General features: G+C 47.3%; 11 protein-coding genes and 8 long non-coding RNA genes across 51 annotated transcripts; 9 read left to right on the top strand and 10 right to left on the bottom strand.

Moving 5' to 3' along the window:
• Window positions 1-23214: 23214 nt before the first annotated feature.
• On the bottom strand, window positions 23215-40987 carry LOC309327349. 2 transcript variants are annotated; one of them, XR_014150507.1, is made up of 5 exons: window positions 40912-40987; window positions 36979-37136; window positions 31353-31500; window positions 29331-29511; window positions 28744-28863 (listed from the first exon to the last, which is right to left on the bottom strand). It is a non-coding gene; the product is annotated as an uncharacterized lncRNA (long non-coding RNA). The 2 variants fall into 2 exon arrangements; XR_014150508.1 differs by lacking the exons at window positions 28744-28863; window positions 36979-37136; window positions 40912-40987 and adding an exon at window positions 23215-24507 and having other exon boundaries at window positions 31353-31468.
• LOC309327324 (vomeronasal type-2 receptor 26-like) lies at window positions 25725-34996 on the top strand (the record flags this gene model as incomplete). The annotated part of the gene is made up of 6 exons (XM_081836515.1): window positions 25725-26616; window positions 28050-28341; window positions 28638-29447; window positions 30151-30378; window positions 31346-31472; window positions 34098-34996. Exons 1-6 carry the CDS (start codon window positions 26393-26395, stop codon window positions 34994-34996), a joined length of 2580 nt encoding a protein of 859 aa, XP_081692641.1. The 5' UTR covers window positions 25725-26392.
• A 61257-nt stretch (window positions 40988-102244) lies between the features above and the next one.
• Window positions 102245-137941, bottom strand: ANKRD13A (ankyrin repeat domain 13A). Of its 5 annotated transcripts, none has more exons than XM_081836529.1 (15): window positions 137689-137941; window positions 132928-133063; window positions 132141-132265; window positions 127853-127898; window positions 126853-126999; window positions 124557-124752; window positions 123694-123760; window positions 122297-122378; window positions 118948-119009; window positions 117109-117239; window positions 108170-108327; window positions 107864-107977; window positions 106468-106619; window positions 105410-105477; window positions 102245-104030 (listed from the first exon to the last, which is right to left on the bottom strand). In XM_081836529.1, exons 1-15 carry the CDS (start codon window positions 137782-137784, stop codon window positions 103841-103843), a joined length of 1770 nt encoding a protein of 589 aa, XP_081692655.1. In that variant the 5' UTR covers window positions 137785-137941; the 3' UTR covers window positions 102245-103840. The 5 variants fall into 5 exon arrangements, with proteins under 5 accessions (XP_081692655.1, XP_081692656.1, XP_081692657.1 ...); XM_081836530.1 differs by having other exon boundaries at window positions 132928-133060; XM_081836531.1 differs by lacking the exon at window positions 106468-106619.
• On the top strand, window positions 136289-191338 carry LOC309327362. The gene is made up of 2 exons (XR_014150521.1): window positions 136289-136445; window positions 191246-191338. It is a non-coding gene; the product is annotated as an uncharacterized lncRNA (long non-coding RNA).
• On the top strand, window positions 140889-181602 carry GIT2 (GIT ArfGAP 2). 9 transcript variants are annotated; one of them, XM_081836517.1, is made up of 20 exons: window positions 140889-141038; window positions 142954-143087; window positions 144638-144750; window positions 145714-145819; window positions 147081-147167; window positions 147261-147391; window positions 148061-148155; window positions 150897-150942; window positions 153376-153424; window positions 154249-154321; window positions 155561-155658; window positions 158033-158144; window positions 158685-158827; window positions 159445-159594; window positions 161941-162192; window positions 172634-172716; window positions 173991-174173; window positions 174814-174942; window positions 176836-176899; window positions 178822-181602. In XM_081836517.1, the coding sequence occupies exons 1-20, from the start codon at window positions 140987-140989 to the stop codon at window positions 179032-179034; spliced, it is 2313 nt and encodes a 770-aa protein (XP_081692643.1). In that variant the 5' UTR covers window positions 140889-140986; the 3' UTR covers window positions 179035-181602. The 9 variants fall into 9 exon arrangements, with proteins under 9 accessions (XP_081692643.1, XP_081692644.1, XP_081692642.1 ...); XM_081836518.1 differs by having other exon boundaries at window positions 153373-153424; window positions 159445-159549; XM_081836516.1 differs by having other exon boundaries at window positions 153373-153424.
• LOC309327353 lies at window positions 165016-171924 on the top strand. The gene is made up of 3 exons (XR_014150512.1): window positions 165016-165875; window positions 166130-166349; window positions 171850-171924. It is a non-coding gene; the product is annotated as an uncharacterized lncRNA (long non-coding RNA).
• On the bottom strand, window positions 171919-225259 carry LOC309327364. The gene is made up of 2 exons (XR_014150522.1): window positions 225203-225259; window positions 171919-172050 (listed from the first exon to the last, which is right to left on the bottom strand). It is a non-coding gene; the product is annotated as an uncharacterized lncRNA (long non-coding RNA).
• TCHP (trichoplein keratin filament binding) lies at window positions 181956-193331 on the bottom strand. Its single transcript, XM_081836577.1, has 13 exons — window positions 193211-193331; window positions 190700-190929; window positions 189654-189864; window positions 188881-188937; window positions 188245-188313; window positions 187937-188110; window positions 187154-187266; window positions 186482-186548; window positions 185839-186011; window positions 184850-184931; window positions 184560-184745; window positions 182892-183035; window positions 181956-182487 (listed from the first exon to the last, which is right to left on the bottom strand). Exons 2-13 carry the CDS (start codon window positions 190888-190890, stop codon window positions 182455-182457), a joined length of 1500 nt encoding a protein of 499 aa, XP_081692703.1. The 5' UTR covers window positions 190891-190929; window positions 193211-193331; the 3' UTR covers window positions 181956-182454.
• Window positions 199748-268084, top strand: ACACB (acetyl-CoA carboxylase beta). 6 transcript variants are annotated; one of them, XM_081836486.1, is made up of 54 exons: window positions 199756-199898; window positions 206041-206699; window positions 214756-214888; window positions 216021-216159; window positions 216240-216349; window positions 217075-217156; window positions 217985-218083; window positions 219028-219137; window positions 220125-220235; window positions 222478-222687; window positions 224070-224240; window positions 226122-226283; window positions 227106-227269; window positions 228208-228358; window positions 228527-228630; window positions 228943-229024; window positions 229807-229952; window positions 230889-231039; window positions 231321-231455; window positions 231607-231753; window positions 232650-232838; window positions 233910-234010; window positions 234808-234896; window positions 234999-235123; window positions 237893-238006; window positions 239068-239181; window positions 240170-240259; window positions 240725-240843; window positions 241124-241147; window positions 241730-241867; window positions 242559-242661; window positions 243410-243517; window positions 244153-244209; window positions 244412-244453; window positions 244544-244759; window positions 244988-245143; window positions 245823-246026; window positions 247121-247276; window positions 247830-247952; window positions 248976-249245; window positions 250226-250323; window positions 250595-250715; window positions 250804-250914; window positions 251599-251742; window positions 252661-252781; window positions 254161-254257; window positions 254565-254661; window positions 255063-255198; window positions 258348-258525; window positions 259276-259388; window positions 265557-265711; window positions 266428-266598; window positions 267073-267209; window positions 267606-268084. In XM_081836486.1, exons 2-54 carry the CDS (start codon window positions 206050-206052, stop codon window positions 267730-267732), a joined length of 7401 nt encoding a protein of 2466 aa, XP_081692612.1. In that variant the 5' UTR covers window positions 199756-199898; window positions 206041-206049; the 3' UTR covers window positions 267733-268084. The 6 variants fall into 6 exon arrangements, 4 of the variants coding, with proteins under 4 accessions (XP_081692615.1, XP_081692612.1, XP_081692614.1 ...); XM_081836488.1 differs by lacking the exon at window positions 243410-243517; XM_081836487.1 differs by lacking the exon at window positions 241124-241147 and having other exon boundaries at window positions 199757-199898.
• FOXN4 (forkhead box N4) lies at window positions 249277-291830 on the bottom strand. 7 transcript variants are annotated; one of them, XM_081836553.1, is made up of 10 exons: window positions 291647-291826; window positions 283959-284047; window positions 277496-277659; window positions 277123-277247; window positions 276908-277033; window positions 275930-276060; window positions 274550-274646; window positions 273822-274029; window positions 273023-273397; window positions 249277-249843 (listed from the first exon to the last, which is right to left on the bottom strand). In XM_081836553.1, the coding sequence occupies exons 2-10, from the start codon at window positions 284042-284044 to the stop codon at window positions 249809-249811; spliced, it is 1347 nt and encodes a 448-aa protein (XP_081692679.1). In that variant the 5' UTR covers window positions 284045-284047; window positions 291647-291826; the 3' UTR covers window positions 249277-249808. The 7 variants fall into 7 exon arrangements, with proteins under 7 accessions (XP_081692679.1, XP_081692676.1, XP_081692677.1 ...); XM_081836550.1 differs by lacking the exon at window positions 249277-249843 and adding an exon at window positions 268229-272620 and having other exon boundaries at window positions 276908-277030; window positions 291647-291827; XM_081836551.1 differs by lacking the exon at window positions 249277-249843 and adding an exon at window positions 268229-272620 and having other exon boundaries at window positions 276908-277030; window positions 277123-277244.
• A 1721-nt stretch (window positions 291831-293551) lies between these two features.
• On the bottom strand, window positions 293552-295979 carry LOC309327359. Its single transcript, XR_014150518.1, has 2 exons — window positions 293946-295979; window positions 293552-293904 (listed from the first exon to the last, which is right to left on the bottom strand). It is a non-coding gene; the product is annotated as an uncharacterized lncRNA (long non-coding RNA).
• Window positions 295980-304784: 8805 nt separating this feature from the next.
• LOC309327347 lies at window positions 304785-306564 on the bottom strand. Its single transcript, XR_014150505.1, has 3 exons — window positions 305804-306564; window positions 305260-305655; window positions 304785-304845 (listed from the first exon to the last, which is right to left on the bottom strand). It is a non-coding gene; the product is annotated as an uncharacterized lncRNA (long non-coding RNA).
• Window positions 306565-307449: 885 nt separating this feature from the next.
• On the bottom strand, window positions 307450-326375 carry LOC309327357. The gene is made up of 3 exons (XR_014150516.1): window positions 325981-326375; window positions 324742-324827; window positions 307450-308035 (listed from the first exon to the last, which is right to left on the bottom strand). It is a non-coding gene; the product is annotated as an uncharacterized lncRNA (long non-coding RNA).
• On the top strand, window positions 310501-388667 carry MYO1H (myosin IH). 3 transcript variants are annotated; one of them, XM_081836498.1, is made up of 32 exons: window positions 310501-310781; window positions 342825-342986; window positions 343644-343759; window positions 344898-345096; window positions 346226-346306; window positions 346992-347171; window positions 348844-348942; window positions 350564-350677; window positions 352253-352324; window positions 352417-352536; window positions 353493-353560; window positions 354185-354290; window positions 355208-355288; window positions 356507-356598; window positions 356801-356895; window positions 357975-358021; window positions 359230-359310; window positions 360897-361002; window positions 364114-364231; window positions 365200-365313; window positions 365623-365699; window positions 367329-367397; window positions 369966-370050; window positions 370192-370351; window positions 371318-371401; window positions 378777-378870; window positions 380439-380494; window positions 380627-380762; window positions 381188-381258; window positions 382944-383038; window positions 383792-383891; window positions 387995-388667. In XM_081836498.1, the coding sequence occupies exons 1-32, from the start codon at window positions 310656-310658 to the stop codon at window positions 388016-388018; spliced, it is 3228 nt and encodes a 1075-aa protein (XP_081692624.1). In that variant the 5' UTR covers window positions 310501-310655; the 3' UTR covers window positions 388019-388667. The 3 variants fall into 3 exon arrangements, with proteins under 3 accessions (XP_081692624.1, XP_081692625.1, XP_081692626.1); XM_081836499.1 differs by lacking the exon at window positions 310501-310781 and adding an exon at window positions 326535-326692; XM_081836500.1 differs by lacking the exon at window positions 310501-310781 and adding an exon at window positions 340516-340751.
• A 1676-nt stretch (window positions 388668-390343) lies between these two features.
• KCTD10 (potassium channel tetramerization domain containing 10) lies at window positions 390344-405151 on the bottom strand. 3 transcript variants are annotated; one of them, XM_081836561.1, is made up of 7 exons: window positions 404989-405151; window positions 400110-400323; window positions 397179-397348; window positions 396786-396875; window positions 395561-395613; window positions 395175-395370; window positions 390344-394388 (listed from the first exon to the last, which is right to left on the bottom strand). In XM_081836561.1, exons 1-7 carry the CDS (start codon window positions 404989-404991, stop codon window positions 394170-394172), a joined length of 945 nt encoding a protein of 314 aa, XP_081692687.1. In that variant the 5' UTR covers window positions 404992-405151; the 3' UTR covers window positions 390344-394169. The 3 variants fall into 3 exon arrangements, with proteins under 3 accessions (XP_081692687.1, XP_081692685.1, XP_081692686.1); XM_081836559.1 differs by lacking the exon at window positions 404989-405151 and adding an exon at window positions 404090-404618; XM_081836560.1 differs by lacking the exon at window positions 404989-405151 and adding an exon at window positions 404090-404613 and having other exon boundaries at window positions 396786-396872.
• Window positions 405152-405312: 161 nt separating this feature from the next.
• UBE3B (ubiquitin protein ligase E3B) lies at window positions 405313-435455 on the top strand. 3 transcript variants are annotated; one of them, XM_081836502.1, is made up of 27 exons: window positions 405313-405394; window positions 406326-406497; window positions 406997-407111; window positions 408186-408245; window positions 408569-408673; window positions 408771-408867; window positions 409223-409308; window positions 411161-411243; window positions 411852-411957; window positions 412483-412603; window positions 413586-413763; window positions 414042-414211; window positions 416752-416919; window positions 417937-418108; window positions 418904-419022; window positions 420517-420631; window positions 421010-421109; window positions 424580-424699; window positions 425521-425697; window positions 425801-425911; window positions 426409-426546; window positions 427242-427307; window positions 427797-427855; window positions 429180-429362; window positions 429990-430101; window positions 431743-431835; window positions 433050-435455. In XM_081836502.1, exons 2-27 carry the CDS (start codon window positions 406337-406339, stop codon window positions 433239-433241), a joined length of 3207 nt encoding a protein of 1068 aa, XP_081692628.1. In that variant the 5' UTR covers window positions 405313-405394; window positions 406326-406336; the 3' UTR covers window positions 433242-435455. The 3 variants fall into 3 exon arrangements, with proteins under 3 accessions (XP_081692628.1, XP_081692627.1, XP_081692629.1); XM_081836501.1 differs by lacking the exon at window positions 405313-405394 and adding an exon at window positions 405530-405941; XM_081836503.1 differs by lacking the exons at window positions 405313-405394; window positions 406326-406497; window positions 406997-407111; window positions 408186-408245 and having other exon boundaries at window positions 408570-408673; window positions 408775-408867.
• Window positions 435456-435846: 391 nt separating this feature from the next.
• Window positions 435847-445521, bottom strand: MMAB (metabolism of cobalamin associated B). Of its 2 annotated transcripts, XM_081836567.1 has the most exons (9): window positions 445397-445521; window positions 444967-445031; window positions 443973-444066; window positions 442439-442496; window positions 441118-441190; window positions 440256-440353; window positions 438658-438722; window positions 438123-438182; window positions 435847-436380 (listed from the first exon to the last, which is right to left on the bottom strand). In XM_081836567.1, exons 1-9 carry the CDS (start codon window positions 445513-445515, stop codon window positions 436296-436298), a joined length of 717 nt encoding a protein of 238 aa, XP_081692693.1. In that variant the 5' UTR covers window positions 445516-445521; the 3' UTR covers window positions 435847-436295. The 2 variants fall into 2 exon arrangements, with proteins under 2 accessions (XP_081692693.1, XP_081692692.1); XM_081836566.1 differs by lacking the exon at window positions 438658-438722.
• A 93-nt stretch (window positions 445522-445614) lies between these two features.
• On the top strand, window positions 445615-458873 carry MVK (mevalonate kinase). Of its 2 annotated transcripts, none has more exons than XM_081836555.1 (10): window positions 445615-445718; window positions 448403-448550; window positions 449029-449179; window positions 450519-450674; window positions 451220-451323; window positions 452140-452185; window positions 455455-455545; window positions 455956-456072; window positions 456796-456949; window positions 457431-458873. In XM_081836555.1, the coding sequence occupies exons 1-10, from the start codon at window positions 445647-445649 to the stop codon at window positions 457580-457582; spliced, it is 1191 nt and encodes a 396-aa protein (XP_081692681.1). In that variant the 5' UTR covers window positions 445615-445646; the 3' UTR covers window positions 457583-458873. The 2 variants fall into 2 exon arrangements, with proteins under 2 accessions (XP_081692681.1, XP_081692682.1); XM_081836556.1 differs by lacking the exon at window positions 457431-458873 and adding an exon at window positions 457146-457189.
• Window positions 458874-464469: 5596 nt separating this feature from the next.
• On the top strand, window positions 464470-466485 carry LOC309327361. Its single transcript, XR_014150520.1, has 2 exons — window positions 464470-465473; window positions 465505-466485. It is a non-coding gene; the product is annotated as an uncharacterized lncRNA (long non-coding RNA).
• Window positions 466486-566424: the final 99939 nt, after the last annotated feature.

The following is a 566424-nucleotide window of genomic DNA, read 5'->3' as shown; positions in this document are numbered from 1 at the left end:
TTAGTTGAGTTCCATCCGGGGAAATTCTGTATTTCAGTTTGGTGTGGCATTTCGCTTACCATACCAATAGCATCTAATGGTATCGGTAATAACGGCATACCTCCCTCTGAATCATCTGGCCCAAGAGAGCAAACAAGGCAATTGGTCCTATTTGCAACATTAGCTACCATTTCAGCTAAACCTACCCACATATTGTGGTCATGGCTGAATCCATATTTAGCCAATTTGGTCAGATTCAAGGACCCTTCCCCTTCCCAAGGGATCAGGATTAATAAAATCATGTTGATGTCTAGTATATGCATTCCTTCCACAAAAGATTACCTTATTATGATAGCAAATAATTATTAGCCCCAATATAATTCCCCCAGTGACAGAAATGGGGAACCACCAAGACCAAAACATATATCCCGAGGATCCCCAATGAGTAATATCTCTGATAATTGTTCCACAAGGGGGGGGCAGTCAATCAATTGTATTAGAGAATCTTTCCATTCACAGTCGCTGGTTCAGACGCTCCTCAAGCTTCAGGCGTGCGCAGGTCAGCCAGCTTCCAGGTTGTGGCTGCAGCAGGCCGGTCGTCAAATGTTGCCCGTGACCTAGCCCGTTCCCGGTAGGGCTAGATACAGGGGTTTTTGGAGAGAGTTAGTTTTAAAGGATTAGAGGGGTCACCTTTGCACGTCCAACTGCCTTCAGACTTCTTCAAACGAGAGTGATGAATCCAGGGGGTCACCTCAGCTACCTTCACCGCTGTTGGAGTAGAGAGCAAGACGGTGTAAGGTCCACGCCACTTAGGTGCAAGTGGATCGCGTTTCCACTCTTTCACCCATACGCTATCGCCAGCCTGGAACTGATGAATCGGCTCGGCAATGCTGCACGGCGTGCGCTCGAGGGCCCACCTGTTAAGAGAAACAAAAACACGGGAGAGAGATTGCACTTGTTCCTGTGTCACATGGTCTCCTATTTGTTTAAGGTCAGCTGGAATATCCTGAACAAAGGAGGGCGGTCTCCCATACAGGAGCTCAAAAGGTGACAACTTAAGTCTTTTTGTGGGTGCACACCGAACACGAAACAGTGTTATGGGTAACACATCTACCCTTCTGAGTCTTTAGACATATTAGTGGGCTTCTGGCATGCCCTGCGGATACCTTGCACAAGTGTCTGGCGGTAGGTGGTAAGTCTGGCCAGGTGAATTGCATTGTTTGGATCCCAATTAGGATCTTCCAAGGGAAAGTTATCTTGGAGATGACGGTCAATATTATAAATATTTCCCGCTCTGGCCTGCTCACGCAAATATATCTGTGCCTTTTCAATTATGTCTCTCCTTTCCTCAGTGGTGAACAGAGTATTTAGGAGCTGGCGACAATCTGTCCAAGTAGGGCTATGAGTATTTACTATTGAAGTCACCAAGTCCATCATAGCCTGAGGTTTTTCTGCAAAAGATGGGGTGTGTGTTTTCCAATTCATCAGATCTGTAGTTGTGAATGGAATATATTGCAGGGTCGAAGTTCGAGGTGGCCGTGGTCCGGGTTGCCCATTAACCAGCGCAGGCTCCTCAAGTGCATCAAATACTCTTCTAAGAGGGGCTACTACGTGACCTTTCTCTTCACTTTGCTCTAGGGGCCTCAAATCATAGGGGATGGTATCTGTCGCAAGGCGTTCTTTTAGCAGCTTTATACGCCTGGCTGTATTGCTTGCTGACCGAGCAAGGTCTCCCTGTAACTTCTGTAACATTTCTCTGGGACTTGGATGCACAGGGGTTTGGGGTGGGCAATCAGTTGTTCCACTAAAGGAGACTGTAGATGGAGGTCTATTAGGAGTCACAGGTGGAATAACCACTTCTGCTTGGGCTTTATTATAGAACTCCAATGCCTCCTGAAGATATTTATCATAATCTATCAAGGAATCAAGCTCTGTGACTCCACTCCCATTATTCATTCCAGTTTCTTGCCTTGGGGTTACAACTGGTGGAGTGTTTGGATTAAGCTCCCTTCGATGTGGAGCATAGGGTGGAGGTGGAAGCACCTCTTCCTCTGGCCCCTCAAAAATGGGTTTGAGTTTATTTGGCAAGATTCCTTTCCTAGCTTCGGCTTTTACAGCCAATAATTTGCATCGTTTGACTTTGCATTCCCTTATCCATGGAGGATTTTTATTTAATGTGCTCAGCCAGGAATCTATATATGGAAATTGTTCTGGGCACCCTCCAGTTTCTTTGGCGATATCAGTCCAAAGTTTGCTTACTAAATTTATATCAAAGGTTCCCTGGGATGGCCATCCAGTAATTTGTTTTGGCCATTCTAGTTCACATAACGTTCTCAAGCGCTCTGGCGTCATTTTGACTCCATATGCCCCTGAGAAGGCTTTCTTAAAATTATTTAACATACACTCAAGAGGTGTATTTTCCCCCTTTGAACCCCCAACTCCCATTGTATGGCCCTGTGAAGTATCCACTCAGTCACTCACAGACGCGCTTCGTGGGTTTCCTTGCCTAGTGAAGTCGGCCTTACTAGGAACCGAAGTACTGCCCACTCCACACTCAGGTCAGCTACAGATTGCTCTGTACTTTCTCACACATACAATGCGCTGGATACTTCACCACACTCTACCTCCCAATCCTTCCCTTTCCCTACACCAGATCACCATCTGATGTACCCAACCACCTAGCGTACTCAGTTTCCCCTTACTGAGACGCAGAAGTTTGATCAAGACTTCTCTTCCTCCCAATTAATTGGAGGGCCAAAAATCCCTTTGTGCACTTACCCTTGGTTGGTTCCCTGTTTCCCCCGGTCCGTCGCCGCCAGTGAGCAGGGTATCAGACAGACGAGTCTTCTGCGTTCCCCCTGGAAAAAATTACCAGTGCGCGCTTTGGGTAAGCAGTTGTCCTCTCTCTTGTACCCTGCCCAGTAGGGCGAAGGGGCTGCGTTCCAGCAGACCACTTATCCGAGTCACAGGGCACCATAAAATGTAGCACCCTGCTTGTGGTTAACGCTTAGCTGGAATGAAATATTCAACGCAGCAATAGAGAAATTAAAATAGTAATTTATTTGTCAGACAAATAAATAAGAGGCTCAGTGGTACGTGGTTACCAAGCTCTGGCCTGGCCTCCTGCCATTCTGGCCAGCACTTATATTCCCTTAATCCAGCCCCCTTTGCTCCTCCTGTGGCTGCCTCTGTCCAATCAGCCTGGTTGAAATTCCTATTGGCTGTTTGCTAGAACCAATCACAAAAAATACACCCACAAAAGATACACCCATTTCCTTGCCCTTATAAGGGAGACAAAGAGCTATATATATGACATATAAGTAATAATATATCTTACATGGAATCTTAATTACCAGCTCACCTCTTGCCCTTCTTGCCCTATTGCCTTCTAAAACAGATGTTTAATCTTACATTTTTATGTTCAACAGATGTCAAGGATCTTGAGTTTCACATCAACATTGAAAGATTTCCTTCATTTAATGTTTCTAAACAAATGCCTGACAACCATATATCAAGACTGCTTGGATGGCGTCTTCTGTCTGGCAGGGGGGGGGGCTGGTGGCTGACTTAATTTCAGGATAAATACAACTCTTACAACCATATGAAATAAGAATCTAGCATTCCTTAAATCCTTTGCATAATTACATTTAAGCCAATATATTTAAGCTAATATATTTCATACATTTATCATAGGTAGCCTCTTAAAAGAATAAAGCTTCTCAAAGTGAAAAGGAAGGAACTCAATAAAACACAACTTTTAAAAGAAGCCTCTTCAGTTTGCACCTCCCCCTTTCCCCCTCCTCTCCAGCCTCAAAATAAAATAGGAAGAAGCTGCTTCTTCTGCCAAGCCAGTTGCCTTTCCAACATTTAACACATTTTAACCTTTTTTAACTCTCTTAGTTTAAGAAACAGCTTTAGAAAAAGACTTCCCCCAAAAATGTTCTCTTTCCAGCTAAATGTTTCTCCCCATTGCTCCTGGCCTTTTAACCTTAGAAAGAAGATCTGGCTCATTTTACTGGGAGGCACATTGGTATTATCTTCCCCATTCCTAATGGTGTTTTCTCAGCCTTGGGGCAGCATATGTAATTCTCCCTTTTTATGACTTTGAGAATTGTTTTTCTACTATAAATCAATGGGGCCCTTCTTGTCTTAGGAGGAAAAACATCTTGCCAAGGTTCTTTTAGGCAGCTGGTCTTTAGCCTGGCATGAAACATTTGAAAATCCTTTTTTTAAGCTCATTTTTAAATACAAGCCTTGATTGAAATATATAGAAGCTTTGATAAAAATGCAGGCTTATGATTAGATGCCTCACCATAACCCAGGAAGCCTCCCAGAGACCTCGTCCTTTTCCTCATTCCCTTGGAGGCACCTAGAAGGGCTTCCCCCTTTTCCCGACGTCCCGCGGCTCCGGCGCCCTGGACAACAGAGGCCAAAATGGCCTGGGCCACCCGCCAGTTGTTTTCCCTGCAATTTAGAGCTCCCAAAATGCTTGAAATGCATGTTGTGGCTGTGATTTGGAGAGTGCTTTTAATGTTCTGTTGGGAGCCGCCCAGAGTGGCCAGGGAAAGCAATATTATTATTATTATTATTATTATTATTATTATTATTATTATTATTATCATCATCATCATCATCATCTCATCGCCTTGATTGCAATGAAACCTAAAGCAGACCCATTGAAATGCAATTATTAACTTGGTTTCGGGTTTACACCAACCATTCTTCTTTTCGCAGTTGAGATGTTATTTCTGACCATTCACTTTGTTCTGATTGGTACCTGATTGATAAACTCATTCTTTAACGTCATCTGAATCTCTTGCTATTGGTTTATAGATACAAATTCTGTTCTTAACCTGAAATTGTTCTTAACCTGAGGTACCATTTTAGCTAATGGGGCCTCCTGCTGCCGCCTCGCCGCTGCCACGTGATTTCTGTTCTCATCCTGAAGCAAAGTTCTTAACCCGAGGTACTATTTCTGGGTTAGGGGAGTCTGTAACCTGAAGCGTCTGTAACCCGAGGTACCACTGTATGTATATAAAGTCAGAACATGATTGTAAAGTTACAAGAAAGGAGATTCCAAACCAACATCAGGAAAAACTTTCCGATAACAATGACTCGCGAATACAGCATCGAAGATGCAGAGAGAAGCCCCGAACAAGGGGGGCTCCTCCTTTTAACAAGTTTCTCCAGGATACCCCCCACACCTTGTGGGAAGCATCACACACATGTCGTGAACATGTCAGAGAACAGGTGTGGTCCTGGGGTGAAAACTGATGCCGTGTCCATCCCAAATGTCAGGCATCTCTGACCCTCCAGACCTTTCTCTTTCCAATACACGGAGACCGGGAGGACATGGTTTCCGGGATGGGTTGGGGTCCGGCTGGAGGGCTTGACCCTTCTGCCATAGGGCAGGTGGGGACGTGAGCATAAGCTTCAGAGATGAGGGCAATGCCAGGCTCAGCCCCAAGCCCCTCCTCGGATGGCCACCTTCCCCCTGAAGAAGCAGCCTGGGCAGGATGCCAACCCGTCCCGGGAAGGATTTCTGCTGATTTCTTTCTCCAGATTCCTCCTCAATGGAGGGTCGCTCCAATGCAGCCCGTGGGTGTCCATGGCTTCTTCGCCCTTCCCTGCTTGGGCAGCTGCAGTACCAGCGCAGGCGTCGCTAGAGGGCGATGTTTCGCAACCTCTCCTGATCCCGCGCTTCGGATTGGCAAAGGAAAGAGGGCTCTGTCAGGAAGGGCGCTTGGGGATTGGTCAAGCCCTTGATGAAGGGGGGAAAGGAGGAAACGAAGGGGATCGCTGTACGCTGCGCTGCACGGGGTTGAGCTACAGACGTGCAGGTCTGCAACACGTGCAAAGAGTCGGCGAAAGAATCCGAGACCAGGGAGAAGAGTCGGGGGAAGAAGATTGGAAGAAATTTAAAGACTACTTACATAAATACTGCCAAATTAATGAATGTTAGAATGATGTCGGAATGAAGTTAAGTGCTTTTAGCAGTAATGTTATAAAGGAATATGTAAAAATGGATTGTTACTAGGTGAGAATACAAAGCTATAATACATTAAGGTAAAGGATGAAGATAAAAATAAGGAAGGAAAGGATTTGCTGGATTAACTAACTGAATTGGAATACAAAAAAGGGAGGTGTGAGGAGGTCAAGGAAACAAGCAAATGAAAGACAAGACATGAAAAGATTGATTTGTTTTTAATTGTTTGTACTTTGTATTTTTTCTCTTTTTTCTCTTTTTTCCTTATTTTGTAACCTTTTTGAAACTCCAATAAATATCTTTAGAAAACAACAACAAAGAGTCGGCGAACAAAACACAGGATCAAAATTCAGGGCGCCACCGGCGAAGTCAGTCCTCTGTTCTTTTCTCCGGTTACAACCTCCCTGATTTCAGAATGGAGGGAGAGTCACATTTATAAGCCCCCCCCCCATGGATCAGCAAGGGCATCAGCCCCAATTTCAACCCAGAGGGGAGGGGAGGCCAGGAAGCAAGCCGCCCCCTCCCCTCAGCTGGAAGGGGCCGTTAAAATGGGGAGGGCTCAGAGCCACAGACTTTAAGTCCCCTAAGCTATTGGTCTGAAGCTCAACATCCAAAAAACGAAGATCATGGCCACTGGTCCCCTCACCTCCTGGCAAATAGAAGGGGAAGAAATGGAGGCAGGGAGAGATTTCACTTGCTTGGGCTCCATGATCACTGCAGATGGTGACAGCAGCCACGAAATTTAGAGACGCCTGCTTCTTGGGAGAAAAGCAATGACAAACCTGGACAGCATCTTAAAAAGCAGAGACATCACCTTGCCAACAAGGGTCCATATACAAAACAAAACAAATTCCTTCCAGTAGCACCTTAAAGACCAACTAAGTCAGTTCTTGGTATGAGCTTTCGTGTGCATGCACACTTCTTCAGATACACTGAAACAGAAGTTTCCAGACCCTTCTATATAGTGAGAAGGTGGGGAGGGGTATTACTCAGAAGGGTGGTGGGAATGGGTGATTGGCAGATAGCTGTGATGAGCCTGTTGACGACTCTTAACGACTGCAATAGGTCTTACAGGAAAAAGCAAGGGGTGAAAAGGTGAAAAATGGCTTTGTCATGTATAATGAGATAAGAATCCAAGGTCTTTGTTCAGACCAGGTTTCTCCATGGTTTTAAGTTTGGTGATAAATTGTAATTCAGCAGCTTCTCTTTCCAGTCTATTTCTGAAATTCCTACTTTGAGATCTTGTATAGAATGTCCTGGGAGATTGAAGTGTTCTCCTACTGGTTTCTCTGTCTTGTGATTCCTGATGTCCGATTTATGTCCGTTTATTCTTTGGCGTAAGGTCTGGCCTGTTTGAACAAAGACCTCAACATCCAAAAAACGAAGATCCTGGCCACTGGTCCCCTCACCTCCTGGCAAATAGAAGGGGAAGAAATGGAGGCAGTGAGAGATTTCACTTGCTTGGGCTCCATGATCACTGCAGATGGTGACAGCAGCCACGAAATTTAGAGACGCCTGCTTCTTGGGAGAAAAGCAATGACAAACCTGGACAGCATCTTAAAAAGCAGAGACATCACCTTGCCAACAAGGGTCCATATAGTTAAAGCCGTGGTTTTCCCAGTTGAGATGGATGGAAGTGAGAGGTGGACCATCCAGAAGAATGGATGCTTTTGAATTCTGGTGCTGGAGGGGTTCTGTTTGTCTTTAAAAGGGGGGTCCAACTCTGTTACTCCCCCCCCCATTTCCCCCATGCGCCTCCCGCTGCCGACCACGCTGAGGACTCAGCCCCCCCCCTTCAGCTGCCTCCTTCCTCCAGCTGCTTCTGGTCACGCCCACTGGGAGGGTCAAGGCAAAGCTGGGAGGAGCCTCTGGCCGGACTTATTTCATTATTATTACTAATATTAATGAGTAATGAAGTATGAATTTGGGGGGAGAGGAATACATTACATTAGTGTGCGATCACTGCATTACTAGGATATTTCATTTCAATCAATCAGATCTTTATTACCTTAGTAGACCAGCATCAGTAGGGTGAGGTACAATCATTGACAGTCTGTAAAACGTTTTGGACAGCTAAAAAGTATTAAACACAAAGTATATATAAAAGTCTAAAAGAAGCTAAAAGAAGGGTTTAGGAGCATTAAATGGATGTGGAAGAACATAAAATGTTAGTATATAAAGACTATGGCTATCAATTTACAATGTACTCTGATATGAGTGTTCATTAAATCGAGAATAATAATAATAATAATAATAATAATAATAATAATAATAATAATAATAGGTGTTGCAATGGAGGAGTGCAGGGAAAAGAAAACTCTTGGCACTCATTCTTTCTTGCTACAGAATTAAAAGATTTCTCTCCTTTTCTCCTTCTTTTTCTCTTGGGTGGTGTGTTCAGCGGTCACCCTCAGGGGAAGCAGGTCTCCCCCCCTTGGAGGAAATGGACTGATCAGAACCTGGCTGTGACATCGGCTCAGAATCCCAACCTCACTTGGCAGTTCAGACCAACCCCTGCCTTGATCAGCAGCCTTTGGGTGCCTTATATGCAACTGCAAAGTGAGACGATTGACGCCTGGGAAAATGGTGAGGGGACCAGCAGGAAACTGCTAAGGGAGTTTGGAGTCCTTTTTTTCTGTTGCAGCTGCAGAGAAAGGAGGGTGGGGGATTGGGGGCCACCCCAGGTGTCATCACTGAGGGGGGTGGCAAAAGGACAAAAAGCCGAGTTTAAAATAAAAATAAAAATTGGGCTCACCAAACCTTTTAGTTGAGTCAAAAAACGCGGCTGGCACTGGGCGCCACACCGTGGGGGCTGGCACTTACCGGGGGGGGGGCTGTAGAGTGCCTGATCCTAGCATCTCTCCTGGGAGTGACATGGTGGCGTGGGCCCCTGCAGGCTGGGCACTGCCTGAAACACCAGCGTGGGGCTTGCGTCTGCCCTCTGCCTCTCCCTCAGCCGCCCTACAGCTGAGGGGGAGGCAGCAGATAGGCTCCAGGTAGCGCCCCCCACCTGCAGGACCCCCGCGTTGAACTGGGCACCCGAGCGGCTGGCTATGCCGCTGTTCTGTTGTTTCAATTATGGGTGCCTTGAGAGTTAATGTGCTGTGCTTGCTGCCCCACTCGTCCTGATGGACCAGCCCCCCATGGCACCAGGGCTGTAGGTCTTCCCTGGCTAGCTACTCAATGTGGGCAGGAGAGTTTGCCTTCTGGGTTCCTGTCTCATTTTGGGCTGCTCTCGGACTTCCGGGTTGGCGCCTCCGGCAATGGCTGAATTCCTCTGATCGAGAGGCATTTGCCTCGTGGAAATCTGGGTCTGGCCGCCATGGCGAAGGCGGAGACCCACTAAAAATCACCGGCGGGTGAAGCCTGTGAACCTGGGATTCGGCTGGCACCTTTTGCGCCTCCCCCACTCGTGGGGAAACCCGGTTTCGGGGTTCCGGAGCAACGTGGGGTGAGTGTCACGGTGCTTCGAATTGACTGCTGCTTCCACGGAGCAAAGCCGCATAGCTGTTGCCAGAGAGCGCTGACTTTTTCCTGTGGACAATTTGATCTTAAAGCAACTACCTGTGAGTAGAGCGGAGAATTGGATTTTTAAATGTCTTAATTTGACACCGAAACGGGGAGGTTCAAAACAGGAAGTCCGCCTTCCCCTTTTGTAAATAGATCACAGCAAAGAGACTGTAAGCTAAAGCCTTGGAAAGCCTATTGTACAGGACTAAATTTCCATCGGTAGAAAACATCAAACCCCCCTTGGAAGCAGGAGAAGAGGGGGAAAGTTTTGGATTGTGTGTGCCTGCAGGAGAAAGTGAAGAAAGTCAAAATACCACCGCTCCGAACCTGGAAACGGGCTGCTAGTAAGACTGACGTTTTTGGATTGGTCGTTGACAGTGAATAGAACATTCGCTGACAGCTAGCTAAATAAGAGAGATACATTGTTTCTATTCTCTCCGTCTGCTCTTAAAAAGGAGTAAAAGTAACTGAAAATTGAAACTAACTTTATTGTTTGAACTGTGCTTAAAAGGATTGATACAAATAGAAACTGTTTCCCTCTAGAGGAAGCCTTTGAAACTATGACAAGAGCTGAGCTGGGGGAATTTCCAGCTGCAAGATAAGGCTGTGAGACTTTGGGAATGACCTTGAATCGGTTAAGAATGTCGACAGAAGAGGCCTTAGTGGCTGTATTATGTAAGATAAAGGATTCATTGGAACAGCTTCACAAGAAGGTGGATTTTTTGGGACAAAAGGTGAATACCAATACAGAAACTATCCAGAAATTGACACAGGAATCTACTTTGACTTGGCAAACTGCGGAGAAGGCTAGGGAGAAAGCTGTTGCCGTTGAACCTAAAGTAACACAATTGGAGAGAGAAAGAGTCCCAGCCTCATACATGCAATTTGATGATCATAAGTTGATGCCTGTTATGATTGAATCTAAAGGAAAACAGACTTTGAGGATCAGAGCCCTGCCTGAACTGGAGAGGGAAGTTTTGATGGACTTTCTTACACAGGAATCTGCTGATTTTTGGGACCTGGAATTGGGCCAAGAAGAGACTAAAATTGTGAGGGTTTTCAGACTTTACCAGAAGAACTTAGAAGAACAACAGTCAAGAGTGGAAATTTTGAAAGACGTCCTGAAATACCTTTAGGTTTAACTATGAAATGTTAAACCTAACCTTAGGTTTAACTATGGAGATTTGGTTGCCCTGTCGAGATGGAATAAAATTATCTTTAGGTGGGAGTTTCCCCAAGACCTACTCTTCAGCCTCAAAGGAAGGAAAACAAAAATAAGATCAGTAGAAGACAAAGTAAAGTTCTTGTATAAGTACGAAGAAGACCCGCAGAAGGGACTTGGAAAAGAGTTAAGAGCATCGGACAGAAGATCACCAGGTTGGTGGACTATATGGAATTGGCGGAATGGACTGGCAGAATCCGAGACCAGGGAGAAGAGACGGTGGAAGAAGATTGGAAAAAGTTTAAAGACTATTTATAGAAATAATGTAAAATTAATGAGTGTTTGAAAAATGTTGGAATGAAGTTATACGGCTTTAGTAGAAATGTTATAAGGAATTAAGTATAGATAGATTATTAGAGTATTAAAGGGAAAATAAGGTTAAAATATGTTAAGACAATTATATGACAGAAATAGAGGAAGATGGAAAGGATTTGCTGAAATAATTAACAGAAGTGGAATACAAAAAGGGAGGTGTGAGGAGGTCGATGAAACAAGGGAATGAAAGTTAAGATACTGGTATGGTAAGAAGTGTGTTTTAAATTGTTTTTGTTTGGTTATGTTTAGTTTATTGTGTTAGTGTTGTGTTCTCTTCTTTTTCTTCTTCTTTGTAATGTTTAAAAGCAATAAACATTTTGGGCTGCTCTCTTTCTCCTTTCTCCCTGCCACCACCACTGGGTCTCTGCCAGCAGTCAGCCATCGAGGAGGACATTTTCCATGAAAAGGAGGATGAAGGAAAAGGCGAGGAGGAGACCGCAAGACGGCTGGATCTCCTCAGTCCCGACTGGGTAGGTGGCCGTGGCCTAAGCGGTGATAGGCAGAAGGGGAGGGGGGCATATCAACCGCAGGATGAAACTGTTGTTTCAGTTAGGGGTGCCTTGAGTTTTAATGTTTGGTTTGGTTTTTTAATTGCTTGTTTTTTGCATCTTTCCTTGCAGGTTCCAAGTATGTCACCCTTTTCCAGTGTTTCCTCCCTGTCCTCCCTGGATTCCCTTTGGGACTCCCTCAATGAGGTACGTAGCAGACAGAGCAGGAGGGAAGCCCTGCTGAGCTGGGCAACCCTGAGGCCGGGGAGGAGGAGGAGGAGGAGGAAGCCGGCCGGCCGGTCAGGCCACCTTCTGGACTGGTCGTGAGCAAGGGGGCAGGCAGGCAGGCAGGGGGCTGCTAAGGGTATGCTTGCTGCCCCACTTGTCCTGATGGACCAGCCCCCCATGGCGCCAGGGCTGTAGGGCTTCCCTGGCTAGCGACTTAGTGTGGGTTCCTGTCTCATTTTGGGCTGCTCTCTTTCTCCTTTCTCTTTTTTTTTATAATATTTTTATTAAGTTTATGAAATACAGAAAAGAAAAAATAAAAGGCAGATATAAAATGAAAAAGTTACATATTTCCATATTCTTTTTTCCACCAAATCTAATGGACTTCCCCACAACCTCCAAACCCTGCGTTCTCTGTGATACAAAACATCAGCAATTTGTTAACTTATTTCAAATCTTATTGTATCTTTCATTTTATCATGTTACCTAATTTCAAAGATGTTATAACCCGAATCTTATACGTTTTAGCTTAAACACAATAAAGTTATTTCATTATTCCACCTCTGACTTCTTGTACCTTAATTTTCATTTCATTAATTTACAATTGCTGAAGCTAGAATTTCCTAAAAAATGCATTTTTTAACATTCATACAACTTATAGTGTTTTTTCAAATAATCTTTAAATTTTTCCCAGTCCTCCTCAATTGTTTCTTCTCCCAAGTCTCGGATTCTGCCAGTCATTTCAGCCAGTTCCATATAGTCCATCAACTGCGTCTGCCATTCCTCCAGCGTGGGTAAATCTTGTGTCTTCCAATGCTTAGCAATCAGGATCCTTGCTGCTGTAGTAGCATACATTAAAAAAGTTCTATCTTTCTTAAGTACTCTCTAGTCCACAATGCCCAGAAGAAAGGCCTCCGGTTTCTTAGGTAAGGTAAGTCTAAGTACCTTTTTTAGTTCATTATGAATCATCTCCCAAAAGGCCTTCACTTTCGGGCAAGTCCACCAGAGATGAAAAAATGTCCCTTCCGCCTCTTTACATTTCCAACATTTATTGTCAGACAGGTGGTATATCTTAGCAAGTTTGACTGGGGTCATGTACCACCGGTATATCATTTTCATAATATTTTCCTTCAAGGCACTACATGCCGTAAATTTCATTCCGGTGTTCCATAACCTTTCCCAGTCTTCAAAATATGATGTTGTGCCCCAAGTCCTGCGCCCATTTTATCATGGCGGATTTGACTGTCTCATCCTGTGTATTCCATTTAAGCAGCAAGTTATACATTCTCGAAAGTAGTTTATTTTTTGGCTCTAACAATTCTGTCTCTAATTTCGATTTGTCCACCTGGAATCCAACCTTTTTATCCACTTTAAAAACCTCCTGGATTTGAGCATAGTGCAACCAATCTCGCACCTTGTTTTTTAATTTTTCCAAACTCAGCAACCTCCAATTGTCTCCGATTTTTTCAATTATTTCCCAATATTTAGGCCAATAGGCTTCCATGTTAAGTCTCTTACGTGCCTTGGCCTCCACCGGTGAGAGCCACCTCGGAGTCTTACTCTCCAATAAGTCCTTATATTTTGTCCAGACCATCAAAATTGCTCTTCTGACAATATGGTTTTTAAACAATTTGTGAACCTTAACCTTGTCATACCACAAATATGCATGCCACCCAAAAGCATTATCAAACCCTTCCAGATCTAGGACATCAGTGTTCTCCAATAAGATCCAATCTTTCAACCAGCAGAAGGCTGCAGATTCATAATATAACCTCAAGTCTGGCAGGGCAAATCCCCCTCTTTCTTTCGCATCAGTTAATATTTTAAACTTTATCCGGGGCTTTTTGCCCTGCCAAACAAACTTAGAAATATCCTTCTGCCACTTTCCAAAACATTCCACTTTGTCCACGATCTGTAGGGCCTGGAACAAAAATAGCATTTTCGGCAATACATTCATCTTTATAGCTGCTATTCGGCCCAACAAGGAAAGTTTCAATCTCGACCATATTTCCAAGTCTCTTTTGATTTCTGACCAACATTTCTCATAATTATCTTTAAACAAATTCAGATTTTTGGAGGTCAGATACACCCCTAGGTATTTTACTTTTTTAACCACATTTAATTCTGTTTCTTTCAGGAACTCATCTGTTTCTGTAGTTGTCAATTTTTTTGCTAAAACCTTAGTTTTTTGCTTGTTCAGCTTAAATCCTGCCACCCGACCAAAATCAGAAATTAATTCTAACACTCTTTTAGTACTAGAGACTGGCTCCTGTAATGTTAATACCAAGTCATCTGCAAAAGCTTTCAGTTTATATTGTTTCACTCCGACCTCAATTCCTTGTACAGACCGGTCCTTTCTAATCATGTTCAATAGCACCTCCAGAACTGAAATGAACAATAGGGGGGATAGAGGGCACCCCTGTCGTGTCCCTTTTTCTATTTTAAACTCCTCTGTCACCACATTGTTTACTATCAGTTTAGCTTTTTGTTCTGAATAAATCGCCTCTATTCCATTTTCAAACCCCCGCCCCACTCCCATCCCTTCCAAATTTTTCTTCATGAACATCCAAGAAATGTTGTCAAAGGCTTTCTCCGCATCAATAAAGATTAAAACCGCTCTAGTATTGAGATTTGTTTGTAGAAGTTCCAAAATGTCAATAATGTTTCTTGTATTATCAAACAAATGCCTACCGGGGAGAAAGCCAGCCTGGTCCTTATGGATCACTTCATTAAGTACTTTTTTAAACCTACTTGCCAAAATATCCGCAAAAATTTTGTAGTCCACGTTTAGGAGTGAGATGGGGCGGTAGTTCTTAAGCTGGGTCTTTTCAGTTTCTTGTTTAGGTATCAATGTGATGAAAGCTTCTTTCCACGTCTCCGGTGCCTTCCTCCCTTCCATAATCTGATTGCAGACCTCCAACAGAGGTTGTATCAAATAGTCTTTCAAAACCTTATAATATTTGGAGGTAAGTCCATCAGGGCCTGGAGATTTGCCTAATTGAAGGTTCTGAATGGCACTTTCAATTTCTTGCTGTGTAATATTACTATTCAGGGTAGTTCTCATTTCCTGAGTTATTTTTTGTAATCCATTGGTTTTAAGGAATTGATCCATCTCAAAGTTTTTCTGTGGCCCTTGTGAATAAAGCTCTTTGAAGTATCTCTGGAAGCACTTTCTAATTTCCTCGGGTTTCTGAACCATTCTCCCTTCAATCTCTAGATTTGTAACTGTGTTGAGTTTTTGTCTCTTTTTCAACTGCCATGCTAGCAGTTTCCCACACTTGTTTGCTGATTCGAAGGATCTTTGTTTCATTTGTTTAATTTTCCATTCCACCTCTTGGTTTATCAATTTCGAATATTGTGCCTGGAAAAATTTCACTTCTCTCAGCACTTCCTTCGACTTGGGCCTAGATCTTAATTTTTTCTCTCCTTCTCTTATTTTCTCCAATATCTTCTCCTTCTTTTCATTCCAGAACTTTTTCTTAATCGTATTTTGTTGTATTAGAAACCCTCTCATAACTGCTTTACTTGCATCCCAGATTGTTCTTTTTTCCACAGTGGTGTTCAGATTTATCTCAAAATAGTCCTTTAAGGTTTTTTGGGCCTTCTTAACAATCTCCTGATCCCTTAATAGGGTGTCATTCATTTTCCATCTAAAGGATCCGGTTATGTTTAGTCTCAGTTCCACTTTCAGTGCATTATGGTCGGAGCAGGTTTTTGGGCAGATTTCCACTTTTTTAGTCTTAGGTGCCAGTCCTCTGGTTATCCATATTTGGTCGATTCGTGTCCATGTCAGATGAGCTTCAGAAAAGAAAGTTCCTTCTTTTCCTAGGGGGTTCTTAACCCTCCATATGTCAATTAAGTCCATGTTGTCAGTCATTTCAAAAAAAGTTTTAGGTAGTCTGCCATCTTTCGTTATGTTGGCACTTTGCGACTTATCCATATTTACAGATACAACCCCATTCATATCACCCAACATAATAATGTTGTTATAGTCTAGGTAGTCCAGCATGATCTCATGCAGCTTTCTAAAGAATTCCGATTTTCCTTCATTTGGAGCATATATTCCTAATATCAAAAATTTTTCTCCTTGTGTCTGAATTTCAATCGCCAAAATTCTGCCGTGTTCATCTTTGAATAAAAATTTCAGTGACAGGCTCTCCTTTGCATATATCACCACACCTCTTTTCTTAACTTTATCTGAAGAAATAAATTCTTGGCCTAATCTTTTATTAATTAACACTTTTCTGTGGAGCCTTGTCACATGTGTTTCTTGCAAGCAAATAATGTCCAATTGTTCTTTTTTCAAAATATGAAATACTTTTCTTCTTTTTTCCGGAGAATTTCTGCCATTTATATTCCAACTAAGAAGCTGCAAAGACATCCTGATTTAATTGGTGGATCTTACAGTGGGGTGTCTAGATTTTCCTCCGATCCCGGAGGTGGTAGTGCTGGTCCAGATCCAGACGGTGTAGGTTTTAGTGGTGGTCCCAACGGTGGTGGTGGCCAAGAAGCTGCGGCTCCTTTTTGGAGGTCCTCCTCGTGGTCGTGTAGGAACTTCTGCTGATCCTCAGGTGTTTTGATTCTTACTTTCCTTCCTTTGTAAGTAAATGATCGTCCTTGTGGAAACTCCCACCTATAGGGAATTGCGTTGTGTCTTAACAATTTGGTCAGGTCTGTGTATGTGGTCCTAAGGTCCAATAGATGTTTAGGTATATCTCTGTAGATTTCAGCCTTTTTGCCTTCTATCTCCAAAGATTTTTTAAAATGTAGGCCTAGTATCTTATCTCTTTCCTCTCTTGATCTCAAAATAACCAAACAGTCTCTGGCCTTATCTTTCTTTACCGATCTTCCCAGTCTAAAGGCCGTCACGATTTTAAAATCTTTGTCTTCCTCAATTCCCCAGAATTTGGAAAATAGAAGTGTCAAAAATCCCTCTAAGTTGCCTACCTCCAATTCTGGGATGGCCCTTAACCTGAGATTGTTTTCCTTACTTTTCAATTCAACCAGTGACAGGTAGGCTTGTTGTTCCCCTACCTGTCTTTTCAGAGGCCTTACTTCCACCTTAATCTCATCAACTTTTTTGTTTGCCTGCTCTGCTTTTTGATTGGCTTCCACAGCTAATTTATAATTTTCAGCCGTAGCTCCTTGCAGGTTCTCAATTGCCTGGGTATGCTGGGAAACCTGATCAGATAATTTACTAATAGAGGATGTAGCTTGGTCAATTTTTAATGATTGATTGTCCACCTTTTGGTTTAAAATTGCCAGTTGCTCCAAAATTTGTTTCAGGACTGTTTCAGATCCTCCAGTTGCCATATCTTCTGTAGCAGGCTGCTCAGTTTCCACCTCCTGTGCTGTCAGCACAGTTGGGATAGATGATCTACGTTGATGAGTTAAAGTTGTTTGAACAAGTTGCACAGATTTCTTTTCTTTTTCTTTCTCTTTAGCTTTGGCTGCTCTTGTTTTCCCTGAGCCGCTCATTCCACACCTGCCTCAGTTCAAGGTCAAGTTGTCTTTTATTCCATGGGAAAGATAAGTCCAAAATATAAACAATTAAACCACAAAAAGTCTCAATAAAGTACAGTTCCCAGGCCTCTATATCTCCACAGTCCTCTAGGGGGAGTATTTCAAAGTTTCAGGAAAGGAAAGAAACTCTTTTCCGCCATTAAAGTTCCTATTTTCCCCGTATTAAGTCTTTGTAATTCCGAAGTACAAAAGGAAGGTTCCCAAAGTTTTCTATTTCTTAGATAAAGGCCACAAGATGTCAAGATGTCAAGAATGGTCCCAGCAACAATGTTTAAGCGTTAGAATCTCAGTCTATGTAACAGTTTAAATTTCAGCAACAGTATCAGCAGTTTGACAGTTCTCTATTACGCTCTGGCAGCCCGACGACTAGGTTGTCCCTTTTAACTCCATATAGCTTACAGATAGGAAGAAAGTTCCGAAAATAGAATCCACAGGTTTAACAGAAATTTCCCTTTTGTCTTCTAAAAATAAAGTCTGTCAATGCACCTTTGTTCTGCTTTTACGATCTTTTTTAAGCGCTACAGCACTCTTCAGAGCCCTTGCTTTGATCTAGTTAGCAGGATTGGAAGGCGGACTTCCTGTTACTCGCCTCCCGTTTTCAGCCAAAATCCACAAATTTAGTCCAAAATTTAGTACCCCTTACTCACGGGTATGTAGCTGTCAATTTCGATATTTTCAAGAAGAAAGGTCAGCGCTCATCGGCAGCAGCAGCGCGGCTTTGCTTCCACGAAAAGAGCGATGAACTCACAGCGCCGCTCCCCCTTTCACGTTCCGGAGCCCCTTACGAGGTTCCTTCTTCGTTTCTGGGGGGGCTTTTGGCGCCCGCCGAGTCCCACGGCCACAGGCCCGCTCTGCCTGTGGTTTTTCTTAATGGGTCTCCGCTTTGCCGCAGCGGACGACCCTTTTTCGCGGAGCCCCTCTTCACAGAGTAAAGAGGACCGCCATTGCCGTTTTGCGCCGCCTCCGGAAGTCTCTCTTTCTCCTTTCTCCCTGCCACCACCACTGGGTCTCTGCCAGCAGTCAGCCATCGAGGAGGAGATTTCCCATGAAAAGGATGATGAAGGAAAAGGCGAGGAGGAGACCGCAAGACGGCTGGATCTCCTCAGTCCTGACTGGGTAGGTGGCCGTGGCCTAAGCGGTGATAGGCAGAAGGGGAGGGGGGCATATCAACCGCAGGATGAAACTGTTGTTTCAGTTAGGGGTGCCTTGAGTTTTAATGTTTGGTTTGGTTTTTTAATTGCTCGTTTTTTGCATCTTTCCTTGCAGGTTCCAAGTATGTCACCCTTTTCCAGTGTTTCCTCCCTGTCCTCCCTGGATTCCCTTTGGGACTCCCTCAATGAGGTACGTAGCAGACAGAGCAGGAGGGAAGCCCTGCTGAGCTGGGCAACCCTGAGGCCGGGGAGGAGGAGGAGGAGGAAGCCGGCCGGCCGGCTGGTCAGGCCACCTTCTGGACTGGTCAGGAGCAAGGGGGCAGGCAGGCAGGCAGGGGGCTGCTAAGGGTATGCTTGCTGCCCCACTTGTCCTGATGGACCAGCCCCCCCCCATGGTGCCAGGGCTGTAGGGCTTCCCTGGCTAGCGACTCAATGTGGGTTCCTCTCTCATTTTGGGCTGCTCTCTTTCTCCCCTCTCCCCACCACCACCTCTGGGGTCCTGTCTCTACCAGCAGTCAGCCTCTGAAGTGGCTATCAAGGAGGAAGAGCCACAAGAAGAATCAGGGAGTCTCCCAGAGGAGGACGGGGAGGACAAAGAGGACAGGGAGGACCTTGATTTGGCGTGCCCCCCACCTGGAGAACACCTGGAGGCAAGCGTAATTGAGGTCAGACGAAACATTCATTCATGACATATGAAAAGCTTCCCTGAACAGGGCTGTCTTCAGATGTCTTCTAAAAGTCAGATAGTTGTTTATTTCTTTGACATCTGGCGGGAGGGCATTCCACTGGGCGGGTGCCACTACCGAGAAGGCCCTCTGCCTGGTTCCCTGTAACTTGGCTTATCGCAGTGGGGAACCGCCAGAAGGCCCTCAGCGCTGGATCTCAGTGTCCGGGCAGAACGATGGGGGTGGAGATAATTCTCCTGGGTTGCTTTTCGTTTGGTATTTGTTTTGTAAGATAACTCTTTTGAATGTGTTTCCAGGTGGCTCCTGCCAAATGAAGTTAGTAATTGCAAAGTGGGTTTGGCGATAATAAAACCATGTTGGCACTTTGCAAAGCCGGTTCTCTCTGGGGTTTTCCTGCCTCCTATACCTTCCCCCCCATCCGCTTGTTCTTGGTTTTGTGTCTCGTTCAGATCTCTCCAAGGCCGGCCACATGAGAACTTGGGAGAGGAGTGTTCCCTACTGACTACAACCCTTTCGTATAACGCCTCGCCCCCAAACAGAAAAGGAGGGATTCTGACAGCCTGCCACCACACAGGCCCTTCTTCGTGTGGCACCTTCACAAACGGTCTGGAGGGCAGCAACACAAGAAGGGGCCTTTTCTGTGGTGGCTCCCACTTGGGGAATGCTCTCTCAAGGGAGGCTCATCTGGCACCTTCATTATGTATCTTTAGGTACCAAGCAAAGACGTTTCTCTAGAACAGAGCTTTCCAAACTGTGTGTCGCAGAACCTTCGTGCTCCTCCCAGGGCTGGAAAAGGGCTAGTTGAACTGAATCCCTATGTTGCAAAATGAGGCATGTCTCCAAAGTGTGTCACCAACATGGAAAGTTCTGCTCTAGAACCAGCCTTTGGCTAATTGAACAATGCATGGCCTTTTCAACATGCTTGTGGATTGGGAGGTTGGCTTATGACTTCGTTTTTGTTTTTAATACATATGTTGTGTTTTTATTTTGTATTTTTATCCTGTAAGCCGCCCTGAGAGCTTCAGGGTTTAATTAATCAACCTATTGACTGATTGATTGATTAAAGATTCTGGAGGTGAATTGTTTACTTTTCTCACAGGACTGCGAGGAAGAGAGGCCCCCGAAGACCCCCAATTGCCTGGCTTCCATCATCTCCCGGATTCGCAAGATCTTCAGAAGAGCGCCGCCGCGAGCACCACCAGTGCCACCGGGGCAACCCAGTACAAGAGCCAGCAGCGGGGCGCAGGCAGAACGGAGGCCACTCTGCACGCGGCTCAGGCGCTGGATGCGGCAGCATCGCAGCTGTGTCCACCCCGAACCAAGGTGAGGAGGAGTTGGGAGACTTGCACCGATCCGCCCGGGGGGATTTTGCCACCCCCCTGGGATGACACTTGGGGCAATACCCCCCCACATACCCCACCTTCCTCCGCCTTCCTTCCCTAAGGGACATTTCCTTTTTGTTGTCCTTGCACAGGTCTTAATCCTTGTGGTCTGAACTGGAGATGAAAGATCAGACAGATCAGAACACGGAGGAAAGCGGGGCGAGAAACCCAAACTCTCGTGGCCCTACGCCCGGGGGGATTTTGTCAGCCCCCCCCCCAGGGATGACACTCGGGGCAATACCCCCCCCCGCACCCCACCTTCCTCCGCCAGTGGTGGCTGGGGAAGTAGCACCTGGAGGCGCACGAGTCCCTAAGGGACATTTCCTTTTTGTTGTCCTTGCACAGGTCTTAATCCTTGTGGTCTGAACTGGAGATGAAAGATCAGAAAGATCAGAACGCGGAGGAAAGCGGGGCGAGAAACCCAAACTCTCGTGGCCCTACGCCCAGGGGGATTTTGTCAGCCCTCCCCCCAAGGGATGACACTCGGGGCAATACCCCCCCCCGCACCCCACCTTCCTCCGCCAGTGGTGGCTGGGGAAGTAGCACCTGGAGGCGCGCGAGTCCCTAAGGGACATTTCCTTTTTGTTGTCCTTGCACAGGTCTTAATCCTTGTGGTCTGAACTGGAGATGAAAGATCAGAAAGATCAGAACGCGGAGGAAAGCGGGGCGAGAAACCCAAACTCTCGTGGCCCTACGCCCGGGGGGATTTTGTCAGCCCTCCCCCCAAGGGATGACACTCGGGGCAATACCCCCCCCGCACCCCACCTTCCTCCGCCAGTGGTGGCTGGGGAAGTAGCACCTGGAGGCGCGCGAGTCCCTAAGGGACATTTCCTTTTTGTTGTCCTTGCACAGGTCTTAATCTTACGCCGGCGTCCCACACGGCCAGCCCCAGTCCTAGAGCCTGTCACCTTTTGAGATTATGGAGCGGAACAGAGAAGACAGCGGGCAAAGGGTGGACGGCGAAGGAGAAGTGCGAGAGAACGACAGCGTCTGCGAGAAGTGCGAGAGAACGACAGCGCCACGCTGCCCACGCCCAAAGGAGGAGGAAGGAAAGGAGGAAAGCAAGCGAGCAAGAAGGGACAGCTAAAGAAAGAACTGAGAAAAGAGACAGCGAGACCTTCTGGGGGGTCAAAGAAACTACAATGAGAAGGAAATTGAGTTTCCTCCCCCCCCCCAGCTTGCTAATGGTCCTGCAATGTTCTATTTACTTTTTATGTATAATTCTGTATTATATTGTTGAACTGTTTTCTTAGGTGATAAGCCTATAAAGGAGGGATTTAAGGGAGGGGGGAAGGTATTAAGGGAAGACTTTGAAAGGAAAGGCAGAAAATAAAAAGGGGTGGGAAGAAATAAGTGAGAGGGAACGTGTAAAGGGAAGATACAAAGCATTATATAATTTTTGATTATTGTTTAAAATAAAGAAGCTGACCATTGAAACTGCATGGATCTTAAAATTATTTCGTGGAATGTTAATGGGCTAAATTGTAAAACTAGGAGGAGAAGACAGAGTCATTGCATTCCCTGACCTCTGGCTTGTCTGACTACGTGGGATGCTGTCTGCCCAACCCTCGGAACGGGCTTGGCTTCGTATGCGGTTTCATGCAAGAGTTCTTGGAGACTTGTCTCCTGTTTGCGTGGCCTAGCGTTCCACCGAGTTTTGCACTCTGTTGTCACAGGACTCGGAACAGGGCTACGGCCAGCAAGCCTGTTGGATCAGGCCCATGGGCCATGAAGCCCAGAGGCCAAGCAGATGCCTGGAGGAAACCTCTAGGCAAGATCAGAGCTGTGGGCATGAGAATTTGGAGAAAGTAGCAGAATACCTGAGAAAAGCCATGAAACTACATGGGCAAAAGACTTGAGTGGTACTTTCTAACCTTACTAGGCCTCTCAAGTTTTATCTCAAAACATCTCCTCCTGCAAACCTCCTGCCAATTGTATGTGTCAATTTACATCTTCCTGTCCTCCCTGCATGCCAGTAAAGATTGATTGATTATATTCTTACTGGGTAAAAAGATCTGTGTATTACTGCTATTTTACTATCTTAATAGACCCAACCTCCATATCATTCATTGGGCGATATGTAGAAATTACCTTAGTCCTGAACGCAGCATTCTTGGGCCATTTGGGATATGACAGCGACACATTTGGTCCCTCAGCTCTGGGGATTTCCCTGGCTTTAGCAGTCTAAATAGGTGTCCTGTTTTGCCATGCCTCTTTTGCCAAGGCAACACGCGTAGTTGTCTTGGGATTCTAGCTCCATAGATCTTCATTTTGCATATATCTCAAATGCTGAAAATGGATTTAAAGCAGCAGCAATGGGCACAAGCCCCTTGGGCTTCATGTGCAGCGTGTATTTCTTTAGCGCAGCCTGTATCCCAGGGGATACCTGATCAAGTCCTTTGATCTTTCTGAAGCTAATCTGGGGTCATCCTGGCTGATTTTGCACAGTCATATTTCCTAGGAAATGCAGTGCACTTCCCTCTCCAAGCTGAGTGAATGGCAAGTGAAACCTCAAATGTATTTACAGAACCTCCAAATGCCCCTATTTTCCAGGAACCATCCCGGATTTAACTCCGCATCTGCTGTTTGAGCCACTCAAGGCTCCCGGAAGTTATCAAGGTGAGACTTCTTCCACTTCCAATTATCGAAATCATAGTGATTTCCTCTTCCAGAAGCTCAAGAGATCTTTCTGGAGATTGCCTAATCACCAGGCGCAACAAGGAACCAATGCGACCCCAAGATTACCACCTTCTGGGGTTATGAAGAACATTTGGGAATCATTTTAGCTTCCATTGCCCTCTTCTTGTCCTTAACAGCAGGCATCATGTTGGGAATCTTCATTAAATACAAGAAAACTCCCATAGTCAAAGCGAAGAACCGGGACTTCTCCTACATCCTCCATTGATATAAATGCTTTATGAGTCACTGATAAAGCATTTACATTAATTACCCAAGATTACATCCTACCTAAACTTTCATCACTCCATACAAGTGGAAAGCTTACTAGACTCTCAGTCTTATAGCAATTCAAGCTGTAGCTGTAGCATTCCAATGAAAGGTGCTATATAAATTTAATAAATAAAGGTCCTGAGAAAGCTGACTTGTTTGTTTGTTTGTTTGTTTGTTTGTTTGTTTGTTGAATCTATATACTGCCCTATACGCGGAGGTCTCAAGGCGGGTCACAGAACAAAATTAATATATAAAACCAGAAGATATATAATCAAAATGAAAACAACAACCCAATTAACACCCCAAAAAAGAATCACATTTTAAAAGGGCAAAGGATGTCAATCAAATCACCCAAAAAGGAACGTTTTTGCCTTATGTCCAAAGGTGTATAAGGAATGCGCTAGGTGAATTTCCCTGGGGAGAGCATTCCTCAGACGGGGAGCCACTGCAGAGAAGGCCCCGTTCTTGTGTTGCCACCCTCCTGACCTCTTGAGGAGGAGGCACACGAAGAAGGGCCTCAGAAGATGATCTCAGGGTCCGGGTAGGATCATATGGAAAGAGGCGGTCCTTGAGGGATTGCAGTCCTGAGCCATTTAAGGCTTTATAGGTCAAAACCAGCACTTTGAATTGGGCCCAGAAATGAATTGCTAGCCAGTGCAGTCGGACCAGGATCAGCGTATTGTGCACTAGCAGAAGTTTCCGAACTGTCTTCAGAGGCAGCCCTACGTAGAACGCATTGCAGTAATCTAGCCTTGAGATTATCAGAGCATAGACAACAGTAGTCAGGCTATCCCTGTCCAGATAGGGGTGTAGCTGGGCCACCAGCCAAAGCTGATGGAAGTCACTCCCCGCCACCGAGGTGTCCTGAGCCTTGAGCGACAGCAAAGGGTCCTGGAGGACCCCCAAGCTATGAGCCTGCTCCTTCAGAGGAAGCGTAACCCCATCAAGAGCAGGCCACCTCCCATCCGTCTGGTCTCGGGAACCACCCACTAACAGTGCCCCAGTCTTATCTGGATTCAGCTTCAGTTGGTTGGCTCTCATCCAGTCCATTGCCGAGACAAGACACTGGTCCAGCACTTCCACTGCCTCACCTGCAGATGTGAAGGAGAAATGGAGCTGAGTGTCATCAGCATAATTCTGACAACATACTTGAAACCTCCAGATCACCCCACCCAGCAATTTCATGTACAGTGGTGCCTCGCAAGACGAAAAGAATCTGTTCCGCGATTCTCTTCGTATAGTGGTTTTTTCGTCTTGCGAAGCAAGCCCATTGACAGCTTAGCGGATTAGCGCTATTAGCGGTTTAGCGGCTTTTAGCGGCTTATCAGCTTAGCGGATCAGCTGATAAGCGGCTTAGCGGCTTTGAAAGGGGGGGAGGGGGGAAACCGCAGGAACTCGCAAGACATTTTCTCTTGCGAAGCAAGCCCATAGGGAAATTCGTTTTGCGAAGCGCCTCCAAAACGGAAAACCCTTTCGTCTAGCGGGTTTTCTGTCTTGCGAGGCGTTCGTCTTGCGGGGCACCACTGTAGATGTTAAACAATGTGGGGGATAGGACTGAGCCCCGCAGAACCCCATATTCAAGGTTCCCAGCGCTGAAAAGCATTCCCCAAGTAACACCGTCTGGGAATGACCACCCAAGTAGGACTGGAACCAGCACCACCATCTGGTGTTCGGCCACATGCTCCAAAGCCTTGCTCAGAAAAGGGAGATAAGCAACAGTTATTTCCCTAATCAAGTGGTGCATGGATTTTAGGAAATAGGTCAACTAAATAGATAAATACATATTAATAAATACTTGATAAAGAATAACAAAGCTGCTAGAATGCTAGCCTGGCTTCTGCGCACAAAATTTGTTTATGAGTAGAGAAGTTTCTGCTCAAAGACGAGGAGCAAGTTGGTTCCATGTGCAACAGAAGCTGTCCTTCCGCAGAACATGTCGAAGGGGAAGGGAAAGCCTAAGGCTCAGAGCAACCTTTCTCCCCTCCACCAACCCCAGAGAGCTTCCCTCTGTTGGAGAAGACTTTCACAGAAGTGGTGGAAATTCACTTGAAGTTGCTTCAAAACCACCAAGGCGCTACTTCCCTTCAGGGGGAGAACCAAAAGGGATTGGCAGGAATAAAATCCATCCAAAGTGGCCAACTAGAAGAAGAAGAAGAGTTTGGATTTGATATCCCACTTTATAACTACCCTAAGGAGTCTCAAAGCGGCTAACAATCTCCTTTTCCTTCCTTCCCACAACAAACACTCAGTGAGGTGAGTGAGGCTGGGAGACTTCACAGAAGTGTGACTAGCCCAGGGTCACCCAGCAGCTGCAGGTGGAGGAGCGGGGAAGCGAACCCGGTTCACCAAGTTACGAGTCCACCGCTCTTAACCACTACACCACACTGGCTCTCTAAAGCATCTCTAACAGATAGCCGTCCAAACTCTGCTTAAAAACCTCCAAGGAAGGAGAGTCGATGGTTGGATCCAGATGCAGGGCTCTTCCTTGGTCCTTGAGAGCAAAGTTCAGGCCAAACTTCCAATTCCCCAAAACACCTTTTGACTTTTCTCCATCATGTTTTTCTCCAGCTCTGCACCTGCTGCCAGAGCCATTCAAGACTTCGGAAAGTTAGTGTCATGAAACTTATTCCACTTGGAATAATCAAAATTATAGTGATCTCATCTTCTAAATGCTCAGGAGATGTTTCTGGAAATTGCATGAGCCTTGGAAAGCAACAACAGCAGGGCAATATTAATTGAACTGGGACTGGGAAAGAAAAAGTTGGTGCCGAGAATATTTCCTGTGTTAGAGACAGACTGAGTCAAGATGCAGAGCTGGCGAAAGAGGGGTGTGCCTGCCTTGTGCTTCCTAGCTCTGAAGGTAGAGTTGAAAACCACCCAGATTGGGAAAGCCCAGGCAGTCTGGCCTTGAAAGACTCTTTGGGTTCTTCTGCTTCGCCTCCTTGGCAGGTAAGAGGAGGAGGAGGCAGAGCCAGAATGAGATCCCTGCTCCTTCTGTTGCTGCTTCTGCTGCTCATGATGCTCTTTGGAGTCTGCGGGAACCACAAGGCGAAATGCCCCTTGAATCTGGTCAGGGATCAAACGGATGCTCGCAATTACTACCGGCCTGGACACTTTCTCATCAGTGGGATCATATCTCCAAAATACCTTAAGGAAACTCCATACGTCTTTTCTCAGACACCCTTCGCCAGGATTGAAAAGTATGTACTTCACAGTTTCATGGTCCTCCAGTCCTTCTAGTGGTTCCTATTTATCAAGGAAATAGAGCCTTTCTCAAGGCTGGGGAGCTAAGGGCTGATGTTGGAGGACTACCCTGCCCTGACCATTGGTCTTGCTGGCTGGGGGTGATGGGAGCTGGGGAGTCCAGTAAAAGATTCCACACAAACCTCTCCTATTTCAATGTTCTCTGGGTCTTCCTTAGTGAAACACTCTCCTACCATTGATTCTGTGTTGCTTTTAGTAGAATGCAAGGATGCCAATGAATCTGGTCAGGGGTCAAAAGGATGCAATGAATTTCCTCACCTCCATTATTTCATTTGGACAATTTAGTGACTGTCGTTAAGGAATCTTAGTTTTACAAATGGATTTTTAAGACTAGACCCTCTGCGTGACGTTCAGTGGCTGATTTAAAAAAATTAGAAGTGTCTTAAGTAACTCTTGAGGGACGCGGGTGGCGCTGTGGGTTAAACCACAGAGCCTAGGTTCGTATCCCCGCCACGGGGTGAGCTCCAGTTGCTCGGTCCCTGCTCCTGCTAACCGAGCAGTTCAAAAGCACGTCAAAGTGCAAGTAGATAAATAGGTACCGCTCTGGCGGGAAGGTAAACGGCGTTTCCGTGCGCTGCTCTGGTTCGCCAGAAGCGGCTTAGTCCTGCTGGCCACATGACCCGGAAGTTGTTTGCCAGCTCCCTCGGCCAGTAAAGCGAGATGAGCGCCGCAACCCCAGAGTCGGCCACGACTGGACCTAATGGTCAGGGTCCCTTTACCTTTAAGTAACTTTTGAAAATGGTTAGATTTTTATTGGCGAAGAGCAGGAATGATATGCTTCAAATAAAATGATTATATGGAAAAATACAGACCAGGGGGTGTCCTCATTGGTGTAGTGGCTGATCCAGAATTTTAACACACACTCATACCTGCAAGCTACCAGGCCTCAATTGTAACTAAAAGGGGACTGACGTATTTGGTGCTTCTCCTCCTTCAATCAAATGGTCTCTTATCTAGCTATACTCTAGCCCCTTGGAAGAAGCCAAAGACCACTGCAGCAAAAGCAGCCCTTGCAGCAGCTTGCCAGTATAGCACACATTTTGAGGGGCGCCTTCATTTCCTACTCAAAGAACCAGAGTAGAATAGAATCATAGATTGCAGAGATGGAAGGAACCCAGAGGAGTCACACCTGAAGCATCCATGACACACGGTCACCTTCGGAGGGAGTCTGTTCCACTGTTGAACAGCTCTGTGTGCAGTTTGCATCAAAGCAGAGATTTCCAAATTTTTGTTCTATGCTAGAAAGCAAAAGGTTTGATATTAATGCAATAGGATAAATAAATACTAATCTTTGTGGATAATATAACATCCCCACCCACATTCGTATGAATATCAGTTTCACTCTTTTTAAATAATTCATTTATTGCAGGGAGGCAACTAGGTCCTACTGGTACATGTTGACTTTCCTTTTCACCATCCTAGAGATCAACCAGGATCTCAGCCTCTTACCCAACATTACTCTAGGCTACAACATCTATGAGAACTATTTCAATGCAAGGATGACTTCGGACGCCATGCTAGAGCTGCTTGCAGGCAGTGGATGCAATATTCCCAATTATCACTGTGGAGAACAGAATCACCTGCTGGCTGTTCTTGAAAGAGGCAATACTGTCATCTCAAGAGTGATTTCAGCCTTGTCAGGCATCTACAAAATCCCACAGGTAAGTAGTGGGAGAGCATGGAGGGAAAGAGAATTTCAGCTGCATAAGATTCTACTTTCCCTTTGGAGGGGTCAAGGTGGAATATTTTTAAAAATGAGAAAATTCTGACCTATGGATCAAACATCCTTTTTTTTAAACTGAGCCTTCACCAACTTGACACCTCCAGATGTTTCCGACTAAAACTCCCATCAGCCTCAGCCAGCAGAGATTTAGATAGATATCAGTCATTTCAGATACTTAAATATCTGTTATGCTGAAAGTAAAATAAATTGCTGATCTTTTGCTTTCCTTGCTAGATCAGTTATGGCTTCACTGCCCAGGTTCTCGAAGGTAAAACCCTGTTCCCTTTTGTCTACCGGATGACTCCTAAAGAGGAAAGTCAGTACCAGGGGATTGTTGAATTGCTCCTGCATTTTGGATGGACGTGGATTGGCCTCTGCACTCCAGACAATGACAGTGGAGAAAGATTTGTGAGTGCTGTGAAACCTCTGATGCTCAGCAAAGGGATCTGCATTGCTTTATCTAAAAGTGTACCAGAAAATGATCTAAATCAATTTATCAGGCCTGGGGAACCTTTTTTCCTATGGAGACAAGTTGGGGTATTTGTTTCCTATATAACCAATGCACTGGGCATCATAATACTCATGGTAATAAACAATATCTATGAGAAGGAAATAGGGGCGAAAGTCTGGATCACAACAGCTTCGCTAGAAATCAGAATTGGCTTTTCCCTCCCTTCAAATTACTTCCAGCACCTCCATGGTTCTCTGTCCTTTGCAATTCAGACGGGAAAAAGGAGCAGCAAAGGTGACAAATATAAATTACAGACCAATCTTGGGGATTATTTTAATCAAGCATTTCAGTGTTCATATTCAAGGCACCTGTTGTCCGTGAAAGGCAGGATAAGATGCAAAGAGGAGGAGAACCTGCAGCCATTACCCCAAGAGGAGTATGAGAGAGCCTTGTCTTATGACAGCTATGGCACTTACATCAATGTTCAGGCTGTGGCTCAGGCCTTGCATGCTTCGCTTTCATCGAGATCCCAGAGGAGGCTGATGGTGGAGGAAGGAGAGCAATGGGGACCCCAAAGGCTACAGCCGTGGCAGGTATTTCCTTCCCCTTTTTGCAACCTGCAGTCCACACTGATGCTGATCTTGACTGGGGATAGACCTGTAAAATATCATAGTTACTATTAGTAATAGTAGCAGACCGCCCAACCTTTCTCTGATGAAAATAGAAACATCCCATTCCATAATGATAATCTTTCTGTTTATAGCCAGGGCTTTTTTACAGGGGGGAACTCGCTGGAACTCAATTCTGGCACCTCTCAGGTGGTTGCCATTGCCATTCTAAGAAGGAGGTGTTCATGGTGAGTTCCAGCACCTTCTTTTCTAGAAAAATAGCACTGTTTATACATCTTCTTCGGTTGCCTCAGCACTCTGGGCACCTCCCAACATAAATAAATTCATACTAAAATATTAAACATTTAAAAATTCCTGATATAGGATTGGACGGCTTGTGGGCTGAAAAACTCCACATCCGCCAACATTTCTCCAATGAACATACGGACATTCTAAGGAAAAGTGGGGAATTTCGGGATCAAATGAAAAACTGTCTCTAATTCAGGGACATCCCTGGAAAATTGGGGCACTTGCAGGGTCTGTAGTAATACAAATAGCTGAATAGGAATTCCAGTCTACATGAGATACACGCAGGCCCCAAATCAGAAGAGGTTGAAGTGAGTAGGACTGAGATATCCATCTTGGCTTCAATGTTTCTCAGTGCTGGTGCTTTCCCCTGTCATTCCAGCTTCACCCTTTCTTAAGAGAAATCCGGTGTCTGAATACTTCCAGAGGCAGGCTATGCTTGGATGAGAACTGGGAGCTACCAGCAGACTTTGATATTATGAACTGGGCGATCTATCCCAATAAGTCTCGTGACCTTGTGAAAATTGGGAATATAAGGAGGGAGACGTCTGCTGGCGTAAAGTTCACCATTAACCCAGAAGCCATTGAGTGGCCCAAGGAATTCAACAAGGTAGAGGGAAATCACAGAGAGGGGAGGCTAGGAGATCCTGAATATGCTTTTCCTTGAACAACCGCTGCAAAGTGACCATATCAGGTTGACCAATCATGTCTTGACCGTCCAATAACAGCTGCAACATCCACAGCAGCTGAGATAGGAGGGGAATTTGGGGTGCTCAAAGAAAGGATAGAGCCCAGAGGTCCTCAGAGAAGACACCATCTATTTCCATACTGAAAATTTAAGAATTCTGCACAGAATCTTCAACAGAAATACTACGTAGATAAGAAGAAAAGGGAAAACACCTAGTAAAAGTGAACTATTGGGTTTTCATACATGCAGAAGGATGAAAAGGAATTTATTTTTGAAATGATAATTTCTTATTTAGTGTGGATTTTTTTGATTTTTTAATTTGTGGAGTAAGCTCACTATAGTACGTGCAGGAATTGAGAAGTGCACGGCTGTTGGTGAAGGATGAGAAGTTAAAAAAAAGCAAACCCTATTGTAATATAAGTTTAATGTTAAGGAATGGCACGTGAACTAGAAATAATTAGGGAAATACATCAATGACGAGAGGAAACCTTGCATGCCTCAAGAACAGAGTGAGGGAAACCAATATTTGGAAAAGTCATATTAAATTTGCCTTAAATAATGATTGAGAGATTATCAGAATCCTGAAATTTGGGAAATCACATTTCAGACTCCAGTGCCATTTTCTTTGAAGATTTATTAAGCAGGGAAGCAGGTAAACGGAGAAGAGGAAACAGAGTTCTGTGGCGCAAACCTCAGTTGTCCTGAACAAATTAGGAAGAAAAAGATATTCTGGTCACCCCAATGGTCAGTGGGGGGTTGAAACGACGCTAATGAGGGGTTCAAAGGCTGCATTCCAGAGATCCGTTTGAATTCATTCCATGAGTGCATCACATACCACAAATACTCCTAACTGTTCCTCTTTCTTGCACCTTCTTGTCTTTCTGGTTAGGCCGTACCTCGTTCCAGGTGTACAGAAAGATGTCGACCTGGATATGCCAAGGTGGTTCTAGAAGAAAAGCCCGTTTGCTGCTATGCTTGTGCTCGGTGTGCGGAAGGGACCTTCTCCGCCCAGGAAGGTGGGTGACTCCAAGGGGGAAGGTATTTCTGGAGAGAGTAAACACAGGGCAGAAATCCAGTCTCACACACTTTTTGTGAGAATTCTGCAGACATTGTGGAATGTCGATCCTTCCTCGACTTCTTTAGTATTAATCACCTTCATTACATCCTGGAAGAGAGTTGAAAGGAATGATCATAAGGAAGAAATCTCTCTCTCTTTTTTTTTTTAATGACTATTTATTGCCATTTTCAAAAATCACACAAAAACAAAGATAGACAAAAAAAAATAACAGAAATACAAAAATACAAAACTTAAAAAACAGTTAAAAACACATAAAATTTCAATTACTTATTTTCATTTAACTTATTTCTCAGACCTCCTCACACCTCCCCTTCTTGTATTCCAATTTAAATTGTTAACTCAGCAAGTCCTTATTACTTATTTCTCAGCTTTGACTTAATAATTTATTTTAACATGTTATTATTTTACTTTTCCTCTTTCTTCCATTTGAGGAAATTGCATTTATTTTTGCAAACCTTATTTTCATTCAATTTAAACCATTTTAAAAACCAGTTTTAACTTATCCAAACTTAAACATCAATACTTATACATCTTTACTCATTCTTAAACATTTTCCCCAAAGTCGACCAAAATTTCCCTTCCACGACTTTCCCAATTTCCATACCAATAGCAAAACAAAATAAAAACAGAGCCAATTATAATTATATACCCTTTGGATTCACAGACTCCACCCACCCCTTTCCCGGTTTCAGTCCCCAACAAAAATCCATCAGTCTCAATATACTGTTTAGCCTGGAGCTCTCTCGTCCGAGGCTCTTAAATCTCTTTCATATCGTCTCTGCCGGTCTTTTTGATAGTCCTTAATTTAAAATCCCAAATCTCGGAGAGGCTCCGGCCCAACAGGATCCATGTTTCTTCCAGCCAGGCCTCCATACTTAAAAGTAAAACCTGTGGGGAACTCCAAATCTTGTTTTATACTCCTTTCAATTCCAAATGTCCCCAAAGCTCCAACTTCCACCTTTATCAAGTTCAAAATCCTTCTGTCTTCAGATCTCCACATAAGAAGATCTCTCAGTTTTCCACTCTCCAATTCAGGCCAGACTTTCCACATCAGATTTTTCTTTTTCTTTGTTGCCATCATGTCAGGCCTCAAATTGCTGCTCTACTTTAACTTCTGTAAAATTACAACTCCTCCTTCCTTTTCTTCAGGGGCAACATATGTCTCCTTCTCCATATTCTCATGGCTCTCAAGTTTCTCTATTTGTCCAATTGAATAGGCTTCCTGCTTCAAATCCTTATCAGGTTCAACCATGTTATTTACTGATAAGTCCAAAGTTGTGGCGTTTATAGCCAAAACATCGATTTGGCCTTGTAACTTTCCCAAGAGAACAAATGTTCTATCCAATTCAGCCTGAATTTTCCCTCCTCCAGCCATTCTTGTAGTGTCCCTAAACCCCCACTAGGGGGATTTTGGTTCTTTAAAGTTCCTTTCAGCTCCAATCCAAAAATCAAGTTAGTTTGTATCAGCCCTTCCTTATTTTCAACAAATTGTAACAAATATAACCAGCAGAAGCAACAGAAACAAAGTGCTCTTTTTCCTTTTGACAGCTAAGTTGACAGCTGTCAAACACTGAGAGCCAGTGTGGTGTTGAGAGCCAGTGTGGTGTAGTGGTTAAGAGCGGTAGTCACGTAATCTGGGGAACCGGGTTCGTGTCTCCGCTCCTCCACCTGCAGCTGCTGGGGGACCTTGGGCCAGTCACACTTCTCTGAAGTCTCTCAGCCCCACTCACCTCACAGAGTGTCTGTTGTGCGGGAGGAAGGGAAAGGAGAATGTTAGCCGCTTTGAGACTCCTTAAAGGGAGTGAAAGGCGGGATATCAAATCCAATCCAAACTCTACTCTTCAGTACGTCATCAACAGGCTCTCTCGCGGGGCGCTCCCGGATCCGGGGGGGGGGGGGTGAAACTTCAGCTCCCAAAGTTAATCTTTTATCCTCCAGCAAAATTTCTTATAATGTCAAACCGTGGAGTTAAAGTCTTTTAAAAAAGAAAGACAGAAAAGATTCTCTCGACCTTGGTTAGCAGGTCCTTTGCTTTAGGTTATTTACAAAGAGGGGGGGGCGGACTTCCTTTTTAACCCTTCCCCGCTCGTTCCTAATTCAATAAGATTTTTTTTTTAATTCAATTTCCGTACTACTCAAGGGGTGGTTACTTTAAAGTCCGATTGTTCCAAAGAAAAAGTCAGCGCTCTCCGGCAATGGCTTGCGACTTCACTCCGCAGAAGAAGCAGTCTACTCTCAGAACCGCGCCGCACCCCGTCCCCATTCCGGAGCCTTTAAAAAGGCTCCTTCGCAGATTGGGGGGGCGCAAATGGTGCCCGCCGAGTCACCACGCTCACAGGCTTCCGCGCCTCTGATTTTTAAGGGTCCCCGCGTCGCCGCCACGGACAAGACCCGATCCTGCGAAGCCGATTCCCTCCGGAGCTTGGAGGGAATCCGCCATTACTCGATGGCGCTAACCCGGAAGTCCCTTAAGGAAGAAATCTCTAGGATTTCTTCAAAACGTAATAAGCACAGATCATGAGGGATGTAAGTGATGCTGCAGCCACTTTTTTCTCTTCCCCAGATGCAGAACATTGCACCAAATGCTCAGAAGATCACCATTCAAACAAGGACAGAGATCAATGTGTCCCCAAGATTATCATCTTCCTGGCTTATGGAGAATATTTGGGAATAGTTTTAGCTTCCATTGCCCTCTTCTTGTCCTTAACAGCAGACACTGTGTTGGGAATCTTCATTAAATACAAGGAAACTCCCATTGTCCAAGCCAACAACCGGGACCTCTCCTACATGCTCCTCGTCTCCCTCCTGCTTTCCTTTTGGTCCTCCTTCCTCTTCATCGGGCGCCCAAGGAAAGAGACCTGCCTTCTCCGACAAACGGCCTTCAGCATCATCTTCTCAGTTGCTGTTTCTTCTGTCTTGGCAAAGACCATCACGGTGGTGCTGGCCTTCCTGGCCACAAAGCCCGGGAACAGAGTGAGGAGATGGCTGGGCCAGAGTCTGGCCAACTCCATTGTCATCTCCTGTTCTGGGGGGCAAGTTCTCATCTGCACCATCTGGCTGGGCTCTTCTCCCCCATTCCCAGAGCCCAACATGCACTCCCAGGTGGAAGAGATCATCCTGCAATGCAACGAAGGGTCTGTGGCCATGTTCTACGTTGCCCTCGGCTACCTGGGCTTCTTGGCTGCCACCTGCTTCACGGTGGCTTTCCTAGCCAGGAAGCTGCCTGGCTCCTTCAACGAAGCCAAGCTGATCACCTTCAGCATGCTGGTCTTCTGCAGTGTTTGGGTGTCTTTTGTGCCCACCTACCTGAGCACCAAGGGCAAGTACATGGTGGCCGTGCAGATCTTCTCTATGTTGGCCTCCAGTGCTGGGCTTCTGGGCTGCATCTTCCTTCCCAAGTGCTACATTATTGTGCTGAGGCCTGATCTGAACACAAAGGAGCACCTGACAACAAGGAATTAAGGGGACATCTGATTCTTAAAATAGTCCATGTTCATGATGTCCAGAAGTGCCTAAAGGAAACACAGCTACTCACCCATGCTGTTTATTCTCCATCTCTGAAAGAGATTGTGTTCCTTCTTAGCCTGGATTTTAGGAAGTCCTGCTGACATGAAAAGTAAGATGGGAGGAAATGATTTGCTCCCTTGCTTTGCCAAGGACTACAATGAGTCCTGGTCTACTGCCCTTAGTTTGTAAACTATTATCTTTTAATAATTTTGTGTTTTGGGAACTTATATTTATCTCACAACCAGATAGGCTGGAGGGAGAGGAGTTAGGTTTTTTAGTCTGTTTGCTTTGTCATGACTACCTATTAACTATATCAATTCTGATATTCAACAATACTGTTTGGTTATGCCAGTTCTATGTATTCAATTTTCTATGCTCCATTTCCCGCATTTATGCACTATCATTCATAAGCTCACTTCACATCATTTCGTTCTCCTAAGCTTTGTATATCAATACACTGAGAAATTCATTTAAGACATCTTCCGTAGTCTGTTGGTTTAATTTCTGTATCGTGTAAGCTCTGCTCCCTGTTCCAAAGAGTAGCAGCTGACCTTAGCCAAGCCTTGACTGGGATCCAATGAACTTTATTGCATTGACCAGGGTTAGGGGCGGGCGAGGTAAGCGGGAAGAGAGGGGAGAAGGCACTCCGGTGCTCACGGGAGTGGCAGGCCGCCTACGCCAATCTGGGCAAGTCATTGTGAAAGGAGGTGGGGAGAGTAGAGCTGGGGAAGGCAATGGGTCACGAAAGGCAGCAGTGGAAAGCGGGGAGAGGCGGGGCGGCTCCCTCGGCCAATAAAGCGAGATGAGCGCCGCAACCCCAGAGTCGTCCACGACTGGACCTAATGGTCAGGGCTCCCTTAACCTTGACGTATTCTATTCTATTCTATTCTATTCTATTCTATTCTATTCTATTCTATTCTATTCTATTCTATTCTATTCTATTCCATATTACTTTATTTTCCCATGTAGAACATGCCCCCGTGTATAAGACACCCCCTATTTTGGGGGAATCAGAATTAAGAAGATGGGGGGATCCCATTTTACTCCTCTTATACACGGAAAAGTACGATATTATATTAGATTATATTATTATACAGGGTGATTCATAATGAAGTACACAGTTTCAACACACTATAAAAAAGAATATAATATATCTCATGTTACCTGTGACAGAATTGTAGGGCAATGTTTAAAGTATTTTAGAAACAGTCACAGATGTTCTATGTGTGCACCCTTTGTCACACGACACACATCACAATCGAAAATGCCGTTGCACAGCAAACTCCGTTTTGCTCAGTTCAAGAACACAAAACGCCTTCTCCACTGCAGACGCAGCCATTTTGCCTGATAGTCACGTGACACGCGCACTATCCCTCAGTCACGGGACACAAACTTTGAGTACATCTACCTAACAGTTCGCAGCTGTTTTCCGTGTCGGCGCCTGTCTTACAGGATCTGGAAACTGTATATTTCATTATGAATTACCTTGTATTATATTATTTTGGTGTCCAATCACTGCTTTACTATAGGATACTTCATTTCAATCAATCAAATCTTTATTACGGTAGTAGACCAGCATTCAGTAGGGTGGGGTACAGTCTTTTCAAATCTGTAAAACGTTTTGGAAAGCTAAAAAGAATTTAAACGCAAAGCATATATAAAAGTCTAAAAGAAGTTAAAAGAAGCTAAAAGAAGAGTTTCGGAGCATTAAACGGATGTGGAAGAGCAGAAAAAGTTAGTATATAAAAGACTATGGCTATCAATTTACAGGGCACTCTGATATGAATGTTCATTAAATCTAGTGTAACAACAACAGCCATTTATTTATACCCCACCCATCTGGCTTGGTTTCCCCAGCCACTCTGGGTGGCTCCCAATAGAATATTCAAAACACGATAAATACATCAAACACTAAAAACATCCATAAACAGGGCTACCTTCAGATGTCTTCTAAAAGTCAGGGAGTTGTTTCCTTCCTTGACATCTGCTGGGAGGGCGTTCCACAGGGAGGGCGCCACCACCAAGAAGGCCCTCTGCCTGGTTCCCGGTTTGTGGCACAGGTCATCATCCGATGAATTTGGAGCTTCATTTATTTCTGTGTTTATATTTAAAGAAATTATGCATTTTAACAGTATTGCTCCTTGATTGTAATATCAAGAATGCACTTAAAATTACTACGCACAACCGTGAATAAGTGATTGCAATGCACACACAGTTAAGCAACATACATATTTGTTAACAAAGTCTAATATTACTATCTTGTTGTGATTATTATTACTTTTATTGCTACTAATCCCAGTGGCTTACAAGACTGAGCTCTCTTCTGCCTTGGTCAGTCCCCACCTGGAATACTGTGTCCAATTCCGGGCACCACAATTTAAGAAGGATGCTGACCAATGGGAAGAAACCCCTCACCCCCCAGAGAGATGCCGGCTCAAAGAGCCCCCTGAGCTTAGACTACAAAGCCTCTGAGGGCGTGCAGAGTGCAGATCCCCCCAGGGTCCCCTCTCTCTCTCTCCCGGGCTCACCTGGGGCCCCGTCCCTGCCAGCCTCTCTGGCCTCTGAGGGCGTGCAGAGTGCAGGATCCACCCCCCAGGGGCCCCTCTCTCTCCCGGGCTCACCTGGGGGCCCCGTCCCTGCCAGCCTCTCCGGCCTCTGAGGGTGTGCAGAGTGCAGGATTCACCCCCCAGGGGCCCCTCTCTCTCCCGGGCTCACCTGGGGGCCCCGTCCCTGCCAGCCTCTCCGGCCTCTGAGGGCGTGCAGAGTGCAGGATCCAACCCCCAGGGGCCCCTCTCTCTCTCTCCCGGGCTCACCTGGGGGCCCCGTCCCTGCCAGCCTCTCCGGCCCTTGGGTGACTCTGGCCAGCTGGACGGGCTGCAGGCGCTGGTGTCCCTGGCGGACGAGGAGGGTCATGTGGCCCTCGGAGGGGAAGGGGCCACCTTCAAAAGGCCCTGCATCTCCCGCCAGCCTCCGCCGGCAGACTTCCCAGCATGCACTGCCAGCTCCATTAGGCCAATGGTTGAATCCCAGCATGAAGAAATTTGAAATTTACTCGTTTTTCCAGTGTATAACCAAATAATTCAATCTCAAGGAGTCTTATGTTTGGCTTCGCTTATTAGCTTCATGGATAAATTAACCTCTATTAGTTACAGATAGGTAGCCGTGTTGGTCTGCCATGGTCAAAACAAAATAAAAAAATTCCTTCCAGTAGCACCTTAAAGACCAACTGAGTTAGTTCTAGGTATGAGCTTTCGTGTGCATGCACACTTCTTCAGATACACTGAAACAGAAGTCACCAGACCCTTCTATATAGTGAGAAGGTGGGGAGGGGTATTACTCAGAAGGGTGGTGGGAATGGGTGATTGGCAGATAGCTGCGATGAGCCTGTTGACGACTCTTAACGACTGCAATAGGTCTAACAGGAAAAAGCAAGGGGTGAGAAGGTGAAAAATGGCTTTGTCATGTATAATGAGATAAGAATCCAATGTCTTTGTTCAAACCAGGTCTCTCCATAGTTTTAAGTTTGGTGATAAGTTGCAATTCAGCAGCTTCTCTTTCCAGTCTATTTCTGAAATTCCTTTGTAATAGAACAGCTACTTTGAGATCTTGTATAGAATGTCCTGGGAGATTGAAGTGTTCTCCTACTGGTTTTTCTGTCTTGTGGTTCCTGATGTCGGATTTATGTCCGTTTATTCTTTGGCGTAAGGTCTGGCCTGTTTGTCCAATATAGAGAGCTGAAGGACACTGTTGGCATTTTATGGCATACACAATGTTAGACGATGAGCAATTAAATAGTCCCGAGATGGTATGTGTGATGTTGTTGGGGCCAGTAATGGTGTTGTCCGGGTGTATGTGGCAGCAAAGTTGGCATCTGGGTTTATTGCAGGCTCTGGTGCCAGTGTCCGTGTTAGGTCTGGTTGTAGTATTATTGTGGGTTAGGAGTTGTTTAAGACTGGGTGGCTGTCTGTAGGCAATGAAAGGTCTTCCTCCCAGAGCTTGAGAAAGAGAACTGTCATTGTCCAGGAGAGGTTGTAGATCTCTAATGATGCGTTGTACTGTTTTAACTTGGGAGCTGTATGTGATGACTAGAGGTGTTCTGTTATTTTCTTTTTTGGGTCTGTCTTGCAGCAAGTTCTCTCTGGGTATCAGTCTGGCTCTGTTGATCTGTTGTCTAACTTCATCTGCTGGGTATTTTAGTTCTAAAAAGGTTTGCTGTAGATCTCTTAGGTGAGAGTCTCTGTCTGTAGAATTGGAGCAGATGCGGCTGTAACGTAGTGCCTGGCTATATACAATGGACTGTTTGGTATGTTTGGGATGGTAGCTAGAGGCATGTAGATATGTTTGTCGGTCAGTTGGTTTACGGTATAAGGTGGTGTCTATGCGCCCATCCTGTATTTTTATAGTAGTGTCCAAAAAATGTATTTCTTGCATAGACTGATTCATTGTTAGGTTGATGGTGGGGTGAAAATCATTGAATTTCTGGTGGAAGGTGTTCAGGGTCTGTTGACCATGTGTCCAGATGATAAAAATATCATCAATGTATCGCAGGTACAAGAGAGGTTTGAGTGGGTAGGAGTTTAGGAAACGTTGTTCTAAATCCGCCATGAAGATGTTGGCATACTGTGGGGCCATGCGGGTGCCCATTGCTGTGCCGCTGATCTGAAGGAACAGGTCATCACCGAATTTGAAGTTGTTGTGGGTAAGGACAAATTGGCAGAGTTTGGTAGCAAAGTCCGCTGTGGTTTTATCTGAAATGGTATTCCTTATAGCTTGTAAACCATCGTTGTGTGGGATGTTGGTATACAGAGATTCCACATCCATAGTACCTCTATTAGGTTTCATTTCATTTCCCTCAGGTCCTTCTTCCCAGCATGCTTTGCTGCCCCATCTTCTCACAAACAAAGATCCTGTGTCCTATAATTGAAATTTACTCATTTTCCAATGTGTAACTAAATAAATTAATCCCAAATTGTCTTTGGTTAGGTTTCACTTAATAGCTTTATTGGTAAATTATCCCTTATTAGGTTTCATTTCCCTCAGGTCCTTCTTCCCAGCATGCTTTGCTGCCCCATCTTCTCACAAACAAAGATCCTGTGTCCTATAATTGAAATTTACTCATTTTCCAATGTATAACTAAATAAATTAATCCCAAATTGTCTTTGGTTAGGTTTCACTTATTAGCTTTATTGGTAAATTATCCCTTATTAGGTTTCATTTCCCTCAGGTCCTTCTTCCCAGCATGCTTTGCTGCCCCTTCTTCTCCAAACAAGGATCCAGCTTCCTATACTTGAAATTTACCCATTTTCCAATGTATAACTGAATAAATACATCTGAAAGTGTCTTTCGTTAGGTTTCACTTAATAGCTTTATTGATAAATTACCCTTTATTAGGTTTCATTTCCCTCACGTCCTTCTTCCCAGCATGCTTTGCTACCCCTTCTTTTCACAAACATGGATCCAGCTTCCTATACTTGAAATTTACCCATTTTCCAACATATAACTGAATAAATAAATCCGAAGGTGTCTTTTGTTAGGTTTCACTTATTAGCTTTATTGGTAAATTATCCTTTGTTAGGTTTGATTTCATTTCCCTCATGTCCTTCTTCCCAGCATGCTTTGCTGCCCCTTCTTCTCCAAACAAGGATCCTGTTTCCTATCATTTTCTTTTTCTCTAGGCGTATTTGGATTCTTCCATTTAAACTTGATGGAGGGGCAGAGCGATGGAAAAAGAGAGGCGGCTTTTCCTCCCAGCCTTTCCCTCGCCCTTCCCAGGCTGCCCTGCGCAACCTTCCTCCTGGCCTGCTCATCAACTCAGAAGAACCAATTCTTCGACTCCTAAACCCCCATAACCCAGGAAGCCTCCCAGAGACCTCGTCCTTTTCCTCATTCCCTTGGAGGCACCTAGAAGGGCTTCCCCCTTTTCCCGACGTCCCGCGGCTCCGGCGCCCTGGACAACAGAGGCCAAAATGGCCTGGGCCACCCGCCAGTTGTTTGACCTGCAATTTAGAGCTCCCAAAATGCTTGAAATGCATGTTGTGGCTGTGATTTGGAGAGTGCTTTTAATGTTCTGTTGGGAGCCGCCCAGAGTGGCCAGGGAAAGCAATATTATTATTATTATTATTATTATTATTATTATTATTATTATTATTATCATCATCATCATCATCTCATCGCCTTGATTGCAATGAAACCTAAAGCAGACCCATTGAAATGCAATTATTAACTTGGTTTCGGGTTTACACCAACCATTCTTCTTTTCGCAGTTGAGATGTTATTTCTGACCATTCACTTTGTTCTGATTGGTACCTGATTGATAAACTCATTCTTTAACGTCATCTGAATCTCTTGCTATTGGTTTATAGATACAAATTCTGTTCTTAACCTGAAATTGTTCTTAACCTGAGGTACCATTTTAGCTAATGGGGCCTCCTGCTGCCGCCTCGCCGCTGCCACGTGATTTCTGTTCTCTTTTTTTTAAAAAAAAATAATTTTTATTAATTTTCATAAACAAAAAAAACACACAAATAAAAACATTCACAAACAACACATGACTTCCCCATGCCTCCCCTTCACTGCATCCTTGTTTCAATTTTTTTAGCAATCCTTCATTTCATTTCTATATTTAACTTCCCTCAGATTCTCTTAACTTAAATACTTACAGCTGTAATTCTCTGTTTCTTACCCCTTGACATTTTATCAGTCTGAAATTTTACAGCAGTTCTTAAGATATATTTTAAATTTTTTCCAGTCCTCTTCCACTGTCTCTCTCCTCTAATCACGGATTCTGCCGGTCATCTCTGCCAGTCCCATAAATTCAGTCACCTTTGTCTGCCATTCTTCCAGAGTAGGTACTTCTTGCATCTTCCAATACTTTGCCAGGAGAATTCTTGCTGCTGTAGTTGCATACATGAAAAAAGTCCTATCTTTCTTTGGTACCAATTGGCCGACCATGCCCAAGAGGAAAGCCTCCGGTTTCTTTACAAATGTCCACTTAAGGATTTTCTTAATTTCATTATAGATCATTTCCCAGTAGGCCTTAACCTTTGGGCAGGTCCACCAAAGATGATAGAAAGTTCCTTCACATTCGTTACATTTCCAGCATTTATTATTGGGCAAATGATATATCTTTGCAAGCTTGACTGGGGTCATGTACCACCTATAGATCATTTTCATTATGTTTTCTTTCAAGGCACTACATGCCGTAAATTTAAGGCCTGTGGTCCATAACTGTTCCCAGTCAGCAAACATAATATCATGACCTAAGTCTTGTGCCCATTTGATCATAGCTGATTTAACCGTTTCATCCTGTGTATTCCATTTCAGCAACAAATTATACATTTTAGACAAATTCTTAGTATTGGTCTCTAACAATTCTGTTTCCAATTTTGACCTCTCCTTCTGAAATCCTAGTTTCCTGTCCTGCTTAAAAGTCTCATTTATCTGGTAATAATGTAACCAGTCTCGAACTTTGGATTTTAATTTCTCAAAGCTCTGTAATTTAACTTTTTCACCGTCATATTCTATAATTTCACAATATTTTGGCCAATTAGAATCCATGTTAAGTTTTTTCACCGCTCTGGCTTCCATTGGTGACAACCATCTGGGTGTTTTATTTTCCAACAAATCCTTATATCGATTCCAAACATTATACAAAGCTTTCCTGACAATATGATTTTTAAAGCCTTTATAAACCTTTGCCTTGTCGTACCATAAATATGCATGCCAGCCAAAATTATTGTCATACCCTTCCAAGTCTAAAATGTCTGTGTCTTCAAGAAGTAGCCATTGCTTCAACCAGCAGAAAGCTGCTGCTTCGTAGTAAAGTCTTAAGTCCGGCAGAGCAAAACCCCCCCTATCTTTTGCATCAGTTAGAATCTTAAATTTTATTCTGGGCTTTTTGCCCTGCCAGACAAATTTGGATATATCTTTCTGCCACCTCTTGAAACAGTCCATCCTATCTAGAACTTGCAATGTCTGAAACAAAAACAACAATCTCGGCAATACATTCATCTTAATAACAGCAATTCGGCCTAACAAGGATAGTCTCAACCTAGACCATATGTCAAAATCTTTCTTAACTTCCAGCCAACATTTCTCATAATTGTCTTTAAATAAATTCACGTTCTTAGATGTTAAATTCACCCCCAGATATTTCACTTTTTTTGTTATTTCCAAACCAGTTTCCCTTTGAAAACTGTCTTTTCCCCCCATCGTTAGATTTTTTTCCAGCACCTTTGTCTTCTGTTTATTTAGTTTAAAACCAGCCACTTGGCCAAATATTTCAATTAGTTCTAAAACTCTTTTTGTACTGGCTTCTGGCTGCTGCAAAGTCAAAACTAGGTCATCTGCAAATGCTCTTAACTTATATTGTTTAGCTCCGAGGTGTATTCCTTCAACCAGCTGGTCCCTTCTAATCATATTCAACAACACCTCCAGGACCGATATAAACAATAGAGGGGATATTGGGCAACCCTGTCGTGTCCCTTTTTCTATTGGGATCTCGTCCATAACCACACCATTCACAATTAATTTAGCTTTTTGCTCAAAGTATATTGCACCTATACTGTTTTCAAAATTTTGGCCTACCCCCATCCCATGGAGATTCCTCTTCATAAAGCTCCAAGAAATATTGTCAAAGGCTTTCTCCGCGTCCACAAAAATCAGAACTGCTTTTCTATTTATATCAGTCTCCAATAGTTCCAAAATATCTATAATGTTCCTTACATTATCTGACATATGTCTCCCTGGGAGAAAGCCTGTTTGGTCCTTGTGAATCTCCTCTAACAGCACTTTTTTAAATCTTTTTGCTAAAATGTCTGCAAAAATTTTGTAATCCACATTTAAGAGTGATATAGGGCGGTAGTTCTTAACTTGATGTTTCTCAGTTTCTGTCTTCGGTATAAGTGAGATAAATGCTTCTTTCCACGATTCGGGAGCCTTTTTCCCCTCCAAAATTTGGTTGCAAACTTCTTTCAATGGTTGTATTAGCCATTCCTTCATTGCTTTATAGTATCTCGCCGTCAGCCCATCTGGTCCTGGTGATTTTCCCAATTGCATATTCTGGATGGCACCCTCTATTTCCTGGTTCGTAATTTTCTCATTTAAAATCCTTTTATTTTTTTCTGAGATCTTTGACAGTCCATATGTTTTAATAAATTCTTCTATCTCTTGTTCATTTTTTGGCCCTTGTGCATACAATTTCTTGAAGAAACTTTGAAAACAATTACTAATTTCATTTGGTTTATTTATAGATTTTCCATCTACCTCGAGAAATGTCACAGTATTCAACTTTTGTCTTTTTCTCAGTTGCCATGACAGCAGTTTCCCACATTTATCTGCTGATTCAAAAGTTTTTTGCCTCATTTGTTTTATTTTCCATTCTATTTCTTGATTCATCAATTCCATGTATTGGGTCTGGTAATACTTTATTTCTCTTAAAATCTCCTGAGATTTAGGTTTTGATCTCAGTTTCTTCTCTCCTTCTTTCATTTGTTTCCAAATTTTTTCTTTCTTCTCATTCTGTTGTTTCCTTTTTATCGAATTCTGCTGGATTAGAAAACCACGCATCACGGCCTTGCTTGCATCCCATATTATTCTTCTTTCCACATCTGTTCCTAGGTTTATTTCGAAGTAGTCTTTCAAAGTCTTTTGGGCCTTTTTATAAATTGCTTCATCTCTAAAAAGAGTGTCATTCATTCTCCATCTGAAGGTTCCAGCTGTTGTCAATTTCATTTCCATCTTTACTGCATTATGGTCGGAGCAAGTTTTTGGGCAGATTTCTGTTTTTTTAACCCTTGGTGCCAGATTGCTAGAAATCCATATTTGATCAATCCTGGTCCATGTCATTTTTGCTTCAGAGAAAAAGGTCCCCTCTCTTTCCAGAGGGTTCCTTGTTCTCCAAATGTCAATCAAGTCCATTGTGTCAGTCAGTTCGAAGAAAGTCTTTGGTAGTCTCCCATCCTTAGAAATTACTTGTCTTTGAGCTTTATCCATATTTGTGGAGACAACTCCATTCATATCACCCATCATTATAATTTTATAGTCCATAAAATCCATTAATGTCTCATGCAACTTCTTGAAAAACTCAGCCTTCCCCTCATTAGGTGCATAAATTCCTACAATCAGAATTTTTTCTCCTTGAATTTGAATTTCCACTGCCAGAAATCTTCCTTGTTCATCCTTAAAGATCATTTTTGGTTCCAATTTTTCCTTAACATAGATCACCACTCCTCTTTTCTTAACTTTATCTGAGGAAATAAATTCCAGTCCTAATCTCTTATTTGTCAAAAGTTTCCTGTGTATTCTGGCAATATGAGTTTCTTGCAAGCATATTATGTCTAAATATTCTTTCTTTAATATATGAAACACTTGGACCCTTTTTCGGGGATGGTTAAGACCGTTGCAGTTCCAACTCAGAAGTTGCAGAGACATTTTTGTTACTGGGTATCTTTTCCACCGACTGCTCCAAGTTCTTGTTCCTGATCGGTCGGTGCTGGGGTCAATCCAAATTATAGGTTTGCAATATCCGGTATTTCTCTCTCACTCACAGTTCCTTTCTGAAAATCTTCAAAATTTCTCTCCAAAAAATGTTCTTTATCTTGAATTGTTTTTATTTTAATTTTCTTCCCTTTAAAGTTAAAGGACAACCCTTGTGGGAACTCCCATCTGAATGGAGTGTTGTTTTGTTTCAATAAATCCACTAAATCTTTAAATTGAGTCCTCACCTCCAAAAAATATTTAGGAATATCTTTAAAGATCTGTATTTGAGAATTTTTAATAATCAAAGCCTTCTGGAAGTGTAGGTTCAATATTTTGTCTCTTTCTTCCTTGGATCTCAAAGTGATTAAGCAGTCCCTCGGTTTCTTGCCTTGCTTCCTGCCAATCCGAAAAGCTGTAGTTATTACAAATTCATCTTCTTCTCCTTCTAGTTCGTCAGTCCAAAATTCTTGAAACTTATCTGTGAGAAATTCCCCAAGGTTGCCCTCTTCCTCTTCTGGTACCAATCTCAATTTCAAATTCTTGCCTTTCCTCTCCAATTCCATAAGAGCCAAAGTTGCATCATGTTCGTGTACCTTCTTTGCAATGGGCGCAAATTTTCCCTTAGTTTCCTCGGCAGTGCTCTCGGCGATCTCGGCTATTTTCCTTGTTTCCGTACTTTCTTGAATTAGACGATTTATAGAGTCTGTATTAGATGATATTGTCGTTGTGTTCAAATCCAATCTTGTTGTCAATTCTGTCAATTTCTTAGAGTTCTCTGTAGATTGCTTAGTGAGTGCTTCTAAAGATTGATTTATTCTGAGCAGTGCCTGTGTCATAGAATCCATTGATGCTGTTGTTACTTTTTCCTGTGCTGCTGCTGCTCCTGATATGGAGCTTCTTTTCTGAGCCTGCTTTTGAGCCTGTTTTGTTTTGCTTCTTGTTGATATTTCATCTAGTGGAGTGCTCATAACTCAAGGTCGTTCACACAGGAAGGTTGCAAGTGGAAAATCCCACTTCTTTATCTCAATACAGCAGTCTCTCTTTTAGTCCTCTAGAGGGAGAAATTGTATCCAGGCAGGAATAACAAAGAAACAGGAAAGCAGATAGCCATGCAAAGTCCCAAAGAAATAAAAGTCCAACCCAAAGTCCTACTTTGTTGCAATTTAAAATCAAATTCTGCCAAGTAAAGTCCCGTTATTATGTTTCAAATAAAGTCTTACTTTGTATCCACAATCCTCTTTTTTTGACAGTTCGTTTCCAGGCGCTCACCGCTCAGGCAGCCTGGTCAGAGGTATCGGCAGCGGAGAGTTTCCCGTTCACAACTTTCTTCTTCTAGCGGGTTAAATTAAGCCAATTTCCCCCCCCCCTTCTCCCGCTCAGTGGGGGGAAGACCCTTTCAATGTCAGGTTTAGCAAAGTTTCAAAAAGCGTTCCCTTTAAATGCAGCTTGCTCTTTTCATTGCTGCGTCAGTCGTGCAGTTCCGGGAGGCTGACTTCCTTAATTTTTGCCTTTCCCGTTTTCAGCCAAATCTTCTTAATTTAAAGGTCCCGTTCAATTTGTTTTGCAGTTCTTACTCACAGGTATTGTTGCCAATCGGTAGTTTCAGGAAGGAATCGGCGCTCTCCGTCAATGGCGACGCGGCTTCGCTCCGCGAGCTGGGTTGCGATCCTCAGCACCGCGCTCACACCCGATGCCGCTCCGGAGCCTTTAAAAAGACTCTTTTGCGATACCGGGGGGCGCAAAGGTGCCCACCGAATCTCCTTGTTCACAGGCTTCAGCGCCTGTGATTTTAGGGGTCCCCCGCTCGCCGTAGCGGGTCAGACCCGAACTCACGGAGCAGTCCTGCTTCAGAGCTCGAAGCAAGGACCGCCATTAAGACGCTGGCGCCGACCGGAAGTCCTGTGATTTCTGTTCTCATCCTGAAGCAAAGTTCTTAACCCGAGGTACTATTTCTGGGTTAGGGGAGTCTGTAACCTGAAGCGTCTGTAACCCGAGGTACCATTGTATGTATATAAAGTCAGAACATTATTGTAAAGTTACAAGAAAGGAGATTCCAAACCAACATCAGGAAAAACTTTCCGATAACAATGACTCGCGAATACAGCATCGAAGATGCAGAGAGAAGCCCCGAACAAGGGGGGCTCCTCCTTTTAACAAGTTTCTCCAGGTTACCCCCCACACCTTGTGGGAAGCATCACACACATGTCGTGAACATGTCATAGAACAGGTGTGGTACTGGGGTGAAAACTGATGCCGTGTCCATCCCAAATGTAAGGCATCTCTGACCCTCCAGACCTTTCTCTTTCCAATACACGGAGACCGGGAGGACATGGTTTCCGGGATGGGTTGGGGTCCGGCTGGAGGGCTTGACCCTTCTGCCATAGGGCAGGTGGGGACGTGAGCATAAGCTTCAGAGATGAGGGCAATGCCAGGCTCAGCCCCAAGCCCCTCCTCGGATGGCCACCTTCCCCCTGAAGAAGCAGCCTGGGCAGGATGCCAACCCGTCCCGGGAAGGATTTCTGCTGATTTCTTTCTCCAGATTCCTCCTCAATGGAGGGTCGCTCCAATGCAGCCCGTTGGTGTCCATGGCTTCTTCGCCCTTCCCTGCTTGGGCAGCTGCAGTACCAGCGCAGTCGTCGCTAGAGGGTGATGTTTCGCAACCTCTCCTGATCCCGCGCTTCGGATTGGCAAAGGAAAGAGGGCTCTGTCAGGAAGGGCGCTTGGGGATTGGTCAAGCACTTGATGAATGGGGGAAAGGAGGAAACGAAGGGGATCGCTGTACGCTGCGCTGCACGGGGTTGAGCTACAGACGTGCAGGTCTGCAACACGTGCAAAGAGTCGGCGAAAGAATCCGAGACCAGGGAGAAGAGTCGGGGGAAGAAGATTGGAAGAAATTTAAAGACTACTTACATAAATACTGCCAAATTAATGAATGTTAGAATGATGTCGGAATGAAGTTAAGTGCTTTTAGCAGTAATGTTATAAAGGAATATGTAAAAATGGATTGTTACTAGGTGAGAATACAAAGCTATAATACATTAAGGTAAAGGATGAAGATAAAAATAAGGAAGGAAAGGATTTGCTGGATTAACTAACTGAATTGGAATACAAAAAAGGGAGGTGTGAGGAGGTCAAGGAAACAAGCAAATGAAAGACAAGACATGAAAAGATTGATTTGTTTTTAATTGTTTGTACTTTGTATTTTTTCTCTTTTTTCTCTTTTTTCCTTATTTTGTAACCTTTTTGAAACTTCAATAAATATCTTTAAAAAACAACAACAAAGAGTCGGCGAACAAAACACAGGATCAAAATTCAGGGCGCCACCGGCGAAGTCAGTCCTCTGTTCTTTTCTCCGGTTACAACCTCCCTGATTTCAGAATGGGGGGAGAGTCACATTTATAAGCCCCCCCCATGGATCAGCAAGGGCATCAGCCCCAATTTCAACCCAGAGGGGAGGGGAGGCCAGGAAGCAAGCCGCCCCCTCCCCTCAGCTGGAAGGGGCCGTTAAAATGGGGAGGGCTCAGAGCCACCGACTTTAAGTCCCCTAAGCTATTGGTCTGAAGCTCAACATCCAAAAAACGAAGATCCTGGCCACTGGTCCCCTCACCTCCTGGCAAATAGAAGGGGAAGAAATGGAGGCAGGGAGAGATTTCACTTGCTTGGGCTCCATGATCACTGCAGATGGTGACAGCAGCCACGAAATTTAGAGACGCCTGCTTCTTGGGAGAAAAGCAATGACAAACCTGGACAGCATCTTAAAAAGCAGAGACATCACCTTGCCAACAAGGGTCCATATAGTTAAAGCCATGGTTTTCCCAGGAGTGATGGATGGAAGTGAGAGCTGGACCATCCAGAAGAATGGATGCTTTTGAATTCTGGTGCTGGAGAGGTTCTGTTTGTCTTTAAAAGGGGGGTCCAACTCTGTTACTCCCCCCCCCATTTCCCCCATGCGCCTCCCGCTGCCGACCACGCTGAGGACTCAGCCCCCCCCTTCAGCTGCCTCCTTCCTCCAGCTGCTTCTGGCGCCCTTGCTCCGCCTCCCTCCGCCAGGCCACGCCCCTTACAGCCCCAACGTCTTGGCCAATCAGCGCGGGGCAAGGGCGAAGGGCGGGGCGGGCGAGGCAAGCGGGAAGGAAGGGGAGGGGAGGCTCCTGTGCTCGCGAGAGTGGCAGGCCGCCTACGCCAATCCGGGCGAGCCATTGTGAAAGGAGGCGGGGAGAGTGGAGCTGGAGAAGGCAAGAGGTGGGCGGGGCTTAGTGGGGAGTGGTCACGCCCACTGGGAGGGTCAAGGCAAAGCTGGGAGGAGCCTCTGGCCGGACTTATTTCATTATTATTACTAATATTAATGAGTAATGAAGTATGAATTTGGGGGGAGAGGAATACATTACATTAGTGTGCGATCACTGCATTACTAGGATATTTCATTTCAATCAGTCAGATCTTTATTACCTTAGTAGACCAGCATCAGTAGGGTGAGGTACAATCATTTACAGTCTGTAAAACGTTTTGGACAGCTAAAAAGTATTAATCACAAAGTATATATAAAAGTCTAAAAGAAGCTAACAGAATCTAAAAGAAGGGTTTAGGAGCATTAAATGGATGTGGAAGAACATAAAATGTTAGTATATAAAGACTATGGCTATCAATTTACAATGTACTCTGATATGAGTGTTCATTAAATCTAGAATAATAATAATAATAATAATAATAATAGGTGTTGCAATGGAGGAGTGCAGGGAAAAGAAAACTCTTGGCACTCATTCTTTCTTGCTACAGAATTAAAAGATTTCTCTCCTTTTCTCCTTCTTTTTCTCTTGGGTGGTGTGTTCAGCGGTCACCCTCAGGGGAAACAGGGTCACCCCCCTGGAGGAAATGGACTGATCAGAACCTGGCTGTGACATCGGCTCAGAATCCCAACCTCACTTGGCAGTTGAAGCCAACCCCTGCCTTGATCAGCAGCCTTTGGGTGCCTTATCTGCAACTACAAAGAGAGAAGATTGACGCCTGGGAAAATGGTGAGGGGACCAGCAGGAAACTGCTAAGGGAGTTTGGAGTCCTTTTATTCTGTTGCAGTTGCAGAGAAAGGAGGGTGGGGGATTGGGGGCCACCCCAGGTGTCATCACTGAGGGGGGTGGCAAAAGGACAAAAAGCCGAGTTTAAAATAAAAATAAAAATTGGGCTCACCAAACCTTTTAGTTGAGTCAAAAAACATGGCTGGCACTGGGCGCCACACCGTGGGGGCTGGCACTTACCGGGGGGGGGGGCTGTTGAGTGTCTGATCCTAGCGTCTCTCCTGGGAGTGACATGGTGGCGTGGGCCCCTGCAGGCTGGGCGCTGCCTGAAACACCAGCGTGGGGCTTGCGTCTGCCCTCTGCCTCTCCCTCAGCCGCCCTACAGCTGAGGGGGAGGCAGCAGATAGGCTCCAGGTAGCGCCCCCCGCCTGCAGGACCCCCGCGTTGAACTGGGCACCCGAGCGGCTGGCTATGCCGCTGTTCTGTTGTTTCAATTATGGGTGCCTTGAGAGTTAATGTGCTGTGCTTGCTGCCCCACTCGTCCTGATGGACCAGCCCCCCATGGCACCAGGGCTGTAGGTCTTCCCTGGCTAGCTACTCAATGTGGGCAGGAGAGTTTGCCTTCTGGGTTCCTGTCTCATTTTGGGCTGCTCTCGGACTTCCGGGTTGGCGCCTCCGGCAATGGCTGAATTCCTCTGATCGGGAGGCATTTGCCTCGTGGAAATCTGGGTCTGGCCGCCATGGCGAAGGCGGAGACCCACTAAAAATCACCGGCGGGTGAAGCCTGTGAACCTGGGATTCGGCTGGCACCTTTTGCGCCTCCCCCACTCGTGGGGAAACCCGGTTTCGGGGTTCCGGAGCAACGTGGGGTGAGTGTCACGGTGCTTCGAATTGACTGCTTCTTCCACGGAGCAAAGCCGCATAGCTGTTGCTGGAGAGCGCTGACGTTTTCCTGTGGACAATTTGATGTTAAAGCAACTACCCGTGAGTAGAGCGGAGAATTGGATTTTTAAACGTCTTAATTTGACACCGAAACGGGGAGGTTCAAAACAGGAAGTCCGCCTTCCCCTTTTGTAAATAGATCACAGCAAAGAGACTGTAAGCTAAAGTCTTGGAAAGCCTATTGTACAGGACTAAATTTCCATCGGTAGAAAACATCAAACCCCCCTTGGAAGCAGGAGAAGAGGGGGGAAGTTTTGGATTGTGTGTGCCTGCAGGAGAGAGTGAAGAAAGTCAAAATACCACCGCTCCGAACCTGGAAATGGGCTGCTAGTAAGACTGACGTTTTTGGATTGGTCGTTGACAGTGAATAGAACATTCGCTGACAGCTAGCTAAATAAGAGAGATACATTGTTTCTATTCTCTCCGTCTGCTCTTAAAAAGGAGTAAAAGTAACTGAAAATTGAAACTAACTTTATTGTTTGAACTGTGCTTAAAAGGATTGATACAAATAGAAACTGTTTCCCTCTAGAGGAAGCCTTTGAAACTATGACAAGAGCTGAGCTGGGGGAATTTCCAGCTGCAAGATAAGGCTGTGAGACTTTGGGAATGACCTTGAATCGGTTAAGAATGTCGACAGAAGAGGCCTTAGTGGCTGTATTATGTAAGATAAAGGATTCATTGGAACAGCTTCACAAGAAGGTGGATTTTTTGGGACAAAAGGTGAATACCAATACAGAAACTATCCAGAAATTGACACAGGAATCTACTTTGACTTGGCAAACTGCGGAGAAGGCTAGGGAGAAAGCTGTTGCCGTTGAACCTAAAGTAACACAATTGGAGAGAGAAAGAGTCCCAGCCTCATACATGCAATTTGATGATCATAAGTTGATGCCTGTTATGATTGAATCTAAAGGAAAACAGACTTTGAGGATCAGAGCCCTGCCTGAACTGGAGAGGGAAGTTTTGATGGACTTTCTTACACAGGAATCTGCTGATTTTTGGGACCTGGACTTGGGCCAAGAAGAGACTAAAATTGTGAGGGTTTTCAGACTTTACCAGAAGAACTTAGAAGAACAACAGTCAAGAGTGGAAATTTTGAAAGACGTCCTGAAATACCTTTTGGATCTTAGGTTTAACTATGGAGATTTGGTTACCCTGTCGAGATGGAATAAAATTATCTTTAGGTGGGAGTTTCCCCAAGACCTACTCTTCAGCCTCAAAGGAAGGAAAACAAAAATAAGATCAGTAGAAGACAAAGTAAAGTTCTTGTATAAGTACGAAGAAGACCCGCAGAAGGGACTTGGAAAAGAGTTAAGAGCATCGGACAGAAGATCACCAGGTTGGTGGACTATATGGAATTGGCGGAATGGACTGGCAGAATCCGAGACCAGGGAGAAGAGACGGTGGAAGAAGATAGGAAAAAGTTTAAAGACTATTTATAGAAATAATGTAAAATTAATGAGTGTTTGAAAAATGTTGGAATGAAGTTATACGGCTTTAGTAGAAATGTTATAAGGAATTAAGTATAGATAGATTATTAGAGTATTAAAGGGAAAATAAGGTTAAAATATGTTAAGACAATTATATGACAGAAATAGAGGAAGATGGAAAGGATTTGCTGAAATAATTAACAGAAGTGGAATACAAAAAGGGAGGTGTGAGGAGGTCGATGAAACAAGGGAATGAAAGTTAAGATATTGGTATGGTAAGAAGTGTGTTTTAAAATGTTTTTGTTTGGTTATGTTTAGTTTATTGTGTTAGTGTTGTGTTCTCTTCTTTTTCTTCTTCTTTGTAATGTTTAAAAGCAATAAACATTTTGGGCTGCTCTCTTTCTCCTTTCTCCCTGCCACCACCACTGGGTCTCTGCCAGCAGTCAGCCATCGAGGAGGACATTTTCCATGAAAAGGAGGATGAAGGAAAAGGCGAGGAGGAGTCCGCAAGACGGCTGGATCTCCTCAGTCCCGACTGGGTAGGTGGCCGTGGCAGAAGGGGAGGGGGGCATATCAACCGCAGGATGAAACTGTTATTTCAGTTAGGGGTGCCTTGAGTTTTAATGTTTGGTTTGGTTTTTTAATTGCTCGTTTTTTGCATATTTCCTTGCAGGTTCCAAGTATGTCACCCTTTTCCAGTGTTTCCTCCCTGTCCTCCCTGGATTCCCTTTGGGACTCCCTCAATGAGGTACGTAGCAGACAGAGCAGGAGGGAAGCCCTGCTGAGCTGGGCAACCCTGAGGCCGGGGAGGAGGAGGAGGAGGAAGCCGGCCGGCCGGCTGGTCAGGCCACCTTCTGGACTGGTCGTGAGCAAGGGGGCAGGCAGGCAGGCAGGGGGCTGCTAAGGGTATGCTTGCTGCCCCACTTGTCCTGATGGACCAGCCCCCCATGGCGCCAGGGCTGTAGGGCTTCCCTGGCTAGCGACTTAGTGTGGGTTCCTGTCTCATTTTGGGCTGCTCTCTTTCTCCTTTCTGCCTGCCACCACCACTGGGTCTCTGCCAGCAGTCAGCCATCGAGGAGGACATTTCCCATGAAAAGGAGGATGAAGGAAAAGGCGAGGAGGAGACCGCAAGACGGCTGGATCTCCTCAGTCCCGACTGGGTAGGTGGCCGTGGCCTAAGTGGCCGCAGGATGAAACTGTTATTTCAGTTAGGGGTGCCTTGAGTTTTAATGTTTGGTTTGGTTTTTTAATTGCTCGTTTTTTGCATCTTTCCTTGCAGGTTCCAAGTATGTCACCATTTTCCAGTGTTTCCTCCCTGTCCTCCCTGGATTCCCTTTGGGACTCCCTCAATGAGGTACGTAGCCGACAGAGCAGGAGGGAAGCCCTGCTGAGCTGGGCAACCCTGAGGCCGGGGAGGAGGAGGAGGAGGAAGCCGGCCGGCCGGCTAGTCAGGCCACCTTCTGGACTGGTCGTGAGCAAGGGGGCAGGCAGGCAGGCAGGGGGATGCTAAGGGTATGCTTGCTGCCCCACTCGTCCTGATGGACCAGCCCCCCCCCCATGGTGCCAGGGCTGTAGGGCTTCCCTGGCTAGCGACTCAATGTGGGTTCCTCTCTCATTTTGGGCTGCTCTCTTTCTCCCCTCTCCCCACCACCACCTCTGGGGTCCTGTCTCTAGCAGCAGTCAGCCTCTGAAGAGGAAGAGCCACAAGAAGAATCAGGGAGCCCCCCAGAGGAGGACGGGGAGGACAAAGAGGACAGGGAGGACCTTGATTTGGCGTGCCCCCCACCTGGAGAACACCTGGAGGCAAGCGTAATTGAGGTCAGACGAAACATTCATTCATGACATATGAAAAGCTTCCCTGAACAGGGCTGTCTTCAGATGTTTTCTAAAAGTCAGATAGTTGTTTATTTCTTTGACATCTGGCGGGAGGGCATTCCACTGGGCGGGTGCCACTACCGAGAAGGCCCTCTGCCTGGTTCCCTGTAACTTGGCTTATCGCAGTGGGGAACCGCCAGAAGGCCCTCAGCGCTGGATCTCAGCAGAACGATGGGGGTGGAGATAATACTCCTGGGTTGCTTTTCGTTTGGTATTTGTTTTGTAAGATAACTCTTTTGAATGCGTTTCCAGGTGGCTCCTGCCAAATGAAGTTAGTAATTGCAAAGTGGGTTTGGCGATAATAAAACCATGTTGGCACTTTGCAAAGCCGGTTCTCTCTGGGGTTTTCCTGCCTCCTATACCTTCCCCCCCATCCGCTTGTTCTTGGTTTTGTGTCTCGTTCAGATCTCTCCAAGGCCGGCCACATGAGAACTTGGGAGAGGAGTGTTCCCTACTGACTACAACCCTTTCATATAACGCCTCGCCCCCAAACAGAAAAGGAGGGATTATGACAGCCTGCCACCACACAGGCCCTTCTTCGTGTGGCACCTTCACAAACGGTCTAGAGGGCAGCAACACAAGAAGGGGCCTTTTCTGTGGTGGCTCCCACTTGGGGAATGCTCTCTCAAGGGAGGCTCATCTGGCACCTTCATTATGTATCTTTAGGTACCAAGCAAAGACGTTTCTCTAGAACAGAGCTTTCCAAACTGTGTGTCGCAGAACCTTCATGCTCCTCCCAGGGCTGGAAAAGGGCTAGTTGAACTGAATCCCTATGTTGCGAAATGAGGCATGTCTCCAAAGTGTGTCACCAACATGGAAAGTTCTGCTCTAGAACCAGCCTTTGGCTAATTGAACAATGCATGGCCTTTTCAACATGCTTGTGGATTGGGAGGTTGGCTTATGACTTCGTTTTTGTTTTTAATACATATGTTGTGTTTTTATTTTGTATTTTTATCCTGTAAGCCGCCCTGAGAGCTTCAGGTTTTAATTAATCAACCAATTGATTGATTGATTTATTAAAGATTGTGGCATTTTCCCAGAATCTGGAGGTGAATTGTTTACTTTTCTCACAGGACTGCGAGGAAGAGAGGCCCCCGAAGACCCCCAGTTGCCTGGCTTCCATCATCTCCCGGATTCGCAAGATCTTCAGAAGAGCGCCGCCGCCAGCACCACCAGTGCCACCGGGGCAACCCAGTACAAGAGCCAGCAGCGGGGCGCAGGCAGAACGGAGGCCACTCTGCACGCGGCTCAGGCGCTGGATGCGGCAGCATCGCAGCTGTGTCCACCCCGAACCAAGGTGAGGAGGAGTTGGGAGACTTGCACCGATCCGCCCGGGGGGATTTTGTCAGCCCCCCCCAAGGGATGACACTCGGGGCAATACCCCCCCCCGCACCCCACCTTCCTCCGCCAGTGGTGGCTGGGGAAGTAGCACCTGGAGGCGCGTGAGTCCCTAAGGGACATTTCCTTTTTGTTGTCCTTGCACAGGTCTTAATCCTTGTGGGCTGAACTGGAGAGGAAAGATCAGAACGCGGAGGAAAGCGGGGCGAGAAACCCGAGAAACCCAAACTCTCGTGGCCCTACGCCCGGGGGGATTTTGTCAGCCCTCCCCCCAAGGGATGACACTCGGGGCAATACCCCCCCCCTGCACCCCACCTTCCTCTGCCAGTGGTGGCTGGGGAAGTAGCACCTGGAGGCACGCGAGTCCCTAAGGGACATTTCCTTTTTGTTGTCCTTGCACAGGTCTTAATCCTTGTGGGCTGAACTGGAGAGGAAAGATCAGAACGCGGAGGAAAGCGGGGCGAGAAACCCAAACTCTCGTGGCCCTACGCCCGGGGGGATTTTGTCAGCCCTCCCCCCAAGGGATGACACTTGGGCCAATACCCCCCCCCGCACCCCACCTTCCTCCGCCAGTGGTGGCTGGGGAAGTAGCACCTGGAGGCGCACGAGTCCCTAAGGGACATTTCCTTTTTGTTGTCCTTGCACAGGTCTTAATCTTACGCCGGCGTCCCACACGGCCAGCCCCAGTCCTAGAGCCTGTCACCTTTTGAGATTATGGAGCGGAACAGAGAAGACAGCGGGCAAAGGGTGGACGGCGAAGGAGAAGTGCGAGAGAACGACAGCGTCTGCGAGAAGTGCGAGAGAACGACAGCGCCACGCTGCCCACGCCCAAAGGAGGAGGAAGGAAAGGAGGAAAGCAAGCGAGCAAGAAGGGACAGCTAAAGAAAGAACTGAGAAAAGAGACAGCGAGACCTTCTGGGGGTCAAAGAAACTACAATGAGAAGGAAACTGAGTTTCCTTTCCCCCCCCCCCCAGCTTGCTGATGGTCCTGCAATGTTCTATTTACTTTTTATGTATAATTCTGTATTATATTGTTGAACTGTTTTCTTAGGTGATAAGCCTATAAAGGAGGGATTTAAGGGAGGGGGGAAGGTATTAAGGGAAGACTTTGAAAAGAAAGGCAGAAAATAAAAAGGGGTGGGAAGAAATAAGTGAGAGGGAACGTGTAAAGGGAAGATACAAAGCATTATATAATTTTTGATTACTGTTTAAAATAAAGAAATAAGTTGGGTTTTAAGCGATTCCAGTCTTTTAATAATTTCTTTTTGTTCCACCACTGGTAAATCTGCAAAGGAGGCAATGAGTTCGATCTCTTCTGGTGGTGTCAGGCCACTTTCCGGATGGTCATTGTCCTTTGCTAGGGGAGAGGAGGCTACATAGCTCTTCTCCTGGAGTAGAACACCCCCTCCGGTGACCACTGGTGGATCGGGTTTAGCAGATTTTGAGCCCTCTTTGGTTATTGCCTCCAACAGTAGGGGTTTAGGCGTAGAGTCTATAAAAGCTCTCGTTGGTACTATCCCACAGCGAAACAAAAATGCTTTCTTGCGTAGTATGATAGTGGGAATTTTTGTGGATTGGAACGCAAGCAGGACTCTCTGAGATTTATGATGATGGACAAGGGGGAGGACTGCACAGAGGTCAATTTGTGTTGCCTCCATATTTAAAAGCACCTTTAAGAGATCCTTGGCACCCCCCAGAGTTCTCCATCTTGGGTCCCCATTTTGTATAGTTAGGCTCACTTTCCTTGGTGTTAAGATCAAGGATTGATGACCTAATTGAAGGTTAAGGTTGTATTTAAATTTGTCAGTACGCTTGTTATTTAAGGACAAACTCCTCGTCCCCTTCCTCTCTTCAAGGGACTTAACACCGGCTGACGCTGGGGAAGTAGTAACTAGCTTTTGTTGGAGGCTGTGCAGCTGGGACGAAAGATCATCTAGTCTTTTGAATATACAGTGCAAGGTTTTGATTATTAAATGGGACTGTTCAAATGTCATATGATTGGCCGTGCCAAGGACCAGTTCCTCCTTCTGAGGAGAGACTACACTCTTACTGTTGGCCGCATCGCTTGTTGTTTGTGGAATTATTCGCTCTTCGTCTTTAAGTGCTGACGCGCAGTCAATCAGTGGGTTGAAACGGTTCTGCGTTTCTACCATGTAGGAACAATCCAGTAGATTACTCCCTTCTTTAAAGTGACATGGTTCGACCCTTATTTGCTTTGATCTCGGAAAGGGAGCGGGGACCATCTCCTCGGGATCTCTAAGACGTTTCCCATATCCCATGGTTCAGATATCGAGAAGAGGGGGGATAGTATTTCAACGTCAACTCAGGTGATAAATATTTCCTTCTAGCCAGCCAGCACTTGCAATGGGGGTATATTTCGCTGCCTGTTCATATGAAAGTCGGCGTCTTCACCCTCACCCTCACAGGCCGGCAATTTAGGTCTATTTAGATCTACAAGGAGACTACCAGTAAGCAACACAGACCATTCCTTTGAAGTCCTACTCCCACCAGGACTAAGACTAATATAAGATTCTTCTTCAAAGCTTCTCGCAGGGCCCACCGCAGTTCGGTCTCAGATGAAAGGGAAACTCTCAGATGAAAGGGAAACTCACAAAGGCCTCACCTTGAACAGGGGAGTTTCTCGTCATGCAGCTTCGAGCTTGGTCTGGATTCCGAACTCGGCTGCAGTAGAAGTTCACAGCAGGTTTCCTTCAGCTGTTAATCTTCCTTATCACTTAAAACAATTAGAGTAGAGAGCGGCGACACACGAACGGGAGTTCCCATAGGGCTTTCCGAGCAGTTTTTCTTAATATGTCTTTGGCTTAACTCAGCCTGCCTGCCAGTGAAGTGTTTCCCAGCAGCTGCAGAGATCCTTTTTTTGTAAAAATAATAAAAATGCTGATGAAGGTAATAAAAAAGCTGATAAAACTAGTAAAAACTAATATAAACTAATAAAAACCGCACAACTAACACGGAGCTCAAATCAATGCTTCTTCTAACGACGCCATCTTGGGAGACTCGTATTAAATTTATCTTAATTAGTGGTTGAGAGATTATCAGAATCCTGAAATTTGGGAAATCACATTTCAGACTCCATTGCCATTTTCTTTGAAGATTTATTAAGCAGGGAAGCAGGTAAACGGAGAAGAGGAAACAGAGTTCTGTGGCGCAAACCTCAGTTGTCCTGAACGAATTACGAAGAAAAAGATATTCTGGTCACCCCAATGGTCAGTGGGGGGTAGAAACTGTTACGATATGGATGCAATGCAGCTGCAAAGTGCTAGCTTGAAAAGTAAACATGATGGGAATGTTGGGACTGTCCGTGGGAAACAGAGGGACAGTCAACTCACAGTGCGAAGCACCGGAATTAGCTCAGAGTGTAATATGAGCTCTTCCGTTTATTCCTGTCCTGGAAGTACAGGAAGTGTTTTGTCTCTACACAGCTATAGTTTGAAGACAGCAGTCATGTTTTTTGTAACGCTGCAAAGACAGAAATAAAGGCATGTAAATACGTTTCTGTCTATCTCTTTCCCCTGCCAGGGGGCAGGAAAGAGGGGGGGTGTTCTTCTCACGTTTGAGAAGAATCGCCGATCGAGACCTTGCCTGCGCCTGCTGGGGAATGCAGCCAGGGAGGTCAACAGGGAATCATGCCGGGTGCCTTGGAGAGTTGCCAGTTTCTCCTGATATGGGCTTGATTTCCCGACAGAAAGGACCCTGAAGAGGGATTCAAAGGCTGCATTCCAGAGATCCGTTTGAATTCATTCCATGAGTGCATCACATACCCACAAATACTCCTAACTGTTCCTCTTTGTTGCACCTTCCTCTTTGTTGCATCCTCCTCGTCTCCCTCCTGCTTTCCTTTTGGTCCTCCTTCCTCTTCATCGGGCGCCCAAGGAAAGAGACCTGCCTTCTCCGACAAACGGCCTTCAGCATCATCTTCTCAGTTGCTGTTTCTTCTGTCTTGGCAAAGACCATCACGGTGGTGCTGGCCTTCCTGGCCACAAAGCCCGGGAACAGGCTGAGGAGATGGCTGGGCCAGAGTCTGGCCAACTCCATTGTCATCTCCTGTTCTGGGGGGCAAGTTCTCCTCTGCACCATCTGGCTGGGCTCTTCTCCCCCATTCCCAGAGCCCGACATGCGCTCCCAGGTGGAAGAGATCATCCTGCAATGCAACGAAGGGTCTGTGGCCATGTTCTACGTTGCCCTCGGCTACCTGGGCTTCTTGGCTGCCACCTGCTTCACGGTGGCTTTCCTAGCCAGGAAGCTGCCTGGCTCCTTCAACGAAGCCAAGCTGATCACCTTCAGCATGCTGGTCTTCTGCAGTGTTTGGGTGTCTTTTGTGCCCACCTACCTGAGCACCAAGGGCAAGTACATGGTGGCCGTGCAGATCTTCTCTATGTTGGCCTCCAGCGCTGGGCTTCTGGGCTGCATCTTCCTTCCCAAGTGCTACATTATTGTGCTGAGGCCTGATCTGAACACAAAGGAGCACCTGACAACAAGGAATTCAGGGGACATCTGATTCTTAAAATAGTCCATGTTCCTGATGTCCAGAAGTGCATAAAGGAAACACAGCTACTCACCCATGCTGTTTATTCTCCATCTCTGAAAGAGATTGTGTTCCTTCTTAGCCTGGATTTTAGGAAGTCCTGTTGACATGAACACTAAGATGGGAGGAAATGATTTGCTCCCTTGCTTTGCCAAGGACTACAATGAGTCCTGGTCTACTGCCCTTAGTTTGTAAACTATTATCTTTTAATAATTTTGTGTTTTGGAAACTTATATTTATCTCACAACAAGATAGTTTAGAGGGAGAGGAGTTAGGTTTTTGAGTCTGTTTGCTTTGTCATGACTACCTATTAACCATATCAATTCTGATATTCAACAATACTGTTTGGTTAAGCCAGTTCTATGTATTCAATTTTCTATGCGCCATTTCCCGCATTTATGCGCTATCATTCATAAGCTCACTTCACATCATTTCGTTCTCCTAAGCTTTGTATATCAATAAACTGAGAAATTAATTTAAGACATCTTCCGTAGTCTGTTGGTTTAATTTCTGTATCGTGTAAGCTCTGCTCCCTGTTCCAAAGAGTAGCAACTGACCTTAGCCAAGCCTTGACTGGGATCCAGTGAATTTTATTGCACTGACCAGGGTTAGGGATCGGGTTAGGGGCGGGCGAGGCAGGCGAGGCAGGCGCCAATCTGGGTGAGTCATTGTGAAAGGAGGCGGGGAGGGCGTTCCACAGGGCAGGCGCCACCACCGAGAAGCCCCTCTGCCTGCTTCCCAGTTTGTGGCACAGGTCGTCATCCGATGAATTTAGAGCTTCATTTATTTCTGTCTTTATATTTAAAGAAATTATGCATTTTTTGCAGAGTGCAAATCCCCCAGGGGCCGCTCTCTCTCCTGGGCTCACCTGGGGGCCCCGTCCCTGCCAGCCTCTCTGGCCTCTGAGGGTGTGCAGAGTGCAGATCCCCCAAGGGGCCCCTCTCTCTCTCGGGCTCACCTGGGGGCCCCGTCCCTGCCAGCCGCTCCGGCCTCTGAGGGCGTGCAGAGTGCAGATCCCCCCAGGGGCCCCTCTCTCTCTCTCCCGGGCTCACCTGGGGGCCCCGTCCGTGCCAGCCTCTCCGGCCTCTGAGGGCGTGCAGAGTGCAGATCCCCCCAGAGACCCCTCTCTCTCCCGGGCTCACCTGGGGGCCCCGTCCCTGCCAGCCTCTCCGGCCTCTGAGGGCGTGCAGAGTGCAGATCCCCCCAGGGGCCCCTCTCCCGGGCTCACCTGGGGGCCCCGTCCCTGCCAGCCTCTCCGGCCTCTGAGGGCATGCACAGTGCAGATCCCCCCAGGGGCCCCTCTCTCTCCCGGGCTCACCTGGGGTTCCTGCCCCTGCCAGCCTCTCCGGCCTCTGAGGGCGTGCAGAGTGCAGATCCCCCCAGGGGCCCCCCTCTCTCTCTCCCGGGCTCACCTGGGGGCCCCGTCCCTGCCAGCCTCTCCGGCCTCTGAGGGCGTGCAGAGTGCAGGATCCCCCCCCCCAGGGGCCCTTCTCTCTCCCGGGCTCACCTGGGGGCCCCGTCCCTGCCAGACTCTCCGGCCTCTGAGGGCGTGCGGAGTGCAAATCCCCCAGGGGCGCCCCTCTCTCTCTCCCGGGCTCACCTGGGGGCCCCGTCCCTGCCAGCCTCCCCGGCCTCTGAGGGTGTGCAGAGTGCAGATCCCCCCAGGGGCCCCTCTCTCTCTCTCCCGGGCTCACCTGGGGGCCCCGTCCCTGCCAGCCTCTCCGGCCTCTGAGGGTGTGCAGAGTGCAAATCCCCCAGGGGCCCCTCTCTCTCCCGGGCTCACTTGGAGGCCCCGTCCCTGCCAGCCTCCCCGGCCTCTGAGGGCGTGCAGAGTGCAGATCCCCCCAGGGGCCCCTCTCTCTCCCGGGCTCACCTGGGGGCCCCGTCCCTGCCAGCCTCTCCGGCCTCTGAGGGCGTGCAGAGTGCAAATCCCCCAAGGGCCCCTCTCTCTCTCTCCCGGGCTCACCTGGGGGCCCCGTCCCTGCCAGCCTCTCCGGCCTCTGAGGGCGTGCAGAGTGCAGATCCCCCCAGAGGCCCCTCTCTCTCCCGGGCTCACCTGGGGGCCCCGTCCCTGCCAGCCTCTACGGCCTCTGAGGGTGTGCAGAGTGCAGATCCCCCAGGGGCCCCTCTCTCTCCCGGGCTCACCTGGGGGCCCCGTCCCTGCCAGCCTCTCTGGCCTCTGAGGGCGTGCAGAGTCAAGATCCCCCCAGGGGCCCCTCTCCCGGGCTCACCTGGGGTCCCTGCCCCTGCCAGCCTCTCCGGCCTCTGAGGGCGTGCAGAGTGCAGATCCCCCAAGGGGCCCCTCTCTCTCTCTCCCGGGCTCACCTGGGGGCCCCGTCCCTGCCAGCCTCTCCTGCCTCTGAGGGCGTGCAGAGTGCAGATCCCCCCAGGGGCCCCTCTCTCTCCCGGGCTCACCTGGGGTTCCTGCCCCTGCCAGCCTCTCCGGCCTCTGAGGGCGTGCAGAGTGCAGGATCCACCCCCAGGGGCCCCCCTCTCTCTGTCCCGGGCTCACCAGGGGCCCCGTCCCTGCCAGCCTCTCTGGCCTCTGAGGGCGTGCAGAGTGCAGATCCCCCCAGGGGCCCCTCTCTGTCTCTCCCGGGCTCACCTGGGGGCCCCGTCCCTGCCAGCCTCTCCGGCCTCTGAGGGTGTGCAGAGTGCAGATCCCCCCAGGGGCCCCCCTCTCTCTCTCCCGGGCTCACCTGGGGCCCCGTCCCTGCCAGCCTCTCCGGCCTCTGAGGGCGTGCAGAGTGCAGATACCCCCAGGGGCCCCTCTCTCTCTCTCCCGGGCTCACCTGGGGGCCCCGTCCCTGCCAGCATCTCCAGCCTCTGAGGGCGTGCAGAGTGCAGATCCCCCCAGAGGCCCCTCTCTCTCTCTCCCGGGCTCACCTGGGGGCCCCGTCCCTGCCAGCCTCTCTGGCCTCTGAGGGCGTGCAGAGTGCAGATCCCCCCAGGGGCCACTATCTCTCTCTCCCGGGCTCACCTGGGGGCCCCGTCCCTGCCAGCCTCTCCGGCCTCTGAGGGTGTGCAGAGTGCAGATCCCCCCAGGGGCCCCTCTCTCTCCCGGGCTCACCTGGGGGCCCCGTCCCTGCCAGCCTCTCTGGCCTCTGAGGGTGTGCAGAGTGCAGATCCCCCCAGGGGCCCCTCTCTTTCCCAGACTGACCTGGGGGCCCCGTCCCTGCCAGCCTCTCCGGCCTCTGAGGGTGTGCAGAGTGCAGATCCCCCCAGGGGCCCCTCTCTCTCTCTCCCGGGCTCACCTGGGGGCCCCGTCCCTGCCAGCCTCTCTGGCCTCTGAGGGTGTGCAGAGTGCAGATCCCCCCAGGGGCCCCTCTCTCTCCCGGGCTCACCTGGGGCCCCGTCCCTGCCAGCCTCTCTGGCCTCTGAGGGTGTGCAGAGTGCAGATCCCCCCGGGGCCCCTCTCTCTCTCTCCCGGGCTCACCTGGGGGCCCCGTCCCTGCCAGCCTCTCCGGCCTCTGAGGGCGTGCAGAGTGCAGGATCCCCCCCCCCGGGGCCCCTCTCTCTCTCTCCCGGGCTCACCTGGGGGCCCCGTCCCTGCCAGCCTCTCCAGCCTCTGAGGGCGTGCAGAGTGCAGGATCCCCCCCCCGGGGCCCCCCTCTCTCTCTCCCGGGCTCACCTGGGGGCCCCGTCCCTGCCAGCCTCTCCGGCCTCTGAGGGCGTGCAGAGTGCAGATCCCCCCAGGGGCCCCTCTCTCTCTCTCCCGGGCTCACCTGGGGGCCCCGTCCCTGCCAGCCTCTCCGGCCTCTGAGGGCGTGCAGAGTGCAGATCCCCCCGGGGCCCCTCTCTCTCTCTCCCGGGCTCACCTGGGGGCCCCGTCCCTGCCAGCCTCTCCGGCCTCTGAGGGCGTGCAGAGTGCAGATCCCCCCAGGGGCCCCTCTCTCTCCTGGGCTCACCTGGGGGCCCCGTCCCTGCCAGCCTCTCTGGCCTCTGAGGGTGTGCAGAGTGCAGATCCCCCCAGGGGCCCCTCTCTCTCCTGGGCTCACCTGGGGCCCCGTCCCTGCCAGCCTCTCTGGCCTCTGAGGGTGTGCAGAGTGCAGATCCCCCCAGGGGCCCCTCTCTCTCCCGGGCTCACCTGGGGGCCCCGTCCCTGCCAGCCTCTCCGGCCTCTGAGGGCGTGCAGAGTGCAGATCCCCCCAGGGGCCCCTCTCTCTCTCTCCCGAGGTCATCTGGGGGCCCCGTCCCTGCCAGCCTCTCCGGCCTCTGAGGGTGTGCAGAGTGCAGATCCCCCCAGGGGCCCCTCTCTCTCTCTCCCGGGCTCACCTGGGGGCCCCGTCCCTGCCAGCCTCTCCGGCCTCTGATGGCGTGCAGAGTGCAGGATCCAACCCCCAGGGGCCCCTCTCTCTCTCTCCCGGGCTCACCTGGGGGCCCCGTCCCTGCCAGCCTCTCCGGCCTCTGAGGGTGTGCAGAGTGCGGATCCCCCCAGTGGCCCCCCTCTCTCTCTCTCTCCCGGGCTCACCTGGGGGCCCCGTCCCTGCCAGCCTCTCCGGCCTCTGAGGGCGTGCAGAGTGCAGGATCCCCCCAGGGGCCCCTCTCTCTCTCTCCCGGGCTCACCTGGGGGCCCCGTCCCTGCCAGCCTCTCCGGCCTCTGATGGCGTGCAGAGTGCAGGATCCAACCCCCAGGGGCCCCTCTCTCTCTCTCCCGGGCTCACCTGGGGGCCCCGTCCCTGCCAGCCTCTCCGGCCTCTGAGGGTGTGCAGAGTGCGGATCCCCCCAGTGGCCCCCCTCTCTCTCTCTCTCCCGGGCTCACCTGGGGGCCCCGTCCCTGCCAGCCTCTCCGGCCTCTGAGGGTGTGCAGAGTGCGGATCCCCCCAGTGGCCCCCCTCTCTCTCTCTCTCCTGGGTTCACCTGGGGGCCCCGTCCCTGCCAGCCTCTCCGGCCTCTGAGGGTGTGCAGAGTGCAGATCCCCCCCAGGGGCCCCTCTCTCTCTCTCCCGGGCTCACCTGGGGGCCCCGTCCCTGCCAGCCTCTCCGGCCTCTGAGGGCGTGCAGAGTGCAGATCCCCCCAGGGGCCCCTCTCTCTCCCGGGCTCACCTGGGGGCCCCGTCCCTGCCAGCCTCTCTGGCCCTTGGGTGACTCTGGCCAGCTGGACGGGCTGCAGGCGCTGGTGTCCCTGGCGGACGAGGAGGGTCATGTGGCCCTCGGAGGGGAAGGGGCCACCTTCCAAAGGCCCTGCAACTCCCGCCAGCCTCCGCCGGCAGACTTCCCAGCATGCACTGCCAGCTCCATTAGGCCAATGGTTGAATCCCAGCATGAAGAAATTTGAAATTTACTCGTTTTTCCAGTGTATAACCAAATAATTCAATCTCAAGGAGTCTTATGTTTGGCTTCGCTTATTAGCTTCATGGATAAATTAACCTCTATTAGGTTTCATTTCATTTCCCTCAGGTCCTTCTTCCCAGCATGCTTTGCTGCCCCATCTTCTCACAAACAAAGATCCTGTGTCCTATAATTGAAATTTACTCATTTTCCAATGTATAACTAAATAAATTAATCCCAAATTGTCTTTGGTTAGGTTTCACTTATTAGCTTTATTGGTAAATTATCCCTTATTAGGTTTCATTTCCCTCAGGTCCTTCTTCCCAGCATGCTTTGCTGCCCCTTCTTCTCCAAACAAGGATCCTGTTTCCTATAATTGAAATTTACCCATTTTCCAATGTATAACTGAATAAATAAATCCCAAGGTGTCTTTCGTTAGGTTTCACTTAATAGCTTTATTGATAAATTACCCTTTATTAGGTTTCATTTCCCTCACGTCCTTCTTCCCAGCATGCTTTGCTACCCCTTCTTCTCACAAACATGGATCCAGCTTCCTATACTTGAAATTTACCCATTTTCCAACATATAACTGAATAAATAAATCTGAAGGTGTCTTTTGTTAGGTTTCACTTATTAGCTTTATTGGTAAATTATCCTTTGTTAGGTTTGATTTCATTTCCCTCATGTCCTTCTTCCCAGCATGCTTTGCTGCCCCTTCTTCTCCAAACAAGGATCCTGTTTCCTATCATTTTCTTTTTCTCTAGGCGTATTTGGATTCTTCCATTTAAACTTGATGGAGGGGCAGAGCGATGGAAAAAGAGAGGCGGCTTTTCCTCCCAGCCTTTCCCTCGCCCTTCCCAGGCTGCCCTGCGCAACCTTCCTCCTGGCCTGCTCATCAACTCAGAAGAACCAATTCTTCGACTCCTAAACCCCCATAACCCAGGAAGCCTCCCAGAGACCTCGTCCTTTTCCTCATTCCCTTGGAGGCACCTAGAAGGGCTTCCCCCTTTTCCCGACGTCCCGCGGCTCCGGCGCCCTGGACAACAGAGGCCAAAATGGCCTGGGCCACCCGCCAGTTGTTTTCCCTGCAATTTAGAGCTCCCAAAATGCTTGAAATGCATGTTGTGGCTGTGATTTGGAGAGTGCTTTTAATGTTCTGTTGGGAGCCGCCCAGAGTGGCCAGGGAAAGCAATATTATTATTATTATTATTATTATTATTATTATTATTATTATTATTATTATCATCATCATCTCATCGCCTTGATTGCAATGAAACCTAAAGCCGACCCATTGAAATGCAATTATTAACTTGGTTTCGGGTTTACACCAACCATTCTTCTTTTCGCAGTTGAGATGTTATTTCTGACCATTCACTTTGTTCTGATTGGTACCTGATTGATAAACTCATTCTTTAACGTCATCTGAATCTCTTGCTATTGGTTTATAGATACAAATTCTGTTCTTAACCTGAAATTGTTCTTAACCTGAGGTACCATTTTAGCTAATGGGGCCTCCTGCTGCCGCCTCGCCGCTGCCACGTGATTTCTGTTCTCATCCTGAAGCAAAGTTCTTAACCCGAGGTACTATTTCTGGGTTAGGGGAGTCTGTAACCTGAAGCGTCTGTAACCCGAGGTACCACTGTATGTATATAAAGTCAGAACATGATTGTAAAGTTACAAGAAAGGAGATTCCAAACCAACATCAGGAAAAACTTTCCGATAACAATGACTCGCGAATACAGCATCGAAGATGCAGAGAGAAGCCCCGAACAAGGGGGGCTCCTCCTTTTAACAAGTTTCTCCAGGTTACCCCCCACACCTTGTGGGAAGCATCACACACATGTCGTGAACATGTCAGAGAACAGGTGTGGTCCTGGGGTGAAAACTGATGCCGTGTCCATCCCAAATGTCAGGCATCTCTGACCCTCCAGACCTTTCTCTTTCCAATACACGGAGACCGGGAGGACATGGTTTCCGGGATGGGTTGGGGTCCGGCTGGAGGGCTTGACCCTTCTGCCATAGGGCAGGTGGGGACGTGAGCATAAGCTTCAGAGATGAGGGCAATGCCAGGCTCAGCCCCAAGCCCCTCCTCGGATGGCCACCTTCCCCCTGAAGAAGCAGCCTGGGCAGGATGCCAACCCGTCCCGGGAAGGATTTCTGCTGATTTCTTTCTCCAGATTCCTCCTCAATGGAGGGTCGCTCCAATGCAGCCCGTGGGTGTCCATGGCTTCTTCGCCCTTCCCTGCTTGGGCAGCTGCAGTACCAGCGCAGGCGTCGCTAGAGGGCGATGTTTCGCAACCTCTCCTGATCCCGCGCTTCGGATTGGCAAAGGAAAGAGGGCTCTGTCAGGAAGGGCGCTTGGGGATTGGTCAAGCCCTTGATGAAGGGGGGAAAGGAGGAAACGAAGGGGATCGCTGTACGCTGCGCTGCACGGGGTTGAGCTACAGACGTGCAGGTCTGCAACACGTGCAAAGAGTCGGCGAAAGAATCCGAGACCAGGGAGAAGAGTCGGGGGAAGAAGATTGGAAGAAATTTAAAGACTACTTACATAAATACTGCCAAATTAATGAATGTTAGAATGATGTCGGAATGAAGTTAAGTGCTTTTAGCAGTAATGTTATAAAGGAATATGTAAAAATGGATTGTTACTAGGTGAGAATACAAAGCTATAATACATTAAGGTAAAGGATGAAGATAAAAATAAGGAAGGAAAGGATTTGCTGGATTAACTAACTGAATTGGAATACAAAAAAGGGAGGTGTGAGGAGGTCAAGGAAACAAGCAAATGAAAGACAAGACATGAAAAGATTGATTTGTTTTTAATTGTTTGTACTTTGTATTTTTTCTCTTTTTTCTCTTTTTTCCTTATTTTGTAACCTTTTTGAAACTCCAATAAATATCTTTAAAAAACAACAACAAAGAGTCGGTGAACAAAACACAGGATCAAAATTCAGGGCGCCACCGGCGAAGTCAGTCCATAGGCGCCGACTCCATGGGGCCTGAGGGGGCCCGAGCCCCCTCAAAATTTCATTTGGGGGGGCTCTGCCCCCCCAATAATTTAAGAAAATTATTAGTTATATTATGCTTTGTAAAATCACAAAATTATGTTGGTATTTTTTATTTTCCTTGTTTGACGATAGTTACCTTTTAAAATACATTCAGTAATGAGTTAAAACAAAGCCACTCCCGATCTAGAGAGGGGGTGGGGTTGCGGGCTCTCAACCCATCAACAATCTCGCGGGGCTGGCGTCAGCCCCACGAGAAGCGGGGATTCCCCCTAGCTCATTAATATTCACCGCCCACGGCGGCAGCCAATCGGCTGCCGCAAAGGGCGAGCCCTCACAGGTTCACTTAAGGTCGGGACAGCCCGGGGCTCGCCCCTTTCGTTCCCCCAGCAGCAGCGGTTTGGAGGTCTTGGGCCCCCCCAATATTTTTTATAAGTCGGTATTGGCCCCCGCCCCCCCAATATTTTTTATAAGTCGGCGCCCCTGAATCAGTCCTCTGTTCTTTTCTCCGGTTACAACCTCCCTGATTTCAGAATGGGGGGAGAGTCACATTTATAAGCCCCCCCCCATGGATCAGCAAGGGCATCAGCCCCAATTTCAACCCAGAGGGGAGGGGAGGCCAGGAAGCAAGCCGCCCCCTCCCCTCAGCTGGAAGGGGCCGTTAAAATGGGGAGGGCTCAGAGCCACAGACTTTAAGTCCCCTAAGCTATTGGTCTGAAGCTCAACATCCAAAAAACGAAGATCCTGGCCACTGGTCCCCTCACCTCCTGGCAAATAGAAGGGGAAGAAATGGAGGCAGGGAGAGATTTCACTTGCTTGGGCTCCATGATCACTGCAGATGGTGACAGCAGCCACGAAATTTAGAGACGCCTGCTTCTTGGGAGAAAAGCAATGACAAACCTGGACAGCATCTTAAAAAGCAGAGACATCACCTTGCCAACAAGGGTCCATATAGTTAAAGCCATGGTTTTCCCAGGAGTGATGGATGGAAGTGAGAGCTGGACCATCCAGAAGAATGGATGCTTTTGAATTCTGGTGCTGGAGGGGTTCTGTTTGTCTTTAAAAGGGGGGTCCAACTCTGTTACTCCCCCCCCCCATTTCCCCCATGCGCCTCCCGCTGCCGACCACGCTGAGGACTCAGCCCCCCCCTTCAGCTGCTTCCTTCCTCCAGCTGCTTCTGGCGCCCTCGCTCCGCCTCCCTCCGCCAGGCCACGCCCCTTACAGGCCCCCCGTCTTGGCCAATCAGCGCGGGGCAAGGGCGAAGGGCGGGGCGGGCGAGGCAAGCGGGAAGGGAGGGGAGGGGAGGCTCCTGTGCTCGCGAGAGTGGCAGGCCGCCTACGCCAATCCGGGCGAGCCATTGTGAAAGGAGGCGGGGAGAGTGGAGCTGGGGAAGGCAAGAGGTGGGCGGGGCTTAGTGGGGAGTGGTCACGCCCACTGGGAGGGTCAAGGCAAAGCTGGGAGGAGCCTCTGGCCGGACTTATTTCATTATTATTACTAATATTAATGAGTAATGAAGTATGAATTTGGGGGGAGAGGAATACATTACATTAGTGTGCGATCACTGCATTACTAGGATATTTCATTTCAATCAATCAGATCTTTATTACCTTAGTAGACCAGCATCAGTAGGGTGAGGTACAATCATTTACAGTCTGTAAAACGTTTTGGACAGCTAAAAAGTATTAATCACAAAGTATATATAAAAGTCTAAAAGAAGCTAACAGAATCTAAAAGAAGGGTTTAGGAGCATTAAATGGATGTGGAAGAACATAAAATGTTAGTATATAAAGACTATGGCTATCAATTTACAATGTACTCTGATATGAGTGTTCATTAAATCTAGAATAATAATAATAATAATAATAATAATAGGTGTTGCAATGGAGGAGTGCAGGGAAAAGAAAACTCTTGGCACTCATTCTTTCTTGCTACAGAATTAAAAGATTTCTCTCCTTTTCTCCTTCTTTTTCTCTTGGGTGGTGTGTTCAGCGGTCACCCTCAGGGGAAACAGGGTCACCCCCCTGGAGGAAATGGACTGATCGGAACCTGGCTGTGACATCGGCTCAGAATCCCAACCTCACTTGGCAGTTGAAGCCAACCCCTGCCTTGATCAGCAGCCTTTGGGTGCCTTATCTGCAACTACAAAGAGAGAAGATTGACGCCTGGGAAAATGGTGAGGGGACCAGCAGGAAACTGCTAAGGGAGTTTGGAGTCCTTTTATTCTGTTGCAGTTGCAGAGAAAGGAGGGTGGGGGATTGGGGGCCACCCCAGGTGTCATCACTGAGGGGGGTGGCAAAAGGACAAAAAGCCGAGTTTAAAATAAAAATAAAAATTGGGCTCACCAAACCTTTTAGTTGAGTCAAAAAACATGGCTGGCACTGGGCGCCACACCGTGGGGGCTGGCACTTACCGGGGGGGGGGGGCTGTTGAGTGCCTGATCCTAGCGTCTCTCCTGGGAGTGACATGGTGGCGTGGGCCCCTGCAGGCTGGGCGCTGCCTGAAACACCAGCGTGGGGCTTGCGTCTGCCCTCTGCCTCTCCCTCAGCCACCCTACAGCTGAGGGGGAGGCAGCAGATAGGCTCCAGGTAGCGCCCCCCGCCTGCAGGACCCCCGCGTTGAACTGGGCACCCGAGCGGCTGGCTATGCCGCTGTTCTGTTGTTTCAATTATGGGTGCCTTGAGAGTTAATGTGCTGTGCTTGCTGCCCCACTCGTCCTGATGGACCAGCCCCCCATGGCACCAGGGCTGTAGGTCTTCCCTGGCTAGCTACTCAATGTGGGCAGGAGAGTTTGCCTTCTGGGTTCCTGTCTCATTTTGGGCTGCTCTCGGACTTCCGGGTTGGCGCCTCCGGCAATGGCTGAATTCCTCTGATCGGGAGGCATTTGCCTCGTGGAAATCTGGGTCTGGCCGCCATGGCGAAGGCGGAGACCCACTAAAAATCACCGGCGGGTGAAGCCTGTGAACCTGGGATTCGGCTGGCACCTTTTGCGCCTCCCCCACTCGTGGGGAAACCCGGTTTCGGGGTTCCGGAGCAACATGGGGTGAGTGTCACGGTGCTTCGAATTGACTGCTTCTTCCACGGAGCAAAGCCGCATAGCTGTTGCCGGAGAGCGCTGACGTTTTCCTGTGGACAATTTGATGTTAAAGCAACTACCCGTGAGTAGAGCGGAGAATTGGATTTTTAAACGTCTTAATTTGACACCGAAACGGGGAGGTTCAAAACAGGAAGTCCGCCTTCCCCTTTTGTAAATAGATCACAGCAAAGAGACTGTAAGCTAAAGTCTTGGAAAGCCTATTGTACAGGACTAAATTTCCATCGGTAGAAAACATCAAACCCCCCTTGGAAGCAGGAGAAGAGGGGGGAAGTTTTGGATTGTGTGTGCCTGCAGGAGAGAGTGAAGAAAGTCAAAATACCACCGCTCCAAACCTGGAAACGGGCTGCTAGTAAGACTGACGTTTTTGGATTGGTCGTTGACAGTGAATAGAACATTCGCTGACAGCTAGCTAAATAAGAGAGATACATTGTTTCTATTCTCTCCGTCTGCTCTTAAAAAGGAGTAAAAGTAACTGAAAATTGAAACTAACTTTATTGTTTGAACTGTGCTTAAAAGGATTGATACAAATAGAAACTGTTTCCCTCTAGAGGAAGCCTTTGAAACTATGACAAGAGCTGAGCTGGGGGAATTTCCAGCTGCAAGATAAGGCTGTGAGACTTTGGGAATGACCTTGAATCGGTTAAGAATGTCGACAGAAGAGGCCTTAGTGGCTGTATTATGTAAGATAAAGGATTCATTGGAACAGCTTCACAAGAAGGTGGATTTTTTGGGACAAAAGGTGAATACCAATACAGAAACTATCCAGAAATTGACACAGGAATCTACTTTGACTTGGCAAACTGCGGAGAAGGCTAGGGAGAAAGCTGTTGCCGTTGAACCTAAAGTAACACAATTGGAGAGAGAAAGAGTCCCAGCCTCATACATGCAATTTGATGATCATAAGTTGATGCCTGTTATGATTGAATCTAAAGGAAAACAGACTTTGAGGATCAGAGCCCTGCCTGAACTGGAGAGGGAAGTTTTGATGGACTTTCTTACACAGGAATCTGCTGATTTTTGGGACCTGGACTTGGGCCAAGAAGAGACTAAAATTGTGAGGGTTTTCAGACTTTACCAGAAGAACTTAGAAGAACAACAGTCAAGAGTGGAAATTTTGAAAGACGTCCTGAAATACCTTTTGGATCTTAGGTTTAACTATGGAGATTTGGTTACCCTGTCGAGATGGAATAAAATTATCTTTAGGTGGGAGTTTCCCCAAGACCTACTCTTCAGCCTCAAAGGAAGGAAAACAAAAATAAGATCAGTAGAAGACAAAGTAAAGTTCTTGTATAAGTACGAAGAAGACCCGCAGAAGGGACTTGGAAAAGAGTTAAGAGCATCGGACAGAAGATCACCAGGTTGGTGGACTATATGGAATTGGCGGAATGGACTGGCAGAATCCGAGACCAGGGAGAAGAGACGGTGGAAGAAGATAGGAAAAAGTTTAAAGACTATTTATAGAAATAATGTAAAATTAATGAGTGTTTGAAAAATGTTGGAATGAAGTTATACGGCTTTAGTAGAAATGTTATAAGGAATTAAGTATAGATAGATTATTAGAGTATTAAAGGGAAAATAAGGTTAAAATATGTTAAGACAATTATATGACAGAAATAGAGGAAGATGGAAAGGATTTGCTGAAATAATTAACAGAAGTGGAATACAAAAAGGGAGGTGTGAGGAGGTCGATGAAACAAGGGAATGAAAGTTAAGATATTGGTATGGTAAGAAGTGTGTTTTAAAATGTTTTTGTTTGGTTATGTTTAGTTTATTGTGTTAGTGTTGTGTTCTCTTCTTTTTCTTCTTCTTTGTAATGTTTAAAAGCAATAAACATTTTGGGCTGCTCTCTTTCTCCTTTCTCCCTGCCACCACCACTGGGTCTCTGCCAGCAGTCAGCCATCGAGGAGGACATTTTCCATGAAAAGGAGGATGAAGGAAAAGGCGAGGAGGAGTCCGCAAGACGGCTGGATCTCCTCAGTCCCGACTGGGTAGGTGGCCGTGGCCTAAGCGGTGATAGGCAGAAGGGGAGGGGGGCATATCAACCGCAGGATGAAACTGTTATTTCAGTTAGGGGTGCCTTGAGTTTTAATGTTTGGTTTGGTTTTTTAATTGCTCGTTTTTTGCATATTTCCTTGCAGGTTCCAAGTATGTCACCCTTTTCCAGTGTTTCCTCCCTGTCCTCCCTGGATTCCCTTTGGGACTCCCTCAATGAGGTACGTAGCAGACAGAGCAGGAGGGAAGCCCTGCTGAGCTGGGCAACCCTGAGGCCGGGGAGGAGGAGGAGGAAGAGGAAGCCGGCCGGCCGGTCAGGCCACCTTCTGGACTGGTCGTGAGCAAGGGGGCAGGCAGGCAGGCAGGGGGCTGCTAAGGGTATGCTTGCTGCCCCACTTGTCCTGATGGACCAGCCCCCCATGGCGCCAGGGCTGTAGGGCTTCCCTGGCTAGCGACTTAGTGTGGGTTCCTGTCTCATTTTGGGCTGCTCTCTTTCTCCTTTCTGCCTGCCACCACCACTGGGTCTCTGCCAGCAGTCAGCCATCGAGGAGGACATTTCCCATGAAAAGGAGGATGAAGGAAAAGGCGAGGAGGAGACCGCAAGACGGCTGGATCTCCTCAGTCCCGACTGGGTAGGTGGCCGTGGCCTAAGTGGCCGCAGGATGAAACTGTTATTTCAGTTAGGGGTGCCTTGAGTTTTAATGTTTGGTTTGGTTTTTTAATTGCTCGTTTTTTGCATCTTTCCTTGCAGGTTCCAAGTATGTCACCATTTTCCAGTGTTTCCTCCCTGTCCTCCCTGGATTCCCTTTGGGACTCCCTCAATGAGGTACGTAGCCGACAGAGCAGGAGGGAAGCCCTGCTGAGCTGGGCAACCCTGAGGCCGGGGAGGAGGAGGAGGAGGAAGCCGGCCGGCCGGCTGGTCAGGCCACCTTCTGGACTGGTCGTGAGCAAGGGGGCAGGCAGGCAGGCAGGGGGATGCTAAGGGTATGCTTGCTGCCCCACTCGTCCTGATGGACCAGCCCCCCCCCCATGGCGCCAGGGCTGTAGGGCTTCCCTGGCTAGCGACTCAATGTGGGTTCCTCTCTCATTTTGGGCTGCTCTCTTTCTCCCCTCTCCCCACCACCACCTCTGGGGTCCTGTCTCTAGCAGCAGTCAGCCTCTGAAGAGGAAGAGCCACAAGAAGAATCAGGGAGCCCCCCAGAGGAGGACGGGGAGGACAAAGAGGACAGGGAGGACCTTGATTTGGCGTGCCCCCCACCTGGAGAACACCTGGAGGCAAGCGTAATTGAGGTCAGACGAAACATTCATTCATGACATATGAAAAGCTTCCCTGAACAGGGCTGTCTTCAGATGTCTTCTAAAAGTCAGATAGTTGTTTATTTCTTTGACATCTGGCGGGAGGGCATTCCACTGGGCGGGTGCCACTACCGAGAAGGCCCTCTGCCTGGTTCCCTGTAACTTGGCTTATCGCAGTGGGGAACCGCCAGAAGGCCCTCAGCGCTGGATCTCAGCAGAACGATGGGGGTGGAGATAATACTCCTGGGTTGCTTTTCGTTTGGTATTTGTTTTGTAAGATAACTCTTTTGAATGCGTTTCCAGGTGGCTCCTGCCAAATGAAGTTAGTAATTGCAAAGTGGGTTTGGCGATAATAAAACCATGTTGGCACTTTGCAAAGCCGGTTCTCTCTGGGGTTTTCCTGCCTCCTATACCTTCCCCCCCATCCGCTTGTTCTTGGTTTTGTGTCTCGTTAAGATCTCTCCAAGGCCGGCCACATGAGAACTTGGGAGAGGAGTGTTCCCTACTGACTACAACCCTTTCATATAACGCCTCGCCCCCAAACAGAAAAGGAGGGATTATGACAGCCTGCCACCACACAGGCCCTTCTTCGTGTGGCACCTTCACAAACGGTCTAGAGGGCAGCAACACAAGAAGGGGCCTTTTCTGTGGTGGCTCCCACTTGGGGAATGCTCTCTCAAGGGAGGCTCATCTGGCACCTTCATTATGTATCTTTAGGTACCAAGCAAAGACGTTTCTCTAGAACAGAGCTTTCCAAACTGTGTGTCGCAGAACCTTCATGCTCCTCCCAGGGCTGGAAAAGGGCTAGTTGAACTGAATCCCTATGTTGCGAAATGAGGCATGTCTCCAAAGTGTGTCACCAACATGGAAAGTTCTGCTCTAGAACCAGCCTTTGGCTAATTGAACAATGCATGGCCTTTTCAACATGCTTGTGGATTGGGAGGTTGGCTTATGACTTCGTTTTTGTTTTTAATACATATGTTGTGTTTTTATTTTGTATTTTTATCCTGTAAGCCGCCCTGAGAGCTTCAGGTTTTAATTAATCAACCAATTGATTGATTGATTTATTAAAGATTGTGGCATTTTCCCAGAATCTGGAGGTGAATTGTTTACTTTTCTCACAGGACTGCGAGGAAGAGAGGCCCCCGAAGACCCCCAGTTGCCTGGCTTCCATCATCTCCCGGATTCGCAAGATCTTCAGAAGAGCGCCGCCGCCAGCACCACCAGTGCCACCGGGGCAACCCAGTACAAGAGCCAGCAGCGGGGCGCAGGCAGAACGGAGGCCACTCTGCACGCGGCTCAGGCGCTGGATGCGGCAGCATCGCAGCTGTGTCCACCCCGAACCAAGGTGAGGAGGAGTTGGGAGACTTGCACCGATCCGCCCGGGGGGATTTTGTCAGCCCCCCCCCAAGGGATGACACTCGGGGCAATACCCCCCCCCCGCACCCCACCTTCCTCCGCCAGTGGTGGCTGGGGAAGTAGCACCTGGAGGCGCGCGAGTCCCTAAGGGACATTTCCTTTTTGTTGTCCTTGCACAGGTCTTAATCCTTGTGGGCTGAACTGGAGAGGAAAGATCAGAACGCGGAGGAAAGCGGGGCGAGAAACCCAAACTCTCGTGGCCCTACACCCGGGGGGATTTTGTCAGCCCTCCCCCCAAGGGATGACACTCGGGGCAATACCCCCCCCCCGCACCCCACCTTCCTCCGCCAGTGGTGGCTGGGGAAGTAGCACCTGGAGGCACGCGAGTCCCTAAGGGACATTTCCTTTTTGTTGTCCTTGCACAGGTCTTAATCTTACGCCGGCGTCCCACACGGCCAGCCCCAGTCCTAGAGCCTGTCACCTTTTGAGATTATGGAGCGGAACAGAGAAGACAGCGGGCAAAGGGTGGACGGCGAAGGAGAAGTGCGAGAGAACGACAGCGCCACGCTGCCCACGCCCAAAGGAGGAGGAAGGAAAGGAGGAAAGCAAGCGAGCAAGAAGGGACAGCTAAAGAAAGAACTGAGAAAAGAGACAGCGAGACCTTCTGGGGGTCAAAGAAACTACAATGAGAAGGAAACTGAGTTTCCTTTCCCCCCCCCCCCCCAGCTTGCTGATGGTCCTGCAATGTTCTATTTACTTTTTATGTATAATTCTGTATTATATTGTTGAACTGTTTTCTTAGGTGATAAGCCTATAAAGGAGGGATTTAAGGGAGGGGGGAAGGTATTAAGGGAAGACTTTGAAAAGAAAGGCAGAAAATAAAAAGGGGTGGGAAGAAATAAGTGAGAGGGAACGTGTAAAGGGAAGATACAAAGCATTATATAATTTTTGATTATTGTTTAAAATAAAGAAATAAGTTGGGTTTTAAGCGATTCCAGTCTTTTAATAATTTCTTTTTGTTCCACCACTGGTAAATCTGCAAAGGCGGCAATGAGTTCGATCTCTTCTGGTGGTGTCAGGCCACTTTCCGGATGGTCACTGTCCTTTGCTAGGGGAGAGGAGGCTACATAGCTCTTCTCCTGGAGTAGAACACCCCCTCCGGTGACCACTGGTGGATCGGGTTTAGCAGATTTTGAGCCCTCTTTGGTTATTGCCTCCAACAGTAGGGGTTTAGGCGTAGAGTCTATAAAAGCTCTCGTTGGTACTATCCCACAGCGAAACAAAAATGCTTTCTTGCGTAGTATGATAGTGGGAATTTTTGTGGATTGGAACGCAAGCAGGACTCTCTGAGATTTATGATGATGGACAAGGGGGAGGACTGCACAGAGGTCAATTTGTGTTGCCTCCATATTTAAAAGCACCTTTAAGAGATCCTTGGCACCCCCCAGAGTTCTCCATCTTGGGTCCCCATTTTGTATAGTTAGGCTCACTTTCCTTGGTGTTAAGATCAAGGATTGATGACCTAATTGAAGGTTAAGGTTGTATTTAAATTTGTCAGTACGCTTGTTATTTAAGGACAAACTCCTCGTCCCCTTCCTCTCTTCAAGGGACTTAACACCGGCTGACGCTGGGGAAGTAGTAACTAGCTTTTGTTGGAGGCTGTGCAGCTGGGACGAAAGATCATCTAGTCTTTTGAATATACAGTGCAAGGTTTTGATTATTAAATGGGACTGTTCAAATGTCATATGATTGGCCGTGCCAAGGACCAGTTCCTCCTTCTGAGGAGAGACTACACTCTTACTGTTGGCCGCATCGCTTGTTGTTTGTGGAATTATTCGCTCTTCGTCTTTAAGTGCTGACGCGCAGTCAATCAGTGGGTTGAAACGGTTCTGCGTTTCTACCATGTAGGAACAATCCAGTAGATTACTCCCTTCTTTAAAGTGACATGGTTCGACCCTTATTTGCTTTGATCTCGGAAAGGGAGCGGGGACCATCTCCTCGGGATCTCTAAGACGTTTCCCATATCCCATGGTTCAGATATCGAGAAGAGGGGGGATAGTATTTCAACGTCAACTCAGGTGATAAATATTTCCTTCTAGCCAGCCAGCACTTGCAATGGGGGTATATTTCGCTGCCTGTTCATATGAAAGTCGGCGTCTTCACCCTCACCCTCATAGGCCGGCAATTTAGGTCTATTTAGATCTACAAGGAGACTACCAGTAAGCAACACAGACCATTCCTTTGAAGTCTGACTCCCACCAGGACTAAGACTAATATAAGATTCTTCTTCAAAGCTTATCGCAGGGCCCACCGCAGTTCGGTCTCAGATGAAAGGGAAACTCTCAGATGAAAGGGAAACTCACAAAGGCCTCACCTTGAACAGGGGAGTTTCTCGTCATGCAGCTTCGAGCTTGGTCTGGATTCCGAACTCGGCTGCAGTAGAAGTTCACAGCAGGTTTCCTTCAGCTGTTAATCTTCCTTATCACTTAAAACAATTAGAGTAGAGAGCGGCGACACACGAACGGGAGTTCCCATAGGGCTTTCCGAGCAGTTTTTCTTAATATGTCTTTGGCTTAACTCAGCCTGCCTGCCAGTGAAGTGTTTCCCAGCAGCTGCAGAGATCCTTTTTTTGTAAAAATAATAAAAATGCTGATGAAGATAATAAAAAAGCTGATAAAACTAGTAAAAACTAATATAAACTAATAAAAACCACACAACTAACACGGAGCTCAAATCAATGCTTCTTCTAACGACGCCATCTTGGGAGACTCGTATTAAATTTATCTTAATTAGTGGTTGAGAGATTATCAGAATCCTGAAATTTGGGAAATCACATTTCAGACTCCATTGCCATTTTCTTTGAAGATTTATTAAGCAGGGAAGCAGGTAAACGGAGAAGAGGAAACAGAGTTCTGTGGCGCAAACCTCAGTTGTCCTGAACGAATTACGAAGAAAAAGATATTCTGGTCACCCCAATGGTCAGTGGGGGGTAGAAACTGTTACGATATGGATGCAATGCAGCTGCAAAGTGCTAGCTTGAAAAGTAAACATGATGGGAATGTTGGGACTGTCCGTGGGAAACAGAGGGACAGTCAACTCACAGTGCGAAGCACCGGAATTAGCTCAGCGTGTAATATGAGCTCTTCCGTTTATTCCTGTCCTGGAAGTACAGGAAGTGTTTTGTCTCTACACAGCTATAGTTTGAAGACAGCAGTCATGTTTTTTGTAACGCTGCAAAGACAGAAATAAAGGCATGTAAATACGTTTCTGTCTATCTCTTTCCCCTGCCAGGGGGCAGGAAAGAGGGGGGGTGTTCTTCTCACGTTTGAGAAGAATCGCCGATCGAGACCTTGCCTGCGCCTGCTGGGGAATGCAGCCAGGGAGGTCAACAGGGAATCATGCCGGGTGCCTTGGAGAGTTGCCAGTTTCTCCTGATATGGGCTTGATTTCCCAACAGAAAGGACCCTGAAGAGGGATTCAAAGGCTGCATTCCAGAGATCCGTTTGAATTCATTCCATGAGTGCATCACATACCCACAAATACTCCTAACTGTTCCTCTTTGTTGCACCTTCCTCTTTGTTGCATCCTCCTCGTCTCCCTCCTGCTTTCCTTTTGGTCCTCCTTCCTCTTCATCGGGCGCCCAAGGAAAGAGACCTGCCTTCTCCGACAAACGGCCTTCAGCATCATCTTCTCAGTTGCTGTTTCTTCTGTCTTGGCAAAGACCATCACGGTGGTGCTGGCCTTCCTGGCCACAAAGCCCGGGAACAGGCTGAGGAGATGGCTGGGCCAGAGTCTGGCCAACTCCATTGTCATCTCCTGTTCTGGGGGGCAAGTTCTCCTCTGCACCATCTGGCTGGGCTCTTCTCCCCCATTCCCAGAGCCCGACATGCGCTCCCAGGTGGAAGAGATCATCCTGCAATGCAACGAAGGGTCTGTGGCCATGTTCTACGTTGCCCTCGGCTACCTGGGCTTCTTGGCTGCCACCTGCTTCACGGTGGCTTTCCTAGCCAGGAAGCTGCCTGGCTCCTTCAACGAAGCCAAGCTGATCACCTTCAGCATGCTGGTCTTCTGCAGTGTTTGGGTGTCTTTTGTGCCCACCTACCTGAGCACCAAGGGCAAGTACATGGTGGCCGTGCAGATCTTCTCTATGTTGGCCTCCAGCGCTGGGCTTCTGGGCTGCATCTTCCTTCCCAAGTGCTACATTATTGTGCTGAGGCCTGAGCTGAACACAAAGGAGCACCTGACAACAAGGAATTCAGGGGACATCTGATTCTTAAAATAGTCCATGTTCATGATGTCCAGAAGTGCCTAAAGGAAACACAGCTACTCACCCATGCTGTTTATTCTCCATCTCTGAAAGAGATTGTGTTCCTTCTTAGCCTGGATTTTAGGAAGTCCTGCTGACATGAAAAGTAAGATGGGAGGAAATGATTTGCTCCCTTGCTTTGCCAAGGACTACAATGAGTCCTGTTCTACTGCCCTTAGTTTGTAAACTATTATCTTTTAATAATTTTGTGTTTTGGAAACTTATATTTATCTCACAACAAGATAGTTTAGAGGGAGAGGAGTTAGGTTTTTGAGTCTGTTTGCTTTGTCATGACTACCTATTAACCATATCAATTCTGATATTCAACAATACTGTTTGGTTAAGCCAGTTCTATGTATTCAATTTTCTATGCGCCATTTCCCGCATTTATGCGCTATCATTCATAAGCTCACTTCACATCATTTCGTTCTCCTAAGCTTTGTATATCAATAAACTGAGAAATTAATTTAAGACATCTTCCGTAGTCTGTTGGTTTAATTTCTGTATTGTGTAAGCTCTGCTCCCTGTTCCAAAGAGTAGCAACTGACCTTAGCCAAGCCTTGACTGGGATCCAGTGAATTTTATTGCACTGACCAGGGTTAGGGATCGGGTTAGGGGCGGGCGAGGCAGGCGAGGCAGGCGCCAATCTGGGTGAGTCATTGTGAAAGGAGGCGGGGAGGGCGTTCCACAGGGCAGGCGCCACCACCGAGAAGCCCCTCTGCCTGCTTCCCAGTTTGTGGCACAGGTCGTCATCCGATGAATTTAGAGCTTCATTTATTTCTGTCTTTATATTTAAAGAAATTATGCATTTTTTGCAGAGTGCAAATCCCCCAGGGGCCGCTCTCTCTCCTGGGCTCACCTGGGGGCCCCGTCCCTGCCAGCCTCTCTGGCCTCTGAGGGTGTGCAGAGTGCAGATCCCCCAAGGGGCCCCTCTCTCTCTCTCCCGGGCTCACCTGGGGGCCCCCTCCCTGCCAGCCTCTCCGGCCTCTGAGGGCGTGCAGAGTGCAGATCCCCCCAGGGGCCCCTCTCTCTCCTGGGCTCACCTGGGGGCCCCGTCCCTGCCAGCCTCTCCGGCCTCTGAGGGCGTGCAGAGTGCAGATCCACCCAGTGGCCCCTCTCTCTCCCGGGCTCACCTGGGGGCCCCGTCCCTGCCAGCCTCTCCGGACTCTGAGGGCGTGCAGAGTGCAGGATCCACCCCCCAGGGGCCCCTCTCTCTCCCGGGCTCACCTGGGGGCCCCGTCCCTGCCAGCCTCTCCGGCCTCTGAGGGCGTGCACAGTGCAGATCCCCCCAGGGGCCCCCCTCTCTCTCTCCCGGGCTCACCTGGGGGCCCCGTCCCTGCCAGCCTCTCCGGCCTCTGAGGGCGTGCAGAGTGCAGATCCCCCCAGGGGCCCCTCTCTCTCTCTCCCGGGCTCACCTGGGGGCCCTGCCCCTGCCAGACTCTCCGGCCTCTGAGGGCGTGCAGAGTGCAGATCCCCCCAGGGGCCCCCTCTCTCTCTCCCGGGCTCACCTGGGGGCCCCGTCCCTACCAGCCTCTCTGGCCTCTGAGGGCGTGCAGAGTGCAGATCCCCCCAGAGGCCCCTCTCTCTCCCGGGCTCACCTGGGTCCCCGTCCCTGCCAGCCTCTACGGCCTCTGAGGGTGTGCAGAGTGCAGATCCCCCAGGGGCCCCTCTCTCTCCCGGGCTCACCTGGGGGCCCCGTCCCTGCCAGCCTCTCTGGCCTCTGAGGGCGTGCAGAGTCCAGATCCCCCCAGGGGCCCCTCTCTCTCCCGGGCTCACCTGAGGGCCCCGTCCCTGCCAGCCTCTCCAGACTCTGAGGGTGTGCAGAGTGCAGATCCCCCCAGGGGCCCCTCTCTCTCCCGGGCTCACCTGGGGGCCCCGTCCCTGCCAGCCTCTCTGGCCTCTGAGGGCGTGCAGAGTGCAGGATCCACCACCAGGGTCCCCTCTCTCTCCCGGGCTCACCTGAGGGCCCCGTCCCTGCCAGCCTCTCTGGCCTCTGAGGGCGTGCAGAGTGCAGATCCCCCCAGGGGCCCCTCTCTCCCCCGGGCTCACCTGAGGGCCCCATCCCTGCCAGCCTCTCCAGACTCTGAGGCTGTGCAGAGTGCAGATCCCCCCAGGGTCCCCTCTCTCTCCCGGGCTCACCTGGGGGCCACGTCCCTGCCAGCCTCTCTGGCCTCTGAGGGCGTGCAGAGTGCAGGATCCACCCCCCAGGGGCCCCTCTCTCTCCCGGTCTCACCTGGGGGCCCCGTCCCTGCCAGCCTCTCCGGCCTCTGAGGGCGTGCAGAGTGCAGGATCCACCCCCAGGGGCCCCCCTCTCTCCCGGGCTCACCTGAGGGCCCCGTCCCTGCCAGCCTCTCAGGCCTCTGAGGGCGTGCAGAGTGCAGATCCCCCCAGGGGCCCCTCTCTCTCCCGGGCTCACCTGAGGGCCCCGTCCCTGCCAGCCTCTCTGGCCTCTGAGGGTGTGCAGAGTGCAGGATCCAGCCCCCAGGGGCCCCTCTCTCTCCCGGGCTCACCTGGGGGCCCCGTCCCTGCCAGCCTCTCCGGCCTCTGAGGGCGTGCAGAGTGCAGATCCCCCCAGGGGCCCCTCTCTCTACAGGGCTCACCTGAGGGCCCCGTCCCTGCCAGCCTCTCCGGCCTCTGAGGGTGTGCAGAGTGCAGATCCCCCCAGGGGCCCCTCTCTCTCCCGGGCTCACCTGGGGGGCCCGTCCCTGCCAGCCTCTCCGGCCTCTGAGGGCGTGCAGCGTGCAGATCCCCCCAGGGGCCCCTCTCTCTCCCGGGCTCACCTGAGGGCCCCGTCCCTGCCAGCCTCTCCGGCCTCTGAGGGCGTGCAGAGTGCAGATCCCCCCAGGGGCCCCTCTCTCTCCCGGGCTCACCTGGGGGCCCTGCCCCTGCCAGACTCTCCGGCCTCTGAGGGCGTGCAGAGTGCAGATCCCCCCAGGGGCCCCTCTCTCTCCCGGGCTCACCTGGGGGCCCCGTCCCTGCCAGCCTCTCCAGACTCTGAGGGTGTGCAGAGTGCATATCCCCCCAGGGGCCCCTCTCTCTCCCGGGCTCACCTGGGGGCCCCGTCCCTGCCAGCCTCTCTGGCCTCTGAGGGCGTGCAGAGTGCAGGATCCAGCCCCCAGGGGCCCCTCTCTCTCCCGGGCTCACCTGGGGGCCCCGTCCCTGCCAGCCTCTGTGGCCTCTGAGGGCGTGCAGAGTGCAGATCCCCCCAGGGGCCCCTCTCTCTCCCGGGCTCACCTGGGGGCCCCGTCCCTGCCAGCCTCTCCGGCCTCTGAGGGCGTGCAGAGTGCAGGATCCACCCCTAGGGGCCCCTCTCTCTCCCGGGCTCACCTGGAGGCCCCGTCCCTGCCAGCCTCTCCGGCCTCTGAGGGTGTGCAGAGTGCAACCCCCCGAGGGGCCCCTCTCTTTCTCAGACTCACCTGGGGTCCCTGCCCCTCCCAGCCTCTCCGGCCTCTGAGGGCGTGCAGAGTACAAATCCCCCCAGGGGCCCCTCTCTCTCCCGGGCTCACCTGGGGCCGCGTCCCTGCCAGCCTCTCTGGCCTCTGAGGGCGTGCAGAGTGCAGGATCCACCCCCCAGGGGCCCCTCTCTCTCCCGGGCTCACCTGGGGCCCCGTCCCTGCCAGAATCTCCGGCCTCTGAGGGTGTGCAGAGTGCAGATCCCCCCAGGGGCCCCTCTCTCTCCCGGGCTCACCTGGGGGCCCCGTCCCTGCCAGCCTCTCCGGCCTCTGAGGGCGTGCAGAGTGCAGATCCCCCCAGGGGCCCCCTCTCTCTCTCCCGGGCTCACCTGGGGGCCCCGTCCCTGCCAGCCTCTCCGGCCTCTGAGGGCGTGCAGCGTGCAGATCCCCCCAGGGGCCCCTCTCTCTCTCTCCCGGGCTCACCTGAGGGCCCCATCCCTGCCAGCCTCTCTGGCCTCTGAGGGCGTGCAGAGTGCAGGATCCACCCCCCAGGGGCCCCTCTCTCTCCCGGGCTCACCTGGGGGGCCCGTCCCTGCCAGCCTCTCCGGCCTCTGAGGGCGTGCAGCGTGCAGATCCCCCCAGGGGCCCCTGTCTCTCCCGGGCTCACCTGGGGGCCCCGTCCCTGCCAGCCTCTCCGGCCTCTGAGGGCGTGCAGAGTGCAGATCCCCCCAGGGGCCCCTCTCTCTCTCTCCCGGGCTCACCTGAGGGCCCCGTCCCTGCCAGCCTCTCCGGCCTCTGAGGGCGTGCAGAGTGCAGATCCCCCCAGGGGCCCCTCTCTCTCTCTCTCTCCCGGGCTCACCTGGGGGCCCCGTCCCTGCCAGCCTCTCTGGCCTCTGAGGGTGTGCAGAGTGCAAATCCCCCCAGGGGCCCCTCTCTCTCCCGGGCTCACCTGCGGGCCCCGTCCCTGCCAGCCTTTCTGGCCTCTGAGGGTGTGCAGAGTGCAGATCCCCCCAGGGGCCCCTCTCTCTCTCTCCCGGGCTCACCTGGGGGCCCCGTCCCTGCCAGCCTCTCCGGCCTCTGAGGGTGTGCAGAGTGCAGATCCCCCCAGGGGCCCCTCTCTCTCTCTCCTGGGCTCACCTGGGGGCCCCGTCCCTGCCAGCCCCTCCGGCCTCTGAGGGTGTGCAGAGTGCAGATCCCCCCAGGGGCCCCTCTCTCTCTCTCTCCCGGGCTCACCTGAGGGCCCTCCCCCTGTCAGCCTCTCCGGCCTCTGAGGGTGTGCAGAGTGCAGATCCCCCCCGGGGCCCCCCTCTCTCTCTCCCGGGCTCACCTGGGGGCCCCGTCCCTGCCAGCCTCCCCGGCCTCTGAGGGCGTGCAGAGTGCAGATCCCCCCAGGGGTCCCTCTCTCTCTCTCCCGGGCTCACCTGGGGCCCCGTCCCTGCCAGCCTCTCCGGCCTCTGAGGGTGTGCAGAGTGCAGGATCCAACCCCCCGGGGCCCCTCTCTCTCTCTCCCGGGCTCACCTGGGGGCCCCGTCCCTGCCAGCCTCTCCAGCCTCTGAGGGTGTGCAGAGTGCAGATCCCCCCAGGGGCCCCTCTCTCTCTCTCCCAGGCTCACCTGGGGGCCCCGTCCCTGCCAGCCTCTCCGGCCTCTGAGGGCGTGCAGAGTGTAAATCCCCCCAGGGGCCCCTCTCTCTCTCTCCCGGGCTCACCTGAAACCTAGGTTTGGTTTCATTTCCCTCTGGTCCTTCTTCCCAGCATGCTTTGCTGCCCCTTCTTCTCACAAACAAGGATCCAGTTTCCTATAATTGAGATTTACCCATTTTCCAATGTTTAACTGAATAAATACATCTGAAAGTATCTTTCGTTAGGTTTCACATATTAGCTTTCTGGATAAATTACCCTTTATTAGGTTTCATTTCCCTCACATCCTTCTTCCCCGCATGCTTTGCTGCCCCTTCTTCTCCAAACAAGGATCCTGTTTCCTATAATTGAAATTTACCCATTTTCCAATGTATAACTGAATAAATACATCTGAAAGCGTCTTTCGTTAGGTTTCACTTAATAGCTTTATTGATAAATTAACCTCTATTAGGTTTCATTTCCCTCACGTCCTTCTTCCCAGCATGCTTTGCTACCCCTTCTTCTCACAAACATGGATCCAGCTTCCTATACTTGAAATTTCCCCATTTTCCAACGTATAACTGAATAAATAAATCCCAAGGTGTCTTTTGTTAGGTTTCACTTATTAGCTTTATTGGTAAATTATCCTTTGTTAGGTTTGATTTCATTTCCCTCATGTCCTTCTTCCCAGCATGCTTTGCTGCCCCTTCTTCTCACAAACATTAAAGTTATTAAAGTTTCAAAAAAGTTACAAGAATAAGAAAAAAATACAAAAAATACAAAATACGGAAAAGTAAAAACAATTAAAAACAAATCAACCTTTCCATATCTTGTCTTTCATTTACATTGGTGCCTCGCAAGACGAAATTAATCCGTTCCGTGATTTTCTTCGTCTAGCGGTTTTTTCGTCTTGCGAAGCAAGCCCATTGACAGCTTAGCGGATTAGCGCTATTAGCGGTCTAGCGGCTTTTAGCGATCAGCTGAGAAGCGGCTTATCAGCGGAACAGCTGATAAGCGGCTTAGCGCTTAGGGAAAGGGCGGAAAAAAGCAGGAAAAAAAGCGGGAACTCGCAAGATTTTTTCGTCTTGCGAAGCAACCCCATAGAGAAATTCGTTTGGCGAAGCGCCTCCAAAAACGGAAAACCCTTTCGTCTAGCGGGTTTTTCGTCTTGCGGGGCGTTCGTCTTGCGGGGCACCACTGTACTTGTTTCCCTGACCTCCTCACACCTCCCTTTTTTGTATTCTAGTTCAATTAGTTATTTCAGCAAATCCTTTCCATTTTTACTTTTATCTTAATAATTTATCTTAATATATTATAACTTTACATTCTCACCTATTAACAATCCATTTTTACATACCCCTTTGTAACATTACTGCTAAAGCCACATAACTTCATTCCAGCATCCTTCTAACATTCCTTAATTTTACAATGTTTCTGTAGATAGTCTTTAAATTTCTTCCAATCTTCTTCTACCAACTCTTCTCCCTGGTCTCGGATTCTGCCAGTCATTTCCGCCAGTTCCATATAGTCCATCACCTTCATCTGCCATTCTTCCCGGGTGGGTAGATCTTGTGTCTTCCAGTACTTTGCGATGAGTATTCTTGCTGCTGTTGTGGCATACATAAAAAAAGTTCTATCCTTCTTTGACACCAATTGGCCGACCAAGCCCAGGAGAAAGGCCTCTGGTTTCTTCAGGAAGTTATATTTAAATACCTTTTTCATTTCATTATAAATCATCTCCCAGAAAGTCTTAATCCTTGGGCACGTCCACCAAAGGTGAAAGAATGTACCTTCAGTCTCTTTACATTTCCAGCATTTATTATCAGGCAAATGATATATTTTTGCAAGCTTGACTGGTGTCATGTACCACCTGTATATCATTTTCATAATATTCTCTCTTAAGGCATTACATGCCGTGAACTTCATACCTGTGGTCCATAACTGTTCCCAGTCAGCCAGCATAATGTTGTGTCCCACATCTTGTGCCCATTTAATCATAGCAGGTTTCACCATTTCATCCTGAGTGTTCCATTTCAACAGCAAACTATACATTCTTGACAGAATCTTAGTTTTGGGATCTAAGAGTTCTGTTTCCAATTTTGATTTTTCCACCTGGAAGCCAATTTTCTTGTCCAAATTGTATGCCTCCATTATTTGATAATGAAGCCAATCTCGCACTTTGTCAAACCTCTCCATTCTTAAGGAAATCAGCCCTGAGTGCTCACTGGAAGGACAGATCGTGAAGCTGAGGCTCCAGTACTTTGGCCACCTCATGAGAAGAGAAGACTCCCTGGAGAAGACCCTGATGTTGGGAAAGGAGAAGGGGACGACAGAGGACGAGATGGTTGGACAGTGTTCTCGAAGCTACCAGCATGAGTTTGACCAAACTGCGGGAAGCAGTGGAAGACAGAGGTGCCTGGCGTGCTCTGGTCCATGGGGTCACGAAGAGTCGGACACAACTAAACGACTAAACAACAACAACAACAACAGTTTGAGTGATCCATTAGTCATTACAGGGGTCTTCAGAAGCTGTCACTGTCCTAAGCCTCTGGGAAGAGGTCTAGCTTAGTCACATGGTATTTGCTTATGCATGCAAAAGGTCCCAGCCAGGTGCAAACCCCACCTCCTCAGGTAGGGCTGGGAATTGCCCCCTGCCAGAAACCCTGGGAGCCTCTGCCAGTCAGTGCAGACAGTCCAGAACTAGATGGACCATTGGGCCATGGCATAAAGGCAGCTTCCTGGGCTTCCAGGTTTCAATCGGTTAGCATCACTTCTCTGCATCAGAAAACACAAAGCTTAACACTAAGCTGGTGACTCAATGGGTATGGTAAATCACCCATCTCCTACAACGCTTCTGAGAAAACCTCCACCCCACCCTCCCACTATATAGAAGGGTCTGGTGACTTCTGTTTCAGTGTATCTGAAGAAGTGTGCAGGCACACGAAAGCTTATACCAAGAACAAACTTAGTTGTTCTCTAAGGTGCTACTGGACAATTTTTTAATTTTTTTATATATTTTGACTGCATCAAACCAGCACAGCTACCTACCTGAACTAAGCTAGTAGCAAATTAAACTTCAGCAAGACCCATTTAAGTTGTTTTGGAGTACAAATAAGGAGCAGCAAACAGGCTAGGTCCCAAAATTATCTGGCCTGTTTTTAGGAAACAGGCTCTATAGGGTAGCAAGCAAAGGCTTCAGTTTTCATGGAGTTGTAGAGCTGGAAGTCTAATTTCCTGAAATGCAGGAATCACAGTTAAAGAAGCACTGGCAGTTGGCCATCCAACCTCTGCTTAAAATCATCTAAAGAAGGAGAGTCTACCACCTTCTGGGAGTCTGTTCCACTGCCAAACATCTTTTACCACCAGAAAGTTCTTCCTGTTTTCTTCTGCCACGTGATGGGACTGGTGTGACTTAAAAGAAAGAGAATTGTGGAGACTTCTGGGTTTAGCGCCATCGGTAATGGTGGAATTCCTCTGACCAAGGGGAATTTGCCTCGTGAAATCTGGGTTGGGACCGCCACGGCGAAGGTGGAGACCCGTTAAAAATCGCAGGCGCTGAAGCCTGTGAACATGGGGATTCAGCTGGCACCTTTTGCGCCTCCCCTACTCATGGGGGAACCCGATTTCGGGGATCCGGAGCGACGTGGGGTGAGCGACGCGGTGCTTTGAATCGACTGCTTTTTCCACGGAGCGAAGCCGCATAGCCGTTGCCGGAGAGTGCTGACCTTTTCCTGTGGTTATTCGGACACTAAAGCAACTACTCGTGAGTAGAACGAAGTAGGAGAATTGGATCTTTAAAAAGTATCAATTTGGCATCGAAAACGGGGGAGGTTCAACACAGGAAGTCCGCCTTCCCCCTTTTGTAAATAGACTGAAGCAAGGAGGCTGTAAGCTGAAGCCTTGGAAAGCCTATTTGTAAAGAGCTAAACTTTCATCGGGAAAAAAATATCAATATTGAACCCCCCTCGGATGCAAGAGAAGGGGGGGGGGAGTTTCGGACTGAATTTGCCTGCAGGAGAGAGTGGGAAGAGAGTTAAAAGCACTACCGCTCTGACCCTGGGAACGGGCTCCTATTGACGTGCTTTGGAACGTTCGTTGACAGCTAGATAAATAAGAAGAGATACATTGAGCTACATTCTTGCGACTGTTTCCGTCTGTGTTATAAGGACTAAAAGTTGAAAATTGAAACTAAGTTCACTTATTTGAGCTGTATTTGGATATTTGGAAACTACAGATTAATACAAAGAGAAACTGTTTCCCCCTAGAGGAAGCTGCTATTGTGACAGGAGCTGGGCTAGGGAATTTCCACTGTTATTGTTACAAGAGCTGGGCTAGGGAATTTCCACTGCAAGTTAAAATTGTCTGACTGTGGACTGACCTTGAATCCTTAAGTGTTATGGCAGATGGAAAGGAAAAAATAGGCCAGTCAACCTCTGAAAAAATATTAAGGTCTGGAAAGACTTTGCAGCAGCCAAGGAGAGTCTCAACATCAGGTCCTTCCTCCTCTGCTGCTGCTGCGCCAGCACATTCTAAATTGAAAGTGATGACAACAGAAGATGCTTTAGCGGTGGCACTAAGTAAGATAAGTGACTCTTTGGATCAGCTTAACAAGAAAGTTGATACGGCAACTACTAAAATTGACTTAAATAGAGAAAATATAAATTTAAATACAGAAAGTATAAACAAGTTGGGACAAAAAGTGAATACTAATAGAGAGGCTATTCAGAAATTGGTACAGGAGTCTACTTTGATACGGCAGACAGCGGAGGAAGCTAGGGAAAAAGCTGCCGCTGTGGAATGCAAAGTTACGCAATTAGAGAGTGAAAAAGTTCCAGATCTGCAGAGGCAACTTGAGGAACACAAATTGACCCTTTCTATGATTGAACTTAAAGAAAAACAGACGAACTTGAGGATCAGGGCTTTGCCTGAATTGGAGAAGGAAAGCTTGATAGACTTTCTTATGCAGGAATTTGCTGATTTTTGGGACGTGGATTTGGATCAAGAGGACTTTAAAATTGTGAGAGCTTTTAGACTTGGAAGAGGAGGGGAAAAAGAGAAAAATAGAATATGAGACTGTTTGATTACCCTCCGAAATAAAGAAGAGAGAGATAAAATTTTGGGTTGGCAGTATCGGAAGAACTTAGAAGTTCAACAGTCAAGAGTGGAAATTTTTAAAGACGTCCCAAAATATCTTCTGGATCTTAGGCTTGACTACGGAGATTTGGTTGTCCTGCTGAGAAAGAACGAAATTAAATTCAGGTGGGAGTTTCCCCAAGGTTTCAAAGGAAGGAAAATTAAAATAAGATCGGTAGAAGATAAGGTAAAGTTTTTGGATAAATACGAAGAAGACTTGCAGAAGGAAGTTGGAAAAGAGCCAAGAGCATCGAACAGGAAGTCGCCAGATAGAGGACTTGAGCAAAGAGCATTGGACAGAAGATCATCAAATAAAGGAATAGTGGAGATAGCAGCATTATCTTACGGATTGGACCCCCTAGTGAACCTGCCGTCAACACCACCAACAGAAGAAGAGCAAGCATTGGGGGCAGTTGGCGGAAAATTAGAGTAATTACATCATGGCATTGCAAATATTAAGTTGGAATATTAATGGGATGAACTCCCCCGAAAAAAGGCGCAGAGTCTTTCATTTATTAAAAAAAAGAACAATTGGACTTGATCTGCCTACAAGAAACACATGTGATAAGGCTACACAGGAAAATATTGATAAATAAAAGATTGGGACATGAATTTATCTCATCAGACAAAGTTAAAAAAAGAGGAGTAGTGCTCTATGCAAAAGAGAGCCTATCACCGAAATTCATATTTAAAGATGACCAAGGAAGATTTGTTGCAATTGAAATTCAATCACAAGGAGAGAAATTTTTGATAGTAGGCATCTATGCACCAAATGAAGGAAAATCGGAATTTTTCAAAACAAAATAAAAAAATTCCTTCCAGTAGCACCTTAAAGACCAACTAAGTTAGTTCTTGGTATGAGCTTTCGTGTGCATGCACACTTCTTCAGTAGATAAGGTGCTACTGGAAGGAATTTTTTAATTTTGTTTTGACTATGGCAGACCAACATGGCTACCTATCTGTAACTGGAATTTTTCAAGAAACTACATGAGACCCTGTTGGATTATATGGACTATAATATGATTTTGATGGGAGATATGAATGGAGTGGTGTCTACAAACATGGATAAGGCCTGGGCAGGTAGTCACCAAAGATGGTAGACTACCAAAAACCTTTTTTGACATGACCGAAAATATGGACTTAGCTGATATTTGGAGAATGAAGAACCCTCTGGGAAGAGAGGGAACTTTCTTCTCTGAGGCTAAAATGACTTGGACAAGAATTGACCAGATTTGGGTAACCAGAGGATTGGTTCCGAAGACCAGCAAAGTGGAGATTTGCCCCAAGACGTGCTCTGATCATAATGCAGTGAAGATGGAAATGAGATTGACGCCAATTGGTTCCTTTAGATGGAGGATGAATGATATTTTGTTTAGGAGCGAAGAAGTGATCAAGAAGGCCCAAAAAACCTTGAGAGACTACTTTGAGACAAATATGAGTACAACAGTGGAAAAAAGAGTAATTTGGGATGCAAGCAAGGCGGTCATGAGAGGATTTCTGATACAACAGAATGCAATTAAGAAGAGAACTCAAAATGAAAAAAAGGAAAAAAATGGAAAAAATAAAGGAAGGGGAGAAGAAGTTGAGAGCAAAGCCAAAATCACAGGAGATCCTGAAAGAGATTAAGTTATATCAAGTACAATATATGAAATTGACGAATCAGGAAATAGAATGGAAGACCAAACAGATGAGACAAAAGACATTTGAATCGGCAAATAAATGTGGGAAATTGCTGGCTTGGCAAATGAAAAAAAGACAAAAACTTAATACTATTACGAATTTGGAAGTGGAAGGAAAGAATATACAGAACCCAGCGGAGATTAGGAAGTGTTTCCAGAGGTATTTTAAACAACTTTATACACAGGAGAAGGAGAAGGAAATGGATATTGATCGATTTCTGAAAATAAATGGATTACATAAAATCTCTCAGGGAAACCAGTTAATGTTGAATTACAAAATAACAGATCAGGAAGTGGAAGGGGCCATCCAGAACATGCAATTGGGTAAATCTCCAGGACCGGATGGACTGACTTCAAGGTACTACAGGTCTCTGAAAGAATGGTTAATACAACCACTGAAGGAGGTTTGTAACGAAATATTGGAGGGGGAAAGGGTACCAGAGTCGTGGAAGGAAGCCTATATTACACTTATACCGAAAACAGAGACTGAAAAGACACAGCTTAAGAACTACCACTCCATATCGCTGCTTAATGTGGATTACAAAATTTTTGCAGATATTTTGGCTAAAAGATTTAAAAGGGTGTTAATAGAAGAAATTCATAAAGACCAAGCCGGCTTTCTCCCGGGCAGATATTTGTGTGATAATATGAGAAATATAATTAATATTTTAGAAAAATTACAAGTGAATATTAATACTAAGGCAGTTTTGATTTTTGTGGACGCAGAGAAGGCCTTTGACAATATCTCTTGGAGTTTTATGAAGAAGAATCTACAGGGGATGGGGGTAGGTCAAGGTTTTAAAAATGGTATAGGTGCAATTTACTCAGAGCAAAAGGCAAAATTAATTGTGAATAATGTAGTGACAGAAGAGTTTAAGATTGAGAAAGGAACATGACAAGGTTGCCCAATCTCCCCATTGCTTTTCATATCGGTCCTGGAGGTGTTGCTAAATATGATCAGAAAGGACCAATTGGTTAAAGGCATACAAGTGGGGGCTAAACAGTACAAATTGAAAGCATTTGCTGACGATTTAGTATGACTTTGCAGGAGCCAGAATCTAGTACCAAAAGGGTACTGGAATTGATTCAAGAATTTGGTCAGGTAGCAGGTTTTAAGTTGAACAAGACGAAAACTAAGGTTCTAGAGAAAAATTTAACTGTGAATGAGAGATAGAAGTTCCAGGAAGAGACAGGATTAACATTGGTTAAGAAAGTGAAATATTTAGGGGTTAATATGACTGCTAAGAATGTTAACTTGTTTAAAGATAACTATGAAAAATGTTGGACTGAGGTGAAAAAAGATTTAGAAATATGGTCAAATTTGAAGCTATCATTGCTAGGCCGAATTGCTGTGATAAAAATGAATGTATTGCCAAGGATGTTGTTTTTGTTTCAAACTTTGCAGATTTTGGATAAGATGGACTGTTTCAAGAAGTGGCAGAAAGATATTTCTATATTTGTTTGGCAGGGCAAGAAGCCTCGAATAAAATTTAAGATATTAACTGATGCTAAAGAAAGAGGTGGATTTGCCCTGCCAGACCTTAAACTATATTATGAATCAGCCGCATTTTGTTGGCTGAAGTAATGGCTGCTTCTGGAAAACACTGATGTATTGGACTTGGAAGGGTTCAACAATGTACCGTATTTTTCACCCTATAGGACGCACTTTTTCCCCTCCAAAAATGAAGGGGAAATGTGTGTGCGTCCTATGGGGCAAATGCAGGATTTTGCTGAAGCCTGGAGAGCGAGAGGGGTCGGTGCGCACCGACCCCTCTCGCTCTCCAGGTTTCAGGAGAGCCGCAGCGCCAGTCCCACAAGGTCGGGGGACAGCGGGGAGACGGAATGCCGCCATCCCGCTGTCTCCCGATGTGGTTTGGAGGCTGACGGCGGGGAGACGCGTGCTTCTCCTGGCCACCAGCCCCGCAAGCTCCGGGGACAGCTGGGAGGCACAGCGCGTCCTCCCGCTGTCCCCGGACCTGATCTGCAGGCGGGCGGCGGGGAGAAGAGCGCTTCTCCCCGCTGCCTGCCCCGCAAGCTCCGGGGACAGTTGGGAGGCGCAGCCCGTCCTCCCTCTGTCCCCGGACCTGATCTGCAGGCGGGCGGCGGGGAGAAGAGCACTTCTCCCCGCTGGCTGTCCCGCAAGCTCCGGGGACAGTGGGGAGGCGCAGCGCCTCCTCCCTCTGTCCCCGGACCTGATCTGCAGGCGGGCGGCGGGGAGAAGAGCACTTCTCCCCGCTGGCTGTCCCGCAAGCTCCGGGGACAGTGGGGAGGCGCAGCGCCTCCTCCCTCTGTCCCCGGACCTGATATGCAGGCGAGCGGTGGGGAGAAGAGCGCTTCTCCCTGTTGCCTGCCCTGCAAGCTCCGGGGACAGCTGGGAGGCGCAGCGCCTCCTCCCTCTGTCCCCGGACCTTATCTGCAGGCGGGCGGCAGGGAGAAGAGCGCTTCTCCCCGCTGCCTGCCCCGCAAGCTCCAGGGACAGCGGGGAGGCGCAGCGTCTCCTCCCTCTGTCCCCGGACCTGATCTGCAGGTGGGTGGTGGGGAGAAGAGCGCTTCTCTCCGCTGCCTGCCCCGCAAGCTCCAGGGACAGTTGGGAGGCGCAGCGCCTCCTCCCTCTGTCCCCGGACCTGGTCTGCAGGCGGGCTGCGGGGAGAAGAGCGCTTCTCCCTGCTGCCAGCCCCACAAGCGCCTGGGGGGGAAATAATTTTTTTTTCTTTATTTCCCCCCAAAAAAACTTGGTGCGTCCTATGGGCCGGTGCGTCCTATGGGGTGAAAAATACGGTATTTGCTTGGCACGCTTATCTGTGGTATGATAAGGTCAAAGCACATAAAGCATTTAAAAACCATATTGTTAGAAAAGCATTGTTTAATGTTTGGATAAGATATAAGGATTTGTTAGAAAACAAAACCCCAAGACGGTTGTCACCAATGGAAGCAAAGTCACAGAAAAAACTCATTATGGAGGCCAATTGGCCGAAATATATAAGTTGGAGACAGAATAAAACCGCAAAGCTTTGAGAAATTAAAAAATAAAGTGCGAGATTGGCTCCATTAATATCAAATAATGGAGGCATATAATTTGGATAAAAAAGTTGGCTTCCAGGTGGAAAAATCAAAATTGGAAACAGAATTTTTAGACCCTAGAATTAAGAATCTGTCAAGAATGTATAACTTGCTGTTGAAATGGAATACTCAGGACGAAACGGTGAAATCTGCTATGATTAAATGGGCACAAGATGTTGGACATAACATTATGATGGCTGACTGGGAACAGTTATGGACCACAGGTATGAAATTTACGGCATGTAATGCCTTAAGAGAGAATTTAATGAAAATGATATACAGGTGGTACATGACACCAGTCAAGCTTGCAAAAATTTACCATTTGCCCGATAATAAATGTTGGAAATGTAAAGAGACTGAAGGTACATTCTTTCACCTTTGGTGGACATGCCCAAGGATTAAGACTTTCTGGGAGATGATCTATAATGAAATGAAAAAGGTATTTAAATATACCTTTCTGAAGAAACCGGAGGCCTTTCTCCTGGGCATGGTTGGCCAATTGGTGCCAAAGAAGGATAGAACATTTTTTATGTATGCAACAACAGCAGCAAGATTACTCATCGCGAAGTATTGGAAGACACAAGATTTACCCACCCGGGAAGAATGGCAGATGAAGTTGATATGGAACTGGCGGAAATGACTGGCAGAATCCGAGACCAGGGAGAAGAGTCGGTGGAAGAAGACTTGAAAAAGTTTAAAGATTATCTACGGAAATATTGTAAAATTAATGAATGTTAGAAAAAAGGTGGAATGAAGCTATATGGCTTTGGCAGAAATGTTAGAAGGAACTAGGTATAGATAGATTGTTAATGAATTAAAAGGGGAAAAACTAGGTTACAATATGTTAAAATTAACTTTAAGATAGAAAATAGATGAAGATGGAAAGGACTTGCTGAAATAGTTAATTGAAGTGGAATACAAAAAGGGAGGCGTTGAGGAAGTCAATGAAACAAGTGTATGAAAGTTAAGATTTGAAAATATTGGAAGTGTTTTTAATTGTTTTTGTTTTGTTTTGTTAATTTAATGTTTTATGTAGTGTTTTTGTTTTTGTTTCTGTCTTTGTATGTTCAATTTTTCTTTTTCCTTTTTGTAATTTCCAAAATCTTAATAAATATTATTATTAAAAAAAAGAGAGAGAATTGTGAAATCTTAAGAGTAGTGATGTGAGGTGAGAATATTCTTCACAAACTGTAAACTAATGTAAGAACCAGTTTTACAACCCACATTAAAATTTGTAAATAAATAATAAGTCAAGCTGTGATATTGCCAGTGTACATAATGAATAATGATTTTTTTGATCCAGTTACATTGTGTCATTCACCATTGGCAGTTCTGAAATGTGAGCTACAGAAACATTATTTTTTTTTAGTTTAAAAATAACTAATTTAATTGGATGAACATAGGGACGTGATTGTATGTCCCTATCCAGTCATGCCTGTGTACATAAGTGTGTGTCTTTTTGGTAGTACAAATCTTCTTGCAAATGGGAGGTCATGGTGCTAAGATCCCTGTATTTCAGTGGGTTGGACTGGATGACCCCAGGGTCCCTTCCAACCATACAAATCGATGGCTATGTGGAAGAGTAGTTTAGTGGTGGATTGTATGTTGTGTGTAATGTGAAGGTGCTAGAGGTAATTAGAAGGAAGGATAAGGAATGTGTCTGCAAGCATTGGAGAGTGAAGTTATGGTGGGGTGGGGTGGGGGTAGGGTGGGGTGATGGGCTGAAATTCAGCCGAGCTTTGCTCTTTGGTATAGAAAGATGGAAGGATTGGTTTTCAGAGTTTGGAATAGATTTAAGAAGTGGGAGGTGAAAGTGGTGATGTTTTGAAGCAGAGCTGGTGATACCAAGCATTTGAGTGCGTATCTAGGGGTTTTCACCATTTTGTCTGTTATTTAAATCGGACTTCAAATATGCTAGAGTCCAGCCAAAGTTTAAAGCACATAAGGTAAAGGTAAAGGGATCCCTGACCATTAGGTCCAGTCACAGACGACTCTGGGGTTGTGGCGCTCATCTCGCTTTATTGGTCAAGGGAGCCGGCGTACAGCTTCCGGGTCATGTGGCCAGCATGACTAAGCTGCTTCTGGCGAACCAGAGCAGTGCACGGAAATGCCGTTTACCTTCCTGCCAGAGCAGTACCTATTCATCTACTTGCACTTTGACGTGCTTTTGAACTGCTAGGTTGGCAGGAGCAGGGACTGAGCAATGGGAGCTCACCCAGTTGCCGGGATTCAAACCGCTGACCTTCTGATCGGTAAGTCCTAGGCTCTGGTTTAACCCAGAGCACCACCCACGTCCCTCTTTAAAGCACATACAAATTCATAATTAGGTGAAATGAGCCTTGATCATTTTTTCCTGCAAATAAAGGGCAGAAAATTTGATCTGCTAATGGTAAGGCTGAAATGACTGAGAATATTAAAAATCTTATGAACCGTGACTGTCTGGCCATTTTCACTCAAACACAAGAGGGCGGTCGATTGTTCTGCTAATGATGGGGGGGGGGGTGATGACACAAAATAATAACAACCCACATTTGTGAAACATTTTTGAAAAGCGATCTGTACCCCTAACTCCTGTAGATAAAGAAGGCATGTAGCTCCCAATTTTCATTGCCTGGGGTACAGACATGTCTGTTTAATGCAGGAAACATCATCAATTAGTGGTGAGACTTGATTAGGAATTTAATTTGACCAAACTTTTATTATTGGCTTTCGGTGGAAAAGTTGAGTTGTTGGGTTGTCTGAATGGTGAAATTCTGATCTGTTTAAAGTTTAAGATTTATAAGCCTGCTTCCTAAGCAGCAAGAAACAGGAAAGCATATGTATCAGAAATGATTTAGGACATCAAACTGGGAAAATGGATTTTAAACTGACTGAACAAGTTTTTAGCCCTTGAGAATTTGGTCTCTTACATCTACCCCTTCCTCGAGTCCCTAGTAAGAAAAGCCAATCATGGCTTTATTCCAATGGTATAGTCAGGAGATGTAACACTTTAAATGGTATAATAGATTGCTGAATCATGAACCCTGTGCATGTACAGAGGCTATGTTAGTTGAAAAGAAAAGAAAAAGGAGGTTTAAACCAAGAGGTGACAAAGCTATGCCCTGCACATGGAACTTTATTCAAATTTCTTTAGGTAAAATTGGGAGCCATTTAGGAAACTGCAGTGAGAACTACCCCTTTGTGGGCTTTGTGTAAAAATGTAAGTTGCCCTAAATCTTTGCCCCAGGGGCTACTTACGAAGAAACAATATCTGTATCTGAAAAAGTGTGCATGCACACGAAAGCTCATACCAAGAACTAACTTAGTTGGTCTTTAAGGTGCTACTGGAAGGAATTTTTTTATTTTGTTTTGACTATGGCAGACCAACACGGCTACCTATCTGTAAGAAGAAACAATAGTTAAGTACAGAACCATTAACAGCTATCAACAATAGAAAAAAGGTTCCCAGATTTTAATCTAACCTGCAAATTTTCGTATGTATTTCAACTATATGTAATAGCCTTTTTTTCTATTTTGGTGTGACCTTATTCTTAGCAATTCTATACCCATGGCCACACAGTGATTTATTTATTTTTACAGAAAGTAGCTTTAATGCTTTACACTTAAAGTACCTAGGCCTATACAATTATGTTTAACAGTATGTGAGGTGGCCTTGATTTAAACAGTTGACATTTCTATATTTTTATTTAGTGCGAGTAACTGGTTTTTGCAGTGCTATTCAAAGGTACAAGGTGCCATTTACCAGAGATTGACATACTGAAATATATTATCATATAATGATAATGATTACTCCAACACCAAAATTATGGTATTTGGGAAGCGTAGTCCCAGATCCAAATGGAAAATGGATCAGCAGAATCTGGAGCAAACATGCTCCTTCAGATATCTGGGAGTTCTCTTCACTGAGATGCTGTCATGGAAGGGGCACGTTGAGGCTACGAAACTCAAAGTGCAGAAAGCTTGTGCGGCATTAATGAAATTCTATTTTACGGTGGGTGGCCAGTTACTAGAACCTGTGTTGAAAATCTTTGCCAGCGAAGTGGTTTCCCAGATGCTCTATGGAATAGCGATATGGGGCATGGACCCAAAGGCTAACAAAGCCTTAGAAATAGTGCAGAACAAATTCCTCAGGAAAGTGCTCTCGCTCCTCAACGGGATCCCAGTGAGATACAAGCCTCTCTTACTACACATTATGCACTGAATGAAAGGCTACTTTGCTTGCTCCATTTTCTCCAGACAGTAGGATAACTTCTACTGTGAGTTATCATGCACAGATGCATGTGCAAGCATTTTACACCATGAATGAAAAAGCTACTCAGAGTGGCTGGGGCAACCTAGTCAGATGGGCAGCCTATAAATGATGATGATGATCATAGAATCATAGAATCATAGAGTTGGAAGAGACCACAAGGGCCATAGAGTCCAACCCCCTGCCAAGCAGGAAACACCATCAGAGCACTCCTGACATATGGTTGTCAAGCCTTAAAGACCTCCAAAGGAGGAGGAGGAGGATGATGATGTGAAGAGTAGGGAACACCTGTTGATGTACTGGCTTCTCCATACATCACTGGGGAGTAGATTGAACTGTGCACACAGTTGTGTATGTGGGCAAGGTCCCTTTAACCAGAGAAATTGGTAAGGCTGCAAGTGCGAACTCCCCCTGTCTGTCCTAGCAAATGCACAAAACAGCATTAATGGAGAACAGCAGTCATGATCCAGCTTCCATGCTGAGCATGCAGAGTCACACACTCTGCCATGGAGACACATCCAAACCTTTGAACTTTCCTTTGCAAGCAAAGTGCAGCTCTGCCTCTTCATAGGTTCTTGGATTGTGGCTTTTTTGTGTATCTTAGCACAACCATTTCTTCAAGGAGTCAAGAGGTTGGAAGATGCAATGGAATAAGCTAGTTGAGGGTGTTCACACTGAAGAAAAATGCACACTTAAGTTTTTGTTGGTGCAGATGTGGTTTCGTTTTTTGTTTTACATACAAACTTGATTTTCCTGGTGTATATATTCTATACTTAACAAAGGGTTAATTTTGCCACTGTATTGTTTAACTGATTTGAACCTAAATGTCACTTTCAAAATGAGAATTCTGCCTCTGTCTCTTTCCCTTCATTGTGACTATGAGCCTGCAGCTGTAGTTCAGGTACTTCTGAGCTGGAAATGTAACTCCAATTGCTTCACTGTGCAGTAAAAAAAATTGTGGCTTCAAACAACAAATTCCTGACTATTGTGGTTCACATATTTTCTAGACTGATTGTGACGTAAAGGGCTTGGCCTTTTGCAATCCTTGCATCTTTCAAGGCAGTCACTGCTGTTTCTATTATTTGGGCAGCACAGGATCATGGCTGAGAGATAATGAGGTTCTGTCAGCCATGATATTGCCCAAATATTTTCAAGCATCCCTGCATGTTCCCCAAAATGGAACATATTATGTAGCAAATAATATGCTATTCAGATTATGCTGTATTAAAGCAGCCAGCTCAAGACATTTCTTTATGAAAGCTGCTTTGCAAGGGCTTATTAATGCATTATATTGCAAGCACAAGCAAACAAAGTGCTGAATGTGAAAGTGGCTTGTCTCTCTGGACCCAACTAAGTGCCACACTGCAGCAAAAGAGTGAAGGATCCACTGACTTGCTAAATGTCACAGAATGTCTACACCGCTTAAGGTGCCTCTGTTCTGGAGGGCCATCTGACATTGTAGGTTTAGCAGTGTGAAGCTACTCAAATGTCAGGCTTATTCCTGCAGACTTTTATCTGTCTGTGATAAGCACAGAGTGACTGAAGTGTGTCTTGTTCCCCTTCCTTTGGGGTTGCAAGAAGATGCAAGGATTAAACAAGGAATTAGGAGCATTGATTTTGGTTTAAACTTCGGGATAGACAAGAAAACTATTCTAAAGGGGGAGGTCTGTTATACTTACAGGTGCCTGCTGAGCAAGATAAGTTGCTTTTAAGCCTGCAGTGGTATTAAGAAGCAATATTCTATGAACAAAGGTTTAAATAAGGACCATCTTTTTCTAGGAAGCCTCTCATGTATTGCAGTCTCCTGCCTTTGAAGCTCTATAAAAGGGCAAGATCTGAATTACTAAAAGGGGTAAGCTAACATTCCTGCCAATTGGTGTGTTTTTACTTTGGCCATCAGCTCGACAACAGCAAGCTAACTTTCTGAGAGCTGCAAGAAGGGCTCTGGTGAGGAGATAATTTACATTATCTTGGACTCAATGGGCCACTGGCACAATGACACAGAGAGGACAGTCCGCTTGCCACAAATGTCCCAGAGCAAAAACAAGAAAAGGCTTCCTTGTAGCAAGAGGGCTGATTCCCAGTTACCTCCTTGCAAGCACTGAAAGAATCCACAATACCCATCAAGGCCCTCTTCAAAAGGATTCCTTTTATTTTCATGTGAAACTTAGCTGCATATTTCTGTCCTGGTTACAACGACAATCCCAGAGTTGTCCACCCACCCCCCGGCTTGCCCCATCACAGCACACCCAGAAACTGCAACTACCTTTCTTCTGGAGTGCTTTATAGAGATTCCCTTCCCTTCGGGGCCTTGAGACAGATTCAGTTAAGAGTGAAGATTAAATGAAGTCAGGCAGAACTTGCAACTGGTACATTTGGAGAGGCTGCCCTCCCCCCCAAGGGGAGGTGAGCAAAGATTAGCCCTGCAGCTGGTCCCACCTGAAAGCCCAGGGACGTGTCTGCCAACCAAGACAAGGCAGCCTTCCCCAGCCTGTGCCCTCCAATGTTTTGGATGACCCCCCCCCATTAGCCAAAGCATCCCACAGCTCTGCTGGCTAGCCCCCCACTCCCCACCCAGGAGTTGTACTATCAAATAGTTGGACGGCACCGCCTTGGCAAAGGCTGCTGCTCTGAGGGACTTCCTGTGCTGTGGCTTCACATTTGCTTCCCTCCTGCCAGTTTCTGAAACAACGTTTGAAGGAGGTGGAGCCAGCTCACCTCTTCGCTTGCTACCCAGCCCCTCTGTGCCTCTGGAGAGGGAGGAGGTGGTGGCACTGCTGCCTCGCCCTGACCCCCAGCCCCCTCCCCTGTGTTTATTGCTAGCTAAGGCCACATGGTCTGCAGGCAACAGAAAAACAGGCAAAATTTACTCCTATGCTGCTCCTATTCCCCATGGCACCTGCTTTAAGAATTGTACTAATCTTAAAACAGACAAAAAACACTTTCTAGAGGAAAGGGAGATAATATGCACTATAAGAAGGCAACATGAGTTTCCCTTTTGGTCAAGAGAACCTGCTTTACAGCAGTCCCTTTCTCCCTTTTAATATGGGGAATTGGGTACTGAGTTAAGTTTCCCTCAATTCCCATTTTTTCTTTTTTAAAAAAACCCAAACACTCCTATACACACAAAGACCCTTATAAAGCACTTGTGTGGGACAGAAGGTCTTGTGCCCACTGGAGTGGCAAACAGCTGGGGTTGAGATAGTGTTAAAGGCTGGAAGGAAATAGGGCATTATGCCTAGAGCATCCTTCCCCATACCTGGAGGGTGCCAGGTTAAGGTAAGGATGCTGATGGCACTGTCCCCAACAGACAGTGGCTGCTGTTCACTGGATTCAAAGACAACCTGGAGGACTTGCTGTGTCTTTGACCGGCAATGAGATGATGCTCACACAAACCTTCCTCAAACAGGGCAAGTTGCCTGCAGTGCTGGACACTAGCCAAAGTGCCCCCCCCCTTTTCAGAAAAAAGTTGAAGGCAGCCCAAGGAGTTCGTCTTTTAAGTCCAAAGTTCAGAGCACACAAAAGGAGAATGAGGCTTGAGAGGTGGGGACAGCTCCTGTAGATCTGCCGCAAATTGTCCCCACAAGGGACCTTTGTAGCCTGGCGCAAGGTGCAGCCAGCCCTGGGCAGCTGAGCCCATGTGCTTCTCAGCACTGAGAAAGGATTAGGCTCTTCCTTTTGCTTTGAGAGACAGAGAGAGGGTTGCGGGAGCTCCGCCCGCCTGCCTATTTGTCAAGGAGGGAGCGCTGGAGAGCTCGCTGCAGCTCTGCCTCCTCCTCCTCCTGCCGCCGCAGCTCCAGGTCCTGCTGCTCCCGAACGGAAAGCTCCATAGCCAGGCGCAGGTCCCGATCGAAACTGGAAGACTCCTGCAGAGAGGTGGAGGCTGGAGTAGCCAAGAAGCTTTCCTGCAAAGCCCTGGGGGAGAGGAAGAGAGATGGAGTGAAACACTTTTAACCAGCTGCCCAACACAGAGCCTGCTTTCCTAACACCCCCTGCTTTTCTGGGGCAAAGCCCCCCCTCCCCCCAAGGCATGGAGAGCAACGCTCCCGAGCAGAGGCATCAAGGACCTGCTGGAACAGCTGTGAGAGCTAGAGTCACAGCAAGGAAATGCCTGGGTCTTGCCAGGAAGCTGCTATGCCTCCACACCCCCTCCCAGGTCGTCAGTGTTTGCAGGGAACGTAACTGGACCAGCCGAATGATGCGCAGGTGCTTAGGATGTATATTCATCCTCCCCACCGCCCTTTGTGGGCGACTTTTGTGTTTCTCACTCTCACATACTCAATTTTCATGGAAGGAAAGGAGGCCGGAATGGCTTTAAACGAGGGTTAGACCAATGCATGAAGGAGAAGGCTATCGGCCGCCACTAGCCAGGATGGCTCTGCTCTGCCACCACGGCTGGAGGTGAGGCAGCTACACTTCTGAACACCACTTGCTGGAAGCCACAAGAGGGAGAGGTGCCCTGCTCTTTGGTTCAGGTCCTGCTTGCTGGTTTCCCGCAGGCATCTGGTTGGCCACCCTGAGGACAGGGTGCTGGACTAGATGGGTCCCCCTTGGCTTGATCCAGCAGGCGCTTCGGATGTTCATAAAAGTCTCCCACCCACAAACAGAAAAGGCAGAAGATGCTGCAGAAGCTACACAGAAAAGGAGTGACGACAGGCTCAGCCTGAACTAAGACCGTAATGCCCCCTCCTTTTACGTGGTCCCTCTGAGGCCTGGAAAGGGGGGGAATCAGCTAATGATGGGCAGATGGTGAATGAGAGAGAGAGAGAGAGAATGGGTGGGTGAATGAACCAGGGCTGTCGCACACACTTCTTGCTTTGGGTCCACTCAGGGTTGTTGATATGTGGCCTCTGATCACCTTCCCACAAGGGAATGTGGTCCCCAACTTCGAAAGGGCCACCCACCCCTGCTATGAGCAGCTGCAGCGGAGTTGGTGAAAAGCACTTAGCAGCCCTGCTCTACTCCTGCACTTTCCACGTATTCCATCCCTCTCCCACCAGAAACCCCTGGGAGATGGGAGCTCCTGCATGGGAAGGCCAGGCAAGGGAGCGTGAGATACTCCCTGTCACTAGCAACAGAGGCTGGGGAACACCTAGAGCTCTCCAGCTGTTGCTGGGAATCCAACTCCCATCAGATCCAGTCAGGAGGACGTGGTCAGGGATGATGGGAGCTGGAGTTTAAGAACAGATTCCTCTGGTTCCTCCTCCCTGCTCTACAGTAAACCCTGGATGGGGCTCAGCTTCCTAGCACCTGGTGGTGAGTAACTCCTCATGTTTAGCAAGAAGGAATATTACCTTTGATACTGAAGGTTGAGGTCCTGTGAGTAAGAGACAGCCCCATTCAAGTCTGGTCCCAAAGCCTCCTGAGAAAGACACCAGAGCAGTTAATACCAGTGACAATTTGAGACGCACACTCACACATCATGCAGAAGCGGCTGGTGCTGGGGGTTTAATACCATTGATATCTTTTCTAACCCACTTTTCTATTGGATGCATTAAAGTGACTTACAAAAACTCAGAACAAACCAATCTAAAAAACTAAACACGGCAAGATGTGATAATAGTAAAACACTAGCATTAAACTAGCATGTTAATTCAGAAGCCAAACAATCCTTAAAAGTAGCAACATTAAACATGAAAGCCTCAGTGGTTTTGCTGTGGGTTTTTTAAAGTCTCCAGTGGTTGCCAAAAAGCAAACACATGAAGGAGCTTGGTGGATCTCTCCTAAAATGGAGATCTAATACTGCCCTCAGCTCAGTGGCAGAGCACATATTTGACATGCAGAGGGTTCTGGGTTTTATCCCTGACATCGTAGACAGGGCTGGGGAAGGAGACCTGACTGAAACCAGAGCTGCTGCCAGTCAGTGTAGGCCAGTGATGAGGAACCTGTGGCCCACCAGAAACTGTTGAATGCCAGGTCCCATCATCCACCGCTAGCATGGCCAATGGGAGTGGTGGTCCTGCAACATCCAGAGGGCCACAGGCTCTCCATCTCCAGGAGAGACCAGTGGTCTCGGTATAAAGCAGCTTCTTGAGTTCTTTTTGACATGCATTGTTGCATTCCCAGGATGCAACAGACTCCCTCAGAAAGTGGTGGACTCTCCTTCCTTGGAGGTTGGGGAACATGGTTCACATGCATCGTCTGATCCCCTGGCCTTTCCTGTGCTCTGATTATTTCACACAAGAATTCTCCCACTATGCTGCTGTCCCAACTCCGCCTCCTCAGCGGCCCCTTCTGCAGCGTGAGAAAAGAGCAGGGGCAAAGCTCAGCAAGGCCGTCCAAGCTCATGAGAAGTTGGCCAGGGGTGTGAGGTAAGGGAATGGGAAAAGATCCCTGAGCAAGGGGGGCTCACTCTGTTCTGGCCAGACTCCATCAGGCTCTGCTGGATAGCAAACTGCATGATCTCGTTGTCTTCATCCTGCACCCGGACATTCCTGCCATCGTCCTGAATGTGATAGGATTTAGGGATCTCAAAGACGGACTGGTCGACCACAAAGGCAGAGGCTGGAGTAGCCATGTGGGGTGGAAAAAGGACACCAAGCATTAACCCCAGGGATTGGCAGAAAGCCCATAAAGCAGAAAGCAGAGGTGTAGCAGTATTATTTCATTTGGCTTGCTGGCTTAAGGATGTAATTCTCTCTTAGGGTGAAAAATGGGTTAGCCCAAGAGTGAAGATGCTGACGATGGGCCCACAGCTCAGGCGGAGCACCTGCTTGGCACAAAGGATGCCCCAGGGTCAGTCCTGGGTGTCCCCCATTAAAAGGATACAGACTAACACGCCACAGTCTTTGCTCCTCCTCCAACCCTGGATGGAATCAGCCTTGGTTGCCCTGGTGGATGGCCCATGTCAGGAGAGGGGCCGTTCCTTGATCTCTCAGCGACCTTCAATACCGCTGACTGCGGCATCTTCCTAGATAGCTTCTGTGGCATGGATATCAAGGGGAGTGGACGACGGCAGAAGGTGCAGAAACACTGGAGGAGTGCTCTTCAACTCCAAGGGGCACTATTTGGTACCCACTGCTATCCAGTATCTATATGAAGCTCCTGGGAATGGCCATTAGGAGTTTGGGAGCACGGCACCATCAGTATGCAAAGCTCCAGGGCTCTGGACATATCTTGAATGACAAATAGGGAAAGCAGGGAACACCTTTTCACCTCTATCATGGCAACCAGGTGAGCATACAATGTCCACTGCTCTATTTAACAGTAGTGCAGAATCAAATAATAGGGCCACTGAACTGGTCTATCCAGTGGTACACCCCATGAGAATTCAGAAAATAGGAGAGACTTCCACAACATGGTGGCTCTCCAGATGTTGCTGGATTCTTGCCATCTCTGACTGCTGGCCATATTGGCTGGGGCTGATGGAAGGTGGAGTTTGCAACCAGTTTGTGAAGGATGCGTTATTGCGTTGAGCATTTTAATTTGTTGTGCAGTGAACATAATAAGGGATCCATAAACACCTAGAGGACCACACATTGGGGAAGATGGCACTGTCTATCCCTCTGCTGCACAATGCTTTGGGAGATGATCTCAGGTGAAAAGTGGGTTTTAAATATATAAAAATGAAGGAGATATCTTGCATAATTCAGCCTGTGTGAAGGCGCAACCAGGAGCAAAGAGGTCCACACATTTTGTCCACTTAAATCTGACTGTCACAGAGTCTCCCAGAGGAATATCCCAATCTGGAAACCAAAGGGTTCCTCTTACTTGAGTTCCTCCCTCAAACCCTGGAGCAGCTCTCTCACCAGATGGCTGCTGTGCCCCATCTGAAGCCTGGGGAGACGCCTCTTCTGCTGTGCTGCAGCCGTTCACATTCCCAAAAGTAATGCGAGCATTGAGGATGTGGAACAATGGGATCTCTGCAGTTTGGGGGAAGGGAAGAGGGACAGGAGAGGTTGAGCAAGGTCACCAGTTATCCTCATCACCACAGTTTGCTTTGAAGGTGCCCCAAGACAAGAAACACCGTTCAAGGGGGGAGGGAGTTGATGTCTTGAACATGGTGGCAGGTAGGGGGCAGGAAGAGGGAAGCACCAGCACAAAAAGGGTCATACCGATTTTAACTGGAAATCCAGGAGGAAAGTCCAAGGTGATGAAGTCTTTGAGTTGAGCAAAATGTGCACTGGTTCTGGCCATCAAGTCCACAATGGGGGTGACCTGCTCCACAAGGGAGAGGGGAAACTGTTCGGACATCCACAAGTTGGCTTTAAACCTACCAGAGATGAAAGTGTCATAAACACATCTGCCCCAAGTAGAGAAATACAGCATGAGTCAGTAAGCAGTCCTCCTCCCCCTCTCTCTGACACAGAATGCAATGTTGATAAGGAGCTAGCAGAGAGTGGGAGGGTGAGGGACTTCTGGGTTAGCGCCATCGGCAATGGCGGAATTCCTCTGATCCAAAGGAACCCGCTCCGCGAAAATTGGGTCTTGCCACCGCGGCGAAGGCGGAGACCCTTTAAAAATCCCAGGCGGAGGAAGCCTGGGAACGTGGGATTGGCTGACACTAGGAGCGCCCCCCCCTACACACAAGGAAACCCCTTTTTCGGGGACCTGAAGCGACGTGGGGTGAGCGGCGCAGTGTTTTGAATCGACCGCTATTTTTACGGAGTGAAGCCGCACAGCCGTTGCCGGAGAGCACTGACTTTTTCCTGGGGACAATTGGACTCTAAACAAGTACCCGTGAGTAGAATGGAAAATTGGGCTAAGAAACACTTTAATGTGGCACTCAGCGGGAAGGTTCTAAACAGGAAGTCCGCCTTCCGCTTTTGTAAATAGTCTGAAGCAAAAATCGTGCAAGCCAAAGTCTGGAAAGTTGTACATAAAGGTTTTTAATTCCTCCTGTTTTGATCATCTAAACCCCTCTTGGAAGCAGGAGTAAAGAGGGGAAATTTGACTGTTCAAGCCTGCAGGAGAGAGAGTAAAGAAAGATAAATTTCCACTGTCTCAAACCTGGGAACGGGGTGTCAGAGACGGAGACTTTTGGTGAAGTTCATTGACTGTGAATGGAACATCTTTTGACAGTTAGTTGAAGAAGAGAAACAAATTGATTCCAATGTTGCCTTTTACATTTAAAAGAAACAAAAAATCCGAAAAATGAAAGTAATTTTTCTTTGTTGGATCTGCTTTTAAAAGATGGATACAAATAGAAATTGCCTCCTCTAGAGGGAGCTTGCTAAATTGTTGCTGGAGTCGTTCTGGGGATTTTACAGCTGTGGAGATTAGGATCGTGGGACCAGACTGTGACCTTGAACAAAAATGTGTTTGGAAGAAGTTTTGGTGCTTGCTTTTTGCAAGACAAGCGCTTTGTTGGAGCAGATGCATGAGAAGATGGATTTGATGACTGTTGCAGTCAGTAACTTTGGACAAACAGTGAATATATATACAGAAACCATCCAGGAGCCAACTCAGGAATCTGTTTTGATAGAGCAAGTGCAAACGCAGAAGATAATGGAGGAGGCTGCTGTTGAACCTCAAGTAACACAAATGGAGAGGCCCGAGGCCCTACAGGAGCATAAGCTATTGTTGTCGAAGGCTGAATTTGAAGTGGGCCAGGGGGGGTCTGGAGTTGTGGGGCCCCTTAAGTTTGGAGGGACTTTGAAACATGCTTTTAAATATTTTTTGGACTACACTGTTGACTGTGGAGAATGGGACTGTGGGGAATGGGCCGATCTGCTGAGGAGAGATGGAGATATTTTTGAGTTGGAACATCCCTGAGACCTACTCCTTAATGAGAAAGGAAAGAAATTAAGAAAGAGATCTACAAAAGACAAGGTAAAGTGCAAGTACAAACAAGAAGAAGAGCTGCAGAAGGGACATGGAAAAGACTTAAGAGCCTCGGATATAAGATTACCAGGTTGATGGACTAGATGGAATGGACAGTAAGGACTGACATAACCCGAGACCAGGAAGAATAGACGCTGGAGGAAGATTGGAAGAAAACTTTTAAAAATTTATTTTGGGAATTAGTGTAAAATTAATGAGTATTAGGAAAAATGTTGGAATGAAAATATTTGGCTTTAACTTCCGGTCGGCGCCAGCGTCTTAATGGCGGTCTTTGCCTCGAGCTCCGAGGCAGGACTGCTTCACGAGTTCGGGTCTGACCCGCTACGGCGAGCGGGGGACCCCTAAAATCACAGGCGCAGAAGCCTGTGGACAAGGAGATTCGGTGGGCACCTTTGCACCCCCCGGTATCGCAAAGGAGTCTTTTTAAAGGCTCCGGAGCGGCATCGGGAGTGAGTGCGGTGCTGAGGATCGCAACCCAGCTCGTGGAGTGAAGCCGCGTCGCCATTGACGGAGAGCGCCGATTCCTTCCTGAAATTACCGATTGGCAACAAACCTGTGAGTAGGAATTACAAAATATTAAAAACGGACTATTTTTAAGAAGATTTGGCCGAAAACGGGAAAGGCAAAAATTAAGGAAGTCAGCCTCCCGGAACTGCACGATTAACGCAGCAATGAAAAAAACTTGCTGTATTTAAAAGGAACGTCTTGTTTGAACTTTGCTAAACCCCGACATTGAAAGGACCTTCCCCCCACGAAGCGGGAGTAGGGGGGAAGGAAAAATTGGCTCAATTTAAACCGCTAGAAGAAGTAAATTGCGAACGGAAACTCTCTGCTGCCGATACCTTTGATCAGGCTGCCTGAACGGAGAGCGCTTGAAACGAACTGTCAAAAAGAGAGGACTGTGGATACAAAGTAAGAGTATATCTGGAACATAATAACGGGACCTTACTTAGTAGATCCAGATTTTTAAATTGCAACAAAGTAAGACTTTGGGTAGAATTTTATTTGCTTTGGGACATTGTATGGCTACTTGCTTCACTGTTTCTTTGTTATTCCGGCTTGGATACAATTTCCCCCTCTAGAGGACTAAAAGAGAGGCTGCAGCATTGAAGTAAAGAACTGGGATTTTCCACTTGTAACTTTCCTGTGAGAACGACCTTGAGTTATGAGCACGCCACTTGATGAAATATCAACAAGAAGTAAAACAAAGCAAGCTCAAAAGCAGGCTCAGAAAAGAACCTCTATATCAGGAGCAGCAGCTGGACAAGAGAGAGTAACAACAGCATCAATGGATTCTATGACACAGGCACTGCTCAAAATAAATCAATCTTTGGAAGTACTCACTAAGCAATCTACAGAAAACTCCAAGAAGTTGACAGAATTAACAACAAGACTCGACTTGAACACAACGACTATATCGTCTAACACAGAGTCTATAAATCGTTTGATACAAGAAAGTACCGAAACAAGGAAAATAGCTGAATCTGCTAAAATTACTGCCGAGGAAGTCAAGGGAAAATATGTACCTATTGCAAAGAAGGTACATGAACATGATGCAACCTTAGCTCTTATGGAACTGGAGAGGAAAGGCAAAAATCTGAAATTGAGATTGGTACCAGAGGAGGAAGAGGGCAACCTTGGGGAATTTCTCACAGATAAATTTCAGGAATTTTGGACTGATGAACTAGAAGGAGAAGAAGATGAATTCGTAATAACTACAGCCTTCCGGATTGGCAGAAAGCAAGGCAAGAAACCAAGGGATTGCCTAATCACCTTAAGATCCAAGGAAGAAAGAGATAAAATATTGAACCTACATTTCCAGAAGGCATTGATTATCAAGAATTCTCAAATACAGATCTATAAAGATATCCCTAAATATTTTTTGGAGGTGAGGACTCAATTTAAAGATTTAGTGGATTTGCTGAAAAAAAACAATACTCCATTCAGATGGGAGTTCCCACAAGGGTTGTCCTTTAACTTCAAAGGGAAGAAAATTAAAATAAAAACAATTCAAGACAAGGAACACTTTTTGGAGAGAAACTTCGAGGATTTTCAAAAAGGAACTGTGACTGAGGGAGAAATACCAGATATTGCAAATTTATCATTTGGACTGAACCCAGCACCGACTGATCAGGAACAAGAACTTGGAGCGGTTGGGGGAAAAGACACCCAGTAACAAAAATGTCTCTGCAACTCCTGAGTTGGAACTGCAACGGCCTGAACCATCCCCGAAAAAGGACCCAAGTCTTTCATATATTAAAGAAAGAGCAACTGGACATAATATGTCTGCAAGAAACTCACATTGCCAGAATACATAGAAAACTCTTGATAAATAAAAGATTAGGACTGGAATTTATTTCCTCAGATAAAGTTAAGAAAAGAGGAGTCGTGATCTATGTTAAGGAAAAATGGGAACCAAAAATGATTTTTAAAGATGAACAAGGAAGGTTTCTGGCAGTGGAAATTCAAATACAAGGAGAAAAAATTTTGATTGTAGGAATTTATGCACCTAATGAGGGGAAGGCTGAATTTTTCAAGAAGTTGCATGAGACATTAACGGACTTTATGGACCATAAAATAATAATGATGGGCGATATGAATGGAGTCGTCTCCACAAATATGGACAAAGCTCAAAGACAAGTAATCTCTAAGGATGGGAGACTACCAAAGACCTTTTTTGAACTGACTGACACAATGGACTTGATTGACATTTGGAGAACAAGGAACCCTCTGGAAAGGGAGGGGACCTTCTTCTCTGAAGCTAAAATGACATGGACCAGGATTGACCAAATATGGATCTCTAGCAATCTGGCACCAAGGGTTAAAAATACAGAAATCTGCCCAAAAACCTGCTCTGATCATAATGCAGTAAAGATGGAAATGAAATTGACAACAGCTGGAACTTTCAGATGGAGAATGAATGACACCCTTTTTAGAGATGAAGAAATTTTAAAAAAGGCCCAAAAAACTCTGAAAGACTACTTTGAAATAAACCTTAGAACAGATCTGGAAAGAAGAATAATATGGGACGCAAGTAAGGCTGTCATGCGTGGTTTTCTAATTCAACAAAATTCGATAAAAAGGAAACAACAAAATGAGAAGAAAGAAAAAATCTGGAATCAGATGAAAGAAGGAGAGAAGAAACTGAGGTCAAAACCAAAATCCCAGGAGATTTTAAGAGAAATAAAATATTACCAGACCCAATACATGGAACTGATGAACCAAGAAATAGAATGGAAAATAAAACAAATGAGGCAAAAAACTTTTGAATCAGCAGATAAATGTGGGAAATTGCTGTCATGGCAATTGAAAAAGAGGCAAAAGTTGAATACTGTGACGTCCCTTGAAGTAGAGGGGAAATTTGTAAATAAACCAAATGAAATCAGTAATTGTTTCCAAAGTTTCTTCAAGAAATTATACGCACAAGGGCCGAAAGACGAGCAAGAGATAGAAGAATTTATTAAAAAATATGGATTATCAAAGATCTCGGAAAAAAATAAAAGGACTTTAAATGAAAAAATCACGAACCAGGAAATTGAGGGTGCCATCCAGAATATGCAATTGGGAAAATCACCAGGGCCAGATGGACTGACGGCGAGATACTATAAAGCAATGAAGGAATGGTTAATACAACCATTGAAAGAAGTGTGTAACCAAATCTTGGAGGGGAAAAAGGCTCCCGAATCGTGGAAAGAAGCATTCATTTCACTTATACCGAAGACAGAAACTGAGAAACATCAAGTTAAGAACTACCGCCCTATATCACTCTTAAATGTGGATTATAAAATTTTTGCAGACATTTTAGCAAAAAGATTTAAAAAAGTGTTGGTAGAGGAGATTCAGAAAGACCAAACAGGCTTTCTCCCAGGGAGACATATGTCAGAGAATGTAAGGAATATTATAGACATTTTGGAACTATTGGAGACTGATTTAAATAGAAAAGCAGTATTGATTTTTGTGGACGCAGAGAAAGCCTTTGACAATATTTCTTGGAGTTTTATGAGGAAGAATCTCCATGGGATGGGGGTAGGCCAAAGTTTTGAAAACGGTATAGGTGCAATATATTCAGAGCAAAAAGCTAAATTAATTGTGAATGGTGTTGTTATGGATGAAATCTCAATAGAAAAAGGGACACGACAGGGTTGCCCAATATCCCCTCTATTATTCATATCGGTCCTGGAGGTGTTGTTGAATATGATTAGAAGGGATCAGCTGGTTGAAGGAATACACCTCGGAGCTAAACAATATAAGTTAAGAGCATTTGCAGACGACCTAGTTTTGACATTACAACAGCCAGAAGTCAGTACAAAAAGAGTTTTAGAATTAATTGAAATATTTGGTCAAGTGGCTGGTTTTAAACTAAATAAGCAAAAGACAAAGGTACTGGAAAAAAATCTAACGATGGGGGAAAAAGATAGCTTTCAAAGGGAAACTGGTTTGGAGATAACAAAAAAGGTGAAATATCTGGGGGTGAATTTAACATCCAAAAATATGAACCTGTTTAAAGACAATTATGAGAAATGTTGGTTAGAAGTGAAGAAAGATCTTGACACATGGTCTAGATTGAGATTATCCTTGTTAGGCCGAATTGCTGTTATTAAGATGAATGTATTGCCGAGATTGTTGTTTCTGTTCCAGACATTGCAAATTATAGACAAGATGGATTGTTTCAAGAAGTGGCAGAAAGATATATCTAAATTTGTCTGGCAGGGCAAAAAACCCAGAATAAAATTTAAGATTTTAACTGATGCAAAAGAAAGGGGGGGTTTTGCGCTGCCGGACTTAAGACTTTATTATGAAGCAGCAGCTTTTTGCTGGTTGAAGCAATGGCTACTTCTTGAAGACACAGATATTTTAGACTTGGAAGGGTATGATAACAATTTTGGCTGGCATGCATATCTATGGTATGACAAGGCAAAGATATACAAAGGTTTTAAAAATCATATTGTCAGGAAAGCTTTATATAATGTTTGGAATCGATATAAGGATTTGTTGGAAAATAAAACACCCAGATGGTTGTCACCAATGGAAGCTAGAGCGGTAAAAAAACTTAACATGGACTCTAATTGGCCAAAATATAGTGAAATTATAGAATATGATGGTGAAAAAGTTAAATTACAGAGCTTTGAGAAATTAAAATCCAAAGTTCGAGACTGGTTACATTACTATCAGATAAATGAAACTTTTAAGCAGGACAAGAAACTAGGATTTCAGAAAGAGAGGTCGAAATTGGAAACAGAACTGTTAGAGACCAATACTAAGAATTTGTCTAAAATGTATAACTTGTTGCTGAAATGGAATACACAGGATGAAACAGTTAAATCAGCAATGATTAAATGGGCACAAGACTTAGGTCATGATATTATGTTTGCTGACTGGGAACAGTTATGGACCACAGGACTTAAATTTACGGCATGTAGTGCCTTGAAAGAAAACATAATGAAAATGATCTATAGATGGTACATGACTCCAGTCAAGCTTGCAAAGATATATCATTTGCCCAGTAACAAATGCTGGAAATGTAATGAATGTGAAGGAACTTTTTATCATCTTTGGTGGACCTGCCCAAAGGTTAAAGCCTACTGGGAAATGATCTATAATGAAATTAAGAAAGTCCTTAAGTGGACATTTGTAAAAAAACCGGAGGCTTTTCTCTTGGGCATGGTCGGCCAATTGGTACCAAAAAAAGATAAGATCTTTTTTATGTATGCAACTACAGCAGCAAGAATACTCCTAGCAAAGTATTGGAAGATGCAAGAACTACCTACTCTGGAAGAATGGCAGACGAAGGTGACTGAATTTATGGGACTGGCAGAGATGACCGGCAGAATCCGTGATCAGAGGAAGGAGACGGTGGAAGAGGACTGGAAAAAATTTAAATCATATCTTAAGAACTGTTGCAAAATTTCGGACTGATAAAATGTCAAGGGTTAAGAATTAGAGAATTATAGTTGGAAATATTTAAGTTAAGAAAATCATGAAGGAAATCAAATTTTGAAAAGGAATGAAGGATTGCTAAAAATTTTGGACACAGGGGTGCAGGGAAGGGGAGGCATGGGGAAGTCATGTATTATTTGTTTGTTTGTTTAATTTTGTGTTTTCTGTTTTATGAAAATTAATAAAAATTATTTAAAAAAAAAAAGAAAATATTTGGCTTTAGCAGAAATGTTATAAGGAATTATGTATAAATAAATATTAAGTTTTAAGTCTTAAGGTATTTTTGGGAAGATAAGGTTAAAATAAACTAAGGTAAACTGAATGACAGAATATAGTGAAAGATGGAAAGGATTTGCTGAGTTAATTAATAGGTTAGACTGTTAAGACAAACTATTTAAAAAATTGAGAAGGATGGAAAGAATTTGCTGAAATAAATAACTAAACTAGAATACAAAAAGGGAGGTGTGAGGAGGTTGATGAAACAAGTTAATGAAAGATAAAGATATGGAATATTGTGTTTTTATTGTTATTGTTGTATTGATTTTTATGTTTTTTTCTTTCCCCCCCTTTTTAAGTATTGTTATATATGCTTTGAAAATTTTCTTTTGTTGTTGCTTTCTTCTTTTTTCTTTCTCTGTAATTTTGGAAACTTCTAATAAATATCATTTTATAAAAAAGAGAGTGGGAGGGTGAGAAGTCAGCTCGCTCAAGATGCGCAGGCCGTGTCGTACTACAGCTCCCAGATGGGCGCAGAGAATCAGTGCACGCCCTCATAGATTCGGAAACATCCACAGACTTGGACTTGGTGGAGAGGTTGGGGTTGGCCACACAGAGTTTGGACAAAAAGCAAGCATCGCTAATGCTTCTGCACCGGGGGAAATGACATCCTTACACAAAGCAAGCAAGATTTTGGGGAGATGTTGGGCTTCTAATGGAGGCCCCCCAGCTGCAGTTGGTGGAGGATTTCTAAAATAAAAGGTGCTGTGGCTTGAGTTATCCTGGAAAACTTCTCTGACTTCCAGGTTCCTGGGGACCATGCTGTGAAGGGCTCTCACTGAATGGGTGCTGGGGCTCAGTGCAGGCTCAAATCAAGTGCTGCGAGGTTGCTCCAGCAGCAACTCATGGTGCAGCAGGGAGTGGGCCTGACTTCTGCAGGGAGCATCTGTTCCTCCAGAGAGAAACAGAGTGCAGGATTTTCAAGCTGGGGCGCAAGAGAAAGGGAGGGGAAACTGAATCAAAGATAACAGGACGTTCAACAGAGTAGTAGCTTTACTTCTGAGTCCGGATGGTCACTTCTTTGGGTCTCCCGATATCTCTGTCTTTCAGGTCAAACTGAGGGTTGAAATATTCCTCAGGAGTGATGGCTGTAGGGTTGTTGGTTGTGGCGTATTCTGTCGTGAGGTCCTGGGGGAAAGAGAAGAGCACAAGGTGGGTGACCAGCAAGGCTTGGCAGAAACTCTGGGCTATCTGTCCAGGTTGCCTCAAAAGCCAATGGTGTTCCCAAAACAGAAGCCCAGGAGATCAGTCGCAGTGGGCCAAGGCTTCCCAACTCAGCAGGTCAGCTGCTCAGAGGGAGAGAGGGGGATTTGGCCTCAAAGTGAGTTGGCTCATCAGGCAAAAACAGAGGGCAGGATCGGCACAGGGAAACATGAAGGTATCTGAAGGAAGACAGTCAGTGGGGGTGCAGTGGACCGTGTTAGACTAGGACCTGGGAGACCAGGGTTCAAATCCTCAGACCGGTCACTCACCCTCAGCTTCACCTACCTCACAGGGTTGTTGTGAGGAGAAAATGAGGAGAACTATGTGCACATGTGCACCACCTTTAGCACCACGGGAGAAAGGTGGAATATAAATGAAATAAAGTGCTGGCCTTTCACCAGAGGACTTCCAACATTTATTTGCTTTACATTTACACGAATTTATATTTTGAGGAGTTGAAGGCAGAGCATCTTGGTCGGTCCCCTTGCTTGCTCTGATTAGTAAGGCGTGGGGCACCTCCAGCCCTGAGGCCAAATGAGGCCTGTCAGGCTTCTGCCTTCCGCCCTACATGGCTGGGCCAAAAGGGGTCTTTCAATGCAAAGCCCTCAGCTTCCAAGTTCAGGGCAGGCCTCTCAGCTGATCAGCATTACAGGGAGCCCATCTTCAAATGAGGCTTCTCCTTTGAAGTTTGGCAGGCACTAACAACCTAACGTAATTACATAATGATGTCATTATGACATCAGCTTATTGACATACAGGTGGTCCTGCCCACCTATCAAAGTTGCTCGGATCCCTTTCTCCACCCCTGGCCTAACCGTGAGAAAATAACACAAGCTGCTGGGAAGGAGCTCAGGCCAACTCCTGCTTTTAAGTCCATGTTTATTACCATATTTTTCGCTCTATAAGACGCACCAGACCACAAGACGCACCGAGTTTTTGGAGGAGGAAAACAAGAAGCCAGAATAGCAAGAGGGATTACTGCTTTCGCTGTGCAGCGATCCCTCTTGCTGTTCTGGCTTCTGGGATAGCTGTGCAGCCTGCATTCGCTCCATAAGACGCACACACATTTCCCCTTACTTTTTAGGAGGGAAAAAGTAAGTCTTATAGAGCAAAAAATACGGTATTTATTTTTAAACCAGCAACATACTGTGCTGTTTTATTCTTGCATTTTTTAATGCTAGCCAGTTGAGGAACCAGGAGGTTGAAATGTGGGACAGTGAGTAAATAATAGAGGAGTCCTCTTTTGCTGAAGAGATCAGCCTCAAAATACATTTTGCTCCTATCTCTGTGGTATAAAAACAGGAGTTCCTTGGCTGTTGCAGAAAAAATAACACTTCATGGTTCCAGAGGGGTAGAGGATCCAGAACACTTCTAGGCTGCCTAGAGGGACTTCCCCTCATGTTTCAAACCCAGATGCACAAACCTCTTCTCTTGGACGACATCATGAAATATAAAATTTTCTCATAAGAAATTTGTTTTGTATTAAATTTGCAGCATGAGCCCTACTTTGCTCCCTTACTTTTATTCATTTTCCTTTGTCTTTCTTTATGTATTTTCAATTGTACTGTTAGCAGTTTTCCAGTAAAAGATTTAAACCATCAAAATGTAAAAAAAGACAATGCATTTTGCTCACCTGTTGTGCTCCATACTCATGCTCGATGGTTCCCAAAAAGGATTCAAAGGGGTTTCTGTCAGCTGGAGGAAAGGGCGGGGGAGGAAGCACAATTGCAGTGTTATCTCTGTCAGCCCCCCATGTCATGCTAAAACCTTCCCACTGGGAAGCATGAACAAGGCTGGCCTTTCAAAAGGGACTCTCCCCACAGCCCCAATGCAAGAGCTGGAGACGCCCCCATTGGATCTCCTGGATCTACTCTTGGAGGGCAGGACTGGAAAATGGAGAGGAATCTCACATCCTTTCCAGTGTGCGAGGATCATGGGAAAATGACTCTCCCTCTGCCTTAAATATGCACAGTAAACTGGTTTGTGATGGAATCTAACATACATGGACTCTGTAACAAATGATTCTGTCACTTTAACACATGACTTGAGCTGAAGAGTCACTTCTTGTGGCAGCGCTGGCAGCTCAGAAATCTTGGGTGCAAAGTGGGTCTTGACGCAGTCCTTGTCAACCTGGTGCCCTCCACGCTTTTCGGATTATTATTGACAGCCATGCCAACTGGGGCTGGTGGAAGTTGTAGCCCCAAACAACTGGAGGGCTCTAGGTTGGCAAAGCCTGCCTTAAAGGATCCAAAATAAAATGTCAGGAAGTAATGGGCAAAATTGGCAGTTGCAATTCTGCAAAACAGCCAGCAACAGATTGCCTCCACCACTTGTGCGAGGCTGGTAAGAACATAAAAAAATACAAAGAGCTTGCTGGATCTGGCCAGTGGCTCACCTAGACAGGCGTCCTGTTCTCACAGGGGCCAACCAGATGCCTGTGGGAAACCAGCCACTAGGATTCAAGCACAAGAGCCTTCTCCCCTCTTGTGATTTCCAGCAACTGCTATGGAGAAGCATTGCAGCCTCCGACTATGGAGGCTGAGACAGCCATCATGACTGGTAGCCCTCACTAGCCCTCTCCTCCTCCATGAATTTGTCTAATCCTCTTTTACAGCTATCCAAGGTGACCATTGCTGCCTCCTGTGGGAGCGAGTCCCACAGTTTAACTATGCACTGTGTGAAGGAGGACTTTCTTTTCTCTGTCCTGAATCTTCCATCCTGAATCATTGACGTCCCCGAGTTCTAGTGTTAGGAGACAGGTAGAAATAAATTTCTCTATCCACTTTCTGCATGCCATGCATACTTTTATAAACTCTTGACTCGCCTTTTCTCTAAGCTAAGAAGTCCCAAATACTGCAGTCTTTCCTCACAGGGGAATTGCTCCATCCTCTTGATCATTTGGGTGGCCCTTTTCTAAACCGTTTACAACTCCAGATATCCTTAGAGGATACCCACACTGTTCTGACTCTAAGGATATCCTTAGAGGATACCCACACTGTTCTTTTTGTTTCAAACATTGCAAATTTTGGATAAAATGGAGTGTTTCAAGAAGTGGCAGAGATATATTTCTAGATTTGTCTGGCAGGGCAAGAAACCTTGAATAAAATTCAAGATATTAACTGATGCTAAAGAAAGAGGGGGATTTGCCCTGCCGGACTTAAAACTTTATTATGAATCAGCCGCATTTTGCTGGCTGAGAGAATGGATGCTTCTTGAGAACACTGACGTGTTGGATTTAGAAGGTTTTAACAATGTTTTTGGGTGGCATGCATATTTGTGGTATGATAAGGTCAAAGCACATAAAGCGTTTAAAAACCATATTGTCAGAAAAGCACTGTTTAATGTTTGGATAAGATATAAGGACTTGCTTGAAAATAAAACTCCAAGGTGGCTGTCACCAATGGAAGCAAAGGCTCAGAAAAAGCTCAGTATGGAGGCCAAATGGCCGAAATATTGGGAAATTTTGGAACAAGAGGGAGACAGACTAAAATTGCAGAGTTTTGAAAAACTAAAAAAATAGGGTGCGAGATTGGCTTCATTATTACCAGATAATGGAGGCATATAATTTGGACAAAAAAATTGGTTTCCGGGTGGAAAAATCAAAATTGGAAACAGAATTGCTAGATCCTAAAATTAAGAACTTGTCAAGAATGTATAACCTGCGGTTGAAATGGAATACTCAGGATGAAACGGTGAAATCTGTTATGATTAAATGGGCACAAGACGTTGGACATAATATTATGATGGCTGACTGGGAACAGTTATGGACCACAGGTATGAAGTTTACGGCATGTAATGCCTTAAGAGAGAATATAATGAAAATGATATACAGGTGGTACATGACACCAGTCAAGCTTGCAAAAATCTATCATCTGCCCGATAATAAATGTTGGAAATGTAACAAGACTGAAGGTACATTCTTTCACCTTTGGTGGACGTGCCCAAGGATTAAGACCTTCTGGGAGATGATCTATAATGAAATGAAAAAGGTATTTAAATATACCTTTCTGAAGAAACCAGAGGCCTTTCTCCTGGGCATGGTCGGCCAATTGGTGCCAAAGAAGGACAGAACTTTCTTTATGTATGCTACAACAGCAGCAAGAATACTTATTGAAAAGTATTGGAAGACACAAGATCTACCCACCCGGGAAGAATGGCAGATGAAGGTGATGGACTATATGGAATTGGCGGAAATGACTGGCAGAATCCGAGACCAGGGAGAAGAGTCGGTGGAGGAAGACTGGAGGAAATTTAAAGACTATCTACAGAAACATTGTAAAATTAATATTTGTTAGAAGGATGTTAGAATAATAATATATGATTTTAGCAGGAATGATATAAAGGATTTGGGAATTACTGACTGTTAATTGGTGAAAGGAGGAAAAGTAAAATTACATTATATTAAGACAATTTACAGGACAATAATTTTAAAAGAGGGAAAGGATTTGCTGAAATAGATAATCGACCTAGAATACAAAAAAGGGAGGTGTGAGGAGGTCAAGCAAACAAGCTAATGAAAGAATAGAAAGGAGATTTGATGCTTTTTCTTTTTTCTAATTTTGTTTTAGTTTAATGGGTTTTATTTTTCTGTTTTTCCCCCCTTTTTATATTGTGGTGTGTCGCTTGGTTTTTGTCTAACGTGGTATGTTCATTTTTTCTTTTTGTAATTCTTGAAACTTTAATAAATATCATTAAAAAAAAATGACTTCCAGCTCATCCCAAAGCCGCATGAAACAGCAGCAGGCCCTGCTTAAAACAGAGCCCCAAAACAGACCAGCTGTTCTTCCCACAGCCCTCCCAGCCTCCTGAATTATAGAGCAGCAGCAGCATGCCTGTGAACACATTGCATTTTGCAGGGGACTGAATTTTGGCCAAGCCGTCACCAAGGAATTGGGTCGTAATGTCTGGGCTCAGAATCAAAGATGCCTTGCCTGCAGGAGGGTGATCAACCTCGGCCCTCTCCTCCCACAGGACCAAATTACCTTTGTATCTCCTCTTCTCTTCTTCTGTCAAGTGCTCTGTTCTGATCTTGGTCACAACATTCACGTTGTTGGCCGTATAGACCTTGAGGGAAACAAGGAGGAGGAGGGAGAGATGCAGAGAGCCCAGCTAGTTCTGGAAACCCCCACAGAAGCGGCTATGGGGTAACTGACAAGGAGGGTCCCAACCCATCCTCATCCTACCCCAGTTCCCAACACAAAGGTGCCAAAGCACCATCTCTTGGCCAGCTAAAGCATCTCATTAGGGCTCCTCTTGTGGAAGGGTCTCCCCAGGGAGGCTCACCTGGCGCCTTCCTTACATAAAGCATTCCTCTTCCCTATCACCTTTGGCTTATTAAACTATCTGTGGCCGTTTAAACTCTGAGGGGGAGTACTGTTTTTGTTTGCTACTATAGGATGCATTTTTGTAAACTGCCCTGTGATCCACAGTATAGAAATTTTAATAATAACAACAACATCTCAATATATAATATGCACAGTAAGCTCTTTGGAGGGTGCAGCTAGCCTGTGTCATTTGGAGTGTCTGTAATTCTGGTAGGAAAAAAAAGGAAAATTGCATAAGAACCTCCACAGCCGTACCAAAGGCCCACTGCGTCCTTTGAAAGCAGCAGGCCAAAACACCTCTCATTAAGTTCTCAAGCAGAACTTCATAGTGTAAGAGGAACACTTGATGCCTCTCAGAGACATCCCATCATCAAAACCACCTAAGAGCATAACAGCCCTGCTGGGTCAGGCCAACCGGGGCCCACCCAGTGCAGCCTCCTGTTCTCACAGTGGTCAACCAGGCACCTCAAGGGGAAGCCCACAGCGCAGGACGCAAGCCATGAGCCCCCCCCCCCCCCGTGGCTTCCAGCAACTGGCATTCAGAAGCATTTACTGCCTCCAAATAAACAACGTCATGGATAGCCTTCTCCTTTGTGAACTTGTCCAATCTATTTAGAGCCTCTTGACATGGAGGCTGCATTTCTCTAGAATGTTGCCTAAAGCTGCCAATGGACATTTCTTCTTAAAGCCACTGAAACTGGTCCCAGAGAGTTCCAGAGGCTCATTTCACCCTGTCTTTTGCTTGTCATGAGCACACTGCCAATCCATGTTTTTGTCAGATAGCTGTACATGCTTACACTGTGAGACAATGAAGCCCATTATTTGGTGTTTGCTTTTCCCAGACCATCTGAGGCCTTGTGAACCTCATTCATGCCACTCTTCCGAATCAGAAGCAAAGGTTTTCAGGTTGCATGCACTTTTCATCAGGTGTCAAGTCCTCATGGCTGCAAATTAAAGCTCTGTGGAAGGGGGAGATTTGTGGGCAACGCCTGGAGAAATCTTAAAATGCTGAGCTGTCAGGGAAAAGGGACATCAGTACAAGAGCAACAACTGACCTTTGCATCATAATCGCTCACCAATTCACTCTTCTCAGTTCTCCAGACCCAGAAGCCAGACGTATTTCTGCAAGAGACAGGAGGCTATCAAAGAATCTGTGCTTCTGCCTTTACAAACTGGCTGTTGGAAGTGCAACAGCAAGGACCATTGGGTTTGTAACTCAAGAACTGACTCTGTTAGTGTTAACTAGCCAAGAGGGTGCCAGGTGGAGGTGTTGCATGATGTACATGGAGGTAGCATGTACATGGAGGAGAACCATGGACTTGAGCACCTTGGGAGAAAAAGCAGCATATAAATGTGAAAGACAGACAGACAGACAGACAGATAGACAGATATAAATACATACATACATACATACATACATACATACATACATACATACATACATTCACTACCCACCTCTTTAAGGAAAGAACCAGGAAGCAACTCAAACTCCCACTAGCCCCCCGTGCACCTAGGGGAGCCCATTACCACTCCATGGTGGCCTTGGCATAGTTTCTTATAAGGATGAGAGAGAGAGAGAGAGAGAGAGAGAGAGAGAGAGAGAGAGAAGAGGGGAAGGCTTCCTCCACCTCCTCAGAGGCTTTGGATATGGGGAGAGACAGGGGTTGGGGAGCTCTGGATGCCTCCTCTCCCTGTGCCAGACTCTGAAACTGGGGCTTTGTGAGATCTAGGGAGGGGTAGCCAACCAGGCAGCCTTACTTATGGGGGTGCCATTGCAGTTCAAAATGTCTGGAGGGCACCAGGCTGGGCAAGGCTGCTTGGGGAACAGCTGCTGGAGACCCAAACTTGAGCCTTGTCCCTCCCTCCCAAAGGGCAAAGGAGAGCCTGAGAGCTCTGGCCTCCTCCTCCTCCTCCTCACCTTTCAAAGGCAATGTTCCTCGTGTCCAGGGAAGTGCTGATGATGGGAGAGGTGAGCCGCCTCTCCACCTCCTTGGTCTTCGGGGTCATGGAGTCCAAGGTCAGGCGCTTGATTTGCTGGGTGATCTCAAAGCGCTCTGTGGCAACCACCTTCTCATCGTGGTTCACCTCGATCAGCTCTGCCCAGTTCCCAGTATCTGGAGAGAGGAGGAAGATGCTTTTCTGGGCTCCTGGCCAGCACATGCACACAAAGGCCCTTACTTGGGAGTAAGAGAGTGATCTTTATTTGGGCAAGTAACATGACAGGCTCAGCAAGAGACAGAGGGCTCAGGAGTCACAACTGAAGAGTTCAGGTGCAGAGCAAAAAGTTGAAGTTCCTGTGAGTTCCCTCGCCCACCTGACGAGCTTTTAGGGACAAGGCATGGCCTGCTCACTCACTCACCTTCTGGGGATATCAGGATTGATATCCATTGGGGGAAGAGCAGCTACTCCCAAGTGTGAAGGCAGCACCTGGTTTTTAAACTGATTGCTGGGTTTAAAATGGTATAAGGTTGATGTTTTCCTTTATACTTTTGGATTATTATTTTTTCAACAAAATAATATTACTGTGCATCACTTTGAGTGTGTCTTTTTTTTGGCAGAGAGCCAGTGTGGGATGGAGTTTGGAGTGTCTGACTAGGCCCTGGGACAAGCCAGGGTTCAAATTCCCACTCAGCCATGAAGCTCTCTACATGAACTTGGGCCATTCCTTGCCTCTCAGACTAATCTACCTTACAGGGTTGTTGTGGGGACTAAATGAGGAAGGGGAGAACCATGTACACCACCTTGAGCTCCTTGGAGGAAAAGGTGGCATATACCGTATTTTTCGCCCTATAGGACGCACTTTTTCCCCTCCAAAAATGAAGGGGAAATCTGGGTGCATCCTATGGGGCGAATGCAGGCTTTCGCTGAAGCTTGGAGAGCGAGAGGGGTCGATGCGCACCGACCCCTCTCGCTCTCCAGGCTTCAGGAAGACATCCGCAGCCTAGGAAGCCCTGTGGGAGTTCCCACAGGGCTGTCTAGGCTGCGGATAGTAGCCTGCTTCCTGGAACACTGGGCGCGCTGAAAGCAGAGCGCCCGGCGCTTCGGGAACACATCCGCAGCCTAGGCAGCCCTGTGGGAGTTCTTCGCAGGGCTCCCCACGCTGCGGATAGCAGCCTGCCGCCCAGCAGGCGGGGCACCCTGAAGCAGAGCGCCCCATGCGCCGGGCAGACATCCGCAGCGTGGGGAGCCCTGCAGGAGTTCCCCGCAGGGCTCCCCACGCTGCGGATAGCAGTCTGCCGACCCTCAGGCAGGGCGCCCTGAAGCAGAGCGCACCGTGCGCCGGGCAGACATCCGCAGCGTGGGGAGCCCTGCAGGAGTTCCCCGCAGGGCTCCCCATGCTGCGGATAGCAGCTTGCCGCCTGAGGCAGACATCAGCCAGCCCCACAAGCTCGGGGGACAGCAGGGAGGCGCAGCGCCGTTCCTCGACCTGGTTCGGTTTCCCCGACCTGCTTTTGGGGGGGAAATAAAGGAATTTTTTTTTCCTTTATTTCCCCCCCCCCCAAAAAAAACTAGGTGCGTCCTATGGGACGGAGCGTCCTATGGGACGAAAAATACGGTAAATGCAACAAATAAATGAATAAGTAAAAAACATTATGAACTGTTTAACCCAACAGCTTGGGGAAGCTGAAGCATTGCAAGGCACATTCTGCTTACTCCTCTGTAGACCAATAACAATAACCAAGGACAGTGATAGCCAAGAATGGGTGCCCAAAGGATAGTAAAGGCCTAATGTGGTCAGGTGACATTAATGGAGCCAACTCAGGTAGGTGAAGGGCTCTGCAAGTTTCTGAATTTTGCAGAGCCCTTCTTCAAGTGGAATGAAAACACCATTTCCTGGGCTTTGTAAACAAACAAAGGTTTTCAGTTAGGCCTTTTTGCTTTACTGAGCAAGAGGCATCACCTGGGTGTCAATCCAGAAATGCATGTTGCACTCTTAGCCTTTGGGGGGAAAACCCAAACATTATCACGGAGGCCATGTACTCCACCTCTACCTGCCCCACTGCAGAGAGACTGTCTTCCTGCACAACTCACAGCACAATCCTAACTATGTTTACTCAGGAGTAAGCCCTATTGAACTCAGTGGGGTTATTAGGATTGCAGCCTTACTTTCTGCCTCCAACAGACTGCTGGGTTCACTGCTGGTCGTGCCTCTGACTGATGGAAATGCCCCACCTCTTGCCCAGCCTGCAAGCCCTGTCGCCCTCTCTGCCTACCTTCTTCCCCCCTGAAGATCAGACTGCGCTTCCCTCGTTCCCAGCTCATGTTCTCAAATCCCAGCAGTGTGATGTCAACTCGCAGCTTTGCACCGCTCTTCCAGATGCGGCAAACATCGCTGGGGCAAACTCTGGAAACCAGCGGAACTGTTGGTAGTTGGAGAAAGGGAGAGAAAAGAAAAGTACCTTTTGCAAAAGAAGACACCAATGCCCAAGGTCCCCTGTGAGGTCAAACCCGTGGCCCAGAGTCTGGCCTTCTGCTTCCAGGACTGGCCTCCTGGAGAGTCCCAGGAATCCCACCTGCATCACAGCCCTGGGAGAGAGCAAGGCTTCAGGAAGATCATGACGAGCTGCTGCATGTCAAAACTTACCGCTATTCGCGTAACCCAGTAGCTAGCTGTCTCACAGCATCCAATTCCAAACAATAAATCTGCATTTTGCAGACTTTTCTCTCAGCTGTCCAGAATCTCCTCCCTATCAGTTTCATTAGAGGACCCCACCCCAAGTTCTAATATTACAAGGAAGGAAAATCTCTCAGCACCGCCCATGAACTCACAAACATCTGGCAGGCCCCTTTCCAATCACGCTTTTTCCTAAACTGGGTGGCGGCAGGCGGGCAGGAGAGGACCCTGCAGTCCCTCCAGATGCTGCTGGACTCCCAACTCCCACCACCAGCAGCCAGCCTTGGCAAGGGCCAGGAGAACAGGAGCTGTAGCCCAACAGGGTGTGCAGAGCAGCATGTTCCTCATCCCTGATATAGCCTTTCCTTGTAGGGAAGATGCTCTCACCTCTTGTGGTTCACTATCTAGCATGTGGTTTGTATATGTGCACTCAGGTTAAACACAGACCCTTTGGGGGCTCTTAGGGAGTTTTGGCAGGACAGACACATAGACATAGTGCAACATAACTGAAAACAAGCAAGTCCCAGTAAGAGTGAGCTGAACACAAAAGGAAATACACAGCCTCAAAGAAAAGAGAAGGAAATTTAATTTGAACGTACCCCAACTGGTGAATTCCCATTTCATTTCCACATAAAAATCTGGTGTCTGTTGGAGGAGGGAAAAGAGCACAGTTGTGATGTGTGATTCAGACTGGGGTAGGGCCTATAAAATCCAATGTGTTACTTTAAAATGAAATGAATGCAATATTGCACAAATGGCATGGAACTTGCAGCCTGCAGGCCTCATGATGATGAAGTGGCCACATCATTAAGTGGTTTCATAAAGAGAACTTGGTCAACACACAGATGAACAGCAGGCGATTGGCTGTTCTGGGTGCTCTTTAAGCTCTTACCACCCGCTGATCTTTGAGGCTTGCAAAAATCCCTGTCATTTGAAGCTTCAACAATCAGCCAATAGCTGAGGCTTCAAAGCGCTTTCACCAGCCATGATTTTATAAGACCCACAACCGATCTCATATATGGCAGCAGGTGGGTATGGCTTGGCCAAGTGGAGAGGTCAGGAGGGCCCAGTAAGGCCAGTGACCGAAGGTTCCCCGCTGCTGTTGCATGAAGACATTAGACAGAAGTATTAGGCATCTGCTGTTCTTTTCACTGTGTTCCTCCAATGACCGCAACACCCCACTTCATAACCTTGAGCACAATTTTATGTACATCTACTCAGAAGTCCCCTTCATGGATCACTGCCTTGCCATGGTGAAGGGGCTTGAATAACTCAGAGAAGCTATGAGCTATGCCGTGCAGGGCCACCCAAGATGGACAGGTCATAGTGGAGAGTTTTGACCAAACGTGATCCACCTGGAGCAGGAACCGGCAAGCCACTCCAGTATCCCTGCCAAGAAAACTCCATGGACAAAGGCAACAGGCATATAAAAGTTATGACACTGGAAGATGAGCCCCTCAGGTTGGAAGGCGTCCAACATGCTACTGAGGAAGAGCGGAGGACAAGTACAAGTAGATTCAGAGCTGATGAAGCGGCTGGGCCAAAGCCGAAAGGACGCTCAGTTGCGGTTATGCCTGGAAGCGAAAGGAAAGTCCAATGCTGTAAAGAAAAATATTGCATAGGAACCTGGAATGTAAGAACCATGAACCAAGGTAAGTTGGATGTGGTTAAAAATGAGATGGCAAGAATAAATATTGACATCCTGGGCATCAGTGAACTAAAATGGACGGGAATGGGCAAATTCAGTTCGAATGACCATCATATCTACTACTGTGGGCAAGAATCCCATAAAAGAAATGGAGTGGCCCTCATAGTCAACAAAAGAGTGGAGAAAGCTGTACTGGGATGCAATCTCAAAAATGACAGAATGATCTTGATACGAATCCAAGGCAGACCGTTTAACATCACAGTAATCCAAGTTTATGCACCAACCACTGGTGCTGAAGAAACTGAAATTGACCAATTCTATGAAGACTTACAACACCTTCTAGAAATGAGACCAAAGAAGGATGCTCTTCTCATTATAGGGGATTGTAGGGAGTCAAGAGATAAAAGGAACAACTGGGAAGTTTGGCCTTGGAGTTCAAAACGAAGCAGGGCAAAGGCTAATAGAGTTCTGCCAAGAGAACAAGCTGGTCATCACAAACACTCTTTTCCAACAACACAAGAGACAACTCTACACATGGACATCACCAGATGGGCAGGATCAAAATCAGATTGATTATATTCTCTGCAGCCAAAGATGGAGAAGCTCTATACAGTCAACAAAAACAAGACCTGGAGCTGACTGTGGCTCAGATCATCAGCTTCTTATAGCAAAATTCAAGCTTAAACTGAAGAAAGTAGGAAAAACCACTGGGCTGGTAAGATACAATATAAATCAAATCCCTTATGAAGACACAGTGGAAGTGAGGAACAGGTTTAAGGATTTAGATTTGGTGGACAGAGTGCCTGAAGAACTATGGATGGAGGCTCATAACATCATACAGGAGGCAGCAACGAAAACCATCCCAATGAAAAGGAAATTCAAGAAAGCAAAGTGGCTGTCCAACGAGGCCTTACAAATAGCAGGGGAGAGTAGGCAAGCAAAATGCGAGGGAGATAGTGAAAGATACAGGAAATTGAATGCAGATTTCCAGAAAATAGCAAGGAGAGACAAGAAGGCCTTCTTAAACAAGCAATGCAAAGAAATAGAGGAAAACAACAGAATGGGAAAAACTAGAGATCTGTTCAAGAAAATTGGAGATATGAAAGGAACATTTCGTACAAAGATAACGATAATAAAGGACAAAGGTGGTAAGGACCTAACAGAAGCAGAAGACATCAAGAAGAGGTGGCAAGAATATACAGAGGAATTATACCAAAAAGATATGGATGTCTCGTACACCCTAGGTAGTGTGGTTGCTAACCTTGAGCCAGACATCCTGGAGAGTGAAGTCAAATAGAAAGCACTGCTAATATCAAGGCCAGTGGAAGTGATGATGTTCCAGCTGAACTATTTAAAATTTTAAAAGATGATGCTGTTAAGGTGCTACACTCAATATGCCAGCAAATCTGGAAAACTCAGCAGTGGCCAGAGGATTGGAGAAGATCAGTCTACATCCCAATCCCAAAGAAGGGCAATGCCAAAGAATGCTCCAACTAAAGCACAATTGCACTCATTTCACACGCTAGCAAGGTTATGCTTAAAATTCTACAAGGAAGGCTCAAGCAGTATGTGGACTGAGAACTCCCAGAAGTGCAAGCTGGATTTTGAAGGGGCAGAGGAACCAGAGACGAAATTGCAAACATGCGCTGGATTATGGAGAAAGCTAGAGAATTCCAGAAAGACATCTACTTCTGCTTCATTGACTATGCAAAAGCCTTTGACTGTGTCGACCACAGCAAACTATGGCAAGTTCTTAAAGAAATGGGAGTGCCTGATCACCTCATCTGTCTCCTGAGAAATCTCTATGTGGGACAAGAAGCTACAGTTAGAACTGGATATGGAACAACTGATTGGTTCAAAATTGGGAAAGAAGTACGACAAGGCTGTATACTGTCTCCCTGCTTATTTAACTTATATGCAGAATTCATCATGCGAAAGGCTGGGCTGGATGAATCCCAAACCGGAATTAAGATTGCCAGAAGAAATATCAACAACCTCAGATATGCAGATTACACAACCTTGATGGCAGAAAGTGAGGAGGAATTAAAGAACCTTTTAATGAGGGTGAAAGAGGAGAGCACAAAATATGGTCTGAAGCTCAACATCAAAAAAAACCAAGATCATGGCCACTGGTCCCATCACCTTCTGGCAAATAGAAGGGGAAGAAATGGAGGCAGTGAGAGATTTTACTTTCTTGGGATCCATGATCACTGCAGATGGTGACAGCAGTCACGAAATTAAAAGAAGCCTGTTTCTTGGGATCAAAGCGATGATAAACCTAGACAGCATCTTAAAAAGCAGAGACATCACCTCGCCAACAAAGGTCCGTATAGTTAAAGCCATGGTTTTCCCAGTAGTGATGTATGGAAGTGAGAGCTGGACCATAAAGAAGGCTGATCGCCGAAGAATTGATGCTTTTGAATTCTGGTGCTGGAGGAGACTCTTGAGAGTCTCATGGACTGCAAGAAGATCAAACGCATCCATTCTTAAAGAAATCAACTCTGAGTGCTCACTGGATGGACAGATCATGAAGCTGAGGCCATGGTTTTCCCAGTAGTGATGTATGGAAGGGAGAGCTGGACCATAAAGAAGGCTGATCGCCGAAGAATTGATGCTTTTGAATTCTGGTGCTGGAGGAGACTCTTGAGAGTCTCATGGATTGCAAGAAGATCAAACGCATCCATTCTTAAGGAAATTAGCCCTGAGTGCTCACTGGAAGGACAGATCATGAAGCTGAGGCTCCAATACTTTGGCCACCTCACTAGAAGCGAAGACTCCCTGGAAAAGACCCTGATGTTGGGAAAGACAGAGGGCACAAGGAGAAGGGGACGACAGAGGACAAGATGGTTGGACAGTGTTCTCGAAGCTACCAGCATGAGTCTGACCAAACTGCGGGAGGCAGTGGAAGACAGGAGTGCCTGGCGTAGTCTGGTCCATGGGGTCACGAAGAGTCGGACACGACTAAATGACTAAACAACAACAACTCAGAAGTCAATCTCCCAGTCATCTGTATTAAGCAGCAATCTAAAACACTCATACCATTGAGGTTGCAACCCTGCATGCACTTATTGCGAGCATGCTCAACTAAAGAATGGGTAGCTTCCCCCCAGGGTTTTCTCAGAAATTTTACATCTTGTCTATAACTGAGCTGAGGCCTATCTATGGCTTTTAAAATGAAGGTTATGGAATTAAAAAGAACTGGCAAGCTAAATAGGCATCATTCATGCCTCTCTATTTACCTCATTAATTTTTTGGAGCAATTCTGGGACCCCACCAAGAGTGGTGGACGTCTGGTGGTAATCCCTATGTTGCAGGATCATGTGGACCATCTCAGGATCCCCTGTGCTGACAGCTTCATGCAAGACTGGAAAAAAGACAAAGAGAGGGAAGCTAAGAGAGAGGGAAAGGGATTCACATCATGCTGGATACTTGGCAACTAGTGAGCCAGTTTAAACAAGAACATGAACTTTCACTACTGTTTTTCTGGAACTTTCTTAGCTCCCTGGACAGCCATCCTCAGAAGTTCCAGGGCCTGCCTACACCTTCTGCTGAAAGCATAGAAACATCTAGGCCTAGAATAGGCATGCTTTAGCCTGGTCAGATCTACTTTTCCTTTTGTTACTGGAGTCCCCAAATTTATCAAACAGAGTCACGTGCAAAAGACGTAACACTAGAATGAAAGAGCAGAGCGCCTCTGAGCTGTTTTCAGTACCAGAACTGAACTGGAGCTCATAAACCTGTCCTACAAAAGTTCACGCCTGCTTAACCCAAGCTTTCTTTGTTTCAAAAGTCTAATTTAAAGGGTAGTGGGAACTGTGTTGTTGGTGCCCTATTTAAACAAGTGGGAATTGGAATTCCTTGCCCAGGAATCCAAGTCGGTGGTTCCTTGAAGCACCAAATCAACGAGTGATTGACTAGTAGACCAAGAGCTTTACCTTCTGCCCAACACTGGTCTAGGCCTTGACTGAAGTTCTTCCTCTGTTCTCCTCCCTTTTGCTGCAAACATGCCTTGCTGCAACCCCTTACCTGTCCATCCCTGTGCATTTTCTTTGGTGACATCTGCTTTATGCCGCAGGAGGACTCTGACAGACTCGATGTATCCCAAAGAAACAGCAAGATGCAATGAGGTCCGGCCACGGGGATCCCGCTGGTCCACATCCTGCTAAAAAGCCAATAGGCAGACCTCTTCTAAGGCCTCTGCTATAGTCAACACAAGTCTTCAAGGATGTACAGAGCTAAATATGAAAGCTGACAATGTTTCATGGAGTCTATGCTGACAGCTTCAATGCTGTTGGTGTTGCTTATAAGGACACATAGGCAGGCAAGCTTAAAATGAGACAGCAATCCCAAGAGAAATCAAACTGATCATCCTTTATATAGAGATAAGTAAAACACCCTATGCAATGAAATTATGAAGAGACATGGAAGAAATTCTGGTCTCAAACTGCAGCTCATGTGGGGCACCCCACCAGCGGTCTGTGAAACAGACAGATTTTGCCTCCTTCAATGTTTTGCAATTAAGCATAAAACATTTTTCTCTTGGTAGGTTCCACCAGCATCCAACTCAAGCAGCAATCTTATACTGAGTCAGATCATTGGTCCCTTTAACACAATATTGTTTACTTTCCCCAAACTTGTGCTCTCCAGATATTCTGGATACAACTCCCCTCTGCCTTAGGGCCATTTTGGACTGCAATTCCCATCAGCCACAGCAAGAATGGCAGGAGGCATCTGGGTAGTGACAGGCTGGGGAAGGCTGGTCTACCCAAGAGTGGTGGCAGCTCTCCCAGATGGCAACTGGCCTTCCTATGCGAGATCATTTGGCTAGAGATGCTGAGCACTGAACCTGGGGCATTTGGTGGGCAGAGTTCAACCCCTGAGCTAGGATCTCCCCTGCAATAATCACGAAAGCACTTGTGGGAAAAGGTTCCTCCTTTCTTTTTCAAACTGGAGCTCCACAAGAACTGTGTCAGCAAGTTCCTCCAGGCTCTTACAATTTCCCAGCTCTTTGTGAGTCTGTGGGTGGGCTTTGGGAGCGAACGGGGAAGCCTAGTCTGCTGGGACTTTATCTCACCATCGTGCCTCCCCTCTTCACCAGCCCAGATTTCTCCTACAGGAATCTGTTGCTGGGCTCCAACTCCTATTATCCCTGACCATGGATTGGCTATGCCAGCTGGGAGGTGGAAGTCCAACAACCCACAGGTAAGCAGCGTTCTTCAACCTTGGGTCCCCATATGCTGCTGAATGACAAAACCCACCATCCGCAGCCAGCTTAGCCTATGGTCAGGGATGGTAGGAGTTGCGGTCCAACAACATCTGGGGACCCAAGGCTGAAGAACACTGCAGGATCCTCTCCCACTGAGTATCCTGCAGGATGAGGCCTTCCTGCACAAGTGTTGGCCCAATAGGGTGAAGCCATTTTCTCTCCAGCACTTGCAAATGGAGACACTCACATTCTTCTGTGAATGTCCTAAGAGGCCTGGGACTGAGAGGGACTTCTGTGTACAAAGTCTATGTCCTCCCACTGTGTTATTCCCCCTCTTGTCCGTCCCCCCCGAAAGCTGAAAAGAAGATTTTGCCCCCCCCCCCCGAAAAGAAGAATCTGGCCTCTGATTTTCTGTACCAGGAATTGCTGTCATCCTATTCAGCTACGAGAGGATGCTATGGCAAAATGCCTGCTGATGCATATACCAGGCAATAACCTTTACAAAGCAAACTTTGTAAAATGACTGGTGATATTATGGAAACAGATGGTCACTGGGATTGGACCCCCACTTGGGGGACGGACACGGACACACACACACGACAATGAGCGCTCTTGACAGACCACTACAAAATGCAAACCACACAAGGCAGAGAAAGAGCCACTAGCATGCAAACAGCAACACACACTTGTGCCTTACCTAGGTCTTTCACTACTAGCTTTAGAAATCTGAAACAGAAGAGCATCTATAACTAAGGGGGGAAAGTAAAAATCAACAGTGAGCCAAAGAGGAAAGGTCATGATCATTTTCAGTACTGCTGGTGGGAGTTCTATTGTGTAATCAGTGCTGTACACAGCACTGCTTAGGGCAGCTTTCCCTAACCTGATGCCCTCCAGAGCGGTCCCAGCCAGCCATGTTCCCAACACACCACACATCAGTTTGTGCTGGTTGAGGCTGATGGGAGTCGTAGTCTGAATTTTCTGGAGACACTAGGTTGGCAATAGTGAGTTTAGGGCCGCGTGGGCCAACACACACAAACACACAAGTTACACTGAAGTTGTAAAGTTAGGCCCAACAACAGATAACCAGGTTTTTCACTGGCCAATGTCCCGCATTTCGGATGATTTAGCAATTAAGATTCAACCTATCTGCAGATTACCAAAACCTCACCAGCAATAAAATTGTATGTCTGCTGACTGCAGATGGGCTAACCTCTGTGTGAAGATGCATAAGGCTGCAGGGAAGATATCAAAGGATCCTGAGTTCGATTCTGGCCATATGAAGATTATTTAAGCTTAACTGATAAACAAATCTTTAAATCACAGGTTCAGGCACAATCCCTATGCACACTTTCGTGGGATTAATTTAGTGAAATTTAGTTCCACAGTAAAAGAACTGCTAGTCCTTGTAAGAAGGAAAGACCGTATGTGATATTTTCCTTACCATTCAGAATTTCAGCTACACACCAGGACCTCTAAGTGACAATTGGCACCTGCTGCCAATTGCAAGTTGTAAGTTCCTTGGGGAAGGGGCCTGAGGTTTTGGGTGTATGTATGTGTACGGAGACACACAATAACCACAACTGCGATAACAGATACATTTAAAACCAAGTTTAGCATTATGGGCCTAAGGGGTTATGGGGCAGGTTGGTCTATCTGAACACAGCAGTCCGCAAATTCCCAACTCAGCTCTAAGCCTGCGGGAAGCTCCCCCTGCCTTCAGAACTTGCCTAACACTGCACACAAATCACTCCTTCTGACTGGGCAGAGAAGGCAGTGAACAAATTGACCAACTTCTCCAAAAAGAAATCAGGTTTTTGGAGGGGTGGAGAAGAACAATTCTCTGCTTTACCAACAACAGTAAAGAGTGGTTCAGCTTAGCAAAGTCCCAGGTTTCCTTGTGGTCTCCTTCCATCTAGGCTAGCAAGCATGCTCATCCTCCTAGTGGCCTTGCTTCTTGGCCCCACTTGGACAGTTTCCAACATTTCTCAGACACCAACAACACTGTTTGTGGACCACCTGTAAGCTTCAGTTAGAAGCCAGCTGGTCTTAAGAAAACCAGGCTGTTGTACAGTTGCTTTGGAGAACAGCCAGCATAGCAAGAAAAGAACGGGTGGCAAAGATGGAACAGGGGGAACATAACCAGAGAGCTCTGGGTTCAAATCCCCCCCTCATGATGCTCACCAGGTGACCTTGGAACAGTCACTCAGCCCAGCCTCTCTCATAGGGGATGGATGCTCCTTAGAGGAAATGCAGAAAAACACACTTCCTGCTGTGATGCCCAAGTGAAAGAGAAAAACAAGGAAGATGCTCCCTTTAGAAAACCCCCTTTTGCCTCAATGTATCAGCTACAGAGCCCTAGACATCAAATGCATCATTGCACTGCAGAAAAATTCATAACAGGTTCTGAAGCACAAGCTCAGTTGACCAGGACACTGACCTGGCGTGTAGATCACCTGAGCAAGCCGAGATGGTGCTAGAGCTTCCTAGAAGGGTTGCAACTGCCATTTCCACTCTCTCAGTTTGAAACCATTTGCTAGAGTGGGCAGGATTCTACCAGTGGCATGGTGGGCTGCAAGCTCAAATAGTGGCCATTTCTGTGTTCTTTTGTGTCTGCCAAATGAAGGGACCCCTACTACTTCCTTTGCCCCTTCTCATAACTCATTCTTTCCTATGAAGCTTTAGCTGCTGATGGCTTCTCTCATCCCTTTTCCTTTTATATATCTACCTATAGGCCTGAACAGAGGCAGAGATTCTATTTGGCCTCTCTGCTCTTATTTTGCATATCACAGGGATTAACTCTTCCAAATCAGATTCATTCACCCTAAAACTCATTTAGGGAGCCCTCAGCAGCACAGCCTGAGAATAAAGCATACTTTGTGCAGGTTTTTAATTGCTCCTGCTTTTTCACAGATCTCAGGTTGGCCTGACAAATCTGGTTTCTCTTTCCCGTAACTCCACATTTTTTTTAAAAAAAGGAAACAGCCAGCAGTACCTAAAAATAGTATGTAATTGCTATAAGGCTTTTAGAAAATCTGCAAGCCCAGAAATAACCAGGACAACCTTCACCAACCTGGTGCCCACCAGATGTTTTGGACAACTCCCATCATCCCCAACCGGCAAGTGGTAGTCCAAAAGGGATGGAGGGCACCAGGTTAGAGAAGAATGAATTAGGATATGGAGGAGTCCACTGTAGGACCCCCGTTCTCCACCACCCTAAAAGCTTTGCTCTACTGAAAACATGGGTACACCCCCTGCCATGATGAAGGTGTCCATCAACCCCTCTTGAGCCCCTCCAGCCCTGAGCCAACAGACAGAGCCCTGGCTCCAGAGAAGACAGCGGCAGGAGCACTTGAGACTGGGGGCCACTTGCCCTCTCGCGGACCCTCTCTCAGCCTAGCCTCCCTCACAGGGTTGTCATGAGGATGTTCTCATGCACATCCTACTGAAGCTCTTGGGAAGAAAGGAAAGACACGAAGGGGATCCACAGGTGCAACTGCTCAGAATCCACACAAACACCTGTGGAAGTCTCAAGAGCCCAGGTGTACCCTCCAGCGCCACATGCCCCCCTTCCTCTTTTTTACCTTGTTCTTCAGCGCTTCTTCCAGCTTCTGGAAGTCATTATTCCAGACTAAGCCGTGCAAAGGGAACTTGCTGTCGGCGTCCCTCGAAGAGCTCATCCTGGGCCGATGGGCCCTTCTCCCCCCACGTCAGGGCCCGGAGGGGGCACAACGCCGCGACACCGGCAGCCCACGCCTCTCAGGTCATGCCCTCCGCTGGCCCAGTGCAGGCTGGGGAGCACCTCTCCGCCCCCCACGGTCGGGGCTGCCTCCCTCACCCCTCTGGGAATCTGTGGGAGGTCCTCGTCAGCCCCCCGCTTATGGGCTCCCCCTCACCTTTCACCTTTCACCCCCACCCCACCGCTCCTACGCTGCTCCTCCTTCCTCGCCCCCCGCCAGGCCGACCCGCCCGGCCCCGCGCCCGCCTGTGGGGACCAGGAAGGAGGCCCCGGGAGCGGGAGGAGGAGGGAGAACCGCGGCCCCCTCCCCTCGCGGGCGGGACGGCCTTTGGAGGCGGTGCCGGGAGGGGGGATCGCTCAGGGCAACCACCCGCCTTCCCTCGCCCGCTCCCTTGAAGCCGCGGGCGCCATGCTGCGTGCGGGCAAAAGCGTCAGCCCCGCCCCCGACACCCCCCCGCTTCCTGCGCTGCCCGCCCGGAGGTCTGAGGGCGGCCAAAAGTCTCCTGGTACTCCGGCGGCCATCTTGGAAGAAGGCAACTGGCATTGTCTCTCTCTGCTTCGCTCGCGCTTCCCTCCGACCACCATAGTGACTAAGGGCGCCGTTGCCGCCGACGTAGATCAGGCGGCCATGTTTGGAGAGGGCGACGTATTAGCTTATCATAGAACCATAGAACTGTGGAATTGGAAGGGACCCCTGAGGGCCGTCTAGTCCAGCTACGGCATCCTTGACAGATGGGCACCTGACTTCTGTTTAAATACTTCCAGTGAAGGAGAGTCCACCACCTTCCCAGGGCGTCCATTCCACTGCCAAACGGCTCTTGCCGTCAGAAAGCTTTTTGTGAGGTTTAATCAGAATTTCCTTTCTTAGCATTTGAATCTACTGGTTTGGGTCCTACCCTCCGAAGCAGGAGAAACAAAAGCTCACTCCACCCTCTGGATGACAGCCCCCCTACCCTGTACGTCTGGCCATCCTGTCCCTCGCAGTCTCTTCTTTGCAGGCTCAACATCCCTAACTCCTTCGACTAGACCTTGGCTGCCCTCCTCTGCACACCTTCCAGCTTGTCAATATCCGGTCTTAAACTGTGGCACCCAGAACTGGACATCCCAGGTGGGATCTGACCAAGTCAGAACAAGCAAAGCCCAACCCAAATGCCTGGCCAAAGGCTGGTTGCTTTGGGTTCCCCGCTTCCCTCAGGGAAAGCCCAAGCCAGTGCCTCAGCCATGAGACCTGGAACAGACGCAGGACCTCAGAGGGAGCCTAGCTAAGTTGAGGTGCCACTTCTGGTGGGCTCAGCCATGGCTTAATTTCTAGCCAAGAGAGGTGCCATGGCCTCCCATTCTTCCTGGAAGGCTCCAAATCCCTCCTAAATTGGGGGGGGGGGTACTTTTATTCAGGCAAATGGGAAGTGTACTGGTCCAAGGCAGAACCATAGCCGTTTGCCACTGTTTTTCAAAATTAACCTCCAAGGGAGAAGCAGTTCATCTCTTCTATCCCAACGGTTCATTAGAAGAACTGTGACTTTAAGAACACCTGCCTGAGCTTGTTGTTTTCCTCCTCCCTCCCAATCTCTTTTTCCTTGTGGGTTGTGTATTTTAGATTGCGGAGCTAAGGGCAAAACTGTCTACTAGTTTTTGTAAGCTGCTTCGCCGCAGGGGTGAGTGTGGCTGAATAGCGAGACAGAAATGTTTTAGAATGATAGATGAAGGGGGAAGGCACGCCCGGGCACAGCCGGGGAAACTTGGAAGCGGGGGGGGGGGGCCTTTTACATACAAACCTGAAAAGCAGCTGCCTGGTCTCCCCAGTTCCCCTTCAGACGGGGGACTCATTGGCATTCAAGATGCATCCGCTTGTCTGTCTGGGAGCAGAAAATAGCAAATTTTCTTGGAACATCATTCATCACAGCCAGTGACATGCCAGGGGGGTTCAGCTTAAATAGCCACCCAAGGTGCCTCTTGGACAGGCTGTGCCAGCAAAGAGGACAGAGGGGAACTTGGCCTCTCCTTCGCTGGTTTGGAGGCTGCAGGACTACAGAGCAGGGAGGGGCTCAAAAGAGGATCACCAGATTGAGGAAGTGCTTTCATTGGGCAAGTAATATTTGCATGGGGTGCAGATGGAACCCTGGTTAACTCTGCTATCAGCACATGACTGGGGTGGCATGGTGGCTTAGGCCTGCCTAGAGCTGTACAATCCCAAATAGATAGATACCTAGTTGGCCACTGAGAATAGAAGGATGGACAAGATGGGTCCCCTTTGGTCATCCATTAGGCTCCACTTACCGTATGTCCTATTCTGATTTCACTGATTTCACAATGGGGCAAGGTCAGTAATTGCAGCACTGTGGAGAGCTCCAGGTGAGCTTTTATGAGGGCTTTATAGATAGATCACCTTCAAGGCTCTGCCCCTTCCTTGGATCAAAGGGTTTAAAGAGGCAGGTCTCTGGCTTGGGACTGAATCACAGAATCATAGAATTGTAGAGTTGGAAGGGACCCCAAGGCTCATCTACTCCAACGTCCTAAAATGCAGGAAACTCAAGTAAAGCATCCATGACAGATGGGCATCCAACCTCAGCTTAAAAACCTCCAAGGAAGGAGAGTCCACAACCTCTGGAGGGAGACCTTCCACTGTCGAATGGCTCTTACTGTTAGAAAGTTTTTTCTGATGTTTAGTCAGAATCTCCTTTCTTGTAACTTGAAGCCATGGGTTTGAGTCCTACTCTCCAGAGCAGGAGAAAACAAGCTTGCTTCATCTTCCATGGGACAGCCCTTCAGATATTTTAAGAGGGCTATCATATTAATTTTCTTCCCTAATTTTTCCTGGAGTGTCAATTTTATAAAAACAGTAGCACTAATAATGGACCACCTTTGCCCGCAACAAATATGGTCGCCGCATGCCTCGCCTTTCCCGGCGGCAAGATGGCCGCCCGAGGCCCCGCCCCAGCGTCTCTCGTCACGGACCCTCCGCGCGGCCATGGTGAGGTGCGCACTTGGCGCAAGCGGCTTGGCGAATGGCTCGGCTCGCGCGAGGAGGTGCGCTGGTGGCGCGCGCACGCGCAGGACGCCTTCCCCGTGACTGGCGGGGCTGAGAGGGACCCGTTAGCGGGAGCGGCGGCCCCCCGAGCGGCTCCGCCCGGCCCGGCTAGGCCATGTCCAAGCGGCTGCGGAGCAGCGACGTGTGCGCCGATTGCAGCGCTCCCGGTAAGCGCCGCGGGAGACCAGGGGCGGGCGGGCGGGGGGCCACCGCGGAGCTCGAAGGACCCAGGCGTCCGAGGGACCCAGGCACCCCAGGGCTGCCTCCCTCGTCACGGGGCTGCCGCGGGAGAGGCCGCCGGGGAAAGGGAGGGCTGCGATCCTGCGGAGGGGAGGCCCGCCTGGGGGTGTGCAGGGGGCCTCTGGGCATGTGCAGAGGGCCTCCCCTCGCAAGCGGGTGGGGGAAGGAGCAGGGGCCGAGGGGGGAGCCCCGCACCTCTCCGCTCTGGGCTTGGGGTGTCTGTGAAAGAGGGAGGAAGGGAGGGGTTGAAAGAGGGGGCCCCCGTTTCCCCCTTGCAAATGGGTTTCCCTCGCCCGCCTGGGAACAAGAGGCTTTGCTGGATGGGCCCCACTAGCCTCCTGCAGGCTCTGCTCGGGTCCTTGCCAGGCGGGCTTCCCAAAGGCTTCCCCCGGCCCCGTGGGATGCAGGATGCTAGGCTAGAAAGGCCTTGGGCCTGATCCATCCACAGGTGGTTATGTTTTTCAAAATCACCAGCGCCCAGCTTGGGGGCAGTTTGTGGGACACACCCTCTTCCCCCAGGGCCTTTGATGGAGATGACATTCTGGGCCCCAAACAGGAAACCAGCTGCGGAAATTGCGCGTCCTGCCTTGAGTTAATTGCAGGTGGCAAGAGAAAGCAGCAGCCAGTTCTCAGAAACCCAGCCGGCTCTGCTTGTGGTGGCACAAGGGGTCTGAGCCCTTCCCCTGTACCTTGGATGAACGAGCCAGAATTGCCCCTGCCATCAGAGCCTTGTGTGGCTACCAATAGTTGCCCCGTGGGCTGTTGTTGTGGATCTTCCTGCCACAGCGAATCTCAGGTCTGCCTCGTGGTCTGGGCACAATTCAAGGTACCGGCTCTGGATGATTTCTTCCTCCCCATTGCACCATCACGAAAGCACTACTTCAGCTCTGCCATTTGTGGGCTGAGTTCACACAGCCGAGGGCACTTGGGCATACACCACAACTGTGGCAGTCACTTCCCCCAGATCAGACAGAGGCAACTTTGGTAATCTGTGCCCCCAACTCAAAAACCCATGAGTTGTCCTTCTGTAAGTAAGTTGCCAACTTGTACTAGTTGGGGAGCCTGCCTAGCATCAAGTACAAAATATGTATACTGGCATACTGCACATAAATCCCAAATGAGAGCTCTGAGGTTAAGCGTAGATGCTCTTCTTTCTTGCAGCTTGCAATTCCACTTTGCTGCATTGTAAGTAAGTAGTTTTTAGGGTGGAGGCTGAGTTGCTGTGCTCTTGAAATGCACAGGGGACCCTAATAATTTATGTGGAAATGGGAATTGCTGGCTGTTTCAGCAGCCTTTGCCCCATATCTTCCTCCACACTTAAACAAGTATGCAAGCATTTCTTCATTGTGTACATTCTTCAGCTCTTTCAGGGAGAACTGACAATTTCCCTCTCCTGTTCTTACAACTTCTCTAATAATGATGCACCTTTGCAGTAAAGACAGTAGTGCAACAGATGTTCTATTCAGCTTCAGTTCAAGAGATCTCATGCTTTGCCAGGCACCTTCCCATTCTGCTCTGGTTCACCAGACAGCTTGGCTTGTGACTCAAGGCCAAATCTGGCTTGATGCTTGTCATGCTTCCTGTTTTGCATGACCCTGGCATGTTCTTTGCAGCTTGTTTTAGCTCATGCCCTGGGTGCCTTCTCTGAGCTCAGTACAAATCCAGATTTCCTTCCTTGTTTGGTGATGCACAAAGTAGAGTTGTTTTTAAAATATAAAAACTGGACCTGAGAAACCCAAGCACTACCTGTGGCTGAAGTGGACGGTAGTGGAATTTCTTTGCAACCAAACTCCTGCCTCTCTCTCTCTTCCTATGCTAAATGTGCCACTGTTTTTCTTTCAGACCCATGTTGGGCATCAGTTAACAGAGGAGTTCTGATTTGTGATGAATGCTGCAGTGTTCATAGGAGCCTGGGCCGGCACATCTCCCAAGTCAGGCACCTGAAACACACACCGTGGCCCACAACGCTGCTTCAGGTAACACACACTGGGCTCATCATGCCATTGAGCCTCGCTGCTGCCCATGCAAATGACCACCCCTCCTGCCTAACAGCTTCCCATAGTAGTCGTGTGTGGCCCAAAGGTGGACGGGGCAGAGGAAGAGAAGAGCTTGCTTGTGTAAAGCTTCCTTGTCTTGTCCTGCGAGGCTAAGGCTTACTTGTCAGGGACAGCCAAACAAGTGGCTGTGTAAGCACTTAAATTATAGTTTGGTGCTGTGTTTGGACCAATTTGTAAAGTGGATCTGAGTTGTGCTTTTCTCTTCTGTTCCTGATTCCACTTGCTTGCAAGTAAACCTGTTTGGTTCAAATGGAGCTTAAACATCCAATTGATATGTTGCAGGTCCAGAGGACTATCCAGTCTTAGAGTCCTCTTTTTCTTTTTATGCACTTGTATGGGTGTGTTCCAGGGTTTTCTCTTCATATTTGTGTGTCAAAACTGCTTTATTGCAGAGAGTGCCTTGTTCTTCATAAGCCTCCACCTTTCCTCCAGTAAACTTCCTTGCTGTTGAAGCAACTCTTTTATCTGTGAGCCTGTTCAGTGGCAACACCCTCCTGCATTCCTCCTGCTTCTGGGACTCCTATGGGGGTAGCAAGTTGGCCACTGGGAAGACAGGATGCTGGGCTAGATGAGCTCTCTTTGATCTGGTCCAGTAGCCAGGCTCTTATAGGAAGAGCTGGAAAACACTGACCTATGGAATGCATATCACAACCAAATGCTTTCTCCCAATTTAATGATTCTGTTTGTCAACATTCCCTAACCTTTTGCTTTTGGTGCTTTTTAATGTTTTATAATGTAACTGCAGTTGTATGGGGGGGAGTGGGGAGGGGATGCCTGCAAGAAAGGCTGTTTTCCCCCTTCCACAGCTGGCAATATAAAATCAGAAGGCTTGTGGTTGTTTCTTTAAAAAGCATCCTGCCAAGTGTTTTGGGGCCACATAAAACAGTAGCTAATTAGACATAGGTTCCTTTACTGAAAATAGTTTAGCAGGCAAAGGAGGAAAAAACTCCAGGAAACGTCTTGAGCTTATCGGTTATTTCATTTATGGTTTGATTGATTCTGGTGTTGTGTGTTAAAACAGCTCTGGGTTTAGTTTTTTTAAACAATCAAGCATTATGTAAATTTTAATAAATAAAATAAATTTTTGAAGAAGTAATGAAATGAGACACAAATGGCAAAAAGACAGAATATTGTGGATCAATGCACATTGCTGAATGTGTCCAGAGATTGACTATGCAGCAGACTTCAAAACTGGTCTGGGGCCTTTTGAAATGGTGAAGTGGATGTTTTTTGCGCATTAAACCCAATACTCTAACCCTTAACTTTATTCTAAAGGTCAACAAAACTTTGAGCAGAGCCTTGAGAAGGGCTGTTTCTGTAATAAATGCTGGTGCATTATAGAACATTTGCAGAGTACAGCTACAGAGCTCCATGCCAGCAACAGGACAACTGTCACCTAGCGTCTAAGTTGCTCTGGACAAGAGGAAGACACCAACTCCATGCTTTGTATTCTGCTTTGTTTTTTGCAGATGTTGGAAACCTTGTACAGTAATGGGGCTAACTCCATCTGGGAACATTCATTGCTGGATCCTGCATCTGTCATGAGCGGAAGGCGCAAAGCAAACCCCCAGGACAAAGTTCAGTAAGTTGGATCGGGGGGGGGGGAGCAATGCCTCTATCTTCCCTAGAGGGCCAAAGGGGCAAACCCATGGCAACCTCCAACAAATCATGGCCAGGGCTGGAGCCGATGTGAGCCAATCCTGATCGTGCCTCCCACATTGCCCAAGCAGAGGAAAACACTCTTGGTGGCAGATGTGACTAAAATGGAGAAAGCCTCTTGATTCAGAGAGCTATTTGGGGGTGGGCGTTGGAGGAGCACACCGGATCAAAATGTCAGAAGTGTGGCTGAGTCCATGGCCTCCTGCTGCTGGAGGAGCACGATTGGGATGCTTGTTTCAAATCAGCATGTGAAATTCAGACCACCTCTGTGGTCTCCTGGGCCATGGCATCTTTTGCATGGCATGCTCCCTCTCCCCATCAAATGCAATTTTTTCTCGCCATCCTTCGCCAATGGGGACATTGAGAATTTTTATAGAAAGTGAATTATTTTTAAAATATTATTGCAATGTTGTTGTTGTTGTATCTCACCCATCTGACGGGTTTCCCTAGCCACTCTGGGCAGCTTCCAGCATATATAAAAACATAATAAAACATTACACATTAAAAGGCTTCCCTATTCAGGGCTGCCTTCAAATGTCTTCTAAAGGTTATATAGTTACTCATCTTCTTGACATCTGATGGGAGGGCATTCCACAAGGTGGGTGCTACTACTGAGAAGGCCCTCTGCAAGTGTTCATCTTACCCACAGGATTACGGCCTTAGTTTCAAGCTAAAGGTGCTTAATTAGGGATCACAGGTGCAACTACTGAGTAAAAGGCATTGGGAGCAAGACTTTGTCAAAAGCCTTACTGAAATCAAAATACATTACATCCACAGCATTCCCCTGTTCCACCAAGCTTGTAACTATCCAAAAGTAGATCTCACTCATGAGACGTTTTAATGCTCTTCTGTGGTGTAGTTCCTTTTCCTTTTGACTCACTTGTAGCCCCAATAAAGCGGAATTCATCAGAGCAAAGTATCAGATGCTGGCCTTTGTTCATCGCTTACCATGTCGGGATGATGACAGTGTGACTGCCAAAGACCTTAGTAAGGTAAGATTCCCTCATATGAAGACCTCTGAGTTTGGATCAGGCTGAAGGCCCATCTAGTCCAGCATTCTGTACTCACTAGATGCCCACTTTATGGGTAGGTAGCTGATCAGGATGTGTTCCATCCACAATATTTAGCTGCCACCCTGACACTTTGTGGGGAAAGGTATGATTGAGTCCTAAATGCTTCAGAGGCCACTCTGTGTTAAAATCCAAATTCTGATTCAGAAAAAAGAAACTTAATATTTCCTTTTTTTACTAATGAGGAATTGAAAAAATAACTTCATTTTTTACAGAATTGGATGAAATTTACAGGCATAGTAGCCCCTCCTGATTGGATAAAGGACAACCAAATTAGACACAAAAAGGTTTAGGATTCCCCCCTCCCCCACTGGGCTCATCTGTAAAATTCATCCCTTCTACCCCCCAAAAGGGAACCATCAATACTTAAAAAAAGAAAAAAGAAAATATTTCTGCAGAAATGGACTAACTTTTCAGGCAGGGTAGCCCCTTTTGTGTGTTTGGGGGTAGTTAAAAATGATTCATTTAATTGTTTTATAAACAACTTGTATGAAAAAAAAGGGTACATCAAAGGTGAGAAATTTGCCAAATAACAGACAAATCAGCCCAGGGATTTTAGTGCTTGGTGTCTTTGAAGTTGATTTTGAGCAGGGGGAGAACTAGAAAGGATTTGCTTCCTTCCCTGTGATATATTGTGGGCAACAGTTCCATTATGAAATCTTAGAGGTGTCCCTCGGAAAATAACCTGCAAAATTTTGGAAGGTAAGATGTAGGGGCCAGAGGGTTACAATGAATGAAAACTAAGAAACACAGCTTCAGGTTTGTATTCTGCTCAGTGACATCAGTTAAATCTTAAGTGTGAAGCTGATCTGAGTGGATGTTTTTATGAGAGACAGAGAAACATCTGTCACTCCCTCCACACCAGCCTTCCCCAGCAGAGAGCCCTCCAGGTGTTTTGGGCTGCAGCTGGGATGGACGGGTGTTGGGGGCCCCAGGTCACCTGGAGAGCTGCAGGTCAGGGGAGGTTGCTCCACTCCGCCTGCCATTTGATAAACCTTTTTCATGTCTCCACACCTTATTTGTCGGTTGTAGCTGGCAGGTGGCTAGAGGCCAGCCTCGGCGTCCCCCAAAGCAAGCCCCTCTGGGAATCCCTGGAAGGAGTTTCTGGGACTGTCAGCACAGGTTTCTCAGCTGCGGTGAGGCAAGAGAAAATTCTCTGCTGACCTCTCTCTCTCCCTTTCAGCAACTCCACTCGAGCGTCAGGACGGGGAACCTGGAGACCTGTTTGCGGCTTCTCTCTCTGGGTGCCCAGGCCAACTTCTTCCATCCAGTAAGAGAAGGCCTTTCCATGAGCTTGGCCATCATTGCTTTGGGCTGGTCTGAAGCAGCTTCTCAGCAAATGCCTGTTAACTCCCCTTTGCAGGAGAAAGGGAACACCCCGCTGCACGTAGCTGCCAAGACGGGTCAGATTTTACAAGCGGAGTTGTTGGCGGTGTATGGGGCTGATCCTGGCACACAGGACTCCAGTGGGAAGACGCCTATTGACTATGCAAAGTGAGCCATTTCAAGCTTGGGGTGGGGGTATTGTTGGCAGGAAAAAAACCTAAGAGCAAGTTCCCAAATCCCTTTTGGAGTGGGTGGGAGATGGACCAAACCTCCTTACTATTGAATTTTGCTGTTTAGTGACATGAAAAACTTTCTCACCGTATCCCTTCCTCTGTTTCTGAGGCAACGGAGGATCTCTGCAGCTAGGTTAGAAGGAGGAGCTCTATGTGCTGTGGGATGCTTTCACCCAGTTAAAATAAGGCATGGTGGTTTTCAGTGCCTTGTTTTAGATAGCAACCCTGTGCAGTACAGCGGTACCTTGGGTTAAGAACTTAATTCATTCCGGAGGTCCGTTCTTAACCTGAAACTGTTCTTTTAACGTGAAGCACCACTTTAGCTAATGGGCCTCCTGCTGCTGCTGTGCTGCCGTCATGCGATTTCTGTTCTCACCCTGAAGCAAAGTTCTTAACCCAAGGTACTATTTCTGGGTTAGCAGAGTCTGTAACCTGAAGCGTCTGTAACCCGAGGTACTACTGTAGTGTATTTCACTCACTCTGTGAGTAGGATTGCAGCCTCAGAAGTCACCTGCAACAGATTTTTATTTTTGTTCTTACTGATGTTTTCAACTCAACAGTAGTGATTTCTGAATGAATCTCCCACCCACCTTTTGCCCAATAGGCAAGGAGGGCACCATGAGCTGGCAGAACGCCTTGCGGAAATCCAGTACGAGCTCACGGACAGGCTGGCATTCTATCTTTGTGGCAGAAAACCTGGTAAGGGTCTGACTAGGTTTATTTCATGTTATTGTGGTTATTTCATTTCCCCCCATAAAATTTGTATATCGGTTGATTGCTAAAAATAAACAAACTTCAGAGTAGTGTCTCATACCCTCCAACTTTTCTCTGATGAAAATAGGGATGTCCCATTCCATAAATAGGGAAAATAGGGATTTCCCATTCCATATTGGTGGGCAAAAAAAATGAGAGGCACAAATACAAGATGGGTGACACCTGGCTTGAGAGCAGTACATGTGAAAAGGATCTAGGAGTCTTGGTTGACCACAAACTTGACATGAGCCAACAGTGTGACGCGGCAGCTAAAAAAGCCAATGCAATTCTGGGCTGCATCAATAGGAGTATAGCATCTAGATCAAGGGAAGTAATAGTGCCACTGTATTCTGCTCTGGTCAGACCTCACCTGGAGTACTGTGTCCAGTTCTGGGCACCACAGTTCAAGAAGGACACTGACAAACTGTAACGTGTCCAGAGGAGGGCAACCAAAATGGTCAAAGGCCTGGAAACGATGCCTTATGAGGAACGGCTAAGGGCGCTGGGCATGTTTAGCCTGGAGAAGAGGAGGTTAAGGGGTGATATGATAGCCATGTTCAAATATATAAAAGGATGTCACATAGAGGAGGGAGAAAGGTTGTTTTCTGCTGCTCCAGAGAAGCGGACACGGAGCAATGGTTCCAAACTACAAGAAAGAAGATTCCACCTAAACATTAGGAAGAACTTCCTGACAGTAAGAGCTGTTTGACAGTGGAATTTGCTGCCAAGGAGTGTGGTGGAGTCTCCTTCTTTGGAGGTCTTTAAGCAGAGGCTTGACAACCATGTCAGGAGTGCTCTGATGGTGTTTCCTGCTTGGCAGGGGGTTGGACTCGATGGCCCTTGTGGTCTCTTCCAACTCTATGATTCTATGATTCTAGAAAGCAAGTGGGAGTGTGGATGAACCCATAGTCTCAACCGCAGCTAAGAGATTAGGAGCGGCTTGTAAAAATCCCATACTCCTTTTTTCTCTCTCTTACAGGCTCCCATACGCTCATCCACAGTTGAAGAGTACATGTGCACCAAGTCTTAATCATGTTTAGCACTAATCAGGTTCCCCTCTTAACCAGGGTCTGCAAGCTCACTTCAGTCCCCGGTTATTTTCTCTGCTACATTCTTATGGAGAAGAGCTAAATGCAGGCACCTGGCTAGCCACTGTGGGAAGGAGGTTGCTGGATTAGATGGGCGCTTGGCCGGATCCAGCAGGGCTCTTCCTACATTCTTTACTGCAACTGGAGAGCCAGTGTGGCTGGCGTGCTGGACGAGGACCTGGGCTATCAGGGTTCAAATCCCTCCTTGCCCATGAGGCTCACTGGGTGTGACCTTGTGCCAGTCACTGAATCACTGCCTCTCTGCCTCACCTACTTCACTGGATAGGTAAAGGAGGGTTGTTTGGGGGAATAAATGTGAAGAGGGAGAACATATGGCACCCTGGAGCACCATGGAGGAAAAGATGGGATAAAAATGCTGTTTGTAGAATAAGAGTAAGAGTAAAAAAGAAAAAGACAATAAAATTATCAGTAAAAACAGTTCAAAAAAGCTGTTAAAACATCCAAAAACTTAAAAGTCAGTGATAAGCTAAAAATGGATTAAAACCCATGTCAACATTCTCCATATCTGAGAAGGCTTGTCAAAGCCAAAATGTTTTTAGCAGGTGCCAAAAAGAGTGCAGTGGAAGTGCCTGCCTGATGTCAACAGGCAGGGAGTTCCAAAGTGTAGGTGCTGCCACACTAAAAGATTTCTTGCTAAGGCAGAACAATAAATAGGTGGCCCCTGTAACTGTGCTGGTTTTGTCATAGAATCATAGAATCATAGAACTGTAGAGTTGGAAGGAACCCTGAGGATCATCTAGTCCAACCCCCTGCAATGCAGGAATATGCAGCTGGTCCATACAGGGATCGAACCTGCAACCTTGGTGTTATCAGCACCATGGTCTAACCAACTGAGCTATCGATGGAATCAGTTGAGGGGCAGATCTGGGGTCACTTTATGTACTGTTAGTAACACCTTGAAGATGGCTCACTAGCAAGTGGGCAGCTTCTGCAAGTCCCTGAGCAGAGGTAGTCTTATGTTCTATCCTGCTTTGCTTCTAGAGAGCTCAGAGTGGAGTCCATGGCTCATGCATCCCCCCGCATCTACTTGTTTGAGAAGTGGTCCAGCAGGAATGGGGGGGGGCACATATGTTCATCCTGGGTCGCCATTATCTTTTAACCCCACATGGACTGACATGACTTCTGTAGTTCAAGGGAGGAGAGACTTTAGACTTGCAGGAACTACTTGACTTTTTCCTAGAACTGCAGTCTGGTATAAAATATGTATTCTGATCCCAGGAATTTGTTTGGAGTACCAGAACTGAGGTGAGCTCACATTCCTTTCACACAGAAATCCACACCTGGTGACACCCATGCTTCATTCACTTCTGCAGTCTAGTTTGGGTGTGGGAGGGGTCATTCTGTTGCTGCCATAAGCAGATGGGAGTCAGAAACCCTTACCGATCTACTGCAGGAGATCCAGATCTGCTTCTGCCTGTCCTAGCCCTGCCAGAATGCCGCCCTCAGACCTCTCCAGTTCATGCAGGCACTGAAAAGGCTGCTCGGCTGAATCAAGTTGTGGCTTGTGGAGAACTGTGGGTTGAGATAATGACATGATCCTTTCTCGCACCTAATGCTCTTTTGAAACTTCATTTTCAGATCACAAAAGTGGACAACATTTTATTATACCTCAAATGGCAGACAGGTAAGAATGCAGACTAAGCACTAATAATATGTGGTAATAGTATTGTTGGCCAAATCAAATGACAGTCGTAGATTCGTTTGATTGTCAAGAGTGATGTGCGCTCAAGCTTTGCTTTTTGTCTTCCTTCTCCTTGCAACCTCTCCTTGTCTTCTGTTAATTGATTAAGGTGCCTAAAGTCTTTTCTGATTGGTGGGGCAGATGTTGATAAAAAAGGCAATAACATTAATAAATTTAATTGATATTTTTTCTCCTGCTGCGGTCCCTTGGGGATTAAGACGGCTGTAAGTAGTTCAGTAGTTTAATTTACCAATTAACTCTGCTATGTGAGGGTTGAAAATTAGGTACTTATCACAAAACACACTGATAACTCAGCTGTGCACTAGAAAGTGTGGACAATAAGTGTGGGTTGGTTGTTTCATTTCTGCATATTATGTGACCTATTTTTGCAGAAGTTGTTAAACTGAGGGTCTGTGTTCTGGCCAGCGCACCCTTTTGAGATAAGCCTTTCATCTCAGAAAGATTTATCTCAAAAGATTACTCAGGACAGGGCTTTGAGTGTGGCTGCCCCTGTTCTGTGGAATAACATCCTGCCCCTTATCTGGACCCTCCAGAAAGAGTTGAATACATTTTTGTTCCAACATACCTTCCTAGCTGGACAATTGGGTCTTTGCCATGTCTAGTCTGTATGGTTTTAGGTTTGTTTTAAGTGTATCTGGGTGTTTTTGGTTTGGGGAGGTTGTGTGTGTGTGTGTTTAAATTGTTTTTTCCTGCTCCCCTGAGAGCCAGTGTAGGTCACCTTGATGTACACCTTTATTGTACATCACCTTGAGATGATTCTGTTGAAGGCGATCAATACATTTAGATGGTGACTGATAATATATTCAGTGCTTTGGGGGGGCGCAGGGGTACACATACCCCTAAACCTTTTGTGAATCTTTGTACTTTTGTCCATTTACTGTATTTATTTTCCCTGATTTGAACTATGGAAGCTAAAGCGTTAAAAAAACTTAATATGGAGACCAAATGGCCTAAGTATTGGGAAATTTTGGAAGAGGAAGGTGACAAATTGAAACTGCAGAGTTATGAGAAACTTAAAGATAAGGTGCGAGACTGGTTACATTATTTTCAAATAAGAGAAGTATATAACCAGGATAAGAAAGTGGGCTTCCAGGTGGAAAAATCAAAGTTAGAGACAGAATTGTTAGAACCCAATGCTAAGGTATTGTCAAAAATGTATAACTTGCTGTTGAAATGGAATACGGAGGAAGAAACGGTAAAATCAGCTATGATAAAATGGGCACAAGATATAGGATACAATATTATGTTTGCTGACTGGGAGAAGTTATGGACCACCGGGATTAAATTTACGGCATGTAATGCCTTAAGAGAAAATATTATGAAAATGATGTATAGGTGGTACATGACCCCAGTCAAGCTTGCAAAAATTTATCATTTGCCCGATAATAAATGTTGGAAATGTAAAGAAACTGAAGGTACATTCTTTCACCTTTGGTGGACGTGCCCAAGGATTAAGGCTTTCTGGGAGATGATATATAATGAACTAAAAAAGGTACTTAAGTACACTTTCCCTAAGAAACCAGAGGCTTTTCTCCTGGGCATAGTCAAAGAAGGATTGGTGTCAAAGAAGGATAGAACTTTCTTTATGTACGCAACAGCAGCAGCAAGAATTCTCATCGCAAAGCATTGGAAGACACAAGATCTACCCACTCTGGAAGATTGGCAGATGCAACTGATGGAGTACATGGAGATGGCGGAAATGACTGGCAGAATCCGAGATCAGGGAGAAGAGTCGGTGGAAGAAGACTGGCAGAAATTTAAAATCTAAACATTTTTTTAGGGGGGAAAGCCCTGAATATACCTTTAGGTTATCTCTCAGGGCGTGTGTAATTAAGTTTATATCAGTCTATAGGCTGACATTCTAGCAGAAACTGTCCACAAGCCTGCCTGCTATGAGAAGCAGATAGATAGATTAGATTAGATTAGATTAGATTAGATTAGATTAGATTAGATAGATAGATAGATAGATGATATAAAAGCATCAAGCAGCACTGTAGGAATATGGAAAAAACAACCATATTCCTACACAGCACTTCACACAAGCTTTCTCTGGATCCCTTTTAGAATTCGGTTAATCACTTAAATAACATACATGTTACTGTGATTAACAAAACAGGTTTTATATTTATGTGGCAAACCATTTCCCCTTCCTTCTTCATTAGCTGCTGTGATAAAAAATGAAATGATGCAGTATAAAGCAAGAGGACTAAACTACAACTGTGTCTGCATTCTTGGTCAAGGAATGACAGGCGCGTAACTTTAATTTTCACCCCTCTTTGTTTATTCCTTGCCTAGTGGTGCTTCCAAGGTTCAGGTGTCAATAAATACAGTGATCACTTCTTTCTTTCATAGCAGTTTAGATTTGTCAGAACTGGCCAAAGCAGCCAAGAGGAAGCTTCAGTCGGTGAGTAACATTTTCTCTCTGCTTCCCCGCCCTCAGCTTTGGCTTTTCAGGGAGGAGGATTGGAGCCTGGGTGGGACTGGGGAGGGTGCAGAGGGTGGTTTGGATACAGAGGGAGTACAGCTTACCAGGAGTCTTGAGTGCGGAAAGCAACAGGGACGAAGGAACAAGCCTTAGGGGCTTTTTTAGATTTTTAGATTTTTATATCCTTCACTTTAAAGAGTGCGTTGCTGGTGTTAAACTCCTGGGAGCCAGCAGCAACTCGAGGAGCATTTGGCCCTTGCTGAGGTGCCAATGGATTGACTGCTGGAAGTCGGCAGCCCTTGCTGGCTGAGTGCAGATTGTGCCACATTGAGTTTGTACCACATTGTCCCTCATCTGCCCCCCCCCTGCCCGTTTGCATGCTCTAAAGAGCCACCATCCTGCCACGGACTTGATGTCAATAGAATTGCCCCAGACACCCATTGGCTTCCCCTTGTTTGAGTGGGGCAGGGCTTCCCCATTCCACCCCAGAGCCCACCAAGCCCAGCTTTGAAGGGGCTGGTGGCAGAAGAGCAGAATGTGTGTTTCAGTGCTCGGGGGGGGGGGGCGGCAATGGTGGGGAAATGCTGTGGGCTTCATGAGGAGGGTTTCCTGGTGGGGCATCTGGTGGCTGCTGTGAGAAGCCTGGCTAGATAGATGGAATTTAAGCTGATCCACCGGCCGGCAGGCAAGCAGGGGCCCCTTCTGAATGTCGGGAAAATAAAAAGCACACCTTTGCCTCTCACTCCCCGGAGGGGGCTTTGCCATAGAGAGTCGTGCTTAACTTTCCCTCCCCTCCTCTCCAGCTGAGCAATCACTTGTTTGAAGAGCTCGCCATGGATGTCTATGACGAGGTGGACAGGCGGGAGACAGACGCAGGTGACCTTCTGTTGCGGGACTTTTGGGTGCTGGAGGGCGGCTGGGTGGGTGGGTGGGTGCCATGCCGCAGCACAGGGGCCCTGCCTGAGGCCAGAATGAGCCTCCTCAGCAAAACGCTGCGCTGGAAGGTGCCAAGTCCTCTCTACTCTTCTGGCCCCGTACTGCAATTTCCCCTCCTGAGTAGCTCTACGTCACAGGGATGTGATGGCCTGGGGTGTCAGCCTTGGCAGCTGCTGTGGGCCTTCCCTAGTCTGGGGAGTTGTAGTCCAAGGGCTGGACAAGGCTGATTATAGCCCACAACCCAAGCCTTGGTTTTTGCTTTAGAGTGAAATTGTGTTTGACCCGGAAACTACAACTAATCCAGAATGCAGCAGCTAGACTGGTGACTGGGAGCGGCCGCCGAGACCATATAACACCAGTCTTGAAAGACCTACACTGGCTCTCAGTACGTTTCCGAGCACAATTCAATGTGTTGGTGCTGACCTTTAAAGCCCTTGGTCCAGTATACCTGAAGGAGCGTCTCCACCTCCATCGTTCTACCCGGACACTGAGGTCCAGCGCCGAGGGCCTTCTGGCGGTTCCCTTGCTGCAAGAAGCCAAGTTACAGGGAACCAGGCAGAGGGCATTCTTGGTAGTGGCGCCCGCCCTGTGGAATGCCCTCCCACCAGACGTCAAAGAGAAAAATAACTACCAAACTTTTAAATGACATCTGAAGGCAGCCCTGTTTAGGGAAGCTTTTAATGTTTAATAGGTTATTGTATTTTAGTGTTTTGTTGGAAGCCACCCAGAGTGGCTGGGGAAACACAGCCAGATGGGCGGGGTATAAATAATAAATATGATGATGATGATGATGATGATGATGATGATGATGATGATTATTATTGAAATTTGTGTGTCTTATTATGGGGGGAAAGCTCATTTGCCCAGAGGGCTTCATTTGGGACAAGGACCGGGCTCTAGGACATGTGTCCAGTGCTTTGACTTCAGGTGTGGGAGGTTTATGAGGGAGGGAGCCCCCATTGTCTGCCACTGATTCCCAGCCAATGCCCAAGCATGGAGAGACTGTGGGCCTCAGGATGTTGTTGAGCTTCAACTCTCAGCAATCTGCATGGCTGGCAGTCCGGGATTATGGGGCTGGAGGCCAGCAATACCTGGAGAGCCACAACAAGTCACTCATCTTTTATGTAGAAACCTAAGCAAAGCTAACCCTGGCTTTCCTCTCTCTGTCCCTTGAAATAGTGTGGCTTGCCACTCAGAACCACAGCACGCTCGTCACCGAGACAACGGTGGTCCCTTTTCTCCCTGTCAATCCCGAGTACTCCTCAACAAGGAACCAGGTATGTTACTCATGCCATTTCTCTGTCATCTGGGGAGGAAACTTATTCCCAAGCCCTAAACACAGGCAGAGGATTTTCCATCTATCCAATTTCTACCTTTGTGGACAAATTCAGAAGTGGATTGCTGGAATTCACCGTATGTGGAAGCTTTCTGGGATCTGGTTTGGAATCTCCTGCTGGTGCAGAATGCGATTAGCAAACTGCTGAACAGGGAGCTTCCGGTCAAGAACATGGAGCACCAGGGTTAAAGCAGCTTCACTGGCAGCCCATCTGCTTCCGAGCCAGGTTCAAGGTTCTTGCACTGATTTGCAAAGCCCCATACAACTTTGGCCCAGGAAACCTCAGGGATGGCCTGAACCCTTGTATCCCAGCTTAGTCACTGAAATCCTCTGCAGCAGCAGATGTTGATTGTTCCCTGAGTTGATGAGGCTCATTTGACAACAGTGAGAAAATGAGCCTGAGGAACCCTCTGCCACTAGAGATTCACCAGGTGCCTTCTGTGCCAACTTTTAAATGCCTGCTGAAAATTGTTTTGTTCTGACAGGACTATGCAGGCAGTTAACTATACATCCTTCCACAATGGTTAACTGTTGTCTGGTTTGGGGTTTTTTGTAAATAATTTTTATTCATTTTCCAATTAAAAAACATTCATATTAGTAACAAATCAAACCAAATCTTTCCACATTCAAAAACAAAAAGCAATATAGCCAATTATATAATCTAAATTAATTAATTTCAATGGGACTTCCCGTGTTCTGGATTTCAAAAGCCAAATATCCATCCTTTATCTTTCAGCTATCTTCTCTATTATTTCACAGTTTTCCAATCCTGATATTAACAATCTCCTCTCTCTCTCAGTCAGTTGCTGGTATAACTCACTGTCTTGTTCTATTTGACCATTCATTATTTCTGTAATCACGCAGGGGGCTTTTCCCACATTGTTCTTAGTTTTAATATTTTGAAGCACAGTCCACTTTGATGGGCCCTTCTTTTTCTGCTGATTGTTGTTCTAATAGGCTCTGGGCTTCCATCCAAGGTTGAAATTAATTAGCGACTTCTCACTGTCTTTGATCTTTGATGTTTCAAATGTACTGTAGAGATGTACTTGGCAATCAGTAAGTCACACAAAGATTGTTTTGGTTTCCTCATAAAAGCACCCGCCAGCTCTCTGGGGCCCTTGGACAGCTGGCAGGCATCCAGAGTTCACCGCCACTCTTTTCTCAAACTGTAATGTTCCATGCAAGCAAATGTGTCCTCTGTAAAGTACACCCCTTTTGCAATTCCAATAAAAAAAATCTCCAATCTCCCGCCATTGAAGGAGGTTTTTTCTGATCATATCCTTTTACTTACTGCATCAGAGCTTTTACCATTGCCATCTTCCTCCTTAGCCCAAGCTGTTCTGATCATATCTGATCTTGCTCTGCCAATTTTGATCAGGGCTCTCTGCCAAGGACTGCGATGAGTCAATAAGTCCAATTATTTTACTACTCCTGCGTTTCCTTTGGGTAATTAATTATTTCTTGGTGGGGTTCGCCAAATCATGAAATAGTAAATATAACAAATACAAAAGTACGGCAGCCACTCACCTCATTCATCAAAACGACAAGAAAGGAGTCTTTTTGAAGTCCAAAACTTGACCTCCAACAACTGTGTAGTTTAGCAGATTTTTCTTTTAACTCTTTCCATCTAGAACATGCCTGTTTTTTTGCCAAATCTTTTAATTGTTAGGAAACAGGAACTCCCAGCTGACGAGACTGACTTTGGAGAGTTGCCAAATTCGTGCCTCGGACATCACCCAGGGTCCCTGCCTCCACATCTTGTTGCGGAGCGCAGATAACGGACTGCAGGTGGCACAGCTCCCCCCTTACCTGGGGGGGGGGTGGCCAGGGTTAATTACCCTCATTTAACCCCGAATTACTGACACGACTGGCTGTCCGATCTCTTGGGAGGCCACCATATCTGTTTTTAACCTTTTAAAGGTTTTTCTTACATGATTTTATTGCTGTAAGCCATGTATGTGTTGTGTGTGTGTTTTGTGTGTGTGTGTGTGTGTGTGTATGTATGTGTGCCCATGCCCACACATATCTGTGATACAGCTGTATACAAATATCTGTATGAATAAATAAACAAACTGTGCATCTTGGTTCTGAATATTGAACCTGTTGCTGATATTATCTTGGGAACAAGGAGATGCCGAGAGCTCTGAGCTTTCCTTCTGCTGGAAATGGATTTTTCCAGAAAGCCTGGGAAGGCATGAATCTGTATAGGAGGCGAAGAATCTGCTTTCTGTTCCTGCTTCTCTGGCTGCTTTCTTCTATTGCCTTGCAAGCTCCTCCAGCTCCTCTGAGGCCTTGTCTTTCCTCTTGTCTTTCAGGGAAGGCAAAAGCTGGCTCGCTTTAACGCCCATGAATTTGCAACACTTGTCATAGACATTCTTGGGGATGCCAAGCGAAGGCAGCAAGGGAACCCTGTCCCAAGTTCCAGAGGTGAGTCCCTGTTTGGACGACTGGCTGACTTGAGTTTTCAGGACAGATAAAGGGACGTCCTTCTTCATGCAGCACTATGGGACTCGCTTCCACAGGAGGCAGTGATGGCCTCCAGCTTGGATGGCTTTTAAAAAGGGTTGGACAAACTCCTGGAGGAGATAAGGGCTATTGATGGCTACTAACCCTAATGCCTCTGCTCTGCCGCCACAGTCAGAGGCAGCAGTGCTTCTGAATACCAGTTGATGAAGCCACAGGAGGGAGGAGGGCTCTTGTGCTCAGATACCACTTGTGGGTTTTCCGTAGGCATCTGTTTGACCAAACAGGATGCTGGACTAGATGGGCCATTGGCCTGATTCAAGACCGTAGTGCAGGCAAAAGTACAAAGGGATCCTGGTGAAGGCTTCAGCTGACTCCATCCTGCTGCCTGTTTCCCTTTCGTTCTGGTTCATGGAGCTGCATTCTCTAGGCTGGTCATTTTGAGGAATGCCACATTCTGCACACATTCCCTAAACATCAGGCATTTGGTTGCTGCTTTTGCAGAAAATGTAGAGCTGATCCTGAAGTCTGTCAACAGCCAGCACAGTACAGAGTGTCAGGATAATGACCAGCCTGACTACGACAGCGTTGCCTCTGACGAAGAAGTGGATCTGGAAACAAGCTCAGTCAAGGCACCCCGGCAGAAGGTGAGCCTGTGCAGGATATCTAGAGGGCGGCAGCATGTTGGAAGGGGCTGTGCAAAAAGGCTGCTCCTCACGAAGCGCTCGCCTCAGGCCCATCACTGCTGCTAAAAGGTGAACAGTCCTTTGCAGAGTGAGCCTTGTCTCTGCTTATTTGAGCAGCTGGGCCTCCATCCCCAGCACTCTTGGTTCATTTGAAAAGAGATTTGTAAGGCTGCTTGGTTCCCCTTCCAGGTGTGGAAGGAGACTTACGGCCTCGCCTGACTTTAAAGGAGAGAGAGAGAGATGGTACTTCAAAATCCTTGAGGTGTTTGGGGACACCTGCCTTTGGACCAGCATAAACCCTTTGATGCTAATTTTGAGAGCCTATCTCACTTTTGACTTCTGAGTTGAAAACTTCTAGTTATATTGATTCATTTATGAATTGCCTTTGGAGCTGTTTGTTTTATGTTTGTTTCTGATGTGCAGTATATAAGTGGCACTGAATTCTGCATCATGCCATAGTATTCTCAGAGGCTTCATTGTTTATTATTTAACATGTCCCTTTTGACTTTGGTCCTCAAAGTGAGAGGAAACAGCTGTGTCTAAATGAGTAACACATCGTTGTGTGTTGCGTTTTGCAGAGCCTGGATTCAGACTTGTCGGATGGACCCATCACAACCCAGGAATATCTGCAGGTTAAAAACGCCCTGGTGGCTTCGGAGATGAAAATCCAGCAGTTAATGAAGGTGAACGTCAACTTGAGCGATGAGCTGAGGATCATGCAGAAGAAGGTAGCATGAGAGTGAACGAGAGAGGGTTTAGTTTAGTGCGCCTTGAGTAAAAACCCCACATGCATGAAAAGGGCAGAATGTTGAAAGCTCAAAAAAAGGACTGCAGAGCCTTCTGCAACCTGAGACCCTCCCACTGGCTGTTGGGTTCCAACTCCCATCATCCCTTACCACTCTGGTCAGTGGCCAGGGATCATGGGAGTTGGAGTCCTGCAGGGTAGCAGGTTGGTGAAGCATGGTCTAGCATCAACTTCCTGATTGATGGTGCTCAACCGTACTCAGCCGGGGCTCAAAGGGAGGGGAGCCACTTGGCTCCCCACCCCCATGAGCCGCAGGGTGTCCAATCCTGCACGAAGTTGTCCCTCACTGTTCACTGTGAAAGAAAAGGAAATGGAACCCTTCTGTTCCTGTTAATTCCTCTTGGGATTGCTCAGGCTTGGACCCCCATAGATCAAATATTCATCACTTGCATCCCTAGACCACAGCCCTGGTCACCTTAATTCATAGTTTTCCCCTCCCCCCACCCGCTGATCTTAGTCACCCCATTAAGGAAAGGCATGACTGCAAATGGTTTACGGTGGGTCTGTACAGCTATTTATGGATTCTCCCATGTGGTGAGATTTTAAATCCATGAATTTCTTGAGTGGTCAAGGGCAATGCTTTGTCTACGCTGTGTCAGTAAAGTGAAAGAGTTTGCCTTTATTTTATATTTTTCTGTGCTGTCTTCTCCATAGCATGAAAAAGGAGAATGATAAACAAAATTATCCTGTTCTTTCTTTGAGAAGCTCAGGATGGGATACACTGCGTGGGCCTCTTGTCTTCACTGCAGCCCTGTGGGGTAGGCTAAGCCGAGGGAGACCGAGGAGCCCAAAGCCCTCCCAGTCAGCTTCATGGCAAATCAGGGATTTAAGCCCCGGTCTCCCTCAAACCACAGCACTACCTGTTCTCAGCTCACAGTTTCCACCATGGCCGTGATCTACTGTGTGAGAGCAAACCCAGTGATCATAGCAAAATGTTTTGCAAAATATGAGCAATGGGGATCATAGAATCCTAGAATTGTAGAGTTGGAAGGGGCCACAGGAGTCATCTAGTCCAACCTCTGACAATGCAGGAATCTTTTGCTCAACGTGGCTTGAACCCACGAACCTGAGATGAAGAGTCTCATGCTCCACCAACTGAGCCCTTTCAGTTCTCAGTTCAATGTCACTAGACTTGTGAGCCTTGCTAAAATTATAATGGGCTTCTGGGAATGTGTGTAGGACTTTGAGTGCAAATTGTAAATCCCCCCACCTACTTCTTCATCTCCCCCAAAGATTTTCAGCAAGGAGCAGCAGCTGACCACAAAGCCCCTCTTGGACGTGTTTTGTGTTTTAGATGGGTGGCCAGGGCTACTGCAGGCAGTGGGGAGGTGGTTTGAGAAATGTGTTGCAGCTTAGAGTAAGAAGGAAGAGGAGGGGCTGAGGAAGGGTATCCACAGGCCTTCAGGGGTGGGAGAGAGAACTAACTTCCAAAGACAGCGAAAGGGTTTTTTCTTTCTCTTTTCAAGATCTCTCTGACCCAACACTGCAATTGCATGGCTTAGCGTCTCAGTGCTATGTAAAGTTCCTCCCCCTCCCCTTTATGATGGATGTAGCAATTCATGAGCCGCCAGTGGGTGTGGGCAACTTCCTCCTTTTATATCTATTTGCGGGGCGGGGGGGGAGAAAACAGGAGCGCCAGCTGCTTTAAACTGCGCAGAAAACTGCAGAAGGCCCACCAGAGGTTTTATGGCTCTTCCTCCTGATTAATTGTGCCCTTAGCTGACTTGAGGACATTGTTGGGAATCTCTTGTGATGGGGCTCCTGTTCTGATCCCCTTGTTGTGTTTCCATTCCAGTGGCCTTGCCCCTCTCTTGTGTGCAAATAGGTTTGAGTCTCGTTTCGTCTTCCACTTCCTGCAGTGACATTGCCATTTCCCCAGTTCCCTCTTTTCTCTGATTTGACGGTTGGGCGCTTGGCCTGAGTCAGCCGCTTTTAAAGAATGTTGCTAAAGCCGATGTCCGCGTTGCTCAGAAACTTGGCCTAGCTTGGGTTCACGTTGCTAGATGTTGGAGCTCCTCTTGACACACACAACCGCACCTGAAATTTTGGGGCTCCCAAAGCTTTGAGAATGTAACTGATTTGGCAGACATTTCCTATAAAAGGAAAAGACTGCCTTTAAAAACAGAAATACAAGCAAAACCTGGCTAGCTGGTGGCAGTTTTCAAGCATGAGGATGCACCGACTGTGCTGCCCCCCTCCCCCAATTCTTGCTGTGCTGTGCTGTGCTGTGGGGACATCCAAGCCCCCACTCTGAAATGTTTTATTCCAGCTTCAGACGCTACAGAGTGAGAACACGAGTCTCCGGCGGCAGGCCACAACAAACGCCTCCCTGACTCCTGCTGGCTCTGAGTACCCAGACGCCGGCAGCCACTCTTCCTTGATCTGGCGGCCCTCTGTGCGCAGCAGCCGGCCCATGTCCATGTACGAGACAGGATCAGCCCAGAAGCCCTACTTGCCTTTGGCCGAGGTCTCCTACCCAGAGGAGCACATCACGTCACGGCTGCAGCCGTTCCCTCCCCACGTAAGTAAGACCACCAACCTGCTGCCTCTTTGGGGGGGGGGGGCTGCTTGGGCTTGCCTCACTCAGCCTGCCCCCAATCTGGGGCTCCCCAGATGTTGTGCAAGGCTGTCCATGTCCCTGGGAGAAGTGCCTCTCTCTGCGGACAGAGCATCTTTGCCTAGCTGTCTGGGGCTGTAGCATTTCACCTTTCGCCAACCTGGTACCCATCATATGAGGACGGGCTGCTGTTGCTCAGTGGGGAGAGAAAGCTGCTCTGTGCATGCTCAAGGAACCTTAAGCATACACTACGACTGCTTGTCAGTTTCTCTGATGAAGAGGGGCGATCAAATATGAAAGAGGGGTGGTGGTCAGTTAGCACCTTGAAAGATGTGGGACCCCAGGAAGGGGGGGGCAGGGTATCCGCAGGGGGCTTCTTCCCATGGGCTCCTCCATTACTTCAAAGCCAGAGTTTGCTCACGCCAACGTCCAAGCACCCTGAGCTCCTTGCAGTGGTGTGTCTTTGTCTTTCCTCACTCAGTTCTTTTGCACCTTTGACTTGCTGATGCTGATGCTTGCCTCTTTGTGTCTTGCTGGATTTCAGAGATGTTGCTCTTGCACCCATTACCCACTCTTGGGGCATTCTATTGTGGGTTTATTGATCTAAATCAAATCCCTTATGAATAGACAGTGGAAGTGAGGAACAGGTTTAAGGATTTAGATTGGCTGGACAGAGTGCCAGAAGAACTGTGGATGGAGGCTCGCAACATTATACAGGAGGCAGCTGGATGATATTCCAGCTGAACTATTTAAAATTTTAAAAGATGGTGCTGTTAAGGTGCTACACTCAATATGCCAGCAAATTTGGAAAACTCAGCAGTGGCCAGAGGATTGGAGAAGATCAGTCTACATCACAATCCCAAAGAAGGGCAGTGCCAAAGAATGCTCCAACTAAAGCACAATTGCACTCATTTCACACGCTAGCAAGGTTATGCTTAAAATTCTACAAGGAAGGCTCAAGCTGTATGTGGACTGAGAACTCCCAGAAGTGCAAGCTGGATTTTGAAGGGGCAGAGGAACCAGAGACCAAATTGCAAACATGCGCTGGATTATGGAAAAAGCTAGAGAGTTCCAGAAAGACATCTACTTCTGCTTCATTGACTATGCAAAAGCCTTTGACTGTGTCGACCACAGCAAACTATGGCAAGTTCTTAAAGAAATGGGAGTGCCTGATCACCTCATCTGTCTCCTGAGAAATCTCTATGTGGGACAAGAAGCTACAGTTAGAACTGGATATGGAACAACTGATTGGTTCAAAATTGGAAAAGGAGTACGACAAGGCTGTATATTGTCTCCCTGCTTATTTAACTTATATGCAGAATTCATCATGCGAAAGGCTGGGCTAGATGAATCCCTAGCCAGAATTAAGATTACCGGAAGAAATATCAACAACCTCAGATATGCAGATGACACAACCTTGATGGCAGAAAGTGAGGAGGAATTAAATAACCTTTTATTGAGGGTGAAAGAGGAGAGCACAAAATATGGTTTGAAGCTCAACATCAAAAAAACAAAGATCATAGCCACTGGTCCCCTCACCTCCTGGCAAATAGAAGGGAAAGAAATGGAGGCAGTGAGAGATTTTACTTTCTTGGGCTCCATGATCCCTGCAGATGGTGACAGCAGTCATGAAATTAAAAGACGCCTGCTTCTTGGGAGAAAAGCAATGACAAACCTAGACAGCATCTTAAAAAGCATAAAGCCATGGTTTTCTCAGTAGTGATGTATGGAAGTGAGAGCTGGACCATAAAGAAGGCTGATCGCTGAAGAATTGATGCTTTTGAATTCTGGTGCTGGAGGAGACTCTTGAGAGTCCCATGGACTGCAAGAAGATCAAACCTATCCATTCTGAAGGAAATCAGCCCTGAGTGCTCACTGGAAGGACAGATCGTGAAGCTGAGGCTCCAAGACTTTGGCCACCTCATGAGAAGAGAAGACTCCCTGGAAAAGACCCTGATGTTGGGAAAGATTGAGGGCACAAGGAGAAGGGGACGACAGAGGACGAGATGGTTGGACAGTGTTCTTGAAGCTACCAGCATGAGTCTGACCAAACTGCGGGAGGCAGTGGAAGACAGGAGGGCCTGGCATGCTCTGGTCCATGGGGTCACAAAGAGTCGGAAATGACTAAACGACTAAACAACAACATTGTGGGTTTCTTTTTTTATAAGAACCTGCTTTTATACTGTGCACATGTGCCTGCGCGCGCATGTGTGTATCTTTCTGTCCCTTATTTTTAGGCAGGGAGGAATGGGCTGGTGACCAGCTATTCTTTCTCCATGCCTTTTTTCTCCATTCTCTCCTGGTTGGGATACAGAAACACACAAAGGGTTGTGTACAGTACATCTTCCCTGGAAAAGCCCCCACTTCTGCTAGCAGAGCTGTTCCTTCTCCTTCTTCTACAGGAGGGTCACTTCTTATCCACCCCTCAGACTTTACCATGCCTGAGCTTCTGGCACTGTGGATCCACCATGCCTGTGCCTCCCCCCGCCTCCCCTTATTTCTATCTCAGCTGCTTGAAGTGCGAAGCTGCCTGGCAGATCAAGCTGGAGTGCTGGCTGAGACTGAGAGGTGGCCACAGCCGCCTGAGAAGGTTTAACTGTTCTGCGTTGGGGGAGGGGCTGCTGTGCCAGCTGGACCAGAAATTGGGGGAGGCTGTAATGCTTGCAAGGCAGACCCCAGAATCTCTTGCTCAATCTGCTGGTGGTTTTGCTGGCCACCTGGGCAAAGAAGCCCTGGAGGGCATGGCAAGCCGAGTGGGAGAAGGGCAGCTGGGCAGGGGCCTGTGGTGACAGCTGGGAGGTGGGCGCAGCTGAGAAGGCCAAAGTCACAGCAAGGAATAAAGCTCTTGGGGTGTGTTCCAGCTTAAGGAGCAACGTAGTAAAGCCAGGGGGAGGGGAGTCCAGAAGAGGAGCCAAGCAGGATGGGAGGGGGGGCAGACCACAGATGGATTTGCACAGGATGCAGTCGACAAGAATCACAAGATCATCAAGTTGGAAGGGACCCTGAGGGTCACCTAGTCCAACCCCCTGCAATGTAGAAATCACAACTAAAGCATCCAAGACAGATGGCCATCCACCTCTGTTTAGGGTGTGAGCAGAGATACGGCAAGTTTTAAGAGTGGGGACTCCTGGCTTCCAGCAGACGTGCCCTTTCAGTGATATCAGAGCAGCTCAGCCAATGGCAGCCAGAGAATCGCCTGTCATTAAAGTGGCACCGCAGGGTCAGAGTTTAGCTTGTGCCACCAAGAGGGATGAAGCAAGAAAGGAAAGGAGAAGGGGGGAGGCAGTTGGAGGGCGGAGAAGGCAATGGGGGAGATCCGTCCTCTTCCTAGGGGTTCTTTCTCCTGGTGATGCAGAACCATGGAAAAGCAAGATGACAAAAGTGTGCTTTTGATACCATCTGTGCAAGGAGATGCCTGCTCCTTATATTTCTGTCCTTTAGCCTTCCAGAATTTAATTTCTGGATCTGATATTCTATTTATTCTGGTCTCCCTGGATTTTGCTCTGCTCTTAAATTGCCCTCAAAGTGTTCTGTAGGTATTGGAGAAACGGGTGTTGGGTCTTCGCATCCACCCACATGTAAACCCCTCCCTTAAGGAGCTGATACCCAGATCACTTTTACTCCATGGTGTGCTGTCCACTTCATAGGTAGTTACAGATAGGTAGCCGTGTTGGTCTGCCATGGTCAAAACAAAATAAAAAAATTCCTTCCAGTAGCACCTTAAAGACCAACTGAGTTAGTTCTAGGTATGAGCTTTCGTGTGCATGCACACTTCTTCAGATACACAGGTGTATCTGAAGAAGTGTGCATGCACACGAAAGCTCATACCTAGAACTAACTCAGTTGGTCTTTAAGGTGCTACTGGAAGGAATTTTTTTATTTTGTTTTGACCACTTCATAGGTAATTAGTTCAGAAATCCTTCAGGCAGAGGGCAAAACAGGGAAGAGGGTAATTGCAGCTTTGTAGGGGTGGAGCTCCCCAAACAAGAAATTTCCCAGCACTTTAAAGCATCAGCAGTGGCCAAAATCCAGCAGGGTTTTGCAGTTACCATGATTCTATTAAACAGAGCACAACAACAAACATAAGACAAGCGCTGCAGGATCAGGCCAAAGACCATCACGTCCAATCTCCTGTTCTCTTTTTTTTAAAATAATATTTATAAAAGTTTCAAAAATTACAGAAAGAAAAAGTAAAAATACCACATTAAACAAAAACAAAACAACACATCGCAATATAAAAAAAGAAAAAAAACAGAAAAATAAAACCCATTAAACAAAAACAAAAACACAAAGAACAAACAAACAATAAACACAAAGAAAAATACATCAGATCTCCTCATTACTAATCTTTCATTAGCTTATTTCCTTGACCTCCTCACACCTCCCTTTTTTGTATTCTAGGTCAATTATCCATTTCAGCGAATCCTTCCCCTCTTTTAAAATTTTTGTCCTGTAAATTGTCTTAATATAATGTAACTTTACTTTTCCTCCTTTCACCAGTTAACAGTCAGTTATTCCAAACTCCTTTATATCATTCTTGCTAAAATCATATAATATTATTCCAACATCCTTCTAACAGATATTAATTTTACAATGTTTCTGTCAATAGTCTTTAAATTTCCTCCAATCTTCCTCCACCGACTCTTCTCCCTGGTCTCGGATTCTGCCAGTCATTTCCGCCAGTTCCATATAGTCCATCACCTTCATCTGCCACTCTTCCCGGGTGGGTAAATCTTGTGTCTTCCAATACTTTGCAATAAGTATTCTTGCTGCTGTTGTAGCATACATAAAGAAAGTTCTGTCCTTCTTTGGCACCAATTGGCCGACCATGCCCAGGAGAAAGGCCTCTGGTTTCTTCAGAAAGGTATATTTAAATACCTTTTTCATTTCATTATAGATCATCTCCCAGAAGGTCTTAATCCTTGGGCACGTCCACCAAAGGTGAAAGAATGTACCTTCAGTCTCTTTACATTTCCAACATTTATTATCAGGCAGATGATAGATTTTTGCAAGCTTGACTGGTGTCATGTACCACCTGTATATCATTTTCATTATATTCTCTCTTAAGGCATTACATGCCGTGAATTTCATACCTGTGGTCCATAACTGTTCCCAGTCAGCCATCATAAGATTATGTCCAACGTCTTGTGCCCATTTAATCATAACAGATTTCACCATTTCATCCTGAGTATTCCATTTCAACAGCGGGTTATACATTCTTGACAAGTTCTTAATTTTAGGATCTAGCAGTTCTATTTCCAATTTTGATTTTTCCACCTGGAAGCCATTTTTTTTGTCCAAATTATATGCCTCCATTATCTGGTAATAGTGAAGCCAATCTCGCACTCTATTTTTTAATTTTCCAAAACTCTGCAATTTTAGTCTGTCTCCATCTTGTTCCAAAATTTCCCAATATTTTAGCCAATTGGCCTCCATATTGAGCTTTTTCTGAGCCTTCGCTTCCATTGGTGACAGCCACCTTGGGGTTTTATTTTCAAGCAAGTCCTTATATCTTATCCAAACATTAAACAGTGCTTTTCTGACAATACGGTTTTTAAACGCTTTATGTGCTTTGACCTTGTCATACCACAAATATGCATGCCACCCAAAACATTGTTAAAACCTTCTAAATCCAACACGTCAGTGTTCTCAAGAAGCATCCATTCTCTCAGCCAGCAAAATGCGGCTGATTCATAATAAAGTTTTAAGTCCGGCAGGGCAAATCCACCTCTTTCTTTAGCATCAGTTAATATGTTAAATTTTATTTGAGGCTTCTTGCCCTGGCAGACAAATCTAGAAATATCTCTCTGCCACTTCTTGAAACATTCCATTTTATCCAAAATTTGCAATGTTTGAAACCAAAGAACAACATCCTTGGCAATACATTCATCTTTATCGCAGCAATTTGGCCTAGCAATGATAGCTTCAGGTTTGACCATATTTCTAAATCCTTTTTCACTTCCATCCAACATTTTTCATAATTATCCTTAAATAGGTTCACATTCTTAGCAGTCATATTAACCCCTAGGTATTTCACTTTCTTAACCAGTGTTAATCCTGTCTCCTTCTGAAACCTCTCTCTCTCAGTCACTGTTAGATTTTTCTCTAAAACCTTAGTTTTCAACTTATTCAACTTAAAACCCGCTACCTGGCCAAATTCTTGAATTAGTTCCAGTACTCTTTTAGTACTGGATTCTGGCTCCTGTAATGTCAATACCAAATCATCAGCAAATGCTTTCAATTTGTACTGTTTGGCTCCAACTTGTATACCTTTAACTGTTTGGTCCCTTCTAATCATATTTAAAAGCACCTCCAGGACCGATATAAAAAGCAATGGAGAGATTGGGCAGCCTTGTCATGTTCCTTTCTCTATCTTAAATTCTTCCGTCACCACATTGTTCACAATTAATTTAGCCTTTTGTTCTGAATAAATTGCACCTATACCATTTTCGAACCCTTGACCGACCCCCATCCCCTGTAAGTTTTTCTTCATAAAACTCCAAGAAATATTGTCAAAGGCTTTCTCCGCGTCCACAAATATCAAAACTGCTTTAGTGTTGATATTCACTTGTAACTTTTCTAAAATGTTAATTATGTTCCTCGTGTTATCAGACAAATGTCTGCCCGGGAGAAAGCCCGCTTGATCTTTATGAATTTCTTCTACTAGTACCTTTTTTAGTCTTTTGGCCATAATATCTGCAAAAATTTTATAATCCACATTAAGCAAAGATACGGGGCGGTAGTTCTTAAGCTGTGTCTTCCCAGACTCGGTATAAGTGTAATATAAGCTTCCTTCCACGACTCTGGTGCCCTTTTCCCTTCCAATATTTCATTACACACTTCCTTTAATGGCTGTATTATCGATTCTTTCAATGATCTATAATATCTTGAAGTCAAAGCGTTGGGTCCTGGAGATTTACCCAATTGCATATTCTGAATGGCCCCTTCTATCTCTTGCTCCGTTATTTTGTAATTCAACATTAGTTTATTTTCTTGAGAGATTTTTTGTAATCCATTTATTTTCAAAAAACGATCAATGTCCATTTGTTTCTGGGTTTCCTGTGTATATAGTTGTTTAAAATACCTCTGAAAGCACTTTCTAATCTCCACTGGATCCTGTATATTTTTTCCTTCTACTTCCAAATTTGTGATAGTGTTGAGTTTCTGTCTTTTTTTCATTTGCCAAGCCAGCAGTTTTCCACATTTATTTGCCAATTCGAATGTCTTTTGTCTCATCTGACTTCCACAGCAGCCACTTTTCCCTTAGTTTCCTCTGCAATCTGATGAGTCGAAGCAGATTCCTGTATCAATTTCTGTATAGCTTCTATGTTGGTATTCACCTTTTGTCCCAGACTATTTATACTTTCTGTATTTATATCAATTTTAATATTTGCAGCGTCCACCTTCGCATTTGATGCATCCACTTTTACATTTGTCGCTTCTACCTTCCTGCTAAGATTTTCCAAAGCTTCATTTATCTTACCTAATGCGATCGCTAAAGCTTCTTCTGATGTCATTCCTCTTGGTTTAGGTTGTGTTGGTACAACTGCAGGGGGGGCAGAAGGACCAGATGCTGACGCTCTTCGCTGCCAAGACTTCCCAGATCTTGTTTTTTCTGGGAGTGACGAGTCTATTTTTTCTTTCCCATCTGCCATAACTCATAAAATCCAATGTCAGTCCCACAGTCAAGCAGTTTTATTTTTCTAATGGAAAATTCCCCTGATCCAACTCTTATAACAGTTTCCTTTTTTATATATATATAATATTTATTGGTGTTTCAAAAAGTTACAATAAAAAAGAAAGAAAAAGAAAAACAGAAAATACAAAATACAGAAAAAAATAAAAATAAAAATAAAAACAATTAAAAACAAATCCATTTTTCCATATCTTATCTATCATTTGCTTGTTTCCTTGACCTCCTCGCACCTCCCTTTTTTGTATTCTAGTTCATTAGTTGTTTCAGCAAATCCTTTCCTTCTTTGTTTTTATATTACTAATTTATCTTAATATATTGTAACTTTACATTCTGACCTGTTAACAATCCATTTTTACTTAATCCTTTATAACATTACTGCTAAAACCACATAGCTTCATTCCAGCATCCTTCTAACATTCCTTAATTTTACAATGTTTCTGTAGATAGACTTTAAATTTCTTTCAGTCTTCTTCTACCGACTCTTCTCCCTGGTCTCGGATTCTGCCAGTCATTTCCGCCAGTTCCATGTAATCCATCACCTTCATCTGCCATTCTTCCCGGGTGGGTAAATCTTGTGTCTTCCAATACTTTGCAATAAGTATCCTTGCTGCTGTTGTAGCATACATAAAGAAAGTTCTGTCCTTCTTATAACAGTTTCCAAACCTTCCTCTAGGGGGAAACCGTTACAATCCATACTTATATTGATCCAAAATAACTCATTTTAAAACATAACTTAAGCAGGAAATTTAGTTTCAATTTTTAGTTACTTTCTTTCTCCCTTCAGAGTCAGAGGGGGACAGTTAGAAACAGTTAAATACAATGTATCTCTCTTTGACAGCTAACAGTCAGAGCGCGCTTCAGACACAGCAGCCTTATTGTTCTATTTGCAGTCCGTTCCCAGGTTCTGAGCAATGGAATTTTAGCTTCCTTCCCTCTCTCTCGCAGGTATAAATAGTCCAAAACTTTCCCCCCCTCTTCTCCTGCTTCCAGGGGGGATTTACTATTTTTGGAGGTTGAAGTTTATCCTTTCCAATCGGCTTTCCAAGACTCTAGCTTGCAGCCTCTTTATCATAGAATCATAGAATCCTAGAGTTGGAAGAGACCACAAGGGCCATCGAGTCCAACCCCCTGCCAAGCAGGAAACACCATCAGAGCACTCCTGACATATGGTTGTCAAGCCTCTGCTTAAAGACCTCCAAAGAAGGAGACTCCACCACACTCCTTGGCAGCAAATTCCACTGTCAAACAGCTCTTACTGTCAGGAGGTTCTTCCTAATGTTTAGGTGGAATCTTCTTTCTTGTAGTTTGGAACCATTGCTCCATGTCCGCTTCTCTGGAGCAGCAGAAAACAACCTTTCTCCCTCCTCTATGTGACATCCTTTTATATATTTGAACATGGCTATCATATCACCCCTTAACCTCCTCTTCTCCAGGCTAAACATGCCCAGCTCCCTTAGCCATTCCTCATAAGGCATCGTTTCCAGGCCTTTGACCATTTTGGTTGCAAAAGCGGAAGGCGGACTTCCTGTTTATGCCTCCCCGCTACAATTCCGAATTAAGTCTTTCTTCTTTTAAAAGTTTCCAATTTGTTCTACTCACGGGTAGTGTCTTTTAGAATCCAATTGTTCACAGGAAAAAGTTAGCGCTCTCCGGCAACAGCTACGCGGCTTCACTCCATGGAAAAAGCAGTCAATTCACAGCACCGCGCTACTCACCCCACTTCGCTCCGGAGACCCGAAAAAGGCTTTCCCTGCGAGTAGGGGAGGCGCAAAGCGTGCCCACCGAATCCCACGTTCACAGGCTTCACCTGCCTGTGATTTCTGAAGGGTCTCCGCCTTCGCCGTAACGGCAAGACCCGATTTTCACGGAGTAAATTCCTCCTAGTCAGAGGAATTCCGCCATTACCGATGGCGCTAACCCGGAAGTCCCAATCTCCTGTTCTCACAGCAGCCAACTAGACACCTCAATGGGAAACCTGCAAGCTGGACCCAAACGCAAGAATCATAGAATCATAGAATCATAGAGTTGGAAGAGACCACAAGGGCCATCGAGTCCAACCCCCTGCCAAGCAGGAAACACCATCAGAGCACTCCTGACATATGGTTGTCAAGCCTCTGCTTAAAGACCTCCAAAGAAGGAGACCACCACACTCCTTGGCAGCAACACTCTCCCCACTTGCGATTCCTGGCAACAGTTATTTGTAGGAGCAGCTGCTTCTGACGGAGGTGGAACATAGCCTGGGGGGCTAGTTGCCATCCATAGCCCTCTCCTCCAGGAATTTGCCCAATCCTCTTTTAGAGCCAGCTAGGTTGGCACCTCCCTGCCTCTTGTGGGAGAGAGTTCCATAGTTTTAACTGTGCAGGGTGCAAAGAAGGACTTTCTTTTGTCTGTCCATTGGCTGACCCCAGTGCATTCAAGTCGGAGGGTGAATGTATCACTTTGTCCATGCTGTACACGGAAGCCCAGAGGGCTGGCATAGCCTTATGCTGAGAAACGCTGGTGTTTTTGGAATGAGGACAGTGGTTATCCTCTCCAGTTAAAAGGTTTGGACAGCAGTAGCAGTGGGGGCAACGGACCCTCTGCTTGAGAGCAGTGAGAGTAAGTAGCCCTGGGTTAGGCAGAGCAAAGGTCTGGCTATAAGAGCATCTTGTCTGGCTGTATCTATGAATCTGGTGGCACTCATCTTGCTTCCTGCCCTTTCTCTTCCAGGCATCCAAACTGGAAAAGCAGAGCAGCCTGCCTGAAGGGGATTATGACAATGCTGTTCCTGCGCTGGAGCCCGACGAGACAGGGTAGGCATCAGGAGAGCATGGGCTGTGTATGAGTATTACTGTTGATTAGTATTTATTACCCACACTTCACCGTAAGGGCCCAGAGCAGGTTGCAGCATTAAAACACCATATGAAAAGTAAATTTAAGCAACTTACAAGCATAAAAGTAAGGTGGGCTCTACAAACTTTGTCTCAGGTGACAAAGGCCAGGGTCAAGAGGAGCCTTTTCAGCCTTTGCTGGAGGCTGTATAATGCAGGCTCCAGGTGCCTCTGTGAGGGGGGAGGTCCCTAGGTCAGAACCCAAGAAGGTCTTTCCTGTGTTTGAGGTGTATATGTGGGTTGGAGCTTTGGACACCCAATGTTCTCACCTTGAATTGGGCCAGGTAAGGAGCTGGCAACCAGTGTGGCTGTTTTAAAACAGGGCTTATATGAAATCTAAATGGGTGGGAAACCCATGAAGACTTCCAGAGGTTTCTGGACTCCAGCCTCCCGTCATCCCTGAGCATTGCCCATGCTGGCTGCAGGGGCTACTGGGAGTTGGAGTCCTGCGACCTCTGGAGGGTCCCCCACAAGCAGTGTTGTCCCTGTCCTCCTGGTTTGTAGCTGGGCTCACACACAGCCTCCTCTGCCAGCTGGAGGCCCTCCACCTCTTGCAGGACTCCAACTCCCAGCAGCCAGGGATTGTGGGATCTGAAGTCCAGCAGCGGCCAAAAGTCCACAGATAACACAGGGTCTCTTCAGTTCCTTTCAAAGCGCAACATGGCAACCCTCAAGACTGGGCAGGAAGTTTTGCTGAGCACATGCCTCATGTGACTCCTGTCATCGAGCCAGGCTGCATTTTCACAAGCGAGTGAAGAAAAGCCCCCCCCCCCGCCTCCCCGGTTCTCTCCCCAAATGGCCCTGGGTAAAGCTGTAGGCAGTGAGCCAGAGCCTCCAGGAAGCAGATCTTTTCTGGGCCTTGTTCATGACTGCCTACAAGTGGAGGATGCATCTTGGGGTGAAGGAGGTTGCCTTTTCTGTACCTGACAGCCAAGCCCAGCTGGCTAGGGACTTGGGGTGGAGAGCAAAGAGCACCATTGGCAGCCTTGCAGGTGTCCCCCCCCCGCCCCCCCGCCCCCAGTTTCTTTAGTGGCTTTTTCATATCAGTCTTCAAAGGGAGAGGAAAACAGTTATCCTCTGGAAATTCTCTCTTGGCCACTTGGCAGAGATTCTGATTTGCCAGAGACAGTCAGGCAAGTGGCCCTCTGAAACGCTTCCGTGTGTGTGTGTGTGTGTGTGTGTGTGTGTGTTGGCAGAATCAGCAGGAAGGCCAGGCAGCGAAGCACCTTCCGACAGGGAGAAGGGCCCACCTCCGAGGCCAAGGACCCAGATGCCAGCCCCAGCCTCCCCAGCACAGAGGACGTAATTCGGAAAACAGAGCAGATCACCAAGAACATCCAGGAGCTTCTGCGGGCAGCTCAGGAGAACAAACACGACAGGTGAGGAGGCCAGGAAGTCAGAGCAGAGGTGCCTGGAAGAAGCGCTTGAGTATCCTGGTCTGCGTTGAGCAAAAGTGCTCTTCCCCCCTCAGGAGGGATCCTGGAATCAATTAGATGAGGCAGCATGCAGAGCGATGATGATGCGTGTGTGTCTTGCAAGTGTGGGTTGACATCCTTCTTTCTTTAAAGAAAGAGAGGCCCAAATTCTTGTACACCTGGCTGGCTTTGCTACCTTTTCCATCCAAGGCAACTGGCAGCTTTTATTTTCATCCTTCTGGACCTCCTAACAGGCCAGGATCTGGTGCTTAAAATCATGCCTTCCTCCTCTTTAGCTGGGAAAGGGTGTGTCTACAAGAGGAGTCCTGAGCTACACAAGTATCTGATGGTGTCCTGGATTTTCCCACGCCCCTTCCTGCTCGCCCCATTCGGGGTTGGAGGGGTGTCAAGAGGCAGAAGTGACCCTGGGAGTTTGGGAGGGGGGAAGCTTGAGTCACATGTGTGTCCTCTTGAGCAAAAGTGTAGGTTATGACAGCTTTATGCGCTCCTTGATTCTGCAAGCGCTCCATTGGGCTGTGAGGCGCTCCTGTGCTGAAAAACCTCTCTCTCTCCTCTCTCTGGTTTTCCTCCTTGGGGTGCCCAGGCCATTCAGGCACAGCAGCGCCCCCAAGCTTAGGCACAGCCTGGGCTGTTTCAGTCCCCTGGTTCCATGGGCCGAGCGAGCTTCTCTGCAGCCTCTGACCCTCCGGCAGCCTGACCCTCCCACCACCTGGTATTCTGGCCTCTGTCCCTGCCTCCCAGGCACAGTGTCCTTTTTCTTTCTTTGGGGTCCTCCCCTCCCCTCCCAAGCATGGGGTGTTTAGCGGTTATGCAAGAAAGGCTGCCGAACACCCTGGCCCAGCCTGCTCAGCACCATTTGGGAGAGGAGCTGGTGTTTGATGGGAGTGCAGTTTGGGGCCAGCAAGCGGGGGGAGGGTTCCTTCATCCAGCCTGGCATTTTTTGTCCGTCCCTGGTACCCTAATGTGCAGCAGTGAAAGGGGAAACCTTCTTTGACCATCCACAGGGGTGTCACCTGCTCAGCTGGCACCCTGTGTTTCATCACAGGTTGTACTTGCCTCGTGGGACTTTCTGAGCTCACTTGAGGGCAGAAAAGAGAAGCGCAGGCAGCTGATGTCTGAAAGAGAGACCTAAATCCAGATGAAGAATCCTGTACCTCTGAGAAGCCCCACAAGAGCTAAAGGAAAAGGTTGAGGCCCTGGCATTTGGTGATGGGACACCCCCTCCTCCACCATGGAGAAAGATGGCCTGGGAACAGGATGAGTGCTAAGAGGCAGGGAGTGGGAGGGTGCAAGGGAGCGGCTTCATCTTTGAGCTTTAGGAAGGTCCTGGCTGCTCTTGGAGCACAGCAGGAGCTCTGCTGATCCTAGGTGGGCTTGCTGAAATGGGCTTTTCATTTTCTTGTTCAGGTGAGGGACGTTTGTCCCTCCCACACACAGTTGAACTCCAACTCCCAGCATAGTCCTATAGTCCAATGGCATCTAGAGGGCTGCACAAGTTGTTAAACTGGAACTCACTGCCACAGGAGGCAGGGATGGCCACTGGCTTGGATGGCTTTAAAAGGGCATTGGACAAATACAGGGAGGAGAATAAGGCTCTTAGCCGTGATGACTCTGCTCCCTGGGTCCCATCACCATCCTCCTGGGGTCTGGCGGCAACTGTTTGGGCTCCACATCTGTCTCCACCTCTGATGGGCTTTAGATGAGACCTTCCTTGCCTCAAGCAACTTTCCTGCATAATCGTCCATGACTGACCCAGCTCCCCATCTCACCTGCCTGCCTGTCTTTCTGTGGCTTGAGTTTGGGGGGGAGCATGGAGGCTGGGCATGCAGCTGGTAGCAAGGAGGTGTGTGTGTGTGTGTGTGTGTGTTGACTGGGGGACTAATGCACACATGGCTGGGCCACAATTCCTGGCTAACAGTTCTGCGCGCACCAGTTGGATCTCGTGGGCTGTGTGGGTCTTGGCACTTCAGGCACACAGGCTCCAATCCCTGCTTGCCTGTAACTCCATCACGTCACTTTTTGGGGAGCAATTTTGGACATTATGATAAGCATTTTGCCCCTCCTCCCTGCTGCCTCCTCTCCACGATGGCTCTGCTCTGCCTCTACAGTTGGGGGAAGCAGTGCTTCTGAATCCCAGTTGCTGGAAACTGCAAGAGGGGAGAGGGCTCTGGTGCTTGGATCCCGCTTGCGGGTTTCTAACAGGCATCTCGTTGGCCCCTGTAAGTACAGAAAACTGGACTCGGTGGGCCCTTGGCTTGATCCAGCAGCCTCTTCTTAAGTTCTTAGGACCATTGCTCTCTGAAAGGGACAGTTTGCATCTCCTCTGCTCTCTCCCAGCACAATGAGACTCTTTTCTACGAGACAACTTAAAGCTTTTCTTCTGGCTACTATTTTTATTTTAAAGTCTCCACATCAAGCATTTGGACTTCCCAGCTGTACTTCTTGTGTTGCCACTTGCCAAGGTGCATGAGGTGGGCCTGGATGTGTGGGCACCCTTGTTTTTAATGGCTTTGCGCCTGCAGCAACTAATGTCACCTTTTGTAGCCTTGGGGGTGGGGGAACTTGCTTCCCTTAGAATGACCTGCCCCCCTCTCTCCCCTTGCAGCTACATCCCCTGCTCAGAAAGGATCCACGTGGCAGTGACGGAGATGGCTGCCCTCTTTCCAAAAGTGAGTAGCCCTGCAGAGGTCAGAGGGGGGCTCTGAATGCAGCAGGGACTCCCTTGTGGTGGCCAGCCTGTGGAAAGGACCAGAGGACTTATTTCATTTCACCTTTATTTCCAAGGAGCTCAAGGGAGCGTGCATGGTTCTTCCCACTCCTCATTTAATCCCCACAACAGCTGTGTGAGGTAGGTTAGGCTGAGAGAGGCAGTGACTAGACCAAGGTCACACCCAGTGAGCTTCCTGCCCAAGTGGGGATTTGAACCCTGGCCTCTCTGAGGTCTTAGCCCGGCACTCTAACCAGGACACCCCGCTGGCTCTCTTGGGAGAACTCTTACCAGCCACAGGAAGTGGTCTTAGGCCAGACATACCAGGGGTCCCTCTAGCTCGGCACTGGCAGTCTCCATGGATGGGTGGCAGATCTGTAGGGTTTTGGACAAAGGGTCTGCATGCAGAGTGGGCTCCTTTGCCAGCCGTGAAGCTCTCTATTCCCATCCCATCCTTATTAGTTTCTTTAAATGCAATATTTCATTGTGAGTTTTGTAAATAATAAAATATATTATAGTTATGTAAATCATCTTAATGTGCAGAGACTAGTAACATCTAACCAGATCTAAAGAGAAAGGGAATTCTGACACAATCATATTGTATACAGAGATGTAAAACCTTATGCCATACATTCCGCTGCTCACACCTGAATCTCTGGCTGAGCGAGACAGGGAGAAATAATCCAGGTTTGCCCACACTGAGTGAATAGTCAAAGGACAAGAAGGAGAGTCTGACTAAACAGCAGGAAAAGTTATCTGACAGTAAGGGAGTCTCTCAGAAGGTGGTGGGCTCCCTTTCACTGGAGGTTTTCAAACAAAGGTTGTATGGCTGCCTGTCAGGGATTCTTTAGCTGTGATTCCTGCATTGCAGTGGGTTGAACCAGATGACCCCTGGGGGTCCCTTCCAGTGCTACAGTTCTGATTCTAGGACACTGGAGCCAGTCTCAGCTCCCTGGATGAAGCCTTTCTCCAGGCCTAACCGTAAATCCTCTTAGGTCAGCGGTGGCGAACCTATGGCACGTGTGCCAGAGTGGGCACGCAGAGGAGCCCTCACTGCTGGCACACATGCCATCGGCCCATCCGCGCTGTTGTTTTGTTGTTTTTTCCATTTGTGCTCCACCTCCTCCCCATGCTGCTGCGTACATCCGCTGCTTAAACCCAGAACTTTTCTTTTTCTTTTTTGCTGGTAGCTGGCGATTGTGTTCAGCGATTGGTCTGTTTTTCAATTGGCTACAGCAGTGGCTGTTTCTGATTGGACATAACAGTGTTCGTTATTTGACCCTCGTGATTTTTTTTCTGCACTTTTTCCGGTGCTGGGTGGTAGTTCCCAGCTCCCCCCTCCAAGCCAGGCCTCGCCCATTCCCTTCTGCGCCCCCCTACTCCAATCCTCCGCAGGCTCCTCGTCTCCCTTGAGCTTGACCTGCCTGGGCTAGGAGGGCACCTGTGCCCACCACCTACCTGCGTGCCTGGCCCAACCCAGCCTCACCCCTTTGCCGTTGCCAGAGGGAAGGAGGGAGGGAGGAAGATGGGGAAGACCACACCGGGGTGGCAGGCAGGCAGGCAGGCAGGCAGGCATCTGGTGGGAGGGGGGAAGACGGAGGGAGATGGTGAGAACCGCGGCAATTTTTCTGTTCTGTCTCTCCCCCAGAAAGCTCAAAAACTTTGGGCACTTTGCAATAAATAAGTGGGTTTTGGTTTGCAGTTGAAGCAACTGCTGATACATTTTTGCAGTGGAAAGAAAATATTTGGCCCTTTAACCTATCTTCCTCTCTGCATGCTCCTTTAGCCCCCTGCCTCTGATGTTCATGCAGAAGTGCTGCTCTAGCCGGGTGGTGCCTGCCCCCCTGTGTCATGCTTTCCCCCGTTTTCCTCTGTCCTCCCCAGAAGCCCAAGTCTGAGCTGGTGCGCACCTCTCTGCGGCTGCTGACCTCCAGTGCCTTCCGACTGCATTCCGAGTGCACAAAGGCCCTTCCGCCAGAGTCCTGCCCCCTGGCCGACATCCAGCTGGTCACCCAGCAGGTCATTCAGTGCGCCTATGACATCGCCAAAGCTGCCAAGCAGCTGGTTACCATCACAACCAAGGAGAACACCAACTGAGGCCGCCGTGTTCCCCCACCTCCGCAGCAGGCCTCCTGCAAAGGGTCGGCTTGGAAGCTGAACATTTTCATGTTTTTTACAGGAATATTTAAGGTGGTGCATTACTTCTTTTTAAAAAAGGAATCTCAGTATTAAAGGGGGTTTGCATGTTTCCCCCCCTCAAAAGGACCCCCCCCCCGAATTAATGTAACCCACTGCCTTATTTTATGCCTGTATTGCCAGTGTAAAGAGGGTGTCAGTGTATGGAACGTCATGAGCCAATCTTCGCATCAACCGCTCTCACAGGGATGTGTGTGTGTATCTGGGGCAGGGAGTGGCGGGGAGGGTCACACTCTGCACCATTTGTGAACTGAAATGCACATATCAGGATACAGGGCACATATCCCCAAGTCTCGTTATGCAGCTGTTTGACACACCTGAACCACTATGTTGCACGTACCACTAACCTCTGAAGAGCGGGGGTAGGTAAGGACACCCCCCCAACATGATCCCTGCCAATCAGTCCCCACCCCTTGTGAAATACCAGGCCATCAAAGGCTTGCTACAAAATGGTAGGACTAGCCTCCCGACCCCTTTAATATTTTAGTCTCCTGGGACTCTTCTTTGCTTTCCATGGTGGAAGCAGATGGGAGTGTCTCAGATTTTTTTTGGCCCCAGTTCATATGGATCTTTGAAAAAGTGCTTTTCATGACATAACTGCACCACAAAGCTTTCCTAGGGCAGAAAATGGTTTTTTTCTTGTCCTGTTTCTGCTCACCCGCCCCCACTCCTCCTTTGGGGTATCTGCATTCCTGGGAGGATGGCTTGCTGGTGGCGGCTGTGCCGGGAGCGGTGCACTGCAGGGAGTGTCTAGTTGCAGGTGGGACTGAAGGTCCATCTTGGGTGGCAAAGATACAGTGGAACCCTGCCTGGATTTGGGGAGGAGTGAGAGACTGATTGTCTTGTGTTTTTTTGGTGGGGGGGGGGAGAGAACTGCTGGTGTTGAGAGCTGGGCTTGGTGTCCTTTCCCATTTGAGCCCCAACAACCTTGCTTCTTGAGAGCCACTGTTCCTGTGTTCACCAAGGTGGCAGGGCAGGGTGACATTAAGAAAGGGGGCAGCTGTGCAGGGTGGCTGAAAAAGCCTCTGCTTTGCTGTTGGGTGTCCAAGTGGTCCAGTGGATGCCATGGTTTGCAGACAAGATGCCGTGAAGCAGAGTGGCCCAGCCAGGGTGTATGTGTAGAGAGAGGAAGCAGCTGGGGAGGGCGTGTAGTGAGAGGAAGGTGGACCCTGTTCCAGAGGCTGAATGCGCCTGCTGGTGAAAGGATCATAGTAATTCCTGCTAGGTTGACAATTTGGCTGGTGCTTCATGGAACGAAACAGGTTCCATTGATGGGCATGCATGAGAGAGGTTCCTACACTAGAGCACATTGGTTGCACGGAAGCCCTGCTGCCATCGCTAGGCCTTGAGGGAGTGGTGACAGGTTTGTCTTGTTGGGTTTGGTGGGTCTTAAATGGCCCTCTATGGCGAGAACTAGGTCTGGGTCAGGAGCCTCTCTCCCCCCTTATGCCCAGTTGCCCAGTCTGATCCTCAGTGCTTCAGAACATCCTTTGTGCCACTTGAGGGGAGTCTTCCCTGGGGAAGGCGGTTCAGGGGGCAAGTCTGCATTGTGTGTGTCTGGGGGAGAGATTTCTGGGATGGTCCCAACAGCATGCAGCATGCTGTGTAGTGATTTCTGGCAGGGGCCCTTTAACAAACAGCTGATTTTGTCCAGCGACAGCCCCACCCCCTCCCTTCATCTTGGTGCGTCTGGGCCACCCCACTAGTAAAGGCTTCCGATGAATCCGGAGAAATTCTTATGAATTCTGCTGAATGGAGAAAGAGTCTTGGGCTACAGCCGGCCTGTGAGAGTTTGGTGCTCAAGGTGGAAAACCCAAAGGGCAGCCTGTGCCATCATGCCCAATCCTGTGCACACCTGTCTCATAACCAGCAAGAGCTGTGTGCAAGGGTGCCTTGTGGTGCTCTGGGTTCATCTCCCACTCGTTCCACTGCAGCCTTCCCCCCAGCAGGACAAGACCCACTTAGCTCCTCTTCTCTTAAGAGTCTGGCCAAAATGTACGCACAAAACCGAGAGGGTCTCGGGTCTGGGGAAATAGGAAGCTTGAGGCTGGCTGGGCCTGAGCAAGCAAGTCAACCTTCCTCCTGCCCTGCCTAGTGCTCCCCCCGGCAGGCTCTGCCACGGCCCGTGAAGTTGCCAGCTCACTGCAGGGTACTGCTTCTGTACAAGGCAGAGGAGGCGATCTACCCACCTGCATGCCACTCATAGGAAATGGGCAGACAGGCTGTCTGCTCCAGGGATGCTTGGCTGGTGGTGGAGAGGTTTCTGGGTTTACAAGCAGCAGTCCAACTTGAGGGGTGTGTGAGTGTGTGTGTGTTTTACCCTGTTGGTATTTATATATTAAAAGAAACCAAACCAAGTGCCATAATAATGTTGGATGCTGATGTTACCTTGTAATTAACTACCTTTTTAAAAAGTATTCTACTATTTTTGGGTTTAAAGAAACAAACAAACAAAAAAGGTAGAACAGGTATCTTGCTTTTTCTGTTCTTGTCTCCTGGTTTTGTCTTCTTGCAAACAGTGTTGACTGGCATGAAATGTTGGCTGAGCATAGCTGTCAACTTTTCCCTTTTCTTGCGAGGAATCCTATTCGGAATAAGGGAATTTCCCTTTAAAAAGTGAAATGTTGACAGCTATGTGGCTGAGACCAGTTTGGATGTCTTTGCCCTTGTTGGGCCTGTGGGCCCATTGCAGGCAGAGAAACTGTTTTGGGCAGCAAGCGCGCACTCCTCCCTGCCAGGAAGTAGGCTCAGGAAAGGGAAAGCACCTGACTGCTGCGTTCTAGGTCCTTCTCTCATGGACAAAGCAAAGGAGCAACACCAGCTTGCAGTAAGAGAGTTTAAAAGCTTTATTGAGCCTTTTGACATCCCTGACAGAGCCTGAATGGGGAGTGCTTGGAGCCTCCCACCCTCCTCTTCCTTGCACTGCTTTGCCAGCAGCAATAATAGGTAGCTGCTGCTTCCACATCCAAGTTTGGGGAAGGTGAAGGCTTGCAAGGACAGCGTGTGTTTGAGCTGCTGCCTGCTGGCTGAGTCTGTCCACCACCATCCCATATCTCCCCCAAGTGCCTTGAAGGATCAGCAATCCCCACCTGCAGAGCCTCTTAGAGCCACAGTTGCGCCTGCCCTCCAGGAAGGGCCAAAGCCTTCAGCAGGAGAGGGCTGCTGTGCAAGGGGGGCGGGGGCTGCAGCCCTCCAGCCTCTCTCCTTTTTAATCTATACAAATACTCCCACAGCGCCCCCAGCAGGATGCAAGCAGGAAGCAGCTCCCACATTGAGGATTTTAATCTACTGAAATTGGAAAGCAAGCCCCCTCTCGCTTCTTTAGGTCCAGGCTGCTTTGGGATAGCTGTAACTCTGGAAAAGAACAGAGAAGGAGAAATGTTTTCAGTTCTTGCAGGTAACACTTTGCCTTCAACCCCTGGCAGATCCCTGAATGAAACTGCTGGGATGGGAGGCAGCTGCATGTGTAAATAAGAGGTGGTGAAGGCTGCCTTGCTGTGCCCCAAATATGTTGGTCCAGGCACAAAACCCCAAACAGTTTGGAAATGCCTGACTCCCTTCTCCAGGACCCATGTGCTAGGAGGCCAGACAGACAGGCTGGCTGCTCCCCATATAGAGGGCTTGGCTCATCCACAAGAGGCATTTCAGAAACACCCGGGGGACAGAATCACTCTTCTCTTGCCCACAGGATGGGGGAATTCCCTGTTGACTGGCATGAGGCACCAGTTCTGATAGGCTGCTGCCTCCGCCCCCCTCACCTTGTTACGATAGCCGAGCTCCATCATGCGCCTGGCGGCCAGTTGCTCCAGCTCCGCGTTGCGCTGCTCCTGCTCCTTGGCCTTAGCCACTTCCTCCCACTGGCACTGCAGCTCCTCCTGCTCCTGCCGATGCCGCTCCGTGAGCTGAAAAAGCAATAGGGAAAGGAGAGGGAGAAACCCAGCAAGGTGGGCACATCGTCACAGCCCACGTGAACTATTAGAGCTCACACAGTTAGCAGTCCTCTCTGGACAGCCCACCTACCCTCCTGCTTCCCCCTGTGAGCCTGTGCCTTCCAAGTCCCTCTTCTTAAGCACAGCTCGCCTTGAACTTTGAGCATCATTTTGTCATCACCTGCTGCATGAGGTCCTGTGCCCCCAGCCCTTGATCAGTCCTTCACTTCTCGCTCCTGTCTCTGCCTGACTACTTCCCTTTTGTGTGGAAAAACAGTCCCATTCCGGACTGGGGAGAGGAACCACAAAGCAGAATGATGAAGCAGACCATCTTGTAGCTGACGTGAGGATAACTGCCCTGTATTGTCTAGACTTTGGGGAAACCCACCCAGACACCAAAGGTCTGGACCCCTCCTGCTTTTGGTTTTTGATGGCACAAAGTGAGGAGGAATTAAAGAACCTTTTAATGAGGGTGAAAGAAGAGAGCGCAAAACATGGTCTGAAGCTCAACATCAAAAAAAAAAAACACAAAGATCATGGCCACTGGGCCCATCACCTCCTGGCAAATAGAAGGGAAAGAAATGGAGGCAGTGAGAGATTTTACTTTCTTGGGCTCCATAGTCAAAACAAAACAAATTCCTTCCAGTAGCACCTTAAAGACCAACTAAGTCAAAGAAGATATCAGTCTGTACCTGTGCAAGTTTCTTGGTGAGGTTGATGGACTTCCATTTCATGCGGCTCAATGTGGTGCCTTCCATAGTTCCAGTTACAGATAGGTAGCCGTGTTGGTCTGCCATAGTCAAAACAAAACAAATTCCTTCCAGTAGCACCTTAGTTGATCTTTAAGGTGCTACTGGAAGGAATTTGTTTTGTTTTGACTATGGCAGACCAACACGGCTACCTATCTGTAATTGGGCTCCATAATCACTGCAGATGGTGACAGCAGTCACAAAATTAAAAGACGCCTGCTTCTTGGGAGAAAGGCAATGACAAACCTAGACAGCATCTTAAAAAGCATAAAGCCATGGTTTTCCCAGTAGTGATGTATGGAAGTGAGAGCTGGACCATAAAGAAGGCTGATTGCTGAAGAATTGATGCTTTTGAATTATGGTGCTGGAGGAGACACTTGAGAATCCCATGGACTGCAAGAAGATCAAACCTCTCCATTCTGAAGGAAATCAGCCCAGAGTGCTCACTGGAAGGACAGATCGTGAAGATGAGGCTCCAGTACTTTGGCCACCTCATGAGAAGAGAAGACTCCCTGGAAAAGACCCTGATGTTGGGAAAGATGGAGGGCACAAGGAGAAGGGGACGACAGAGGACGAGATGGTTGGACAGTGTTCTCGAAGCTACCAGCATGAGTTTGACCAAGCTGAGGGAGACAGTGGAAGACAGGAGGGCCTGGCGTGCTCTGGTCCAGGGGGTCACGAAGAGTCGGACACGACTAAACAACAAAGTCCTACAGGGGCTGCCAGCTGGCTCCTGAGCAAGACCTACCTGTGCTTCCAACTCCCGCCTGCGCTCAGTTTTCAGCGCAGCCTCCTTTTCCTTCTCCCGGTGCGTCAGCTGCTTGGCCACTTCAAGCTCCTGGATCAGCTGCTCCCGGGACTTCACCGATTCCTGCTGCGCCTGCCTGTTCCTCTCCATCCTCTCTTGGATCTGGCGCGCCCTCTCCACCAGGACCTGTTTCAACCAAGAGGTGAGAGGGAGGGAGAAGCCCAGGCTCCTGTCCCTGCTGCGCAGGCAACCTGCCTTGATTCTTTCTGCCCCAGGTGCAGAGAGCTCACCTCAGCCATGAGTCTGTCCCGGGCCTTGCGCTCCTTCTCCCACTCTTGTTCTCGCTTCTCCCACACTTGCTTGGCTTCCTCCCTTTGGTGGGGTGGGGCAGGGGTGGGGTGGGAGAGAAAGGAGGGAGTGACTTTGAGTGCCAGAGAGGTGTCATGGAGGACAATGGCCTTTCTCCATACAAGTAGGGGACCCCACAGCTGCTTTGAGAACTGAAGAGCACTGACCCAAAGAAATAATAGAACTACAGAGTTAGGAGGGATCCCAAGGGTCATCTAGTCCAACCCCCTGCAATGCAGGAATCACAGTTACGAGATTCCTCCAAGCTCATCACAGATCCCCTGCCAGATCCTAGGAGCCCTCTCCACCCACAGCTGGACCGCTGGCTGGAGCTGATGCAAAACCTGGAGGGCACTAGGTGAAGCGGGGGGGGGGGGGGACTGGCGGCTGCTCTTCTCCAGCTGTCTCCCCACCACCGCAACCACAACAGCTAAGCCACTTTTGCAGGGTGAGGTTTGTCAGCTACAGGGAAGAGGAGGTTAAGGGGGTGATATGATAGCCATGTTCATCCATATAAAAGGATGTCACATAGAGGAGGGAGAAAGGTTGTTTTCTGCTGCTCCAGAGAAGCGGACACGGAGCAATGGATCCAAACTACAAAAAAGAAGATTCCACCTAAACATTAGGAAGAACTTCCTGACAGTAAGAGCTGTTCGACAGTGGAATTTGCTGCCAAGGAGTGTGGTGGAGTCTCCTTCTTTGGAGGTCTTTAAGCAGAGGCTTGACAACCATATGTCAGGAGTGCTCTGATGGCGTTTCCTGCTTGGCAGGGGGTTGGACTCGATGGCCCTTGGGGTCTCTTCCAACTCTATGATTCTATGGAAGCAATTGCTCCTCTTCCCAGCAGCCTTTGCTTCAGCCACACCGCCGAAGGGAACGCTGGCAACAGCTTGCTCCACAGCCCGCCCTCCATCCCGTTCTCCCACCTCACCTGAAGACGGTCTCCAGCTCTGCCTCCCGTGCTTTTTCCAGCTGGAGCTGCTCCTCAATGACATCCTTCATCCAGGCCACGACAGCCACCGCTTGCTCCCGCTGGGCAGACTTCAGGCGCTGGTCCTCATCCTCCTGTTCCATCAGCGCCAGGAGGATCTGCCTGTCCTTCTCCTGCAGGGCAGACCAGGAGAAGCTTCCGTGGGCCTCAAGCCAACAAGAGCCTTTCCCAGTCCCTTGGAGTCAGAGCTGCTAGGGACAGAGCCCAGGACCGTCTGTGTGCAAAAGGGCGTACTCTGGCATGGAGGCCCAGCCGCTTCCTTAAGGCAGGGCCAAGGTGGCTGGAAGAGATGGGAGGTAGCAAAGGCCTAGCAAACCAAAGAGGATGATCAGGCTGCCAACAGTAGAACAGCCGCCAAAAAAGCAGGAATACCACAGGGAAGGCGTCTCCAGCATTGTTGGCTTTACAAAAAATGTTGAGATTTGGCAGCAGGCTGTGATGCAATCAAGGCAAGTGCCACTGACCATGGGCAGGGTGCAGCTCCTTGTACTCCAGAACTGAAGGGGTATGGGACAGCCATCCTACCAGCCTTCAGCTGTGCTCTGGGCCTGAAGCACAAAGCATTCCAGTGGCCCCAACTTACCAGCTCCTCCTGGATCCACTGGGCTCGCCTCTTCAGTTGGGCTTGATACTGGTGCCTCAGAAAGCGCCTGAGAAGAGAGAAGAGGAGAGCCAGACTTTGTAATTCACAGGAAGAGCCAGAGAAAACAAGCAGGGGGGCTTCAGAACTGCCCCAGCTTGTTAAGTTCTCAAGCGCAGCTAAAAGTACATTTCAGCTACACAAAAATATAAACAGCACCCCTGAGCATGTGCAAACTGCCTCACTTTCACCACAAGTAAAGGCACCCACAGGGTCACTTTTGGCAAGGTGGAAGTTGCAGCTGCCTAATATATCTTGTTTGAGAAATTAAGTACTGGCGCTGACCCATCCCCTAGCCACGGATAGGAACCCTGCACCCCTAAACCTAATTTCAAGCAGGTGTCCTGGGAGGAAGATACAGTGGGAATGAGGGGAAAGAAGGAATGAGATACAAGGGGGGTGTCCCTCACTTATGGCTCTGGCACTGCCAGGATTCCACCCAACAGATTTCTCCTCAGCCAAATAAAGGTTCCCCCATTCCTGCCCTCCTTTCTCACCACCACCACCACCTCCCAAATCCTTACTTAGCTAGGGAGGGAACTAAATAGCAGCTCTCAGGGCAGCCAGGTGCCCTCTGCCAACCCCCTCATGCCCTCTGCTCTCCAATAGCCGTACCCAAGTTCAATCTTCTTCCTCTCCTGCTCCTGGCACTTCCGCTTGGCCTCCAGGGCTTCCAGCTCCCAGTGCTGCCTGAGCAGGTTCTCCTCTTCCCTCTTCAGCTTTGTGGCCTGAGAAGAAGAACGACCCAGAATCCTTCATCTCCAGGCTCACCTCCCTTTCCCAGCAGGAAAGCAGGGTGGGTGGGGGACAGAAGCTGCTAGGGAAAGGAGGGGCTGGAGCTGCCCCTGCAGCAGAGGCTGCGCACTCAGCATCCCAGATGCACATGACCAGGAGCTGCTCAGCTCTTGCACCTCCTTGCCGCTTGCCCCCACAAGAGCCAACCAATTGCGGGCATGTGCAGCCGGGCACCCAACACTCCTCCTGGCAGGGCACATCTCCCTCAGCTCCAAAAGCCCTGGAGCAGCCACGTGGAAGCGTGGGTTGCACTGACACCCAAAGCTGGGTCGATTTATAACAAATACCTTCAGTTCATAGCCCCCAAAGGCCACGTGGGGCCTGCCCCTAAATCCCACTTTCTGTGGTGGTCACATATGGGAAGAAGCAGAAGAGGGAGAGAGGCTTGGTTCACGGATCTGCACCTGCACCAAGGACAGAGTTACTGTCTCTCTTCCCCCAGCCCCCCCCCCCAAATCTCATCTCTGACTTTTCTTCCAGGGGACTGCCACAAAGAAAAGCAAGACAAGACAGATGGCAGGTGGGGGGTGGGGACTGGCGCTTGCAATCCTCCACCAGCTCCCTTTCCAGCACCATCCCTCAATGCCAGGCCCTAGCATGTACCTCCACCTCCCGCAGCTGCAGCTCCTTGATCTGCTGCCGCAGGAACTCTGCCTGCTTCCTTTCTTCCTGCTTCCGCCTCTCCTCCTCCTCCTTCATCCTCTCCAGGGCTTCGCTCCGGGCTGCCTCGTATTTGTTTTCTGCACGGATCTTCTCTTCCCGCTCAGTGGCTTCTCGCTGGATCGGGGTCAAATGGAAGCGTGAGCATCCTGTCCGCCTGCTGCCTTCTCAAGGCTGAAGGAGCAGGGAGAAGGGGAGACACGGGGCACCAGGCCCAGGAAGCCTGCAAAGAGGCACACTGTGGCTCCTACCTGTTGCTTCTGAGTCAGCTGATCTCCCCAGGCCTCCACCACGTGATCCTTGTGCAGTTTGGAGCCAACCTGGTGGGAAGGGACAGAAAGCAGGAGCTCAGCTGTCTCAATGAACTGCTACCCGTCCCCCATCCTTTGAGCTGCAGAACTTGCTTTAGAGGGGAGCAACAGCATTGCTTCCCATTCCAAGGTTTGAGCTGGAGGAAAAGGGCAGGAGCATCCTGATACAAAGAAGCAGGGAGCCAGGGTTGGCCTTGGCACCCAGCATCCTTGGGCAGGATACAGGGCACACTGCCGACACCTGCCCTGCTGCCACCTTTTTATCAGAAAGGTTTCCCAGCCAGATATTCCCACCAGCACAAAGCAGCATACCCCACAATGCCCCAGAGTGACCCAACACCAGGGGGCTCAACCCAGCCATGTTGCTCAGAGTGCCGCTGGCGCCCCCCTTGCCAGGAAGCCTACCAGGGCCTGAGGAAAGGCACTCTGCCTTGGAGCTGGCCCAGCCTGGATCCTGCCCCAAGAGGAGACTGTCCTACTCCGTCCCCCTGACAGAGCTGCATTCTGTTCTAATGCACACCCCCCCCCAGGATTCCTTGGGGCAAAATGATGCTGGATTGTGCCCTTGTCTCTCACCTCCCGGAGCTTAGCGCTGTTGTTCTTCCAGCACTCGTACAGACAATCCTCTGCAATCTGTTAAAAAAGCAGAACTCAGAATCCCTCATGCAGGCAGCACCAGAGCCTCACCCACTTGCCAGTTTACTTCTGTTCTCAGACAGAACAGTACACAACAGTACAGGAATGTAAGCGTGGATATCATGTTACATCAGCAATGGGAAATGAAATTACAGGGATGCGCCTGCAGTGGCAGAAGAATGCTGCTGGGAAAGGATGCCTTTGGCAAGACTTGGAAGCATCACTAGGCAACATGACGGTGGCTTTGACCACCAAAGCTGCTGCAAGTCAAGCTTTGGCTCCTGCAGGTGCCTCTGGGAAGCCTGCAAACGCAGCAGCACTTATGGACAATGGGGCACTCACAAAGTAGACCTGTAGAGGAACCAGACTTGCCAGCAAATACACAGCCTTCCCTTCCTCATCCTGGGAAATTCTTACACTGAGCTGGTGTGTGCCCCACCCCCGCACCCCCCAGATGGTTTAGAAGAGCAGACCAACATTTCCCATGGCAGAGATCACCTCCTGACAATTCTCTCAGCCCTCCCAGTGCTTCTGTGAATGCTTCTGAATGTCGTCCTATGAGGAAGAGCCCTTAAGACTCTCTGATTTAAGACCCTGACAAAGGATGTGTCTCTATTGTAACCGAAGGAAAGTTGCAGTGGGTTGGACTAGATGACCCTTGGGATCCCTTCAAATTCTGATTCTATGAGAAATAGTCTTCCTTTCAGACTGACTTGTTTTCTCCGCTCCTCTCTGGCTGACTTCAGCTCGTCATGTCTCCGCCTCTTTTCACTCAGGTCTGCATCCTTGTTCAGCTGCAGCTCCTGCAGCTCTGCTGCCAGCATCTCACGCTCCTCAAAGAGCAGCTTCTGGAGCTGCCTGCGTCTCTGCTCCAGGCTGAGACACTTCTCTTCCTTAAGCTTCTCACGGTGATAGGCGGTCATGCTAGCAAAGGTTTTAAAAAAGAAAAGCGAAGATGAAAATGGTAATATTCTGCTGGTCCCAACTTTAATCCCTTTTTCAAGTTTAGCTTCTAAAAACAGCCCTGACTTCCCTAACCTTCTTTAAGGATGTCCTATTCTCTTTACTGGGACGCGGGTGGCGCTGCGAGTTAAACCACAGAGCCTAGGACTTGCCGATCAGAAGGTTGGCGGTTCGAATCACCGCGACGGGGTGAGTCCCCATTGCTCAGTCCCTGCTCCTGCCAACCTAGCAGTTCAAAAGCGCATCAAAGTGCAAGTAGATAAATAGGTACCGCTCCAGCAGGAAGGTAAAAGGTGTTTCCGTGTACTGCTCTGGTTCGCCAGAAGCAGCTTAGAGTCATGCTGGCCACATGACCCGGAAGCTGTATGCCGGCTCCCTCAGCCAATAAAGTGAGATGAGCGCCACAACCCCAGAGTCAGCCACAACTGGACCTAATGGTCAGGGGTCCCTTTACCTTTATTCTTTGTTGTGGCACACAACACTGATGCTGGCGCTCCCAGTTTGCTGCAAGCTTGTAGAGAGCGGTCCTTTCTTTCCTGAAGAAGTGTAAAAAGTCTGACCCTCTCTCAGATTCTAGTGCTTGTTTACACTTCAGCTATTTTACTTGCATTTCAGCTGCCGGGGACAGCTAACAGGGCTGTGGAGGAGGGGCCAGGGCCTTTGCCAGTGCTGCTCTTTCCCTTTCTTGTGTTTGGACACAGTTAACAGCAAATGGAGCCAAAAATTCTACCCAGGCATTATTCAAGTTGCATGCTTCTCCCCACCCTGCTATGGGTCCCCACTGCCCTAGCCTTGCCTTTGCTTGTAGGAATGGCGTGAACTCCACTGGGCCTGCTTTGAGCTGTAGACCCCAGACTGTTGAAAATAGCGGCTGTTCAGCTCCCACAGTTTCCGGAAACGGGCTTCTTGCTCACGGTGGTGCACAATCTGCTGCTCAAGGGCTCTGCTGCGGTTGCTCCAAAACGAAGGGATTGTAGGCAACGCCATCTGGGCAACTCTGGAAACTCTGGATTAAACACCTCGTTCCTGAAGGACATGAGAAGTATTAGTTTTAACAGGTGCATGAACCATCAGCCCACCAAGCTCCACTCCCCATGCAGGCCAGCCGACCCCAGCCCCCAGGCACTCGGCATTCCATGGCTCAGAGCCTCCCCAACACACACTCTGCAACACAGACCTGGAAGAGATGGAGAGGAGTGTGTTTTCCCAGCTGCCTACATATATTACGGCTGCAATGTTTAGTCCATTCTGTCACTTAGATCAACTAAAAAATTGGATCAAATATAGGAAATATCTGTTGGTTGATTGGGTAGCAGAATATTTTAAAAGTTATTCACATAAGTACAGTGGTGCCTCGCAAGACGAAATTAATTCGTTCCGCAAGTCTCTTCGTCTTGCGAGTTTTTCGTCTTGCGATGCACGGTTTTCCATAGGAATGCATTGAAAATCAATTAATGCGTTCCTATGGAAACCGCCTTCCCCCGACCTCTTCTGGCGGGCGGCATTTTAAAATCGCCCGGGACAGCGGAGGACTTCTCCGCTGTCCGGGCGATTTAAAAGCCCCTGGGAAGGCAAGCAGGGGGGACAAAGACTTTTGCCCCATGCCTGCCTTCAGAAGAGGTCCAGGACAGGCTTCGCGGACCTCTCCGCAAGCAGCGGGAGCGCTCCTTGCGGAGAGTTGCCAGCGCGCCCAGGCTTCGCGGCCCCGCCGCCCGGCTTCGGGACATCGTTCCGATGCCAGGCGGCGGGGGGAGGCTTTCTCGCCCCGCCGCCCGGCATCGGGACGATGCCCCGAAGCCGGGCGGCGGGGGGAGGCTTTCCCGCCCCGAAGCCGGGCGGCAGGGGGAGGCGTTCCCGCCCCGCCGCTCGGCTTCGGGACATCGTTCCGATGCCGGGCGGCGGGGGGAGACTTTCCCGCCCCGCCGCTCGGCTTCGGGACATCGTTCCGATGCCGGGCGGCGGGGGGGGAGACTTTCCCGCCCCGCCGCTCGGCTTCGGGGGGAGGCGTTCCCGCCTCGCCGCCCGGCATCAGGGCATCCTTCCGAAGCCCGGCGGCGGGAGGAGGTGTCCCCGCCCCGCCGCCAGGCTTCGGAGGAGGTCTGAGGACAGCGGGGAAGACGAGCTGCGCTTCCCCACTGTCCCGGAGATTTCCCTATGGGCTGTCGTCTTGCGAAGCAAGCCCATAGGGAAATTCGTCTTGCGAAGCGCCTCCAAAACGGAAAACCCTTTCGTCTAGCGGGTTTTCCGTCTTGCGAGGCGTTCGTCTTGCGGGGCACCACTGTAAGTGGGAGCTGCTGCCGGCCTGCCAGGCCACCCTGCTCCAGGGGCCTGCTGTCCTGGGACTGGAGGACAGATGGGCAGCCCACTCTGGCCTTTGCCACTGGGGAGCAGCACCTGCTGCCTCTCAGGGAGGGTGGCTGGGAGATGCATGACTATTAAAAGGGGTTAGGCAAACGCATGGCAGGTAGAGCTAGCAGTAGCTACTATAGCAGTGCGCCACCTCCACTGCCAGAGATGGCAGGCCTCTTAGCAAGAGGCGCTGGGGCCCACAAGCAGGGAGAGTGCTGGGGCCCTTGCGTCCAGCTTGCAGGCATCTGACTCCGGGGAGAACTGAATTCTGCAACGGGGGGACCTTGCATCTGATCCACCTTCAGGATTCGGAAGGGGAGAGAAAAACCAACTAGTGCCATCCATCAGCTGCATTGTGCACTTTGCCCTCAGCTATATTTCGATCCTGCAGGCAGGAACTACCTTGTCTGTTGAAATCTGCACTGCAGCTAGAAGACTTAAAGTGCTTTGCGCGTGTTAATTGTGTGCGTACCAAGCATCGTCCTAGGACCTGCGACAGCCTCCCTAGCCTCGCCCCAGAAGAAAAAAGCCCTTTCCGAAATGGCAATGCTCGGACGCGCGAGCGCACCAGGAAAGAGCACGCCGCGGTTTTCGCAGGCTCCTCAGCGCCTGACGGGCCCGGGACAGGCCATGAAGCCCCCGGGATGTGAGGCGGGGGGGGGGGGCGCCGCTGCTGCCTCCCGGCCCAGCCTGCCTCGCATCCGCCCCTCGAGATCCCTGGATCCAAAAGGGGGAAGGAAATGCAGATATGATCCATTCAGTCCTCAGTCAGGGGCCCTCGCCGCGAAAGAGCCTCCGACGTCACACAGTCGACGCCGTGACGTCAAAAGGCGAACCGTTTTCACATCGACGCGACGCGCTTCTATGCGCAACACGGCGGAAGCTGTTAAAAGAAAAGGTAAATCCGGTATTTAAATATGTAACAACCACAGGGCAACAGCCAGCTACCGCCACCCACCTGGAGCCCCGGACGACACGCCGCCGCCTCCGCGACTCCTAACGGCTGAGCTGCTTCCGGGGCCTCCAAGCGGCTCCATGGCAACACTTCCGGGCCGGGCTACGGGGGCCGCCGAGGGACACGCCTCCTCCGAGCGCTCCGCGATTCCCATCCCGCCTTTCGAGACGGATGGGCGCTGTGGAACCGCCGCAGAGATACGAGAAAGTAGAGAGAAGCACCTTGCTTCGCACGCGCGTCACTTCCGGGTCCCCGTCCGAGACTCCTCCTTGCGAAGTCTGCGCTCGTTTCTTTGACCAGGTCAGCTGAGGCTGGGGGAGGTTGTAGTCCATCTACTGAAGGCATTCAAAGACCTTAAACCAGGGTTGCCCAACCTTGTGACGCCAACTGCTGGTGGACTACAACTCCCATCATCCCTAGCTGCCAGTACCAGGGGTCGGGGTGATGGGAATTGTAGTCCAAAAACAGCAGGCGAGGCGACCCAAGTTTGGGCAACCCCCTTTGAAAGAGTCCTGGGCTTCGCCCAAAGAATCCTGGGAACTGTAGTTTGGGGGGGGTGTTGAGAGTTTGGAGGAGACCTTCCCTGCTCTCCTCGCAGGGCCCTTAAGCGGCAGTGCCTCTTCCCGGAGGAATCCCCTGCCGTCGCTGCGCCCCGTAAGCCCCGGAGCGCCGATGGAAGCGGCCTCCTAGCGCAGTCCTGGGCTGGGGCGGATGGGGCCGCGATGCCCAGCGGGAGCTTCTTCCCTTCTGGGGCTGAGCCTGGAAGCCAGCCAGCCGGCCGGCCCGGCCCTTCGCATGCAATCTTTTCCTGGAGCTACTGGCTGGAGGTATTGGTCGTCTCCTGCTGCGCGTCCTGCTTTCTGCTCGGATTCTCTGCCCTGTCTCTGGCTGTTGCCCGCCTCGCTTCTGTCGGCATTTCGTGTCCTTCATGCACTGGACCCCCGAGGTCGCAGAGGGTGTGGGGCTTGACATTTCTTTCAGAATCTGCAAAAATAAAGGGACCCCCTTCTCTTGCCTCTGCTCCCTTTCTGCCCCTCCATCTTTTTTCTTTTCTTTTTCTGTTGCAAAGGTGACTTTGGTAAGTGAGTAGAGGACTTGAATGGGCCCAAATGAGATGAACAGATTAGAAAAATTATGTAGAAGAAATGCTTGTGGCCAGGATGTAGAGATATGGGAATAGTTCAATATGTATGTTGAATCCTATGATCACAGAATCTGAATGTTTGAAACCCCCAGTGTTCTAGGCGCATTTTGCGACAGGGAATTTCATTAGCACAAGCAGTTTCTGAGCTCTGGGAGCAGTACTGCACCTAAAATTTCAGATTAAAGCTGCAGAGTGAAAGGAAAGGAGGACCTTTTTTCTGCCTCCAATTTAAGAATATTAGGGGGGTGGGCAGGGAAAGGACTAGACCATGTGAAAAATGAACATAATATTTTAGCTGCAGTTCATTCATTTTCAGCTTTGTATTTTTCTTATTAAAAAAGTGCACCTAGACATTCTGTTGTTGTGCCCATAACCAGCTCCTAGCTTCCATATCTCAGCCTAAGCCTAAACCTGCAATCCCAAACACAATTATGGGGGAGCAAGCGCAGCTAAACACAGTGGATCTTACTTCTGAGTAGGCATATACGACTGTGCTGTAAGACTGCGATCTTGCGAGTAAGTTCCTTTTAGCTCAAGCTGAATTTCTGTAGGGATTCAAGACCAAATGTTTATGGGGTTTCTGTATCACTGTAAACTGCTCCGGGAATGAAAGCAGGAGTGTCATAGATACAGAAAATCATTGTCATTATTAAAAATTAAAATTAGAATTATTATAGAGGGCAGGATTCCACACCTTCTGAGATTCATGTATTTCTACCGTGGCCACACCTAGACTTTAAAAATGTATCAAGATTAATAAAGCATTTTGGTTTACTTGTTGGGCATGAAAATATTGACAATATTAAAATTGTTTGCAGTTTGTCTTGGGAGGAGCACTAAACTTAGCCACATCATAATTCAATCTCTTTGCCAGTAGCTGATCCACCTTCACAGGGGACAAAATGTGTGACTGGTGCAGTTTTTATGGCCATCTGGCAGCTGATGACATTTGGGAGGTGTACATGTTGTTCGAAAACAGTTGTCAACCTTTGTCCCACTTGCATCCCAGCCATCCCACTTGGAGAGCAGCACATGGCTTTGGGGTGCAGCCAAGCAGAGGATTGTCCCTCCTGGCATCAGCTTCCTCGACCTTTCAGCCCCCAAAGATGTTTCCACACAAAGTGAAAAACAAATATTCCAAGATGAACTTCCAAAGGTGCAGCTTTGGGAAATCCTTGCAGTAGTATTTGAAAAGGCATAGAATCCTAGAATCCTAGAGTTGGAAGAGACCACAAGGGCCATCGAGTCCAACCCCCTGCCAAGCAGGAAACACCATCAGAGCACTCCTGACATATGGTTGTCAAGCCTCTGCTTAAAGACCTCCAAAGAAGGAGACTCCACCACACTCCTTGGCAGCAAATTCCACTGTCAAACAGCTCTTACTGTCAGGAAGTTCTTCCTAATGTTTAGGTGGAATCTTCTTTCTTGTAGTTTGGAACCATTGCTCCGTGTCCGCTTCTCTGGAGCAGCAGAAAACAACCTTTCCCCCTCCTCTATGTGACATCCTTTTATATATTTGAACATGGCTATCATATCACCCCTTAACCTCCTCTTCTCCAGGCTAAACATGCCCAGCTCCCTTAGCCGTTCCTCATAAGGCATCGTTTCCAGGCCTTTGACCATTTTGGTTGCCCTCCTCTGGACACGTTCCAGTTTGTCAGTGTCCTTCTTGAACTGTGGTGCCCAGAACTGGACACAGTACTCCAGGTGAGGTCTGACCAGAGCAGAATACAGTGGCACTATTACTTCCCTTGATCTAGATGCTATACTCCTATTGATGCAGCCCAGAATTGCATTGGCTTTTTTAGCTGCCGCGTCACACTGTTGGCTCATGTCAAGTTTGTGGTCAACCAAGACTCCTAGATCCTTTTCACATGTACTGCTCTCAAGCCAGGTGTCACCCATCTTGTATTTGTGCCTCTCATTTTTTTGCCCAAGTGCAATACTTTACATTTCTCCCTGTTAAAATTCATCTTGTTTGTTTTGGCCCAGTTCTCTAGTCTGTCAAGGTCGTTTTGAAGTGTGATCCTGTCCTCTGGGGTGTTAGCCACCCTTCCCAGTTTGGTGTCATCTGCAAATTTGATCAGGATACCCTTGAGTCCATCATCCAAGTCGTTGATAAAGATGTTGAATAAGACCGGGCCCCAGACAGAACCCTGTGGCACCCCACTAGTCACTCTTCTCCAGGATGAAGAGGAACCATTGATGAGCACCCTTTGGGTTCAGTCAGTCAGCCAGTTACAAATCCACTGAGTGGTAGCATAGTCAAGACCGCATTTTACCAGCTTCTTTACAAGAATATCATGGGGCACCTTGTCAAATGCCTTGCTGAAATCAAGGTAGGCTACATCCACTGCATTCCCTTCATCTACCAGGCTTGTAATTCTGTCAAAAAACGAGATCAGGTTAGTCTGACATGACTTATTTTTCAGAAATCCATGCTGACTATTGGTGATCACAGCATTCCTTTCTAGGTGCTCACAGACGGTTTGCTTAATGATCTGCTCCAGAATCTTCCCTGGTATTGATGTCAGACTGACTGGGCGGTAATTATTTGGGTCCTCTCTTTTCCCCTTTTTGAAAATTGGGACAACATTTGCCCTCCTCCAGTCTGCCGGGACTTCTCCTGTTCTCCAGGAATTCTCAAAGATGACTGCCAGTGGTTCTGAGATCACATCTGCCAGTTCTTTTAATACTCTTGGATGCAGTTCATCTGGCCCTGGAGACTTGAATACATCTAAACTAGCCAAGTATTCTTGTACTATCTCCTTAGTTATTCTGAGCTGTGTTTCCTCTGCTGAATCATTTGCTCCAAATTCTTCAGGTCGGGCATTGTTTTCTTTATTGGAGAAGACTGAGGCAAAGAAGGCATTGAGGAGTTCAGCCCTTTCTGTGTCCCCTGTTTGCATTTCACCATCTTCTCCTCTGAGTGACCCCACGGTTTCTTTGTTCTTCCTTTTGCTACGAACATACCCATAAAAGCCTTTTTTGTTGCTTTTAACCTCTCTAGCAAGCCTGAGTTCATTCTGTGCTTTAGCTTTTCTGACTTTGTGTCTACACGTGCTGGCTATTTGTTTGAATTCCTCTTTGGTGGTTTCCCCCCTTTTCCATTTTTTGTACACCTCCTTTTTTAATCTTAACTCAGTTAAAAGTTCTTTAGATAGCCACCCTGGCTTCTTTAGGCACCTTCCATGTTTCCGTCTCCTTGGTATTGCCTGAAGTTGTGCTTTTACTATCTCCCTCTTAACAAACTCCCAGCCATCATGAACTCCCTTTCCTTTTAGTATTACTGTCCATGGGATTTCACCCAGCACTTCCCTAAGTTTTATGAAGTCGGCTTTCTTAAAGTCAAGAAATTGAGTCCTGGTATGCTTGGCTGCTCCTTTCCGCTGTATAGTAAACTTCAGAAGAGCATGATCACTCGCGCCTAATGATCCTTCCACTTCTACCCCACTAACCAGGTCATCAACATTGGTTAGGACCAGATCTAAAATGGCTGTTCCTCTTGTTGCTTCTCCCACTTTCTGGACAACGAAGTTGTCTGCAAGGCCAGTGAGGAATCTGTTTGACCTTATGCTCTTGGCTGAGTTTGACATCCAGCAAATATCCGGGTAATTGAAGTCCCCCATTACTACTATCTCCCTTCCTTTTGCATGCTTGGCCATCTGTTCCAGGAAGGCATCGTCTATGTCCTCCGTTTGGCTTGGGGATCTATAGTAAACTCCCACAATGAGGTCCCTGTTATTCTTCTCTCCCTTAATTTTGACCCAAATGCTCTCACTTTGGCTTTGAGGTTCTAAATCTTGGATCTCTTCACAGGTATACACATCCCTGACATATAACGCCACTCCTCCTCCTTTCTTGTCTGGTCTGTTTCTCTGAAATAGATTGTATCCCTCCATTATTACATTCCAGTCATGGGACTTATCCCACCAGGTTTGAAGGCATGAAGGCATGAAGACATCAGTTGGTTTAAAATAGGCTTAAAATAGTTAAATTCCCTAAGAAGTGTGCACCAAATTGGGGAATCCCTGGAAAAGTTATTTGCTAGTATTTATATCATCCTTCCCCTGCCCACTTCTAAATGTGATGTCTGAAGTGGCTTATAAACACAGTGCAAAGTTTAAAAGCAACATGTTGGACGTTTTTGAGATATTAAAACAATGATATTATTAAAACTATACCAAAGCACAGTAATGAAGCAGAAAAAGTAATAGCTAACAGGGAAAGCAGGTGAAAACAAAAGAACCAAAGGCTGTTATCTAATACCCTCTTACCCGGGAGTAAACCCTTTGAATTTGATGGGGCTTACCTTTGAATAGGCACACACAACAGAAAAATCATGAGCTCACAGTTTGACAGAAGTTCCTAATAGTGATAACCTGAACTAATGTGGCAGGGAATTCCGCATGCCAGTTCTACATATAGGCAAGGTTCTGTGTGTACCTAATTTGTGCTCCTGTACAAGTTGCCTTTGTTCATGTTTCAAGTTGGTAAAAACAGAAACTGCATTCTTTGCTAGGATGACAATTCTGTGGCAAGAGGCTAAGCATTCCATAACTCACATAAATTTAAGATTTGCTGTCCTTATTTTGCAGTATTTATTTCATTACCTTTGAGTTCTATTAGCTTGTAGTGCATGGAGCACAGAGCAGGCATGATGACATCATCTGCAGTGATGCTAAGCTGATTGACACTCATTGTTCTGCCTAGTGCATGAGGTGATAAGGAGGCTTTCAAGTTCTACTATTGTGTGCAACAGATTAACAAAGCAAAAGTTGGAGAAGGAAGGAAATAATCAGAGGCTTGCTCCTTCATTCCTTTTCTTTGATGAGGTTCCTACTTCATGCAAGCAACTTCAGCAATTGGCTTTGAGGGTCATCACAACGAGCTGCTGTCTTCAACATTTTACCACTACCCTCCTGCTGAGGCCATAAAGGCTAGGATCTTACGCTCTCACTTTTAAAAGAAATAAATCAGAGACAGAGGAGCCATGGGGGAGAGGAACCTGTGCTGGGTTCTAACTCTCACTCCCCATAACCAGTTGGCAGTTCTGGCTGATGGGAAGGAGTCCAGCAACATTTGCCAGGCTGCAGATGCTTCCCATCCCTAGTTCAGTGGGTTGAAAAAGGACCTGTTTCTGTTCTGTACGTCTCCCAAACTTTATTGAAGCAGGAATACAGATAGATGTTTCGGGGGGACCCCCCCCCCAGTCAGTGGTTACTTCTTGATGTATTGCCTGGTCAAAGGAGGTGGCCGATGCAATAATGAGCCACTCTTTCCCTGCCCCCCCCCTCCTGCTGCAAACTATCATCACGTTACCATGCAAATGAGGGGGGTTGTTTTGACTGCTTTTTTTGGCCTGGCTCAGGACCAAGCAAATCTGAAGTTTACCTTCTTCACAGCAACAGCTGCCAAGCTCCTTCTCAGACTACAGCGGCTGCGCCTGGATGGGTGCGGTGATTCTCTAGTTCTTGAGAATGAAGAAAGGGGGTTTGTAGATTGGGCCGCTTGGTGGTGAGGGGGCTCCTTGGCTCAGAGAGGCTGGTAAGTGGCAAAAACCAAAGGAAGCTCGTATTTCTGCTAATGGTTATTTGTTTGTTTATGGTGCAGAGCAACTTCTACAGTCACCATAGAAATATGTCTAGAGTTGAATTTGGCAGGGGGTGGAGAAGAAAGTGCCCTCCATGTCCCAGAGACCCCTGTGAAGAGGGGCTGGTTGTTAAGCCACTCTGGGAATCGTAGCTCTGGGAGGGGAATAGAAGTCTCCTAACAACTCTCAGCAAACTACAGCTCCCAAAATTCTCTGGGAGAACCCATGACTGTTTAAAGCACTTTAAAAGTATGAGGTGAAGGTGGCCTTACTTAGGAGTAAGTCTTATTGAATTCAGTGGGATTTTTCATATAAACATCAATTTTTCCCCTCTATGCTGTTTAACATCTACATGAAACCACTGGGTGGGGTTATCCGGAGGTTTGGAGTACGTTGTCAGCAGTATGCTGATGACACTCAGCTCTATTTCTCCTTTACATCTGCAGTGGAAGTGCTGGACTAGATGAGAGCCAACAAAGTGAAGCTCAATCCAGATAAGACGGAGGCACTGTTAGTGGGTGGTTCCTGTCAGGGAACTGCCATCGGAGCCAGAGGAGGAGGGAGGGCTCCAGAGGGATGCCGGAGAGCGTCCCAGGAGGGAGAGAGGCAGCCCATCTGCGGGGGAAGGAAATCAGCGTAGCACCAGTGGAGAAGGGGGGCAGATGGGGGAATCGGTGAGGAGGCTCCATGACTCCTCGCCGGAGACCAACAGGGAGAGCGCGGGTCCTCCACTGCCCACACCCTCCCTGCACAGAAGACTTCCGCGCAGGGAGAGTAGGAGGAGACTTGGCGTCAAAGAACTTCTTTGCTGGAAGAAGTTCAAGAAACGCCCACTGACGGATTCTGCCAGCGATTGAGACAGCCACGGATGGGTGGCTGTCCGGACAGAAAGGGTTCACCCAGGTGACTCAGCCAGGTGTGGCGACGACTTGCGCACGAGCAACCCCTAGAACCATTACAGTTCCCTAGACCAGATGGGTGGGAGATCACTTGCTCTTGATGGGGTTACACTTACTCTGAAGGAGCAGGTTCGTAGCTTGAGGGTCCTCCTGAATCCTTGAGGCTCAGGTGGCCTCAGTGGCCCAGAGTGCCTTCCATCAGCTTCGGCTGGTGGCCCAGCTACGCCCCTATCTGGACAGGGACAGCCTGACTTCAGATACTGGTGTATCTGAAGAAGTGTGCATGCACACGAAAGCTCATACCTAGAACTAACTTAGTTGGTCTTTAAGGTGCTACTGGAAGGAATTTTTTTATTTTGTTTTGAGCCTGACTACTGTTCTCTATGTTCTGGTAACCTCAAGGTTAGATTACTGAAATGCGTTCTAAGTAGGGCTTCCTCTGAAGATGGTTCGGAAACTTCAGATGGTGCATAAATTTGGTGGCCAGGTTGCTCACCAGAGGAAGACGGTTTGAGCATCTTACACCGATCCTGGTCCAACTGCACTGGCTACCAATTAGTTTCCAGGCCCAAATCAAAGTATGGTTTTGACCTATAAAGCCTTAAGCGGCTCAGGACTGCAAGACCTCAAGGACAGTCTCTCTCCATATAACTGACCTGGACCACCTCCTCCTCCTCCTCCTCATATTTAGGTACAGCAAACTAAATATGACATAATAGTTATCACTGAAACCTGGTGGGATAAGTCCCACAACTGGAATGTAATAATGGAGGGATACAATCTATTTCAGAGAAACAGACCAGACAAGAAAGGAGGAGGAGTGGCGTTATATGTCAGGGATGTGTATACCTGTGAAGAGATCCAAGATTTAGAACCTCAAAGCCAAAGTGAGAGCATTTGGGTCAAAATTAAGGGAGAGAAGAATAACAGGGACCTCACTGTGGGAGTTTACTATAGATCCCCAAGCCAAATGGAGGACATAGATGATGCCTTCCTGGAACAGATGGCCAAGCATGCAAAAGGAAGGGAGATAGTAGTAATGGGGGACTTCAATTACCCAGATATTTGCTGGATGTCAAACTCAGCCAAGAGCATAAGGTCAAACAGATTTCTCAGTGCTGGGTGAGATCCCATGGACAGTAATACTAAAAGGAAAGGGAGTTCATGATGGCTGGGAGTTTGTTAAGAGGGAGATAGTAAAAGCACAACTTCAGGCAATACCAATGAGACGGAAACATGGAAGGTGCCTAAAGAAGCCAGGGTGGCTATCTAAAGAACGTTTAACTGAGTTAAGATTAAAAAAGGATGTGTACAAAAAATGGAAAAGGGGGGGAACCACCAAAGAGGAATTCAAACAAATAGCCAGCATGTGTAGACACAAAGTCAGAAAAGCTAAAGCACAGATGAACTCAGGCTTGCTTGAGAGGTTAAAAGCAACAAAAAAGGCTTTTATGGGTATGTTCGTAGCAAAAGGAAGAACAAAGAAACCGTGGGGTCACTCAGAGGAGAAGATGGTGAAATGCAAACAGGGGACACAGAAAGGGCTGAACTCCTCAATGCCTTCTTTGCCTCAGTCTTCTCCGATAAAGAAAACAATGCCCGACCTGAAGAATTTGGAGCAAATGATTCAGCAGAGGAAACACAGCCCAGAATAACTAAAGAGATAGTACAAGAATACTTGGCTAGTTTAGATGCATTCAAGTCTCCAGGGCCAGATGAACTGCATCCAAGAGTATTAAAAGAACTGGCAGATGTGATCTCAGAACCACTGGCAGTCATCTTTGAGAATTCCTGGAGAACAGGCGAAGTCCCGGCAGACTGGAGGAGGGCAAATGTTATCCCTATTTTCAAAAAGGGGGAAAGAGAGGACCCAAATAATTACCGCCCAGTCAGTCTGACATCAATACCAGGGAAGATTCTGGAGCAGATCATTAAGCAAACAGTCTGTGAGCACCTAGAAAGGAATACTGTGATCACCAATAGTCAGCATGGAAATAAGTCATGAAAATAAGTCATGTCGGACTAACCTGATCTCGTTTTTGACAGAATTACAACCCTGGTGGATGAAGGGAATGCAGTGGATGTAGCCTACCTTGATTTCAGCAAGGCATTTGACAAGGTGCCCCATGATATTCTTGTAAAGAAGCTGGTAAAATGCGGTCTTGACTATGCTACCACTCAGTGGATTTGTAACTGGCTGACTGACCGAACCCAAAGGGTGCTTATCAATGATTCCTCTTCATCCTGGAGAAGAGTGACTAGTGGGGTGCCACAGGGTTCTGTCTTGGGTCCGGTCTTATTCAACATCTTTATCAACGACTTGGATGATGGACTCAAGGGCATCCTGATCAAATTTGCAGATGACACCAAACTGGGAGGGGTGGCTAACACCCCAGAGGACAGGATCACACTTCAAAACGACCTTGACAGATTAGAGAACTGGGCCAAAACAAACAAGATGAATTTTAACAGGGAGAAATGTAAAGTATTGCACTTGGGGAAAAAAAAATGAGAGGCACAAATACAAGATGGGTGACACCTGGCTTGAGAGCAGTACATGTGAAAAGGATCTAGGAGTCTTGGTTGACCACAAACTTGACATGAGCCAGCAGTGTGACGCGGCAGCTAAAAAAGCCAATGCAATTCTGGGCTGCATCAATAGGAGTATAGCATCTAGATCAAGGGAAGTAATAGTGCCACTGTATTCTGCTCTGGTCAGACCTCACCTGGAGTACTGTGTCCAGTTCTGGGCACCACAGTTCAAGAAGGACACAGACAAACTGGAACGTGTCCAGAGGAGGGCAACCAAAATGGTCAAAGACCTGGAAACGATGCCTTATGAAGAACGGCTAAGGGAGCTGGGCATGTTTAGCCTGGAGAAGAGGAGGTTAAGGGGTGATATGATAGCCATGTTCAAATATATAAAAGGATGTCACATAGAGGAGGGAGAAAGGTTGTTTTCTGCTGCTCCAGAGAAGTGGACACGGAGCAATGGTTCCAAACTACAAGAAAGAAGATTCCACCTAAACATTAGGAAGAACTTCCTGACAGTAAGAGCTGTTTGACAGTGGAATTTGCTGCCAAGGAGTGTGGTGGAGTCTCCTTCTTTGGAGGTCTTTAAGCAGAGGCTTGACAACCATATGTCAGGAGTGCTCTGATGGTGTTTCCTGCTTGGCAGGGGGTTGGACTCGATGGCCCTTGTGGTGTCTTCCAACTCTATGATTCTATGATTCTAAGAGGTCCGGAGGGTGGCAACACGAGAACGGGACCTTTTCTGCAGTGGCTCCCTGCTTGTGAAATGCTCTCCCCAGGAAGGTTCATCTGGTGCCTTCATTATACACCTTTAGGTGCCAGACAAAAATGTTCCTCTTCAACCAGGCCTTTGGCCAATTAATATTCTACAGCCTTTTAAATGTGCTTGTGGGAATGGTGGGGGTATCTGTTTGGTTTGTTCTTAGTGTTCTTATGTATTTTGTGTTTCTTATATTGTAATTTTATGTTGTGAACTGCCTTGAGATCTACAGATGAAGGGTAGTTTACAGATTTAATAAACAAAAATAATAAAAATAATAAATGTTAAAAGCAAATGAATCCCCAAAAAGAATCTCCACCTTGAATTGGCTGCCTGTAGTAAGCTGACACCCCCATGGACCAGCGCCTAGGATTGTGCTGGACATGACATTGATCTCGTGGGAGGCAGGATTGGGGGGGGGGCGAGGTAGAGGAGAGGGATGGGCGTGTGTCCTAAAGTGACACGTCGGTGTCTGTGCCCCTGAGACATTTTGTTGTCAGGGGCCAAAGTGGAGACATTATGCTCCCCTCTGCAATTCCATATACAGCCTCCCCTTACGCGGGGCTTAAGTTCTGGGGCCCTGCACACATAAGTGAAATTGAGTAAAGTGGGGATTGCAAGGTAAGGACACACACACACACAGAGACTCCCTCTAGAAATTGCTGGGGGCCGCTGCCTGGCCTGTTCCAAGCCTCCCCTCAGTTGGGCTACTATCCCTGAGCAAGGGAAGGCCAATTTATTTCTCCATTTATTTCTCAGCAACCTGTGTAAATGCTGGTGGGATGCACGTCAGGGGGAGGGGGTGCCTGTTCCAAAGCTGAGCAGATTGCCCCTCAGAATCTGCCCCCGAGGTGGCTGCCTCCCTCCACCTGACAGAAAGGCTGCCCCTGCCCCCGTCCTTCCAGGCATGACAGGTGTCTCTGTGCTGAAGCTCTTGCTCCAGGAGGCGGGGGTGTTGCCTTATGCTCAGGCCATGGCACAGGAGAACTGGCAGACTTTGCTGCTTTTGGGGGCTGCTTTTGGAGAATGAAAATTGTTATGTACTGAAGTTCTCACCGTGGGCCAGCAGGGGGATACTGTAGATAGTTTTCACTCAGGTCCACATATGCAAATAACGGATTGAAAGTGACGTTCAGTGATTGGATAGTTACAGAAAGTGTTACAGTTGCAATCTAGTGGAGCTCTATATAAGCAGGCTGGCTGAACCCTTCAGTTCAGTTCTGTTCTGGCCTGTGAATAAACAAGAGCTGTCTGAAGAATTGCTGTGTCGTCTGATATGTTCACCCACAACTTAACAAAAATAGCTCATGTTTCAAGAGCCCCTCTGGCTCAGCCGCAGGACCTGGCAGCAGAGAGATAGATCAGCGAAGAGATTCCATTGGCTGCAATATAAAATACTGTAAGAGGTGGATCTTTCCTGGAGCAAAGGCCTGCTATGTGTTGTTGTGTCTCTTTTTAAGTGAAGGTCTTGGGGCAGCAGTTCTACAGTGTGGTGGATGCTGTTGTTGTCTGTGTTTGTGCATGTATCTGGCCCATATGGTCCTTGGAATTCCTCTTAACTTGATCATGGGGTCAGAGCTGAGGAAAGCTCTTTTTCAGTTTTGAGGGGCCCAGTATCAATTTATTTGTGTGTTTATAATTCTGTGGTGAGAGCTTGCATTTAATAAAAGCTTGTGGGGGAGGCAGCTGATGCAGCAGCAGCAGAACAGATTTTTTAAAATGCAAAATTATCCATTTTGCTGCTGGCTTTTCAATGCTGGCGGGGGCTGTAGTTTGTCTGGAGAGCACCAGGTTGCCAAAGGTGACCTTAGGTTAACTTTCAGAACTCTAGAAGTATGTGTTTGTGTGTGTGGTTTTTCCTACTACCACCTGTAAATATTCTTCTCTCTTTCCACCCCCATCCAGGATTTCTGAATGGTCCTGCTAGCTTTTTTCTCTTTGCTGACTTTGGCCTGGTTAGTTTGGACCAAAATGGCAAACTACCCAAGGAAACTGGTCGTGGAAGGGCCTGCCCCAGATCAGTCACTTCCTTCCGAAACTCTGGATCTTCCCACCAATGGATCCCCCCTCCAACTCTCCAAAGCTTGTGGGTCGCAGCCCCCGCTGATGGGGCCCAGCCAGGACTCTGAAGATGCCTCACCGCAGTGCCCTCCTCTAAGCACGCAGGCCTCTGTGGGTGCCCCTAAGCAGCCAGAACACCCCTCCTGCCCCTGCAAGCCCCCAATTCCCCAGTCTGCCTCAGGTCATTTGGCCCAGGGCTCCCCAGCCACGGAGTCGGGGAGGCCTCTCAGCCGGGTCATCGTCCCTTCCTCAGGCCAGTCGCTGAGGCAAATGCGGTCCCTCTCAGGAGAGGAACCAGAGAGCAGCCAGGCCCAACTGAGGCGCCAAGCAATGACCAAGTTTGTGCTGGGCTCTTTCGAAGACAACTCTTCTGATGACGAGCTTGTGGCTGGATCCTTCAAAATGGCGGGCAGGAGGAGGAGCAGCTTGGCCAGCGTCGGGTCCTCGTCCTCCGTGGATTCCTCGCCGCTGATCTCCCTGTCGGAGACCAGTGGGATGATGAGGTAAGCATCATGGCAGCCAGAGAGCCTGCTGGCAGCTGGGCCAGGCAAAAGCTTGTTTGAGCATGGCATGTGAAACGGGCACAATATGAGATCCTGTGCTCTCTGTCTTTCCTAACTTATGCCAAAGCCCCCTCTCCTTCTGATTCACAGCAGTCTATCCCTCCTTTGCAGCTGAATGCCTATGACCTTAAGCAGCTTCCCCAACCCCATACCCTCAATAAGTTTTGGCTTACAGCTCATGTCCACCCAGCCAGCACGGCCACGTTCCCCCCAAAGGATGCTTCGTCCTTCTGGGGCTGATAAGAGCTGGAGGGCACCAGGTTGGGGAAGGCTGAGCTTTAAAGGATGGGATGAGGAGCTTGTGGCCTCCGAATGTTGCTGGACTCCAACTCCCATGAGCCCCAGCTAGTGAGGCCAAGTGGCCCAGGATGATGGGAGTGGGAGTCTCAAAAACAGGCCTGCCAGCCACATTCTGCTTTGACGGGGGGTGGGGCATCTTCTTGGTGGTGGCACATGCTGGGCTCCTTTGGGAGGAAGGGAAGGATACAAATGGAGTAAATAAACATATGAAGGAACCAAAAGGCAGAGAAGAAGCTCCTGGCTCCTCCTTTGTTCAGTTCAAGATACAGGCCAAGAGATTTCTCTGTGCCTTTTCCCTCTTCTTTTATTTTTTGGCAAACTGATTTTTTATTTGCTATGCTCCTTGCTTGTTACTCCAACTGTTGAAGTTGTGGCTTAAAAAAAAGTCTTTCATTTTGAGATGCTGAGGTCTCTTTCATTGTATGTCAGTTTAGAAATGTTTTTTTATGCTTGACTACTGCAATGCGCTCTACGTGGGGCTACCTTGGAAGGTGACCCGGAAACTACAACTAATCCAGAATGCGGCAGCTAGACTGGTGACTGGGAGCGGCCGCCAAGACCACATAACACCGGTCTTGAAAGACCTACATTGGTTCCCAGTATGTTTCTGAGCACAATTCAAAGTGTTGGTGCTGACCTTTAAAGCCCTAAACGGCCTCGGTCCAGTATACCTGAAGGAGCGTCTCCACCCCCATTGTCCAGCCCAGACACTCAGGTCCAGCTCCAAGGGCCTTCTGGCGGTTCCCTCACTGCGAGAAGCAAAGCTACAGGGAACCAGGCAGAGGGCCTTCCCGGTAGTGGCCCCTGTCCTGTGGAACGCCCTCCCACCAGATGTCAAAGAGAACAACAACTACCTGACATTTAGAAGACATCTGAAGGCTGTTCAGGGAAGTTTTTAATGTGTGACATTTTAATGTATTTTTAATCTTTGTTGGAAGCTGCCCAGAGTGGCTGGGAAAACCCAGCCAGATGGGCGGGGTGCAAATAAATTATTATTATTATTATTATTATTATTATTATTATTGATTTAAAATTTAGACGTGGTTTCTGAAAGACGAAAATAGGTGATATGAAGAGGTAACAATCTCCAGAGTAGCTCAGCTTCATGGTAGCTCAGCATCCAGCCAAAGCCAGAACTTTTCTGTTTAAGAAATCCAGCACTCCCATTAACGACCCCCTTCTTAGTTCAGCCGAGGTCTTGGCTTGCAGCCAGTGGTGGATTTAGGTAATTTTAGATTGTGGACTTAAGGTTCTTTGGGGTCCCTTCTTGGGCATTGATGATTCTAATGGGTGGTGGCTGGAGGGCGGCAGCACTCTCCAGATAATAATGTATGCCTCACTCACTACAAATGGCCTTATGGGGTGGGGGCATTAAAAGGCCATGTGCATTGCTCACCAACCTGCATTGAGCATCCAGCATTTTTTGGCTCAAGGCTCCAAGGGCAGGGACTCATCCACATTTCTGTTTGCCCCATGATTTCCATTCACAGGTCCAAGAGGTTTTCGTTTTGTGCTGCCGCTTTTCCTGGGAAAACCTGAATGTCAATCTGCAGAAAACCCAACTGGAATTTGTTCCAATTCAGCAGTAAGCAGTGGGTTTTCCAGGAAAAGTGGCAGGACAAAAGATGAACCTCTCTGACCCTTGAATAGAAATCACAGGAGTAACAGAAATGTGGAGGAGCCCTTGCCTGTACCCTGTACCAGCTGCATAGCAGAAAAGGCAGGCACAGCTCTCTGCTTCATGTTAGTAAAAGTTAACTGTTAAAGTCCCCGACATTTCCTAACAGCAAGGAGTGGTGAGTGAAAAGAGAGAAGAGCAGCGAGTTCAGATCCTGAAGCTGATGGAACTGTGTAGATGATGTGTAGATGGGGCAGAGGGAATCACCTGTTTGTTTGTTTTTCAGACGAGAAATTATTGTTGCTTATTTATTGAATTTATATCCCTCACTTCCTCCCCAAAGAGCCCAGGGTGGCAAACAGATGGGCCATTTAAAACAAAAGCAAGGTAAATGTTTTAAAACGGGTTAAAACAGTCTAAAAAGAACTACAATTGAAAACATCTAAAATCAGTTACAGTTAAGAACATTCCAAAAGCAGTTAACCAAAAAGATAAAAAACATTCTTCCACCCAGTGATCTTAGGGTTGCCTGGAACAGTGAGAGCCAGTGTGGTGCCACTGTTTGGAGTGTGGCTCCAGGAGCTGGAAGACCAGGGTTCGAATCCCCACTCAGCCATGAAGCTCCCTGGCTGCCCTTGGGCCTGTCACTCAGCCCACGCCACCCCACAGGGCTGTTGTGAGGGTGAAAGGGGGGAGGGGAGCATTATGTACACCACCTTGAGCTCCTTGGAGAGAAAAAAGGTGGAATATAAAGGGCATCAATTAATAATTGTAATTCTTTAGTCACCAAATGCCTGGCCAAGCAGGAAAGTTTAAAAATTGCTCCTGAAAATAAATAATGATGGACGCAGATGCACCTGACTAGGGAGGGCATCACTGAAAAGGCTCCCTCACGGGCTGGTGAGAATCGGAGGGCCTCTGCTGGAGCCACCACCAACCAGCTCAACCAATCGTAGGGTCCGAGATGCTTGGTAATGTATTCCAGATACCCATAGTCTATTTATTATCTGGTGTTTCACAGATCTATATCCTGCTTCTATTTTTTTTTTTTAAGAGAACCTCTTCTGAAGCAGTGTCACACAATAAGCCTTAATGTCCACAAGGACACATTTTATTTTTAAACACAGGCAAACACATTAGCTACAAGTTGTTCCCAAAGCCTTCCAGGGTTGCTGATAAGCAGAGGACAAAAGGCCTGATTAGGACAAAGGACAAAGGACTGTTTCTTGGGGGGGGGGCAGGCCCCTTGCCTCCCTCTTGCTGCTGCTCTCCTGTTGCAATGGGGGGGGGGACTATGTAGTGACACGTAGAAATGGTGAAGGGGTTTTGCAGCCCTGGGGGTCTCTTGCGCAGGGGACTCTTGGCAACGAGGAAAGCGACCACTTGGATTTCAGTGAGAAGCAAACCCCACATGCCTTCCGTGAGTCTGTCAAGCCAGTGGTGGAGTCCAGCAAAAGTTTCCCGTTGGTCAGGCGATGAGCTTTCTGCAGGTGCCTGGCTGGTGTAGCAGGAACCCCCCCCCCACCCCAATCATTCTGTTTGTATAAACTTCACACTCACACACTACATACGCCACATTTCTGTTATAAATTCATAGAAAATCAACCATACATTGGATTTGCACTGTTTCACTTTTATTTTACTCCATATGACAAGAACTAACAAAGGGGGGTGACTTAGTCCTGGTCAGCCATAATCCCTTCACTGTCTCAGCACATAAACAGGAGCCCTGCCCATGCCAACCCTGATGATCCCAGACAGAAGACAATCAAGATCACAAAGAACTTGCATATGGGAGTGGATTCAGCATGGACTGAAACAAAGGACACTGATCAGATCTTCCCTCAGGGGGCAGGAAACTGCCAACTCCCCTCTGTCACCTGGAAAGTACTCATGGGGAGGGGGAAAGGGGGAACCAGCCAGGTGACAAGACACTCAGGTTACCACCAACTCCTCCCTCAGCCCCTCCTTTCTGTAATGTATGCATGATGTTTCTGGGGGTGGGCTTGACCTAGAGGAGGGGAATTTCAAAAGTTTTTATAAGACCTTGCACACTATTCTTCTGGGTCTTTCCTCTCTCCTGCAGGTGAGGGGAGCACCCTGTTGCAACAGTTCAATAAAGGCCAAGCCTACAGGCTGCTGTTTTGCTCCAAGTTAGCCTGGTTGGTGTCTTGGTTTTGTCCAAGGGAGCCCTCGGATTTTTCCTGCAACACTGGTCCCTATCAGAGGCGGGACTTGGGCTGAGCCACCAGAGCAGGTTTGCCGCCTCAGTGTAAAGGGGGACGTGGTTTTCTCCCCCCCCCCCCGCGCTGAATTTATTTGTTGTGTTTCTCTCCCCCGTTTTTCTCCCAGAAGCTCAAGGTGACCCACATGGTGCCATCTCTCCTCCCCACAGCCCTGCCAGGTAGGCTCGGCCGGGACCTGCCCAAGGGAGCTTCATGGCGGGGGGGGGGAGGGATTTGAACCCTGGGCTCTCCAGGTACTAATCCGACACTAATCGGGCTCTGCTGCGCACAAGACCTGGGTGTCCTTTGGCTTCGCCTGCCTAGGAGAGGGTTGCGTGCGCGTCTTTGGGACTCCGCCCGGGGGCCTCCTTCTCTGCGGCGTCTCGGGGCCCTTTTCCTCGGCTGAGCCGCTTGGTGCTGCTCGAGCGCTTGCTGGCGCTTTGCCCCCAGGGGAGCAACAGGCGGCAGCAAGGGAGCGGCAGCAGCAGCAGGAGGAGGCGGGGGCGGGGCGGGGGCGGAGGAGGCTGCCTCGGGGGCCCCTTCTGGGGGGCTCCCGGCAGAAGCCCCCCCGGGCAGGACGGCAGAGGAAGGCGGAGCCGACCGGAGCTGCTCCGGGGGCCTTTGGAGGTCAGTCCTGGGGGGCGGGCCGGGGACTTGGTCCCCGGGAGAGGGCCGAGACTTGGCGGCTGAAGTCCGGAGGGGCTCTCGGACCCCCTTGGGGTCCCCTTCAGCCGGGGAGGGGAGGCGGCAGCTGCCCTGCCCGGACGGGCAAGTCCTTTCCCCCAGCTTAAGAGGTGTTTTCAGGCACCTGCCTGGCAGAAGAGGGCCTGGCTTTCTGCAGTCGATGTTTCCCGCGTGGGGTTTTCCGAAGTGCCAGAGGTCAGGCGGGGGCTTGCAGAAGCCCTTTCCTCTGCTTTATTGCACCCCTGGGTGTTTGGGAGCCTCCCGTGCATTGGGGGAGTGGATTCTCCAGATTCTCCCGCTTCTTCGTTTTGGTCAGCAAAGATTGTGCAGGTGTGTGTTTCGAAAACTGCTGTGGCCGGAAAAGCTCCTAGATGGAGTTTCCCATTTCCAAAACAAAATCCACGTTTCTTGTGTGACGTCACTGTGTTTCCCACCCTTGACCCTTGCTTGCCTCTTCCATTTTAAAGCTTTCTTGCCCTCTTCCCTCCCTGCCCGCACTGCGTTTTACTTTTAAACATCCAGTTTGGAAAGTGAGGGGGGGACTAATTTCACAGCATCTTGTCAGGTTAGTTGATCTTCCTTTCCCCTTGCTTTCCCTGCCTGTCATCTAAAAATTGGGTTAAGTTTTTGCCAAAAGCAGAAATAAGCAAAATTGTGTGCCCGCCTTGGGAGTACATGGGAGACACTGATTCCAGTATAATTTATCCTGATTTATTTTTATTTAATGAAGGTTTTGATTTACTTCAATAAACATATCAATATAGTAAAAATAACATAAGTGCATCAAAGCAGCATAGTATAGAATCATAGATCTGTAGAGTTGGAAGGGATCCTGATGGTAATCTAGTCCAGCTCCCTGCAGTGCAGGGATCATCTAGATCATGAATGACAGAGGGCCATCCAACCTCTGCCTAAAAACCTCCAAGGCTATTTCTGGGGGAGACTTAATATTAGGTTGGTAAAGTACTTAAGACCATTATGAAAACCAAAATTCACATGGTGCTGTGGAGAGGGAGTCCTTTGTATCAGTATTTCTGCTGTATATAAGGGAACTCAGGGTCCTCCTGAATTCTTTTGGCACCACACTATTTATGAGTCCCCCGCCCCAAATTTGCATATTTTTATAGCAAAACAAAATTTGTAAATTCTGATTTATAAGGCTTTGAGTGTGAGTTGTTTAAATGTGTCATGCATTGCATATTGCGTGAAGCAGTTGGAAAGGTGGCTTTAAAATAAATTAATTCTCTAAATATATGTTATTAAGATTCTTTTCTCTTCCCTTCCCCCCTCCCCCACCCCACAAAATGCACCACTCAAAATGTGGGTTTAGCTACTAGGGTCCCACAGCGCAGCTGTGTTTCCCCAGTCAGAGGGTGGCATGGCCGGATGTTTGCCCGGGCCCCTGTCTCCTGATGAGAAGACCCTCTGACCAAGCAGGGCTTCCATTTCCTCTTGCACAGATTATCTGAGAAGGTCAAGTGCAGTTGAAGAGAGCTCACACTTTGTATGTCCCAACTCTGGAGAGGAGCTTTTGAGGGAGGGGGCAAGCCCCAGGGCCCCAGGATCCTGCAGCCTGCAGTCTGCATTAGATAGGGACTAGACTGCCTGCCTCTGTGACAAGAGATTTCAAAGGGTTTACCCTCTAGGGGTCCATGCATCCCAACAAAACTATGGCCTGACGAACTTGACTAAATGACTGCGTGGGGTGGAGATACATTTTTCATATTGCTTTGCGACTGCTTATACTTTCTTTTTGAAATGCCAATTAGTCCAGGTTCAGATTTGTATATGAAAGGGCACATTACCCCTTCCCCCATCCCCCAAAGGCTGAGGTCACTGCAAGATGACCATCAAGAGAAATTTGCTAAAGTTACTGGAGATCTGTCTGTTTCTTGAAGACTGAAGAGTTCTGTGAGTGTGGGGTGTTTGTGTTTGGAAATATATACCCTAGCGGAGTGCTCATGTTCATGAGCCTGTCATTCTTTCCAAGAGGGGATTTCCACTCCTCCTTTTTCTCTCTCTCCCCGCTTCCATTTTTCATTCTTCTTTTCCAGCTGGCACTCAAATGTTCTGTGGCTTCTGGACTGCTCAGCATTCATGGGGGGAGCCAGCGGTGGGAGCAGTTTCCTCTTGTCTTAACTCACCACCTGTGTTTGCTATCGGAAGGAGTGGTTATTAATTTTTATTTTGATGATTAGGCTAAATTCCCAGTCAAAACTGCCTCACTCACTTTTTGTCCTTTGCTCCGGATGGTGTTTGTTGCCCCCCTCCCCGGCCTAATCTTGCCCGGCAGCTGCATTTCTGGGAGGACTGAGGCCAGCCCTGCAAGCACTTGGCGAGAGGCAAGGAGATAGCAGCAAGGAGCAGAAGCTGAGTGGCAAGCTGCCCTCCTTTGCCTCTCCTTAGTTAGGGGGGCATACGGAAGGTGAGAATTTGGGTAAGGATTGCCTGGGTCAGGCCAAGTCTTGCTTAACCCAGCCTTCTGTTTCCAGCTCACCAGCAGCAGCCCTCCTCTCCTTGTGCCCAGCATTTGGCATTATTTGGTGGTATGATGTGCTTGCACATGGAGGCTCCCTCTAAGATCTCACTTCCCTTTGTCACCTTTTAAAGCCACCATGTAAGCTAGTCATCATCACTAGGGGGGTGAATTCTGCCACTAGGTTGCATGTTGTGTCCTGAATAGGCCACCAATTTGTTTCACTGTGGTGACATTTCATTCACATAGAGACAGAGCGAAGGGAGTCTTCCTGGTCTCAAACCAGCAGCCTTGAGGCTGGTGACTCTTTGCTCTTGGCACTGCATTGGGAGAAGACCTGCTGGGTGTCCTTGTGGTCAGACATAGACAATTTCTTCTGCAGCTTTCAAACGAGTTCTCCAAAGTTTATAGATCACAAACACATTTCTGAGCCAGCCTACACTTGGTGAGTCATTTTGGTCTGAAAAGAGGAGAAAAACAACAACAAGAAATGTGGAATTATTCAGTACTTGTCACCTGGAGGGCATTTCTGGTTCGCCCTTGATAACCAGAGGAGCGGTGGTTTGAAAGCTTGCTCCTCCTTGAGCTGCCCTTCTGGTTCCAAGGAGTTGCTGCCTGTGACTCCTGCTTCCTATCAGTCCTACCAGGTCAGCCTCCCCTCTTAATTTCCCTCCGTCTTCTCCCCCCTTCCAGACCCAGCATGTCGGGGATGCACCTGACCAAGAAGGGGCGTGAGCAAAGGAAGCTAGACTTGCACAGGGACTTCACGGTGGCCTCGCCTGCGGAGTTTGTGACTCGTTTTGGAGGAAACCGTGTCATTGAAAAGGTAGCATCCCCAGAGAAGGGTAGCACATCAGGGGGTTTGCGACCATGGCTGGGTTTCTTGTGGGCTTCTAAAAGATATCTCCAGGAGGGTATGCATAGTCGCCCTCTTTGGGCATAAGGTGCAGAGCTCAAATGCAAATTTTTCATAGAATCACAGAGTTGCAGAATTGGAGGGGACGCCAAGGGTCATCTAGCCTAGCCCCCTGCAGTGCAGGAATCACTGCTAAAGAATCCTTGACAGATGACCATCCAACCTTTGTTTAAAAACCTCCAAGGAAGGTTGGGTCCACCACCATATTTGTATCACTTTTCATTCATTTTTCTTTCCATTTTTAAGAAGACCAAGACACTCTTTTGCACAGAGTTTTGGGTTTGGAGGATGAGGTTAGACTATCGCGCTCTCTCTCCCCCCCCCCCAATTTAATATTTGTGCATTACATGGTTTCATTGTACTAAGCTTTATGGAACCCACCCTGGAACCCTATGGTGAAGGGTGGGCTTAATAAATACTTAAGGGTATATAGTAAGTAGGTCATCATCAGGGGCACCAACTCCTAGAGCAGGGGTCAGCAAACTTTTTTAGCCGTGTGCCAGTCCACCATCCCTCAGACCATGTGGGGGGCCCGACTATATTTTGGAAAAAAATTAAATGAACGAATTCCTATGCCCCACAAATAACCCAGAGATGCATTTTAAATAAAAGCACACATTCTACTCATGTAAAAACACGCTGATTCCTGGACTGTCCGCAGACCGGATTTAGAAGGCGATTGGGCCGCATCTGGCCCACGGACCTTAGGTTGCCTACCCCTGTCCTAGAGGCTGAGCTCTTTTAGGCCCCTTCCAATTTTTTTTGGGGGGGGGGACGGCCCTCCACCAATCTTCAGTGCAGCCCGAGGTTGAGAACGGCTGCTTTAAAGTGTAGGGTGTGAATGTGGCCCACACTTCTCTTGTAGTCTTTGGAGGAGGGATTGGGGTGCTCTCCATTCTCCAGCTGGAAATCTTTCCAGGATTAGCTGCTTAGATGCTTCAGTTGAGATTCTTGCATCGCAGGGGGTCCCTTACAACTCTGTGATTCCATGATTCTAACAATAATCAGTAACAAACATTACCTGTGTGTGGTTTCTTCCCAGGTCCTTATTGCCAACAATGGCATTGCGGCCGTGAAGTGCATGCGCTCTATCCGTCGCTGGGCCTATGAGATGTTCCGCAATGAACGGGCCATTAGATTCGTGGTCATGGTGACACCCGAAGACCTCAAAGCAAATGCAGGTAAGCAGCGAGAGTGTGGCCGCCCTGTCTCTGCATGCACATTCAGCACTGCAAATAATTCTACCGTTACAATTTTTCAGAGTATATAAAAATGGCCGACCAGTATGTGCCAGTCCCCGGAGGAACGAATAATAACAATTATGCCAACGTAGAATTAATTGTGGATATTTCAAAAAGGATTCCAGTGCAGGTAAGGTCTGAAATGCTCTATCTGCCTCTTTCCTGTTCCGGAGAACAAGACAACAGAACAGTTTTGGTTTGGCGGCTTTGAGGATCAGTTGTTTACAACAGGTGTGTAGCTCTTGAGCTTGCTTCCTTGGAGTGCTTTCCGCAGCCTTTTGTGTTTGGATCCTCCGTGTGTCTGCCATGAAACCTCCATGCAATGCAAAGGATTTCTGGGGACAGATAGAGAGACTCTGCTGGCTCAGGCAGCGGGTGCTCTGGGTGGGGAATGGCAATAAGGTGGCTCTGCGACCCTCTGCACTCTCAACCGGTTTCCCTCCTCGGAATTAAAGCCCTTGGAAAGCAACTTAAGCAGTATTCTGGGAACTGTAGTTTGCTAAGGGTGCTGAGAGTTGTCAGGAGACCCCTGTTCTCCTTCCAGAGCTGCAGTTTCTAGAGTGGTTTAATAGTCAATCCCTCTTCACAGAGAACTCGGGATTTGTAGCTCTGGGAGAGAATGCACCCATAACAAACTACATCTCCCAGACTTCTTTGGGGGAAGCCAGGACTGTTTAGAGTGGTATCCCGTTGCTTTAAATGCATGGTGTGAAGGTGGCCAAAGCTCCTCTGCTCCCCTTGGGGAGTTCTCTGCAATACGCCTCTCTTGTAGTCTTTGGGCTCTGTAGGGCAGATCTTGAGTCCAAGCAGCTGTTTATGGATCTGACGTCTGTTTCTTAAATGCTTTCATTGCAGGCTGTTTGGGCTGGTTGGGGACACGCATCGGAAAATCCAAAACTTCCAGAATTGCTTCACAAACACGGCATTGCTTTTCTAGGTAGGCATTCTTTCGTGCAGGGGTCCCTACTATTTTGACAGTGGGCACAACAGCGTCTCCTAAGATTCCTTTGGAGGAAAACTGGGGGGGGGGTGGCTTTTGAAGGTACAATCTTCTTTTTTGCCGGGTTTATTTGGGGACAGGGTCAGTGTTTTGCTTGTTTTATGAGATGTGTTTTTGCCAATTTCTCCTCCTGTGAATTGATATTTTGTGGTGTGCATGGCAGAATCTTAGATTTCCAAAAGACTGACATGGGGAGCTGGCTCAGTGTCTTTGAAATGCATGCTGCTGTGTACCTGTTAATATGGCTGATTTCAAGGTTGTTTATGCACTGAGAGATTGCTCTGTGTGTGTCCACATGGATACAAAAATAGACAATTGTCTGCTGTAGTAAATTGCAAAACTGGGGCCACAAGACGAGCACCAGCTCCTCCTGTGTTATATCCTGTATAGCACTACAGACTGTAAGCTGCCTGGGGCAGGGACCTGTCCTCTTGCATGTTGGTGGCACTGTTAAATGGGCAGATGCAGGATGAGTCGTGTGCCAACCTGCCTGTTGGAACAGGAGCACTGATGGAGTTTCTGTGGTGCAGAAACTAAAAACAAGCAGCGTGCGGAGCGAGTGTAAGCAAGGGAGCTCTGCTGGGCTCCTTGTGGGGCCTCTCCTGGCTGCTTCCTTACGCTCTTCCAATCCTGCCTACGAACGGATGGGCTCTCATGCTGTTGTGCGAGGGGACCATCCGTCCCGCTGGGCCTTGCCCAAGTAAGTACAGTTCTTGCTGGTTTCTTCCTGCACTTACCCCAGGACGACTTGTTCTGTTTTGCCAGGCCCGCCCAGTGAAGCCATGTGGGCTCTGGGGGACAAAGTGGCTTCCACCATTGTGGCCCAGACGGTCCATATCCCCACATTGCCTTGGAGTGGAAGTGGTAAGAGAACGCGTGCGCTCTGTCCCTGCCTAGCTCAGGCTTCTGGTTGGTGCTCCCCAACAATTGCAGGCCTCCCCTGATCCCAGCTTCACTCTACACATGCCCAGAGGGGATGGGACAGAGTGGAGGTTCAGGGCTCAAGGAGCACGGCAGAAACCAAGGCCTGTTTTTGTGAAATGGAGCCTCTCTCACATTTTGTTGCCCTCCTACCTACCTCTGCAGTGTTTGACATGAGCTGAGGAAGATTAAGTCTCCATTTGTATCTTGTCCAGCATTCTGTTCTCACACTGGCCAACCAGATACTACTACTACAACAACAACAACAACAACAACAACAACAACAACAACAACAACAACAACTCACCCATCTGGCTGGGTTTCCCCAGCCATTCTCAATGGAAAACCAACAAGCAGAACCCAAACCCAAGAGCAACTCTCCTGTGGTTTCAGCAGCCATGAATTTGTCCAATTTCCTGGGCTGGTGACCGTCTCACTGCCTCCTGTGGGAGTGAGTTCCATAGTTCAACTCTGCGCTGCATGAAGAGGTCCTTTCTTTGGTCCTCTCCCAATCTTTCAACATTCAGCTTCGCTGGACATCCATGAGTTCCAGTGCTTGGAAAGAGGGAGAGAATACTCCTCGTGATCGCTGTGTGTTACTTCCAGGACCTGAAGCCTCTGAATTCCAGCGGCTGGGGAGCAACCAAGGGAGAGGGCTGCTCCTGGGCTCATGTTCTGCTTCTGGACTTCACTGGGGCATCTAGTTGGCAAGGATGAGATCAGGATGCTGGGCTTGATGCCCCCCCCCAGCCTGATCCAGCAGGGCTTTGCTTACATGTGCTGCCTGTGGGATGCCAGTCCGGATAGGCCTCTGGTCGGATCCAGCCCGGCTGTTCTTACATCCCTGTGGCCATCACTCTGAGGCTTCTTGATGTGAATGTTTCCAGGTTTGGTTGCTGAGTGGATGGAGGACGAGAAGGAGCAGCCAAGAACCATCACTGTCCCCCTGGAGACGTATTGGCAGGGCTGCGTTAGGGATCAGGATGAAGGCCTGGAGGTAACGCAGGTTCAGAGGGGACTTTGGACTTCAGAGCAGGGGTGCCTGACCTGTGGCCCTGCCAGGGCCAGACTAGGACAGAAGATGCCAACCGACTCCTCCTCACTCTGCCACCACCTAAGGCAACTTGAGGCAGCCAGGGGAAGCCCTGAAGGTGGCGGGAGAGGGAGCAGGGGGATGGCGACGGTGGAGGAAGAGGCACAGGAGGCAGCAAGCGGCTCTGGAGGTCAGATCTGCTGCTCCTCCAGCTGCCCCCAGCAAGCAAGCCCTGAGCCCAGCGGATGCTGCCTGACTTGGAATCACCCCCTGAAATTGATGGACGGTGGATTCAGGAGAGTCCTGAGCAAAACCCCCAGCAGAATTTCCTCCCAAGGCACATTCCAGCTGCAAAAGGGGGTTTTCCTCAGGGCCACAACACACCTGAAAAGGGTTGCATTCTCCACACACAGCTTCCTTCTCAAAAAGAAACATTATCAGCCTTGAAGAAATCCTGTGCAGTTTAACAGCCACATTGCAGGAAGAATTTGCAACCAAGGCTTTTCTCATCAGCCCTTACTAAGTGAGAGAAGCTGAGACAACCAAGTTTCTCCCTTTCCCACCAAATTTTTAAGCCTCGGGGTTCAGGGCTGAATTTTGATCTGCATTTCAACCCTGAAACATGACACATTGAGGAGGAGTGGGGCAGCATTTGTATTGGGCAAAGGTGGTAACTCCCTGGGGGGCAGCCAGCGGCCTTGTTCCTTAAGGAGCCCATAGCTCTGTGTGTGTGTAGCTGGGCACTTTTCACGGGGTGAATCAGCCACCATTTTGTACTGAAGGAAGTATAGGCTGTCCACACTTAGCCTGAGAGAAGCACAGGCCTTGGCCTCCCAGAGAAGATGGTTCGCTCCGTAGTCCGGGGCTGCGATTAGCGGAGAATGGTCCTTTAGCTCTTTGCCATCTGACTCTTATTTTCCTTTCCTTTTTCTGAAATTTCCTTTCTCTCAGGCTTCCGAGAGAATTGGCTACCCTGTGATGATCAAGGCTTCGGAGGGAGGGGGCGGCAAAGGAATCCGGATAGTGGAAGCGGCAGAAGAGTTTCCCACCCGCTTCAGACAGGTGAAAGCTGCCGTGGTGGATTTATTATTAATTTACCCCGCCCTTTTCTCCAATTAACAATTAAATGTTTAATTGTTTGTTTACGGTTAACTTGTTATGTTAATGTGGCATTCCTGTATTAATTAATTTAATTTCATAGAATGTATACGCCACTTGATTGTAAAACAAACAAATAAACCATCAAATCAGTTTGCAAAGAGAGTTAATAAAATTATAAGTAAAAACAATTCTTTGATGTTCAAAAGATAAAATCAGCAATAAACTGCAATAAATGAATAAAAAATACATCAACATTCCACATATCTAGGTAGGCTTGTCTAAACAATAATGTTTTTAGCTGGTGCCAAAAAGAGTGCCTGGTGTAAATAGGCAGGGGGTTCCAGAGTGCAGGTGCTGCCACACTAAAATATCCATTTTATAATCTTATAATCCATGCAAGTGCCACTTCAGAACATTTGCAACTATCTGAGGTTTTGCTTCATGTATGAAAAGTTTCCATAGCCAAGGACAAAGCATGTTGACTGCTAGGCTTCCTTTTGGAAGTTGAGGCCGGGGTATGTTACAAATACACTAAAACGAAATTCAGGTGCTGCTCTTTGCCGCGGGTGCAGAGAACCTCAAGTCTAGGAGCTGAATATGGCTCTACATTGAGTCCTCTCTGTCTGGCCCTCGGGACTCCCCCCAAGTCGCATTTCTCCACTCCCTCCTTGAGGGCTTTGGCTGGGTGTATCCTGGAACCGTGACAGTGCCTCTTGAGGAGAGCTGTGTGGCGCTTGTGTGGCTCGCAGGTAGTCCACTGTGCAATGGGAAAAGCCCCCCCCCAAGGCTCCACCCACTCTGGCCTCTGGCCCCGCCCACAGCTGGTATGTGGCCCTCAGAAAGTTCTGTTCATGAGGGAATGTGGCCCTCAAGCTGAAAAAGGTTTTCCGACCCTGCCTCCCAAAAGCTGCACAACAGAGAATCCTTAAACCTTTGGCTTCTTCAGAATATCTGAAAATGTGTTCACATTTATTAAAATTGGCAGATCTGTACTTTGGGCTTTCCTGTGGGAAAAAATTGGGCTTTTTCTCCCAATGCTGAATCCAGATTAAACACATGGGTTGTTTTAATGTGTTCATAACAAACAGCACAAATGTTGCTTCCAGCGTTGCCGCCTGCCATGGAGTTTGCCCTTGGAGAGGCATAAATCATTAACAGATGTGAATCAGTCTGTGACGTCTGCATTCCTTTAAGGCAGGATTTTTCAGTAGGGTGCAACTTTGACGATTTGAAAAACCACTTTGGTTGACTAAAAAACGCCTCTGATTAACTGAGCAGCATTTACTGTGTTTGTTATTAACATGAACATGGCTTAGAAAGGATGCTCCCTGTTCACTCCTGCACAGGGTGGATGCCTCTCCTAAGCTGCTGCAGTATATATGTTGCAACAATTTATTTCTTAGTGTTTGGGTTTTATCACATGCACATTCAATTCACTGGCCTCATACAACTGCCTGGTGTATATGCAGTCTTATGCATATTTACTCAGAAGTAAATTCCATTAAATTCAGTGGAGCTTACTCCCAAGCAAGCACCCTGGAAATTGTTTGTTCAGGTGATGGCTCACATTATCAGGCCAGCTCTCCAGGGTGAAATCTCTGTTGTGAAACCCCTGTGTCCAGCAGAAGCGTCCTGGCATCTGTCTGTACAGTGTGCTTTTGTGCCTCTGTGTTCTTTGAGTTTTGCTCCCTCCCCTGCCCTTTCCTGATCTTCCTTACCTTATGGCCCACACAATTCAGCACCAGTAAACTGTCTCCAGAAGCCTCTCCCCCCCCCCTTGAAACTTCGAAACACCGAACTTTGGGTGTCTCATAGCCTTGTCCTGTCCTCCGCTCACATCCTTCCCCAGTCCCAACCTTGAGTAATGCTGCTCTGGAATGTACCTGGAAGGCCATAGCCAACATGACTTGGCCGCTGTACTCCATGCTCTGGTAACTTCCAGACTGGCTTGTTGTAATGCATGCATCACTTTCTGCAACTCAGAAACTCCCAACTGACCCCAAAGGCAGTGACCAGGATATGGACTGCTTTGGATTGCTTTGTGTTAATTGGTGGGTTTTTTGTCACCCACACCCATCTCAGCTTCCCCTCCTATCCAGCTGGTGTGGATTGTGTAGCATTGATCCCTGCACTGCGGGGCCTTGGACCGGATGACCTTTTGGGTCCCTTCCAGCTCCACAATTCTATGATTCTGTGGTTCTAGGTGCAGAGTGAGGCTCCAGGCTCTCCGATTTTTGTGATGAAGTTGTTGCAGCACGCCCGTCACCTTGAGGTCCAAGTCTTAGCAGATCAGTATGGGAACGCGGTTTCGTTGTTTAGCCGGGACTGCTCCATCCAAAGGAGGCACCAAAAGATTATTGAAGAAGCTCCAGCAACTGTAGCAGCAACGTCTGTGTTTGAATACATGGAACAGGTACACACACCTGAGTTTTCCAACAGGGTCATAGCTCTGTGGTAGACCACCTGCCTTGCATGCAGAAGGTCCCAGGTTCCATCCCCAAGGATTCGCAGGTAGGGCTGAGAGAGACTCCCAGTCCATGTAGACAGCACTAAGCTGGCTTGGGCCAATGTTCTGATTTGGTAAAAGGCAGCTTTCTCTATTCTTATTTAAGCTAGCCCTTTATCTGGGACCACAATAACTGGATTCTTATTCTACAGTAGCAGAGAGTGCCTGGTGCTTCTCAGGATTTTTTAGAAATAAAAGATGTTTTTTATAAAATGGATGGTGTAATTCATGAGTTTGGACCCATCATGCCAAAAACCAGGCAAAGTCACAGCAAACTTGCATTTTGGTCTGCCATTCTGATTCAAAATGGCACCTGGCACCCAAGCGTTGACAGAGACCCCTGTCCCCATCTCCTTGTTTGCACGCACCAAAACAATAAGCAAACTGAATTGCAGCCACCATTCGCAAATCATGTTTTTCTGAGTTTTGCAATGCAGGTATATAGGCGACCCCTCATTTACATAGGTTCAATATGTGCGTGACTGTGCACACATGGATTGGGCAGAGGCAGAACGAGGTGTTTGCAGGCTTTTTCAGTGGTGTTTCAGATATGTGCAATTTCACTGACACATGTGGTCCCTTAGAACGTAACCCCCGTGTAAATGGCCTACGTATATTGCCTATATTGGGGGAAAATGCACATAGAAAATAACAAAGAAAAAGTTGATGCATTAGGGGAACTTGCTTGGGAAATTGTGCAGAAATGACATAACCAAAATTTATATACTGGATGGAATGTGCACTAAAATGCATATAATTTTTTTGTGATGACTTCCCTTTCCCACAGGCCCACATCCCTGTTTTTCATTTTATTATTTACAGGTATTTCCCTTTATAGACTGCCTCTTCTCCAAAGACCTCCTCATGGTTCCCTTTTGCCCTCTTCCTCCCCCCCCCTCCTTCCTTCACACTCACAACCACCCTGTGCTGTAGATCAGGCTGAGACCAGGGTCACCCGTAGTACTTTGGGGGTGAGTGTGGATTTGAACCTGTGTCTCCCTAGTCCCTGCCCCAACACTCCGACTGCAGCACCACACTGTTCCTTGTCCCGTGTTCAAATCTCACCTTCACTGCAAACTATTTTGTTTTTTTACTTGCTGAACATATTCCTTATTCTTCAAAATTCAGTTCTCCAAAGCAGCCAATATATCAAAATGCAAGAAAAATTAAAGTCAGAGTTTCAGATAATGTAGAAGTGTGCACTTCTCTGGATGAATTGTTCCTGTCACTCTCCCAAGGCATTGCGTGTTTTATGGAGGCTTATTTTGCATGGCTGCTTTTCTCCACAGTGCGCTGTACGACTTGCCAAAATAGTGGGATACGTGAGCGCGGGAACGGTGGAATACCTCTACAGTGAAGATGGCAGCTTCCACTTCCTGGAGCTGAATCCGCGCCTGCAGGTGGAACACCCTTGTACCGAGATGATTGCTGATGTTAACTTACCTGCTGCCCAGCTTCAGGTAATTCAGATACTACTAAATGGGGTTTTTGTCCCATGGCCCTCCCCAGCCAGCATGGCCAGTGGTCAGGAACGATGGGTTTTGTAGTTCCAGCAACATCTGGAGGACCACAGGGGACCCATCCCTGTTCTCTAGGACTAGCGGGAAGCAGGATCTTTGCAGGGACCTAGAAATTTCTAAGCCTGGTGTTTTTCTCATACCACCAAAAGTCAGTCTCTTTAAGGTCTTTTTCATTGTAGTAATTTATTTATTGCATTTTTATCCCATCTTTTCCTCCATGGTGCTCCAGGGTGCCATATGTTCTCCCTCTTCACATTTATTCCCCCAAACAACCCTCCTTTACCTATCCAGTGAAGTAGGTGAGGCAGAGAGGCAGTGATTCAGTGACTGGCACAAGGTCACACCCAGTGAGCCTCATGGGCAAGGAGGGATTTGAACCCTGATATCCCAGGTCCTCGTCCAGCACGCCAGCCACACTGGCTCTCCAGTTGCAGTAAAGAATGTAGGAAGAGCCCTGCTGGATCCGGCCAAGCGCCCATCTAATCCAGCAACCTCCTTCCCACAGTGGCTGGCCAGGTGCCTGCATTTAGCTCTTCTCCATAAGAATGTAGCAAAGAAAATAACCGGAGACTGAAGTGAGCTTGCAGACCCTGGTTAAGAGGGGAACCTGATTAGTGCTAAACATGATTAAGACTTGGTGCACATGTACTCTTCAACTGTGGATGAGCGTATGGGAGCCTGTAAGAGAGAGAAAAAAGGAGTATGGGATTTTTACAAGCCGCTCCTAATCTCTTAGCTGCGGTTGAGACTATGGGTTCATCCACACTCCCACTTGCTTTCTAGAATCATAGAATCATAGAGTTGGAAGAGACCACAAGGGCCATTGAGTCCAACCCCCTGCCAAGCAGGAAACACCATCAGAGCACTCCTGACATATGGTTGTCAAGCCTCTGCTTAAAGACCTCCAAAGAAGGAGACTCCACCACACTCCTTGGCAGCAAATTCCACTGTCAAACAGCTCTTACTGTCAGGAAGTTCTTCCTAATGTTTAGGTGGAATCTTCTTTCTTGTAGTTTGGAACCATTGCTCCGTGTCCGCTTCTCTGGAGCAGCAGAAAACAACCTTTCTCCCTCCTCTATGTGACATCCTTTTATATATTTGAACATGGCTATCATATCATCCCTTAACCTCCTCTTCTCCAGGCTAAACATGCCCAGCTCCCTTCTAGGCACAGGTCCGAGCAGTTACCCCCTTTCCCCGCTCCTTTCCCATGGAAAACCCATTCTTTAGTACTAAATTAGAGCAAACATCAATCTGGAGAAAACCCGAATTGCACTTTGCTCTGATTGAGCACCAAAAAGCAGTTTTCTCTGGGGGGAAGCAGAGGGAAAAGAGGAAATGTGAATAAGCCTTTAAGGGTTATCTGCATTCACTTGGCAGTTTATTTAATTTTCCTGTTGTTTCCCTAATTGTTAAGTTCTGGTTTATATTTGAGCTTTCACGTGATGTAAAAGACACTTCCTGAAATATAGTGGAATATAGCACAAGTTTAGCACTTGTTTCCATGTTATTTGCAAATAGATTTGTTTTCTGGAAGCAAATATCATGGAAATGAGTGCTAAATGTACATCATATTACCAGAAGTAGTTTTTATGTTATCTGAAAACTCAAATAGAATGCAGAAATTAACAGTCAGGGAAATGTCAAGAAAACAGAATAAACTGCCATGGAATGCAGCCAATATCTTGCCATGTGTTCTGATGCAAAGAAGATAACTGCATCCCATGAAATAAAATGTTTGTAAAAGCATCTGGAAAGGACCCTGAAAGGTCCAAGGAATTCTGTTTCCTTTTGCCCCTTCTTTTCTCTTCCTCCTCTCAGATTGCCATGGGTGTGCCTTTGCACAGACTGAAGGACATCCGAGCCCTCTATGGGGAACCCCCCTGGGGGGATTCTCCCATTGCCTTTGAGAGCCCCAGCAATGTGCCCGTCCCCAGGGGCCACGTGATTGCAGCACGGATCACCAGTGAAAATCCTGATGAGGTCAGTCATGGAGACTCAAGCTGTCCTTACCTGTAAGGAGATGGAGAGGGGATGCTGAGAGAGCTTGGGTCCACATTGCAAGCGTGTGGGATGTGAATCCTTTTATCAAGCAGTGTCAAACCTCTGTGCAACAGGAGGAGTTCGCAAATTGCCTATTGTTTATTTTTTTATTTTTTTGGGACCCCAGCTTTCCACCTAAGGTTCTGTTATGTTGCTTACAATCTAAAAATGAAATAAAAGCACAATCCAGCAACCATTAAATATGAACATATAACAATGAAGTTTATTATTAAATATTATTATTCAAGATGAAGCAGCAAGGACTAGCAGACGCAGTAAAACACAATTAAGTCCAGGATTGCTTGGAGAAGATCTTGCAGGAACTCAGATGACCCTGCAAGATCTGCAAGAGCCCCCCCCCCTTAATGAGGGCACTGCCTGGGTCCTTGCCCCTTCAAGCAAGATGGGGAGCATCAAAGTGGACACAAAAAGAGCTTTTAAGCTTTCCGCCTTGCTTGGATTTAACTTGTGGAATTTCAATCATGTTCTACCACGTATGGTTGAAATAATTCAAGTTAAGAGTGAGTGCCTATGATACGATCACACTGTAGTAAAGACCTGGGGACATTAAAGCCCACATCCGGTTTTTCTTAGTACCGGTCAGGTAACAGGTCAGTGACTCTGCTGTCTCATGTTTACCATTTTTGTGGCAAGCTGCCTTTTGAGACCTCACTTAAAAGTCGGCGGGGAAATAAGGCAAAAGTGTAAACGCATGTTCTCCCCACTTTCCTGCTCCCCATATCTCTCTTTTGCACCTTGCAGGGCTTCAAGCCAAGCTCTGGCACCGTGCAGGAGCTGAATTTCCGCAGCAACAAGAACGTCTGGGGGTACTTCAGTGTGGCAGCCACTGGCGGCTTGCATGAATTTGCTGACTCTCAGTTTGGACACTGTTTCTCCTGGGGAGAGAACCGAGAGGAAGCCATCTCGTGAGTATTTCACTGTCATCAACCTTAGTGGCCTTAAGGAGTTGGGAGCAGGTTACCTGCGAGATCACCTTGCCCTGCATATGCTCACTTGACTGCTTTGAGCTTCAGAATGGACACCCTTGGAGGTGCCACATAACATTTGTTCCACATTGTGGCCGCACCACACTTTGGAACTCCCTGCCTATAGATACCACTGTGAATCTATACAGTGAATAGATGTTCACTGTATTCTTTTTCATACCTGTGAGAACCACTTTTGTTTAGGCAAGCCTGCCCAGATACATTGAATGTTGGCATGTTGTTTTAATCTGATTTTAGCTTATCACTGAGGTTAATTATTATTTGAATGTTTTAAATAGCTGCTTTTAACTGTTGCTGAACTACAACTCCCATCACCCCTGGCCTTTGGCCATGCTTGCTTGGGCTGATGGGAGTTGTAGTTCAGCAACATCTGGAGGGCCAAAGCTACCCCACCCCTGCAGTAAGTTAAAACAAGAGCCATGATGTTGGGCTGTGAGCTTTCCCCCTCAAATGGCAGTCACCAAAGTGTAGCTTGAGGATAAGGAAATGTGCGGCTTCATGATATGATGGTAAACTTTTTAGATGATCAGACTGCAATCCTATCCACATCTGTTTGGGAGTAATCCCAACTGAGTGAATGCAAAGGGTTGCCCTGCAGATGTTATTAGGGAGAGGAGAGAAGGAGATGCAAGACTGCCTCTTTTCATACCAGCATTTCCAGTAACATCTACCGTAATTCCAGGCTGTGATTGGATGATACTTCAGAAAGGGCCTTGCTTCACCCCCTGATAAATCAAATTTCCAGCTATCTTTTTGAGAAAAGCAAATTTATTGTTGTACGCAGAGTCTAGATAAAAAATAAAAATAAAATCTCCTGAGGCAGATCTGTACCTTAATAAGAAGGGTTATCTTCTCAGAAACTTAGTAGTAGCTCTGAAGGAGCTGTCCATCCGTGGGGACTTCAGGACAACAGTCGAGTACCTGGTCAAGCTGCTGGAAACAGAGAGTTTCCAGGCCAACGAGACTGACACCAGCTGGCTAGATCACCTGATTGCAGAGAAAGTGCAGGTGAGCCGAGCTCCGGGTGCCAGTCATTTATGCCATGCTTCTGAATATATACTGCATATTTTTTATTAACCTTTTGGGATTCAAAGATGTGAGCAGCTTGGTCTGAATTCTTTCTTCTTATGAAGAAGTTGTCTGTCTATCGGTCTGCCTACATTATTTTCCCTTCAGGCAGAGAAGCCAGACACTATTCTGGGCGTGGTCTGTGGCGCTCTCAACGTGGCGGATGCTCTGTTCAGGACGTCTATGGATGATTTCCTGCATTCGCTTGAAAGGTAAAGCGCCACCTAAAGGAGTGTTGGGGGTGTTACACCACTCAGCCGCATTTGAGAAACTCTTCCTACTCACCTGGGCTTTGGTGCTGACTTGCAGTCGCAAATTATGTTGCAGGGAGTGGCAGCATAGCTAAAGAGCAGCTGTCCGAGCATAGCAGCAAAGTGTGTGTGTGTGGAATGCTTAGAGTATTCTAAAGGTGCTCTGCAGATCTGTCTTCAAAAGATTGTTCTGAAGAGTAACTGAAGGGCGGTGGAGAGGGGAGGAAGAGGATTGTAGGGCAATTTTTGTGCTAAGATGGGATTGTCTTCCAGGGGCCAAGTCCTACCAGCAGCCTCACTTTTGAACATTGTTGACGTTGAGCTTATTTACGAAGGCATGAAATACTCACTCAAGGTACTGCTTGCGAAAGGTTGATCCAAAGGGGAAGGCTCAGAGAGCCAGTTGATTTGTGTGCCAAATGTCCCAGGCTCAGTCCGCAAAGACTACTCCAGTTAGGCTGGGGAAAGACTCCTGTCTGAAGCCCTGGAGAGCCCCTGCCAGCCAGTGCAGGCAACACTGGGCTACATGGACTTGACACAAGGCGGCTTCCCACCGGGAGTCTTTATATGCAGGGTGCGGCTTGGGAACTTGATTGGAGAGCAGACTGTACCTGTTGCTTAGGGAGTAAGAAGATAATGAAGTTGTTCATCATGGGACATAAATACAGGTGCCACTACCTGAACATAATCAGTCCTCAGGAAATGGTTTGTCATGAGAGTGTTTGTGTAACAAGTCAACATTTTCTATTGATTCCTATGAGGAAATGTATAATGCTTTTCTGACCACGCAATTTTGTCCCCAAAATGACGAAAAGACCCAGGAAGCCCCTCTGAAACCTTGCAAAAAGCAACCAAGGAAGGGAAGAATGCTCTTATTTGCCCCCTCTCTCCCCCTTCACCCCCACCATGGTTTCGGCAGAACAGCTGCTGCAGGGCAGCCAAACATGAAAAGCAATGCTTTCTTGAGGCAGCTTATCTACACGCAGATCTGGCTGTTTGAATATCTGAATCTGCAGTGTGTATTGTGAGGTTGGAAGTGGGCAGGGTGATAGATGGGGTAACTTGGGGGTTTCCTTCCCACTCTGAGGGGAAGATGGGTAAAAGGGCTCCCATTTTCTTTTTCTGGCGCTTGGGCAGGTTGCTCGCCAATCGCTGTCTACCTACGTGATCATAATGAACAACACCCACATAGAGATCGACGTCCACAGGTTGAATGACGGGGGGCTCCTGCTCTCCTACGATGGCAACAGTTATACCACGTACATGAAGGAAGAAACGGACCGGTAAGTGGATTTCTGAGTTGCTGCTTCTTGCTCTTTGTGGAATCCAGTTCAAGGCTTAGCAAGGGAGAGAAGCTTTTCCAGGCCACCTACAAGGGAAGAGAGCGGCCTTGTCTAGGCACACGTGCAGCAGCCTTTTGCTCACAATTAAGTCGCAGTTGCCTGTGATGGAATGGCTAGCAGCTTAGGCTGGGAGCTGTAGGCCAGGGCTGTGCATTCACTTTGGCTGTCAGGTCCTGCATTCAATTCCCAGACCAGATAAGACAAACCTTTAGAAGAGGGAGGAAAGATTAGCATAAAAGCAATAACAGCTCACATAGAAAAAGGGGGGAACTCTAAAGAAAAGCATAACAACTAGAGCTGCAGTGTTAAAGTTATAAGTAGCTAGATTAATCAACTAAATGGTGCCTCAATTAATTGGGCCGCAGATTTTAAATTTTTTTACATGTGCAAATACTATTTTTAATACAACTATTTATTAAAACTGCTTATATGGTTGGCAGGTGGCAGTGATCTGTTTTAATCTGGTGTTTTTGTTATAGCATAAATCTGAAGCAAAAAAAGCATGAGAGTTGGAAGGGACCCCCAGGGGTCATCTAGCCCAACCCCCGCAATGCAGGAATCACACCTAAAGAATCACTCACAGGTGGCCATCCAACCTCTGTTTCAAAACCTCCAAGGAAGGGAGAATCCTCCACCTTCTGAGGTTGGGCGTTCCACATCCTGTGCTTGAGAACTATTCTGTACATTCATTGGCAAATTAATCACCCCCCCCATTAAATTAGTTTAAATATTTAAAATGAATATTTAACTTAAGATTTCTTGGTCACAGCAACTGATGGAAAGACGCAACAGTAAAGGGACACCCTTCTCTCTGCAATGGGTAGCAGTTAACACCCTAAAAGCTAAACCCCCCCCCCCGTCTCTTTTCGACTCCAGATACCGCATCACCATTGGCAATAAAACCTGCGACTTTGAAAAGGAGAATGACCCAACCTTGCTCCGTTCTCCCTCTGCTGGGAAGCTCCTGCAGTACACGGTGGATGACGGGGGACATGTCTGTGTGGGCCACAGCTATGCGGAAATCGAGGTAGCCCTGCATTTGGCCGGCTGGGAAGCATTTCTGAGGATGCTCTGGAGCTGCCTTCCCAGCCACCGCATGGCAGGGGCAAACGGGAGCATATTGGGCGCAATGAACTTTCAGCTCAGAGTGTGTGGGGATGAGTGGATCATTTCTGGGGTGCCCCTTTCCCTGGATGCCCCAAGCACACACTTATTTTGCTTAAGGGCTAATCCAGGCCTGTGTGAATCCAGCTTTCATCCGAGGCCTGTCAGCAAGGGTGAGGAAGCCTCCTGTCACTCTCCAAACAGGTGATGAAGATGGTGGTGACCTTGGCAGTGGAGGAATCGGGCCTCATCCATTACGTGAAGCGGCCAGGTACATTGCTGGAGACGGGCTGCGTTGTGGCGAGGCTTGAGCTGGACAACCCCACCAAAGTCCACCTGGTAAGTGAGCCGGGGCTGATTGGGAAAGGAAGGTGTGTCTGGCTGGGCTCTCCTCCGCCTCTGCTCCGCCCTTCCGGATTCTAAAAGGATTTTCTCTGCTTTCTTCCTTCTTGTGCTGCCCTCCCCAATGTCTCCCCATCCCCACCTCCAGGCCCAGTTGTACACCGGTGGGCTGCCCACTCAACAGCCCCTGCCCATCCTCGGTGAGAAATTGCACCAGGTCTTCCACAACGTGCTGGAGAGCCTGATGAACGTCATGAATGGATATTGTTTGCCAGAGCCATATTTCAGCACCAAAGTAAGGGGGGGGGTCTCCTTGTGTGCAAAGACCCTGGCTGGTTTTGCATGTGTGAGTGTTTGTAATATGATTTTTATTAAGATTAATCTAAAACAATACAAACAACAGATCTATCAGTCAAAGCCAAGTCCCACACCCTCTCATGCCAGATGCTTCACTTGTCCTGCACAGAAAGCAAGGAGGTTGTGGGTTGCCCTGGAGGCCAACAAAGTCCCACAGCAGGGACAGGAAGCCTTCTTCTCATCTCCTTCCTGCTGGGGGGAGCTCGGGGGTGGCAGGGCCGAGCCACGTCAGAGGCTGTGGTGGTAATGCGGAATAGGGCTCAACGGTTCCTGGCAGGAACAAGCCAGGGATCTTCCACAAGCAAAGCAACTGGGGCCTCTTCCTTGTGCTTGGCAGGCTCCCAGGCACTCCTGGCCAAAGCTGGCTACCATTGCACCAGACAGTTTTCTCAGGTGTGCAGAACTTCTCTTAATACAGTCATACCTCGGGATAAATACGCTTCAGGTTGAGCGCTTTTGGGTTGTGCTCCGTGGCGACCCGGAAGTAATGGAGTGCGTTACTTCCAGGTTTCTCCGCTCGTGCATGCACAGACGGTCAAAATGACATCACTCGCAGGCGCGGAAGCGGCGAAATGCGACCTGTGTACGCGCAGGCGCACTGTCGCGTCTTACGTTCTGTTCAGGATGCGAGCAGGGCTCCGGAACAGATCCCGTTCGCATCCCGAGGTACCACTGTACTTCCCTTGGGTTGCTTGGCAGTCCCCATACCAATAGAGCCCCTCAGCACAAACTGCCGATGCCCCTGAACTTGCCTTTTCCCAAACTGAATCTGTGTCTTATTTGGGAGGTCCTTGTGTCCCTGATAATTTACTCCTTTTTGATGTTGTTGTTCAGCTCAAAGAATGGGTCTTCAAGCTGATGAAGACCCTCCGGGACCCATCTCTTCCTCTCCTGGAGCTGCAGGAGATCATGACAAGCATTTCGGGCCGCATCCCGCCATCTGTGGAGAAGTCAATCCGGAAAGTGATGGCCCAGTATGCCAGCAACATCACCTCAGTGCTGTGCCAGTTCCCCAGCCAGCAAGTGAGGGCTGCAGTGGGGAGGGGGAGGGCAGGTGATGCCAGGAGGACTGGGGGTGGGCTGCCTTCAAAGAAATGCTGGGGAGGCCCAGGGGGGATCCTGAGAGAACTGGGGGTGTTCTTGAGCTTTGTGCAGAGTTTCCCCTCCCCTCCCCCTGCCTAGGTCTGTGTAACTGAAGTTACTGCTCTTCTCCAGTTGGCATGCAGGGGTCCTCCAGATTGTGATGTGTTAATATGTGACAGCAAAGGGGTCTAATGAAATCCTGGGCTGCATCCACAGAAGTCTAGTGTCCAGCTCAAGTCATTGTACAGCTCTATTCTGCCTTTGTCAGGCCCCACCTGGAATCTTTGTCCAGTTCTGGGCGTCACAATTTAAGACGGATATGGACAACCTGGAAGGTGTGCAGAGGAGGGTGACCAAGATGATCAAGGGTCTGGAAACCCAGCCTGATGAGGAACAGGTTGAAGGAGCTGGGGATGTTTAGCCTGGGAAAGAGGAGACTGAGAGGGGACTTGGCCTTACTTTCAGCATAGGAGGGCGCTCATACAGAGGATAGAGTGAGCTTGATTTCTGCTGCTCTAGAGGGTAGGACATGAACCAATGGATTCAACTTTCTGATGGTAAGAGCTGTTCAGTAGTGGAGTGGACTCCCCCAGAAGGCTCTCCTTCACTGGAGGTTGTTAAACAGAGGTTGGGGATTATTTTGCTGTGCTTCCTGCATTGCTGGGAGTTGGACTGGATGACCCTTGAGGTCCCTTCCAGTCCTACAGTTCTTTGATTCTATGAACATCCTCTGCTGCTCTGGAGAAAGAAGCATGGGCACAGAACTGAAAGTGCAGAAACAGGCGGCTCCTAAGTCATCTCCTCTAGTTTTTCTCCTTGCCCTCTCTTTCCTTCCTGTAAAAGACATGCTAGGGTCCATAAGCAGCTTCAGGGGAGAGGGCTCTTGTGCTCAGGTCCTGCTTGCAGATGTACAGGCATCTGCTTGGCCCCTGTGAGAACAGGAGGCTGGACTAGATGGGCCACTGGCTGGATCCAGCAGCCAGGCTTTTCTGATGTTCTTTTGCCTCCCAGATTGCCAGCATTCTGGACAGCCATGCAGCCACCCTGCAGCGGAAAGCTGACCGGGAGGTCTTCTTCCTGAACACCCAGAGCATCGTGCAGCTAGTTCAGAGGCAAGTTCAGGGGGTGGGCACCCTGCCCTTCTCCTCACTTACATGCAGCATACATTCCCTACACCCAATGTGTGTGCTGGGTGTCTAGTTTTTTTCTGCTTTCCTAGCTGGGGCTGATTTGAGTTGTAGTCAAAAACATCTAGACAGCACCAGGTTGAGGAAGGCTGGTTTAATGAATATGCTGTGGCCTTGCCTAGAAGGAGGAGAGTTGCAGCAAACAGCCCATTGGGGGCCTTTTCCTACATTATATATTTGAAAGTTGTTTCTTTCTTTAAGATTTCATAACTAAATTTTGCATGGTGGCTCCTCAGTTCAAGAATCGGATTTTCATTTACATTGGGATACAGTTGGATACCATTTTGAATCAAGAATTGGTTTCTTAGAATTCCAGAGCAACACAGGGTTCAACTTGCTCTGACCTGATACATAAATTATGTGCTTCCTTTTTTTAAAAAAAGGTAAACCTTCATACTTTTTCATCTACTTTATTCAAACACCTATGCTTCACAATTAAATTCCTCAAGCTAGCAACATGACATTTTTAGCTGAGAGTTGAAAGTACTTTACAAGAGGTGGCGTTGCTCATCCTACCAATGCCTGTTGTAAACAGGCTGAGCATTAGAAACCAGCAGGCTCTTGCATTAGAAACCTGCAAAGCCTATTTAACCAAAATCAGTGGGACAAAGCTATGTAGGTGCTCACCACGAGAAGCAAAGCCCCTGTGAACCCACCTTCAGCTCTCCAAAAGCTCTTGTCAACCCCAGCAAGAGAGGAATACATCTGTTCCCCTCGTTTAGGTATCGCAGTGGCATCCGAGGCCACATGAAATCAGTCGTGTTGGATCTCCTAAGGTGTTATTTGCAGGTGGAGACCCAGTTCCAGCAAGGTAGGCTCAACAACAGGTTTGCCGCTCTTCGGTCATCACGGGAGTGAAAGAGGGAGACCAAATCTGACAAGCACCCCTTTTTATTTTCCCTTTTCGTCTCAGCTCACTATGACAAATGTGTGATCCACCTCCGCGAGCAATACATGCCCAACATGACCCCGGTTCTGGAATGCATTTTCTCCCATGCGCAGGTGGCAAAGAAGAATCTCCTGGTGACGATGTTGATTGTGAGTAGCAGGAGGAAGCTAAGAGCCAGGAGTCCTCTCAGAACAAGAAAGGGGCTTCCTGGGGAGCCACAGATTTTTGTGTGTGTATGTGTGCAGCGGGTCTGTGGCCCTCCGGGCCTGGTTGGACGGCAGCATCCATCTTCCCTGGCCACCGGTCATTCTGACTGGGGCTGGTGGGAGTTGTTGTTTGGCCACCTCTGGAGCAGCCCCCAGACTCACCATTCATTCAAAATTTTATTGGTATGATGCTTTTCTACAAAAATGAATCTTGCTCAAAGCAGCTTGCAACAAAGAAAACAGGAAGGCATTTCGAAATCAGCCACTGCAAGAGCAATTTCATTTCCCAGTAGCATAATAGCAAATGTAACAGCATACAAAAGTGCCAACATTTCAATACCAATACTGTATAATAAGATTACGCTAACAACATTCTGCCTCTTGGCAATAGCAAAAATAGCAAGGGAGCTGCTGGAAACCCCTCTTCCGAGATGTTGTTCCCCCTTCTGCTTTCAGCTTCAGAAGCTGGGCTCTCTATCCGCTGCTGGTTCCTTTCTACATTGGTGCAGGAAGAGATAATACAGTCTGTTCTGAACAGAAAGCAAAATTAATTGTAAATAATGTGGTTACGGAAGAATTTAAGATAGAAAAAGGGACACGACAGGGGTGCCCAATTTCCCCGTTGCTTTTTATATCAGTTCTGGAGGTCTTGCTGAACATGATTAGAAGAGACCAGTTGGTTAAAGGTATACAGGTCGGAGCTAAACAGTACAAATTGAGAGCATTTGCAGATGACTTAGTTTTGACGCTACAGGAGCCAGAATCTAGTACTAAAAGGGTTTTAGACTTAATTCAAGAATTTGGTCAAGTGGCAGGATTTAAATTGAACAAGTTAAAAACTAAGGTTTTAGAGAAAAATTTAACACCAATTGAAAAAGAAAGGTTTCAGAATGAGACAGGTTTGACTTTGGTTAAGAAAGTGAAATATTTGGGGATTAATATGACAGCAAAAAATGTGAATTTATTTAAAGATAATTATGAAAAAGGTTGGACGGAAGTGAAAAAAGATTTAGAAATTTGGTCAAACTTGAAGCTTTCCTTGTTGGGACGAATTGCAGTTATAAAAATGAATGTGTTGCCTAGAATGTTGTTTGTGTTCCAAACATTGCAAATTGTGGACAAGATGGACTGTTTCAAGAAGTGGCAGAAAGATATTTCTAGATTTGTCTGGCAGGGCAAGAAGCCCAGAATAAAAATTAAGATATTAACTGATGTAAAGGAAAGGGGTGGATTTGCCCTGCCAGACCTTAAACTCTATTATGAATCAGCAGCATTCTGCTGGTTGAAAGACTGGCTGCTTCTTGAGAACGCAGACATTTTGGACTTAGAAGGATTTAATAATGCTTTTGGGTGGCATGCATATTTGTGGTACGACAAGGTTAAAGTACATAAAGCATTTAAAAACCATATTGTCAGGAAAGCATTGTTTAATGTTTGGATAAGATACAAAGACTTATTGGAAAATAAAACCCCAAGGTGGTTGTCACCAATGGAAGTGAAAGCTTTTAAAAGACTCAATATGGAGTCCAAATGGCCAAAATATTGGGAAATTTTGGAGCAAGAGGGAGATAAATTGAAATTGCAGAGTTTTGAGAAACTAAAAAACAAAGTGCGAGATTGGCTTCATTATTATCAGATAATGGAGGCTTATAAATTGGATAAGAAAATTGGATTCCAGGTGGAAAAATCAAAATTAGAAACAGAATTGTTAGAACCCAAAACTAAGATTTTGTCAAAGATGTATAACTTGCTGCTGAAATGGAACACCCAGGATGAAACAGTGAAGTCTGCTATGATTAAATGGGCACAGGATGTTGGACATAATATCATGTTTCCTGACTGGGAACAGTTATGGACCACCGGTTTGAAATTTACGGCATGTAATGCCTTAAGAGAAAATATAATGAAAATGATATATAGGTGGTACATAACCCCAGTCAAGCTTGCAAAAATTTATCACTTGCCCGATAACAAATGTTGGAAATGTAAAGAGACTGAAGGTACATTCTTTCACCTTTGGTGGACGTGCCCAAAGATTAAGGCTTTCTGGGAAATGATCTATAATGAACTGAAAAAGGTATTTAAATATACCTTCCTTAAGAAACCAGAGGCCTTTCTTCTGGGCATGGTCGGCCAATTGGTGCCAAAGAAAGATAGAACTCTTTTTATGTATGCAACAACAGCAGCAAGAATACTCATCGCGAAGTATTGGAAGACACAAGATTTACCCACTCTCGAAGAATGGCAGATGAAGGTGATAGACTATATGGGACTAGCAGAAATGACCGGCAGAATCCGAGACCAGGGAAAAGAGTCGGCGGAAGAAGACTGGAAGAAATTTAAAGACTATTTGCAGAGGCATTGCAAAATTAATGGACATTAGAGGGATGCTGGACAGAAATTAAGTGGTTACCAGCTGTAATGTAAAGGTTGAGCAATAAGTTATAATAAGTTATAATAAGGATTTGCTGAGTTAAGGATTTGAACTGGAATACAAAAGGGGGAGGTGAGAGGAGGTCTGGGAAACAAGTTAATGGAAATAAGTAATGGAAATTATATTTGTTTTAACTGTTTTTAATTTTGTATCTTTGTATTTTTGTTACTTTTTGTTACTTTTTGTTTTTTGTTTTTTGTATTAATTTGGAAACTCTAATAAATATTTATTTTTAAAAAAAGAGAGAGATAATACAGTCTGGCATTTTTTACCTCCAGGATCACCTTTGTGGCCGAGACCACACCCTGACCGATGAGCTGATGGCCATTCTGAATGAGCTGACTCAGCTTAGCAAAACAGAGCACTCCAAAGTGGCCTTGAGGGCCAGGCAGGTCAGTGGGACTCCCGTGTTCTTCCTTCATTCCTGGAACTGCAGGCATTTTGTGCCAAGGCTTTGTGTTGCTGCCTAAGGGGAGAAGGTTCCAAATGGCCCCATGTCAAGCTTTGCATGCCCTGGAGGAGGGTTTGGGTTTCTCAAGGAATCTGAGGAGACCTTCCAGAGCACCTGGCATGGATGGGAAGAGTGTGGCTCTCTGGATGTTGTTGGGCACTCAACACCCAGCAGCCAGCATGGCCAGTTGTCTCAGGATGATGGATGTTGTAGCTCAGCGACATCTGGAGGGCTACAGATGTTCCTTCTCCTTAGCATTGACTCTGTGTTTGACAGAAAGAGGATGATCCTGATATGTCCAGGTGGTAACTCTTCAGATTCCAGCTACAATGCATTTTGCAATATGGCCAACCTGATTCTGTTGGTTTTTTGTTCTGTTTTGTTTTTTACAAATTTACTCAGCATTTTAAACTCATAGAATCATAGAATCATAGAGTTGGAAGAGACCACAAGGGCCATCGAGTCCAACCCCCTGCCTGTATTGCTTCTGCTTATTAACCCCCTCCAATTGTAATGCTTCTGCTTATTGCGATGTGTTGCTGTTGTGCTTTATTTCTGATGTTTTGTTTTCCTGCTGTATTCTATATTTTGCATTTATTATTTTTATGTTTAAGGTGTTGTCTGTGAATGACAACAAGATTAACAGTTTGATTTATACTTTGGGGTTAAAACAGATGGTGCTCTAGTTTTTGTATGTGTCAGCATGGAAAGACCGTTTGAAAATGTCTGGTCTTTGAAATCTCAGAAGAGATAGGGGCACTTTCAGTGTCTTTCCCCACTAACTTTTACATCTCCTGATCGTTTGCTCCCACGCTTTTCAGATCGTTTGAAATCCTCCGTCTTGGAGGCAGAATAAACGGCACAAAAGTTAGCAATTGTGCACAAATCTTGCTTTTCACTTGTATGTTTCAAAAGGTTTGCTGGGGCCTTGAAAGGCCCCCTGTGATTCCTCTCTCCTTGCTTCCCTTGGGCCGGTTGAACCCAAGCCCCTTTTTGTTCCAGGTGCTGATTGCCTCCCACCTCCCTTCCTACGAACTGAGGCACAACCAGGTGGAATCCATTTTCCTCTCAGCCATAGACATGTATGGACACCAGTTCTGCCCTGAAAACCTAAAGGTGACCTGGATTGCTTGTTAGGTCTGGCTCTTGCAACTGACAGCATCTGTTCACACTAAAGAGCCATTGTCGTGTCTTGGCAAGAGTGCTGGACTAGGACCCAGGAGAGACCGGGGTTCAAATCCCCACTTGGCCATGAGGCTCCCTGGGTGTCCTTGGGCAGTCACTCATGCTCAGCCAAACCTACCTCACAGGGTCGTTTTGAGGATAAAATGGGGAGGAAGAGAATTGTGTGTGGCACCTTGAGCTCCTAGGAGAGAAAAACAGGTTGGATACGAATACATGACATAAACTTGAGTCACGCTTTAGCCAAGAAGTACTCAGGGGTGGAGCTGGTCCTTTGCCCAGAGTCAGTCTATCAAATCCCTCATTTTTAAAAAAGTAAATAAACTTAGCTGAGAAAGACCCCTGCATGCTTCTCAGAGAAGACAGCATTTTCAAACTATAGTTTTTATTCATTCCTTGTATGACTCTTCCTTCTCCTTGTGAGTATTATGCCCTGTGGGCAGATCCATACTTTAGGGATGTAGATGGGTATAGAGAGAAGAACTCTAAGCAGCAGCGTCAAAATCCCACGCTGCCTCTTGATGCTTTTGTCGAAACCTCAGCTGTGTGCACGACACAAACACAGTGATTGTTGGTGATAACTCCATCTTCTTAACTTTGCTACAGTAATATAAAGCTTGCAGTGGGGGAGAGGGCCTTGGTCTCATTTGAGGCCTGAGTGATTCTAATCAAACTTCCTCATGGAAGCATGAGAGGTGGCGGACTCCCCTTCCTTGGCGGTTTTAAGAAGAGGTTGGATGGCCCCCTGTCATGGATTACCTAGCTGAAATCTTGCAGGGGGTTGGACTGGATACCCGTGGAATCCCTTCCAACCCTAAAATCCTATTATTCTAAATTCTAAACCAGCATGATTCTAAAAATGTGTTGTGATCTCCAACGGCAGGCCTGTTTGTTCATTCGCTGCTCCTCCCTTCCTTTCTAGAAACTGATCCTTTCTGAAACCACCATCTTTGATGTCCTGCCTACTTTCTTCTATCACTCCAATCAGGTGGTCCGCATGGCAGCCCTTGAGGTAAAAGGGAGGATGGCAAAGGCTAGAGTAGGGTAGTGCTTGAATGGAAGACAGTGACATTTTTCCCCCTTTCAAAAAAGGGAGGGTGCTCTTGTAGCATTGATGGCAGCTGCATAGTTTGGGGCAACTGCTGGCAGCCTGGGGATGAATGCATGCAGCATTCATGATCTGGAGGGTGGGTTCTCATTCATAGAACAGTAGGGCTGGAAGAGAGGGACCCAAAGGGTCGCCTAGCCCAAACTCCTGCCATTCACAGATGCGTTGCAGCACTCACACGACGTCATTGACATCCAATTCCAACCTGCATTTCCCCACCCGCTCCAGATGTGCCCTTTCTGGGGGAAATCCAAGAAGCAAAACCACCACCACCCCAACCTGTGGCCAGAACCCCCATTTGGGGAGGAAAAGATTATAGCAGTATTCTGCTCTTCACCTGTCGTTGGAATTCCCTTCTTTCCTCCCCAGGTGTACGTGAGGAGAGCCTACATCGCCTATGAGCTGAACAGCCTCCAGCATCGCCAGCTCACGGATGGCACCTGTGTGGTGGAATTCCAGTTCATGCTGCCATCGTCCCATCCAAACAGGTGGGCTTAGCCAAGAGCCAGAGACCGACTGTCTTGCACTGGCTCCCTGGGGCTTTGGGGGCTCTTCAACATGTGTGCATGGGAGGACCTTTGGTGCAGAAGGAAACTGGACAAGGGCAGGCTGGAAAGGAGGTGTGGGCATGGGGGCAAAGCTACCGGAAGGTCCCAGGTTCAGTCCCTGGCCTCTCCACCTGAGACCTTGGATAGCCACTGCTGATTGGAGCAGGTGGCTCAGTGGCTGGGCATGAGGTATAAGGAAGCTTTGTGTGTCTTCTTTCAGAGGCAGCAGCCCCGCCCTGAGCAGGTAGAGTGTCTGGTTCTTTACACTGTGCAGCATGAGTGGCAATGTAAAAAGAATAACCTGCCTGCAAGTGCGTGTACGACTCCTTGCCTACCTTTCCCTGGTTCTTTCATTCATTCTGGGCTTGCTAACTAATTTGCTTTTTGGTAAGCATGTGAAAGGGGTCTTTCTTCCGGGATCATGGGATTATGATTATTTTTTTACGTGTTCTTGGTCCCTGCTATGAAGCTTAGAAGTGAGTATCAAAATCTCCAGGTGGAAATAAGAAGCCAGCATTTGTGGTCTCAGGGCCACACTGGGAGCAAGGACCTTCAAGGGCTGAGATGAGCTGTGCGCAGCCACCTCCTGTGACCTGTCCTGGGTCAGCCTTCTATCCATGCTGGGAGTTGTGGGATCATCATCATGAGCTGTGAAATCTCCAAGGTGGCAGGAGGGAGGGCTGCCCTGGGGGATCCGTGGTGCTGGTGCTGCAGCACTCCTGTTTCCTTTACGAGAATAGCCGTAACCCCCTGAGTCATCCAAGAGTCCTGTCTCCATGACTCTGGGGCTCTGCTGTGCCTGATTCTTCCCTTCCTTTGCGTGTAGGATGTCTGTGCCCATAAGCATCTCGAACCCCGACTTAGCCCGACACAGCACTGAACTCTTCATGGACAGCGGCTTTTCTCCTCTTTGCCAGCGGATGGGGGCCATGGTGGCTTTTGACAGATTTGGAGACTTCACCAGGTAGCTGAACAGCCATGTTTTTGGAGGAATGTGTTGTGACCCTGGCCTTCTGAATGTCACCAAACAGCTAGACCACATTCACACCGTACCTATGACGTGCTTACGATACCACTTTAAATAGTTATGATGTCTCCCAAAGTATTCTGAGAGCTGCTGTTTGTTCAGGGTGCTGAGTTCTGTTGGGAGGCCCCTGATCCCTTCCCAGCTACAATTCCCAGAACTCCCTTTGAAGAAGGATTGATTGCTAAACCGCTCTGTGAATTGTAGCTCTCTTCCAAATTATCCTGTGTGTAGCATCCTGGGGACAGCACAGAAGTCTTTATTAACCACCAGTCATTCCCAGGAAAGAATGTAGTTCTAGCCATTCTGTTCAAGAGAGCTGTATCTTCAAAGACGCTTTGGAGGGTTTCTGTTTAAGACCAGGTCTATTTGTATACCCACCATGTTGCATACAGTTTGTCTGATTCCGCCCCCATTCCTTTTATGCTCTGATTTATTTTCTCAACAACTGTCACTTGCCAGACATTTTTATACCATAAGTCAAGCGACAGCCCTTGTAAGGACTTCCAGGTTTAGATAGCCAAGCGGCCACTGAAAAAACAGCCAGTCAGTCCTTATTCTTCACATCGGCATTTAGGCCCTCTCATTCCTGCTTTGATTCTTCTGCTCCCTGTTTTCTCTTTTGTGCCAGAAACTTTGATGAGGTCATTTCCTGTTTTGCCGACCCCAACCCTTCCGAGAGCCCCTTGTTCAGTGAGGTGAGGGCCACGCTGTACGATGAAGAAGACAGCAAGGTGAGCGACTTGTGGGCCTCCAAGGAGCTCAAGGTGGCATACAAGGTTTCTCCCTTCCTCATTTAATCCCCACAACAACCCTGTGAGGTAGGTTAGGCTGAGAGGCAGTGACTGCCAGTCAGCTTCATGCCCAAGTGGGGATTTGAACTCTGGTCTCCAGGGTCCTAGTCCAACATTCCACGCTGGCGCGCCAATAAGTGGGGAAGGCAGAATGCCCAAGTCAGCCTCTGCCACCCTGTTCCTTGTCCAACTGCAACACAACAGTCCTGCAGTGCTGCCAATGGATCTTACTCTCCAGTAGTTGCTGCCACCATCCTCCTGTGAAGAAAGGGTCTACTACAGGAGAGTAATACCTATGGGCAGCACTGCAGAGCTGTTGTGTTGCAGTTGGGCAACAAATGGGGTGGGAGAGCCTCTGTGGGGCTTCACCCCTTTGCCACCCTCCCACTTACTCTTGCAGCCCAGATGGGAGGGAACCTGGGAGGCACTAAAGCACTTACTTTTAGGAAGGCTCCAAGCCATGGCACCATGGCATTTGTTCAGCCTGCACAGACATTTCTGGGGAAAGCAGAGCTAACTTCCAGCTGCCTTATCCTAATCCAAGACCAAAGCAGCTTGCCTGTTTCCCTGGCAGACACCCCCCACCACTTCCTAAGCCCCAGCAACTTTGAGGCCAGTACACCCTGCGTCTCCCAGACAGTTACTATGGTTGTCACTGTAACTGACCGTGCGGCTTTGCCGTTTCCAGAACCTCCGAGAGGAGCCCATCCATATCCTGAATGTTGCAATTCGGTGGGCAGAGCACCATGAAGATGAGGAGCTGGTGCCCGTCTTCAGAGCCTTCGCTCAGTCCAAGGTTTTGTGCCTTCCACTTCACTCTGGGGACTGGCAGGAAAAACAGAATGGGTCTTGGGCTTCATTGGAAACACATTTGAGTCACGTGACTTCCTCCAAAGAATCCTGGGAAATGTAGTTTGTTAAAGCTGCTGTGAGGGGGTTCCTAGCAGCTCCCAGCCCCATTAACAAACAGAGTGTGTGTGTCAGGTTCTTCATTCAGGCGAAGAAGGAGATGCGTTGTGCCCCGACAGCCATGCATTAGGCAGATAGCCCCCTTGTTTTTAGCAGCTTGCTTTCCATTTTTGGGCTGCGAACTCTTGCCATGTTTGTGCAGGGAGGTGGGGGCGCAGCTGCACACATCCCATTTGTTCCCTGCAAAAAAATGCATTTGTTGAGCTGGTTTTTTGACTCAAGGGTGCACATTGAATGATGACCCCGACTACATCACCAGCTGCAGATCCTCAAGGCCAGCGCTGGCTCCTGCTCAAGGCAAAGCCATGCCTACATTGATGCTGTCTGAGCCGATGGTTTGTGTTGCTGTTCCCTGAAAGATCAACTATTTTGCCCTTGGAGGGTGTCATGTCTGTGGGAAGTTTCTCCTAGGCTCACTCACACCTTTGCCTCTGTTCTCTTCTTGGTCTGTTCTCCATACAGAACAACATCCTTGTTGAATGTGGGCTCCGAAGAATCACATTTTTGATAACACAGCAGGTCAGTGAAAGTGATGGAATTTCATTTTGGGGTTTTTAGGATTGGTGAGTTATTTTCTTTAAAAAGAAGACAAGGCACTAAAGGAATGTTGTTATCGGTTGTTCTTGTATCCCACTTTTCTTCCCGAAGGAGCCCAGTTCTCTGTAGTGGGGGGAGGGGGCTTCTCCTTCTCCTTGTTTATGACTTTTGCTTTCCGTTGCAGAGGGAATTTCCCAAGTTCTTCACATTCCGGGCACGAGATAAGGTGAGTTGGCCCAGGTGGTTTTGTACGTGGAAGTTAGCTTAGCTTGCGCACTGCCAAGACCAACAGGTGCTTGTCCCACTTTCCTGGCAGTTTGCCGAAGACCACATCTACCGCCACTTGGAGCCGGCGTTGGCCTTCCAGCTGGAGCTGAACCGCATGCGCAACTTTGACCTGACAGCAGTGCCTTGCGCCAACCACAAGATGCACCTTTACCTGGGTGCTGCCAAGGTGGAGGAAGGCGCTGAAGTCACAGACTACAGGTTTTTTGTCCGTGCCATTGTCAGACACTCGGACCTGATCACCAAGGTAAGCCTCAGGGCTGAGCCAAGGGAAGCTGTCGGGGGGTGTGTGCAAGAAGTGGAAGGGGGGCCAGGAGCGAAGCGTCTGCTGAGGTCAGCTCAGCCCGAAAGCAGGCATTTTAACCAGGCTCCTGCCCGGCTCCTTATAGCACTGTGAAGCCTCTTCTTTTCTGCTTTGAGGGTCTTTCCTTTCTCTCTCTGATGTGGCGCTTCCTCTGCCCTCTCTCTGGGACAGGAAGCCTCGTTTGAATACTTGCAGAACGAGGGTGAGCGGCTGCTCCTGGAGGCCATGGATGAGCTGGAAGTGGCCTTCAGCAACACGAGTGTCCGCACCGACTGCAACCACATCTTCCTCAACTTCGTCCCCACTGTCGTCATGGACCCCTCCAAGGTCTGAGCCTTGCTTGCTTCCCTTTCTGGTAAACACCTAAGAAGGGCTCTTGCAGATGGGACAGACCAGAGGGGGCTCATCTCATCCAGCGCCCTGCTGCTCACAGTAGCCAACCAGATGCCTCTTCCGGGAAGCCCACCACCACCATCAGCAGCAGCAGTCTTCCGACACACCTTTGTGTTTGTGTGTTATTAGTTAAAGTACCGTGGTACCTTGGTTCTTGAAGAAAATCCATTCTGGAAGCTCATTCAGCTTCCAAAACTTTTGAAAACCGAGGTGTGACTTCCCATTGGTTGCAAGAGCTTCTTGCACTCAGCGGAAGCCGCATCGTACGCTTGGGTTCTGAAAAATGTTCGAAAATGGAAGCGTTCACTTCTGGGTCTTTGGTGTTCAAGAATTGAAGCGTACGACAATGGAGGCATTTGGGAACCGAAGTTCCACTGTATTTTCTAATCTGCAGTGCTTCTGAATGACCGTTGCTGGAAACTGCAGGAGGGGAGACTGCTGCTCTTGTGCTTGGATCCTGCTTGCTCCTTTCCCATTGGGGCATCTGGCTGGCCCCTGTGAGAGCAGGATGCTCGACCAGATGGGCCATGGGCCTGATCCAGCAGGCTCTCCCTGCATTCTTAACATTCTTAAAAGAATATTATCAGTCTGATTATGTTGGTGGCACCCCCAGATTGAGGAATCGGTGCGCTCCATGGTGATGCGCTACGGGAGCCGTCTGTGGAAACTCCGGGTCCTGCAAGCCGAAGTGAAGATCAACATCCGCCTGACGCCAACTGCCCAGGCCATCCCCATCCGCCTCTTTCTCACAGACGAGTCGGGCTACTACCTGGATATCAGCCTCTACAAGGAGGTCAACGACCCCAGCACGGGAAATGTAGGTTTCTTGCATGTGCCAGAGATGATGGAATGTTTGTGTACGCTACTCCTTTGTTCTTGCATTTTTATTCTCTGCACCAATCATGACCACATAGTATAAAGTGGGATATCTCCCTCCGTCGCTCTGTTAGCTGAGTGGCAGAGCAGCTGCTTTGCATGCCAAGGGCTCCTGGTTCAGTCCCCTGACTGAACCCCTGGAGAACTGCTGCTCTTCAGAGGAGGCCAGGGAGGGAGGACATTGGTGGCTCTCCAGAGGTTGTTGGACTCAACTCCCATCTGCCTTGGACAACCAATCGTCAGGGAGAGCGGGAGTCATTGCCCAGCACCACCTGAATGGCCACAGGGGCTCCTACTGGGCCTTATAGACACTGGCAGCCTTCGGTGATGTCTCCTGCAGCCCCCAAAGAATTTGCGCTTGCAAATGTTGGAACGGAATGTGAGAGGACAGAGGAGCCGCTGCTCTCTTGCTATCCTTGCCAGCCCTGTCTTCTGTCTCCTCCTACTCTAAGTGCCTCTCGGCATTTCACAGCCTTTTCTTTGCCTGAAGGAAATGTTGCCTCGTTAAGAAAAGTAACTTTGGAGAGGGAAGTGAATAGGTACACGGTCAGTGCTCCCTTTTCTATCCCCCGGCTGTTTCCTGTTTGAGTTGTAGGTTAGTTAAAAAATGGGAATTTCAGAAATCAGAACACAAGGGCCAGCTCTGCAGCAGACCTTTAAAGTGCTATGATACCCCTTTAAACAGACATGGCTTCCCCCAAAGAATTCTGGGAACTGTGGGTGCTGAGAGTTGTTAGGAGACTCCTGTTCCCCTCAAAGAGCTACCGTTTGCAGAGTGGTTTAACAATCATTCCCTCTTCCCAGAGCACTCTGGGAAATTGTGGCTCCGTGGAGAGAATGGGGGATCTCCTGACAGCCAGGCGTGTTTCAAGTGGCATCATAGCACTTTAAATGTATGGAGCGAATGTGGCCAAGTTCTGCCCCTCACAAACTCTGTTGCCAGGCTTGGAACAGCTTTGATTTCACAAGTGTAGAAGTCTGCGGGGAAGAGTGAGGAGGAGGAGGCCTGACGCTGTGCTTTGCCTCCTGGACTAGATCATGTTCCACTCCTATGGAGACAAGCAAGGGCCTCTGCACGGAATGCTCATCAACACTCCGTACGTCACCAAAGACCTGCTTCAATCCAAGCGCTTTCAGGCCCAGTCGCTCGGCACCACCTATGTCTACGACTTCCTTGAGATGTTCCGGCAGGTGAGCTGAGGACGAGGCCCCCACATCTCCTTCTGTTGGATCAGGGAAATGCTTTGTAAGTGGGAAGAGCAGGCTCCAGTTCAGCCCAGAGGCTTCACAAACCAGAAGAGGGATTGTGCACACTGCTGCACACACAGCCCCCATCCCACAGTTAGCTCTGGTCAGAAAGGTGCTCGAGGTTTACATTACTTATTTTTTAAAACCCTCTAGTCCCTGTTTCTCCAGAACTGATAGTGAGACACAACTGCGGGAGTACATGGCGGGGGGGGGGGGGAGGGAGGCAGCGCTGCTTTGGTCTGACTGCAGCCCTTAGAGCAGCAGTGGGGAGTCCGTCGCCTCCAGGCTTCCAGACGGCTTCTCCCTTCTTCCTTGGTCCTTCTGGCTGGGAAGGCGAGTCAAAGCTGGAAAGCCACTGGATTCTCACCCCACTGCAGAAGCTGGGCCAGGAATCCTTGACACACTGGATCTTCTGGAGTAAGAAAGAGTGGCACTCTGTTGTTTTGCTCATGGCTCCTTGTTTTCAAAAACGACTCTCATGTTGGTTCCTCTTTAGGCTCTGTTCAAATTGTGGGGTTCCACGGAAGCAGACCCTGCAGATGTCCTGACCTACACAGAATTAGTGCTGGATTCTCAGGGGCAGCTGGTACAGATGAACAGGCTGCCTGGAGGAAATGAGGTAGGGCCATGGAAAAGGCAAATCCCCCACTAGGAAAGGAACTGAAAACTGCCAACATCATAATGCCATTGGTTTGATTGATTACTTTTATATTCCACCTTTTCCTCCAAGGAGCTCAAGGTGACAAACCTGGTTCTTTCCCTCATTTTATCCCCACAACAATCCTATGAGGTAGGTTGGGTTGAGAGGCACAGACTGGCCCAAGGTCACCCTGAGTGGGGATTTGAACCCTAGTCTCACCCTGTTACCACTACAACAATAGGTGGTGCAAGAGCATTTGGAATGTTGTGTGCAGTTCTGATCACCTCCCCTCAAAGAGAACATTGTAGAGTTGGAAAAGGTTCAGAAAAGGACAACCAGTATGATCAAGGAGTTGGAGCAATTCCCGTGTGAGGAAAGGTATAGAGAAAATGCGAGTGAGAGGCAGCATGAGAGAAGCTATGGAACAAACTCCCACCAGAGGCAGTGATGGCACTGGGTAAATTCCTGGGGGAGGGGGCTATCGAGGCCTACTAGCCACAAGGGCTATTATCTGCCTCCAGGGTCGGAGGCAGCAGTGCTTCTGAATCCCACTTGCTGGAAGCCACAGGACGGAAGAGAGCTCTGGCGCTCAGGTCCTGCTGGCAGGGTTTCCCTTTGGGCTGTCTGGTTGGCCCCTGTGAGAACAGGAGGCTGGACTAGATGGATGGGCCGCTTTGGCCTCATCCAGCTTAATATGCCCTTATGGCAAAGGTGCAGGCAAAGCAGCTGGCTCTTGGCTCTCTAGATCCAGTATTTTCACTGCTGAGGTAGGGCTGTTGCTAAACCCTCAAGGGCTATATATAGGAGGCCCACTGAGGAGAGATGGGGAAGCTGGATAATGCTCTCAGACAAATGACCTCATTGGCTTTTGCTGTTCACTAAACCATAACCATAACACTTGCTATTCTTTGAAAGCAATCAGTGTCAGCTTTGTGGACAAAACCTCCAGAACATACAGATGGTAATTTCTTCACCTCTCCTTCTTCCTCAATATCCTTCCAGATTGGGATGGTGGCCTTCAAGATGAAGATGAAGACCCCTGAGTACCCCCGAGGCCGTGACATTGTGGTCATTAGCAATGACATCACCTACAAGATCGGGTCGTTTGGGCCGGAGGAAGACCTCCTCTTCCTGCGTGCTTCAGAGCTGGCGCGCAGCGAAGGCATCCCCAGAATCTACATTGCAGCCAACAGTGGGGCCCGCATTGGGTTTGCTGATGAGATCAAGCACAAGTTCCAGGTGGGCTGGGTGGACCCTGCAGAGCCATACAAGGTATGTGGCTTCCTGGCAGATCCTCCCTCCCCCCAAAAAGAGAGTTTCACTAGGGTAGAATCCTGAGACATTTTGTGTGGGGGGGGGTTTGCGGATAGGTACAGTTCTCAATGAGATCCACTTGTCTCCTGGAGCTTCCCTGAGTGTGTGCAGAGCCCTGTGTGAGGGTCTCCTCCTCAAGGGACAGCAGCCTCTCCTCTGGGCTGCAATCCCATCTCCACCATGCAGAAAGCAGCCATTGGAAGTGGAAGCTAGGACCCACAGGAAGCCAGTCCTTTTTAATGCAGCACATAGTTAAAGGATGGAATTCTTTTGCATAGGAGGTAATGAGGGCCACCCACCTGGATGACTTTAAAGGAGGTTGGACAAATGCATGGAGGAGGAGGAGGAGGAAGAGGAGAAGGCCATTGATCCCTTTGAGCCTCAATATGCTCTGCCTCAGGCACTGCAACAGCCTCCCCAGGATCATGCCCTTAATCCATGAGACTTCCAGAGGGGCAACCATGTTAGTCTCTTGCAAGAAAGGCACCTTAAAGCCTAACAGATTTATCATGGCATCCACTTCATTGGATGTTCAGCTGACACTGTGGGTTCGAGTCTGCAAAAAAAACCCAAAAAACTTATGCCATAATAAATTTCCTTCCTAATACATAATTTAAAATCTCATGATTTCAAATAAAAACCCTGCCAGTTTCAAGTCTAAGGTTGTGCTGAAGTGGAGTGGGGTGCAAGAACTTCTTGGCACTTCAGTCCATTTCAAAAGCTCCCCCCCCCCTTTGCAAGTTTTCAGGGAGGTCTTCCAAAGCATTACGGGGCAAATAGTAATCTGCTCTCAACTGGTGTTTTGCTTTCTGTAAGGGCATCTAGCGCAGTGGCCTCATTTTTCACCTGGTTTGTGCTCCGGCTCATCTGTCCCACTGATTTCAAAGTGGTGCCCCCAGTTTCCCCAACTGATGTTGCTCCACCATCTTTTTCCAAAGGGCTTCAAGTATCTGTACCTGACCCCGCAGGAGTACACCAGGATCAGCTCCACAAACTCTGTTCACTGTGAGCACGTGGAGGAAGCCGGCGAATCGAGGTGAGTCAATGGTGTCCCCCTGTCTTGGCTTGCCTGCAGAAGGTCCCGTGTTCAACCCCCAAGAGTATTTCCAGGTGAGACAGGGGAAAACAACAACCGTGTCTACAATCCCAGAGAGCCTCTACTAGTCATGGAAAGGCAGCCAAGTGCCAGGCTAGATGGACCAGTGCTTTGCCTGGCTGTCAGGCAGCTTCCCTCGTTCCTGGGAGGAGGAACTCTTGGTGTCCTGCCCTGCCTGGCTCCATCTTTCAGCCGCCTTGGCCTCCTGCAGGTACATCATCACCGATATCATTGGCAAAGAAGAAGGCTTTGGCGTGGAGAACTTAAGAGCATCAGGCACCATCGCTGGGGAGTCTTCTCTTGCCTATGATGAAATTGTCACCATCAGCATGGTATGTATGTATGTATGTATGTATGTATATCCTGCTTTCCCCCAGACTGGGACTCAAAGCAGCCCTGGGCTCTTTCTGTCTCCTGCAGGTGACCTGCCGTGCCATCGGAATTGGGGCTTACCTGGTGAGGCTGGGCCAGCGGGTGATCCAGGTGGAGAATTCCCACATCATTCTGACCGGAGCTGGAGCTCTGAATAAGGTAGTGAGCGTTCCCTAAGCTTCCTCCATGTTCCATTGCGCAGATCCTTCTTGGCACTCCATTTCCTTTTGCTTGTTCTCACGCAGCACTAAAGAGCTCCCTGGAGCTCTCTTCATCTTCTCAGCTGGATGGCTCTCATTGTGCCATGTCTGCCTCTCGGCCAAGGAGCCACCTGCTCCCAGACCATCTCAGCTGCATGCAGCTGCGGTGAGGGAAAGGACGGAACAATTTCTCTCTCTGCCCATGAAATATTTTGGGGATATAAAAAGAAAGTCACTGCATCTCCCTAAGTGATTTGCATCACAGTCCTACATGTGTTGCAGCATTTGGGACCTTTCAGTTTAGAGAGATGGCGAGCGAGAGGCGACACAATGGAAGTTTACAGAAATATGCCTGGCCTGGGGAAAGTGAAGAGAGAAAAGTCCTTCTCTCCCTCTCATGACACACGGGGCTTCTCCACACTCCCTGTTGTCCTGCTGCTTCCCCTGGAGGAAGCCGGTTGCTGGCCAGTGGGGCAGGCGGGGAGGGACAGCCCCTGGGCTCAAGTCCTGCTTGCTGGCTTCCCACAGGTATCTGGCTGGCCCCTGTGAGAGCAGGAGGCTGGGGCCAATGGGTCGCCATTGGCCTGATCCGGTAGGGTTCTTCTTATGTTCTTCTTGGATTGGGGTTGTGTTTTTGGACCAGGTCTTGGGCCGTGAAGTGTACACTTCAAACAACCAGCTTGGAGGGGTGCAGATCATGCACAATAATGGCGTTTCCCACGTAACAGTTCCAGACGATTTTGAAGGTGTCTACACTATTCTGCAGTGGCTTACATTTATGCCAAAGGTAGGTTGAGGGCAACAGAGCTTTGACAATCCTCACAATTCCTCTCTAGTCATCCCGCCTCATAATTATCATTTATCCTAATAGGGGTGATAAACACCAGGGGTGCAATGTTTCATTCATTCATTCATTTATTTATTATTGTCATGTTCTTGTTTTCTTCCTTGTGAAAACAAAACCTATCCATAAATAAATTCTTAGAATAAAGTATCTTAATTGACTGAAAAAGTTTCCCCCTATCTTAACTGGGCAGCAGACGTAAAATAAAAAAAAATGATTTTAATTTTTTTTAAAGGGAATTACCAATAAATAAATAAAAATCCAGTACAGTCATACCTCAGAAATCAAACACCTTGTGAGTCAAACATTTTGGCTCCTGGATGCCACAAACCCGGAAATGAGGATTCTGGTTTGTGAACATTCTTTGGAACCCGAATGTCTGATGTGGGTTCGGCGGGTTCCGGTTGGCTGCAGGTTTGATTTCCGAACGTTTTGGAAGTCGAATGGACTTCCGGAACGGATTCCGTTCGACTTTCGAGGTAATGACTGTAGTTGATGGCCACCATCTTAGAATTCTCTGTCCTGCTTCTCTCATAAACCGGAGGGCAGATTTATGTAGGTTTAATTGACGGGTTGAGGGATGCGACCCTATGATTCCAGGAAGGGCATTCACTGGGGCCATGGGATATTGCTGACCACCCTCTCCGTGGGCACAGATGGCCTGCCCCCTCCCCAAGGCCCCCTTTGCCATCCCCTTTGAGGGAGAAAGAGGGTCCCTTCCGACAATTTTATGAGGCTTTGATTCTATAAGATGCTGTTCACATTCTCAGAGCTAAGCAGCCCTAATTTCTTCCTTTCTTGATCATCTTCTCAGGGCTCTCGTTTATTTAAAGCTCGTTTAAGAGAAGTTTCTTCTTGTAGGACAATCGTAGCCCTTTGCCTATCACCACCACAAGTGACCCCATTGACAGAGAAATTGACTTTGTCCCTTCCAAAGCCCCTTATGATCCCCGGTGGATGCTGGCAGGGAGACCTCATCCCAGTAAGTACAGGCACTAACCCAGCTGCAAGAATTCTGCAATGCTTTTGGAGGTATGGAACTGAAAGGGGAGGGGTTGGAATGTAATAGCAGGGGAATTGTTTCTGACCTGGAATTTTCTTCATTGACATTTCCTCCTAGTCAGTGTCATCAAGGCAAATCTACAATTTGTTTGCCAGACTTCCAGGGCTGACCTGAAGTCTCTAGGTTTGTGTGGCCCTCTCCAAGTGACAGAGGGAGGTTGCCATTGTTGTTGTTGTCATTACTAATAATAATGGGCTATGCTTGAAGCTTACGAGCTTCAGCCTGACAGGAGCTGGTTGCAGGTTATTGCATAGACTCTCTGGGAGATCTGTCCCCTTCCCCTCTCCCAATTAACCTCCATCTCCAAGGCTCAACGCTCATCAATGGTTCTGCTTGTCCCCTGCCTTAAAAAAAACGGGTCTGAGCGGTTTTCCATTTGACCTGCTGCTTACCCCAGACAAACCTTCCCTTCGCGACTGAGTCAGAGCAAATGTCAGTCCATGGAAAACCCCACTGATATTTGCTCTGTTTCAGCTGTAAAGACTGAAGTTCTTCCCAGGGGGAAATGGCAGGACAAGCAAAAAGCTGCATGAACACTCTGTGTGGGGAGGAATTTCCATCCAGTGACGTATTTGTTCATTTGTAGACTTCATGTTTTTTATTTGGACGACATGCTCTTGGCGACTATGGTTAATGCTTAATGTGTCATGCCTAAGGACACCACTGGGCTCCAGCCCCCAATGATATCACCAGAGGCTGCCCCAAGGTCTCAGGATTGGGCCCTGGGCTCTCAGGATCTGACAGCCCAAAATACAGTATAAAACCAAAAGCATTGTGAATTGCATAATTATAAGATGTGGATCAAACATGTGGAGTAAAAATGCAAGGGAAAGCAAAAGATCATAAACTCCACTGTGAAAGTTTTTTAAAAAGGGGGAAAAAAGCTGAAAATGGAGGCGAGCTGCATAAGCAATCTGCCAGACACCTGTTGCCTGCCTTCTCCTCACAGGTTACACTGGTCCCAAGTTGTTAAGGGCTCTATGTACTAATAGTAGTAATAGTAACACCTGGCAGCAAATCAATGGCTGGTGCAGATCTCGGAGCATAAGGTGTTGTAAGTGGATGAGCCTGTCAGCTATCAGGCTTCAGCATTCTGCTGCACTAACTGCAGCTGACTGTGGCAGTCGAGGCTCTTTGAGCCTGGGACTGCATTTACCAGGGGTCTTCTCCCTCGTTCCCTGCTGCTACGACATTTCCCCAGCTTTGCATATAATGAACGCAGCATATATGAAGAGGTTGTGGCTTTGGAAGGTCACAGTCAGACTTTTCTCAGCGTCCCCCGTTCCTTTATTGTGCAGCTGTGAAGGGATCCTGGCAAAGCGGCTTCTTTGACCACGGCTCTTTCATGGAGATAATGCAGCCCTGGGCCCAGACGGTGGTGGTTGGCAGAGCCAGGTATTGGCCGAATCTTCCCTCTTACTAGAGGCAGTTGGGGAGAGGAGGGGGCTGGCACATTATTAAAGGTGCCCCCCAATGGCTGCCTGATCAGTTACTGGGGTGGGCTACACTCCTGCCTTTGTCACGGCACCCAGAATTGGTGCAGAATTCGTCAGAATGAAAATCTCTGCTTTCTGCCTTTTGCATAAATAGGATTCCTAGTCCTTATGATCATTGAAATGCTCTTGGAGTCTTTAAATAGTTTTTCATTTGTTTTACATGGAGTCCACATGAAGCTCTTTTCCCTCCTTCGGATTCTTTGCAGGCTGGGAGGGATCCCGGTAGGTGTGATCGCAGTGGAGACCCGAGCAGTGGAGTTGGCGGTGCCAGCTGATCCAGCAAACCCGGAATCAGAAGCGAAGGTTGGGAGCGCTAGAGTCATTTGCATTCCTGTACCATTGCTGATTTTATCTTTCCCATGAACCTGTATTGTTCTTCTCAAGCTGCCTTGTTGTTTTGGTGACCTCTACATTCCTTGTGTAAAAAGTCAGCACACCACATGGCTCCTCTTCTGCTGGGACACATCCCTTGAAACATGGGCACTGTGTCGGGGGGGGGGGAGCTTTGGCCCGAATGTTCGTTTGAAAATGGCAAAACAACAACAACAAACTTGGTAACCCCCCATTAGCCCCTGGCCCCTCAACCTGCTGGCTGCTGTCACCAGGATCTGAAATTTTTACCCGCTTTCCTTTTTACTAAGTTTTTGGTTTTGAAGAGTCCCCCCCCCCCCTACACACAACCTCTTCTGTTCCCTCCTTCCTAGATAATCCAGCAAGCTGGACAGGTTTGGTTTCCGGATTCAGCCTTTAAAACAGCCCAGGCTATCAGAGACTTTGACCGTGAACGCCTACCACTTTTGATTTTTGCCAACTGGAGAGGATTCTCTGGTGGGATGAAAGGTAACTTACGCACCTCTCCTTGTATGAGCTGACCATGGTCACCTGAGGCCCTTCTTCATGTGCCACCTCCATAGGAGGACAGGATTAGGAAAGTGAAATACTTGGGGATTAAGATGACAGTGAAAAATGTGAATTTATTTAAAGATAATTATGAAAAATGCTGGTCAGAAGTAAAAAGATTTAGAAATATGGTCAAATTTTAAGCTTTCCTTGTTGGGCCGAATTGCAGTTATAAAAATGAATGTATTGCCTAGAATGTTGTTTTTGTTTCAAACATTGCAAATTGTGGACAAGATGGACTGTTTCAAGAAGTGGCAGAAAGATATTTCTAGATTTGTCTGGCAGGGCAAAAAGCCCAGAATAAAATTTAAGATTTTAACTGATGTAAAGGAAAGGGGGGGGTTTGCCCTGCCGGACTTTAAACTTTACTACGAATCAGCAGCTTTTTGCTGGTTGAAAGATTGGCTGCTTCTTGAGAACACAGACATTTTGGATTTGGAAGGTTTTAATAATGCTTTCGGGTGGCATGCATATTTGTGGTACGACAAGGTCAAGGTACATAAAGCATTTAAAAATCATATTGTCAGGAAAGCATTGTTTAATGTTTGGATAAGATACAAAGATTTATTGGAAAATAAAACCCCAAGGTGGTTGTCACCAATGGAAGCTAAAGCTTTCAAAAGACTTAATATGGAGTCCAAATGGCCAAAATATTGTGAAATGCTTTTTTTTTTTTTAATATATATTTATTGAGATTTGTAAACATAAGTGCAAAGATAAAGAACAATATAACATATATCATAACATATTTTCTTAACTTCTTTGGACTCCCTCACATCTCCCGCTCCCACTTGCATCATTGTCAATTCTTGCCCGCAATTTATCATCTTGTTTACATTCTTGTGTCCCATTCATTTAAATATAGTCTATTAATTCTCCAAAGGGTATATAATTTTTCCTCAACTTACTTGTCATCTTGATTCCATCTAATTTAGTGGTGCTCAGTTATTTATGATCTAGCATCCTTTCTTAACATTCAACCAAATTACAATGTTTTTTTAAATAAATCTTAAATTTCTTCCAATCTTCTTCAACCCTCTCCTCTCCCAGGTCTCGGATTCTGCCAGTCATCTCGGCTAGTTCCATGTAGTCCATCAGCTGCATTTGCCATTCTTCCAGTGTGGGTAGATCTTGAGTTTTCCAGTTTTTTGCGATGAGTATCCTTGCTGCCGTTGTTGCATACATAAAAAATGTTCGGTCCTTCTTTAACACCTTCTGGCCGACAATACCCAGAAGGAAGGCCTCTGGTTTCTTGGTGAAGGTATACTTAAATACCTTTTTCAGCTCATTATATATCATTTCCCAGAAGGCCTTCACCCTAGGGCAAGTCCACCAGAGGTGAAAGAATGTTCCTTCATTTTCTTTACATTTCCAACATTTATTATCAGACAAATGGTATATTTTGGCAAGTTTAACAGGGGTCATGTACCATCTGTATATCATTTTCATTACATTTTCCTTCAAAGCATTACATGCAGTGAAGTTCAACCCAGTGGTCCACAACCTTTCCCAGTCCTCAAACATAATGTTGTGCCCAATGTCCTGTGCCCACTTTATCATAGCCGATTTAACCATTTCATCTTGTGTGTTCCATTTTAACAGCAAGTTATACATTCTTAAAAGTACCTTAGTCTTAGGCTCTAACAGTTCTGTTTCCAACTTCGATTTCTCCACCTGGAACCCTAACTTTTTGTCATTTTTAAAGACTTCTTTAATCTGAGCGTAATGTAACCAGTCTCGCACTTTATCCTTCATTTTCTCCAAACTCTGCAATTTCCAATTGTCTCCATCTTTTTCTAGTATTTCCCAATATTTTGGCCATTTGGTCTCCATATTGGGTCTTTTTCGGGCCTTAGCTTCCAGAGGTGAAAGCCACCTTGGAGTTTTGTTTTCCAATAAGTCTTTGTATTTTGTCCAGACATTAAACACTGCTTTCCTGACAATATGGTTCTTAAAGGCCTTATTGATCTTAACCTTGTCATACCATAAGTATGCATGCCAACCAAAAGCATTGTTAAAACCTTCCAGGTCCAGTACGTCAGTGTCTTCGAGAAGTAGCCAGTCTTTTAGCCAGCAGAAAGCTGCGGCTTCATAATACAACTTTAGGTCTGGCAGGGCAAAGCCCCCTCTTTCTTTCGCATCAGTTAATATCTTAAACTTGATTCTGGGCTTTTTGCCCTGCCAGACAAATTTAGAGATATCTCTCTGCCACTTCCGGAAGCACTCCGTCTTGTCCACAATCTGTAGTGTTTGAAACAAAAACAACATTTTTGGCAATACATTCATCTTAATAGCAGCAATTCGGCCTAACAAAGAAAGTTTCAATTTTGTCCAACTGTCCAAGTCTCTCTTAATTTCAGACCAACATTTTTCATAGTTATCCTTAAATAGACTCAGATTTTTTGCTGTTATGTTTACCCCTAGGTACTTTACTTTTTTAACCACAGTTAGTTCTGTCTCTCTCTGAAACCGTTCTGACTCTGTATCTGTCAAATTTTTTCCCAACACCTTAGTTTTCTGTTTGTTTAATTTAAATCCCGCCACCTGACCAAAGTCTTGAATCAATTGTAATACTCTTTTCGTACTAGATTCTGGCTCCTGCAGGGTCAAAACTAGGTCATCTGCAAAAGCTTTAAGTTTGTATTGTCTCGCTCCGACCTGGATCCCTTCCACCAACCGGTCCCCTCTAATCATATTCAAGAGCACCTCCAGAACCGAAATAAATAACAAAGGGGAAATATTGTGAAATGCTATTCCCAGGGAGGCTTCCTTGGCACCTTCATTATATACCTTTAGGCACCAGGCAGAAACATTTCTTTTCTGCCAAGCCTTTGGCTGTTAATCACCCATGGCCTCGTTCAGTGGGTGAGATCTTTTAATCCTGCCTTTTAAAATAGCCACGTGTTTTAGATTTCTCTGCCTTGTTTTATGCTGGTTTTAATGTAAATGTTCTTTAATTATTGTTGTCGGTCGTTTCAAGTTACTTTGCTTAAAAGAGTGGCGAATAAGTTTGATTTTAAAAAACCACCCAGTGATGTTACTTGGTCCCTCGGCCCTGGAGCTGGCCTTGACTCCTGCCCTCCTTGCAGACATGTATGACCAGGTGCTGAAGTTCGGGGCGTATATAGTGGACAGCCTTCGGCAATTCAAGCAGCCGGCCCTCGTCTACATCCCCCCCCATGCCGAGCTCCGCGGGGGCTCCTGGGTGGTGATTGATCCAACTATCAATCCTCTTCACATGGAGCTGTATGCAGACAAAGAGAGCAGGTGGGTGCTGAGGGAGGCGCTCTTCCCTTAGACAGTCTTGTCGTCAGAACACCAGAAGAGCCCTGCTGCTGGGTCAGGCCAAGGGCCCATCCAGGCCAGCATCCTGTTCTCACAGGGGCCAACCAGAGGCCCCAAAGAGAAACTGGCCAGCAGCACCCGAGTGAAAGAGCCCTCTCCCCCAGGACGGCTTCAAGAAACTGGCATTCAGAAGCTTCTTCCAGCCATGGAGGCAAATAATAGCCATTGTGGCGAGTAGCCACTGACAGCCCTCTCCTCTGTGAATTTGTCCAGCCCTCTTTTAAAGCCATCCAAGTTGGTGGCCATCACTGCCTCCTGTGGCAGGGAGTTCCATAGTCTAATTATGTGCTGTGTGATGCAGCCATGCTTCTGAATGCCAGTTGCTGGAAACTGCAAGGTTGCTCTTGTGCTCAGATCCTGCTTGCGGGTTTCCCGCATTGGGCTTATGGTTGGCCCCTGTGAGAACAGCATGCTGGACTGGGTGAGCTGCCTTTGGCCTGAACCAGCAGACTCTTCTTGGGTTCTTATGTTCTTAACATCTGGAGCCCCCCCCCCAAAGGGCCCAGTCTCTGATCCAAAGTGATCCCGTCCATGGAGCCTGGCTGAACATCTCCACCAGCATGTACTTAAAAGCCGCAAGGATGTCTGGCTGGAAAGAGTGCAAGAGCCCTAATTTGGGCAGCTCCTGTAAGCCTCTGGTCTCTGTTTCTGCAAGATGGCTTTGCTTTCCAGGGGGGGCATCTTAGAAGCTGAAGGCACCGTGGAAATCAAATTCCGGAGGAAGGAGCTGCAGAAGACCATGAGAAGGATTGATGCCACCTATGCCAGGATTGCTGAGCAGCTGGGTAAGAAAAGAGAGAAGGGCTGTGGGGCTGTTTCCTGCCTCCCTACCCCCCCCACCTTCCCCTTAAAGTTTGGCCTTGGAATAAGGTTTCTACCCATTTTCAAAGGCCGTATTTGATCCAGGGTGGGGAGGTGGGGAAGAGCAAATATTCTTGATGTGCTCTTTTTGGCATGTTTTGCTAGAGCAGACTGGACCACCTGGTGCCCTCCATCGGCCCCATCCAGCACAGCTGCAGGATGACAGAACCATGGCCCTGCTGGCTGGGCTTGAAGGAAGATGCTGTCCCAAACATCTTGTAAAGGGATTAGGGTTGCTTGTGCGTAAGCGCCAAACTGCTCCAAGCTGAGTAGTTGGCTAAAACTTTCCCTGACCGGACAGCCTTTACTTCGTGGCTGCTTTAATCACTGGCAGAATCCGTCAGTGGGCGTTTCCTGAACTTCTTCCAACATAAGAGCTCCTTGACAGAAAGTCTCCACCTGGATTCCCTGCGCGACAGCTTTCTGCGCAGAGTGGGCGTCCCCAGGGGAGGTCCTGAGCTCTCTCCACTGGTCTCGCTGGAAGCGTCCCTGCGCCTTCCCTCCGACTCCGACTCCTTCCCTTCTTCCTCAACGGAAGATCTCCCTCTTTCCCTGCTGGTTCCTTCCCCAGCGTCTGAGAGCCTCTCCACCACCCTGCTCTCCGATGGCAGTTCCCTGACATCCACCTCCCCTCCAGGACCCCCCTCACCCCCGGTCCGTCCCCTTTCTTCGGCCGGTGATGCTGGGAACCCCCTGAAGGAACCTTCCCCATCTTCTGATGACTCGAACACTGCTCTCCACCTACCACTACCTCTTCCCACTGGAGAATCTTCCCAATCCGATTCCACCCCTTCAGACACTTCTCCTCCCTCCTGCCCAGACACTGGAAAGCCCACAAACTCCTCTTCATCGCCCGTGGTGCCAAATTGCTCATCCCAGAATCTCGCTAAGGGTCTGGGCCTCCTTGGGAACCTGCGGTGAAACTCTTCCAGGAGAAACTCATCCTCGATGGTTTCCGCTGGCACCCATGCATTTTCCGACTCAGGCTCCCCCTCCCAAGCCACTAGATACTCCACCTGTCTCCTCTTCCACCTTGAATCTAGTATCTCCGCTACGTGACTGCTGCGCTCCCTCTCCTCTACCTGTGGGTGTACGGGAACCTCTCCTTCTCGTCCCTGAAATTCCCTCCCTGCCTGGTATGGTGAGAGTAATGACCTATGGAATACCGGGTGTAGTTTCATGTTGTCAGGCAGTTTGAGCCTAAAGGCCACCGGGTTCACCTGCTGTGTTACCTCGAAGGGTCCCAGTCGCTTGGGCCTTCATTTCTTGCAACCTCCCTTGAACGGTAACCCTTGGGTTGACAACCACACCCGGTCCCCCACCCATATGGTCTCTCCTTCCCTCCTGCTCCTATCTGCCTGCCTTTTGTACACTTCCTTAGCCCTCTCCAAGTTCATCTTAAGCTGTTGGTGCAGGGCTTCCATCTCTTCCACAAACTGTTCAGCTGCGGGCACACTCCATCTCTCCTCCCATTCCCCTGGGAATGCTCTGGGGTGACAGCCGTAATTGGCCATGAACGGGCTCATCCCTGTGGACACATGCTCTGCATTATTGTAGGCAAATTCGGCCAAAGCCAATTTCTCTACCCAGTCATTCTCCCTCTCGCTGACGTAGCACCGTAAGTATTGTTGGAGTATACTGTTCGCTCTTTCTGCCTGCCCGTTGGTCTCCGGGTGCCTGGCCGTCGAGAAGTTTACCTCTACATGAAGTAGACTCATGAGCTTCCTCCAGAACCTGGAAGTGAATTGTTTCCCTTGGTCTGATAAAACCCTCAAGGGGGCGCCATGCAGCCTGAAAACGTGTTCCACAAACAGCTTGGCGGTTTCCTCCGCCGTCACCGCATGTGAGCAAGCGATGAAATGGCACATCTTAGTTAACAAGTCGACCACTACCATGACGGCCGTCTTGCCCCTTGACTTGGGCAAATCGGTCATAAAATCTATGGACACTGCCTCCCATGGTCTTTCTGGTGTGGGTAATCGTTCCAGTAACCCCGCGGGTGCTGCCCTCTCCCCTTTGGCTCTCTGGCAGCGGTCGCACCCCCTTATATATTCTCGTACATCTTCCCTCACCAGAACTTTGGCCACCAGAACTTTGGCCACCAGAACTGCCTGGTGACTAACAACATGGTTTTGTGTTGCCCAAAATGTCCCGCCGTGGGGCTGTCGTGCAGTTGTTTGAGTACTCTACTCCTCAAGTTCCCCTCTGGTATATACAATGCCCCCCTGTAATACAATGCCCCATCCTTTTCCTCAAAACCCCCCGGGTTTCCTCCTGCCCTCCTGAGTTCCCTGATCTTGCTTTGGGCGTACTCGTCATCTGCCGTCCCCTCTGCAAGCTCCCGTCGCCCTACCAACACTCCCCCACACACCCATCGGTCCTCGGGTATCACATGTCGTTCTTCCGGCGCTCCCTCTCCTTCCAGGTACTCTGGCTTCCGGGAGAGGGCATCTGCTCTGATGTTTTCCTCCCCCGGTACGTAACGAATCTCAAAATGGAATTTGGAAAACTCCTGAGCCCACCGCACCTGTCTCTGATTGAGTACCCTCGCCGTTCTCCAGTATTCCAGGTTCTTATTGTCCGTGCACACCTGGATCTTGTGCTGCGCCCCTATCAGCAAATGTCTCCAGCGTCGAAACGCTTCGTAGATAGCCAGCAGCTCCCGGTCATACACCGTGTAGTTCTGCTCCGACTTGTTCAACTTCCGGGAGAAAAAGGCACACGGTCTCCAACCAGACTGGTTTCCTCCCCCCTGCTGGAGCAGTACAGCCCCCACCGCTCTGTCCGATGCGTCGGTCTCCAGCCTCATTGGCTTCTGTAGATCCACGTGCAAGAGCTGCTCTTCCGAAGTGAACGCCTTCTTTAGCCTTTCAAAAGATTGCTGCGCTTCCTCCGTCCAGACGAACTTCTTGCTACTGAGGCAATCTGTGATGGGTGCCGTTAAGTGGGCAAAGTTCTTGATGAACTTCCGATAGAAGTTCCCAAACCCCAGGAACCTCTGCACGTCCTTCCTGGTCTTGGGTGTCTTCCAGTACCGCTTGTACCTTGCCTGGATCCATAGCTAGGCCCTTGTCTGACAATCGGTACCCCAGGAACTCGACCTCTCGGGTGTGGAACTGGCACTTCTCCAATTTGACCCACAGCTGGTGCTCCTGTAGCCTCTTGAGCACTTCCCGGACATCTCTGACATGTTGCTCCTCATCCTCCGAATAGATCAATACATCATCTAAAAAGGCCACGCAGTTCTTCTACAGCAAGGGCCCCAGAACGTGATGCATGAAAGATTGGAAACATGCTGAACCTGCTTGGAGTCCGAAGGACATAACGAGATACTCGAAGGCCCCCAGAGGGGTGAACATGGTGGTTTTCCATTCATCTCCCTCCCTCATCCTGATCAGATTGTATGCCCCTCTTAGGTCCAGCTTGGTGAAAATCTTTCCCTTCCTCACCCTGGTCAAAATGTCGTCAATCCTGGGCATGGGGAAGGTCACTGGTTCCGACACCGAATTAACGGCCCGGAAGTCCACTACCAACCTGGGTTTATTCGTGTCTTTCTTGTCCACAAAGAACACTGGACTGCCCCCCACCGCCCTTGATTCCCTTATGAACCCTCTTTTCAGGTTCTTGTCTATAAATTCCCTCAACTCCTGCATCTCCCTGTCCGACATGGCGTACAGTTTGCCCACTGGCAGCTGGGCTCCTGGGAGCAGGTTGATTTGGCAGTCAAAGGGTCTATGAGGGGGCAGTCTATCTGCTTCTTTCTCACTGAAGACATCTTGCAAGTCAGCGTACTGCGGTGGTACCTGCCCCTTCTCTCCCACCGCCATCCCTGCCACTCTGGCTATTGCCATCCTCGGGGTTTCCCCCCCATGGCAGTGTTCCAAGCAGTGAGCTGACCCGAATGAGACCGTCCGCTGGTGCCATCCCACTAATGGATCATGTAGCGCCAGCCAGCTCATTCCCAGTATAATCGGCGGTCCTGCCAGAGTGGCTACATGAAAGGCAATGATTTCAGTGTGCCTGGCAATCCTCATTCTCATGGGGGGCGTCTGCTGTGTTACCTCCCCTCCCCAGGAGTTCCCTCCCATCGATCGTCGTGACTTGTAAAGGACTCCCTAGTGGCAGAGTCTGCAACTGGTGTTCTAACGCAAATTCCTTGCTAAGAAAATTGCAAGAACTGCCTGAGTCCAACAGCGCCTTTATCTTGAGTGGGTGGCCGTTAGGGAGCTCTAGCACCACTTCTATGGCAATGGCTGCTCGGGGGGGGGCTCTGGCTTGGGCACATTTACTGGTTGTTCGCCTGGCTGCTGTGCCCTATCAGCAGCCAAGCGTTGGCTTTTCCCTGCTCCTTAAGCCCCTCCTCCTCACTCCCGGCCGCCCCCACCATTCCTTGCCATGCTTTCCTTTGAGGGCAGTCCCTGGCAAAATGCCCTGGCTGTTGGCAGAGGAAACACTTCTTGGTCGTTTCCCCCTCCTTCTTTCGAACTTCTCCAGCGTTTGAAACCCTGCGCGCGTCCGCTCTCCATTGGCTCCACTGGCGGGGAAGGTTGCTCTGTTATTTCAGGAATGCGGAAGTCATTCCAACGCTCTGCTCTGCCTTCCCGCTTTTCCAGAGCCCGCGCTTCCTGCCTCGCTCCGATGGCAAGCGCAGCCTTGGTTAGCTGATCCATCGACTGTGGGCGGGGCGCGCGGGAAAGTTCATCTTTTACTGCGGGGGCCAGGCCTTCCTCAAATAACATCTGAATCGGTTCCGCAGTAAAATCCCAACCAAGTCGGTGTATGAGCATGGCAAATCGCGACCAGTACTCTCTGACTGACTGGTTCCCTTGTTTGCAAGCCATTAACTGCCTGCGTACCACGCTCTGCTCAATCTGGCTGGAAAACATCAGATCCATGGCTGCAAAGAACTTCCTCAAGTCTCTTAGGGCATCATTATCAGATGCCATCAGTGGTCTAACCCACTCTCTGGCTTCAGCCTCCAAGTGTCCGACCACAAAGGCAACTCTCCCCCCCTCATCCACAAAGTCATCATATTGCAAATCCAGTGCATACTGCACCTCTGTCTTAAAAGCCTGGTAGTCCCTCGGATCGCCCCCAAACTTATGCACCAGTCCCGGTACTTTCCTTGAGATGGGGGTGGGTTTCCCCTGCGCATCCTGAGCCCGCCTCTCATCGAGCCGCGCTGCTAGGAGAGCCAGCTGTTGCTCCAAATCTCTGTTTCTCTCCTCCAGAATTGGTCCTCCCCTGGCTCCCCCTCCGCTTCCGGCTCCTTCTGTGTTGCTCATAATGCCTCCTCTGCACAAACAACGTCGGTGACTGACGGATTGCTGTAAAGGGATTAGGGTTGCTTGTGCGTAAGCGCCAAACCGCTCCAAGCTGAGTAGTTGGTTAAAACTTTCCCTGACCGGACAGCCTTTACTTCGTGGCTGCTTTAATCACTGGCAGAATCCGTCAGTGGGCGTTTCCTGAACTTCTTCCAACATAAGAGCTCCTTGACAGAAAGTCTCCACCTGGATTCCCTGCGCGACAGCTTTCTGCGCAGAGTGGGCGTCCCCAGGGGAGGTCCTGAGCTCTCTCCACTGGTCTCGCTGGAAGCGTCCCTGCGCCTTCCCTCCAACTCCTCCTCCTTCCCTTCTTCCTCAGCGGAAGATCTCCCTCTTTCCCTGCTGGTTCCTTCCCCAGCGTCTGAGAGCCTCTCCACCACACTGCTCTCCGATGGCAGTTCCCTGACACATCTGGAGGGCACCGGGTTGGCAAAGGCTCCTCTGGTGAACCTGGAAGTCAGAAGAGAGGAAGCTGCTTTCTGCAGAGTCCGACTAGCGGTCTCTCGAGCTCAGCATTATCCACACCAATTCTTTGGGGTTTCAGGCAGGGAGTCCTTTCCAAGACTCCTCTGGACACCCCAGGGGAGATGGTGCCTGGGACCTTCTGCTTGCAAGGCAGATGCCCTGACCACTGAACTCTATAGTCCTTCCCTGCACAGACTTCTTCCTCCCTGGCATTTTCCTCCCTGCCACGGATTAGCCGCTTTTTCTGGTGTCTGCAGATTTTGTCTTCTCCTACAAAGACTTCTTGTATTCTGGGATTAACAGGTTCCCTGAGGCTCTCTGCAGAGGAGCACAAGGAGCTGGAGAAGCAGCTGAAGGCCCGCGAGGATTACCTCCTCCCCATCTTCCACCAGGTGGCAGTGCAGTTTGCTGACCTCCACGACACGCCAGGGAGGATGCAGGAGAAAGGAGTCGTTACAGTTAAGCCATGGGTTTTTTTCTTCTCGCTCCCAAATCCTCTGTTCCTCCAGCCTCTGGAGTCTGATCATCCCTCATGCCTGAGAAGGTGTAGGAACTGTTTTTCATTTCATTCAAGTTGGAAAAACAAGGGCTGGAATCCTTGTTCCACTCTAATGCTTGCTGCATCTCCCTTGTGCTCCATCTCACGCTAACCTCTCTCACAGGAAGAAGTGTGCATGCACACGAAAGCTCATACCAAGAACTAACTTAGTTGGTCTTTAAGGTGCTACTGGAAGGAAAAAAATTTTTGTTTTGACTATGGCAGACCAACACGGCTACCTATCTGTAACTCTCTCACAGGGTTCTCATGAAGATAAAAGGCAGGGAAGGGTCTTTGCTGGGCAGAGTATCTTGGAGAAAGCGTGGAATGAAAATATAACCATACGCTTGTGGGCTCATGAACCTGCTCAGCTTCTGAGCCATACTTGCCCAACCTGCTGCCCCCCAGATGTGTTTGCCTCCCACTCTCATTGTTGGCCCCAGACTTGCTAAGACCTCCTGTCTTGTCACAGCAGAGTTGACGGAGAGCATCATTCAGGCTGCCTAAGGGGGGTTAAGTATGTCTACAACACTGGATAATGTGAATATCCTGATAAGCTTCCTCCGGCCAATGCAATAATTTATTAATCTTCCCATAAAAAAATAACTAGCAACGACCTTATTTGCTCCCTTTTAGGACATTCTCCAGTGGAAAAATGCCCGGGCGTTCTTCTACTGGCGTTTGCGGCGCCTCCTGCTGGAGGAAGTCGTGAAGGCAGAGATCCTAGAGGCTCACAGCGAGTTAAGCAACAGCCACATCCAGTCCATGCTGCGACGATGGTTCCTGGAAACGGAGGGTGCCGTGAAGGTGCTTGGCTTGGCTCTGTTGCAAGGATGGGGTAGCCGCCAGCCCAAGCCAGCGTACTCTGGGGGTTCAGGGGGTTCTCCCTCTTTCCACCTCAGCTGCTGGCCGTGCAGCGCCTCCAAGGGTTTGGACATGCACCGTTTGTATGTGTACATGGAGCCCTTGCAGCCAAACCCCTGTGTGCAATCTGCCTGTAGATATAAGACGCCTTAATAATAATACAAAGCATGGGTAAAATTGTGGCGTTTTCAGAGTGGAAGGCAAGTTTACAGAGAGAAGGGGGCTTAAAGCCTGTGCATTTCATCCCATTCTCACCTCTGGTTAAATGGGTTTGGCAAGCTTTTGTGTGATTTTCAAAAACCTTCAAGGCCTGCTTGGTTGGAAGTGAGGGTGAGGGGTGCAAACTGCGTGAAGGACCCATACCCCACTCTGACCTCTCTTCAAAGCCAGACTGAGTTTCCCTTCCTGCTCCTCTAGGGCTACCTCTGGGACAACAACCAAGTGGTGGTGGAATGGCTTGAGAAGCACCTGCAAGAGGAAGACGGGGCCAAGTCTGCCATCCAGGAAAACATCAAGTACCTGAAGAGGGATTATGCCCTCAAGCACATCCGAAAGTGAGTGTAAAGCGAGACAGCAGGGGGGCTGCTTGAGGAAGCTCAGCTTGTTTCCTGCAGGGGCTGCATCTGGGCTATTTCTGGGTTGGAAAGAGTTGCATAGCAGGGATCTGGAGGGATGACCGTCCAGTGCTTGGTGCCTGATTCACATTGCAATCGCCATTGCAAGTTGAAAGTGCAGCATGGGGCTTCTGAATGCCAGTGGCTAGAAGCCACGAGGGGAGGGGGGGCGTACTCTTGTGCTTGGGTCCCGCTTGTGGGTTTTCCTTAATGGGCATCTGGCCAGCCGCTGTGAGAGCAGGATGCTGGGCTTGGTGGCCTCCCATGGGCCTGATTCAGCAGCCTGCATTCTTAAATGACCCCCTTCCTTCTCCCTCATAACACCCCCCTTTGCAGCTTAGTTCAAGCAAATCCCGAAGTTGCCATGGACTGCATCATTCACATGACCCAACACATCACTCGTGCTCAGAGGGCCCAGATCTCTCACCTCCTGGCAACAATGGACAACCCTTCCTCCTCGTGACTAGGGCATAGCTACAGCAGGAACAGGCACACGCCCGCCATCGGCCTCCTTCAGACCTGACAGCCTCGTGGCCAAGCGGCGCGCACAGAATGCATCTTCAGCACAGGGCTCAACCAGCAGTTCCTAGAGCACAGCCACGTGGCAAGCGCAGTGGAACGGGCCTTTGGAGGACAGCTGTCTGTCGTGCACCTGAGGACAAAATTATCCCCAGCTGTTTGGCTGGCTATCAACCAAAGGTCATCTGCAAGTGTATGTTACCCAGCTACTGGTGTCCAAGACAAGTCTCGCCAGGTGTTTTCACATCAAAATGTATTGTCTTTATAAAATAACAGTACCAGTTTTCAGTGACTTTTTTTTTAAAAAAAAATGTCTGTGATAGAATTGTGCATTGGGGAACAATGCCAGTAACCACTTCCAAACCAGTCTCCAAGGCCTTGGCAAAATGTTGTGTCACACAGACTGCACTGCAGCCACGCTGCACCACAGAACACATTGCAGAAATTCCTACAAAAAATGTTGCTGCTTCTTGGTTGCAGATGATGTTTTTAGCCCCATTTGCCTGATGTAGGAAGTTTTGTCAATTTTCCTAATGAAAGGGATTATTCCGTCTCCCTCCATCATCCTTCCCAACTGCGTCCCTCTAGCGCAAGGCAATTATGCCAGGGTCTGCCCACCTCAAAAGCAAAGCAGTATCTCCACCTTCGGTTGGAAACATTTGCCCATTTCCTGGCGGTGCCTAAGGCTGTGCCGCCATCGCCAACCTAGTGGTTCCATCAAAGGTTGGCCTAATGGGATTAAGCAGACGCCATGGCCGTTGGAGGCATTGGGTAGGTTGTTGGAATAGGCTGCAACCTGGGAATTCACAGTGCATTTCAAAGGTGTAAGCACCTGGCAGGTGGAATGTATTGTAATCTGCATAATGTTGAGCATTGTAAGTCCCCCCTCCCCCAAGAAAACTTATATAAGTGTGTAAAGGGCAAAGGTGGCAACCGAAGGGAAGTTTATGTTGCTAATCCTATCCACTGTTGAGTGTTGCATATCCTGACAGTCGCACTAACGTCCCAGTGTCCAAACCAGGCTGCCAAGGACTATTCAAGCCCAGGTGGGTGTTGAGGAACATGTTGTGTTGAGTTCAGTGACAGGTGGGAGTTTTTTCTAAAAGAAAAAGAGAGTTCTGGTTTCTTCCTTCAAGGAAGGAAGCACCAAGTTCAAAAAAGTTGCTCTTTCTCCTAGCAAATATGTTAATTTATGTGCACATTGTCATGGGGGGGTGGTCCTCTACTGTTCAAGCGTCTAATAAAAACAGCTATGTTTACTAGAAATGATCCTCTCTGGATTTTATTTACAGATGCCACATGCATTTTGTCTGTTACCATGTCAGAGACTCACAAAACAGGTCTTTTTAATTCTCTGAGCATTTCCAACTAGATTTGTTCTTGGCCATAAAGCTATTTCCTCTCCATTGCTCTTGTTCTGAATTGCAATCTTGATTTATTTTTGGACATACGTCTCTTCCATTACTGCCTCTAGCATTAATCCTTCTTTATTGTGAATTTTTTTAAAAAAATCATAAGGCCAACAGTAGTAAATTATTGGACGGCAAGTCATGTCATGTAAGCAGAACTGACATTACATTTTCCAAGGGAGGTTTCCTTAAACAATAAAAATTCTGTTAGTGGTCACTTTTCTGGTTTTCATAGAACCACAGAATCACAGAGTTGGACGGGATCCCAAGGGTCCTCTAGTGCAGCCCCCTGCAGTGCAGGAGTAACAGCTAAAGCACCCCGGCAGATGGCCCCCCAACCACTGTTTAGAAAGAGTCTACCACCTTTTGAGAAAGTTCTTCCTAATGCTTAATGAAAATCTCTTTTTATTTTTTGTAATTTGGATCCATTGGTTTTAGGTTAACTTACATTCCCAAACCTTTCTAAGATTGCGTGTGTTTGGGCAGGCGCTGCAGGATTGCTATTGATGCCATGCTGTCCTTTTTCACTAGTGAAGACATTTGTGGGACCTTCCTGTGAAAGAGGTTGCTGATAGGCAGCCGGTGGGCTCAGCCACACTTCCGCCAGGGAAACTTGCTCTTTACTGCTGAATGGGAGCAAACGTTTGTTGGGTTTTCCGCAGGTAGATGTTTGCTCCCATTCAACACTAAAGAGCAGGTTTCCCTGGGGGAAGCGCTGGGACAAGTGGACATGTGGGCGAGCCCTTGGTCTGCTGCGTCATATGAAGGCTTGACCAAAAAGACACCCAGGAACCCGAGAATTAATAGCAACTCCTGCTTTTGTTTTATATGATTCTGGACTTGGTGAGGATTTACATCTGAGTAAAAATATCCATATGCTTGAGTTATCCCAAGCTGAAAAACCAACCCAGTCCAGAACATCACTTCTGCTGCCCTGAAAACAAGAGACTCGCCATGCAAAACAGTGTGAGGAACCTCCAGCCCACGGGCGACTGATTCTTCCAAAACTACACCCAGCTTTTCATCAGCTGATGGACAGCGGTAGGGTTCAATTCTTTATTGGCATGTGATTTCAACACAGTAAGACTGAGCAGGGGGTCAAATCCTGCTCTGACTCCTGCAGAGAGGAGGACTGAGCTGTCTGCTCATCAGCTGATGACAAGGGAGTTCAGTTCTGCTCAGGGTTGCTTTGCAGTCACCTGATGTCATTATGACGCCAGAAAATTGACATGTGTGGTCTCACCTGCCTGTCACAGTTGGCCCCTGGGGGTGGGGGGAGATAAGCGTCTGGCCTGCTGAACCAAAAATATTGCCCCCCCCCCCCCCGCTGTAAACAATAGCAGATTTGCATTACTTCTGGCAAAAGAGAGTTCCAATGGCAGCCCAGCCGTATGATGGGGCTCAACTCTCCTGGCCATCTCTTTCTGCAGGGCTGCTACCCTGACACCTGCCTTGATCAACGTTCTCAGACTTGTGGTTGTGTAAACAAGCCCAAGAGAAAGGAACTTTCCCATTCAATATTTCCACAGTCTATAAAGAAGAGTAAATATTTTGTTCCAGATCTGAAAAAGACTTTATAAAAATTCTATTCAACCAGTGTTTAGTAAAACATTATTAAAAATATAAATATTACATCAAGGTTATACTGGCATCAGCAGACTAAACGTTAAATTGTAAGTTTTCAAATTTTAAAACCAGTTTCCAGTTTTTCCTCCTGTTGGTGGACCTATTCATTTATTTACCTTGTGACCTAATGTTGCAGCCCTGGAAACACTCACCTGGGAGCAGTAAGCCCCACTAAAGAGGGTGGGGTGCACTTCAAAGAAAAGATCCACAGGAATGAATTGCAAAAAAAGAGCCACAGTCCTTTTTCAGCTGTAGAAAAGCCCTATCGGTTAAACATAAAAAACAGTATTGGGTCTGGCACATGTGCCATTTTATCTCTAAGTATCCAAAGTACTTCTTTTAAAGTTCAGGTAAAAAAAGGGAAAGAACCTGACATAAAAGTTTTGCAGTATTTTGCTGTGCTTCTGAATAATTTAAGGTTTGTGTTTTGTTTTCCTGTCACTACAACAACATTTAAAAAAAAATTGATGCTGAATACACAATTCATTTTTGTTTTCATAAAAATAAATTATAAATAAAATTTACAACAGTAATACTGCCTAGTACAATAATTAGGAAATACTATACACAAGTCTAGAATATAAATCCTAAATTATTTCTCCTTTGTTTTAAAAGCCTAAGGTAATGTTTTATCCAGTGTAAAGTTCCTTATTTAGTACAGCCTTTGCCAAGCCGACGCTCCCCAGCTGTTTTTGGCCACGGGTCCCATCCATCCTGGCTCACACAGATGTGCAGGTGGGGCCGAGGCTGGAGGGCACAGATTTTGGTGAGGGCTGAGCTGAGACTTTCTCTACCAGGGAACACGAGCCATCCTCCTCCCTCGAGAGGCAGAGCCTTCCTGGCACCTCGGAAGACTCTGCTGACCATGGCCTGGACTAGACTGAGACCATCTGGCAGCTGCTCAGGGGCTTCCCAGAAGGGATGGCTGAAGACTGGGCAGAAGGAGGATGCTGGAGGGAAGGGAAGGGAGAGCCAAAGGAAGGGTCCAAAGCGAGAAATAGGAGCCTGCAGGGAGGGAGAGTAGCTGGATGGTGTGGCTTGAGATGGACAGAGGGGAGGGGAGATTCACCCCCTTTTGCCTGAAGAGAAGAGAGGCTGGTCAAGAGGCAGGGGGATCACTAATGGAAGTGAAGCCTCTGGGAACTGGGGAAGAAGGTCTGGGGAGGAACCACCAGCAGAGTGGAGTGGGGGGCACACAGTTGCAACTAGTGATAGAAAGCTCAGCCAGTTGCGGCTTAGACTGTCACAAATGACAGAGCAACCCTAATGGGCTTCAGAACAGCCCAAGCACCAGCGGGTTGGGGTGGGGGGGCTTTGCTGAAATTTTGCAGCTTGCCTTGGAGCTCACCAGGATCCCTTCACATCAGTTAGTGTCTTCAAGACTATGCATCTCACCAAAATCTCTTGCTTGGGATGCTTGAAGGAGCAGCAAGGCATGTTCTCCTCCCCAATGTAGATAATTTTGCAGGCTCAAATCACCCCCAGAAGGAACTGGGCTTCTCTGTTTCTCAGTCAGGCTCAAGGGACGGGAATGGCTCTTTCAGAGAAGGGCGATAGGCTTGTTTCCTTGGGCGCTGATGTACTGAGTGGCAGCGATGGGGTCCAGCGTTGTGTATGTTGTGTAGAGGCCTGTCACTTGCAAGTCTGAAAAGGAGGGGTGGTCAGTGTTGTTGCTGGAGGCAGGGGTGAGGCCAGCGGGGGCCAGGTCGCAGTCAGAGAGGGCCAGAGAAGAGTTGCTGAAAGCACCCAGGCTCTCCAAGTTGAAGCTCTCGTCTTTCATCTCTTCCCAGATGTTACCTTTTCATAATAGGGACAACAACAGAGCAGTGAACACTGGTGACAGTTCAGCTTTGAGAAGGTGGAAGGTGCAAGAGAGGAGGATCGCGAAACGCACCAGTTGTCCACAATCACATTGGCTCTAGTGAGAAGAGGCCCATCTCCCTCCATGATGAAACCAGCCAGCTGTCCTAAGGAAGCCCATGAGCGATCCCCATCTCAAACCTCATGAGGACCTACCTAGATCCCCACTTGGTCCGGTATCAACCCCTCCACAGCTGAGTTCAAATCCCACATTAAAGAATGATAGAGTTGGAAAGGACCCCAAGGCTCACCTAGTTCAACCCTCGGCAAGGCAGGAATCACAGCTGGAGAATCCCTGCCATCCAGCAGCCATCTCCACCCCCAAACTCTTCCCCTTACCTTGTAGTGCAAAGTCCATGATGCTGGGATCAAGGGCATCCACCTCTGCGTTCATGTCGGTCATCACGCTGAAGAAATCTGGGGCACGGCTCATCGGATGCTGAGGAAGGGGACTCTGGCTAAGACCGTGCAGCGGGTGCAAGGGAGGGGTCTGCGCAGGAGCAGGCGAATCTGGAGTCATGCACGCTTGCGTCTGGATCTGGTGGTGCAGCGGGAGGGACTGCAGGGCGAGTGTCATGACCGGCTGGGGCTGCAACTGTGAGATGCGCCCTGCGGCTGCCGCCATGTGGCTCCGCGTGGAACCGTCCCCCTCAGACTGCTTGCTCACCCGCCTGCAGCTCTCAGGTCGGTCTGTGATGAGCTTGTCCAGCTCCTCTGCAAGGGGAGATTGCCATTGATGCGTGGAGAGTAAAGAAGGGGCCCACAGCTGAAGAAAATATAGAAATTATATCCTTTCACAGCACTAAGGCCACATTCACGCAATACACTTAAAGCGCTGAAAGGCGGCATATAAATAAATACCAGCATAGCATAAAATTGGGAGCCCTGTGCATGGCCTCAAGTGCCTGGGAGGAAAAGCAGACATAAGCTTTAAAAAAATTAAGAGACCAGCTAAACGAGCTGCTGTCTGTGTGGAGGGAGCAGCCTCCATGCCCGTGGGCATCACCCTCCGCGCATCTCCTCCCCTGCAGGGGTGCGGCAGCCACATCCGGTGATTTTGCCGTTTCTCCCTGCCAGAGAACTATTGGCAGGCAGGGCCCCCAGGAGCCTCCTCGCCAGGTGCCGGCCTGCTGCTCACCTGGGTTGGCCATGCTCCGCAGAATGGCTGCCAGGTCTTTCCTCTTCCACTTCTGCATCTCCTCTTCCATCTTGTCTATCTTGGCGGGGTTGAGGGCCCACAGGCAGCCTTTGCGGGACGTGCCGCTCATCTTATTCTCCACCTTCTCAAAGCATTTGTTGAGGGACAGGTTGTGGCGGACGGAGTTCTTCCACCCATCAGGCGCTGTCTGCAAAAGGGAGCAAGGCCCCTTCCTCAGGTCATTTAAGAAGAAGAAAAGCCCTGTGTCCAGGGGTGGGATTGTGCCCTTCAAAGGCAAAGCACCAGCGAGCACTTCCATGAGGCAACATCATTGCTATGGGACCCAAATGGGTCCTACATGAACAAAGGTTGCAGCAAGGACCTTTTAGTTTAGAGAAAAGGTGAGTAAGAATGATAGAAGTTTATAAAATTATGCGTGGTGTTGAGAAAACTGACAGAGAAAAAGTTTTCTCCCTCTCTCATAAGATTAGAGTTCATGGACACCCTATGAAGTTGGCAGACTGGGAGACTGAAGACAGATCAAATAAAGGACTTTATCATGGAGACAGTTAGACTGTGGAACTCCCTCCCACAGGAGGCAGTGATAGTGACCAACTTGGATGCTTTACAAGAGGATGGGGCAAATTCAATGCCTATCAGCCAGGATGGCTCTGCTCTGCCTCTGCAGTTCTCCATGTCAGCTGCAAGGCAAGCCCTGCCTCCCTCACCTTGAAATAGGGGAAGTGCTCCTTCATGAAGCTGTAGATCTCGCTGACGGGGAGGCTGCCCGTCTTGCTGTTTTTCAGGGCCATGGCAATCAAGCAGCTGCAAGGAAGAGGAGAAGTCAGAGTTTCCTCCCTGCCTTCCTGTTCTTGTTGCTGCTTCCATTTATATTCCACCTTCTAATCCAAGGAGCAAAAAGATTGGAGTAGAATCCTAGAATCCTAGAGTTGGAAGAGACCACAAGGGCCATCGAGTCCAACCCCCTGCCAAGCAGGAAACACCATCAGAGCACTCCTGACATATGGTTGTCAAGCCTCTGCTTAAAGACCTCCAAAGAAGGAGACTCCACCACACTCCTTGGCAGCAAATTCCACTGTCAAACAGCTCTTACTGTCAGGAAGTTCTTCCTAATGTTTAGGTGGAATCTTCTTTGTTGTAGTTTGGAGCCATTGCTCCGTGTCCACTTCTCTGGAGCAGCAGAAAACAACCTTTCTCCCTCCTCTATGTGACATCCTTTTATATATTGGAACATGGCTATCATATCACCCCTTAACCTCCTCTTCTCCAGGCTAAACATGCCCAGCTCCCTTAGCCGTTCCTCATAAGTACATGGTTCTCTCCTCTTCACTTTAACCTCACAACCACCTAGTGAAGGAGGCTTACACTAAGAGACAGCGAGTGGCTTCATGGCTGAGGGGGAAAACTTGAACTTTGGCCTCCCAGGCCTTAGCCCAGCACTCTTGTTCTGGTGGTGCAGAACGTGCCCCCCCCCCTTTTGCAGACCATTCCTCAGAGTAATCTCTCCCCATTTCAGTAACTCCAGGGCACAGTAAGCCCCCTCCCACAAGTCATCCCTTCTGCATTTATAGGACTTAGGTCCAGTTAAGGATTGTTTTGCAATTTTTTCACAGCGTAAAGTTCTTTTCTCATTTATGATGGAGAAGTGAGAATGACAGAGCATGTTTACTGTGGGATGGGTGCTGTTTGCGGATGCTGCAGTTCTGCAACACCCACACAACCCGGCTGGCATCAGCATGTGGGGCTTGTTTGTTGTTTGTTTCTCTTTAGCTGGATTGATCCTTAGTGGGGTAAATCCAATAAGAGAAAGAGGAAAAAGAAACTCTGTCACTAATTACAGTACAGTTGCACCTTACATTAATTTAACTGGTGCAGTTTCAACCTTGCGCAGTTAAAGGCTGGCCTGTTGGGACTATGCAAATTAAAGACACATGAGGTTTAAGTGTGTTCATTCCCAAATTAAGCCCCACACCTGGAAGCCCTTCGGAACAGCAACTCACTTCAGCTGCAGTTGCTGAGTTTGGGGCAGAGACTTCTCTGGGGATAAGATGGGCAGGTGTGCCTGGGCAAAGTGTGGTCCTTCTCACCTGTAGGAGTAGATAGGCTTGGGGTAAGGCTTCGCCTGCTGTTCCTGGGTGCTGTGAGGAGCCAGGCGGGGGGGCTGTGAGTATTGAGGCTGCGTCCCATAAGAGGTGCTGTAGATGGTCGTTGGAGGGCACTGGGGTGGGGAAGAGGGGAGGGGGGAGAAAGGGGGGAAAGTTTCAGCTCTCTCAGCAGTTAAATAGAGACTTTAAAGACCTTTTCCTTCATCATAAGGGGTGGGGAGAGGAGGATACCAAGACACAGATATAACTTATAACATTACATGTTAGCCTGGACTGAGAGGTGACATGATAGCCAAAATTCTGGATTTATATTTGGATTTAAATCTAGGCCTGCTTCTCCAAAGCCAAATCTTTAGATTAAATCTCTTGCTCCAAAATCAAGGCCTGAACCCCACTTTCGTTCGACCCATATTTTGACCATATTGTGTACAAATTGCTCTCCTGGGTCCGAGGGCTTTTCTCATTGTTCTGCTGCTGTGCCTTGTGAAAATCCAATCTTACCCACTGAATCTGAATTTATCAGATGTGCTGGAAATCCAAAGAGAGATTGAGTTTGACCAAGCTTCAGTTCAGTGGGTAAGACTGAATTTTCGCAAGGCACAGCAGCCAAACAACGAGAAATGCCCTCAGACCCAGGGGAAATAATCAGGACACAATATGATCAAAATACGGGTCAAGTGAAAGTGTGGATGAGCCCTGCCTCTGCATTAAATTGGGATTAAATCTCTGGATTGCAATCTGAGCCTCTTGCTCTGAATCCAAACACATGCTGCTTCCTCTACCAACCCCCCCCCCTGTGGCCCCCTGCCATGCTTCCAAATAAAGGCAAATAAACCCGCAGCAGCTCAGCTTGGGTCACTTGCCCTTGACTGGGCTGTGCTTCTTTGTTAAAGTTGTTTTACGTCCCCTTACAGCTCTGTGCCTCAACATACACACAGCCTCGGGAGCTGGAGATGGTACCTGTTGCGCGTGTTGAGCGATGGTGAACACCTGCTGGACATGGCGGGGCAGAGGAGGGAAGAGGGGGGCTGTCTGCGCTTGCAGACTGGGAGACAGCTGCCCCCCAACCACATACTGGCTTATCTGCTGCCAAAGGAAAGAGAAGAGGAACGTCAGTTGAACCAGGTCAGAAACGCCTCCTTGGCCAGGAATGGGGAGGGAAAGGAAGTGCTTACATTGGCACCGTGAGATGAAACGGTGTTCAGTCCTCCCAGAATGCCTTGAGGCAGGCTGGCCTGGATGTGGATCATTGCTCCAGGAGTCCCTGCGGTGGCGTGCAGATTCCCTGGCATAGACCCTGCTGGGCAGCGGGAGAGACATGGGGCGTTGTGAGTCTTCCAGTGTGTGTGCAGACAAAACCACGCCACTCGCACGCACAAGAGAAGTGCCAGCACATGTCCGTTTAGCACCCGAGGCACGCACAGAGGCCAAAACAAATGAGTAAATCTGCAGGGTGGTAGAAATAAGGAGGGGAAAACACTCCCCACCCCCTGAAAGGGCTCCCATAGCAGTTGATGGAGGAACTCAACATCCCCGGAAGAGACCTACCTGTCTGCTGCAGCACAGCATTCTGGGAGCTGAGTCCAAAGTCCATCCTTTCGCTGGCCATTTGTTGCAGCCGAGGGACATCCACGGAAGTCAGCCAGGACAGGGACTGTAAGTCACCGGGGAGGTCGTCTTCACCCAGTTGTGAAGGGTCAGAAGCCAAGAGTCTACAGAGCGTGGAAACAAGACGCGCAGGTGAGAGACTTAGTCTTGAGGTTGGACACAAATCCCTGTTGAGTGTCAGCCACTGCAACCCGGCCCCAATTCACACAGCATGGGCCCGGGCCCACGACTGGGAATCTGAGAAACTGTTGTGGACACCACAAAGCACTCTAATTTTATGGAATGAATGAATGAATGAATGAATAAATAAATAAATAAATAAAGTTTAGAAAGCTTTAACCTGTACTTATTCTATTTCTAACTTTCTGAAAGTGTTTAATTATTGTTGCTAATTCTTATTACTGATCAGTTCATTGTTTTATCTTTATTGCAAACCACTTTGAGGTTGTTGTTTTAACAATCAAGTGGTGTGTACTTAAAAAAATAAAATAAAATAATTCTCAGATAAGAGGCTGGCAATGGTCAGAACCCCCCACGCCCCCCCCAGACAACAGGCAAAAGCATTCAGAAGTTATAACCATCTGGGGTGGGGAATCACAATTAAAACACAGGTAACAAAGAAAACAAAAAACAGGCAACCTCTCCCAATACCAAATTTTTAAAAATCCATTTTAAAAAAAGTAAAAAGAAAATATTGGGAGGAGCAAAGGGTCTGGGTGGGCATGGAAGGGGGCTCATGGTGCCCATGGGCACCACATTGGGGACCCTGGTCATACAGTGTTCAATATTGTTTCACTCCCAAGTAACTTAATGAAAGTAAAAATCCCATTTCACCTGGGTGCACAAAAGTACTGAAACCTAGAACCACAGTGTTCTAGCAGAATTTGCCACACTTGGCTTATTGCAGATTGAGCGTCAAAAATTTTCCTGTTATCTAAAATAAGATTATAGATGCTTTTTCTGATAGACATATGCATCATTGGCTGAAGGCACTGAGCTTACGCCCTAAAATAAATCTGGCATTTGCACTTGCTCCCTTTGCAGTTTTCAAGAGTTTAATAATGCAACTGTTGCAGCCAAGTTAATTCACAGAGCTTTGTGCTCACATTTCTCAAAAGTGTTTTGCCGTTTTCCTCTGCCAACCTCAGAGCCAAACTTAGCTCGTTTTTCTCTTTTTAAGGCCAAGGGTGATTGCAGGAAGCAAAGGTGACGCCCCTGCTAGGGCCCTCCTGGCTCCCCCCCCCCCCCCCGAGCTCTCTTCTTCCTCAGTATTAGTCCTTTCCTGCACAATGGAATAACCCGCCTTGCCAGGGCCTGGGAAAGAGCATCAGGTGGTCCCCCCTTCCTCCTCCGCCATTGGCCAGGCTGTGAGTAAACAGGAGCATCAAATGATTTAAAAACTGGGGAAGGTCCCTGTCGTTTGCAACAGTTGGCCCTGGGCATTGTAAGGCGAGGAGGCATTGTGCTCCAGCGACTGTTGGCCAGGCGGGGGGGGGGGCACACGTGGCTGCCTTTTGTTTTTGGGATTCTTGCTTAATTGTTTTCTCCCCCTTTTTACAAACTTCCCATTAATCTGGCTGAATGACAGCAGACACTCAACCCCGTGCCATCTGGTACTCCAGGGCCCCTGGCAACCCTCAGCCCCCCCCCCAAACAAATAAATGGGGTCAGGTGGGCGGGGAGGGTCAAGACCCACTGCACACGCCTCCTGTCAGCGAGCGCATGGCCCGCCCCCTGCAGCACATGGCTGGGTGGGAGCACCATCTCCTTCTCCAGCTGCTTTCTGTGGCAGATCTAAGGGATCCCTGTTCATTCTTCTCCCTAATAAACACTTCCTCATAAATCCGCCTTGTGTGGAGGAGAAGGGAAGGCGCCTGCCCCTTTTCTGTACCAAAGGGCACCATCTTTGCACAACTAGCCTACAGGGTAGACCTCCCCCCCCCTTTCCTGGGTCCCCACTCCGTATGGAGACCGGGGTTGGCACAGAGTTAGAGGGAAATATAGCTTTGAGAACACACACTCAAAACCCTTTTAAACTTCTTGAACTGAATGTTATGAACCACCAACCAAGGCTAAAGGCAGCTACCCCTGGCTAGACAGTCTAAAATCATAGAAGTGTAGAGCTGGAAGGGATGCCAAGGGCCATCTAGCCCTAGTCCCTGCAATGCAGGACCTGCAAGATGGTTGTGTAAATCAAGGGGCTGAAGGGAAAACAATGGCACAGGAATAAAGCCTGCATTTCTAGCCATTGGATGTTTTGGATTTAGGTGGCTTTTTCATCTGAAACAGGCTTTGGTTCTGCACACCGTGAAAAACAAGCAGGGTGGCTCCGTCTGCCAACCGCTCTCCCCTCAACTGATTGCCCACAAGAGCGCAGTCGCCAAGCACTCACTCCAGGCACTTGGTTCTGTGAGGCCCCCCCCCCGTCCCCGACTCTGCCTAATACCAGCTCAGGCCAGTGGTCCATCACCCTTTTTTTTTTGTCAGCCTGGGCACATGAACTGTCTAGTGTGGGCGTGCACAGCCACAGATGGGCATCCTTCCCTGGAGGGTTTTAAGCAGAGGTTGGGAGGCCTCCTGTCCTGGATGCTGCAGCTGAGGGGGTTGGACTAGAGGACCCTCGGAGGTCCCTCCCAGCTCTACCATTCTCTGATTCCATTATGAGCTCTGCAGGCAGGGCTTCAGGTGGGTGTTTTCCCCAGCCCTGGCATAAAAGACCACCAGTTGAACCCAGACTTCCCTCATTGTGTTTGATTTGTTGTCCTTTCAAAAGGCAGAGTAAAAATGCCACATGGAGCAATGCTCAGATAATTTTTCTCCCCCACTGCCACCCCCATAACTCCCATAACTCCCATTCCTGTGGCTGTTTTCATCTTAATCCACCAGTGACTCCAGAAGACAGAGGAAGCAGCTACACGGGCACCCCCTGCCCCCCATGCTGCTGGACTACAGCACCCATCAGCCCCTGCAGTCAGCCCAGCCAAGTGTCCAGGGATGCTGGGAGATGTAGTCTTAACAATGCATGGAGAGCCAAAACAGGTTCCTTCCCCCTGAGGAGGGGACTATAGATGTCTCCTCCAAGGCAAGCACACAAACAGTAAATCCCACTCCATGGGGTGCTAATCACCCTTTGCAATGACATATTTCTTCACGGAGAGCAGGTTCCCTGGCACTCCACAGCTGGAGTAGAAACCAGAAGAAGCAGGCTTTACTCCTTCCTCTCACTTTATTCCTGATGGAGCCACAGAGCAAAACCTTCCTGGATCCCAGCAAAGCCGGCCAGAGGGGGGTGCATTGGGGGGGCTGGGGGTCCTCCACACTTCCCTTTGCTCTGCATTTCTAGGCAAAGGTCCGGGATTTCATGTCCAAGCACTTTTTTTCTGGCACTTTCCCCACAAAAGCCTGCTCTTTACTGCTGAAAACAATTCTGCAGAAAACCAAAACTGAAATTTGATCTGATTCAGTGGTAAAGATCGGGTTTTCCTAGGGACAGCAGTGGGGCAAAAAAAAAAGGGGGGGCAAGCTTTAGAAGTGCTTGGGCACAGAGCAGAAAAGCCCAGGCAGGACAAAGGGGCCTGTGGAGGAGTCCTCAGGCAGGAGCCCTATTTACTGAGACACACAAGCACACAAGTGCGGCAGCCCTGGGTGCCATCTGGGGGCTGCACATCTAGTGGTTAGAGTGTCAGACTAGCACTTGGGAGGCCAGGGCTAGAGCCCCACTCAGCTATGAAGCCCCCTGGGCTCTGAGCCCAACCTACCTCACAGGGTTGCTGTGGGGATTAAGTGAGGAGGGGGAGAACCATGTGACCATCTTGAGCTCCTGGGGGGGGGGAGGTGGGATATAAACACAATTAATTATGAGATGAGATGAGATGTCATTGTGGGCCTGGCCATGCTTGTGTCTGCGCAGCACTCTCCCTTGCCAGACCAGGATCAGGTGTGCGCATTGTAGCACTTGGGACAAAGGCTAGTTCTTAACATTTAAGCATCACAGCATTTATCAAACCAGGCAACAGGGAGCAGTGTCTGCACAAAGGTTTGATGATCAGAGAACTGAAGGCCTCTCAGATCGGTCTTTCAAAACTGCGACTCTCTTCCTTCGTTCCTTTTCATTCCCCTCCCCGCCCCCTCCTTTAAAATACTGTATTGGAAACCGGGTCTCTTCTAAGTTCCGCAGCCCAATGGAAACATTTCAAGGGAGAGAGCGGAGTGTTCTCAGCACAATCCCAGCCTCCCACTCACTAATTGGGGGCCAATTCCCATTTTGTGGAGTCTTCATGCGCCCCCCCCCCATGGAGAACTCGGGGCTGCAGGTTCCAGTCGCGGGCTGCAGTGACAGCAAGCGAGTAAACAGACCTGATAGAATCTGACAGGTCCATTCTCTTCTTAAAATCAGTCAGTCTGAAAGATTTTCTTTTACATAATCCAATGTGCTTTCTCATGAAGTAGAACAAATGCTACCATGCACTTTGGGGTACAATCTAGGGTTTTTTAAATACACTTTTACTGCTTTTAAATGGGGTTGGGCAAATTAGTTTAGAATACATAATAATAAATTACAGCATTATGTTTTACAAACTTTGGGAACTTGGTTTGTACCGGGGAAAAAGTTCCAATAATAGCATGTATGCCTGCTTTTTTTTAAGGTATTATGTTCAGCATGATCACTTAGAAATAAGTTCCATTTCAGTTTGTGGAAGGCTTGTATCTACAAATGAAAATGATATTTATTTTCCTTCTGTCTTGAATTCAAAATGATCTCACCCACTCAAAAACAATAACGTTATCTGCATAACGACGGGAGCTCACCCCGCCGCGGGGATTCGATCGTCAAGTCCTAGGCACTGAGGTTTTACCCACAGCGCCACCCGCGTCTCTTTAAGGAGCTTCATACCACAGTATAAAATGTAACCCAGTTTAACCCAAAGTACAGCAAGGCAACAACTGGGGGGCGTGGCTGTTTTTGTTTTTGTTGGTGGTGGTGGGTGGGTAGGTGTGTGTGTGTGTGGGTTTGTGTGTGTGTGTGTGTGTGTGTGTGTGAGAGAGAGAGAGAGAGAGAGAGAGAGAGTGTACATATAGCAGTTATTCTGCCTCCTATCACATGGTAGGATGCAATAACATTTTAGAAAGCTGCAGTGCTTTGTTTTCCTGTAAATAACTTCAGAGGGTGGCAGGAAAGCAGGACACAATAAGAAGTTTCTAAAATTCTGAACTATGTGGAGAGAGAAGAAACCTTTTCCACCTCTTTTGTGATACTAGAACTTTGGGTCACCCATTCAAGCTTTTAAGCTGCAGTTTTACAGCAGACAAAAATTACAAACACCGCATGTAATTTAACTTAGGGAATTTGGTGTACAGTGGTGGGAAGTTCCACCAGTTACAATGTGGTGATTGGCCACTAACTGATATGGCTGCAAAAGGAAGTCAATAAGTTTCCAGAGAATGAGTCTCTCAATGCCAACTGGGCATGATAGCTAAGTGGAACCTTGATATTCAGAGGAAAGATCCAAGATGGTAGGCGCAGATTCCCTGAAGGCGAGAGCCCAAAGGCATCTGCCCAACTGGCCACGCTGGGTGTACTCGTGTGGATGCAAGGCTGATTTCAAGCCTGAGTGCTGTTGGAGCAGGGCCAGATGGAGACCCCGCCTCCCTGCTCAGGGCGCATCTGGACTGAGGGAGACAGGGAGGGAGATTCCTTTCCCCTGGACTATGGCTTGATTCAGCAAGACAATCCTTAGACACTCAATATTCAAAGCGTACGGATGGCTGGCATTAACTTCCAAACTGCCATAGCTCATGCTGGATAAAGTATGGGGTTTAAACTAAAGAAATACACACACACACACACACACACATACACACACACGAAAAAAAGAAATTTTTTAAAATGGGTTTTATAAACAAGAATAATGTTATACCAATAAGTATACCAAGTTTTCTCATGTCATTTGTATGAACACATGAGTCTTTGGTAAAACAGACGGAGGCCAGAATGTGTCTGTGATTTTGCTACGTGTCAAAGACACCAAATCTCTTATGCACGCAGAACCCGTCATTCATTTCAGTGGAAGGGCTGAACCATGTTTGCACACCAAGGAGTGTACAGATGTTCTACCTGGCATTTACACACCTCCAGAAGCCATTTGAGGGGGACAGAAATCCCCAGTAGCACCTACTAAAATGCTCTGCCAGGTTCCCAAGGGAAGAGATAAATAATTATTAACCCTTAGTTACTGAGCACATCCTAAGATGCAATAAATTGCCAGGCTGGAGAGCTAATTGAGACGCAAAGGGAAAATGTGAAATTGATTTGTGTGCACGGGGGCAAATGACACTCAGAGCACCGTTTCACAGGACAGCAGGGAGAAATACAAATTCATTAAGAAAGAAAGAAAATGCTCACCTATATTCTTGTGGAGAAGGGTGGTGGCTTTGGCCTGAGTTTCGAATGAGGCCAGACATGACTGAGGTGATATCACTTTCTATCATTTCCTACATGGAAAGAAGGGGAGAGGACCACATAGGTATGACAGAACTACCCAGTATTTCAACAAATAAAGAACTAGCCTCTTGATTGTTTAAAATGCTATATATGATGACACCCAAATCTTACATATTTTGCTTCAGAAGAAGATTTCCTTGGATTATTTTTTAAAAAACCTTTTATTTTTTTCCATGTTGATGCTTAATGAGCAAACACTAGTATATAATGAGGGGAAAATCCACCATTATCAAGTGGATAAATTTGGGATAAACAACATTTTGCAGTCTTATGTGCAAGTCCAAATTCAGTAAGATTTACACAGGACCGACTTTCTAGGCATTTTTGCTGTGAGTGTCCTCATCTAGAGAGAGAGCAGCCTGACTTTACACATTTACTCAGAAATGCAGCCCACTGGACTCAAGGTGGACTTAGCCGTATTTTCAAAAATACAACCCATTGAAGTGAAATAATTGCTCAAAAGAAAACAAAGAAAGAAAGAAACCCGCTGATTGCAGAAGTGGGTGAAAATAAACGAAGTCATAGCAACTGACAAGTTTGGGGGGCAATAACCACTCCAGCATCTTTTATCCCAATGCCACTTTGTTTTCGCGGGGAGGAAGGCGAAGCTGGTCCCAGACCCCCTTATGCTCCCCACCTGCAGGATCTCTTCGGGGGCCCTGCAGAGGAGGCGCCCCTGGGCGGGGCGGGGCGGGGCGGGGGGAGGCAGGTACCTGCACCACGATGGCGGCGGCGGCGGCGGCGGCGGCTGCCCGGGCGCCCGGCTGCTCCCTTCGCCCGGCGGGCTGCGCTCTCCTCGCTTCCTCCTCGCTCGCCCAACCGTTTTTAAATTTCCCTCTCGGGGAGCTGTCCAGCCTGGAGCATGCGCAGAAGGGGCGGGCGAGCGGGCCGGCAGGCGGGGGGGGGGGCAGGCAGCGGCGGGGCAGCTCCGGGCAGGCGGCGCGGCGGCGGCGGCGCCCTCCTCTCTCTCTCTCCCTCTCTCTCTCTCTCTCTCCCTCTCTCTCTCTCTCTCCCTCTCTCTCTCTCTCTCTCTCTCTCTCGGCGGCAGCGCGCGGAGCCGGGTCTCGGCCGCGAGGAGCTCCCAGTCGCCCCGAGCCGAGCCAGGAGCCGCGCCGCCCTGGGCGCCCAGAGAGCGGGCGGGCGGGCGGGCCGGCCTCCCCTTTGGCGCCGCGGCGCCCGCGCCTCCAGCAGCGGGAAAGGGCCCGCGAGGAGGAAGCAGCGAGAGCAGGGGCCGCCAGGAGCCCGGCCGGGAGAGGCCCGTCAGGCTGCCGCAGGGCAGAGCCAAACTGTGGAACTCCCTGCTGCCCCGGGAGGCCCGGGCAGAGGCAGGATGTCTCATAGGAGGGGCAGAACCTCAGGGGGGAGCTGCCCCCCCCGCCCCCCCAAGCTGGATGGCTTGGAAAGAAGATGGGACAAATTCATGGAGGAGGAGAGAGCTCTGGGTGGCTCCTAGCCGGAGTGTTGGTTGCAGAGGAGCCAACTCCTGGCAGCCAAGGTCCCCAGTAAAATATTTGAGGGGCTGCTCCTTCCAAGTTGATGGGCATTGCCGTTCAAATGGTGTGTGCGCGCCATGTCATGCAACTGATTATGCAGGGCAGGGCTTACTTGCAGCCCCCCCCCCAATATTTTATTCAAGTTGGCTCCCCCGTTGGAGGCATCAATACTTCTGAATCCCAGTTGTTGGAAACCAGAGATATTGTGCTCAGATCCTGCTTGCTGGTTTCCAGCAGGCCTTGGGGAGCCCCTGTGGAAACAGTTTGTGGGACCAGATGGGCCCCTGTGGGCCTGACCCAGCAGGGTTCTTCCAATGTTCTGATGTTTTCTGCGCACCCCGCCCATTCCAGGTCTCCCTGGGGCTTTCACAGAGCAACAATAAGCTTTTGCCAGTTCTTACCAGAAACAGAAAACCTCTGAGCACGTGCAGATTCCCTTTTGATTGCTTCCAGATGACCTGTTTATTCAGCAATCCTCTTCATTCATTTGCACAAAGTTTGTAAACCGCTTTAAGATTTTATTAATTGCAAGTGGTATATAAATGCTGTGAAAAAAGTACAAATAATAAATGTGCAATTGTGTTTCATTTTTGCTTTATATATTATAGTACGGTTACTCCATGTGTTGTGATGTAAGTTGTCCTGCACTTCTATTTGGAGGAAGGGTGGGGTCTAAAAGCAGTTCAATAAATAAACAAACTAGGGTGTCACAGATGGACATAGGAAGCGTCTGCTGGATCAGGCCATTGGCCCAACTAGGCCAGCATCCTGTTCTTACCCTTGCCAGCCGGGGGCCCCCCATTATGAGAAGCCCACAAACAGGCCCCGGGCACAAGAGCAACTCTGCCCTCCTGTGGCTTCTAGCAACTGGCATTCAGAGGCATTGCTGCCTCTGACTGTGGAGGCAGAGCATTGAGTAAGCCTGCTCTTGAATTTACAAAATGCATAACCTGTGTGCAGCAATCCTGAGTTAACCTTCCTCTTCCTTCTTCCAGGTAAATTAAAGTAGACATGGTATATCAATAAGGAGTGTTCATCCGGTCTCTACTAGAGCATCATTCAGAATGTGTTTCTGAATGGCTAGCAAGTTCCAGTACTCTGCAACAAACACAGTGATTTGCTTGACAGAAATAGAGCAAAGGGCTGATCCACGCATCACCATGTGCACCAAAATGGGCTAGAGAAGCGAAAAACAGCACTAGGAAAGTCTAGACACACAAACTTAAATTATAGTGAATAACTGCTTTTAAACAAGCAACTTATTTCCTCAGAACGCTTAATGCCTCTTTTAATTTACCAGAGCATTTAATTCCCCCCCTCCACTTGTGTTACAAATCCTCTTTGTATTTCTTGTAGATTGATATTTAAACTGAAATAGACATAAACCAGAGCGATAGGTGCTCCATTTTACAAGGCCAGGCCTCCCCACCCCCCATGGGTGAAATTTGCTTGTAATACTTTCTGTCAGTGTAACAAATTGTAGTTAAAATCATTTAGTGTGAAATTGCCCATTAATCCCACCAGGAAAAGGCATTTAGCAAAACTCTAGTCACTTGAGAGCATACAGATGGTGCATCTGAGTTGTACAATAGGACCAAGCACTGATTATATGCAGGGATGTAACGGACAAAAAGGTCTTCCTGAAAACCAATACCAGGAGACGTGAGGGTGGTCCTAGTGCCTGACTGGTTCAAATAGAAGGCAGTCTTTACAATATCAGCAATAAGCAAAATGCACAAGTATGTCGAGAACAACCAGGGCAGAGAAGGTGAAACGGCTGCAGAGTGAGGCCAGTGACTTTGTAGCTTATAAAGTAGCTCTCTGTACCTTGGCAGCTGGGAAGATTAGGGTGAAAGAACCAGATAAACTAGTGGCCAACTGCAAAGGGGACTCGGAGATTTAATTTGTACATGTTATATGAGAACTACCTATGTAACAGAGAATTTTAGTAGATTTGTCTGTGGTTTTATTGTATATGTAGTGACTGTTGATGTTTTTGGATGATGCCATGGCCTTTGGGTAGTGCAACAAAAGTTTATGAAGTTAAAAACATAGTCAGAATATATAAACATCAATACCTGGGTGCTGCCCCAGAAAAAGGAAAATGTCTGCCTGGTGAGAAAAGAATGTCAAAGTTAGTGTCAATTCCAGAACAGGAGAAGAGCCTGCGAGATCCGCCCCAGGGGCCCCTCTAGTCCAGACTCCTCTTCTCACAGTGACCAACCAGATGCCTGTGGGAAGCCCACAAGCAAGATTTGAGCACAAGAGGCCTCTCACCTCCAGCAGTTTCCAGCAAGTGGTCTTCAGAAGCATTGTTGCCTCTATTAACCTTAAATCTGCCTTGTAGGAATCCTTAGCAGATGACTGCCGTGCCTGGAGACAGTCAGGTCATGCATCCACAACAATGCTCAGAGGAGGAATGACTGCTGGGAAAAGCGCAGAGAGGAAAAACGCCCTGGTGCATCTGCAGCAACACAACCGGATGCCTTTCTCTGCCGCAACTGCAAAAGAACATGTCTCTCCCCTATCAGTCTCTACAGCCACAGCAGGCGCTGTAACTCGCCAACCTTTGGACTTCATCCCTGAAAGCACACTCCTCCAGTGTCTCCAGCTGTGGAGGCAAAGCAAAACAATCGTGGCTAGCAGCCATTGATAGCCTTCTCCATGAATTTGTCCAATCCTCTTTTAAAGGCCATCCCTGCCTCCTGTGGCAGTGAGTTCCATAGTTCAACCAATCTGCTGCGTGAATAAGTGCTTTCTTTTATCACTTGTGAATGTTCTGACATTGAGCTTCATTGGATGTCCATGACTTGCTAGTGTTATGAAAGAGGGAGGGGGGGGAATTATTTCTCAACTTTCTCCATGTCATGTCATGGGGGTTAGTTCAAAACATCTGGAAAGCCCCACCCTGGGGAAGACTGCCCTGTTGCCCCAGCTGTTGGTGATGTTTCTTCCAGCACAAGATCTCAAACTGTTTTAGGTCTTCTGTGCTTCCTGTTACAGACAGACCTACAAGGACATGCCTGCATTGTTGGTTCTCCCCATTTATTTTCTTGAGATAGCAGATGAGCTGCTGGCATCTACTTTGGGGTATTGTCAGGACATGAAGTTGGTGTAAAAAGCCAGTCCCTTTGCAATGTGAGCTGTGTCTTCAATGTTTCATCCCTGTTTGTCCTTTCCAGATTCTACATGGACCAGAGTGAGACTTTTCTACACACGTCTCCTTGACAGGCATTAATCAAATTGGAACAATCGAGGCAGGGGTGTTATTTTTATCCAGGGGCACTTTAGCCTGATGGATCCACTCACCCTCCTCAAACGTCTCTGTCCCAAATCCTGCCACCGCTTCTTAGGTTGCTTCTGCTCAATTTTGACATGACTCGGAAATCCAATTAAACCGTTTTTTCACCTTCCCAGTCCCCAAATCCAACATTTCAGTAATTAGTAGAAACAAGCCACTCTCGCACTTGCTCCTTTTTGTAGTCCAGGGGGCTGTGTCCCATGATTTAAAACTAACATTTTCAAAAGCACTTCATGCTTTTGGGGAATGGTCAATTAACCTTCTGTTTCCTGTGGGGAACCCCGTGAAGAACTGTCAACAGTTGGGTTTGCAGAGATTTGCCCAGTGACCTATGAGGCCAGGAGGTTCACAGATGCATGTAACTGTGTCATCATAGATTTGTTTCCTGGATGACAATATCGCAAGAGAATGAGCCAACTGCTTGTCGGTTTTTGGCTTCTTCTGTAGCACACGGGTGACCAGCTGAATCGATCACGATGTGCTCTCCTCCCAGCTGGTGTTATGGGGTGTATTAATGGGGAACACAAGGACATAAGGGGATTTCTGGTATCTTTCAGACATTTCCCCTTCCTCTTTCCCTACATAATCTTTTCTTATTGATACTAATAACTCTGTAGACCAGAGAAAAAATTCACAAGCTACCTGCTGAGTTTTGTGTGCATTTTTAAACTATATATATAACTTGAGAGTAGCTATCCTAGTTGTCAACTATAGAGAAAGAAAGCAACATGCAGAGCAATCCTATACCCATAATTTATGCTGATGCAGTCGGGGGGGGGGGAGGAATGTTGTAACTGCATCATCAGAACAGCTGCTGTATCCAATATTCACTTATCCTGGGACACACACACAAAACACAGGAAATGGTGCAAAAAGGCAGACACACATCCCCGGCTACCTACGTGCTCTTGTAGTGATGTGGGAAAGCTTAAAAAAATGCTCCCAATGATGTCAGGATAGCTGCAAAGTTCTGCCACCAAAAGAGGTCTGGAGGAGAATAGGTGATGGTGCCATTGTGCTGCTCCCCTGGAAGGGGGTATGTCCACCCCCCCATGGCTGCGCCCTCAAAACAGCTTTGGGCATGTCTCACGTTCTTCCCATGTAATAGAACTTCATCAGCCAGCCTAATTTAGATTGCTCCAATATACACTATTCTAATAGGATACAATCTGCCGCTAAGAACATAAGAAGAGTTGCTGGATCAGGCCAATGGCCCATCCAGTCCAGGATCCATGTTCTCACATTGTCCAACCAGATGTGGTTAGGAAACCTGCCAGCCGGACCCAAGCGCAAGAGCCCTGCCCCTCCTGCAATGCCCAGCAGTGGGCATTCAGAAGCACATGGAGGCAGAGCAGAGCCCTCCTGGCTAGTAGCTCCATGAATTTCTCTATTCCTCTTTTAAAGCCATCCAGGCTGGGGGCCATCTCTGCCTCCCGTGGGAGCAAGCTCCATGGTTTACGGTAGCTATGCACTGGTCTATTCAAGCCCAAATACACAGAATCCACATTGTTATTAGCTCTGCAATGGATGTACCACGAACTCCCACCATAAGCTGTTTATGATGCGCAATCTCATCCGAAGGAATGGGTGCTGGACTATTGGACAATGGATTGCGTCCCTTTAAGGCATTTGCTGGCTGCTGTTTGCAGTGGCTCAAGGTGGGTGGAGAACGCAGGAAAGACTGTTCTCGCCTCTCTCAGGAACATCATTAGACACAGAGAAGGATGTTAGTGGCCAAGAGAGACGGGAAGTGGTGCGCAGCTTGCACCGTGGTCACCTACTAACAAGTGTCAAAGTCACCCACTGCTGACAGTGGAGGTGCCAGGGCTGAATTGCTGCCAATAAGTTAAGCATCCCATCTCGGGGTGTGGGTGTGTTTAAAGAGCTGCTGACAGATAGTGATTGCCCTTCTCCGTGACTGAAGGGGGAAGCAATGTGTTGCCTCTCCTCTGCACTCAGGATGGATTACTCATTCAAAATGACAGGTCCTGTCCAGCTTCTCCAAGTTTGGAGTGCTCTCGCCGCACAGATACTTAACGTTAATTCAAGAACCAGTCATGTCAGATGGCCAAGTTCAAATCCCCTGTTATGTACTGAGTTGAATAGGATCCAAACTGCAGCAGTCTGATTGGTCCTAGAACAATGCAGCAGTATGACTGGTTGGCAGGAACCACCCAATCATGCTCCAGATAGAAGTGAATCCACAACCTGATTGGCTTACAGTAGAATTCCGGAATTAGCCAATCATGTGCAGCCCACTGTGTAAATAATGTATATAAAGCAGATACTTTGAGGGGACTTTCATTCATTCCTCCTCACCACTATGAGCTGAATAAAGAGCATGAAATCACTTTGCGACTCTGAGTATATTTCATCCCCCCTCCTCCCTCCCTCCCTCTCTCTCTCTCTCTCTCTCTCTCTCTCTCTCTCTCTCACACACACACACACACACACACACACAATACTATGTTTTGAAAGGCCTGAGCCAATAATAAACACCATCTACTGGGCTTGCTTCCTCCCATGTGGCTCTCATTTAGGACATATCCCCAGCACACTGTCTCCATTGACGGGTAAATATATATGTGTATTTTTTAATACCTCAAGAGGGAGCTGAATGATAAAAGAAACCTGGTGCATTAACTAAAAGCTCTGTGATTTTATATTGATCTCGCCATGCAGATGTCAGCACTTCTAATAATTCTTTCAGTTAAACCCAAACGTGATCAAGTTCAGGTTTTCGTAATACAATTAGGCTTGTATGGTGGTTCTGGGACGAGGCAGGAAATACTGACCTTTCCACTACTTCTCAATGTGGACCAGAATCACATTGCTTGTTTTCTTTGTCCCTGGATGTGTGATGTCAAATGGATCCCTCTCCTCATCTGTCCACAGTCAGTGGATTTTTCCCATTGGCCTTAAAGAGAGGGAATAATCTGATGAATAGCCAAACAGTAAAATGCAGCTGAAACGGAGAGGGGGGGGTGTCCTTCACGTTTTTGTATTTGATTTACTTCCTACTTCCTTATTTAATCACTGGGTTCCTAAAGGCCCCCTTGGGTGTGAATGACCCATGTTTTGTTGCTAGGGATGTGCCACTGACCCAAGCCAAGACCCCTGCCCTAGTTCACCTATCAGACAAAAATGAATATATTCCAGGAGCTATCAGCTTCCATTATCACTAACTGAGCCTGGCAGGTGGAGACGGGCCTCATTATTTTTAATTGGGTCCTATAGTTCTGCAGTTAAATAAAACACAATGGGCTCAGTCATTCAGGAAGATCTGCAGAAGACCTTCTGAGGAATAGGAGCCCTCCAGGAGAATCCCGTCCTCCCCCTCCATGTCTACCGGACTTTGGCAGGAAAGGACTGCACAGTGGATGGTGCCCAGCACAATCCTGCTCTTTTGTCTGCTTTGGAGTCAAGAGAAAACCAATTCTGCTCCTTTTATTGTTTTTGGCCTTTTTCAAAACAATACACACTCTCTTAAGCGAAGGGGCCGTAGCTCTGTGGCACAACATCTGCCTTGCAAGGAGAAAACATTGAGCTAGGTGGAGCCAGGATCTGACGTAGTATAAGGAAATATTAATGAATGATGATGATGATGATGATGATGATGATAGTTTACAGTCAATCAATGAAGTTACTCAATCCACTATGAAATGTCTGTGAAGGGCTCATGATGAAGGCATTCTTAGCGGCAGCCCCACAACGGTGGAATGTGATTACGTGAGATGTCAGAGTCCGACCAGGCTGGCCCATCCATTTGGCCACTGGGAGAAGAGGATGGGCCATTGGCTGGATATAGCCGGCTCTTCTTAGGTTGTTCTCTTCATTCTCTTGCAGCCTTCAAGACGTTCCACCTTTTCCCACCACCTTTAGCAACTTGTTTGATCTGAGCTGCATAACTTTCCAATGTTTACCTAATTTTGATAATTTTACATTATGCTGGATTAGCGTTGGTCCTCTTGGCTTTTTAGAAACATTTTGAAATATTGTTTTAAGATTTTGGCACTGCTTTGCAGTCTTAAATTGTATTTTATTGCTTATCTGATATGTCATTTGCAAACATATTTTGGATTATTTTTTCCCTTGAAAAGTGGTATGCAATTTATTAAATAATCAATTACATCTCATTCCTCTTTGCTGCTTTGTGTGTGTGTGTAATCTGAGAGCTGAAAAATAAAAATATACTCAGTTTGCCATAAATGCTTCCATTGTAATTCAAGGTGGATGGCAGGGATGGTTAGATCTGTCAATTTACGTTTCTCTAAATTTTTCATTTTCCAGTATTTCCAGTCCAACACATTTCCACATTCATTTGTGTTAAATATCTATCTATATATGTTGAACTTTTAAACATTAAAACTCTCTTCCTCCTAATAAACACACCTTTGCATGTGATTTTGCCTAATATAACACATTTTAAAAAGAATTTTCCCCAAATATAATACAGTTTAAATGTTATTTTAGCTTTTAATAATAAAGAAAAATTTAAATTGTCCCATAAATATGCATGTTTGAACACATTTTTCGGCATTGTAAAATCTGGCGAAGTGCAAATTTTAAAGCCAAGCTGCACTCTGGTTTGCATATTGTTTTGAGAATGAGACCCCACGTCCATGCTTCAGTTTCACAAGGCCCTGTGATTTCCATTCCCATTTGCAATGAGCACTGATACGGAAGGGGGGGGGCATGTCTTCTTCACCTTCTTCTTCGCTACAATATATCCATTTATTTCCAATTGTCAATGTCAAAAGGGACTAAAATCTATAAAATTCATAGAAAATCAACGTGCCAATTTGCTCAATTTCTCTAGGACTCCATGACACCTCCCCTGTCCTCCATAATCCCTCAAGCAAGGTGTCAAGACCCTAATCCTGTCAAATCACTCTGCCAAGCCTTTCCTCCGGCCAATGCCAGGTGGCAGACTATGCATACATGGACCATTGTCTTCTCATCACCGGTACTCAGGATGTGCTTATCTGTGCATATCTCCAGCTCTGCATATTCCCCCCTCCCTCCTCCATAGGTTAATCCTGTGTAACCCAACCTCTTCTTAATGTATTCATTATGTAATCTGTGTAACCCAACCTCTTCTTAATGTATTCATGATGTAACTGGGATGTATTCTGCAATGTATTCTGGGACATGGAGGGAAGTTTCAAAAGTTCATGTCACCCCTTTCTCGCTGTTCAATCTCGCCTTGAACCTGTTGCGCAATAAACTTGGATCTTCTGCAGCTTGCTCCTGTCTCCGGCTGAGCTCATTTTCCTCCGCAGGGACCTGCGGACTTAGTCCGATGAGCTGGGTGGCAGAGCAGCCTCGCACCCAGATTTTACCGTAACAGATGGCGCCCAAGCAGGGACACGCGGTTCTCCCGTGTTGCTGACCGGGGGCCCTGAAATCTTCAGCCGGCTCCGGGCCATTTTGCCTGGGAAGATCCTTTTGGACCCCCGGCCATCTTCCGGGCGGTAATCAAACGCCCCAGGAGCTCAGCCGGGGAGCAAAGAGGGATCCAGCCGGCTTATTCATCAATCCCGGGATCACAGTTGAAAATGCGTGAGTATAAGGAAAAATCCAGTGCACTGGTGGGAAGGGGGTGGTAGTCTCCTGGCAACTGAATTCTCTGCCCTCCTCTCTATCGCTCCTTCTTACTTTTCTCTTGGTCCAGTTAGTGAGAGAGACCATGGACTGCTGCTCAACCCGAAAGGGGGGTTCTGAGCTCTATCTCTTTATCTCAATATCTCCAGCCAGCCGCCCCAACTGAGAGCCCGAAAGTAAGATGGAGAGAACCGGTTTTAAAAAGAGCCGACTCACCGTAATGGGCATCTCATTTGAAAGCAAGGGGTTGGAGCTCTCTTTCCGAACTTCCCTAGTGCCCGGCAAGGGGGCAGGAAGGGGTCTGGCTTTCTGTCTCAATCCCAGCCGCACTGGTCGGTGCCACGTAACACGTGTATCGTGCGTGAGCCTGCTTCCAAAAGCAAGGGGGATTTTCGGTTCAAAACTCTATCCAGGGATCACCCGATCTGGCACGGCATGGCGTGGGCATTCAGTAGGGCCCCTTTTCCTGAGATTGTGACGATAGGTAGGAGGTTGCCAGGAGGGATAGCCCAGGAGGAATTGGGCAGGATTTGGCAGAGTGGAAAGGAACCCCAAGATTTGGAATAGGAAATAAGGAAAGGAATGAGAGGTAACCGGATAGCTAGAGCTCAATAAACCACTAGGAAGTTGCCAAGCAACAAGGAAAAGGAAAACCCTAAATAGCCCCCTGTACAAGTTACCCAAATCCTAATCAACCCCTCTCTTTCTCCCTTCTCTATCCCAGAAAAAAAACAACAACAAAAAGCAACAACAACAACGTATGCATATATAAAGGGGTACCCAGTCAACTAAGCATTGTGAGCCCTGCCAGTTTGAATAACTGGTGGTGTGTTTGAAGAGGCAAGGAGGCTCATAAAACCATGTGGGACCTTCCTACTAATTTCACTTAATGAAACCAAAGGAAGCGGGCCAACTCCTTGCAATAACCAACAAAAGGATGAGAATATATATGTTTACATGTTGTCTGTTATGTGTGTTGTCTGTTAATACATATATGAGAATATGTATGTTTACATGTTGTCTGTTATGTGTGTTGTCTGTTCCTTCTGTCTCTGACAGACTGCCTTTCTTAAGTGTGCATAGTTTAAACTACAAGCTTGCTTCAAAATTTTAAATCTAAGGAAGCCATGCTGGACCTTATCAATCCTAAATAAGACAAAAATGAGAATGAAGTGTGCAAATGTTTACCCCACCTCTTGCTTTGCCGCAACTTTTGAGTTTGTGAGTCTACAGTCTTATTTTGGAATGTGCTGATAACCTAATGTTTCTGCTGCAAAAGGGTAGTTGAGCACAACTGCTCTCTCAAGCTAAAATGCAGTGTCTGTATTTCATTAAGCACATGCCTATGAAAATAGGTATTCCTTCTAAGAAAATTGTTAATAAAAGGTAGAAGCTTCGATAGACAACAATTGTCTATCTATAGAGTCCAGTCCTGATATCAGTCTCTAAGATCAGCCAGGGTTTCCTGGCTTCTTATTGGAAAATGCCTCCCCCACTTGTTTCAGTCTCTTTCAGGTCCCCCCCTTACTTCTGTGCCAAGTGAATTTACTCCTGAGTAAGCTTCCTTCAACAAAAGTACCCGACATCTCACTTTCCTATGTATCATTATTTAAAAAATCTTAATTAGGCGTACTATTCCTATGCAAGTTCAGAAACATTATTAACTTTTGTACCCCTTTTAAATCAAATCCAGGACTGTTTTTATTATTTGTGAGTGGTTATATCAACTGAAATAACCCTATGCTTATAAAATATTCTCTCCCAGATTCTCTTCCTATCTTATCTTAGGAAAACTGTTCTTCCTTTAAGATCTTTTCTCTAGGAAGCTGCACTCTTTAGTCTAAGGAAGTAAACTCTCACTCAAACTAGCTTCAAGATCTGCTAAAAGGGTTCTGTATAAAGTTGGGTACTTTTATTTTCCTCTTCCTTAGTACATGATAGGAGCATTGATTGTGGTCTCTTCCCCAGTTGTGGCTGTGTACATAAGTATGTGTGTGTCTCTCTGGTAGCACAAATCTTGCTATGAACCCTGTATTTTAGGGTTGGACTAGATGACCCCAGGGTCCCTTTCAACTTTCCCAATTTGTGGCTGTGTGGAGGGCCATGTGTCTGCAAGCATGTGATGAGTTGAAATTCAGCCCAGATTTGCTCTTTGGTTTTTTTAGAGGTGAGAGGTGAAAGCCGTGATGTTTTGAAGCAGAACTGGTGAGGTCAGGCATTTGAGTGATTACAGTGTTTATCATTTACAAAAATCAGACTTAAAAGTCTACTCAAAGGACTTCCGGGTTAGCGCCATCGGTAATGGCGGACTCCCTCTGATTCGGAGGGACTAGCTCTGCAGAAATTGGGTCTGTACCGCTACGGCGAAGCAGAGACCCTCCAAAAATCACAGACAGGCGAAGCCTGTGAGCGTGGGACTCGGCGGGTACCCGCCCCCCAATTTGAAAAGGAACCCGATTACGGGCTCCGGAGCGAAGCGGGGAGAGCGGTGCGGTGCTGTGAGTCAATTGCTTCTTCTGCGGAGTGAAGCCGCACAGCCGTTACTGGAGAGCGCTGACTTTTTCCTGTGACAATTCGACTACAAAAGCAACTACCCGTGAGTAGGATAAACTGGAAAATTGAAAAAAAAGGAAGGAAAAAAAGCTTAATTCGGTACCGAAGCGGGAAGGTATAAACAGGAAGTCCGCCTTCCGCTTTTTGTAAATAGACTAAAGCAAAGAAGTTGCAAGCTAAAGCCTTGGAAAGGTGATCGGAAAGGACTAAAATTCCAACATTAAAATAAGTGAACTCTCCCCTTGGCTGCAGGAGAGAGGGGGGAGAGGTTTGGACTATATTTGCCTGCAAGAGAGAGGGAAGGAAATAAAAATCTACTGCTCAAACCTGGGAACAGACTGCCAATGGACAATAAGATTGCCGCATGGTGAAACGCACTGTTTGAGAATAGAGTACTTTTTGACAGTCAGCTCTGCATGGGAGATACATTGTTTTTCGCTGTTTCCTCCTGATCTTGAAAGAAGGGGAAATAACTGAAAAGTAACTGAAATTGAAACTGTTTTTTATTTTGTGAAATGGGGTTTGAAAAGTGCTATTTTCTAATGCAACAAGTACAGACTGCTACTGTGTCCCCCTAGAGGAAGTTTCTGAAATTTTTACAATAATTGGGCCAGGGGAATTTTCCACTTTAAAACAAATTGTGGCTGTGGGATTGACCTTGGGCACTCAGCTAAAGTGATATGGCAGATGGAAAAGAAAAAGTAGACTCGCTCCAAGACAAAACAACGAGGTCTGGGAAATCTTTTCAGCGAAGAGCATCAACATCTGGCCCTTCTGCCTCATCTGCAGCTGCATTTACACAATCTAAGTCAAAAGGTATGTCATCTGAAGAAGTTTTAGCACTTGCATTAGGTAAGATAAATGAATCACTGGAAAAATTAAGTAAACAAGTGGTTGAAGCATCAACTAAAATTGATCAAAACACTATAAGCATTAACAACTTGGGACAAAAAGTGAATACTAATACAGAAACTATTGAGAAATTGCTACAGGAATCTACTCTGACTCGACAGACTGCTGAAGAAGCTAAGGAAAAAGCAGCCGCTGTAGAGGAGAAGATACCAGACATACAGAGGCAATTGGAGGATCACAGGTCGACGCTTTCTATGATTGAACTTAAGGAGAAACAAACGAACTTGAGGATCAGATCTGTACCTGAATTAGAGAAGGACAGTCTGACAGATTTTCTTATGCAGGAATTTGCAGACTTTTGGAATCTGGATTTGGAGAAAGAAGAATTTAAGATAGTGAGTGCTTTTAGACTTGGAAGAGGGGGGAAGAAGAACAGGGTGAGAGACTGTTTGATTACCCTTCGAACAAAAGAGGAGAGAGACAAAATTTTGAGCCTGCACTTTCAGAAGACCTTGGAAATACATCAGTATTCCGAAACATCTTTTGGACCTTAGGTCCAATTACCGAGATTTGGTTGCCTTGCTGAGAAGGAATAGAATTGCTTTTAGGTGGGAATTTCCCCAAGGCCCATCTTTTAGCTTTAAAGGAAGAAAGATAAAAATAAGATCAGTGGACGACAAATGAAAATTCTTGAAAGATCACAGAGAAGACCTGCAGAAAGAATCTGGAGAAGAGCCAAGAGCATTGGACAGAGATCCAACAGACAGAGGACCAGAACAAAAAGCATTGGACAGAGGATTACTAAAAAGAGGAATACTAGACATAGTAAGATTACCCTTTGGATTGGACTGTCCAGAGAAAGTAACAGTAATACCACCGACAGAACAAGAGCAAGCACTTGGTGCAGTTGGAGGAAAATCAGAATAATTACATCATGGCCCTGCAAGTATTGAGCTGGAATACTAATGGTTTGAACTCGCCTCAAAAAAGGAAAAGAGTCTTTCATCTATTAAAAAAGGAACAATTGGACTTGATTTGCCTACAGGAAACACATGTGATAAGGCTCCATAGGAAAGTATTGACTAATAAAAGATTGGGCCAAGAGTTTATCTCATCAGACAAAGTTAAAAAAAGAGGAGTAGTAATTTATGCAAAGGAGAGCCTATCACCGAAATTTATATTTAAAGATGATCAAGGAAGATTTGTGGCAATTGAAATTCAACTACAAGGAGAGAAATTTTTGATACTAGGCGTTTATGCACCGAATGAGGGAAAATCAGAATTTTTAAAAAAGTTGCATGAGACTTTGTTGGACCATTTGGATTATAATATGATCATGATGGGGGATATGAATGGAGTGGTATCTACAAATATGGACAAGGCACAGAGACAGGTAGTTACTAAGGACGGCAGACTACCAAAAACCTTTTTTGAGATGACTGACAACTTGGACTTAGTTGATATTTGGAGGACAAAGAACCCCTTGGGTAGAGAGGGAACTTTCTTCTCTGAAGCCAAAATGACGTGGACAATAATTGCCCAAATTTGGATAACTAGAGGACTGGCTCCAAAGACTAGAAAAGTGGAAATCTGTCCTAAAACCTGCTCCGACCATAATGCTGTGAAAATGGAGATGAAACTAACACCAATTGGCTCCTTCAGATGGAGGATGAATGACACCTTGTTTAGGGATGAAGAAGTGACCAAGAAGGCCCAAAAAACCTTGAGAGATTATTTTGAGATAAACATGAATACTACTGTCGAAAAAAGAATTATCTGGGACGCAAGCAAAGCGGTTATGAGAGGGTTTCTGATACAACAGAATGCAATAAAGAATAGAACTCAAAATGAGAAAAAAGACAAAATTTTGGAGAAAATAAAAGAAGGTGAGAAGAGATTGAGAGCGAAACCAAAGTCGCAAGAGATTTTGAGAGAAATAAAGTTACACCAAGTACAATATATGAAAATGATGAACCAGGAAATAGAGTGGAAAATCAAACAGATGAGACAAAAGACACTTGAATCGGCCAACAAATGTGGGAAATTGTTAGCCTGGCAAATGAAAAAAAGACAAAAACTCAATACTATTACAAATTTGGAAGTGGAAGGAAAGAATATACAGAATCCAGTGGAGATTAGAAAATGTTTCCAGAGATATTTTAAACAACTATATACACAAGGGCCACAGAAAGAAATTGATATAGACCAATTTTTGAAAATAAATGGATTACAAAAAAATCTCTCAAGAAAATAAGCTAATGCTGAATTATAAAATAACTGAACAGGAGGTAGAAGGTGCCATCCAAAATATGCAACTGGGGGGACTTCCGGGTTAGCGCCATCGGCAATGGAGATGTTCCTCTGACTGAGAGGAACCCGCTCTGCGAAAATCGGGTCTTGCCGCCGCGGGGAAGGCGGAGACCCTTCAAAAATCCCAGGCAGAGGGAGCCTGGGAACGTGGGATTCGGCTGACACCAGGAGCGCCCCCCCTACCCGCAGGGAAACCCCCTTTTTGGGGCTTCGAAACGACGTGGGGTGAGCGGCGTGGTGTTTTGAATCGACCGCTATTTTTACGGAGTGAAGCCGCACAGCCGTTGCCGGAGAGCGCTGACTTTTTCTTGTGGACAATTGGATTTCAAACAACAACCCGTGAGTAGAACGGGGAATTAGGTTTTTAAAACAATTTAATTTGGCAAGGAACGGGGAAAGGTCTAAACAGGAAGTCCACCTCCCCCTTCTGTAAATAGACTGAAGCAAAGAGCTTGTTAACTAAGGTCTTGGAAAGTTCTACGTAAAGGATTAAAACTTCACTGATTGAAACTATTACTTACACTCCCTTTGGAAGCAGGGGAAGCCTGCTGGAGAAGGTAAAATTTAGGAACTGAAGCGTCACGTCTCCAAACCCGGGAGAGGTCCGCGAGGAGTCCATCGACGGTGAATAGAAAGGCTTGACAGCTGTCAAATTTGACAGCTAGCTGTTAAGATACAAAGAAAGACTTTGTTTTCATTGTCCATTTCTGCGTCTAAAAAGAAGGAAAGGTAACTGGAATTGTTATTAATTTACTTTTGAGACTTTTGGGCACTGTGCTGGAAGGATTGATAGACTGCTTTCCGCTAGAGGGAGTTTTGGGACATGGTCATAAGAATGCAGCTGGGAAATTAGCCTAAAGATAAAAACTCTGAGAAATTAGCTTTGACCCTGGACATTTCAAGGGTGTCAGCGGAGAAAAAAGTTATGCTTGAATTGAATAGGACATTTTATCTGTTGGGAAAGCTGCATGAACAGATAGATGCCATGGCTACCAGCGTTGATATTTTGGGAACAAAAGTAGGCATCAGTAAAGAAGTCGACAAGAATCCGGCACAAGAATCTTTCTCAATTGAACAAATTGAAGAACCAGAGAAGGAGAAAGTCGTTGTTAAAGTGATGCAAGGGGGAGCTTTAACCCTACAGAGACAATTGGAGGATTACAAGTTGAGGCCTTACATGACTGTAATTAGGAGAAGCCAGTTTTTGGAGATGGGAGCCTGGCTTGATTTGGAAAATGAAAAGTGGAGAGATCACCCTATGTGGGGATCAAATTACTTTTGGGATATGAATTTGAGCCAGGAGGGGACTGAAGTTTCTGGGGCCTTTGGACTCGGAAGAAGTGTGAAACAAGATCGGGAATACTTTATGGGCCCTATCTTTAATTATGGAAATCTGGCAGACCTGATAAGAAGGAATATGACCATCGCTGGGTTGGAGCTCCCCCGAGAACTGTTTCTTAATACTAAAGATTATCAAGAAGATCGGCAGATGGGACATGAAAAAGACTTAAGAGCCTCGGATTTGAGATCTCCAGGTTGATGGACTGTTGTAAGCCGATGGAACTGTTGGCAGGGGCCGAGACCGGGGAGGGGAGACGGTGAAAGAAAATTGGAAATTTAAAGTGTATATATTGAGAATTTTTTAAAAAAAATGCTTTTAATGAGACATGGAGAAATCGTGGAATGGAATTTTTATGACCCTAGGGGAAATGTCTTAAGAGAATAGGTTTAAATATATCAGTTTTAATGAGAAATAAGATTAAATAAAGTAAAAGTGGATGGCTAATTGGTTAAAGAGAGAATGGAAAATTACAGTATATTAAGATAAATTATTAGGATAAAAATAAAGATGAAGGATTTGCTGAAATATCTATTTGAACTAGAAAACAAAGAGGGGAGGTGTGAGGAGGTCAAGGAAATAAGTCATAGAAAGAAAATCATGTAAAGGTTTAACTTGTTTTTTTTCTGTTTTGATTGTATGTATTTTCTATTTATTTTTTTCTTTTTATCTGTTTTTGTTTCTTTGCTTTTTTATTTTTTGCATTCTTTCTTGGAAATGTCTTGTTGTTGTTTTTTGTATTGTGTTTTCTGTTTTTTTTTTTTTTGTAATGTTTTAAAACCTGAATAAATATTTTTCAAAAAAAACAAAAACAAAATATGCAACTGGGTAAATCTCCAGGGCCGGACGGTTTAACTTCAAGATATTATAGATCCTTGAAAGATTGGATAATACAACCATTAAAGGAATGCTGGCTGACTGGGAACAGTTATGGACCACAGGTATGAAGTTCACGGCATGTAATGCCTTAAGAGAGAATATTATGAAAATGATATACAGGTGGTACATGACACCAGTCAAGCTTGCAAAAATATATCATTTGCCTGATAATAAATGCTGGAAATGTAAAGAGACTGAAGGTACATTCTTTCACCTTTGGTGGACGTGCCCAAGGATTAAGGCTTTCTGGGAGATGATCTATAATGAAATGAAAAAGGTATTTAAATATACCTTACTGAAAAAATCAGAGGCCTTTCTCCTGGGCATGGTCGGCCAATTGGTGTTAAAGAAGGATAGAACTTTTTTTATGTATGCCACAACAGTAGCAAGAATACTTATCGCAAAGTATTGGAAGACACAAGATCTACCCACCCGGGAAGAGTGGCAGATGAAGTTGATGGAGTACATGGAGCTGGCGGAAATGACTGGCAGAATCCGAGACCAGGGAGAAGAGTCGGTAGAAGAAGATTGGAAGAAATTTAAAGACTATCTACAGAAATATTGTAAAATTAAGGAATGTTAGAAGGATGTTGGAATGAAGCTATGTGGTTTTAGCAGTAATGTTATAAAGGAGTATTTAAAGATGGATTATTAACAGGTGAGAATGTAAAGTTATAATATATTAAGATAAATTATTAAGATAAAAGCAAAAATGGAAAGGATTTGCTGAAATAACTATTTGAACTAGAATACAAAAAAGGGAGGTGTGAGGAGGTCAGGGAAACAAGTAAATGAAAGACAAGATATGGAAAAGTTGGTTTGTTTTTAATTGTTTTTACTGTATTGTATTTTGTATTTTTGTATTTTTTGTATTTTTTGTTTTTTTCTGATTTTTGTAACTTTTTTGAAACTTTAATAAATATTACTTTAAAAAAAATTAAAAAATTCTGTGTGTAATTGTTTCTGTATAATGTAGGGTGCATAACTATGAACAACAGAAGGATATGGCTTACACCCCAAGTTTTTTATGGAGGATTCTCATATATTACATGCTTTCTGATAGATCAGGCTGTATTTAGATTAAGTCAACGGATGATCATATTTACTTGTCCCACCTGGCACTCTGCAGTGTGCCAATCTCCTCTACCCATTTATTTATTTATTTATTTATTTTAATTTTGTCACAAAAAATAATTTTATTATTCAGAAGACCCAAATAGTGATTTGTTTTCCTATACATGAAGTTCCCAGAAAGAAATTACCTTTTACTATTTCTTTCTTTCTGTTCCAGAAAACTATTTTGAATCTCTTCTATGACTTCTCTGTATCTCTTGTAGATTCAGTACTGTCTTTAAGGAACAATTGTTCTGTATTTATTTATTAATCTTGGTTTTCCCATATAGCTGTGAAATTAATCTAACCACAACCAAGTATTATTCTTGGAACCATATTTTATCAGGTAGTTTTGAAGCAACACTTTATTATTATTTGAGATGTTTTGATTAGAATGCCAAATGGAAATGGGTGTAGATCATGTCCCAAATTTTATTTATTTATTTGAGGTAACAAGTACCATACGTGGAATAAGGTTCCTTCACTTTCTTTTCATCTCCAACATATTATTATTATTACTGATAACAGGAAAAGTGTATATGCCTTGATTTAGCAGGAATGATCCTTTATAGAGTTAAATTGACTTATTTGGACAAGTGCCCTTTTAAGAATGATTTTGTTTTAACAGATTGGTTTGAAACATTGAGAACCATGGGGCAAGATAAATTCAAATTGGACTCTGTTTGAATTGGGCAAGTGTATCCAGGCTGCAATTAGCTTTTGGTCCTTTCATAGAATCATAGAATCATAGAGTTGGAAGAGACCACAAGGGCCATCGAGTCCAACCCCCTGCCAAGCAGGAAACACCATCAGAGCACTCCTGACATATGGTGGTCAAGCCTCTGCTTAAAGACCTCCAAAGAAGGAGACTCCACCACACTCCTTGGCAGCAAATTCCACTGTCGAACAGCTCTTACTGTCAGGAAGTTCTTCCTAATGTTTAGGTGGAATCTTCTTTCTTGTAGTTTGGAACCATTGCTCCGTGTCCGCTACTCTGGAGCAGCAGAAAACAACCTTTCTCCCTCCTCTATGTGACATCCTTTTATATATTTGAACATGGCTATCATATCACCCCTTAACCTCCTCTTCTCCAGGCTAAACATGCCCAGCTCCCTTAGCCGTTCCTCATAAGGCATCGTTTCCAGGCCTTTGACCATTTTGGTTGCCCTCCTCTGGACACGTTCCAGTTTGTCAGTGTCCTTCTTGAACTGTGGTGCCCAGAACTGGACACAGTACTCCAGGTGAGGTCTGACCAGAGCAGAATACAGTGGCACTATTACTTCCCTTTAAGAGCAAGTGAGCAACTTTCCATGAGTGCAAGACCAGAGCCTACAATAATAAAACCTGTCAGGGAACTGCCATCGGAGAGTCAGGTGGTGGAAGGGCTCAAGGAGGCTAGGAGAGCCTCGGATGCTGAGGAAGGAACCAGCAGGGGGAGAGAGAGAGTTCCCGCAGAAACTCAGTCGGAGGGATGGCTCCAAGATACTTCCAGTGAGAACAGCGGAGAGGTCTCAGGACCTCTGCTGGGGACGCCTACTCCGCGTAGGAAACTGTCACGCAGAGAATCCAGAAGGAGAGTTTCCGTTAAGGAACTCTTATGTTGGCGTAAATTCCGGAAGCGCCCACTGACGGATTCTGCCAGCGATTGAGGTAGCCATGCGTCCATGGCTCCGCGGACTGGGAGAGTTTAGAAACAGATAGCATGAGTTGAGAACTCAACCATTTACGCACAAGCAGCCCCTAAACCCATAACAAAACCCCATAGAAAGGCCAAGGCAAAGACATCTCTCTCATGATATGTCCAAACCTGTGCCAGCTATGGTGAGTGCCCGGCGACATGGTTAAATGAAAGCCCTGAGGGGATTCAACAGGATGTGTTGCTGTATCACTATGTCAGTGTGAGACCACAGAAGAGCTAGTTTCGCACCTGAGAACACAAAAACGGTGGAGCTAAAAAAAACCAAACTGCATTTTTTCCCCAGTCAGTAGTGGACCTTCCTGCTAAATGTAAAGCATAGACCACTATTGAACAAAATACAACAGGTGTTCTTTTATGTGATATCCTATATCCAGCTATCTGCACTACTATACTTGCAAATGACCTTAAGAGGCATGGCTTGCAAGTCCCCTTCAGGTTTGCATAAACCCACACATCTGGTACAGTGGATACCAAGTTATTATTTAGTGCATATCTATATAACATACGCGTACATTGTATTGGTCCGTGTTGCTCCCTCCTTTGCTGCCCTGCTCAACCCACCTCCTTTTCCATTAGAGCCGATTCCCATTCACAGGGCACCACTACCTTCACCGAGATTTAGGGTGCAGAGAAAAGATTTGCAAGTTCTTACAGAACTTTAATGCAAATCTATCTCCGAATGGGGGACTGATACGGAAGGGGGGGGCATGTCTTCTTCACCTTCTTCCTCGCTACAATATATCCATTTATTTCCAATTGTCAATGTCAAAAGGGACTAAAATCTATAAAATTCATAGAAAATCAACGTGCCAATTTGCTCAATTTCTCTAGGACTCCATGACACCTCCCCTGTCCTCCATAATCCCTCAAGCAAGGTGTCAAGGCCCTAATCCTGTCAAACCACTCTGCCAAGCCTTTCCTCCGGCCAATGCCAGGTGGCAGACTATGCATACATGGACCATTGTCTTCTCATCACCGGTACTCAGGATGTGCTTATCTGTGCATATCTCCAGCTCTGCATATTCCCCCCTCCCTCCTCCATAGGTTAATCCTGTGTAACCCAACCTCTTCTTAATGTATTCATGATGTAATCTGTGTAACCCAACCTCTTCTTAATGTATTCATGATGTAACTGGGATGTATTCTGCAATGTATTCTGGGACATGGAGGGAAGTTTCAAAAGTTCATGTCACCCCTTTCTCGCTGTTCAATCTCGCCTTGAACCTGTTGCGCAATAAACTTGGATCTTCTGCAGCTTGCTCCTGTCTCCGGCTGAGCTCATTTTCCTCCGCAGGGACCCGCGGACTTAGTCCGACGAGCTGGGTGGCAGAGCAGCCTCGCACCCAGATTTTACCGTAACAAGCGCCAAAAACAGCCCCTTCCCCTGGACAGTCCTAGGCTGAGAGGCTTGGCAGTTCAGGCAGCCCAAGAGCAAATGCTTGCTGAGAAGACCTCTGTTTTTGCAAAGCTTTTGTTACACCCCAGCTCTAAATGATAAAGTCTTTTAAAAAACCCTAAAAGATGAGAAGTACTCACAAAAGTAAGAGTGAAGGTATAGCAGCCCCGCAGAGGACTTAATATCTGTTGTCACCTTTGTCGTTGTCCCCCCACCAAAGAAACAATCCAGGAAAGAGAGTTGGAAATTATGGCCAGAATAACAGGGGCAACGACCTCAGCTGATGTTGGGCTGCCACATTCTTCAGGAGGGGCATGTCAGAAGGGAGGCAGAAAGGTACAGAGTCCTGATCTGGAACAGATGCTGCAAGCAGACGCAAGCCAAAGAAACAGGATTGCATGGCGTTACATCTCTTTCTGCTCTTCCTCTCCAGAGTCCCTCCAAGGAGATTCGCAGGCCACAGGGGCTTCTCCTCAGCCCCCAAGGATGCTCTCCCACAGCAAAGGCCAGCCTGGGTGGCTCTGATGAAATCCTCTCCAGATGTGGGCTCATTTCGATGCATGAGTATTGGAAAGCAGGTTCCCCCTCTCCGCAAAGTGTGTTAAGAATTGCAACATTAAAAACCCCAAATGGGAAGTCTAAGCTCTGGTTTCCCACAATCGCAGGTTGTAACATAAGCTGTCTCTTCTAAGTATATTTGAGGAGTATATTTGGGGGGCAGCAATGTAAAGAGCTAATCGTACCCCCTTACAGCAGTAATGATAACTGGATTCGTTTACAATTTCTCCAGAAAATCAAAGACCAGTTCCAACGGTTTATACTGAAATAAAAAAACTAAGGTCTATATATAATAAATGTTCATAAATGTACCAAGCAAACACGTACATAAATATATGAACCACATGTCTGAAGCAGCACAGGAAAACAGCCTGGAAACCATTTTGACTCCCAAACTGACCAAATGATTTCTCTGCAAGGTCAAGGAAAATGGAAAAGCCTCTCCATTGTCTTTTCATTCACAAATCCTGTCTTAAGGGTATGTCTGTGTATGAATAGGGTGAGCCTGTGACCTGGCTCAGAAACTAAGTATTTATCATTACAAAAGACTGGCCAGGCTCCCCAGGGTATCCAATCAAGTAACCATTAACAGGTAACCTGCCAGACAGGAGGTAAACAACGAACTCAGATTTCTCTTGAGCTACACCCTTTCTGTGATGTAGGTATGATGTTTCTGAGGGTGGTCTTGGACTCCAGGGCAGGCAATTAAAAATGTCTATATAAGGGCAGGCACACCTTTGTTCGGGGTCCTCCTCCTTTCCTGCGTGTGAGGGGAGCATCCTGTTGCTGGATGCTGGATGCAGGCTTTTCAGCTGCTTTGCTTCTCAATATTCTCTGGTTGGCCTGTTATTTTCTCCGACCGATGGAGAACCTGCAAAAGACTCTATAAGGGCTCTTATTCCCCCATAAGGGAATAAGGGCAGATTTTCATTAATTACAATACTAACTTGCAGACTTGATAAGATTTAATGTGCTTGTAAATTTCAATTTACGGCATGTAATGCCTTAAGAGAGAATATTATGAAAATGATTTACAGGTGGTACATGACCCCAGTCAAGCTTGCAAAAATCTATCATTTGCCGGACAATAAATGTTAGAAATGTAAAGAGAATGAAGGGACATTCTTTCACCTTTGGTGGACGTGCCCAAGGATTAAGGCTTTTTGGGAAATGATTTATAATGAAATGAAAAAGGTATTTAAGTATACCTTCTTGAAGAAACCAGAGGCCTTTCTCCTAGGCATGGTCGGCCAATTGGTGTCAAAGAAGGATAGAACTTTCTTTTTGTATGCGACAACAACAGCAAGAATACTCATCGCAAAATATTGGAAGTCACAAGATCTACCCACTCTGGAAGAATGGCAGATGAAGATGATCGATTACATGGGATTGGCAGAAATGACCGGCAGAATCCGAGACCAGGGAAAAGAGTCGGTGGAAGAAGACTGGAAGAAGTTTAAAGACTATTTGCAGAAACACTGTAAAATTAAGGAATGCTAGAGTGATGTTGGAAAGTAACTAAGTGGTTTTCAGCTGTAATGCTTAAGAGATAGAAAATAAGGATTTGAAATAAGTAAAAGACCTAATGGTGAGCATTTGCTGAACAAACAATTTGAATTGGAATATAAGAAAGGGAGGTGTGAGGAGGTCTGGAAAGTAAGGTAAAAGAAAATATGTAAATGGAATTTATATGTGTTATTTTTGTTTTTCTTTGTTTTTAAATTGTTTTTTATTTTTGTATTTTTGTATTTCTGTTTTTTCTTCTCCTTTCTGTTATAATGTATTAACCTTGAAAACTTTAATAAACATTTTAAAAAAAAAGATTTAATGTGCTTGTTGAATTAGTATTTAGGAAAGCCGGCATTCTAGCACAGAGGTGGGTGTTTGTGGTGGACATTGTCTTCTGAGGATGCTCTCGTGTCACTAAGTCAGTCTTGTGTATACCTTGCAGGCCCCCCATCAGCAGAGGATAGGGCTGAGACTAACAGATAGTCAGGAAAAATGCACAAGGCAGCCGACCTCATAAAGATGAAAACACCGTAAGTAAAGAAGATTTCCCCTCTTACCAATGGGAACTCCGTGTGTTTTATTTACTCTTTTAAGAAATGCTAGTGATAATAGAATCATAGAATTGTAGAGGTGGAAGGGACCCTGAGGTCCATTTAGTGCAGCTAGTGCTTTTTTCCTGGGGGTACACAGACCCCCTAAATATTTTGTGAATCTTTTTACTTTTGTCTATTTACTGTATTTATTTTTTCCGATTTGAACAATAAAATGGTGATCTTCTTGAGTCAAAATGAGAGTACCCCTCAACATTTTTTTTAAAGAAAAAAAGTGCTGAGTGCAACCCCCTGCGATGCAGGAATCTCAACTAAAGCATTCATGACAGACGGCCATCCAACTTCTTCTTAAAAAACTCCAAGGAAGGAGAGCCCACAACCTGCTGAAGGAAACAGTTCCACTGTCAAACCAATCTTACTGGCAGAAAGTTTTTTCTGATGTTTAGTCGGAATCTCCTTTCTTGTAACTTGAAGCCATTGGTTTGAGTCCCACCCACCAGAGCAGGAGAAAACAAGTTTGCTCCATCTTCTGTGTAACAGCCTTTGAGATATTTGAAGATGGCCATCGTATCTCCTCTCAGTCTCCTCTTCTCCAAACTCCAGGCTAAACATCCTCAGCTCCCTCAGCTGTTCCTCTTAAGGCTTGGAACTCAGCTATACAGCTGCAAATCCTGCTTGGCAGGGGGTTGGACTCGATGGCCCTTGTGGTCTCTTCCAACTCTATGATTCTATGAAATAAAATGTTTTAAGTGTGACACTGGATGGTGATGGTGAGCCTTATGGAAAATTCAATGTATTTTTAAAAAATGGTTTTAAAAAAGCATTTTCAGAACGCTTTTTATATGTGTGTAGATTCCACCTTGGTTTCCAAACCCTGGATCATCTTGGTTGCCATCCTCTACACACCTTCCAGATTGCCAATGCCCTCCTTGAACTGAACACAGTGTTGTTCTAGGTGGGGTCTGACCAAGGCAGAAGATATACTATTATTTCCCTTGATCTGAACATTATATTCTTCTGTTGTTGCACTCTAGAACAGCATTCATTTCTCTCTTTTTTGCTGCTGCATCACACTGTTGACTAGATTGGTAACTAGCTCTCTGTAAAATAAATATCTATTTCCCATCTCTCGTGAGCTGCAGCAGGCTAAATCCTTTCCAGGCTTGATGACTGATCAAGTATGCAGGATTAAAATGCAACAAGCAGGTGCATTTATCTGCCTGAATCCTTAACGGTGCAATAACACCCCACTTATTGCTTGTAATATTTAGAATTAATGAATGTGGCCTTGAATAATTGATGGCTGTTTTAGCACAAGCAAGAATTCAATTAAATTCGAACAAGAGACATCCAGGCATGTGGTAAGGAATTCCTCTTTCCATTTTGTCTGACTGCAAACAATGCCGTTCAGATCTGGTCATTTAAGACAACTGGCAATGGAATGGGTGTGCAAGACGGAGGGGCACGGCACGTATCAGATTGCTCAAAAGTCATTCATCATGTCAGAGCAAGGCAGGAATCCGAACTCCTGGAAAGAATAACGGGTCGGAGATCTCTCTGCATGGAGGTAGGATGGCATGGAGCTGAACGCAGGCTGTAAAATGCAATAGGAATAATTAGAGCATTTGCCTGAAAAATGCTGCAGGTTCCAGAGTGGCGCTTGGCCCATCGCCCTAAAGGGAGCATGGCAGAAAACAGGATCAGGCGTGGGGTCTGAAGCACTTTCCTTAGGCATCTGGCTTCTAAGAACCCCAGCCTCCCAAGAGCAAAAGTACAAGCTGTGAAGCCTTAGAATGGGGGCTCTGTGTCCTGGCGAGGGGCTGGGAGAGAGGCAGCTATAGGCACTTGTGGTGGGCATGTCCGAAGGTGGCAGATTGGGGGGAACAAGTGTTTAATGAGCAAGTGTTTAAAGTGTCAACAAGTATTTTACTCAGGGTTTAATGAAATAGAGCTAGTGCTGTGTAGCGGTTAGACTAGAGTGTCAGACTAAAACCTGGCAGGGACCAGGGTTCAAATCCTCACTTGGCCATGAAGCTCACTGGGTAGCCTTGGGGGCCACTCACTGCCTCTAAGCCTGACCTACCTTGCAGGGTTGTTGTGGGGATTAAATTGAGGAAAGGGGAAGCCATCTAGATAGTAATGAATTAAGTAAAATTACTCAACAGCATGTCTGCAGCCCTTGCATTACTGAATCTGTATTTAAATGAGAATCAGGACTAGGTGGATAAAGCACTAACTGGGATTTCTCTTAGTGGCAGCATAAATGGTTATAGCTGCATTCCGGAATGACTTAAAAGGTGCAACCCTGAATCCCTGGCACAAAAGAGGATAGCCTCTTGCCCTTATGGGAAGATTGATCCACAAGTTAAGACCAGCTAGAGGAAGAAAGCACAAAGGGACACCTTGGCGGGAGAAAGGGGGAGCTTTATTTTGTTCAGAAATTCTCCAGAAAACCAAAGACCAGTCCCAAAGGTTTACATTAACTTGTGGATCACTTAATAAGAATGTGTTTTACAGATGTATACTGCTGTTAGTTGTTTATGTGTGGGAATACAGGTTTTCATAATGTCTTTCGGGGGGCCTCCAGGAAAATAAAAATCAAATACATAAAAAACAGGGGTTCCCAACATGTGCCCATGGGCACTGCAAATCTCTGAGAAATCATCCCCCCTGGAGCCCAACAAGGCACCCTGCCTCTTCCACTTATTTTTTAAATTTCTCTTTTAAAAAACAATTTGGGGTCATTGTTGAGGTGTTGCTGCTGTATGATTTTAGGGGGGTTGTTTGCAGGTAGGGGTTATCTTTTGAGGGAAACCCTCCTCAGCTTCTCATTTTTGTAGTCATCTGTTTAGTTCTCCACATTGGTTTGCAAATGTTTTTAAAAATATTCCTCATGAAATTCACTAGCACTTTAGTGCAGTTTTCTCCTGCAATTTTGCCTACTATACACATCTTTGCAAAACAGTTCCTCCTCCTATAATTTTTGTATGTTATCTTCACTTATATATGCATTTACACCATGTGTGCCCTTTACACTGGCTTACTAGCAGTACATGTGAAAAGAATATTGGGGTCTTAGTGGACCACAAGCTGAACATGAGTCAACCATGTGAGGAAGCAGCAAAAAAAGCTAATGCTATTCTAGGCTGCAGCAACAGAAGGCTAGTGTCTAGACCAAGGGAAGTCATAGTCCCACTCTATTCCAGACCACACCTGGAACACTGTGTCCAGTTCTGGGCACCACAATGTAAGAAGGATGTTGACAAGCTGGATAGTGTGCAGAGGAGGGCAAGCAAGAGGATCAAGGGATCAACCAAGCCTTATGAGTAGCAGTGGAGCAAGCCAGTGTGCGTGCCCTGTGCCTGAAGGAGGGACCAGCTGCCCACGGGGGCGGGGCCAGCTGGGGCTCCGTGGGGCCTCCGAGGAGTCTGCCTGCCTCCTCCCATTCAGCCGCCCTACGGACTTCCGGAGGCGGCGCGAAACAGCGATGGCGGTCCTCTTCACTTTCTGAAGAGGGGCTCCGCAGGAAAGGGTCGTTCGCTGCGGCATAGCGACGACCCGTTAGGAAAAACCACGGGCAGAGGGAGCCCGTGGCCGTGGGACTCGGCGGGCGCCAGGAACTCCCCCAGAAGTGTTGAAGGGACCCCGTAAGGGGCTCCGGAGCGCGAAAGGGGGAGCGGCGCTGTGAGTTCATCGCTCTTTCTGCGGGAGGCGAAGCCGCGCGGCTGCTGCTGATGAGCGCCGACCTTTCTTCCTGTGAACATCAATTTGGCAAGCAACATACCCGTGAGTAAAGTGAACTACAATTTGGACTCAAAATATCTCTTTTCCGGGTTTGAAAACGGGAGACGAGTAAAAGGAAGTCCGTCTCCCGATACTGCTTACAAGATCAAAGCATAGATACAGAGAAGCGCTGAGGCGTTTAATGGGAACTTTGTAAAGTGGAACTATTGTGCATTTACAGAATTTACAGTCCTCTTATTTAAAAGACCAAGAGAGATCTTATTTTTGCCTATGGGACTTGTATTTGGGACTTTGTTCTAAGAACGCAAGTCGTCGGGCTGTCAGTGCGCAACTGAGCTGTCAAACTGCGGACTATAGTAACAAGATTTTAAGTCGCTACATATATTGAGACTTTAAATGTTTAAAACACTGTTGCAACTACCACTCTGGCTCCTAGTGGCTTTAGTTTAAAAAGTAGAGGACTCTGCGAACCTTCCTTTTGTCTTGGAATTACAAATTAAAAAAAGAGATCACAGAAACTTTAAATGACGGAAAAATTCTCTCCTTCCCTGAAATTTTAAGATACTCCCCCTAGAGGATTGTGGAGTTACAGAGGCCTGGGAAACATACTTTGTTTGGAATTTTTGTGGTTTAATTGTTTGTACTCTGGACCTGCTTTCTCATGGAATAAAGGATAACTTGACCTTGAACAAGAGGCAGGTGTGGAATGAGTGGCACAGGGAAAACAAGAGCAGCCAAAGCTAAAGAAAGAGAAAAAGAAAAAGAAAAAGAAAGGAAGCCTGTGCAACTTGTCCAAACAACTTTAGCTCATCATCGTAGATCATCTGTTCCAACCGTCCTGACAGCACAGGAGGTGGAGGCCGAACAGCCTGCTGAAGAGGACATGGCAACAGGAGGATCTGACACAGTTTTGAAACAAATTTTAGAACAATTAGCAATTCTAAATCAAAAAGTGGACAATCAATCATTAAAAATAGACCAAGCAACATCTACTATTGGTGCATTATCTGAAAAGGTCTCTCAGAATACACAGGCAATTGAGAATTTACAAGGAGCTACAGCTGAAAATCATAAATTAGCTGTGGAAGCCTATCAAAAAGCGGAGCAAGCAAGTAAAAAAGTTGATGAGATTAAAGGTGAAATCAAGCCTCTGCAAAGACAGGTAGGGGAACAACAGGCCTACCTGTCGATGGTGGAATTGAGAAACAAGGAGAATAACCTTAGGTTGAGAGCTGTCCCAGAATTGGAGGAAGGCAACTTGGAGGGATTCTTGACACTTTTATTCTCCAAATTTTGGGGAATAGAAGAGGATAAAGATTTTAAAATTGTGACTGCATTTAGACTGGGCAGATCGGTGAAGAAAGACAAGTCCAGAGACTGTTTGGTTATTTTGAGATCAAGAGAAGAAAGAGACAAGATACTAGGCCTACATTTCAAAAAATCTCTAGAGATAGAAGGCAAAAAGGCTGAAATTTACAGAGATATACCCAAATTGTTATTGGATCTTAGAGCCTCATACATAGAACTGGCAAAGCTGTTGAGAAACAACACAATCCCATATAGGTGGGAGTTCCCGCAAGGACTATCATTTAGTTATAAAGGAAGGAAAATAAGAATCAGAACACCAGAGGACCAGCAGAAGTTTCTTCACGACAACGGGGAAGACCTCCAGAAAGGAGCAGTTGCGTCTTGGCCACCTCCACTACCAGAAACCAAACAGCCTGGAGCTGGACCATCACTGCCACCGCCGGGAACGGGGGAACTAGACACCCCATTGTAAGGCCTATAAACTGATTCAGGATGTCTCTGCAACTTCTCAGCTGGAATATAAATGGCGGAAATTCTCCAGAAAAAAGAAGGAAAGTATTTCACATTTTGAAGAAAGAACAATTGGACATTATTTGCCTGCAAGAAACACATGTGACAAGGCTCCATCGGAAAGTGCTAATTAACAAAAGGCTAGGCCAAGAATTTATCTCTTCGGACAGAGTTAAGAAAAGAGGAGTAGTGATATATGCAAAGGAGAGCCTGTCACCGAAATTTCTATTTAAAGATGAACAAGGCAGAATCTTGGCTATTGAAATTTACACACATGGAGAAAAATTGTTGATATTAGGAATCTACGCACCAAATGATGGAAAATCGGAATTTTTTAAGAAGCTGCATGAGACTTTACTGGACTATCTAGACTATAACAACATTATTATGTTGGGAGATATGAATGGGGTCGTCTCTGTAAATATGGATAAGTCGCAGAGTGCAAATATAACAAAAGAAGGCAGACTACCTAAAACTTTTTTTGAAATGACAGACAATATGGATTTGATTGATATATGGAGAGTCAAGAACCCCCTAGGAAAAGAAGGAACTTTCTTTTCTGAAGCTCATCTGTCATGGACACGAATCGACCAAATATGGACAACTAAAGGACTGGCACCTAAAACTAGAAAAGTGGAAATTTGCCCAAAAACTTGCTCCGACCATAATGCTTTGAAAATGGAACTGAGACTAAACATAACCGGATCCTTCCGATGGAAAATGAATGACACTTTATTTAGAGATCAGGAGATTGTGAAGAAGGCCCAAAAAACTTTGAAAGACTACTTTGAGATAAATCTAAACACTACGGTGGAAAAAAGAACAATCTGGGACGCAAGTAAAGCGGTCATGAGAGGGTTTCTAATACAACAAAACACCGTAAAGAGAAGACTCTGGAATGAAAAGAAGCAGAAGATACTGGAGAGAATAAGTGAAGGTGAAAGGAAATTAAGATCCAGGCCCAAGTCTAAGGAAGTGCTGAGAGAAGTGAAATTTTTCCAGGCCCAATATATGAAACTGATAAACCAAGAAGTGGAGTGGAAAATTAAACAAATGAGACAAAGATCTTTCGAATCAGCTAACAAGTGTGGGAAGCTGCTAGCATGGCAGTTGAAAAAAAGACAAAAACTAAATACAGTCACAAATCTAGAGATTGAAGGGAGAATGGTTCAGAAGCCTGAAGAAATTAGGAAATGTTTCCAGAGATATTTCAAAGATCTTTATGCACAAGGGCCGCAGAAAGAATCTGAGATGGATCAATTTATTAAAATTAACGGATTACAAAAAATTTCCCAGGAAATGAGAACAATCCTGAATGTTAAAGTTTCACAGCAGGAAATCGAGAGTGCCATACAGAACCTCCAATTAGGCAAATCTCCAGGCCCTGATGGACTTACCTCCAAATATTATAAGGTTTTGAAGGACTATTTGATACAACCCTTGACGGAGGTATGTAACCAGATCATGGAGGGTAAGAAGGCACCAGAAACGTGGAAAGAAGCTTTCATCACATTGATTCCTAAAACAGAAACTGAAAAGACTCAACTTAAGAACTACCGTCCCATCTCACTCCTAAATGTGGATTACAAAATTTTTGCAGATATCTTGGCTAATAGATTTAAAAAAGTATTGAACGAAGTGATCCATAAAGACCAAGCAGGTTTTCTCCCGGGTAGGCATTTGTTTGACAACACGAGAAACATTATTGACATTTTGGAACTCTTACAAACAAATATTAACACTAGAGCGGTGTTAATTTTTATTGATGCGGAGAAAGCCTTTGACAACATTTCTTGGATGTTCATGAAGAAAAATTTGGAAGGGATGGGAGTGGGACGGGGGTTTGAAAATGGTATAGAAGCAATATATTCAGATCAAAAAGCTAAATTGATAGTAAACAATGTGGTGACGGAGGAATTCAATATTGAAAAAGGGACACGACAAGGGTGCCCTCTATCCCCATTATTGTTTATCTCGGTCCTGGAGGTGCTTTTGAACATGATTAGAAGAGACCGGTCAGTTCGGGGCATTGAGGTTGGAGTAAAACAATATAAATTGAAAGCATTCGCAGATGATTTGGTATTAACTTTACAGGAGCCAGTTCCTAGCACAAAAAGAGTTTTGGATTTAATTTCTGATTATGGTCGGGTGGCGGGATTTAAGCTGAATAAGCAAAAGACTAAGGTCTTAGCAAAGAACCTAACGTCTACAGAAGCAGATGAGTTTTTGAAAGAGACAGGATTAAATGTGGTTAAAAAGGTAAAATACCTAGGGGTGTACCTGACTTCTAAAAACTTGAATTTGTTTAAGGACAACTATGAGAAATGTTGGTCAGAAATTAAAAGGGATTTGGAAATCTGGACAAGACTAAAACTTTCCTTGTTAGGCCGAATAGCAGCTATAAAGATGAATGTTTTGCCGAAAATGTTATTTTTGTTTCAGACCCTGCAGATTGTGGACAAAGTGGTATGTTTTGGAAAGTGGCAGAAGGATATCTCTAAGTTCGTTTGGCAGGGCAAAAAGCCCCGAATTAAGTTTAAAATATTAACAGATGCGAAAGAAAGGGGGGGATTTGCCCTGCCAGACTTGAGGTTATACTATGAATCTACAGCCTTCTGCTGGATGAAAGATTGGTTTTTGTTAGAGAACACTGATGTCCTAGATCTGGAAGGGTTTGATAATGCTTTTGGGTGGCATGCGTATTTGTGGTATGACAAGGTTAAAGTTCATAAAATGTTCAAAAACCATATTGTTAGAAGAGCAATTTTTATGGTCTGGACAAAATATAAAGACTTATTGGAGAGCAAAACACCAAGGTGGCTTTCACCGGCGGAGGCCAAGGCACATAAGAGACTTAACATGGAGGCCTACTGGCCAAAATATTGGGAATTAATTGAAAAAGATGGTGACAATTGGAAGCTGCAGAGTTTTGAAAGTGTAAAAAGCAAGGTGCGAGACTGGTTGCATTATGCTCAAATTCGGGAAATTTTCAAAACAGATAAAAAGGTTGGGTTTCAGGTGGAAAAATCGAAATTAGAGACAGAATTGTTAGAACCTAAAGACAAATTACTTTCAAGAATGTATAACTTGCTGCTTAAATGGAATACACAGGATGAGACAGTCAAATCCGCCATGATAAAGTGGGCACAGGATATTGGACATAACATTAAGTTTGAGGACTGGGAAAGGCTATGGACCACCGGATTGAAATTCACGGCATGTAGTGCCCTGAAAGAAAATATTATGAAAATGATATACCGGTGGTACATGACCCCAGTCAAGCTTGCTAAGATATATCACCTGTCTGATAATAAGTGTTGGAAGTGTAAAGAGGCGGAAGGGACGTTCTTTCATCTCTGGTGGACATGTCCGAAAGTGAAGGCCTTTTGGGAAATGATCTATAATGAGTTAAAAAAGGTATTCAGATATACCTTGCCTAAGAAACCGGAGGCCTTCCTTCTGGGCATTGTAGACCAGAATGTGTTAAAGAAGGATAGAACCTTTTTTATGTATGCTACAACAGCAGCAAGAATTCTCATCGCAAAGTGTTGGAAGACACAAGATTTACCCACACTGGAGGAATGGCAGACGCAGTTGATGGACTATATGGAACTGGCTGAAATGACTGGCAGAATCCAAGACTTGGGAGAAGAAACAATGGAAGAGGACTGGAAAAAATTTAAGGACTATTTGCAAAAATATTATAAGTTGTATGAATGTTAAGAAAATGCACTTTTTAGGAAATACTAGCCCCAGCAATGGTAATCAGGTGAAATGAAAACTAAGGCACAAGAAGATAGAGGTGAAATTAAGAAAAAATTTTATTGCATTATGTTTTAATCACAATACATAAGATCATGGTTATAATAACTCTGACTTTGGTAACACGATGAATTGAAAGATACAATAAGTAACGAAATAAGATAACAAATAGCTGAAGACTTTGTATTATGAACATTGGGTTACAAATATACTGAAATGGGTAACATGACAAAATGAAAGATACAATAAGTGACGAAATAAGATAATAAAATGCTGAAGTTGGTATTATAAATAATGCAGATTCGGGAAGATGTGGGGAAGTCCAAAAGATTCTGTAAAAGAAATATGATTTATGAAACTCTTGTATTTTATTTTTTTGTTTTTTTTCTTATTCTGTAAAATCAATAAAAATCTTATTAAAAAAAACACATTCAGCCGCCCTACAGCTGGGGCGGGGGGAGGCAGTGGGTGGACCATTTGGGCAGTGGTGCACCAAAGCCACCACATCTCGCTCAGGAGAGATGCATAGCTCAGGCATGGGTGCAAGCCCCACGGCGAGTGCCGCCCAGCATTTTGTCACCCCCCTCAGTGGTGACACCTGGGGCGGCCCGCCCCCTCTTCCTCCACCCCTGCTTATGAGGAGTGCTTGAAGGAGCTGGGTATGTTGAGCCTGGAAAAGAAGAGACGGAGAGGAGATTTGATAGCCATCTTCAAATATCTCAAGGGCTGTCTCACGGAGGAGGGAGCATGCTTGTTTTCTCCTGCTCTGGAGGGTAGGGCTCATACCAATGGCTTCAAGTTGCAAGAAAGGAGATTCCAACTAAGCATCAGGGAAAACCTTCTGACAGTAAGAGCTGTTTGGTAGTGGAACAGACTCCCATGAGAGTTTGTGGGCTCTCCTTCCTTGGAGGTTTTTAAACAGAGGTTGGATGGCCATGTGTCATGGATACTTTAGCTGAGATTCCTGCATTGCAGGGGTTGGACTGGATGACCCTCGGGGTCCCTTCCAACTCTAAGATTCTATGTACATTCTGGTACACTTTACTTACCTGGAGATGTGCAGAGTTTGAAGGGTGGGTGGACAGTGCAAATTAAGTAAGTCCATCTTGAAATGTGAACTGAGTTTAATTTCTTCCCCATCACTAACTGCACACTATGTAGACATGCATGGAATTGCAGGTGCATGTTGAGGAATTTAAGACTATGCAGTCAGATGAACCACACTGCAACTTACTTCTGAGGAATCACCCAGAGCTGGATTGAACATATTGTTGTGATGCTTGTGGGGGGTGGGGTAGGCTGTGTGCCTGAGCCCCTTCTAATTCCTGGACCCAGCATGGGTTACAATCTAATGGAGGATCCCGCTGTTGAAGTAGCCAGGCAAGGACCATCATGACCCCTGAGTGTGGGTATAAATAATGGGTGGGGTATAAATAATAAATTATTATTATTAATATTAAGAAAGGAAGTTGCTCTGTGTCAGAGGGCAAATGGGTGGGTCAACTGGTCAGTGGTTAGGCGGACCAAAGCCGGAGCCAGGGTGTGTGTGAGAATTGGTCTAGAAGCAGGCAGCAGGCCAACTGGTGAATTTGATATCAATACAGGCAACAACCAATTTAGGCACATCTGAATGGTGCACAATTACATACGTTTGCACAGTGCCAAACCCAGAAGTAGCGCCAAACCGTCATAAAAATGTCACAAAAAGGGGTGGAACTAGGCAGGGTGGGGTGGAATGGGGTGGAGTGGACTTCAGTGAGGATTGCCTGTACCAGGAATGATCCTAGAACAGATAATCCAACAGTTGGTCTGTGAGCACTTAGAAAGGATGCTGGGATTACTATGACCCAACACAAGTTTCTCAAAAGCAAGTCATGCCAGACAAATCTAATTTATTTCTTTGATGGAATCACAAGCTTGGTGGATCTGGGGAATGCTGTGGATGAAGTATATCTTGATTTCAGCAAGGCTTTTGACAAAGTTCCCCATGATATTCTTGTGAGGAAGCTGGTAAAATGTGGGTTGAATGAGGTAACAGGTGGATTTGTAGCAGGTTGACTGACCAAACCCAAAGAGTACTCATTATTGGTTCCTCATCATCCAGGAAAAAAGTAATAAATGGGGTGATGCAGGGCTCTGTTCTGGGCCCACTGTTGTTCAACGACTTTATAAACGACTTGGATGAAGGAATTGAGGGGATGTTTATCCAATTTGCAGATGACACCAAACTGGGAGGGGGAGCTAATGCCACAGAAGACAGATTTCAAATTCAAAATGACCTCAACAAATTGGAGAACTGGGCGCAAGCTAACAAAATGAATTTCAATAGGGACAAATGTAAGGTTCTGCATTTAGGCAGGAAGAACCAGATAAACAAATATAGGATGTGGTACACCTGGCTTACTAGCAGTACATATGAAAAAGATCCGGAGGTCTTGGTGGACCACAAGCTTAACATGAGTCAACAGTGTGATGAAGATGCAGAAAAAGCTAATGCTATTCTAGGCTGCATCAACAGAAGTCTAGTGTCCAGGTCAAGGGAAGTAATAGTCCCACTCTCTTCTGCCTTGGTCAGACCACACCGGGAATACAGTGTCCAATTCTGGGCATGGGCATAGCCAAGGAGGGGTAGGGGGGCAGCTGCCCCCCTAAATCAATACAAATCAATACAAATCTGAGGTTCTGCACCCCCCAAACAAAAGCCTGCCCCCCTAACAAAAATCTTGGCTATACCCATGATTCTAGGCACCACAATTTAAGAAAGATGTTGATAAGCTGGAAGGTGTACAGAGGATCAGTTGAAGGAGCTGCTGATGTTTATCCTAGAAAAGAGGAGACTGAGAAGAGATATGATAGCCATCTTCAGATATCTCAAGAGCTGTCACATGGAAGATGGAGCAAGCTTGTTTTCTCCTGCTCTGGAGTTTAGGACTTGAACCCATGGCTTCAAGTTACAAGAAAGGGGATTCAGACTAAACATCAGGAAGAACTTTCTGACAGTAAGAGCTGTTTGACAGTTTTCTGAATCAAAATTGGACTCCCTCTGTACTATTTACACCTGAAAATTTGTAGAGTCATAGAATTGTAGAATCATAGAAAATTTGTAGACTCATAGAGTTGGAAGGGATCCTGATTGGGATCTAGTCCAATCCCTGCAATGCAAGGAAGGAGAGTCTACAACCTCTTGAAGGAGACCATTCCACTCTTAGTAAGATCTTCCTGATGTTTAGTTGGAATCATGTTTCTTGCCATTTTAACAATAACAATAACAACAATTTATTTATATGTTGCTCCAGCCACTCTGGGCGCCTTCCAACAAAATAAAACATGAAACATCCATTGGTCCCCATCCTGCCCTCTGGAGCAGGAAAAGACAAGCTTGCTCTATCTTCCATTTAACAGCTTTCAGGTATTACACCCATTTTAACTAAATTCCTAGGCAGATCAGATAATTTTGCCGCTGTCCTTTTGTCAGGTGCTGTAAACAAATCACTACTAAAGTGGCAAAATTCAGGGCACCAGCAAGCATTACTAGGAACTGGAATATTAAATCTCTTTGCCAAGCACGCTAGCAATGCAGCAATCCACTGAATGTGTGACAAAGCACATGCCTATCCTAGTCCTTTGCTGTGCTGATAGTTCCTAATAGTCTTCTACTGGTCTGTAAATTGCAAGTTGCATTTGTAATTGCCTGTAACTTAGAGGCTGGTCTGTGTCCATGATAATACAAATTGGATTGGGCATCATCTGAGTTTAAGAGTGAAAAAAGATTTGCAGACATTCCTTTTGTAAATTCACTTCCCCAGATGAGAAGCAGGAGTCAGAATTATCATGTCTTATGAGTTATTGAGCACATTAAACATTAACTTCTTGGTCTTATTTGTTAGCCCAGTTCTCTGCACTTTTAATTTTTAAGCACTGCCTGCCTTGGACCCAACTTGGCAAGAGATCCTGTGACTTTGCTCACCAGCTATGCATTATTCACCATGAAAGCTGTTGCTTAGTTGGGCTTCCTTGGCGTCCGAGCTCCAAAAAGCACACTGGCCTCCATTGGTTCCAGTGATTTGGGGTGGTGGGCGATGGGAGGGAGGGGGGTGTCATGAGGGAAGAGTGACATTTTCAGCTCGATCCCTTTTGTGATCTCTGGCTTATTTTCATGCTCAGCCTGTAATGTACCTGTGGCTAATCAAAGATCAGCTGTGGCTGCAATATAATCTCTAGGAAGGTCCGGTTTCTCGCTCTTATCTGGAGAAGCAGCCAATACTCACCTCCCTGGGACTCGAAGGGCAAAGCCACTGACATGCAGCATGAATTATTGAGCTTTCTCCACTGGGACGGAAGAGCCGCTTCTCATAACTCACGGCATCGTGTTGAGGCTACGCTGGATGGATCCTAAGCAACTCGCCAAGCGAGCTCTGAATGGCTTAGCTGGAACCATTGTTTGAAACGGCCTTCGGGATGGCTGCCCAGGTAATCTTAGCAATGGGGCAAGGTTGTCGTGGTGGAGAACTGTCCAGACCTAGGCCGGGCTTGCTTCGCTTCTTGGCAGCCGCGCAGCTCCATGGCTGCAGATGGAGTTTCCCGCTGCCTCGACTGTGGGTGCACCTTGGGCAGGCCATGCTCTCAGCGCCTCCTCTGCATTTGCTCCTGTTTACCTGAGAGAGTTCTGGCACCCTGAAACCCCTGGTTTTGCCGCCTTCTTTTTCTTGTTGGCAGGAGCTGCCGGAGTTCATTTTCTAAGTGAGGGGGTGGACTGCATCTTGCCTGTGGTGCGCATGTGCCCAGATTCCAGCCCATGAACAATAAGGCACCAAGAGGTTGCCATATTCCATGTTGCAGCTATGGAGGCATCTTTTGAACAACTGAGAACAAAGTGCATTAGGAAAAGAGTATTTGCTTTCTGCTCTGCCTTTCACCCAGAGAGAAAGGCAGCCCTTGCCTTTTAAAGCAACAGACAGCAGGCTATGGCAGAGTCAATAAGCAGATAGGATGTTGCCTCCATTAACGTCTCCCGCTGGCTGCAGGAAACAATATCTTGATATTATGGGTATTACAGCTGGTGGGTTCTGTTTCCATCCGATAACTGCTGGAGGTGGGTGTGCACCTGTAAAAGGGAACTTAACAGCCAGCTATCTCACAGAGTTGATGGAGAAAGGGCATCATCCATAAGGTTCCAGCATCCACCCCAAGTGTTGTGATGTGCTACTGGCATTCAAGCAACCAAGTCCAAGAAAGCCAGGGATCACAGCTCTGAAACTCTTCCATCCCAGTTCGGCCTCCACTTCCTGTTTTCTCCCTGGAGTGTAGGGTTGCCTTTCCTGGTCTGTCTCCAGGTTGCCTGGCCCCCTCCAGGTGGCAGGTGGAGGAGAGAACGCCTTTAGTGATCATGGTAAAAATGATTAAGAGCGCTGTGCATGCAGCTTGCAAGCTTCAGCCCAGCAACTGCAAATTACAGTACAGACACTCTGAAGGAATTTGCTGTCCTCTGCTCCCCTCTCCCAATTACTTTCCATCTCTGGGGCCTGCCCCTGTGACGTCACCAGGGGGGGTCGGCCTCAAGTCTGGGCCCTGAAAACTCAAAGTCTGGGATGGTCCTGACCTGCAACCTTGGTAGAATTTTAGCTCTGCGGAATTTGAGCTCCATGGGGCAGAAACCTAGAATCTCATTCCTTGTGTAGCACCATATACTCTGGTGGCATTATAAGACTACAGTATGAGCAACAGCAACACGTTTGTATGGAGCTGGTCCAGCCTGCTGCAGGATCCCCAGCTGGGCAGGTCATCTCTCAGAACAGCTGCAGACACCCCATCACCCCTAGGGCCCACCTTCTCCCTGGGCCACAAACTGGCACCTGGCCATTTTAATTCATCACAGTATCCCAGACCTAGCATGGCTCTGGAGCATTGTGGGAAATGAAAGTGGACGTGTCGGGGGTGGGGTGGGGGTGGGCACCAGAACCAGGAAGGAGGCACACCAGAGGATTCCCTTCAAACCAGCTTTGCAACCAGGGAGTGGAACCTTGCCATTCCTGACAAGGAGCTCCTGGCTTTGCCTTTCAACTTATTTGGGGGAAGTTTCTTCTTTTGAAGTCAAATGTGACTGTATTGGATTTTCTTGGCAACTGGCCATTTGCATGTTTGTTTCATTTCATAGCACTTTGGTCACTGCTCCGAACAGGCTCAGCAACACTCACCTTTCGCACCAGGTCTGGGTGCCACGCAAGATCAGACCCAGGGGCGGACTTCTGGGGAGGAACCATGGCAGGCTAGATATCGGCTGCTGGTACTCCTGCCGACAAACATAATTATGCAGTGACGAGAGATAATTAAGACATAAATCCAGATTGCCAAATTCCCTTTTGAAATAAGGAAGGACAGCAGTAGAGCCTCGCATGCTCAGAAGAAAACATTCATCATGTTGGGGGAATGTCTGTCTTCAGGGGTGGAGAGTGAGGAAAAGCCCTTGGCCAACACACTTCCTAGTAAAGGTAAATGGACCCCTGATCATTAGGTCCAGTCGTGGCCAACTCTGGGGTTGCGGCTCTCATCTCGCTTTATTGGCCTTTAAATTAGGGCTTCAGGTCTGCAAACTTCCTTCTTTTAACAGCCAGGTGTTCTAGGGCAGAGTCATTTAGTGCACCCAGAAATGTGATCTTTGTCATGAGAAAGGAGAGACTTGGAGTGTGGCCTTTGTGGCCAGGAGACCTGGCCTTGGCCAGAACTAGCTTCCGACCAGAGCTCTAGTTACTGGGGTGAAGAGCACAGAACTAAAGGAGGCCATGCTTGGGACCCCTTTAATATGGCCAAATTACTTAGGCTGCACTCCAACGCATGCTTACCTGGGGATAAGTCCCATTGTGCTCAGTGGGGGTTACCTCTGAATAGACATATATAGGACTGCATTGTTAAAGTTCCATTATATTTAAATTTCCCAACCCACTGTGAGGTGTGGGTGCCCACCCCAGACCGCTTATTAAAACCCCACCATTCCCAAAGCTCATTCTCCTTCCTGCTTCTCCACAGCCAAACAGGGCTTATAATAATCATGACGGGGAAGATGCAGCAGTAAATCTAACTAGGGTTGGGTCATTTGTTTGCTTCCAGCCAGGCCGTTATAAAAATCTCATTTCCTAATGCAGTCAGCCATGAAGTGGCAGCGGCGGTGGACAGAACCTGTTCGTTCACTTATTTATTACACGAGGCATCGCTGTTGTGGTTGCTTGTCTGGTAAAAGCAATGTTTGCATTAAGTGGTTCTCTAGACTAGAGCCTTTTACACCATAACATTATTGAAAGGGGGGGGGGGGAGAAAGTAAGTAAGAAAGTAAAAGTCCTGCACAGGGATGTCATTCATTCAAATAAAGTAGACCTGCTTATTCCCCTTTAACATTATACACTAGGAGGTTTGCTTGGCACAGAGTTAAGTGATAGATAAAGCTTCACCTGTTTAATTGCTGCCTGGCTGGCTGCTGAAAAAAGCACAGGCTCAGTCAAATACAGGAGGGGGGAGGAGGTACCACCCAACTGGTGATGCTTCTGTGATTTCACAGGACCCCCACAAACTGTTTTCTTGTCTTTAACAAGTCAGAGCCCCTGAATCTGAGGTCTATGTTCTCTCATCCACCAACTGTAAAGCAGTTCAGAGTGTGATCCGGTGCTTGTCTACTCAGAAGGAAGCCCCGTTTCTAATGGAAATTGCAACCCAAGCGATTATGAAATGGAGTGACAATTCTTCCTCATGCCATTAAGCCCCGTTGGTTCATTGCGCTCCACGGGGTGTCCTTAGCTGCAGGCGCCCCGTCTCCTAAGCACAAGAGGGCCCCGCCGCACCTGCCCCACCACCCTGGGGACCGAGGCCATTGCCGCTGCCCCCCTTTCAAGCGCCAGGCAGGCCGCCTTCCTCCAGAGGTTTCTGGGAGCCGCAGTTTGTGGAGGGTGCTGCGAGCTGCGAGGAGAGCCTCCCTCTTCCCTCCCCAGAGCCGCAGTTCGCCGTCTCCTCCTCTCCGCCCCCCACAAACTACAACTCCCAGCGCCCTTTGGGGGAAGCTGCGCCTTTAAAGGGGTGGCGGGGCTGGGGCCCCCGAAGAGCCCCGCCAAAATGGCTCTGCCGGTGGCTGCGCCTTGGAGGAGAGGCAGCGTGCCGGAGGCCGAGGAGGTAAGCGGAGCTCCGCCGGGAGAAAAGAAAGGGAAGATTACTTCTCTCTGTCCTGGACTTTCTCACCCCCTTCAGTACAAGAAAGAGGCCGGCCTGAGAGCGGGGAGGCGCTTGGGGTTTCTTGCCAGGGAACTTGGGAGCGCTGCTTTAAAGAAACCATTTGCTTTATCTACAGATAGGTAGCCGTGTTGCTCTGCCATAGTCAAAACAAAACAAATTCCTTCCAGTAGCCCCTTAAAGACCAACTAAGTCAGTTCTTGGTATGAGCTTTCGTGTGCATGCACACTTCTTCAGATACACTGCAAGAGAAGTTTCCAGACCCTTCTATATAGTGAGAAGGTGGGGAGGGGTATTACTCAGAAGGGTGGTGGGAATGGGTGATTGGCAGATAGCTGTGATGAGCCTGTGGACGACTCTTAACGACTGCAAAATTCCTTCCAGTAGCACCTTAAAGACCAACTAAGTTAGTTCTAGGTATGAGCTTTCGTGTGCATGCACACTTCTTCAGATACGCTGAAACAGAAGTCACCAGGCCCTTCTATATAGTGAGAAGGTGGGGAGGCCAATCCCCCATTCCCACCAATCCCCCATTCCCACCACCCTTCTGAGTAATACCCCTCCCCACCTTCTCCCGAGCTGCCGCGCCCCCATAAGCTCCCCACTGCCGGGAAGGAGGATTCGGACGCCCCAGGGACTGGACAGAGGGGGGCCACCTTAGCCATCACTTCGGCCAATAAAACGGGGCAACAAAGGAAACACTTCTCTCCAGCCAAGTTCTTCTGCATTTCTTGTGATGTTGAAGTAATGAAACTCTTCCCCTCCCCGCCCCATGAAAGAGTCCCGTTATGCAAACTACTTAATTTTAGCTAATCAAAGAAAATGAGGCCTACAAAATGGTCGCATTGCACAGAAGGCAGCTCCCTAGTCAGGCATTTGCTCCCATTGGGACAGGCTGTGGTAGCCCTTAGACACCCGATGGCCTTGCTCCTGCGTTGAACCGGGGGCCGGGCGTGGCCCCCTGGTTAACCTTCCTGCTGGAGGGTCTTGATTCACTGCCCCCAATGCACCTAGGCTTGAAGTTGGGCAACTGAGAAAATGAGGGGCCGGGTGTAGCTAGGGCATTGGTCAGTGCTGCGGAATGCCCCTTATACAGTGGTACCTCTGGTTACGAACGCTTCGGGTTATGAGCTCCACTAACCCGGAAGTAGCTGCTCCTGGTTGCAAACTTTGCCCCAGGATGTGAATGGGATTCGCGCGCCGGAGGCCCCATTAGCAAAAGCGTGCCTCAGGATAAGAATGGTTTCAGCTTAAGAACGGACCTCCAGAACAAATTAAGTTCGTAACTAGAGGTACCACTGTATTAGGCTTATATTTGGGGCTTTTTTCAGATGGAACTCAGGTCTGGCACCTCTCAGGTGGATGCCATTGCACCTATTTTTCTAGAAAAATAGCCCTGGCTATATTTTGCCTTTGGGCTACAAGAGCCCACACAATAGCTTATCATGCAAGAAAATACAGAACTGAGGGGTTACAAGAACTGGGGCAACAGGAAACCTATTTGTAGCAGCGGGGTTCAAAAAGTAAAGCACTAAATAGCCCTCTTCACGGTTTGCTTGAGGGCTAGAAGAGAGGGAGCCCACTGGGGCTGTCCCTAAGAAGGCCTTGTTCCGTCACATGTCAACTAACTTCATTCTCCTGCTATGAGGTGCACTTTAGTTGGTTGGTCTTCCTGGGAAAGGTGCAGTGTCTGGCCAGCAGCTCACAGGGGCAGAAGGGCAAAACGAGGAGGGCAGGGGAAGGTGGCCCAAGCTCTGCACTGGAATGAAGTGCCCACCATGCAGCTATGGAAGATGGGGGAGCATCCAGAGTGTGTCTACCCAACAAACTCATAGGGAAGCCTATTTGACTGCCCACCAAGAATCTTGGGGGCTGTTTGGTTGAGGGGCTGCGAACGTTGTATGGATTTGTTTATTTATTAACCTGATCTTCCTCCCAAAGGAGCCCAGGGCAGCAAATCACAAGTGATGAAACAGAACTCCATTTCTCAGAGTTTGCTAGGAGGGGAGGGTGCCCACTAACTTCTCGCTCCAAGATGTGTGTGTCATGTGTGCCTGTGTCTCCTGTGACCTCCCAGGGGTTGGATTCCAAGGCCCTCCATTCCCAACTTCTTGCCAGGTCTGATGAGACCTGAAGCCCAACAGCACCTGGGGGGCTGCAGGTTCTCAGACCCAGATTTAATCCAAGCTGAACACACCATGCATTTAAAGCACATCAAAAGTGCATATTCCCCCTCCCAAGAATCTTGGGAACTGTAGTTTATCCTTCACAGTGCTAAAATTCCCAGTGCCCTTAACAAGGCACACCTCTCGGGATTATTTGGCAAGAGTCGTGGGCTTTGAAAGTATGCTGTGTGTGGAACCTGAGTGTCCAGGCTGCATTTGGTGCCTTGGTGCCTTTGCTTTCCTATGTCCTAAGTCCTTCCTTTGGGTTTGTTTCCCTGGTTTGACTTTGCAACCGCTCAGCTCACAATCAACTCCAGGGAAGTTGCTGTTATGTTGAGGGTCACTGCATTGCTCTGTGATACTGGATTTGAGAGCGTGGCTTGGGCAGGTCAAAAAGGCTGATGTCACGATTGATTGGGAATGTGCAGAGTGATACTTTGTAAAATTTCTGCTAAGATGCATTTTCTCCTCTAAGGTACAGGCTTCTCAGCTCTTCAGATGCACCGTTGTCTTTTTGACAGGTAGTCTCTTGACAACATTGTCCTGGGGTTAAAATGAGTGCAGCACTTTTGGAACCAGGAGAGCATGCAAAGTACAGCAAGTCCCGTTCCTTGCCCCCCCCCCCCAACTATCTGTTAAGTTGAGAATCAGCAATGGGCTGCCAACTCAGCACACATTTAACCCACAAGGTAATGCTGGAATCCGGCAGTTCAGTATCCTACCGTCCTGGTGCTGGAACCAGAATCTAGGTCCTAGATGAACTTTGGTCTTGGCTGCAAACACGACATCTGACCCCACAAGCATTTGGACTGATGCAGGGGTAAGTTAAAGTTGCAGATGTTCTGTGCAACTGCTCTGGGGACAGTGTAGATTTTGGCTAAGTTTGAATTGAGCTTGAATTGAGTTGCAGCTGAGAAAGGTTTAATGGGATGATTTAGTCACGAAATGCAAAAGTGGATCTATTTTGTTGTGCTGCTATTTCTCTAAGATGTAGGATAAATAGACAAATGTCAGCTTTCTCAACTTGCCTCGATGCCTGGGCTGGGATTTATGATGGTTTCCCCTACCCGCAATTAGACTAGGATGCATGTGCTTGTTTTCTGCCAGGACTCGGGGACATCTGTTCTCTTCTACTTGATGGGAGATGTTAAGCCCCTGCTCAGCTCCACGTCAGTAAACTTCCATTGCAGGGCCTGGGACCTCTTGGTGATGGAGGGTCTCTTGTAGGGGGGGCCGCGCTTCTCTTCATGACCAGACCTTTGATACAGGTTGGCATGTGATGGTTGGTCCAGTATTGTCCAGTAATAAAAGTAATTGCAGCATCAGTTTCTTAGAACTGTATAGTGCGCTGATTACAAAGAGCATCATGCACAATCCCCAGAGTGCAGCACCTCCAAAAGCTTTGTTGATAAATCTGTATTTATGAGCAAGACTTGAGGGTTAATTCTGCATCAGTTAAGCCAAGCAAAATTTCCAGTTGTGGGGCAGGGAAAGGGGGCATCACTCTCCTGCCTTTTATTCACCAGTAGTTTTGATTTAATTCTTTATAAGAGGGATTTAATTCTTTTTCTGTTGAGGTACACGTTCCCAAAGGTGGAATCTGCCAGAGGCCTTGTGCCAACTGGGTGCACAGCTGAAGCCGATGGTAGGCAGGGCTGGATACAAAGTGGGGAGCGCAACCTCCCTCTCCCTCTCTCTCTCTCTCTCTCTCCGGCTTCCTCTCTGCCCAGCCAGATGCAGCAGATCACAGGTCACTCTTGACAGAGGAGGCACTTACTAGTTTGGGGGTCACACATGGCCTGAAGGCCAACCTTTCTAATTTTAAAACAAAACAAATTCCTTCCAGTAGCACCTTAAAGACCAACTAAGTCAGTTCTTGGTATGAGCTTTCGTGTGCATGCACACTTCTTCAGATACCTGAAGAATTGGTATCTGAAGAATACCTGAAGAATTGGTATCTGAAGAAGTGTGCATGCACACGAAAGCTCATACCAAGAACTGACTTAGTTGGTCTTTAAGGTGCTACTGGAAGGAATTTGTTTTGTTTTGACTATGGCAGACCAACACGGCTACCTATCTGTAACTTTCTAATTTTAATCTGCTGTTTTACTTTGTTATGTTCCACTGCTGAATTAGCTGTTGAATTATAACAAAAGGCAGCTGTTCCTATTTTATTTTTTTAGTCCAGCTGTTTTTATAATTGTACACTGATTTATGCTTTAAACAAAATATTGATTTGATTCTTATTTACTGTGTGTTTGCTATTTTTTAACTGTGTCGTCTGCCACTTTCGAAAGTGGTGGTACAGAAATGGAAGGTACAAATTTTGGAAAGAAATTTTGCTTCCTCTCCTTCTCAAATCTGGTTTGCAGAACCAGATTAAATTATGTATAAGCAGCAACTGCATACAGATATACGGTACTTGGCTTGCATTATAGATACAGATTGCAGAAATAGTGTGGGGTTTTTTTATTTTTTTTTAAGTGCGTACAAAGTCCTGGTTATAACTCCAGTGATGTATACTATTATACCATTTGCGCACGCAGGTGATGTCCTATGCGCTGTAACCTCAGAATTTAGAAATAGCCAGCCTGTGCAATCCAGGCTAATTTTTGCAACAAGTAAAAAGCAGGGATGCTACTCTGTTTCTCCAAACCTGACCTGACCTCTTGCACTTTATGCCAAGACATCCTCGCTGCAGAACTTGGGAACATCCTGCAGAGGTGATGCCAAGCCCCTCCCCTCCCCAATGAGCATGTGGCCGCTACACAAGCTTCAGTTGAGTCTCTTGGCTGTTACGCGAGCTCAAAGCCTGTTGCTGCTGCTCCTGACCCTTAGCAGGTGAATCTCCAGTTTGTAGCTACTGTGTCATTGGAAGCTGCTTTGTCTCAAAGTTAGGGCCTTGATCCGCTTGGCTCAGCATTGCCTACGTGGACTGGCAGCACCTCTTTCAGACGGGGAATATTCCCAGCCCTGCTTCAGATGTTGGGGGGGGGGGGAGGCAAGTAAAGCAGGGGCTGTGGCTCTGAGCCACGACCCTCCTTGTACCTGCGGCCTCTTTTGACCCCCACAAGATTCTCTCTCTGCTGCTGACCAATCCACAGATAGGGAATTGCATACCCCCCTAACTTCCTGAAGCCCAAGAAACCCACTTTTTTTGTTGGTTTCCCTGCTTGAAATTTGAATGGCCCCTGGCCCCTGGCTTGGCCTATTGTTTCTGCACCCCAAATGAGCAGGAGTTCCACCGTCTTCTTGAGATGACAGCGACTGGAGGGTTCTGGGGGAGGTGGGCAGGGGAGACCGAAAGAAATATGCCTTGATTCCCTCCCACCCATCACAAAGCCCACACTGTTTCAAAGCATCAGGATTCCTGTCCCAAAGAAGGTTCTCTTGACCTGGCCCACCTTGCCATAGCATCCACAGAGCGGACGTGCTCTGCCTGGGGCTCCCATTCTCTCTCTCTCTTAACCTGTGCATTCTTCACCTGTCGCATTGAGTTGGGGGGGGGGGGAAGGCCCCAGAGGAAGAGGCCTGACATGGCAGGTCTAACGGAACCCCCCCCCCCCCGGCCCTGAGCTAGAGGACGGCCGAGCCGGTCGGTCCTCGGCTTAGTTGCTGTAGACCTGCCTGAGCCTGACAAGAAAGAGTTGCCAGGAACAAATCTCTATTGTTCGCTGTCATCTTTAAATGAGTGTCAAAGTAGGCAGGGGGGCTTTGACCGTTAACTGCACAATTTGGCGGGGGCCCTTGTGTCCAGCCTGGCCAGCCCAGGCATCCCCCTCCCATTTCTCAGATTAGCAGAGGCGGCCTCCAGCCTCTCTCCTAAATGGGCCATCGTTGGCCCTTTGTCCACAGACTGCCCAGTGTGAAATTTGCAGCGACGTTAAATGTTTTCTAATGAATAATTATTGAAAGGAAATGGTGGGATGTGTGTGTAATGGATTGTAGCACATTAAAACGTTTTATTCGGGGGACACAAAAATGTTGTCCTTCATAAGCGCTTTCGGGGAAGGGCTTTCTTCCCCCTCCCCACCCCCGGGAGAGAGGTTTTAAAAAAAATTCTCAGAGGATTACCATCAAACTCTTATAACAGGGTGTCTCTTTCTCTCTCTCTCCCCTCCACCCTGATAGAAATGGAAAGAGGCCCCCCGGCCATCAAATCTTTTTCAAGATGGCAGCCGTGAAGCCTGCGGAACTGTTGGAAGCTTTGGGGTTTTAAAGGAATGTTTTTGAACTGTCTTTTGCTTTGGGAGAATAGGTTGGGTTCCCCTCTCAACCTCTGTGCTTTTCATGGCGAAGGACGATCTAAGGCTGCTGTGCCAAAGTTACAGGCAAGGATTTGTCTATTGACAAGGAACCGTGGAATAATCCTGTCCCCCTCATGCCGATGATGATTAACCTTAAAAGCTTGCATTTTCTGTTCTCTGGAAGATATTGCCATGTAAATGTTTTGCTGTGGGTATAATCAAGTTTAGAACATTATTATATCATCTTTAAAAAACTGGACAGGGGTGTCTGCCAAGTTTTGTCTTTTTCCCAAGCAGACAGCTGGTCACCACATTTATATTTAATGCTGGCTTTTCAGTGAGATTAGTAAGCTTACAGATGTGGTAGATTTTCTTAAAAAGAACCTGGAATGGTTTCCCTTTATAAATGATATTCTGTGCATGCACCACAGGAGTGACCATCCCCACTTCCTGTGGCGTTCTGGGGGTGTTTTGCTGGTTGCTAAGGGGCAGCTGAGTTCGAAAGCATGTCATGGTGCAAGTAGATAAATAGGTACTGCTCCGGCGGGAAGGTAAATGGCATTTCCGTGTGTTGCTCTGGTTTGCCAGAAGCGGCTTAGTCATGCTGGCCACATGACCCAGAAGCTGTACACCGGCTCCCTCAGCCAAGAAAGCGAGATGAGCGCCGCCACCCCAGAGTTGGTCATGACTGGAGCTAATGGTCAGGGGTCCTTTTACCTTTAAGGAGCAGCTGGTTCCAGGGCAGCAGGTGTCCCTCTGCCCTTTATATTTTGACCTAGTGGAAATAATTTGATTATATAATTCAGTCCCACAAGATGTGGCAAAGGCTTTATGTGGCTTTTGAAAAAAGTTAAGTTCATGGAGAAAGAGAAGCCTGTGAACTGCTCTAAACCTAAAGGAAATCTCCATCCTCAGAAGCAGTTTACCTTTTGTGCCCTACAGGCTGGGGGGGACAGGTGGGATGGAGGTTGCCGCCCTGCCCTGCCCTGCCTCTGAGCTTTCCAGAGGTGTCTGAATGGTCACTGCATGGGACTGGTGCAATCTATTTTGCCACTTGAGGCAAAGGACAAGATGGCAACCCCACTCCACACTCAGCAAACCATCCAGGCTGGAAGTTGATGCATATTTCCATGCTGATGGTTGGACAGCCTCCTCCTCCCCCGTGGCCAATGACAGCAGGCTAGCTCATGAGATGCCAGCTGGACCCTTGCTCTGCCCCACATCCTTCGGCAGCTGTCTCCTGAGATCGGCACTGCCACTCTCTGCCCAACGAGAGGGACGGCTCTGCAGGAAATGGGATCCTGGGCAAGGCAAGGCAGGGCTCCTTGGGGAATTCAGCAATACCAGATCTACATGTCAACAATTGCCAATTGACTGGTTGGTTTTCAAGGAGGGATAGACAGTTTCACAGAGGAGAAGTGTGCCAGAAGCTGCTTTATGCCAGGTCAGACTCTTAATTGTTCACCAGTATGTATTTTATTTTATGTTAGAATATTTTATTTAATGTTTGTGATTGTAATGCAGAAAAGATCCCTGCATTGCAGGGGGTTGGACTAGATGACCCTTGGGGGTCCCTTCCTACTTTACAATTCTATGATTCTAAGTACCACTTCTACTTTGTTCTGTATTTACCCCTCCCTCCAAGCAGGGGGCACTGCGCTTTGCCAGGTTCAGTTTCCTTGGAATGAGGGTCAGCCGAGGCCTTCAGGGTGTACTGTTTTATTTACACCTATATAGAGCCTGGGCATAAGATGGAGGGGCTCACAACATTCATCAGTATTTCAATGCAAACTTTAAATTTGCAGTTTAGCCCAGCACACGTTTGAACAAAGCAATCTTCCCTAAGACATTTGTGTATGTTGCTTTCACTAATAGATGCATTATAATGCACATTTTACCCCAATGCCTGCATTTTTGTACACTTTACGTGGCCAGAGAACTGCACTGCAGAATTTGTAGAAGTGCAAATAGTGAAGGATGGCTGTGTTTCAGTTTTCATATTTCAGAGGCAGGCTAGCCTTTAAATGTGAAAGGAAGTGAATTTCTCCCCATCCCTATGCTTGATCAGTGTTGTCTCCATTTCTGTAATCCTAAGTGCTTGGCTGCCCTTCCTTGGTGGCGAGAGAGTGGCACTCTGCACATGCTTGGTCAGAGCCAGAAGTGCTTCTGAATAGGAGCTGCTGGAAACCACAGAAGGGGAGAGTTGCTCTTGTGCTCAGCTTGCAGGTTTCCCATGGGGGCATCTGGTTGGCCACTGTGAGAAAAGGAGGCTGGACTAGAGGACTCAGCAGACTGACTCAGCAGAACTCTTCTTCTGTTTCAGTGCTTCTGTGTCACGTATGGCTTGGTCCTGTACTGAGCTCAGCACTGGTGCTGTGCTGTGGAGAGGCCTGGGTCAAAGAAAGCTGTGCACCGCAGCGCAGGGATAAGAAACATACAGTGGTACCCCAGGTTAAGAACTTAATTCGTTCTGGAGGTCCGTTCTTATCCTGAAACTGTTCTTAACCTGAGATACCACTTTAGCTAATGGAGCCTCCTGCTGCCGCCGCGCCGCCGCCGCACGATTTCTGTTCTCATCCTGAAACAAAGTTCTTAACCCGAGGTACTATTTCTGGGTTAGCAGAGTCTGTAACCTGAAGCGTGTATAACCCGAGGTACCACTGTATTTGCAAGAAGACTACCTTCCCAAAAGCAGGTGAACTCTGCAAACGCTTGATGGCTGTTGTTTGTCCAGAGCCTGTCGGAAAGGGTAGGATCTAGCTAGGCAGAAGTAGCCTGCCCAGAATTATACAGGCCCTAGTCACCTCCAGGTTTGACTACTGCAATCTGTTGGTATGTCGGGCTGCACTTGAGGACAAGGTTCTCTAAAAAAATAATAATCCGGTTCAAGATGCAGCAGCTGCTGACTGGCTCATCTTCTAGGAAGTAAGTAAATAAGATAATATTGTACTAGCCAGAGAGGCCATGACAAAACCATACAAACCCTGTCAGAAAGAGTGTGTTTGTGACTCTGCCTAAGACATAAGCAAGGCTGCAATTGGGGCACCTAAAGGACTGCATGCATTTCTGTTTAGACCTCTGAATCTCCCTTACAAGTCACTGCAATTTTCTCCACTTCCTCCTCCTGGAATTTTCTTGCCACCAACCCAAAGAGGACTCAGCAGCCTAGAACGTCTCTGCCAAGGAGAGACTGCTTTCTTGGAACAAACAGGGGATTCAGAAAGTGCCTCCTAGGTTCTGTGTATAGTGGGCCATGTCACAAATAACGGTGAATGTCTTCTACATGCACTTGCCCACAAATACAGAGTCTCGCTATCTGCATATGGGATCTAGTTGCTCGTCCAGCACAGCTGAGGGCATTGCTTGGAAACGCAGCCCAATAGAGACAAATCTTAATAGAGCTGGCCAGAGTTTAGACAAACAAGTGGCTCTAAAATTTACTCAGGTGCTTAAATTCAGTATCTTAACTTTTTCTTCTTTTTTATGTTGCTTACACTGGACTTAAAAAAATATCTTTATCAGCTTCTGTTATCATGTGTCTGTATTTTATGCACTCACCTCAGGCAGAATATAAATCCATCAAGTAAGAATGAATTAAATCAATTGATAAGACAAATTAATAAACTTTCTGCCCACTTTGTGTTGTGATCAGCAGAGGGACGGTTAAGGATTTAATTTAAAAAAAGGTTTTAGGGTGACCTCTTGTGGGAGAAAACAGGACGTACGTCTTCTGAAAATGGGAAGAAGTCACTTGTCATTTCTGTAACCAGAGCACCCTCTTCTCCTCAGACATGTTTGTTTTTTTTAAAAAAAACAACAACAACAGGTGCCTTGTTGGGCCAAAATCCAACAGGGGGCTCAGGATGCTTAGCTTGTTGAATTTCCTCTTGCTGTTCAGCTGGGAAAAGCAGCTCAGCCCTGTTAGAGGAGGGAGGTGAATAAGGAGTTCTGCAGGCAGGAATTTTAGATGCAGTGATGGTTGTGGGAGTTTAACCTGTTGGATTTCTGCTGATGTGCAACTCATGGTTTTAGGGCATTAATAATTGGATCTCCTGCCTTCCCGCTCCTGCCACCCAAAGATTTTTTTCTTATATTTTGCTCATAGGGCAGCTGAGTGCATTGCAAAATGAAGGGTTGGTGAGCCCTCTGCCATCTTAATTTGCCCAGTGCAGGGATTTCAAAGGCCGTAGATAGGTAGATGACTTGGCTACAGCACTCCGTGCTCTGGCAACTTCCAGATTGTATTATTGCCATGTGTGCGCTGTGGTCTATGTGGGGCTGTGCTTGAAGACAGCTGAGAAACTCCAGCTTCTCCAAAATTACTAGCTGGTTTGGCTTTAGATAACATATGACCTCTGTTCTAAAACTGTGGCTGCCAGTTTTGTTTTGTTTTTAAAGGCCCAATTCAAGATGCTCACATTAGTGTTCAAAGCCCTAGCTAGGGTTGTCCTATGTCCTTTTTTTTCAGGACACATCCTCTTTTTCATGGGTATGTAAAATGAGAGTTGTCATAGTGATCCATAGCTAAAAGTAGAAGTCGGCAAATATGTCCTCTTTTTTTGCTGTTCAAAATATGGCAACCCTACAAACATTGCAGGCCTCAAACACCTGAAATGCGTAGGTTATCAGAGGCTTGGGGTGGTGGCAGCCCAGAGCAGGGCCTTCTCTGTGGCAGCCCTTCAGCTGTGGAGGTCCCTCTACACAGAGGTGCACCTGCCTTTTTCACTGAACAGCTTTGGGCAAATGTTGAAGATGTACCTCTTCAGCACTCCTTCCTTGGAGGTTTTTAAGCAGAGATTGGATGGCCATTTATAATGGATGCTTTAGCTGAGTTTCCTGTGTTGCAGGGGGTTGGTCTAGATGACCGTTGGGGTCCCTTCTAACTCTACAATTCTATGATTCTATGTGTGTTTTCAGGACCCAAATATTATTGCAAATCCAATATGCTTTAACTGCTTTGAATTCTGAATGTTGAGTTGGTGTAACCCAGCCTGGGGCCTGCTGGTGAAGGCTGGGTAACATAATTATTATTGTTTGTTGTTAATGTAATATAATTTAGCATATACAGATTTGTGTCACAGGAGCCCTGCACCCTGGGTCCTTTCAGTATCGAGCAACTTGGGGCAGGTGTTTTCCTTGAGCAGGCATTTCTGGTGCCTGCTTGAAATGGCCTCCATGAGACGCTTGAGCCAGGATCCCTGGCTGCAGGAAGGCAGCGGTCCTTGAGACAGTGCTACTGTGGGTGGCAGAGAAAATGATGAGAATCTCCCCCCCCCCCGCCCCCTGCCCTTAATGGGTTGGCTTCTAACTGCAGTCAGTGGAAATGTTTCAGTGGAAACTGAGCACTTCCTTATGCAGCTGTGGCAGTCCAAGGATGGCAGGAAGGGAAGCAATTTGCCCGAGGGGTAATTTTGTGAAAAGAAATAGGTGAGAGAAATCTGATCCAGTAGGCAGCTCCTGGGATTTCAAAGGCCACTCACTCCTTTCTCTCTCTGGTCTCAGAGAAGGTAAGGCGTTCTTTCTGTATCTGGTGCAGAGCAGTGTGTTGGTCTTCATACTGTCTGTGCCCCTTGAGAGGGGCTGGCCGAGCTTCCTGGTCAGGCAGGCCTGGGACCTTTGGGAAAGAAGCAGTTATTTCCTAGGAGGAAAAGGGGAAAGGCTGAAGCTGCCACAATGTCGAATGAGAAGCCTTGGCTGTTCTAACCCTAGATGTGCGCAGGATTGAGAGAGTTGTACAGTGGAGAGAGCAACTCTGCACATGGTCAGAGGCACTTATTTTGTGTTCCTCTCTCCACCCCCACCCCAGGCTGTGTCAGCATAGGAACAAAGGAAGCTGCCTTCTAGCGAGTCAGTCCATTAGACCACCCAGTTCAGTACTGCCTGCACTGGCTGGCAGTAGCTCTCCAGGGCTTCTGGCTGGGCTCTCTTTGGGGATTGAACCTGGGACCTTCTGCATGCAAGAACAGGTGCAGTCTTGCTTCACCGGAAGCCCTGGGAAGCAGCCCTGGAGAGTATTCACGCAGTAGATTTAGGAAGGCAGAGAGTGAAGTTTTTGGAAGGGCCAGTGAGTTAGTGAACATTCCAGTCTGCTGTTGGGTAGAGCTTTCTGACAGGAGGGGCTGTTTGACAATGAAGCAGACTCCCTGGGAAGGTGGTGGACTCTTCTTTGTTGGAGGTGTTTAAACAGAGGTTGGACGACCATCTGCCAGGGATTCCTGAGCTGCGATTCCTCCACTGCAGGGGGTTGGCCCTTGGGGTTCCTTCCAGCTCTGCAGTTCTGTGATGCTCTGCTCATAGTTTCTCTGCGGGAAAAGGCGGCACGAGATGCAGGAAAGCAGGAGGGTGGGTGGCACAGCGTCCCCATGAGGACTGGGAGCACATGGGCTTTCTATTGCCTTCTGGATATTTTGGACTACAACTCCCATCATCTCTGAAAGTTGGCCCTGCTGGCTTCTGGGCCCCACCTGCATGGGGAAGTCTGCTGCAGGCCCTTCCCCATGCAGGTGGGGCTTAGCATGTGGGGAAGGCACCTGCAGGATGCTGTTGTCTTCGCAGGGTGTGCTTGTGGGTGAGATTTTGAGGGCGAGGAGGAGCTACTACATGAGCATGCAAGGTGGGCTCAGCCAAGCAAAAGTGAAAAGCAGCAGCAGCAGCAGCAGCAGCAGACTCCCAAACTGCTTCGCAGATAAATTGAGCAAATGGCCTGTCACGATGGGGTGCATGTAAAGCAGCCCCAAATTCTGTCACTTAGACAGCAGTCTCCCCGACAGTAGAGCCAGGTGAATCTGTCAATATCTGCTTTCTTTCAGTTTCTCAGTTTCCAACCTTAAATTCAGCTGGCTACATTTCTGCATCTGTGACCTTTTGAAAAAATAATCTGCATGAAAAGAAATATGATTTTTTGTATACATTTATCCCAATATATGTATTTTTTGCAAGGAATTTTCACCAGTTTACACATATCTTTGCACACTTTTTGGCCAAAGAACAGCATTAAAAAATTTGGAGAAAGGCAGATTTTGATAGATGGCTGTGTCCCAGTTCGCTTACTGGTTTGGGAAGTGTAAATTAGGTAAAATGTGAATTGAATGGATTTCTTCCCCCACCCCCATCCCTGCTTGACAGATAACTTCCTAGGTGTGTGTTCAGGGCTGAATTAGCTTTCTGGAACCTATGAAAGAGTCTTTGCAGCGCCTGAAAAGGCTGGCCATGTCCCTGTGATCTGTTCAGCAAGCCTTTCTCTGCTGCAGGTGCAGATGAGCAAGATCTGTTTCTCAGAGCCACTCGGAATCTCTCTCTCTCTCTCTCTCTCTCTCTCTCTCTCTCTCCTCCAAGGTGATGAAAAATATATTTTGCTCAGCTCATGACTGTGGTGGCCAGCAAGCTCCGATAAAAACCTTGCACAGAAAGACGCCCTGTCCAATTCACTGCCTTCCCAACCATGGCCATGAGTTCCCATTGGCGGAACAGCATCCCCAGACAGGGTAGAGATTGCAACAATATGTTTAAAGTCCAGCTGGCTCACTTTAGAAAGGGCTGCGTTGTGGAACAGGCAGAGGAGAATCGCAGGACGGAGCCGAGGCCTGCCAGGTAAGGGAACGTGGGGGAAGCTGAAGCCCTGGCGGCTCATCCAAGCAGATGCCCCCTGGAGCACAGCTGTGCCCAGCTAGATCCTTAAACGACTTGTGGCACAGCCTGTGTCTGAAATTCCCATTAAAAATGTCAAGTGCCCATGAATCTGCATGGGGCAAATTTTGGCAGACCTGCAAGCAAATCTTTAAAAGTGTATTTTGGGGGGCAGGAGTTCCAGGGCTCCGTGCAAATGATCTGGGGGCCCTGATCCTCATCACCACCACCACCGCCTCTCTCCTTTGGCAGAGCACATCTGTTCAACTTGTGGAGAACTCAGTTGGATTCCTGAATTACCTTAAGAGGACAGTAGTGTCTTAGGACAGCCTTCCCAACCTTGTGCTGCTTGGACTACAACTCCCATAAGTCCTAGTTGGCCCAAAACAGCCAGAGGGGAGCCAGGCTGGAGAAGCCTGCCATCAAGCAAGTGGCAGTGGAAGCGAGGAATCCTGGCCAAATACTGCTGTGAAACTATTAAGCTGCAAAGCGGCCAAGAAAATGAGCTACAAACCAGAATATTTACAAATGGTTAGCCTTGGACCAAGGCAGTGGCAGACGCCAGGGTTTTTGTGAGATCACTTTTTGTTTTTGTTTTAAGTAGTACCTCGAGGTGCAAAATAGTGTTTCAGTGGGCAGAATGACGATTAAGAGGGGAACCAATTGCTTCCCGGCAGTCTCCAAATTGACAGCTGCGGGGACTCTGGTGCGCTCCGTGCTACTTTTGGTTTAAACTGCAGTGCGATGGTAATACTGATTCTGCCTTGCAGACATCTTGCTGGTGGCCTTGTTCCAAATTCCAAATCGTTTCTTAGCAATTAAGGGAGACTGATGAAAAGTGTGCATAGAAGAGAAGAGGAGACTGAGATTCCAACAGATTCAAATGACAAGAAAGGAGATTTTGATTAAACATTAGGAAAAACTTCCTTGTTGCTTGTAGTATGCATGAGGCAGGAGAACTTTGCAAAAAGAAGGTTTTTCTCTAGTTCTGATTATTGTAGTTTTAAGTGCAAAGAAGTGAGTAAATAGGCTGAATCGGATGGATTTTGTTTCATTGCTTTTCCAAAGGGTTTACAATTTATTAATCTTGCTCCAGTTAGAAAAATTGTCATCACTCCCAAATTTTGCACCCTTGGGAAGAAACATTGTGTTTTCTTCTCAATGCAGACTCTAAATGAATTTTGGAAACCATAAAAGAAAATAAAAAAGTTGTCTTTGTGCAGCTTTGCAGGTCAAGCAAATGCTAGTTTCTGGAAGACACAAGGCTGCTTCCAGGATAATTCACAAGCCTGGCTGGCATCCAAATAAAAGTATAATGGGATGATTGTGTCAAATTATTTCTAGAGGGACAGCAGCAAAAATTAAAATGAGGTAAAAAAGTATGTTGTGGCTACTAACAAATGTACCATAGTCCTTTATGAAGTCAAGTTTTTGCTGGCAAACGTGAGAGACAGCGGGATGCAGCCATGAGAGTGTTGGACTAAGACCGGGGAGATCAGGGTTCTGATCCCAACTTGGTCGTGGAAAGGAAAGTGGGATAGAAACGTGGTAAATATATAAATAGTAATTTTATATATACCTATATTGTCCAGAGTCCTTGAAAAAGGGGTTGGCATGTAAGAAATTTATTTATTATTTATTTGTTACATTTGTGTTCCACCTCCCGTGCCACCAGAGCTCAAGGTGGTGTGCATTGTTTCTCCCCTCCCCATTTTATCATTGCAGCAACCCTGTGAGGTAGGTGAGGCTGACAGGCATTGGCTGGCCCCCCAAGGTCACCCGGCGGACTTCATGGCTGAGGGAGGGATTTGAACCCTGGTCTCTTGGGGTCCTAGTCCAGCACTCTAACCATTCTCCTACGCTGGTGCTCTGGGCTGTATGTGAACTCATCGGTTCTCTTCCATCTCTGAAAACTAGCAGGTGGTGTCAAAGATGCCCTGCCGGAAGTTGCTTTGTACTTGTACCCAAATTCTCTTGGAGAAATTCTGCTGTTCTAGCTACCCTTGATTCAATGCCCCCCACCCTTGCCCCTTGCAGATCGAAGCAGCGTGGAGGAAGCCCTACAAGCTGAACATGGAAGGGGCTCTCGTGGCCCGGGACAGAGTTGGGATTCAAGATTTCGTCCTTTTGGATTCTCACACGAGTGAAAATGCCTTCTTGGACAACCTTCGCAAGCGATATCAGGAGAACCTCATCTATGTAATTGCACTCTGAGCTGCTTTAGGGATGCTCCAGTTGGTCATGAGCTGTCTTATGAAGAAAGGGGTGGTGATGGGTGGTTATTATGGGATGCCTGCTGTTCTGTTAGATTGGTGCCTCTTCCAGATGTGGAGAGGAAATGTGGAACTAGAACAGGAGTGTTGGGCCTCCTGGGGTAGCTTCAAAAGAGGATCAGACCAATTCATGGAGGACAAGGCTAGCAGTGGCTATGGGCCACGATGGCAGGGCCGTGGGCCTTGGACCTTCTGCGTGTGCTCTGCCCCTTCCTGGCTTTTGCCTGGCTTGAGCATAACACAAAGCCATAATTTGTTTCTCTGACCATGCCTTGTTCCAAAGGCATTCAGACAAACCATTGTTTGTTTTATTTCCCACGTGCTCTTCCCTCATGCCTGTTGATGGGCCTCGGTGGCGGGACATACCAGGATGTACTCTTTACAAAATGTTGCTTTACAAAAATGTATATGAATTAGGCAAAATTGCACACAAACAATTGCGTTGCAAAATGGTGTGTAAAAGTGGAGAGCTTGCACTTAAGGCTGGAAAACTGAGAAATGGAGATAACCTGCAATGGACAGACCCCCTCATGCCTGTGGCTGTTTGGGTCCTTATTTGTAGCGTTTGTTCCTTACCCCTCAGACGTACATTGGCACTCTCCTGGTGTCTGTGAATCCCTACAAAGAGCTGGGCATCTACACGGTGAAGCAGATGGAGCAATACAAAGGGGTGAACTTCTTTGAGCTGCCACCACACATGTAAGCACGTTGCCAACTTTCTTAGGTGTCTGCTTGCGCAAGTCTCCTCCCACCCAGATTTTAAAGAACCAAATTAGATTTTAAATGGCAAAATCCTTATATTGCTATGTTTCTGAGTTACTGCTTGTAGTTAAGTAGATGTGGAGCCTGTTGCACCTTCCAAAAAGTTTACGCTAATTTGTGGACAGTGTAACAAAAGACTCGTTTTTAAATACCTGGCATAAAAAAAATGCTACCACTGTAAGGGAGTAACTAGCATCACACAGGGTTGACTCCAGAAACATAGTTAATAGAGCTGTTGGGAAATAACAATGCAGAATATTGGGGGGGGGGGGAAGGAAAGGAAATTGTTGTGTAAAATGTGGCTGGAGGAGAATTTTACTTTATCCACATTTTTAAGTAGCAGCACCAAATTTGCAGCTCCCAGACTAATAAGTGAAATGGAATGTTATTGTCAGGGCTTTCACCCAGCCTTTGCCAAAGAGGCACTCATGGTGCGTTCCAGCACCATTTTCCCCTAGAACAATAGCACTGGTAATTAACCTTCAGATTTCACACTTCTCCAAATCTTGCCATTTAAACTATTGTCTCAAAAATGTACCAAAATGTATGTTTTAAAAAGTGTGCATTTTAGGATTACATTTGAAAGAAAGAGTTTAAGTATGAATCTAAATACAGATTTTTATACATTTTTAATGTGTCTGTAAAATTAATGAGGAAATTGAACAGAAAGGACTTACTAATACATGTGCAATTGGCTGGTGATAGACTGATTCAGCCAGTATGGTGTTGTGGTTAGAGCACTGAACTCTGACCTGGGAGACCAGGGGTCAAATCCCAGTTCAGCCATGATGCTCCCTGGGTGTTCTTGGGCCAGTCACTGGCATCTCTCAGCCTAACCCGCCTCACAGGGTTGTTGTGATGATAAAATGAAAAGGAGAACTGTGTATGCCACCTTGAGATCCTTGGAGGAAAGGTGGAATATAAATGTAATTTTAAAAATAAAAATAGAATCCATCTGCCTAAGTGATGAAGGATGCTTTGAAACCTTCTAGCTTCTGAAGGTGCCTGGCATTGTTTTACTTAACTCTGAGAAGGCTGTCACTGTGACCAGTGTGTGGGTTTGGTCCTTTTCCAGTTATGCCATAGCCGACAATGCCTACCGGGTCATGTGTACAGAGTACAACAATCACTTTATCCTGATTTCGGGGGAGAGCGGTGCTGGGAAAACAGAAGCCTCCAAGAAGATCCTTCAGTATTTTGCCATGACCTGCCCTACCACAGAGCAACTGCAGGTCGTCCGAGACAGGCTCCTACTCTCCAACCCTGTTCTGGAGGTAAGCAGGAAATGCACCCAGGAAATGCACCCAGGAAATGCACCCAGGAAATGCACCCAGGAAATGCACCCAGGAAATGCACCCAGGAAATGCTCCCACATCAGAGGCGAGAGCAGCAAGATTTTGTCCGCTGCCTACCCAGCAGAGTTCTCTAGGAGGTTTACATAAACAGTAAAATGCATGATACAAATTACATTATTATTATTATTATTATTATTATTATTATTATTATCCAGGCTTTTCCCTTACACAAATTTTAAAAATACAGCTAAAATATAAGTTAAAATCATATAAAAGATAATCATCAAAAAGTAACTGAATTCTTAATAGAATAAAAACAATATAAAACATATCTATTACAAGATAAATAGTAAAAACAGCACAGCACTGTTAAAGCCCTTTCCTTAAAAAAAGCTTGTTGGGATAAAAACAGTCTTCACCTGCTGGCAGAAAGATAACAAAGAGGGAGCCTGTCTAGCGTCTCTAGTTCCAAAGTTGTCTGGGAGCAGCCACCACCTAGAAGGCCCTCTCCCGCGTCTCCACCAAGCGGAGACGGTGGGGGGACCGAGAGAAGCCCCCTCCAAGATCTCAGAGGTTAATCTAGGAGAATAGGGTCTTTCATCTGCTGGGCCTAAGCCATAGAAAAAAGCATTAGAACTAAGATGGGCTCCTTGCTGTCAGGATGTATTTATCTTAACTGAAATCTGAGTAAAACACAGCCGCTGAAACAGTTGGAATGGGTTTTTGGCACCTGTGGAAACCTCCCTGGTGTTTAAGGACAGTTGAGGTGTGATGAGTGCCCTGGTTGCAATTTATTCATCTTTCTGTCTTTCGTGCGGTTGCTTCATGATGAGGCATTGTATTTTTAATCTGGAACCCTGTCTGAAATTGTTTGCAATGAGGAGTGGGATAGAAAAGCTTTAATAAATAAATGAAATTTTGAAAAAGAGTGGGGAAATGCTGGAATGCAAGGGGGGGGGAGAAAAGGGGAAGGGGTGATGTAGGTGGCACTGAATGATCAGCGCAACTAACAAGAACAACTCAAGGACTGAACAAGGCGAGGAGGAGGAGAGGGGAGGGGAACACCAAAAGACCTCGTTGCTCCTTTTTTGTTTGTGCTAATCTGTAGGCTTTTGGAAATGCAAAAACTTTACGGAATGATAATTCAAGCAGGTTTGGAAAGTACATGGACATCCAGTTTGACTTTAAGGTAAAGCATCTTTCTTTCTTTCTTTCTTTCTTTCTTTCTTTCTTTCTTTCTTTCTCTTGGAATGGGGAGATTTGCAGTGGTCTGCTATAAGAGCCACTTATGCGCCACTCCCCCTGAAGAAACCGAATGTCGTTCTTCTCCTCCCACATTTTATCCTCCCGCTGACACTCTTGGCTGACAGAGTGACTGACCTAGCATTTCCCAGAGAGCTTCATGGCTCAGCAGGGATTTGAACTTGGATCTCCCCCTGCCAAGCCAGCTACTCCACCACACTGGCTCACATCAGGGGTGACTGCTTGCTCAAGTGAAGGTGACTCTCTGCCTTCTTAGTGCCATGAGATGCTTCCATGTGACTTGAGACAATTCAGCCATCCCTTCTTCATTTCTCTTTCCATTTTTGAGGTGCAGTGGAACCAGAACTCTACACAGGGGATAGTCATCATCTAGGTTTTACTCAGTAGACCCTCTGAAATTTATGCTCAGACACAGAGCTTTTAAGTGTGCACCTGTGCCTGGAAAGAGCCAGGCAAAAGGTACGTGTGGAGAAGCTCTTTCTATGCTCTGCCTCCACTTTAGGTTGCCCACTTGTGAGAACAGGATGCTGGACCAGATGGGCTCCATTGGCTCTTCATTTGTTATCACATTCTCTCTCTTTCCTTTTGTTTTTTTGTTCTTTTTTTCCCAGGGAGCTCCTGTTGGTGGGCATATCCTCAGCTACCTGATAGAGAAGTCCCGTGTTGTCTACCAAAATCCTGGGGAACGGAACTTCCACATCTTCTACCAGTTGCTGGAAGGCGGGGAAGAGGATTTGCTCCATGACCTCGGCCTGGAACGCAACCCTCAGAAGTACATGTACCTAATTCAGGTTGTGGGGGGCTCTTTGTGTGCCCCCTTCTTAACATGCCCAGCTTTCTCCGGTAACTACTGAAACATGCAGTTTCAACCCAATAACAGAGGCACACCTTACTCTTTTGAACCCCAAAAGGCTTGGATTCCCAGCCATCAGAGGAGCACACCCAACCCGCTGTGGGTTCTGCAAGAGTTGCTGATCTGAGCAGGCTTCCTGATTTGGGAGGGACCAAACCCAGAACAGTGTCTTTGGTAGACAGAGCGAAAACAGGCCCACAGTCCCTACTGTGGATGGGTAAATCTTTTTGCACTCTGCAAAGGAAATAATCCAGTGTCTCAGTCACACGCACACCAGATGATGCAGGAAGCTGTCAGGTACCCAGCAGGAGAGAGGATGGGACTGTGCAATTTATTGTTTTGGTCCTTGCTTCTCCCAGAAGCACACCAGAAATCCTCCTTTGGTTAGGTGCTTTGAGCTCATGGCAGCCACTCATCTATTTCTCAGGGTGCAATAAAAGTTATTCCATGCCCCGCTGTTTGGCAAGTACTTGTAGTAGGTCAGGCTGTGTGTGCCACTCAGCACAAACTCAGCATTTGCTTCAGGAAAGAGGACCCCAAGGACCTCAAGCAGTGGGCATTGATTTAGAAAAGGGAGAAAGGAATATTCCCATTCTATTTTATTTGTAAACTGTTATTCTGCTGCTTCAGGGGAATGCTCAATTTTTAAAATAAGAACAAAAATAGAACTGAGCATCAACACAGACAGAATTAAGGGTGGATGAGTCTATCAGCTTTGGTTTCCCCATTTTTCCATTCTTAAATTCAGTTTATCAAAACTTCTGCCTCACTGTTAAAAAAAACACGTTAATTTTTTTGTCAGAATTTTAGTGTGAATCTCCTTATTACACATTTTTGCAAGCAATTTCCTGTAATAAAATTATTTGTTCTACATTACTATCACTAAAATATGTATCCTTATGCTCACATAGCCCTAATATGCTCATTATTCTCTGCACCACAAAATTTAGAAAAGCGTGGTTTTCCAAAGATATTTGTATTTTGGTCTGCATCTTGTTTGAGGATGTGCGAAATAAGTGGGCACTCCTTAAAATGTGCACCACCTGTGTTTTGTTCTCATACCTGCATTAGTGTGGGCTGCATTGCTCTCATGTTTTGCCTCTGGTCACCCACTGTGTGAAAGAGGAGCCGGGACTCAGCTGGCCTCCTGCCCAGTCCAACAGCCGGGCTCTTCCTGTGCTCTAGCCGGACTGTATCTCCGAGCTGCCAAATGGAAGGCAACCAAATGTACTGTATGCATGTGTGGTCTTTGTATCTAGCCTTTCCTCCAAAGAGCTCAGGAAGGCACTTGGAAGGTGCTCCCCACCCTCATTTTATCCTCACCCCGTAAGCTTTTGGCTTTTCTACACTTGCCTTTCCTCCACGGTTTCCAGGTGCTTGAAAGCTCAGTATTCGAACGCTCCCCCCCCCTTTTTTTTCCTCCAGAGCTTTTCCTGTGAAAACCTGCCCTTTAATGCTGAATTGGAGCAAATGGCTTTCCGTGGAAAACCCAAATTGCCGTTTGTTGTGCTCCAGTTTTAAAGAATGGATTTTCATGGGGAAAGTTTAAGGGTGAAATAAAGAGCAGAAGTGCAGAAGTTTCTCATGCCACCCCCCTCTCCCCACAACAGGGGCACTGTGCCAAAGTGTCTTCCATCAACGACAGGAGCGACTGGAGGACGGTGCACAAAGCTTTCACTGTCATTGACTTCAAAGCGAGAGACCTTGAGGTACAGACAAAGGGGGGGGCAGGTGAAGGGGGCGTTGCTTGGAAGTGGGCCCCTGCTTAGTGATGGAAGGAAACTGGAATCCCTGTAGAAGCCAGCAAGCTTTTTTTGGTCAAGAGCTGAGTGGAGCATAGGGAGCTGCCTTGCAGGGCAACAGACCACTGGCCAGCTGAGCTCACAATGTGCCTGCAAACTGGCAGCTGCTGGGGCAGGGTCTCTCCCTGGAGATGCTGAGCACTAAGCCAGGGACTTTCTACCGGAGCCAGGAAGCCATGCTACTTCCCCTGCATGTAAAATGAGATTCCGCTCCTCACACTTCTAAGTTGGATATGGCTTGCTCATGAGCAAGATGGCTGCATAGCCCTGAAGTCTTTGTCCCTGAAAAACTAAACAACTAATGAAACAATAACATTTATGGGCATTAAAGTACCAGTTGACCTGGAACAAATGGGGGATGAAGCAGGAGGCTGAAACATGCCTGGCGGACCATCCAATGGTTCTGAACACTTTAGCAAAGAAGAAACGGGCAGGGAGTACGGTGGGGCTCACAGCAACGAGGTCATGAAGTTGAAAAGTTATCTGTCACGGGAGGGAGCCTGAGCAACACAGTTCAGTCTCTTGTGAAAAGCATTAGCAGATGGCAGACGACCCTTTGAGTCCCTTCCAACTCTTCCATTCTAGGATTCTGTCCCCAAATGAACAGAACTCTAAATGAAGTTCATGCACAAATCAAAGAGCAAGTAAGGAAGGAAGAATCAAACTGTGGTTGGAAGGTTGGAAGTGGTGACTAAGGAACTCTGTGTAAAGAGGGAGGAGCAGCTGAGCAAGGGCAGTGGGCCAACATTTGGGTGAAGGGACCTCTGAATTAGAAGAAGGGACTAAGAAGTCCAGATGGAGGGCACTTAAGGGAACTTACTCTCCAGTTTTAAAAATGCACTGTTGAAGAAACCATATACCTGGTGTTGAGAAACCTATAGGAGCTGATCCAAATTTCCCTATCAAACCTATCACAGACACACTAGGAAAAGTGGGCGTGCACCCACATCATAGAATCATAGAATCCTAGAGTTGGAAGAGACCACAAGGGCCATCGAGTCCAACCCCCTGCCAAGCAGGAAACACCATCAGAGTACTCCTGACATATGGTCGTCAAGCCTCTGCTTAAAGACCTCCAAAGAAGGAGACTCCACCACACTCCTTGGCAGCAAATTCCACTGTCGAACAGCTCTCACTGTCAGGAAGTTCCTCCTAATCATGTAAGAAACAAAGTAAGAAGGCAGGTTGAAAGAGAGCGGACACGGATCAACAGCAATGCAACCAAGTAGGAGCAAGAGCTCGTTGCTCTGAGAGAGCAGGGGGCTGGACCGGAGAGGGCATTGGCCTGATCCAGGAGGGCTCTTCTGTTTTGCTGCTGTGAAGGTGGTGTTCTGCAGCATGGCAGGTGCAGAGCATAAATTGGAAGCGAAATGCCGTTTCTGAGGTTATCTAGTATGTGCAGACTGGAGTAATACCCACTTCAGCCTCTGAAGAGGCAGTTGGTCTGCAAGGGTTCTACCAGCCATGCGTAGTTTGTTCTTTTGCTGGTCACCCTTTCTTGTGCTCACCCGACTCTTTTTGTCCGCAGAACCTTTTTGGAGTAATTGCCAGTGTCCTGCATCTGGGAAACATCCAGTTTGAGGAGGATAGCAATGGCCATGCCATCATCACTACTGGCTCCCAGATCAAGTGGATCTCAAAGGTACCTGCCTGGTGGGGTGGCAGGTGGGAGCAGCAGCTTCCAGTGGAGTCCCTCGTAGGTTCTTGCTATTCATTTGCATCCACATGATGCCAAATCATCAAAATGCCATTCTGTATTCCTCCCCCATTTAATCCAGCTTTAATCCACTTCAGATGGTGAAGGAACCCACAGGGAGATCTCTGGTAGGCTCACCTGCATTGAACCTCCTTTTCTGCCCTTGCCAGCTGCCTGGTAATTTAGGAAGCAGCAAAAACATACTACCAGAAGAATATGTTTTTCTGTCACTTCAACATGGCATTTGCATTTCAGGAGTTGCGTCCCCTCCAACCGCTAGGTGGTACTTGCCATTTGGCTTCAGTTGATTGCCCTTACCATGTAAAAAGGTAAAGGTAAAGGGGACCCCTGACCATTAGGTCCAGTTGTGACCGACTCTGGGGTTGCAACGCTCATCTCACTTTACTGGCCGAGGGAGCTGGCGTGCAGCATGACTAAACAGCTTCTGGTGAACCAGAGTAGCACACAGAAACGCCGTTTACAGTGGTGCCCCGCAAGACGAATGCCTCGCAAGACGGAAGACCCGCTAGACGAAAGGGTTTTCCATTTTGGAGGCGCTTCGCAAAACAAATTTCCCTATGGGCTTGCTTCGCAAGACGAAAATGTCTTGCGAGTTCCTGCGGGGTTTTTTCCCTCCCCCCCCCTTTTCCTAAGCCCTAAGCCGCTTATCAGCTGATCCGCTGATAAGCCGCTTATCAGCTGATCTGCTAATAGCACTAAACCGCTAAGCTGCCAATGGGTTTGCTTCGCAAGACGAAAAAACCGCTATACGAAGAGCCTCACGGAACGGATTAATTTCGTCTTGCGAGGCACCACTGTACCTTCCTGCCGGAGCAGTACCTATTTATCTACTTGCACTTCCTGCTTTCAAACTGCTAGGTTGGCAGGAGCAGGGACCGAGCAATGGGAGCTCACCCCGTCGCAGGGATTCGAACCGCCGACCTTCTGATCAGCAAGCCCTAGGCTCTGTGGTTTAACCCACAGCGCCACCTACGTCCCCTTACCATGTACACCGCCATAATTAAATCTCTGGCTTCACTTATGTAAGGAAAACATCAGAGTCTGTATTTGTGTTCTCTGCTTAACTGTGTTTCACTTGAGGCATCAAGACAGATTTGGGTAACACAACCAGATTTTGTGTTTTCAAAAATGGAGCAGCCATTGTTGCTTCATCCCAGAATCCTACCTAGGTATAGCCTGATACAGTCTGCATTCTCCATCTTCAGATGATACTGAGCAGAATTGGGCCAGGACATTTTGCTGCTTGAGGCAGAATTCCCAGCTACCCCCCTGCTTCCTCCTCCTCTGCCCCCACCACCTGGGGAGAAGAAAAGAGAAATGGAGGCTGGAGAGAAGCAGTGGCCTCAGGTGGCAGATCCAGGTCCAAGGAGCACTTCCTGTCTCACCTGAAAAGAATTATGGAGAACTCTAAAGCTTGTACAAAATCTTCGTTGCTCCTAATGAAAGGCACTGCTAGACTTCGAAATTTAAGGTCCATTTCCCCCCTCTCTTTCTTTCTAGCTTTTGGGGGTCCACTTATCAATTCTGCAAGAGGCCCTAACTCACAGAAAAATTGAAGCCCGGTTTGAAGAGGTATGCTAACAAGCTTTTCCTGATTTGCTTGCAAAGAACTGAAGTAGCCAATTCACTAGGTGACCCCACCATTGTGCTCTTCCTCCCCAAAGGTTTTAAGTCCACTGGATGTTGACCTGGCCTTTTACGCTCGAGATGCAGTGGCAAAGGCCATTTATGGGCGGACATTTACTTGGCTGGTGAACAAAATCAACAGCTCTTTAGCAAACAAGGTGAGTCTCTTGTTGTAGCTAATACAACGTGACCCTTTGAAACATTTTTTTAAAACCATGTTTGCAGTTGGCAATCTGGCAGTCATTCCAAGATAACTGTTCCTCCTTGGAGCCTGTCTGTGAGAGACGGGCCACATCCCCCTCTCTGGGTCCCGTCCTGACTGGGGAAGGGAGGCCTGGCCAGAACAGAGTGTCTTCTTCTGCATAGCCCACCCAATGGATAAAGGGGCAGCCAGCTAGGAAAAGTCATTTTATTTACTTAGTTATCCATCTATAGGCCACTTAACTTATTACAAAAAATCCCTCTTTGAGCAACTCACAATAAAAAGATAAAAGCTCTGAAACATACATTAACACAAAAATATATCTACAAATATCAAAAATATCAAAATTACTGAGCACTGTAATCCAGAGTTGTAACTGAGTTTTATAACTCTGGATCATAGTGCTCAATAAGCCAATATTCTCATAACTTATTCTTTATTATAAATTGATTTTTATAGAAATTTTCTTAGACAAATAAGAAATACATAATAGTAAACACAACATATATAACAAAACTTTACTCTGAACATAGTCCCAGTACTACCTGTTGATAAAGAGAATAAGAAAATTGATGCAACCAGGGACATAATAATAATAATTTATTTACTTATTTATACCCCGCCCATCTGCATATTACAAAATGAGGTAATATGTAGAAACAGTAATCTGGAATGTCAAAGGAAGTCATTTATATGTTTTTAAGCAAAGGCCCAAAGTGTTTAGGTATACTACCTGCCCATAATGGACTCAGAAGATCCGTGGAGGGTGAGGAGGACTGCTCCCTGTAGGCTTAAAAATATATAGAGAAAAATTGACAAATGGAAACCAAGTAACTGAAAATGATGTTTTGGATTTAATCCCCCTAAGTTGTTGTTGTTGTTGTTGTTGTTGTTGTTTGCTTTGCTTGGCAGGATCTCACCAGGAAAACTGTGATTGGGCTGCTTGATATTTATGGCTTTGAGGTTTTTGAGACAAACAGGTAAGTTACTCTTGCTCTGGTCACTTCCAGGCTGGATTAGTGCAATGTGCTTTATGTGGGTCTGCCTGGAAACTTTGGGCTGGTCCCCATGTGCTTCTGGTCACAGCATTTACAAAAAAAGCTGACTTATGAGTATTGAGACCTAAAGGAGGAGAACATCTTTTGCAAGCTCTTCCAATTGCTCAGGGTGGCTTTCCTTAAGGGCCCTTGGTGAAAAAGTAAAAATGAAATAAATTTAAAATCCCTGTACATGGAAATCTTGCATATCAGTGGTGGTGGACTGCCCTTTGTTGGAGGTTCTTAAAGAGAGGTTGGGTGGCCATCTGTCATGAACTCTCTAGCTGTGATTCCTGCCTTTCAGGGGGTTGGACTAGATGACCCTTGGGGTCCCTTCCAGCTCTACGGTTCTTGGATTCTCTGACATTGGACTCCTTGTCCCTGACATGGCAGGTGGGGTGGGGGGAGGATTAGAAGAGTTGTCAGTCCTGTGTGACCCCACCCCCCACCCAGCAGTCTTAAAGCAGCTGCAGGGCAGAAACGGGTTTACCCTCGTTAGCTCCTGTTTGAGAATTAAATGCCCATATTTTTCAAATGACTTTTCTGCACTTGGAATTTCCTCTCAAGTTTTGAGCAATTCTGTATCAACTACTGCAATGAGAAGCTACAGCAACTGCTGATAGAGATGACCCTGAAAGCTGAGCAGGAGGAGTATGAACTGGAGGGCATTGAGGTAAAGGCCGCAACCCCCCCCCCTCAAAAAAAAAAAAAAAGATTCCTTATTGCCTTCCTGGTCTGCCGTCAGATCCTTCCTTAAGATAAAACACGTATTTAAGTACATGTGGATTGAATGAAATTTCAAATAAACACAGGTGAAGTTGACTTAGATGATCTGGTCATTCATGATCTGTCCATCACTGGCCTTCCAGATGTTGGAGGATTTCAGCTCCCTACCATTGCTGGAAATTGGTCGGGACACAGGTCCCCCATACCCCAAACAGCCAAAACAGGCGTTGCCAGTTTTCAAAGCAATATCCAAACCTGCTGAATGTGTCTGCCAGAGGGGGAAGTGGGATGGGCACATCACAAGCAGACAACCCCACTTTACTTTGGCTCCTGTTTTTGCCAATCCTTGCATAGCCCAAATAGGCCATGGAGATGGGGGGCATCGGTTTTGGGAGACTCTCGAGGTTTGCAGAAGCAGAAAAGAAAATCCTCAAGGTAGGCAGCGCCCCCCCCCCAAGCAACTAATGAGGTTTGGGGGTGCCCAGTGTGGCCATGGAATGCCAAGGTAAGGGGGCTTTAGCGGGGTGTATGTGGAAAACGAGGTGGGAGGGGGTAACATGGAATGAAGCGCTTGGAAACCCAAACAGGAGTGCCTCATACGGCAACATTTTGCTGCAGCTCACCCCTTGTTAATCTTCTCCAGCCCAGAGGGAGTTTAATTCCTTGTTTGAATCCTCTGTCCAAATCTCACCTCAGTTCTTCAGCCTCAGATTGTCCCAAGGACTCCTGTCCCCAAAATAGCCCGTCCCCACACACCTGGATCTCAGAGAAGCTTTTGCTGATGGAAAAGTTATGTGCATCGGGTGTGACTTTTTAATTTTGCAGGAAGCCGTCTTGAGTCTCTGTTTTTGCTTCTCATTCCAGTGGGAGCCAATCCCATACTTCAACAACAAGATCATATGTGACCTCGTGGAAGAGAAACACAAGGGGATCATTTCCATACTGGTAAGAGAGAAGATTCATGTTTAAAAGTTTAAAATGTTTAAAAGTCATGGCTTCCTGCCAAAAGTATACTGGGAATGGCTAGGGAGTTTCTAACGGAGAATTAGTCACACAGCCTTCCAAAACTACAGCCCCAAGGTTTCTTTCTGAGTCGGGTGCAGCAGTTAAACCAATTTCAGCCAGGTTTTAGTTTGGTGGTGTCAACACCCCAGGGATGCCTGACCGCCTGGGATCTACATCTTCTTTCTAGTCATGTTAGCTCAGTTGGTAGAGCATGAGGAAAGAGCCCTCGAGGGCATTTCCTGCATCTTCCAGCCTTCAGGAGCGCAGCTGCCTCCAATGGTGGGCATTAGCCGTTCTCCTGCTCCTCCTTCTCTTCCTCCTTCTCCATGGACGAAGGACTTGTACTCTCACCCCCAGGGATAAAAGGAGTTATTCAAGAATGGATAACTTTTCGCATGCCTCCTTGCCTGCTGACAGAGAAATGGAGCTGTAATGGTTCTAGGGGTTGCTCGTGCGTAAATCAGCGTGGCTGTCTCAATCGCTGGCAGAATCCGTCAGTGGGCGTTTCTTGAACTTCTTCCAGCAAAGAAGCTCTTTGACGCCTAGTCTCCGCCTACTCTCCCTGAACGGAAGTCTTCTGCACAGGGAGGGTGTGGGCAGCGGAGGACCCGTGCTCTCCCTGCTGGTCTCTGGCGAGGAGTCATGGAGCCACCTTGCTGATTCCCCCATCTGCCCCCCTTCTCCACTAGTGTTACGCTGATTTCCTTCCCCAGAAGATGGGCTGCCTCTCTCCCTCCTGGTACGCTCTCCGGAATCCCTCTGGAGCCCTCCCTCTCCCTCTGGCTCCAATGGCAGTTCCCTGACAGGAGCCAAATGATTTATAGATGGGCAACCTGAGGCCAGGACTCTCATTAGTGGAAACTTCATCAGACTTGGCAGTGGCCCAGGGAGGCATTTCAATCTGTCCTTCTCAGAAGCACTTGTGGCTTGTGGGATTTTGCATCCTGGGGAACTGGACCTGAGGGGAATAGAGGTCAGCTCTGAGCCCCCTTCCAAACCCCAGCTCCCAGAATCCTTTGGGGGAACCCCTGAATGTTTGAAGTGGTGTCATGGTGATTTAAATGTGTGGGGAGAATGTGCCCACCCTCCCCGCTGAAGAAATCCAGTTTTGGCTAGCTGAAGAATAGGCAAGACTTCTCATATTCCTTCCTGTGTCAGGATGAAGAATGCCTGCGGCCCGGAGAAGCGACAGACCTGAGCTTTCTGGAAAAGCTGGAAGAGAAAGTAGGAGACCATGCCCACTTCGTGACGTATGCACCTACGCTCCGTAACCTCCCCCAGAGGAGACCTGCTTCCCACATGCCCTTCCCTTCCTTGGAGAGCCCTTCTTCATTCAGAGCACCCCCTAGCCCTACCCAGCCCACCTGGGTCTTCTCTTTGACCCTGAGGGAGGTGCAAATGCGCTGCCCCCCGGAACGGAAAGGTTTTGACCTCTTCTCTTTCTGTCTCCAGGCGGAAGCTTGCTGACCAGAAGACGCGGAAATCCATTGACTGGGTGGACTTCCGCCTTCTTCACTATGCCGGAGAGGTGACCTATTGCACTGTCGGTGAGAAAGCAAGAGCCCACGTTGGCGGTGGCACCAGACCAGACACACTAAGACCAGACCAGGTTAAAGAGTGTCAGCACTAATCCCTAGTGACATCCCATGAAATGGAATGTTGGAAGATTCAGGACATGTAAAAAGAAGTACTTCTTCACGCAACATGTAGTTAAACTATGAAACTCCCTCCCACAAGAGACGGGGATGGCCACCAACTTGGGTGGCTTTCAAAAAGCGTTGGGCGAATTTGGAGCAGGAGGTTTTGGATGGCTTCTAGCTACAATAACTATTCTCTGCCTCCACATTCAGAGCCAGGCATGCCGGGTTCTGCCCAACATTGTGGGTGCCAGACGGATCCCATTGCAGCCACAGCAGGCCCCGCTGGGCTTTTTGGAGGGCGTAGCAGGCCCCATTGGGCTTCCTTCTGTTTTGTGGGCTGCACAATATTGAGGGGGCCTGGCCCCCTCATGGAAAATTTTTGGGGGAGCTCAGCCCCCACAGCCCCACAGATATGGATCCCCTGGTCAGAGGCAGTGTTGCTGCCAAACGCTGCTTGCTGGTTTCCCACAGGCATCTGAGTGGCCCCTGTGAGAACAGGATGCTGGCCTGATCAGGAGGCTCTTCTGATCTTCCGACATTAACTAGCTACATCTAGCACACGACGTTTAATAACCTCTGGGGGAGGTTACGGAGGTTACGGAGTGTAGGTTCGACAGTGGAATTTGATGCCAAGGAGTGTGGTGGAGTCTCCTTCTTTGGAGGTCTTTAAGCAGAGGCTTGACAACCATATGTCAGGAGTGCTCTGATGGTGTTTCCTGCTTGGCAGGGGGTTGGACTCGATGGCCCTTGTGGTCTCTTCCAACTCTATGATTCTATGATTCTAACCCTCGGGCTAAATTTCCAGTAACTCTCTTGGGCTGCTGGAGTGAAGAAAGGCGGAGTTCAGTCCCACAAGATGTGGGGTGGGCATCAGTTTGGGATTTGCTTCACAGAGAAGACAGCTATCAATAGCTCCTAGCCACTATGATTCTATTATTTTTTGTGTTTTAATTCACTTTGATTTCCCCACCCCACCCCAATTCCAGGATTCTTGGAGAAAAATAATGACTTGCTGTACCGGAACCTTAAAGAGGTAAACACATCTTTTAATTATGTTAATTTGTTTGGGCTTCTATCCTGTCTTATTTATGAGACATGAATGTCTAATTTAAATAGCAACATGGGCACATGTTCTTACATATACAGTGGTACCTCGGTTTTTTAACGCCTCGGAAGTCGAACGTGCCATGCGTCTTCCGTATTGAGTTTTACGGAAGTAAGTGCTTCTGGAAGTAAATGTTCAGTTTTCGAACATTTTGGAACTTCAGCGGTCTTCTGGAATGGATTACGTTCAAAAACTGAGGTACCACTGGATATTTAAACACACAAACCCAGTACATAAATAATACACAAATTATTTCATGTAAAACAAAGGATGTTTTAGGGGTCTTGATGTCTGGTCTGGCAACAACAGATAAAACTACCTGATTGGAGATAAGTAGAGAGAGTTTGGGGGTGAGACAGGGCCCCCAAGTCCCTGGTCTTTTTTTACTGACCCCCCCCCCCCGGATCTCCTCCCCCCTGCTTATAGGGTAGTTAGATTTACTGTGTAGTGCAGTGCTGGTGGTGGACCCCCTCCCCTCTCTCCTCTCCAGCAATCTTAAATTGCCCAAAAGCAAACTTGAAACATGAGCCATGGTCTGGAGAGGAGACCCTTGGAAGCCCCAAGTTAGCCCCTGTTGCGAATCTGTCCTTGCATTCCTCCTCCTCTCCAGTCTCAACAGCCAGCCAGTCTGCATTCTGTGGGCACTGAAGACCCCAGCCCTCTTTGGAGACTGTTTTGGGATTCTCCCCCCCCCCCCTGCCTTTCTTTTGAAAAAAAGATTTGCAAGCCTCAGGGATTTCCCTCCAGCCAAGTTGCTGGGTGCTGCTGTTTTGCCTGCCTAAACAATGGCACTCACAACTGTAGCATCAGGAGTAGGAGGAATGATAGGTTTTATAGTGTGAGGCTCTCAACGAGTGATAATTCTGGCGACTTGAAAGGAGAATGCACGATGTTCTGATGGGAATCCTCTTGTTTTCTAAAGTCAAAGCTTGGGTTATGTTTCGTTTTAACAGCAAGATCTGACTTGGGATTTGCAAATTTTCCATGATTTTTAAAGGAGGTGTATTTTCTCTAGCTTCCTGTGCCCCATGCACATCTAGAAATTTTGTGTCATTTCCCTCCCCCAGCAAATTTTGAATAGGCCCCCCGTGCTCTGATCTTCCCAGTGACTTTGCTTTATTTTCATTTGATCCCAGGTGCTGTGCAGGTCGAAAAATGGGATCCTCAGAGAATGTTTCCACCTGACGGAGCTGGACAACCGAAGGAGGCCTGAGACTGTGAGTTTATCCCAGGCATAGGCAACCTAAGGCCCATGGGCTGGAAGTGGCCCATGGGGGTTGTTTAACCTGCCCATGGACCCCCACCTCCCACTCGGTTGGCTCCTGTGTGCTGCACTAAACTGGCGTGGAGCAGAGCGGGGACCGCCTTCTGCGACACTGGGCGGCTTCCCCTTGGCTGCAGGAAGCTCCTCTAGCCAATGGGAAGCTGCGCACGCCTCTTCCGCGTCGGAAGGAGCACTGGAAATGGTGTCTGCAGGATCGCGAACCAGCCCATGCCCCCAAAATGTTGCCAACCCCTGGTTTATCCCATACATGTGGGCCTAGATGCCAGGCCTGAGCTTGATGCAAGCTTCAAGTGACGTAGCTTGAAACTTCAACAGTTTTGTGGAAAGTGGTGGGGAGGGGAGGGGGGGCTAATTAAAAAAAGACCTTTATTGCCTTTGCTAACAACTGAAAAGTGCAGTGTCATATGCAATGCAAACAAACAATAAATACTAAGGGAAAGACATTCCAATATAAACTGAGACATCCGTATTTCCCAAGGTGGCATGGATGGTGAATGCGGGGGCATTTGAGTCTGAAGCACAGGAAATAAAATCCAGCCAGATGACATGAAAGTGCTCTGGATCCTCCACCTCCCTGGAGGCACGCAGCTTATGTGTAATTTTTTCCTACAATAGCCTGAGTCCCTAAGTTCTTATACCACAAGGACAAATGTAGATCCCCCCCCCGGGGGGGGGTTAATTGCTGAGCTTTTGAAATGCCAGCAGCATCTAACATCCACGTCAAAAGCTCTTTTGGGAGACAAGCTTTCATGTTGTTTCGGAATATGTGGAGAGACGACAGTTGTGGGGAATCCAGGGCACGTGGTTTAAGATATTTCTTCATATGCTTGAGATCAAAATATAGTGGTACCTCGGCTTAAGAACTTACCGTATTTTTTGCTCTATAAGACTCACTTTTTCCCTCCTAAAAAGTAAGGGGAAATGTGTGTGCGTCTTATGGAGCGAATGCAGGCTGCGCAGCTATCCCAGAAGCCAGAACAGCAAGAGGGATTGCTGCTTTCACTGCGCAGCGATCCCTCTTGCTGTTCTGGCTTCTGAGATTCAGAATATTTTTTTTCTTGTTTTCCTCCTCCAAAAACTAGGTGCGTCTTGTGGTCTGGTGCGTCTTATAGAGCGAAAAATATGGTAATTTGTTCCGGAGGTCTGTTCTTAACCTGAAACTGTTCTTAACCTGAAGCACCACTTTAGCTAATGGGGCCTCCCGCTGCTGCTGCGTCGCCGGAGCACGATTTCTGTTCTCATCCTGAAGCAAAGTTCTTAACCCGAGGTATTATTTCTGGGTTAGCGGAGTTTGTAACCTGAATCGTATGCAACCCGAAGTACCACTATAATGAAACCCGAGGGCGTTCCCACCACAGATGGAAGGATGTCCCCAGAACTCACAGTTCCACCAGCAATCCTGTATTAATTGGAGGGGGACACTTTTATTTTTACATTTTTATGATTTGTCCTTGCAACTGTACTTCCTAGGTGACATTCTGTGTAACTGTTTTGAATGAGTCCTTTCTATTTGCTCAGGTGGCAACTCAGTTCAAAAACAGCCTGGCTAGTTTGATAGACATCCTCATGTCGAAAGAACCTTCCTACATTCGATGCATTAAACCCAATGATGACAAAGCGGCTGGTAAGGTTGTCTCTGGGAACTCAGCAGAAGGGTGCATTGTGTTAATAAGAATAAGAATAAGAATAAGAATAAGAATAAGAATAAGAATAAGAATAAGAATAAGAATAATATGCAAAGCTCTTTGCTCTGGCTGGCAGAGGTCTGCGGTGATGGGGACCTGTTCTAGACCTACTAACCAGAAAACCTTTTAGCTTAAGATGCAACTGTTACCGGAGAATCCGAGGGCTCCCTTGGGCAGAAATCAAGACACCAACCAGAGCAATTTGGAGCAAATCAGCAGCCTGTAGGCTCAGTCTTTTGAAGAAAAACTGTCGCGACAGGACTCCCACTGCCCACAAGGTGAAGCAAGATGGAAGCCCAGAACAAAAGAAGACCCCAACTTTTATTAGCTCCTAATCCCCTAAGTTACACCCCTAGAAATACATCATATTTACATCATGACTACATTAAAAAACAGGAGGAGTCAGGGGAGGGGTTGCACAGGTAATCTGAGTATCCTGACACCTGGCCGGAGCCCCTTCTCTTCCTCCCCATGAGTCACTTTCAGGAAACAAAGGGAAAGGCGCAGTTTCCTGCCCCCTGAGGGGAATCCGGTCACGGTCCCTTTGTCAGAGTCTGTGTTGAATACACTAATGTATGCAGTTCGTTGTGTCCTTGATAGTCTTCTATCTGAGCCCATCAAGATGACTATCAAGGTTGCCACGTCAACTGGGAAGGGCTGCAGAGTAGGTGCCTTCTCGGTCAAGGGATTATGGCTGGCTGGTATCAGGCCACCCCCCTTTGATAGTCCTTGTAATACGAAGCAGAATAAAAGTGGTCCGGTGAAGATCCGATATACGGCTGATTTTTGGTGAATTTATGAAGAATACTGCCCTTGAAGTTCAAAGCACTTTCGCCTTTCCGGAAGCGGTTTGCAACATTTTGAATAAATCAGTCACGGTCAATTGGACTCGGAAACTTTGTATTTGAGAACTGTCAAAGACAGAGAAGCGGGCGCCTGCTGCCTGCAGTACCTGCGTGGCCGCCACCAGGGGCGCTGTTCGGTAACGCTGATTGGCTGAAACGGCAGCCGATTGACCCTGAGTTCAGACAGTTGGTCTACCCATAATAAGGATAGGGCGAGGTAGAGTGTTACGGTCCACTAAGGGAAAATATACGAAAATAAAGGGGTTCCGTGCAGAGCTGTCAAGCTAGCGCTTCCTTATTTATGGGAGGCTTTTAGGGGATGCCCCTCTAGAAGGGACATCTCCAGGCTCGGGGAGGTGTGTGTGTGTGTGTGTATGTATGTGTGTGTGGTGCTTGTGCATTACGTTGTAATGAAAGGGGGGGGGGTCTCCTGCTACACAACCATAGGGTCAAGCTTCCCTTCCTCTTCAACTTCTATCCTTCCCCACAAAATGCCCAATACTATAATTGGAATAAGGAAAGGCGGGACGGGGGGCGGGGGGGGGGACTTTTAAAAGAAGTAAGAAATGCAGTTCCTCCTTGGCACAACTGAGTGTATGTCTGGGTTTTCCCACCGAGAGGATCTCTGGGAGAATATATATTCTTATTGGGTTGAGGGGTTGTTTTGGATGATTTCTTTGGGTCCCAACCAACCCTGTGGTTTTGTGCCTGCAAGACTGCTGCAATGATTAGCCCAGATAGTGGCCGTAGCCAGGCCAGCAAACACTCCATTTACATGTCTAAAGAGCAGGTGAAGGACAGATGTGTTGCTACGGACACAATCAGCTTGCAATGCTCTTTCAGAAATGGCGTAGGGCTCCACCTCCGTCATCTGGCTGGATGCCACATCATCCTGGGGTGGGAGAATAACAAGCCAAGGAGCTAGTCTTTCTTTTTATCCTGGACTGAAGCTGGAAGCTGGAAAGGAGAGGCTTGACTTGCTCTGTGTGCAGAAGCCAAAGCTAAGGCTTGAGGGGGGCACCACTAGAAACCTAACAGGGACGTGAGATCTGTTGGGGTATTCATGCTGTGAGTCTCTTGGTTTTATGCTCGGGTTGTATATATGTGTGTGTGAATAAAACCATATATCCTAAAGACAACACAGTCTCTAGTGACCTCCATTCCAAGGAAACTGAACCCTGGGTAACGATAGGCACCATCCCAGTCTCCAGGTGGTGAGAATCCAGCAGTTTCCAGCCACTCGCCCAGTTTTGGTTTCCTGGGAATGGGGGCAGCAGACTCACAGCTTTGGATCCAGCACAGAGCAGGCAAATCTCTGCATCTCTGTGTCCCCAGCTTCCAGCCTGCTTTCAGCTCAGCCGACACACACAACTCTGGCTGTTGTTCTGCTACCTAGCAGCCAGATGAGGGGAGGGGGGTGAAGGAAAGCCTCTGGAGGGCACTGTCGCTTTGTTGTAGCTCTTGCAACCTTGCTTATTCTTTGGGGAGACTTTGGGTCACTGTCTCACAAAGAAACTTGTCTGATCAGTTCAGCAACTTTCTCCATTAGACTCCAGCCCTCGCTGGGGATGGGGATCCAAAAAATTGGAAGGGACTCATAGCATAATCCAGAATCACCCCCCCTCCAACAACCATATGTATCTTAATGGTGTAAAAGGAGAAGGGAGCTCGTGGCTTGGCCAGTCTCTTCCCTTGGTCAGTTGCCTGCTCTCTCTCTCTCTCTCTCTCTCTCTCTCTCTCTCTCTCCCTCTCTCTCTCTCTCTCTCTCTCCCCCCCCCTCTCTCTCTCTCTCTCTCCTAACTTAAAAGTTTGCACACAGCGGTGGAGGAAGCTGCTCTGGTGCCTGGGACAATGCGCCCGGGGTGGGGCCAGCCGCCCATAGGGGCGGGGCGCACTGCAGGGCCTCCAGAGTCTACCTGCCTCCTCCCACTCAGCCGTCCTACAACTGGGGGGGAGGCAGCGGGCGGACTGTTTGGGCAGCGTGGAGCCTGTGTGTGCCCAAGTCACCGCGTCTCTCCCATGAGAGACGTGTGGCTCTAGCTCCGCAGTGAGCGCCGCCTGGCATTTTGTCACCCCCCTCAGTGGTGACACCTGGGGCAGACCACACCCACCACACCCCCTTCGTCCGCCCCTGTTTGCACATGTGCCCTCATCCAGCTGGTAGCAACAACCTCTTGTCCTTGGTGTGGGTTTTGTCTTTTGCAGACAAATTTGATGACTCCTTGATAAGGCACCAGGTGAAGTACCTGGGCCTGATGGAGCACCTGCGAGTGAGGCGAGCCGGCTTCGCTTACCGTCGGAAGTATGAGCACTTTCTGCAAAGGTGAGGCCCAAAGATCTCTCCCCCCCACCCCCTTGTTTCCAGCAACTGGTATTCAGAAGCATCACTGCCTCTGACTCTGGAGGCAGGCCAGAGTCACCTGCCTCACGGCTGGTTGGAGGCAGCAAGGCTTCTGAATACCAGTTGCTGGAAACCAAAGAAGGGGAGAGTTGCTCTTGTGCTCCAGTCCCGCTTGGGGCTTCCCACAGAGGCATGTGGTTGGCCTCTGTGAGAACAGGATCCTGGTCTAGGTAGGACATTGGCCTGATCCAGCAGGCTTTGATTACATTCTTACTTTCACTGCACCAACTGCCCTATAGGCAAAGTAAAGGGAGGTTTCATGGACTGGTTGGTCACAGAGTTGTGGTGGGAGGAACCAGCCGGGGACCCCCAAGGGAAGAAGGTTTGGGGCCTGGGGAGTGGGGGTGGGACGACAATGAGGGGTCAGAGGGAGAAGAGGGAGCAGACTGGCAGGAGGCGGTGCTGGAAGAGGCCACAGGGTTTGGTGAGCAGGAAGAGTCTGTGGCGGAGAGCGGCCCAGGCTCAGAGGCAGGAGAGGACGGGGCCCAGGAGACAGCGTTGAGAAGAAGCCGGGGAGTCTCCCCCTCTTGCTGCGACCAGTTTCCCTTCGCCATGGTCTAGAACACGCCGAGGAAAGAGAGAGAAGCAGACAGAGCCTTAAGCTGCTGGGGAAGGAACTGGGTGAGGAGCCTTAGAGAGCGGTGGGAAAGAGGGACCTTCAGCCCTTGCAAATGCCTCATGGGGGCAAGGGCTGCTGGCAAGGGCTGCTGTCACCACTAGGCCTGCGCTGCTTTGCTTCTTTGAACAAAGAGTTAACTTCACTGATACCGTGTTTTGCTTTGAGTACACTTGACTCCAGCTCCTGAGAGGGGGGTCAGAAGTGGCTCAGGAGATTTGCTTGGAACACACTTTCCTTTAGTCCCTGAATTTATTTATAATTTTGTTTTTAGGTACAAGTCCCTGTGTCCAGATACCTGGCCGTACTGGCAAGGGACGGCTGCCAAAGGAGTTGAGAAGCTAATCAAGCATATTGGCTACAAACCAGAAGAGTACAAAATGGGAAAGTAAGAGCAACATACAAAGAGGCATTAGGATAAATTGCTTGCAAAAATGTGTACATTGGGCAAAATATTACAGAAGAGTGTCTGTTAGGAGAAATGTGTGCTAAAAATCTGGAAGTGTTTTCATGAGGACTGCAAATGGATGTGGAAATGTGGTGAACTGAACTTAAAAGGGGGAAATGGGGAGAAACTGAAATGGACAGATTTTGCCCATCTCTTCCTGGGAGTTCTTAAATTTGGTGAGACCACCCTCAGAGCAAATGATAGAATTTTGGATGCCTGCATCTTATTGGATGATTTTCTCTTGTTTAGGACCAAAATATTCATCCGTTTCCCAAGAACTCTGTTTGCCACAGAAGATGCCTTTGAATTTAGAAAAAATCGGCTAGGTATGTAATTTGCCCACTTTTGATCTTGCAAATCCCCAAAAGTCATTTTTAACTGAATATTTTGATGCCACCTTGTTTCTGTGAGGGTTTGCCCTAGGCAGCATCTGAGAAGACCACAGCCTTGCAGTTCACATGGCCTGCAGGAAATTTAGATTGCTAAAAGCAGGTGGATTTTGCAACTAGGAATGGAGGAGAATTTTATTTGGTCTGCAGTTTTACATGAGCTGATTTAATTTGCACAGATCAGAATGTAAACATCCTCCAGATTTTGCACTTCTTTGGATTTTTCAGTACAGCTCTTGGCTAAAGATATAAACAAAAATCCACGTAAAATGCATTTTTAGGATAAAGCGTTTAGAAATGTGTACCTTGACATACAATCCTTGTTTAGATAGGTATTTTGCAATGGAATGTGTAAATTGATTTTTTTGTGCAGATTTTTTAAAAAGGAAATTTGTAGATTACTTCAGAAATTTATGGGGGTGTCTGTTCGAATCAGAGGCAGCAGCAGTGGAAGAGATGGGACCTTCATGGAGTCTAATGCTTTGAACCCCTCCATCATAGGCTCAGGTTGCATTTATGTGTAAATGAACCATATATCATAAAGACAGCACAGTCTCTGCTGGGACTCATTGTCCAAAACAAAACGCAGACCCGGCTAAGTGCCTGGAACTCCCTGGCATCCTGCTCTGCTGTGGAAATTGGAGGTGGTGTGTGACAATCTTCGTCTATCTATCTACCAACTAATTGTTTTGTTCACCTCCTCAGCTTTCCTTCGACATAGCCAACCTTGTGCCCACCAGAAGCATTTTAACCTTCTGTCCTTCAAGGGTGGGGAACGAGTGGCTGGACTCCTGCTCTCATCCTGCCCCTGACCATTGTCTGCGCTGGCTTTCAGGGCGGAGGGGAGCTGGGAGCCCAGCAGCATCTGAACGGCCGTCGCAAGTTGCCTGTCCCAGGTTTAAAACTAGACTTGGAATGTAGACTTTCACCTCACAAATACCATACTTTTTGCCCTATAGGACACACTTTTCCCCCTCCAAAAATGAAGGGGAAATGTGTGTGCGTCCTATGGGGCGCATGCAGGCTTTTGCTGAAGCCTGGAGAGCGAGAGGGGTTGGTGCACACCGACCCCTCTCGCTCTCCAGGCTTCGCGCAGCTCTCCGCAAGCCATGGGAGCCCGCACCGGGCTCCCACGGCTTGTGGAGAGTTGCTTGCATGCTGAAGGCTGGGCGCGCTGAGCTCCCACGGCTTGCGGAGAGTTGCCTGTTCTGGGGGCTGGGGTAGGGGGAAGCTTGGGCTTCCCCCGCCCCAGCCCTGCGCCTGGGGGGAAAATAATTCCCCCCCCTTTATTTCCCCCCCCCAAAAAAACACTAGGTGCGCCTTATGGGACGGTGCGTCCTATAGGGCGAAAAATACGGTATATTTTCAGGGAAATTTAAGCTCTGGATTCCTGCGGAAGGTGGCAGACTCTCCTTCATTGGAGGTTTTTTAAACAGAGCTTGGACAGCCATCTGTGATGGATTCTTTAGCTGAGATTCCTGCATTGCAGGGGATTGGACTAGATGACTCTTGGGGATCCCTTCCAACTCTAGCATTCTCTAATTCCCAGTTGCTTTTCCTTTTCAGTTTCCAGAATACAAGCCAAATACAAAGGATGCTTAGGGAAGCGTGAGTTCCAAAAGATGAGGGAAGCAGGTAAGTAGCAGATCTTGGCTGCAAAACCCCCAGGGGGATCTTGCTTGGTTTTGTACCAATTTGGGATTTTTAAATAAAAAATGCATTATTTGGAATTGAGACCCAAAACATTTTATTTCAAATGCTGTTTTCTAACATTCAGCTTCTTGCTGCAATTCTGAATGTTACTAACGAACGTTAATTTGCTGCATATTTATTGATTTGGTGTAAACAATGGTTAGCCCCCTCTTCAGCTGGAAAGTGTCCCAGACTGCAGAGGCGGAGCAAGGTCAAGTGATACCCAGCGTGGAATTTTTTTTATCACGCTCCCCCCATTGACGGCTTGGGGTAGGCTTGGGCGTTGTGGGCGGGCAGCACACCGAAAGTCACCCCCCTCAGCAATGACACCCAGGGGGGTCCGCCTCCCGCCCCCCCTTCCTACACCTCTGCTAGAATGTAGCAGAAACAAGGTGGTCCCTGCTCTCAGGCTTACAGTTTAATACAGTGGTGCCTCGCAAGACGAAAAGAATCCGTTCCGCGATTCTCTTCGTCTAGCGGTTTTTTCGTCTTGCGAAGCAAGCCCATTGACGGCTTAGCGGCTTTTAGCAGCTTAGCGGCTTAGCGGATCAGCTGATAAGCGGCTTAGCGGCTTAGAAAAAGGGGGGGAGGAAAAAAACCCCGCAGGAACTCGCAAGACATTTTCATCTTGCGAAGCAAGCCCATAGGGAAATTCGTTTTGCGAAGCGCCTCCAAAACGGAAAACCCTTTCGTCTAGCGGGTTTTCCGTCTTGCGAGGCGTTCGTCTTGCGGGGCACCACTGTAAAATAAAACTTGGCCCCCTGTTCTTAGTTACAAGTTCTTTTAGTGCCTAGATGGATTGGAAACGGGTCAAGGAGGGGGTGGGTAACTTTCCTTTCCTTTACAGATTCCCATTTCAGCTGGGACATGAGCACTGGAGGGACATACTTGGGGTCTACTCTCCTGAATTAATTTCTTTGTTCAGCTTCTCTGTTTCCTAGTTTTCAGAATAGTGCAGCTGAACAAAGAAATTAATTCAGTGTTTACTTGGGTCTTCAGCAAGAACAGCGCATTCTTGCTCTCTGCTGTCTGTCCTCTGCCACAATTATGTGACATTATTATTCATTGATATTACTTACAAGCAGCTTCACAATAAAATATTTAAAACTCTATAAAATAACTGTTATGTTGAAGTGGGAAGGGAGGAACCTTTGGCCCTCCAGGCAGTGGCATAGGAAGGGGGGATGCGGTGGGTGTGGGCTGCCCCAGGTTTCATCACTGAGGCGGGTGACAAAATGGCAAAAATATGTGTTTTTAAAATAAATAAAATTTGGGCTCCCAACACTTTTTTTAAAACAACAACTCCTGCACCCTCCCTTCCTACGCCACTGGTAGCCAGGTGAGGCGGGGGGCACTGGGCTTCATACTTTGGGGCCTGCAGCGTGCCTGAGCTATGCGTCTCTCCTGAGGGAGAGGCGGTGGGCGGACTGCCTGCAAGCTCCGCGGTGCTTTTTCGAGCAGCCTGGGGCTTGCGTCTGCCCACCACCTCAGCTGCCCTACAGCTGAGGGGGAGGCTGCGGAGAGGCTCCATGCAGCGCACCCTCCCTTGGCTCGCCCCGCCCCCATGGGCAGCTTGCCCTGCCCCTGGCTGCAGGATGCGTGCATCGCACCCGGCACCCGAGCAGCTAAGCCATGCTGCTGCCTCCAGCGGTTTCTGAACCGCACCTCCCAGCATAGGGATTCCAAAACCCTGATGTTGGCCTTCAGAAAACTTTATTTTTTAGAAAAGATAGGGGGAAAGCAGGCAGAAGGTCGAAATGGACCTCACAATGAACCAGAGCACTGTGGCTCTAAAACTGGGCTAAGCATAGCCTATTTGCCACACTGTGGTTGTTTGGTTTACTTACAAGTAGTCAACAAGGATGGTCAGTTTTATAGAAAGTCCAGTCTGGATCCCTGATGGTGGGAAGGCAGCTCAGCCTTTTAAAGTCTCTCTCCTGGGAGGGAGAGACTTCTGTCCCTTCCTGACCCGTGAGAACCAGAGTCAGTTGCTCAGCTCCCTCCGTCTCTCGGGTACTTATGACCCCTCTTTGGCTTGGGATGAGGAAAAAAGGATCGCATTTTTCTGTGTATAAGACTATGGGTTTTTTTATTAGAAAAATATGTTAAAAATGGGGGGTCGTCTTACACACGGATAGTGCAGAAGGGGGATTGGCTGCTGCAGCAATTGGGTGGTCATTTGGTGTTTGCTGGCAGCGAGCGGACAGATGATTGGTGGGTTTGGCAAGGCATGCAATTGGCAGTGGTGTTCAGGAGGGTGAGCGATTGTCGGCAACCCCCCCCACAAAACTCCACAACTCCCCCCCACAAAGCTTAACCATTCTGGGCAATCTCCCCCCATTTCCTTAATTTGGAGTCCCCCAAAATAGGGGTCATGGCAGCTTGACTTGGAGGAATGGTGGGGCAGGTCAGGGCTTTCGCATCCCTCTTGGCAGCCCCTCTTTCTTCTTGCTCTGCCCTTGTCCAAAAGGGTCCTCTTGCCCCTCCATGGTGCCTCTCTCTGTTTTGCAGCCATTAAACTGGAGTCCTGCTGGAGAGGAGTCCTGGCCCGGAAGCTGGCCAAAAAGAGGTTGTGGGCAGCCCAGACCATCCGGAAGTAAGCTGGCCTGTTTGTTTGCTTGTTTGTTTCATTCAATTTACATTGGATTGCTGAATTGTAAAGCAAAGCAAAACCTCAGAGTGGTTTACAAGAAGACTAAAACAATGAAATTATCAGTAAAATGGACCACTCCTGTAGGTACATCAGAGGCTTCATCCACCGGAAGCAACCCCTGAACCGCAATAACAAGGACTTTGTGAGGCTTGTGCAGTACACCTATCTTATGAAACTCAGAGATCACATCCCAAAGAACGTCCTGGACAAAAGCTGGCTTAAGCCTCCAGAGATCATGCAAGAGGTGAGAGCTGTTAGAACCTCCATGTTCAGAGCTACTGTACCTGTGAATGCCGGTCGCTGGGGAACAAGAGTGGGAGGGGGGCAGCTGCCTTTCAAGCCCTGCTTGCAGGTGTCCCGCAGTGCCTGGCTGGCCACTCTGAGATGCTGGGCAAGAGGGGCCTTTGGTCTGATCCAGCCCTTCTCATGTTAGCTGAGGGCACTGATGAAGGGAAGGAATTTGAACCAAAGCTCAGCCGTCCTTTGGAATCCGCAATTCTCCAAATTTTGCAATGCAGTTCTCCAGCCAAGGCACATGTAGGGAAATAGGCATATACTAAAGTTTGGTGTTGGTCCATGGGGTCACGAAGAGTTGGACACGACTAAACGACTAAACAACAACAACAACAACAAAGTTTGGTGTACACAAAGATGCCTCTTCACTGAAAATAGCACCCAATATTATGTTAGGTGTGTATGTGTGTATGTATATATATTTAACAGAAAACACGATATGTACATATTTTGGCCAAACTGCTTGTATATGTTGGGAGAAATTTGCACTAAAATGCCGAGGAATTGTCACAAGGACTTTCCTGGAAGGAATGTCACAAGCTGAGGAGGGAAAGAGGAGAGTGGCTGGAAAAATGCAAAACACAGAGAAACTAAGATTGGCAGATTTGCCCATTCCTAGGGCAGACTGAGATCAAGCTGCAGGGGCCTTACGGAGCTGAAATTCAGTGCTGTTTGCAGTCCCAATATGGCATGGAAGGTCACAGGTCCCCCATTGCTGCTAAAAGCTTGCCTTATCCCCATCTTGCCTGGTGCCACCTGCTCTGACTGGCAGCTGCTCTCTCAAGCTGAAGTCTTCACTAGCCAGAAACCGGGACTCGAACCTGAGGCCTTCTGCATGCTGCGTTAAGGCCCCTTCCCAAACATCCATCTTGTCCCACTTCAAATGACAGATTACACTCCCCCCCTCTCAACCTAGACATCTGAGTTCCTGAGAAAGATCTGCACAAGAAACCTTGTCCGGAAATATTGCCGTGGCATCACAGCACAGAAGAAGGCACAGGTAAAGTCTGGGCTTTTGAGTTTTTGTGGGGCTCAATTCTTAAAATGAACGGTATTGGGAGCTGGAATCTGTCCTGGGTACGTCCCCCTGGCTCCTAGTTGCATCTACTGTTTTTTTGTTTTGTTTTTTTTAAAAAAAATATTTATTAAAATTTTAAAGGTTACAGAAAGAAAAAGTAAAAATACCACATTAAACAAAAACAAAACAACACAATAAACACAACACAAAAAACAAAACATCACAATATGAAAAAACAGAAAAATAAAATCCATTAAACAGAAACAAAAACGCAAAGAAAAATACAGCAAATCTCCTCATTACTAATCTTTCATTAGCTTATTTCCTTGACCTCCTCACACCTCCCTTTTTTGTATTCTAGATCAATTATCCATTTCAGCAAATCCTTTCCCTCTTTTAAAATTTTAGTCCTGTAAATTATCTTAATATAATGTAACTTTACTTTTCCTCCTTTCACCTGTTGTCGTGCTGACAGTGCACTCTGCAAAGGCTCAGAGGTGCAGAGGCTTGGGAGCTCTCAGAAGGGCCAAAGACCTCCACTGCAGCTCTCTCACATTATTATTATTATTATTATTATTTATTTATACATACATACATACCCCGCCCATCTGGCTGGGTTTCCCCAGCCATTCTGGGTGGCTTCCAACAAAATATAAAAAATACAATAAAACATCAGACATTAAAAACGTCCCTCAACAGGGCTGCCTTCAGATGTCTTCTAAAAGTCAGATAGTCGTTTATTCCCTTGACATCTGATGGGAGGGCGTTCCACAGCGCAGGTACTACTACCGAAAAAGCTCTCTGCTTGGTTCCCTGTAACTTAGCTTCTCACAGTGAGGGAACCACCAGAAGGCCCTGGTTTCCTTGTGGGGAAAGACAAGGACAGTTAAAAGCAATTCTTTTCATGGAAAATCAAATACTCTTGTGACAAGAGCTGCCAGAGGTTTGGGGTTTCTTCCATTCCCCTGAGCCAGTAGTTTTCAACCCGTGTGCCATGGCACCCTGGGGTGCCTTGAATGAGGGTCAGGGGTGCCGCAGGCAACACTGGTCTCCGTCCCCCTTTCCTTCCCTCTCTCCTCTGATGCCCTCTTGCATCTCTGCCTCCCAAAGGCTTGCACAGCTGTTTGTTGTTGTTTTTTTATAATAAATTGTATTAAAGTTTTGAAGGTTACAGAAAGAAAAATAGAAAAAGTTAAACAAACAAAGCGCAAAAACAAACAAACAAACAAAAAACAAACCCAACCTTTACATAACTTTCTTTCCTTTGCTTATTTCCTTGACCTCCTCACAACTCCCTTTTTTGTATTTTAATTCAATTAGATATTTCAGCAAATCCTTTCCATCTTTATTTTTATCCTAATAATTTATCTTAATATACTATAATTTTACATTCTGTTCTTTCACCAATTAACAATCCATTTTTACTTAATCCTTTATATCATTTCTGCTAAAACCACATTACTTCATTCCAACATCCTTCTAACATTCCTTAATTTTACAATGTTTCTGTAGATAAACTTTAAATTTCTTCCAATCTTCTTCCACCAACTCTTCTCCTTGGTCTCGGATTCTGCCAGTCATTTCCGCCAGTTCCATATAGTCCATCACCTTCATCTGCCATTCTTCCTGGGTGGGTAAATCTTGTGTCTTCCAATACTTTGCGATAAGTATTCTTGCTGCTGTTGTGGCATACATAAAGAAAGTTCTATCCTTCTTTGACACCAATTGGCCGACCAAGCCCAGGAGAAAGGCCTCTGGTTTCTTCAGAAAGGTATATTTAAATACCTTTTTCATTTCATTATAAATCATCTCCCAGAAAGTCTTAATCCTTGGGCATGTCCACCAAAGGTGAAAGAATGTACCTTCAATCTCTTTACACTTCCAACATTTATTATCGGGCAAATGATAAATTTTTGCAAGCTTGACTGGCGTCATGTACCACCTGTAGATCATTTTCATTATATTCTCTCTTAAGGCATTACATGCCGTAAACTTCATACCTGTGGTCCATAACTGTTCCCAGTCAGCCATCATAATGTTATGTCCAACATCTTGTGCCCTCCATCGTTCTTGTGCCCCCCATCGTTCTGCCCGGACGCTGAGGTCCAGCGCCGAGGGCCTTCTGGCGGTTCCCTCATTGCGAGAAGCAAAGCTACAGGGCCTTCTCGGTAGTGGCGCCCGCCCTGTGGAACGCCCTTCCAGCAGATGTCAAAGCGATTGACATTCAGAAGACAACTTAAGGCAGCCCTGTTCAGGGAAGTTTTTAACGTGTGATATTTTACTGTATTTTTGGTTTCTATGGAAGCCGCCCAGAGTGGCTGGGGAGGCCCAGCCAGATGGGCGGGGTATAAATAATAAATTATTATTATTATTATTACCGAGAACCATTTCTCATCATAAGTCAGTCATGTTAACACTAAGAGGAGAGATTAAAAAAACCAAGATGAAGTCTCAATGAAAACTTATTAAATGATGAAGAAATTTTACAGAAAGCAAAAAAGACATTGAGAGAATTTTTAAAGTTTAATATGAATCAAGGTACAGATATTAAAGTAGTGTGGGACGCTGGAAAAGCGGTGATTAGGGGATTCTTTTTTCAACAAAATATGTTTCAAAAAAGAATGAGGGAGAAGAGAAAAACAGAAATTTTAGAAGAGATAACAAAAAAGAAAGAAAAAGAACTCCTAAAGAATCCAGGAAGCGAACAATTAAACAGAGTATTAAATTGTTACAAACACAATTTGCAACGATCATTGACCAAGAAATTTATTGGAAAATCAAAGTATTAAAACAAAAATTTTGAATTTGCAAATAAGCCCAGAAAATTACTAGTGTGGCAACTCAAGAAAAACAGAGTGAAAGAGTTGTTAAGAGGCTGAGAATAGGAGAGAGAACAATAGATGATCCAAATGAGATTGTGAAAGCTTGGTAAGATATTACAGAGATTTATACCAAAAATGAGAGGCAAACCATGAAAAGATAGAAGAATTTTTAAAACATACCAATCTACCAAAAATATCAAGTGAAAAAATGTACATGCTTAATGCGCCAATTACGATCTTTGAAATTCAATCTGCAATTAAAAAAGCAAAAGTAGGAAAACCCCCAGGTTCGGACTTACTTTCAGCCGGTTATTGTAAAAAATTGGAAGATCTTATTGTTAAGTTGTGGGTGAACATGTCAGACGACACAGCGATTCTTTAAACAGCTCTTCTTTATTCAGATGCCAGAACAGAGCTGACTGAGGAGCTCAGTCAGCCTGCTTATATAGAGCTCCAGAACAATGCAACTGTTGCCATTTTCTAAAACTATCCAATCACTGAAAATCACTTTTCGATCCTTCATTTGCATAACTATCTACAGTACCCCCCTGCTGGCCCAGGGTGAGAACTTCAGTACATAACACTTATATTGTTCCCACTAAAAGACATGATGAATATTTTAGTTAATGGGAAAACACCAGTTTCATGGTCAGAGACCTATATAACGCTCATTCCTAAGCAAGGGATGGATTTACAGCAGGGGTCAGCAAACTTTTTGGAGGGAGCTGGTTCACCGTCCCCCTGACCTCGTGGTGGGCCGGAGTGCGCGCACGCGGTGGAGGGGGCTTCTCTCTCTCTCCCTCTCTCCCCTGCCCTGCCCACCTCTGCTGCTCTGCCTGTGGTTGGGGGCCGGCGGCAGCGGCACCCCTCCTTTTTGGGCCAGCTTTTCCTATTAAAGCCCAGCCCCCTTCCTCCACAGGACGGGGAGAAGCCAGGAAGAGGGAGGGAGGAGGGAGGCTGCCATAGTGAGGGAGAAAGGGCAAAAAAAAATGGCGCCCAAATTTTTTTTGAAAAAAAAATGGTGATTGCGCCTATCCAAGCGGTGATTGCAGAACCGTTCACGGGCCAGATTCAGAGGGCAATTGGGCCGAATCTGGCCCACGGACCTTAGTTTGCCGACCCCTGATTTACAACTTTGCACCAATTATAGGCCAATTTCATTACTTAATAGTGACTACAAGATCTTTGCAGATATCTTAGCAGAAAGACTAAAAAAGGTTCTGAAGGAAATAATACATAAAGATCAGGCTGGTTTTTTACCTGGATGCCAAATGCAAAATTATATAAGAAACATCATTAACATCTTAGAATACTTGCAATCCAGAAGCAATAAGCAAGCTGCATTAATGCTGGTTGACACAGAAAAGGCGTTCAATAATATTTCCTGGAGGTCAGTGGGTTTTGGCGAAACCTTTGTCAGAGGAATACTGTAGAGGCAGTATATTATGGACAACAGTCCAGACTTATAATAAACGGAAGGGAACTAGACAAGGGTTTCCTCTATCGCCATGACTATGTATCTTGGTGTTGGAAATTCTGAATAGGAAAATAAGGAATGATGTAGGTATAAGAGGTATAGTATTGGGAGGAAAATCTTACAAATTGAGAGCCTACGCTGATGACCTTATCATTACTATGGAAAATACCAAAGAAAGTTTTCCGAAAGTGATTGAGGTGATAAAAGAATTTGGACAGGTGGCTGGTTTTAAAATTAACTGTAAAAAAACCGAAATTTGTTAGTTAAAAATATGGAGTTGCAGGGAAAAAAATGAAATTTATAAAATCACTGGATTAGAGGTGAAGAAGAAAGTCAAGCGCTTAGGGATTTGGCTAACGGCAAAGAATATCAACCTATATGAGGAAAATTACATAAAGACTTGGAATGAGATAAAAAGAAATTTGGAAATTTGGGATAGACTACATCTTTCTTTTTGGGGAAGAATCTCCACAATTAAGATGAATGTCCTTCCGATAATTATTTTTTTGTTTCAGACTATTCTGGTGTTAGGGGGAATACACTGCTTTAAGGACTGGCAACAAGACATTTCGAAATTCATATGGCAAGGGAAAAGACCTAGGACTAAGCATGAACTATTACTTGATGTTAAGGGGAGAGGGGTTTTTTCCTTACCTGACCTCAGATTGTATCACGATGCAGCGTGCCTAACTTGGATTCGTGAATGGGTAGTACTGCAAAACACAGACCTGTTGGACATAGAGGGGTTTGACAGCCATTATGGTTGGCACGTATATCTGGTTTATGACAAGGTGAAAGTCCACAAGGGTTTTTTGAATCATACGATAAGAAAATCCCTTTGTAAAGTATGGGCTAAATATAAAGATTTACTCAAACTGAAAACCCCTTGGTGGCTTTCCCCTATACAAGCTTTCGCAGTTAAAAAAAAAAAAAATCTGTGACATTATATATAATGAACTTTAAAAGGGTTCATTCCAAAAAACCCCAGAAGTCTTCCTGTTGGGAATCATGTTTAATGAAATCCCGAAAATGTTTAGAAGAATTTTCATGTATGCAACAATGGCGGCTAGAATTTTGATAGCAAAAAATTGGAAAGGAGAAGTGATACCCACCAAATTAGACTGGCAGGTGAAGATGATAGAATATATAGAACTAGCCAAAATGACTGGCAGCTTAAGAGGTGATTCAAAACATAGCTTAAATAAAGAATGGAATGTCTTTAAAGAATATTGTCAGGTGGTGGTGTGGTTGCTCGAGAGCAAACAGGCAAGACTCCAACCTGTCTTTTCCAGGCTTTATTATTAATACAAACTATTTACAGTGCAGAGCGTCGCAAGTCCATGTCTGCTCAGTCGCTAACAGAATCTGGGCATGGCCGGTCCTTGTACCTCCCCCAGCATAACAGTCGTGTGACCCCCATCCTTCTCCTCCCCTCTCTGCGCCCAAACCGACTGCGCAGAGTGGGCTCTGGCAAAGGGGGACTTGCCTCCCCTCCCCTCCGCTTTGCTCAGGCTCGGTGTTGGGGCTCTCCCTAGCATCTTCTGGTCCCTGCACCCCCTCCCCACTTGAGGTGGGGCTTTCCTCCTCGCCAGAGGAGGAACTGCTTCGTAAGATCTTCGGAGGCTCCCTGTAACACAACTGCCCTTCCACCTCTCGCCTCTGAGCTGATGGCAGTTCCCTAACAAATATTTACAGCTACATTGTAAAAATGCTTTGACGAGTCTAGGCTGAACCTTGCAGGACAATATGAAACACAAATAAATTAAGTGATAATTAAAATTAAGAAGTGATAATACAAAGTGTGAAATCGAAAGGGAAGCCTAGAAAACATAGCAGGATGAATGGAAGTCAAAGGAATATGTGATGCTTTTTCTTGTTTGTTTGTTCTTTAGTGTTACTGTAGTGTTTTGTGGTTTGTTTGTTTGTTTGTTTATTGTTTATTTGTTTTTAAAGTATTGTTTCAATAAAGTATTAAAACAACAACAACAACCAAACGAATGCATCACCTGGAGTGCTGGATAGCTTCCTGCCGGTGCGTTTGCACCACGCTGGTCTTCGCATCCCCTTGCCCCGCTGCCCACCTCCCAGTAAGCAGCAGTGCAAACAACGGGAAGTCAGTGGTGCCGGTGATACTGTGGACTTAGGTCCACAGTACCTGAGAGACCCCGTTCCTCATGCAAACCTGCCTGGGCTCTGAGAAGGGGAGGCCCTTCTCTCAGTCCTGCCCCCCCTGACAGGCCCGCTTAGTGGATGGAGGTGTGGGAGAGGGTCTTCTCGGGGGGGGGGGCTGCTCCCAGACTCCGGAACGCCTCCTGGAGAAGCCGGAATGGCTTCCTCCTGGCTGTCCTTTCGTCAGCTGGTGAAGAACTGAATGTTTTTGAGGAAAGGGCTGTTGCTGTGATTTGTTGTTGTTGTAATTATCTGTATTTTTAATAGATCTTTTATATTATTTTAAATCTATGTGTTTAATTGCATCTTAATGATTTTATTTTCTGTTTTTAGCTTGTTTAATATATCTGTGTAAGACACCTTGAGGCAGGATATTATTATTATTATTATTATTAACAACAACAACAACAACAACAACAACAACAACAACAACAACAAATACAGTGGTACCTCGGGTTAAGAACTTAATTCGTTCTGAAGGTCCGTTCTTAACCTGAAACTGTTCTTAACCTGAAGCACCACTTTAGCTAATGGGGCCTCCTGCTGCCGCCGCTTCGCTAGAGCACAATTTCTGTTCTCATCCTGAAGCAAAGTTCTTAACCGGAGGTAATATTTCTGGGTTAGCAGAGTCTGTAACCTGAAGCGTATGTAACCTGAAGTGTATGTAACCCGAGGTACCACTGTACATGAATGAATGAATGAATGAATGAATGAATGAATGAATGAATGAATAAAACTGAGCCCATGGCTTGCAGGAAGGAAGGTGTCCTGATCTTATGCCTCTTAGTAACATAAGTACAACTCCCCACATCAGCCTGAAGCAAGAGTTTTAATGTGGTTTCCTTCTTGCAAAATACTGGCCTAGTCTCTTTCTTTTGTTCCAAAACAGATGGAGGAAAAAGTGATTGCTAGTGGCATCTTCCGCGGGAAGAAGGCTGGCTATGCCCAGAGCCTGAATGAACCGTTTCTTGAGACCAGGCTAAGTGAGTAGACCAGAAAGGGCAAGGCTGGTTGAGGATTTGGTTCACTGGAGGCACAAGGCCTGACACACACATTGTGGGCTCCTCCTTTGCAAGGAAATGCAGATATGTAAGGCTACACAAGCAGAGGAGAATGAAAGCTTAAAAGCCTGATTTCCTAACCAAACTTTTGCATAGCTAAGGCATCTTTTAGGAAGAGTCGCCCTGGAAACAGAAGAGAATTTGGAGCTGGCTTACCTGAGCAGACAAACCCAGGGTCCTTGGAATGAAGGTTGGCAGAGACTGGTGTCTTTAGGCTATATGGTTTTATTTGCCCATGTATACAACCTGATCAGAGGATAGAAGGGCTCCCAGCATTAACACCCTAGCAGACCTTGCTTCCCCATTAGACACAGCTTGGGGTCCAGCACAGAGCAAGCAGGTCTCTGTGTCTCTAAACTGATTCCGGCTCTCACACACAACTCTGCCTTTTGTTCTCCTCCCTAGCAGTTTGTGGGGCAGAGGAAAGACCCGCCCATTCGCTTGATGGCATGGAGCAACTTACTTGGTTGTGCTTCACATTTTCTTCACATGTAGTCAGCCACAACCACTGCCTAGGCAGAGGGACTGGTTTAGCAGGCTTGCTCTTATACCTTCTACCCCCACAGATACAGAACCCAAGAATTGGAAGGAACTCAGGGTGTCATAGAGACTGAGCCCCCCACCCCAACTCACAACAGTAATCCTATACACAAAGAATTCTGGCCAGGGATGCTTTTAGCAAACAAAAACAGGTAGAGGAGAAAGGCATGAGAGCTGCTTCTGCAAAACATCAGTCTAGCTGGGTTACAGACATTTAACTTTAACTGGTACATAATTAAAGGGTTTGATACATATTTTAAAAGCTTTATATGTACAGTGGTACTTAATTCGTTCCGGAGGTCCATTCTTAACCTGAAACTGTTCTTAACCTGAAGCACCACTTTAGCAAATGGGGCCTCCCGCCACTGCCGCGCGATTTCTGTTCTCATCCTGAAGCAAAGTTCTTAACCCGAAGTAATATTTCTGGGTTAGCGGAGTCTGTAACCTGAAGCGTCTGTAACCTGAAGCATATGTAACCCGAGGTACCACTGTAATAAGATTAATGTAACAAAGAATATCTCAAGCATAAATGTGTCAACAATCATTGACTTAATAGGTTTGTGGGCTCTGGTATTTCAGCCCCCTTACTTGAACCGTGCATTTTAATTGTGCCAGGGGAGGGTTGAGGGGATGCTGAGTTCAGAGATGGAGCAGCTGATCAAGGTGCAAGTTGTTTTGTCACTGAGGCAAAAATTAATCCCAGAAGCACCTCTCCTTCCTGCCTTCAGAAGTATAAATATTACAATATGTAAATAAATAGCCATTTCTGCCCTTCCATAACAATCAACTTTGCCTAATGGTAGAGCTGGTACTGACTGGGATATGTGTTTTGTTGTGCCAGAGGCAGCCTAAAATCTCTCCCCGAGATCAGTTTCCTTTTGTGCATGTCTCCTTGTGGCTCCCCACTTTTGTGCCGGGACTGTGACCCTTGCTCTTTCCTGTGTTCCTAGACGAGAGCGAGTTGAGCCCCAAAGTCCTGCAGCTGATCCGCCACGAGAGAGTGAAGGTGAGGGCTGGGGTGCATGGGGCAAGGGCAGGCCAACCTGCACAGTGGTCCTTGAATGGTGTGTGGCTAAAGCTGTGACTCTCAGGCGAAGCTGCCTCTGCTTCTAAGACTCGCCTCGTGGTTGGTTTTCAGTATGTGACGCCGGTGGTGAAGTACGACCGGAATGGCTTCAAGCCCCGAGAGCGGCTGCTGGTTCTGACGCGTGTGGCAGCTTATGTGGTGGAGATGGCCAAGATCAAGCAGAGGATTGAGTACGCCACCCTTGGAGGTAACATCCCTGCTGTTCTTGGGCAACCCTTTCCCTTCCCAGGCATCCAGCCAAGTGAGAGGGAGAGACCCGCCCATTTGCCTCCTTGGCAACAGAGCAACCTGTTTGGATAGCATAAATGGCCTGGTTAGCCAAGGCCATCCCTCTGGCAAAGGAACTGGTTGGGCTGGTTCAGCAGTCTCTTCTAGCAAAGAGCCTGAAAGGGACCCAGGTTGACCGCCCCCTCCCCCACCTCATAACAGCCCTTTCTTGCAGTCTGTCAAATGGCCCATGCGAGGGAGAGGAAGCAGTAAAGAATGAAACTCAGTTCTGCATCCAAGCACACAATAAAATCTACCTGCCAGGCTTCTTTGCAGCTTGGCAAAGAAAGGCAGTCCTTCCAAATTTTTCTAGCAAGTGACTTTGTTTTGCATTCTTTTTTCAAGGCCTTTCTGCCAGCAGCTTGGGCGACCATATCTTAGTCATCCATGTTTCAGAAGACAGCAAACCAGAGAAGGTAGCAGTTTCCCTTTACTTGCCCATGGTGTGTGTGTATTTGTGTGTGTGAAATGCATGGAAATAAAACAAGCTAAGGAGCAAAAGGAACGCCTTACTTTCAGACAATGGATGCCTGTGATACAGCTAATCATTATCAGAAGAGAAAGGCATGACTTTGAATAAGTGTGGGGAGAGCACTCGGGTCTTGCTCTTACTATTATCAGGGGGGCCACTGTGAAAACAAGATGCTGGGCTAGAGGGGGCCCCTTTGGCCTAATTCAGCCCAGGCCTCCTCTTCTGTACTCGTGAAAAGTTAGCTTACCAGTTTTTATTTTCCTTAGTGGTAGGATATGGGGCTGCACACCAAACTACATGAGATTAATGAATTGTTTAAGATAGCTAGGAAAAATGGCTTTACAGAACAAAAGTGTGTTTTCCAAAGTCCTATTAGATACAAATATAAAAGTATTATAAAAAATGTACAAACTGCTGTTGGAGCAGGAAACTAAAGAGGAATTTGTGAAATCGAGCATGATTAAGTGGACACAAGATGTGGGTCACAGTATTGATTATGAATTATGGGGAAAGTTGTGGAAAATAAATATGAATTTTATGGCATGTTATGTGCTAAAAGAAAATGTGATGAAAATGTCCCACAGATAGTATTTAACACCCATCAGATTGGCAGAACTGTCTAAGAGTTTACTACTATAAACCACGGCTGTAGCTAGAACCTTATTGGCACAAAGGGGGAGAACAAGTCTAGTACCCACTAAGGAAGAAAATGTTTGAATTTGCTGAACTGGTTGGTCTGACAAACGGGATAAGAGAAAACAAAGATCAGGAATATAAAGAGGAATGGATAAAGTTTATTTACTATTTCAAAAACCAGTATAGGCAAATTCATAGTTTGCAGGACTCAAGTAAATCCAGCAGATTTGAAATAGAGTATTTGACAGATAACAAATTGGATGATTAAAAATATGTGGATTACACGGAGTAGTAAAAGGTAAAGGTACCCCTTCCCGTACGGGCCAGTCTTGACAGACTCTAGGGTTGTGCGCTCATCTCACCCTAGAGGCCGGGAGCCAGCGCTGTCCGCAGACACTTCCGGGTCACGTGGCCACACGGAAACGCCGTTTACTTTCCCGCTAGTAAGCGGCCCCTATTTATCTACTTGCACTTTTGACATGCTTTCGAACTGCAAGGTTGGCAGCCACTGGGACCGAGCAACGGGAACGCACCCCGCCGCGGGGATTCGAACCGCTGACCATGTGATCGGCAAGTCCTAGGCGCTGAGGTTTTACCCACAGCGCCACCCACGTCCCAACACGGAGTAGTAGAAAAGCAAAAGGAACCAGGAAAAGTGTGGAAGAGAAGTCATATGGTATATGTATAAATGTGGTATTTGGTACGAAGTTGTAAGTGGGACGGGGGGAGGGGGGTTAAATATGCTCTATGTTCCTGTTTTAGAAAATGCGAAGAAGAAAAAAAGAATTTTCCTGCCACACCCTTTGAGAACCACTGGTATAGGGACATGTTTAGCCCAAGTGCATTTTTTTATTTTATTTTTTGCTTTTGAAAAGTGTTATTAACCTCTTTGTATTCAATTGTCAAATGCAGCTGTCTGATCATAACACAGTGGTGAAAAGGGAGTTTCTCCTTGAATGGAGAGCCCTGCCTGACTCCATTTCTTGCTTCCAGGGAGACGCCATTCTGCAGTGTGAGCACTTTTTTGAGACGGTCACAAAACTCTGCATTCTGGCCCACAAGCAGAATGTCTCGGTGGTCCAGGGAAGGTGGGTCCCTCACTCTTCTGAGGCCTTTGCATTTGAAAATGAATGAAATCATGGGATTGATCGTTCTTAAGCATCACCCACATCTGTTGACATAGGAAGCACAGGCCTGCTTATCAGCCTGAATTTCACACTCCATGTATTTAAAGCAAAAACCCAGGGGACTATTTTGAAGAGGCTGTTCTGATGCCACATTGGGAAGGATACACCACTGAATTAGGAAGGGCAGGAGAGGCCTGGTGCCTTCACAGCCTGTAAGTGGGCTTCTGGGAAGCATCTGAACAGCCACTGGGGGGATTCTGGCCTGATGCCTCTGACATCCTTGTCCCAGTGCAGGTGGCTCAGAAAAACCACTTGGGTCCCAAATGAAATATCTGAGACTGCCTCCTTCCCTCTAGGCCCTTTCGGGTGCTAAGATTGGCAGAGGAGCCCCTCTTGGTAGTTCTGCTGCCCTCTGAACTGCAAGGGGGTGGTGGTTGTAACCCCAGGAGAGGGCCCCCAAACTGCAGAACTCCCATCCCATTGAAGTGCAACTGGTCCCTTAATTGTACAGCTTTCCATGACTGTTGAAGACACACCTGTGTTTTTGGGACCCACTTCAATTCCTGGCAGAGGCTCTCCAGGGACTTCACTATCAGCCTTATTATTTCTGCATGGAGAGCAGGTCTTCTCTCCCTTCCCTAGAGGCCAGGATGGTGGTTTTGCACCTAAGCCTGGTGGGCTTGTGGATGTCATTGCTGGTGTTTCTTTTTGTAGCCTCCAGTTCCAAATCAGTTCAGGGAAAGAAGGAACAATGGTTTTCACCACTGGGCAAGATGCTCAGGTCTACAAAGCCAAAAATGGACAACTGACGGTGGTAAGTCCTTTGCAATGACTGTGGCCCTTTTTCTACAGGCAAAGAACTGGATGCTGAAGGAATGACTAGCAAAGCAGATTTAGGGGCCTAAATGTAGCTGGAGTGAGGTTTTTGCAGGTAACTTGGGGTGGTGAGCAGACCAGTGTAGGAACATTGCAAGTGAGTGTCTAGATAACCAAGAGGAATCCAATTAAACCCAGGTATAGTGTCAGACCAGACCATCATGAAGCCAAGCAAGCTTTCAAAAGTCCCTTGGGTATGTTTAAGTTGGCCTTGCTTGAATAATTGCATGTGAAGCTGCCCCCTAGGCCAGACGGTGAGGCTGCTTGTCCACCTAGCCTAGGTGGACGACAAGGGCTGGAAATGTCAGGTGCTGAGCCTTCTACCTCCCAGGCAGGTGTGCTGCCCCCTTATTTGTCTATATTGATAATCTGTTTGTGATTTTCCATGCTGATGAGCTGTAACCTTTGTGCCCATCCCTCTTTGGAGTCTGAGGCTCAAACTACAGCTTCTTCACTTGAAGAAGGGAACAGCTGCTCTTTCTCTCACCCAACTGTTTTGTTGGACATCCAGCAAAGCTGAATGTTGGAAGATTTAGGAGACAGATAAAAGAAAGGACTTCTACATGCAGCACATAGATAGACTGGGTCAAATTCTTGGAGTAGCACTTCCGGGTTGGCGCCATCGCCGAATGGCGGACTCCCTCCGAGCTCCGGAGGGAGCCTGCTCGGCAGGGGCTGGGTTCTACCGCGCCGGCGACGCGGGGACCCTCAAAAACCATGGGCGCTGAAACCCATGGGCATGGTGACTCGGCGGGCACCGTTTGCGCCCCCCCCCCGACCACGCGAAGGAGCCTTTTTAAAGGCTACGGAGCGGGTGACGGGGGGGGTGCTGTGAGTCCTCCGCTTCCCCTGCCGAGTGAAGCCGCATGCCATTTGGCGGAGAGCGCTGACTTCTTCCATTGAAAATCTGGACTTAAAAGAATAACCCGTGAGTAATTGGAACTTGGATTAAAAAGGGGAATAATTTTTTTCTTAAATTCGGAGCGAGCGGGGGAGGTGCAAAAAGGAAGTCAGCCTCCCCCCTGTTGTAGAGGAGCTAAAGTAAAGGACCTGACAACTAAGATCGAGTGCAACTTTTTTTTTGATAAAGTTATTAATTTTGTGATGGAAAATTATAAGCTGGGCTGGAGGAGAAAAGTGGAATGTGAATTAAAATACAACCCCCCCCCCGGAAACCCCGGGAGCGATCCGTGAGAGCGCTGGGAGAGGAGAAATAGAGGTTTTGACAGCTGTCAAAGGAGCTGCCAAAACTGAAGAACAAAAAGAGAACTTTGTTACGAGGACTTTACTGGTTACATTTGTTATAAATTGGATATAAACTGTTTAAAACAAGGAATAATAAGTTACTTTGACTGGTGGGTGTGATCGGGAAGGAAACTGAGTTACTATAATCCCTCTAGAGGAGCTGTGGGTCATTATAAGTATTGCTGGCATGGAATTTGAATCGGACTTTTTATCTCCTGGGAAACTGCAGAAATGGAACACTATTTTGTCTACAGAGGTCTACACACTAAAGGAGACAATAGATTTATCTATTGAAGAATGGAAGGGACTTGACGTAATGTTTTGTTCCTGAATAACAAAGCCTCTGTAGAGGAATTACAAGCTTTTTGGAATTAGAACATTTGTGCAGGAGAGCAGGGGAAAAAAAAAAAAAGAGGAGAAGAGAGAACAACAAGAACAACAAGAATAACAAGAACTGGACAAAGTTGGAAGATAGACCCCTTCCAAGATCGGACATTTGAAATCAAAGATGACCAAAAGACGGCAAAGACTATTAAAAGGATGGCAAAGCGGACTGGTGAAGGATTATGGCTTAGATGTGGGAGCTCCAGGATGACAGTAGACATTGACGGTCATTGGGAACGTAACCGGGAAAGGGGGGGAGGGAAATTTGGAATCCAAAGGGTGTTAAATTACACTTTATTCTTTTTTTCTATATTTTTTATGTTAATCTGTATTGTATATTTAAGAGGGGAACTCGTGGAAGGGAACAGGTCGATTTTAGGGGATGGGAAAATATTTTTTAAATTGGGTTAATGATAATAACTTTAAAATTTGGGGTAAGAACTTGCTGAATCTATTTGAAAGAACTGGAATACAAGAGGGGGAGGGGAGGGGAAGTCCTGGAAAGATGACATTGAAAATAAGGCTTTAAATTCGGATGTTTTTCTTTTCTGTTATATTTGAAAATCTTTAATAAATATTATTTAAAAAAAACAAACAAATTCTTGGAGTAGAAGGCTATCAATAGCCATGAATCATGATGTCTGTGCACTCTGTCCAGAATAAGAGGGGACAGTCCTCTGAATGCCAGTTGCTGGGGGTCGTCAGTGGGGAGGAGGCTGCTCTTGCCTTCATGTCCTGCTTGGGGGCTTCTTCTCTTTGGGCAGCTGGTTGATTCCTCTGACAGCAGGAAGCTGGACGGAGTCCACCAGGGGGCGCCTTGGAAGATGGCCGACAACAACATCTCTCTGACCCACTTGAGGTAGTTTAGGGGCTGCTATGGGAAGTAGGCAGCCTTCCCTTCCCACCAGGATATGGGGGACCCTGTCTTGCCAGCGGTGTTCATAATGCACCCCCTGATCCGAGAGGTGGGGGTGCAGAACACTTGGCACGAGCCCTCGGTGAAGTCAGCTCTTCCTGACGCCGATTCCGATCAGCGCGTGCTGGTTGCTTCAGTTTGGATTTATAATTGGAAACAGATGATTGGAAATGAACCTGAAGCACATATATCAAGCAGTGCACGACAGATAAGGCTGCTGAATAATGGATCTCTGCGACTGAGAGCGACGGACGGATAAGTAAATCTTTTGATATGATATCACCAAGAGACTGTGTGTTTGGAACAAAGGGGGGTGGAGGAAAAACTCTTTTTTCTCTATGTGATATGAAGTGATAAAAATAATCCTCCACTCCAGAAAGAAACAAGATCGTTGCGTTTTTTTAAGAAGCATAAGCAGAAGTTTAAGAGCTGTGTGGGAGATGGAAAAAAGATCGGTGGACGCTGAAGAATATTTATGACGCAGTCAACAAATGGCGTCTCGCCAAGACAGGCTGCAGGAGAAAAGAGAAAGATGGGGGAGGAGTCTCAGGAATGCAGGAAGGAGAAGGAGTACGAAACTGAAGTTTGACCTGACAGAGCCCCCTGATCTATTTGATTTATTCTGGTAGCCTGGAAAAATAAAGGACAATGATGATCTTGTCTACGGAGGTGCTGAACAGGGCTGTCCTGGACTAAACCCACACAGAGAGAGAAACCAGCTTTTAGTCGGCTTATGAGAATCATCAGAGATCGCAAAGAAAGGAATACGATAACAACAAGATGAAGAAAATATACAAAGAACTATCTGGTCTGAACTGGATAGAACTGATTAATGAATGCAGTAAAATAAGTGAAGGCTGGAAATTATTTCAAGGCCGGTGCTTTCTAAAGAGAAACATCAAAAGTAGATCAATCAGACCAAAGGTCCATCCAGCCCAGCCCCCCGTTGCTCGTAAAGAAGTTTTTTAAAATCAATTTTCATCTTTAAACTATTTAATGTGCTTGTATTGAGATATATATTTGTTTACATTAGAACATATGACATGCAACAATTATATGTTAAATATTAAATATTAAAAATAAAACCGCAATAAACACTCGGATAAATGTTTCTGAATATAATAACAAAGCTGTGTCAAAGTGTCTATACCAAAATTATTACAGATATGATGTATAGCAGTACGTATTGCTTTGATTGGTGACCATAAGTAAAATGTACCAGTATTTTGTATCAACAATTAGAATTTATAGGGATTTATAGGGCATGAATTTCCTTTTAAAAAGCCAGATCCCTTAGTTGCCTGTCAGCTCCCCTTTGTCCTTTTGGTGGGAATCACAGAATTGTAGAGTTGAAGGGGACCCTGAGGATCATCTAGTCTAACATCTTGCAATGCAGGACTCTCAAGTAACAATGCTTCTGCTTAGGCAGGGGCTGCAAAATGAGAAGGGAGCCATCTAAATTTTTTTTTTAATCTTTCTATGTTTAAATCCAACAGGTATCACCCAGAATAACATCCTGATGGAAGCACGTGTTCCACCTTTGCCTGTTAACTGCTGATGTTCGAAAGAGAAAGTAGCCCAAACTCCTCTGTGGAGAGGAGCAGAGTCCATATTATAATTCTGATGCTTACAAAGAGTGTTTTGATGCCATAGGACTGTTGCAGATCCCATGACTGACTGTATGAATACTCCCAATAACTGGCTATATTTTTGTGATAACTTGCCTCTAATCTAAGTCAACAGTTACAGATTTCCTTAGATTTCCTTAATAGGTCCAAGTGGGGAAAGCCTCAGAAAAGAATTGCACCTTAGAAGTGGAGGAGGAAGTTCTACACTCTGGAAAAAGTATTCCCATTACAGGGCTGGAAGCGTAATGGCAATCTGTAAAGCTGAATCCTACAGCCTGGAGAAATGCGAGGCAGGCATCTGTTGTCCCTTAGGGTTTGGGAACACAACTCTCCTCATTGTTCTCTGGCACTGTTTTTGGGGGGAACCTTGAGATCCCCGCTGCTGCTTGGGCAGCCACAGGCCCACCGAAGGGAGATGGGGTGGGGTGGGGGGATGGTTCTGCAGTCGAAATCGTGCCTCCATGTTCCTCTCTATACTAGCAACATGTGACTGTAAGTGGCAATGTGAATTAAAAAGACTAAGAGAAACACGGCTTTGAAATGATCTTGTAGGGTTTTTTGTTTTTGTTTTTTAAAAAGAACTAGTTCCTGACTGGTTTTATTATTTTTTTTAAAAAAAGATTTTTATTAAAATTTTAAAGGTTACATAAGTAATAAAAAAACAACAGAAAAACACCCAATTAAACCAAAAAAGAAAGCAATACATATAAACAAGTCACATCAAAGATAAAAAAATGAAAAACAGACAAAAAACAACAAAAAAGAAGATGCATAGAATCCAGAAAAAAGAAAGAAAAAAAATGAACAAATCAAACCTTTACATGACTTTCCTTCTTTAACTTATTTCCTTGACCTCCTCACGCCTCCCCTCTTTGCATTCTGGTTCAGTTAGATATTTCAGCAAATCATCTTTGTTTTTATCCTAATAATTTATCTTAATATACTGTAATTTAACATTCTCTTCTTTCACCAATTAATCATCCATTTTTACTTTATTTAATCTTGTTTCTCATTAAAACGAATATATTGAACTTAATCGCTTAAGACATTTCCCCTAGGGTCATAAAAATTTCATTCCACGATTTTTCCATTTCTCATTAATTTTTTTTTTTAAATCTCCTTATATACACTTTAAATTCCCAATTTCTTTCCTCCATCTCCCCTCCCCGGTCCCGGCCCCTGCCGTCAGTTCCATCAACCTCCCAGCGTCCATCAACCTGGAGATCTGATATCTGAGGCTCTTAACTCTTCTTCATTTCCCTTCTGCCGATCTTCTTGATAATCTTTGGTGCTAAAAAGCAGATCTCCTGACTGGTTTTAAAGTCTCCTTCTAGCTCTGTCTGAAAGCCAAGTAAGGTGGCCAGCTGAGGCTTCTTCTGGACCAGTCACCTTTTTGTTACATGTGGAGCAGGAATGGGGAGAAAGGCACACTTGCCAAATTTGCAACTCCTAAACCAGTATGTAAACTGAAACCCTCTTTACCTTTGAAATCCACACCTCCCTGAATGTTGATCTGCAGTTCTTCAATCAATCAAGGAATGTGTATAAAAATGCATATTGGTGAAATTAACATACAAAATGCATTCTGTAAGGGGAAATTGCTTGCAAAGCTGCATGCAAATGGTGTATTAGGGGAACAATGCATGAAAGTGTGCATTAATTTGAATGTGTCTCTTTAAAAAATGCAAATGTTTGTGGGAAATGAGGCAAACTGAACTTAAGAGTGGGAAAATGAGAAACAGAATAAATCCAGAATCCATTTGTCCAGCTCTGCTGAGGAAGCCCCAGAAGCTCCTCAGGGGTTCAGCAATGACAGGCTGGTTGCTCTGATTGGCAAAGGCGACCAAATGGAGACTTCCGTGTGTGAATGTTGCAAGTTCAGCGGCTGAACGGAGTCTTGCATCTCCCAGCCACAAAGCTCTCCCAATGCTACCCGGATTCAGATGCATTGAACCAGCAGGTGTTGAGCAGCCCTGAATTGGAACGGTCTTCTGGTGATATCTGCCAAAAAATTAGGGCCTGCTTGTGTAACTGCATTTGAGTAATCTCTCAATTGTGTGCTTGCTTCTTGCATGGGAGGGAGATCTCCCCCCCTCCTGGCACGTCTGGCAAACTTTGGCCCAGCAGCCCAAACCATTTTTGATCCACCTTCCTGCAAAAAGTATTGGGCTACATTTGTTAGCTGCTTGCAAGAGAAACAAAGGAACAGCCAACAAGTTGGAAATTGGCAAAACGCCTATTTATTCTGCATATTTTCAGACCTGCATAAAATACATACATACAGACTTAAGCATAGAAACTTTGCTCTGCTCTGCAAATATTACCTTGTAGCATTGGAATGAAGGCTGTGAAACTGAAGCTGTGGGGGAGAATTTCTGCTGCTGCTGCTGCTGCTGACAGAGGAAGGGTCCACTGCTGCTCTTAAAAGTGCTTGTCGCTGGATGCAGCTGGCAGCTTGTTCCCGCAACCAGGGGTGGAGGAAGGGGGGTGCAGTGGGTGTGGAGTGCCCCCGGGTGTCACCACTGAGGGGGGTGACAAAATGCTAGGCAGCACTCACCGCGGGGCCTGGGAGAGAGGCGGTGGCTTGGGTGTGTGCAGGCTCCGCGCTGTCCTAATGGTCTGCTCGCTGCCTCCCCCTCCCCAGCTGTAGGGCAGCAGAGTGGGAGGGGGCAGGCAGACTCTGGAGGCCCTGTGGTCCACCCTGCCCCTATGGACGGCTCGCCCCAGGTGGCCGAGCGGCTTGCTCTGCCGCTGTCAGTCATGGCCTCTAACCTCGCTGCAGGAGACTGCTTCCCCACACAGATGTGCACTTGAATGCTCCTTCGCCACACTCGTCAACCACAGCAAGGCTTCATTTCAGGACACAAAATTCATTGCTCAGGCAGCTGAAGTGTTTCATGCAAGGTACAGCCACCCATTCTGCTGCCCCTTCACCTTCCACTTATAAAGGGCTTTTACCGCTGCACATGACTTTGGGGGCAGCTGGGCTACTTTTTCCTTGCACCTCTAACTCATGCTCTATAGTTTGTGTCTGGAAGTTAACAACCTGCTGGCACGGTAAAAGTAGCAAGACTGTCAGGCTTCTACTTTAAAGAAAACAATTCTGCAGGATTGTCAGGATGCTTCCTGGTTGCAGGTGGGAGAATGAAAAAGCACCTCTCACTGTGCCCCCACATGGGAACAATTGAGGAGGAGAAGGGACCACCTTTGGCCTACAGGGAACTTGGGGCAGCAAATACTACAGCTAGATTTAACCACCTAAACCTTCCATGGCCACATAGGCGTCTTGTTTGTACCAAGGAGAAGTACCTTATTCCTTGTTCTGATACTGAACAGTGCAGAATTCATTGGCAGCTGATGTGCAGCCTCCCTTCTTCACTGATCCCACCTTTTCCTGAAAACAAAGTCTCACCGAAGAAATGGATTATCTTGAAAGATGCACTCAGCCCTGGACATTGAAACAAAGAGCACTTCCCTCTATTGAAGAGCATTTTTTTAAAAGGCTCAGAGAACTGAACAGGGAGAGGAAGGCAACTGCACCCCACCCCTTCCTCTGGCCCCAGGAAGCTAAAACCACCGGCACTCACTTGCTTATTTCCAAACCTTCAAACTAAAAGACGGGCAAGGAAAGGTGATCTTAATGCGCAGAGTTGATGTTACAAAATTGGTTGGCTGACAGGAAGAGGAAATTGCTTCCCTTTGATGTGGGATTATAAGTACCCCATCCTGGAAACAACAGTTACCTTTGGGGATCTGTGTGCAGCAGGCTCAGTTCTTCCACATTCGTAAGAGCAAGGTAGGATGCTAGAAGCAAAGGCTTCACAGGAATCCACCATCCTGTCCCCTAACTGCAGACACAACAATTTCTTTCTTACACTTCCAAAAAATGTGAGGATTGCCCCCCCCCCATTAGGCTGTACACAACAAGAATAAAGAGAGGAAGTTATCAGACTCTTGCTGGAGCAGTTTCTTAAGTGCCTTCCTTGAACTACAACTCCCAGATAAGCTTAGCTGTAACATATTAAGGATGTCAAAATACTGAGCAAGTTTTACAGTGATGTCACTATAATACTTAAACATGTTTTTAACAATGAATCCTCCAAGATGATGTGGAGTTGGGAGCATCCAGAGCGCCATCATGACAAACCATTTTGTTCCGCAATGTTTTATGCTGCACAAGTGACAGGCATGAAATGGGATAAATAAGACCACCAACCAGTGCCTTTTTTCTCTCCTGCAAAGGGAGAAAGTTGCAGCTGAGGGGCTGCATCAACTGCGGGAGGGTGAGACAGAGACCCAAACACACAAAAAGGAATGAGCCGAGTGAGACTTTGATACTCAGCGTATTAATACTTCAGCCTTCTCTGGCCTGGCACCCTCCAAATGGGTTTGACTACAACTCCCATAAGTCCCAACCAGGATAGCCATGTGATCCTGGGGCTGATGGGAGTTGTGGTCCACCCCTCTGGAGGGTGCCAGGCCAGGGAGGGCTCCTCTAAGCTTCAGCAAAAAGCTTGATGCTTTGGCTTTCCTGCTACTTCAGTCCCAAACGCAACATTACAGGTTTCTGGTTAATCTGCTTCCTAACGGAAGTAAAAGAGAAATTGTGCAGAGGTAGATTTAAAAGGGGTGATAATCGTGCACCCTGCCTCAACACACACAGAATGTATTCTCGTATCTGGAAGGTGCTCCTCTAAACTGCCTCCCACCTCCCGAGTAGTAAGACTGAGGCTTTACATATGCACATGAGCCTACATGACCTGGGAGAAAATCTGGTGGGGTAGGGCTTTTGCAAAAGCTGCATCTGATATTTTGGGGCTGGGGCTGGAGGGATACGTAGGACAGCCCCTTGCTCTCCCCACCCTGTGCTGTAGGTTCTCTCACTCTTGAGACATGCCTTGGGTTACAAAAGAAGAGAGCAGGGCACAGCAAAGACAGTGGCATGGCAAGTTCACATTTTTGTTTCTGTCCCACCTACAAAACAGGCAAGAGCAACTTACACACCCAAGATGGGACGGATGGAAGGAGAAACAGATGCGCTCCCAAAATCAGCAGGGTTTGTCTGCATGGAAGTGGGTGGGGAAACGAGAATTGTAAAAGCCTGCCTGAAATGGGAAGAGGCATTGCTTGGACTTTTGTTGTGGAAAAACTGTCACAGCATGAAAAAACAAACAAACAAACAAACACCACATGTTAACTTGGGAAGAGGCAAGACAACACTTTGGCCCTGCTGCAGGTAAATTTCCCTAAAGAGTGGCCAAGAGAGGACCACCTCTCCTCTGCCCATGTCCAAAAAAAGAGGGAAGCGGAAGGATTATCCTTCCATCCTAGAAGTATGTTGTGTCCTTTTCCTCAAAGTGCCCCTGTCTCTGTTCACAGACAAGTTACACCTGCACTTAGGAAATTAGCAACCTGGTGCCAAAGCAAGCAAAGAGGTTTCTACTGTAGATTTTGTCACAGTGCATGAATTGAGAGGCAGCTCATCTCTCCCGTTTTAACTTTCAGGAAGAGAAAGTGGAAGGTGTGTGGAAGTTGAGCTGCCTTTCTTGAACCCTGGACTTGAGTGAGATGGAGAGGGCAGGCAACATCTTTGTTTTGCTAGCACAGCCATCCCCAGCAACGTAGCCCTTTCCAGAGGGCTTTGACTACAACTCCATTAGGATGGGAGCTGTGAGTCCAAAGCTCCCAGAGAGCACCAGGTGGGGGGGGGGCTGCCTTTGCAAAATGCCCCTGCAGAAGGAAGATTCCTCAAGGCACGAGAGAGAGGAACAAGAAGTGCTGGATACACCAAGACAGGCATTGATTCCCAGAGGCTGGAGCAAGTCCACAGGGTTGCTGTGAAGCTGGACACCTCGTGGACTTTCATGATAAAACTACAGTGTTCCATACCAAAAATACTCTAACTTGTTTATAAAATAACAGTTTATAGACCGCATGGAATATAGGTTAGGTGCCTGGCAGCCACTGGAGTGAGCCTGGACGGAGATTTTGCCCCAACAGGACTGTGGGCTGAGGCTGGCTTCTCTCTCTCTCTCTCTCTCTCTCACTGGTGCAGGTGAGTGCGGTCGTCCGGGCGCTTGATGTGGATCCTGCGGACCCGCTCAATGCGCTCCCGCTCCTCGTCCTCCTCCAGGTGGTGCGAGCGGCCGGCTGCCCCTCCAGTCGCTTCCAGCAGTGCGTTGTCAGGGCCTCGTCCATCTTGGGCTTCATAAAGCAGAATGTTTAATGTCTCCTCGTAGATCCGGGCTTCTGGGAATTCAACCTGGACACCCCAAGCAGAGGGAGGTTAAGAGGAATTCCTTTCTCCCAGGCTGGAATTCAGGGCAACTTACATTTTAAAACATCATTATAAAATACAAAGGAAAACAAATTAGTTAAAAACCAACAGTTAAAATACACCAGACCCTGTTTAGAGCCAGCAGTTAAACTACAGTTTGCCCTGACATCTGCCCAGCCTGAGCTCCGTCCGCACCTCCATTTCCAGAGGCCCGTTGGAACAGGAAGCTCTGAGCCTGCCAGTGGAAGGATGACAAAGAAGGAGCCCATCCAGCCTCTTTTGGGAGGGAATCCTTCAATATGGGAGCAGCCACTCCTGGGTCACCACCAGTGTGCCTCTGATGGGACCAAGAGAAGAAGGTGCTCACCTGAGGATCTTAGCACTTGGGTGGGTTCACAGGGAGAGAGATGATATTTCAGGTAGCCTGGGCCCAACCATAGAGGGCTTCATAAGTTATCACCAGCACCGTATTGTGCCTAGAAATAGACTGGTAGCCAGTGACGTTGTTTTAACTGCGACCCAACATGTTCCCTGAAACCATCCTCAGTCAGCGGTCTGGCAGGAAGCTTCTTCCCCCGGGCCCTCTTGCCTAGGCATGGAAGAACTTTGCAACCCGGCTATGTTGGGGGTGGGGCAGAGGGGAGAGAAGAAGAGGGTTGCCGGGGCCAAGCTCAAATACTTGCTTGGTTTTGTCTGCATTTACCTACCTTCTACATATCATTTTGGGGAGTGGGTGGGTGTTGTCAAGGAAGCAACAGCAACAAGACTCACCTTGGTCTGTTTCTTTTCCGTGGCGTACACAATGGACGTGCAGCAGACTTCCGCTATCTTGCGCCCCTGTCCGTAGAAAGACCAGCAGCAAATCTCGTCCCCAATGACATCCTTGATGAAGAGGACCCTCCCATTGAAGCGCAGTGAAAGCTTGTCAAACAGCTCAATGTTCTTCAGCATGTTGTCATCAGAGTTGCTGAGCCAACAGGACAGGAATGAGGACACCTTCCAGTTTCCAGGGGCCTCTTTTAAACCCCTGCCCCCACTAACTCTACTTTTAGTCAAAACTCCATTCCCCGCCTCCTCACTTTGTTTCATCAGCTTCCATGTGGCATTGAAAATGGCCTTACAAACCTTCCCTGGGTGCAGAAGGTGAAAGCGTTTACCTGGTGTAGGAGTACTTGTTGTTACTTCTGTTGTACAGCAATTTTACCGCTGGCTGTGGGGAAAGCACAAACAGGTAGGGATAAATGTCACAGTTTGATGCTTTTGTTATAGAGCTCACCTTGAAAAAGGAACTCTCCCTTCAGCTGTCAACTGGGGGAAGCAATTCCAGGTGGGATGGGAGAGACAGGAAGCCCAGCTCCATCCGGTGCCTCCTGCCCCTGAACTGCATTCTAAAGAATGACTTTTTAGAAACTGGCACCTGAGTTTTGCTTTTCCTCTTCCCTCCCTGTCTCTTTTCCCTTGCGTATCCTGTTTTTTTAGACTTGTTTTGACTATATGCCAGTCTCTTTGGCTGAACAGTGGGGTACAAATTCAATCAATCAATCAGTTGTAAACTTTGCATGGTGCAGATTGGGAGGGCAAAGCCACGGTGGAGGGTTAAGACTCGGAACTGCCTCCTGCACATGAGCTCTGGTACAGAATGCAGCTGCCTCCAGTTATTACTGGACTACAATTCCCATCTTCCCTGACCACGAAGTCACGCAGGCTGGGGCTGATGGGAGTTGGGAACCCAACATCCAGAGGGTCACAGTTAGCCACCCCTTTGCTATGTTTTTACTGAAGTGTTTATATTCTGGCCCCATATAAAATATCAGGGTGCTGTAATATGATCCTGGCCTTGCAGGTTTAACAATCTAAGTTTCAAAGACAGAATACAGGTGAAGATAAAGGTGGTGGTGGGGAACCGGTGAGGAGAAAGAAAGAGTAAAGAGGCAGGTAATTCTCCACCGCACCCCCAACCCAGTTCCTAAGGGAAGGCAGGGATAATAATAATAATAATAATAATAATAATACATTTCATTTATATCCCGCCCTCCCCAGCTGAAGCCGGGCTCAGGGCGGCTAACAACATTAAAACAGTACAACAGTACAACACATCACATCACATCACAACACAACACAACACAACACAACACAACACAACACAACACAACACAACACAACACAACACTCTAAAATCATTCCTTATAAAATTAATTCAAATTAAGCCCAACACTTAATCACAGAGGTGGAAGGGACCTAAAAGTCATCTAGTGCCACCCTAAGCAATGCAGGAATCACAGCCACATTGTACAGGTTTGAAGTGAAAACCAGGCGGGAATGTGTAGTTTGTGAACATGCCAAGCTTAAAACTCAGCTTTTCTCATCCAAAGAGCTGCTCACCTTGTTTGATGTGGCTATAAGTTTCTGCTCTTCTTTGGAGGATGTGATGATGGGCACCTTGCAGAAGGGCTCGTAGACCTCTTTGTTCTGCTGAAACGAGAGACCCAATCAGAACGCAAGCAAGAGGTGGAAGAGAAGTCAGGAGCCCACCTGGAAGAACCTACTAGCCCAGCTGAAGACCCACCAGGAATTGAGGTACACCAGGCAGTGACTCAAGACAGGGCCTTTTCTGTGGTGGCACCCTCACTGGGATGCTCTCCCGCCAGAAATATGGTGTTTGCATTGCACAAGTTTCGACGCCAACGGAAGACACCTCTCTTCACCAAGGCAAACAACAAAAGGGCTTTTGTAGCCACTGTGGGTTCTCAAGTGCCTGATGCATGGCCTGCTTACCTGTAGGGCAGCCTGGCACTCATCCACCAGACCTTGGACCAAATAATATTTGGCTTCTGCCAGCAGCTCTTCTATCTCCCGCCGGCTCTCTGGAAGGGGTACAGCACCGTCACGCAGGTAGTTTAAGATGGTCCCAAAATGTTTACCGCAGCGGTCAATCAAAATCCAGCCTGAGACAACAGCAGATGAAAATTAATGGAGAAAGAGGCAAAGGAGGAGAGCAGAACAAAACCACTGTCTCCCTGTTACCAGTGAGAGGACCACCAACAGGCCAAGGTTTGGGGTGCCTAAATACCTTGCAGCAGAGATGGGGAACATCTGTGGCCAAGCAGATTCCCACTGGGAGGCTAGTCTGCAATCCTGGGGCCGCCACAAAAAGGGGTCACCTCTTGCACCTGCTTATAGCACCTCATGTAATGACAGGGGGGAGAGTAGAGCCTCTTATGCGGATCCCAAGTCCCAAGCAGCATTTTGGGTGTGGGCAATGGAAGATCTATAAAGCTTTTGAAAAGGAGGTGCCCTGTGAACATTTTGGAATGCTAATGCAAGTTTACTACTTGCCTGGACCAAATAGGAATCAGCTGCAGGAAACTGGGAAAGGAAGCCCCTCCCCACTCGTTTCAGGTTCACTGAAGTGCCATGATCAGCAGCCAAGAAATAAACAGCCCGTCAGTCTAGTAAAAATATTTGTGGGTTGTCGTTTTGGATGGCTCATTTGCAATGCTGGGCTTACATGCCCCCAAGTGGCCTCCTGGTTACCTAGAGCAAGTGACCCAACAAAATAACAGATTCATAGAATCGTAGAATTGGAAGGGACCTGAAGGGCCATGGAGTTCAACTCCTTGCAATGTTCAGCCCCCCTGCAAGGCAGGGATCACAGGTAAAGAATCCCTGACAGCTAGCGAATCATTTCTCTAGTCCCCCCCTATATTAAAGAAAGGGGCAAAAGGGCCAGCTAAGGGCATCTAGGAGGCAAGAGGGCTCCCTAGAAAATCTCCTGCTGCCGGCATATTCTGTTTATTAGGGTGCGATCAGTGAAAATGAAAAAGCAATGAAATGGAACAGGGTGCCTCCTCTTTCTTTCCCCCTCAGCTCCCTCTCCTAGCCCTTGACTGAACACAGCCAGAGAAGCAGTTTCTCAGAGGGAAGCTTCCTGCGCAATCGTCAGCAAGGCACAGCCAGCCATAAACAGACCAAAGGCTTTGGTTTATGGGCAGAGAGACAAGAATGCAATTGAGGAGGGTGGCGGCGGGGGGGGGGAGCTTATGCAGGACAGACGCTTGTCTTTAACAAATAAGGGCAATGCAGGCCAAAGGATCTGATGGGTGCCTTGAATTAATGGCCTTACAGTGAAAAGCTGATTATGCTCTTAGTTCTCCAAGCCACGAGTTTTACATAATGGCTCCAAATGGAACAAGGGACAGTCTATCTTACCAGCCCTGCTATCTTGCTCTACTTTGCCCTTACGGTGATTAAACCTGCAAGTTTTCTTAAAATCAGAGGGTGCAAAAGTCTGTATTGCTCTTACTCGCTCCCACAGGAGGCCGGGATGGCCACCAACTTGCATAAGAAGAAGAAATAATAATAATAATTTTATTATTTATACCCCACCCACCTGTCTGGGTTTCCCTAGCCACTCTGGGCGGCTGGATGGCCTTAAGAGAGGATGGAACAAATTCCTAGAGGATCAAGGCTATTAGCCATGGGGATGGTGCTTTGCCTCACAAAAAAAGCAGCCATGCTTCTGAATGCTGGAAGCTGCAGGAGGGGAGGAGGCTCTGGGGTCAGATCCTGCCTGTGGGCTTCCCTTGGGGGCATCCCTACGGGACCGCCTCTCCTGGTATGCCCCACAGAGGAACTTATGGTCTTCAAATAAAAACATCTTGAAGGTCCCAGGTCACAGAGAGGTTAGGCTGGCCTCAACCAGAGCAAGGGCTTTTTCGGCTGCGGCTCCAACCTGGTGGAACGCTCTGTCACAAGAGACAAGGGCCCTGCAGGACTTGACATCTTTCCGCAGGGCCTGCAAGACAGAGCTGTTCCACCAGACCTTTGGTCAGGGCGCAGCCTGACTCCCTCCTTTGGCAATCTTTACAAAACTTTAGTTTATGGTTGCCATCAATTTTGATTTTAATTAATTTTTATAATGTTTTTATAATGTTGCACTGTTTTAGTGTTGTTAGCCGCCCTGAGCCCGGCTTCGGCTGGGGAGGGCGGGATATAAATAAAATGTATTATTATTATTCTTATCTGGTTCCCTGTGAGAACAGGAGGCTGGACTAGATAGAGCAGCTTCCATGACAGACTTCATCTATCCCATTGTTCAGTTCCTCCCTGACCAACCTTCTGAGACTCTTAGGAAAACTTTGCTTCAGGGCTCCGACAAGTCCATCACAGAACAAGTGGCAATTTTTTTGAATATCATCATCATCATCATCATCATTATTAGACTATGAACTGCCTGATACATTTGAGTCTAGCATTATATTTTTTTCAGTTGTCAGCATGTAAGTGGAGCCTGCTGCATCTGGCCATCTCAGTGGCCAACCAGATGCCTCTTTTGGGAAACTCGCAAGCCAGAGCTGAGGACAAGAGAAGCCCTCTCCCCTCCTGTGGTTTTAGGAACTGGGATTCAGAAGCATTACTGCCTCTGACCAGAGAGGCAGAGAATAGCCATCATGCCTGGTAGCAATCGACAGCCTTTCCTCCATGAATGTGTCCAATCTTATTTTGAAGCCATCTGAGTTAGTGGCTACCCACTGCCTCCTGTGGCAGGGAGTTCCATAGTTTAACTATGTGCTGCATAGTGCATTTTTATTAATGCAAAGAGATTGAGTGAGGCTAACGGGAGCCTCAAACAGCCACCTCTTAAGAGCACACGGGCACTGCCCATCTTGGCCCTGCCGTCCCTCCTGGCCAGGAGGCCTCCATTACCTTCGCTGTCGGTGAGGACCTCCATCCGACCACTGAACATGGCCTTGAGCATGGTGTCCTGCTTGGTCAGCGTCTGCATGGTGGTGTAGTACAGGCCCCCGCCGATGTTCAGCTTCACATACTTGGAACTGGGGCTGGCGCCTTTGAAGGACATGGTGCGGGTTGCAGCTGCTGGCACTGCAGTGCTCACCACCGTTTCTCCAGACATCTCTTCCTGCAAGAGCAAAGGAGCCTTCTGTGAGGACCCTCATGCCCCTCTGGTTACCTGCACATCCTAAACAGGTCGGACCAGGAGGAGCCCAGCTGGACTGGAGCCAAGGCCCTTCGGGTCCAGCTTCCTGCTGCTCAGGGGCCATCAAATGCCTCAGGCACTGGACACAGAGGCAGCAGCCCACCTGGGCTGGGAAGAACGTAAGCAGAGTCTGGCACTGACAAACAGCCACCTCCAGATGCCTGCCTGCCTGCCTGCAGGCTGGGCTTCATAGGCGTCCCAGTGAAGAAGCATACGGGGTGGCGCCAAGTTGTCGAAGGGGAGTCGAGGCATGGGGGCCAGCGGTTAGTGTTGGACTAGGCCCTGGGAGACCAGGGTTCAAATCCCCACTTGGCCATGAGGTTCACTTGGTGACTTTGGGTGCCAGCCACAGTCTCTCAGCCTAACCTACCTCACAGGGTTGTCATAGGGATTAAATGAGGGAGGGAACAGGGTATGTCACCCTTAGTTCCTAAGAGAAAAGGCTGGGAGTTGCAAGAAAGGTTCAGAAAAGGGCGACCAAATGATAACGGGGATGTAGAGATGCCCCTATGAGGAAAGGGTGCAGCATTTGGGACTTTGTAGTATAGAGAAAAGGCAAGCAAGAGGCAACAGGACAGTTTTATTGAATGATACCTGGCATGGAGAAAGTGGATCGAGAAGTGTTTCTCTCTCTCAGAACATTAGGACTCATGGGCACCCAATGATGCTGAACGCTGGAAGACTCCAGAGAAGTAAAACAAGGTACTTCTTCAAGCAGTGCATAGGAGGCAGGGATAGCCACTAACTTAGATGGCTTTAAAAGAGGCACCTGGTTAGCCACCGTGGGAACAGAATGAGGGACCACTGGCCTGATCCAGCAGGCTCTTCTTATGTTGTTGCTAGTTATTGGGCTCTCACATGGGTGCAGTGTGGGTACACAGTGCGAGGCAGCAGGAAGTGTCTTGGCAAAACTCAGTAAGGAAACTAGAGTCAGGACTTCTCAGAGAAACGTCAGGATTTTTGCATAATTTCATCACTCAGTTGCTCTCATTGGCCTTTTGAAATACTTTTGAGAGTGTGTAAGAACTGAATTGCAAGCAAAAGATGAGCTGCTTCAGGCTGGGGGGGGGGCGGGAAAGGTTGATGATTCACCTCCAGCTAGGGTCCTGGTCAGGTTATGTGTGTGCTTATCATCTTCATGGCTGACTCCTGAGTGACTCCCTCCCCACCAAAGCCAGTTCACAACGCTGCCTTTCTCTGAAGTAAGGGCTTGGCTTATTTTGAATTCAGCCAAGGAATTTCAGCTTCAGTCCCAAGAAGCTCTTTGGTCAGCTTTTCCACAGTGCAAGCAGTACAGACAATGGAGCAATCTCTCTTGTTCTTCCCACCTGCCCCTCCTTTCCCTAAACATCAGCCAGAGAGTTATTCTACAAACAGACGCCTTCTCACCCTCCTGCATTTAAGACTGTCAAAAGGATTCCAACCTCAAGTGACACAGCCCTGGTGTTAGATAAAGTTCTTCCTAATAGCTGCCAACTTGTGATCTACAAGAGCCTAAGCTTGGGGTCCCCAACAGCACCCTCCCATGGCCCTTGCCCAAGTCCTCTGCTCTGTTTTAAAAAATTGCTTGGGGAGGGAGTTGTTTGGTTGAAGGGGGCACATATTTTGGGGAGGGGGTTCCTTTGTCTATTGGTGGGTATAGGTTTTCCTGCCATTTTGGAAATGGGTGGAGTTCCGAGCACTGCTGGTTTATTTTCTGTGGAATTGGCATTTTGTGGTCCCCTTTATAGCTTCTTTCCAAAGGTGCCCCGTGCCCCAAAAGCTTCTGAATAAGCCCAGAATGCAGTATGAAAATGGCTGTGCTACACCCCACCCCACCCATTGTGAGTGAGAGCATATCAAAACAAACACATGAGGTCTTTAGAGGTACCACAGAACAGCAAAGTTATCCCTCTGCAATGGACAAAGCAGGCATGAGTCACTAGCCAGAAGGAGCCCTTCTCTGACCTTATCAAGGGGCTGCATTGGAGATCTATCAGGTTTGGAAATCTCCTGGGGCAGTGACAAATGGCAGAAAGGCTCTTTTTCACTTTATCAGGCCTGGCCAGGCTTCTGTGCTAACAATAAACTTAGATCACCAGCCACCTTAGAACAATGAGTTTATCAGGGCCTCAAGCTTTGCACAGAGGGGAAATTAAAGTCCCACTCACCATCACAAAGCCAATGAAAGAGCTTTGTCAGAGGGGAGAGCTTTAAGGCCATGGTTAAATTATTAGGCTGCCTGAAGGCAGGGGAGCAAGTCAATTAATATTGAAACAGAGTGCTGAATGTTTCATGCGGCATCTTGTTACCAGTCAAGGGGAGCTCCAATTCCCACCTTATCTCAGGGATGCATTAGATAAAACCTGACAAGTCAGGATTAAAAACAACCCAGCTAGGAAAGGAAGAGCCAAGAGGAAAAAGGATAGCAACATTTCTGTGGCTGGGGGAGAATCTGACTTACTTAGATATTCCTGGTACACTTCTGGGGTGAGCTGAGTAGGCACTGTGCTTAACAGCAGCCCAATGGCTAATTCAAGTAAATTCCAAGTGAACAAGAGTGACTTAATAATACATGTTGTTGTGCTGCTGCTGCAATGTCTAAGCTTACCGAGATGGGATGATTAAGAGAAGAGAAAATAAAAAAATTCCTTCCAGTAGCACCTTAAAGACCAACTGAGTTAGTTCTAGGTATGAGCTTTCGTGTGCATGCACACTTCTTCAGATACACTGAAGAAGTGTATCTGAAGAAGTGTGCATGCACACGAAAGCTCATACCTAGAACTAACTCAGTTGGTCTTTAAGGTGCTACTGGAAGGAATTTTTTTATTTTGTTTTGACCATGGCAGACCAACACGGCTACCTATCTGTAAGAGAAGAGAGACAGAGTAGAGAGAACCCAGTTGCCCTTTATGGAGTAGGTAAAACACAAGTATAATTTGGAACCATTTAAAGACTTTTCGCAGCCGATATAAAGGTGAGACATTAGTTGAATTATGCTTGGATAGTTTATGACACAATGGGTTTGTAAGTGAAAGGTCTTACGTTCCATCTTGTTGTGATCCTTAATGGAGCACAAGTAAATCAGTTCATATGTTTATAATAACATGAAATAAAGAGAAGGGATGGGTGGGGGGTTTGAAAGACTTTCCTCATATCTCCATGCCCTTCAGAGGATCCCTAAGTGGCTCACAATAACACAAATTTACTACAAAACACACATTCTTCTAAAAATACAAACCGGAAGCAGAGCAGTCAGATAGAATCATAGAATTGTACAGTTGGAAGGGACCCCAAGGATCATCTAGTCCAACACCCTGCAATGCAGATCAACACTCTACGCTCTCTGTCAAACTGGCACTCTTCAAGATATCTTGGGACTACAAATCCCATGGTTGTGCTGGTTGAGGCTGGCAGGAGTTGTCGTCCAAAGCCCCTGGAGAGCACCAAGGTATGGGAAAGACTGTTCTAATAGAGCACCCTAAATTGGTCCCCTATTCTCAAAAACTTGGTGGGAGAGAATGGTCTTGACTGGTTTTCTAAAGATTCCAATGCAGAATGTTTGGTGGACTTTCCCTACAGAGGAAGAGCCCGCATGGAAAGTGTCCACATGGAACAAACTAAAATATTCAACAGTCCACCACCCGCTTCTTAAACCTTTCTTGTATGCCCCATCTTTGCCTGGCCTCCCCCTATTCCTCTTTCTCACCTTCCCAGAACCCTCACGACCCATTAACAGCAATTCCTACATCTTCTTGCAGTGAGTTCCACAGGACATTGATGTGTTGAGTAAAGAAGTCCTCCTTTAGGTCCAACGGTTTCATCTGATGAATTCACTCCCTGCCTCACGTATGCATGCACTCCCCGTTGGTGACCCACAGGACCGCCTCATGGCATCCCATTTGCTATCCTCTCCCCTGCCCGAGGGGCCTCCAAGGTGTGGATCACTTCTGAGTAAACCTGCATAGGATTTGCACTGAAAGAACATGAAAGTCTGTCTCCCTCCCTCCAGATGACTTGGACTACTTAAGAAGACACCTGAAGGCTTATGGGAGGTTTTCAATGTTAAGTGTTCTGTTCTGTTTTAATATATGTTGGAAGCTGTCCAGAGTTGTTGGAACAACCCAGTCAAGTGGGCGGGGTACGAAAAAATATTATTACAACTCCCAAGTTGTGCTGATGAGAACTGATGGGAGTTGTCATCTGGAGGGCACCAGGTTGGAGAAGGGGGCTGGGCATTTAATCACTTCCTAAGCCCCGCCTCCCTCCCGTGCCAAGCTCTAAAATGCCACGCACATTGATGGACCCACAGGACAGATCATCATCCTCATAGTCGGAGCTGATTTTATTGATGTTGGGTTTCATCCTCATGCTCACCGGGGGGGGGGCAGACTGAGGGAGGCCGGGAGGTTGGGGCCCACTCGAAACCTCTCCCCGCTGAAGGACACGGGGTCTCTGAAGCCAGAGAGGAGGAGGAGGAGGAGGAGGAGGTCGCCCCCTTTCCCTAGGCTCTGCCCAAGGGCACTTGCTAAGAGGCCCCCCCGCCCCAAGGGCTTCCTCACCAGACCCCCCCCCGGTCCCCCCCTTCTCCCCCCGCCCCTTGCTCACCATGAACAGCCCCTCGCGAGGCCCCCCTCAGCCAACCAGGTCCCGAGGCGAAGACGAGGAAGAAGCAGCGGGTGACGCAGGCGAGGAAGGGGCGGGCCGCCCCCCCAAAACTTTTCTGCCGAGCCCCACCCCGATTCTACCCATGCTCCTTTGCGTTCCTCCCCGGCTTTTTCCACAAGGAGGTGGGCGGAACCCAAATCCCAAGGACCTGAGTTTCCGGACGGAGGAATGAAAGCAACGGGCAGGGCCAGCTCCTGGGAGCGCCGGTCGCGACTGGGCAAGTCTAGCCCTCCTTCCATCTCTATGCCTCTTGCGCTCCGGCTGCAGGAGGAGAGGCGGGACTTCCGGGCCAGCGACCGGTTTCTTCCCGAGGGCCGGAAGCGCCGGTGTTTTCCTTGACTCTATGGTCCGTTTCTGGCGGTCCTCCTTGGAGTTCTTTGGGGGGGAAGGGGGGGAGGCGGCCGTTATCGAGGCGACGGAGGAGGCGGCGGAAGGGCAAAGCAGAACAGCGCCTAACAACTAGCGGGTCACACCCCCCCCTCTATCCCCGTGGGAGCTCCCGACGACCCTGGCAGGGAGGACGCGGCGTTGGCGCCGCCCTCGCGGTCGCGGAGCCGGAGGGTCCTGAGGCGCAGCTCGCGGCGGGGGCGAGAGTCCAGTGGCTGACCTCCTGCCTCTCCCCGCAGAGCCCGGGGGGGGGGGGCTCCTCCTCGACTCCCGAATGGCGGCCCGAGAGCTGCTCTGCCTCGGCTAGAGAGAGAGGGAGAGAGGTGAGGAGGAAAGTGCTGGGTGGGGCAGGGGAGACCGGGAGGAGGAGCGCCCTAGATCCGTTTGGGAGCCCTGCTTTCCGGCCTGCTAGCCGTAAGCCTTTGCCTGGTTCTCTGAATGCGGTGGGCTCGAGCCTCATGCCAGACAGCCACTTCCGCTTCATCCCAGAGACCTCACCTGTCCAGGTTGGGAAAGGCTGAGGGAGATCGTTTTCATTTGATGTTTGGGAAAGTGCTCTGTGTAGTTGTGAAGGAGCAGCTCTCTGCCTAAAAGCTCACCATCTGAATTAAAACATGAATAGAGAAGGTGGCAGCCAAGGGTTCAATTTGCAGGATGCTGTGTTAGGTGGACCCTTTCCTTTTGGAAAAACAGAACTCCGGGTGATGCTAGAAAAGGGGTGCCCAAAATAAAGGATGCCTGTTCAGTAGCTAACCTGACGGTAAACGAGTAAAGGGATCTCGGCAGAACCCAAGAGGAGTTCTGTTCCCTATTGTGGTAGTGTTGCAGGCAATGCAAGCAGGTGCGGCACATCTTTCCCAGCTGTCCTTCCCCTCTCCTTCTGTTGCCAGAGACCTCCAGAATGTTCAGCGCAGCCCAGTTGTCTAAGGCCCAGTTCCTTGACAAGGCGCGCCAGGCGCGTGAGGAGCGCCGGGAGCTGAAGGAGCGCGAGCGAGCGGCAGTGCAGATCCAGGCCCTTGTCCGAAGGTTCTTGTGCCGCTGTTGTTTGCAGCGGGAAATCAGGTGCGTGCAATGCGTGTGCAGGTGCTGGGTGGGTTTGGCTTTTGGCCTCTGGGGACTGAAGCCTTTTGCCAGTGGCTGTGCCAGTGCTGGCTCCCAGGGTCCCTTGTCTTCGATGAGGGGGGTGCTGCAAGATCCAAATCCTCTCCTGCTGCCTTTGAACTTTTTGGATCCTCTGAGCAAAGTGAGCGTGGCATTGCTCTTGGGGCATTGGTGGGCCCTTTGCCTCTCTAGGGCGCTGGCAAATTCCTGAACCTCCTACCCAGTGTAGCAAGGGAAATATCTTAAGCCAGTCATTGTGTGTGGGCATCTTGACCTGTTCTGCCATGTATGCTCTGAGCCGATCTGCAGCTCCTTCTGCCGCCTCTATCCAGAGGAAAGAACCTGAACAGTGTTGCCATTTGTCATGGAAGGGGGGGGGAATCCTACCTCACCTGCACACACCAGCCTTTCTCAAATTACATTGTACCTTTTCTTTTGGACTTTCCTTTGTGCTCCCCAGGAGAGAAGTGGATGACTTTTTTGATGCAAACGGGCCTGGCAAGAAGACAGCACTTTCGATCTTCAAAATATCCCGGAAGCTGCTCTTTGTTTTCAGGTGCCAAGATGACAAAGAGGTACTATTGCTTTGCTGAGGGTCTCCTTGTTGCATGCTATTTATTCTTGATGCTAGGGGTGGGGCTGTTCCAGTCACAGAATGGGGAGGGAGAATTTTCTGGAACAATTACAGATAGGTAGCCGTGTTGGTCTGCCATAGTCAAAACAAAACAAATTCCTTCCAGTAGCACCTTAAAGACCAACTAAGTCAGTTCTCTTGGTATGAGCTTTCGTGTGCATGCACACTTCTTCAGATACACTTTCATGCACACGAAAGCTCATACCAAGAACTGACTTAGTTGGTCTTTAAGGTGCTACTGGAAGGAATTTGTTTTGTTTTTTCTGGAACAATGTGAGCTTGGACAGAAACTACTTACTGCAGCAGCAGATTCTGCCTACTTCCAGGCTTGCCCGAATTCTGAAAATGATCCTGAGCCCCAGAGTCTCTGCAGGGGCAAATATGTGTTCCATCGGAGAACTGTTGCATTTTTCGAGAGGTAAGCTGAGCCCAAAAACACATATCCATAGAAAGAACTGCTGCTGTCCCTTTGTGTGAGTTTTCCACTTGGGATATATCTCCTTTTGTAGGAGTCCTGGGCCATTCTGCTATTTTTTTATGTTCCAAATGATTGAGTGAACCAACTGACACAATGCAGAATGCCCTATCCTTGGAGCAGGGATGTCCCCACCTGTGATCCTCCAGAGGCTGCTGGACTCCCAACTCCCATAATTCCTGACCATCATCCAGCAACATCTTGAGGGCCACAGATTCCCCATCCCTAATCTAGAGGGAGGATGCTGCTCTGAAAGAGCAACTGCACTGGAGACCAGTCAGTGCATGAGCCTCATGCTCTGCTTAGGGACTGTGCGGCAGCATTAGACTGGCCATTAGGAGAACAGGATGCCGGACTAGGTGGGCCATTGGCCTCATCCAGCAGGGCTGCTCTTACGATCTTGAGCAAAAGACAACCTTTGGATTGTAAGAGGAAGTCTGTTTACTGGAAATAATGGAAAGCGCTGCTTTGCAGGAACCATTGGACTGAGGCAACAAAATAATTATAATTTCATATTAACTCACCTGCTTTTCATTGCAGAGATTTGAAAAGTTGTGCCGCTGTATCCTTAACAGTATGGATGCTGAAAATGACCCTAAGGTGAGCTAAAGTCACTTTTCATAGACTTTAACATGAGAGTGTGTGCATATTTTCCCCATAAAATATCCCCAAGAGCAGGTGGAGAATTTTTTAATTCCATAAGCATATGCTGGAGCATTGCTGGCCAGTGTTTCCTGAGAAACCTGAATATTTGTGGTTGTTCTAAAACTACCAATGCCAGAGGCTTCCCTGCCACATACACACTGCAGCTCTGAATTACGGGGTGACAATGCTTTGTTCTGCATTTTCCCAGTCAAGCAACTGAATGATGGCCTCTCCCTCCCCTCCCGCAGTTATCATGGTCTTTTGTCACTTGCCCACAGGTGTGGTATGTGTCCCTTGCACTTTCGAAGGAGCTCACACTGATGTGGATTAAGCAGGTCAAGGATGTGCTGTGGCTTTGCTGTGAGTTTCTGAAGCTGCTTAAGGTATGGACTGACTTGGCTGTCTGTTTTGTGTGTGTTTTCACTGGTCTGTGACCATTCCAGACTTCCATTTCATGTCTCTGGCGGTTCTTTCCCCCAGCCAGACATATTGCAAGACTCTAAGCTGGTGAATCTGCACCTCACAATGCTGGTGACATTTACGGACACTTCCACTTGGAGAATCCTGAGGGGGAAAGGTAGGTGTGTCGAGTTCCATTTTTCTAGGGCTTTCTACTAGCCAAAATGACAAGGCTTTTTATACTTGCTGTGGAATCTTGTCAGCTTCTCAAAGATGAGTGATGGATGGCACTGTTTCTGCCTTGCCTGCAGAAGAAAGTGCCTGCTCAGCATCTGTTTTGTTCACAAAGTATGTAGTACAGAGATAGAGATACGTGAAGTAACTTCCAAGGTTTTGGGCTTTAAGGTTGGCATTAGATGCCCACTTAATTTTGAATTATAAGACCAGCCCGTTCTCTGGAGAGCAGTTTGCCCCACAGTGTATGATTTAGCTGCAATTGCCAGCTGTCTCCTTCTGTGGTGTTCCTCTTGCAGGAGAAAGTCTGCGTCCTGCCATGAACCACATCTGTGCAAATATCATGGGACACCTGAATCAAAAGGGATTTTATTCCGTGCTCCAGGTTTGTTGTGCTTGGTGTAGGGGGTCTTAGTTTTTGTGTGAGATTATGTATATTTGTATCTGCTCAAAGAGAAAATAAATGATGGTTAACAGTGTATATGTTTTGTTTTGTTTTAATATTCACCTCAGCTTGTGGAACTAGCTGTTCTTTAAAATGAGTTCTGTTTGCTACTCCCCTAGTTGCCTTTTTAAGTAATTCTGAGAGCTCATGGTAGATCATGGCATGGCATCTCCAACAACAGCTCCTACCTGGGCTGAGAGAGGTGAATGTCTCTAAAACCTCATGGCTGAGCCAAAGTTTTAACCTGTGTGCTCCCCATCCAGTACCTGTCCTGGCTCTGAGTGCTCCACAGTAGGCTTTGAAACTGATGCTGCTCATTGGTGAAGTGCAAGAACAGCTCATAATCTTTGTGAGTTTGCTCCATAAACATTTTTTTCTGCTTGGCAGGGGGGATGCTTGGCATTTTTTTCTGCTTGGCAGTTTGCTCCATAAACATTTTTTTCTGCTTGGCAGTTTCCTGCTTGGCAGGGGGTTGGACTTGATGGCCCTTGTGGTCTCTTCCAACTCTATGATTCTATGATTCTGAGAAAGCATTCAGTACAATTCTCCACTTGGTGACAGTGATGTGCTTTATCCTGCTTTCTAGAATAGCTCTTTTAACTCACATAGTTGATCTCCAGGCAAAGCGAGCCCAGTGGCTGCATTGGGGCTGAGCTCTGTCTGCCATGTTTTTATTAGTTACATTAGGGTATCATCTTCAGGGGACTGTTGGAGAGCCATAAGATACTCCTGTCAGAAGTCTGGAATCTATAAGTTGTGCTTTCTAACAGTTGCCCCTCATATAGACACCTATATGGAGCTCCCTCCCACAGGAGGCAGTGATTGCCAGCAGCTTGGCTTTAAAAAGGATTAACAGATTCATGGAGGAGAGGGCTATCGATGGCTCCTTGCTACAGTGGCTAAGCTCTGCCTCTGCAGCTGGAGGCAGCAATGCTTCTGAATCCCAGTTTCTGGAAACGGTAGGAGGGTCCTGTTTCCCATAATGAAGATATGCTTGGCCACTGTGAGAACAGGATGCTGGTCTAGATTTACCTCTCTTTCAAATCAGAACCAGTGAAGGTCCTGTGTGAGTGTCTGGAGGGGGTTGGAGGATGGATGGCGGCTAACAGATTGAGGTTGAATCTTGACAAGACAGAAGTACTGTTTTGGGGGGACGGGGCAGGTGGGTGTGGGGGACTCCCTGGTCCTGAATGGGGTAACTGTGCCCCTGAAGGACCAGGTGCGCAGCCTGGGAGTCATTTTGGACTCACAGCTGTCTACGGAGGCGCAGGTCAATTCTGTGTCCAGGGCAGCTGTCTACCAGCTCCATCTGGTACGCAGGCCGAGACCCTACCTGCCCCTGGACTGTCTCGCCAGAGTGGTGCATGCTCTGGTTATCTCTTGCTTGGACTACTGCAATGCGCTCTGTGTGGGGCTACCTTTGAAGGTGACCCGGAAACTACAACTAATCCAGAATGCGCCAACTAGACTGGTGACTGGGGGCGGCCGCTGAGACCACATAACACCGGTCTTGAAAGACCTACATTGGCCGGCGCTGAATAAGGGAAGCCCAGGTCGGGTGGCAAGCGAGCGGGCAGCGGAAGTGTAGCACTCAAAACGGAAGTGCACCCCCAAACTCAGTACGTTCAGGTTCCAAAAAAAGTTTGAAAACCGGAACACTCATTTCCGGTTTTGAAGTGTTCAGGTTCCAAATAGTTTGTGAAGTAATCTGTTTGAAAACCGAGGTACCATTTATTGCAGCACACTGACAATTCTTGACAATCCTTTCAGCTTCTTCGTTCTTCTTTTTCAGATTTTGCTGACAAATGGCTTGGCGAGGTCAAGACCTTCCCTCTCCAAAGGCACTTTAACGGCAGTCTTTTCTCTTGCGTTGCGGTAAGTCAATAGGCCAAGTTATTACTCTTCAGGAAAGCAGCTTTAAATAAATGCATGTGTGGGTTTATTTCTTCCCCATTGCATCACCCTGAATTTACAAGTGAGTAGTCCCTTCCTCTGGATTTTATTTTTATTATGGCAGTCAGGGAGGCATTATTTCATCAATTCTGTTGTAAACCCACAACTTTCCCCATTTCAAGAAAGACTTGAATAACTTGCCAGTGCAAGAGTAACTTGCTAAGCAGGGAGCTGGTTCCAAGGTGAACTTGTTCTTTGGAACATGCCTGCAATCTGGAGTTAAAAATTAAATTCATAAAATATGTTGAGAGAGAAAAATGAAGCACACATTTGAGTCATCAGAAGAGCCCTGCAGCAGGATCAAGCCAAAGGGGGCCCATCCATCTAGTCTACCATTTTCTTCCCCACAGTGGCCAGCCGATGCCTCTTTGGGGAAGCCCCCAAACATCCCCCAAAAGGTACTTTCAGAGTCATTGTCTTTCTTGCTAAGACTTTGCTTTCCTAACTACGGGAGTGGCTGTTCTTGTCTCCGTGTGCAGAAAACGTATGCTTCTCTTCTCTCCTCCCTTACGGTATTTTTCTCTCCCCAGCCCTGTGGTTGCAGCTCAGTTTTCTGACAATCTCTTACGATCCTTTTTGATCCACATCATATCCGTGCCTGCTATAGTCACCCATCTTGCTACGCTTACTCCTGAGGTAGGCGATCTCTCAAATGGCGCGAGTGAGAGACAGACTATTGGAGGGGGCACATTTGTTTTGCTTTGCTAAGATCTCACAGTGCTGCTGTGCTAGATGGGGAGGAGGTGTCCAATTTAGGCAGAGGGTTAGTAGACCATTGAAAGTGGCTTTGTGAGCCAGAATTGGCCCACTGGCCACAGATTCATCTACCCTTGATTTATATTACCTCTGTCATTCTTACAACGTACCTGTAACATGAGGCCAATATTATTATTATCCTGTTTAGATGGAGGTGCTGAGGATGGCAGAATATTATAGTGTAGTGTTGGTGGGAAAATGGGTGTTTGTACTTTGCTGTGGAGAGAAAATAGAACTTTATTTGCCTCTTCCTAACTTGGGCATAGGTAAAACTACTTGAGTGCATCACAACACTGTTTTACTGACTGAATCAAAGCAAAGATGCTTTGGGAACTGTGTTTGACTGACAAGCCGAGGTACAAGTGTATTTAAATAAAAGCTATAAAAAGTTCGCTTTCCTTTCAGCGTTTGGCAGTGATAGAATCGCAGGACCTCCTGCGCAAATTCATACTGTTCTTGAGCCGCGAAGAGCTGTGCAGGGACGTCTGTGTGTGTTTAGAAGGGAGCCACACGCTCTGCCTTCTAGGTAAGCAAAGCTGCTTCCTCTCTTAGTGCTGCCCCTGGCCAAGGATATATGAATAAAGCTGTGTGGCTAGAGCGTCTCTGTGGGGGAGGCCACACAGAAGGATGCACTTGACCTCTGCAGTGTTGGCAGCACAAGGCCACCTGAAATGTGGCTGTAAAATGATGCTTCCTGAGAATTTTCAAAAATATTTTTAGAAATCAAATTTCTGTTCCTTTATGGCAGTGAAGATATGCCACGTGGGCAGTGTGTTGGTGAGCTATCAAAAGCTAGAGGTGTAGCTCCAAAGGTACTGCCACGGTCAGAGGGCAGAGGAGTAATGACAATTTTATTTGCTTAGATGTGATTGAAGGGCTGTGGTCGCAGGGCTTAGTATTATGGGAAGTGCCGTGGATCAGTGCCAGTGCAAATATGGAGCTAGTTCAGACATCTTTTGGAGGACAACTTAGATGTGAGCCATAAAAGACAGTCAAATGTGAGCCACAAATCTGGCTTTTAATTTCCCAGCATCCAATGCAAATAAAGAAACAGGCAAGGGAAAATAGTTTTTCTTATCCTCCAAACTCACATGATGTAACAAAACGTTTCATGTGGCTAAACTCGGGTACATTTTTTTCACGAGGATCTTTATAGAGAGGACCCTGGGGAGCATAATGAACAAGGTCCTCTGTGACCTTTTTACACCGAGGCACTTGGCATAGCACAAAGAAGAACAAAACATGCAAATTTGTTTAGAAATTACAGAAACAAGAAACGAGTCACTGGCAACCAGCTATTCCCTGCTAAGGATTCCAGCCACTTCATTTGATTCTCCTCCCCCCCCCCTGCCTGCCCCCCTCCCGTTTGTCAGCATTCGATGGTCACTGAGTATCCTCTGTCCTTCCTGGGTTGTTTGGAGTTGTCTCCCAGCTCTTGAGGCTCCCCTTCCTTGCTATTTCCCTCTTCCGTCAGTTCAAGTGCTGCTGCTGCTGCTGCTCTTTTCCAGGCAACCTTGTCTACTTGGGCTCCTTGAATGACAAGGTGTTGGAGGAGGAGACAGCCCATTTTGTGAGCGTCCTGATTCAGATGCTCTCCTACTGCCAGAAGTACGTTTCTCAGAAGAAGTCCAACCTCACACACTGGCACCCTGTGCTTGGCTGGTTCTCCCAGACAGTGGATTACGGGTAAGCGTCACTCTTGGTGGGCAGGGGCGGGGGGGGAAAGAGGGTCCGTAGATCAATGGGAGGAGACCCAACCTATGCACCAGCTCCCCTACATCATCAGTTCAAAGGATCACACCACAGCTGATAGGAAAGATCTCTCTCTGCCTGAAATCCCCACCCCAGCCCTGGGAGCTGCTGATAATTCCAGACAGTTCTGCTTGCTGGTCACCTAGACCATGAAGCCCTCCCTGCCATGTGTCCTGTGGCTCATTTCCTTGGTCTGCCCTCCCCTGTCCTAGCTTGAACGAGTCGATGCCTCTCCTCACAAAGCAGCTGCAGCACCTCTGGGGCGCCCACCTGATCCGCATCCTCTTCAGTGACGTCCTGAGCAAGAAGCTTCTGGAGAACCAGGATGCAGCTCGCCTGCCAGTGCCGACCACATCTCCGCAAAACAGCCTGCCCATGAAGAGTGAGTGGCTGCAGAGCCCAGCGGCCCTCTCAGGCTTCAATCCTTGACCCTTATTCTGGAGAAAGTTGGGCTGGGGTTTTTATTTTTTGCTCCATTTAATTTTAGTTTTGCATCTAGAATAGTTTAGAAAAGCCCCTGACCCTGGGAGGCCTAGCAGACTTCTGCTGGTTCTCCTTGGGCGCCACGGCTCCTGCTGAGGGCCTTTTCCTCTGCTACACCCAACCAGCAGGGTTTCCCCTGTGTATTTTTGCACAGGCCTCTCTGGGTCAGGGAACAACTTCCTGGAGGATCCCTCTTGGTGAGAGCTGCGCCTCACTGTTCTCATGGAACGCTAGAATTGTGGAGTTGGAAGGGGCCCAAGGGGTCTTCTAGTCCAACTAGTCCTGCATTGCAGGAGTTCCTGACAGATGGCCGTCCTGTTTAAAGGTCTCTAATGAAGGAGAGCAAGCCACCTTCTGAGGGAGTCTGTTCCAATGTCAAACAGCTCTTACCCACAGAAAGTTATTTCTAATGTTTGGTTGGAATTTCCTTTCTTGCAATTTGAATCCGTTGGTTCAGATCCCCCCCTCTGGAGCAGCAGAAAGCAAACTTGCTCCATCTTCCATGGGATAGTCCTTCTGGTATTGGAATATGGGCATTGTATCCCCTCTCAGTTTTGGGACAAGGCTGAGCCCACAACACAACAGTGCAGAAGCTTAGGACAAAAATAGTTCCCTTCCTGCTATCAGTTGCATATGGGAGCATATCTTTTTTCTTTTCTTTTTACCTCTCTCCCTTCAAACAGTTCCTAGAGGGGATTCAGAGTAAAATAGAAAAACAATAAAATCAACTCAGAATAAAAATCAAGCATAAAACAATAGAAAAAAGAGCAATTTTAAAAGCATATGATTAAAAAAAAACAATTTAAGCACAGAACTGGTTTTAAAAGCCTGGTGCAAAAAAAATTAAGTCAGTGAGGAAAGGGCCAGGCAAGCCTCTCTAGGCACAGAATTCCATAGATTTGAGCTCTGGAAAATTTGGAGCTACAGGTGGAAAGATGCTTGTGAAGGAGGTATTTACTTCACAACATTTATACGCTGTTTAATAGTAATAAAACCTCCAGGTGGTTTGCTATATATTCATAAAAGTTTATATACTGCTTAACAGTAAAGAAAAACCTCAAAGTCGTTTTTTAAAAAAAATTTAAAAAAAGAATTTGTCAGAAAAGACAGTTGAAAACAGCTATTAAAAATATTCAAATAATAATTTAAATCAGCCATAAGCTGAAAACATATTAAAACAGTGTTCCGCATACCTAGGTAAGCTTGTCTAAACAGTAATGCTTTTAGCAGGTACCAAAAAGAGTACCCTGAAGGCAGCTGCCTGGTGGCAGGGAGTTTCAGAGTGTGGGTGCACACAGTAAAAGTTCGATTTCTTGCAAAGGAAGAATGAGCATTATGTCATTATGTGGCACCTCCAACAGTGGGCATATGTGGGATGAGACAAGCTACATTCATAGAGAGAGAGGTTTTGAGGGAGAGGTTAAAGATGAGAACATTGTCAATGCTTGTCTGCCCCAAGCTGCTGTGCTCCAACTCACATCAGCCACCACAACCTGAGGGCCAGGGATCAAGGGCAGTTATTGTCTGACAACATCGGGCAAGTGGCTGGTCCTAGATTGAGGTAGATCTCAGGACGACTTTCAGGAGTTTAGGAAGGGCTTCCAATTCCTCATCATTTAATAGCAGCAGCAGGAGGAGCAAAAGGACCTTTGCCCCGGTGATGCTCTTAAGCGTGGATCAAAGTCACAGATGTAGATTTGTGCTTGTATTTACAGGGCAACCCATGGCTCTGCTAGTGGAGCCGCCGTTTTGCATTTGGCTTCACTCCCACTCCATCCACTTTAATATAATTTTTTTTTTTAATCCCTGGATCCCACAAGCCTTTAAAGTTTGCCCCCCACCCATTCTAGTACGTATGATGCGTTTGACCATTTTGGGGTCTTTCCAGCATGAGAATTGTTTGCTAGTGGTTATCCACAGTGTTAGAATCTGAGATATGAAAGCTAGGAGCTAAATGGCACCTTAAACCCAGGTTATGGGTGCAACAACGGAATGTGTAGGCACACTTTTTTATAAGAATAAAAAGCTGAAAATGAATGAACTGCAGCTAAAATATTATGTTCATTTTTCACATTACCTAGTCCTTCCACTGCCTACCCACTCCCTAATATTCTTAAGAGCGTCTCTTTTCCAGTCTTCAGAGAGTAGCTAGAAGTGGGGAGGCAGAAAAAGTCCCCCTTTCCTTCCACTCTGCAGTTTTAATCTGAAATTTTAGGTGCAGTACTGCTCCCAGAGCTCAGAAGCTGCTTGTGCTAATGAAATTCCCTGTTGCAAAATGCGCCTAGAACAATGGGAGTTTCGAACACTGGTTATCCAAATCTGAACAATGGGAGGAAGGGGCTGTTAGGAGGGAGGGAGTCATTTGAGTGGGAAGGTCCCCTTCAACACGGTTCCTTGGGGTGCCTCCGTCTGACTGTCACCCTCTCCATTTCCCATTAGACCTTTTCAAGCGTGCCTTTCAGAAATCCGCATCTGTCCGCAACATCCTTAAGCCTGTCGGGGGCAAGAGGGTGGATTCGGCAGAGGTGCAGAAGGTCTGCAGCATCTGTGTCCTGTATCAGATGGCCCTCACCACCCTGACGCAGATCCGGCTGCAGATTCTCACAGGTTGGTTGAGGGGGCAATGGAGGGGATGAGGAAGCAGGGAGAGTTTGGGGGTACCTGACGGAAGTGGGGACCTGGTCATCAGGTAAAGCTAATTTGAAACAGTCCTCCCTGCTAAGGCTGGCTTTACTAGGACCAATGTTCCCCAACCTGGAGCCCTCCAGATGTTTGGGGGCACAACTCCATCAGCCCCAGCCAGCGCAGCCTGTTGAGTGCCCCTTCTCACCTGTTCACGCTGCTTTTTTATAGTTAAATTGAACCAAGCGTCCAGTCCTAATCATGCTGAACATTAATGTTGAACATTAATCTCATCACAGTCAATACAGCTCACTTCAGAGCAAACATAGAATCGTGGAATTGTAGAGTTGGAAGGGACCCTGAGGGTCATCTGGTCCAACCCCCTGCAATGCAGGGGTCCCAGTTAAAGAATCCTTGATGGGCAGCCATCTGACACTACCTCCTAAGAGGGTCCATTCCAATGTCTTAATGGCTTTTAGCTTCAGAAAGTTCTTCCTAATCTTTAGTTGGAACCTCCTTGTTCTTTGAATCCACTGGCTCGAGTCCTACCCTCTGGAGATCAACTTGGCCTGTTTAGGATGGGAATGTTCTGAAATATACAGTCCTCTCTCTTTTGGATACCTGATGTGGGACAAATTCCCACCCCCACCTGCTTTTTCTCCTGGTGCAAGTTCTAGAAGAGCAGATAATGGCACCTTGAACTTTGCTAGGCAGCGGCTGAAACTGCCATGGTGAGCAGGGTCAGAAGGCCAGAGGAAAGGCACAGGTCCCCTTTCTGCCTTACCTGCTGTGCCTGCCTGCTTCCCGCCCTCTCCCCACATCCTCCTCCTCATGGTTGATTTTCTACTAGGCTTCCCCAGAGCCTTGAGGACTAGAAGCTTGTGTTTCATTGCCGCTCTGTGTGTGTCTTTAATGAGAGATATTGTTTATAATAATAAACAATTAATGGAGAGCTGTTTGGCCTCCTGGGGCCGGTTCCTTTGTGGATTTCCCCTCTCCTAGGCTTGACCTACCTGGACGACCTGCTGCCCAAGCTGTGGGCCTTTATCTGTGAGCTGGGCCCCCAGGGCGGCTTGAAACTCTTCCTGGAGTGCTTGAGCAACGACACCGAGGAGTCCAAGCGGCTGCTGGCCATGCTGATGCTTTTCTGCGACTGCTCCCGGCATCTCATCACGTAGGCTATTTTATTTTATATATATATATATATATATACACACACACACACACACACACACACACACACACAGTGGTGCCCCGCAAGACGAATGCCTTGCTAAACGAAAAACCCGCAAGACGAAAGGGTTTTCCGATTTTTTAGCGGCTTTGCAAGACGAATTTCCCTATGGGCTTGCTTCGCAAGACGAAAGCCCATAGGGAAATCTCCAGGGACAGCGGGGAACCCTCCTCCCACCGCAAGCCCCGAGAACAGAGGAGAAGCTGCGCGCCTTCCCCTCTGTTCCCGGACCTGTCCTGAAGGCTTGCGGCGGGAGGAGGGCTTTCCTCCCCACCGCCAACATTCAGAATGCTGAATGAACCCTCCTCCCACCGCAAGCCCCGGGAAGAGAGGAGAAGCTGCGCGCCTTCCCCTCTGTTCCTGGACCTGTCCTGAAGGCTTGCGGTGGGAGGAGGGCTTAGGGTGGGAGGAGGGTGCAGAAGGGGCCTAAGAAGGTTCCACGTGAGGATTTTCTTGGGCTCTGCCTGCCTGCTTGCCTGTGCCTTTGAGAAAGCCTCCCCCCCCCAGCAGTTCTTGCAAGCTGGAGAAGTATGGGGGCCACCTCAGCTGAGCAGTGGGAGGCTTCCCACCCCCCAGCTGAGCAGTTTAAGGAAGCTCCAATGCTCCTCTGGCTCACACAAGCTAGAGAGGTATGGGAGCATGGACTGGGCGAAGTATCTTGGCTGCTTCTTCCTCCCCTTCTCCACAGTGAGACAAAGGAAAACTGTTCCTTTTCTCCCCCTATCCCACTTCTAGAATTCTTGACGACATTGAAGTCTACGAAGAGCAGATCTCTTTCAAACTGGAAGAGCTGATCACAATCTCATCTTTCCTGAATTCTTTTGTGTTTAAGATGATTTGGGATGGAATTGTGGGTAAGTGATTTTGGTTAACTACCTGTTCCTTGAGATTTTCTAGGCTTTCATCCATCTATTAAGACAGACCCAAAGATTATTAAGACCCAAAGAATACTCATTAATGGTTCCTCGTCATCCTGGGAAAAAGCGAAAAGTGGGGTTCTGCAGGGTTCTGTCCTGGGTCTGTTGTTGTTCAATGTCTTTATAAATGACTTGGATGAAGGAATTGAGGGGTTGCTCATGCAATTTGCAAATTACACCAAACTGGGAGGGGGAGCTAATGCTGCAGAAGACAGAATTCAGAATGACCTTAACAGATTGGAGAACTGGGCGCAAGCTAATAATAATAATGATAATGATAATGATAATGATGATAATAATAATAATAATAATAATTTATTATTTATACCCTGCCCATCTGGGCGGCTTCCAACTGAATATTAAAAACAGTACAGCATTAGACATTAAAAACTTCCCTAAACAGGGCCGCCTTCAGTTGTCTTTTAAGAGTAAAATAGTTGTTTATTGCCTTGACATCTGCTGGGAGGGGGTTCCACAGGGCAGGCGCCACTACCGAGAAGGCCCTCTGCCTGGTTCCCTGTAACCTTACTTCTCGCAATGAGGGAACTGCCAGAAGGCCCTCGGCGCTGGATCTCAGTATGGACAAAGGGGGGTGGAGACGCTCCTTCAGGTTTACGAAATGAATTCTATAAGACCATCAGAAATCAAACTATTTGGAGTCAATTCCTTTGGCTCCACATAGAATTGCTTTCACAGAACAAAAACTTGGTGTTATGCCCTCTGCCTTTCTGCTCTAAGAAATTGCTTTTGGAACAGCATTTCTCTGTGTTTTGTAAAATCAGGCATAGGCAAACTCTGGCCCTCCAGATTTTTTGAGACTACAATTCCCATCATCCCTGACCACTGGTCCTGTTAGCTAGGGATGATGGGAATTGTAGTTCCAAAACATCTGGAGGGCCGGAGTTTGCCTATGCCTGGTAAAATGGTTATAGAGGACGTTACAGTGTCTGTATAAAGATCATCATGAAAATCATCTGTCTGAGTTTAGCTGCAGGGGAAATTTTCTTTATATCAAGTGAGTTTGTGTGGTTTTCACTGTTGGACAAAGAAAATAATGTAACCTTGCGTATTTCTTTTTTTGTGCTTGCTGCCGAGAAATTAAGAGCCAAATTTGTGGCCCTGCTCTGAATGTTGTATTCTCTTTGTTGTGGCATGTAGCTTTACAAATACAATGATTACTGCAAAAATGTTTTAGTGCCAGTCAGAGGCAGGGGCCAGTTTTCATTTGCTCGTGGGGGGCCGGGGGGCGGACTTGTGGCTCCCTAGATGTTCTGGTCTCGCCTTCCTCCCTGCTCATTGGACATGCTGGCTGCCTTGTAACATCTGGAGGGCCACAGCTGTCCCGCTTTCTATTGTTGAGTTTTCCACTGTGGGTTACAATGTTTTCGGCTTTATTGCAGTGTATGTTTTCTCTCCCCCTCCTTGTTACAGAGAGTGCCAAAGGAGAGACCCTGGAGCTCTTCCATTCGGTGCACGGCTGGTTGATGGTCTTGTACGAACGAGACTGCCGCCGGCGTTTTGCTCCAGATGACCACTGGCTGCGCAAGTAAGCACCTGCTTCCAAACGGAGTAATCCAGATTCCTACCCACCCTGTCATAATCTGAGTCTAGGGTGTTTGGTGCCTTTCTCTGGTCTGTTTGCCCTTACAACATTTTTTCAAGTTTACTGTTATGCCTCCCCCTTTTAAAAACACTTTCGGGACTGCAAGTGACTTGACCAAGGCAGGCAAGCGAGTCCTTGGCAGAGGTAGGAGCAGAACCAGCTCAGCCTAGCTCTGCGCTGGCACTGGGCCTTGGTCTGCTGCAGGATGGATTCTGCCAAGAGCTGTCCTGTTAGAAGTTGCCCACTCACAACTGGCTGGTCCTGTTTCTTTCAGGACTTTCAAACCTCCTGCCACATTTATGTTTGTTTTATTTTTTTTAGGGACCTTAAACCGAGTTTGCTCTTCCAGGAGCTTGATAAAGACCGGAAACGGGCCCAGCTGGTCCTGCAGTATATTCCCCACATCATCCCCCACAAAAATGTGAGTGGAGCCTGAGCCCGGAGCCTGAAAGGAGGAGCTTGCTGAATTGTGGGAATGATGCTCCAAGGCAGTATTGTGTGGCCCCGTTTTAGAATCAAAATATGAATGAAGCACAGGTCTTCTCACCCAGATGCTCTTCTCTTGCGAATTCATAGAAGCACAGGGTTGTAAGGGGTGGAAGGTACCCTAAGGGTCATCTAGTCCCCACCCCCTGTAATGCAGGAAGCGCAACTGAAGAATCCCTGACAGGTGGCCACCCAACCTCCGTTTAAAGGCCTCCAGTGCAGGAGAGTCCACCACCTTCCAAAGGAGTCCGTTCCCCTGTCCAGCAGATCTGACCACCAGGAAGTTATTGCTATAGTCTAGTCAGAACCTTTCTTTTCCTTTGAATTCATGCACGCCCATCTGATTTGATGGTTCTGTTCATTGCACAGAACTGCAGCCCACCTTCTCCATAACCTGGCCTGGTTTTGTCTGCCCTCTGGCCTCTCTCTCTGGGGTCTTGGGCAGAGGGAGGGTCTTTCCCTTCACCCTGCAGAGCAGGTCCTGTGGACCACTGAGCTACAGACCATCCCCAAGTACACTAGTGGCCAAAAGTGTGGAAACATTTTGGGGAAAGTGTATTTCCGAGGTTTGATGGATTATAACACTCCCCCTTTTTTAGTAATACCATAAAATTATATACCAATGGAAAGATAATTTAATAAATGAAGAATGTAATGCAATAACTTTTATAAAGGATTATTTATTACAACATAAATAAGGAGGAGATTTGTCAGTGTGTTATGTGATTGCTATCAAGTTGGTTGGGGGTTTTTTTGTTTTTTTTTGTTCTTTCATTTAGTGAGCTTGTAAAAAGTAATAAAATTAAAGAAATGGTGCAAAGAGTTGACTGGTCACCCAGAAAGTGAAGTAAAATAGTACTATTAAGTGAACAAGGCTACAGTTATGAAGAAATTAGAAGAAAAATTGATGGAAACTTAACAAAAGGTGGCATTTCTAAATTTTTGAAGAGGCAGGTAAAGGCAGGAAAAGTGATGATAGAAGAATTGAGAGACTGTGTCTGCATGACAGAATAAAATCATCTGGGTGTATAAAAGATGACATGGTGCATTGTATTGTGAAGTTGAGTGCAAGGACTGTTTGGTGCAGACTGCAGGAATATGGTCTAAATGTTAGAATTCCAAAGAAAAAGCCATTGTTATCTCTCAAACAAAGGATAAAAAGGTTAAACATGTCTAAAACCCATGATAACAGGACAGCGGAACAATGGGACAGTGTTATTTGGAGTGATGAGACCCAAATCCCCTTGCTTGGTAGTGATGGCATGAAATAGGTGAGGAGGAGTATCGGAGAAGATTTACATCCTACTTGTGAAACACCCAGTTAGTGTTATGATTTGGAGTTGTATGACAGCAAAAGGCGTGGGCAGAATTTGTGTCATTAATGGGAATGTACCATACTTTTCTGTGTATAAGACTAGGTTTTTTTACTCTAAAATAATGTTAAAAACCGGGGGTCGTCTTATACACAGATGGGTGATTGGTTGCAGCCGTGAGCAGGAGTGGCCATTTTGTTGGTGATTGGTGGGTGCCTCAAGTGCTGTTTCAGATTGGCTGCTGCTGCGTTTGTCATTTGGGTTAGTGATCCCCTCTCCCGAAAAGAACTCAACAACCTTGTGCAATCCCCCCTAAAAAAGCTCAACAACTCTGGGCAATCCTCCTCAAAACAGTGCTCAACAACTCTGGGTCATCTCTCCCCATTTTCTTAAATTTGAGTCCTCAAAAATAGGGGGCACCTTATACACGGGGGCGTGTTACATTATACATGGGGGTGTGTACATAGCCCAGACCTTAACCCAATCGAAAATTTATGGAGCTGACTAAAGAAACATATTAGTCAGAAGCAACCCAGCAATAAAACCCAATTAATAGTGACAATAATTCAATCTTGGTTGCATGTTATTACAGCTACAAAACTAAAAAACATGGTTCAGTCCATGGGAAGGCTAAAGGTTACCCTACTAAGTATTAACTGACGTGAGAATTTTTGTATATCTCATTTTTTAACGTTTCTTCTTTAGACTGCTGTTGTAATAAATAAGACTTCATAAAAGTTATTGCATTACATTCTTCATTTAATTATCTTTACACTGATATATAATTTTATGATACTACTCCAAAAAAAAGTGGTGTTATGAGCCATCATTGCCAGAACAAGATGACACCTGATTGGCTCTCTAAACACTCCTTTTTTCTGGTTATTTGGCTGTCACTTTTGATGGAATACAGGTAATTGAACAAACATGGTAGCAGTGCATTCTTCATTAAATTATATTTCCATTGATACATAATTTTATGGTATTACTAAAAGAATGGGGGTGTTATGAGCCATCAAACCTCGGAAATACACTTTCTCCAAAAGGTTTCCACAATTTTGGCCACTAGTGTAGTGCGTTCCCCTTGGGCCTGCCCAGTGTGGCCTAGTGATTAGAGTGGCAGGCCAGGACCTGCGTGACCAGGTAGTGCCAGATTAAACCCTGTGGAGGCCCCTATGCAGTCGAAATCTCGGGGACTCCTTGTAAATCTTTCAAGATCAAATCAATATTATTTTGAACCATTGTCACGGGGCCCCTGAAAGGCATGGGGCCCATAGACCAGTGCCCACTCTGCCAATTTGGTCATCCAGTGCTGAGACCAGGGTTCAAGTCCCCACTTGGCCATGAAGCTCCCAGGGTGACCTTGGGGGCCAGTCCCTGCCTCTCAGCCTGACCTACCTCATAGGGTTGTTGTGAGGAGGGGCAGAATAGTGTATGTATGACACCTTGTGCTCCCTGTAGGAACAGTGGGATATAAATGTAATAAAGTGGTTGAGATGAAATGTGTTCAAATCCGCCTTGCTCTATCTGTTGCCCTCAGGATGTTGCTGAACTCCAGCTCCTCTTATTCTTGACTACAAGCCAGTGGGACTGAAGCAGTAAAACAGCATTTAGAGGGCACTAGGTTGGGGAAGGCTTGTTGAAACACTATCTGTAATGAAGTAAAAAAAAAAACTGCAGCAGCTGCTATTTTGTTATCAAAACATATATATCCTGCGTCTCTTTAGCATCTTTGAGGTGGGTTGCAGTCCAGAAATAACAATAAAGCAGGGCCCTGTGACCCTACAGGGAAAAGCAGTAGCTGAATGTTGACCCCAGGAAGAGGCTCCTGAGCAGCTGCCCTGGAGGCTCAGGCTGGCGTTCTGGTGACCCTCCAGGGAAGGAGAATCCTCCCTCTGTGCCCTGCAGCTGTTTCCCTTCCAGATGTTGTGGGACTCCCACCTGCCAGCAGTGGGCCTGGCCAGTGGCCAAGGATGACGCCTCTTGAGGGGGGAGCTGCAGGTTCCCCAGGTGTAGTCAGGTGGGGGAAGGCTGACCTTGCACTTAGGCAACATGGCTTTTGAACAAGCGCGTTCTTTTGGAACATTTTCAGAGGGCTCTTCTCTTCCGGAACATGGTGACAAAAGAGAAGGAGAAGCTGGGGCTGGTGGAGACCAGCTCTGCGTCGCCTCATGTCACGCACATCACCATCCGCCGGTCACGCATGCTGGAGGTGAGTGGCGTAGCTTCTTCTAGAAGGTGGTGCAAAGGAAACCACCTCTTTCTCTGCTAGGCTTTCTGTGAGGCCTCTTGATTTGCCGCTTCCTGAAAACAAGGTTCAGGATTCTTGGCCTTGACTGGCCTCAGCTCCCCAGGGTTTGAGACAAGTGGCTCCCAGCCCTGTTTGGACTGAGGCAGCTAATGAAGCCTTCTCAGGCCCACATTTCACTTTGAGCCAGCCTAGTTGCAAACTATCGCAGGTTTCAAAGGGAGTTCTGCCACAGTCTGTACCAATGAACTGTTCTCCCACCCACACCTGTTAGGAGCCAGAGTCTGGAGCAGGCCTAGTGGTCACAGCAACTCTTCCCAGTAGGTCTTTCCCCAGTGAGGCAGTTGCAAGGCCCTGCCTTCCCAGCGCCCTCTAAGACTCCTCCCCTGGGTCCTTCTCCAGCAACCTGAGGCTTCTTTGCCTTGTCTTTCTTTGCTCTGCCCCATTCATTCCTTTCCGTGTTCTGGGAGACTTGAGGGAGGGGAGCTGCTCACAGCAGGGTGGGGGGAACTCCTTGGCTTCTTCTGCAGTTGCCCCCCCCTCCTCCTCTCCAGCCTCCACTTCAGCCTCTTCCTGCTCACCAAACCTGTTACCGTCTCTGCTTCCAAGACTTCCTCCCCATGGTTTTCTCCCTCTGACCCCCATTGTTGTGCAACCCCCACTCCCCGGGCTCTAAGCCGCCTTCCTTTGAGGGTTCCCCAGCTGGTGCCCCCCCCACTCCTCTGCATCCAACCAGTTCATAACACCACCTTTCTGGCCTTGTGGCACTTGCCACCTCTCCCCAGGATGGGTACGAACAGTTGCGCCAGCTGTCTCAGAACGCCATGAAGGGAGTCATCCGGGTGAAGTTCGTGAATGACCTGGGAGTGGATGAGGCCGGCATTGACCAGGACGGCGTCTTCAAGGAGTTCCTCGAGGAAATAATCAAGAAGGTCTTTGACCCTGCGCTCAACCTCTTTAAGGTGCCAGAACCCTGTCCCAAGCCCTGTCTTGTCATGGCTGGCCATGCAGGCAGCCATGGGCTTATGTTGCTCTCTCTTGTCTCTGCTGCTACGTGCCGGGTAGACCACCAGCGGCGATGAGAGGCTGTATCCCTCCCCAACGTCCTACATCCATGAGAACTATCTCCAGCTCTTTGAGTTTGTTGGGAAGATGCTTGGAAAAGCCGTCTATGAGGTAGGAGGGGCGTGGCGGCTTAGGGGCCTTTTTCAACAGCTGCCCTTGGCACAACCAGTGCCAGCCCTCTGTGGGTGGTTTGGCTCTTGTACGGGACCCCAAGCATCTTTCCTAAAGAGAAACGTTTTTGCCCATTGGGTCGGGGGCGGGGAGGCAGGGAGGCTAGCAGGAGCTGGAGCTGGGATAATGGAGCCAACTAATTTTTGTTTTATCCTCCTCCTCCCTCCTGAGTTTGACAGGAATAAAGCTGAGACTCAGGAAGATGCAGGAAGACCGTGTTGCCACACACTAGACTGGAGGCAAATAACAAGGGGGGGGCGCTGCCTGAGGGCAGGCTGAGTCTGGTGGGGCAGTGCCCCCTTCTCCCAATGGACCATCCAGGATTTTTGTTATGGGATATAGATTGCCTCTTCCAGTGTTCAGGCTCTGATTACTTGGTGGCTGGTGATAGTGAAATGCAGCTCTCTCTGAGCCGTTTTCCTTCTCCCCCTTTGCAGGGGATTGTGGTGGATGTTCCTTTTGCATCTTTCTTCCTGAGTCAGCTGCTGGGACATCATCACAGCATCTTCTACAGCTCTGTGGATGAACTTCCCTCACTGGATTCAGAGTTCTATAAAAACCTGACCTCCATCAAGGTTTGTTTGCCATCCTTTTGGCTTTCTCTCAGTGCCTTGTTCAGCGGGCACCGTCTCCTGATGGGTGCCCGGCCACTTGTCTGTCCTTATCTTCCTTTAATTATAGCCAGCACAGGGGGATTTGGGCTTGCAACTGATTGCTCTAAATGCAGTTCTGATAACTGAGTGAGACATCTGCCATTGTGTTTCTCCCAGTTATTGACTAGGCCCAGTCTCCTTGCGCTTGGCCCAGGGAGCAGAAACTAACTGCTAAGCCAACAGTGTGCCAGGCTGTCTCCTTCTGCAGTCAGACATCGTAAGCACACATTAAGCAACATGTATTAACATTAAATTGAATGAAAAATTCAGCATCTAGAGAAGATTGGGTTTCGCTTTTTTAATGAAATTGTGAATGCCAAAGAAGTTTCTAGACTCTGAATGTCTAGTGGGAGTTGACAGTGAGTAGCTAATGCCTATTGCAATGTTGGAAGTAAGAGGAATTGGTGAGTCAGAGCTGCCAGTGGTGGCTGGGATTCTGGATAGCCAGACTCATCACATACAGTGTTACACATGAATGTATTTGGCTGAGCTTAATTTGGACATGTGCAGCAGAATTCTGAGAGAGTGCTAGGAAGTGAAGCCCAGCCAGTTAGGGTGGAAACTGAGCAGCCTCAGCACTTAAACTCTCCCCTTCTTTCTTTCTCCTCCCTTCTCAGCGTTACGATGGAGATATCAGTGACTTGGGCCTGACGCTTTCCTATGACGAAGACGTGATGGGCCAGGTGGGGCTCCCTCCCAGCCTCCCCGTCTTTTTTTGTCACATTTTCTGCTTTTCCGGGTTCTGTAGGGAGTGACACCCCCTTGGGACTCTGAGTCCAGCTCTCTTGGCCAAATGCTCCATGAACTGCCCTGTGCCAGGCAGGGCTGACACTTCCCATTCAGACTTTTTTGCTTGCTTAGCTCTTCATTCTTTATTGATTTGAATCCTTCCCCCACCCCCCTCAGCACCCACAGTTCTGCCACACACTCAACATGAACATGTACAAACCTTCCCACAGGAGCTGGCCCACCTCCGGCCTCCCCAAAAAGAACAACTCAGCCACCCGCCTGTGATGGGGGGGGGGGGCTGGGCCTCTGTGTCATAGGGCCACTCTCTCTAGAAGGTGTGACACCCCCAGCCGTCCCCCCTCTCTCCTGACCTGAACTTCCCATGGTATATTACAAGCAATAAGTCATGTCTCTCTCTCCCTCCAACCCCACCGTTTTTCTAGCTTGTTTGCCATGAACTTATTCCAGGAGGGAAAACCATCCCTGTAACCAACGAAAACAAGTAAGTGAGCACTTACCAGCCCCGATCCCCCTGGGGCTGCATTCTGTCCCCTTCCCAAAGGGTGGCTGACTTCACCATGGTGAGGCGGAAAGGGTACCCCCAGGGCCCAAGTGACTCCCACACCAGGCAAGACGTAGGAACAGGTGCTTGCCTCACCCTAGGTATCCAGATTGCCAGAAGAACTTTTGGAAATGGAATATTTCCAGGATGTGGTGGGAGTTTTACCTGCTAGCACTTTGACCTACTAACATTTGTAACTCAGGAGGTGGAAACCTTGACTTTTTGTTAGATATAAAAAAAATCAAAGCAGTGTTCCAACCTTTCTTTTTAAATATCAGGTTGTGGGAGTTCCATTGCCCCATCACACGCTTGAATCAGCCCTGGTGGGTGGGATTTCCTGCAGCAGCTGCCTTGTGTTTGCACCTAATGGCCCTGTTGTATGGGACTGGAAGGATCCTGCGCTCCTTATGCTGCAGTTGGACTTCTGCCATTTTTCACAGGAAGCCGTCCTTGGGAAGCATAAGCTGCGGCAGCATCCAGAGCGCTGCATTTGCTTTGCCCCAAGTGCTTCTGTGTGGCCCATGGGATCTTCCTTTTGACCTTGTGGCTCAGCTGATTTCAAACTCCTTTGGAAACTGTTTCAAAAGTGGCGTACTGTGAGAGGAGAAGTTGGAGGCAGAAGTTGGGGAAAATTGTTGGGGAGACAGAAGTTGGAGGCAGAAGTTGGGGAAACTTGTTGGGGAAAGTTGCTCACTGGGAGCTCCCCATGGTCTGTCTTGCCACATGGGCTGCTCTGTGGAACGAGAACAGGATGGGGAATCCTCTTGAGCCTTTCTGAACTAACCCTAACTGCTCTGCCCTGCGATGAGGGGGCTATTCCTCCTCCACCCCTAGGATGGGAATGGTGTGCTAGCCATGTCCACCCTCTCTCTGAAATGCACACCAGGGACTACCACCCTGACCACATTGCTCACCAACACCCCCCCAAACCCCCACTCCATTTACCAGTCCCCCACCCCATTCCTTTTCACCTCATCCAAACCCCGTCTTGCAGCTTCTCTGTGTCCCTTTGTCCCAGTGTTATTTAAACCTAAACCTGCCATTCTGAAATCTGCTTTCTCTACTGCTACCTTCCTGTGCCCTGACTTCATGCCAATACAGGATTGGGATGAGGCACTGCAGGTCCTCTTATGGGGGCTGCCTGATGACAGCCTTACATTTTATGTATATAGGGATGGAAGGATGGATGGATGGATGGATGGATGGATGGATGGATGGATGGAAGGATGGATAGATATGGGTGCCTTTCTGTCCCCCACGTCAGGATCAGCTACATCCACCTCATGGCCCACTTCCGGATGCACACGCAGATCAAAAGCCAGACGGCTGCCTTCATCAGCGGCTTCCGCTCAATCATCAAGCCCGAGTGGATCCGTGTCTTCTCTGCCCCTGAGTTGCAAAGGCTGATATCGGGTGACAACGCTGAGATAGACCTCGAAGACTTGAAGTAAGGGAGATGGGGGGGGGTGTCTCTTTCCACATTCTGCTCCATTGGATGTCCACAAGTTATTAAGAAAGAGGGAGGCACACTTTTCTTTCTCTCCTCTGTCCATGCCATGTGTAAGTTCATAAAGCCCCAAAACTTTGAGGAGGGATTTGAAAGGCTGGAGAGGAGAGGGAGTGTGTGTGTCTCCATCCACCCATCCATGCAGGGTGGGGGAGCCCCACACATCAGGGGCAGCAAAGGGCAAGTCCTTTCAGGTTTATCTGCAGCGGAGTGTCCAGTTTTGATCATGGGTGTGGGGCACATTTGGAAGAGGTAATCATGGGAATATCAAAGCTCATTAGGGTGCTGAAGGTTAACAGTGACCTCCTTCTCTACTGGCTTGAGTCACCATACAGTGAAGTTTCAGTGTTTCCAGTTGAAAGTAGCCATTGGTCGGTGGGTGTCCCATGGGAAGTGAGCAAGGGGGGGGGACCCCCCTCTGCAATTCACCTTCTTTATTTGCATAATGGTCCCACCAGCAGCTTACATGTGGCAACAGGAAGTTGGGGGCAGAGCTGTAGTCCTTCCTTTGATCTAGTGACTTCAGTGACCTATGAACTCCACTTGATTTTTTCTCTTCTTCCTTAGGAAGCACACTGTGTACTATGGGGGCTTCCATGGCAGTCACCGAGTCATCATTTGGCTTTGGGATATCCTAGCCAATGATTTTAACCCCGATGAAAGAGCCATGTTTCTTAAGGTAAGCTGTGTGTGTGTGTGCGCGCGCGCGCATGCATGCGTGTGCACGCACACACACATGCACATGCGTGTAAAACAAGAGTGACCAGCCAGGCCTGGTGCCCTCCAGATGTTGGGCTTCTAGCTCCCACTGGCCTCAGCCAGCATGACCAATAGTCATGGATAATGGGAGCTGGGAGTCCACCAGGCTGGTCGTTCATGGACCTTAGTCACTTGAGTACATGTGGATAGCTCAGTCAGTAGAGCATGAGACTCTTAATCTCAGGGTTGTGGGTTTGAGCCCCATGTTGGATGAAACATTCCTGCAATCCAGGGGGTTTGGACTAGATGATCCTTGTGGTCTCTTCCAACTCTGATTCTCGCAAGTGTAGTTTCTTGCTGGTCTTCCGAGTGCAAGATATGCACTGTATATATGGTTACCTGTGGTCTTTCCCCTAAAGAGAAAGCAAGATTTTGGTCTTCATGATCCACCATAAAGGGCTGCTTTAACATTGGAGCTGCCTTATACGGAGGTCTGCTCTTCTTACAGTGGTGCCTCGCAAGACGAAATTAATTCGTTCCGCAAGTTTTTTCTTCTTGCGAGTTTTTCGTCTTGCAAAGCACGGTTTCCCATAGGAATGCATTGAAAATCAATTAATGCGTTCCTATGGAGACCGCTTGCCAGGCTGGCGGTGCGGAGAAGGGCTTTTCTCCCCACCGCAAGCCTTCAGGACAGATACGGGAACAGAGGGGAAGGCGCAGCGCTTCTCCTCTGTTCCCGGGGCTTGCGGTGGGAGGAGGGTTTTTCCTCCCTACGCCAACATTCAGAACAGCATTCTGAAAGTTGGCGGTGGGAAGGAAAACCCTCCTCCCACCGCAAGTCTTCAGGACAGCCATCCGAAGGCTGGCGGCAGGAGGAGGTCTCTCCGCCCCACCGCCAGCCTTCGGAGCAGCCATCCCAAAGCTGGCGGCGGGAGGAGGGCTCTCCGCCCCACCGCCAGCCTTCGGAGGAGGTCCAAGGACAGTGGGGAGGACGCGCTGCGCTTCCCCGCTGTCCCGGAGATTTCCCTATGGGCTTTCGTCTTGCGAAGCAAGCCCATAGGGAAATTCGTTTTGCGAAGCGCCTCCAAAATGGAAAACCCTTTCGTCTAGCGGGTTTTCCGTCTTGCGAGGCGTTCGTCTTGCGGGGCACCACTGTACGTAGACTCTTTCCTACCCCTATCAGGGAATGCTGAGGATTGAACCCAGGAACGTAGGCACACAAAGTCCTTGCTCTGGTACCAAACTGGGGTCCCAGCTTTTTTAAATGCAGGCACATAAAGGCTGCTTCAGACAGAGAAAGGACTTTGATCAATCTAGACCAGGAACCCCACTTGGACACGAATCTCACTAGGTGACCTTGGCCCACTCTCACTCTCAGCCGTACCTACCTCGCAGGGTTGTTGTGGGGCTCCAATGACGAGAGGGAGAACCATGGACATGCTGCCTTGAGCTCCTGGGGGGGGGGGAAGGTTGGATTTAAATACAATAAAGTAATAATAATAAATGTGGGGCAGCCCCTCAATGCCACCCATGACAATGGTGCTGCACCCCAGTTGAAGAGCCAGCCTGATCCAGTACATGTCTCCCTCTTCCCCTTGCTCTTTTTCCTCTCCTGTGCCAGTTTGTTACCAGCTGTTCTCGGCCGCCACTGCTGGGCTTTGCCTACCTCAAGCCTCCCTTCTCCATCCGCTGCGTGGAAGTATCCGATGACCAGGTATATGCATGAGCCAAGCTGGTGAGCCTTGACCTCCCGTGTTCCCTGCAGGTGCCATGGTCTCCTTCCTGGCATGGAAGTGTCTGCTGGCTCCACCCTCCCTTAAAGGAGTCACAGTTCACAGAATTAGACAAATTCTTGGAGAAGAGAGCTATCAGGGCCTACTAGGCACACCAGATACTTCCGAGTACCATGAGGTGGTGGAGGGAAGTGCTCTTGTGCTCAGGTCCTGCTTGAGGGTTTCACATGGAGACGTCTGGTTGGCCACTGTGAGAACAGGAGGCTGGACTGCAGGAGCCACTGGCCTGGTTCAGCTGAAAGGAACACAGCCACCCCCACGGAGAATCCCAGGCTTGTCTTTAGAGGACAGCCCTGGGGCCAAGACCCTGGAACCTTGAGGAGGAATGTTGGGGAGGAGGATGGAGGGAGATATTTCTCCCAATTCAGGTTGTAAGCCCTTTTAGATTTACTTAACCGGATCATGTGTTTTGCAGAGAAATCAGCTGTGTGGGAGGAATCCAGGGTCTCAACAGTGAGGCTAATGGCAGAAGTGGAGGGACAGCCAAGGGCCAGGCAGCAACTGGGGAGTTTAAGGCCAGTTTAGGTGTTACTAGGGTAACACTTTAAACAGTCATGGCTTCCCCAAAATAATTATGGGGGTTACAATTTGTTCAGGGTGCCAGGAATTGATAGGAGACTCCCTATTCCCCTCATGGAGTTTCCAAGTTATCTGTGAAGAGGGATGGATTGATCTATAGACTGCTCTAAGAACTGTAGCTCTGTGTGGGCAATGGGGCCTCCTCACAGCTCCTCAGCACCCATCACAAACTACGGCTTCCAGAATTCTTGGGGGTGGGAGCCATGACTGCCAAGTGGTGTGAATGTGACCTAGGCCACCAGCAGGCCTGTCTCAGCCATGACGCTCTGTAACCACTAAACACCAAAGGTGATGCAAAGCAGCTCCCAGCTGAATCGCGTACCATAAGGCAGGCCTGTCCTTTGGGGTTGGTCCCCTCACTTTGCTCTAGAGAGAGCAGTTATTCTCTGATGTGGAAATAGTGAGGACCTTGCCTGGAACAGGCTGCTCTGTTGGGGTCCCAAGGGCCTTCTGGGCAGAGAGCACCCAGATCTCATGCAAGGTGCTTTGTTCAGCCTGCAGCGTTCGCCAGACGCGTGTGTTTGTGGCACCCCAAGCCCTCTGTTTCTCTCCCCAGGACACGGGGGACACCCTGGGCAGCGTCCTGCGGGGTTTCTTCACCATCCGGAAGAAAGAGCCAGGCGGGCGACTGCCCACCTCCTCGACCTGCTTCAACCTCCTCAAGTTGCCCAACTACAGCAAGAAGAGCGTTCTGCGGGAGAAGCTGCGCTATGCCATCAGCATGAACACAGGCTTTGAGCTCTCCTAGCCTACGCGCTCAAGAGCTGGATGGGCTTTCAGGGCTATACCTTGGTAAATGGCCGCCTGAGCAGGTAGCTCTGGCCTGGGGTCCGGCATCGCTCTGATGCCGCTGGACGCAACTCTGCAAGGAGGACCTCCTTGGAAACGCAGCTGGCCTGCCATTAAATGGAGCATCAAGAGCCAAGCCTGTGCATTGTCCTTGGAGGGGGACGGGCCATACCTAATGGAGGATTGCACACAGGGCAGGCAGGGCCACACAAACTACTCATGGGCCCAGGGGTGTGTGCCCTGTGGATAATTTTTATCTTGGTCTTGGGCAAACAGTTGGACCTTGCTGTGGGCCAGGCCAGGTCAGACTCTGGCAAAACGCTGTGGAACAAAGGTCGGGAGCTGGCTTTTCCCTCCCACTTTGGCTTCTGAAAAACAGGCTTGAGGCTTCTCAACTCAGGAGCCCCATGAGATTGCAGGAGCTTTCTCTTCATGTTTTTTGTGTTCCTCTCTCTGTGCCCAGGTTTTGTCGCCTGCGACTTTCCCACAGCTTGCCAAACTGCTTCGCATTGACTCTCGGTCTGAATACACGTTTGCCTGCAGGCCCCCAAATGAGTGCTTCCCGCTATGTGGGGAGCACAGGTTTGTGATGTGGAATTCCTCCCCCGTGGCAGATTTTTGCTAGTTGTGAGCCTGCAGCTTGTCAGATGTCGGAGAGCAGCCTTCACCAACCTGGTGCCCTCCTTTCTGACCATCGGCTGGGGATGGTGGAACTGGGAGGATGGGCCAAGGGCCCATTGGCTAGGAACTCCTCTTAGGGCCTCAGTTGGCAGAGCCCGCTGAAACATTTAGTGGCTGAGCTAATCTGCAGAGGCTCCTGGGCAGCTGAGAGCAGTTCCCTGCTCTAACCTCTCAGGGACTTTGCTATGCTGAATAGCTTCTCAATTTCCGTTCAGGAACAGCAACTCCATTAAACTCTGTAATTGCAAAGGGGTTTATGCTGAGGTTGCTCGTTATTCATTGCTTGCTCTGTATTCACATTCATTTGTGCACTTGTCCTTCCCAAGCTCCCCTTCCTTGACATCTCCCACAATCCCAGATGTGCCCAAAGGGAAGAGAAAAAATGTTCCCACAAGGTGATATTTCTCCCCAGGGATCCACCTTTTGCTGAATCTGACTGGACCATGTGCAAAGCACAGGGCATCTTTCAGGGACTGGACTTGTCCTGGTCTCTGCTTTGCCACAAATGGGTGGATGTCTTTGGAATGAATAAACGGCAGGAAGCAAGGGAGAAAGGTCACCTTGTGCAGGGTCTTCCTTCTCTCCAAGTAGATTTGTGATCAGCTCAGTCTCCCACCCAAGGAATCCTGGGGATCTGAATACGAGTGGGAAGGAAGGGATTGAACTGTAATCAAATGCAAAATATTTTAAGAATGTTGGGTTTTACTGGTTTTATTGTTTCTTTTTGCAGAAGCCCCGTTTAATGCTTTCTAACCTTGATTATTCCACCACTGCAAATCTTTAGCCTTGAGGTGTAAAATAGTTGCTTGTTTTTTAAAATAATTCTAGTGAAAGGCTGGGCCCAGAGAACATTCTCAAGCATGAACCTGTTAACTGAAAACCAAAATCCCCACCTTTTCTTGATTTTACTTTGAATGTTGCAGAAGAATGTGTCTCATGTTTTAAATGCTAGACATTAAGCATTCTCTTAATGGATTTGGCAGTATTGCACTACAGAAGTTGCAGGATACTCTAGGGCAGCCTTTTGGATGTTTTGGACGACAGTTCCCAACAGCCCAGATCTGTGCTGGTTGGGGCCCATGGGAGTTATAGTGCAAAACATCTAGAGGATGCCAGTTGGTGAAGGAGTGTTGGGGTGGCACAGGGCAAGCTCTCCAGTAGAATCTCTCCAATAGAGTAGGAATGGGGGGGGGGTGACACTATACAGCACCCCCTCCCAGTGGTCTCCTTGACCCTCTGATGAACTGCTTCCTCCATGTATACATTTTCAGAACTGATGTGCAAATTGTGATTGTGTGCTAAATATGTTGAAAGAGTTTGGCTGTTCTAGCCCGCAACAGTTGGGCATGGTGTGGCTTTCCCAAACAAGGAAAGCTATGCAAGCTGTCAGGGGTCTAACATCACCCCCACCCCAAAACAATGCCTTGCATGTCTGTCATGAGGTGGGGAGAGGAAAGTTTGCCATAGGAGATTAATAAAATATTTTATCTTGGCCCTCCTGTATCCTAGCATTTTACAGCATATTCTCCATGTTGGAAATAAACTTGACAGATTGGTTCAATATAGTCATAGGGAGGTGGGTTTCTCCCTCCCCACTTCGTAAAAATTGGCTTTTGTTTCAAAGAAACCTACAGCAGTGTGAGGAAACGTACAACAGAGACTCCCATGACTGAAGAGGAGGTATGTCTCTGAACAGTTCAACAGACCCTGAAGAGGAAGGGTCGGGTATGTTAAATGGCAGCCACTGAGAGGCAAATGAAAAATTGGGAGTCCTGCTGACAAAAGGAAAAAAGCAGAAGCCCTCTGGCAGCTGAGCTGCATCCCAAAGCTCCAATCTGGTGATGCCCACTGCTGCCTCCCACCTCTCAACAGCCGTTTCCAGGATCTCTCTGCTGTGCTTGAGATGCTGCGTCTCCTGCCAAAGTGTTGATGGATTCAACGATGACCACAAAAAGAAATAGAGGACAAGGAAGTGTAACAGAGAGGCTGTGGTCTGCAAGTCAATCTGAGCCGAAGCGCCAAGTGCCTCTGGCAACAGAACACCTCTTGCGGAGAAGGGCTCTGCAACACATCAGGCGTGGCATGTGCTTCTCCCCTCTCCTTTTATCAGCACATGTCAATAAATGCAGCTGAAGTCTATTCATAGTGAATGCTCCAAGTTCTCTTAGCAAGCTGGTCTCAAAATGGAGCAAGACTGGAGCCGCAAGCTTTAAATAAGCTTTCAGGAGTAGATTTCAAGAGCTCAATTTGAAACTGAAAGCAATCTTCCATCTTGTCCAGTCCTCTGTCTGAAAGCCTGGCAGTCCACCTCTTGCATCAGAGCCTCTGCTCCTTACTCCGTTCTGGTGTAGATCTTCTCCTGCTTCCCTTCCTTCATTGCAGCATAGCGGGCAAGAACAAATAAGTAGTCGCTCAGTCTAAGGAATGGGAGAAAAAAGCTGTTGTCCATCTCTGTACAGGATAAGAGCGTGTAATGGGCATGTCTACCCTAAGGGTGGGGCAGCATCTAGGGCTGGAAGAAGGAAGATAGAATCATAGAATCAGAGTTGGAAGAGACCACAAGGGCCATCGAGTCCAACCCCCTGCCAAGCAGGAAACAAATGATCGGCGTGAGCGACGCGAGGGGAGACCTCGCCACCTTCCGGCCTGGGAGGGTCTCAGCAGCCGCAGGAGGATGTCCCTGCGCATGTAGCCAATCAAAAAGGTAGAGGAATGGATGTGCTCCCCCTCCCCCAACTGGATGTCCTCCAGGTGCTTCAGACTAAAATCTAAGCTAGCCAGTTGGGGAAGGCTGACTTAGGCAGTTGCCAGGTACCAAAGTAAAATCCAGCCCCCGTGAGGCCTGCAATTTCAGTGGAGGAGGCAGGCACCAGCATCTATAGCAATGGGATATGGCAGAAGGCCATGTTTAGCCACGATAATCTGGCTGGTGCATCACCCCCCCCAAAAAAAACAACAACAGGGAGAACAGGAGTCAAACAGGCTGTGAGAAGTTACCTGTGCATGCTCCATGATGACACTACCTACCTTAAAACGGGGCAGAGTATTTGTCCTTTCCAACTGGCTGCAGCAGCTCTCTGCCAGAGAAGGGTCCCTTCCCCATCACCTGCCAACAGCCCCTTTTACCTGAAGATGCCAGGGGCGAAACTTTGGACCTTCTGCATGTCAAGCCTGCATGGAACTACAGCCCTTCCCAAAACACCTTCCGCATGTGGAGCAGGGAAGTGCTAGCAATTTGGGTATGCCTACAGGGTGTGCACATAGAGAAAGGACATCTCTTCCCCACCATCCTCTCTCAAAGACCAGCAGACTCCAGATGTCTCCTTCCACTGCCCCAAATCTCAGCTTCCACCCTTCCTCCTCTCCACTTCCCAGCTTAAGCACAAAGTGATCCAGGTGGAGCCTTCCAGACGTCATTTGACTACGATTCCCATCACCCCCCATCAGTGGCCATGCTGGCTGAGAATGCTGGGAGCTGGAGTTCAACAACATGGGCAGGGCATCATTTTGGCTACCCCTGCACTAATCTCCCACTCCCTTTCCTCCAAGTTGTTGGAAGAGAAAAGACAAGACTGTTTGGTCTCCGCAGGACAGTCAGCAAGGCCCACGTGAGTGCCCCAAGGTAGTTCCCAGTAGTTCCCAAACTGGCATAAAATGACTATCAGACTCTGAAAAGCTGGTACCACTGGATCAAATTCATCTGTTGTGTTGAATTAATTAAACTAAATAGTTTCAACTGGATTTTGAATAAAGGGGCAATTAGTTGTTACTGTTTTGAATCTTAGTGTTATCTTCTTTAGTGGGTTATGCAAACTGCTATTTTGAATAGTGCTTTCTATAGGGTTGGGGGGCACTAGGAACCAAGGAGCACTATGGAACCAAAGGGACAGGGCTCCCAAAATAGATGCAAAAAGGACTCTCATCCCATCCCCTTGTCTCAGTAGGAGATAGCCAGCAAGAAGTACCCAGGGAAGAGCAGCCTTCCCCATCCTGCTCTCCACTAGATCAGCCCCAGAAACCAGCAGGGCCAGTGGCCAGGAAAGGAGGCGCAGAGAAGCCCTTATCTGGTGCCTTGACTGTGTGATCCACTAGAGTCTAGACACATTCACCCTGCCCCCCCCCCATCCCAGCTTTGTCAAAAGGAACAGTTCCAAGTTACCTGTTCAAAAACTTGGCCACGTCTGCATCTGCTTCTCCCATTTTCACCAAAGGAATCACACTGCAGAAGAGAAAAGGAAGACAGCCATCACTACAGCTGATATAATTGGATCCAAAACCACCTTTCATGCCCCCTATCGGCATGAGTAAATTTTGCCTTGTTCTGCCAGATCCTAAGGTGCCAAAAACATTATTTGCTAAATGCACCAAATTCTCTGCTCCAAACCAACTGTGCATTTAAAGGGGGGGGGGGAGAGTACCCACAATTAGTTTGCACTGGCCATTAACGGCTCCTGCAGAAGTCAGGATCTCTTTTGGCAAACACTTCCTTGTCCTGCTGCACAGTACAAACTCTGATCCGTGCCCTCCCCCAGCATTGCTGGGGAGCACCTGTGGTCCTTTCCAAACAATTTTTATGCAAGCCTTACAAGGTTGACATGCCAGCGAAGACTGAACAAGAGAGGTTGGCAGCCCAGACAGCTCACTCAGGGCAGCAGGGGGTTCTCATGGCTTTGTCAGTGCAGTTGCTCACTTACCACCTCTCGGCTCGGCGGCAGATGGCTCTGGAGAGATGGAGAGCAGTGCTGCTTTTGCCGCCAGACTGAAATGACATTAAACAAAACATCCAGATCTGCCTTATGCCAGGGTCAGGCCCATCCAACCCCCGTCCATCTGCTCTGACTGATGAGAGCGCCCCGGGGTCCTCAGCAGAGAGCAGTCTTTCCCTGATACTTTTGAGACAGGGCAGGCTGGGGACTGAACCTGAGACCTGTGGAGCTGCAAACCCTTGCCTGAAGCAGGAACAGGAGCGTTTGCAGCCAATGCAACCATTTTGGCTACCTTCCCACATAAGTCAGAAGGAGTGTCTGTGTGGAAGACACAAGATTTACCCACCCGGGAAGAATGGCAGATGAAGCTGATGGACTATATGGAATTGGCGGAAATGACTGGCAGAATCCGAGACCAGGGAGAAGAGTCGGTGGAAGAAGATTGGAAAAAATTTAAAGATTATTTACAGAAATATTGTAAAATTAATGAGCTTTAGAAAAATGGTGGAATGAAGTTATATGGCTTTGGCAGAAATGTTATAAGGAACTAGGTACAGATAGATTGTTAATGTATTAAAGGGGAAAAAACAAGGTTAGAATATGTTAAGATTAATTACAGGACAGAAAACAGAGGAAGATGGAAAGGAATTGCTGAAACAGTTAATTGAAGTGGAATACAAAAAGGGAGGTGTGAGGAAGTCAATGAAACAAGTGAATGAAAGCTAAGATTTGAAAATATTGGAAGTGTTTTTAATTGTTTTTGTTTTGTTTTGTTAATTCAATGTTCTATGTAGTGTTTTTGTTTTTGTATTGTATTATATTGATTTGTTTAATTCTTTTTCTTTCTTTTTGTAATCTTTAAACTCTTAATAAATATTATTTTTTAAAAAAAACCAGGAGTGTCTGTGAAAACATGCCCTAAGGAAAGTGCTGTGAACTAGCTGTTAGCTGTGATTCCTGCACAGCAGGGGGTTGGATTAGATTATTTTTGGGGTCCCCGGCAGCTCCACAATTCTATAATTCTGTGTGAGCCTGAGGGGAGCGATTAGCCCAGGGCCTTACAGCATGCTTGGGATTTAGGTGGCAGTTAAAGTGGTTTCTGATTGCCCCAACTTAGATTGCTGTAAAAAGGAACTACAGAAACTCACAGGTGTCCACAAGTTCTAGCATCATGAGAGAGGGAGGAATCCTTTTCTCTGGTGCAAAAGGGGAGGAATCTTGCTTGGTCTGGCTGCATCAAAGTGTTCCCTGGCACACCCAGGGGCGAGCAGGATCATTCTCCCTTTGATTCAGCTGGTGTATGTATTGGGGGGCAGGATCCATGCACCCGAACCCAGAACTAAGCAGCCTGATCAATGGCTCAGAGCTTCCCAAAGGCCCCAGCAGTGTGCTTGCCAAGCAGGAACTCTGCACAAGAATCTGGGTGGCTGAGCCACCTGTCACTCACAGCCCTGTGACACTGTTCCTGATGGGAATCTGGCCACTGGAAACCAAAAGTTGTCTGCCCCCCACCTTCTGTGCTGCAAGGGCCTCTGCTTTGTGACCTCCTCACAGACGGAGCACATCGGAACACGCAAAATACCTACGGGTAAAATGAAAGCTGTGAGTGGTGGAAGCTGCTCAGAGTAGTGATCGATCCTGGCCTCCAGCTCCAGAATGGGCTTTTCACTGAACGACGTTCGCTCTGCAGAAGAAGAGACACGGCTGAGTGGACCAGCCAACCAAGGAGTCACCCACAAAGCGAAGCCCTGGCTTCTTCATTCCCCTGCTTAAGTCGCAGGATAGGGGCTGGCAGCACATGACGCATCAACCTTGCTAAAATGAAGGAGGCTTGAGCCTGGGTCTTGGGGCCTGTGTGGGTTCCAGTGCTGAGTCCTGGAATACCTCAAGCACCTCTGAGCATGCACAGAGCATTTCCCCCCAAAATGGTTAAAATGCCATCTTGCGTTTTTAAACAGAGTTTAAGTAAGTGGGCAGCCCTAACAAGCAGAAGCACTATGGCCAACTTGTGCATTTGGCAACCTAGCAAGTCAACGTTTATTAGAGACATTTATACTTGGGATATATTCATATGCAATGCTTTTAAGGCATGCATCAAAATCTTTGCGGAAAAAGCATTTTCCCCCACTAAGAAACCACAATGGAGGCTTGTGTGTTTCTGTTCCAGGGCATGGTCTGAGGGAGCTTGACATGGCTGAAGCTTGGCAGGTCTGGGTCCAGTCAGACCCTTGCCTAGGGCCCTGCCAGGAAGAAAGAAAGGAAGGGGGTGTAAATGCAATAAAAAAACCAATTTAAATAAGCCACATAAACAAAGGTTTCATGGTCAGAGTACTTCCTTCAGTTGTCCAGCAAAACTGATCCCCAAAAGCAATGCCAGCAAAACCATTTCAAAAAGGGCAGCAGTTAGCTTATTTTTAAAAATGAAGATCTATACTAGGTTCCAATTACTTAAATGTGACTCCCTGGCTGAGGATATGGGAGTTGCCACGTTGGAGCCGGCATCCTGCAGCGCACACTGGACCTGCGGAAACAAAACAGAGCAAAGGTGTTTGGGATGAGCATTATTTTTGCACAGATGGTGAGACATTCAGAAAGCAGTTTTAATTGTCGGTCTGGCCCGCCTTCATGTCTCTGAAGGTGCCAAAGAATGGGCAGAGTTCTCTGACCTAAATCAGAAGAGGCTTTGGAACGCCCACCACCACTGGCTCCATCGGGGATGGGAACCTGTGGTGGTCCTCTGGCAGATAAAGCTGCACTCCAGCTCCTATCAGCCCAGCCAGCATGGCCAATGGGCAGGGATGGTGGGAGGTGGAATCCAGCCACATCTGCAAGAGGATGACAACTGCTGGCTCCCTGCCCTTGCCTTAACTTACACAAGCAGATGGACAAGAGTTAGGCCAACAGCTCTTAGGCAGAACACCTCTGCACAAGATGCTCAGTGATAGGATATCCCCAATGACCGAATGCTAGCAACTGTTGCTAGCCATCTCAATTTACTGAATTTATCGCTCCCATAGGAAGCATTGATGGCCCCCAACTTGGAGGGCTTTAAGAGAGGATAGGACAAATTTAGGGAGGAGAGGCTATCTGTGCTCTGCCTCTTCATTCAGTGAGACTTCCAAATACCGGCTGTGGGACACCACAGGCAGGGAGGGGGAGAGCAGTTGTGCTTGGATCCTGCTTGAGAGTTTCCTACAAGCGACTGGTTGGCAACTGTGAGAACCGGATGCTGGCTGAGATGGGCCATTGGCAGGGCTCTTCTTCAATAAAAATCTACTAGCAGAGTAGCAAATATATAAATTAAGCAACACACAGTAACAATACAACAACAACAACAACTTACAGTCATACCTCGGGTTAAATACGCTTCGAGTTGAACGTTTTCGAGTTGCGCTCCTCAGCAACCCGGAAATAATGGAGTGCGTTACTTCCAGGTTTCACCGCTTGCGCATGCGCAGATGCTCAAAATGACGTCACGCGCATGCGCAGAAGCGGCGAAAAGCGATGCAGGCGTGCCATCGCTAGTTACGTTTACCTCTAGATGCGAACGGGGCTCCAGAACGGACCCCGTTCGTATCTAAAGGTACCACTGTATTATTTATACCCTGCCCATACTGTATATAAAAAGAACCCAAATGAAAAGTCTTAAAGTTTCTCTTGCTGTCTACTCTTAGCCCAAGAGTTGGACAAGAGGGTCCTTTGGTCTGATCCAGGAAGGCAGTCCTTGTATGTGGATGCTGTCAGTGACGGGGATACAGCTATTTCTTACCTGGTGAAGTTCCTGCACAAACGAGTGACCTCCTTCACTTCCAAATTCAGCACTTAGCCTGCAGCAAAATAGGAGAGATTTTACCCTGAGATATAGGTAACTGATGCTGTTTGTATGAGAGATTTACCTCTTGTGGAGGCACTACAAACAAGCCTGAAACCAGTTGAATTGTCAAGTTCCCCCAAAGAACTATTGTGATGTGAGATTTCAGGCAGACAGGAAATTGGTCCAGGGCAGACACAATCTGTTCCTGGCTCTTCATATGAGATGAGACCTGCAGGATTAGACCAGAACATCTGGTCTAGCAGTGCTTGCCCTTAAGTGGCCAACCAAATGCTTCCAAGAAGCACAGAAGCAGAACAGGAAGGCAACAGCCACTCCCATTATTGCTCTCCAGCCTGTGGAATTACTGAGGTAGACTGCCTCCCAACTTGGAGGTTCCATAGAGCCATCCTTGCCTAGCAGCCACTGAAAAAGACCCCCCCAAAAAATTGTCCAATGTGGGGGTGAGGGAACATCTCTGACCCTCCAGATGTGGTTGAACTGCAACTCTCCACAGCTGGAATCCAACATCTAGAAAACTACCACAGATTCCCTCTGGGAAAGCTCATTCCAAAGATGGTGTTTTTTTGGGGGGGGGGGTTGGAATAACCTCCTCCAACATCTGGCAAAAGACTGCAGCACTCTTGCAGGGCGAGATGATGTCCCCTGGAGCCATGAGCTTCAGCCTGTGGGCAGTGCGGCAGGGCCAGGCACAGCCTGCTCCTCTGACATCACCAAGGCAGGACACAAATGGCGAGTCATGGCGGTGGGCAGCTGTCACAGGGCGAGGCCTCTACTCCAGTTCCAACAGGCTCCTGTCACTCCCCTCTCCACCCTAGATCACGCTGCCTGGCAGGTTTCATTTCACTTAATAAAAGGTTTTGAAACTGCTCGTTGTTAATCAGGTAGCAGGGTGGGGCTCAGAATAAGGTTGTGCAAGGAAAGATGCTGCCTGCTGCCAACCAGCAAGAACAGCTGCTGGGGAAAATGAGAGGCTTTCCTTGTTTCCCATGACAGAACTGCTTTCTTTCATATCAAATTACCACTATTAAATTTATTTATTACCCACCTTTCACCAGCAAGTTCCAGGGTGAAATTCAACAATTTAAAAATTCAGAGTTAAAAAGGTTAAAGCTTATTAATGTCACAGTAATTGGGTGGGTCCTAAAAACCATGTCTCAGGTGCCAAAGGTCCAAAGCCATAAAGTGAAGGTGCCAGACGCACCTGTGGGGAGGGAATTCAACAGCTGAGGAGCTGCCCGAGAAGGCCCTCTCCTCCTGGCCCACCACCAACATCCCAAGTGCCTGTTGATCTTAATATACGGAAGGGTTCTGAAAGGAGGGGGTCTTTCAGGAATCTGGGGCCCAAGTTGTTTAGGGCTTTGAACACAAATGTGATTACTTTGAATCAGACCCAGAAACAAACTGGCAGTCTATTATTCTCTGAAACATTCTTATAAATTGAAGAAATAATTTACAGTCTTTTGGTTACCCTATGGCTGAACTCAGTTCATCGAGTGTTCCCAGGGCATCAAAGATCTGGTCATCTTTTGCTCTCCTCTCTCCAGTGAATGTGCTGGAAAACCCTTTTGAAAACCATGCAAGATGATAACAGTGAGAAAAATATGAAGCGGCTCACACCCAAGTGCCCAAAGCCCTGTTCACACGTGCATGTGCAATGGTTGATTTCTGTAGCCCCAATGACTGGCAGATGAATGTGGCAACTGACTCCAATGAAAGACCACGGAATTTCTCTGCAGTGACTCATTTGCCCAGGCAAGGAATTACTTAGGACAGTAGGCTTCACAGCATTTGCACTAATACAGTAAAGGTAAAGGGAGCCCTGACCGTTAGGTCCAGTTGTGGCCGACTCTGGGGTTGCGGTGCTCATCTCACTTTATTGGCCAAGGGAGCCGGCGTACAGCTTCCGGGTCATGTGGCCAGCAGGACTAAGCCGCTTCTGGCGAAGCAGAGCAGCGCACGGAAATGCCGTTTACCTTCCCGCCGGAGCGGTACCTATTTATCTACGTCCACTTTGACGTGCTTTCAAACTGCTAGGTTGGCAGGAGCAGGGACCGAGCAACTGGAGCTCACCCCGTCGTGGGGATTCGAACTGCCGACCTTCTGATTGGCAAGTCCTAGGCTCTGTGGTTTAACCCACAGCGCCACCTGCGTCCCTTACTAATACAGTATCCCCACTCAAATGTATTATTATTGTTATTAAAAAAGAATCTGAGCAAAGCATCTCATATTTTACAATCTCTTGTGTTTTCTTTTGTTAACAACATGTCACAGGTACATTATAAAATATTTTCCATTTGTTTCTGGGTGTAGATATATATTTGAAGCAGAGACCAGCAGCCGATTCCAGCTGTCATTCTAAGGCTGTCAAAAATGCACCTTGTGGCACCATGGGGCTCTCATGGGCCAAGGATTAGCCGGGTGGGTGGGTGGGGGGCCTGCCTCCGCTGGCAGGATGCCGCTACCTTGGTCTCCTGTTTTCGTGTATAACTTGGGAATTTGGGTTGTTTTCCTGGGCTTGGCATCCATGCTGCAGAGGAAGAGGAGAGGGAAATGGTCCTTTACATTCATTCCCTTTGCATATTCCCATGAACTATTTAGTTAACAAAAATTAAGACACAACACATGATGCAATCGACTTTCCAATGAGGATCAATGCAACGTCCACCACGAGCGCGGCCGGACTCATTCTCGGGCGCCTTTGAAAGCCAACCCTTAAGGTTTCTGGTTTTAGAAGTAACAGAGGCGCCTCCCCGAAGCACGCTTTCCTTCGCGCGCCTCGCCCCCCCCCCCCGCTTCCACCCGGCTAAGCAAGGAAACGGGCCGCTTCACACGTGACGCTGCAACCCGTGCAAACGGGGCTCCGGTCGGGCCGGCCCCGGGAGGGCGGCTCACCTGGGCGCCTCCCCGGCCCCGCTCTGCTCCCGGCTCAGGCGCCTCGCGCTCCCGCCCAGGGGCCAGGCCGCCCCCGCCGCCCGCCGCAGAGCGCGCCCGCCGCGCAGCAGACCCGCCATGGCGCCCCCGCCTGTTCCTCCCCGCCGCTCGCGATTGGCCGGGCGGCGCCCAGACCCGCCCCCCGGAGGAGGAGGGCGGGGCCAAGGCGCGGCGCTGCCGGGACGAGGCCGGGGTCGCTGGCCGGGAGGAGATGCGGCGCTGGGTGGTCTCGGCGCCGGGGAAGGTGATCCTGCACGGGGAGCACGCCGTCGTCCGCGGCAAGGTGAGCGCGGGGGGCCGGGGGGGGGCGGGCGCCAGGATCGGGGCCGCGCGTCGGGCAGATGCTGCAGCCTGAGTGCTGACCCAGGGGAGAGCCCCTTCAGGGTCTTCCTGTCCCCACCTTGGGCCCGCTTTCCCCGCCGGGTCGCCTTCTCGCCCCGAAGATGCCCCCCGGCGACTCCCCGCCCGCTCTTTCCCAGCAGCCCTCTTCGCTGCACTCTTTCCGAGGTCTGCTAAAAACATTTTTTGTTGGACAACCTGCCCAGATACGTAGAATGTTGGTGTGTGTTTTCACTTACCATTGATTTTAACTATTTTGGAATGTTTGAAATAGTTGTTTTAAACTGTTTTTACTGATGATAATTCTATTTCTCTTTCCTTTTATAAACTTCGTTTATTTTTATTTTTTACAAACAAGTGGTATATAAATTTTATGACATAAATAAAAAGTAAGCAATGGCTATATTGCAAAGCCTAATTTGGCTTGGGACCTCAGTTAGCTGCCGGAACTCCTCTGCTGACCTCAGTCTCCCTGGACTCCCAAGCCTTCATCCGGGGCCCTGCTTTCAAGTGCCCCCTTCAAGAGGGAGTTTCAGGGGAGGGGGGACAATGGGGAAGCGGTTGCAGCCCCCCATCTTTGCAGCACCCTCCCAAGCAAGGTCTGCTGGCACTGACTCTCCTTCCTTTTTGGCAGCAGCTTAAGACTTCCTCTATTCCCAGGCATTTCATGGGCTATTGATTTTTGCCATTTTTGCAACTGGCCCTTTGTGTTGTTGATTTTTCAGGGCTTTATGTGAGGGTTTAAGTATTGGACAGTCTAAGTTTTATTTTGTGTGTGTTTTTATACTACTTATAAATTCTGAAACTGCATTGTAGCAGGCATTTTAATATAACAAATAATACAAACAGTGCACAGAATAAAAGCAATCCCAGAAAAGTGATGTGTAAAAACAGCATAACATGATTGGATGGGGATGAATTCAGATTTAGGTTGCCCATCAGAACCCCATCCACTACAGAGGAAGCCCCATTGAATTAAATAGGATTTACTTCTGAGAAGATGTAGTTAGAATTGCCCAATAGAAAACCTGAAAAACAAGAAGGCCTTTGCCCAGTGCTGAAAAGACATGGAAGGAGGCGTGAGCCAAGCCTCTCCAGGGAATATGTCGCATGACGTGAGGCACTCCACAAACAGCCTCAGATGAAGATCTTCAACTCCATTTCCCAACATGTTATGATGATTGATAATTATTATTTAATGAATGTCTACCCCGCCCTTCCTCCCCAAGGAGTCCAGGGCGGCAAACAGGTACACAATATAAAAACAAAAAGCAGAAACATTCTAAAAATATATTTTAAATATTACAATAAAGAATGCCTAAAAGCAGTTACAGTTTATTTATTTCATAACATTTACATGCCATTTGCTTATTAAAAGAAAAAATCTCAAACCAGTTAAAATCAGAATTGTAGAGTTGGAAGGGATCCCTAAGGGTCATCTAGTCCAACTCCCTGCAATGCAGGAATCTCGACTAAAGCATCCATAACAGATGGCCAGCCAACCCCTGTTTAAAAACCTCCAAGGAAGGAGAGTCCAGCACCTTCCTTCATGCTTCCATCCAAAGATCTCGAGAATTCTTCAGCCATCAAATGCCCAAGTAAAGAAAAATGTTTCCAAATTCCTCCTTAAAGCTAATAATGGTGGGCATTCCACAGTCGGGGAGCCACCACTGGAAAGGCCCTGTAAAAACGAAGAAGCTTATTATGGCACCAGCTTTTCTGGACTACAGTCCACTTCATCAGAGGCATGGAGTGTTTTCCTGAGCTGCAGGGGCATGTTTGTGTGTAGATTAGTGAAGCTGGGAGGAAATAAAATGCAGAAAAGTGCAGACAGTGATAATTAGGCTATTAACATTCACAAGACCACGGTGATAACGTATTGGTAGGTCGGTTAACACACCTTAGAGTTGGTGAGGTGGACCTTAGTCCACAAAAACTTCTGCCATAGCAAATCTGCTTGTTTTTAAGGCACCACAAGACACATTTATTTCTCCTGTGCAAGTCTAGCATGACTACCCCACTGGGAATTGTAACATTGTGGGGAACGTTAATATTTATTTTTTTGCAAGAGTTAAATCCATATTGAGAGTGGTTGCTTCTTTTTCTCCCTGTACCCGCAAAATGCACTTGGCAATGTTTCCTCTCAGGGCGGGGCGGGGGGGGGGAGAACCTTTGTCAGCCACAGGTGCGGGCTTCCTTCTAGGCAGGCTTGTCCCCTGTCCCCTAACCCAGGCAGGCTTCCTGGGGCCAGTGGTGGGCGGAGCCAGAGGAAAATGGGTGGAGCAACCCAGGCAACGCTGCCTAGATTCCACACACTCACACATCCTCCCTGGGGTCAAGCAAGGGGCCAAGTTGGTCCGAGTTCACAGACCCATTCCAGCCTGGAAGACGAGTGCAAACCAGGCCTGGTAAGGGTTGTGTCCTGGGGGAGAGTCCCAAGGAGCAGGGGGGTGGGATCTGGAGGGCCCCTGAAGTTCTCTGTGCTTGGGTTTTAGAAAAAGGCCTCCCCATGCCGATCTCTGTGTGTGGTGCCTTCCCTGTTGAAGGTGTGTGTGACTCCTGCACAGCAGGGGGTTGGACTAGATGACCCTCAGAGCCCCTTCCAACTCCACAACTCTGCAATTCTAGGTTGCCCTGGCCGTGGCATTGAACCTGAGGACATTCCTTCAGATGACCCTTCGGAATGATGGGAAGGTCTTGATACATCTGCCAAATATTGGGACCAGGTTACACTGGGAAACATCTGAGCTGGAGCCCTTACTGGCAGCGTTCCCTGGTGAGCACTCTGGATGCTTGGGGGTGTGTTGGGGGGGGGGGACTCCTGTTCTTTGCTTCAATCTGCAGAGAGCCACAGCTGCTTTGGGAGATCCGTTCCGGGGAGGCCTGAGATGAGGGTCCCACTGTCCAATCTCCAGGCATCCTGTGTGGGCTGCCTGGGGCTGTGAAGCACAGCAGAGGGGCAGGAGCACCAAGCTGCTCAATGACAGAGCGTTGGCTTTGCACGCAGAAGGTACCAGGCCAAATCTCCAGGTCAGGCTGGGAATGCCCCCTGCCCAAAACGCTGTTGCCAGTCCTGCCAGCCCTGAGCTCGATGGAGCAAGGCTCTGACTTGGGATGAAATAGCTTCCTGGGTTCCTGTGGTTGGCCTAGTAAAGGCGTTTCTCTGATGTCCATCCTGGAATAAAGCAAAATGTGTCTGGTGGGTCTGTCATGGACCGTTAAGATGCCTTCCTCTCCATTGGCTCTTTCTCCAGCTGGCCTGATTGACTCTCAGCCCCCCAGCCCAGGACAAGTGGAGAAGCTGAAGGAGTTTGTGGGGGCTGCAGAGGGAGCGGCTGCAGCCACACACAGCCTGGCCGTCGTGGCCTTCCTCTACTTGTACTTGTCCATTGCGTCCAAATGCGGGTAAGGCTCTTGGGCACCTCCCCCCACTTGTCGCTGCTTCACCTGTGATTTAATGCATTGGTATTTCTCTCCCAGAGAGCCCTGTAGTGGGAATTATAGCATGTGCCTTGACTGAAGGGCCTAAAAGAGAAGAGATGCAAAGCAAGAGTGCCTGAAATGATATGGTTAGGAGAAACCGCTCAAGCAGACTGTGTTAAGAATGTGTCAAGGAAAAGCTCACATTGAGCAAGTCCTGTAAAGAGTAGGCATCCTGATTTTCTTGCAGAATCAGGCTTCCAGCTCTGTTACAGCAGGCATGCTTTTCATCAGAGAATGGGACCTAATTTGTACGCAAGTGGGTGGGTTCCCCAGTGGGGGCCGTTCTGCCCGAGTAAAGTTCCCTTAAACACCGCAATGCTGTGTCTATTGAAAAACTCCACCACAACCCTTTAGTGGTGTGGCTCTCTCAATTCTGAATCCTGGCTCTCTGCAGTGACGTGTATGCTGTAAACTGCCCTGTCATTTTCAGGTGAAGGGTAGTACTGTATACACATTCAATAATAATAATAATAAAATAGTTGGAAGCTGTAGCTCATTTGGGGGTGAGGTGGGGAGCCGCTGACCCACAGACCAAATTGGGACCCAGCACAGGTCCCAGTTTGGCATAGGAGGCTGTTTTCCCCAAACCACACTCCCTGCCCCCCCCCACCTAGCATCATACAGTGGTGCCTCGCAAGACGAAATTAATTCGTTCCGCAAGTTTTTTCTTCTTGCGAGTTTTTCGTCTTGCGAAGCACGGTTTCCCATAGGAATGCATTGAAAATCAATCAATGCGTTCCTATGGAAACCGCCTTCAGACCAGGTCCGGGGACAGTCTGTCCCCCGACCTCTTCTGAAGGCTGGGGGGGGGGGGACGACAAGGGCTTTTCTTCCCACCGCCAGCCTTCAGAAGGCTGTTCTGAAGGCTGGCGGTGGGAAGAAAAGCCCTTCTCCCCACCTCCCGCCCTGCAAGCTCCGGGGACAGGAGGGCTTTGCTGCCGACCCCCAGCATTTTAAAAGCCCCCGGGACAGCGGAGGTCTTCTGAAGGCAGGTGGTGGGCAGCATCCTGGATACAGCTGTTGCTGCCAGTCCTTGTAGACAATACTAGGCTAGATGGACCCAAGGGTCTGGCTCAGTACCTGCAAGCCTCCTCTGTTCCCAGCTTCCTATGATCACCAGAGCCAGAGCAAACAGATTTGTTCTATTGTCTGTGTGACAAGATAATGCAACTCATTCCAGTTCTTCCTTGTTGGTCCTGCTCAGTAAATGATGGAATGACAGGTGGTTTACTTTTTATTTTTGTAATGTTGTGTCTTTCAGGGTCCTTCCAAGCATGGACATCCTGGTGTGGTCTGAGCTGCCCACTGGTGCTGGGTTAGGTTCCAGCGCTGCTTATTCCGTCTGCCTGGCAGGGGCTTTGCTTTCTGGGTGTGGGATCATCAGCTACCCTCTGGGCGAGGGCCAGTCTGTAGCCAGGTAGGAGCCCCAGAGAGCTGGGCATCGTAGAATCACAGAGCTGTAGAGGTGGAAGGGTCATCTGGTTCAACTACCTGCAGTGCAAGCATCTCGGCTGAGAGATGGCCATCCAACCAATGGGAGGGGGGGCGTGAAATGCTGATGGATTCACTTCTACCTCATTCAGCTATTTTATCTGTTCAATTATCTGTCGCAAACAGAAACAAATAGATATCAATAGATATTTTTCTTTGCCTAAGTATAAGAACCTGGAAGAACTGCTTCCAAATACAACCAGTCAACATTATTATTTATTAAATTTATATCACACCTTTCCTCCAAGGAGCTCAAGGTCCTCTCCCTCCCCTCACAGCAACCCTGCGAGGTAGGTCAGGCTGAGAGGCAGTGACCGGCCCCCAAGGTCAGCCCGTGAGCTTCGTGGCTGAGTGGGGATTTGAACCCCATATTCCCAGGTCCCAGGCCACCTCTTAACAACCACAATAGGCAATACTGGTCTGCATGGACAGATTCTCTGGCATGGTGTGAGGCTGTTTTCTGCCTTCCAGGTGGGCTGAGGATGAGCTGGACTTAATCAACAGCTGGGCCTTCCGAGGAGAGCAGGTGATCCATGGGAACCCCTCTGGAGTGGATAACGCCGTGGGCACCTGGGGTAAGTGCTTTCTCTCTCTGATTTAACATGAGAAGAGGCTTCTGGATCAGGCCTAAGGCGGGGCATGTAGTCCAGCAACCTGTTCTCACAGCGGCCAGCCAGAGCCCCCAAGTGGGTCCCGCCTGCAGGACCTGAGCCCAAGAGCCCTCGCTGTGGTTTCTGGCAACTGGTATTCAGAAGCTTTGCTGCCTGCACCTGAGGAGGCAGATGGCAGAGACACCATGCCTAGGAGCCATCTCTAGCCTGCTCCATGAATTTGTCTGGTCCTCTTTTAAAGCGTCCAAGTTTGTGACCATCACTGCCTCCTGTGGGAGCGAGTTCCATAGTTGAGCTACGCGCTGTGTAAATCGTAGAATCACAGAGTTGGAAGGTACCCTGAGGGTCATCCAGTCCAACCCCCTGCAATGCAGGAATCTCAAATAAAGCATCCATGACATCTAATATTTCCCCCCAGGTCAGTTCACAAGTGACAGCATTGAATGGCTTGCTGGATTTTAATTCCACTGGTATCACCACAGTCTCCATCTGCTACGCTTCTAGAAGCCATGGGGGGGGGTTCCTGCATCACACGCTGGGGTCTCCCTCACGTCCTAGATGAAGCTGCCCCTTTGGAACTATCTGTAGTTATCTTTCTTCAAATATTCAGAATTCCTTTCCTTCTCTCCCTTGCTTTATGACAAAGGAGTGACTCAGCGTTGCTCTGTATTGTTCATTGTAAATTGAGTTCTTTGTGCCACATCATGGAAAACAAGACATCTTCTGAAACAGTGTTCCAGTGTTAAGGCTCTTCTTCTCCCCCTCCGTGGAAACTTTTAGGTGGAGCTTTGAGATACCAGTCAGGAAAAATCTTGCCGTTAAAAAGGTAAAAGTTCACTCTGAGCGTTAATGTTTATGCTGCGTAAAAACTACTTTTAGTGTGATGAATGTGGTTAATAAGCTGCTCTGTGGGAAGGCTGGTGGGTTTCAGACTATATTTGCTGTGGGTGTGCAGGTCTTCACACAGATGCTGGACAAGCCACCTCTTGGGGGTTGCTCTACCCCTGGGCTGTCTGCATGGGGTGGGGTGGGAGACGCGGTGAACTTACAGGGACACTCCACCCCCCACCAGCTCTTTGAAATAAATAGTTGAAAGCTCTTTGTGATGGCCACTGCATGAGATGGCTGCAAAAGAGATATTCATGAAGGAGGAGGCAAAGGTTCTCAGGGGCTCCTGGCCACGATGGCTGTGCTCACCCTCCACTTTCGAAGGTGTTACACCTCTGATTCCCGGCTGGGCAGGGCAGGTGAGCAGAGTCCTGTGGCCTTCAGGTGCCGCTTGCAGGCTCCCAACAGGCTTCGGGCTGCCCATTATGAGAACAGGAGAGGGGACCAGGGGGCCCCCACTGGCCAGACCCAGCAGCAGGGCTCTTCTGGGGCTTTGATGTTTGATGATTCTGCTTTCATCCCCTTTTTGTGGGGAGGGGCATTGAATAAGGTGATGCAGCTCTAGTGATGTTAAATTCGAGAATAATCTTTTGGAGAATATACTCAAGAATATTCTTGGTTAATGAGAATATTAGAGAATTCCCATTTAAAATAGGAGAATATTCATTTCAATGCATTGCATATATAATTAGTTAATATACATGTTTATTCATGGGTAAACTTGTTCAGATGGCAACCAAAAACTACAGAAAACTTTCTTATTGGTCAGCAGTGTTGACATATAGGGAAACTTGTTGTTTGGCAAAGGAACCACAGTGAAAATATGTAAGCACAAGCCTACTTGTCACTTGCAAGTATCAAATTAAAAAGTAAAACATGTTTTATAGTTAAAGTTGAAGCATTCTAAGGTGATGGCACCAGTAATTGTCATGTTAAGGTTTGGTATATAGAAACTCGGTCGTTAAATCATATTTTATTCTTCCAACAGAACATGTACATGTTATAGGACAAGTCAAAAAAATACTATTGGCACGTTAAGGTTTGATACAAGTAAATTCAGTAATAGGCTATCTTGTGCTTCTAATAGCTCTAACACTTAATAACTGTTTTGGTGACTAAAACACAGCTTGATAAACAAAACTATATGCATACATATAAAAAAGAAGCCATTAACATGAAATATATTATCATTATATGATAATATATTTTAGTATATCAATCTCTGGTAAATGGCACCTTGTACCTTTGAATAGCACTGCAAAAACCAGTTACTGGCACTAAATAAAACTATAGAAATGTCAACTGTTTAAATCAAGGCCACCTCACATGCTGTTACACATAATTGTATAGGCCTAGGTACTTTAAGTGTATTAAAGGTACATTAAAGCTATTTTCTGTAAAAATAAATAAATCACACTGTATGGCCAAGGGTATAGAATTGCTAAGAATAAGGTCACACCAAAATAGAAAATATAGTTGAAATACATACGAATTCAAATGTTCATCAAATTAAATGATGAAACTTTAAAAAAATAAAAAGTTTTCTGTAGCTTACATTTCAGAACTCCCAATGGTGAATGACGCAATGCCCAGTAATGTAACGATAAAAAAAATCATTATTCATTACTTACACTGACAATTTCACAGCTTGACTGATTATTTACTAGATTTTTTAAATGTGGGTTGTAAAACTGGTTCTTACATTAGAATTTACAGTTTGTGGAGAATATTCTCTGGAGAATTTTCTAGCAGAGAATATTCTCACCTCACATCACTATGCAGCTCTGAGTTCGTTTCCCTCTCTGGCACCTAAAAACCTCCACACACAAAGGATCAATGTTAATTCCTCAGCCTTGCGAGATGCTTATAGATGCTCTGACTTTTTGCAAACAAGTGGCATTTAAGGAATAACTTGCTTACTTAAAATTACAAAGGGTTTGAGGACAGAATGCAAGGGGTTTCTTTTTCAGCCGTTGGCCACCCTGATCCCTTCTGCCAATGAACCATAATCAGACTCCATTAAAATCTTTCATGGGGCGTGAAATTGCTCTATTAGCCGCTAACATCAGGTGCTGGTTCATTATCGCAGATGGTATTAGAAAGCAAAGTTATTTTGGTTCACAAGACACAGGCCTTTTGTCAGGCAGCTAAATGGCCTCTGGCGGCACGCTGAGGTAATTCTAACCACACCGTGGCTCCTAATGACATTTAAGCTTTTGGGTCGAGGTCCCTGTCTTGTGTGAAGTCCTTAATGGCTGCGCAATGGTCATACGAACAAAAGTGACTGGCATTGGGGGGGGGGGCTGGTCCTGGCTCTGAGCCTGCAGAAGGGCCCATGTCCGTTGGTGGGGCTGCATGGGACTCCTCCTTCCTTGAGAGGCACTGCCTGTCAGGATACACCCCACCAGACTCTACAGAAGAGGATGCTCCATTAGCTCAACTAGTGTGTATTTCTACAAACTTTTAAGGCTGAGTTGTAACATGGGAAGCTGCCTTATTCTGAGTCAGACCTTTGGTTGACCTAGCTCAGTGATGTCTGCACTGATTGGCAGCGGCTCTCTGGGGTTTCAGGCAGAGAGTCTCTCCCAGCCCTGTTTGGGGATGAAGTCAGGGATTGGGCCTGAGACCTTCTTGCCAGGCAGATGCCCTCCCTACCCCTGAGCTCAGGCCTTTTCCCTCTTTCTACCCTGGGATCTTGGAGGGAGAGCCTATGAATACCCTAGAGAAGATGGGCAACGCAATAATAATAATAATAATAATAATAATAATAATAATAATACTTAATATAATGGTGTTATTTCTACCCTGCCCATCTGGCTGGGTGGCCCCAGCCACTCTATAAGAACAGAAGGGTCTGCTGGATCTGGCCAATGGCCCACCCAGTCCAGCACCCTGTTCTTACCGTGGCCAACCAGATGCCCAACATGGGAAACCCACAAGTGGGATCCGAGCACAAGAGCAGCTCTCCCCTCCGGAGGTTCCCAGCAACTGGGATTCAGAAACATGGCTGCCTCTGATGGGGGGGAGGGCAGAGCACAGCCCCCGGGGCTGGGAACCACCCATAGTTCCTGCTCCCTCACAACATTTGGCATCTCCTTCACTTGCAAAGGATTAAAGTGAAGTGGAAAAACATGGAGTGAATTGGCTTGCTTGCCCACGTTGGAGAGGAGACAACATTTTTTGACTCTGTTCTCCTTTTTTTCTTAGAGTCCCCACTCTACGGATTTTACTGACCAACACCAAGGTCCCTCGGAGCACCAAGGTCCTGGTTGCAGGGGTTAAAGACAAGGTGCTGAAGGTATTGCTTCTGATACAAAACCAGTATGGCCTAGTAGTTAGAGTGTTGGATTACTAGGCCTGGGAGACCAGGGTTCAAGTCCCACTTGGCCATGACCTTGGGCCAGTCACTGCCTCTCAGCCTAACCTACCTTGCAGGGTTGTTGTGGAGGACTAGAAATGAGGGGAAGATCTATCTATTGGGTGCTCCTTGATGGAAGAAAGCTGGGGTATAAATACAATAAATAAAATAACTGCCCTTCCATTAATTGGGACTCTGAGTCCCCCCATGATATTTTGGTTGGAAAACTGGTTAAATGCCGGCTGCATGAGAAAACTGAACTCCAAAGTGTGGTTGTCAGTTAAACTGGAGGGAGGTTTGGAGTGGTGTGCCATTCTTAGGTGGAGGAAATCCCTTTTTTCCTCCTGCAGTTTCCTGCCATAATGGAGCCGGTGCTGGCTTCGATTGACGCCATTTCCCAGGAGTGCGAAGATGTCCTCAAAGCAATGGCCGATCATCCATCTCAGGAGCACTACCTTGTGCTGGAGGTGAGGAACCCTTTGTTTCCTCCTCTTTGAAACCAGCCAGGAGAGGCAGGACATCACGGGGAAGAGGCAAAAGCAGATGGGGCACTTCCAGCTTGCTAAATCCAGTGCGTGTGACTACAGAGTGAGGCTGCAGGTGCAGAGCGGTCGCAGCGAAGCAACCCGAGCCAGCTGTGTCTTCCCCGTGTCCTAATGTCCCTTCAGGTAGCCTGCCACCCTCCCTTGGGTGCAGTGGGCAAGGGTGGTGCCCCAGCCCTGGAGTCCGATTCAGCCACTCGTCTGGTCAGCTTCTGAGCATGGGATGTTGGCAAGGGTGTCACCACCTTGGCTTCCACCTCTGGCTGTGCCGTGTCTGGGGCTGGCCCCGTGGCTGGGATCTTGCTGTTGGCCAAATCCTGTCCCCTCCCACTTCCCATGTTAATGTAAGGCCAGAAGAAGATCCTACTGGATCAGCCCAGGGGGCCATGTAGCCCAGCCTACTGTTCTTACAGTCGCCAGCCAGATGCTCTGAAGGGAAGCCCACAAGCAGAACTCTCCCTTTCTGTGGCCTCAAGAAACGGATCTGCAGAAGCACTGGTGCCTCTGACTACGGAGGCAGAGCATAGACCTCATGTGAATTTGTCCATTCCTCTTTTAAAGCTATTCATGTTGGTGGCCTTCCCTGCCTCCTGTGGCAGCAAGTTCCACAGGTTAACAATGTGCTGGTCTCTTTCTCCTTCTGAACAGGAACTCATTGACATTAACCAGCACCACCTGGATGTGATTGGAGTTGGCCATTCCTCCCTGGACAGAGTCTGCCAAGTCACCGCCTCTCACGGGCTGCACAGCAAGCTGACGGGCGCAGGGGGAGGCGGCTGCGCCATCACTTTGCTACGGCCAGGTCAGGAGATGCTGTGCATCCTGGGGACACTCTTATTGATTTGCTCACAAACTTTCATCTGGGGAGTGCCTAAGCCCGAGTGTGAGCCAGGGAGTCTTGCCCTCGGTTGTGGAGTCACGAGGCTGCCCTTAGGGGTGACCCTCTTCCTCTTTTCCCGTCTGTTCCATGGGGATAAGCACAGTGGCCTACTTTACAGGGGTGGTGTCCTTGATGCAGCTTCCTTAATGTGCACAGCACTTTCCAGAGTGAGATAAGTGAAGAAAGCAAGTCTTTTAATAAGTGGTGGTGGAAGTTCTGCTTTGCTGGTCCAAAGTCCACTACCAGCCATCTCTCGCCCTGACCTTTTACTGGTTGAGGCTCTGGAGAGCTGCTGCCAGTCAGAGTCGACAACACTGACCTGTGTTCCTCCCAGCTCTACAGTCCTCTGATTTTGTGTCTCTAGCCCAGCCATAACACCTGATTCTGTGCCTTTTCTTGGCAGACACTCATCCTACAATAGTGGCAGCCGCCACCCAAGACCTGGACGCCTGTGGGTTCGAGTGCTGGGAGACGGATATTGGGGCCCCGGGTGTGTGTGTGCACTCGCCCCCCTCCCTGAAAGCAGAAGTGCAGGCGGTTCTTAGCGGGGTTTAAAGGCGGTGGCAGAGGCTCCTCTTCCTGCTGAGAATTGGTTCCTGGTGCCGCGAGTTCATCACCCTCAGCCGTTGCTCAGATTTGACCACAGAGACCTCGCTCAAAATTGTGGGACCCCTGGAGATTTTGTGTTTACTTGGCCTGTTCGACCCTGGAGAATGCAGTGCAAGGATTCTGACAGGGCCTGCTTGCTGGAAGCGGTGGTGTCCCCACGAGTTGCTTTGCTGGGCCTGGTTACGCAGCTTGGAAGGGCTGTCACTGGGTGCTGAGGGTGCTGGGTGCTGGCTGTCTTCTGCTTAACTCTCTTCTGTCCTCCTAACTTCAGCAGGGAAGTCCTTTTCCACCCTGTTGAGACCTTGCCAGGGCACGGCTGCTTTGCTCCCCTGTGCGGATAAGGTAGAGCTTCTCTCATATTCCCTTGCAGGGTGGCTGGAACTACATGTGCTCAGGCATATGTGGAGTTGGGGAAGCACTTGTTTGTAAAGCGGGTGGGGGGTTGATTTTGTTCTGTCTTTCTGCAAGGGACAAGGGACAACTTTTGGGGAGGCTCAATCCATCACTCCCCCCCCCACAGCCCCTTCCTAGCTGTTCTCCCGCCCCCCAGAATGCAGTTGATATGTGCACTGGGACCTCAGTTGGCAGAAGAAGGCTTAAGCTCCACTCGCCCCAAATCGCAGCTTTGCAGCTCTTCTGAGGAAGGGGAAATTGGGGGCCCAACCGTGAATGCCTTGCGGGACCAAAAGGAGCCAACATTCTCTCCTCCGGACTTGTTGGCACTACTTCCGTCTTCCATTGGTTTCAGCATTTCCCATAACTTTTCCAGACTTTGGCTCAATTTCCCAGCCTTACTTGGCATTGGGAGATCTGATTGCCTGGTCTCTGGAAGAGTCAGCTGTCTTAGGTAGACAGCTCTGTGGACTCCCAACTCCCGGCAGCCAGCAGGACCCTTCACACTCAGGGATGCTGAGAGTTGGGAGTCCAGCAAGGCCTCGAGGAGACCCACAGGTCCCCCCACCTTGGTCCTCGGCACAGAAGCTTGATGGGTGGGGTGGAGGAGGAGGAGGTGCCCTTGTTCCTAACAAAACGTCCGGCAGTTTGAAATGGAATTGGGGTGGGGGGAAGTGGCCTCCTTAGTCTGTTGGTTCTGTATTGCTTCCTAATGATGTGTACACACAGAGAGAAAGAGAGAGGTAAATTGCAACTTACACAGATTTACCATGTGCGATTTCAACTTTATGTGGTTGAAGGCTGGCCAGTTGAAATTGCAACAATTAAAGTCACGGAAGAGAGAGAGGTTAAAAGTTCTTTTTGCGCAGGGTTTTCCTGGCCCGAAAATAGCTTTTAAGTTCTCTGCCTTGTTCTGGGAGGCTCTTGTGAGATTTCATGGTACCATCTGAGACCTCGCAAGACCTTCCCAGAGTCTGGTGAGCAAGGCAAAGAGCTTAAAAGCCCTGCTTGGAGGATACGACCTGTTTGGTGCACAGGGGCAGTTCAAGGGGCTGGTTTGAGAATGTGCTTTTTTGCAAATATCCACCACCCCAGAAATGTAGCCCCCGTGCAAGACGCAAGTTACCTGTGGGCATGTATGCATATGTGTGTGTGAACACTCACCAGGGCTGCAAGTTTTGATCTGGGGAGCCTGCAGTGAGTTTTCTCCAGATATTGCTGGACTACAACTCCCATTAACATCCCTGTCCATTGGCCATGCATGCTGCAGAGGATGATGGGAAATTGATTCCAGTGACACCTGAAGGGGTTGCCCCCTCCCTTTAATGAGCAGATTAATCAACCCATATATGTTTCTTTTTTTTTCTTTTTATAAAATATCTTTATTTAATTTTACAAAAAACCCCGAAAGAATTTCAAAACCACAAAGCCAATCACAAACATACATCAGAATAAAAAATAAAAAAAAACAAATTAAAAATAAAAATTCCAATTTTTAAATTCATGTTTACATAGCAATCTTTCTTGACTTCCTCCCGCCTCCCTTTTCTGTGTTCCTCTTTGTCCCATCAGATACAGCAAATCCTTACCCTCTTTCAAAACTCATTTCTAGTTATTAAAATCACATCTATTATGTCTCCGATCTTTCCTCCTTATGTTTGAACACCTTTAACATATTGTTTACTTTTGACATAATATAACTTTAATCTTTCACCCTTTTTCTATTACATTTTTGCATACTTTTTAACACTGTATCACCAATGCCATATTATTTTTATATCCAACATCATTTTAGCATTCATAAACTTTGCAGTATTTCTGCAAATAAGTCTTAAACTTCTTCCAGTCCTCTTCCACCACTTCTTCTCCCAGGTCTCGGATTCTGCCAGTCATTTCTGCCAATTCCATATAGTCCATTACTTGCATCTGCCATTCTTCCAAGGTGGGCAAATCTTGTGTCTCATATATGTTTCTTTTTGAAGGGAGGGGAGACTCTGCAAGTTGAGGGCACACTTTGAAGAGACAGTTTTGATTCTGGTATGTTCCTGCAGTGGAGAATGAAAAATAAAACACTGCAGAGCTATCCTTTGTAATTTGAAATGGTGATTATTTTGTTAGTTTGTGGGTTGTTTGTGTTTTTTTTTTGGGGGGGGGATAACCTGCCCACCAAAAAACAATGGGGAGGAAACAAACACCATCCAGACAGGGATCTGCAGCAGGTGGGCTCTGCCCTGCTGCCCCATAGCTTTTTGCCCTGATAAAGAGACGGGTCTGTGACAGGTCACACTCACTTCCCAGAAGATGGAAGCAGCACCCCGGGGGTCCTCTGTCTTGGACCCGGTCCTCGCGGGCAGAGAGGAACCGATCCATGAAGTGGAAGTCCTGGGACTTGGAAGGAAGTGATCATGTCCTCCTGGGTTTCATGATACTGTACAGAGGCAAGGGAAAGCTGATTGCAGTCAGACATGTACTCACTCCAGACTTTAAGAAGGCCAATTTCAAAAACTTAAGGAGCTACAGGGTGAGATCCCACGGTCAGAAATACTCAGAAGGGAGTCCAAGATGGATGGGAGTTTCTAAAAGGAGAAATATTGGGTGTCCAAATGCAGGCAATTCCAGCGAGAAAGAAAAGTGGGAGGCATTTAAGGAAACCGGTGTGGCTGCCTAAGGAGCTTCCAGATGAGCTGAGATTGTGGAAAATCACAAAGGAGGAGTATACACAAGTAGCCAACAGTTTCAGGAAGAATGTCAGGCGGGCTGAAGCTCAGAATGAGCACAGCCTTGCAAGAGAGCCAAATAAACTTCTTATTTTTAACCTATGTTCAAAGCAAGAAGAGGAGCAAACAAGTGGTAGGTCCTCTTCGTGGAGAAGACTGAGATATGCTGTTGGGTGACAGAGAAGGCGGAACTGCTCAACACCTGCTTTGCCTCTGTCTTCACCAAAAAGGAGAGCAATGCCCAACCTGGGGATAAGAGAATAATTAATGTAAGGAAGAAGCTGCAGCCCAAGATAGGAAGAGAGCTGGTCAGGGAACACCTAACTACTTGAAATGAATTCAGATCTCCAGGGCCTGATGAGTTGATGAGGGACTAAGGGAGTTTGTAGATGTAATCTCAAAGCCTCTGCCAATAATCTCTGATAATTCTTGGAGAACAAGTGAGGTTTTTGCAGATGGGAGACAGGCAAATGTTGCCGCCATCTTGAAAAAAGGAGGAGAAGACCCAGGGAACTGTTGACTGTTAACTTGCCCTTCAGTGGCGCACAAAGGCTCCAATGCACAAACTGGGCTTTGATCCGCACACAGATTGTTTTCCAGCAGTGGTGAGTCCAGGCATTGGCACAGGCAGCTGTAATAATCTCCCCTCCCCGCCCCCACCGTTCACCTTTGGCCACATCTGCTCCATACCTTTTAAGCACTATGATGTCTCTTTAAGCAGCCATGGCTTCTCCCAGTGAATTCTGGGAGCTGCAGTTTGTTGAGATCCCCTTTTCCCCCCAGCTGCAACTCTCAGAGTTCCCTGTGGGAGCAGCATTGGGAACTGTTGCTCTGTGAGGGGAATTGGGGTGGGGGGTCTCTCAGCAGCCTTGGCAAAGTGCACCCCCAAGGAGTCTTTGGGAGACTGCTTAAAGGGGTCTGATACTGCTTTAAATGCCCGAGTCAGGTCAGATGCCTTGGGTGTTGGGCCCTGGCTGGACACCAGAGGGCGGCAGAGACCCACCTTTCGGAAGAAGTCCCCTGAAATCTTAAAGAGGCTGAGAAATCCCTGCCCACCTTTTTGCCCTGACCGAGCACTCCTGCAAATGGTGGGGGTGACAGAAGACAGCAACCTATTTCTTCCCTTGTAGCTAGAATCTGCCATTACCTGTTCTATTTTTTCTCTTTTTAAAAAAGTTTGCTTTCAAATACTGCTATCAATGTACATTGGTGCTTTACATAAGGGCTTACATAATTTATTTATTGCATTTCTGTCCTACCTTTTTTTCCAAGGAGCTCCAGGTGGTGTGCATGGTTGTCCCCCCACCTCATTTAACCCCCACAACAACCCTGTGAGGTAGGTTAGACAGAGAGGCAGGGACCAGCCCAAGGTCACCCAGTGAGCTTCATCACTGAGTGGGATTTTGAACCCTGGTCTCCCAGGTCCTAACCTGACACTCTGACTCTTACACCATGCTGACTCTCCGGTTAAGGAATGTGTTGTGACGTGGGGTTTGTGATTTCAGCTCTCTTGACATAATATGCTGGAGACAGTTCTCTAGTAACACTTCTTTATTAAAGCAACAAGACTGAGACCTGAGGAGGGGAGAGCTACATTTATAGGGACAGGGAACTAGCTAGAAAGGATACATTTTGGAGGGAACAATATCAGGCAATCACAGTCCTGCCTTTTGGAAGAAACCAATAAGACAGAGGATCCAAATACAGCAGCTTAAATGAACCAATAGTAGCTGTACTCTCTGGAACCAAAAGGCAGTTACTTTACCCTAATGCAAATACAGACAATAATAATACAGATATAAAATCCTTTGACTCAATACACAACAGAATGTAGGCAGGCCCCTGCCCCATGGAGCTTACAGTATCAGTTTTGACAGAGTGAGGAGAGAAGGAAAGGTCAAGGAGATGTGAACTTGTTTATTAAAAGGGCTTCTAGAGAGCGCAGGAGGGGAGGCTGCTCTTGCACTCGTGTCTTGCTCAGGGGTTTCCCATTGAGGCATCCCATGGGCCACTGAAAGAACAGGTTCGTGCACTAGGTGGGCCCTCATGGACCTGATCCAGCAGGCTTTTTGGATGTTCTTACACTCCAGCAGCCTCGTTCAGACAGTGATGTGCTGTCCCTCGTTGGTCCAGGCAGCAGTGGAAGCTGCCGCTGTCCGTTAAAGCACGCAACATTTTGCAGAATAAGCAGCCAAAGCGACAGACCCCTGCTGCATCTGTCGCCCATCCCTTTTCTTTCGTGACCTTCCCAAAAGGGGCAGCCCCCTTGGAGAACAGAGCATCTACCTCTGGACCCATCCATAGTCAGCTGTGTGGATTTCATCTGCCCCTTTGCAGAGAAGCCGCAAACAGGCCTGGGAGGAGCTTTTCCTGCTAATGCTCAGCCCAAACATGGCAGATAAATGACCTTTCGCTGCCACTTCTCTTCTTGTAATTATGGCGTACTTTCTTCTACCTCTTGCCCAATTAGCTCTGCTTCATGCACTCCTGGCGGCCCAGTTGGGGGCTTCCTGCCTTGCACGGGAGAGGGAAGGTCTGTAGCTCAGGGATGGAGCCAGCTGCTTGGCATGCAGAAGGGCTCACCTAAAAAGTTTTAAAGGAAAGAGGACCTCTCCTGTTGAGACCCCAAGGGAGCAGATGTTTGGGGCTTCCTCTGCACCACACTCTAAAAGCACTACGATTCTGCTTTCGAAACAACATATCCACACAACAGATTTAAGGCACTTACAATGCATATTTACAACACATGTCTTGCCCCTAAAGAATCCTGGGAATTGTGATTTGCAGAGAGTCTTGGGAACTGTAGCACTGCAGGGTGAAACTACAGCTCTTTGGGTGAAATCAGGTGATTTAAATGTGTGGTGGACGTGTGGTGTGGATCTGCCTCCTACGAGCACCCCCCAGCGCACACAAAGAAGGCACCAAGAAGAGTCCTTGTTCCAGTAGCACATTGAAAGTGCCATGGTGCCCCTTTAAGAAACCATGGTTTTCCCCCAAAAGCATTCTAGGAGCTGTAGTTTCTTCAAGGCACTGAGAGTTTTTCAGCATGCCCTCCATCTTGGCTAGGAGCCACCAATAGCCGCCTCCTCTTCTGTGAACTGGTCAGATCCACTTTTAAAGCCATCCAAGTGGGTGCCTGTCACTGCCTCTTGTGGAAGGGAGTTCCACAGTTCAACTACGTGCATGCAGAGAATTCTGTGCTGGTGTGGAATCACAGGATGCCCCCTCAGCTTGGCGCTGTCGTTCTCTGGGCTGCCCCTCTTTGCCCGCCCGCCCGCCCGCCCTTGGTGCAAAAAACTCCCCCTCTGGATTGTGCTGGCACAGAGGCAAGGAAGGCAGGAGGGTATCGCCCTTCCCCGCAACTCCCGTTCCTGAGCCTTTCTTGGCTTCCAGGCCGTGATTTTATAGATGTGCATTAATGGAGCCACCGATTTCCACTGAAGGATTGGACTGGTAATTTGGCTAATTTTTCTTAAGCTTCATTTTTCACATTATGAGCATCACAGAGAGAAGACGAATGATCTTCCACGTTGCCTCTTAATGACCGGAGGAGGAGGAGGAGGGTGCCTGGCTGAGAGGCACCAACAAAGGTTCAAGATCTTTTGGAAGGCAAAGAGCATGTCTGGCTTTGGGGCTGGATCCTGCGGAGCCCTTTGGAGCAGAGTGCGATGGGGGTGGGAACAGCAGCCCCCTGTTCTTCTCCCTCTCACCGGAACTCTTGGACCTGGGAGACCAGGGTTCAAATCCCCACGTGGCCATGAAGCGCATTGGGTGACATCCTATGCCCTTTTAAAATGTGTTGGGGTGGTGTTATTGGGTGGTTGTTTTTATTTTGATTGTGTACTTTATGGTTTTATATTCCGACTTCATCCTGTGAACTACCCTAAGATCTGTGGGTATAGGTCGGTACATAAGTTATAATAATATTAATTATTATTATTATTATTATTATTATTATTATTTGGGGCCTGTGACGGCCTCTCAACCTCACAGGGTTGTTTTGAGCATAACACGGGGAGTTGGAGAACCATGTGCAGCACCTTGAGCTTCTTTGAGGGAAAAGGTGGTATAGAAATGTAAGAATTCCAGCTTCTGGAAGCGGCTGGAGGGGAGGGGCTCTTGCCGTCTGGCCCTGCACCCGGTGGGCTGGATGGGCCATTGGCAGGGTCTTTTCATGCTCCTTTAGCCAGCGCCAGCCAAAGCCAGAGAGCAAGAATAGTGCATGGCCATAAACCAGAGCAAGGGATAGATTTCTGGCATGGGGACTCCAGCTGGGGGTAGAGTGGAAGGTGACATTTCTCGCTGGGGTCTGTGGGAGCCATGCTTCAGGAGAACGTGAGCCCACCGCCAGAACGTTCCCCAGTGTTCCCCACCACCATGCTTCACATCCTGATTCCTTGGTTCAGCAGGGCCAAGGCAGCACGCTTGCAGGAAAGGACAGGTATTAGAGAAATACACCAAAGGCTTCAATGGCTGCAACCACTTCTTTTTTTAAAAAAGAGGCCACCACAGATTGGTTTGGAGGCAGGGAACAAAGAGGGGATTAAATGATCTGAAGGGGAAATCAAGCCCTTTAAGCTGCTTGAGAATGTATCCTTATTTCTAACACTGGCAGCATTAAGATAAATTCAGCGGTGTAAATAAGTTTTCATGGATGTAATAATGGAATATTGAATGATTTGCAGGGATTTATGTTATGCAAAACGAACCATAGAAAGAGAAGGGAAGTCATTCATATCGTAAGGATGTGAAAATGAGTACTTTAAATTGTAAAACAGAAAATTTAATTTTGTGTGTGTGTATATATAATATAATATTATATATATTATATATAATATTATATAATAGAATATAAAAAATAATGCAGAAGGTCCCAAGTTCATCTTTGTTTGATGGCTGACAAGAAGACCGTGAAATATCTCATTGCACACCAAACTGGGAGAGGTGAGCTGATTCTGGTGTCCTTTGCGACCTGCACCAGCCATGCTGTTTTCCTGCCCAACCTTGATAGGAAGTTAAAAATAAATAAATAAACCCTTCTCCGGCTTTCCTATGGAAATGGCAGGTGCAAGGAGAGATGGGGGATTTGAGATAAGAAGGCAGCAGTGTCGACTGTGAGGACGCTTGCTTCCCCCACCCACCCTCTGCTGCCCAAGGCACAGATGGGGGGAGATTATATATATATATATATATATATATATATATATATATATATATAATCAATGTCTGCAGTAGCTTCTTTCTGCTCTGATGAATAGATTCTAAAGAGGCAGTGACATTATTTGAGATAAGAGAGGAGAGAAAAAGGGTCAGTGATAGAAAATGTCAGAGCGCAGAGATGAAACGCAGCGGCAAGATGGGGGGCACTGGGGGGGTGTTGGGCCATGCGCTCCCTATCCCACACACACATCCCCCTTGGAGGGGGAGGGAGGGAGAGAGAGAAAGGGTTTGAAAACTTTGAAATTCTAATATAGAGGATATAGTTGAGGGGGAATCAAGTCACCGTACTGAGTCCCCCCACTCCAAATGAATCCCCTCTGCCTCCAATTGTTCCTCAGGTTGAAGGCTTGTTTCTGTGTTGTTTGCTTCACCCCCCAAATTGTTTGCAAATAATAACATGGAAATGAGTGCTAAACTTGTGTTACATTCCAGTATATTTCTGAAAGGGACTTTTATGTTGTGTGAAACCTCAAATCCAATTTGGAAATTAAAAGAAAAACATTGGGAAAACAGAATAAATGGCTCTGTGGATGCAGGCCTCTCTCTTCCAACAAAATAACTACCACAGCATTTATTCAGGATGTTCTTTCTGGTTTTCAGAGCTAGCAAACTAAACTTGTGCCAGTTGCTGGAGACGTCAGGAGGGAAGCGGGCTCTGGCGCTCAGGTCCTGCTTGCGGGTTTTGCATGGAGGCGCCTGGGTGTCCCTGTGAGGACAGCAGGCTGGCCACTTCTCTCCCCAACAAACTCACGCTGTCATAGGGTCTAATGTTATGCACACACCTGTGAGGATGGCCCCATGTCCAATCTTGCCCTGCTTTGGCTTGGCAAGTCTGCCCCCTGTCCCTGCTCTGGGTCCTTCATGGGTGGATTGGGGTGAGAGGGCAGTTCACAGGATGGCAGGAGAGACAGAGCTGTGCCCAGGACAGAGGGGCACCTGAGAGAGCAGTGCTGGACATGACTGCAAGTGAGTGGCAAGGCTGAGGAAAAGCAGACATGGGATATCTTTTTTTTTTATAATAATATTTATTACTTTTAAACCTTACAAACAAGAAGAAAAAGAAAAGGAGAAAAAAGAAGAAAAAAACCAAAAGAAAGAAAAAACAATACAATACAATATATAAACAATACACCACACAACATTAACACATTAAACTAAACAAAACAGAACAAAAACAATTTAAAAACATACATCATACCTTTTCAATGCCTTATCTTTCATTCCCTTGTTTCATCGACTTCCTCTCACCTCCCTTTTTGTATTCCACTTCTATTAATTGTTTCAGCAAATCCTTTCCATCTCTGTCATATAAATATCATAACTTATTTTAACCTTATTTCCATTAATACTATAATACTTATTTATGCTTAACTCCTTATAACACTTCTACTAAGGCCATATAATTTCATTCCAACATTTTTCTAACACTCATTAATTTTACCCTATTTCTATAAATAAACTTTAAACTTTTTCCAATCTTCTTCCACCGTCTCTTCTCCCTGGTCTCGGATTCTGCCAGTCATTTCTGTCAATTCCATATAGTCCATCAACCTGGTGATCTTCTGTCTGAGGCTCTTAACTCTTTTCCAGTTCCCTTCTGCAAATCTTCTTCGTATTTATACATACACTTTACTTTGTCTTCTGCTGATCTTGTTCTTAATTTCCTTTCTTTGATGCTGAAGAGTAGGTCTCGGGGGAGCTCCAACCTGACAATGTTTTTTGTAATGGGGGTTGGGGTTGCTTGTGCGTAACCCGCAAACTGCTGCAAGCTGAGTTGTTTGGTTAAAACTTTCCCCCGGCTGGACAGCCTCTACTCCGTGGCTGTCTCAATCGCTGGCAGAATCCGTCAGTGGGCGTTTCCTGAACTTTTTCCAACATAAAAGTTCTTTGACACCAAGTCTCCGCCTAGCCTCCCTGCGCAGAAGCTTTCTGCGCAGAGTGGGCGTCCCAAGCGGAGGTTCTGTGCTCTCCCCGCTGGTCTCGCTAGAACAGTCTCGGAGCCCTCCCTCCGAAGCTCCCTCAGCCTCCCCTTTCTTCCTAGCGTCACGCCTATCTCCTTCCCCAGCGGAAGCTCCCCCTCTCCCCTTGCTGGTTCCCTCTCCAGCATCATTGGGGAGCCTTACCTCCACCCTTGGCTCTGATGGCAGTTCCCTGACAGTTTTTATTCCTTCTCGACATGTCATCCACATCTCCGTGGTTAAAACTAAAATCCAAAAGATATTTCAGGACGTGTTTCAAAGTCCCTCCAAATCTGCAGGTCCCCACAACTCCAATTTCCTCCTGACCCAGGTCCAGATCCCAAAGGTCAGTAAATCCCTGCATGAGGTGATCTATCCAACTTTCCTTCTCCAGTCCAAGCAGGGTTCCAATCTGACTTTCTCTGAATTCAATCATAGAGGGCAACAACTTGTAGTCATCAAATTGCCTCTGTAAGGCTGGAGCTCTCTCCCTCTCCACTTGTATTACTTTAGGTTCAACAACCACAACTTTCTCCCTCGCTTTCTCCACCATTTGGCATGTCAAAGTAGATTCCTGTATCGGTTCCTGAATAGTTTCTGTGTAGATGTTCAGTTTTTGTCCCAAATTAGTCACTTTCTGTCCCAAAATATCAATTTTAATATTCATCACATCCGTCTTGTGGAGCTGTTCCAATGACTCACTTATCTTGCATAGTGCAATCACTAAGGCTTCTTCTGTTGACATTCTCAAGCAATCCAAGGTCTATCTCACGGTTTTCTCTTGCAGCTGGAGATTCCACCAGCCCAACTCTTGTAACAATTTCAAAGGCTCCCTCTAGAGGGAAACAATTTCTGTTTGTATCAATCCTTTTAAGCACAGTTCAAGCAGTAAAATTAGTTTCAATTTTCAGCTACTTTTACTCCTTTTTAAACACAGAAGGAGACAATGAAAGCAATGTATTTCTCTTATTTAACTAACTGTCACAGTCAATAAACTTTCCCATTTTAGCCGATGAAAGTTTAATCCTTTACATAGGACTTTCCAAGACTTTTGCTTGCAAATTCTTTGCTTCAATCTATTTACAAAAGGGGAAGGCGGACTTCCTGTTTAGAGCCTCCCCGTTTCGGTGCCAAATTAAGACGTTTAAAAATCCAATTTGCCGTTCTACTCACGGGTAGTTGTTTAGAATCAAATTGGCCACAGGAAAAAGTCAGCGCTCTCCGGCAACAGCAATGCGGCTTCACTCCGTGAAAGAAGCGGTCAATACGAAGCACCGCGCCACTCACCCCACATAGCTCCGGATCCCCGAAACCTGGTCTCCACGCGAGTAGGGGAGGCACAAAAGGTGCCAGCCGAATCCCACGTTCACAGGCTTCTCCCGCCTGCGATTTTTAGTGGGTCTCCGCCTTCGCCGTGGCGGCCAGACCTTGAATTCCACAGAGCAAGTTCCTCCCGATCAGAGGAATTCCGCCATTGCCGGAGGCGCTAACCCGGAAGTCAGACAGACATGGGATCTCACAGCCCTCCCAGGTGCAGTCCCTTGAAAATGGAAGGTCACAATTCCTCTTGCCATTCATCACCCTGAGCAACCAAGGAGCGTTTTCCTGAACTCCTCCTCTTCAGTGGCTCTGGTCACACCACCTCCCCCCTGGCAGCACCATCCCAGAAGGGTAGCATTTGGACTACTGGGTGCAGTTCTTGCTCACCTCACCTCAGGGAGGATACTGTACAGTTAGAAAAGGATCAGAAAGGGGCATCCAAAATGATTAAGGGGGTGGAGCGACTCCCCTATGAGGAAATGACATTTGGGACTTCTTAGTTTAGAGAAATGGCAAGGAACAGGAGACATAACAGAAGGTTTATTATTTTTGATTAAATTTCCACAAAAAATTCCAATACTTATGCATGACAGACGTTTATGGCTAGAGTAAAGTAATTCTCTCAAAATGCTTGAACTTGTGGACATCCAGTGAAGCTGAACATTGGAAGATTCAGGACAGAGAAAAGAAAGTCCTCCAAGCAGCACCTAGTTAAACTATGGAACTCCCTTCCACAGGAGGCAAGGAGGGCCACCAAAGTGAGCATGCCAGGCCTTTTCTTTAAAAACTTGGCTGGTGGGACGTAAAAAGTTGTTGGGACAGCTTCCTTGCTTCCTTTCTGTTCTGGACTTCTTGCCCTGCTTCTGAACCCCCGGACCAGGACTCCTGAGCCTTGTGCCTGTATCATTCTGGGCCCGAGGGAAGAACTCTCTCTTACTTACAAGTAGGAGCCTCTGCTTGAGCGCTTCGGAGTAGAAGCCGGGACCGTTTCATTGAGTTAGGTGGAATCATCTTGCCAAACTTTGCCTGCCTGCCTGATGCAGGATAAGCAATGACAGGTTCCTGGGCAGATTGCTGCCCAGCCTCCGCTTTGCCAAGGACTTATTCATATGCCCGCCAGCTTTCACCGATTTTGGTCATGGTTAGTCTGTTAGGTGCCACAAGACTCTTGGTTCCTTTTGCCCCAACAGACTTAACTTGGCTTCTCTGTTGGAAATTGTGCCATACTAATTTCACATGGCGACAAGAACTGACGTTTCTGTGCCAAAGAAACAGATAGAGCTAAGAATGCAAGAGCTGCTTTGCAGGATCTGGCTAAAATCCACCCACCATCATTCAGCTGCCGTCAGGATGTCCTGGGCAGCTGTCACGAAGGGGCAGCTAGTCCACTTTGACTGTCTCCACATCTACCACTCTCAGGTATATAATAAAGGAGATTCCGACTAAATATTAGGAAGGATTTTCTGACAGTAAGAGCTGCCTGGCAGTAGAATGGACTCTTTGGAAGGTGACGGACTCTCCTTCGTTTGTGGTTGGAAGGCCATAAAGCCATGATTCCTACATTTCGGGGTGGACTAGAAGACCCTTTGAGTGCCCTTCCAGTTCTACAATTCTTCTAGTCTACTGCCTTTGCACACAACAGTTCCACTTTGCTAGCACAGCTGCTGGACGCCAGTGGTCCTCCGTGAATCCGTCTATAAACCTTTTTCAAATCTTCATTACCACTAGGCTCTGTTTCCACATCCTTTCCACTCGAGGGGAGTGAGAACTGTGAACGGCTACGACACTCATTGAAGGATTTAAGGCGTGAAATCCTCTCCCCCCCCCCCCAGCACCTCATGGCACAGTGAAGGTTTTGAAAGTTAAGTATTACTGTCGGGCTTTGTTGTTGCCTAACTGCGACAGACAAATTGAGAACTAGTTGTCAAAATGTCAGAGCACAACAAATCAACATTCAAAATGAGTCTCTGTGCAATGTGGTGTATAATTAAAAAAAAATCCTTTTTAGAAATTTCAGCAAGCGTTGGCTTGGCTTTATATTTGTCTGTGTGATTAATAAAGGCAGCTAATTTTCAGACTTTAAAAACAGCTAGAAAATAGCTCCTAATTACATATTAGGCCCCTAACGTCCCCCGCTGAGCTCGGCTGGTATTGGTGGGCCACGGATTTTGGCAGGGGTTTAATTACATTCTGAGCTTCATCTAATTTTAGTTAAATGTAATGTAATCAGCAGCAGATGTCTTGAAATAAAATATGAATTATGAATATGAGGATATTTCTTAAATAATTCTTTAAAAAACGATTTGCTGTTTCATTCCCTGAAGCAGCACAGCACTCATTAGGAACCAGGTATGAGGCTGCATTGAGAAAAGGAGTTTGGGAAAAGAAAGGAAGTTTTGCTGGAGCAGCTTTCAAAGGGCAATCAGAATACTACGAAAGCAAGACAAATCATTGTTTCAGGTGAAGGTATCAAATAGAGCTTAAGTGTATTTGCTCTACAAGGTCAGCTGGATTTTGAAACTGGATATTAGGGTTGGATTTCCCTTGCTGAAATGTGAATGCTGGTGCCTGCACTCCTTGCAGCATCCATCCAGAGAATTATTGACCCTTCCAAATGGCTTGGGGCGGGGGCGGGGGGGGGCTGCATCCCTCAGGGACCAGCTCCTTCCCTCTCACTCTTCAACACCCCTGGACTGGCTCTTGCAAAAGACACTTAAATTATGGTTTATATTACCCACATTGATGTGCTGACAAGCTTGCCCCCTTCCCAGAGCCAGGGGAGCGGTGATAGGCTGCACAAGGACATAGTCTCTGATGGCTTGGGGAAAGCCCTGGAGAGGAGGAGACTTAGATGGCTGTGGGGAGGCAGGGACTTTCAGTCTTGGCAAGTGATTCATGGGGCCAGACCTCCTGGGGCTAAGCTGCTGTGCTCATTAGGCCTGACACCAAGTCTGTGGAGATCCTGCTTTTGCTAATAAAGAGTTAACTCCAACTTTGAACAGTGTGATTTACTGCCAGCTCGCTCTGTGACACCACTACACACACACAATTTTGGTGTAGAAGAGGCCGTGAAAGTAAGCCTATGGAAGATGCTGTTACTCAGACTCAGTGGCGGAGCTTCATGCTCTGGCACGGGGGGGGGGGGAGAGCAGGCAGGGGAGCGGCTGGCGTGCGTCCTGGGGGGCGGGGCATGCCACCTGCAGGGGCATGGTGGGGGGCAGCCACCATGGTGCCCTACCGGGATCGCGCTGCCGGGGGCGCTGCGCTCCCCCCGCACTCCTCTTCCTCCACCAGTGCTCAGACTATAATGGTGGCTGACCAATCGTGTGTGTCTTTAATAGGATTGGTGCTGAGAACCGGGGTAGAGTGCTGGATTGACTGTGCAATCTAGACTGTGGATTTAGATGGCCTTTTCTGCCTTGAAGCTCACCTTTGGTAAATCATGGCCCCACCGCCTAGCCTACCTCACAGGCTTGTTGTGAAGATAAAATGTGATAATCTCCATGTATGCTATCAGAACTGCTCAGAGGAAAGCTGCTTGATTCCTCTTCCTGCCAAGGTCCTTTTCCTTTTGTGCCATATCTTTTAGATTTATTTATTTATTTCATCATATTTATATACCACTTGATTATAAAAAGGCTCAAAGCAGTTTGCAAAAATAATTTTAAGGCAGGAACCATCATTTTGTAAGCTACTCAAGGAGTGCCTTTAGACTAAAAACAGGATAAAAGTATATGAAACAGGTGGTGACGCACCTCCATGTTCATGGTAAACCATGCAGGTGAAATATTGTACAGCTCCTACTCACTTCTGTTTTCATGGCATCACAACCATTGCCAGAAGAGCGTAAGTCCGAAAGAATGCATGCGTATCCTGCCAAGCCTGTAATCTTCCAGGCAGAGGCGGATTTGAATTTGGGTTTCCCAGGACCAAATCCAGCGCTCTGTCTGCTGTCTCACTGGCCCTTTGGGCGGTTGGTTGCCCTCCAGGTGTTAGACTACAACTCCCATCATCGCGGACCAATGTCCTACCTGGCTGAGAACTGGAGCCCAACAAGGCTGCAAGGAAGGCTGTGGCAGCCTAGCCACCCTTGCTTTAGAGAGAGTCATTTTCTGTGCTTTGTTATGTCACAAGGATACCCGCCTCTGGGAATGTGGGGGAAATGGCCTTGCATGTCAGTGTCAAACCTGCTTAATGTCCACATTCCAAAACAAGGCGCAAAATGAATGTTGTGCAAAGGATGCCTGCTCCTCATTCTCAATATACTCTGGACTATGGACCTTCTGAATTATCTCCTCATCTTGATACCCAGTAAAGAAAACCCTGTGAAGAAAATACAAGTATTAAGATTATTAGTATGTATAGTTATTGAGTTTAATAAATAATTTTAAAAATCAACCCCAAACTGAATTTCAGTTCTTCTTCCAAACCTTTATGAATTTTGTGATACAATTCTTCAACCAAAAAAATGCAAATATTATGGGAAAGTGTTGCACACCAAGCAAAGATAGTGAATAAAACATATAAAAATATGTCATGTAAGGTGAGATTACTTGCAAAATGTGTGGATTAGGCAAAAGGCCCATGAAAGCTAATACGAAAATTCTGATGGATTGTTGGGAGGACTTTTTAAAAAACTGATGCAGAAATGTGAACCAACCCAGACCCTGTGATCATAATCAGATGACTTCTCCATGTGCCTCCTCCACGTGGGGCCCAGAGAGGGGCAACACAAGAACGGGGCCTTTCCAGTGGTGGCTCCCTGTTTGCAGAATGCTCTCCCCAGGGAGGCTCACCTGGTGCCTCTCATTACACATCTTTAGGTGCCAGGCAAAAACATTTCTTCTCTTCCAGGCTTTGACTTCTGATTATCTGTCGTTTCTTTTAGTAGGTGGGATGTTTTCATAGAATCATAGAGTTGGAAGAGACCACAAGGGCCATCGAGTCCAACCCCCTGCCAAGCAGGAAACTAATCCTACCTTTTAAAAATATGAATGTGCTTTAGATTTTTTCCTCTGTTTTGTTTTACTCTGTTTTTAATGTGAATGTTATCCAATTGTTATTGTAAGTCACTTTGAGTTTCCTTTTTTTAAAAGTGACCAATAAGTTTAATAAAAATAATAACAATTTTTAAGAATAGTTTGTTTAATTTGAGCCAGTGTGGTGTAGTAGTTAAAGTGTCGGACTAGGACCTGGAAGACCAGAGTTCAAATCCGCGCTTTGCTATGAAGCTCACTTGGTGTGACCTCTGGCCAATCACAGCCTCTTAGCCTAGCCTACCTCACAGGGTTGATGTGGGAATGAAATGAGGAAGGGAAGAACAGTGCATCCCATCTTGAGCTCCTTGGAGAAGAAGCTGGGATATAAATGCGGTGGTTGATGATGATGATGATGATGAAGATGATCATAATGGTGCAACGGAACCTGAGAGAAATGTGTAGATCTGCCCCTTCCTCGCCCTTTGCCAGCCCCCACCCCCCGCAGCTTCAGCTGGGCTGCCTCGCTAGCCAAGGACAGCCCCCCCCCCCCGGCTTCTGTTCCTCTTCCACCCCCCTGACACTTTGGTATATTTTAATCGGGTTTCGCCTGGATCCTCCCCCCGCAGCCACAGAGACACGCTTCCCTGCCTGGGTTAGCAGCCCTCGCTGTTCAATTCATCAAGGGAGTGACAGCTAAAATTCATTTGAAGATGAAGAAAGTGCAGCCTAATCCTTTCTGGGAGACATTGATAGACTAGCAACCAAGGAAGAATTGCAGAGCAGTAATGAAATTAGGCTAAAACTGCTGGCGGATAGCAGATAATTGCCCTTGTCTGTCACTAGGAATAACATCTCCCCAAATCCAACACAATGATTGGGGAAACTTGGAGGAATTGTATTTATTTATTTTATCCCCCCTTCTACCACCTTCCTTTTCTAGAAGAGACTCCCCCCGCCCCCCGGCTGCCGGGATTAGCTGTGCAGTTCTCTCTGCCGGATTCTCAGCTGCACAAAGATCACTCTCCGTGACATTTCTGATCCTATCAAATAGAAGGAATTGGTGCTTAGATAGGAATCTAACAAACCACAAGGTGAACAGAGAAGGTTAGTACAATTGTGTGTGTCCCCCCCCCCCCCCGCTCTGCTTGTTAATGGGTTTAAACCAGGGGGGAGGGTTATGCCCCAAGTCCACATCCCCCCATAATTCAGCCTTTGTCGGCTTGGTGCCTTCACAGAACTCCATGTGTCCCTGCCAGAGCAGCCATGTTGATAGCAGCTGCAGCCTGGGGAAATAGGTTGGTGCAACCTGCCACAATCTGCCATTTCATACACACAAGGAAGGCTGCCGGTTCCTGAGCAAGCGAATAATGGTTGTGGGCCTTTGTTGCTGCTGCTGCTGCTGTTGCTGAGATTAACACTGCTCAGATAGACTGCTCCTGCTCCAACACTGTTGCATAAGATACTTGGCTGGCAGGGACTGTTGTCCAGGGTGACGTATCTCTGACGTCCTGCTCGCTTGTCAGGAGTAACTCAGTGGGTGAAGGTGCATTTGCCCAGGCAAGGCTGCAGTCACAACATGAGGATGCCACAAGGGTGCCACTCTGCCTAGCCAGCTGTCCCGACTAAGCCTCTAAGCAAAACAACACCTGCCTTTTTCATATACTATCTTGAAGGCTAGGGTGGCCAAGTCAAAAGCATCTCAGACCATCAGATTTCAGTGCCCAAACTTGAGACCTAGGGGCAGACCCTGGCAATGTTTCAGGAGTGCCCCCTGGCAATTCTTCCTCTATGCTCCCTCCCACCACTCAGCCTTGGAGACAGAGGTTAATTGGGAAAGGGGAGGAGGGCAGACCCCACCCCAAGAGTCATTTAATTTTTGTAACTTAAAGTAAGTTCATCATGTGACATCTCATATTAAGGCCCATGACGTTCTGAAGAGATTGGTGTTTTCAGTTTTGACATATCTTGATTCTGGATGATATGAAGTAAAACATTGGATGATATGAAGTAAAAAGTTGTCTCACTTGATACGGAATGACAGCACTGCAGAAGTCTCATGTGCGATGGCAGATGGTGGTGATCTTGTGAACCACCCTGAGATCTTCAGATGAAGAGCGGTATATAAATTTAATAAATAATAATGATAATGATACTAACGATGATAATAATAATCTGGACAATCAGGGGCAGCCCATTCCATTTCAGTGCCTGAGGCAAAACTGGAAGGTACTGCCCGGCCCCTTTGCCAAAGCCTCTCCTGTGTGGCTTCCTGCCCCAGATGCGCCCCCCTGGCTGCAATGGCAGGGGTAGGAAGGAGGCCTGTGGGTACCAAACGAAAGAGAACTGAAAAAGAAAAGCACAGAAATAGTACTCATGGGAGAAATCACCCAAAGGTGCTGCCATGTCAGGCTCAGAGCATTTGGGGAGCTGGCTCCTTCTCTGCCCCCCACCAAGGCCTGAAGGGTCCCTGGGCCCTGATTTACCCCCCTCTCCACCTCAGGGCCCATTGCGAGAATGGAAGCTTCCTCCAGGAGGCCGTAAATTTGGCCGGATCTCTCTCAGCTACGGAGGTGAATGCCAGCCGGAGGCTGACCAGCCGTTTGCTTGGGGATTTATGGCCAAGGAGGTTGGCAGGCCAGGCAAGGGAGAAGACCGGCCAAAGGAATGGTTTATGTGCTGCTGCCGCTGGCTGGAGCCCCCATAATTTACTGGGGCCGAGATGGGGAATATTTCATCCTCTGTCTTCCCAATGAAGATGGCTTGTGTTTGAAACCGCCTCAGTACACACAGTCAATCCCACTTAAGTGTTGGCTGAGAAGAGGCAGAGGGGAACGGAGGACACTGCCTTATCCCAGCTAGCGCAGTCTTGCCTGCACTGACTGGCAGCAGTGGCTGCAGGGTTCAGGCCAGGGATGGAAGCTGGGGCCTTCTGCATTCAGGACAGATGCTCTGCCACTGAACTGTGTGGGCAGTGTTGTGACGTGGGGTTTGTGATTTCAGCTCTCTTGACATAATATGCTGGAGACAGTTCTCTAGTAACACTTCTTTATCAAAAGCAACAAGACTAAAACCTGAGGAGGGGAGAGCTACATTTATAGGGACAGGGAACTAGCTAGAAAGGATACATTTTGGAGGGAACAATATCAGGCAATCACAGTCCTGCCTTTTGGAGGCAACCAATAAGACAGAGGATCCAAATACAGCAGCTTAAATGAACCAATAGTAGCTGTACCCTCTGGAACCAAAAGGCAGTTACTTTACCCTAATGCAAATACAGACAATAATAATACAGATATAAATCCTTTGACTCAATACACAACAGGCAGTCCCCTAAAAGGAAGGTAGGGTTCTAGTCCTCATGAATAAAGGGCTAAATACAAACAGAGGAAGGTCATGACCTCCAACATTTCTCCAATGGAAATGGGGACGTCCTAAGGAAAATAGGACATTCCATGATCAAACCAGAAACCAGAACGGCTTCTGGTCCATTTTCCAGGGATGTCCCTGGGAAATAGGGACACTTGGAGGGTCTGGAAGCTGCGCCTACTAAGCCTAACCCCCTGTAATTCTAACCCTAACTCTACTCCCATGGGTAGGCAAACTAAGGCCGGGATCCGCCCCAATCACCTTCTCAATCCGACCTGCGGACGGTCTGGGAATCAGCGTGTTTTTACATGAGTAGAATGTGTGCTTTTATTTAAAATGCATCTCTGGGTTATTTGTTCATAGGAATTTGTTCAAACCCCCCCCCCCCCAATATAATCTGGCCCCCTGCAAGGTCTGAGGGATGGTGGACCGGCCCCCTGCTGAAAAAGTTTGCTGACCCCTGCTCTACTCCTACTCACTCCGTAGTGTCTACACTACCTGGCAGCTGCTCTCCAAGGCTTCACCAGTCCGTCCCTGGAGAGACCAGGAGTGACTGAGCCTGGTGCTGTTTCTGCCTGTGCTATGGCCCTTCCCCATAAATCACCAGGGACCCACATGCCCAACAACCCTTCCATTCCTGACTCTGGCATACAGCAGGCCGGGAGTGGGCGTGGGAAAGGCAGCAACAGGCTCCACACTAAGCAAAGGATGCTACGCCTCATACACACCATGTGCAATTATCTTTTATTTTATTGCTGGTTCAAGGTTGTGTTCATAATTCTCCCCCCTTCTCATTTAATCCCCACAACAACCCTGCGAGGTAGGGACTGAGAGGCAGGGACTGGCCCAAGGCCACCCAGGGAGCTTCTTGGCCTAGTGGGGATTTGCAGAAGGCCCTGGGTTCAGTCCCTGACAGCATCTCCAGGTGGGGGGTGAGAGACCCTGTTTCCAGGCAGTGTAAACGCAATGAGCTATAAATGGTCTGTCTTGGTAGAAGGCAGAAATCCCTAAGCAGTTACATTTAGGAAGATATCAATAAATAATGAAACGGAGCCGGACGATGGATCTGATGAGCCAGGGAAAGCCTTCCTAACTAGAAGCGTTTAAAGCCTGCTGCTGTTTCTGCCTGAGCTGTTTCTGTCCCCCCCCCCCCAGAAAAGGCCCACTTTTGAGATGCCATAAGGCGCCACTTTGGCCACTTAGCCTTATGACATTTGTGTGCTGCCTACACCAAAATCACTACAAAATAGGAAATAGTGTGAAAACAGTTAAAACCCATTTTGTATATAAAAACAGTGAAATAATTCCAATACAGATGCAGAACAAGGGTGCCTCTGAGCATGCTCTGAGCTGAAGGATTTGTTTTCAGTGCACAAATGGAACTGAGCTCCCTGTCCTTTCACACAAGAGTGCAATCCTGCTTAGATGTCCTCATTTCAGCCAACTAATTTTAGTAGGGGAATGATTTTGTTGTTCCTACTGTTAAACAATTGAGAATTAGAAAGCTTGAGAATTCACCACCAGAGTGTGTGTCTCCTTACTTGTGTTTTATCACAATATCTATCCCTTTTACAATTTTTTTTCACACATATGAACAAAATATTCACTTATTTTATGTGGTTTTTAATTCATGTAATAACTATTTTCTCCTCCCTGAACTATTGTGGGTAGGACAGTTTAAAAACCGAAATGAATACATTCATATACTTTTCTGAATCATGAGATCTAGCAACTTGCTTCCCTGTCCTTGCAGGAAGGCAGATTGCAGTCGGGAAAATCCCCCAGCGACTTTAATGTCCAGTTTTGTCAACTTCAGCCTGTGCATGGTGGTCAAATTGTTTCTCCCTTTTGATGCCCCTCCCCCCCATCCACCTGGCTAGATTCAGGGGATCTGGCTGCACCTTTTAATGACATTTAATCCGACAGGGTGAGGTGCTCTGTGACATTTTGGATGAAGACACGGGGAAAGGTCAAAGAGCGTGAAAGGTCGCGAGAGGTCGGATGAAAAGCCACGCTCTTTTCGCTTCTCTGCGCTGCTTCCCGTAAGAGCCTCTGACAGCTTTGGGCACAGACGGAGCCGGAGTGGCTCTGCTGGGCCCAGGCATCCTGCTATAGCCAGCTGATATCTCAGCTTTGAAAGCTTTTCCTCAGCTGAAATAATAAAACCCTTGCATTTAAAAGAAACATTTTTGTTTACTATGGCAATATTTATAGCCTTAAAAACGGGTTGTTCTGGGAAATGGGGGCAGGGTTTGGATGTCGGCTGCAACCCCATCCGGCCGCCAAGGAGGGTGGTCTTGCACGGATAGTAGCTGGCAGGCAAACGCTTCCCCTAGAGCTCTGCCCATCATCACCTTTGCTTCTCATTCCCCCTGTTGTCTTCCCACATCCACCAGAGCTGTTGGCCTGACACGGCTGACTTTCTGCCTGGGAAGTTCCTGTAATAGTGTTGTCTGTGCTCCATGCTGAACCACAGGCAAGTACAGAAGGGGTGTTAAATTACACCCCCCCCCAAAGGTTTAATTTAATTCCCTGTGTTAAGGGGGGGGGGAGGAAATCCAGGGAGAGAGACTATTCAACAGCCCAGCTTGTCGGGGTGCAAGTCCCCCGCAGGACCACGCAGTCAGTAAAAGAAGGAAGTTCCAGCCAAGTAATTTGGAGCAAAACAGTAGACCATGATCTTTATTGTTGCACAACAGGTCCCCACAGGAGTAAGAACCCTGAGCATGGGGTGACCTCCTCTTTTAAAACTTCCCTCTTTCCCCCAGAATACACTTTGAGCAGATGGGGTATACAAGGGTTACATAAGTTCAACATTAGGTCACTTTATCAGACACCTCTTAATTCCCCACCACTGAAAGAACAATAAAACTCTTGACATCTCCTTGCCCTCAGGACTTGTCTGGAGATGGGCTTTCAGAACACCCAACTTGCTCAACAGCCTCTGTGGATGTCCACTGTTGCTCCCCTGGTCACTCCCAGGGTGGGGGGCTGTGTCTGTGCTCTCACGCTGGGGGAATTATGGTGGGATGCCCTGTTCCTGCTGCCTACATGACTTCCTGCTTCTTGGTTCATGGAGGGAGGTGGAGCCCAAATTCACCTTTCTCTAAGGGTTAAAATGGCCTTGGAATGAGGAGAGTTGGTTAAAGTATGAATTTTCTATGAATTTATAAGGTTGGCACCTTCCCTGAGCTGTCAAAAGGATACACAGAGGCATAATATTTGTAACATTGAAATAACTTTAAAGATGTGCCTCTCCCTGTCATTTCCATAACAGCTGGAATGTTAGGAGGGAGAATTATAGTATGCATATCTGTGTGTGTCCCCCGCCCCAATCATGTTTACGCTAGACGTACACCAACTCTATGGGGCTGAGGCCTCTACAGAGGGGGCAGAGGGGGTCTGGCGGGCAAATGTCTCATCAGGAGGAGGCCTGGTCAGCCTCTCCCTATATGACAGTCATCACGTGTATGACCCACTTGACATTACATGCATGCGCATTGGGCACATGATGTCAGCCCCCCCCCCCAATGTCAGGAGCAGCTCAGTGCCTGTGGTACACTAAATACATGCATTAACTTGGACTTTAAAGTGAGTGCATTCACATACACACATAACACATACAATTATTCTCCAATTTATATATTATTATTTACTTGCAGGACATGCCCAGCACTGCCCAGGAATCTTCAGAAAGCAAGAAATATTCTTATTTCTAAATGGTTCAATTTGTGAGTTTGGGCCCATCATGCTAAAAATCAGGTGAAGTTGTGAAGTCATGTTTTTGTCCACCATCGTGATTCAAAATTGCACCCAGCTCCCAAACATTGATGAAGACTTGTGCCACTTGTGCATGTTGAGGAACTGGCAAAAACCTGTGCCCCCAAATGTGCAAAGTCATGCCAAAGTCATGTTTCAGATGACTTTGCATCAAAATGGCGCCAAGTACCCAAACACCAATGAAGACGGCCACCCTCATCTCAGGAACCCTCATGCCACATTTGGTGGCGATATCTGGAGAGGGGCTGAACTTATGGCAGAAACCGTGAGAAGTCATGTCCAAGTGACAGGGTCACTTTTGAGTTGTCGACCTTGCTTGGAGGGCAAGGCTTGCTCACCACACCAGCCCTGGAAGGCTCAGGAAGGTCTCAGGAGAGCTTGAGGAACCTGTCCCACAAGATCTGTTCATTTGCTCTAATATTGTCATTGATATTTGCATGTTTTACTTCCATCATTTGCAATGACTTTTGCTTCTACAATATGCAGGGTGAAGCTTCCTCTACACTAAAAAATAAACAGAGATTCTATGCCAGGAAAAATACAGAGTACAGCAACCTGCATAAATCTGAGCATACATTTGCACCAATAGTCTTGTTTTTACACCCTTGATCGTGCAGCGTTTGCCATTCCTGTGGGAGGGGCAACCACACATAAGCCCCGCCCCTCACAGATGAAAAGGGTGGGAGAGGCCTGTGGCTCATTGGTAGCGGTGCTGCATCCAGTCCCAGCCAGCATCTCTCATTCTTGTGCTGTTCATGGGCAGGATGGCACCCTCCTTCATCTCTGTGGGTCAACAGCACCAAAGCATTTCATTTTATCTTGCCCTGTGTTTTCCTAGCTTGTTCTCAGCCATGGCTGGCCCCTCTCGACACCCCCGCCTGCCCCTCAAGAGGATGGCGATATCACCAGCTCTCCTGCTACGAAGGACTCTCAGGCAGCTGGGGCAGTTGCTCTACTGGTGCGTCTCGGGGGATAAAGCCGTCCTTGTGTCGGGGACTGACACTTTGCTTCGGGAGACAAATGACACGGGAGGCACAGCCACGATCGAGCGCGCCCTTCCCAAACCAGAAGATTGGATTCTTCATAAGCAAGTTTATTTTTTCCTGAGCGCAGTGGAGTGGAGCAGATTACGGAATCGGGGAGCCAGGCTGGGCGGGGGATGCCCCACCCGTCTCCCCTTGGGCTCTCAGAACCGTGAGAAGGTGCCACTGCCGGCCTTCAGCAGCTGCCCAGTTGGGGCAACTTCTGGCGCCTGTCAAATATATATATACCAGTTGACTGTAAGCTCCCTATGCTTTGGGGAGAGGGGATGGCCCTCCATGAGCCAGAGGGAAGCACACCCCCACAGGGCAGCAGCAGAGGTGGGTGTTCCAAGTGCATCCACTAAGTCTTGCTGCCCTCAGGGACGGTGGAGGGTGCTGCTCCATTGCCAGGGTATAAGTCAGATTCAGCTGCCATTCTAGGGTGGAATCTATACACATACAGTATAAAAAAACGCTGTGAAAATGCTTTTAAAAAATGTTTTGAAAAATACATTGTATTTTGCATAGCTCACTTTTGCCATCTTGTGTCACATTTGTATATTGCACTTTACAACACATTTAAAACATTTTATTTGCAGCTGTGTAGCTGAGTCCTGTGTTTTAAGTGCAATATGGAAAATTCAAAGTATTTTTTAAAACACTCTTTAAAAATCTTTTCAGAACTTTTTTATATGTTTGTAGATTCCACTCTAGTTGGTTTTTTAACATGGTGGAATAGAGTTTGGGACCCATCAATTCAGACTCTTGACGAAAGGGCTGTAAGGAGAAGGTATGAGAACTGCCGTGCCGAACAACAGCAGCAAGAATACTTATTGCAAAGTATTGGAAGACACAAGACCTAGCTACCAGGGAAGAATGGCAGATGAAACTGATGGACTACATGGAACTGGCGGAAATGACCGGTAGAATCCGAGACCAGGGAGAAGAGTCGATGGAAGAAGACTGGACAAAATTTAAAGTATATTTAAAAAAATATTGTAAAATTAATGAATGTTAGAAAGATGCTGGAGTGAATTTACATGGTCTTAGCGGAAAGGTTGTAAAGAATTAAGTTAAATTGGATTGTTAATGGGTTAAAGTGAAAAATTCAAGGTTAAATTGTGTTAAGATAAATTTATGGATCAAAATCTGAGAAAGAGGGAAAGGACTTGCTGAAACAATTATGAATTAGAATACAAAAAGGGAGGCATGAGGAAGTCAAGGAAATAAGTAAATGGAGGATAAAGATATGAAAATACTGGATGTTAGTGTTTTTTAAATGTTATTGTTATTGTTTAGTTGTATTGTTTTTCTTTTTTCTTTTTAGTATTGTATCTTCTTTATAGTTTTGAAGTATTGTATTTTTTTTTCTTTTTCCCTTCTTATTATTATTGTCTGTTTTTCTTTTATTTGTAATTGTTAAACCTTAATAAATATTTTTAAAAAAAGAGAGAGAGAGAACTGCCATGCCGGATCAAGCTGAGAGTCATTCCACTTCTAACAGGGACCCCGTGTGGGAGGACTTCCCCCCCTTACATCATGTGGGGTATGTATTCTATGAAATAAATAATGCTGGCTGAAGGACAGAGTGTTGCAGGCCATGTGCAGAGCTCTGGGGAAGGATCCCTCCTAAACATTTACTATTCTCAGGAACCGAAGGGCAACAGCAGTGCGGTGGCAGAGTGCTGCCTTTTCCTGCAGAAGACCCCAGGTTCAGTCCCTGACATCTGCACCCCTTTCCCCTCTGAAACCCTGGGAGCTGCTGCCAGTCAGTGCGCACAATGCTAACTTGGCATTGACTCTAAGGCAGCCTCCTGTCTTTCTGGCATGCCTCTTCTGACTGAGAGGGCTGCTCTTACAATCCAATTCCCAATAGCGGCTAACCAAGTTGACTCTGAGCGTTTCCCAAGAAGGACTGTGAAAGCAACATCTGCCTTGCATGTCTTGTCCCTGGCATCTTTGAATCCAGAGGCATACTGCCATTGAACATGGAGGTTCAACTTTGCCCCAATGGCTAACAAAACCAGGGAATGCCTGTCAGGGAAATTTTTAAAAAAGAGCAACTTCAATGCATTCTTGTGTGTCACTGGAAAACCCACACAGCCCTCCTTCGCTCGCTAGGCTCAGCCATGGGAGGGCGTCCCCTGCTGCCCCTCCCCAAACTCTGTGCGTGATTTTTATGGCGGTTGATTATATAAAGGAAAACTCCTGTTAGCACTCCACCAAACGGTGCCAACATAAGAGCGGAACATTATGTAGTGGGTTGACAACTGTGCAGAGGAGGTGTGAAATATAATGTCCCTAATGTTGCAATTAGACAGGAACAAGTCTAATGCTCCTTGCTGTCTCTTTCATTCCTTGCCTTTTTTAATTAGCGGTAATAACCAAACGAGAATGAGCTTTAAGTGGAGAGAAGCGGCTTTCTGCTAGAGGACTAGGGGTCCATCCAGATGAACAGATGCTCAGCAGGAGCACAGCAGCTTCCGAGAACTGGGACCAGGGGCCCTGTGTTGTCCAGCATCCTGTTCTCACATACAGCGGCCGGAAAGGTGCTTATGGGGACCGTGCAAGCAGGGCTGGAGTACGAGAGCCCCGTTCTCTCCAGGGGCTTCCAGAAGCTGGGATCCAGAAGCATTGCTGTCTCCAACTGTGGAGGCAGAGAGGAGCTGCCCTGGCTAGGAGCCTCCCCTGGCCCCCTCCTCCTCCATGAATCTGTCCAGTCCTCTTTTAAAGCCATCCAAGTTGCGGCAGTGAGTTCCACAGTTTAACTTTGCACTGCATTTACAGATAGGTAGCCGTGTTGGTCTGCCATGGTCAAAACAAATTAAAAAATTCCTTCCAGTAGCACCTTAAAGACCAACTGAGTTAGTTCTAGGTATGAGCTTTCGTGTGCATGCACACTTCTTCAGATAAGTATCTGAAGAAGTGTGCATGCACACGAAAGCTCATACCTAGAACTAACTCAGTTGGTCTTTAAGGTGCTACTGGAAGGAATTTTTTATTTTGTTTTGCACTGCATGGTGAAGAAGTCCTTTTTTTATTACCTGTCCTGAATCTTCAGGTTTGTTGTTTGTCCATGAGAAAGACATGAAAAAGCTTTCTTTATGCACTTTCTCCAGGCAATGTATCATTTTATAAGCATGTTGCCCCTTGCTTACCTTTTCTCTAAACTAAAAGGTAAAGGTAAAGGGACCCCTGACCGTTAGGTCCAGTCATGACCAACTCTGGGGTTGCGGCGCTCTTCTCGCTTTACTGGCCGAAGGAGCCGGTGTACAGCTTCCGGGTCATGTGGCCAGCATGACTAAGCTGCTTCTGGCGAACCAGAGCAGCGCACGGAACGCCATTTACCTTCCCGCTGGACCTATTTATCTACTTGCACTTTGACATGTTTTTGAACTGCTTGGTGGGCAGGAGCAGGCACCGAGCAACGGGAGCTCACCCCGTCGCGGGGATTCGAACCGCCGACCTTCTGATTGGCAAGTCCTAGGCTCTGTGGTTTAACCCACATCGCCAACCACATCCCTTTTCTCTAAACCAAAAAGCCTCAAATGCTGCAACCTTTCCTCATAGGGGGATCAGAGAGTCACAGACCTGTACAGCTGGGACCCTGAGGGTCATCTAATCCAACCCCTTACAATGCAGGAATCTCAGCTAAAACATCCATGACAGACGGCCATCCAACCTCTGTTTAAAAACCTCCAAGGAAGGAGAGTCCACCACCTTCCGTGGGAGACCGTTCCACTTTCGAATAACTCTGACTGTCCAAAAGTTATTCCTGATGTTGAGTCAGAATCTCCTTTCTTGTAAATTGAAACCACTGGTTTCTCCTACCAGAGCAGGAGAAAACAAGCTTGCTCTGTCTTCCATGCAGCAGCCCTTCAGGTATTTGAAGATGACTGTCTTATCTCATTCTCTGTCTCCTTTTTCCCACTGCACACTTCTACCTGTATAACTCTATGATGGCTCCTCCCGCAGAGGAAGAGAGACGGCTGCCGTTTACATCCCTCACTGATCATTTCCTCCACCTGCTCCCTCTGTAGCTGCTTGTCCCCCACCCCCTGGATCCCCCAAACCTGAACCCAGTCCATCCACCCTCCCCACGCACAACTGACATGACTGTTCCCTGCTCGCTCTTCCATGGTGGATTGGTGCCCAGGCTTCTTGTTCCTAACACAGCTGCCTCATTGCAATAATCATGTTTTCTGAGGTGGAAAGAAGCACTTAAGTAAAATTAATGCCTCCATTAATATTGATGTGCACCACCAAGATTGTGAAGCCTTTATAGGTATTAAGGAGGAAATTATTCCAAGGAAAGATGCTTCAGAGCAGCCTCCCCCAACCTGGTGCCCTCCAGATGGTTCAAGCTGCAAGAGCTAAAGTGCAGAACATCTGGCAGGCGCTGGGATGCGGGGAAGGCCAGCATTTAGCCTCCATGAAAAATCATTTCCTTTCATTTACTTATTAAAATGCATATGCCACCTGATTGTATGAAAACTTGTTGTTTACAAAAAATAAAAAAGCTCAATGAAATGATCAGCAAAAGCAATAAAAAACAACAATTAAAAACCTTTTTAAAAAAAGCCTGTGCCAATAATCTTTATAGTTCCCCCCAACACAATTTGCCCTTAGAGCTGTGCACAGCTCCCCCTCCCACCTTGTGGCCCTGATCCGTGGCCCCCAGATTGGGACGAATCAATCCGTCTCTGAAGCCATTTGGGGGTTGGAGCGAAGGGTTTTTTAAAAACCCTGTTTTGGCAGACAGTTAAAATGGGGTTTAAAAATATGGTCAGGAGGGGGTGCACTGGCACCATGCAGGATTGGATCCTCTTTACCAGGTGTTAAGTGAGTGGATCTGATCCTGTGTGATGCTGTTTCAGGGGGCAGGAAGGAGGAGAGGCTGGCAGGAAAGGCACACAAACTCCCCTTCTCCCACAAAGACGCAGTCATCTATTTTTGTGTGAGTTCCTCCTTATACCTGCATTTCTGTACACAGTTTTACCCAATGTACACATTTATCCAACAAATTTCTCCAATATAATGTAGCTTCATAGGTTATTTAAGAATTGCTATGTGCACTTTTGGAGTTGGAGAACTTAATCAAAAAATTCAGAGAAACCTGAATATCATTAGAGAAACCAGCCATTTGCATTTAACCCAGCAACATTTAACAAAGCAAAAAGAGAACTTTTCCATTTGTTCTCTAGTCCGGCTGGCCTCCTGCTGCTCCCCAACATTCTCATATGCTTATATGTACATTATTCTGTTATTATATGCTGACTTGTGTTCTAATCTGTTTTTAGCTTATTATTGCTTTTAAGTATTTTTTGTATGTTTTAAATAGCTGTTTTTAACATTTTTGCTGCTAATGTTATTGTTTTGTTCTCTTTGCAAACTGTTTCAAGTTAATAAACTACAGTATTTGAAAAATTCAGGACAGATAAAAGGACTTCCTTCTACATGCAGCACACAGCTAAACTATGAAACTCGCTTCTGCAGGAGGCAGTGTTGAACACCAACTTGGATGGCTTTAAAAGCAGATTTGAGAAATTCATGGATGAGGAGAGGGCTCTCAGCGACTACTAGCCAGGACAGAATGCGGGTTGCGCTGTGGTCTAAACCACTGAGCCTCTTGGGCTTGCCGGTTGGAGCACCCCAACCCCATAGTCGCCTTTGACTGGACCTAATTGTCTGGGCGTTCTTTACCGTTCACCTTTTTTTTTACTAGCCAGAAGGCTATTCTCTGCCTCCACCATCTGAGGCAGCAGTGCATCTGAATGCCAGTCGCTGTGGACTGCGAGTGGGGAGGCTGCTCTTGTGCTTACATCCTTCTGATGGGTTTTTCATTGCAGCCTCTGGTCAGCCCCTATGAGAATGGGACTAGATGGGCCCCCATTGGCTTGGTCCAGCAGCCAGGGTCTTCCTAAGTTCTTAATCAAGCGGTATATATGTTTTATGAAATACTGTAAATATTTGCAGTTACCGTGGTTGCATTGATTTTTGATTACTTTGGTTTTATATTGTTATGTTAAATGTTCATAGTTTGAGATATATAATAAAAATCTTTAGAAACCAAGTAAGGGGGAATAAATAATAATTTATTTCAGTTGGTTTGGGGAGTAGGAATCAGGTTGTATTGCACTGAAACAAAATTTGAGCAAATTTCTCCTGCATTCTGAATATTGGTTTGGTGCAGATCATTGCTCAGCAGCATGGACACAAAGGGAGGTGTGATCAAAACTGAGCATCTTCTTCTGTTCCTTGAGGTCTCTCCCCCCCCCTTCCCCCTTTTGGTCTTAATCCTTGCCTTGTGGTTCATATGGAGCCCCGATGCTAATAGGTTTAGGATTACTGGGATATGCACAAATCCCAAGGCAAGCCATCACTCTCTCCTCTGTGTTAAGGTGATTTCATTAGGATTTGTGTTTATAGAGCAGAAACTTTCTCTTCTTCCTTTTGATATTATTTTTATTCAATTACATCAGCAATTCACAGATCTTCAAAGTTGTTCCATCAGCAACATCTTCAGTGCTTGGGAGATAGGGTTATTTAAAGCAGAAATGTGAATCTTAAAACACACGGGGGGGGGGTCTTTAATAGAAATGCCTCTATGTGCATTTCCCGTCCAGCAGAGGGACAAGATCCATAATCACATTTTAGCATGTTTGACTAGTAAATATGCCTGTGCTTTAATATATAGTTCTCCAGCAAGGAGAATTGAGCTGTCTCTTCTGGCACAGTTGCAAATGTTTACATTTCTAATGCATCTCAGTTGTCACAGGGATATTATTAAGGGTGACTTTAGGATTTGGCATTAAACATTTAGCAGGGTACTGGATTTTAGAAACGAAATGAAAACTGGAGCACAAAGCAAAGGGGTTAGGCTTTGCATGATGATGGGGGAAAGTGGGCCAGCCAGGGACAGGAACTGCACTGTGCAGAGGGACCGAAGTCCCTGCTTTGTTCATTGTCCCAGAGCTCCTCTCTCAAGCCAAGCCCCCTGGCCTTGCCCCACTTTGCTGGGGTCCTCCCAGCACATTCAGACACCCACATCCAGCAAGAGCTTCAAAGGGGTTAATTAGCAGCTTAGCACCTTGAATTATTTAGGGCTCGCTTTTGATGTGTTTTCCTCCTAATTAGCCTTTATTAATGAAAGGTGACCCCCTATTCCTTTGGGTCACCTGCCTCTTGCGCCACAATCTGTCATCCACTTTGCACTGCTAGGCAGCCCCAAAGAGGCTGGGCCGAGAGCCGATAAGGATCAAGGACTGGAGATGGCGGCTTGGGAACATCTGGCCCAGGAAGGGATGCCCCTTGTGAGCGGGAGAGGGAAGCATCCTCCTTCTGCTCCCGTGGGAAGAGGGAGGCCAGTTGGGAGATCTGCAAGAGCCGCTTGCGGAGTGGTGTTTCTCCCCCAGGAGGCACAGATCTGGTTCTCAAAACCAAGGAGCTGGTGATCAGGCCTGCCTCTGCATGCCAGATGTTTGGGATGGGCCGACTTCCGGGTTGGTGCCTCCGGTAATGGCGGAATTCCTCTGATCGGGAGGAATTTGCCCTGTGGGAATTTGGGTCTGGCTGCCACGGCGAAGGTGGAGAACCACAGAAAATCACAGGCGGGAGAAGCCTGTGAGAGTGGGATTCGGAAGGCACCTTTTGTGCCTCCCCTACTCGCGGGGAAACCCGGTTTCGGGGATCCGGAGCGACGTGGGGTGAGTGCTTCGAATCGTCTGCTTTTTCCACGGAGCGAAGCCACATAGCTGTTGCCGGAGAGCGCTGACTTTTTCCTGTGGACAATTTGATTCTAAAGTAACTACCCGTGAGTAGAGCTGAGGCGGGAGAATTGGATTTTAAACGTCTAATCTGGTATCGTAACGGGGAGGTTCAATACAGGAAGTCCGCCTTCCCCTTTTGTAAATAGACTGAAGCAATGAGGCTGCAAGCTGAAGTCTTGGAAAGCCTATTGTAAAAGTCTGAATTTCCATCTGCCTTGGAGGCAGGAGAAGAGGGGGGGAAGTTGTGGACTGAATATGCCTGCAGGAGAGAGCGAAGAGAGTCAAAATACCGCCGCTCTGACCCTGGAAACGGGCTGCTAGCAGGACTGACGTCTTTTGGAATCTTCACTGACCGTGCATAGAACGTTCATTGATAGCTAGCTAATAAGAGAAATACATTGTTTCTACTGTCTCCGGCTGCTTTTAAAAAGGAGTAAAAGTAACTGAAAAGTAACTGAAAACTGAAACTAACTTTGGATTCTTTGAACTGTGTTTAAAAGAGGACATTATTGATCAATATAAATAGAAACTGTTTCCCCCTAGTGGAAGCCTCTGAAACTGGTTGCTTTACAAGAGCTGGGCTTGGGGAATTTCCAGCTGCAAGATAAAAAACTGTGAGACTCTGGGATTGACCTTGAATCTTTTAAGTGCTATGGCAAATGGAAAGGAAAAAAACAGACCAGCCAACTGCAGAAAAAACATTAAGGTCTGGGAGGACTTTGCAGCAACCTAGGAGAGGCTCAACATCAGGCCCCCCTGCTTCTTCTGCGGCTGCTTCTGTACCAGTACATTCAAAACCAAGAGGAATGTTGACAGAAGAGGCTTTAGCGATTGCATTAAATAAGATAAATGATTCACTGGAACAGCTTAATAAGAAAACAGATGCGACAAATGCGAAAGTGGATGCTGTAACTATCAGTATAAATAATTTGGAACAAAAGGTGAATACCAATACAGAAACCATCCAGAAATTGATTCAGGAATCTACTTTGATACGGCAGACTGCGGAGGAAGCTAGGGAGAAAGCCGTTGCTGCGGAATGTAAAATAACACAATTGGAGAGAGAGAGACCCAGCCCTACAGAGGCAACTTGATGAACATAAGTTGACGCTTGCTATGATTGAACTTAAAGAAAAACAGATGAATCTGAGGATCAGAGCCCTACCTGAATTGGAGAAGGAAAGCTTGATAGACTTCCTCACACAGGAATTTGCTGACTTTTGAGACTTGGACTTGGATCAAGAAGAGATTAGAATTGTGAGGGCCTTCAGACTTGGAAGAGGAGGGAAAAAAGAGAAGAACAGAATAAGAGACTGTTTGATCACCCTTCGAACTAAAGAAGAGAGATATAGAATATTGGGTTGGCACTATCAGAAGAACCTAGAAGTACAACAGTCAAGAGTGGAAATTTTTAAAGACGTTCCGAAATATCTTTTGGATTTTAGGCCTAACTACGGAGATTTGGTTGCCCTGTTGAGAAGGAATAAAATCATCTTTAGGTGGGAGTTTCCCCAAGGTTTCAAAGGAAGGAAAATTAAAATAAGATCAGTAGAAGATAAAGTAAAGTTTTTGTATAAATACGAAGAAGATCTGCAGAAGGGACTTGGAAAAGAGCCAAGAGTATCGGATAGAAGATCACCAGATAGAGGATTAGAGCAAAGAGCATCGGATAGAAGATCACCGAACAGGGGAATATTAGATATATCAGCATTATCCTTTGGACTGGATCTCCCAGTGAACGTGTTACCACCACCACCAACAGAAGAAGAGCAAGCATTGGGTGCAGTTGGAGGAATATCAATGTAATTACATGATGGCGTTGCAGGTTTCGAGTTGGAATGTGAATGGACTGAATTCCCCAGAAAAAAGGCGGAGAATCTTTCATTTATTGAAAAAAGAACATTTGGACTTGATTTGTCTACAAGAAACACATGTGATAAGGCTACATAGGAAGATATTGAGTAATAAAAGATTGGGCCAAGAATTTATCTCATCAGATAAAGTTAAAAAAAGAGGAGTGGTCCTTTATGCAAAGGAGAGCCTATCACCGAAATTCATATTTAAAGATGACCAAGGAATATTTGTTGCAATTGAAATTCAATCACAAGGAGAGAAATTCCTAATTGTAGGTATTTATGCACCAAATGAAGGAAAATCGGAGTTCTTTAAGAAGTTACATGAGACTCTGATGGATTATATGGACTACAATATGATTTTGATGGGAGATATGAATGGAGTGGTGTCTACAAATATGGACAAGGCACAGAGACAGGTAGTCACCAAAGATGGTAGACTACCAAAAACGTTTTTTGACATGACTGAAAATATGGACTTAGTTGACATTTGGAGAGTGAAGAACCCTCTGGGAAGAGAGGGAACTTTCTTCTCTGAGGCTAAAATGACATGGACAAGAATTGACCAAATTTGGGTAACTAGGGGATTGGCTCCGAAGATCAGCAAAGTGGAGATCTGCCCCAAAACTTGTTCTGACCATAATGCTGTGAAGATGGAAATGAAATTGACGCCAACTGGTTCCTTTAGATGGAGGATGAACGATACTTTGTTTAGGAATGAAGAGGTGACCAGGAAAGCCCAAAAAACTCTAAAAGACTATTTTGAGATAAATATGAATACTACAGTGGAAAAAAGAGTAATTTGGGACGCAAGCAAAGCGGTTATGAGAGGATTCCTAATACAACTGAATGCAATTAAGAAGAGAACTCAGAATGAAAAAAAGGATAAAATCCTGGGGAAAATAAAGGAAGGAGAGAAGAAACTGAGAGCAAAACCAAAGTCACAGGAGATCCTGAAAGAGATAAAGTTATACCAAGTACAATATATGAAGCTGATGAATCAGGAAATAGAATGGAAGATTAAACAGATGGGGCAAAAGACATTTGAATCGGCAAATAAGTGTGGAAAATTGTTGGCCTGGCAAATGAAAAAAAGACAAAAACTCAATACTATTACGAATTTGGAAGTAGAAGGAAAGAATATACAGAACCCAGTGGAGATTAGGAAGTGTTTTCAGAGATATTTCAAACAACTTTATACACAGGAGAAGCAGAAAGAAATGGACATTGATCGATTTTTTTAAAATAAATGGACTACACAAAATCTCTCAGGAAAAACAGCTAATGTTGAATTACAAAATAACGGATCAGGAGGTGGAAGGGGCCATCCAGAACATGCAATTAGGTAAATCTACAGGACCAGATGGTTTGACTTCAAGATATTACAGATCTCTGAAAGAATGGTTAATACAACCATTGAAGGAAGTCTGCAATGAAATATTGGAAGGGAGAAAGGCACCAGAGTCGTGGAAGGAAGCTTACATTACACTTATACCGAAAACAGAGACTGAAAAGACACAGCTTAAGAATTACCGCCCCATATCACTGCTTAATGTGGATTACAATTTTTTTGCAGATATTTTGGCTAAAATATTAAAAAAGGTGCTAGTAGAAGAAATTCATAAAGACCAAGCGGGCTTTCTCCCGGGCAGACACTTGTCTGACAACACAAGGAATATAATTAATATTCTAGAAAAACTACAAGTGAATATCAATACCAAGGCAGTTTTGATATTTGTGGACGCAGAGAAAGCCTTTGACAACATCTCTTGGAGTTTTATGAAGAAGAATCTACAGGGGATGGGGGTAGGTCAAGGTTTTGAAAATGGTATAGGTGCAATTTACTCAGAACAAAAGGCAAAATTAATTGTGAACAATGTAGTGACAGAAGAGTTTAAGATTGAGAAAGGGACACAACAAGGTTGCCCAATTTCTCCATTGCTCTTTATATCGGTCCTTGAGGTTTTGTTAAATATGATTAGAAAGGACCAAGAGGTTAAAGGTATACAAGTGGGAGCCAAACAGTACAAACTGAAAGCATTTGCTGATGACTTAGTATTGACTTTACAGGAGCCAGAATCTAGTACAGTGGTGCCTCACAAGATGAAAAGATTCCGTTCCGCGATTCTCTTCGTCTAGCGGTTTTTTCGTCTTGCGAAGCAAGCCCATTGATGGCTTAGCAGATTAGCGCTATTAGCGGCTTAGCGGCTTAGCGGCTTTTAGCGGCTTTTAGCGGCTTAGCAGCTTAGCGGATCAGCTGATAAGCGGCTTAGCGGCTTAGAAAAAGGGGGGAAGGAAAAAAAGTCGAAAAAACTCACAAGACATTTTGTCTTGCGAAGCAAGCCCATAGGGAAATTCGTTTTGTGAAGCACCTCCAAAACGGAAAACCCTTTCGTCTAGCGGGTTTTCCGTCTTGCGAGGCATTCGTCTTGCGGGGCACCACTGTACTAAAAGGGTATTGGAACTGATTCAAGAATTTGGACAGGTAGTAGGTTTTAAATTGAACAAGATGAAAACTAAGGTTTTAGAGAAAAATTTAACTGTGAATGAGAGAGAGAAGTTTCAGGAGGAGACAGGACTAACATTGGTTAAGAAAGTGAAATATTTAGGGGTTAATATGACTGCCAAAAATGTGAATTTATTTAAGGATAATTATGAAAAATGTTGGACTGAAGTGAAAAAGGATTTAGAAATATGGACAAATTTGAAGTTATCATTGTTAGGTCGAATTGCTGTGATAAAAATGAATGTATTGCCAAGGATGTTGTTTTTGTTTCAAACATTGCAAATTTTGGATAAGATGGATTGCTTCAAGAAGTGGCAGAAAGATATTTCCAGATTTGTTTGGCAGGGCAAGAAGCCTTGAATAAAATTTAAGATATTAACTGATGCTAAAGAAAGAGGTGGATTTGCCCTGCCAGACCTTAAACTGTATTATGAATCAGCTGCTTTTTGCTGGCTGAGAGAATGGCTGCTTCTTGAAAACACTGACGTGTTGGATCTAGAAGGTTTCAATAATGCTTTTGGCTGGCATGCGATAAGGTAAAAGCACACAAAGCTTTTAAAAATCATATTGTTAGAAAAGCATTGTTTAAAGTTTGGATAAGATATAAGGATTTGTTAGAAAAGAAAACCGCAAGATGGTTGTCACCAATGGAAGCGAAGGCACAGAAAAAACTCAATATGGAGGCCAAATGGCCGAAATATTGGGAAATTTTTGAACAAGATGGAGACAGAATAAAATTGCAGAGTTTTGAAAAATTGAAAAATAAAGTGCGAGATTGGCTCCATTATTATCAAATAATGGAGGCATACAATTTGGACAAAAAAGTTGGCTTCCAGGTGGAAAAATCAAAATTGGAAACAGAATTGTTAGATTCAAAAATTAAAAATTTGTCAAGAATGTATAACTTGCTGTTGAAATGGAACACTCAGGATGAAATGGTGAAATCAGTTATGATTAAATGGGCACAAGATGTTGGACATAACATTATGATGGCTGACTGGGAACAGTTATGGACCACAGGTATGAAATTTACGGCATGTAATGCCCTAAGAGAAAACTTAATGGAAATGATTTATAGGTGGCACATGACTCCAGTCAAGCTTGCAAAAATTTACCATTTGCCCGATAATAAATGTTGGAAATGTAATGAGATTGAAGGTACATTTTTTCACCTTTGGTGGACATGCCCAAGGATTAAGACATTCTGAGAGATGATTTATAATGAAATGAAAAAGGTATTCAAATATACCTTCCTGAAGAAACCAGAGGCCTTTCTCCTGGGCATGGTCGGCCAATTGGTGCCAAAGAAGGATAGAACATTTTTTATGTATGCAACAACAGCAGCAAGAATACTCATCGCGAAGTATTGGAAGACACAAGATTTACTCACCCGGGAAGAATGGCAGATGAAGTTGATGGACTATATGGAACTGGCGGAAATGACTGGCAGAATTCGAGACCAGGGAGAAGAGTCGGTGGAAGAAGACTGGAAAAAGTTTAAAGATTATTTACGGAAATATTGTAAAATTAATGAATGCTAGAAAAATGTTGGAATGAAGTTATATGGCTTTAGTGGAAATGTTATAAGGAATTGGGTATAAATAGATTAATAGAGTATTAAAGGAAAAAATAAGGTTAGAATGTGCTAAGATAATTATAGGATAGAAAACAGAGGAAGATGGAAAGGAATTGCTGAAACAATTAATAGAAGTGGAATACAAAAAGGGAGGTGTGAGGAGGTCGTGGAAATAAGTGAATGAAAGATAAGATATTGAAATTATTTGATGTGTTTTAAACTGTTTTTGTTTTGTTTTGTTAGTTTAATGTGTTAGTGTTATGTTGTGTTTTTGTATTGTATTGTCCTTCTTTTTTGTAGTGTTTAAAAGTAATAAATATTATTTTTTTAAAAAAAAAGATGTTTGGGATGGGGAGCAGCAAAGGAGAAGCACTCTGCATATGCTTAAAGGCACACTGTCGGTTTGCATCATGTCACAAGTTGCACCTGTCATTTGTAAACGGGATTATACAGACAGGTAGGTGATGTTTTAGTTAGCTGTGGCTGCCTTGTTTTCTTATGTATCTTATTAGAATCACAGAATAAGTTTCCTTATTGCAAGCTCCCCTGGGGGGAGCTGTGGACGTGTCTTTTGATGAATGGTGAGAAAGACATTTTTTAAAATAGAGCAAACTAAAGTTAGATCTTGGGCAGTGGCACCACTCCTGCAGCCTGCACTGTAAAGAGATCCAGCTCTTCCCTTGCTGCTCCCCCCTACCTGAAAGTGCTTGTCCCATCGCTCCCCCCCCCCGGAAAATCCAGTCTTTATTGCTGAATCAGAGCAAACGTCAACGGGGTCTTCTGAGCATTGCGATTTGTTCCGATTCAGCACTAAAGAGCAGGTTTTCCCAGAGAAGAGGGCGGGGCACACACAAAGCTGCTCAGACCTGTGACTACAAAGCCCAGAACAAGCAGAAGAGAGGAGCAGCCCAAAGACTCTGACTTGGAGAGAGAGAGAGTGGAATTCATAGGGTCCTGACAGGCAGATATTAAGCTGGGGAAGCCTTGCCCACCACTGCTAGGAAAATGCTTGGTGAAAGTAGCAGAGAAGTAAAAAGGTGGCACAGCAAAAAGGAACTGTGCTCTTCGCCTACCCACCCACGACCTGCAGCCCTTAATGGCAGGTGTCAAGGGGGGGCAGTCCAGCCCCCACCCAGCCCTCGACTGCCTTGCTCTGAAAGCCTGCTTGGAAATCACTTGAGGGGAATGTTCTTCCTCCTGGCTGGGCCCTTGCCAGTGCCCCCCCCCCCAGATAATGGCCGTGTGCCCTGAATCAAAATCACAGTAAATAAATCCCATTAAGAAGGCCTTTTTACTCTGCCGTGCGCACTCATTACAGTGTGCCAGAACCTCTGGCTCCTGGGATCCCAACTCTAATGAGGCCAGGATGTATGTGTAGCTGGAAAATTAATGCTTATACAAGTTAATTTGTTTTTATTAGTCTGCATCATGCGAGCCGAGTGGCTGGCAGGAAGCGAGGAGGGGGCAAGGAGGAGCAGAGATTGGCAAAGGGGTCTTGGGGCTGGTGGGGAGCAGGGAGCCCCAAGGAGAGGATTGCTAACTCGGCACTGTGCTTCATATGGCTTTGTGCTACTCCAGCCTCTGAGCGACTCCAGGGGAATGAAGGTGAGCAGAGACTGGGGTGTCTCAGGGTGTGTGGTTTTATTTGCACTTCCTGAGCAGAGGATGGAGGGGGTGCCAGCATTAACATTCCCCATGAGCTTTCCAGGGAAGCCCCTAAGTCCAGCTTCCAGCTTCCAGCTTCCAGCACCAGCAAAATCTCACTCGCACAAACTCCTTTTGTGAGTGGGCGTTGCCTTGCAGGGTGGCACCGAGTGGGTGGGGCACAGGCCTGCCCCAATGGGCCCAGTCTCAACCTGGGGAGTGGGGACCCCCACCCACCGCCTGGCCTAGCCAAGCGCACATCCAGCTAAGCTAACAAGGCACAGAGCGGCTCCCACTGGAACGCCACGCCAGCCTCTCTAACAAGCCCCATTAAGCCTCTTCGGCAGGACATTTGCATAGAGGGGGCATTGCTGCAGCCCCACAGGCCCCAGACGAGCCTCCCTCTTCCAAGGAGAGGAGCTGTCAAATTAATTCTGCTGGCGGTCTCGCTCACCTGTGATTTCATTAAAGGAAAGGTGAAAGGGGAGAGAGGCAATTCAAACAAGATAATTAAAAAACTCCGATTAGCAATTACCCACGAAGCCATGGCCTGGGGAGCTGCTGCCGTGGCGTCACTTGCAGCCGGGGGGGGGGGGCTGGGCAGTGAGGGAGGGAAGGAAGGACTGCTGGAGAGGTCACCGGGATGTCCTCTTGGCAAGTGAGCAGGCCCGGAACATCTTCAGCCACAAGGTCGCGCCCACCCTTTCAGAGTGATTAAATGACACTTTAATATAGCGCAACAATCCAGACACCTGTTGCCAGAGAGTAATTGCAAAACAGACACCAACCTCTCAACCCTGCACATCTGGAAGAAGGGATCATGGAGGGGAACAAATTCATTCTTGCTGGCCTTCTGCCAGAGGAATCCTGTGCAAGGCAGAAGACTGTACAAGTTCCTGCCAGCCCAAATTGGTGCAAGGTGAAAACAGGCATCATCATCATCATCATCAGTTTTGCCTTGCTTATGTTCTGCATCTCAGGTGCCTCAGAGGGCAGGGGTGCCAACTTGAATAAAATATCGGGAAGGAGGCCAGGTAAGCCCCACCCCACAGAATGGATCACAAGATGCAGCGCACACACTCCCTTTGAAGAGCTATGCCCATCCACTTTAGGGAGGTCCACCCTCTCAAATATTTTACTGGGGGGGGGGGGAGAATGGACCTAGGCCCCTAGGAGTTGGCGCCTATGTCATAGCGGCAAATGACTTGCCTGTACCCTAGGGTGGCTCTCTATGCCTGCAGCAAACAAAACAGGAAAGGTCCCTGCCTTGAGCCACTTACAGTCTGAATTTCACCAGCATGAGAGGCAACAGAGAGGAGGAGGAAGGGTATGAAATGGAGGGAAGAGGAAGCAAGCAAAGACAAATGGCAACAAAGGCAGTTGCATGTCTGTAGAGTTAGACAGAGCCAAAGAATCATAGAATCATAGAGTTGGAAGAGACCACAAGGGCCATCGAGTCCAACCCCCTGCCAAGCAGGAAACACCATCAGAGCACTCCTGACATATGGTTGTCAAGCCTCTGCTTAAAGACCTCCAAAGAAGGAGACTCCACCACACTCCTTGGCAGCAAATTCCACTGTCGAACAGCTCTTACTGTCAGGAAGTTCTTCCTAATGTTTAGGTGGAATCTTCTTTCTTGTAGTTTGGAACCATAGCTCCGTGTCCGCTTCTCTGGAGCAGCAGAAAACAACCTTTCTCCCTCCTCTATGTGACATCCTTTTATATATTTGAACCTGGCTATCATATCACCCCTTAACCTCCTCTTCTCCAGGCTAAACATGCTCAGCTCCCTTAGCCGTTCCTCATAAGGCATCGTCTCCAGGCTTTTGACCATTTTGGTTGCCCTCCTCTGGACACGTTCCAGTTTGTCAGTGTCCTTCTTGAACTGTGGTGCCCAGAACTGGACACAGTACTCCAGGTGAGGTCTGACCAGAGCAGAATACAGTGGCACTATTACTTCCCTTGATCTAGATGCAATACTCCTATTGATGCAGCCCAGAATTGCATTGGCTTTTTTAGCTGCCGCATCACACTGTTGGCTCATGTCAAGTTTGTGGTCAACCAAGGCTCCTAGATCCTTTTCACATGTACTGCTCTCCAGGGGCGTAGCGTGGGTTGTCAGCACACGGGGCAAGGAAAGTAATTTGCGCCCCCTAACCCGTGGATTTGCGCCCCCTAACCCCCAGATGTTGCGCCCTGTGCGGCCGGCCCCCCTGCACCCCCCACGCTACGCCACTGCTGCTCTCAAGCCAGGTGTCACCCATCCTGTATTTGTGCCTCTCATTTTTTTTGCCCAAGTGCAATACTTTACATTTCTCCCTGTTAAAATTCATCTTGTTTGTTTTGGCCCAGTTCTCTAATCTGTCAAGGTCGTTTTGAAGTGTGATCCTGTCCTCTGGGGTGTTAGCCACCCCTCCCAGTTTGGTGTCATCTGCAAATTTGATCAGGATGCCCTTGAGTCCATCATCCAAGTCATTGATAAAGATGTTGAATAAGACCGGGCCTAAGACAGAACCCTGTGGCACCCCACTAGTCACTCTTCTCCAGGATGAAGAGGAACCATTGATGAGCACCCTTTGGGTTCGGTCAGTCAGCCAGTTACAAATCCACTGAGTGGTAGCATAGTCAAGACCGCATTTTACCAGCTTCTTTACAAGAATATCATGGGGCACCTTGTCAAATGCCTTGCTGAAATCAAGGTAGGCTACATCCACTGCGTTCCCTTCATCTACCAGGCTTGTAATTCTGTCAAAAAACGAGATCAGGTTAGTCTGACATGACTTATTTTTCAGAAATCCATGCTGACTATTGGTGATCACAGTATTCCTTTCTAGGTGCTCACAGACTGTTTCCTTAATGATCTGCTCCAGAATCTTCCCTGGTATTGATGTCAGACTGACTGGGTGGTAATTATTTGGGTCCTCTCTTTTCCCCTTTTTGAAAATAGGGACAACATTTGCCCTCCTCCAGTCTGCCGGGACTTCACCTGTTCTCCAGGAATTCTCAAAGATGACTGCCAGTGGTTCTGAGATCACATCTGCCAGTTCTTTTAATACTCTTGGATGCAGTTCATCTGGCCCTGGAGACTTGAATACATCTAAACTAGCCAAGTATTCTTGTACTATCTCCTTAGTTATTCTGGGCTGTGTTTCCTCTGCTGAATCATTTGCTCCAAATTCTTCAGGTCGGGCATTGTTTTCTTTATTGGAGAAGACTGAGGCAAAGAAGGCATTGAGGAGTTCAGCCCTTTCTGTGTCCCCTGTTTGCATTCCACCATCTTCTCCTCTGAGTGACCCCACAGTTTCTTTGTTCTTCCTTTTGCTATGAACATACACATAAAAGCCTTTTTTGTTGCTTTTAACCTCTCTAGCAAGCCTGAGTTCATTCTGTGCTTTAGCTTTTCTGACTTTGTGTCTACACGTGTAGGCTATTTGTTTGAATTCCTCTTTGGTGGTTTCCCCCCTTTTCCATTTTTTGTACACCTCCTTTTTTAATCTTAACTCAGTTAAAAGTTCTTTAGATAGCCACCCTGGCTTCTTTAGGCACCTTCCATGTTTCCGTCTCATTGGTATTGCCTGAAGTTGTGCTTTTACTATCTCCCTCTTAACAAACTCCCAGCCATCATGAACTCCCTTTCCTTTTAGTATTACTGTCCATGGGATCTCACCCAGCACTTCCCTAAGTTTTATAAAGTCAGCTTTCTTAAAGTCAAGAAATTGAGTCCTACTATGCTTGGCTGCTCCTTTCCGCTGTATAGTAAACTTCAGAAGAGCATGATCACTCGCGCCTAATGATCCTTCCACTTCTACCCCACTAACCAGGTCATCAACATTGGTTAGGACCAGATCTAAAATGGCTGTTCCTCTTGTTGCTTCTCCCACTTTCTGGACAACGAAGTTGTCTGCAAGGCCAGTGAGGAATCTGTTTGACCTTATGCTCTTGGCTGAGTTTGACATCCAGCAAATATCCGGGTAACTGAAGTCCCCCATTACTACTTCCTTTTGCATGCTTGGCCATCTGTTCCAGGAAGGCATCATCTATGTCCTCCGTTTGGCTTGGGGATCTATAGTAAACTCCCACAATGAGGTCCCTGTTATTCTTCTCTCCCTTAATTTTGACCCAAATGCTCTCACTTTGGCTTTGAGGTTCTAAATCTTGGATCTCTTCACAGGTATACACATCCCTGACATATAACGCCACTCCTCCTCCTTTCTTGTCTGGTCTGTTTCTCTGAAATAGATTGTATCCCTCCATCATTACATTTCAGTCATGGGACTTATCCCACCAGGTTTCAGTGATGCCTATTATGTCATATTTAGTTTGCTGTACCAAGAGCTCAAGCTCATCTTGTTTATTTCCCACGCTTTGCACATTAGTGTACAGACATTGAAGTCCATTAATCATTCCCCCGTGTCTCTTATTTAAGGATTTTTTCCTCCCACCACTAGATCTGCGTGCTGTTTGCTCCATTTGGTCTATGACATTTGGATGATCATCTTCATCAATTGATAGACTCCTACCTTCAGGAGCACTGTCTCCCTCTCCCACATTAGTCAGTTTAAAGCCCTCCTGATGAGGTTTCTGAGATTTTTGGCAAAAACATTCCTCCCAACCGGTGTGAGGTGCAGCCCATCTCTTGCCAGAAGTCCATCTTCAAGAAACTGCAGTCCGTGATCTAAGAATCCAAACCGTTCCTGTTTACACCATTTGCGAAGCCAGCTGTTCACTTCCACTATTTTTCCCTCTCTCCCTGGGCCACGTCGTTCAACTGGGAGGACAGATGAGATGACAATTTGTGCATTTAATTGCTTCAATTTCCTGCCCAGAGCCTCATAGTCTCTTTTGATCTTTTGGAGGCTATTGCTTGCAGTGTCATTGGTTCCCACATGAACCAAGAGGAAGGGGTATTTGTCAGTGGGTTTTATGATTCCTTGCAGTCGTTCAGTTACATCTTGGATCTTAGCCCCGGGGAGACAGCACACTTCCCGAGACATCTTGTCAGGCCCACAGATCACTGCTTCTGTTCCCCTCAGTAGGGAATCCCCTATCACCACTACACGCCTCCTCTTAGGTTTGGTCGGGGTTCTTCTGTGAGCTGTCCATTCCAAGGTCGCCTGCACATTCCCTGAGGACTGACTTTGCTACTCGTCTTCATATACCTGATCGACTGTAATGAGGGAGAGATCCTCAAATGGAGTCTGCTCTTTGTCTTCCATGCTAGGGGAGAGGACCTCAAAGCGATTGTGTAATTCTAAACAATCAGAGCGAACCCTGGGCCTCCTACTTCTTTGAGTCACGTTTCTCCATGTATCTGGCTCCTGTGTTGGTGAACTAGCCTCCTTCTCAGGGGAGTCCCCTGTCTCCTCCTTGGTGGAGACGGTGTGCTCTGTTGCTTCCAAGAAGAGCTCCAGCTCTCTAATTCTGGGCCTTCTGGGCTTAGATCCAAGATCTGTCTGATCCACCACCTCTCCACCAGACTCTCCTTCTTCAGGGGGTGAGGCTGGAGATTCAGTGTGGCAGGGAGACCTGCTCTCAGGGTTCACTCCAAAGCACGTAACCAACCAGAAGCTCTTAGAATGGTAGAGTGGTCATCTGGTCCAACCCCCTGCAATGCAGGGATCTCAGTGAACGCATCCCTGACGGACAGCTATCCAACCTCTGTTTATCCAGCTATCCAACCTCTGGCTAGACAGCATCATTCAGATCTCTCACCCCAGCTTCCCTCTGCCACACCATGAACATGATAATATGAGGCTACCTCACAGGCTGACTGAGATAACCTACGTGAAGCATCCTGAACACCCCAAAGATCTATATAAATGCTAGATAATAATTATTATCATCACCACATGAAGGAAAAGTGTGGCAAAGCCTATGGATGAGAAAATCTATTTTGCTTTTGTCCTTGCTGACTTTCCTCTCTCCTCTCTCTCCCTCCTTCCTCTTTCTCTCCTTTCCTCCTCAACTTTTCATTTCCATTGTTATTCTCCTCCACTTGCATCCTTCATTAGCGAAGACTTCACATCCTCCTGTTTTTCATACTGAAAAGGCTAAATGATATACTGACACCTTAATTACACCCCTTTGTCACAATGTAGCGTGGAAATGGCATGAGTGATATGAGAAGAAAGGGCTGTGGCAGGCACGTCAAGAGCGCTTGATTTGCGGTGGCAGATTGGGAGTGACACCAGTGGGGGCTCAGAGGAGTCACACCCTGCCTTGTTGTCGGTACTCGCAATGCCCTGACAAAAGGAGACGAGGACTCGGGAACGACAAAGCCACGTGTTTGCAAAGGCCCTGGGTGGCCGGGATGCTGGAGAGGAGAGTGGGTGGGAGAATCAGCTTCATTCCTATAGTGTCAATGGCTGCATCAGCCAAGTATCATACAAGCTTAGCATTGTAGAGTTGGAAGGGACTCACGGGGGTCATCTAGTCCAACCCCCTGCAATACAGGGATCACAGCTCAAGAATTCCTGGCAGATGGCCACCCAACCTCTTCTTCAAAACCTCCAAGGAAGGAGAGTCCATTCACAGAACTGTAGTGTTGGGAGGCTGAGACTGTTGCCTTGTTCAGTGGAGCTACTGAATCATTTATTTATTGCTATATCTTAAACTCATTGAACCAATCACTTCAAGTTACAGGAAAGGAGATTCCGACTAAACATCAGGAATAACAGTAAGAGCTGTTTGAGAGTGGAACAGTCTCCCTCAGGAGGTAATGAACTCTCCTTCCTTGGAGGTTTCTAAGCAGAGGTTGGATGGCCGACTGTCATGGATTCCTGCATTGCAGGGGCTTGGACTGCATGACCCCCGGGGTCCTTCCAGCTGTATGATTCTGTGATTCTATGCTTTGTGTCTGATCAGTTGGTGTTGTCTCAACACTGTGCCTCTGCTGCCCCCGGCATCATTAGGAAGTATTTACTGGTGGCAAGAGTCATTTGAGAGTGAATGGACTCCCTCGGAAGGTGGTGGAGGTTGTAAAATAGAGGTTGGCTGGCCACTTGTCAGGGATTCTTCAGCTGTGATTCCTGCAGTCACAGGGTTGGACTAGATGACCCCAGCTCTACAACTCTATGATTCTATTTTCTCAAAGCAGATCATTCCACTCTTCTCTCTCTCCTGCCCTGCCCCTTCTTCTGTTTTTCTCTCTCTATCACTCTGCACGCCATGCCTAACCAGCATCCTCAGTCCTCACTGAGACTGTTTTAGATACCCCCCCCCTTAAATTTTTGAAAAACGTTTTTTGTACTTGCACAAACCTCTGATTTCCCTCCCGTTTCTTTCTCAGCATATCCTCATTTGGGCTACAATCCTGTCGACACTAATTGGTGGTGTGCATCCTGCCCAGGGAGCGACCTGGCCGGCAAATTCTGCACCAGCTGCAGTTTCCATACTGCCTTCAAAGGCTGCCCCATGTGTAAAACATTGCAGTCATTTAAGCCAGAGGCTGGAACCCAGGCCAGTTGACTCACCTGAGTTAGAGGAACTTGAGGTGGAGAATTTCAGTCCTTGCAATGCATTCCTTCTTGTCACTAAAGCATTGCAAAGGAGGAGAAAGTGGGTGGTGAGTAGGAATGCAACACAGTGTTAAAAATAACTTCCCTGCACACTCTTCTTCATCTCTGTCTGCTTCCTAAAGACAACCTTCTGTCACAAGTCTCAAGAGAGTCCATGTCTCACACTTCAAAATTCTCAGAGATTAACGTGTGTGTGTTCCTTGGAATGGGGAGAGGAGACAGAAAGTGTTCCCATGTGAATTGAGCATTGGGTTATAGAAGCAAAGGCTCATTTCTTAACCACCATGAAATGAACGCATCTCCAAATTTTGGAGTAAGATTTTTGTTATTATCTCGACCCAGCACGAGTTTCTCAAAACAATTCATGTCAGACAAATCTCATTTCTTTTTTTAATGGAGTTACAGGCTTGGTGGATCAGGGGGATGCTGTGAACATAGTGTATCTTGATTTCAGCAAGGCTTTTGGCAAGATCTCCCATGATATTCTTGTGAGGAAGCTGGTAAAATGTGAGTTGAACGAGGTAACTGTTAGGTGGATTTGTAGCTGGGTGACTGACTGAATCCAAAGAGTACTAATTAAGGGTTCCTCTTCATCCTGGAAAATAGTGACAAGTGGAGTGCTGCAGGATTCTGTCCTGGGACTGTTGTTGCTCAATGTCTTTATAAATGACTTGGATAAGGAATTGAGGGGATGCTCATCCAATTTGCCGATGACACCAAACTGGGAGGGAAAGCTAATGCCGCAGAAGACAGAATCAGAATTCAAAATGACCTTAATGGATAGGAGAACTGGCACAAGCTAACAAAATGAATTTCAATAGGGAGAAATGTAAGGTTCTGCACTTAGGCAGGAAGAACCAGATGCACAAATGTAAGATGACTTACTAGCAGTACATGTGAAAAGGATCCAGGAGTCTTAGTGGACCACAAGCTTAATATGAGTCAACACTTTGATGCAGCAGCAGCAACAAAAAGAAAAAGCATATGCTATTCCAGGCTGCATCAACAGAAGTATAGTGTCCAGAACAAAGGAAGCAATAGTCCCAGGACTATTGATTGATTGGTAAAGAAAAAGCATTGTATATGCGTTGTATATGCAATATAGGACTGTGGCACCAGATGGCGCTGTGGAGTCCCATCTTTCCCAACTGGGTTTCCCTATATGAGTTTACAGTGGTACTTCGGGTTAAGTACTTAATTCGTTCCGGAGGTCCATTCTTAACCTGAAACTGTTCTTAACCTGAAGCACCACTTTAGCTAATGGGGCCTCCCGCTGCCGCCGCACCGCCAGAGCACGATTTCTGTTCTCATCCTGAAGCAAAGTTCTTAACCCGAGGTACTATTTCTGGGTTAGCGGAGTCTGTAACCTGAAGCGTATGTAACCTGAGGTACCACTGTACAATGCATTTAACTGAATCACTTCTTTGACGTATCTAGATCCAGCTACACTTTCTTCTCCAAGGTCCAAGGACACCCAATGAGCTTTGTCGCTGAGTGGGGAACCAAACCCTGGTCTCCGAGATTCTAGTCCAGCACTCTAACCATTATGCCACACTGCCTCTCCCAAGGATCTCACTGCCAAATATTGTCAGTCACTATTAATTAATTATGAATAATGGTTAGTAAGTATGAAATAATACAACCCCATTGGCATACAATACAATTATTAGCAAAGAGAAAGAGAAAGAGAGACAGAGACAGAGAGTTCCCTCTCTGCAAGGAGCTTACAATTTAAAACTGGCTGTGGGAAAGGCTGGGCCATAATAAATGAAGAGAGCCCAGGTGAGGCTTCTTTCTCCCCCCCCCCCCCCGCACCCTCATTCCCCACCCCCACCCCACAGATGGGTGTCTGGCTGTCTGCCTGTCTCCAGGGCCTGCAAAAACAGTTCATCCTTTGCACTCTGCAGGTGGATGGAGCCAGACAACTTTGCTGCAAACTTATCCCTTGAAGGTTAATTGGCTGTTAACATTTCACCCCAGGAGGGGGGGGGCACATTGATCTCAGGCCTGACCCTGGCTCCTGCTGCAGCTGCATTCTAATTGGGAAGGAGGAGGAGGAGGAGGCAAAAAGAGGGGGGAATCCAAAGAGGAGCTCTTTTTTCAGGGGATGAAGGCAGCCACTCACAGCTCAGCTCCAGCCTCCTCAGGGCCAGAGCTTTGGGGCCAAACCAAAAGTCCACTGCATTCCTTAATCCCAGGCCGACTTCCCTTTCCTTACAAAAAAGCAAGGATGGGGGTGGGCTTGCTACAGATATATGTGGAAGAAGGAGCCAGCTTGTTTTTTTCTGTTCTAGAGGGTAGGACCTGAACCAATGCAAGAAAGGAGATTTCAACTGAACATTAGGAAGAACTTTGTGAGGGTAAGAGCTGTTTGAAGGTGGAACAGACTCCCTTGGGAGGTGCTGGACTCTCCTTCCTTGGAGGTTTTCCAACAGTGGTTGGATGGTCCTTTGTTAGGGGTTCTAACTGAATTGCAGGGGGTTGGACTTGATGGCCCCTTGGTGTCCCTTCCAGCTGAACAATTCTATATCAAATAGCACCTTTTGGGGGGAGAGCAGGTGTTGAGTAGCCCCCAGTGCCAGAGTGAGGAATTGCCCGTGGGGGGGGGGAATCAACATTTCCAGCAATGTGGGAGGAACAAGACCGTTTGGGGTGTTCACATTTTGAACCTCTCTATTGTAGGCTCAGGTTGTCCTGGATGCTTGAGCTGAGATTCCTGCATTGCAGGGGGGTGGACTAGATGAACCTTGATGACCCTTCCCAGTCCACGATTCTAGGATAGGTGTAAATAAGCCACCTATGTGCCTCATTCCAAAGGAAACACGAACCCTGGGGGAGCACCTGGAACCCTTGCGATTAGGGGGGCAGGGGACAGAACATTGTGTATAAACAGCAGAATGTAACGTTTGGTGTAACAAACCAGAAATGGAAGTTGGGGGAAGTCAACAGGGAGGGGGAAACTAGAAAATGAATGCTAAGTGATGATATTGAATATTTGTTATGAGAAAAGAAAATCAATTTTTAAAAAATTCTTTAAAAAAGAGAGAGATTAGGGTGGCATGTAAGAGCTCCATAGGACCAGGTAGGGAGCAAGCAGGCAGGCAAATGATGCCAGCTCTGTAGCAGGATCTGTCCCCACAGACCACAGCAGCAGCATCCTTGCTGCAAGCCCACCACTATGCCAAGTTGCCGCGGGCCATTTCTCAGCTGTTTCACCCATCTCAAAATTGGTGAGCATTTTATCCCTGCTCTATTACCATGCAGAATGTGCTATTTAGCAAATTGTTGCTTTGAATTTGGGGTTTCCCCAAAGAAGGGGGTTTTCAGGCAAATAAAAAGCCAGTGCTGCTTGTGGGCAAAGGGCAAGCTGACCCCCTTCTGCTTGGCCTCATCACCCCTTCCACTCATCCTTGATTAATAAAGACATTTGCATGTAAATAGAACCTGGCTTCATTTCAGAGCTCATCTGCTCCTGGTGCTGTTTATTCCCACACTGAAGGTATAACTCTCCATTTGGCTGCCCGTGTAAAACTCTCATTTTCTGGTGCTGTGTCCTTGGAGTGCAGGAATCCGCCTGGAAGCTCCGGTCTGTGGAGCTTATGCCAGGAGTTCTCCGTGAGATGCTAAGAGCCACTGACTAGGGAGTTATGGGGCTCTGGGCGTCCAGGAAAGGTCAGAGGGAAGTCTGCCGTAGCCCTGGTCCTCCAAACCCTACCTCTGGACATTCAGTTTTCATTCAAATAAAAAGGGGCTGGCATCGAGCTATTTATGGTGATATGGGGGTGCAGGCAAGATTCAGCCCAATTCCTCCATCAAAACTAGAGTTGTGCAAATAAGAAAGAAAAAGAAAGAAAAACTTTGGAGTTCTATTAGTTTTTGCTATTAACAACTTTCTGCAAATTACATTTTTTTTATTATTTCTCTGTAAAACAAACTGCATTCATTTTCCTGCGTCAGTTTCTCTCTCTCTCTCTCAGCCATTGTTTGCCCTTGTCTCTGCTGGCTCTCTCAGCAACTGCCTCCTGGCGGATGCCATTTTCTTTCCCAGAATGCTCTGGGTACTGTCATCTTCCAGGGGCATTCTGTGGGGAATATGCTGCCCCTCCTTGCTGATTCTCCCCAGGCCTATGTGGCGCCAATCTTCGAACCACAGCTGTTTCCTTTGGGGCTGGAGAGGACAAATCTTTGCCACGAATGCCAGTTTGCAGTTGTTTGACCACAACCCCTCTCCCCATGACCCCCCCCCCCAGGATGGCTGCTTTCTCCGGAGACTTCATTTGGCACGACAAATGCATTTGCATACCCTCCAACATTTCTCTGACGAAAACAGGGCTATTACTACTACTACTGCTACTATTACTATTATCCCACCCATATGACTGGGTTGCTCCATCCACTATGGGCGGCTTCCAGCATATATAAAAACTTTTTAAAATATTAAAAAACTTCCCTATCCAGGGCTGCCCTCAGATGTCTTCTAAAGTTGTATCTTATCTCCTTGGCTCGAGGGTCACAAATGCTGACAGAGGCCTGGTGGGGAGCAGAGCTCAGTTGTGCCCGTCTCAAAGGCAGCTCTTAGATAGAATCCTGGAACTGTAGAGTTGGAAGGGACCCAAAGGGTTTCCCAGTCCAACCCTTAATTGAGAACATTTTTCTCTGGGGTTTTGTTCCTTCAGCCTCCCTTCTTTCCAGCTTGTTTCTTCCCTCCAAAACAGTAAAATGAAGATGGCAACACCAGCCACACAACACTGCTGATACTTCACAGCACAGAGGAGTAGTGGACGGTTGCTTGGAGCCACACCATGGAAACGTGGCCCATTGAACTTGGTATTGTCTACACTGACTGGCAGCGGCGCTCCAGCACTTCAGACATGAGCCTCCCCCAGCCCTCCTTGGAGATGCCCTTGGGGGTTGAACCTGGGACCTTCTGCAGGCCACACAGATGTCCTTCCACCCTCCAGCATCTGCCATCAACAGTGCCTGCTGTTCAGAGCTAGACACTCTGGCTGCAAAGCTGAGACAGGCCCAGAAAAGGGCCACAGAAATTATTAGGAAATTGTTTATAAATGGGTGGACAATGGGGAGCCTGAGATTCTGTGTAATAGGAGGGAGATCTATTTCTCCCTGCTGACTTTCCCCACACTAGCCATAATGGTAAAAATCTCTAATCACATCTCCCCAAGTTACTCTTTGAAACAAGCCAAACTATTTCAGAGGTTTTCAACCTTTCTGAGTCCACGTCTCCCTTGACCAACTACATTCTGCAGCTCCCAGTTACATTACCCCTTGCCTGCAGGGCTGGCAGCCCCTCACCCTTTTTTGAACACCCTCCCTTGTGGTGTGTTCCTTCAACCTCCTCTCCTCTTCCCTCTTCTTGGGAGTCCTCCGGGCAGCTGTTGCTGCCATCCCTGGTCTCTGTGCTGCCCCCCCACTCCCAGAGGCACCATTCACCTGGGGAGCTTGTAGCCAGGGCTGCTGCAGCAAAGAGCCATGCAGGCCTTTGGGAGGCAGAGACATGAGAGGGCATCAGAGGAGGGAGAGAAGGACAGAGACACCCTGACCATCCTTCAAGACGCCCCAGGGTGTCATGGCACACTGGTTGAAAACCACTGCTTTATTTGTTTTATTTGTAAAATTATCTATAGGATTATGTTTATGGGGATAGCCTGCCCAAAGGGGTCTTCACAGCATTATACAACTTTAAAATATACAAAACTAGCAGCATTAACAACCAGCATTTAAAAGAAAGGCCCAGTGAAAACAAAAGCTTAAACTTTTGCCTTCTCTAGTTACTCACTGGCCTAATAATGTTGGTTGTCCTCTTCTGTACTTTTTCCAGCTCTAGAATGTCTTTCAGAAATGGAGTTTTCAAAATTGTACAATATTGTATTCCAAATGCATTTATATGGTAGATTTATACAAAGACATTCCCAAAGCTGGAATTTTTGGTTCCCAGCCCAACTCCATCGCCCAATTTCTCAATAAATCTTGGTGAGGAATTCTCTTTGTTTTTCTGAGTTAACGTTTTCTTTGATTTATCCATCTTGACCCCAATATGTCTTTCCTGCCTATTCACTGCCACTTCAGGCCACATTGATTTATATGTGAAATGTTTAATGTTTGTCCCAAATGGGGAACCTTTTATGCTTACTTAGGCTGAGTCTCATTTGCCATATGGTTGCCCATTTATCCAACTGGGAAAGTTCATTTTTGCCCAGAGATTAGCAGTTTCACACCTGAATTCCTTAGGACTGCTTGAATGTATTTCATCTGGACTTATTGATTTGTTAATTTTTAGTATTTGTCAACGAGCTCTACTGAAATTTAATCTGTTGTGTCACCTCTATTTGACGTAGCCTTCCAATGCCCTCCCTGGGAAGCAGCAACAGGTGAGGCCTAGGCACCTGTCCAACATCTTACAGAGTTAAGATGTGTGCAGATATTCAGCTTCTCAACAATCTCCTGGTCCTTTTTCAGCAACCTTCATCATCTTCTCCAGATATTGGGGGACAAAAAGGATCCCGTCGATCATCTTGCTCTTCCAGTAGCTTCCTGTGACAGACTGCTGGGCTCTGTGCAGGTTTGGCCTCAAGAGTTGGCAGGATCAGGCATCTGCCAAGGAGGGTGACCAAGAGAATAAAGGTTTAGAAACCAAGCCTTATGAGGAGTGGGGTGAGAGACTTGAGTATGCTTAGCCTGGAGAAGAGGAGACTGAGAGGTGAGAAGAGAGCCACCTTCAAATATCAGAAAGTTGTCGTATGGAAGATAGAGCCAGCTTGTTTGCACTCTCTCTCTTTCTCTCAACAAATAAGTAATTCAACGACATTTCAAATTTAGCAATCAGTCATTCCATGTATGACTTCTCCTCCCTCCCTCCCTGGTTACCCCAAAGTTTCGATTTATGTTGCATAGTATAGTTATTCTACACCTTCACCTTATCACAAAAGAAAAACAAAAAGTTCACCCCCACAAATCCTATTTGTCTTTCAGCATATTTACACTGAGATTTTAAGTATTCTACAAACATTTCCCCATCTCTAATTTTATATGTCAAACTTGCCAATTCTACATATTCTCTCAATTTCAGCTGCTGTTCCTCTTTGGCTAGGTGCCACCTCGTTGTGACATTTTTTAATGTATAATATTCATGCTGCTGCTGTTGCTTAAAGAACTAGATTTATCTGCTTTTGGGGGATATCTGCTCCAGTTATCCCTAGTAAAACAGCTTCTGGCCTTTTTGGGAAAGTTACCTTAAATACCTTTATTAAGTTTTCCAATTTAACAATCCAATAAAGGCCACATTAAAAACATTCTGAATTATAAATAATCAAGCAGTTCAAATATTAAGCCAAATCATAAATCTTCATTTGACTTCCCATGCTCTGAGGTCAGAGGATTGCCATCACCTCACATTTGCACTGCTTTCTTAATTAGTCCAGGTCGTTCCCATAAATTAATCCAATGTTAATCCTTCATTTGTTTTCACAGCCTCTGAGTTCATCCAGCAAACAAGTTATATCAAAACAGTATGTTTCTGTTTGGGTGTTTATTTTCTTCCAAGTCTTTGACTTTCACTTCTTCATGCCAGTAATTATCCAATACGACACATCCCAAAATGGAGGAAATCTGGCTTTGTGCCAGTTATTCCAGGCATATGTCCAAACCTTTCTGTTTTATCTCATACCAGAATGATAAGCCTGTACTTTGACTAGAAGCCTCAATTCCCATCTTCCGCTCTTAAAAGTCCATCAGAATTAACTGCAAGTTTGTATACCGTATCTTTTCCACACAGTTAATAATTAGATCAAAATTATATCAATATTGCAATACAGTCCAGTCTCACTTGCCTACATAATCCATCGGTATTCAGACTTTCCAGGGGGATTTGCCAAGTAAAATAGCAAATACGCAGTCTATCAAAAGGAAACAAAGGTGACTCCCCTCCCCTTTCCGTTCCATTCCGACATACCAGTTCCATAGTAAAGATAATCTCTCTTCCACTCAGATCCCTTATCTCCTCAGTGGCTGAATCAGTTGGCAGAGTAGTTTATCTCCCCTCACTCAGAGCATGCCCGTTAATTAAGTCGGAATTATCATCTTAAAAAACAGGAGTTTGTTCGCTCATGGCGGCAACTTTGGAGAGTTGCCAAAGAGATCCACAGTGTTTTCCACCCAGCGCCCAGTGCCCCCTCATTCCTACCGGATTGGGGGCAGGTGTTGGACAATCTGCAGGTGAAGCTGAGCTGCCCCACCCAGCCCGGGGGTGGGAGGATGATTACTCCCATCTCATCCTCAAATTATTCCATGTGAAACGGCGCAGATGTAATCAACAGCCTCCGCCATGGCAAGCCAAACTGGAAGTCCTACATTTCCAACAAAGATTTGGTGTTGATTTATACTTCTTTGCTAATTTACTTGATGTTAGGTACCATCTATATATCATTGTTTTTGTCTGCTCCAGAGTATAGGACCCAAACCAGTGGATTCAAACGACAAGCAAGGAGATTCCAAATAAATATTATGGAGAACTTTCTGAGGGTGGGAGCTGTTCGACAGTGGAACCAGCTTCCTCTGAAGGTGGCAGACTCTTCTTCACTGGAGGTTTCTAAGCAGAAGTTGGTCATTTGTCAGAGATTCTTTAACTATTATGTTTGCATTGTAGGACATTGGACTAGATGACGCTTGGGTATCCTTTCCAACTCTATGATTCTATGAGGGTCCTGTTCCGAAGGAGAGGGGGGCCACTGACAAGAGCCCCCTGGGTTTGCTTCTCTTCCCCATTGAAACCCACTTGCTTCTTCACTTGCTTCGCCTTGTGGCCCAAACAGCAGTGCTGGGGGAGCAGCAGCAGCAGATGCCCCTGCTTGCTTGCTCATGTACAGCCCTGCCAGGAGTTTCAAAAAGACATCACGGAGGGTCTTGGCAGACTAGAATGGAAGGTGGAGTGGGGGCAGTTGCAGGAGCTTCCTGTTGCTGACCCCGGGGGTGGGGGGCGGAGGGCAGAGGTGATGGGCTGCATCCTGGCCTTGAGAGGGAGAGGGAGCTATAGGCTTAGAAGTCACCATGTGACATCCTGTGTGGGGTTTGGTGCAGTTGGTCTCACATGCCAAGTGTGAAGCTTGTGGGGTGGGGGGCAAGGCTGGAGGCTGACCACCCCAGCCTACCCTGTCAGTGGCTTGCTGGGGTTTCAGACAGAGAACGGCCCTCCCCAACCATTTTGGAAGATGCCTTTGGGAACTGAGACTGGATGAGCTCCACCACGGAGCTCTAGGGCCTGACCCCACTTTTCTTTATGTTATTACATTCTTCGGAAGCTGTAACAAATTACATGAATAAACAAGGCTCCAGCAGAAGCAGGACCAGTTTCAGCTGGTGTTTCATGATCTTCACCTCTCCAGACGGATCACAGATTTAATTCCCTGTTATCTTCCCCAGCCTGTAAGCAGGAGGGGGGATCAATTAAGAGAGCGCAAAGTGTGTGACAATTTCCAAATAATTAATAAATTAAAGCACTGGGGAATGTTTACCATCAAGGATAGATGCTTGTCATATTTAAAATGTTCAAAAGGGAGAGTTTCTAAACTGATGTGAGGTAGGAGGAGAGATGCTTCAGATCAAACAACTTCGCTGAATTCCTTTTATCAAGCCTTGTGGCAGGAGGGAAAAGGAACAGAGACTTGGTGGAAGCTGCGCCATGTGGTCTAGGCTCCTCTGAGCATCCATCCCTGTCTCCCACTGCAGGACCACTTTCTCTGACACTCCTGAGTCCTGAAACCAAAGGTTGGGAACTTCAGGCCCATCAGAACATACAGAAAGCTGCTGGATCAGGCCAATGGCTCATCTAGTCCAGCATCCTGTTTCCACAGTGGCCAACCAGATGACTGTGGGAAACCTGCCAAGCAGCATCAGAGCACAAGAGCAACGCGCTCCTCCTGCGACTTCCAGCCACTGGCATTCAGAAGCCCTGCTGCCTCTGACTGTGGAGGCAAAGCAGAGTCATCCTGGCTGGAAGCCATCGATAGCCCTCTCCTCCTCCATGAATTGGTTTGAGCCTCTTTTATAGTCATCCAAGTGGGGGGCCATCACTTTCTCCTGCGGGGGGGGGGGTGGTCCATAGAGACCCGTGAAGAAGGACTTTAATTCTGTTCTGAATCTCCAGTGCCAGAGGATGTCCAGTCTTCTAAGAGAGAGATATAAACTTTTCTCTCTCCGCTTTCTCCATGGGAGGCATAATTTTACAAGCTTCTTTTTTTTAGTAAGATTTTATTGAAGATTTTCATACTGCAATAAGATAACAGCTACAAAAAATGCAAATACAAAAACAATGGCGAAAAATGCTTTGCAAGGAGGGGAGGTTGGGAGTGAGGCAGGAGTAAGAGGAGGGGGTTAGCTGTGCATCTGCTAATGATTGGGAAAGTGGGCAAACCTGGGCAAAGCCTGCCCTGGCTTGACTCTTGCAGCCAAGGCCTGTGCTTGAGAGCACACCTCAGCCGGTAAATCTTTATCAGGACTGTAGCTAATGTATCAAATAAGAAGGTTCCATACATCATGTCTGCAGTTCGACATGTCAGGTGGGATAGCCACAGTCCATTACCCTGACAGACGGCATTTATTTGGGAAGGAGGGAGATTTTCCAAACCAAGCTAGGAAGTGAAATAAAGTCATATGACTGAGTCCTACTTTGTCCTGACCAGGTGAGCTTGTGAGCCTGAGGGGGCTGAGCAGATCCAGGCAGGGCCTGGAGTGGGAAGGATTGAGCCACCAAGAGGGATGTTCCAGGGAGCAGAAGCTTTCAGCACCTGGGAGAGCTCCAGAGCAAGACAGGCAGGGAGGGGGAGGGGGGGCTAAAGCTCAGCTGGGCAGGACTCCTGGTGATCTCGCCCTCATCACCTGCATCTTGGTGTTTAAGCAAAAGCCAGGAATAGCTAGCTCCAGACACTATCTTTCTGTCTTTAGGAAGGGGTAGTTGGGCCCTTGCTTTGCCTCAGGTATTGCCCAGGTTTACACCCTGACCTCTCCTGTTGTTGTTGTTGTTGTTGTTTGTGTGTCTTAATGAAGTTTTTTTAGTAATGTAAAATGGAGAGTACAAACAAAAAATAATAATCAAAATTACAAAACATAGAAACAGTACAGAGGTTGCACTTCCCAAATAACATGAGAGCGGATCATGAAGAAAAATAAAAGCAGCAAAACTGTTCTGGCAGTGGAACAGTAGATAAGGGGCAAGAACCTGACCAGCATTAGGGTCCCCATTCCTTTACCTGTGATTCCTGCATTGCAGCAGGTTGGACTACATGACCCTGGGGGATCCCTTCCACTTCTGCATTCTGTGATTTGAAGACCCACATCAATATCACACAGGACATGACAACACCTTTCAATCTGAGGTGGAGGTTGAAGAATCTCTGGGTTCCTGTCTTGAATTCTAGCGGGATCCCTTCCCATGATTAACCCATGGCTTCTGTGAGCACTTCTCCAAGCTTGGCCCATTGCACTACTGTGGGGAAGGATGATGCACCACCTCTGCCTTCCTTTATGGCATCTCTGTTCCAACTTCCCCCCAAGGAGCTCAAGGTGGTGTACATGGTGGTTCTTTTGCTCATCATTTAATCCCCACAACAACCCTGTGAGGTAGGTTAGGCTGAGAGGCAGCGACTGGCCCAAGGTCACCCAGGGAGCTTCATGGCTGAGTGGGGGAGTCAAACCCTGGTCTCTCTCAGGTCCCAGTCCAACACTCTAACCACTAGGCCACCCTGGCTCCCTGATCTCCTGATGATCTTCTTGGAATAACCTTGTATAAATCCAGTGGCAACGAACAAATCACAGCAACAGATGCATTTCAAACTCTCTTTATTGGACAATGGAGAAATTCCAAGGGGGGGGGAGAGAAGGGAAGGGAAGGGAAGGGAAGGGAAGGGAAGGGAAGGGAAAGGGCATTAAAATCAAGTCACAAAGAAAATAGATTTGTTATGAGGAAAGAAAGCAGCCCTCACAAGCAAACACTGCAATGATTCAATTAATGAAGCAGTTAGGCATACAATATTGTTAAGCAAAGCAAAGCAGCCTTTTGATGTGTTAATCATACCTGTGCCAGGCAAAATAATAACAGGAATAAGAATAATGTCAATGGGAATGAGCAAAATCAGTTGCATGCCTGCAAATCTGATTCTGGGAGAAAAAAACAAAAATATTGCTCTTGTTGATTTGTCTTGGCTCCTGCTGTTCTGATTTCAAACTGGGCTTGGCAGGGGTGGGAGAGGGAGGGGGAGAAGGTTTCGGCAAGGGCACCTGCGCCCCTGTGCCTTTAAGAGCCATACATAAAGGGGAGGGTGTTTTATTTATTTAGTCATTCATTGCATGTATATATATACCACCTTTTCTTCTAATGAGCTGGAGGTGGTGTGCTTGGTTCTCCCCCTCCCCATTCATCCTCTCAAAACCTGGGAGGGAGGCCAGGCTAAGTGACTGGGACTGGCTAAAGGAAGTAAGGAAGAAGTGAGGAAAAGCTCTCCTCTCTCCACTTTCTCCTTGCCAGGCTTCAATTCATACACTTCTGTGCCCTCATCCTCACCTTTTCTCTAAGCTAAAAAGTCCCAAATGAACTTTCCTCCTAGCAGAGCTGCTCCATCCCAGAATCATTTCGGCTGCCCTTTTCTGAACCTTTTCCAACTCTGCAATCTCCTTTTTGAAGTGAGGTGACCAGAAATGTACACAAATGTGGTCACGCCATGGTTTTGTATGATAATTGCATGAAGATATTGGCAGTTTTATTTCCAGTTCCTCTCTGGATGATCCCCAGCATGGAATTTGCCTTCTGCATTGTTGACGGAGGCTTCTTGAGCACGAATCCCGAGGCCAGAGATCTAGACCAGACTATCCACCATTGTGCATCCTCCAGAGGGCAAAGATCCTCCCTTGGGTCAGTGCCGGGGAGGGAGGGAGAAAGAGGCCGACATTTGTGTGCACAGAGGTGGGATGCTTGCTTGCCCACAGTGTGTGGGGAAGGCCTTCCCAAGATAGTGTCATAAATCACTGTGACACCTTCTCTTTGCGCAGACCAGGGACGGCTGACAGAGGCTATTTATCTGAGTGTCATTGGCAGTAAACTAGGTAGGGAAGAATGAGCACAAATGAGAGAGAGGGAGGGAGGGAGGGAGGGAGGGAGGGAGGGAGGGAGAGAGAGGGAGGATTTGCAACCTCACTGCATGAAGTTTCGCCCCCAACTCTCCACGGAAGTGACGCGCAGACTCTCCTCTGCAGGCTGCAGGAGAAAGATCCTTCGTGGCAGACGGATGGCCCCATGATAGGCATTCATTTATCCACCACTTGGAGTTATATGCTACCCATATAGCATATATATGGCCGGGCCCTTTAGGAGGTTTACAACTTATTTAAAAGTACCAAGAAATATAATCCAAAGTTTAAAACAGTGGTTCCCAAAGTGAGCAGGGGACCTCCTGGGGGCACTAAGAGGCAAGGGGGGCGGGGGGGGGCAAATGACTGTCACCTCTGAAAAAGTGGTATTGCTGGATCAAGTTCATCAGTTTTCTTCAATTAATTAAATAGCTTTAACTGTGTTGTGAATTAATGTTCAATTAATTGCTACTGTTTTGAATTTTATTATGTTATTTTCCTTAGTGGGTTGTGCAAATCATGATTCTGAATAATGCTTTTTATAGGGCATATAGGCGGGCACTGGGAATGAGTCCATAGAGACAAGGGGGCAGTGGCTAAAAAATGTTTTGGAACTGCTACTTTAAAGCAATTAAAATCAGTTATGAACAAGACAAAAAAAGGTGGAAGAGAAACTATCTAAGAGCCAACACAGCAGCCTAACCTCAGTCTGAAGCAAATGCGTCACAGCCACTGCTCTCCTGATCATTCAGCGCAGGTCAAGGACAAGAAACATCCAGATGGTGTCCTGTTCCCTCAGGAGGGGACCAGCTTGGGACAGGAGTCTCAGAGAAATTCTCTAGTCCACAACTGAGTGGTAGTTTTTGTACCTGATTGTTTGCTGATCAGCAAAGGTGGTCAGTTTATGTTTTTTGGAACAAGCTGAAGATGGCTGCTCAAGGGCATAGCTGTCAACATTTCCCTTTTTAAAGGGAAATTCCCTTATTCTGAATAGGATTCCTCGCAAGAAAAGGGAAAAGTTGACAGCTATGGCATTGGATGACTTGTCATTCATTCATTCAGACCATTCCTTTCCCCATATACAGTGTGTGTGTTTGCCTCCAGGTTTTAAGTTGACAATTTAAACGTCACACCTTTGCCTGCTCTTATTTATTTACAGTGTGGTGTTGTTGTTTTAAAATCCTGAGAACTGTGGGTTACTGGTGGGGTAAAAATGTTATTGGTTGGTTGGTTGGTTGGTTGGTTTGTTGGTTGGTTGGTTGGTTGATAGATTGCTGTATCTCACATAGATGTAGATATATAAGCAGTTTACAGTAATAAATACATAAAAATGTTTCTTAAAAGTTAAAAACAGATGTCAATTAAGCATTGTGGAAGGATGTTGTTCTTAACTGCCTGCATAATTCTTAATTTTCACAGCTAATCCAGAATGCGGCAGCTAGACTGGTGACTGGGGGCGGCTGCCGAGACCACATAACACCGGTCTTGAAAGACCTACATTGGCTCCCAGTACGTTTTCGGGCAAAATTCAAAGTGTTGGTGATGTCCTTGAAAGCCCTAAATGGCCTCGGCCCAGTATACCTGAAGGAGCGTCTCCACCCCCATTGTTCTGCCCGGACGCTGAGGTCCAGCGCCGAGGGCCTTTTGGTGGTTCCCTCGTTGCGAGAAGCCAGGTTACAGAGAACCAGGCAGAGGGCCTTCTTGGTAGTGGCGCCCGCCCTGTGGAACGCCCTCCCACCAGATGTCAAACAGATAAACAACTATCTGACTTTTAGAAGACATCTGAAGACAGCCCTCTGTAGGGAAGTTTTTAATGTTTGATAAATTATTGTATTTTAATATTTTGTTGGAAACTGCCTAGAGTGGCTGGGGAAACCCAGCCAGATGGGCAAGGTATAAATAATAAATTATTATTATTACTATTATTATTATTATTTGCCTGGTGGAATAGAAAAGTTTTCAGCAGGCATTTAGAAGTTGGCACAGAAGGTGCCTGCTGAACCTCTAGTGGTAAAGAGTTCCCCAGGACTGGACCAATGACACGAAAGAATCAGGTTCTCATTGTTGTCTCATTGTTGCCTTGCCACCTCAGGCAACGGTGCTCCTGTTGGTGATCTGAGAACAAGCTGAGGTGTAAAGGGTTCAAATGGCAGATAGACTGATCTCCCTCAGCCTGTGAGAAGCTCCCAAATGGAAAATACTAACCATGCAGGTTAGCCGGTCAGGGACAACGTCCTTGGGAATGTCACATGAGTGAGATGTGGAAAGGTCAAGTGGGGCTAGAGCGAGACTGGCTTGGGGATCGGCCGCTTCTGGCCCCCTCTGGCCCCTGCATGTTCCCAATTGATTCTTCATTAGGGAGAAGTGACTGGCAAGGCTGAACTTTGCCTCTCGTCTCTGGATCCGGTCCCCACCTTCCATCAATCTTGTGGACGGGGGAGCAGGTAGCTGGGCCAGCCCAATCCATCAATTTGCAGAGGGAAATGCCAGATGCACCATGGCGAACCTGAACCACGGTGACACCGCCATCTGCGCTGGGGTGGGGAGCCTGCCAATGTGCAGGGGAAGGAGGGGCCGGGGTTGCTTTGGGCATAGATGGATGACATGGCAGGCTTAGCACTGAAATGAAATATAGAAGGCTCTGGGGCACAGGAAGCTGCCTTGTATCGATGCAGGCCATTGGCCCACCTAGCTCAGCACTGCTGACACTGACTGGCAGCATCTCTCTGAGTTCTCAGGTGAGAGCCCTTGAAAGCCCTGCTTGGAGATAAGAACTTAAGGTGAGCCAATGGCCCATCTTAGTCCAGCCTCCTGTTTTCACAGCGGCCAACCAGATGCTCCATGGGAATCCCGCAAGCAGGACCCGGGTGCAAGAGCAATTCTCCCCTCCTGTAGTTCCCGGCAACTGGCATTCAGAAACATCGCTGCCTCTGGAGACAGAGCCCAGCCGTCCAGGCCAGCAGCCATGGGGAGCCTTAATCCTCTAGGACTTTGTCCCATCCTGCTGTAAAACCATCACTGCCGCCTCTTGTGGGAGGGATTTCTGCCAATTCCCTCCACTGTGTGAAGAAGGACTCTCTTTTCTCTATCCTGACTCTTCCCACATTCAGCTTCACTGGAAGTTTGTGAGTTGTGAGGAGAGAAAGGACAGGAGATTCCTCCTCAGTGCTCTGTGTTCCCTCCGTTATGCCTCTGAGTACCAGAGATCCATGAGGCAACACCATTGGGGATTGAACCCGGGACCGACTGTGTGGGAATCAGGTGCTCTGCCAGTGAGCCATGGTCCAGGAGGGATGAACGGAAGAAGGGCAGAAGTCAAGCTCCACCTCAAGACCAGATCCTGAAAAGAGCAGGAGGGGAGATGCTTGCGGACTTCCCGCAGGTTAGCCTCTGAGAGAACAGGATAGTGGACTAGCCGGTCCCCCCGTGGCCTGATCCAGCAGGACCCCCACACACTCCAGATTCCCGGTGAGTCAGCCACCTGCTTATTACAAGGCCCTTCAATGCAAAGTATATCTGATTTCAGTGTGTGGGTTTTTTTTTTTTTTTTTTAAAAAAAAGAAGTTTCAGAAATCAGCAGCTGTTTTGGGGGAAAGGCTCAACCAATACAGAATTTCAACTGCAGGGTTAGGAAGATGCTTAACCCTTGCAGGTGTTTTGGAGAAGACTCTGAGAGTTGTAATAATGTTCACCCGCACACTCACAGCAGCAAGCAAAAGTGCTGAAAAAATCAAATCAAACAGGAAGTTTCTTCCTGCAATTTCCCCATGCAAATTGTCTCCAAGAATGAAATGGAAAGTTGTTTGAATCAGTTCCCTTCCCCCACCCCATCCGAAAGCCAAAAGTACAAGTTAATGGAACTCAAATGGATCCCTTATGAATTTAAAATCCTTTCAGAAAGGGCGAGATTGTTACAGCTGAGGCGTTGCACAGGCCCCAGCGTTGCTTCCTTCCATGGCAAAAATTGAATAATTGATGTCATTTGCAGCGATATTGAAATGTAATGATAAAAAGATTGCATGTTTCAGGAGCTGATGACAAACAGTTCTTTAATATGCAACTCTTCTTCCTCCCCCCCCCCTTTCTGGCAGAGGAGGAGGAGGGCTGGGGGTGCCTTTTAATATGGCCTAGGTAGGAAACCACTTAATGAGTGCGTGCAAAAAACTGGGGGTGGGGGGAGTAAATGGGAGCCCATCTCCATCAATGAGATGCAAGGAATTTCCACCCGACTCAGCAGAAGCTGTGAGTTTGGAGAGTGGGTAATTATATGAATGTAAAAATCATTATAATACCAAATGGCTCCTAAGGAAAATTGATTCTCTCGCTGTGCCCTTTGATGTTTACAGGGAACGAGGGGCAGGAGAGAGGGCCTTGCTCACAGGGAGGTCACCTGATTTCCCTGATGATTTTGTTACTTATTTAGTGCCTTTATGCCCCACCTTTTCTTCTAAGGAGCTCAAGGGGGCCGCGCAAGGCTCTCCCCCCCACCCACTATTTTATCCCTGAGAATAAAGTCATGCAACTCAGAGTGATCTTGGCACAACTGCTAACAGGAGTGAGACCAGGTTCCAGGTGTTACTGTGAATATGGAAAGCCCTTAAGAACTTGGGACCAGTTGACCTGTGATATCGCCTTACCTTGTTGTCCACTCAACAACTTCGATCTGCAGATCGGGCATATGGAGGAGAGGCATCAGAGCAGACAGGGGAGGAGCAAGGAGGCAGAGGCAAGCGCGGAGCCCAAGGAACTGTGCTCTGAGCCATCAGGAAGAACTTTCTGGCAGTAAGAGCCATTTGACGGTGGAATGGTCTCCTTCGGAAGGTGGCGGGTTCTCCTTCCTTGGAGGTTTCTAAGCAGAGTCGGATGATGCCAATGCATTTGCTTCATGTTATATGAGGGTCTGGACTGCTCTTTTGGTAGATTTAATGCATTTTGGTATGTGTTAAGATTTGAAACCACTCTCCGATCTTCAGATGAAGGGTGGAAGAAGAAGAAGAAGAAGAAGAAGAAGAAGAAGAAGAAGAAGAAGAAGCAGCAGCAGCAGGAGGAGCGGCGGCGGCGGCGGCACTGGGGACAAGAATATGGAGCCAAGAGGGCAGGGGCCCAAAAGAACCACTGACCTAAAACATTTAAAATCTTTATCGTTTCCTGGATGTCCTCCAATATTCTGCCTGAGCACTTTTGCAGCAGAGCCCCAGATGCTCACTCCAAAATCACCTTTGGCCACAATCCTTTTGGAGTTTTCTTCCCTCAGCTCTGTGAATGTGACGCATAGGATGCAGGGTTACAGCTGCCATGCCTCATGCCTGGTCACCTGGCACTGAACTTCTGGAAAGCAGGAGGAGAAATCAGCATGGGACACCCTCTGCTCCTCATGTGTAAATTACCTCCATTGTTTCCATATCTGCAACATTTATCTTTTGAGCCTGAAACATGGCACAGAAAACTTCTGCGGGACAGCATCTGCCCAGGAGAAAATTCACAATATCTCAAAGAAATCAGCGGCTTCCTGGTGCATTACAAATCTTTTCTTGCCCCCCTCCAGAAGTATTGGGTTTTCATTGTAATTTTTTGGAGCAAAACAAGAACAAAAACGTATCAAGCAACCTCCCCCGCAAAAACCCCCACAACCACCCCATCTGTTGATTTTCCAAGTCAGGGGGCCATGGCCCTGCCTTGGTCTTGGGGTGCTGCCTGCCAGGATAGCAGGGTCAGCCTTTTCTGCTGACCTCTTCATCTTGCCCATCTGATCTGCTGGGCCTTAGTGCCTGTTTGTTGATGCTCAGAGGTGGGATGTGGATCCTCTGGTTGTGACTTGGAGAACCAGCCCTGGCTAGGGGAGGACCACAGAGCAGCGACACGGGCATTCCTTTTCATCCACTATGATTCCCAGAACATTTTAACACTACATCCCTCTTTTCAGGGAACTCTGGGAATTGTAGCTCTGGGAGGGGAAGAGCGATCTCTCCAAACATCTCTTTGCCCCCTTAATAAACTACACTTCCTGAAATATACTCAGAGTCGCAAAGTGATTTCATGCTCTTTATTCAGCTCATAGTGGTGAGGAGGAATGAATGAGAGTCCCCTCAAAGTATCTGCTTTATATACATTATTTACACAATGGGCTGCACATGATTGGCTAATTCTGGAATCCTACTGTAAGCCAATCAGGTTGTGGATTCACTTCTATCTGGAGCATGATTGGGTGGTTCCTGCCAACCAATCATACTGCTGCATTGTTCTAAGACCAATCAGACTGCTGCATTCTGAATCCTATTGTTCTAGGACCAATCAGACTGCTGCCTTTTGGATCCTATTGTTCTAGGACCAATCAGACTGCTGCAGTTTGGATCCTATTCAATTCAGTACATAACACTTCCCATAATTCTTTTGGTGAAGCTATGACTGTTTAGAGTGCTTTAAATGGATGGTGCAAATGCGGCCATAGGGGCACAGTTGGAGATAAAGATATCTGGCATTTCAACAGAAGCAAACAAGAGTGGTGAATTTTTTTATCCCAGGAAACCTGCAAGTGGGACCCCAGAGCTGGTATTGATTAGCACTGCTGCCTCCACCATGGAGACAGAGCACAGCCCCCAGGGCTGGTAGCCATGACTCGCCGCCTCCTCCTCCTCCTCCTCCACAAATTAGTCCAATCCTCTTTTAGAGCCACCCATGTTGGTGGCCATCCCTGTTTCCTGGGGGAGGGAGTTCCATAGTCTGTGCTTTCTTTTATCTGTCCTGAATCTCTCAACATTCAGCTTCACTGGATGTCAAGTTCTAATGTTATGAGGGAGAAGAACGTTTCTCTCTCCACTTTCCATGCACTTCTTTCATGTCGCCCATTATGCACCTTTTATCTAAACAAAAAAGTCTCAGATGCTGAAACCTTTCCTCAGGGGGGAGTCGCTCATTCCTCTGGATCCCCTTTCCTGACCCTTTTCCAGGGGAGGGAAAACAGTTGGAACTGTGCACAGCGTTCCCAAAGTGGTTGCACTAAAGACTGTTTAATGGCATTATGACATTAGCAGGGTTTCCCCCTCCTTCTCCTTTAGCTGTTTAGAGAACCACCCAGGAACTAAAGAGCCAAGTTGACTCACATTCAGCTGCATACCTGCAAAGCTCCTGGGCGCTCTGTTTCTGCAGCTTTCAGGGAGACCTGGAAGAGTTAACATTTCCCAGGGAGAAGATACTCTAATGAAAAAGGAGCAAGGAAGCACAAGGCCAGGGAGAAATGCTGCTAATTGGCAGAGGAGGAAAAACGCAACCTTGCACCTGGGATTATGTTGATCCAGCAGGGCTTATGAACTCTCCGCCTTGCCTCTGAACATCTTCCAATTTGGCCTTGCTGTGGGTACCAAATTCATAAAGTTCACAGCTGCTTAAATTGGTAGCGGTTGCCTTCAGAAGAGCTGAGAGTGCGCATTAGGAAAGGTCTCCCGTTCAGGGGTGGGGGCTCCCTGAGCTCTGGGGCTGGGGCTTTCCTCCAGGGCTAGGGGGGATTAGCCAGCAGGCTCTGCAGATCAGAACAATCAGCCCAGCCCAGCTCTGCGAAAATGTCACCCTGGCAGGAATCAAAAGGCAATAACACTTGCACAGAGCCCCACATTCTTCCTCATTTGGAAGCATTTTGATGATTTGCTAACTCTAATAAGATCAGAGAATTCCCTGAGGGGGAGCAGGAAAGTAAGAATGCCTGCCTTAAATCCTCAGGCCCTGTGGCTTTGCAGGTGGAAATCTGGAATATTGATGCTTTCAAGTCTGAGAAGCTGGCCGTTCCTTCAGCTTCACAGCATTTTCCTAATGCAGAATGTCCCCATGGAGAGCAAATCAGCCTCCTGGATATCACATTGTATTAGATGGTAGAGGCTGAGTGACCAGTAAGCCCGGATATGCCCCTGATCTTGGGCTAGACTCTGGAGGGTCAGGTTGTGTTCCAGGTCTTTGAGACATGGGATGGTGGCAGCTGTCCATCAGAGAGGTGTGAGCGCAGGATGCAATTGGTGTCGTGGCAAACACAATGTCAGGCTGGGCCTCCTATGCTCAGCCATTCTGTTTGTGCACCAGGCATGCGATTCTGGGCTGCCAGCAATGCTGACTTCCCCGAAAGGGCAGCGTGGGATCTCACAATGCATCATTTGCTGGAAACTTTCCTGAAAGCAACTGAACAGATGCCCTTCAATTTTGCTTCAGTAAGAAACCCTGGAAAATCTCCTTTGCAAATAATTGGGTAACTTTTCCTGCCACTTCCAATTTGACACGGTAACTTTCTTCTTTTCGCTACAGGCAAAAGCACTAAGGGTGACAAAACTTGTACAAGCAAAAGAGGTTCATTTATTATCACAGGGTCTCCCCAGATGCTGGTCGCTCCCCTCTCTCCCCTTCTTCTCTTTTCCCCTCCTCCTTCACTGCCTGGAGGCATTCCTCTGTTGATGACTGGAAATTAGAACACAAAGCAAGGAACAAAACGCTGCTTGCTTTCAAGGAGCAGAAACATCTGATCCTACAAAACCTCCACAGCAACCAGCAGGTGCCATTCTGGAGAACCATGGGGGGTGGGGAAAACCCTAGAAGAGGAGGCCGGGCAGTGGAGTGGCCAGACTATTAAATCCCACTCAGCCAGGAAGTTCACTGGGTGACCTTGGACCAGACAGTCAAGCCAGGCCATTGGTTGGTTGGTTGGTTGGTTGGTTGGTTGGTTGATCACATGCATATCCCATCCTTTCTCCAAGGAGCTCAAGGTGGCATACATGGTTTCTTCCCCTCTTATTTAATCCCCACAACAACCCTGTGAGGTAGGTTAGACTGAGAGATATAGTGACTGGCCAAGGTGAACTCTGCGGCTGAGTGGGAATTTGAACCCTGGTCTCTCCTAGGTTCTAGTCTGACACTCTTAACTACTACCCTTGTGATGGGTCTGGAAGCCTTTCACAAGGAATACCTCTGCTCACTCAGAGATATATTTACAGTCTTTATTTACATACATATCTACAAGTTATAGGACATAGTTTCATGCATCCAAATCCTCGGTAGCAGATCCAGGAAGTGGGAGCTTTCAGCTCCTGCTCCAGCAGAGGAGCTTGGGAAGCCCCAGGCGCCTCCTTTGTGCCCTACGTTTTAACCCCCTTCTGTCCTGTGCTGGAGGAATGGGCATTGACTCTCGCTCTGTCCCTGAACTGGTCGAGTGGTGTTGATGGTCTCCTCTCCGCTTGAGTTCCTTCTGCTTGCTTGTTCTCCTCTCCCTCTCCTGTCTTTTCTAATGGCTCCTGTTCTTCCCCCTCCCTCAGCTCCGGGGCATTCCCTGGCAGCCCTGTGACAACCCTGCACTGGCTATGACCCAACAAGGACCCAGAATTCTCAGGAAGAGCCCTCTGGGAGTGGGGCTCCTACCTTACCTGCAGCAGAGGAGCCCCCATCCAAGTTAGAGGAGGAGGAGGAACCAGCCCCCAGCACTACAAAGTACCAGAACCAGAAGCTCCAGCCTCTGGCAGCTGGTTGGCAGGGGGGGCACCTATGAGCCCAATGTCACTGTGCTACTTGAGAGCAAAGAGCTCCTGGACTAGGTGCCTGCAAGCTGATGGGTCTTCCAAGCTACTGACCTGTGCCCTGTACCGCTCTGCCCTTGGGTTCATAGAATCATGGGGAACCTGAGGGTCATCCAGTCCAACCCTTTGCAATGCAGGAATCTCAGCTAAAGCATCAGTGACAGAGGGCCATCCAACCTCAGCTTAAAAGCCTCCAAGGAAGGAGAGTTCCACCACCTCCCAAGGAAGTCTGTTCCACAGCTGAACAGCTCTTACTATCCAAAAGTTATTCCTGGTTTAGTCATAATCTCCTTTCTTGTAACTTGGAGCCATTGGTTTGAGTCCTACTCTCCAGAGCAGGAGAAAACAAGCTTGCTCCCTCTTCCATGTGACAGCCCTTGAGATATTTGAGGATGGCTCTCACATCTCCTCTCAATCTCTTTTCCAGGCTACACATACCCAGTTCCTTCAACCATTCCTCATAAGGCTTGGTTTCCAGACCCCTGATCATCTTGCTTGCTGTCCTCTGAATATGTTCCAGCTTGTCAATATCTTCTTAAATTCTGGCTGCTGAAGCATTGCAATTAAATAATTTAAAGTGGATTTGTGACCTTTTCCTTCAAAAGTATTGGAAGGACTTCGTATGCCAGCTTCACCATTTCCTTCCTTTGGTGCTGGTCTTTTATTTTCAATAGAAACAAGACTCTGTTTTTTCACCTACACACACCTACACACCTCTTTAAATTGTTCTCTGAGACATGGAAGGGAGGAAAAAGGAAAACTGGGACATTCTGGGGTCAAATCCAGGATCAAATTCCGTGGCTGTCCCTGGAAAATTGAGACACTTGGAGGGTCTGAGATCAGAGTGGGACCACGACTTCCCTTGATCTGGACACTAGACTTCTGTTGCTGCAGCCTAGAATAGCATTAGCTTTTTTTGCTTCTGCCTCACACAGTTGACCCATGTTCAGCTTGTGGTCCACTAAGACCCCAATATTCTTTTCACATGTTTTGCTGTGAAGCCAGGTGTCCCCCAGAGGGTGGTGAGCCTAGGGGGTCCTGGGAGCCAGAGGCACTCTTGATTTAGGTGTTTGTGCCAGGTATATTTGGTATTTCTGTGAATTTTCCCACACTGCCATTTCCCGCCTCGCCCCCAACTCTTTTGCAAAGAAGGTGTGTGGAGAGCCCCCCGTTCCTGCCAAGCCTGAGGTCGGAGGCAGGAAACCTGAGAGTTTATTAGCGAAGGGTTTCCCCAGACGCCAGCTACACCATGCTTTCCTTCAGGCGCTGTTTGCAAATATAGGTTATTAAATTGATTTTCCCCCATGCCTCTTCCATGCTCAATGAACATTAAAATTAAAGTTCTGCTTAGTTTCTTTCTAGGTCAAGGGTGAGGGAGCTGGAGGGGGGGGGAAGAGGAGGAAGAGATGTGATGCAGCAATTTCCCTAAAAGAGAAAATGCTGCCTATATAGCAAAACAATAAAACATCACAATAGATAAATATAATGGGGAGTTCATACACACCCCAGTCCAAACCCACAATTGGGAACAAGGTATGCCCAGCGATGGCTGCTGGTGCCCATTGAGTGTGGTGGAGCAAAGCTAATGGACTCACAGTTGCAACAAAACTGTTCCCCAAGCCCATTTCACAGAAGGCAAAGTGTTAGAGCTCAGAGCTGCTGCCCCCACTTTGCTCAAATGAGGAGCCTTGCTCTGCCGCAAGATGGGGGGTCGGGTCCCTGTGGCAGGGAGCAAGCTGCGCACCAAGAGCCCCCTCCCTTCTCCTCCTTCGTCCTGCTGGTTTGGCTTCCTTCCATGCAGTCGACAGCTAGAACGATATTTAGCAGGGCTCTGATTGATGGGCACAAGCAAGTCTTCCTGCCTCCCTATTGTAAAAGACAGGCACCCTTCCAATTTTTATCAAGTTTTACTTTTCAAAAAAGAAAAGGAAAGACACACACACACCCTTCTTTCTTTGTGAAGTGAATGAGAAGATTGACTTTGAAGAGTGTTGATTGACACAGCTGCTGGAGAACTGGGCCTCAGAAACAGCATTTAAAAACCCAGCACCCTATTCCAAGGCAACCTTTTCTTTTTCTTCAAAAAAATGGGTTACCCATTGATAAGGAAGTCATTTGGGACAGAAGCAACTGTCTGAAGAGCCAGCGATCCTTGAAGAGCTCAGCCAATGCTTAATTTCATAGAATCATGGAGGTGGGAGGGGCCTCCAAGGGCAAGAACCACAGATAACACATCCCTGACATATGGCCCTCCAACCTCTGTCTAAAAATCTCCAAGAAAGGAGAGTCCACCTGCCCCCGAGGGAGTCCGCTCCATTGTTCAACAGCTCTTACTGTCAGAAAGTTCTTCCTGATGTTTAATTTGAATCTACAAGGAACTGCACTTTGGCTCATGTGTCAGCCCCTTCTCCCTCCAAATCCCTGAGGTTTCAAGCTGGGTTGTAGTGCCAGTGGAATGGTCTCTTTCAGGAGGTGGTGGACTCTCCTTCCTTGGAGATTTGTAAGCAGAGGTTGGATAGATGCACAACTGTCATGGAAGCTTTAGTTGAGATTCCTGCACTGCAGGGGGTTGGACTAGATGACCCTCAGGTCCCTTCAAAATCTATGATTCTAGGACTTGTTATAAAGATCTGCTCTAGGGCTGGAAGCAGGATTAAGTTTAACCCTGTGAGCGTTCTCTGTGCTGCTGGTAGCAGTGGCGTAGTGTGGGTTACCGGGGCAAGGCAAGTAATTTGCGCCCCCTAACCCTGGATTTGCACCCCCTAACCCTATCCCTAACCCTAACCCCCAGATGTTGCGCCTGGTGCGGCCGGCACCCCCTGCACCCCCCACGCTACGCCACTGGCTGGTAGTTTTGTTTAGTAGACGCTAGCCTCCAGTGCCTAGACTATATGTAAGCTTTACCCTGGTAGCATGCAAAGGATATAGGGGTCTTAGTGGACCACAAGCTGAAGAGGAGCCCACAGTCTGATGCAGCAGCTAAATAAGCATGTGAGGGCATCCCAGGGTATGGTCAGCCAAGACAAGCCCTTCATGAGGCCAGGAGCTTTGGGTCTGGCCAGGAGTTGGATGGGTGCCTGGGAATCACCTGGGCACTGCCTTGAGTTCCATGATGGAAGAAAGGCAAGAGATCCAAATGTAACAGGTGGGGCCCAATCCACCAGCAAGTTCTTTCACACAAAGCAAACCTCACGAGATGCTGGAGGCAATTGCTTGAACTTTGAAGGCAGATTGAAAGCTTTTGCCACACTTTGGATGCTATTGTACAGCTTCAAAAAATTAAGAGCCTTTGTGACTGATCTCCATTTACATTGCGTTGTGTCTCTGTTGTTGTTACTTTTCTCCCAAGGAAATCATTTTGTGGTTGGACTGTCTCTGGGATCTCCTCCTCCTGCTGCTGTACCCTTTGCCCTGCTGATGGCCTGGAGGAGCCCGCGTTTGCTCCACAGTGATGGGCATGGGGAGGGCAGCAGCTGCTTCCGTCCCAACTTACAATTGCATTTATGGAGCCCACTATAAACAACGACAAAAGACTTTTCAAAAGTTCTGAAGGCTGCGTATCGCCAAGCAGCCTCCAGGCACTGTTTGTGGAGACAGGTTATTAAATGGATTCCCCCCTCCCTTTTTACATGCTCAATGAACATTCAAATTAAAGTTCAGCTGAGTCTCCCTGTGGGGTGAGGAGGAGCTTTGAGGGGCTGAGTGTGTTTGGAATGGAATAAGAGAAGGTTCCTCCGACTGACTCAAAGGACAGATGTTCCAAGAGGTTTCTGGCTGCCTTCGCTCAACTGTGGGAAGCCCTGAGGTGGGACGGAAACTTGTCTTCTTAACTGCACCCACACAGCTTCACCTCTGGACTAGGGATCAATCATACAGACTCCTTCTTCCCCAAACCAAAACTTGCTGATCCATGAATGGATGCCATGTTTTGTTCTGACAGACGAACATGGGAGATGTTTGGATACAAGCAAAGTCATCCTCAAGATTGCAGGCCTTGATGTGGATTCAGTGAACTGAAGAGAAATTCAGCACAGACCACTATTAGTCAGTAACACTGCCCCTTTAGCTGCCTTCCTTTAGGTCAAGAATTTTCTCCAAGCCTTGCAGAAGTCACCCTTAGCCTTTCTAGGGATGAAAAATGCAGCTAGACACAATAATTAATGTGAATTGCAGGGCATGCTGATCATTGAGACCACTTCCAGCCCAAGTTTCTCCCAGGGCTACATCTATCTGAACATTGCCTGAAGGCCACCTGCCACAAGATCTGGTGATGCCCCCCAACTGGGATGGCATTAAAGGGGAATTGGACAAATTTATGGAGGAGGAGGCTACCAGCGGCTGCTAGTAATCTCAGGGGCAATATTTATCTGGATAGTGCTTTTTTTCTGGGGGGGGACGCAGTGGTACGCATACCCCTAAACATTTTGTGAATCTACTGGAGGAGATTTTTAAAAAAAAATAGTTTCTTCTCTAGCACAGTGAATCATCAGTTCCATTGAGTAGCATGGTGAATGCTGGCCTCATTTCCTATCCTGAGTCTCAGGCGGATGTGAGCATTTAATGTGTGAAGCAGTGTGGAATGTGGATGTGTGGTGTTTTACTGATGAAAGTTTGGCCTCATTAAGGGGCAGTATTTCAATATGTGTAATGCATGTTCTTTGTACTTTTGTCCATTTACTGTATTTATTCCCCCCGATTTGAACTATACGTAAAATGGTGATTTTCTTGAGTCAAAATGAGAGTACCCCTAAACATTTTTTTAGAAAAAAAAGCACTGCATCTGGATATCAGTTCATTCCTGGGAATCCCAAGTGGGAGACTGCAGCTGGATTCAGGTCCTGCTTGTGGGTTTGCTGAACTAGATGGACCTTCAGTCTGACCCAGCTGCAGAGCTCTTCCTAGGCTCTTAGCTACCTTATCTGAGAGAGCTGCCCAATGCCATGCACAAGTGTGGCTCCCAAATTTAAGGCTAGAATGTACATTCAGTTGCATTAACAGGTAAACTTTTCCGACTCCAGTTCAGGCTGAGAGCGGTGAGCTGGCGCTTTCCAGTGCTCCATTGTGACAGGCAGGGAGGGGGACCACACTGCCCCTGCAGCTCAAGAGCTAGCAGCTCAGGAAGAAGGCAGTGACAGAAACCTTCTCTTTGTTATACTACTTTTTCAGTTCTAGAGTTGCCATGCAGCAACATGCTTTGCCAAGCAGTTGTTGGTTCTAGGGGGTAAGATTTAAGAGTTATCTTGTCAGGAGAAGGAAGGAATCCTAGAATAGTAGAGTTGAAAGGGACCCAAATGACCATCTAGTCCAACCCCCTGCAAGGCAGGAACCGCTGCCAAAGAATCCCCGAAAAGAAAGCAAACACCCGGGCAGACAGTGCCACAGTGGTAGACTTTAAAGTAGTAAGGCAGCAACAGTGTGCCTTTGAGGTTTCCTCTTGTTTCATCTTTGCAGCCAGCTGCAAAACACCGGATTCCTGTGTCCTTGACAGATTGCCCCTCAGCTGCCCAATGGTTTCTCTGCCCCACGTGGAGCCAAGCATAGGAGGTGCTTCTGAACTGAAGCCACCAATAATCAGTGCTCATAAAAAAGAATAATACTGTAATCCCTCCGCATAAACTCATTGATCAAGCATTTTCATTTTTTAAAAAATAATATTTATTACTTTTAAACCTTACAAAAAAGAAGAAGCAAAAGAAAGAAAAAACAATACAATACAATATATAAACAGTACACAACAAACATTAACACATTAGACTAAACAAAACAGAGCAAAAACAATTTAAAAACATACATCATACCATTTCAATGCCTTATCTTTCATTCCCTTGTTTCATCGACCTCCTCTCACCTCCCTTTTTGTATTCCACTTCTATTAATTGTTTCAGCAATTCCTTTCTTATCTTAACTTATTTTAACCTTATTTTCCATTAATACTATAATACTTATTTATGCTTAACTCCTTATAACATTTCTACTAAAGCCATATAATTTCATTCCAACATTTTTCTAACACTCATTAATTTTACAGTATTTCTATAAATAAACTTTAAACTTTTTCCAATCTTCTTCCACCGTCTCTTCTCCCTGGTCTCGGATTCTGCCAGTCATTTCCGTCAATTCCATATAGTCCATCAACCTGGTGATCTTCTGTCCGAGGCTCTTAACTCTTTTCCAAGTCCCTTCTGCAGGTCTTCTTCATATTTATACATACACTTTACTTTGTCTTCTGCTGATCTTGTTCTTAATTTCCTTCCTTTGATGCTGAAGAGTAGATCTTGGGGAAGCTCCGACCTAGCAATGTTTTTATTCCTTCTCGACAGGTCAGCCAAATCTCCGTAGTTAAAACTAAAATCCAAAAGATATTTCAGGACGTGTTTCAAAATCCCTCCAAATCTGAAAGTCCCCACAACTCCAATCTCCTCCTGACCCAGGTCCAGGTCCCAAAGGTCAGTAAATCCCTGCATGAGGTGATCTATCCAACTTTCCTTCTCCAGTCCAAGCAGGGCTCCAATCCTCAAAATCTGATTTTCTCTGAATTCAATCATAGAAGGCAACAACTTATAGTCATCAAATTGCCTCTGTAAGGCTGGGCTCTCTCCCTCTCCACTTGTATTACTTTAGGTTCAACAACAACAACTTTCTCCCTCACCTTCTCCACAGTTTGCCATGTCAAAGTAGATTCCTGTATCGATTCTTGAATAGTTTCTGTATAGATGTTCACTTTTTGTCCCAAATTAGTCACTTTTTGTCCCAAGTTATCAATTTTGATAGTCATCAGATCCGTCTTCTTGTGGAGCTGTTCCAATGAATCACTTATCTTACATAATGCAATCACTAAGGCTTCTTCTGTCGACATTCTTAACCTATCCAAGGTCAATCCCTGGTTCTCACGGTTTTTTATCTTGCAGCTGGAGATTCCACCAGCTCAACTCTTGTAACAGTTTCAAAGGCTCCCTCTAGAGGGAAACAATTTCTATTTGTATCAATCCTTTTAAGCACAGTTCAAGCAATAAAATTAGTTTCAATTTTCAGTTACTTTTACTCCTTTTTAAACGCAGAAGGAGACAATGGAAACAATGTATTTCTCTTATTTAACTAGCTGTCAAGATACGTTTTATTCACAGTCAATGAACTTTCCCAAAACGTCAGTCTTACTAGCAGCCAGTTTCCAGGTTCAGAGCGGTGGTAATTTAACTTTCTTCACTCTCTCCTGCAGGCTTACGCAATCCCAAATTTCCCCCCCTCTTATCCTGCTTCCAAGGGGGGTTTAATGATTTTAGCCGATGGAAGTTTAATCCTTTACAGATGTGCTGGTCCCGGGGGAAGGTACCGTGGGTGTAAGCAGAGTCCACACGAAGAGGGGCGAGGTCCAAGACGGGGAGCCGGGCGGGGAACAGGTACGCTGGAACAGGAGGCCGAGCTGGGAACTGGAACACCGGATAGTCAGGAACAGGAGGCCAAGCAGGGATCAGGAACACAGGAAGGTCCAAAGCCAACAACGACGTTGCTCCCGCAACCTGGGGCCAGGCTGACTGGGCTTTTATCCTCTTCTAAGGCCGGGGGCGGTCCCGACCACCAGGAGCCCCGCCTACTCTGGCCTTAAGGCGAGCACTCCTCCTGGGGGCAACCAGTTCCCTTCGCCTCTCTGCCCTAAGCCTCTGCAGATCAGGAGAGGCCGAAGGGTTACTGGGCCCTGGAGGAGGCTCACCTGTGGCCACTGAGTCGTCAAGCCCCTCTGGGGCCAGAAGGGCTTCACCTGGGGCCAGCTCCTGATGCTCTGTCACAGGTGCAGGCTCTTCAGCATCTAGGCCTTGCCCCAGTTCAGCCGGCCCTGGAGGCGGGGACTCCTGTGCAGGCTGGGATTCCTCTGGTTCATCCTCTGAATCGGAATCCCAGGCCATCACAACAGAGGACTTTCCAAGACTTTAGCTTGCAAGCTCTTTGCTTCAATCTATTTACAAAAGGGGAAGGTGGACTTCCTGTTTAAAACCTCCCCGTTTCGGTGCCAAATTAAGACGTTTAAAAAATCCAATTTTCCGTTCTACTCACGGGTAGTTGTTTAGGATCAAATTGTCCACAAGAAAAAGTCAGCGCTCTCCGGCAACAGCAGTGCGGTTTCACTCCGTGAAAGAAGCAGTCAATTCGAAGCACCGCGCCGCTCACCCCACGTCGCTCCGGATCCCCAAAACCGGGTCTCCCCGCAAGTAGGGGAGGCGCAAAAGGTGCCAGCCGAATCCCACGTTCACAGGCTTCTCCCGCCTGTGATTTTTATTGGGTCTCCGCCTTCGCCGTGGCGGCCAGACTCTGATTCCACGGAGCAAATTCCTCCCGATCAGAGGAATTCCGCCATTGTCGGAGGTGCCAACCCGGAAGTCTTGATCAAGCATCTTCAGCTGGCTAACAGCAGTTATCAGCAACCACCAACAAGCAATCATGGGTGTCATGGCTTGGAGAAAGAGGATACATTTTTCTCCCTCTCTCACAAAGCACAAGAACTCTTGGGCATCCCATGAAGCTGAGCTTTGGAAGATTCAAAACAGAAAAAGGAAAGTCCTTCACACAGGGTGTTATGTACTGAAGTTCTCACGCTGGACCAGCAGGGAGATACTGTAGATAGTTTTCACTCAGGTCCACATATGCAAATAAGGGATTGAAAGTGACGTTCAGTGATTGGATAGTTAGAACTAACTCAGTTGGTCTTTAAGGTGCTACTGGAAGGAATTTTTTTATTTTGTTTTGGATAGTTACAGAAAGTGTTACAGTTGCGTTGTAGTGGAGCTCTATATAAGCAGTCTGTCTGATCACTTCAGTTCAGTTCTGTTCTGGCCCGTGAATAAACAAGAGCTGTTTGAAGAATCACTGTGTCGTCTGATATGTTCACCCACAACATAACACAGTGCATGAACTATAGAACTCACTCTCCCAGGGGCTGTGGCAACCACCAACTTAAGTAGCTTCAACAGAGAATTGGGCAGGATTCAACAGAGAATTGGGCAGGATCAATGCCTACTAACCATGGTGGGCATGCTCTGCCTTCATGGCTGGAAGCACTCGTGCTTCTGAACACCAGTGGATGACCCCACTCAGTGGCTTCATGTTAAACAACACAGGGGATAAATCAGACCCTGAGGAAGCCCACATTGAGGGCTCCAGGGGGCCAAAGGATCACTCTCTGGAAAAGGCCTTCCAAGTAGGACTGGAACCATTGCAAAGCGGTGCCACCCACCCGCAACTCAGACAGCCGCTCCAGAAGGGTATCATGGTTGATGGTATTGAAAGCCACAAAGAGGTCAAGGAGAATTAACAAGGAGACATCTCCCCTGCCTCTCTCCCAGCAGAGGCCACCATATAGGGCGACCAAAGCAGTTTCTGCCCCAAGACAAGGCCTCAAGCCCGACTGAAATGGATCTAGAAAATCTCATCCATAGGCTCTTCTGATGTCCTTGTGGGTGTCCCTTCCCTTAATGGCAGTCTTGCTGGATTAGAACAAAGGCCTATTGAGTCCAGCATCCTGTTTGCCAAAATAGCCAGGCAGCTGCCTTTGGGAAGCCCTGAAGCAGCTCCCTCTCCACATCTGCGCTCCCCAGAATGTCGTATCCAGAGGCAGGGGCAGAGGAAGGGCCGCCACGGGTGTCTTTGCTGAGGAGGGTGACATTTGGTGTGCCGCCCGCCTGTGACTCCCAAGCCCACCCTGAGCCGTTGGGGGAAGGGGAGGAGCTGCGCCGCTTTGCCAGCGGCATTCCCCCCTTCCCCCTTCATTTCGACAGCTGGGGGAGGCTTGGGAGTTGTGGGCAGGCGGCACGCCAAATGACTGCCATGGGTGGCTTGCTCTGCCCCCGTGAGTGGCTCGCTCCGCCCCTGGCTGCAGGGCACGCTCACTGCTCCATGCACCCAAGCGGCTATCCCCTGCCTGGGAGAGCACCCTCTGTGCCCCGCTCCCCTCGGGAGTGCGCCCGCCCTGGGCAGCGTGGGCATATGCTCTGCCGCTGTCCAGAGGCATGATAGAGGAGTTCATTCCTGTTACGCCAAGGTGACTCTCAGTGGCAAACTCATGACGCTCAGGTTACCAGCACCAGCACCTCTCTTTTCTGTGGTTGACTCAGCTCTAATGGAAGTTTCCTTGGAGCTGATAGAACATGACAAAATGATTGATGCCCTGACAGCAAGTGGGGGGAATGGGGAGAAAGGAGGAGGAAGGAAAGAAAACACCAGCTTACTAAGGCTGACATGTAATTCATATGACAAAGAAGTTTCCGGGGGGGGGGTGTTTGTATGTGTGCACACACAAGGGTAGCTATGCTGCTGCTGCTGTTTTTAAAGCCTTGGCCTCGGCTCTGGCCAAAGGAGTTCAAAGGCACAAGGCCAAACTATAGCTGCACTGAAAGCACTCCAAAACTCCATGGCCTGCCCCAAAGGATTCTGGTATCTGTAGTCTGTTAAGGGCACAAATAGGCCCCTCCCAGAGCTACAATTCCCAGCACCCCCTGGAAAGAGGGATTGGCTGTTAAGCCACCCTGGGAACTGTAGCTCTGGGAGGAGAAGAGGGGCCTCCTAAGCCCACTCAGCACTCTGAACAAACTACAGCTCCCAGGAATCTCTGGGGGAAGCCATGGCTGTTTAAAGGGGTATCCCAGCACTTTGAATGTGTGTTGGGAAGGTGGCCTGTCTGTAGCAGGTGCTGTGGATCTTGCTCAACAAGAGCACCAGAAGCCACAGAAGCTGAGGGGGGAAAGCTGAGGGGGAACAAAAATGACCCCAAGGGGGCAACACCATTGTGGTGACAAAAGCCAGAATCAGGTTTCTTAGTGGAGGAGGAGGAGGAAAGTCAGTCACATTGGTTCATCCTTCCCAAATCCACATCAAGCTATACCTTTATTAGGCCAAGCCAAACGTGGGCAAACGTGTCAAAGCAACGAGGCCCCCCACTTTGGGTTGAAGCCCCCACCAGCCTTTGGCAAACAGCCTCCATAATCCCATCTGAGATCCTCCTGTCAGCTCTGGATGTCTACCCATGGCTGTGATGTCCCCCCAGGCCAGGCTGCTGCTCCTCCTCCTCCTCCGATCAAAAGCCATCCGTTAGCAGTCAGGGCGAATGAGGCACATGAGGAAACATCTTTAGCCGAGTGCCAGCTCCGTCGCTGAGAGCATTACAGCGCCTATTGACTGACGACGCAAGTAAAAGTCAGTAGCGATTTAATTAGGATGACTGACTCTTGACTGCCTCACATCTGCACATGAGGGGGGTGTTGGCAATGGCAGAGGCAGCGCGGAGAGGCATCTGGCCCCCACAAGCAGCTGGGCATGATCTGAGTGGCATCTCATCTTCAGAAATGCGGCAAAGCACCCTGAGGGTATCCTGGGTGAGCGGGCTGCACAGGTCCCACTTTAAAAATGAAATGATTACCGTGTGTGTGTGTGTGTGTGTGTTGGGTTACTTCTGTGACCAGACAGTCCTTGGTCCATACATTCCCAGGGTGTGGAAAGAGAGATCGCAGAGCCCCGAGGCTTGAAGGCGACTCAGAAACTTCAGCTGGACTAAAAGGCAGCTCCGGGGGTGGGGGGTGGTCCAGGACTCAGAGAGAGCCTCCTCTGTGGCAGCATCGAGGCTGTGGACTTCTGTCCCCAGAGAGGTGCATCTGGTTTCACTTTTGGTGAATGTTGAAGACAAAGGATCTTGGGGTCTTAGTAGACCAAAAGCTAAACATGAATCAACAATGTGAGGCAGCAGCAAAAAAAAAAAAAAAAAAAAAGCTCTTCTAGCCTGCCTCAACAGAAGCATAGGACCTGAACCATGCAGGAATATGTCCGCCCCCACTCCCCTCCTCAGATCAAACCTGCAACCTTGGCATTATCAGCACCATACTCTAAGCGACTGAGCTATCCAGGCTCTAGTCACAAGAAAGGAAATTCCAACTAAACATCAGAAAGACCTTTCTGACAGTAAGAGCTGCTTGACTGTGGAGCAGACTCCCTCGAGAGGTAGTGTGGTGTAGTGGTTAAGAGCGTTTGTTGTGGGGGAGGAAGGGAAAGGAGAATGTGAGCCACTTTGAGACTCCTTCGGGTAGTGATAAAGCGGGATATCAAATCCAAACTCTTCTTCTTCCTTCCTTGGAAGCTTTTAAGCAGAAGCTGGGTGGCCATTTTTCATGGATGCTTTAGTTGAGATTTCTGCTTTGCAGGGCGTTGGACCAGATGACACCTGAAGGTCCTATTCTCTGGAGCAGCAGAAAACAAGCTTGCTCCATCTCCTTAAGGTATTTGAAGATGGCTCTCATGTCTCCTCTCATATCTCCAGGCTAAACATACCCAGCTCCTTCAACTGTTCCTCATTAGGCTTGGTTTCCAGACCCTTGATCTTCTTGGTGGCCCTCCTCTGCACACCTTCCAGCTTGTCAACATCCTTCTTAAATTGTGGTGCCCAGAACTGGACACAGTGTTCCAGGTGTAATTTGGCCAAGGCAGAATAGAGCGGGACTATGACATCCCTTGATCTGGACACTAGACACTGTTGGTGCAGTCTAGGATAGCCTTTTCCTTTTTTGCTGCTGCATCAAACTGTGGGCTCATGTTCAGCTTGTGGTCCATCAAGACCTCTAGTTCCTTTTCACATGTACTACTGGCACGCCAGGCATCCCCCATCCTCTCTCTCTCTCTCTCTCTCTCTCTCTCTATATATATATATATAGCAGCTTCTGACATTAGACTCAGCCCCCCCACAGCCTGGGAAGGAGCCATCTCTCGGCATGTTGGCTCCACCAGCTTGGTGCTTCTGAGCCGCTCCTGGAGGTGGGAGAGAGGCAGAGGCCTGCCACGCCTCGAGGAGCCTGGTTGTCAGATATGGGGCAGGCTGAAATATTAATGGAACTAACATTTCAATTACCTTTTATCTATACGGATGCAGGCAATAGCACTCTCTCTCTCTGTTTCCCAGCCACTCAGCTCCCTCTCACCCCCCATTGCTCCTCTTCTCTCACCCTCCTTCCCACAACCTTCTCTTTTTCTCTCTCCCCCCCCCCCCCATCTCTTCAGAGACGCTGTCAGGGAGACGTTCATGCCGCGCTGGTTCTTTTTATTGGTTTTCATCACTTTTGACATTGCCAACAATGAACCTTGAAGTAAATTTTCAGGAGCGACGATGTCAGTGGGGAAGTGACGGCGTCGTCATTTTTCTAAATTAGGTGATGATTCCTAGCCCATGTGGAAGGAACTGCAGGAAAGACTGGGGGTGCGGGGAGGAAGGAAGGAAGGGAAGGAAGGGGGGAATATTCTTCCTAGGCCACCTGCTGTGACAAGGGTGGAGGTCTACATGGATTGATAGCCCTCCAGGGCCAGCCTTATTTGTTAGGCAGCACATGGCGCATTAGTGCTTGGTTTATTCCGCTTTACTAATAGTTCTGCAGTCCTTCCCCAGTGCTGCCATATTATTTGCTGCCCAGAGAGGTTACAGCACAGTAAAAGCGGGGACCCCCCGCCCTCAAAAAAAGAAAAGAAAAAGAAGAAAGCCTAGAACATTTGTGGTATGAAATGTTACAGGATTTCAGCAGTAAGTTACAGGACGTGCACCAATTGGAACCCAAGAGCTATGAAATCCCAACAAAGTTTGCAGGTACAAATAGTATTGCCATAGGTTTGGGAGAGGTCAATCTGGATGATGCCCCAGGTCCTTTCCCCAACCGTGATCCTGCATCTGTGAGGGTAGCCAGTTTCTTTGTTAAGGTAATGGCCTTGGCTTGTCAGTTCAAAGCTACTATTTACATTTCCAAAGAGGTTGCTCTGTTGCCATAGTGACAAATAGGCAGGCCTCTTCCCACCTCACCTGGCTGGATGCCACCTCTTTCTAGGATGGTGAACATAGGCCAAGCAAGGGACTGTCCTGACATGTGAGTTTGGGACTGGTGCTGGAATCTGGGGCGACGGAGACCTGTCTCTGTGCTGGACCCAAAGCTGTGTTTGGGACTCCCCTGGAACCCTAATGGGGAAGCAAGATGCTGTGGGCCCCTCCATCCTATCCTCAGATCCTATCCGCAGGCTATATACATGCATGAATAAAACCATATATCTAAAAGACACCAGAGTCTCTACTGACCAGGGAAACCAAACCTGGGTAGAGGTCTCTCATCTCTCAGAGACTGGGGCAGCGTATAGCAGTATTGAAAGCAGAATTGCGTGCGACTTTCCTGTTAGCATCATGAAAGCAAATCATCACTTGTAGCTCTGATGATGGGAGAGAGAGAAAAAGAGGCCAAAGGATGAATTTAAGATAGAAAAAGGGACACGACAGGGGTGCCCAATTTCCCCATTGCTTTTTATATCGGTCTTGGAGGTTTTGCTGAACATGATTAGAAAAGACCAGTTGGTCAAAGGGATACAGGTCGGAGCCAAACAGTATAAATTGAGAGCATTTGCAGATGACTTAGTTTTGACGTTACAGGAGCCAGAATCTAGTACGAAAAGGGTTTTAGACTTAATTAATGAATTTGGTCAAGTAGCAGGATTTAAACTGAACAAGTCAAAAACTAAAGTTCTAGAGAAAAATTTAACATCAATGGAAAAAGAAAGGTTTCAGAATGAGACTGGTTTGATTGTGGTTAAGAAAGTGAAATATTTGGGGATTAAGATGACAGCGAAAAATGTGAACTTATTTAAAGACAATTATGAAAAATGCTGGTCAGAAATGAAAAGAGATTTAGAAATATGGTCAAATTTGAAGCTTTCCTTGTTGGGCCGAATTGCAGTTATAAAAATGAATGTATTGCCTAGAATGCTATTTTTGTTCCAAACATTGCAAATTGTGGACAAGATGGACTGTTTCAAGAAGTGGCAGAAAGATATCTCTAGATTTGTCTGGCAGGGCTAAAAGCCCAGAATAAAATTTAAGATTTTAACTGATGTAAAGGAAAGGGGGGGGGGTTGCCCTGCCGGACTTTAAACTTTACTATGAATCAGCAGCTTTTTGCTGGTAGAAAGACTGGCTGCTTCTTGAGAACACAGACATTTTGGATTTGGAAGGTTTTAATAATGCTTTCGGGTGGCATGCATATTTGTGGTATGACAAGGTTAAGGTTCATAAAGTATTTAAAAATCATATTGTCAGGAAAGCACTGTTTAATGTTTGGATAAGATACAAAGATTTACTGGAAAATAAAACCCCAAGGTGGTTGTCACCAATGGAAGCTAAAGCTTTCAAAAGACTTAATATGGAGTCCAAATGGCCAAAATACTGTGAGATTTTGGAACAAGAGGGAGACAAATGGAAATTGCAGAGCTTTGAGAAATTAAAGAGTAAAGTACGAGATTGGCTTCATTATTACCAGATAATGGAGGTTTATAAATTGGACAAAAAAATCGGATTCCAGGTGGAAAAATCGAAATTAGAAACAGAATTGTTAGAACCTAAAACTAAGAATTTGTCAAAGATGTATAACTTGCTGTTGAAATGGAATACTCAGGATGAAACGGTGAAGTTTGCTATGATTAAATGGGCACAAGATGTTGGACATAACATTATATTTGCTGACTGGGAACAGTTATGGACCACCGGTTTGAAATTTACAGCATGTAATGCCTTAAGAGAGAATATTATGAAAATGATTTATAGGTGGTACATGACCCCAGTCAAGCTTGCAAAAATTTATCATTTGCCCGATAATAAATGTTGGAAATGTAAAGAGACTGAAGGTAAATTCTTTCACCTTTGGTGGACGTGCCCAAGGATTAAGGCCTTCTGGGAAATGATTTATAATGAATTGAAAAAGGTACTTATGTACACCTTCTTGAAAAAACCAGAGGCCTTTCTTCTGGGCATGGTTGGCCAAATGGTACTAAAGAAGGACAGAACTTTCCTTATGTACGCGACAACAGCAGCAAGAATTCTCATCGCAAAATACTGGAAAACACAAGATTTTCCCACTCTGGAGGAATGGCAGATGAAGATGATCGAATACATGGGACTGGCGGAAATGACCGGCAGAATCCGAGACCAGGGGAAAGAGTCGGCGGAAGAAGATTGGAGGAAATTTAAAGACTATCTACAGAAACATTGCAAAATTAATGAATGCTAGAATGATGTTGGACAGAAATTAAATGGTTACCGGTTGTAATGTAAAGGTGGAATAATAAGTTAAAATAAGTTATATCAATGTTGCAACAAGGATTTTGCTGAATTAAGAATTTGAACTGGAATACAAAAGGGGGAGGTGAGAGGAGGTCCGGGATATAAGATAATGGAAATAAGAATTGGGAATTATATTTGTTTTGTTTTGTCTTAAATGTGTATTGTCAGAGCTGCCCGAGGTCCCAGCTCACAAAGGACCAACGCCAGTTCTTGTTATATACAAAAGTCTTTATTGAAGTTCAGTTTCGATTTCAAAGCCGCGGCGCGCAGCTCTACGTCTTGAACTCTAGACCGCTGAAGCTCCGTCTGAATCTCCTCCCCCCAGACACCAGTTTAAGACTCTAGCCTTGCTCCACCTCTTCCTTTGCTCTTTCCTCCTCTGGGTCCGCCTGTCCACTGGGGTCTTGCCCTTTCTAGACTCTTCTGACGCTGAGTCCCCTGAGTCTTCCCCCTGCCTCCGGCGGGCTTTAGGACCTGGTTCCCAATCCGGGTTTTTTGCTGTCCCGCGCGCCTGTACATTTGAACTTGGCGCGCGCGCCCAGCCGGCAACCTTTCTCCTGACCGTTACACTGCTCCTGTCACTGCTTCCCTCTTCGGGGGGGCTAGCTGGACCTGACTTCCCCTCCGTTCTCTCACTCTCTGATAGAGGCGTGGTCAGCCCTGACTCATCTTCTCTCCCTACTGGAGGAGACGCTGGCCCTGATACATGGGACTCTTCCCCCCCACTACGCTCCGGTGGGGGAACTGGTCCTGATCTTCCGCTGCTGCTTTGGGAGTCCCCGCTGGCCCCTTGCTTCTGGTGCGTCCCCCCTGGGACCCCCCTTGCCCTGGCCATCGGCGCCCCCCTCTGGGAATCTTCTGAATCGCTGGAGAAACTCATGGAATCTCTCGGGCCACTGTCATACTCCCCTACGCTGCCCTCAGATTCTTCCCCTTCGCTCTCTGTTTCCTCTCTCCCCTGTGCCTCTGCTCCTGAGCCCCTGACATGTATTTTTGCTTTTTTTTTGTTAATTGTTTTTCTTTGTGTATAAAATTGGAAAATCTTAATAAATATTTATAAAAAAAGAAAAAGAGGCCAAGGGGCTTCATAGATGTATCATTGGTCTAACCTTTCTTGGGTTGCATGCAGGGGACTGTTTGCATCAAAGCACCTCTCACAAATAAAACCAACTGCAAAGCCCTGCTGTTGTTGTGTGTGTGTGTGTGTGTGTGTGTGTGTGTGTGTGTGTGTGTGTTGCTCCATTTCACAATCCCCCTCCAAGTGCCATTTTGTTCCACTTCTCTTTATAATTCCCTTTCAAAGTAAAAGCAAAGCTTCACCCTTCGGAGCTCAGCATCTCTCCCTTCCCATCTCTCTCTCTCTCTCTCTCTCTCTCTCTCTTGCATTCATTCTCCCACCTCCTTTTCCGCCACTGCCATCACTCTGAAGTGCTCCCACTTCCCTCTACCTACCACAAACATCAAAGCAAAGTGTCTGATCTCTTCATCCCCCAGAATAAACAACTGACAGGAAACATAACTAGGTCTTCGCTCAGGTATTGTACGAGAAAAGGATTTTGTTAGCTTCACGTGATCTCCCTTCAGTTTTTGAAGTCTCTGTGCAAGCGGCAGGTGACTGCAACAGGGAGGATGTGGGAAAGTCACCTCCATAAAGGTCTGCAGAAGAAATCCGGTTGAGGGACAAGCCTCACCTGAAAACAAGGAGCAGGGAGGGGGCATCACAGATTGATGTTGCACGGAGGGAAGCAAAAGAACATATGCTGGTGTCTATGGAGAATCAACCGCAAGGAAGCAACATCTAGGGTTGCTAGACCCCCGTGTGGAGCTGAGGGCTCCAGGTTTGCCTGACTCCCCATAGGTGGCAGGGGGGGTCTTGGATCTGCAGGGGGGTGACAGCACCTTCCTTCCCTGCTCAGGCTCCCCAAGCAGGTGAGAAGGAATGACCCTCCCATGTCAGCTGCATCTGGGAACAGGCTTTTGAGCTAAGTTTACCATCTTAATTCCCAGCCAGTTTGTGTTTTCCATTTGAGTGATGTACTCTTGGCAGCTGTTGTTAAGGCTTAATGGACTTAATTACGTCACTCTCCATGATGCCAGTACCCCCCCCCCCAAGATCACCAGGAGGCACCCAAGGCCCTGAAATCTCGATCTCAACCCTAAGGCTACCTCCGCTACCCTGGAGCCATTATGTGACTAGTTGACACTTTATAAAGCCATAAAGCTTTAGCTAGCAGCCATCCTGCACTGGATTTTGTGGCAGTGAGTCCCACAAGCTAACTGGCATTACATGAAATCCTGCATTCCTTTTGTCTCTGGTAATTCTTCTTTTATTTCTTTGGCGATCATTTGTAGCCGAGTAAGATTGTGTTCCATAAATATGTCTTAACTGTGAGTCCATAAGTGACTGTGGAGACTTATTCTGGATTCACACATCCTTCCACAGTGGGGACATAGGTTTCTGGGTGGGTGTTGATCTTGGTGAGGGTTTGCCAAGCGTGCCTTCCTCTTAGCACGTTTCTCCCTTTCGTCCGAGTTCGAGTGTCTTCAAAGCCCATGACACCTTTGGTAAAGGCTGTTCTCCAACTGGAGCGCTTGCAGGCCAGTGTTTCCCAGTTGTTGCTGTCTAAACTACATTTTTAAAAATTTGCCTTGAAAGAGTCTTGAGACAGCCACAGCACAGGAGCAAAACCCCTGTCCCAGCAGGCCCCATTACAAAGGGGGCAGGCCTGGCCCCAGTGGGCAAGCAATTCTAGGGGTGCTGAATGCCCATGGAACAGCTGCCAAAGAAGTGTGCCCCAGAAAAGAGGACATGGTCATATGTCTCCCGCTCCCCTGTTCCTCTGGCTCCTTTGTCTGCCCTTCACTTCCAGAAGCTGGAGCAGTTTGATAAAGGGCCTGGAGGAGGGTGAAATCCCCAAAAAGGTTGTTACTTTTTTCTGTATGCCACAATAGCTGCGAGAATATTGCTAGCGAAGAATTGGAAGAAACAAGATTTACCAACTATCGAAGAATGACAGATGAAGATGATGGACTATATGGAACTTGCCGAACTGACCGGGAGACTCCGAGACCAGAGAGATGAGACGGTGGAAGAATCTGAAGAAGTGTGCATGCACACGAAAGCTCATACCAAGAACTGACTTAGTTGGTCTTTAAGGTGCTACTGGAAGGAATTTTTTTTGTTTTGAAAAAATATGTTAATATTTAAATCTTAGAATAGCTTTGGAAGTGGATATAGGCGGTAGGGTTAGAAGTAGAAGATAGTGTATTTTATAAGTGATAAAATGTGAAGTTTTTTGTGGTGAAAGTAAGTGTGGGGAAAATAAGATGGTTAGAAATTATGATATATGTAAACTGCTAAAGATGAAGTAAAATGAAAATCGGATAGGTGGGACTTGGGGAAGCCCACTTAACAATGTTTAGAAAAATAAGGACATGACAAGAATTTGTTTGTATTGTTTGTCTTTTCTGTTTGTGTTTTTTATATGTGCTATAAAATGAATTAAAAATTGGGGGGGGGAGAGATAAAGGGCCTGGAAGTCAAGCCTGATGAGGAATGGTTGAAGGAGCTGGGCATGTTCAGCCTGGAGAAGAGGAGACTGAGAACAGATATGACAGCCATCTTCAAATATCTCAACGGCTGTCGCATTGAGAATGGGGCAAAACTCTTTTCTCCTGCTCTGGAGGGTTGGACTTGAACCAATAGCTTCAAGTTACAGGAAAGAAGATTCCAACTCAGCATCAGGAAGAACTTTCTGACGGTAAGAGCTGTTCAACAGTGAAATGGACCCCCTCAGGAGGTTGTGAACTCTCCTCCCCTGGAGGTTTTAAAGCAGCAGTTGGATGGCCATCTGTCATAAGTACTTCCGTTGAGATTCCTTCTTTCCAGAGGGTTGGACTAGAAGACCCTTGGGATCCTTTCCAACTCTGCCATTATATGAAGGCAAACAGGCGAGGGCAGAGCAGGATCTGAGAAATTGCATCGGCTCCTTCCTTCATGGCTGCTGGGCGTTAATTTGGCTTGGGCAGTCCCTGGGTCACAAGCTGGCAGCTGTATGCCAAGAAAACAAGCAGACGGGGCCGCAGGGCCGGATCCTTCAAAAAGCATGTGTAGCAGCCAAACTGGCCCCTTACTAAGGAAATCCTTTAAAATGCAAGCAAACTGTTTCCAGCAAAGCCTCAGAGCGACCCTGGCAAAAGTTGCATTTCCTTGCCAGCTGAGTGGCTGAGATTAAAAACTGTGCTGTCATGGGGATTTTTAGCATTTCGGGCTATTTCTCTCTCTCTGTTACTCTGCCTCTCTCTCCCCCCCCCTTTCATTCTAGAGTAGTAGCCATCCCAGTGGGCGTGTTCGTCATAATCTATAGAAGCCAGGCCATCGGCAACATTGAGAGAACAGACAGAAAATCAATGCCGTGAATTTGAATGGCTAAGCTCAGGGGTCCAATGTTCCAGGACCTTTGATTGAATCTGAGATCTTCCTCTCTTTTTTCTTTTTTGCTCCTTTTGCTCTTTTCTTTAACAGCAACAAAATTGCACCTAGTATATCATCCCATCCCATCAGGGACATCCTCATGCCACATGACCTGAAACCACTGCAGGTGCAGATCATGGAAATGAAATTGAAATATACTCTGAGTCGAGTGTGAATTTCATGCTCTTTATTCAGCTCCTAGTAGCAATGAATGAAACTTTCCCCAAAACGTCTAGCTATATATACATTATTTACACAATGGGCTCTGTGTGATTGGCTAATTCCGGGCTGCTCCTGCAGGCCAATCAGGTTGCGGAGTCACCTCCTCCAGAAGCCTGATTGGCTGCTTGTTATGTACTGAGTTGAATAGGATCCAAACTGCAACAGTCTGATTGGTCCTAGAACAATAGGATCCAAAAGGCAGCAGTCTGATTGGTCCTAGAACAATAGGATTCAGAATGCAGCAGTCTGATTGGTCCTAGAACAATGCAGCAGTATGATGGGTTGGCAGGAACTACCCAATCATGCTCCAGATAGAAGTGAATCCACAACCTGATTGGCTTACAGTAGGATTCCAGAATTAGCCAATCATGTGCAGCCCATTGTGTCAATAATGTATATAAAGCAGATACTTTGAGGGGACTTTCATTCATTCCTCCTTACCACTATGAGCTGAATAAAGAGCATGAAATCACTTTGCGACTCTGAGTATATTTCACTGGCGACGAAGGTGGGATCCCGCTGAGCTGACTGCCACACACAGCACCGCCACCTGCCGCACCGCTGCCTCGCACCGTGTATCCAGGCTTCAGCTCCGGGACACAAGGAACTCAGAATGGCAACCAACAGCAGCTTCTCGCCGTTCAACCCAGCATCTGGAGACTGGGAAGCGTACGCCTCCTGTTTCACCTTCCTCCTAGAAGCCAAAGGGGTCACCGATGAAGAAGACGCCAAGAAGAGGGCAATATCCTTCAGCGTCTGCGGAGAGGAGACGTTTGAAATCTCCCGGGCTCTCCTTGCGCCTGAAGACGTCGCTACTGTTCCATACAAAACAATAATGGAACAGCTGAAGGGGCACTTTTCGCCACAGCCCTCAGTGGTGGCTCGTCGAAATGCCTTCTACGCAAAGCGGCAAGCCCCTGGGGAAACCATAACTGGGTTTGTGACCTCTCTCTGCCAAGCCACCCGGTTCTGCAACTTCTCAGAGCTGGAGAACATGCTTCATGACCGCCTCGTCGGTGGCCTGAAAGATGACATCGCCCGGGTGTGTCGGGCTCGGCCCACCCGACGCCAGGCATCAGATGACCAATCCAAGAGCCCCAGGTCCCGGGGCCCAACGCACCAAGGCAACTCGACAGAGCTCACGGACTTCCAGGTATACCAGTTGCCCCACCCCAACGTAGAGAAAATTTATGTTGACGTACAGATAGAGGGGGCCCCATGCCGCATGGAGCTTGACACGGGTTCAACTCTATCCATAATCTCGGCAAGGACCTTAAGGAAACTGTGTCCTACTGGGGGTCCCAAACTCAGGCCGGCCCCATTCACCCTCTGGGACTTCCAGAAATGTAAGGTCCCCACAATGGGGGTGGGGACCTTCAAGGTGCAATACTGAGGGCGGACGCGGCAACTGGAATTGCTGGTGGTCAAGGGCCCCTACATTAGCTTACTGGGATTGGCATGGTTTGGACCACTGGGGCTAGCCATCACCGGGGTGAACCACACTAGCTTACAAGTGGACGTGGACGCCATATGCAAGGAATTTCCGGGGGTTTTCGATGGGAAATTGGGACAGTATACGGCCCCCCCATTGCTCTACAGCTTGACCCCGCAGTACGACCAGTCAGGCTCAAGGCCCGCCAGGTCCCGTTCGCCCTGAAACCCCGTATAGATGAGGAATTGGACCGGCTCGTGGAGCAAGGTCAGAGCCGGTGCCTAATGCCCCCGGGAAACCCCAATCGTCACACCCGTCAAGCCTAATGGTTCGGTCCGCATCTACGCAGACTACAAATGTACCATAAACAAGGCCCTCACGGCCCATGCATACCCAGTGCCAGTGGTCAGCCATGTTCTTGCCACCCTGGCTGGGTCGAAAATTTTTGGCAAGCTGGACTTGGCCCAAGCATATCAACAGCTGCCAGTAGATGAGGCCACAGCAGAGGCACAGACAATTGTGACGCACAGAGGAGCATTCAGGGTAAAGCGGCTGCAATTTGGTGTCAGTGTGGCACCAGGCATATTCCAGAATCTAATGGACGCTCTCCTTAAAGGGATTCCTGGTGTCACCCCCTTCTTCGATGATGTGTTGATTGCCGGGCCCACACCAGAGGAGTTTGAGGACCGCCTCCGCACCGTTCTGCACCGTTTCCAGACGGCGGGTCTCAAGGTGAAGCGGGAAAAATGTCTACTAGGAGTGCCTCAGATGGACTTTCTGGGATTTATGGTGGACACAGAAGGGGTCCACCCGACGGGGGACAAGGTACGGGCCATTTGTGATGCCCCAGCGCCCAAGAACAAGACTGAACTTCAGGCCTTCTTGGGACTATTGAACTTCTACCATTCCTTCCTTCCCCACAAGGCGGCGGTAGCGGAGCCCCTACACAGACTCCTGGACAAGCGGGCCCCTTGGGTGTGGGGCCAGCGCCAGGAGGCCGCATTCCAGGCAGTCAAGGACTTGCTTGTCTCAAACTCGGTCTTGGCACACTTCGACGAGAGGCTGCCAGTGGTGCTAGCATGCGATGCCTCGCCCTATGGCATTGGCGCTGTCCTGGGACACCAACTCCCGGATGGAAGAGAGGTACCAGTGGCATACTTTTCCCAGACACTCAACGCAACCGAGCGGAACTACTTGCAAATCGACAAGGACGGTCTGGCAATCGTGAAGGGAGTAAAAAAATTCCATGATTTCTTGTATGGGCGGCCCTTCACCGTGGTGACTGATCACAAGCCGTTGCTTGGCTTGTTTGCCCCTGAAAAGCAGACCCCCCAAGTGCTGTCTCCTCGCGTCCTCAGGTGGTCAATTTTCCTTGCCAGCTACCAGTATGCACTGATTCACCATCCGGGGAAGGCGATGGGCCATGCGGACGCCCTCAGCAGGCTACCACTACCGGAAACAGGCCCCGACCCAGCACCTGCACAAGAGGTTATGAGCCTGGAGCTGCCTCCCGACCGCCCCATTCAGGCACAAGAAGTTGCACACCATTCCAAGAAAGATAGGGTCATCTCCCGGGTCCTGGACTGGGTGTGGAGGGGATGGCCCAGCAGCAGTCCCGGGCCAGAATTCGCCGGCTACACAACCCGCAAACATGAACTGTCGGCCCACAAGGGGTGCCTGTTATGGGGAAGCAGGGTCGTTGTTCCCCAGCCCCTCCGCAAAAGGGTCCTCACAGCCCTACACGAGACACACCCAGGGGTAGTAAGAATGAAGGCCCTTGCCAGGAGTTATGTGTGGTGGCCGGGGATCGATGGAGAGATAGAGGCCTGGGTCAAACACTGCCAGGCCTGCCAAGAATCCCGCCCAGATCCCCCAAGGGCCCCAGTCCAGTCCTGGGAGTCCGCCCGAGCACCATGGTCACGCCTGCATGTGGACTTCGCTGGCCCCTTTCAGGGGAAAACATTCTTCATAGTGGTGGACTCCTACACCAAATGGCTGGAAGTCGCACTGGTACCGTCCACTTCAACGTCCGCAGCCATCCGGGTACTACGCAGGCTGTTTGCAACCCACGGGCTCCCTGACACTCTCGTCTCAGACAACGGGACTGCATTTATGTCAGGAGAATTCCAAACCTTCACAGCGCAGAACGCCATCCGCCACATCCGTTCGGCGCCATTCCACCCTGCCACCAATGGCCAAGCAGAACGCATGGTGCGGACCACCAAGGACACCCTTCGCCACATGACGCAAGGGGATTGGGAGTACCGCCTTGCCACATTCCTCCTAGCACAGCACAGCACCCCCAGCTCAACGACTGGCCGGAGCCCCGCTGAACTACTAATGGGTTGGCGCCTTGCAATCAGATTGGACCGCCTTCACCCCGATAGAGCTCAGGATGAGGCAGTGGTGGGGGAAGGCAAGAACCCCCGGACCTTCGAGGCTCAGGACCCAGTGTACGCAAAGAATTTTGGGGCAGGCCCAGCATGGGTACCCGCCACAGTCACCAGGGTCACTGGCCCCGTGTCGTATGAGGTGCTAACGGATGGGGGGCAATGCTGGCGCCGCCACTGCAACCAAATACGGCGACGATTCCCAGGAGAAAACCAGGAGGAGGAAAGGGCAGAGGAGTCCCAAGGGAACAGAGGGGCAGTGAGGCCCATAGAGCACGAGGGGCCAGCAGGAGAGGCAGAATCAGTAAATACAGAGAGGACCTGCGAGGCCGAAAGGACACCGGAACCAGAACCGCGACTGAGCGAGCCGGTTGCGCCAGACCAAACAGCCCCATCACAGCCAGCATCCTTGGAACACGAGCCAGAACCTGAACCCCGGACCAGGGAACACCCCAGGCCGCAACGCACACGTAGGCCGCCAGCGTACCTTGAGGACTATGAATGCGACCTCCCGGGCAGGACTGGAACTTAGAGGGGAGGGGTGTTATGTACTGAATTGAAAAGGATCCAAACTGCAGCAGTCTGATTGGTCCTAGAACAATAGGATCCAAAAGGCAGCAGTCTGATTGGTCCTAGAACAATAGGATTCAGAATGCAGCAGTCTGATTGGTCTTAGAACAATGCAGCAGTATGATTGGTTGGCAGGAACTACCCAATCATTCTCCAGATAGAAGTGAATCCACAACCTGATTGGCTTACAGTAGAATTCCGGAATTAGCCAATCATGTGCAGCCCATTGTGTAAATAATGTATATAAAGCAGATACTTTGAGGGGACTCTCATTCATTCCTCCTCACCACTATGAGCTGAATAAAGAGCATGAAATCACTTTGCGACTCTGAGTATATTTCACTGCTCCTGCAGGCCAATCAGGTTGCTGATTCACTTCCACCTGGAGCTGGATTGGGTGGCTCCTGTGGACCAATCAGACTGCTGCATTCTGGGATCCTATTGTTCTAGGGTTCAGCTCAGTACATAACAGAAATGTTCTTGGCTTCTCTGGACCAAGCACAGAAAAAAGACTAGGATAGTTGGTTTTCTGGGATAGGTGAGGATGAGACAAGTCCATACCAAACCCCAGAAGAAAACTGGATCTCTTTGTTCAAAATCTCCTCTGGCCTTTTAGGTCTGCCTGGCAATCCTTTGGCCCAGAGCTTGAGGTTAGGATTCTGATCTGGCTCCTAAATGGTGCATTTTGCTCCCACAAACTCCCAGCCCTGTTGATCATTGTACAGTGGTACCTTGGGTTACAGACACTTCAGGTTACATACGCTTCAGGTTACAGACTCCACTAACCCAGAAATAGTACCTCAGGTTAGGAACTTTGCTTCAGGATGAAAACAGAAATCGTGCTCTGGCGGTGCGGCGGCAGCAGGAGGCCCCATTAGCTAAAGTGGTGCTTCAGGTTAAGAACAGTTTCAGGTAAAGAACGGACCTCCGGAATGAATTAAGTACTTAACCCAAGGTACCACTGTACTTACAATGATTAGGAATGTGAAGTTGTTGTATCTCTCGCTTGGCTCATCTGGGTTCTCTTATAAACAGTCAGTTCCTTTGCCTTCTGGCACAGCACCCACTTTGCATTCAGTGGATATTGACGCAGAAGGGATGGAAAGGCCACAAACAGGGAACCATGCTTTATTTATGAGAAAACACGAGATCAAGCTTGCATAATCAACAACGATTTAATTTGTGAGGTTTTCGGCCCAGATCTTTGTGTGATGTGTGTGTGTGAGAGAGAGAGACAGACAGGGAGAGAGAAATTGATTTTAAAATATCTTTATTAAGTGGTGTTTGGGTTTCAAATCCAATCTTCTGTTTCTGATATTAAAATGTGTCACATATAACAAAGATCAAATGTACAAATGCCTTACCCGGGTTGTGTGTTTCCCAGGGGGTTCATTTTAGGAGGGGAAGGAAAAGCCACCTGCAGCAGTTTTGTTTTCCATAATTTGTCAACCTTTCATTTGCTCATCATTTGCATGGAACCAATTGCGAAATAAACCAGCCCATGAGACTTCCTATTAAAATGCTATGTAAATCTAAAAGTCAAATATTGAAAATGGATCTAACCTGCTAGAAAGAATGGGAAGATGAGGGTAGGGGAACCACATGGACATGTGGTATCTGTTTTTAAATGGAGCACAGCAAACAGACCAGGACAACAATATACATAGAACCATGGAATCATACAATTGAGGAGTTGGAAGGAACCCCAAGGGTCATCTAGTCCAACCCCCTGCAATGTCAAGAACGCTTGACAGATGACCATCCGAGTTCTGCTTACAAACTTCCAAGGAAGGAGAGTCCACCACCTTCCATTCCACTGCCAAACAGGTCTCACTGCTAGAAAGTTCGTCCTGATGTTCAGTTGGAATCTCCTATCTTGCAACTGGAATCCATTGGTTCAGGTCCTCCCCTGCAGAAAACCAGCTGGCTCCTTGACAGCCCTTGAGATATTTGCATGACACATGGAGCCCCCCATATATCTTTTGGATGGGGATTCCAGAGGGGTAGGACAGAGCCATCACCCAGAAGGCTGTAAAAATACATTTTTAAAATAACATATTCCCCCCTCACCTCAATTTACATAATATTCATTTCTAAATATATTTTCTCCCAAAGTTCTCAAAGTTTTCAAACTGTTTTGGAGAACTGCAAATTATGTGCAGTGTGACAACAAAATTCTGGAAACTTTCAAAGTGATAGTTTGTGGTGTTCTTGCCTGTTACTGTATTACTGATTAATCTGTAATTGGTATCTGAAGAAGTGTGCATGCACACGAAAGCTCATACCTAGAACTAACTCAGTTGGTCTTTAAGGTGCTACTGGAAGGAATTTTTTAGTTTGTTTTGACTGATTAATCTGATTCCACTTTTCTAGTACCTTGATATCCCAGGACACTTTCATCTCCAAGGGAACAGCAATCTGTGCCTCAAGCCATTGCAGGGAAGGAAAACATCAGTTCCCTGCCAGGGTTGCCACCTTTCCCCTTTCTAGGAGACTTCCAGTGCCTTTTAACAAGTGACAGACAGAAATTTCAGTCACTGCCTCCTCCATGTCAGGATAAGCCACACCAGTTGGATTTCTGCCTGCTCTGTGGCTGCTAAAGCTACAGAAATGGTTCCCACCTGCTGTGGGACGAAACAGGTGAGGAAACAATGAACTGGGTTTGGCTGGTATGAAACTCATCCTTGAACTGCAGGGAAGGAGCAGGGGGCGGAGGGGGGGCACGTGGGGGCTTTAACGGCTCAGCCTCCCATTTCTCTTTCATAGATTTGTATTATGTCCCATTGATTTGACTCATTGGTAAAGCAGCAAACAAACCAACAAAGGCAGCTTGAGGAACAGATGGCGGCAGGAGTGTAAAGGAAGGTCCACAAATCACAGCTGCCTCTCCTGGGGCCGCCTGGAGCAGGCCTGGCTCTTGGGGGAAGAGGCCATCCCTTCTCTGGGCCTGGGGATGGGCTGCCCCCTGGCACCAGGGACGGAGTGGGCGCTGGGAGGAAAGCAGGAAGGGAAGGTCCAGAGCTCAGGGGCGGAGCAGCTGCCTTGCATGCAGAAGGTCCCAGGCTCCTTCCCAGCCCTTCTCAAGGAGGGCTCAGACCTTGGGCGGATCAGGCTTGCTTTCTGCTGCCCCGGAGGGGAGGACCTGAAGCCATGGCTTCCAATTACAAGAAAGGAGATTCCGACTAAAGCTATGGAAGAACTTTCCGAGGGTAAGAAGTGTTCCCAGTGGACAGGACTACTCCCTCGTGGACTCTCCTTCCTTGGAGGTTTTTAAAGAGAGACTGGGTGCCTACCTGTCAGGGATTCCTGCACTCAGGTCCCTGGCCTCCCGCAGCTGATCCAGCTTTCTCTCCGCACCTGCTCTACCTGTCCCAGCGCATCCTCTGCTCTCTGCCCACTGATGAATGTTGCAGGGATGAATTACTTGTGTGTCCCATGCAGGTAGTTCAGTTGCCTCCTGCCGCCAATAAATACACCTGGTGGCGGTTATGCCAGGCGAGATAACGGATCGGGTAGCTTTCCAGGATTGCACAATTCATTTTTATATAGGAGCCTGGTCGTCAGAATGGCAAGAATATTTCACACAGAAGTCCATCATTCACTAAGAAAGGAACGGAGGTGGGGGAGCGGGATTTCAAGAAGAGGGTGTTTTATGGGCGCTTCAGGTGAGCGAGATCCACGAAGATGACACTCCCTTTATCTCATAGGAAACCATTCGGGTGGTTATCAATTTACTCTTGCCTTGTAAATAACGCAGCTGGCGACAGGGGCAGCGGAACTACAGTTGTGTGGAAGTTTTTTCACATAAACTTTCAGTAATAAAATAGTAATGGAACTTGGTATATTTGAGAATGATACACCTTTGAATAGGGCTCTCCTGATAGAGAAACTGATTAAAAGGAAGCAGTTTAAGTTATTGCAAATATAAACTTTTGCTAAATTTATTCTCAGTGCTACTGACCAATTGAGGCCCTTGATTTGCTGTGAAAGTTTCTGTAAAGTCTCTGTGGGTCATCTCTAAAAGGTGCTGTTGTTTACCACAGCCTTCTGTTTTGTGTGCTGGGTTCTGAGAGGTCTCTGAGGCTACTAGCCCTGATGGCTGTGTCCCCTGCAGGGGTCACATGCCTCCAAATATCAGCTGCTGAGAATCCCAAGGGGGAGCGTTGCTGCTTTGCGCTCAGCTGCTGCTGGCAAGCTTCTGGTTGGCCACCGTGAGAACAGGTTGCTGGACTCCCATGGGGCTCCTCGGCCCAATCTACCTTCAGGGCTAATTTTCTTATGCTAGTATCCGTCTGGCTTAAGACGATGTGATGATGCTGGCAACTCCTAGGAGCAGATCTCAAATGTCAGACCCTGAGATTTATTTATTTACTTGCATTGATGAATAGTTTTCTATGAAACAGTTGAACAAAAAAAACATATATAAAGCAATTTAATATATAAAAATATTTTTGAATCAAATAGAGATATAGACTGCATAACGTTTTGGTCTGTTCCTCTCAAAATCATGATGTGGTGGAATAAGGTGAAAAAGCCATTTCCCCCAGGACACCCAGCATACTGCATAGCCAAGATTTGACCACCAAGATGACTCAGGCCTGCACCCTTTCTGTACCCCTGATCTACAACTGGGCAAATACGGGCAGGAATCTTACACAACACAACAACACAACACAACACAACACAACACAACACAACACAACACAACACAACACAACACAACACAACACAACACGGGTTATCCACCACCTCATTGTTTCAATGCATCTCCAGACTTGGTCACCTTGTTCAAAACTGTGTAAGGATAATAAAATCATAGAATGGTAGAGTTGGAAGGGATCCAAGACGGCCATCCATGTGGTAAGTGGCTTTCTCAGAGCGTCTTAAGGAGCGATCACATATGGCCACTTTGCTGCGTCATGAAGTAAACTCAAGGCTGTTTCCACCACATTCCAAGAGGATCCCCAAATCAGTTCTGCAAACTGCTTTGTCCCGCTGGAGAAGAGGCCCATCTCACCCCCAAATGTACCCTAACCAGAGGTAAACATTATTTCCTGAATCATCTTCCCATTTTTACTGACACAGACAATTTTTAATGCACAATCAATGCTTGATGCCTTTTTACAGTTAGTTAATGCACTGGTGGCTGTAACCCCAAGCGGGAGAGCCAATTGCCATTAAAACCTTAATGTTTCTTGCAGGCTCTGCTTCGATCTCTGAAAGTTGGTTATGGGGTGGGGGTGGGGAGCAAAGGAGGTATCAAGTGTCCTCTGCAAAGGATGATTCTCATGCATCCCCTTCACTCTTCCTAATCTCCATTATCTGTGGCATAATAGAATTTCTTGCCTCCACCCCCAGCTCACTTAATGGTTGCCAAGTCCCCGTAATCCTCTTTAATTTATGACAAGTCCGGCTGAAATACAGCCCCAGCCGGCTGCATCTCCATGATGAACCCAGCACAAAGGGAGACAAACTGTAGATTTCGGGTGGAGGGTTTGAAGGTAACATCTCCCCTATTTGACAAGGAATCCATGCTTGGAATCTGCTATAGGCTGTCAAGGACCTACAATATCCCTTAGGGGAGGGAACTTGTGGTGTGGGGCTCCAGAGGGCATGACCAAGGGATGATGGGAGCTGTAGTCCAGCATAAGAACAGAAGAAGAAGAGCATCCTGGATCCGGCCAATGGCCCACCCCACGTAGTCCAGCCTTTAGAAAGAAAACTGAACATTTATGAAAGCTGTCATCCAGTTCAGGAGTTCCTTGTTGGTTAAGCGTATGAGGATTAGCTGACAGATCTATTTATCTGTAGATTAATTTTTTTTAATCAATTTGCATCTGGAGAAAAAACAGTATTTCTGAAACAAGAAAAATAATTTATTTGTTTTTGGATGTTATGTGGTAATGTCAAAGAGCACATCCTCTTTGAAGAGGCATCCTCTCCTGCGTGAGAGAAAGAGGACTCAGAACTGGCCATGCCTCTTTGGAGATGACGTTTGCCATCGTCACCACAAGTAGACTTCGAAATGCCTGTATAATGGTTTGGGTTGTGGTGGTGGTTTCTTGCCTTTTCAGTGGCTTGAGCATTTTATGATCATTCATTTGTTTGTTTTATTGTATTGGTTCACTGCTTTTCTTACAAATGTAATTCAAAGTGAGGATTGATGTTTTTAGTGGCTGGAGAAACCCAGCCAGATGGGCGGGGTATAAATTAGAAAATAACAACAACAACAACAACAACAATTTACATTAAAGAAAATGAAAACACAACAATTCAGATTGAGGGCTAAAAACACAGTTTTAAAAAAGGCAGCACTAAACGTCCCTCTCCGCTAGAAGAGGCTACAATATTCTTCAAATTAAGGGCCTAAACCTCTTACAATTAAAAGACTTAAGTTGACCATGTCCCTTACTTTCAATGGGTCTACTCTGAGTAGGCAGCCCAAAGTCCTGGCATGGCTGCCCTGCTTTGCTGTTCTCGCTGTTCCCGGCGGTGCCCACAAAACATGAATCAAATTACAAGAAAGGATATTAGTTGGAAACATTAGGAAGAACTTTCAGACTGTAAGAGCTATTTGACTACCTCGGAAGGTTAAAAACCTCCTTCCTTGGAGGTGACCCCAAGGGCCCTTCCAGCCCTACAGATCTCTGGTGCTGGAAATGGTGGATTGGGCCCAGTGTCTCTCATTTGAAGTATGCTGCAGGCTTTCCCTACTTTTAAGGGTATTGGAGAAGTCACATGGATGCCGTTAAACCAGAGCTGGAAAGGCCATCAGGCTACCCCCAAAAGGGCCGAGCGGTTCTTCTGGCACGAAGAGGCATTTGCAAGAGGCGAGGAGCGAGGCCGCCAAGTGCTCCCCTCGCCACCCGCCTTTCAGCATTGATATTCAAGGCCTTGTTTTGTATTAGGCTGAGATGAGCGCTGGTCAAATAGAATTATGTACTATTTGCTTATGTTTGAAGACAACTTATCATAAAATTAGCCTCTGCGCTCCCTCCCTGGAGAGCCTCTCCTCTGAAACGATTATCACCCTTTCTAGCTGGCTAAGGATTCCTGGCGGCTGAACCACTGCCCCCTCTGGCAGGGCTTTTCATTTAGGACCAAGAGCAGGGCTTCCCTCCCAGATTTAAACCAAGGATTTTTGGGGTGCAAAAGGGTAAGTGCAACATCTGAAATAACACCAACAGCCTTGAATATTACGCCAGTGATGGAGAGCCATCAACTTTGGCTTCTGACATCTCTGGGTCTGGGATGATGCTGACCAGGCAACCCTATTCCAAATCATCATCATCATCATCATCATCATAATACCCCCCCCCATCTGACTGGCTTGCTGTTGAACCACAACCTGACCATTGGTCAGGCTGGCCGGGGCTGATGTGGGGTGCAAGGTGTTAGTCTATAAAACCCTTAACAAATTGGGACCCGTTCACCTGCAAGGTGTCCTTGCCCTGTAGGAGCCCACTTGTCTGCTTTGATCTGCACTTTTACAGTCACCACATGATATATAGGCTCCATGTTTCTAAGAAACCAACACACTTTGGAACTCCCTGCTTGGTGACAGCAGGAAGGCCCCTTTGCTCTACTCTTTTAGGCACCCACTAAAAACATTCTTCTTTAGGCAAGCCTGCCCAAAACGTGTCTTTTAGCTTGTTGATTTTAATTAATTTTTCAATGTTTTAAATAGTTCTTTTTAACTGTTTTTACTGATAATTTCATTGTCTTGTTCTTTTTGAAATCCAGTTTGAGGGCTGGTGGAATGGAGGGCAGGGCAGTAGACGGTAAGTGAGGGCAGAGGTACTAGTAGGCAGAACTAACAGTAGCTGGAGCACCGCAAGGCTGCAATCCGAGGTGCCCTCACTTGGGAGAGCAGCCACATTGAAAAAAGAAAGAAATCCCAGGCAGAGACATCCACAGGAAGCTGGCAGGAGCACTTTTAAAGCAGAGCAGGTGTCCTTTTGGATTCTCCAAGGATGGGGAGATTCTCAAAGTAGCGGAGAGTAAAAAGTTTGGGACGGCCGCTCTTTCTGGTGAATTAAAGGATGCACCAAGGGTGCCTGATCTGCATTAAGGTGAGGTGTGGAAGGGCCCTCGGTGGGGAAATGCCACTGTGGTTTTTAGGTTGCAAGATTTTTCCCAGAGAGCTAGTGGCGATATAAAATATCAGACTAGGATCTGTGCTCTGTAAATATGATATGGGGAGGGAGTGTCAGACGAGGATCTGGGAGAGGCCAGGGTTCAAATCCCGTCTCAGCCACAAAGCTCAATGGGTGGCCTTGGGCCAGTCACTATATCTCTCAGCCAGACCTACCTCACAAGGTTGTTGTGGGGATAAAGTGGGGGGAGGAGACCCATATACACTACCTTGAGCTCCTTGGAGGAAATGTGAGATATAAATTGAATAAATAAAAAAATAAAACAGCAGCTGAGGAAGCAGACATGGCTTTCTGTCGTTGTGTGCATATTTCACTCCCAGTTCTTACGAAAATGGTCCCCGTGACAGCATCTCTTCCTCTTAAGGAACAGCTTGTGAGAGCCAGGCCCACCCAGAAAAGTAGTTACTCCCATCTCTTTTTCAGAAAAAAAAGTTGAAATCATCACTATGCATTCCGCATCCCCTGAGCTTTCCCAGAAAGTCTTGCTCAATATTTCAGGGAGAAGACCCTAGGACGTCTGATGTTAGTGAACACATTAAACAGTGATATAAATTTGTAATGAGAGGCTCAAAATGAATGGTACTTATCATTTATGGATGGAATAATTAAAGATACTGTACTTGGAGGCTTTACAGACTTGATATTTTTTAAGAGAGTGAGAGTGAGAGAGAAAGGGCTGCAAATTGCAATCGACGGGGAAGAACAACTACCTCATGCCCAGAGAAAGCTGCAATCTGGGTCAGTCAATCAAAGCCCATTTTGCCTGTGGACAGAACATGCTGGGCACAACCTATAGTTTCTAGATCTATAATGCCACTCTATGCTGGCTTGGCCAGACCCACCTGGAATACTGGGTCCAGTTCTGGGCACCCCAGTTTAAGAAGGATATTGGCAAGCTGGAAGGTGGCAAGAGGAGGGCAGCCAAGATGATTAAGAGTCTGGAAACTGAGCCATTTGTGAGGAATAGTTGAGAGCGCTGGGGATGTTCAGCCCAGAGAAGAGAAGGCTGAGAGGGATAGGACAGCCCTCTTCAAATACCTCTAGATCAAGGGAAGTAATAGTGCCACTGTATTCTGCTCTGGTCAGACCCCACCTGGAGTACTGTGTCCAGTTCTGGGCACCACAGTTCAAGAAGGACACTGACAAACTGGAACGTGTCCAGAGGAGGGCAACCAAAATGGTCAAAGGCCTGGAAACGATGCCTTATGAAGAACGGCTAAGGGAGCTGGGCATGTTTAGCCTGGAGAAGAGGAGGTTAAGGGGTGATATGATAGCCATGTTCAAATATATAAAAGGATGTCACATAGAGGAGGGAGAAAGGTTGTTTTCTGCTGCTCCAGAGAAGCGGACACGGAGCAATGGATCCAAACTACAAGAAAGAAGATTCCACCTAAACATTAGGAAGAACTTCCTGACAGTGAGAGCTGTTCGACAGTGGAATTTGCTGCCAAGGAGTGTGGTGGAGTCTCCTTCTTTGGAGGTCTTTAAGCAGAGGCTTGACGACCATATGTCAGGAGTACTCTGATGGCGTTTCCTGCTTGGCAGGGGGTTGGACTCGATGGCCCTTGTGGTCTCTTCCAACTCTATGATTATATGATTCTATGATTCTAAGAGCTGAGACATTGTTTTCTGCTGTTCCAGAGAGTAGGGCCCCAAACAATGAATTCAAACTACAAAAAAGGAGATTCCAATTAAACATTAGGAAGAGATTTGTGAAGGTAAGAGCCATTCAGCAGTGGAAACAGACTCCCTCCTTGGAGGAGGTTGGGTGGCCATCTGCCAGGACTTCTTTTGTGGCATAGCTGTCAACTGTCCCTTATTTGGCGGGAAACTCCCTTGTCCCGCTGCTGTCCCTTATTGATGATGTCTCTTAAATTTCCCGGGTTTCATGCTTGCCCGGCTCGGGAGGGAAGCAGTGGCTCGGGGTCCTCCGCCGCGCGAGAGAGAGCGCGCACGAGCTGTCGCGTCTCCATCTCTCCCTTTTCCCCCTCAGGGGTGCATCATGAGGAGCCAGGTAAGCAAAATCCCTTATTTTGGCTGCTGGTCCCTTATTTTTGAGGCTGCTGGTCCCTTATTTTCAAATCTGTAAGTTGACAGCTATGTTTTGTGTTGAGTCCAGCAATGCAGGGGATTGGAAGCCTTCAGACTTTGGTCTAGTCCCCTGCTTACTTTCTAGGGGGACATTGGCAAGCAGAGAGGCCCAGAAATGCAGCAAGCCTTTCCCTGTTGTTTGCTCCCAGCCTCTGGTATTCATTTTTTAAAAAATAAATTATATTTTTCAGTTTTAAGAATTTTACAGACATACAAATCAAATAATTTCCCAATAAACATACATATTTTGACTTCCCTCCACCCCTTTTGCGGTTTCTTATGATTTTAATTTTTAACACTGCGTTTCCTGCATTATTCCATTTATTAATTACTCCCTAATTTTTCTTTAACATTATGTTTAACTGCTTGTTTTACGTTAATCCTCCTAATGAATTTCTATGTATACAAAAGCTTTTCAGATATTCCACAATTTCCCCCCATTCTTCTTGGTTTCTTATTGTTCCTTTTTAAAAAGATTTTTATTAAAAATTTTAAAGGTTACATAAGTAATAAAAAAATTTACAAAAATAACAGGAAAACACCCAATTAAACCTAAAAAGAAAGCAAAACATAAAAACAAGTCACATCAAAGAAAAAAGCTAAAAAATGGAAAACAGATAAGAAACCAAAAAAAGATGCATAGAATCATTTTTATTTTTTTTAAAGATTTTTATTAAAATTTTTAAAGGTTCTTGGTTTCTTATTGTTCCATTCAGTTTTGCCATTTTGGCATAGTCCATTAATTTAATCTGCCACTCCTCCTTGGTTGGAACAGAATCTTCTTTCCATCACTGAGCATAAATTATTCTGGCTACAGTTGTATTTTACATAACTAGGGGTTGTTGTTGTTTGTTCTTTTGGTAACTCTGTGCCAACTATCCCTAAAAGAAAAGTTTCTGGGGTTTTTTAGTAAAAGCTATTTTAAACATTTTCTTCGATTCATTATAAATCATTTCCCAGGAAGCTTTTGCTATCTTACAGGACCACCACATATGATAAAAAATACCTTCTTTCTCTTTACATTTCCAGCATATATTTTTGCTAATTCGCTAGGTGTCAAAATACCATTTATACATCATTTTTATATAGTTTTCTTTCCGAGTGTAACATGCTATGAATTTCAGATATACGCTCCACAACCTCCCCCATGCAGCCATTTGAATGTTATAACCTCTATGTCTTGCCAATGTATCATCACTGATTTCACCTGTTCATCTTCTGGTTCCCATTCTAATAACACTTTATACCTTTTAGAAATTGCTTGGACATTATTTTCTCATAAGTCTCTTTCAAATCATGAGGCTTAATTTGAAAAGCCATTCTTTGAGTAGGGAGAGCCACAGTGGTGTCTTTCTTTCCAACAATTTTTTATATTTATCCATATAAAAAATATTTCTTATGATTTATAAAGCCGTTATGTACTCTGATTTTTCTATACCTTAAGTATGTGTGCCAACTGAACTTATTATCATGTTCTTCTAAATCTGACACCTGAGTATTCTTCAACGTCAACCATTCCTTTAACCAGCAAAGACAGGATGCTTCATAGTATAATCTCAGGTCTGGCAGGGAGAATCCACCTCTTTCTCTAGCAGTTTGTATTTTATTCTTGGTTTCTTCCCCTGAAACACAGGAGGTTCCATTTAACCCTCACTGGAAGGACGCGTAGGAGCAGCCAAAGGAAACGCAGAGTCTCATGTGTGAACGCAAAGGGGTGACAAATGGATTCCGTTTCAACACGGAGCTGAAGGCAGGACCCATGGAGGCCTAGTGAAAGTCAACAAGAAAAATGCTTAATGTTTATATAAAAGGGGGGGAAACCTGAAAACTCTGCAGCAGCATGAGGAACATCTCTCCCCCCTCCGCTCTCTCTTTGCTTGTCAATTCTCTAATTTTTTGTCGGCATGGCAACGCCGCAGGTGAGTCTCGTTAAGCTTAATCCTTGAATTACGAACTACCTCTTCAATTGTCTGTAATTACTTTGGGGACGCTGTTAACCTCTCATTACAAACGCGCAGCTACTTTTTGTGGGGGGGGTCTTTTCTCCCCCACCTTTTTCTGCCCCCCCCCTCCTAGAGACGTAGCTAAGAGGGCAAACGGTGGACAGGCCCCCTAATTTAGCCTTTTGCTCTTCGCAAGGCCAGGTCTTTTGTCTTAGCACTCAGGCATCATCTCATCCCCATCATTAAGTGGAGGACGGTTGCCATGGCAATTAATCATTCAATCCCTCATCAGCAACTTTTGCCAAATGTCACCCTGCTCTTGATCAAATGAGGAGAGCAAATTAAAGGGAGCCGCCTGTTACCCTCCGCCTCCCCCCTCCTCCCTCTGGCCGCATTAATAACTTTGAAATGGCAAGATCCACTCTCCGGGGACATTTTGGATCTAGTCGGAGAGGAATGAGCGCTTGGGGTTCAGGTCTGATCAGCTGAATCCCACTCTGGGGCACCCCACTGTCAGGAGCCAGACTCAGAAGTAGGTCAATGATAAAACACCTGATTTCAGTGATTTGTTCAAAGAAGCAAAGCAGCACAGGCCTAGTGGTGACAGCAGCCCTTGCCAGCAGCCCTTGCCCCCATGAGGCATTTGCAAGGGCTGAAGGTCCCTCTTTCCCACCGCTCTCTAAGGCTCCTCACCCAGTTCCTTCCCCAGCAGCTTAAGGCTCTGTCTGCTTCTCTCTCTTTCCTCGGCGTGTTCTAGACCATGGCGAAGGGAAACTGGTCGCAGCAAGAGGGGGAGACTCCCCGGCTTCTTCTCAACGCTGTCTCCTGGGCCCCGTCCTCTCCTGCCTCTGAGCCTGGGCCGCTCTCCGCCACAGACTCTTCCTGCTCACCAAACCCTGTGGCCTCTTCCAGCACCGCCTCCTGCCAGTCTGCTCCCTCTTCTCCCTCTGACCCCTCATTGTCGTCCCACCCCCACTCCCCAGGCCCCAAACCTTCTTCCCTTGGGGGTCCCCAGCTGGTTCCTCCCACCACAACTCTGACCAACCAGTCCATGAAACCTTCCCTGCAGACTCTCTTGGGTGATGTGTTGGGCAGAG

This window comes from Podarcis erhardii (genome assembly GCF_964252035.2).
Source record: "Podarcis erhardii genome assembly, chromosome: 13".
In the NCBI taxonomy this organism is placed as follows: Eukaryota; Metazoa; Chordata; class Lepidosauria; order Squamata; family Lacertidae; genus Podarcis; species Podarcis erhardii.
Note: the sequence above shows the minus strand (reverse complement) of the source record. Positions and strands in the feature narration are given on the sequence as shown.

Bases quoted from the DNA above. Each gene is read 5' to 3' on its own strand.
- KCTD10 (XM_081836559.1), bottom strand. From the start codon at position 404,113: ATGGGTCGTGAGGGTTCTGGGAAG. The intron at 395,614-396,785 runs GTGAGCAGCTCT...CTTTCCCCACAG, and splicing joins TTATAGCCACATCAAACAAG to CCAGCGGTAAAATTGCTGTA. The intron at 394,389-395,174 runs GTGAGTCTTGTT...TGGGGTGTCCAG, and splicing joins CGGAAAAGAAACAGACCAAG to GTTGAATTCCCAGAAGCCCG.
- MMAB (XM_081836566.1), bottom strand. From the start codon at position 445,515: ATGGCGGGTCTGCTGCGCGGCGGGCGCGCTCTGCGGCGGGCGGCGGGG. The intron at 445,032-445,396 runs GTGAGCCGCCCT...CTTCCTCTGCAG, and splicing joins GGGGCCGGGGAGGCGCCCAG to CATGGATGCCAAGCCCAGGA. The intron at 444,067-444,966 runs GTAGCGGCATCC...GGTTTTCAAAAG, and splicing joins CACGAAAACAGGAGACCAAG to GGTTTTCCAGCACATTCACT.
- GIT2 (XM_081836516.1), top strand. From the start codon at position 140,987: ATGTCCAAGCGGCTGCGGAGCAGCGACGTGTGCGCCGATTGCAGCGCT. The intron at 143,088-144,637 runs GTAACACACACT...TGTTTTTTGCAG, and splicing joins GGCCCACAACGCTGCTTCAG to ATGTTGGAAACCTTGTACAG. The intron at 158,145-158,684 runs GTGAGTCCCTGT...CTGCTTTTGCAG, and splicing joins CCCTGTCCCAAGTTCCAGAG to AAAATGTAGAGCTGATCCTG.
- ACACB (XM_081836486.1), top strand. From the start codon at position 206,050: ATGGTCCTGCTAGCTTTTTTCTCTTTGCTGACTTTGGCCTGGTTAGTT. The intron at 224,241-226,121 runs GTAATTCAGATA...TCCTCCTCTCAG, and splicing joins TACCTGCTGCCCAGCTTCAG to ATTGCCATGGGTGTGCCTTT. The intron at 265,712-266,427 runs GTTAAGCCATGG...GCTCCCTTTTAG, and splicing joins AGGAGAAAGGAGTCGTTACA to GACATTCTCCAGTGGAAAAA.
- MVK (XM_081836555.1), top strand. From the start codon at position 445,647: ATGCGGCGCTGGGTGGTCTCGGCGCCGGGGAAGGTGATCCTGCACGGG. The intron at 445,719-448,402 runs GTGAGCGCGGGG...CTGCAATTCTAG, and splicing joins ACGCCGTCGTCCGCGGCAAG to GTTGCCCTGGCCGTGGCATT. The intron at 450,675-451,219 runs GTAGGAGCCCCA...TCTGCCTTCCAG, and splicing joins GAGGGCCAGTCTGTAGCCAG to GTGGGCTGAGGATGAGCTGG.
- FOXN4 (XM_081836547.1), bottom strand. From the start codon at position 284,044: ATGATAGAAAGTGATATCACCTCAGTCATGTCTGGCCTCATTCGAAAC. The intron at 277,248-277,495 runs GTAGGTCTCTTC...CCCGCTGCCCAG, and splicing joins TGCTGTGCTGCAGCAGACAG to CAGGGTCTATGCCAGGGAAT. The intron at 277,034-277,122 runs GTAAGCACTTCC...TTCCTTTGGCAG, and splicing joins TTTCATCTCACGGTGCCAAT to CAGATAAGCCAGTATGTGGT.
- TCHP (XM_081836577.1), bottom strand. From the start codon at position 190,890: ATGGCGTTGCCTACAATCCCTTCGTTTTGGAGCAACCGCAGCAGAGCC. The intron at 189,865-190,699 runs GCAAGGCTAGGG...AACCTTTGCTAG, and splicing joins CGCCATTCCTACAAGCAAAG to CATGACCGCCTATCACCGTG. The intron at 186,549-187,153 runs GTACGGCTATTG...CTCTCTTCTCAG, and splicing joins AGGAAGAAGATTGAACTTGG to GCGCTTTCTGAGGCACCAGT.
- UBE3B (XM_081836502.1), top strand. From the start codon at position 406,337: ATGTTCAGCGCAGCCCAGTTGTCTAAGGCCCAGTTCCTTGACAAGGCG. The intron at 408,868-409,222 runs GTAGGTGTGTCG...TTCCTCTTGCAG, and splicing joins GAGAATCCTGAGGGGGAAAG to GAGAAAGTCTGCGTCCTGCC. The intron at 424,700-425,520 runs GTGAGTGGCGTA...ACCTCTCCCCAG, and splicing joins GCCGGTCACGCATGCTGGAG to GATGGGTACGAACAGTTGCG.
- MYO1H (XM_081836498.1), top strand. From the start codon at position 310,656: ATGGGTGTGCAAGACGGAGGGGCACGGCACGTATCAGATTGCTCAAAA. The intron at 353,561-354,184 runs GTAAGTTACTCT...TTTCCTCTCAAG, and splicing joins GAGGTTTTTGAGACAAACAG to TTTTGAGCAATTCTGTATCA. The intron at 380,763-381,187 runs GTAACATCCCTG...TCTTTTTTCAAG, and splicing joins TGAGTACGCCACCCTTGGAG to GCCTTTCTGCCAGCAGCTTG.
- ANKRD13A (XM_081836529.1), bottom strand. From the start codon at position 137,784: ATGAGCTCTTCGAGGGACGCCGACAGCAAGTTCCCTTTGCACGGCTTA. The intron at 124,753-126,852 runs GTAGGCAGAGAG...TCCTCTCTCCAG, and splicing joins GATCTTCAGGGGGGAAGAAG to ATACTGGGAACTGGGCAGAG. The intron at 106,620-107,863 runs GTGAGAGAGCTG...TGGCTACTCCAG, and splicing joins TGGGGCACAGCAGCCATCTG to CCTCTGCCTTTGTGGTCGAC.